Here is a 449,366-nt window from a genome sequence, read left to right on the forward strand (position 1 = left end):
ACTACAAAGACCAGCACTAAACCAATTAAGGGTAGAGTAATAATTAATTTCATCTTTCCTGGCTGGGTGGCTGGACTGTTTCTTAATGAAAGTAAAACCAGGAATCAGTAAGGTTGGAAAGGACCTTGTTGGGTCGAACCTTGCGGCGATGCTGGTCCCTCGCAGCTGCCTCGCGGACCGTCGTGCCCGGTGCAGGTGGCCTCCTGGGACCTGGGCCTGCCCCTGGGTGCTGCGGTCGAGGGTGGTTTATTGGCAACAGGGGTTTCCTACAGAACCGCCCTCAGCGTTGCCCGGGTTTGACGGCTGCGGACTCAGCCTGTGTGTCCAGCCCTGTGTGGCGGGTTGACCCTGGCTGGATGCCAGGTGCCCACCAAAGCCACTCTAGCACTCCCCTTCTCAACTGGACAGGGGAGAGAAAATATAACAAAAAAGCTCGTGGGACGAGATAAGGACAGGGAGATCACTCAGCAATTACCGTCACGGGCAAAACAGACTCAACTTGGGGAAAATCAGTTTAGTTTATTACCAATCAAAACTGAGTAGGGTAATGAGAAATAAAACCAAATCTTAAAACACCTTCCCCTCACCCTTCCCTTCTTCCTGGGCTCAACTTCACTCCCGATTTTTCTCTACTTCCTCCCCCCGAGCAGTGCAGGGGGACGGGGAATGGGGGTTGCGGTCAGTTCATCACATGTGGTCTCTACCACTCCTTTCTCCTCCTTCCTCCTCAAGGGGAGGACTCCTTGCACTCTTCCCCTGCGCCAGCGTGGGGTACCTCCCACGGGAGACAGTCCTCCATGAACTTCTCCAACATGGGTCTATTGCCTTTAAGTAGTAGATCTTGTTATACTAATGAAATATAGTCCTATGCCTTTAAGTAGTAGATCTTGTTATACTAATGAAATATAGTCCTATGCCTTTAAGTAGTAGATCTTGTTATACTAATGAAATACAGTCCTTGAGTAGCAGTGAAGTAACTCATATTTTGCTACATTGATAAAATGTAAGAAGGAAGGGAGGATGGCTAAGTGGCTGGTTGCTGACCTTCAAAGATAAAGATAAGGGGATGGTAGAACAAATGGGCATGCACAAAATAGGAGAAACTGGCTAAGAGTTAATTCAGGCAGGGGGAGATCACGACCAGCGACCCGATTAAGGACTGAAGCAAGTACGCCCCCACTCCTCCTGTGCAAGCGCAGTGAATTAAAAAGACACTATGGCTTTAAAGACTATGCGAGAAAACTGTTAACCAATGAAGATGAGCGTATGAAGACAAATTAATGATTATGTATTAGAAAGGTGTGGAAATTGTATATTCAATGTATAAATAAGGGAATGGAATCCGAACTTGGTGTGCTTGATTTGTGGAATTCTTCCACCTTGCACCCTGCGCAGAATAAAGCAATATCTCCTTTCAAAACCATTTTTGGTTTTGGGAGCTTTATTTCCAGGTAACAGTTTTGGCGACCCAGATGGGACCCTGACTTTTCGACTTCTGTGGCTTGCGCCCACGACTGGGGATTGCAGCGGGAACTCCGGCACACACTGGAACTATTTATCCAGGGACTCCCCCGAGCGATTCCCCGGAGTGGTGAGTAATACGCCGTAGCCGAAATTAAGAGATATTGCTTAATATCGAAAAATTCCCCAAGTAAATCATGATGATCAGAGCACGTGTTGGTGGAATAGTGGTATTGGTTTTATTGGTATTGCAGCTGCATAAGGCTATTTGCGTTAATACGGTGACGACTGGAGCAAGTGGCACTGGTATTGGTTGTATTACTGTGCACAGTGGCATTGGTATTGGTTGTAATATTGTATATAATTGTTTGAATAAGTAAGAGCTCTTTTGTGTAACTTTGTGTAATTTTGGTTAAAGTTGTATTATACTATTTATAAGAATGGGAAATGTGATATCCTCCCAGGAAGGGGGAATACCTAAGGCTTCCCCATTAGGTTGTATTTTAAAGAATTGGAACAAGTTTGGAAGGGATCTGCTGACACAAAAGAAATTGATAGAATATTGTAATCAGTGGTGGCCTGCCTATGTGCTAGAGGATCAGGAAAAGTGGCCAAAGAATGGAACTTTGAAATATAATACTGTATTACAGTTGATGCTGTTTTGTAGACGAGAAGGAAAATTGAATGAAGTGCCGTATGTGGATTTGTTCTTTCCACTAAGAAATGATTGGAAAAGTCGGAAGGAATGTGGGTTAGTTGTTAAGGACTCTAATAGTCTCGCTTTAGAGCAAGTGAAAAATAAAGGACCAAAACGATGCTGCTCAGCGTGTAGCATCAGAAAGTGGTGTAATAAGTATAAGGAATCGGAAAGTGAGGAGGATGAGCCGTGGTTATTGATGGCACCAGGGCAAGGAAATTCGAGTAGAAATCTAAGCGAGAATGAAAACGGAGGAGAGACTTTCAGACTGGTAGCAGGGCGCACTAGAAGGAGGGGAGTGGCACCCTTAAGACAGGCAGTGGGTCCAGAGGGAGAACCCGTTTGTGTCAAAGTACCCTTCTCAGTAGCTGATCTAATGGCTTGGAAGGAGATGGCTGGAACTTATAGAGAAGATCCGGAAAAGGTGGCAAAAGTATTGGAAACTATTGCGGAAAATCATAATCCAGACTGGAGAGATATTCAGGTATTGTTAAGTACTATACTGACATATGAGGAACGGAGGACCGTGTTGGTCAAAGCTAGGGAAGAAGCAGAAAATGCGCGTGCCCGGGATGCTCAGGCAGGGAGATTGGAGAATCACTTCCCAGCCACCGACCCAAATTGGGATCCTAATAATCGGGCACAAAGACTGCTACTAACCGAATACCAAAGGTTAATATTGTTTGGAATAAGGAATGCTATTCCAAAACCAAAGAATGTGTCAAAACTGTATCAGGTGGTGCAAGGGAAAGATGAGACTCCATTGGCCTTTTTTGAGCGATTATGTGAAGTGGCTAGAAAATGGACTGATTTAGATCCAGAAAAGGAAATTGATGCTTTGACATTAGTTACTTTGTTTGTGGGTCAGTCAAACCCGGATATGAGAAGGAAGTTGCAGAAGGTAGAAGGAGCAGCTGCTAGATCTATAGACAGGTTATTGGAAGTGGCCTGGAAGGTATACAATAATAGGGATGAGGAGGAAAGGAAAAGACAGGAGGAAGATCAAGTGAGAAAGGAGAGTCGCAAGGCTCAATTGCTAGCTGCTGCAATATCAAAAGGCAATCAGAATGGTAATTGGAGAAATAATGGGCAGGGATCAAGAGGCCCCCCTTAAAAGGAAATACAAAACTTCCCAGGGGGCCAAAGGAACACCAATTTTTAGGTAGAGATGAGTGTGCTCTCTGCAGGCAGAGAGGGCACTGGAAAAGGGAGTGCCCTCTAAATCAAAATCGAAACCTCTTCCAGAAAGAGACTCCTCGGGTAGAGGAACTGCTTATTTAAGGTCAAGATTCCGACTGAAGGGGGCCAGGGGATGAATCGAAAATACCCCCAACAGAACCCCTGGATACCCTGAAGTTGGGGAATGATAAAATAAATTTCTTAGTTGACATGGGGGCAGCATACTCAATGTTAAACACCTGTAAAGGTAAAATAAGTAAGCAAAGTATGCCTATTATTGGGGCAACGGGAAAAAGGGAAGTAAGGCCTTTCTGTCAACCAATCAAGTGTGGAATTGGTAATCGAATTTTTACTCACAAATTCTTGTATATTCCCAATTACCCCATGCCTTTATTGAGAAGACACTTACTTAGTAAATTGAATGCCCAGATTGTGTTTGAAGGGGATAATATACAAGTAAAAATACCTGAAGAAAAAGCCTTGGAGGCGCAAGTGTTTCTGTCACAGGAAGAGATTCAAGAGAACTCAGAACCTGAAACTATTCCGGAAGAAGTACTGAATGTAGTAACCCCCTTGGTATGGGCCTCCGGGATACAAGGACAATCCTGTGCTGCGGAACCAGTAAACATATTAAAGCCAGGGGCACGACCAGTAAGGTGAAAACAGTACGCTATAAAATTGGGAAGTAGGAAAGGTTTGGAACCTCTAATAGAGAAATTTGTAACCCATGGATTATTACGGGAAAGTCAGTCGGAATATAATACCCCAATTTTACCAGTGAAAAAAGCCACACAGATGAGTATCGGTTAGTACAGGATTTGAGGGCAATTAATCAAACAGTGCAAGACGTCCACCCAGTGGTAGCAAATCCATATACCTTACTGACTGCCATTAAAGAGATTGATCAGTGGGTCACAGTATTGGATCTAAAAGATGCCTTCTTTTGTATACCCTTGGAATTTGAAAGCCAAAAATTATTTGCCTTTGAGTGAGAAAACCCTAAAACGAGTCAAAAAACTCAATTATGCTGGACTGTCCTCCCTCAAAGGGTTCAAGAATAGCCCAACAATCTTTGGGAATCAATTGGCTAAGGAATTGGAAACCTGGCAGGACAATAAGGGAGTGACTTTACTGTAATACATAGATGACATCCTCCTGGGAACTCAAACACAGGAGGAATCTGTACAATATACTGTTGATCTTTTGAACTTCTTGGGAACAATGGGATATAGAGTGTCAAAACAGAAGGCACCAATTGCCCAACAAACAGTCACCTATCTGGGTTTCACCATTACCAAAGGACAGCAAAGTTTGGGGACTGAGAGGAAAGAAGCGATTTGTCAGATACCAGAACCCAGATCAAAACGAGAACTGAGGGCATTTCTTGGAATGGTGGGGTGGTGTCAATTATGGATTATTAATTTTGGACTGACTGCTAAACCTTTATATAAAGCAGTGAAAGGTACGGGAGAAACCCTGGAATGGACACCCGAGTGCTGCAAAGCCTTCCATCAACTAAAAGGAGATTTGATGTCTGCGAACACAACTTAGACCTCCACCTGGGAAAACTAAAAAGGGAAATACACCAGGCGATTATTGGCAAATAGGTTTCTTGGAACTTCCCAGGCAAAGTGGCTATCGGTATCTATTGGTATTGGTGGATACATTTTCCGGGTGGCCAGAAGCTTTTCCCTGTCGCACCAACCAGGCCAGAGAGGTAGTTAGAGTATTACTGAAAGAAATAATACCTCGTTTTGGGATTCCAATTGGAATGTCCTCAGATTGAGGACCACGTTTTGTAGCAAAGGTACTTCAAACATTAGCAAAAATATTAGAAATAAAATGGGATTTACATACACCATGGAGGCCGCAGTCTAGCGGAAAGGTAGAAAGAATGAATCAAACAATTAAAAGACAACTCAATAAAATTTGTCAGGAGGCACAATTAAAGTGGCCAGATGCTCTTCCATTGGCATTGTTGAGAGCAAGGATTACACCAAAATCTAAAGAAAAGGTTAGCCCTTTTGAAATATTATATGGGAAACCTTACCAAAGTATAAACCATGAGTCAGGATCTATAGAATTAATGGGAAAATAGTACCTTAAGGAATATTTGATCTCTCTAGGAAAGGTTTTGTCTTCTCTCTACAGGTACCTACAGTTGAGAACACCTTTGAACTTAGATACCGCAGTCCATAAAATTCAACCAGGAGACTGGGTCTATCTGAGAACCTGGAATGATGAACCTTTAAAAGAACATTGGAAAGGACCCTTTCAAGTGCTCCCAACTACATATACTGCAGTCAAGCCTGATGGAATAGGACCATGGATTCATTACACCTGGATTAAGAAGGGACTTCCACCAGATAAGTGGACTGTGGAAAAACCAAGTGAAAGCTCTCTGCAGTTAACATTTAAAAAGAACAATTCATGAACTGTACATGGAATTTGTGGGTATTTTACTTTGAAACAGATTGTAAACAAACTTGGGTTACCTTAGGCCTATTGATGTGTGTAACTATGCTTATTTTAGCTAGATTTTATGTTACCATGAGCTTTTTAACCTGAATATGGAGAATGTGTCTTGGATTAGGTTGGATGATAGGGGATACCCTAAGATGGAATCAGAATCTACATCTCAAATTGATGCAGCAGGCTGTGACAGTAGTGAATAAAACTAATTGTTGGATATGTGCTTCATTCCCAGGAACTTATGGGCAGAATACTTACTTAGTAGGAATTCCTATTCCCAAGAACACTTCCTGGACAAAGTTATAGAATCATAGAATCATAGAATCGTTTAGGTTGGAAAAGACCTTTAAGATCATCCAGTCCAACCATTAACCTACACTACCAAATCCACACTAAACCAATCAAGGGTAGACTAGACTAAACCATGTCCCCAAGTGCCACATCTGCCCGTTTTTTGAACACTTCCAGGGATGGTGACTGCACCACCTCTCTGGGCAGCCTGTTCCAATGCTTGACTACCCTTTCCATGAAGAAATTTCTCCTAATATCCAATCTAAACCTCCCCTGGTGCAGCTTGAGCCCATTTCCTCTTGTCCTATTGCTAGCTACATGGGAGAAGACACCAACACCCACCTCACTACAACCTCCTTTCAGGTAGTTGTAGAGAGCGATAAGGTCTCCCCTCAGCCTCCTCTTCTCCAGACTAAACAGCCCCGGTTCCCTCAGCCGCTCCCCACCAGCCCTGTGCTCCAGACCCTTCACCAGCTCCGTTGCCCTTCTCTGGACATGCTCCAGCACCTCAATGTCTTTCTTGTATTGAGGCGCCCAAAACTGGACACAATATTCCAGGTGCGGCCTCGCCAGTGCCGAGTACAGGGGCACAATCACCTCCCTGCTCCTGCTGGCCACACTATTCCTGATACAAGCCAGGATGCTGTTGGCCTTCTTGGCCACCTGGGCACACTGCTGGCTTATGTTCAGCCAGCTGTCTACCAACACCCCCAGGTCCTTTTCGGCCAAGCAGCTTTCCAGCCACTCCTCCCCAAGCCTGTAGTGTTGCATGGGGTTGTTGTGCCCGAAGTGCAGGACCCGGCACTTGGCCTTGTTAAACCTCCTACAGTTGGCCTCGGCCCATCGGTCCAGCCTGTCCAGGTCCCTCTGCAGGGCCATCCTACCCTCCAGCAGATCGACACTCCCGCCCAACTTGGTGTCATCTGCAAACTTACTGAGGGTGCACTCAATCCCCTCATCCAGATCATCGATAAAGATATTAAACAAGGCTGGACCCAAAACAGAGCCCTGGGGAACACTGCTCGTGACCGGCTGCCAACTGGACTTAACTCCATTCACCACTACTCTCTGGGCTCGGCCACCCAACCAGTTTTTTACCCAGTGAAGACTATGCCCATCCAAGCCATGAGCTGCCAGCTTCCCAAGGAGAATATTATGGGAGACGGTGTCAAAAGCTTTGCTAAAGTCCCGGTAAATGACATCCACAGCCTTTCCATCATCTACCAGGCGGGTCACCAGGTCATAAAAGGAGATCAGGTTGGTCAAGCAGGACCTGCCTTTCATAAATCCGTGCTGGCTGGGCCTGATCCCCTGGTTGACCTGCACTTGCCTGTTGAGTTCACTCAGTATGAACCGCTCCATAATCTTTCCTGGCACTGAGGTCAGGCTGACAGGCCTGTAGTTCCCCGGGTCCTCCTTCCGGCTCTTCTTGTAGATGGGCGTCACATTGGCAAGGGTGAGTAGACACATCCTTTAATGTAAGCCAAGAGGCAGAAAGTCACGTTTGGGATACAGCGACCCTGAGATCTGAAAAGAATTATTGCAGGTGCATAACAAGAAAAATTAGTAAGGGTGCCTCTGTGAGAGATTACACCTTTGTAGGGAAATATAGTTACTGTGACCAGACTATACGAATAACAAGTGCTAAGAGACTGAACTTTGTGAATCTGACCATGACTTATGAATATACCCCTTGGCCAGTCCCAAGGGGACGAGGATGGTATTGGATATGTGGGAATAAGGCTAGAAAGGTATTGCCTGCAAATTGGTTGGGGGGTCTGCACACTGGGAGCTGTTGTTCCAAGGATAGCTATTGTAAGCCAGTTAAATTCTAGTTTTTTGGTTCGATCATATATGAAGAAGTATAAGTGGTCAATATCACGTAACCCTTTAGCTGAGCGGCTGACAGCTTTTCATTCATTTGCTAGATGGTTCGTGCCATGGTTAGGAGTGAGTGAGTTAGAAAAAGCCATTGTAAATATCTCAGCAGGACTAGAAATTATTGAAAATACGACTATGGATGCTATTTCTGCTCTACAAGAAGTTGTCTCTCAAGTAGCTACTTTTACAACACAGAATAGAATGGTACTAGATATGATATTAGCCTCTCAAGGAGGAGTGTGTACCATTATTAATAGCAGTTGTTGTACCTATGTCGACCAATCAGGAAGGGTAACCACAGATTTGAATAAGATTTGGGAACAAACTCGGGTTTCTCGTGAAATTCAGAAAGATGACACGTCCTTAGGGTTTGGAGAATGTTGGAAATGGTTGACTTCCTGGATTCTGGATTTATCTTTGTTAGTTAATAAAATAATTGGATTAATAATAGTTGCAGTGATTTTGTTAGTGTGCATTCATGTTTTTATTCAATGTGTAGTTGGGTTTTGCAGGAGAGTTGGAAGTCTCAAAAGAAGATTTTGAAACTTCCAAAGGGAGGAAATGTTGCCTTTAAGTAGTAGATCTTGTTATACTAATGAAATACAGTCCTTGAGTAGCAGTGAAGTAACTCATATTTTGCTACATTGATAAAATGTAAGAAGGAAGGGAGGATGGCTAAGTGGCTGGTTGCTGACCTTCAAAGATAAAGATAAGGGGATGGTAGAACAAATGGGCATGCACAAAATAGGAGAAACTGGCTAAGAGTTAATTCAGGCAGGGGGAGATCACGACCAGCGACCCGATTAAGGACTGAAGCAAGTACGCCCCCACTCCTCCTGTGCAAGCGCAGTGAATTAAAAAGACACTGGCTTTAAAGACTATGCGAGAAAACTGTTAACCAATGAAGATGAGCGTATGAAGACAAATTAATGATTATGTATTAGAAAGGTGTGGAAATTGTATATTCAATGTATAAATAAGGGAATGGAATCCGAACTTGGTGTGCTTGATTTGTGGAATTCTTCCACCTTGCACCCTGCGCAGAATAAAGCAATATCTCCTTTCAAAACCATTTTTGGTTTTGGGTGCTTTATTTCCAGGTAACAGGTCCTTCCCACAGGCTACAGTTCTTCACGAACTGCTCCAGCATGGGTCCCCCATGGGGTCACAAGTCCTGCCAGGAGCCTGCTCCAGTGCGGGCTTCCCATGGTGTCACAGCCTCCTTCAGGCACCCACCTGCTTCAGCGTGGGGTCTTCCCCGGGCTGCAGGTGGAGATCTGCTCCACCATGGACCACCATGGGCTGCAGGGGAATCTCTGCTCCGACGCCTGGAGCACCTCCTCCTCCTCCTTCGTCACTGACCTTGGTGCCTGCGGAGTCACTCCTCCCACATTTTCTCACTTCTCACTCCAGCTGCAGTTTGTGTCCCTGTGGTTCCCGCCCCGCCCCCCCCCCCCCCCCCCCCCCCTTAAATATGTTATCACAGAGGTGCTACCACTGTCATTCATTGGCTTGGCCTTGGCCAGCGACGGATCTGTCTTGGAGCTGGCTGGCATTGGCTCTATTGGACGTAGGCTTCTCGCAGAAGCCACCCCTGTAGCCCTCCCCGCTACCAAAACCTTGGCACACAAACCCAATACACCCTGGTCTCTGGGGGAAAGGGTCTCGTAGCCACCGGCACCCCAGCCTGCTCCCAGCCGCACCAGGGCTGAGGCTAGGAAACTGTGAGGCTGTCCTGGGAGGAGATGGGCACCTCAGTGTGTGGCGGTGAGCGGTTGTCTCCATTGGGGCTGGGTGGCCTGGGTGGACGTCCCCTGGCCCCTCCTGTGGCTGGCACCAGCCGCCAGCTCAGCTAGCCCAAGCTGCTGCTCTCAGCTTCCCACCTTCCGGAAGAGCAAATGAAGCTGCTTTTCTCCAGATGCGTGCCGGGTGCAAAATCCCCTGGGACAGGCAGAGAGCGTGGCATTGTTTGGGGCAGGCTGGGCCCTATGGGAGCCTGGGCGCTTTTCAAGCAGCATATGTTTTTGTACAGCAATGACAGAGTTTCATGTTCAGGCTCAAGGACTGCTGGTTGAACATAGGTGCCTTTATCCTGCTTTATCCTGCTGATCCTGCAGATCAATGATTTGTAATCAGAGCGAGGAAGGGACAGTGGAAAGAGCAACAGCAGTTCTCTGGTGGGAGTGTGTCCTGGTTTCGGCTGGGATAGAGTTAATTTTCTTCCTAGTAGCAGGCATCACTTGAGAGCAGCGATCGCTGCTCCAGGAACTGTCTGGGTATCGGTCGGTGGGTGTTGAGCAATTGCATTGTGCATCACTTGCTTTGTATATTATTATTATTATATTGTTATATTATCATTACTATTTTACCTTATTTCAATTATTAAACTGTTCTTATCTCAACCCAGGAGTGTTTCTCACTCTTACTCCTCCGATTCTCTCCCCCATCCCATCGGGGTAGGGGCAGTGAGCGAGCAGCTGAGTGGTGCTGAGCTGCTGGCTGGGGCTAAACCACGACAGAGTGATAAGGAGAATGAGGAGGAAAAGGGGAGGTTCTGCACCCTGTGAAGGCTGTATCCTGTTGTTATGTCTGCTTTTGAAAACTGGAGAAAGCTCGGAAGACAGGCACAGAAAGGAATTGAGGTCTAATGTCCAGAAGACCTCCATTTGTTCAGTTTATCCAAAATAAGAGTAAGGCAAGACCAGAGGTGGTGTACAAGCACAGGCACAGTGGCAGTGGCCTAGGATTAAGCACGCAGCTGGCAGAGGTGAGGAGTTTCAGCCCAAAGCAGGGGTAAGGCTGGCTAATGTCCTAGTCTGGATGTTCTCATGTAGTTGCGCCTGTGTTTTGCATCCAGCCTGTGTGATCAGTCTGTTCTGGATTTTCCTGTTATTACTACTCAGCATTTTTTAATACCCATCCCACTTTTACAACGACTTTCTAATGTGACAGTGAACTCTTCCTTCCACTGCTCCCTGTCCTCCGTAGTTCACACTATCTACGTTGTCCCTGGCCTTCCTGCGTGTCTAGCCCCATGCCTCCTAACAGCCTGGCCCCCAGCACAAGAAGGATGCTGGGGCTGCTGCTGCTGCTGTGCTCACTGCCATCAATTATTCAAGGCCAAGAGGCAGAGTGAGGAGGCTGGTGCTGCAGCAGGAGGCAAAACTGCTTCTTAATTCATGGAGCCCACTTTGCTCATAAGGTATGGCAGTGCTTGCTATGCAGTGCCTGGCCACAGCGATCTGGGTGCTGGGGGCTGGCAGTCAGAACACTGAGAGGAGAACAGCTGGGGCTCTGAGCTTGGCGGGGGCACAGCATGGCAACAGAGTTTCAGAGAGCAGACAGGGAACAGGACAGGAGGTGTGGGAACACGTGCACTGTGTGCAGGTAACAGCTGCAGGAAACTGAGCAAGGCATGGTGTGACTGCCCCAACCAGCACAGATGCCAGCAGGCACAGGTAGGACACGCAGATGAACAGTGTCCACATGGCTGGGTGTGGAAGGAGAGGCCCAAGTGACTGCTGCAGTGCTATGGGAGCACATGCTGAAAGATATGTGTGGGCCAGGCACAGGTGGGAATGGGTAGGAACGGGTGTGATAGGCTGTGTCCATGTGAATGGCTCATGAGCATGTGGGGTGTTACCGGGCTATATGTTTGTGTGGGTGCAACACTTCGTGTGTGTTCGTGCACGTGTGTATGCCTGCATATATATATGTGTGCATGGACAAATGAATTTGCATGCGCACTTGTGGGAGGTACATTCTCTGTGTGCACGCATCCCTGGGTGTATGCTGTGAGCATGAGTGTGCGCAGATGGGTGGGTGCACACTGTGTGCTTGCATGCGGTGTGTGGGGGTGGGTGCATTCCGCAGGCATGCATACTGTAGGGTGTGCATGCACGGCCTATGTGTGTAAGTTTTGTGTGTGCTGCGCACACTCTGCGTGTATGTGTATGCGCTGGCCAGGTATGCATATGCATGCACTCTGTGTGTATGTGAACACTGCGTGTTGCACTTTGTGTTCAAGATGTGTGTTTTGGAGTAGGGGTGTGCACACGCTCTGGGTGTGCATTGCACCTTGTGTTTGTACCCCATGCGTGTCTCCATGCACCCTGTGTGCACACACACCCTGTGCATGAATGCAGTGTGTGTGCACACAGCATTTCTATGCATGTACTCTGTGCATGCTGTGTGTGCGTGCATGCGTGTGTGTGTGTGCGCGCGCTCTGTGCACGCTGTATCCAGCCCACGTTCCTCCCAGAGAACGGCTCCTTGCAGAAGAGCTGGAGCTGAATTGGGAGGACTCCCATTCCCAGGAGGTTTCTCCTGTCTCAGTCGAATGGATGTGACTGCTGTTCCCATGCGCAGGTTCAAGAGACTTAGTTTGTCTTCCAAAGAGACAGATCACATTCCAGAACATGCATGCATACTTCACTGGTATGAATGGCAACACAGATTGACATAGAGCAGTCCCTTTACCAGCACCCCCTTAACGCAAAAAAGCACAACTCAGTCCTTGTATTCCTCTCCAGCTGATCAGGACTGATGTTCAGTAGTGAAACATGCACACACATCACTCCCTAGGTTCACAAGCGCAGCGTGTTCATGGGTCCTTTAAATAGTAGCATGGGAATTAAGTTCAATTAAAATCCGTGGCTGGATGTCAAGCTACTCTACCCAGTAATTGGCACAGACCTTGGGTCTTTCCAGATCTGTATCTCCTCTTGCTCAAGAGCTAGTCTGGCTTCAAGTTCACTTGTGAATTGCACACGCACACAGCAGTCCCACCAGGAGCTGGTCCTCGGCACTCGGTGTTTCCAACTGCTGGGTCCCTAGGACCTCTGTTCCCTTCTGCCACTGCTAGCAGCCAAGCCTCTGGACCCACCCCACCACTGGGTACACAGAGTGGGGCCACACAGGAAAGTATTTGGAATTGCTCTCAGAAAGAAGGTAGGATGGACTGTGGTGGTCATGGTGATCAGGTGCAGGGCTCAGTCAAACAAGCAAACCAACCAGCACTTTGCTTATGTGCGACTCACTCCTTTATCCCCCCTTCTCCCCATTTTCCATGCTTGTACCACCCCCTCACCTTCCTTGACTCCTCCCTTTCTCTGCCCTTGTCTCTGCCCAAACAAGGGACCTACCCCCAGTTATTTCCCCTCCTTACTCCAAGGTATCTGTGAAGTGTGGCCACCTCTCACATCAATCCTGCTTAACCACCTGTGAAGTCTGACTCTTCCTCACCGCACTGTAACTCCTGTCAGCTTCTCACTGTATTTGCTATGGTCAGCAATTTTTCTTGTAATGCTCAGGAGTTTCCCAGAGTCTGTTCAGTTAGCTAGGGCTTAAGCCAGGCTTTAGTTATCATCTTCTGTGACTTAATGCATATCCCCAAAGTTGTCTGCATGTCACATAATTTTTTCCTATCCTCTTTCAAGCCTTAATGTACCAGTCTTCTCCATCCTATGGTGGCTCTGAGCACCCTCCCCTCTGACCAGACACATCTGCAGCCCAGCTGAGTGACTTTGTGGCCCTACTGTCTGCCTGCAGTCTCATTTTGCAGGTGCCGGGCATGGAAGTCCTTGCCTGGCACAGGAGACTGAATCGGACTGAAGCATGCTTAGCTGTGAAAAATTGGTAACTTTATTTCAAGAACTAAGACAACTTGAGTATTTGTGTGCACTCACAGGAGAGCGGGCAGGACAGAGCCAGGCCTTTGACGCTGAGGCTGCCTTGGGGTCAGCAGGCATTGCCCCAGAAGGAGATGGTCGTGGTACACTGCAGCCTGCACTGGATGCTGTTCATCCTGCTGCTCAAGCTTTTTTTCCCCTGAGGACCTGCAGGAGCTCCTGCAGCAGATTAAAGAATTCCACCAGCTTCTGGCGTGGAAACGGGCAGGGTGGAAACCTGCCCGATTGCGTTGGTATTGGCCTTGGCCTCTGAAAGGGGGTTGAGGTGAAGACGGGCTGTGGCGCTGGAGTAGCTGTTACTGCTGGGCGCAGTCCCATCTGGACCAGGATCCAGTTGTAAAAGTGCTGAGTGGAGGTGTAGACTCCCGGCTGTTTTGCTCTCGCGCAGCCTTTCCCCCAGCTGGTCACTCCAACAAGCCAGAAGTAGTCGGCACTGTTATCTTTGCACACAAGAGGACCACCACTGTCACCCTGCAGTGAAGGGGAGAGGCTTAAGGTGGTGTTGGGTGGCCACCGTCAGCACTGGGGCTGGCTCCTGCTCTCTCACAGCACCTGCCAGAGCTGTATTCGCTGCACAGAAAGGCTCTGCTCAGGTGCTGGAGCCTACAGAACCTTGTCTGGGAGGGGTCGTGGGCCTGTAAGGTAGGGCGCTCTCTTGTCTCTGCACAGTGATCCTGCACGTGTGGAGGACGGATGTTCCAGGGTTGGGAGCTGGCCCTAAGGGCTGCCAAGGGCACTGGATGGGCTTTCTGGGAAGAGTCCCAGGCCTCTGGGACAAGGGGAGCACTGGGCAAGGACCTGCAGACTGGGAAGGGGAGGTGAGCCCCAACAGTGGTGGGGACCCAGCGGTGGGAAGGTAACTTGCAAGGCAAAGCACACGCTGGGGTATGTTTGGGTGGTGGTGACAGGGCTGCCTGTGCTGCTGGGGGTTGACTTGTAGCATGCCCTTACCTGGCAGGTGTCGATGCCGCCCTGCGGATAGCCGGCACACAGGTTGTGGGTGTGGATGGCCCCTCTATACCACTGGCTGCTGTTGCAGAGGTTGACATCAATGAGGTGGACCTTGGCCTCCTGCAGGACATCAGTTGATCCTCCAGCTGTGAGCACAGACAGGAATTAACACCCAGCAGCTTGTTGCCAGTTCCCCCCCTAGTCTGGGTGACCCCTTCCCATGGGCTTGGCTTTGCCTCTTGAAGGCAATGTCCCGGTGTTTCCCTTCCATCTTGCTTTGGCTAACGGCTCAGCCCCATCTCTCTGTAGGCATATGTCTCTGCAGCCTGACTCTGGCTTTCGCCTCTGCTCTCAGGAAGCCCAACCCATCTCCCCAGCATGCCAAGCTTGCACCCAGGACACAAGTACTTTTTGGGAACTCACATCTTGCAGTTGTGGAACCCCAGCCACTGACATAGCAGGTTCTCAGCTCTGACACTCTCAGTGAGGCATCGGGCACGCAGGCAAGCTGTACGTAGGAGCTGCACTCAACAGGCTGGTCCAATTCCAGCAACGCGATGTCGTTCCTCTCGGAGATATTACTGTAGTGTTCGTGAACCAGTAGCCGCTTGATACTGCGCACTTGGGCCTCAGGGCCCAGCTGAGTCAACTGGGTGGCCCCGATCACCACGCGCCACATGGTGATGTGCCTGGAAGGCAGATGGAGAGAGGGGTCAGAGAGAGCGGAGCCATGTGCTGCAGCAGCCCAGCAGTTCCCTGCCTTCTGCTTCACGGGGAAGAGAGGAAAGCAGCGCTACGGAGGGTGCGACTGCCTTAGTGTGCCTTAGGCACGAGGAACGTCGAGCTGGAGCCTGCTAGGAAGCAGTGGCATGAGCCCAGCCTTCTCGTGAGCAGTCTCTCAGCTGGGCTCTGGAGTGCCCAGGCACCGGGCGTACTGCAAGGGAATGGGGTGGGAGCAGCACGTAGTGCTGCGAACAGGGCACCTGCCAGTGCTGTGGGGATATCCCTGTTCCCTGGTCCTCCTTACCTGGCCTTGATGAAGCAGTGGGCTGCTGTGAGCACCCACTGTGGGCTGATGACGGACCCTCCGCATATATGCCCCGTGCCTGTTTCCCAGGGATCCTGGATGCTGACGATCCAGGGCCAGGCCCCCGGCTGGGCATCTGTGCCCCCCACGACGCGTGACATGCCATAGTAAGAAGCCATGGGCCGGAGCCCGCAGGTCCCTCTGTAACCAGAAACTCATTACTGTCCTGCTCAATGGCTTGCTGCTGTTCAGGCTGAACATCAGCCATCTGCCCTCCCCACAAAGCGTTGCATGGACAGCAGGGCCAGGGAACCCTGTGGGGTGTGCGTCTGTCCGCCCCTGTTTCTGCTTTAGCCCCGTAGATGAGTTGTGCCAGCAGCCCGGGTGCTGGCCAGGAACTGAGGCTCCCACAGGGGGTGTGGGAAGCTGTGGCGTGGCCACGGGGGACAAGTGGGCACTCTCCAGTAAACCCCGTAAGGGTTGCCCAAGCTCCCTCCCAGAGCCTCGGGCAACTTACCCACAGGTGTCCAATGCGCTGCGCACAGGCCGGCACATGGCCAGCAGGAAAAGGACACGGAGCAAATTCATCATTGCCCCAGTGACGATCAATGTCTCGGTGATGAACCGAGGGCTCATCACCACCAGCACAGCAGCTGACACAGTGCCCACAGTTCTCACGTTGCCCGCAGCACCCTCGGCCCCAGGGCTGATGTCACAGAGTCGCTGGTTCCGGGTGCTGGGCACAGCGGCCTCTTGGTGGGGGGGCAACATGGGAGGTTCCGAGCAGGAGGGGAGGCAGAAGCTGGGATCGGACACCCCCGACAGTGCCCTGCTCAATGCTTGGCTTGCGGGATGGGGGTGTGCAGCCCCATAGCAGACAGCAGTGCCTGGCTCCAAGCACTGCCTGCTAACAGCAAGCAGGAAAAAGCAAGTGTGGCACCATAGCCTCTTTGGGAAGTTCACTGCCACCCTGCTCTCTTCAGCCGTTTGCCACCAGGTCCTTCCCAAAAAACATACACCAGAGAACGTAACTACGACAGGCAGCATGGACATGTTTGGGTGTTGAAGCGCTGTCGTGGTTCAGCCCCAGCCAGCAACTAAGCACCACGCAGCCGCTCGCTCACTCCCCCTACCCCGGTGGGATGGGGGAGAGAATCAGAGGAGTAAGAGTGAGAAACACTCCTGGGTTGAGATAAGAACAGTTTAATAATTGAAATAAAGTAAAATAGTAATGCTAATAGTAACAGTATAATAATGATAATAATAATAATGATACACGAAGCAAGTGATGCACAATGCAATTGCTCACCACCCACCGACCGATACCCAGACAGTTCCCGAGCAGCGATCGCTGCTCCCCGGCCACCCCCCCCCCAGTTTATATACCGAGCATGACACCATATGGTATGGAATAGCCCTTTGGTCAGTTTGGATCAACTATTCTGGCTGTGCCCCCTCCCAGTTTCTTGTGCGCCTGGCAGAGCATGGGAAGCTGAAAAAGTCCTTGACTAGCATAAGCAGTACTCAGCAACAACTAAAACATCAGCATGTTATCAACATTCTTTTCCTACTAAATCCAAAACACAGCACTATGCCTGCTGCTAGGAAGAAAATTAACTCTATCCCAGCCGAAACCAGGACAAGCGCCCATCTGGTTACAGCCGCGGGAGGCAAGCAGTGATGTGCGAGTGGGATGAGTCCAGCATACCCATGTGGCGCACAATCTATGTATTCACACATCTGGTTGCACACATGTTGGTTCGTGTGGTGCACGTGTGCGCTACGTGTGGCTGCACTCAGTGTCTGGGTACATTCTACATCTATGTACACACACTGTGGATGCACACTGTACACATGCAGTGTGGTATAGTAAAGCCTGTGAGTGTGCACACCATACATATGTGTTCACAGGGTAGAGTGTGTGCAGTGTGTCTCGGCATTTTGTGTGTATGCAGGCAGGCTGTGTGTGCATGCACTTTGTGTGAGTGTGTGTGCATGCTGAGTGTGCACTCTGTGCATAACCTGCATGTGCACTGTGTGTGCATCAGTGTGTTCATGTGTGGGCTGTGTGTGCATGTGTGTTGGTATGCAGTGTTTGTGTGGTCTGTGTGTGTGCATGCATGTGTGTTGGCGTGCAGTCAGTGTGTACTGATGTGCCTATGTGCGTACTGGTGTGCCTGCGTGTGTGTGCATGTGTGTTGGTGTGCAGTGTGCGTGCGCGCATGTTGGTGTGCATTCGGCGCGTCTGTGTGCACATGTTACTGTGCAGCCTGTGTGTGCTGATGTGCCTATGTGCGTACTGGTGTGCCTGCGTGTGTGTGCATGTGTGTTGGTGTGCAGTGTGCGTGCGCGCATGTTGGTGTGCATTCGGCGCGTCTGTGTGCATGTGTTACTGTGCAGCCTGTGTGTGTGTTGGCATGCAGTCAGTGTGTACTGATGTGCCTATGTGCGTACTGGTGTGCCTGCATGCGTGTGCATGTGTGTTGGTGTACAGTGTGTGCGCGTGTGCGTGCATGTTGGTGTGCATTCGGTGCGTCTGTGTGCGCGTGTTACTGTGCAGTCTGTGTGTGTGTGGGCGTGCAGTCAGTGTGTACTGATGTGCCTATGTGCGTACTGGTGTGCCTGCATGCATGTGCATGTGTGTTGGTGTGCAGTGTGTGCGCGTGTGCGTGCATGTTGGTGTGCATTCGGTGCGTCTGTGTGCGCGTGTTACTGTGCAGTCTGTGCGTGTGTTAGCGTGCAGTCAGTGTGAGAGTGCGTGCGTGTGGGTGAGTGGCGGAGTCTCCCGGTGCAGCCCTGTCCGCTCCCGCCCCCCCGGGCCGTTCCCCGCCACCGCCCGTCGCCACGGGGCCTGGCCCCGCCCGCAGGCTCCGGGCCCGGCCGGGGGGTCTGTGCTGCCGGGAGCCCCGTGCCGCGCTGGGTCCCGTCCGGCGGGGAGGCGGCCCCCGCGGCCGGGCGGGGCGGGGTGTCCCGGGGCTGCCGAGCCGCCGGGCTGGGGCTGCCCCCGCCGCTCCGGGCCCGCGGGGCTGCGCAGGACAGGGCTGGGCTGGAGGGGCTGCAGGGGGGCAGGGCTAAGGGCAGGGCAGCGGTCCGGGCTGCCTGCAGCGGCTGCCTGCTGTGCTCTCCCCCGCTTCTCCAGGGCAGCGGCACCACCGAAGGAGCTCTGGACACCCCGGGTTCAATACTCCGGCTTCCCAGGATTTGTAGCTGCTAAGGAGAAGGCAGAGGAGGGGTGGGAGAGAAGGAGGGAGCTTGCAATGGGAGAAGGTGGCGGGCATGGAAGAGTGGGGAGGACGACCTCAGGGTCGATCATGGTGGAATCGTAGAGTCATAGAATCATAGAATCGTTTAGGTTGGAAAAGACCTTTAAGATCATCCAGTCCAACCATTAACCTACACTACCAAATCCACACTAAACCAATCAAGGGTAGACTAGACTAAACCATGTCCCCAAGTGCCACATCTGCCCGTTTTTTGAACACTTCCAGGGATGGTGACTGCACCACCTCTCTGGGCAGCCTGTTCCAATGCTTGACTGCCCTTTCCGTAAAGAAATTTCTCCTAATATCCAATCTAAACCTCCCCTGGTGCAGCTTGAGCCCATTTCCTCTTGTCCTATTGCTAGCTACATGGGAGAAGACACCAACACCCACCTCACTACAACCTCCTTTCAGGTAGTTGTAGAGAGCGATAAGGTCTCCCCTCAGCCTCCTCTTCTCCAGGCTGAACACCCCCAGCTCCCTCAGCCGCTCCCCATCAGCCCTGTGCTCCAGACCCTTCCCCAGCTCCGTTGCCCTTCTCTGGACATGCTCCAGCACCTCAATGTCTGTCTTGTATTGAGGCGCCCAAAACTGGACACAGTATTCCAGGTGCGGCCTCACCAGCACTGAGTACAGGGGAACAATCACCTCCCTGCTCCTGCTGGCCACACTATTCCTGATACAAGCCAGGATGCTGTTGGCCTTCTTGGCCACCTGGGAGTGGGGTGGACCTGGGATGTGGGGTGAGGGCAGAGCACCCATTCCACGCATGCAGGGGAACAACCCCGGAGCTTGGGTTGTCCCTGGGGGAACAGCCTTCTTGCATCTCCCTTGTCCTCCACCTGCCAAGGCCTGGGAGCTGGGTCCTGCAGCCAGAGCAGGGCTGTGCTGAGGCTGCCACTGCACCCTTGCAGAGCTGTTTCACCCCCTGCCTGTGCCTCCCTCTGCACAAAGCTGCCCCGGAGCCAGCTCTGTATTGCTGCCTCACACTGCACTGATGGCACAGGTGGCATTTCCAGGATGCCTCCTGGTGCTGAGGGAAAGGGCGCATGCCCCTGAGGCTGTCTGGTGCCAAGAGCTGAGAAGGGCTGAGACTCAGGGGGGAAAAGCTCACCCTGGAGTTCGAGGGCTGCAAACCACAAGGGCGAGGGTCTGCAGGGCAGAGTTGCAGGGCACAGGGGGAGTGTGGGCATCTGCAGGGTGGCTGCAGGGAAGCTGCTCCACCAAGGGCAGGCTCCGGACCCCTCTCCACCCCAAGCAGTGGCATCTGTGTGGCACTTGTGAAGTTGAGTACAGCTCCATGGAGGTACATATTTCTCAAGCGAGCAGTACCAAATTTCTTGCACAGCAGCCTGGCCTCTGCTTTGTGCTTGCAGCAGCCTGTCACTGTGGGCCTAGGGGGTCTTTTGCTGGTGGGGCAGAGCAGCAAGGAGAGGATGCTGCAGGGTGGTGGATGGGATGAAGGGATGTTGGAAGGCTGGGGGGATGTTCAAGGTGCTACAACTAGCAGAGGGGCCGGTGCTGTGAAATGGGGTCCCAGGGACATTGGCTAGCTCTGGGAGAGCCTATATGTGTTGTCTTGGTGTGCTGCTTATACAAAGCACTGCAACAACCCAGTGATGATAGGCAGAGCTAGAAGCAAGCAAAGGTCTCCGTCAGCATGGGGCCAGGCCCTGGAGATAAGTGTGAAGCTTAGGGTGTCCCCAGGAGAGGGACCAATGTGCCAGCAGCACATGCAGCCATAGCCTGGCATGCAGGACCAGGACATGTGGACAATGGCTGCCTGAGCAGCAGGGATGCAGGACTGCACCAGGGAGGTGCAGGCATGGAGGGGCTATTGGCAGGAGGACACAGAAAGGGGGCTGAAGTGCAGCAGAGAGGCTGTCTCCCTTCCAGGAGAAGGGTCAGAGTCACTGCTACTTCCTGACATGGGGAGACCAGGTTGCAGACCAAGGCCCTGCCCTCCCAGTGTGAAGAGATACAGCAGGGGATTGCCCCCAATAGAAGGCCTTGCTGTTCCTGGGCTGGGGGCGGTTCTGGGCAGACATCCCACAGCTTCCAGGTGGCAGATGCATCTGGGATGTCCCTCTGCAGCCCAGTACCACCCCTCACATGCCAGCTGGAGTCTCCTGATGGGCTCTCTCTGATCCTGTTCCTGACATTATTTACCATAGGCCGTGTCTGCTTCTTTCCATCTGCATGCTTGGGCTGTAGGCTGGGTGTCAGGGGATGGCAGAGATGGTCTGTGTGGTGGAGGATGCTGCATGGGCATGCGAGACACCAGGAGTCAGCTTGAGTGGCTGGCTCAGCTTGTGCAAGAACAAAGTGCTGGCCAAGTGTGCTGTGAGGAGCTGTCACAGAATCACAAGGTGGTTGAGGTTGGAAGGGACCTCTGGAGGTCATCTGGTCCAATCCCCTGCTCAAGCAGAGTCAGCCAAGCAGGTTGCCCAGGACCATGACCAGCTGGATTTTGAGTATCTCCAAGGATGGAGACTCCACAACCTCCCTGGGCAACCTGTGCCAGTGCTCAGTCACCCTCACAGTAACAAAAGTGTTTTCTTGTGTTCAGGTGGCATTTCATGTTTTTTAATTTGTGCCCATTGCCTCTTGTCCTGTCACTGGACAATACTGAGTAGAATCTGGATCCCTCTTCGTTCCCTCCCATCAGATATTGATACACATTGATGAGATCCCCCCTGAACCTTCACTTCTGTAGGCTAAACAGTCCCAGCTCAGCCCCTCCTCATATGAGGGATGCTCCAGTCACTTAACCATCAGAATGGCCCTTTGGCGGACTCTCTGCTGTACGTCCATGTCTTCCTTGTACAGGGGAGCCCAGAACAGGACACAGCACTCCAGGTGTGGTCTCACCAGTGCTGAGTAGAGAGGAAGGATCACCTCACTCCTGGCAACACCCCTAACACAGCCCTGGATATTGTTCGCTTGCTTTGCCACAACGGCACATTGCTTGCATATGGTGAGCTTGGTGTCAACCAGAACACCCAGGTCCTTCTTGGTAGAGCTGCTTTCTGAGCAGACAACACACAGCGTATACTGGTGCTATGAGGTCATTCTTCCCCAGGTGCAGGACTTTGCATTCCCTTGGTTGAACTTCATGAGATTCCAGCTCATTTCTCCTCTCTGGATGGCAGCACACCCATCTGGTATATCAGCCACTCCTCCCAATTTTGAGTCATCCACAAACTTGCTGATGGTATGCTCTGCCCCATCATCCAAGTTATTAATGAAGATGTTGAACAATATTGGCCCCAGTATTGACCCTTGGGGTACTCCACTAGTCACTGGCCTCCATCTGGACTTTGTACCACTGGTCACAACCCTCTGGACCCATTCAGCAAATTTTCAGTCCACCTCACTGTTCGCTTACCTAATCCATAGCTTATCAGCCTGTCTATGAGGATGTTACAGGAGACAGTATGAAAAGCATTACTAAAGTTAGGGTAAACAACATCCGCGGCTCCGCCCTCATCCACCAAGCCAGTCGTGTTATCCCACTGGCTACCAGGCTGGTTAAGCACAATTTCCCCTTCGTAAACGCATGCTGTCCCATCCTGCCCCACCACCTGGCACCCGCCCCTGCCATCTGCACCCATTTCATAGCTGAGTTTGTGCATAAGCTGTGTCAGGGAGCTGGTGCCTGCCACAGCTGACAAGTGGGGTGCAGCTGGCTGCTGTTATCCTGGGCTGCAGAGCAACATGGGGATGGCTATGATAGGGTGAAGGGGTGTGCCACCACATGTGCATGGCCTGGTGCAGGCCGTGCTGTATGGAGGCAGGCTGAGCCCTGCAAGGCTGTGTAGCAGCGTGCCCAGACCCTGCCCGGAGCCCGCTAGGCTGGGCTGTCTTCTCCAGCAATGCTGGGTGGTGTCTAAAGGGCAGATCTGGGCAGAGAGGAGGACCAGGGTGCTGGAGCTGTGGAGGGGCCTAACCCTGGGGCTGGCTGTGGCATGGGAATGGGGTGATGCCTCTTGCTGCTGGGACTTGGAGAAGGATCTGGTGTGTTTCCTGCCTAGAGCCAGGGCTGTGGTGGGTGCATTTGCTCCCTGCAGGAGGGGTTTTCTTTCCTCAAAGCTTTCACAGAGAAGCCCAGCCCTCCTCCATAAGCACACACTAATGGATGCAGCCTTTGGCACCCCTCATGTCTGGGTAGGTTTCCCCAGAGAAGCTGAACGCCCACTTTGCTCCACAAAACTAGTGCCTGGGTCGTCATGTCACCCACACAGCAGCCTGAAAATGAAAGGTTAAAGTGAAATGAGCTTACAGTGTGGTTCAGTTTGAGCACAAGAGAAAGCTCCTCTCCCAGCCCAAGTCAATCCATGTATCTCAGCCTCAGGCTGTGTGTAGATGCTGCCCACAGAGTGTCCTGCCCCCCAGGGTCCTGTGCTGTGCCCCTGCTCCAAGCCTCCCTGACCTGTCTTCCCATGCAGAGCTGGCTAGCTGCTCCCTCCCCAGAGAGCATGCGGTTGGCACAGGGCCTCACATTTTGCTGCTTCTCATACCATCTCGCCGCATACATTGTGCCCATGCATCTAGTGTGGATGAGAGAGACCAAGCCGTCCAGCACTGTGGAACCGGCAGGGTGGTGCCCAGAACCAGGCATTGGGCTGTCCTGGCTTTGGGGGCAAGTTTCTCCTCGGATGTTCAGAGACTTCCTATGTTGTGCAGATGCTGACCTGAAAGTGCAAGTCAGGGCCATGTAGACTGAGGAGATGGTGCAGGACAGAGCTCTTGTCACAGCTCTTGCAGCCCTGCTCAGAATTGCTTCTTCTGCTGTTCCTCCAGCTGTGCACTGGGAAGCTGAGGTGCTGCTGGTCCTGTGGCACTGCAGCTGTGTCCGGGTGGGTGCAGTGAGGGGGAGGCTGAGGCCAGCTGGTCACCTCCCCCAGGCAAAACAGTCCCATTGCCTGAGACCTGCCCCCCTTTCCCCTGTAAACTCACAGCACTGAAGGGACACTACCCTTTTGCAATCTCAAGAGGCCACTCAATCCCCCCACTTTGTTCCTACCTCCATAATTTGCATTCTTGTGGCTGTGCAAACCAAGCTCAGCTGCTGTCCCACAATCCCTCCTTACCCTGTCCTGTAGCCCTGCCTGCACCCGTGCAGCTCTGTGCTGCCAGTTGCTCCCTGAATAAGTGGCCCCATTGCCAGGCGATGGGGAAGATGTGCTGCAGGCAGGCCTTCGAACACAGGGTGCAGGCATGGACTGGGACTAGGGGTCCAGCAGAAATAATTTGTGACTGGTCTTTAAATAAAGCAGGTTGCATGTCATGCAAGAAGATACTTTTTTGGCAACACAGACTGGGAGTGCAGCTGAGTGAGTAGGAGCAGAAGGAGGAAGCAGACTGCATGACGATGCTGGCTGCTCACAGCACCAATGCTGTGCCGTGTCCTATCAGGAACAGAGCAGGATATTCTCAGTGCCAGCTAAAGTAATGTGGGAAATTGGCATTTTTCCGAAATAGGAGCCAAGTGCAGTTTTGTGTTGCAGGAGGCAATTGGGGTCCTCTGGGCTGAGGTTATGCCCGTTGGGTGATCCAAGCAGTGAGGAGGGGAGAGAACGGACTGAGGGGAGAGGAATGGGCTTGGGAAGTGTGGCAGACTGAGAACACCTTGGAGGTAGCAGGCTGAAGAACAATGCCTTCAGGGAAAGGTGTTACAGGGAAAGAAACTGCTTCTGGCAGTCCAGCTTTTCTCGTTTGCTAACCACCCTCTCCAAAACCCATCGGCAGCCAGCCCCTGAGCTGACCAGGCCATGCAAGGCCCTCTCCTAACCACTCTTCAGGCTTGGTGGTAGGACTGGGGATGCTGCCTGTTGCTCTGTGTGGAGCAGGAGGGTGAGCTGTGCCCCCGGACACTGCATTGTGTAGTGGGTTTGGGGACATGTAAGGCCTCAAACAGCTTCAGGGCTGCAGTAGGTGGCATCCAGAAAGCCCTCTGCATTGCTCCCTGGAGTAGGCTCCTAGGGAACAGGCTGCGGGAGCCCCTGTGTCTTTGGGGGTCAGGGCTGAGGCAGTTGATGCTTGGACCTGGGTGCTGAGACAGTGGCCGTGAAGTGTGGGCAGAGCTTGTATGACTGTCAGAGTGCATTTGGGGTGTTGAGGATTGTGCGGGGGGGCACTGGGAGTGGGGAGGGCAGGGTGCTTGTAAGGGCAGAGCAAGGTGGGGTGGCAAGAGAGGAGAACTTGCGGAGCACCTTGGAGCTCAGAAGTCCACCTGCCCTGTGCGCCCAGGACTTCCTGGCCCAAGGGGAAGGCTCTGGCCCTGCACAGCCCCACAGCTGCCTGCAGAGCTCCAGCACTGCTGCTGAGGCCACCACAGCTGGCTGCAATGAGGCCAGCCATATGCCAGGAGATTGCTCTCTGCTTGGGGCCACCCTGTGCCGGAGCTATGCTCTTTTCTTCATCGTGCTGAGCTGCTCTTCCACACCCTGCTGCTTCCCAGAGCTTGTCTCTCCCCCACCTCTTGCAGCTGTGAGAGGCTGCTGTGAGATAACATTTCAGAAGATGGAGCAGACTCGTCTACAGCAGAGAGACTTCAAATGGGCTGGGAAGCTTGTAGCAGTTCTGCACAAAGGAAATGGTGTGCAGTCAATCACCAGATCCCCCCACCCTGCACACTGCATATTTAATGGCTCTTTGGGTCTCAATGTTTAAATCTATCTAATGAGCATTTAAGTGCTGTTCAATATTTAATGCCTCAGTGTTCGGTGTAATAATCCCATGTATCACAGCGAGTGCTGGTCCATCACCCTGGGCACAGGGAGAGGCGTGCTGCGGGAGAGGATTTAGCACAGGGCAAGGAAGGCTGGGGGATCTGCTCCATGACACCTTTTGCATGGATGGCAGGTTATGTCTGTACCATGAGCTCTTTATGCCTCTCTGATGTCTGATGCTTCTCAGTGGTGTAGTAGACAGTGGAGCTTGTCTGTGCGGACTGGGAATGAGGGCCTGGCATTCTTCTGCTGGGCTTGCACTGGCAGGGTGGGGAGCCATGGGCTGGGAGCAGCTCTGGGCAGCCTGTGACACTCGCTGCGCAGTGACATTGTGTCCTCGGCCCACGATCCTGCCCCACACTGAGCATCTTCCCACAGCTGCTGAGCTGGTTTGCAACCTGCTGGTTGGATCTCCTGGCCAGGTAGCCCCACCGTGGCTGTCACACCACAGAGGCTGCATCAAGAGCTCTGGATGCTTGGATGTGACTGCAGGGCCTGCCTCCATCCCTGCTGTCCCCGCTGCTGCCTCCCCCAGGGCTGCAGCCAGCCCAGACAGGAGCCAGGAAAGCAATGCCATGAGCCATGTATCCCTGAGAGCGCTGGGAGATGAACTGTGGGGTGGCAGGGACAGGCCACAGGGGACTGGTGAAGAGCCCAGACCCAGCAGGGGCAGGCAGAGCAGGACAGCCTTCGTCTGGTACCCACTGCCCTCTTCCGCAGCCCTCTCCCCCCCTGAGCCATGTGGCTGTGCTGGCCCGTGTGCAGTTAGAGTAGAACAGAACAGAACAGAATAGAATAGAATAGAATAGAATAGAATAGAATAGAATAGAATAGAATTCAGTTGGAATGGACCTACAATGATCATCTAGTCCAACTGCCTGACCACTTCAAGTTAGAGCATGTTATTAAGGGCATTGTCCAAATGCCTCTTAAACACTGACAGGCTTGGGGCATTTACCACCTCTCCAGAAAGCCTCTCCCAGGGTTTGACCACTCTCTTGGTAAAGAAATGCTTCCTGATGTCAAGTCTGAACCTCCCCTGATGCAGCTTTGAACCATTCCCAGGAGTCCCGTCCCTGGATCCCAGGGAGAAGAGCTCAGCACCTCCCTCTCCACGTCCCCTCCTCAGGAAGCTGCAGAGAGCAGTGAGGTCGCTCCTCAGCCTCCTTTTCTCCCAGCTAGACAAACCCAGAGTCCTCAGGCGCTCCTCGGACGACATGCCTTCCAGCCCTGTCACCAGCTTTGTTGCGCTCCTCTGGACGCATTCAAGGACCTTCACATCCTCCTCAAATGGTGGGGCCCAGAACTGCACACACTACTCCAGGTGAGGCCACACCAGTGCTGAACACAGTGGGATAATCCCCTCTCTTGACCGGCTGGCCATGCTGTGTTTGATGCACCCTGGGATGTGGCTGGTGGTTTGCCCTCTGGGCTGCCAGGGCACGCTGCTGAGTCCTGCTGAGCCTGCTGCCAGCCAGCACCCCCAGATCCCTTCCTGCAGGGCTGCTCTCCAGCCCCTGCTATCCCAGTTTACGTGTACGTTGTCTCCCTGCACTGCATTTGTGTGTGCACTTCAGTGAGTTTGCACATGCTAGCTAGTGGTGCTGCAAAGGCTTTCAGTCCCCATGGGGCTTGTTCTGGTTCCTGGGGCCTCTGCCCTCTTTTGCAGAAAAGCTGAACACCAAGGCCTTTGTTTGGGAGCAGTTTCAGTAGTTCTGTCCAGATGATTCAGTTCCTGAGAACACAGCCCCATGCAAGAAGGGTCTGGGGTGTGAAAGACCCACATTTCTCATCTGCACTCTGAACCGCAATGGAAAACAGCCCCACGCATGCAAGTCTCTTTCTTCTGAGGTGCAAAGTCCCTCTTCCTCCACGGGCCTGAGCTGCAGGCATCTGTTGCTGCCAGGCCCTGAGATCCTCTTTGCTCCCCTGTTGTTTTCCAGGCCTGCAGAAGTGGTCCAGCATACCCAGTGCTGCAGTCTCAGAGCCTTCCAATGAGCAGAAGCAGAGGGCTGGGATTTAATCTTGCCCACCATCCTGGATGGGCAAGGAATAGCTGCAACAACAGCAGAAGTGCTGCATCTCCCATGCTGAGCCATGCCCACGACAGACGGTGCGGGGTGAGGGTGGCTGTGGTGCAGTGGTCTGCCCCTGTGCTGGGACTGGCATGTGCTGTGGCATCGGGCCCACAGGGCACCAGGGTTGCTTTGCTGTGTTCAGCTCATGGGTACTGGCTGCAACGCAGATCAGTGGCTGTGGGGCTTCCCGCATGGACACTGGCTGCCCTCCCGTGACGGGCAGCATGTATCCCTTCACCCTGGTCAGTGTCCTGCAGAGGCAGATCTCCACAGCCAGTGGCTGCAGCCTGATCTACCCCGTCACTCAGTGAAAGGCCAATAGCCAAAAGAAGAAAGTGCCTGTTCATGTATTGTTTAGGAACAAGCAGGTACAAAAACAACAAGAGCAAGTATGCAGCTGGAGTGTGCTTCAAAGTGCTGTCCTGTGCAACTTGCTCCTGTGAGGCTCACTGGGGCACAGTCCATGGGGTGCTCAACAGACTAGCTTCTATGACCAAGTTGCTCCCTTCGCTCAGCACTGGTCCCATGCCACCCTCTGTGGTGATGGAGACCCACTGGCCAGGAGCTGGGTGACAGGACCACTGTGTGTGGCTCGTGCCCTTGTGCCTGCCATGGAGGTGGCTCTGTGCAGTGCAGCAGTGTGTGACTTTTCCAGGGTCTGGTTTTCTCCTCATGTTCCTGCTCTTCCAGGGCCATTACTGCAAAGGCAATTTATAGATGTGCTTGTGCCTGGAGCAGGCAGCAGGCTTGTGCTTGGAGCAGGCCCATTCCTCTGGGAGCGACCTCAGCTCCCAGAGGAATGGGCACAACTGCCCTGGGGGAGCCTTGCCTATAAGCTTTATTGCTGAACAGATGCCCTTGGTGCCAAAGGTAAAGTATGTTGACAAGAGTCATCACAAACAGGCTTTTGGCCCATGTAACAGATTGTACGTGAGACAAAGATGAGACGAAGTTACCAGAGTAGTTCCTGAGGAACCGGTTCATGGGGATGAGGAAAAAGAAGACTGGTGTGAGCTGGCTGTGGTAGTGCATGCCTTTTGGCTATCATAACATTGTCACTGTGTCATGATGCCAGGGTTGGGCTGGTGTGAGTACACAGTGTGCACTCCTGGTGCCTTGGGCTCAGGGTCCTGTCTGTCCTCCATCTGTGAGTGCTGCATATTAGGGTAGTGTTCCTGATTGTTTCATGGGTTTGTATGCCACAGCCTGTGCCCAGGATGGTCCCATGGCACCGGGTTGTGCTCACTGGCTGCTCTGCCTGGTGGTGCCATGGCTCTGCCTGTCTTACTGGAAGCAGGTGCCATGTAGAGCTTTAGTCGTGGCAGAGGCTGGCATGGTTGCCCAGTGCTGCTGGATTAGGAAGCTGGGCAGGCAGGCTTGGCAGCGTGCCCCATCTGTGTCTCCTTTGTACTCAATATCCATGTGAGCATGCCAGGATGTGCCTACACCAGAGATGGTTAGGAGGGGAACACTGTGCCCAGATGCAATCTGATGATGTACAGGAGACTCTGGTGTGCATGCTGTTCCTGGAGCTCAGTCCAAGCAGATCTTGGGCAGTTACATCATGTTCATCAATGCTGTGGCATATTGCCCCTTTCCTGCAGTCTCTGTTTCTTGGGGAAACTGAGCACCTTCTCTGCACACATTCTCTTCATGGCTGTTACCCTAAGATAGACAGCTATGGCCCTTGCCCCACAGCCCAGAAGAGCTTTGGCTCCCAGGGCAGCTCCATCCTCCCTGGACAAGCCTACAGATGTAAGGCAGTGCCTTTGCGCCAGCGGGATCTGGGGCAACTGTTCATCTTCTGGCATGAGCCATGGCCACTCCCCAGCTGCCTGCCTTGTCCCCTGCTGCCCCTTGGCAATGCACCCCAGCAGGCAGAGTCCTCTGGCCCCTGAGGAGGGATGCCAAGGATCCTGCCTCTCATGTCCACAGCACTGGTGTGCCCAGGTGTGTCACTTCCCAAGTGCTCGCATGGTTAAGATGCAGCCCCCACCCCACTCCGGACAGCTGCCTCCAAGCATGTCCAGAGCACTCACTGTGTACTCCTCTCTTGGCTGTAGAAAAACTGTTCTCTGGTGCGGTCTGCAGAGGGTCACTCTCTGCTGGCTTGGAAGGGCTCTTCCACGTCCAGGAAAGGTGCCTGCCCTGCTCTGTGAGCCCCAGAGCTGCAGAGCTGTGCCCTGAGCTGGGCACTAGCACACCGAGCAAACCCTGCTGTGGTCTCATAGCAGCCTGCTGTTTCAGTACATCCCTGTGAAATCACCTGCTGCAACCAAACTGTGCTTAGCCTGCCCTGATTTATCTCCCTCCCTGCCCCACTCACCTGCCCTTTCCAAAATTATCATCCCTGTCCCCAGCCTAAGAGCCATTCCCAGTCCCATCGCCATCCCCACCCCAGCACCATCCCTGTCCCCATCCTGATCACTGTTCCCATCCCTGTCACCAACACAGTTCCCACACCTATCCCTACCCCTGTCCATCTCTGTCTCCATGCTGGCAGCTCCTTCCCCACCCGCTGGCTATTCCTGCAGATCACTGCGACTGACTTCCAGGGTTTTTGAGGGAGAGAGATACCTGATTAATCCCAGAGTGAGCTGTAATCACATGGCAATAACTGCACGACTCGTGCTTATCTGAATGTGTAATCACAGCAATGAATAATATTCAGGGCTTAGCACCTCACTAATTAGCACGCTGCCTGGAGGGGAGAGGCTGCTGTCAGCTTTCTGCAGCAGGTTGATCCCTCTTTGGCCGGGCTCTGCTGCGGGGAGGGGCAACGACCCTTGTCCTCTCAGGACACGAGTGGCATTACCAACTGCCCCTGCTCCAGCGGCCCCACACATGCTGCCAGACAGCGTGTGTGTAGTCCCTGACCTGCCACCCTAGCGGGAACTCTCGTACCCCACAGCCCAGCTGTGGCTGGGAAATTGTCCCACATCATGCAGCGACTCCTGTTCTGCTGCAAGGTCCCCAGCTGCCTGTGCTCCAGGCAGCAGCCATGCCCCGCTTGGCCCTGTGTACTCACAGAGGATGTGGTGGCAGGGCACCATTCCCTGAGCCCAGTGCCCCCCATGATGGCTGTGGAAACCCTATGCAGTATGGAAACGCCAGGCCATGCCGTGCTGTGCTGTGCTGACATGCAGGTGGGCACCCAGGGGAGATGCTCCTGGTCCCTTGGTTGGCAAAGCTACTGACTCACATGCAGCCCCTTGTCTGCCTGCTGCTCTCTTCCAGCCTGCACCAGCGAGGCAGAGTGCTTTGGTGCAGCATGGAGGTGACAAACCATGGTGATCCTGGCCAAAGTTAGTCCCTGCAGAAATATCCCCTGGTACCATCAGTGCTAGGTGGCAGAGATGGTGCCTCCCCAGCCTCACCACATTCAGTTTCATGGACCCAAAGGGAGCAGGAGGCCCTTCTGCCATGGACAAGTGTGACAGAGCAAGGGCCTGGGAGTGCAAACCTCTGCCACAATCTGTGCCTGTGCCATCCAAAGTACTCCTTCCTGAGAACCAAGAGGGACAGGCTGAGGGTGCAAAGCCCTTGTGGGGTGCAATGAACCACCACTGCCTGCATCTGTTAACCCTGCCATCTGAGGGGCAGAGACGCCCACCAGCTCAGCCCATAGACCTCAGCACTCTTATCATTCCCACAGACCTGCTGTAAAGTGATGGCCTACCTGCAGTGGGTCCAAAGCTGCCACCTCTTCTCACCACTTGCAGGCAGCCCTCATGGTATGTTGTGGCACTGATCCACTCTCTGCTGGCCAGCCAGCTCTTCCCTTACCTAGCAGCCACCACAGCCCTGAGGCTAATGTAACATATACCAGAGACATCCGCCAGTCCTTGATAAGCAGATCAAGACTTAACATGAACCAGCAACACATGTACCAGAGTCAACAGTGAAAAGACACACTGTCCAAATGACTGGTGTCCACAACTGCATGTAGCATGTGGTGAGCACTGCCTGTGTGCATGCACAGCTGGCAGTGAGCACCATCTGCGTGTGCGTACTGCCTGCGGTGAGCGCTGCCCATGCGTGTGCATGGCCCATGGTGAGTGCTGCCCACAGTGAACGCTGCCTGCAGTAAGCGCTGCCTGCATGTGTGCACACCCCAGATGAGCCCTCCCTGTGCATGCATGCATGTGGCCCTGCATGTCCTTGTTCTGCAGACAGTGCATCCCGTTCTCCAGCATCACGATGGCTGAGGTGTGGGGGGTGTGGAAATGGCTGCTTTTCACCACCCTCTGTGGCGAGAGCCTGGGGCAGGGGGGGCCTGTGGCTCTAGCAGGGCCAGGGCACGAGTGCATGAGGGCAGAGGGCTGTGCTGTGGCCAGGACGGGACAGGATGTCCTTGCAGGCAGACAGGCAGAGAGGCAGCCTCTGGAAATGTGCAGTGTCACCAAATTAAGAGCTTAATTAGCAGGCGTGTTTCCCTTAAGGAGCTGTTGCCTCATTATCATAGAGAATGGTGATTAAGCAGCAGGAAGGGGCAGGTGCTGCCAGCAGAACCCGGGGAGGCAGGCAGCAAGTGCTCATTCCTGTTGCAGGGCAGGGAGTGTGTCCGACACATCCAGGTCTGACACCATCCTCCTCTGCCAGCCTCCTCGTCTCCTCACTCCATCCCAAGCCAGTCCTGCCCTGAACATCTTGCTCTGCCCAGCTCAGTTGTCTCCCTACAAGCTCCCCCTTCCAAGGGCAGATGGTTTCCATTTGCAAGCCTGTCCCCAGGAGGATTTGCTGGCTTGGTGATGTTGGGCTGGAGGAGGCCCATGGCATGGCACATGGGGGACAGGGTAGCTCCCCACAGGGACTATGGCGTGGCACGTGGAGGATGGCTCACCCACCCTGCAGTGCTGCCAGTGGATGCTGCTGTGAGAGGAGCACAGGGAATTTGTGGTGCTCAAACAGGGCTGAGCACACAAAATGGCATCTCAGATGATATCCAGGACAGATGCTGGCCCCTGTGAGACTTGGCTAACTAAATGTCCAGAAAAGCCAGTGCTCCCACCATGCTCCCTGCAGAAATTAATTCTCTGAGGAAGCCAGACTACTGCAGCGTATGTGGCCAGGTGCTGGAAGACTCCTTTCCCCTTCCCCTTCCTCATGGCTGATATAGGCTCTTCTGGGGATCTGGCAGGACACAGCAGCCTCCAGCCCAGAGCTGCCAGAGCCAGGATGGCCACCTCCAGCAAGGGTCTGCCCAGGACCTGCCTGTGGACACAAGTGGGGATGCAATCAAATGCCAGCCCCTGAGCAACACCCTTCAGCAGAGGGTGGCTTGGTCAGGTGCAGGAACAGGTACCCCCACCAGGGACTGTGGCCACTCCAGCCTGTGCAGCAGGGCATGCAGGGAGGGGACGAAGGTCAAAGTGCCTGGGCCATGCTGGCCTGGTGCTGCTGCTCCCCTCAGCAAGGGGAGAGGGCTTACAGGAGGCACCATACCTCCTAGGGTGACCGTGACAAAGGGCAAGGCCTTGGGACAAGCCATGTAGGAAAAAAAACGGAGGCCATGGAGGTGTACAGAAACCAAGGCGCAGACTCACCAAAGCAAGATCACACTGAGCTAGCCTGACACCTCTTCCTGCAGTCATGTCCACTTTCTAGACTGAGGGGCTGCAGCATGTCTCCCATCTGGACACAGATCCTGGCCACCTCAGGGCAGCTGGGCTGGGTGCAGAGCATGCCGGCCCATCTGGAGCAGGGCCAGGCTGGAGAAGGCTGCTCATAAAATCGTAGAATCATAAAATCACAGAATGGTTTGGGTTGGAAGGAATCTTTAAAGATCATCTAGTCCAACCCCCCTGCCATGGGCAGGGACATCTTTCACTAGATCACGTTGCTCAAAGCCCTGTCCAACCTGACCTTGAACACTTCTGGGGATGGGGCCTCTACAACTTCTCTGGGTAACCTGTACCACTGTCTCACCACCTTCAGTGTAAACCATTTCTTCCTTATGTCCAGTCTAAAACTACCCTCTTTCAGTTTAAAACCATTGCCCCTTCTCCTGTCACTACAGCACTTAGTAAAAAGTCTTTCTCCATCTTTCTTACAAGCTCCCTCTATATATTGAAAGGCTGCAATAAGGCCTCCCCAGAGCCTTCTCTTCTCCAGGCTGAACAAACCCAACCCTCTCTGCCTTTCTTCATGGGAGAGGTGTTCCAGCCCCATGATTATTTCCATGGCCTCCCCTGGACCTGCTTTAACAGGTCCATGTCTGTCTTGTACTGGGGACCCCAGAGCTAGATGCAGTACTTCAGGTGGGGTCTCATGAGAGCAGAGTAGAGGGGGAGAATCCCCTCCCTTGACCTGCTGGCCACTGTAACTCTTTTAACGCGGCCATCCAGACAATTCCTGATCCATCTAACAGTCCATCCATCAAACCCGTATCTCTCCAATTTAGCAGCAAGAATGCTGTGAGGGACCATATCAAAGGTCTTACAGAAGTCTAGGTAGATGACATTTGTAGCTCTTCCCTTGTCCACTGATGCAGTTACTCCATCATAGAAGGCCACTAGTCAGGCATGATTTGCCCTTGGTTAAGCCTTCTTGTCTGTCTCTAATCACCTCCCTGTCTTCCATATGTTTCAGCATGTCTGCTAGGAGGATCTGCTCCAGGATTTTACCAGGCGTAGAGGTGAGGCTGACTGTTTGGCAGTTCCCAGGGTACTCCTTTTTACCCTTTTTAAAAATGGGCATGATGTTTCCTTTTTTTCCAGTCACTGAGGACGTTGCCTGACTGCCATGACTTTTTGAATATGATGCAGTCAAGTGCGAATGGTGCTTAGGCTGGCTGGTGGCCTGGCTGCAGAAGGTCAGTGTGCCTCGCTGCCCATATAGGGCATACACTGGCTTCTCGGAATCAGGAGTAACCAAGAGGGCTTGGAGCCACCTGCAGAAGGACCATGGACAGGTACCAGGTGTCTGTACTTGGTTCAGGCTGAGCCCTGCCTCAGCCCAGCCTCGCTGGTCTGCACCAGATGGGGTGGGTGCTGCCAACTGCGGGTGGTGCGGAGACGGGGCTCAGTTTCACATGGCCCCGGTCTGTAGGCAGAGAAGCTGGCTGGTACGATCTGGGAGACCAGCATCTGTTTTCCCAGTGGGGACTGCAAGAGTTTGGCTTGTTTGTAAATCCTGGGAGTACACAAATTTTATGCCTTGGTGCTGGCAATGCCACCCAGAGGAGATGCAGTTGTTTCTTGGTGCAAGGCCGGTCAGAAATTGCATTCGGGGTTCTTTGCAAGCTGGTAGAGAGAATACTTTGAAAATACGTTTATATGAAAAATATGCTCAGAAGGCTGAGCACGTAAAGGCCTGGGCTGCACTCAGTGCACTAGAATAAAGTCTTCTACCATGTGAGGTTAACTGTACTTTTTGAAGCACCAGGGAAGCTGAGAGGCTCCACACAAACTCTGGGCATAAGACAGCTGCATGTTGCCATGCTCAAGGGCCTGCAGCATTTCTGCACACTAGGTAAGGTAGTCTGCAATTCTTGGGAGAAGCACAAAGATTGGCATTCAGAGAAAGAGTCAAAATATGAACCTGAAAATAGGCCAAGGGAGAGTTCAGTATGCCAAGGTGTCTGTAGCACCAAAGCAAATTCTTCTACAGGAAAACAAAAGCTAGGGTAGAGGTTTGGAGTAAGGACTGTGGCCAAAGGCTGTACCAGCATCCTGATGGGTGTGATCTGGTTAGACGGAGAGATAACTCTGCATTACAGCACAGGGAGCTGTAAGTAAAGCTTTTTATGTCACCTACCTGCCTGATCCTAGGCACAGCATTGTTGACGGTTGCATCCTAGTAAAAGCATTCTTAACTCTTGCAATAATGTTTGTCTTGTGTTGAGGGTTATCTTAGGCCCATGCCAGGACTTCACATTCAACAGGTGGGTGCTGAGAGCAGCCCACTGCAACACAGTCAGGTGCCCAAGAGACAAGGTGTTTGCCATGCAGCAGGATGAGCTAGAGAAGGAGCTGGTAACACAGGACATTGGTACAGAAGAGACATTTTCACTAACAAGTGTTAGCCAGAGACTCCTTAGCAGCAGGACTACGGGGACTGTGTCCAAACCTCAGCACAGGAGGTTTCCAGAGCAGGATAATGCTGCCAAAAGCTGTGCATAGGCTGTAGGTAGTGATGTTCTGGAGCTGCCTCCCAGCACAGCACAAGTGGCGAGGGTAGGAAATGTGGTAAGATACGAGATGCCTTATATGCGACTATGATGCAGTAATGCCGCATAACATAGTTTTTGAGAATGGATGGGCTGCAGCCAGTGGCCTAGGACTGCCGCCTCACTCCCCCTCACTGTATACCTGTGCTGTCTGCCCAGGCAGATTACAGCCCGAATCAGGCAGATGCACGGTGGGATACATGCGCTCATCAAAGCCTCTGCTGCAGGAAGCAGAGGGCTGAGCATGGGGTGCCCTTAACGGCACGCTCAGAGGCTGCTGCTGGCAGAGCCCAAGGCTTATCTGTGTCAGCTAGGAAGATCTGACATTTCAGAGTCCCAGAGCAGCTGCTCCTACACCATGAGCTCAGGGAAAAGAGACAGATGCACCTTCTGCTATCATCAAGAGTTGGAAAACGCAAGACCTCATCCTGCATTTGTCCACCTTTTAGAGCTGTTCTTGGATGACCAGCTTTGTACCGAACATCCAGGAATGGCTGTGAAGGGGAGAACATGGGATCCAGCATATGGGACATGGCACAGAGAAGGAGTCCTGGAAAATAACCAGTTTATTCTATGAGCGACCAGGTAGGACTCAGTGCAGAGGCAGAACGCAGCCCAGAGATGCTGGGTCCAAGCAGACCCCAAATGCAAGTATTGCACATGCACCAGCAGTGCTGGTGGGCAAATGCAGCCACTGGACACTCACCTTGGGAAGGACAATGTGGGGGATAAATCCTGTGTGCCTTCTGTTGGTGTCTGGGCTGCTCTGTACCCATGGTTGCAGAGGTGGCCCAGAGAGGAGAGGTGGTGCTTGGAGCAGGAGGCAGTGAGGCTAGGAGAGGGGCCTGGCGAGCTCTCAGCAAGCTGTCCCTAAACTGACACAGCTCACCCTGGCTGGGGACATTGTCACTGTGGCTGAGCAGCAATGCGATCAGTCATGGTCTTAGCCCAGAGCTTCAGGCTCCTTGTGCTGGAATGGGGCTGTGGTCCGCCCTGTAGATAAGGACTCAGACCTTGAACTTGGCTCACCGGTATGTGGGACTTGGAGCCCAGCAGAGACCTGAGGCTTTGCTTGAGGTAGCCAGTGCTGCTGAGGAGCCACACTGCGATGTTTCTGTATCATCACAGGTGGTGGGTGATGCATCATCTCCAGCCAGAGCTTTCAGCAGCGTGACTCTAATGAAGCTCTGAGCATTGAGTTCAGCAGGAATCACCCTCATCAAGGGCTGCAGAGAGCAGCGGTGAACCCATGGCTGGAGCGCTGTGCAGTGCACAGGCTTGTCGGCACACTCTGCCCAAGGCATTAGCCCTGTCCTTGCCTGTGCTCAGCTGCAGCCAATTACTCTTCTCCTTGGAGCCAGACCCTAGGCACTCAGAGTGCCTCAGGAGAAGTGGTCACTATATGGCGAGAGAGGCATTTTGCTGGCACACAGAATCACAGAATGGTTTGGGTTGTAAGGGACCTTTAAAGATCATCTAGTCCAGCAGGGACATCTTTCACTAGATCAGGTTGCTCAAAGCCCCATCCAACCTGACCTTGAACACTTCCAGGGAGGGAGCATCCACAGCTGTGTTTTCACTCTAACCACTGCCAGAGCAAAAGCCTCTTCCAGAGCTGCCCAAGAAGTTCCCTGCCCATATCTTGGCCTTCCTGGAGACTGGACTTGGATGGCGGCTGAAGGAGCTGGCATGGCCAAGCATGATCCCCTCTGTGCTGCCAGGAGTGCTGGGCACGCTGCCGGCTCCGCAACAACTGCCAGCCTGGCTCTGACCCCAGCTGGCTCCAGGCCGGCCTCTCTGCTTTTGTGTGCAGATCTCTTTCACTGTGCAGTGCACTGGAGCGTGGGAGCAGCCTCTGCTGCTACACCCTTCCCTCCAAAGGGCAGCAACAGAGGGGGCTTCAGCCAGTCTCCCACCTCCCTGCTACCCCATGCTGTGCCTTGGGCCAGTTAGTGATGGGAAGAGCAAGTGTGAAGTAGGGAGGCTCAAAGGAGGGGGAGCTGAGCTGTCCCACTGATGCTGGGCCCTGCTGCCCCATTACTTGCCCCTGTCAGGGCCTGCAGGATCTCAACAAAGCACACTTACAGAAGTCTGGGTGTGGGGAAGGCAGTTCCCTGCTCCAGATGCAGCACAGCTCATGCGCCGAGTGTGAGATTCAGAGATACCACCTGCCCCTGCTTCCCTGCAGTGAGACCTGTACCTTGGGCATTGCGTAGCATCCCTGCATGAAACCACAGCAGCCCATGTCTGCTCGACGGTGGGCAGGAAGCTGAGCCACGTGGATCCCTGCCACAGCCCCTGAGGTCTGCCTGAGTCTCTGGTCCTCTGGCCTTTCTGTGGTCATCATCTGAGCTCCTTCCTTGTGGGGTGTACATCATGGCCCAAAGGATGACCGCCTGTGGAGTCTCCTCAGCTCCTTTGCTGGACTTGGTTTCCCAGCCCTGCACTGTGGGGTGCCCTGGCATACCTGGGAGTAAACCCTGCCAGAGCTGGGCAGCTCCGGCTGCCCTTGCGCCTGCCCCCTTCCCCTGCCTCCCCTGGGTCCCCTGCGTGGTCTCTACTACCCTCCCAGCTGCCAGACTGGAGAGACCAGATGGGCCCTGCCTCCGCCTGGCTCCACACTCCTGTCTGGAAGACACGGCTTCCTGCTGCTTCCCACTCGCCAGCATTTGCATTGCACTTGTTCTCTGACCTTTGGAGAAAGCAATGCAGACAGCGAGCTCCGTTCTGCATGCTGAGGCCCCGTGCTCCAAGGCACAGCACTTGTCTGCAGTCCCTGCCCCATGCCAGCTGCAGGTGGGGACCTCCTACAGCCCTGTTGAGCCCGCTGCCTGCTCCCTGGGGCCGGTATGCCCATATCTGCCAGGAGTGTGTGTACCACCATTGACCTGCCCCATTGCACAGCCCCCCATTTGGGATGCCCACTTCACCGAGCCAGAGCCTGTCTGTTTGCATGCTGGTTCAACCTCCCAGACTGCACACCAACAGACTGACCTGCCTTATGTGCTTGCACACATGGTGTCATACCTGCGTATCTCTTCGGAGGCTGAGGCTCAGCCAGGACCAGCACGGCCCATGGTCATTCAGGGTTGTGTTCATAAGCGTCTCCTCTGCATGGACACAAACACAGGTCCACTCCACAGGACTGTGCTGGGACTTCCCTAAGGTGCAGAAGGAGGGATGGCTTCCCATTCCTTGGGCTTGCCCTGGCTCGGAGGTGCTCACCTCCTCCGGCTGTGTGCATGTTGTGGGTCAGTTGCGTGTACAGACATTGGCATGGGGTTCCTCATTGTCTGCACTACACGTGCTGACTGCTGCAGAGATCCCCTAAGCTGAGCACACTTTTGGCTGTTCTCCTCTGAGAAATGTCTCTTCTCCCAGCTCTATTTCACACTTGGTTGGTCTCAAGGGGAGCTGCCACATTCAATATGTCAGATGCTACTCGTATCGAGCTGTCCTGTGCCTGAGCTGTGATGCGAAGGAGCGAAGGAGTGGGCTGCCCCACCACAGCTCAGGGAGACCTGGGAAAGGGTCTCCTACTCTGCCCTCCCCAGAGGCTGCTGGCCAAAAGGAAGAGGTTCTGCCCCACCCCACTGAGGCCCATCCCTCGCAGTTTAATTGCTCCCTGTGCCGTGCAGCCAGGATCTGCTTGTTTGACCTCCACCAGGACCTGTTCACATGTCATTTTGCCTAGGAGGGGTTCTAAGGGCTGTAAGCCCAGTATCCATCCTACTCCTCTGTGTCTAGGGTCTGGTCCCATTCCTATGACCCCAGGACCTGTTTCCCTCCTGTGCAGCTGGGACTTGTTCCTAACACCGTGGGGCTGCAGACATTATCACAGTACCAGCTCTGAACTGCTGGTGTGAGCACTGAAGTACTCAGAAAATTCTCAGAGTCATGGGACTGGGGGTACGTGTCAGCTTTATGGGAACAGTGCATTCTCAGCTCTCCAGGCTCATGAAGGAAATCCAGGAAATTTGCCTCCATGAGCTAAAATATGCCCAAAGAATTGCCACTAAACACCTCATGATCAAAACCAGGCCAAAGGCACAGACAGAGCCTGGATGCTATTTCCGCACCTCTGAGGGTGGCAACGCTGACCTGGAAAGTAGCAGGAAGACACCCCTTGGTGGCTGCAGCTCCCCTCGGAGAGTGGAGGAGGGATGCGTAGGAGCTATGGGCAGTGCAGGTCCCAGGGGATGCTGGAAAGCTGTCCCATGGATGGGGAGAAGAGCCTTGTGAGGTCCTGCAGCCAGCTGGATGGGTCCATGCCTCCTGTGGCTCCCCTGAGCTGGGTGTGACTGCTGCAGGGTGATTCCCACTGCCCAAAGGTGGGACAAATATCAGGCAGGGACAGAGCTGCTGCCTGGGATGAGGCAACAGCCTGTTCCTGGAGGGGGATGTGGCATTCAGGAGAGCTGGCACATGGGGCTCTGCAGCTGCCGGGCTTGGGTTCCTGTGTGGCTCAGTCAGGCTGCTGAAGGCACGCCTGACCTCCTTCCAGCCGAGCCCACTCAGACACGCGTCCCCATGCTGCACGGCAGCTGCTGCTGCATGCATGGAGACCACTGAGTGGAGCGGGGGCCAGAGGCACACCAGGCTGGGCAGGCAGAGGGGTTATGGGGCACACCAGGGAGGGCAGCGGGGTGGAGGAGGTGTCCCCACCGGGTGTGCAGGTACAGCCGGGCAGGGCAGGGTCCCTCCTTCCCACCACAGCCATGCCAAGGGTGCTGCTGTGGAGCAATGCACCGCTGTGACCTGGGCCTGTGCTCGCTGGCTCAGCCCTGCGCCCTGCCTCGGCTGCTCTGGCCCTGCCCAAGCTCATCCCACCCATGCCTGGCCAGGGCAGACTGTGTGTCCCAGCAAGCGCCCCAGGCCAGGGCGCCATCTGTCCATCCGTCTGTCTGTCGGTCCATCCGGTACTGCTGCAGGCAGTGCTGCCAGCGGTCCGCTCTCGGCCTCGCTGCTGGGTTTCCTCCTGGCCTGCAGTGCTCCCACAGGAAGGGAGAATCTCTGCTCCAGCAAGGTGTTTCCTGGCTCCCCAGATAGGATGCAGAGGCACATCCTGACCCCCGCGGATGTGCACAGACCCCAGAGCTGTGCGTGCCACAGACCCCCTATGATGCACAGCACCCCGCAGCACCCCAAACACTTGCACATGCAGCCACGTGTGTGCACGCAGGACCCTGTGGCCAGGCCCTGAACCAGGACGTCCGTGCGTCCTGGGCTGCTGTCTCAGCCTGGCTGCAGCAGGACGCAGGGCGCAGAGAGGGGCGGTAGCCTGGCCGGGGCCAGGGGTGTCCCCTTCCTGGCAGGAAAGGGGCTGAGCTGGCGGCCGTGGGTTTCCTGTAGGCTCCAGCTCCGTGGGCGCCAGGAGCCGGAGCAGCCTGTGCAGGAGCACGCGGGCCTGTGCCAGGTAACAGCACCGGGGCTGGGCTGTGGGAGTCCGGCTGCCTCTGAGCAGCGTGGGGCTGGGGGTCCTCTCCTCGCCAGGGCCACGCGGCTGGGACAGCCCTGGGCAGGGCAGCCTGGTACCTGCGGTGGGGCCAGCAGGGCTGGGGCAGCTCTGGTACCTCGCCCCGGGGTCAGCGGGGTGGGAGGCCCCGGTGCTTCGCTGTGGGCTCAGTGGGGCTGGGCTGGCAGCACAGGGCTGGGCCACGGGTCTTGGCCGTGGGACAGTTCAGGCTGCGCCATGGGGCAGGGCCGTGGGGCAGCATGGGGCAGGGCCATGGGACAGGGCCGTGGGGCAGGGCCGTGGGGCTGGGCCGTGGGGCTGGGCCGTGCCGGGGCCCCCGGGTGAGGAGCCCTGCCCTGCTCTCGGGGCATCCCGCTGACACGGCCCGGCCCTGGGAGCGCAGGCCCCGCCTGCGCGGCCGTGGGGTGCCCCACGCGGGGGTGCGCTGGGGGCCAGCGCTGCCCCCGAACGCGGGCCGCCGCCCGCCGGCTCTTCCCGGGGCTGCCGCTGGCGGGGCCGCCGGCGGGGGAAAGCCGAGCCGGGGCCGAGCGCGTCCCCGCGGGCCGGGGCGGGCGGAGGGCGCCGGGGAGCGGAGGGAGCCCGGCGGAGCGGGGGGAGCCCGGGGGGCCGAAGCGCCGGGGATTCGGGGAGCCGCGAGGCGCTGAGGGGCGCCGGAGGAGCGGGAGAGCCCGGGGTGCCGGTGGCGGCTGCGGGCGTGGAGACCCCCGGGGGGGCGGCGGCCGGTGCGGGTGCCGGGGCCGGAGCAGCCGCCTCTGAAGTTTCCCTCTGCCCGCCCCTTCCCGCGCGCACCGGCTCCCCGTTGCCATGACAACTCCTTAAACTAACACCCGCTGCCGGCGGCGGGGGCCGAGTTCGCGGAGGATCCGCCGCGCGCGCCGCTCCCCGCCCCGGCCCCGCCGCCCCCGCCCGCCGCCCCGCGCCGCTCCGCTCCCCGCCCCGCTCCCCGCCGCTCCCCTCCCGCTGCCGGCGGCCGCCGCTGCCCCCGGCCGCGCCGCGGCTATGGTGGCTCGGGCCCCGCCGCCCGCCGCCCCGCAGGTAACGAGCGGCCCCGCGGGCAGGGCCGGCGCCGGCGCCGGGGCCGGGGCCGGGGCGGGGAGCGCGGAGCGGAGCGCGGAGCGGAGCCGGACGCCCGCGGCCGCGGGGTCAGCCCTTGCGCGGCGGAGCGGGCGGCTGCGCTGCCCCGGGGATCGCGCCCCGGGCGCCCGCGGAGGCTCCGGCTCCGGGTCCGGGTCCGGGTCCGGGTCCGCGGGTGCCCACTGGGGCCGAGGGCCGGCGGCTCGCCAGGGCACGGCCGGGAGGGGCCTGGCCCCGGGGCTGCCGGGGGCCGGTGCCACGGCGGGTGGGCGAGGCGGCCGCAGCAGCCCCTCGCGCAGGTGGAGCCGCGGGGGCCGGGGGCTGTGCGCTGCTGTGCAGGTGTTCCCGGGTGGGTGGCGGCCGTGGGGTGTGGGGGAGGTAGCGGCACCGGGCGGTGGGGCCCGTGGGGCGCGGGCCCGTGGGGCGTGCAGCGGAGCGGGGGCTGTGGTTTGCATTGGTGTGCTGCTGGGTGGAGGCTGTGGTTTGCAGTGGGTTGTATGTGCTGGGCGTAGGGCTATGGCGTGTGGTCAGGTGCGTTTGTGCTGGGTAATTGGGGCTGTGGGTTGTGGTTGGGTGCTCATCCTGGGACTTAGGGGCTGTGGTGAGCAGTTGGATATATGCTTTGGGGAATGGGGCTGTGGCTTGCATTGGGTGTATACGTGGGGTGGCCGTAGCTGTGGTTTGCAGTGGGATGTCTTGGGGGACAGGGGCCATGGCTTGCATTGGGATTGTTGACACTTCAGGACAGGAACTATGGTTGGAACTGGGGTGCCTGTGCTGGGGAGTAAGGGCTGTCGTGCTTCAGGGCATGTGGACTGGAGAGTAGGGGCTGTGGCTGTAGTGGGAGTCTATTTTGGGGGATAGGGGCTGAGATTTGCAGTGAGCTGTATGTGCTTGGGGATAGATGCCATGGTTTGCAGCGACACATACATGCTGGGAAGTAAGGGCCGTGGTTTGTGGTTGGGGGTATTTCCTGGGGAACAGGAGCCCTGCTTTTCGGTAGCATGTCCGCAGGCAGAGCATGCATCAGAGGATGGGGAGCATGACACCTGTGGTATGGTCCAGAAGTATTTAGGCAGGCAGGGGGACTTCTGGTGAAGGCATGGCATTGCTTTTGTAGTGTGTGCCATTGCTTTTATAACTTAGCTGCTTGTGGTCCTTGTATATCTGTGCATAATTTGGTGTATCTACCCTCAGGGCTTTGCATGTACTTATGCATGATGCTCCGTGCACCATTTTTCTGTGTGCAAGCACAATTTCGCAGCAAGTCATCTCCACCCCGGCTGTCATGGATAATGAGCTGTTCTCAGGGTGTGCTGGACAGTCCTGTGTATGGGATTTGTTTGGTTGTGTTCTTGTGTCTGGGCCTCAGCTTGCAATTTTGCCTGTCCCTGATGTCTTGCGGAACAGCTGGAAAAGTGAGAGTCTGCCACTCTCCTACTCTTCCAAAACTGGGTCAAGGAAGCAGGAAACTCCAGAGCTGGGTTTAACTGCAAAGGTACTGGTTGGTACCCATGAGTGCCTGTGGATGCTTGTGTAAATCAGGATGCTAGCATAAAGGGAGCAATGGGTTTAAGCAAATAGGATTTAAACAGGAACCGTACCTGCTGTTTCTTGCCTTGCTGTCTATGGACAGAGATCCTCAAAGCCTTCAGTGATGTAAGGGTTACATCTGTCAGGCATCTGTGAGACACACAGTCAAACATGAGGCTAGCTTTGCAACTGTACCTATAGCAAGGCATGGCGGGAAAATGTTATGTTAGCATACAAGGCATTCTTTTAGCTGTTGTGTGTTTGTGTCAGAGTCTTGGGTTGTAAGGAGAGGAGCTGAGGAGTTGGGCACTGGCCTCTGCAGGGCTCTGGTCTTCTCTTGGTCTAGGTCTCCCAGAGGGTGACTTTGCCCAGGATCTGCAGTTGCTCTTGGTCAGTGTCTGCTGGGCTGGCCAAGCAATGCTTGCTGCAGCCCTCGCAGATGTAGATGTTGCACAAGACCCCATGCTCTGAGAGTGTGAGTGGGAGCTAGAGACCTTGGGGAGTGTGCGACTGGTGTGTGCATTGCTGGCATGCAGGCGATGAGGCTTGGGGCTCGACTTGCCTAGGAACTGTGTGGGGGCAGGCTCCTACCTGGGGCACGGTAGGGTCTTTCCTCCCCAGAACTTTATAAACTTCACTAAAAACTTCAGTTGTCATTCTGTCTCAATAGTGACATGCGGGTAATGGAGACAACACATAACAAGTTTCCATAATTTCTTTTTATACTAATACTTAAATGCATTACAAATTTCTTATGCATTTTGCACCTGCACAGTAGCCCTCTGTGGAGATTTTGCTGACTATGCCAAACTTGCAAGTTATGTGGCAAAAGGGGCTGAGGGCAAAAAAGGGCACAAAGGAGAACAGTACAAGGTCCTTTTTTCAGATAGTAACCATTTTTTCTTTTGTCATGCAGCATGTAACAGCTAAATATTCATATAACACCTAAGTATTCTTAATATCATTTGTATTATGACATGAATAATGCATATCTGTACTGTTTGTGTTTTGTACTGCACTGTTCACTTAAACCACTATTGTGTTCTGGAGGTGCACACAAACAGACACACAAGCAGCCCACTACAGAATATTCTGTTGAGATTTCCACCAGCTAAAAATTATTACTGCTGCCTCCACACTGGAGTGCGTAAGTGCATATGCAAATGGTGAGGCACGTGTGTGCAAGTGGTGAGGAGCAGAGTACGGGGCTGTGGGGCGTGGGGGGCGTGGGGAGGGGGGCCGGGGTGGCAGGCTGGGCTCCTCTTCCCGTCTCGCAGAGTGCAGCAAAGCACGTGTGAAGCTGGGGCGTCCCGGTGGGGTGAGGCTCCCTGATGGAGGCACCACAGGTGCCTGTGGGTGATGGCAAAGCTGGTCCTGCCCTGGAGCACAGCACAGAGCATGTGGCTGCAGTGGGGCTTTGCAGAGCTGGGCCAGAGGCTGGCGATGGTGTTTGGGGTACAGCTGAGCTCTCCTGTGAGAGCCGGGGCAGGGACACGTGTGCTGCAGGGACGTGGGAGTGGAGCTGCTCCTGACAGCTGCCTTCAGGACCGAGGAGTATTCCGGGCATGGGCTGCAGCTGGGAGGTTGCGTCGGAAGGGCCAGCCGCCTGGCAGTGCTCCTGGCTCCTGCCCCACTCTCCCTTTGCGCAGGAGACAAGGAGGAGCTGCGAGGGGAGCTGGAGAAGCTGAGGCGAGCAGAGCCGCGGGGCAGGGGAATGGTCCCCTCCCAGGCAGCAAGGGGGACCAGCTGTGCCCTGCTCCGGCCGCCTCTGCCTGCCTCCTTCCCCAGCCCGGTGCGACTGCTAACCTGGGAGGTGGGATCTGGTGGTCTGGCTCTGCCCTTGGCACCAGGGACACAAGGAGCAGGAGCTGCGGGGTGCAGTGGGGGCTCGGCAGCCTCGTGGGGCTGGCAATGCGGTGGGGCGGGGATCCCCTTTGCCATGGCAGACCTTGAGCAGGGGGAGGCCATGCAGCTAAAACGAGTACAAAGAGTAAATTGCCATCCCACTCCTAAATGCAGCTGAGCTGCTTGCTGTAACTGTGACAACAGGCAAAAGCTCTGGTTCATGAGTGTCTTGGCTCCTGTTGGCAGCGTGGGAAGGGGAGGCAGCACTGACTTTGTGGAAGTCTCTCAAGGATCAGCCCAAACTTTCAGGGGATGGGGTGTCTGTGCCGCTACCAGCAGCCAGGCTGCCCATCTCGTTATGGGGAGCAGAATGAATGGGGACTTTCGTAACCCAAGAAGCAGGTCAATCAGGAGACTCTTCTATCATTAAATATTGAAAGATCTTCTCTGGCGGCAGCGCGTTCTTCCCTCACTGACGGCAGCTCTGTGAGTTTGTGATTCTGCATGTTGTATGGGCTCAGCTGTGACTGCACGGGTGGCTTTGGGTGGGAACGGAGCTGTGCAGAGCCTGGGACCGGGCAGGGGGACCATCAGTGCCAGCTTCTCACCACAGTGAACCCCTCCCCAAGGAGAGCCAAGCCCCCAGGAGGTATGCAGGACGTGCGCCCCACAAACAGCCTCTTGCAGCCTCAGCATGGCACGAGCCCTCTGTGGTGGGGCCAGGCGGTTGTGCTCCAGCCCAGCCCCTGCTTTAAGGGGCTGCTCGTTTGGAAGGAGCTGGTTCTTTGGGTTGCTCTTTCATGCCAAGGTGGCTGACTGCAAGCTCCGGAACAGCAGAGAGACCTCGGTGGGCAGGGGTGGGTTTGGTGGTTGGCTGGGCCTTGTTTGCACTGAGAAACCTGAGGGTGCAATTTGGTTCAGGGCTGTGCTTCTCCCCAGGGGAAAACTGATAGGACCTGGGCTGTGTCCTACCTCCCTACAGCTGCTGCCTCCCTTGGGGACTGTGGGGCTCCCTCCCCTGGGAGAGGCTGGCATTCTTGGCTTATTTAAGGAGTGGTTTAGACTTCCAGGTCTGGTTTCTTCTGCTTTTTATAGACATCCTCAGGGGAGTGCAAAGAATGGCAGGAAACGTGGCGGCCCCGCAAGTGCTCAGCCCTGGACACTATTGTTCAGCACTGGCGGAAGCTGGCCACAGACAGGGCTGCCCAGGGGACCTTCCCCTGCCCGGAGAAGGCTCAGCAGAGGCTCGGCTGTGTCCTTACAGCGTGATGTAACGTTTCCTGGCCTTGGTAGAAGGGACTACAGCTCCCGGCGTGCGTGGGGATACAGGACATCGCGTGCTGGGGCTCGAGGGCTGCAGGCTGTACACCTTCCTTGATGTTTCCTGCTCCTCTGCAGGGTCGCAGATCCCTGGAGCTGTGACAGGAGCCTGCTGAGACATGATGGCCCTACTCAAGCTCACCCTGGCTGTCTGCTCACCTCCAGCCTGAGTCCCACAGGCCTGTGGGGGCCATGTGGAGCAGCTGTGCCTGACCAGGCTGTGCCAGGCAGTGCCGTGCTACGGTGGCAATTTGGTAGCGGTGTGGCCAGACCAGTGACTGAGCTTGGTCTTGCACAGAGATGTGCAGCAGTGTCTGCCCATGGCACTGCAGCTCTTGGCCTGGGTTTGTGGCTGCCCTATTGCCAGGGAAAGCTTTGTCTGCATTTCTTGTCTGGAGCAGCTGGAATGGATTCCTTGACGATGCTTGTGAGAAGGGACCAAGTGGCATCGTCCCTTTGTGGGGTCAGGGCCCTGGGAGACCTCAGGAGGCAGAAATGGGCATGTCCCCTCTGTATGAACCCTGACCACAGGCATCTGTGTGTGTCTCATCTGCCATATCATAACCCCATGGATGTCTCTCTGTGCAGAGAGGCATTCCCACAACCCTCCTGAGACAGGAGTCTCCAGATGCTTCCCAGTTCCCAGTTCTGTCTTGGGGACAGTTTTACTTCCATTGACTTGTCATTTCTGATCATGTCGTGTTTGTTAGACTGCTGGGAACCAGCTGCTGTGGTTACTGCGAGTCTGCAGTCCTTGTCTCTTATCCTAGAAAGGGAAGAAGCTGAACGAAAAGCAGGGAATCTGGACATTCGTGATAAAAGAGTCAGACTTAGACAAGCAAAAGGCAGAATTGCCATTCATGAGCAAGAGGAATAACAGCCTCCCTGGAACTCTCCCTGCTAGTCTGAACAAGGCCCCTCTGGCTCCAGCAGGATCCTCAGGGACTGTGAGGGCTAGGATCCTGGCAGCGTGCAAGCTGCAGTCTAAATACATCACAGATCATCTGCATAATTTATTCTTCTGTGAAGAGTTTAATTTATCAGGTCCAATAATAAACTTATAAGTCTCCTTTGCCTGTTATCAGGGTTGGGAGAAGATGCTCATATTATAAGCATTTAATTTGTCTCCTGAGCTGCTTCCCGTGCAGATCGGCACCTTTGATGTTCCTGGATGTATATTCCCATGGTTGACGTTCCACCGGGCCCTCATCACCTGAGGACAGAAAAGATGGTGCTCAAGAGGCCCAGCTCAGGGAGAGCCCAGGAGGTTGTCGGGCTGGCCCAGATCTGCTCTGGAGGTCAGGGTGGGATGGAGACGGTGCAGACGAGAGCCAGGAGGAAGAGCCATTCTGCTAGAGATTGAGCAAGGCTGCTGCCGGTGCTGGGAGCCACTCTGCAGTTCAGAGCCACCCTTTGGGACTGTCTTGCTGCCTGGCCTGCCTCTGGCACTGCCCCAGGGCTGCAGAGGGGCTGCGGGTGTTGCGGGAGCTGGGACTGGCTGCCTGCACTGAGGGGTGGTCCTGCTGGCTGTCAGCAGGCTGAAGCGGAGCCTGCAGGAGGGGGCTGCGCAGCCTCGCCGGATTGCTGCCGCTGGTAACTTTGGTTGGTATCCTCACCCACAGAAACCGCTAGGTCTGGCTGGGAACTTGCACCATTCCGGGCCTCAAGGGCTTCCTGTGGCAGTAAGCTACACCATCAAGTTAGGGGCGATGTGGAGAAGTATTTCCCTTTCTTAGTGCAAGATCCCACAACATTTTCCGCTGCCCTCATGCTGTGAGATGAAAAGAGCAGAAGCATCGTCTCCTTTCTGCAGACTGTTCAGGATGTTACAGCCTTTTATTTGTGTCTCTTCTTATTTGCGTCCTTCTAAGGCAGCAATCTTCGCTCTTTCCTTTGTCTTCTTATGATGGCTTTTCTTGCCCTTTGGCCATTCTTGCCTCCTGTTGCTGAGTCCCCTTGGTTTTGCATTTTCCCTGGGAGCCCTGGTGCCCAAGTCCTGCACCCGTTAGATGCGTAGGGCTGTGCCCAGGATGATGGCTGTGCAGGCACCTATTCCCCACGTGCTCTGTTGCCCGTTTTGCTCCTGGTGCTGCCTGCACTGCCCCAGCCCTCCCATACCTGGAGGGGCAGTGGTAAAGTGCAGCCAGCGCTTGGCTGGGTCAGGACAAGGTGCCACCAGGGGCTCGCAGCTCGGCTTCCTGGGGTTGTGCTGCGGCTGTGCCAGCAGCCGTCACAACCTGGGGCCTTGGTGTGTATCTGGGGAAGGCTCCCATGCTCCGGATGACTGCTGCACATGTGTGGTTTGGTTAGTTGTCCGTCTGATGTCCATGTGGAGGCCCAGAGGGTGTGGCACTGGGCCACCAGGCATGATGGAGTGTTTGGGTTATGCCACCTTTGGTGACATGTAGCTGTAGGCATGCTGCGTAGCTCCAGCCCAAACCCACCACGTCCCTGGGCTGAGGCTGCCTGGAGGCGGTGGGGTGAGCTGGGAGCATGAGCTGCCGGAGACGCCTTTGGTGGACGGGGAGTTCCTGCTGTGTGGCACCACACAACCCACCCCCTCATCCAGGCCTTCGGGTGGGAGGGCTGGGGCTGGTCTGTGCCCTTGCCTGGCTTTGGACCATGCTCTGTGCTGCAGCGAGGGATTTCAGATGGTGTGTGGGTGGGAGGGAGGCTGCGTAGGTGTCCCAGCCTGTGCTACCCTGTGCCCAGGGGTGTTACCCCTCAGCCCTCTAAGGCTGCGCTCATCAAGGTTTGATGTCCCTGCAGGCACAGCAGTCCCCTGCCTGCCCTGCTCAGGCTTGGTATTCCCAGTGCTAAGGGACAGGAGAGAGACTCAGTTCACTATGGTCACTAAATGTCCAAGCAGGACAGACACGTGTCCTGTGCTATTTTGGTTAGGTCCTACATAAACAGCTGTGGTAGGTTTCCTCTGTTTTCATGGCACAGGTGTCCTGTGAGCTTTTCTCAGGAGAGGAGTCAATGGGGCAATGGCAGCTGCGTCCGTAGCATCGTGCTATGGCCCCACTGGGACCTCAGCAGTGCCATTTTACAGAGAGGTACACAATAGCCGCTAAGTTCTCCAGGTGCATCACAGTGTCTGTGATCCCTCTGCCATTGGAGACTGGAGCATATCTTACAAAATGTTTAAAGCCTGGTGGCACCCCAGCTGCCCACATGGCACACCGTAAGCTCTCTGCAAAAATGGGATCCTTGCTGTGGCCCCTTCCCCCCGCAGCACCTTGCACTTGCTGACACCAGCTGCAGCACAACAGGCGTGCTCCAAGAAATCCCAAGTCATACATTTTTAATTTTCTACAACAGAGCAGCCATTTCAGCCACTCACCCAGAAAGGATCTTTAATGAGAAGCGAGGAGAGAGAGCATGCACGTTTCCAGCACATAAGAGAGCAGAGACATTATGGATACACTTTTTTCCTGGCTGCCCGTAGCTGTTCTTGAATTTAACCTGGGGCACATGCCACCTTGGGAGGTGGGCTCAGCTGGGTCCTGGTCCCCTGTCACTCATCCCGAACAAGAGAATAAAGGGTTGACCCTGTGGAGGAACTGACACTTAGCATTGCTGGCATTTCAGCTCGAGCCTGCCTCTGCTCTCAGGCTGTGTCCCTCCCAGGACTCTGCCTAGGAGCAGATGACCCAGGGTGGGAGAGGTGCACAAAGGACCCCGCCGACCCAGGGTGGGAGAGGTGCTCAAGGACCCCTGTGGACCCTGGATGGCTGCATCTGTCTTCCCTTGTGCTCAGGCCCAAGCTGTTCCCTTGGGAAGCTGTATTGCCCTCATGAGTGGTCTTGCTGAGCCATGCTGTGGGGCCAGTGGAGGCAGGGGGCTGCCAGTCCTCCTGCTTTCCTGGGCAAGGGGCAGACCCCCTGTGGCTCCCTCAGGGGCAGCAGACATGCCTGTCCACGGGGTGAGGATGGGCTTGCGCAGGCAGCAGGGTTCGGGGTGCAATGCTTCTCCTTGCATCGGGAGGCCAGGGACGCTCTGCTGTAGTGGTGTGGCAGGTGTTGGTGCAAGCCATAGGTGACCTCTCTCCTGGCGTCCTGTAAGAGGTTTGCTCTGGGAATGCTCTTGTCCCCAGCCCTGTGGGTTCCACACCTCCCTGCTGTCCTCAGGCTGAATCTTCTGTCTACATGGGTGCAGCGTGCCTGGGGGCTGTGCATGTGGTGCGCTGCACTGATGCTGTCCTTGCTTTCTGTTATCTGCAGGTTGATGAAGAGGGAGTGCTGTGACCCTGTGCCCGTGACAGTCATTTCAGGTAAGCACTATTCTGTCCTTCCCTTTCTGCCTTCAGACACGCCCTGGGCCTCCCAATGGGAGGTGGTGGGGAGAGGGCTCAGGCTGTTAAGGGCCCTGCAGCCTTGTCCTGGGAGGGGATGGTCTGTCTGGGGCAGTGGGGTTGGGGACCCGGCTACAGTGCTCAGGGGCAGCTGCGTGGAGAGCTGAGGGCAGAAACGGGGCTTGTGAGGCCTGGCAAAGGATGGCAGGGCTCAGGCTGGAGGGGACAGGATGCGTCCAGGCAGGCTGCAAGCAATGCAGAAGTAGTTATGAGTCAGGGGTAGGTCATTACTGCACGACTTGCTTTGAGGAGGCATCAGGAGGTAAGGTCCCCGGGGAGACTGGCTACCCAGGTCTGCCTGGGCCCATCCAGCTGGGATCCAGGGTGCCCTCTCTGATGGGATCCCCCCAGGCCCATCCAGCTGGGATCCAGGATCTCTGTATGGGACAAGTACCACTGGTCTTGGAGGACAGGAGGATTCCTGGACATCACACTGGTGTGGGTGCTTCTCCCAGCCCTGGCTGCTCGGATGCTGCCTCATGCAATGGGGCTTTTTACTGCCCTGCCTGAGGACACTGGATCCTTTGCAAGCACTGCCCGTCCCCAGGACTGGTGTGGCTGGTAATCATGTCACTCCACAGCTGTGTTCATGGACTGGGTGCTGCATGCTGCCCCACAGACCAGGGCAAGGTCCTGATGGGAGCTGGGTGCGAACGTGCAGCTGTTGTGAAAGGCATTTTCTTTGGCTGCACTGAGTCATTTAGGCTTTTGGTGCTGCCCCTGTGGCTGCTGTCAGGCTGGCACGAGGGGAGCTGCAGTGCCATGGCGTGAGGCCAGCCAGCTCCATATGTGCACAGTGACCCTGCAGCACCGTTGCTGGAAGGTGCCATAGCTCACATCCCACAAAGGGAAGCAAAGCAATGGTGGGTCCCCCTACCCCAGGATGCCAGGCCAAGGGCAGGGGTGGCACATGCTTCCTCCCACTGAATGGATGTGGGCAGGGGAGGGATGCAGCAGCTGCTTGCTGTGACTGTGGTAGGGCCAGAGCCTGGGACGGAGGGAGAAAAAGGCAGCCAGGGCTACACTGGGGACAAGGAAGCATGAGGGACAACATGGGAGAGGGGAGCAGGCAAGCTACTGCCCACAGCTGGTGGAGAAGCATCTTGAGCTGTAAGACACAGCTGGGGAAAGGTAGGGGAGAGATGTCCAGTGGCAGTGGGAGATGGCGAATGACCAATGTCTGCCCATGATCTGGGGCTGGTCTGTCCCCTAACTGCCTTATGTTCTTTGCTTGGTGGTAGGCCTGGTCTCCTGCCCTGAGTCTCTGCATGCTCCTCTGAACGGCCTTCTCCCTTCCCTCTCCACAGGGGTTTCTTGGTGCCGAGCAAGGACCCCAGCCCCTATCTGGCACAGTACTGGCTGGTTCCTGCCAATGGAGGGTCTGGCTGACGCTGTTCCCTGTTCCCACTCCAGGCGTGCACACCTGGAATGTGTCCCTGAGGGTGTGTTCCCACCTACTGCTCACTGTGCACCAGTGCAACCAGTGCTGGGGCTTGCAGAGGAGCAGGACTCCAGCTTGTGGCCCTGTCCCCAGGCTGTGACCTGCCAACCCCATTCACTTGCAGATGTTTGCCATGTCCCACCCCCAGGGCAGGGACCAGCTGAGAAGCGAGGGACCCCCATGCACGTCCACACCATATGGACACCTCTGTGGGGCTGGGGCTCAGAAAGTCCCAGCCTCAGCCAGCCCCTTCTCCCTGTGCACTAGGCAGGCTGAGCTGTGGCGTGAAGCAAGCAGTGTATGTCAAGCTTCAGGGTGAAGGCTTGGAAACCAGAGGATGAAACAAAGGAAACAAAGGAAACATAAAATGCTAATGCACAAGAATAGTGGGTGCTTTTTCTGGCTTCAGCAGGCTCTTTTCAGAGCCTGCAGCTTCATTCCAGGACCCCTGAAATGTGTTGCCACTTCACCTTGTAAATCCTCCAGGTAATTCAGGCTGCCCGTGCAGGGCTGGCTGTGCTGTGTGGGCCGAGCTGTGTGGGCTGTGCTGCGTGTTTCCGTGCAGGGGCTGGCTGCACTGCGTGGGCTGCGTGGCGTGGGCTGTGCTGCGTGTTTCCGTACAGGGGAGTTGCTATGCCATGCTGTGCTGTGCCGTGCCTTGCTGTGCCAGGCGGTTCAGGGCTGGGGAGCTGCTGCGCTACGAGGGGTGCTTCCCCACAGGGGTGCAGGGCTGTGCCAGTTGCCTAAGCACTGGCTGCCAATGCAGGGCAGGTGCAGTCTTGGAATATGTGTGGTGGGGATGAATTGTGTTTGTACTGAGATGTGGGCATTTATCCCAGCTATTCTTCTACTGGCTTGTGTGTTCAATGAAGTCAGTTCTGCCTGGTCCCAGAGCACATCTATGACTTGCAGGCCCCAAATCTGATTGCTGTGGCAGCATCATTTCTGAACACTTGCAGCAGATCACTCCACAGAAGATGGCTCTCTGACCTGGTCCTCCTCATTCTGCAGCAGAACAGCAGATCCTAGTGGGAGTGGGGCCCTGTGGAGCTGGGCTTGGCGAAGGCAATCCCTGTTGCAGGGCTTTGTTCCTAGCCCTAAAGGGAAAGGACTGTCCTTCCGTGCTAGAGCAGGAGCCCAAGTCTGTGGGACATGGGGAGGCTTCTCAGCATCTGCAGGAGGCTGTGGCTGAGTCAGGAGCATGGCACAGTCCTGCCCCGCTCTGTCCCCGCCATGGCTGCCTGGAACCTCTTCCCTGACTCCCACCAGTGCATCAGCTCTGCCCTGTGCTGGTCCTGTGCTGTCTGTGCAAGGTGGGATGGGGCTGGAGGCAGGGCCCAGCAGGGATGCAGGGAGGGGAGGGATGCCAGAGAGGTGATTAGCTCAGTCCCAGACAAACAGATGGAGGCAGCATTATCCTATTACCTAAGGGCTAAGCGGGAGAAGCTGAGTGGTGTGCTCAGGCTGGCTGAGCTGGCCTCAGTGGGTGCTCTGGGCTCCTGCAGCAACAGGATGTTTTTCTGGGGTGGCAACCACCCCAACACCAGCTCTGGATAGTGTCTGCACCGGGACAGCACCGGGTCCCTGGGAACAGGTCAGATATGCACTCCTAAACGTGGGGTCAGCACTGGCAGCCCTGGACCCTGCGCTCTGCTGCTGGGGCCTGGAGCTTTGGCAGGGTGCCCCCGAGGTTGGGGTGCTGGGGCGGTGCAGGGGCTGTGCTGGGGCGGGGCCAAGGCCATCGCAGGTGAGGCTGAGCGAAGGGATGGTGATGGGACCTCACTGGTGGTGATGATGAGGGGGCGGTAGGTCCTGGCAGCAGCAGGGCTGTCCAGGTTGCTTCACAGATTGTGTAATTCCTGGAGGTTTTTGGGTGTCTTGCTTCTTACTGTGTCACGCTCCTCTGAAGCTGGAGCTGGGAGGGCGGAGGATCAGTGCAGGATTGCAACAGGTGCAGGGTGGTCCTGAAGTCTGTGCAGACCTACAGCGGTGCAGCATGGTAAGCTGAGTCAGCCTGGGCCATGGCATCACCCACACATCGAGGGGCTGGGTGTTTACCTGGCTGTGCTGCTGTGGGTCTGTGCCTGCTGCCCACTGTGCAGGGACACAGAGGTGCTTGCTGAGATGAGGGTGGGAGGTGTGGGAACCTCATGCTTGGATTTGCTTGTCCTTGGGCTGTACCACCTTCCTGGGCTGTGCTTACCTGCAGTTGTGCCCAGCGGTGGTGTGGGGAGATGGGAGGGAGCAGATGTGCTTTCTGCCAGCCTGTCCATGAGCAGGCTCCAGGGTCTTGTTCCTCCTGGCTGTGTCCTCATGTGTGTCTGACCCAGGCATGCTCCTCTCCTGCATTGATGGGCTGGGAGTGTGTGTGTATGGGTCCTTATGCTCTGGCTCCACATGAGGAGCTGATGGGGGTTCAATGATTTGTGGAATGGGAGGAGATGCCAGTCCATCCAGTGCACACCTCTGGGCAGAGGTGTCTGTGGCCAGGCTAGTCCATGGTACTCTGGAAGGGTCTGACTCCCTGCTCTGGTCTTGGTGGTGATTTTGAACTGCTCTCATGGTACTATGAATGGTGCAGTGCTGCCAGTGAGGAGAGGTCTGTCCCTGTCCCTGCTGGTCCTGCATGGCAGTGTGACCTGCTGACTGGGCAGGTAGCAGGCTGCAACACGGGTGCAGGATCGGGGGACCCTGACCAGGGGTGCACAGGGCCTCGCACGTGCTCCGTGAGAGCGTGTAGCTGTGGTTACCAAGGTGACTGTGTTAAGTGATGTTCCTATGGCTACGCACTGCTCGAGCTCAGTTACTGTAGGGGGAGTGTGTGAAGCCCCCAGGATCCCCAGTACCTCCCAGTGAGGCTGTTCTCATTTCAACCATCCCCTGGCTCCCACTGCAGACACCCCTGTTAGGACAGGCTTGGGGCAGGCCCTGTGTGGTGATGGGGCTCTGGCGACACCCTCCCCACTAGAGCAGCAATCACCACATCCCTGGAGCCCTGCATTAGTGGTGCCAGCTCCTGTGAGGTGCCCTCATGGCACATGGAGCCCATGGATCCCAGCTGCATCGCACAGGAATAGGTCCTTCAAACTTCAAAGTCTTCAGCCACCTCTGCCTTTCCCTGGGGTCTGTTCCTCCCTTCAGCAAGGTGCACCCTGAGGTGGGGTCCTGTGGGGACAGGCTGGGGTGCTGTGTGGCCCATGGGGCTGACTCCAATTGCATGCTGCACAGGGAAGGGCGAGGGCAGCCTGGGAGGCAGGACTGTGGTCACTGATGCTTCGCTGGGAACTGGGACAGATAGGGGAGGGGGCTGTGGGGCAGGAAGCAACGGGGACTTGCTCCATCTCTGATGGAAAAGAACTTAGGGAGAGCTGAGACATGGCTCAGTCAGAGAGGGAGAGGGGATTTCTGGGAAGTGGTTCTCCACTCTGGATTTGTACTGGAGTGAGCCCAGGCTGGGAAGCTCAAGGGACTGTCCTCACATGGCTGGGGCAGCCGCTTGCATCTTGCTGCTGCTGTGGGAGCCTGGAGCCCCACACAGAGATGTTCTCCTTGGGGGCAGTTGAGGATGCACAGAGCCCAAGGAATGAGGCTGGGATGCTACAAACCCAAAATTGCCTGAAAGTTAGCTGTTCCTGTGCAAGACCAGGAGCTGGCTGGCTCAGAGACAGTGGGGAAGCAGCCAGAGCGCAAGCAGCAGACCCTGGGGATGTGAGTGTGTGACAGAAACCTGGATTTAAGAGGCCGCATGTATGGCCAGGGCTGTGTGTGCAGTCTGATAGGGCTGGGTTACAGACTTTCCACCCCAGCCCCTCATTCCTGCCCTTGTGTCATTGTTCATTGCCACTTCTGCTTTCCAGGAACAGCTAGAGCTGTGAGCTGCTCCTGCTAAAAGCCATCAGGACAAAACGGGCTTGGTTTTAACCTGGGCCAGCTCCCTGGGCCAGCTGGCAGTGTGGGCTGCCTCTGTCTCCATGTCCAGCCCAGGGGTGGAAGTGAGTGCACGGGGATGGGGGCAAGGACCAAACCACTGTGTCCCAGCATTGCTGCTGAACACCTCTGTGGTGCAGCCTCAGCATGCACGTGCTGTCCTGCCTGCTGGACTGCTGTCCTACCTGCCCAGCTTGCCAAGGGAAGGGGCTACGTGGCCAGGGAGCGGGCAGGACTGAGCCTGGCAGTGGCCGTGCTGCCCCAAGCCACACTCAGGGCTGTGTGGCCAGTGCCTGGCACCGGATAGTACTGTACCCTGTGTGGGGATGGCAGGGACAGAGAGAGGGTTTGCTGGCCTGTGCTCCTTCCTCCTGACTGGGACCAGCCAGTGGGTGCTAGTCCTCCACTGTGGGGGCCAGGGGTCCTGGCTGGGGCTGTCAGCCACTGCTGGCAGGGAGCTCTGCTGCCCATCAGGCCACCTCCGAGGGGTCTGGCTCCTTCCTGCAAGGGGGGCAGTCCTGCCTCCCCCATGGGGTGATGGGGCAGGGATGGGGCAGGTGGTGCGGCTGCGTCCTGGAGCTGGGGACACATGACCCTGTGGGAGGTGGGCAGCCACGAGTCCATGCAGGGCTGTGACCTGGGGGAAGCATACTTGTTTTGGGCCAGGGATTACCACTGTCTGTCCTGTTGGCCTGAAGACTTGGCTCCAGCTGGGACAGTGGCAGGAGTGAGCAGAAAGGCTTTGCTTTGGCCAAGTGGGGCTGCCCCAGGGCCAGGCCAGTGGGGAATCAGTTCCTGTGGTTTCGTAGAATCATAGAATCGTTTAGGTTGGAAAAGACCTTTAAGATCATCAAGTCCAACCATTAACCTAACATTACCAAGTCCACCACTAAACCAAGTAAGGGTAGAGTAGTAATTTCATGTTTCCTGGCTTGGTGGCTGGATTATTTTTTAATGAAAGTAAAAACTAGGAATCATTAAGGTTGGAAAGGATCTCTAAGACCATCAGTCCAACCATGAACCCAACACCACCATGCCCACTAAACCATGTCCCAAAGTGCCACCTCTGCCTGTTTTTTGAACATTTCCAGGGATGGGGACTCCCCCACCTCTCTGGGCAGCCTGTTCCAATGCTTGACTACCCTTTCCGTGAAGAAATTTTTCCTAATATCCAACCTAAACCTCCCCTGACGCAGCTTGAGTCCAGTACTGCACTCACTGGTGGCCAAGCACCAGGTTCCTCTCCTGCAGCGGTGTGCAGTGGACATAGGCAGGCAGTGAGGGGCTGTGGGACAACTGCTAAGGACAACTCTCAGGAACCCCTGTGCCAAAGACTATTGCCCCAGACCTCTGCAGACAGGATCGCCTACAAATTGCCACCAGCCATGCACTGCCTCTGCCTCCACGTGTGCATGTTCTGGGGGAGTTCAGGGGTGCCCCTGTCTCTTTGCTGGGCACTCAGAGACACAGATGAGCTCTGGCATTCCTGGGCCTGCAGTGCATAGGCATAGGATGCTGCTCCTTATCCCACTGCCCCTCACTGGGGTCAGCACTGGTCTGCTGGCACCCCAGGAAAGCTAAGCGCTGGTGCAGTGGGTTTGCTCCCAAGAGTGGTGCATTGTGGGACTTGCCCTTTAATCATCCGTACATCCCCAGTGACCCACTAACCCTGGCAGATGGAGAGAGGGAAAATCAATTGGCAGGAGAATTACCCATTAGGCTCTGTAGGACACTGTGGCCACATGCAGGCTGATCAATGAGTGCTGCTGCCTCTCCTCGTTAGCTCTGTGCATCCTGACACTCAGTCTGGGGCCGTAGTAGGCACAGTCCTGTGCCTGCCCCTGCCTGCATGGGTCAGTTCTGGAGGACACAGACGGTGGTGGCAAAGGACAAGGTTGGGCTGGTACACACTGCTTTGTGCTACCTGTCACGTGGGGCTGGGACGGTGCCATGGTAAACAGCAGGGCCGACTGACCTGCTTGTGCCCAGATAAGCAATGAGGACGGCTCTGGCACTGCGGAGCCCTAGCTCTGGGCAGGGTCCTGCGTGGCAGCCCCGGGCACAGAGCTGGCAGGATACTGAGGACCAGTCCTGGGTAGGTGGGAAGGTGGCCCGTGGGAGCGCCAGACCCCTGACACCCTGCGTGGGGCACGGAGCTCAGGCCCCGTGGTTGGGGGCAGAGCAGCACAGTCCCTCCCGCCCTCCCGCTCTCTCTCCCCCCCGCGGAGGCCACCGTGCCTTCCACAGTGCCTGCGACCATCGACCGTGCATTCCAGCTGCAGCCACAGCCGCTCCTGGTAAATCAGTAACGTCTGGGCTCTGTGAGAGGACGACTCTGCTTGTCCCATGGGTATTGCCAGCCAAGCGAAAGCGGACGCTCCCCGATCCTTTGAGGTGAGGGCTTTACTCCCTGCAGCGGCACAGGAGGGCTGGGGGCTCCGGGCAGGGCTGTTAAACATGACCCAGGGCGCTCTGGTTCTGGGAGGGCTCAGGGGTGATGAGGATCTTGCACAGCACCTGCACTCAGAGCCAGGGCCAGGCTTGGTGCCACTGCAGGAGCAGAGCATGGGGTGCCATGGAAGCCACTGGAGCAGGCGTCAGGTCTGGTCTCTGGAGGGGCGAGCATTGCCTGGGGCTCCGAAGCCATGTCTGCAGGGTCTGGCAGGGCAGGGGCGATGCTGGTGCAGGTGGGTGGATGTGCTGCCTTGTCCCTGGTGCAGCTGCCTGGGTGCTGATCTGGAGTAAGTCAGGTGAAGTCTGTCCTAGTTGGTCCTTTCGCTAGCAGCGAGGCAGAGGTGGTACCCCAACAGCTCATCCTACCATAACTGTGACAGCCCCAGGATGCAGGGCTGTTCCCAGCGGTCCCAGTAGTGACAGCCCCGTGTGCTGCTCTCCATGCCCACCCTGGCAGTGACACCCCAGCGGGATGCTGGATCTCCCCTTGGCCCCCACCTGTGATGCTGCTGTATCCACCTACAACCCCAGTGTGGCGCAAGGAGCCTTGGAGCACAGAGACCTGGTGCAGCTTTGTGCCCTGCCAGTGTGCGGCCATAGGGGAGAGCTGGGGTGTGCGTGCTTCTCCCACACATCAGCATGACCCAAGTACCAGGTCCCCGCTGGGTCAGTGCTGCACTAGCTGTCACTGCCTGCCATCTCTCCCAGGAAAGCAGCACTTGTGCTAGAGAGCAGCTGCCTGCAGCCTCCTGTACCATGCCCGAAGCGCCAGCCCTTGCTTTGCAGGCGCGCTTGGGGATGTGGTGAGCCAGATGCTCCCATGCTTGCGTGTCTCGGGAGACCCTGTTCCTCAAAGGGCCAGGCCTTTTGGGAGTCAGAGAGTCACTGGGCATGTGAGTGGAGAGGTGAAGCCCAAGGCAGTGTACCAGCAGTCTCGCTGTGCATGGGAAAGCAGGTGCTGGAAAGGGGAGGGGATTTAACCCTGATTCAGACAGGGAAAACTGTCGGTCCCAGGCAGGCTGCATTGCTTGCCGTAGTAGACTGGTGCTTGGAAGTTTCTGCAAGACAGCGTGACTGGATGGAGGTTAACCCACTCAAGCGTTTGTGGCTTCGATGTCTGGGTGGCCAACAGACCCTGCAGAGGAAGATGCAGAAGGTGTACAGTTCTGCTTTGCCCCCATCCTGAGACTTGTAAGATCTCCCTTGATTCTGGAAAGATTGTTGCTGTTGAGGTGTTAGCTGCTATTATCCTTGTTTCATTTCCAATGCTCCCTAGCAGACCGTTAGCATCTATGGGACTGCTGCTGGGGTGGGAGCCGATACCTGCCTGCGATGCGTACTCTGGGTGACAAGGGTTTTGAAGCCTGGAAAGGCACGAGCCATGCAAGGACTCCTTTGGAAGTGTGTTGTGTCCCTAAGTATGAATCCAACCTGCAATTCGTCCCTTTGACTGGGGTCCCTCCTGAGTAAGCCGGTCCCTCCAAGTGTGTCTGTGGGGGAAGGGGTCTGCCACGTAAGAGAAGACCTCATAAGTGGCACTTGTTTAGCCTGCAAAGTGAAGTCTGAGTGCAGATCTAATTGCTGCCTATGATATGTATATAAATACTTACATAAACAAAGGAGGAGAGAAGAGCTGCACAGGCTAACAGACAATGCTGACGCAAGAGTCGGGTAAACTAGCCATGAATGTGTGGGCTAGAAATTAGGCCATTTCTTACCATCACAGTAAAGAAGGGTCTAAAACAGCTTTCCAGGAAGGGGAGAGAGAGCAAGAGGAGTAAGAGGATTTCAGATGTGGCAACTGGAGTGCCAGCAGCCCTGTCCCCAAGGATGGAAAGAGCCACCTCCTGCCCTCCCACAGCCCGGCGCTGGCTGGCTCTGGCTCCGCACAATGCTGGGCTCTCACCCCAGGCTGCAGGACCTGGTGCCAAAGCTGGCAACAGCTGCAGCTCTTTCCACTCCTCTCTGGGCTCTCTTTGGCTGCACCAACCCTCTCTTCACCCTGCCACAGGATGGAGCGGCAGCACCTTCCCTCCTCCCCTGGGATGTGCCAGCTTCCCCCGTCTCAGGAGCAGTTCCAGCTGGCACCCCTGCTGCGGGGTGCCTTGGTTTCTTCTTCCTGCTCTTATCATGCCCCCGGGCTGCTTGTCTTCTTCAGATCTTACCTGTTGCACCTTTCTAGGTCCCACCACCACAGTGATAGCACTGCATATTTCCTAGGATTCTCCCAGCTGGATGCCTTCCCTCCAGAGGAAGAATAATCCAGTGATACACCCTGCTCTGGGTTTCACTTACTGGTGGTCCTAGTGGCAAGTGCAGGAAGCTCTACTAGACTCACAAGGCGTGACTTTCTTTGATGGAAACATTACTGATTTGTTCCTCTCACTATAAAATCTTCTTGAAAGATTTTATAACTTTCTTTGATGATTTTTTCATCCGTTTTTCTTGGTGTTAGAATAAGACTCATTGGATTATAATTTCTAAGATATTCAACTTGTATCTTTTTTCAAGATAAGTGATTTTTTTCCTCAGCAGAGAAGTTGATTTAATAAGAGAAAATGAATGTGAATGACTCTGCAAGTCTGTAATGGAGTTCGGGGGTGGGGGTGGCCAATGCATTTTTCCAACCATTCACAGTTGTGTCTTAAACATTATTGGGAACTAATGAGGTACCAGAAGATTGGGGAAAAAAGCAAGAATAATTCTGACAATTACCATCTGGAGCATTTTATTTCTCCCCCTAGTGAAATAACAAGACAGAAAAAAGGAAAGAAATAAAATCAATGAACAGCAGTAGTTGAACAGAACTACAGGGAGCAAAGTGCAGGCACAGGCTCAGATGGGTGCCACTGCCAGGCTGGGCGGAGGGAGATTTGCCCCCGAGAGGCCACGAGCCAGAGCTGCCTCTGCCTGCTGGGACACCCTGGTTGCTGGACTGATTCAGGGGGTAGATCCTGGCCTGCTTGGTTTGTTGCTGCAGGGTGGTGTCTGAGGGTGGCTGAAGCTGTGCTGTCTGAGGCAATGCAAGGGGACAGTTGTGGCATTGCTCTCGCTTAATTCTCTGTGCAGCAGTGTGTCAGAGGGAGGAAGGCAGCAGGTGGGAGCCAGGCCCCAGCGCACGTTCAGAGGAAAGCTGTAGCATTTGTGGGGTCTTGTGCAGAATGGTGCCCACCGCGAGCAAGGCGTACCCCTGCCTGCACGGCACGGGCATGGCTCCAGAGAGGTGATGGACAGAGCTTGGGATCCTTCCCCAGTGCCTTTGGGCAGATGGGCCTGCCTCCACAGTATTCCCCTGTGTCGGCTCCAGGCTTCCTGCAGCTCACAGGTCCTTGCCAGCTCCGTGAAGGTGCAGGTGTATGCACGTGCCCCAGCTGCAGGAGGTCTTCCTGCTCTGCTGCTTGCGAGGGCGTACACAAGAGTGCGTTGCTATTGTCCCATCTGTTCCAGGGTCTGCCCGCCTCTGTGGATGCATGCCCACGGGATGCAGTCAGACCACGTGCCGCTTGTATTTCTGATGATTTATCTCCTTACTACGTGTATTTTTCCAAGCAGAACTTCGTGTTCCTCCTGCTCTTGTTTCTAATCTCTTTAGGGCCTTTTCATTTGCCTACTCCCAGTTTCACATCGCATTTCATTAAGGTGCTGTTCGATCCCTTCTTCTCAGCCACTAATAAAAATCAGGCCCAGTCCCAGTGCTCGCCCTGAGCCCATGGCAGCAGCTGAACAGCAGTGGTGACAGCTCATTTTGTGTCCAGCCTTCAGCTACTTCCAGGCCTGGCCGAGAGGCAGGCAGAGCCAGTCTCCCACGCCGCCATGTCTGGCAAGGCTCTGCCCATCCACAGCAGCTGCCAGCCTCAGGGAGCAATCGCAGGCCAGGGGCTTCTGACACGGGCCCTTCGTTGGCCCATCTCCCAGCCTTGCCTGGTGGCCAGCACGCGTACAGCGTCCTCTGTACAGACCTGGCTTCCCTCAGCCCTGCTTCCTCTGCCGGGTCATCAGCTGTTGAGATTTGAGACCATGGGCTCTCAGGGTTGTGCGTGGGTTGTAATGGGTCCTGCCGAGGGTCTGCGCAGTCCATGTCCTGTGCTTGGCCCGTCGCCACAGGGTGCTGGGTGCTCCTCAGGGCCCGGCCATACACTGTGCCTCCTGGTCTTGCCATGTCTCAGTGCGCGTGCGAGGACAAGCCAGCCTCCCTGAATGCTGTGTCACCCTCGTCTGTCCCTCGGGACCCCAGTGTGCTGCTGGTGGCAGACTGGGAGAGGCCCCGTGGACCCACACTTGTGTGGCTGCAGGTTTCTTTTGTCCTTGAGATGTTTGGTCTGACTCTGCCATGTACAAGCCACAGCTGCTAGCTTCCCAGTTCAGACTTTCTGTGCTCCCCTCTCTGGTCTTTGTTCAACAGATATTTTTTGCCATCTCCCTTCCTGACCACTCTTACTCCTTTGTCTTTTGTGCTATGAGAGACCTCAGCCGGCGGCTCCTTATCGGCTGTTTGTGACTCATGGTCATTTCATCCACTTCTTCCCTTCACCAGCCCCACCTCGTCCCTGGTGTCCCTGACTCAAAGCTGCAGAGCTCAGCCTATTCCCTGCAGCCCTTGCTTTTGCCAGGTGGCCTTGTTTGCTTCAAAGCCTGCATCCCTTCGCCTGAGACCTGCGAGCTGCTCAGCCCCAGTGGAGCTGCAGTTCTGATGCACCTCTACCTGGGGCCTGGACGGACGCAGGATGGGGTATGCTGTGTGCTCCATGGAGCAGGAGGCTTTCCAATGCCACCAGTCTCGTCTCCGCTTGCCTCAGTGCCCTGCTAGAGAGCTGTTCTCAGACGCTGGGGAGACACAGCAGGAGAGCTGCTGTGAGACAGGCACCCTGGGAAGGCATGGCTTTGCCTTTCTTTGCTGCTGGGCAAGAATGTTTTCTCATACTTTAAAAAGGGGCTGGCTAGGGAAGACTGAAACTGTCATGGCACTGTGTCCTCCTGTCCAGGCACAAAGGCTTGACCCATGCCAGGGTGGCACTGAGAGACCAGGGGTGATGGGAGTCCAGGGTGCAGGGGAAGCTGGAGACTCCCTGGTCCTTGCATCTGTGAAGCAGCAGCAGACAGGCAGGACCTGCGACTCTCCAGCGCAGGGGTGCAGGTGTGGATCAAAAGAAAGGAGGAGCCCAGAGACTGGCTGGCTGCTCCTGGGCTGATCTCATTGTTTGTCGTGATCAAGCCATGATTTCCGTTCTGGGGCTAGTGCCATGGAGTTGCAGTGCTCACACTCCGGGAGCTGTTAGACTCCCCCTGTGACCCCAAACTTCCAGGTCTGTGGATGCAGCCTTCTTTGCCTGTTCTGCCTATTCTGCTGGTGCAAGGCCTTTGCAGCAGATGCTGCTCCAGCTGGGAGAGTTGCTTGGGGCTGTCTGCCCTGGCAGAGTCAGGCTCTCACTGATGCCTGCCTTGTGCAGTCCCTCAGCCTCAGGGTGGGAGGGCTGAAGGAAGAGCCATTAGTCATTTCCTGGACAGATCCAGGCCATACCGTAAATCTCTCCAGCTCTCAGTGGTTTGGGGGCTATTTCTGTTTGAGGATTGTCACGTAGATTAAAGCCTTGAATCCCAGCCAGTGATGGACCGGACACAGTCCCATGCACAGTCCTGCAGGGCTCGGCCCAGCATCCCATCTGCTCTTGGCAGGGTAGTCACTGGCCTGTCCCTGCCTGGGAGCAAGGGCTTGACCTGCTGGGCACGCAGGGTCCTCCTGGCTTTAATTAGCCCTCACTGGCAGGGGGACTGGCAGAAATAGCAGCCCATGGTGGTGGCTGCTTGTGTCTCTGCTCTGTGCTGGAGCTGAGGGTAGCTGTGCCTGCCATCACTCCAGTGTGTGCGCATGTGGCTTCTCTGACTGAGACAGGTCTCTGGGGTGGAAACACAGGTCAGCCGTCCTTCCACTCCCAAAACTTTGGCACAAGGGCACTGCTGCATCCTGTTGTCCAAGTATGAGCCAGTTTGGGAAACCCCTGGCAGACAGCCTCAGCTCCTCGCCTGATGGGCTGGTGGAGGTGCTGCTGGAGCCTGCAGCCCAGGGGCCAATCCGGCTGTTTGTGGGTGTGCACAGACACGTGCTGGGTGGTGACCGCCTCCGAGAAGGGGTATCGGGGACCTCACAGTGGGCAGCACTCCAGCAACTGCAGGATGAACAGTTTACAGGGCTAGAACCAAGACCCTTCCCTGTAAAACCCAGAGACAGGCAGGGTGCTGAGCCCCCCGAGTCACACCTGCTTGGTCCTGCTGATGTCCAGCCTCCCTCACGAGCCACCCCACCCCGGGCAGATGGGGAAGGAGCTGGGCATGTTCTCCATATGCTGGTGCAGATGTGGAGGTGAAGGATCATGGTTGCAGATGGGGGACAGGGCCACTGGGATGAACTGCAGGCATTGGTGGTGGTGTAGATAGAAGACAGTTGATCAAAGGAGCAGAGCAGGCCCCAGAAGCTGGGACAACCCGTCCTCTGCCCCAGGGTGCTGTGTCCAGACCCTCTGTGCTGGCTGTGGTGTGTGCACTGTGCTCTGAGCCCTCCCTGGGTGAGCAGAGGCTCTGGATGTCCATGCGCCTGGGATGGGGTAAACCTGGGGCAGGTCCAATGCTTTGCTGCCAGGATGAGGAAGGGTCCCTTCTGGGTGGCTGGTGGGAGTCACTGCAAGGGGGGCTGTGCCCACTGTGGGGGCTGGGAAGGGCATGCAGTGGCAGTTGGCCCTTGCAGAGGGTGTGGGGGGGCACTTGTGGGGATCCCTGCATGGTGTGGGGCTTCTCAGTGAGGTCCCTGACACAGGGATTCCCATGTAGGGTGGCAGTGGTCCGCTGCAAGACCCTCAACACGAGGATACCTGGGAGTGGGGGGGTGTCCCCACAGGGTCCGTGGCATAGGGAACCCTGTGGGGTCCCTCTGCAAGATTCCTGCACGGTTGGGTGGGGGTTCCTGGGTGACAGCCCCGAGGTGGGGGTCTCTGTATGGGGCAGTCAGGGGTCCTGTACGAGAGGTGGCCTGGGTGGAGTGTGGGGGTCCTCCACTGGGCCCCTGCCAGGGGTCCCCACCAGGTCCCTGAGTGCAGGTTGGGCACTCCGTTGGGTCCCTGCCCGTGGATGGTCCTTGACGGGGTCCCCCCGCGGGGTCCCTGCAGGGGTGCACATGTGAAGTGGGGGGGTCCTCTGCCGGGCCCCTGCCGGGGGATGGTCCCTGCCGGGGTCCCCCCGGGGGGTCCCAGCCGGGGTGCCCCCGCGGGTCGCGGCGGCCGCACTCACCGCCTCTCCTCACCCCGCAGGGCCCCCGGGCGGGCTGTGAGCGCGGCCCCCGGTGCCGGTGCCGGCCGCCCCGCCGCGCCGCACGGAGCATGCCTCTGAGCCCCGCCGGCAGCAAACATGAGAGCCCGGAGTCGCCGCCGCCAGAGCCGCCGCCGCCGCCGGAGCGACAGCCCCGCGCCGCCGCCGCCGGGGAGCCGGGCGCCGGCCTGCGGGAGGAGACGCGGCTCGACCCGGCCCGGGGCCCCGGCGGGCCCCGCTCCCCCAAGCTGGCGGCCCCGGCGCGCATGGAGGAGCCCGCGCCCGGCGCCATCGTCGTCCGCATCGGCATCCCCGACCTCCAGCAGACGGTGAGTGCCCGCCCCGACCCCCGGCCCTGGGCCCGACCCGCACCCCGACCGGCCCCGGGCCCGGCCCCGCTCCCCGACAGCGGCCGTCCCGGCACCACCCGGCAAACTTCGCACCGCCGCGGGCGGGGGGGGCAGCCGGTGCCCCGCTCCCCGGTGCCCCGCTCCCCAGTGCCCCGCTCCCCGGTGTCCGGCTCGCGGAGCCCCGCTCCCCAGAACCCCGCTCCCCGGTGTCCAGCTCCCGGAGCCCCGCTCCCCGAGCCCCGCTCCCCGGTGCCCCGCTCCCCATGGCCCCGCTCCCCGGTGCCCCGCTCCCCGGTGTCCAGCTCCCGGAGCCCCGCTCCCCATCGCCCCGCTCCCCGGAGCCCCGCTCCCTCTTTCGCCGCAGAGCCCGGCGGGGACGCGGGGGAGCGGGCCGGGCAGCCCCGGCTGCAGCGCTGCCTTTCCGGGGCGCTCCGGGGCCCCCGTGCGGCCGCAGTCGGGGGCCGCTCCCCCCCGCCGGGGGCCCGCACCGGCCCGGGACCGGGCTGCGCTCCGCCGCCTGCCCCGAGCACGGCGCACAGCGGGGCTGGGCGTGGGGAGCGGGCGCAGCTCAGGAGGCTCCAGCACCGGCATGGTACCGGTACCAGTACTGCTCCAGCACCGGCTCCAGCACCGGGATCGGCTCCGGCACCAGCACCGGCTGTGCCGGGCTGCCGGAGCACGGAGCCGCAGCGCAGCGCTGGGAACTGGCGGCCGCCCTTGCTGGCGGTGTGGGCAGGCAAGAGCGGGCAGGGTGTGCGGGAAGCGGGGCTGCGCCGAGCGGCTGTGGGTGTGCGCGGACTGTGCACGAATGCCGATGTGACCGCAGGGGGTTCCAGGTGTCATGCAGGGGTACAGCACAGTAGGTTGCGGTGCATGCTGCGTGCACCACTGGGCCGGACGGCGGTACAGCAGGGTGTGGTGCGCCGGGCCACGATGCCGGTGTTGCAGACAGGACGCGCAGGTGTGACCTGCTGGGAGCCAAGGTGTGACACAGGAGGGCACAGGCATCCTGGTGTGTCAGCCGGGGTGGCTGTGACGTGGGGCAGCGTGTGTGGCACGGAGGGGCAGAGGGTGGCATGGCGGGTGGTTTTGCCTTGGGCACAGCGGGTGTCTGGCAGGGTGCAATGAACCACGGAGGATGTGGGGTGGCTTCAACAGACCAGGGCAGTGCTGCGGGTCACCTGGGGTATTGGTGCCAGGTGGTTGGAAAACTGAGCCTTAGTCAGTGCAGGGAGAAAGTTTACTGAAGGCTTGCGATAACTGTGGCCCTAACAAAGAGTGCTCATTAGAGGTGGAGTGCTGGGAGCAGTGGCGTGCCTGGGGATGGGTGGGCTGTAAGGCACAGGGAGCCTGTGCTCCAGGATGAGGCGTTGCAGGCAGGAGACGGGGTGCCCCTTGGGGATGAGAGGTGGGGGAAGATGAGGAGACAGAGACTTGGGGCGAGCAGAGCATTGCTGGGGCTGGAGGGGACTAAAGGAAGTGAGAGCACTCCAGTGGGGAAAGAGTTCTCTTTTGGAGACTGGCATGGGAGTCCTGCTCAGTGACGGAGGGGTAGTGGCTGGGGCCAGAGAGCTTTCTAAAGGACGCTGGTGCTGGGGCTGAGGGCCAGGCACTTGGGGCTGAGGTGCTGGCATGCTTGCAGGCACAGCTCTGCAGGCTCAGCTGCCAAGCGCTGGGGAGCAGCAGAGGCAGGCAAGGCAGCGCTGCCTTTGCTGTCGAAGAATCGGACAGACGCTCTGCTCTACTGAGGACTGACCTTGTGCTGCAGGAAAGGCTTTGCACCTGCTCGCTCCCACACCAGCCCCTGCTGGGGTTGTGAGCAAGCCTCTCAGGGACACGGTATCTGCTCTTTCCCTTCACTGCTGTATTAGTCCCAGCACATCAGCTCCTCCTCCATCATCCCTGTGCACACCCATCCCTAAGCTGATGCACAGACCCGGGTCTCATCCTGCTCCAGCCCTCACCCGAGATCGTGTTGTGTGATGCAGCATGGGGCAGGGTCCAAGGGCTGTCAGTGAGGGCCCTTGCTCTGCACATTGCCGTGGTATCCACCTCTCTGCTTTGCTCTTCCTTGGGCACGGCTCTGTGCCTCCCTTCCCTGTCTCAGTTTGTTTTGGGAGTCTGCGTGGGCATTGGAGGAAGCAGCGATGCTGGAGTCAGTGTGACGGTGGGTTGTAACCCCCCACCCCCCTCCTCCTTACAAATCCTCCGCTGCAACCAGGGGATAGTCCCAGAGTCAGAGTGAAGCAGCTCAGCCTTGCCAGACTGAAAGATCCCCCGAGGCAGTGGAGGGAATGGGGCACTTCGTGCAAAGCAGAGCATCTTTGCACGTATAAAGTAGGAATTTCCCTCCCATATCTCCCTTCCCCAAGGGGCAGATGCATATCAGAGAGCTGAAGAGTGGAAATGTTTCTGGTGCAGCCACCGTGGGCTGGGGGTGGGAGCCCCTGGGGAGACCTGTGGGCTGCCTGGGGCGGGGTGCGTTGCTCCCCTCGAACGGCCGAGCAGGCAGAGCTTCGGGTGCGGGCAGGCATGCCGTGGGGAGCGCTGGGACGTGGGGCAACGCTGCCGGGTGCATGTAAGAGCAGCACAGCACTCGCATCCTGGCAAGGGCAGCCTGCGCACCGCCAGCCTGGTTGATGCGCAGAGGAATTCACTGCAGTCGCAGCTCAGGGCTCTGGCTTTGCAGTGGGAGTAGCGGGAGCTCACACGTTGTGCACGGTGCTTGCGGAGGGGCAGGGCTGCCCGACCAGCCCTGTCCCTGCTGCCCGTCCCACGGGGCAGCGTGCTCTGGATTTCGTGGGACGCTGATGGGAGTCGGAGGCTGTGCTATGGTATCTGCTCCCCCGGGCAGAGAGGGGCAGGATGAAAGCAGATTTGGGTGCAGGCTCCCTGCAGAGCAGCCGTGGGAGGCAGGACGGTGCATGGCTGCTCTGTCAGACCCTCTGCTGCCCTGCGGGCTGGGCGAGGGGAGCCAGACACCCCGGGCTGTGCCCTGCACAGCACTCCCGTGCTGTCACCAGCCTGCAGCCGTGCTCAGGCTGGTGTGGGGGCATCCCTTTCTTTCAAACCAAGGCAGTGCCTGCAGAAGGCTGTTGCATTTACAGCTCAGGTGGGGGCTGACTTCCCAAATAGAAACTGCCTGTTTTGCAAACTCCTCTTCTGTGCTAGCTGAGGCACCTTCACTTAAAGGGAGGCAGGAAAACCCAGCTGGCTTAACAGTATGCATCCCTAAGAGCTGTATAGTGTCCTGTGACCGGCCCTGAACTTCCCTAGGCTCCTGTGTGCCATCCCCATGCATTAGCTCTCTGGTCCAGGCACTCACAGTGCTCATTCTTCGCTCCTTGAGCACACAGGCTTGGTCCCTGCCTGCAAGGTGATATCCAAGTAGATGGGGGCCTGACCAGTGTGAAAGGGGACAAGGGGGAAAAGTGCAATTGAGCCTGTCCCATCTGCCACTGCTGGGCTTGCCACCGCACCCCCGTCTCCTCCTTGAGGCACTCTGGGATGTGTTGGAGGATGTTTGCTGTGTTTTGGAGAAGCTCATAGGACAGATGCTCTAGAGCTGTGTGTGTTCCCTGCCTCCTCCTCCCCTCTTACAGGGCGCAGGGTCCTTGGTCTCAGCCAGCTGGAGAGCAGCGAGGATCCTAGACCTCTTCCCTGCTCCGGCTCCTGACCTGTACGGGTCCTGCTCCTCCCTGCAGTTAGTTGGCGTTGCGCTGGCATGTGTCCGACCGGAGCCCAGCTCTCCTTCCCAGGGCTGCTGTGGCTCAGCAGGGCTGTGGCACACTGTCTCTCAGGCCAGGTGGGGACACCTCTCCTGGCATGGTCTCTTGCTGCTCAGACGCTTTTCCCTGGGCTGGGATAGGCCTTTGCACTTCAGAGGAGCTGCTGTTGAGCTGTTGTTCACCTGAGCCTGTCTGCGTCTGGAGGGCAGGGAAGACCCTGAGGCACAGGCATCTTCCCAGGTGCGTCCTTCACCTGCTTTTGCTGCTCTGCTTGTCTGGCTTTGCTGCGGTAGTGGCCCTCCCTGGAGGGCAGCTGGCAGGAAGGCTGACACTTTTGCTGCTCTGTGGGTCTGTGTGGGGTTCTCGCTCCCGGCCAGGGTTAGTGTCTACACCCCGGGAGGGATCTCACAGCCTGCAGGTGCACACTGGGACTCAGGTGGGCTGGGGAAAGGGAAGGATGTCTGGTAGGCAGGGATAAGGCACAGGACCCTGATGGCACCTGCAAGAGAGGTAGTCAAATGCCTGCCTTGTGATGGGACCATTCCTCACCTCCTCTGACCTGGCTCTGCATCTCCTTCCTGGACCCATCCAGAGGTTGAGCTGCTCTGAGTGATGGGGCACAGGAATCAGGGATCATCCAAGAGAAGAGGCTTTCTTCCCTGCTTCCTCTAGGAAGAGCACAAACATAAGGAGAAGGGCTGGGACCCCAACAGGGATTGCTGGCCTCCGCAGGACTATGTGGTGCGGGCAAGGGGTTGGCGTGCCAAAGGGGTTTTGCTCACTGAATTCCAGCCCTTGTGCAGCCTGAAGTGACCCCCTGCCCTCCTCCCACGGGTGCCTCTGGGTCTGGCTTGGCAGCTGCAGTGCATGGCTGATGTGCCATGAGCATTGCTATAGCAAGCTCTGCTTGAAGATGAGGATTGCCTCTTTCGGGATCTTCAGAAACAGGGTGGACAGGTAGCTTTTCAGTAACAAGTCAGACTCCATTAGTTGCCAGAGTTTCAGAGATCAGGACTTCAGCTGGGCAAAGTTCAGTTTATTCAAGTTCATGTCTTCTGTCACGGTTGGAGCCTTCAGGTGGTTCTTTAGACTGTGAAGCAGCTGACTTTTCAAGTCAAGTTTCCCAGCCCTCTTGGAGTTGTCTCCAAGCCTCTTTTAGGTTCCTTTGCAACTCTCCATCACTGTCTTTGTTCAACTGAAAGCCTTTGAATTCTCTGTTAGTGGTTTCCATTGTTAGGAGCAAATCTCCACCTGAGGCTGTGACCTTGTCTCTGAAAAGGCAGCCTCTTCAGGCACATCACTGTTTACATCCTAATGATGGGCCAGCACTTTCAGGTTAAATAGTCTGAGCAACCTGCACCGACTCTGAGCTCAGGGAAGAGAGGCTAAGCTGCCCTACACCCATACAAACAGCTTGCGAAATGGAACCTGGAGCACAGGAGGACAGACACATCACATGCAGAGAGGCGGGTGGAGATGGGACAGAAGTATGGGCCATTCTGCAGTGCAGAAACCAGGGAGGGGTGTGCTTAATTACCAAAAGGAGACTCCCTTTCTTGCAGTGCAGAAGTAGCTGGTGGCATTCCCTGCTGTGTAGGTGAAGAGCTCTGCTGGGGACATAAACAGGCTGTAAACCCCTCAGATACTGACCGACAGAGCTTGCAAATGGCCCTCGTTTCTGACAGGCAGAGTTGCCCCTGGGAGTTGCACGGTTCCCAAAGCCTATGGGCATGGGACGGCCTTGCAGGCAATGGGGGCCACGGACTGTCCTGGGCAGGGGCAGAGGCTGGGGCTATGGGAGACGAGCAGTGCTTGGCACATGCTGGCACACGCTGCTCCTGTGCTGGGGAGTGCCTGGGACCGTGGTCAGGAGCCACACAGTGCCCTACAGCCTGAAGGGTCCTCTGTCCTGCATGGCCCCTGGCAGGCGACTCCACTACTCAGCTGGATATTTTTCATGGTGCCCAAAATGTGCTGTCCCCTGTTGGCTTCTGTGAGCTCTCTGTGCGGCAGCTGAGGCACTCAACGCAAGTGCTTGGGGAAAGGAAGGTGCCACAAGATGGGTACGTCTTGTTGCTTCAGTTTTGGGTCCTTGTCTCCTCTCCTCCCCTCCCTTCTCACTAGCAGTTTCTGAAGGACTCTAAGTAGCAGTGGCCCGTGTGTTTGGGGACTGAGCTCTTCGGGAGGTGCCTGGGCCTGCCCAGCCTGCCGTGGGGTCCACCATGATGGCACCCTGGCTCCTGCTCCTCCCACCCAGACTGTGGGCTCTGTGCTCCTGTAAGAAGATTTTTGGGGGATGGTGGGTACAAGGGGGGTGGCCGGTCTGCTGGGAGCCCCGAGGTAGAGTGAAGTCGGGGCAGATCATGTTGGTGACCTGACAGGAGGAGGAAGGACAATTCATTCTGTAGTGGAGGGGAAGAGTGATACTGAGAGCAAAGAGACCCTTTGAGGGGCAGATGCTAATTTGGGATGAGAAACAGAAAGCTGTTTGTGTTGGAGAGGCATGGAGCCGTGGACGGGTTTCTTGTGGCAGTGCCATTTGGGAGTGTCTGGGCTGTGCAGGGAAGCTGAGCATGCGAGGATGCCGGCTGGAGGGACCGTGTGTCTATGGGAGGCATCTGAGCACAGCTGCTTGGTGGTGCAGGGAACACAGGCTCTGCTCCTCAGCACTGGCAGCGCGGGCTGTGCCGAGAGGGAGCCACCATCTCTCATGGTGTCTGTTTGGGTGCAGCCCTGTGGTGACAGCCTTGGTGGTTTCAGGCCAGATCATCAGTTCCCAAGCTGGCAGGATCACTGTCGGTAATGTGGATTTGCAGCCCTGGGGAGAATTTGGTCTCATCTGCAAAGGGGATCATGCTGAAGTGCGGCCCATTAGCTGTGTCGCAGCCAGGAAAGCCTGGGTGATGCTGAAGGATCTGCATCCTTTGAAAGGATGTCCTGTGGTGTCCAGGCAGCGGGGCCTGACGTGTCTTTCCTTTGCTGGCATCTGTCCCGCAGAAGAACTCCTCCCTGATGCAGGGCTTTGGTGATGTGTCGGACCGACAAGGAAATGTCTCATGACCAAGGGCCTTGGAGGTGTGGGACCACCCAGGTCCATTTGTGAGAGGCTGTTTGAGGTCTCCGCTGAAACTGCTGAAACCCCTTTGCTGCAGGATGGAGTTGCTCATTTCCCTCTGTGGCTGCAGAAAAGGCTCTGCCCTCATCCCTCTTCTCAGTCACCTGATACTTCAGGTTAATATTTTCCGGCTTGTTATCTCCTTAATGCAAATGAAAGAAGAGCCTGAAAACCAGTGCACAAAGCATTGATTTTTCTGTTAACCCAAGGGAAATGAAGAAATAAATTTTCCTATTATAAAGAGAGATAGGTAAAGTTTTCCTGAACTTCTGCTTAGCCAGGACTGATGGTGGGAAGGCAGGCTGCTAAGAGACAGCATGGCGTGCCATTCATTTGGGATTTGATTTAAATTCACTGTGCCACAAGCCCATGAGCACGGCTGCAGTCCATCCTGCAAGCAGTACCAATGCTGCATCTCTGCAGCCCGGTGAGGCAGTGATGCGGTGTCCGAGAGCGAGCTGCCCACCAACGATGGAGGCACGGGGACTGCGCGCAGCTTCGCCTGCAGCCAGAGGGGAGGTGTGGTGCAGTCAGCGCAGGGCGCATGGGGAGGGGGCTGTGGCACCTTTGCTGACGTGGCTCTGGGTGCTGCAGAGGGGCCATGCGACAGGGGACACTGATTCTGACCAGGGTCTTTGCAAAGGAGGGCTGTTGTGTCTGTAAATAAAAGGCCTTTTCTGTAAAACGTGCTACCTGCTGCACTGTTTCCTCTCCCTAAAAGAAAAGCAGAGGAAAGACGGGGGATGTAGGAAATGCCAGTGGACTCATCTCTTCTGAGCCGGGAAGTGCTAAAGCTTCTTGCTCTGCTGCTGTGTGCTCTGTCCCCTGTGATTGCCCATGACACAGGACGGACTTTAACTATGAGAAGTATGTGAAGAGGTGCAGTCAGTTTGTCTGCACTGGCTTGGCAGCTGCAGACGTTTGGCAGCCTTGTGAAGCAGCTGGGAGGGCCACTGCAGCACCGCGCTGGCCCGCATGGCAGCCAACCTGCCCACAGCCCACTCTGGCTTCCTGGACAAGGTGCAGTCCCTCACACTGGCTGCTTTCCTGCAGCTACGGAGAGTTTTATTCCGCACGGCTGTGCAGATGCCACGTGCTAAGTAACATGGTGCTGACTGTGGACACCTCAGCAGACAGAAATGCTGAGCTCATGGAAGCAATTGATACGAAAAGGATGAATGAAACTATTCTTAACATTTGTTGTGGGTTAAAAATCCAATAGTAAAAATCATAGTGAAAATCTGCTGGCATGTATACTTTATATAAATTGCCGTCCCAAATCCATGTCGCTCCCAGGGTGGCTTCAGGTGTTGGCAGAACAGGAAAGGCTTCCTGGGGCTGTAGTGGCAGAGGCCTGGAGCAGCACTGTGCTCTGGGGTGTTGTCGTGGTTTAGCCCCAGCTAGGTCCCTGCAGGACCCCCTGGCACCAGGGCTGATGTAGTTAACATGCAGAATTTGGGTAGATCTGCCCTATATACACTATATGTTGATAGGAGTCAACACAGGGGACCACTCAGTTGCACAGAATCCCTCCTCACCATCAGCTGCTGCTGCTGCACAGAAAAATATGAGAGGCTGCTGTTGTATCAAAGGAGGAGGAAAAATTGTCTGGTCGGCAGAGTAGTCTTTGAGCAGTGGCGTGTGATGGTGTAATTAAGGACTGCATGGTGCCAGGCTCACGAGGGGGCAGAGCCAGCGTGCTCCGTGTTCAGCAACTGCTTGCAGACAGCGTGTCTGGCAAGTGCCACTCTCCTCTCTGGCTCCAGGGATCATCTCCCGCAGGATCTAACAGTTGCTGGGAAACCCTGGACGCTCCCAGCTGCCCTCATGTGTGTCAGTGCATGGCAGCGCTGAAACCGGGGAGTCACCCTGCTCGATGGGCTGTGCAAAACAGAGTGCATGGGCAGGGGTGAGCAGTGTGCTGTGACCAAACAGGGCTGAGCAGAGCCCTGCGGGAGAGTGGGGCTGCAGCCCAGGGTCTGGCGTGCCGGCGGCGTGGGGAGCCCGAGCGTTTCACCGGTCCCAGTGCAAGCCTCCGGCCACCATCCCACTCCCCGCTCAGCTGTGCCAGGGAAGCAGCAGCGTGGGAGCTGGGCTTGTCGCTGGCAGCAGCAGCGTCTGGTGCGGAGCTCCACGTGCATGTTGTCAGTGCTGTGCCACTGTTTCGCTCTACGGACCCATTCTGTACCATGGCTGTAGGGCAGGGAATTGATTTGTTTTGACAGCCTGGGCTCTGTAGAGACTCCTAAGATAGCAATTTATTTGGAGTTTGATAACCTGTGAACCTCCCCTCCTCCTTTAACCCTGGTGTGCGTGAGCTGCTGGTACACACTGGTGCTGGCTCTTGCACAGGGAGGGAGTGTGAGCCTGGGCTGATGTGCAAGGCCCTGAGGATCCTTCCCAACGCTGGTGGGGCTTCTCTATCTCTCTGGCCTGCTCCTGCATTTGGCCTGCAGCTGCTTATCCTCCAGGAAGAGCCATTTCAGCTCAGCTTTTGGCTGTGCATTGCTCTGTAGGAGGGGGTGGTGGAGACCCAGGATAAAATTATCCAAAACACCCACAAGATTTATGAGATTATAGTCTGTTTCTTAAGGAGACACAAACATGCCTGAGCTAAGGTTTGTTTCTCTGAAATAGTTATGAATTGTGGGTCTGTATCATTAAAACACATTTGAAAACTGATTCCCAAAGTCTTGCGGTGGGAGTGCTTTGGAAGTGAGTTGCAACCTTTTTGGGGCCTGGTGGTGGGAAAAGGTACCAATACAGAAATAACCCTAGAAGTCAGCATGAACATGAGCCAGCAGTGTGCCCAGGTGGCCAAGAAGTACTTGGCGCTGGTGAGGCCGCACCTGGAATACTGTGTTCAGTTTTGGGCCCCTCAGCACAAGAAGGACATTGGGGTGCTGGAGCGTGTCCAGGGAAGGGCAACGGAGCTGGGGAAGGGTCTGGAGCACAGGGCTGGTGGGGAGCGGCTGAGGGAGCTGGGGGTGTTCAGCCTGGAGAAGAGGAGGCTGAGGGGAGACCTGATCGCTCTGCAGCTCCTGGCAGGAGGGGGCAGGGAGCGGGGTCGGGCTCTTCTCCCAAGGAACAGCGATGGGACGAGAGGGAATGGGCTCAAGCTGCACCAGGGGAGGTTTAGGTTGGATATTGGGAGAAATTTCTTCACGGAAAGGGTGGTCAGGCATTGGACCAGGCTGCCCAGAGAGGTGGGGGAGTCCCCATCCCTGGAAATGTTCAAAAAACGGGCAGATGTGGCACTCTGGGACATGGTTTAGTCTAGTCTACCCTTGATTGGTTTAGTGTGGATTTGGTAGTGTAGGTTAATGGTTGGACTGGATGATCTTAAAGGTCTTTTCCAACCTAAACGATTCTGTGATTCTATGATTCTGTGATTCTGTAGGAGAGCGTAAAAGTGCCTCTGTCTGCAGTGTGTGCTGGCACTGAAATCCTGCAAAGGGTCTGACCAAACCTGGGATATATCCCATGGGAAAACGCTTTCTGCAGTAGCCAGTGGGCAGCACCGGCCACCCTCCACATGGACAGTTGCCACCACAGTTGTAATTACAGAGCAGCAAGGTGCAGATTTTCTATTTACTTTTTCTCTGGAAGCAGGGAAAACTTGTTCCAAGGAATCATGGCTCAGTGCATCGCATAAAAAATGTATATGTAGAGAGATAAGAGCCTCTTGCAGACTAGTGGTACTTAGGAAGCTGCTAACTATCAGAGAGCTGGAGCTTATTGAAATAGCTCTGAAAGATCTGGAGGAACGGCGACGTACAGCTGATGAGACTTCCTCACGGAGATTTCCAAGGGCTTTTCTTCTCCATTGTGTGCTGGCAACTCTTTTTCTTTTCCCTTTTAAATCATGTGAAAGCCAGACCGAGGTGCTGCTGTAGGTTAAAGTAACATTTTTCCCTGTTAGCTGTAACCTGCAGCAGCTTCCTGCAGCGGGTCAGTGTGCACTGGCAGAGCCCAGGGAGGAGACGGGCCCCATGCAGCAGCAGCGGCAGAAGCCTGACGTGTCTGTGAACTGCCTCCTTCATGGGGAGCGCAGGCCGTTCTCCTCTTCTGGATTGCCTTCAGCTGGATCTGGTGTCAAATGCCGTGCACAGACGTCGCTGCTGGCAGAAATGGTGACTCCTGCCCCACGCGGAGCCAGCGTTGGCACTCGTGTTGCCCTGGGGCTGTGGGGCGGATCTGGTGATGTCTAGCGTTATTCCAGGTGTTTACACCGAGTGACACAAGGGATGTGTTGTGAGCTCCTGGTGGCGTGGATGGAGCCCGCGATTTAAATATACACCCACCCACACCATGCTCTACTTAGGTCCTTATCTGCTATCACAAATCAGGAATAAAAAGCTCAGAATCATGTTCTTGCATTTTATTTTCTCTGAGGTAATTTTTAACTGGAGGAATGAAAAGCCTTGCTTTACCACAGAGACCTTTCCCCAAGGGCTGAGGAGGACATCGCCCTGTGTCCCGAGACCATGTGGGAACGGCAATCGCTGTGGCTTCCTTCAGGAGGAGGAAGAGGTGGGAGCCAGCCTGTGCAGCCGGCTGTTTTCTGTGCCCAGAGAGGGAAGGGAGCCCGACAGAAAAGAGAGGGGCGAGGGGAGCGGGGCTCGCGCTGCAGCCCTGCTGGCGTGGCGGCTGCCCGAGGGGCAGGAGCGTGGATGGCACCTGCCCTCCGTTCCTGGGCGCAGAGTCTCCTCTCCTCTCCTCTGTCCCAGGCTTCGCCTCTCACCGGTTTCCCAGTACCACGTAGATCCTAAAAACCCCTTTTCCAGGCTCTGTTTTGTCTCAGCTATGTGGGCAGTGAAAAAAAAAAAAAGAAGAAAATCAGCAGAACTTTATGGCTGCAAAGGGAAGAGCTGGAGGTCAGGAATTGACCTCCAAAATGGCCTAAACCTGTGCTGAAAACTTTGATCCTTGGCCAAAGCATCTGCTTTCTGCTGCTGTAAAAATCTCCTGCTGTCAATAGTTGTATTGGATTTTTCACCCCTTTTAGGGGAAAATCAAACCACTTATGCACATGCTTTGAGATGCTTTTTGATTACAAGCTGCACATTGTTTTTCCATAGAAACCCGGCCTCTTTCAGATCAGATTAATAGTGCTCAATGAATGAGGCAGCTGTTCTGCTTTTTTTTTTATCTTTCTTATTCACTGTGCAGCCCATGCTTCATTACTGTATGCTGTTGAATGCAGCACCAAGCATGACATAAAGTCCCTTTGTAGCTTTCTTTGTGTCTGTTTTCCAAACACAAATGTTTGAGCACTCTATCAGCATCCAGACGGTAGGATCCATAGAAGAGTGGGCCGAGATCCTCAGTATAACAAACCATTACATTTTATCCAGCGTCCCTTACACCAAGCTGAGTAGGTTGGGGTTGCCTGCAGCGTAGCACGCGGCCAGCACAGCGTCCAGATGTAGAGCTGGTGCAAGCCAGGGAGCCCACCCGCTCCCTGGGGAGCTTGTCCGCAGCAGCGTGTCACTTTGCTCCTTGCACGAAGGGAGGTGAGGAGCAGAGAGGTGGCGGCCAGTGTTTGCACACCAGTCATTAGCATGGGTCACATTCCTCAGCAAAGGTGCTGTGGGTTAGGCTGCAGTTTAACAGTTAATGCTAAACCCGTTGGCCAGGGTTGCTGGAGTTTACCCCTGAAGCCTGCATGGGGAGCGGGGCAGAGCGTGGGGCCCTGTGGCCACTTGTCGTGGTTCAGCCCCAGCCAGCAGCTCAGCACCACGCAGCCGCTCGCTCACTGCCCCTGCCCCCATGGGATGGGGGAGAGAATCGGAGGAGTAAGAGTGAGAAACACTCCTGCGTTGAGATAAGAACAGTTTAATAATTGAAATAAAATAAAGTAAACCAGCAGTAGTAATAGTAATAATAACAATATAATAATAATAGTGATAATATACAAAGCAAGTGATGCACAATGCAATTGCTCACCACCCGCTGACCGATACCCAGACAGTTCCCGAGCAGCGATCACGGCTCCCTGGCCAACCCCCCCAGTCTATATACTGAGCATGACACCATATGGTATGGAATAGCCCTTTGGTCAGTTTGGATCAGCTATTCTGGCTGTGCCCCCTCCCAGCTTCTTGTGCACCTGGCAGAGCATGGGAAGCTAAAAAGCCCTTGACTGGCATAAGCAGTACTGAGCAACAACTAAACCATCAGTGTGTTCTCAACATTATTCTCATCCTAAATCCAAAACCCAGCACTATGCCAGCTACTAGGAAGAAAATTAACTCTATCCCAGCCGAAACCAGGACACCACCCCTCCTTTGCCTGAGGTGTCAGAGCCCGTGGGATGGTTGTGCCCGGCCACAGGAGAGCTGCACAGCCTGTGCAAGTGGGATGTGGCACAAGGCACTCGGAGGACCCCCAGCGAGGGCTGGGCTCGGGGCACTGCATCTGGTCACAAGATGCAGAGTGCTGGTCCAGTGTTCAGGTGTGCCGTGGGCCGTACCGGCGGGCTCTGCAGCCCTGGGCTTTCTGCTGGCTCTGGCGCTGCCCATCACCTGGGGACCACCAAAGACTGGCACAAACTCTGGGCCACGTGCTGAGAGCTGGTACTGGCACAGCTTGCCAGGCCTGCCAGGCACACAGGGCTCCTCGCCACAGGGCATCTGGGCAGTGGATCCAGGGCTGGCAGCCCCAAAGTCCTGCGCGAGGACCGAAGGCTGCACCGCAGCCTCGAGGGGCCAGGGCAGCAAGGGACTGGGGTGTTCTGACCCTCCCTGCCCTTGCCCATGCAATGCTGCCAGTTCCTGCCGTCTGGCAGTGCGTCTGTCAGGCGTGGCTTGCCCCGGACCGTGGGGACCGGCTGTGTTAGAAGTAATTCATCTTCCCCCCAGTGGCTTCAGCCGGAGGGTTCTGAGCAGGCACAGCTGGCTGGAGGGACTCGCGCAGCAGCCCCGTGGTGCTGGCTCGGGGGGCTGCGACCCACAGGGCAGTCAGGCAGTGCAAATCAAACGAGTGATCTCAAAGAATCCCTTGGTTGGGTGTGTGAAACTAGTTCAGATACTAACCCAACTTTTAACCCTGAATCAGTCCAAATTTTTTCCTTCATTTCAGCCAGTTCATCTCACAGGTGAGCGGATCCAGAAGTGAGGAGCCAGGTGGAGGCTGAGAAAGCTGCAAAGAACTTGCTTTCCTCTTCCACTCCAGCCATAAAAGGCAATTTCAGGAGGGCGAGACCCACCAGCTCTAAGATCTTGATGGCCGTGAAGAAACAGTTAATTTAAGTAACTATCGACAAAAGTCCCTTTTTATGTCTGTTGCTTGTAGGTGCAAGAGATACTTTGGTTGCTTACACATTTCCTATGAAACCAGTACAGGTAGTTAAGAGCAGTTGTATTTAATTTGTTACTACTGAGAAATATTTTAACATGCGAAATGAACGTATTTTAATGCCAATTTTTATCTTAGTCCACTTTGACTTAAATCACAAGTCAAAAACTACTCATCCTCTATTAAGTAACAAATATGCTACTCACTCTTTTCTAAAACATTCAGGTAAAATTGAAAAATTGAATTTATATTTTATATTATAATTGCTTAAATAGATGCATACAGTTACAGTGTATCTACTTAGGATAAAGCACTTTTGGTTGTAAAGTCTATATTAAATTGCAAAGTAATCTAATGTAATGGTTATGAATTGATCCAACTCAGCCTTTCTTTAGGAAAAATAGCTAAGGACTACCAATGCAAAACAACATCAGACTCGATTATTTACATCCAGATTTTCTGCCAGCTAATTTATTATTGTTAAAATCGGTGATCACTTTGACTTAAATCAATCCACTTTGCTTTATTATGTGTGTGGAGGGAGGCTTTTGCCTGAAGCGGAAGAGCTGCGGGTCACTGCGTTGGATCTGTGGCTGTGGTTGATTATTTTGGGGACTGGGAAGTTTAGCTGCCAAGTGTTGTGCAACATCCTTTGGGATATTGTGGGTGAATTATTTAATGAGTTGTTTTGAATAAATGCAATTTATTTGCATAAAACTGTTCAGACTTGATTTAAAGAAAGCCACGTAAATATGCATGTGTGCAGTAGCATAACGGATTCAGCCCTCTGCTTATCAACGGGGCAAGGCAGTCAGTGCTGCCTAGTTCCTGCTCTGCAAGCATTTCACAGCCCTGATAGAGACCAGGTGGGGAAAGGGGACTCCTTCTTCAGAGCAGAGAGGGTATTTCGGGCTCTGAGGCCAGCTAGTTGCTGGCCCCTAATTATTGTGAAGGCCCGTGGCTGTGGCGCACAGGCTGGCTCCTGCAGCGGGGTCCTCTCACAGGGAGGGCAGGAGGACCTCTCTGTGTGGTGTGACGCTGGGTTTCCTGCATTTTGTCACCGGCAGTGGGGTGGCTGGTGCGGCTATTTGCGTATGGCGAGGGCTGGCTGGGCTTGGTCCCTGGAGTGACAGCGCTGGAGCTGAGGGTGCAGCTACGGGTGCCCAAACCTTCCTCTAGTTTAGGGGCTGAAAAAGGACAGGCTGTCTCTGGCAGCAGGGTCCCTCTAGTCCTGGAGCAGTCGGGAGCTGAGGACCCTTCCTCCAGGTGTCTGAGACAGCTCAGGACGAGCCTGTGGGTCCTGGGGACCAGCTCAGGTAGCTCCCTGGCACCATCCCCGCTGCGCAGGCGGGCACTGCTCTGAGCCCATCTTGCTCTCCAGTTACTTGCTTCCTTGTAGAATTGCTCTGAGAAGATTTGAACATGACACTGACTAATGAGACACATGCCTCCAACTTGTACATTTGTTCCGAGTTTGCATCCTTCCCTTTGGATGGAGTGGGACTCCCATGTGGGAATGGTGCTGGAGGGTCCCCAGCACCGCCATCACAGGTGTGTTGGGCTGAGGCACGGGCAGTCCTGGCGCGAGGGCGTGAGTATGGCAGGGTGCAGGGCCGAGGGGAAGGGGGTGAAGGTGGGCGGTTGGAGCTCCCATAGCTGTGCTGTTGATCAGTGCCGAGCATTGCAAGTCATTGCAACACCCCGTTTGTCGTGTTTTGCTGGGAGAGAGTGAGGGAGCAGGGGTGAAACATTTTTCTGGAGCTGAGTGTTCACATCTCATTTCTGTTTTCAGTGATGCTGTTCAGCCTCGCAGAGAGCTTGTCTGTAAAGTGGGTCAATAGCAGTTACCTCATGGTAAGGTTTAGGATGTGCCCTTTGCTGTTTAAGGGTGGGCACCAAAAGCAGTGTTGAGCATCATCAGTGCAAGAGCTGAGGTGAAGAGTCACGGTCCTCTGAGGAGGACCTCAGAGTCTCAGACAGCAATGGTAGAGGTTTTAAATGATGGAGAGAGAAATGAGAAGAAAGAGGTTTCACCCATGATGACCACACATCTGAGCTAGAATTTTTCTCTCATTAACATGGGTTAATGCTTTTGCTTCCCTGACTTCCAGCTGGACATGCTCATAAGTGCATTTAACATATAAATGGGACCCACATTTCATTCTTGCTTGTCAGGTTCACTCCGGAGCCTCCAGGATCCTTGGATAATTTGCTGATGCTTCTGTCCATTCCTGTCTGATGCCAGAGCCAGCCTTGTGGTAGGGCATGCTGGACACGGCTTGCACGACAGACCTCGGGTCCCTGTGGGAGCTTCCTCCTGTAGCATTTCTGTGTCCTGTGCTCTGGAATAATTGTTCCTGTGCTTTCAGCTTCATGAGGCGAGCTGTAGGACGCAGGGTTGTTTCTGTGTCTTCTTTCCCAGCTGCCCAGTGCGCGGGCTGTGAAAGCTTGCTCTCCTCAAGCCCGGCTGTCCTCAAACCCTTTCTGTCCCTTAAGCAGTTGCAGACTTGTAGTTGCCAGAGCTTTTGTAGCTCGAAGGTTGAACCATTGATCCACTCCAGGAGCTGAAAGTTTGTTTGCAGCTGACATGGACAGCATAGGGTGGATTTCACAGATCCTCAGAGGGAAAGTGCTTGCAAAATGTCCTGCACCGCGAGCCTGAGGTCCTGCTTGTGCGTGCAGTGAGGAGCTCAGGAGCAGGCACAAGCTTGTGCTATGCACTTAATTTTTTTTTGGAAAGAAGACATGAGGGCAGCCCTGCCTCTCTTTCCTTGCCTGTGCTTAGAGGGCAAAGTGAACATAATTGAGCCATAATTCACAGTTACTGGAAAGAAAGCATGGGCCACAGTATGAGAAGCAGTATTGGAGCTTTATATTACAGCTATCTCCAGGGGAGATTATTTTTATTAAAATCTGGGTTGGTGGAAAATTCTGAGATTAGTTCATTTTTAATGTATGGTTCTCTGTGGATCAGCCCCAAAAAGAGGCTTCCTGCTGTCTCCAGCTGCCGAGCTGCTGGCGTTCCTGTGCCCGGCAGTGCCGTGACATGACACCCCATGAAGAGGCCCAGATTGAAATAAATGTCCGAAGTTATTTATCAGCATTTCCAAAAAAAGATGGATATGAAATCTTAGGTGAAAAAAAACACATAAATGATTGGAAATTTTCAGTAAAAATGAACAGTGCTGCAGACCCACGTCTTCACAAAACCTCCGCCAACTCTATTCGCATGCAAGAAAAATGTGCGATGGCAGATCTGGAAGTGCGAGCAGAGTAAGGAGCACCTCTGCCCGTAGGGATTTGTTACGATACTGTGGGGCTGGGAGTAAAGCGCCCCATTGCAACGAGCGCAGGCCCTCCTTGCCGGTAGCATGCCATGTCCATGGGATGGGCAGGTGGGCAGCCCCCTCCCCATGCATCGTGCCCCCTCCTCCCTGTGGCAGCCCAGCCAGTGACCCAGGAGCTGAGCCCTGTTTGTGCCACCCAGCAGCCTGGCTCTGTCCTGTGGGCTGCTGTGGGCACACAGTACCCAGCGGCTGCCACTGAGCCAGTGCCATTGGGTAGCAGGAGCAACCGCTCCTCAGTGGGGTGCATTCGTGTGGAGATGTGTGCCCCCATGCAGCCATGGTAACGAAGGTGAAAGCGTCCTGCTGGACCAGCACTGGCACACACCGTCTGCACTCATGGGGGCTGCGTATGCCATCCCATTTGATACTTTGGTCTAAGAGGTGCACTTTTAGTGAAACTGGTGTGAGCTGATGCACAAGTAAGAGCTGAAGTTGGTGCATTCCCCTGCCTGACAGCAGTGCGTTTTGGAAGAGCATCCCATGCCAGTGCTGGGGAGGGAGGAGGTCAGGGCTGGCTGTGCCACATGCTGTGGGAATAACAGCTCGTGTAGATACAGCCTTGGAGGGCCAGTACCAATGTGCTGTAACACGATGGATGTCTGCCCCAGGGCACCCGGCGTCCCGCTGCAGGCTGCCAACGGTGAGCTGGGCACAGTCTCCACACTTGTGAGCAGGTCTCAGTGGCTCCTCACCACGGGGCTGCCTGAAGGGTGCGTGCTGACAATGAAGTCTGCCGAGTGAAGTCTGCACATGTCTGGCCGAGGTGGAGACTTGCACCCCATCAGGGTACTGGCACTGTTGTTGAAACTTGCGCAGTGTCTTTCTGGTGGCACTCAGGAGGAACCAGCAGTTGCACCTATACCATGGAGCCCTTTGAGGTGCAACCATCCAGCAGCGCCTGGGGACACAGTGCTCCTGGTCACACGTTGGGGCCAGGGCTGCGGCTCCGGTCCTGCCCCTGCCTTGCGTGGCTGACACGTGCTTCAGCATGGCTGGGGCTCCTCAGCGCCCACGTGGTGCCTGCAGGGACCTCAGGAGTGTCCCTGAATTTTTAAAGTACATCTGAAAAATTTCCTGATGCGCTTTCACACTTAGGGTTTTTCTCTGCTAAGGGCTTGGTGGTGGCTGTTGATGACTATGGATCTGCTCTGCTAATGGATTACTTCTGGGTTTATCTGAGTGTATGTCTGGAGTGATGGGGACTCTGGGGTTCGTTACTGTGGGACCAGTTCCCTGATCCCACTCATCGTCTGCAAATGCTGCATTTGTGGGAGGGAGAGGGGGGGATCGCTTCACTCACACCAGGTTCAGCTTGCCCCATAGCACAACCTCAGCTCCCTCTGTGCTGTTCATCCCCTCCCTCTGTAAGTTAATTGAATTGTAATAATAAATTTACGAGGTAACCTTTCATAAAGTACACGCTGTTAGAGTTCTTTGTTGCCCACGTTTCGCAGAGACTCGGTGTAATACATTAGAGCGTGCTGTTCGTTTTCAGACTACAGTTTTATCAAGCATGGGTGAGGTGACTCATGATGTTTTCTCCCTGGGTTTTGGAGGAAGGCTGGGACCTGTGCATGCGGAGAGGGGCTGTCCACGGGCTTAGTCCAAATTCACCGCCCTGCCGTGCTATTCAGCATGCACCTCTGGCTCTAAATTGTTTTTTTGCTGTCCCCAGCATTTCTCAGCCTGCAGTTAGAGTTTGTGAATCATATACCTTAAAAATTAATATCTACACAAGTGCTGAAGAAACATAATTGAAACTGTTTCTTTCTTAGTGTCATGCAGGCACCAAACAGTACAAGAAGTTAACAGAAAAAGTCTTTAAGAGGGAGGAATTTTCGTGCGTGTCATGTACAGCTCTGGAGACAAGTTCACTGCCCTACACCACTCTGACTCTCTCTAGCTGTGTCAGGAAGGTTTTTTGTGCATTTAGTTAGAGAGTATATTTTTAAAAACTTGCAATGTTGTGGATGGGTGTGTGGATGGATGGACTGCAGAAGCCAATTGTGGGAAGGTCCTTCTTTCTCTAGTGGGTGAGATTATGTCGAAGGTGAGAGTTTGGCAGTAGGTTGTTAAGTAATTGTAAATCTGAAGATGTTCAAACTTGGACTTGCCAAATAACCCATAGAAGCTGGTTCTGCAGTGGGTTGCCTCCTTTTCTCCCATCTCTCGTTATGTCTTGTCCCAGATATTTTTATGGCAACATGGGCTTTTTTCTAGAACTTTGAGCCACTTGTCTACTGTCTGCTTCTTGTCAGAGACAGGAGAGGGTTGTGGAGCAGCACTGTCCTTTGTTAGGCATACTGATATATGTGGAAAAAGCAGACAAAGGTCTCCCAACCTGAGGAATGAGTGGTGGGCCTGAAACCCCATCTGTTTTCTTTAGCTGTATCAGCTGAGTTGACAGTACACAGTACCTCTTGCTTTATACCTAGGCGGTCATACAGCCGTAGATGGCAATGGCAGTGCCGCCTTTACCAGAAGAGTGGGGGGTAGCAAGCCTTTGGGGAGATGTCATTCCTCACCTTGGCCTATGGCACCTGGCCAGGATGTGGCAAGAGCTGTGGGGATCAAGCCGTGAGTGAGTTGTAAGTGTGAAAATGCAGTTTGTTTGTTAGTTATAGCCGCGGTGCAGCTGGGTGTCGGGACGGTGCCTGTGGACACGCAGGGCACGCTGGCTGCCCGTTCCTTGGTGGTCCCAGGTCTCCAATGGCATCTTCTGCGCCCCTGAGACCATGGGCCAGCTCGGGTGATCTCTGTACCTTGACAGCAAGCATTCCCCCATTCCTGGGCTCCTAAATTTGCAGAGGCCCCAGAGGATTTGTTCTCAACAAGGTTTATGGGGAGTCACCAGTCATGAAAGAATAGAGTGGTTCTGGTTTGCCCAAATCCACTTTACACAGTAGGCAAGCTCAGAGTGAGAACATGAGCTTTATGCTAGGAAAATAAAATGTTAAATCCCAGATTACAAAGTAAACAGTGCAGTTACAAAAGAGGTAACAGAGCACAGTTTTAGAATATATCTTGCATTTACATTTTTTTTCTTTCAGCTATAGGAAGCTGAGTTTTCTGCCTGGCAGTGTTCTGCATCCCAGTTACTCATTTGGAGCACTTTCTGATGCAGAAATCTTGATCTCCAATTTACATTTTTTATTTCCTAATATATACAAAATTTCAAAGCTTGTCCTACCACCTACCCCCCCATTCTCTACTGCTGATGGACCTCTTGGTATTGTGACTATGCATTTAATTGCTTGTTTCTTTGAAGAGAAGCCCAGCAGAACATATAAGCATATTTGAGAAAAAGCATCTCTGATATCAGAGATTCTCCTGTTTCGTCTCTAGCCTGTTCATTTCTTGTTTCAAAAAGCAAATGGAATTAGATCCATAAACTTATATTGCAAACTACGTAGTAAAAAGTTTTTGGCATTGTTTTCAGTTTGGCTTTTGGCTTACTAGCAGTGTATGAAGATTTGGTATTACATGATGTTACATGCTGTTGGTCCCAGGAACAGTGCACACCATAGGGTTTGCCTCAGAGCAGTATTCCTTTCTCAGCCATTCGCAAACTAAAATTTTATCTTTCATTTCACTGGGGTTGGTCAATCGATTGCCTGTAGGATGAGGAGCGAGGCCTGCAGTGACCCTGTGATGGTGGCTGGAGTGGGAGGTGGGGATGGCTGGTGGGCTGACAAGCCTGTGATGGCTTGGCCCTGGGGGAGGGATGCAGCTCACCTGTGCCGGTCACACTGCCGGCACCTGGGGCAGTGATCAAGGGAAGCCTGTCGGGGAGGAGAACAGGATGGGTCACTGCAACCCTCAGGAAAGGGGTTAAATATAAGTGGATGCATGCTTTTTAGTCCCTGCTGCTGGCTCACATTTGCACTCAGTGAAGAGTCAGCTGAGATCTGAGATTTCATGTTGTTTTGGGGGGGGGGGGGGGCTGTGTATGTTCGGTGTAAGTGGTCTTGCCTGGACTCCTGTAGAGCTGGCCGTGATCCCGGGGGTCTCTGGTGGGGAGGCAGAGCTAATGGCTGTTCCAGTAGTGAATGAAACATGGGGCTGCAGAGTGCACACTTGCTGTTGGTAATTGAGTCCAAGGGACCTTACTAATTTTTCCTGTAGCTTTGCAGCAATCTTAATTGGTCATGCTGGCTTTTGGGTTCATAATTGGTAGAGATACTGATACGTATTTATGGCAATACCCAGGTTCTCATTTGTGACTGCAGTGTCAGTATGCTAGGTGTTGCATAAAGACATACAAATATTCCAGCCTGCAAATGTTCTTATTCCTATTTCTGTTTTCCTGCTTAAAGTTACATTAGTATATGCTTTTTTTCCAGTTAATATGTTGCATAAAAAAGGGTGTGCAGGAGCATTGATTTAGTTTTACTAACAACCATAAATTATTTGTCTGTTTTTATAACTGTACAACACTGTAGCGATCCATTAAAGTAATTGTTGTGTATTAATATTTGTTTTAATAATCCTTCCTTCTGTTGGTCACTTCAGATTAACTAATAAGTATGAACTGTTTTCTGAATTCCTTTCATTCTTTTTGGTACTTTTCTGGTACTGAAGAGCCCTAACATTAATGCATCATCTTAAATGCATTTACTTCAGTTGTTCTGTGGTGTAATGCCTTTGCAATGTAGGGCCAAATCCAAGAACCAAAACAATTAAAAGGTCCAGTAAGCGTTTTCCCAATTGATACCTGTCACCTTGATACTTACTCTTCACCCAAATATCCCAAGAAAGCAGGTTATTTGCTTCTATGGGAGATTACAGCATGGTTTGCTGTCCCTGGCTGTTGGGAAGATGTATTTTCTGATGCAGTCTTTTTTTCTTATCATCTGCTCTCTCTGTATGAGTTTTTAGTGTGCTACCAGTCGCCGTGCTATGTTGGTAAGGAAAATTTGTACAGTGGTGCGTACGCAGCATTTCTTAGTGCGCAGACTGGCTAAGGAGTAGCTCTGGGATCTGGGCTCTCTGGTTCCAGCACAACATGCTGTGCAGAAATGAATCACGTCAGAGAACATTAAGCATCATGGAGCTTGGTTTGGATCTCCTCCCAGCTTGTGTCCTTCCCTGGGATGGTCTGGAAAAGCCTGTTGGCCCCGTTATCACAGTGGCTGGGGCTATGGGCACTGAGCTGTCGCTGGTGGGTAGGGTCTGCTGTCCCACTGCCTGGCCCCCGTGGCCTGAGCTGCCCACGGTGGCCCGGGCGGGCCAGAGGCTTGGGCTGCAGACGGCTGTCCTGCGGGTACCCGGGGAGAGCAGCTCATGGCAGTGCTGTGTTCGCAGCTCTCCGGAGAGGGCTTACTGCGCTCTGCTCCTGCAGCTGCTGCAACGACCTCAGGGCTGCTGCTGCAGAAGGGAGCCAGCTCCGACCTCCAGTATTTTCTCTGGGCACTTGCAGTGTTCTTGTGGGAGAGCTGGTTCTCTCCTTGTGCGTGTGAAGTAGGGATGCCGGGCTGTGCTTGTTTAGAAAAAACAATAAAGGAGAAGGAGCTGGGAAATGAGGAGCAAAAGGGCTCCATGCTACCTTCCCACTCCTTAGTCTGCCTTAGCATCCAGACCATCCTGTAAGGCAAATTTGAGTAGCCCGGAATGTGCCCCTCTGCACAGAGCAGGATCACTGATCCCAAGCTGTAAGGGCTGGATCCCTGACTTGGAGCCACTTACAGTTCCTGTTAGCACAGTGGTGCTTCCTGGCAATATTGGGCTGCGTGTATAGAGATGTGCCTCTCTTCCGTGCTCCGGCTCTGAGCGCCTCATGCATCTTGGGCAGGGCAGGAGGCATGCCCTGCTCCCCTGCCCTTGGACCAGCTGTCCCACAGGGCAATGTAAAGCATGATGGAGGATTGCAAAGCTGCTCCCCATGGACCCTTTGCAGTACTGTGGTCACCGACTGCTGAGATCCTCAAGGCAGAATCTGCGTGTTGACTTGTACCAGAAACAAGTGTCGTGTTGGTGGAGGGGATGAAGCAGCAGTGTCTATTCTCCTGTGGATGTTGTCTCCCAGGGGATCATAAACCTGGAGCTGTGACGGTGCTTCAGCCCTTTTGTGTTAGCCTTGCCCAGGCCTGCGCTGGCTGCTTGTGCTTGCTGGGTTTTTCCCTGAGAACACTGCGGGTGTTTCTTCCCACTGCTAGTGCGTGTTTATTGAGGCACAGATGAGTTTAGGGACTGGTGCTCTAAATGAAGCTGAACTGGAGCTGGATGGGGGTAATTTCTCTTCCCTTTTCTGTGATCTGACAGAGTGTGTTTTTCCACAACATTTCCTTTTTTCTCCCCTCCTGCCTATTTGCTGGTAAATATATTTCTAATTTGCTGTCTCATGTGTAGGTCATTATCAGGCATTGCAACTTGCATAGTTTCTCTCCTCTACTGAGTATGTGTCAGTGGGAAGTTTTACAAAACAGGATTAGTTTTCACTGAGTCTCATCTTATTGTCTAGAAACATGTTGCATTTTGTGGTATAACTTGGCAATAGTATATACTCGATGGTATAACATCTTGCTTATTTAGGATGTAAACTTGATTAGTGTCATCTTATGTCCTCTTAATATCTTTGCTGTTTGACTGACCCCAGATGCCATCTAACCTCATTCCTCCATTCAGGTCTTTGACATTATTTATTGTTGCTACTATATATGTTTCTTCAGCCCTCAGCTGGTATGATGGTGGCATATCCATGACAATTTTGATTAACTAAAATCATGCAAACCAGATGTCATGAAGCAATGTTAAACAATGCCTCTAAAACATGGCATTTAGTCCATTCCCATGGTCCAGTAATATTACAGTTCTCAATAGAAAGAAAACTTCTGTCAGTCTGTTAAAAATCATGCTTTTCCTGATGATGCTAGTTTTAATAAAACAGTCCATAAAATCATAGAATCATTTAGGTTGGAAAAGACCTTTAAGATCATCCAGTCCAACCATTAACCTACACTACCAAGTCTACTCTAAGCCAATCAAGGGTAGACTAGACTAAACCATGTCCCAAAGTGCCACATCTACCCGTTTTTTGAACACTTCCAGGGATGGTGACTCCACCACCTCTCTGGGCAGCCTGTTCCAATTCTTGACCACCCTTTCCATAAAGAAATTTTTCCTAATTTCCAACCTAAACCTCCCCTGGCGCAGCTCAAGCCCATTTCCTCTCGTCCTATCACTAACTACTAACCATAACCGCTTTTGGATTATTGTTCAGTTTTGCTGTATGCCACTGTGGCTTCTCTAAATGCGTCCTGACATTCACAGGTCATTGGCATCTTTAAAGGCTTGGTTGATTAATTAAACAGCCAGCTAACCTAACAAAATCCTTCTTCCTGCTTCTGATTGGCTCTTTGTTGTTACTGGTTAATCGATGGAAATTCATACTTTTTTTTTATACCCATTGTTTTACAAAATTGACTTCTGTAATGAGCAGTGAGCTGCTGGAGCGGAGGAAGCCTCGAGTGGTGACTGGGGAAGGCAGCAAGTGCCTGGAGGCAGAATGTGCTGGGCAGCAGCACACGCTTGGGATGGGCAGCAATGCGTGCTCGGGCGGGCTGCACGCTGCGGAGGGCGTCAGGAGGAGGGAGCTGACGTGTGCTTGGAGACACAGCGTGGGGAGCACCAGAGGGGAGAGGGTGCAGCCCAACTGCAAAATGGGAGGTTGTTAAAGCAGCAGTGCCTGCTTCAGTACAGCAAAGGCATTTTCATTCTCTTCCCTTGGTAGTGTCTTGGCATTTATTTTCCATGTAATGAGGTGTTGTAGTTGCTGCAGGGAAAGCAGAGTCAAGGTTGTGCCACAAGTTGTCCTGGGCAATGTTGGGGTAAGTGTGGCAGCTCTGGATGCTGCGCCCATAGCACTTGGCGGGGTCTGGGTGCTGCGCCCGTAGCACTTGGCAGGGTCTGGGTGCTGCGCCCGGTAGCACTTGGCAGGGTCTGGGTGCTGCGCCCGGTAGCACTTGGCGGGGTCTGGGTGCTGCGCCCGTAGCACTTGGCAGGGTCTGGGTGCTGCGCCCATAGCACTTGGCGGGGTCTGGGTGCTGCGCCCGGTAGCACTTGGCGGGGTGTCCCCAGCGTGGTCAGAGGCTGAAGCCTCTGGAGTGAGGCACAGGCAGTAAGTTTAACGGTGGCAGCTTAGATCGCTGCCTTTCAGAGAGCACACGCACCTCTGCCACCACCTTTTCACTACACTTTTATCTTCTGGCCTAGCTCACCTGCTGGTGCCACGAAGTGTTTTGAGCAAAATGCTGATATATGCTAAGGAGCTGGAATTAAGGCACGTGCTTCAGGATGGGCTGTAAATTATGGGTGTTTGTAGCAATGTAAAATGAGTTGTGAAACGTTTTATTTGATAACAAAAAACCTTAGAAGTTAAGTAACTCATCTTTTTAATATTTTCTTTCTCTGTGTTTGTTAATGTTCATACCTCTTCTGTTGAAGTCTTCCTTTTCCTTCTTAGTGATGTTGATGAAAGCTCTGCATCTTCTCCTTGGAGGTTCAACAGTGTTCACTTAATTGATATCCTTGTTTTAGTTTACATTAGACCAAAGTATGGATAAGATTTTTCATGGTTAGTGACCATTTTTTTTCTTGTTGGGAAGCCTTTCTTAGCACCAAGAAATTGTAATTTTTATATGGTGGTTAGACAATTTTTAGTCCACTATGTTTCCCCAGATTCTTACTGGAAGGACACGTTTAATTGTTATCTTTTTCTTCACTGGGTTGGTTTAGAGTTTTTCCTACTTTTTGTGCCTCTGTGACCAAAGTAATTGCATCCCGCCTCAGGGTCTTTATTTTCTGTGGGAAGCAAGATACAAATTTCCATATAGACCCAAAGGAATCTGCAGTATTTAAATGCAGCAGCCTGCAAACTCTGCAGTTGCTGATAGAATTAAAAAGCTAATTTTTAAAACTGGTAAAATATGGAAGTAAGGCAGTCAATATTGGCCCTCCTGATACTATTTAACTCACTATTAACTTTAGTTTATTTGACACCTTGAAGTTCCTTTGCATGGCGGAATTTTTACTGAAAACATGGTAATATTGTAAGTTGTCTTGTGTGAACCTGGAGGCTGTGGTTGCCTGGGAACAGTCAAGCTTTTGGGTTGCTGTTGGGAGGCTGCCAAGGCTCCGCATGTTGGACAAACACTGGCTGAATTGATCATCAGAGGAGTGGTTAATAAATTTATCAACATTGTCATTATTTTTTTTAATTAAAAGCCACTGAGTAGAGGAGCACGCCTCTTCCAGTGTCTCTTTTGGCTCGCCAGCTGGCACTGCTGCAAGCCTCACTGCTCACCGGGCTGTTGGGATGCCTGGTTTCGGGGGGGGAAAGGCAGCTGGGGCAGCAGCCCCTGGGCAGCACAGCTCAGCCAAAGGGGCTGTGTGAGGGCACCTGCAGGATTGCCAGTACTGGGACCCCCGGCCATGGCAGCCCCTTATCTGAGGCCTCAGTGACAGCAGAGAATCGGGACGTGCCAGCCTGAGCACGATGCACCTCAGCCCGTGGGAGTGCGGTCCCGCTCGAGCATCTGGAGCTCGGGGTAGAGCCACGCAAGGAGGCAGTGAGACGAAGAAACAAACTGAATTAACAGCGTAAAGTGTTGGGGAAGTTTCACAAAAGAATGGATCAGCAGGTGAGTGCTGAAGAAAACTGATTTAAAAAAACAAAACAGTAGGTAATTACTGAAGGAATTTTAAGTATGGGGCAGATGAGTAGGTGGTAATAATGTGCGTTTTCTTTTCACTCAAACCAGTTATTACATCAGGGAAAAGAGGTTAGCAAGAAGGAGCTGTTGAAACCATCTTTAGCAAAAGCCTTAGTGTCAATGTGGAGGCCTAAAGACCAGTGAACTTATATGTGGTATAGTAGTTATACCGTTAATGGAAAACAGGAATATTTATTGTCTGGAAAAGAATTTGTGGTGAGATTTAACCATTGCATTTTCAGAAGACCATGTCTCCCTAGTCTATTTTAATTCTTTAATAAGAGAGAATGGATATAAGAAAGCTGACTGACGGGATTTGTCAAAACTTCGTAACAGTTTGATGGAAATGCTTCTGAAAGGGCTGTAGAAGTTATATGTGGAGAGCAGAAGAGCTGCAATGCACTGAGTGCCAGGCGAAGAGATCAGCATGGGAAAGCATGAACAAATGAATTCCCATCTCTAGAAGAGTTTGACAGGGTGCTGAGGGGCAGGAGAGAAAACACTGCAGAGTTTGTAACTTTGTTCAGAGTATTAATAATTTGAAGAGGAACACGGCAAGCAGGCAGATGTGAGTGTGGTGACACTGGGTCAGACCATGGGGTCCAGCAACGTCCTGTCAGGAGTGACAGGCAGAGCTGTTGCTCCTGGAGGGGTAAGGACAAACCCTGGAGGGCTAAGTCAAGGGACATGCACACAGTGACACCTCTCCAGGGAACCCTTCCAGCCTAAATCAGCAGTTGGCTTAAGGGCTCCCTGGGCCGGAGGTGGGTTACCTCATAACCCCCAACTGATGTCTTTTCCAGGAGACTGTAGTATTATATTTTGAATGCATATCAGCTCTTTGTGCTTGCATCAAGGGTGGGGAAAAAGGAAGCTGAGGGGAACTAGTGGGCTGTCAGCCTCACCTTGGTACCTGGGAAGGTGATGGAGCAAATCCCTCTGGAAGTCCTGGCCAGGCACATGAAGGACAGAATGTGATTTGGAATAGCCAGCATGGACCTGTCAAGGTTAAATTGTACCCAACCAACCTGATTGCTTTCTCCAGTGGGCCGGCTGGCTCTGAACGAGGGGAGCGCAGCAAAGGTTGTCAACCCTGGGCTTAGGGAGGTGTTCGGTGTGGGCTCCCATAGCATCCTTAATGCAAAACAGGACGGGGTGGTTTGGGCAGGTGGACGATGAGGTAGGTGGAAAGCTGGCTGGACCACCAGGCTCAGAGGGTGGTGATGGGCCATACGGAGTCCAGCTGCTGGCTGGTTACGAGCCCATTCCTCAGGGATGGACATGGGGGCCAGTACCATTTGGTGTCTTCATTGACCACCGGGACGAAGGGAGGGAGATCCCTGTCACCAGCCCTGGGAGCAGCCGACAGGCGGGAGAGCAGGGCTGCTTGTCCATGGGACCTCCCCAGGCTGGAGAAATGGGCTGATGAGGACTGGCAGGGCTCAGCCGGGAGAAGTCCTGTCCGCAGGCTGCAGCAGCCCCGTGCAGCAGGACAGGACAGGGCGACCAGCTTCCCCAAAAAGGCCTGGGGGATCTCGGGACCCCGCAGACCTGGCGCTGGCAGCACCCTCGGGCAATGGGTGCCGAGCACCTCCCAGGCAGTGATGGCCCGAGGGCAGCCCGTGGGGTGAGGGCAGGGATTGCTGCCCTCTGCTCAGCGCTGGCGAGACCTGTTGGGATCCTGGGGCCAGGCTGGGCTCACCAGCGCAGGGTGGACATTGCAGTAGTGTGGTGGGTCCCATGGGGGTCTTGGGATGGCTGGGGCTAGAGCGCAGGGGGTCAGGGGAGAGGCTGAGCGTGGGGTTTGCTCAGCCTGGAGAGGAGAAGGCGAAGGGGAGACCCTGCTGCAGCCTGTGGCTGCCTGGTGGGGTGGGGAGAGAGGATGGAGCCAGGCTCCTCTGAGGTGCCACGACAGGACGAGCAGCACAAGCTGTGGACAGAGACGTCCTCCCTCTGTGGCAGGAAAAGCCTTTCACCAGAGGGAGGTTGGACACCAGCCGGGGCCCCGAGTGGCTGTGGGGTCTCTGGCCTTGGAGACGCTCAGTACTTGCCCAGCTACAGCCCTGAGCAGCTGCCTGCCCTGAGCCAGACCAGCTTTTTCCAGGACCCTTCCCCTGGCATGAGCCTGTGACTTGCTGGTGGCGAGCTCCACAGTGAACACATGCCGGGTAGTAAGGAAATACCAATTCTTTGTCCTGCTTTCACTCTACTAGGTTCACTTAATACCCTCCCAAGTTTTGTTTTGAAAGAGACTTTATTGCTGGTGGGTAGGAGTTAGTGTAATTTAACAGAAATGATGTGATTGTAACAAACAAGGTGGACATGCAAAATCTTGGAGTCTTAAGTTTGAAGAAAAAGGACTCAGCCTTAGATTAGACAAAATTAGACTGGTGGTTGAGACCTCAAGGCAGAGGGGGTGTAGGTTAATGTAAGATGGGAGAAGTTGTAGCTTTGAAGAAAAGAGTGGTAGTAAACTATAACCCAGGAGTTATTGCTGCAATTAGAGTCAGATCTGAGTAGGGTGCTGTGACTGGGTTAAGCCAAATGCCCAATGATGCACACCGTGCTGATTTGTGGTTATGACTATGCAAGTGAAGGTACCTGGGAGACCAATTTGGAGTCGATTGCCAGAGCCTGGCGGCATGCTGTTGAGCAGATCAGTGTGTGTGTGTCTAATGAAGATGTCCTATCGGTCACCTTGTCTTGTGGTGTTTGCATCAGTTCCCAAGGAGATATTATCTGTTTATCTTTTCCGTGCCACTTTTGGTTTTGTCATATTCAGTCTTCTCTTCCCCAGACTGAAGAGTCTTGTCTATTTAGTTGAGCCTCACATGGATGCCACTCCAGGCCATTGGTCTCTTCTCCCTTGTCTGCACCTTTTCCACTTCTGGTATGGCCTTTCTGAAAGGGGAGCTGGGACTGCAGGTGGCTTTGAGGACACAGGCATACCAGGGTCTCATGCGGTGATGCTTGCTGTTCCTTTGGTCCCTGCTATTCTGTCAGGTAACTGCTGAGCATTGCTGTGGTGGGGTTGCAGGACTGCTGGCCGCAGCCAGGCAATAGCCAGCTCAGAGCCTCTTGTCGTTAGCATTTTACTTGTGTGGGGTTGATCTGCTGTACTCTTCAGCTGTTTGGCTCTCTGAGGTCCTTCTGTGTTTTGCAGTTGGCTCTCAGTTTTACTATGCCAGGTACCTTAGTTGTTGGCTCACAGCTCGCCTCCCCTTCCCAGACCATCTCAGACCCATGAGCAGCACAGGCGCTGGCATGAATCCTGTGGGACTCTGCTGTGAAAACTGCCTGGTTGTGCCTGCCTAGCCTCCGTGGCACATCTCTTGATCAGCAGCCTGTGCGGGTGAGACCCTTCCCTCTCCTCCCTGGGCAGTAGAGCTATTCAGCTGCACAAAGCTATCTGTAACAGGTCAAGCCCAGAGAGGAGATTCAGGGGGACCTAATCAGTAACACAAGCGTAAAAACCCTAATGGGTAAGGATCAGTGTTGATGATGCAAAATAAGGTGCATTAAAGAGAGAAACGTGAACTCCTTTAATGCCTGTGTGATAGGCTAAACTGAATGCGTCAACACTGGAAAGGGACTCGGGGGTTAATGTAAGAAGTTTAGTTCCTTATGGATCATAAGGATCATGAAGATCCATAAAGACCTAAACTTATGTTAAGCCCTGAGTTCTTTCATTAATAACCTGATCCATAAAGATCTTAGGGATTGAGCCATAAGATCTTTATGGATCAGGTTCTTAGAATATGTTAGAAATTACTGTTTTGCAATATGCGAAGTATAAAAATGCAGAAGCAGGAGTAAATATATTACCTCTGACAATTTTTTCATATAACTAAAGGCAGTAGTGGAGTTATGAATAAAGATGTGAGCACAGGTGCCATAAGTAAGAGCACAAAAAAGCCCCACTGGGCCAAACCAGTGCTCTGTCTGACCCAGTATCCGTCTCTAGCAGTGGCCAAAGGACATGCTGTTCAGGGAATGCACAAAGTCTGCCCACTTTCTGCAGTCCCTTCCCCCCGTGCTCCTCCTATTTCAACAACTGCTGGTTTAGGGTTGTTAGAGGCTGCATCCCCATCTTCTAATTTTTTTTTTATACACGTGAAGCAAATTAGATCTAGGCCCGTCAGATTATCTTTTAATTCATTCAAATGCAGAGTTTTGCAGGTATCTAAGGACTAATGCCAGATCTAGAAAACAGGGAGCTGTATCCTGGAAAGGGCGTGGGGTTTGGCCATCTGAAAAGAATGGAGTGGTCAAAGTAAACTGAACCCAAACTGCCACATGCTGTAGTGAAAAGCACTGATGTGATGCTTGGAGATGGAAGCAAGGGGATAGTGAGTTGAGGTGAGGACAATATTTTGTAGCTGTATATGACAGCTGGGAGACAGATGCTGGAATATTGCCTCTGGCTCTGATTCTGCACTTTAAAAAGTGTATTTAAAATTAAAGAAGGTGCTGAAAAGAGCAATGGAAATTATCTGAGATCTGGTTTGTCCTCTTCTGCTCACCCTAAGCGAGACCAAGAGGTGACAGTGTTAAATGGGGGCTACCAGTGTAACAAGAAACTGAGTATTAAAGAGCTATTCAGTATCACAGAGAAAGATATAACAAGAAATAATGATTGTATTGGAAGTTTAAACAAGGGAAATCAAATGAGAATGAAGACATACCATTTTTCATTGAGGATGAGTGTTTGCTTATTAATTTATCCAAGGAGGGAGTGTGTTTTCCATCATGTGATGTTTTTAGGCTCAAGTTGGGTGCTTTTCAGGAAACTGTTAGCCAAATTTAAGTAATTCAGTTCATTATGGGAGTTACTGGTTGAAACTTACAGGGCAGTGATCTATTGCTCAGACAAGATGATCTTACAGGCCCCTCTTGGCTTTGAATTTGCTGAATCAGAGGGCACGCTGAATATGTGCTACAAAGGCAACTACAGTATGCTCTTTTCACTGGTTTCTTCCATTCTCTAGTTCAACGATTTAATTTGCTCCTTTATACTGAAAGTTCTGTATCTCTTTTGCATGCATTTATTAGGACCTATCTATCCAACTAGCATGTCTCAATCTTGATGCTGCATGAACGGAAGATCTTATTCCCTCTTCTCCAGAAGAAACTTTGCTCTATGTGGCTTTTTTTCAGCCTTAGATAGAGCTAAAGCTTCCCAGGTCCCCATTTTCCAACCGATTGCGGTTAGACAGGTGGCTGTGGTCGTGGTGGTGTAATGAGCCAAGCAGGAAACATTCCCAGGTCTCTGAAGGTAATAGTCATCTCTTTAACCTGTCTTGGGCTCTTCGGTGGGGTCAGCTTGATTTACAAGTCCAACGCTTTTGCATTTCCCTCGGTGCTGTCTTTTCTGCATGAAGAGTTCAGCAGTTGGATGAAACTGGCTGGTGATTTTGCTCTTCAGCAGCCCTTTCCATGCAGGTGGCTAATAATAAAGCTGTTGTAGCTCTGTGTAAGAGGGAGGTTTTGCCTGAACCAGTCACTTAGAGTTAATCAGGAGTTGAATCTCTTTAAACATTCATTTCAAGCTGTGTTTGTATCAGAGACAGCTGCTCCTCTGAAAGCGCTGACTGGTGGGACTATAGGATGGGGCTGGTTGTCACTGTCAGTACTACTGAAGAGTTGTAATAAGGGGGCTCTTGGACTCTTTATTTTTTAAATAGAAGTAACTGAATGGCTTCCTGTCTCAGGCAATGGATACTGGGGATGATACAACAGTCAGCAACGTCCTTCCAGACTGGCTCATAAGCAGCAACTGTTTTGCTGGAAAACCGGTAGAGCCAAAGTACTTTGTTAAGCTACAGCACGTAACTCTGCAAGAAGGGCTTATGCACCAGGCACTTTCCTGCTGAGAGCCAAGAACCTCCCTCCTGCTCTTTATCTTGTTTCCTTTTGGTGGAGGCAGCTTCTCCCAGCGTGGCATTTAGCACAGCGGATAGTAGGGCCAGAGCTTTCCTCAGGAGGTGATCTAAGCCCAGAAATTCCTATTGTTTTGTGAGCATACGCAACTTGCTCTCTAAGCTGGTCCCAGTTTGCCTTTTGTCAGCAGCCATTGCGCAGAAAGCTTATGCTGATCTCCTCCACTAAAACGCAGAGTGGTGGTTCCTCTGCCCTGGTCCCTGCAGAGCCCAGCTCCTTCCCTGGGCCATGGTCATGAAGGGAAACAAGCTGCGGGCGATGTTCAACCAGTCCCATGGTCCCTGGCCAGGGCCATCTGCACGTGGGGGCTGCTGCTGGCTCCCCAGCCCCTGCCCCTCAGGGCTGGTGGTGGGTTTGAGGGGTTGCTGGTGGGAGTGCTCTGGGCAATTCCTGGTCACGGCTGTCTTGTGGATCCGATCCCTTCTCTGGCTGGCATGCGAGCGAGGCCAGAAGGATCCTGAGGGATTTCACACACTGCAGGGGACCAGTGACATCTGCCCCAGATCGCAGGAAGAGCTTGCTGCTGAAACTGCTGCTTAAGGGGATAGGCTTTTAATGAGTAATTGGGACAAAAAAAATGTATAATTGGAGAAACCCAAACATAGCCTTTTAAGGAAAGGTGAAAAAGTTACCTGGGCTTGTTTGTTTTATAAATAGCATCTGTTCCTGTAACTTTGTCCCAGTCCTGGTGTTTCAAGGAGCTGCTGCTCACTCGGTGCAAGGGCCTGGCTCAATGCAGCGGAGCGCTGCAGGCTCCCCTGGGACGCTCCGCTCCAGCTCCGAGTTCAGACGTGGTGTGTTTGTCCTCTGCAGACTGCTCTGTGGCTCTGGTCACCTTTGCCATCTTTCCCTTTACCTTTTTCCTGTTTCTGTTGTTTCCTGAAAAGAGTGCCACCAGACCTGCATGTGATGTAGAAGATCTGGATGTGCTGCCAATTCATGAGTGTCATAGCAGCCCTTTCTACATCACTTCAGCCCAGATCCCAGCACGGGCTCCATGTGACTCCGCTGATGAACTCCGGTGTCAGGAAACCTGCGTAGTTGACCTTCACCTTTGTTTACTATCTTCCTTGTCGATTAGGGATCCAAAAGAGCTTTCTTGCTTCTGGCACTTTAGTTTAAGGCAGCAAGGTACCTTTTTGGAAATGTGCATGCATATTGGTAAACAGGCCAGCCTTATTCTGGTAGGCGTGGGTTTCCTCCAGGCTCTCCTTGTGGGTGTGAGGCATGACTCCACAGAAAATAAGCAGATTTTTCAGCAACGTAAATGTTTGTCACAGTTCCTGTCCATGTTCCTTGGACAGAGGCCAGGCCTTTGGGCCCAGAGCATGGCAGAATCATGAGCCCCTCCTGGGTATCAGCATCTCCTGCCTGGGCTCTGCCCTCACTCCCAGAGGGTTTGCACGATGCGGTGCAGAGCACAGCCAGCGCCGTGCATGGGCGATTGGCGCCGCTTGCAGTTGTGCTCTCAAATTAGCCATGCTCGTGCATCTACTGGGGAGCTTTTATTCCTTGTCTGCGAGACCTTTTGCATTGGCATCCATTGTGATGGCGACCAGTGAGGAGCCCATCCTGCAGCCAGTCCTCATGGGAGTTGCTCCGGGACTCCTTGGATGACTCTCAAGCCTCTGTTGCTTGCCACCCTCACCCACTTTCTTTCAGGCTCCCCTCTTCCTCTGCATTTGTTAGTTTTTATGACTTCAATACCATTGTTATTTTGCATGTAGCATGCCAGGATTGTGCTCTTTTCTGTTCCCGTTCAGAGGTAACTCCCATTTTCTAAAGGAAATCTTTTACTTTTGATAGATTCCTCTGCTCTCCTGGTTTGGCTGCTCCATCTTTCTGTAGGGGACTCTTAGAGGCTGTTTTTTCATTTTTGCCATACATTTACTCAGAGCTTCTAATGTGATATTATGAAATACACTCCCTGCTGCCTGCAAGCACATTACCTTTTCAGCTGCTTCTTTTAATTTCCTTTCAACTCTCTCTCATTTGTGTGCTCTTCGATGAAGAATTTCTGGCTTTTTTGCTCTTAAGGGATTGTTGAATGTAAGTTCTTTATTGTTATTGCAGGGTGGCTCTTGAATAGATCTTGTCTGTCATCCTGTGCATTGCTGAGGATTGAATCTGAAGCTCTGAGCTCTTTCTTCCTTCAGGAAGGAGTCATCTATGCTGTCTAAAAGTTGAGAAGCTGTACCATTTTCTTTCCAAGAGTTGTTCCTAAGGCTTTGATTGTTGTGATCAGAGCTTATAATTGTATGGAAGAAATTATCACTTGTAACTGCAATCCAGAGCGAGCAACTTGTTCTGAAAGCTGCTCCCACTCTGCCCTCTGAGCCTGCCTACAGCTCTGGGACCTGCCCCGGCTGCAGGGTGGGCTCTGCAGGTGCTGTGCCGCACCGACCAGCACGCGGGACTGGCGCCGCTGCAGTGTGCTCCCTGTGGAGGTGCCTCCTTCGGCTCCCCGGGATCCCTCCTGGGTCTTCTGGGGACTGACACCAGGAACAGCGATGAGCCTCTTGATTCAGGAGAGTGTCAAGAGGAAGGGGCAGAGACCTTTCCTTCCCCTGCGGGCTTGGGACTGTACAAGGCAATTTGGTTCCTTTTAAAATTAATGTTGATTTGAGTGTCCAAGTATCCCTTGCAGCCCTTCTGGCAGGGGTTTGTGGGATTAGCCTCATGTTTTTGGATCGCTCCTGGAGTGGCAGTGCTGCATCATGGAGTGGAATAAGCAAGTTTAGTTGCAGGATCTCTGATATGAGAAATTCATTAATATATGCGATGGTATTTGGAGAAGCAGTCATAAGAGGCATTTAAGTAGCTGGATTATGCCCACAAAGGGCTGTGCAGCACTTTGACCTCGCAGCTGAAGTAGATGTTTTCTTCTTTCTGATTTCTGATGCAGGTTAAAGACAGAAAGAGACACACTGCAGGGTGCAAGTTGTTTTCTCTCTTAAATATGAAGTGTTAATACTCGCCCGAGTATGCCTCTGCAGTATAAAGTTTGGTATGAAATTCAGTGATTTTTGTGCCAGGACCTTCCTTCAATGTGCATGCCCATCAGTGCTTTTTTCCTTTAGCCACATGTTTTAATATTGAACAGCATAATTTGACAGTGAGGAAGAGTCCTAGGGGCTAAATAAGTAAGTAGGAAGGTATAGACAATGTTTGTTTTCTATTTATGGGTCCCTGAAAGAATGGTGCATATTCTGCTTCTCTTTGAGGACTGAAAGAGAACAGAGCTGGTGTTTCTCAAAGGTTTTGAACTGATTTCTCACACCAGCAACCTGCTGCCTCTTCCTCAGTACCTGCTGTAGGATAAGCCCCAGCTGATAAGCATGCTGACTTGCTAATACGGTCAGCGATGAAATAGATAACGCTGACTTCTGTTTGTGGTACAAATGCTTGCTGCCACGTGCAAGTTATCCATGCCTGAGAAAAATGAGCTGTAACATCAGCTTGGTGGCTTTCTGTCTCACGTGGTGACTTTTCCAGGTGGTGGTGGTGCGCAGGCAGGCACGCTGGCACTGTGCAGGGCAGCGTGGGTGCTCTGCCGGCTTCCGCCCTGTGCCCAGCAGGGTCATTTGCTTCTCTCTGGGCAAAGCTCATTATTTTTTTCAAAACAGTGCCTGCTTAATTCACAGAACCGAAAAGATGCTATTAACGGGAAAAGGGACCGAAACAGGCCATGGGATTAAATTTTGAAGTTGGAAGTAGGGCTGAAGGGGTGAGTGAGGATGTGCAGTTACTTCTGATGCCCGGGTGAATGGGTGAGTGTCCTTCTCCTGCTGTGGTGGGGACACAGTGTGGTGGTGGCAGGAGCTCTGGCACTGCGGGTCCATTGCAGCCGCTGGAAGTGCTGCTGAGCATGTGGAGAAGGTGGGGATCAGGTCAGTCTGTCTGTTTGGAAATCCAAATAGATGTCTGTATTCAGGCCTCAATTCTTCAACACCTTCATGGACAAAACATGCTTATGCTGCTGCATGGATCTGTGCTGCACCTATCCCTTGGACACGGCATGCACCTCCAGTCTCCTGTTGCAAGGGTGATCATAGAATCATAGAATTGTTTAGGTTGGAAAAGACCTTTAAGATCATCCAGTCCAACCATTAACCTAACAATATCAAGTCCACCACTAAACCAGTTAAGGGTGGAGTAGCAATTTCACGTTTCCTGGCTTGGTGGCTGGATTATTTTTTAATGAAAATAAAAACTAGGAATCATTAAGGTTGGAAAGGATCTCTAAGATCATCAGTCCAACCGTCACCCCAACACCCCCATGCCCACTAAACCATGTCCCAAAGTGCCACGTCTACCTGTTTTTTGAACACTTTCCAGGAATGGGGACTCCCCCACCTCTCTGGGCAGCCTGTTCCAATGTTTGAAATTATGTGGTCTTGGGGAATAACAGGGTGGGCAGAAGCATGGAGTGCCTCTGTGTGACGAGTGGAGCAGGACTCAGCCTGGGAAAGCAGTGGCTGCTGGGGGAGCACTGCAGAGGTGGGGAGGGTGATCATTCACTTTGCCTCCCAGCACAAAAATCAGGAGCATTAAATGGGGCTGACGGGCTGTGGCTTTGAAATGAAATACTGAAACAAGACTAAATGCTGTCTTCTCCCGCAGAAAGTGTGGAGGGGGAGGAGAAACAAACAAGGAGGAAAACAAAGTGTTGGGAGCAAGGAAAGGTTGAGGGCTAAAATGCAAAACCAGGGACCTGGGAGAGAAAACAAGGAAACCGTGGCTGCCGATGGGGACAGGCTGTTACAAGACCTACCATCTGCAAGAGCAGATGCTGCGAAGAGCCTGCTGCCCCGCCGCCGCAGCGGAGGGGATACGGCGCCAGGCTGTGCGGCTCGGCGGGCTCTGGCAGAGGCAGGTTCCCATGGCTGGCCCGCTCCGTCCGCCAGCACCACGGCCCTGGTGCTGCAGCCAGCTGGAGTGTGGCAGCAGCAGCTGCAGCTGTAGGAAATACAGCCTGGAGATGGTGGGCTATAACTATTTGATGACTTGGGTCCTGAGGAGGGAGGGAAACTGCTTATGGTACCAGGGAAAGGCACTGCAGTCACAGGGTGAGATGGGGAAGTGTGACTCCATGCAGGGAGGCAGAGGGCTCTTCTCCTCCCCTCCTCCGGCTGGGAAGGCCTCGCTGGATGCCTCCGGATCCTGGCAGTGCTCACGGTGCTGCAGTTCATCCCTCCTTTGTCTGTACACCTATGAATTCTGTGACGGAGAAGCCAGTAGACTCTTTACACCCTATGTGGGATTTTTTAAGTGAAATTTTGCTATTATACTGTTATTAGGCCATAAAATATTCTTTTGACACTTCTCATATTTTATAGGATGTTATAACATACAGGGTTTGAGTCTGCCCTGAACCCCACAAAATGCATTAGGGGGGATCTGCTCAATCTCATCCTTCTCTAACTCTTTTTTTTTTTCCCCTTCTCGTAATCCACTGACATGGAAAAGATTGTGGCTTTCCCACTTTATCCTTCTCCTTGTTCTTACTGTGACTGTTCCTGGGTGCAGCTATGGGGTACAGGACCTTGGTGATGCTCAGCGCTAATTGCCCTCTGTGTCTCTCCACAGAAGTGTCTACGGTTGAATCCAGATGTTCCCGTGTGGGTTTCCAAGCAGCGCATCCTCTGCACTTTGAACCACAGCCTGAAGGATGTTCTGAACTATGGGCTCTTCCAGCCGGCCTTCAATGGCAGGGCTGGGAAGTTTCTGGATGAGGAGCGCCTGCTGAGGGAGTACCCCCTGAATCCAGACACTCCTGTCCCCTACTTGGAGGTAGCCATCTTTTTTTTTTTTTTAAATGTTTGTATATATGTATGTAGATATATACACACACATATATAAATGTACATAAGTATGTAGGACTTCTATGATCGCTTCCACTGTAGTCTCTGCAGGCACCACAGATATTAATGCCCCTGCCCCCCTCCCCTTTTTTTCCCCATTTCCCTTCCAGGAGTGCAAGCATAGAAGTCTGTGTGGGTGTATGTTTATTCACGGAGAATTCATTGAGGGACAGCTGAGGCAAATGACTCTGAGTTTTAGTCGCTCGTGACTCTGTCTGCTTGAGAGCTTCATAACATCTGTCATAGCCCTGTGAAACAGCTTCCCTGTTTTCTGACCCTGTTGATCAAAATTTCTTTTTTTCTAGTGGTGCATAACTGTCATGGGAAATTGCTGTAACAGAAGGAAAGCCAGTCTCGTAGGTACAGAGAGAAAATCATAGGGAGATCTTTGAATATGAGGCTGAAGGACTTGAGTTTGACATTTTATTTAATTTACAGTTATTGTAGAGACTGGAACACAACTGTGTTCCTTGACAGCAAATGACTATCCCTCTATGGACCTCATTTGTGTGATGAGCATGGAGGATAATCTATACTATTTTCTGTTCCATAAAATTAACTAGAGCAGAAATTAACTGAATTAACTCTGTATTTACATTCACTATAGGTTTTGCCTTGGGCTGGGATTCAGGTGATCACATGTAGGTGTTTATTCTAAGGTGACCTGCAGCATTTCTTGGGCTCCATTGGCTGTCACTGTGGACATCCCCACTGGCTGTAACAGGGCTCTAGTTACCTGCACGTGGACTTCTAAATTTAGAGATCTTGTGCTATATTTTACCCACAAAGTCTATTTAGAAAGCATTACACACTTAAGCTGCACAAGCTCTTATGAATGCAAGCATGAATGCTGTTATTATAACTAATCCTGACTAATTTGGAAAGAAAGTGCAGCACAATTTCTTAGCAAACTAACATTTAATGTAGACAAAAACATTTGGAACAACATTAAGAATGCTTGCAAATAAAGCTATGAGGTAGTAAATTCCTTAATGTTCCTTATACAAGCTTTAATGCTTTGTTTTTGTATAGTTTAGCATAATGTCCACACTTGATGTTTTAGCACACACATCTAAATGCAGACTTGACATGGATATTTGTTGTGTGTCATTTCGAGTCTTCATAACTCAAGAAGAATGGCAGCTGAGCACTGGAGAATCCTATTGGAAAACAAAAAACCTGGAATCTGTTTACAAGACATAAATCTTATGCTGATACCACTGAGGCTTCTTGAACCCAAAAGATAAATTAGCCCTCAGGGCTACATATGAAGGTATTCAGATAAATGAGAGGTTTGTGCATATTGACAGAAAAATTACATTAAAAAGCAGGTATCTGCAGTAGTTCCCTGGAGAGGTGGGATGCTGGCTCTGTTCTACGCCAGGGAGAGCTGTAGGTACTCCGGATTCCTTTACCGTGATAAAATAGCAGCTGTGAAGCAGTGTGTTGGTGACCAAGCAACGTGCAGTGGGGTCTACCTGCCTATCTGCTGAGATCCAGTTACCCTCATGTGCGTTTGGAGGTATTGACTGTATCCCGTATTATCTTACTGGTTGTTATCTACTGTCAGAAGCTTATTGTATCCTTCTTAATGAGGTGGTTATTTTGTTTGCATGCCAAACACACCATTGTGTTCTCACCATTATTAACCATCACATGTTCAGTTCATGCACCTTGTAAATTTGAATGAGATTTGGAAATTCTCGTGCCTGTATGTCCTCCCTGTGCAAGTCTGGTCCAGGGACGAGCTGTGGAGCAAAACTGTTGGGATGTGACTAGCTTAGGGTCAGCTGCCCACTTCAGTTGCTTTTTTGGAAGTTTTGCTGCTCAGTTTTGAGCAGCTGACCATGTTGTACAACTTAACTCTTCTCAGATGAGATTTTTGCCTTGCACCTGCGAGGCAGTGTGCATTGCTCTTGCATCAAAGCCGATGTAGCCTGGCTTCCCTCTCTCAGACCTGCCTTGATGCACTACCCTGGCCCCTGCCTGCATAGTGTGGGGCATCTGGGAGCCCTGCAGGACCTTCCCCAAGCACTGGAAGAGCAGCGGTAGGCGAGTCCACCTGAGCTGGCACTTTGGGCAGGAAGCTGAAAGTGAGTGGTCTGCAGAGCAGCTCTGCCCTGGCTCAGCCAGAGCACTGCCCAGGCCTTGGGAGGCAGAGGCTGGAAGTGGAGCTCATTTTCAGACCCTCTAACGTGGTGCTGGGCATGAAGAGGAGCCACTGAAGGATGCTTGCATGACTGTGTAGGTATGCACAGAGGATCCCTGACACTGGCACCATCTGCAAAGGACCAACGTCTGTAAATCAGTGGGCAAGACAATTTTTACCTTGGAATGTTTAAAAAAAAAAAGTTGTGTGAGAAAACATCTGCCCAGTAGTACAAGTTTGTGACAGACTGAAAATGTGCTAATATTTTGCCAGTATTGAAAAGTAAGTGGGATGAGCTTAGTAACTGCAGTCCAAAGATAACTTGTTGTCAGTTCCGGCTGAAATAATGAAATGTTGATGGAGGATTAAGTTCATAGCAATTCAAAATCTCAGAATACAATTCATACATTGAAAAAAGATGTAGTCAAACAAATCCAATTTCATTCTTTAAGGAAATTGTAATTCTGCTTGATAAAGATAACTATACAAAGGTAGCAGCCACTTGGGGGTACTTGATTTTGTTCTACATGATATTCAAGTTCAGGATTAGCACTATAAAAGATCAGTGGGACAAGTGCTACTGGCTAGCTAATCAATGATAAAAAGCAGTTGTCACTGTGGCCATCACTGTGTAGCTGTATTTCTAGTGGGTTTCTTAGGGACCTATGTCAAGCTTGATGTGGTTACCCCAGGGATCTGGGTGTAAATGTAAAATCACTGCTGATAAAGTCTGATTACACAAAGTTTGGCAGAGAATATAACAATGTCAGCTGTGCTGTCTAGGTAATTTGGTAAGTGGGGGCCCTATCAGAGTATGCTCTGTCAGCCAAATGACAAACATACAGGGACAAGGATTGCTTGCAAATAAAAGACTCTCATTGTGGAAAACAAAGTTTCTGAAGAAAATTTGAGCCTTTTGGTCAAGAAACCTAACAGCAATTTCCAGTGTGATGCTGTGGCACAGCGTGGCCCTGTAATCCTTCAGTGTGTACCCTGACAAGTAGTGAGTTTGTTTTAGGAGTGGTTGGGGCAGAGGTGGTTGGTATTGGAGCAGTGTGTGGGTGACAGTCAGTGTACTTGAAAGGACATTGGAAAGAGGCAAGGCACAGAAGAGAGCAGCAGAAATGATCTGAGAACAGAAGAGAAGATCCCTCAATGAGAGATTTAGAACTCAGCCTGCTTACAGGGAAGTCTGCTCTAGACTACCTGTGTAAGAACTGTCCTAGGGAAAACCATTCTGTTGTTAGAGAGATCCCTAATTAATTGGGAAGAAGCAGAACAAAGCCCACACCATCTGGAAGCTGAAGCCAGACAGATTCATATGAAAAACTGGTCAGAATTTCTTTAGTGAGGAAAGCAATTAACTATTAGAGCTAATTAGGAAGGAGAACAGTGTATTCTGTATCTGTTGTTTTCAGATTGAGACTGAATGTCTTCATGCAAGATGATGTTTACTGGAGCTGCTTGAGAGCGGTTTGATGCTGAGTGGGTTTTGTTCATCTCATATTTGACATTCTTCCCTCTTGCAGTTCCGGTACAAAAGGCGTGTATACACCCAGACTTTGCTGGATGACAAGCAGTTTGCCAAGCTCCATACAAAGGTAAGGCTGGAGTCTAGCTGGCAAGCTCAAAGTCCTGGTAGCATGTTCAGCGCTGATGGTGGCCTATCACAGAGAGGATACCGGGTTTTGGGACGTTTCAGTCTTCCCTGCTTTCCAGACCACAAAGGACTCATGAGAAATGGATGGTGCTTGCCAAAGCCTGGGGTGGTTTAGGTGGGGGTGCAAGCTGAAGGACCCCATTGAGCCGTGGTAGGGTGCCCACACAGGGGTAGACTTGCACGGCTTCTGTGTGCTAGCAGGCAGGTGTGGTTGGACTAGGCTCCGCGGGAGAGCGTGGGGTCAGCTTTCCATGGGGTGGTAAGGCAGAGGAAAACATGATGGGCCAGCTGAAGAGAAGCTTTATTCTCTGGCATGGAAGAGCCAGTAAATGCCTGGAGAGCACAATGGTGCACATTGAGGAGCATGCCTTCCCTTCCCCCAGCAAGAGGCTGCAGCACGCCTCCGCCTTGCACGCGGGCTCATTGCTTTGTCTCTGGCTTTAACCCATGCATTTGGGTCAGGATTTTGCTGGTAGGATCCACATGTGAAGTGGAAAGCGCTCTTGGTCTACTGCAGCCCTCACGTGTCGTGGGCAGTGATCAAGGCCTGTGTCAAGATTAATGGTGCAGGCACTGAATGGAGTGTCTGGGCATTTGGAGAACAGGGAGTGTGGCAGGAGTGGTGCTTTTGCATGCATGGGTGTTTCCTGGGAGGAGAGACGCCCTACCAAAATCACTGGGCTCTGTGGCCAGGGTCGCCCCAGTTGGCACAGCCAGAGGGTGAGGTATGCTAATGGTGACCAGGCCTTGGACACGTGTTGGCTGGATGCCCTCTCGCATTGCTCTTCCCCTGGACAGCTGTGGTGGTCCTGTGATGTCACTTCTTGCCTAAGAAATTAAGAACAATAATTGTGGAGAGGTCTGGAACCATCAGAAGATTTCTGCTGCCACTAATAATTGTGCCTTGAGATGGCATGTGGCCCTGTGAAGACTTTGATGGTTCCTGGGAGGCCAGGGCCAGCAACATGTGGGAACTGTGAGACAGGAGGAAGGAGGTGGACTCTGGCAGCTTGGTGGCCATTGCACAGCTGGGTGGCTCTAACGCACTGGGCAGTATTTGAACTGCTGGGTGGCATGAGGACACCTGCAGCCCCCATCAAACTCATTTTCTGGGAGAGTCTGTGGGGAAGGGCTGGGGCAGGGAGTGGTGGTGTGGAGAGGCTCGTGGGGATGGCCTGCGTGTGGAGGGCACTGTGCTGGGGAAGGCCATGCAAGAGAGGCTTTGGGGCTTCTTGTTCAGGAAGGACGTGGGATTGGCCAGGACCCCAGGGTTCCCTGCTAGCTCCCTTGTGGCTGTGTATCACGAGCTCCCTTGGAAACCCCCTGTGCAGAGCAACCACTTCCCGATGAGGGCTGGGCAGTCTCTCGGCTGTTTTCCTTTTGCCCTCTGAAATGCGTGCCATTGTCTGCCTTGACCCTTCTCAGCCGCTCGGCCACTCTTGCCTGACAGCCAGCGGCTCCGAGACATGCGCAGGAGGTGCCCAGGGCCTAGCAGCCGTGGAGGCGCACCTGGGCACTGTGGCTCCTCTTTGGCCTCCTGGCAGCCTGCATCGCTGCTGGGCATAGGGTGCCCGTGAGTGGCTCCTGCTGCGGGTCTGCAGGGTGGTGCCTTGCTTCTGGTCACATCTGCTCTGCAGAAGACAGGCAGGCAAAGGTTGAAAATTTTCAGTTAACAGGTACAACAGCAAGAGCTGAGCTAGGTGGAGCCACAGATGTAAAGCAGAAGGGAAGAAAACGTTCTCCCAAAGGGCTTGACCTACCCCAAAGGTGAAAATCTTCTTCGTTGGAAGAAGCAGGTCCTCTGTCTTCTGTTTGCAAGAAGCAGGTCCTCTGTCTTCAGTTTGCAGAGCTGCAGAAACAAGAAACAAAATGCTGTTAAGGGTTCAGGTTTGACTCATGAACATTAAAGTCACGAGGCTTCTGTCTGGTGACATAAGAATATCCAGGCAGCAAATCTGGAAAGCTCTCAGCATCTTCCTGGTGCCAGGAAGCGTGAATCACAGTCCTCCTGAGCCTTGCCAGTGAGAGACCGTGCTTGTTGGAGGGAGGGCTGGAGGCACCTGAGATCTCAGCAGCATCTGAGGACTTCCCCTACAAGCATGTAGTAGCCATAAATGCACTTTATTAAATATTCATTTAATCTCCATGCTTTAATTTCTACTTAAAAAGCAAATTTTATTCATGTTGTTTCTTTATTTTTAAACCATCCCTTGCTGATAAAATATGGCATCTGAGTGAGATCCTGCATCTCTGCTCCCTTTTGCCTCCAACAAGAGGATGCTAATGAGTTTTTCCTTTGGCTGGTGTTTTCCCAGAGCCCGTGGGCACCGTGGGCTGCGGTGCTTGTGGGGGCAGAAGGGGAGCCCTCGTCCTGCCCCGGGGCCGCTCCTGCAGGGGTGCAGTGCGAGGGAGGCAGCGGAGGCAGCCACAGAGGGTAGTGCCAGGAGGGGCATGAGCGGGAGACAACCACTTGTTGGAGCGATGCCGGTGCTGAGAGCCGGCAGCGGCATGACTTAGCCGCCCGGCACAGATTGACGCTGTTTCGCTGGGAGAGGGTGAGAGTGGAGCATGCGTGTGCAGCCTCCTGGCAGCTGACTTGAAGGTGAGAAGGGGATGGAGAGTGGAGGGACATGGGCTCCTCTCTGGGACGGCGGCTGGCTGAGCAGAGAGAAAACCGGCAAGCTGCTGGGGACCGCAGATCCCGAGTGAAGAGCACGGTACTGCCTGCTTCTGCCCCATCTGCTGCGCCGGCAGTGCCAGGCACCACTGGGCGAGGGGCCGCCGAGGGACAGTCCCTGATGTGCCACCGACCCCGCGGAGGGATGCTGCGGGGGCTGGCGGCAGGGCAGGACTGCGTGGGGGTTCATTCCCCGCATCGAATGTGCAGTGAGGAGGTGTCTCTGGGCCGACTTGGGGAACGGCTGGCTCCTCCAGCACTGCAGGCTTGTACAGGCTTATGCGTCGGGTTGGTTGCTGCGGGGGTTTCTGCTTCTGTCTGTGCATTTGGGGGTTGGTGTTTTCTTCTGGGAATGCAGATGCATGGAGGTGATGCCTCTGTGGTGTGGTGCAGACCGTACATGTAGCTCGAGGCATGAGGCTTCCCTGTTATTTGTAGTGATGCCTAATCACTCAGGTAGTGAAATACTGTTTTTTCTGAGATGCGGTAATTTAAAGGGCTGTGAAGGATTAGATTTAGGTCTACCAGGATGGTGGGACTGCTCCTGAGGCTGTGGTATGCGTGAAATCTTTAGGCCTGTGGCTAATGGTCTCATCTGAATGAGAGCAAAGTATGAAGACGTTCAGAGTTTGGAGTCTGACTTTTGGTGGCAGAATACACTACTTGAATCTTTTAAAGACCTTGAAACATGATTCTTAACTGCCATTAAAAAAGAAAAACAAGAAAAATAAAAATAACTCCTTTTCTTGAGTGCCGGTGGACTTGTTCTAAGAAGTGGGGAAACTGATTTCTTGTATTGCTGGCAATAACAAAGTGACTTGGTAAAATCAGTCAGTCAGCCTCAGTCCCTTGTGCCTCTTGGGATCTGCAGGCAGTGACATTTCTTATAGATATTTTTCCCACTGAATTGCAGTAGACCATTTAGAAACGGGAGTGCAAAAAAAAATGCATGATAGAAAAGGGCAATCCCATTGTGCTTATAAACGAAAATCTGTGCAGAAAAATCTTGGCATTTACCAAAATGTCCACAAAGGACATTGTGCTACCAAGAGACTTGGGATTTTACTACCTTGAAGGGGAAAGAAGCAGCACACTTAAAACATACTTAAAGTAATTATTAGGAGCCCATATGCCGTTACTGTTGTAGATGACTGACATTAGTGTAGAGCCAGAAGTGCTGGCCACAGACGGTGATCCTCTCGCGCTGCAAACTGTACAGTTACAGAAGAATGGCAGCCCTGGCATGGGGCTGGGGCGGGTGCAGGCACACAGAGGGTGATGCAGCAAGGAGAGAATGTCAGCTTGGTGGACAACACCCGTGGCAGGTCCGCAGCATGACTGTCACCACCTTTCCTGTTGGGGTTAGTGTCTGAGAGGGGTGGTTGTAGTGGGGAGGTGACAGTGTCACTGCTCTGCGGAGCAGTGTGATGTGGGGGACGAGGTGCACCTGAGTGAGGGGAGCGAACGCCATGGCCATGGTGATGCCGGGAGGAGACAGCAGAAAGGAGCTGGCATAGGCTGTGAAGGAACTCGGGAAGAGATGGGCGACTGGAGCTGATGCAGGAGTGACCGTGTGTGCTGGTGCGGCATGTGAGGGGGGCTGCACCCACTTTCAGGATGGAGGGCTTGCACTTGCCTGGGCTGGAGGAGGATTTTGTGTTAATAGTGGCTGAAGGTGATGTTGGGGCAAGGATTCAAGACTTGAGGATGGAGAACAGGGTGGTGTCTTGTTGTTTGCTGTTTTGTGCTGCCATCAGTGCCATCTGTGTCCTGGGGCCTCCCTCTACAGCAAGAAATACATCGGACCTCATCAACTGGCGTATCAAAGCTGGGCGCAGACGAGGCCTGCTGCAGGAGACCTCTCGCTTGTCTCTGACTTCCCCTTCTCTACCCAAACTAACGAACGAAGGGCAGGAGAGCAGGATCTAATGGCTGAGAGCATGCGAAGGCTGCCCTGGGTGACCACAGCCCATCTGGCCCACCACCCTCCTCTGATAACAGCCAACCCAGATTTCAGTGTGTCTTTGGAGAGAAACTGAAGGGTGAAAGTGAAAAAACTGGTGGGTTGAGATAAAGACGGTTTAACAGGTAAAGCAAAAGCTGCGCGCGCGTGCAAAGCAAAATCAGGAATTCATTCACTGCTTCCTATCACAGGCAGGTGTTCAGCCATCCCCCGGACGGCAGGGCTCCATCACACGTGACAAGTGATTTGGGAAGACAAACGCTGTCACTCCAAACGTCCCCCCTTCCTCCTCCTTCCTCCAGCTTTTATTGTTGAGCATGTCATCCTATGGTCTGGGATATCCCTTGGGTCAGTGGGCTCAGCTGTCCCGGCTGTGTCCCCTCCCAGCCCCTGTGCACCTCCAGCCTGCTCGCTGGCAGGGCAGGGTGAGCAGCAGCAAAGCCCTTGGTGCTGTGCAAGCACTGCTCAGCAGTAACTTAGCACATCCCTGTGCTATCATCACTGTTTTCAGCACAAATCCAAAACGTAGCCCCATACCAGCTACTACGAAGAAATGTAGCTCTATCCCCGCTGAAGCCAGTACATTCTGGCAGCGCCCTGTGTGGATAAGATGTCCGCGCTGGGGAGGAGCTGCTGGCAGGACGGCAGGGGCTGCCCCCGCTCCTCAGGGAGGGCTCGGCCTCCTCCAGGCATGGGCCTCTGCGGGGCTTCCATCCTGCTCGTGTTGGGGGTGCTCCAGGCGGGTGTGGAGACGCACCCAGCCAGCCTCCAAGGCAGTGGCTAAACGTTGCTGCGGTGCGCCATGAAATTGATTGTCTGACGTTTCTGTGGGAATCAATGAGGTGTTTATTTGCTGCTGCCTAATGGCCTGTGTGAAAGCTGGTCACACAGCTGGCGCGAGGGAGGAGGTTGGTCTTCTCCAGCCTCTTCCAGGGCCTGTGACCCCACGGCAGCTGCCATGCTCTGGAAAGTGGGTGGTTTGTCTTAATTCCAGCTGCTGTTTGGAGCAAACTGGACCCTGAGAAAAGATTAGTCTTTCCTTGATACTGAAATTGTTGGCAACATCAGCACGTGCTTGGCGTGAAGGGGATGCGTTGCCTTTCCGCTTTTGCAGAGCACCCAAGCCGGGTGCCTGTGGTTGGCTTCCCCCGGCACCCAGCCCGCAGTGAATAGCGAGTGACAGAATAATTTCTCTGCAAGAAGAATATCTCATTTATTTTCTTTCATTTTGATTCAAGAGAGAGAAGCTTGTTCCCTCACACCAGTTTCCTCTCAATGAGGTTTTCTTTTCTGGAGGGTGTTGATTTTTCTTGCGGTTTGGTGCTAGTGGAGGAGGATGGACTGCGGCATGGCGACTGCCAGCTGGGTGGCTGGAGCTGCGCCCTGTCCCCAGGCGCTCTCCTGGTGTGAACCTCCCTCTCACTTGTGAACAAACAAAAGTGCCTCACATGTGCTCAGGAGCCATCTGCTGAGGCGGTGTTTTGGGTAACGATACGTGAACCAAGCTGGAGCACCGGAGCTGCGGTTTGGGCAGCAGCCCAAGGGGTGAGGGCAGGCCCAGGCTTCTGTTCCTGTCTCCTCTTGCGAGGATCCTCCTCAGGGAGCAGTGCAGTCTGACCCACAAGAAAGAAGATCCCTAAGACAGGGCTTGCTTCCCAAAGGGTTTCCAGGTAGCAGGTGGGAGATACAGGTGAGAGCTCAGCTCTGTCACATTTTCCTTAAAAACATCATTGGTGCCGGTGTGGGAGCGAGAGGGGTCCCGCCTGCCCGCAGCCCCTGGGCCCCGACGCCTGCCCGGGCTCTGCCACCTGCTGATGCTTCTGTGAAGGCACCTGGGAGATAAGAGACTTAAAACACCCCTTAAGAAAGCAAGGTGGAGTCTTACTCTGAGCTTTAATTTTATTTGCATGAGTTTTTGCTGGGTCTTGGTTTTTTCCTCCCCAGAGAAAGCTTGCTTCGCTCTGGTTAGCGTAGCCATTCAAAAATATCGATTTGCAAATCACCATGATTTTCACACTAAATACTTTTGCTTTTGCTCACAGGAAGATCCATTATGAGTGTTTGTTTAAGAGTTAAATAGCTTTATAAACCTAAATACATTTAGGTTTTAATTTTTGCATATAGAAAATGGGATGCCATGCCTTTACTGGCTTCTGATTATTCTTTTATTCTTTTGATTTGTATCAAACTGCATTTGTATGAAAGGTGAAATTCAATTAAAATTAAAGCACAATAACATTTTAAATTTTGTCTTTATCACTTAAATAAATGTTGCTTGAATGTACTGGACACAGAATACAAAAAGTAAATTTATCAGTACATATCTTTTGTATTTAAAGCTGACTGATCTTTTAAACAAAGGAAGATGTGGTTTGTATGAGTGGTTCTCATCACAAATTCTCAAAGGTATTTAAGTGCCAGAAAAAAAGCAAGTATCTAGTGAGATTTCAAAATTGCCTAAGCGGTTTAGGCATCTGCTTAGCTCCCCTTGATTTCAGTGGGAGTCTGACATTTGCTCTCTCTCTTCATGTCTAGTCACCTTAATATATTTGAAAACCTGGCCCCAAATCCCTCAAGTTCTTAGAATAATGAGGTCTCATTCCTTTCCCACCAGGGTTTTATTCATAGATTGGGGGAGGAAAACAAGCTTCCTTACTTTCTCAGTTCTCAAATCTCCTTTCAGCTTTGAGTGAATCAGTCCAAATAATAAGGAAAATATTCTGTGTTTCTAGCTAAATTGAAATGGAAAACAATCGGCTAGGAAAGCTTTTCTATGCAACGTAAGCTGAAAAACCGACATGGAAGAATGTAAGTACCAGCGTTTGCTTCATTGTGAAAAGTGGATATAATGTACCCAGCAAGGGACATGGCTGTGACATATCTGTAGTGTAGAGTTGATTTCAAAAGCTAAGTATGTTTTGCTTCTGATTCTGAATGAAAAAAGCACACTTGAATTCATGACTATTGGCAGAACGGCCATTTAACCAATAGATTTTCATAAATGCTTGTAAATACAGACTTCCGCATCAGCTGTCATGCTGCAAACTCAGGTTAAACAGGTGCATTTTTAAGATGGGAGATACCTTTAGTGTAACCGAAATCTTGCTTAAGTGAAAACATTAAAGCCAGGATCAAATTGTTGGTTTACTGTGCCCAGTTTTGGGCCCCTCAATACAAGAAAGACATCGAGGTGCTGGAGCATGTTCAGAGAAGGGCGATGGAGCTGGGGAAGGGTCTGGAGCACAGGGCTGGTGGGGAGCAGCTGAGGGAGCTGGGGGTGTTCAGCCTGGAGAAGAGGAGGCTGAGGGGAGACCTGATCGCTCTCTACAACTACCTGACAGGAGGGTGTAGTGAGGTGGGTGTTGGGCTCTTCTCCCATGTAGTTAGTGATAGGACAAGAGGAAATGGGCTCAAGCTGCACCAGGGGAGGTTTAGGTTGGAAATTAGGAAAAATTTCTTTACGGAAAGTGTGGTCAAGCATTGGAACAGGCTGCCCAGAGAGGTGGGGGAGTCACCATCCCTGGCAGCGTTCAAAAAACGGGTAGATGTGGCACTTTGGGACATGGTTTAGTCTAGTCTACCCTTGATTGGTTTAGTGTGGATTTGGTAGTGTAGGTTAATGGTTGGACTGGATGATCTTAAAGGTCTTTTCCAACCTAAACAATTCTATGATTCTATGATTGGTTTGGCATCACTCTGCGTGCTGTAGCGCCTGGGGCTGCTGCGATGACCATGGTCGCACCTGGGTGGGGAGTAGCTCCCCGAGAGCCCCTCTGTCCCCTCTGTGACGAGGGGGCTGGCAGGGACAGCCATGCCCTGGGTGGGGATTGCCACGCGGCTTTGGATGCACCATGCAGCGCTGGTCTGATTTTGGTTTAAGCTCTTTGGTCGGACCTGTGCCATGCTTCGGTGGTGGTTCAAATGTTGGGTGCCTCAGGTCTGGCAGCACCAGCTTGCTGGGAATGGGCTGCTTTGACCAAACCATCTGAAACGGCACCTGGGGGCTGCAGGCAGATGTCCGTGGGCTGTCAAGGGGGAACTGTACCTCGCCTCTCGGCAGACGCCTTAGCAGAGCTGGGGTTCCTCCACAGAGGCTCCCCAGACCTGCCACAGCTTCTCTCCAGGGACCCTGAAGGATGCCCAGGAGGCACTGGGAGTGAGCAGGGAGCTTGGCAGGGGGTTGCAGTTCTCCGGTTGTTGGGCTGCAAAGGCAAGATTCAAGAGAGACCTCCAAGGAAGAGAGTCCCTGGATCTTGATGCAATGTTTTCAAGCGTATAGTGACCAGGATGTCTCAATTATCAATTTCCTCTTTTACGTAATCCAATTTCTGTTGTTTCCCAAATCTGGCTATTGGTGTAGTGCTGTAGAGCTATCTGGGAAGTAGCAGACTGCCTCCCCAGAATTTGTCAATAGAAACAGTGGTCTCTCTCTGTAGTCATAGAAATATTGAACTTGAATGAAACAATGTATTTTTCTCTAACTTCATTCTGGAAAACAGCTTAATTGAGCTAATTATATACCTCTCTGTTGGTAAAGAGTAAGAAACTGAAAACAGTCTGATAATGGGAGGCGTTGGGCCGCTCTGCTCGTACGCGCTGCTGCTCCCAGTGCCTGCAGTTGAATTGCTGTGGTCTCTCCGGTTGCTGCCCTGTTACCCAAACGCCCAGTTCCAAACCCGCTGTCTTTTGGCAGGGAAATGTGTATGGTGACCCCACTCCTGGCTGCTTGGCCATGGCTCCCACCACAGCTCACTGGCTCCACTGCACAAACACAGCTCTTAATAAGGCTGGGCTGTAAGCCTGATCAGAGACACCATCTAGGTTGCCATGTTTCTTTTTATTTTCCCCTTTTTTGGTCCCTTTCCTTGTTATGCCTTAATTCAGGTTTGTTTGTAAATGGAGGGAGGTTGTCACCTAAATCCTTGCCATGGGATTCTTGTAATGCTGTAACATTATGCCTCTGGTGAATGGTCTTTTTCATTATCTATATTCTCAGTTTTCTTAGGCATTTTCATTGTTCCCTGAGGTCTAGGACCAAACCGGAGGAACAGAACTGGGCCAGGGAGGATCAGAAATCACTGTGCTGGTGTCCTACCCTCTCCTCATAGCGTTAAGGTTGTGAATTACAGCAACCTCTTAACGTGGGCACCGAGCTGCACATCTGGAGCATGCTGCAGAGCAGATAGGCAGCTACAAACTGGTGGAAAGAGAATATTTTTCTATGTAAAAATTAACTGGTTAAGTCTCTGGACTTTATGAATTATTTTTGAAGCATTGCTGTGGATTTGTTCCGAGACCTTGGACAGATGAACCTTCTTTGTTCTTCATCTGGAAATGCAGGGTAGTAATTGATTTCCCCCAAAGGGAAATTCCACGCATAGACCTGTTAATGCCTGTGTGGTGCACAGGACCGTGATGACAAACAAGCATCTACAGCAGGAGAATGCAGATCCCAGAATCAAGTATGCCTCTCTCTGCATCCTCCTTTTGCTCATGCACTTTCTCTTCAGTTTCCTTTCTAAATATAAAAAGTATCATTAAAAGTTGACACAGTGCATCAACTTCCTACTGTCAAAAAGTGTTTTCAATTTCTGAGCACCTCGAAAACTAGAAATATAAATGAGCATACTGCTGCTGGGCACTGATGGTCTGGCTAGGATGCATTTCTGAGGTTGTAAATGAGAGTCACTGGCAGAACCTCAGGAGCAGAACTTCAGGTTAGTGCCTGGGATGTGTCTGGTAGCAGCATAAAAGTGACACTGCTGTGAGCCGCTATCACACATGCAGAGGTACGGTGTTTGCCTTTGCAAGGAGCGCGCACAAGTGCCTGTCTGTCCCTGGAGGCCCCAGGAAGGCTGCTGGTGCAGGGACCTGCGTGGGCAGAGGCTGCCAGCATCAAGGGGATGGGCCACGTTAGTAGGGGGTCTGTTCTTCGGGTCGTGCCTCCACGTGTCCCACAACCACTGGCATGGTTCTTGGTGGAACTGGCAGTGCCGTTCTTGGCAACAGGAGTTTACTAGAGCATCGTCTGTTGGGTTAGGTTAGAATCACCTGCTGTATGGCTGCTGGAGGAGAAGAGGCATATGGACAAACGGGAGTGGAAGGAACAGGGTTAAATCTGCGCCATCGGGTGATGGTTGGGAAGAGGCATTTTGGGATGGCATCCTGGAGGCGGTTGCTGGAGTTGTCAAGTCCCGTCTGTGCTATTGCTGGCAGGCAGCTGTGATTTCCTTCAGTGTTTCTGTACTTCTGCAGTAGCTGAAGGGATACTGAAGCAGGAGGTGGATTTTGCTTTCAGTTTCTTGTGAGGCGAGAGGGGATCTGGGGGAGAAGTAACACCAAGCAGCGAGGGTCAGGGGAATGTCTTGCCACCCAAAAAGGCAGTGCTTTTGCCCTGCTGCAGTTGATGCCGGTTGCCCTTTCACTGCACTTGTGATAAGAGTGTTGGTGCTGTGGGAATTGCTTATACTGCACGTAGACATTTCCAGCACCTCCCGGCTGGTGACCCAACCCTTTTTTAGCCTCTGAGTGTTTTCTCCTTGTTTGTGTGCACTGTCCCGCAGTTGCTTTGGGTCTGTCCTGGCAGCCCTGCCTGGGCTGGTGCAGTCTTGAGGGATGTGAGGGAGCGCCTGGGGATGGGCAAGGTGGTTGGGATGGGGTGTGGGGCTGTGCTCCACACCAAGGGATCAGCTGTGGCATCCGCCGTCCCCGGTGAATCCCTGTTCTTGGCTCTTGCCTTATGGCACTGTTGTCCCTGGGGCACTAAGGGGAGTGAGTGAACCTTGTAACTGAATTGCATGTTTGTGGCTTTGTGCATTATCTTGTGCGTTCCTGTGGCATTGGCATCTCTGCACGCATCTGCGTATTGCTGCAGACAGAGTGAGCAGGTCAAGTACTGGCACGGGTGCAGTGGAGCTGTGTTACCATAGGGTTTTGCCTGAGCTAATTAGCTCTGCTGAGATGGAGTAACATTGCAGGGGGTAGTGCGCTAAAATGGCTATTTAATTTTAAATACGTGACCTGTCTTGTTTATGGCATGGCTCCATAGTGCTGATTTTAGAAAAAAACGTGCTATATGTTTGAGGCTTGGTTCTGCAGACAAACCACACAGAGACTGAATTTGGTTTAAATCAGGTTCACAGCCCAGCATTAATTTGTCTCATCCTTGGAAAGTTTCATCTTGATGATATTTTCTGTCTGACTTCTTACCATAGTCTCCTCAGCATGTTGGAGAAATAGCATTGATGAACTTGTGGGTCCCAAGTTTTGGGATTTGCAGGCTCCTTTGTAGAATTCATTCTAAAAGTACTAACTTTTCCCCCTAGAAGAGTAAATTTTGACAAAATCAAAATATTATGCAAAATAATATGTGATGAAATTTGAAAAGAATTGGACATGTTTCTGCATTGTGTTTGGTATTTTCAGAGGTTTTTTTTTTTCTATTTTCCAACTGGACATCTTCAAAATGAAATTTGAAGTGAAGCACTTTGGAGTTCATTTTGCTTCATAAAAGATACAATTTTTCTATATCAAATTAGGGGAAAATGTTGAAACTTTAGGTTTTTTCACTGGGTGAAAAATGTGCTTTGCTCAGACGCATTCAGCCAGCTGTGCAGTGGTTCACAGGAGCAAGAGCAGTTCCCTGACCATTGGCTGGAGCTTGACCGGTTGGTTAGAGCTTTTCCCAAAGACTTCCCTCAGCTAATTGCACAGTATTTCTGCTGTGTCAGACACTTTCTAGAGTGCCTTTCCTAAAGCTGGCTACTGCAAGGTTTGATTAAAATAAACTAAAAAAAACCCCAGCCAACCTGCAATCAAAGGTCTGAAAATCTGGACTGGAAATGTGAGATGGGTGTTTTCACACTGTAGCCTGTCCAAGTGTTGCCTGCCTGCCTGGCAGAGTTGCAATTTCTAGAGTCTAGAAATTTAATAAAATAATGTATTCATCAAGTACAGCTATTCAAAATAGAAAAAAGGGAAAAAACCCGACAACCCACAAACAACCAGTCAGACTTAAAGGAGACCCTTTTAGGCACTCCCCTCAGGAGGACAAGATTTAGTCTTTGGTCAAAGACAGAAAATTACACCAAGAATAAAGCACAATTTCACAGCAGACAGTGTGGCAGCTGTACCCATTGTGCCATACAATAATGGTTGGGTTTTGAGTAGCTTGAGCTTTCCTCCGAAGTTTGCGACACAACACAATGTCCACGACGTTGCAGTGAGATGCGGATGAAACCCTGGGCAGTACGGTTCACTGTCGCTGGGATGCTGCTCAGCTGGCACAGCACCTTCCATAGCCAGCACCGTGCTGCATCGTTGATGAATGTGTGAAGTTACGTGTCTGTTGATGTGCCCGTGTCACAAGCACATGCAACACGTGTGCCTGCCCTCACGGTGTGTACGAATAGAAAGTACCTTAGCAGGGGACTTGCGGTGGGGGCAGAGGGTGGTGGCTGGCAGCCCCTGATAATTTCAATGGGGTGATCCAGCAATCTCAGTCTTGAGGAGAGGGACAGAAGGACCATGTTCCGTGTAGATTTGTGGCATACCCTCGTGTGCCCTGGCTTCTAGGAGGTGCTGCCTCATTATTCTGGATGGTTGCCTTGGGTGTCCTGAATGGGGATATTCCTCTGGTGGCTTCTTTCTTCATGTTGGGGTGTTAACACTGTGTATTGTGTGTTTTCCTGGGGTGTCATGGCTGCAGGCAAATCTGAAGAAGTTCATGGAGTACGTGCAGATGCTAAATGCAGAGAAGGTGTGCAGACTGCTGGAGAAGGGACTGGACCCCAACTTTCATGATCCGGATACTGGAGGTGAGACTGGCTTCTCCAGGGAGGGGAAGATGACAGAGCAGTGTTGGGGGAGAAAGTGTCCAGGGCACACAGTGGGAATTTGGGGGCGTGGTTGTTTTTGAGGGGCTATAGCAAATGATATGTTGTCTGAAATGTAAGGTTTGGAACAGAGGGATGTAAGTTGAATTTCTCAGTAGTATGTCTTCTTGTGACGCTTGGGTCTTGGGAGCATGAAGTTACAGAAGGCTTTTGGGAGAAGATGATGTGTGTGTGGGAAAGAGAGAGAGTCTGGGAACACAGCATAAAATGGAAGAGCTGTGGGGCTGTGCATCTTTCAGTGGGATTTTGGGGAGGATGAGGCTGTTTCTGGGACTGGCAAGTTGGTCAAATATGAATTGCTGCCCGAAGATATCTTCATGAAGCAGTCAGAAGGTTTAAGAAATATTTCGGGGGGTCAAGAAAATAAAATCTTGGCCTGTGGTTTCCTTGATATTTTTTTTTTCTTATTTTCTTTTTTTTTCCTATCTATGTGAGCAAAATTCACCCCAGAGGAGTCTGGTTGCTGCAGCACTGGCTGTTGGGTTGTCTGCAGGCCCCTGCCTGTAACAAGTGAGAATCAGACTCCAGTGCGTTTTCCTCACTGATGGGGCAGTGAGGGAGGGCCTCTCCCCACTTCCCCTGCTGCGAAGTCTTGTAGTCTTGTCCTGAGAGGAGTTACTGCTTTTGTTGTTCCTGCTTTAAAGTAATGCAGCTTATTAGTATTTATTACAGAGTTGGACTCCTGTGTGTGAATCACGGGCACATTTCCAACCCATGAGCAGACTCCAATCTGATGATTAATTTTCTATGTTTCTGGTTCAGTTGGATGGTTTTTCAGGTTGTTTCTGAAACATTGGCTACCTCTGTACTCGGAAATGTAGTGTGTCCAGATCATTTTTCAGCACAGAGATCAGGTGGCAGAGTGTGGTGTTCACACTATTAACCTTCTCTTCTCCTCTCAGATAACGCAGCTGCATCTGAACTGCCCTTTGGGAATGGCCTCTGCCAGCTCCTGAACTAGAAAGGTGAAAGCTGGTGCAGCCAAACCCTGGCAAGAAGCATTTGAACCGCACCCAGGAGTGTTTATACTGTTTAATTTGCTGGTGTAGCCACTCTGTCTGGACCTGCCAGAGTGTCCTGATAAAAACTGCTCATACGAAAAATAGCTGATAGCATGCAAGCACGATCACAGTCTGCCCTGGAGCACGTCCAAACAGCTCAGCTCCATGTGGTTTTCATTTTTGCCCAAGACCTTACAAACATTTTGAGGGATCTTTCCTTCTAAAGAAAGCCCTCCACTCTTCTAAAGCTGATTCAGCTTTCCAGAGTATATTATATTGCAGAGTGCAGTGTGCTGCTTGAAAAGATGCTGTGAGAGTTTTGGATCTGATACGGTTTGAACCCAGATGTTATTTTACAGAAGTGTAGAGGCTTATAGGAGTAGGCCCTTGAGTACTGAAAAGACTCTGTTAAATATAGAGGGGGAAGAAGGAAAAACACCTGACCCAAATAGTTGTTTGGATCCGATTCAGAACCAAGGGCAAAACCAGAGTGGATGCTATGAGGTGCAAAAATACACTGTTAGAGCAGAGGGAGTCTTGGACACCTCACTTCTGGCATCCTAATTCTTGTGCAAAAACACTTCATTACTGCTGGCTTTACAATCTGTTTCGTGAACATGAAAGAATGACATAAAACTGCTGTTCAGTATTCATGGGTTCCTGGGATTCAAGACCAGATGGAGCTATTGTACCATCTGACCTGACCTCCTGTATCTCGCAGGATACTCTTCACCTTCCGTGTGTGTGTGTGTGTTCACTAAGTAAAGCTTAAACATGTTTTCCAGAAAGTCATCAATCTTGATTCAGGGAACAGAAGATCTGTGCCTTTCCTTCGTTATTTGGTTAATCACCCTCACAGTTTAAAATTCGTGTCTCATTTAAATTTGTATGCTTCAGCTTCCAGCTGTCGTTATGCTTTATCTTCTAGATTAAAGAGCACTTTAGTACCTGGTATGCCTTCACATCAAGGTATTTATACATGGTAATCAAGTCAACATTCAATCTTCCTTTCCTTAATTAAAGAGAGGCCAGACTCCTCCAGTCTTTCATTTGAAGGTATTTTCTCCAGTTTTCCTGTCGTTTTTGTGGCTTATATGTCACTATTCCATTTTTAAGAGGTTTTCAAGAACACAGGTACCAGACAGCCTGCTGCCTGCATGTGCCACTCATCATGGGCAGGTGCAGCTCTTCCTGCAGGTCACTGCTCGCTGGCCTCCCGGGGCTGTGTTTGGGAGGATGGGGGTGACCGTGCATCTCTGGTATGGGACCCCACATTACATCCTGCTAGACGGAGGGGCTGAGGGGGTTTCCCTTCCTGGTCCTCCTCCCGTGTTGTATCCTGTCCCCACCTTAACCTGGGGTTACTTGGACCACGTCAGCTGAATGAAGTGGAATCACTAAGCAGTGCCTTGCTTGGGAGCTTTGTTTGTTTTGAGGAGGTTGTTTTCCTTCCTGTTGACTTCCCATGCAGCCTGGGCTGGACGATGGAAAGAGCGTGGTGGGAGTGTGCTGTTCCCCTCCGGGCTGCCGACCGCAGTAGCATGGCTGGAGAGGTCCGGCTTTGCACCCTGGACAGGAGCATTTTGCAGAGCCGTGACTGCAGGGTGCAGCTGCTGCAGCCTCCTGGGGCAGCACATCTCCTCAGTGTGTAGTGTCTCAAATGCATCTTGCAGGGTTTCCATGCCTGTTGTTCCTGGTTCTGGGATTGCCCAGCCCCGATTGCTCCTAGCACTCTTCCAAGCTTTGTGGCATCTACAAATTTGATCAGAGATTTGCATTTACTTCAGGAGAATTGATGAGGATCTAGAGTAGAGTCAAGTCCAACACCCTAAGAGCGTCTTCAGCACCCACGTGGTTGGCCATGTTCCCCAGTGACCGCTCTGACTCCTGCTCTTCAGCTGGATCTTCGTTCATTTGGAACATGCCTAGCTGACATATCACTCATTTTTAATGTCATCTAGGACTCAGCCAAGTGTGAGTCTTACATCAATACAGCTATCTGCATCAATCAAACTTGTAATTTACCAAGGAAAAGAATTACGTTTGAGTAGGAAGACCTGTTTACTGTAAAGCTTGATTGGGCAATGTTAACAATACAGGTATTCTTTAATGCTGTGTCAGTTAAATTCCAAATCAATTTTCCCAGGATCATTGTTATTTCTTTGACTTGTAGTTTCATGGATTGTTTTACTTGCCCCATTTTGAACATTGGCCTGACACTGCTTTTCTTCTGGTCCTTTTGAATGTCCCAGTATTTCAAAATGTATTAAAATTTAACTTTTTTTGGACCAGGAAGATCTTCAGGGAGAAGATAAGGAGAGTGATACACAACATTCACTAGATGTAAACACTTTATTCAATATCAGGTAGCTCATGCCAAAAATCCTTATTTGGTAATGGAAAGGAAAATAATGTATTTTCCAAGCAGCAAAACAGAAAATAAATGATTGGTCATTTTGCTATCTGTGTTTATTGCGATTATATGCTATCTGCCTAGTGGCTGACTGGCTTGCACAGGGGCTGGGAAGTAATTTCCATATTATCAAATTTAAACAGCAGCAGCAAAGCCCCTCTCTGATAGTCCTTTGCCAGGCCAAATGTGGATTTCTTTACTGCTATATAATTTGTTCTTGTTATTTTTCTTAATTTTCTGTTTTTCAGTTCATATGGACCACTATCTATTTCATCATGTCCTGTTGTTAGAGTTGTCTGTGTTTGTAACTGCCGCCGTCACTTTGCTGCTGACCTGGGAGGGGCATGTGGCAGTGGTTATCCTCTTTGATTTATGGAGTTGTAGTTTTGGGTCGCACAGAAATTGTTCTTCAAGACTTTCCAGTCACCTTTTACTTTCTCTTTTTAATTTTAAACGTCCCAGATTTCCTATGATCAATTACCTAATCTAATTTCCCTTGGTTGATTCCCTTAGGAAGCATCAGATATTCACCTGGCTAGTTGGGACTTTCTTCTCTCCACGTCCTCCCTAGTTGACTAGACAGCAGTCAAGTATTTAGCAGATTTTTATTCATTACACTGAGATCCAAAGTAGCATTCCCTTATGTTGGAGTGAAACAGTATCTATAGGAAAGTGATTAGTTTTCTCCGTTTTAAAAAATGAAATGATATTTTATTGCTTGTTGGATGGGACACCCAGCATTTTCCTTCAAGTTCAAGTTGCCCTGATAGTGCAAGTGTTAATTTATACAACTTGGAGACACACACTTAGGAGTTAATGCGTTTTTTTCATTAGTAGTCTGTAACAAAATCTTATGAAGGACACTTTAACTTATTACTTCACATGCTAATCCACATGCATTTGAAGTCCTATTCTGAATAATCAGTGGCCATAAGATAGATGATGGGATTTTAATGTAAACTCTTTCTCTGGTCCTCCTTGCCCACTCAGTACTTTCTCATTCTTGTAACAATCAGGCATCCTTAATATTCTAAAATGGTGTAATTGTCTGTAGATTTCAGTACTGACAATTATATCACAATTCTTACTACCAGTAAAAGCAGTCCACATCCTTTTTCTTGTTATCCAGCCTCCTAGCATTTTGGAATGAGCAAAGAGGAAGGAAAAAAAAAAAATCTTCCTCACATTCTTTGTCAAATGGGTTTAATTACTTCTGGCATGGTGCATTTGTGCTGTGTTTCCCTCTTTGGAATCATTTCACTTGTGTTCTTAGTTTAACGTCTTCCTAATTGCTCTGCCTATTTCTCAGCCAAGATCATTATCTCACCTCTGTCCGGTTGTTTACTGAGAGTCCTCCAGAATGGGCTGGAACATCTCTGCTTTGCTCCCATCATGTGGCTGGTGAGTCACTTCCAGTGTTTTTTGCCCGATGCCTTGTCTTGCTTTTAGGACTGAAGGGATCTCTGGGATGAGCACGTGGGCTTTTTTGTCCTTCAGCTTTCCTTCTGTGTTCTCATGCCCCATTACTAGCAAATTTCTGCCCTTTAATTTCACAGGCTCATCCAGCACTAAAGGAAAATTGTGGCCTGTCCTCAGCTTCCATGATCAGACACGTAAATGCAAGTGCCGCTGCATGGTTCCCATTCCCTTGGCAAGATTTCCAGATTGTGGTGAAGGGCACCCAGACACGTTTCAGCGGCCAGCCCTGAGGCTGGAGTCAGTCGCCTGAACTGGGCATCTCATGAGAGATGTCAGTGTGGACCTCACAGGCTCGGTGTGGGGCTGGCAGGAGAGCTGCCTCTTGCCATGACCGGGAGGTTGGGTGGGATCGACGCCTGCGGTGCCGGCCGAGGTCTTTGCGGGTGGCTCAGTCCCACCCGCGGACTGCTGCAGGTGAGCTCAGCTGTGCTCCACCAAGTTGTCCACCACGTCTCCATTAACTGTGGTGGGAGCTTATGTACCCAGACTTAGGCATGCAGGCTGAACCCCATCCCTCTGGGTTTGGCTTGAAGAAGACAGTCCGCTGTTTTGGTCTCACACTTAGAACAGTCTTTCTTGGTGATGCTTTTCAGGAACTGAGCCTCTCATGAATCTTTTTATAAAATGTGAGAAATATGAGCTGATGGTCTTGCTGCAAGCAAATAGAAATTGTAGAAAATAAAATACATTTGTCTTTTTTTTTTTTTAAATATTTCACTTCTGGCCATAATAGTAATGAATACAGAGTTATACTAGGAAAGAAAAACCATCTCAAACTCCCTTCTCCATCCTTCTTTGATGTACCCATTTTGCTTTGGTCTGGACATGAGTGTTTCTGTAGTAACTGCTTGCTGCTCCCAGCCAGGTTCCTCACAGAGGCACTGGTCATGGTTGGTACTCCTGTTCTGTTGCCCATCTTGATGCTCTGCTTTCTCTGTCTCTCCAGTTCCCTCTCTGCAGAGCCTTCTCCTTGGGCTGCCTCTAGGGCTGGCTCCTGAGTCTAGCTGTCCAGCTATCCTCCCGTAAGTGTTCATATTTCAGATGTTGCATAATGGTGCTATGTGCACTTCTGATCCATATCTTTCATCTGTCACCAGATCACACTTCATATGCAGGACTGGTTCTTTCCCTCTGTAGAAAGGAAAGCATAGTGCAGGCAGCTTGGCATAGCTCTTCCGCTCATGCAGCTGGAATAGGTCCATGCCCAAAAAGAAGAAACCATATTCCCTATGAAAGTTCTCTTTGGCAGTCCTATTTTCAATGGACTTGTTTACTAAACTAGAATTTCCTGAATTGCTGGATGAAAGATGAAGAGGAGGCAGGGACCCTATGTGGCAGAGCATGAGAGCAGCATTGTGGACCATGTGGTCCTGTGACAGGATCAGCAGTCAGTCATGCTGGTACAGTTTTGTGCTACGTGTGCAATGTTGTGATACTGCTATACTGTCAGTGCATTGCCCATCCCTGAGTGAAATGCAAGCAGCTCTGTTCTCTGTGGTCTCTTCATGGGTCTGCAGCTTGGTGGGTGTCACTGTTGTTGTGGCTTGCCACTTTTGCAGTGCTTAGGGTGAAATCATGCAAGTGGCCTTTCTGATAGTGGTAGGAGACTCCTTAAACAAGGATTCTTCCAGATAGACTTATCAAAGCATAGGGGCCCTGCTATAATGTGTTTAATAGTTTAATCATCTTTAGGGCTTCTTTGGATAAATAGCTGAGACACTGAATTTGGAGGCATTGTATGTGGTTGTACTGCCTTTCTGATGAGGTGGAGCTCAGGCAGAGATAGCAATTCCCATCAAGGAAATGTTTCTGGGATTTATTGTGGAATTCTGCTTCCAACCTGCCTCCCTTCTGTTCCTCTGCAAGAAAATAACTAATTTATCTCAAGTACCTAATCATTCAACCCAAGTTTTGGAAAAAAATGTGGCTCATTTTTGCTGAAAAATGTTAGGTGAGACTCCTGTGAAGAGCTGAGCTAGCATGCTGGGATGGAGGCCCTCCAAGTGTAGGGTAGTGAACAAACAGTGGAGGAAGGCTGGGGGAGGCAGCCTCTTCAACCAGCACAATTGCAGTTGGAAGAGGATATTTTAACAACCCTTCAGAGTGTTCCCATGTAAAATTGCACTGCTGTAATTTATGGTATGAATTTTAAAGGTTGCACAAAACAGCAAAGACAGTTATTTTAATGTGAATATCTTAAAGTTGGTTTGGAAGAGGCTTAACAAATAGCTCTTTTATCAAGCTAAGTATCTTTGGGCTAGTTTTCTTTAGTTTAGCAATTTTTTTCTTTTTTTCAAGTAAGTGACTGCACCATGACAGCACACATAGATGGACCCTTAGGTTAGAGTTCTGTGTGCAAGCCCATGTGGAAAAGCAAGATTAGAAAGGACACTTGCCTCTCTACCTCCTGGTAAAGGTCTTAGTGTTATCAGTGATGCCTGTTTTGTAATGCTGATCATTACAAGAAGTAAACAGTGGTATGCTCAGTGTTAAAAACCCAACAGCAGTACATGGTGTACAAGTACCGCACCTTTGTGGTGTCTGACTCCTTTAACTAGAGGCCTCTCCCTGTTTCCTATCAATGCTTTTTTGCTGCTGTTAAGAATCCAGTGCATTTTTATCTGAACTTTAGGGTATTGGGCAGTGAGAAAGAGCACTATTTTTCTCAGATTATTTGTTTTCTGCTACAAGTTTTCATACTGCCCTTTATGGGAGTATATTAAGCAGTATGACTGATGTGTGTCAGTTGTAATCCTTTTTTGTACCATCGTGTCCTGGAAGAAAATAAATATATGTATGTGCAGGATAGTGGTTTATTTTGGTGAATGGTAGAGTAAAAATGTGATTGTTCTGTGTCCTGCCTGCTCTGTCTTTGTGTTAGCTAGCCAAGGGTCATAGATGGAAGAATATTTCGGTTTGTAGTTTTATATTCAAGGGGCTTAACCAAGTCTCAGTCTGCAATGCAGAAGGTTTGGTAAATGAGTGTGCGTAGTCTCCAAGGTTAATCAAAGGAGGAAGCTGTTGGCTTACCCAAACTGGGAAGGACACTGGGACTTGCCGGACACAGGAAACCTGGGAATGGAGGGAGTTGCTGAGATTGAAGCCAGTGAAGTCTCCTTGCAGGACACCATCTCCTTGCCAGTCCCTGTGGAAGCAGCGAAAGGTTGTAGAGAGAAAGGAGACCATTAACTTAATACTTAATATCCTCTTCCAGAATGGGGAAGACCTTTGGTGATTTGGACTTTGATTATGCCAAGGCTGAGCTAGTTCAAGAACTTTTGTGCCTACAGTTCTGGACAGAACCTGACTGGGTTTGTATGAGCTGCCTCTTTCATTATGTTTGCTCTTAAAGCTTACTTGCAGCCTGTGGGGAAGCCTTCCTGTTGAAGCACAGAAGCCTTCAATAAGGTTATTGTATCTGAAACCATCTGTGAATCTACAGGTGCCTGGGAGCTACCCCCTGGGACCCCACATTCCCTCCAGCTGGCCAGGGAGATCCACTGATGTGGCCAAGCTTCCCGTGGCAAGGCCGCACGGCATGGGGACCAGCGGTATTGCAACCTGGTCTCTGAGACAAGGAGTAATGCTGTGAATGTGGTTTTTTTTCCTCCTCTGGGAAGCAGGGGGCTGTTGCAGACCAGGCTGCTGAGCACTCCCTGCATGCAGGGGACAGCCCCAAGAGCCAGCGGGAGGCTGGACAGGCACCGTGCAATGGGGGTAGGAATCACTGCTTCACGTCCCTGCCTCCCGGCCAGCCAGCAATCGTGGAAACGGTCTTTTCCCCACTGAATTCAGCAGAAGCGTTCCAGGAGAAATTTAGGGACAGATGCACAGGCTGTGCTACCTGGCAGGCAGAGGCAGAAGAGCTCGTAACATGTGTCTGGGGGGCCGGGAGGGCTTGGCAAAGTGCAGGGAGGCTGTTTGCCCCCAAAGCCTGTGGGGCAAGGTTTTCTGTCTCTCTGAATGCCAGGTCAGATGATGATGTGGCCAAAGTTAAATACTGAACTAACAGTGCCTTTGCTCCATCCCTTCAGCCCATAGCGATATTTGAGTATAACAGCCAAAGTGGAGACAGTTACCAGTAATAAATCCTCCTCTGGCCCTCCACTTTCTGAAGACAATGATGCCACAAACTTCCATAAGTGTTCTCTATTCAGGAGCCATCCCTCATTGCACCATCTCCAGGAACCCAAAATCTTTTAGATCTTGTAGTTTTGGTTTTTGGCTTTGGCCTTCTTCAGCTTCTCAGGGACTTTTTGATCGTCCTCATCCCAAGTCCTTCTGAAACAGTGCTCCTCTCCATCTTTGCCAGGAGATGCCCACCTGGCCCATCAGCCAGGACTCTCAGATGTGGGAATCTGGTAAAAGCTGAAACTAGAGAGGATACAAACACAGGGAGGAAACACTCTCTTTCCAAAAGGTCTTCTAAGTTTTCTTGCCTGCTACTCAGTGTCTCCTTTAAGGACCTGCACGCGTACTGTGCATGGAGAGAGAAGAGGCCACTTTGCTGCCAAGTCAAGCCTCCACTCTCCTAGATACTTTGAAAACCTTAGTCTTTTCTTGGTCAGGAATACTTCTATACTGAATTTTTAACCTGGAGCTTTCAGGTTTGTCAGTAAAGTGATGGAACCGTGGGCAGATGTCCAATTAAGATTTCAAGAGAAGGAATAAATAAATGATGGTATTTCCAGTGCTTGGTATTTAGCAAAGATAGAAAAAGCTGCAGTGCATAAGTGCTATTCTTAATTTCTCAGCCATCCTTTACAAAATCACTGTAGTAAATCTACTCTCCTTTTAGGCAGAGCACCATTGCTATTAGCAATGCTCTTTTATCCACTGTGTCTCTAGGGATGAGTCTACCGGGGTGTTGCAAATAGGCCCTGACACCAAATGCTCATTTCTGTATGGCCAGGTCTTCAGCAGCTTGGATAATTACAAACATCATTTATTCTCCTTCCTTGTACAAAAGTGGAGGGGGGAACTCAAACCCTTCAGGTTTTAGAAATTCAGCCCTTCAGGAGCTAAAGCTTGCTGCTTCATCCACTCCTGTGCAATACAAGTGTTCCCCTCATGCCCATCCAAAGGCAGTTTGTAACTGCTCTGCTGATTTTTGAGGCAGCGAATTCAGTACTACTGTCTCAAAGACTTTGTAGTATAGATCCCTAATAAAAATTATTCATCCTCTTCTCAGTTTCTGTAACCTTTTCTTCTTCCCCTCTTGACCTGGGGAAAAAAATGTCCCTGCAGAAATTATTTGTGGGTCATTATCCATGATCCTACTCAACACAGGGAAATTAATAGTCTTATCTGCAGCCTGCTAGGTTTTCCAGAAAGAAGAGGTCTCCCCTTGCTCATGAAGTATTTCTTTTAAAGGAGAGAGGTCATATAACCGTGTCCGAGGTTTAAATTCTAGCAGTTCCAAAGGGGATGTATCTGCTTTGTAGGTGGGAAGGATGACGCACGTTTGCCCAGTTCATATGGGCCACCAAAATACCTGCACTTACTCTCAGTTTCTCTTTCCAGCATGTGCTGTTCTTTCTCTTCCCAGGACACATAGCAGCCGCAGTCCGGGATTTGTCATCCAAGTTGTCCCCGTTAGGAGGGAAACATTTCCCTTCTGCTGTTAGTACAGGTCATTTGTATTTCTAACGTCAACTCTAGGTTTGCTGGAGACACGGGGGCGTTCCAGCCTGGTCACACCAGGGTCTCCTCACGCCTCATCTGTGCAGGTGTTGCGTGCTTGTCCTGTGCTGAATTCTTCTGAACAGAGCAGTTCCTGTGTATGCAGGGAGCTCCTCAGGGAGAGCTCGATGTTCCTTGCTTGGAGCAATGGTCTTCTGGGGAGTTAAATCCTGTTAATGGACTTCAAATAACACTGGCTGCACCGTAAAATATTCTGTGCTTCGTGGTGCCTTCCTCACAGCAGAGCCAACAGGAAGATACGGTGTCGTCCCAGCCACTTCAGCATGAAGCCTGGTATCTTCATTTAAGCTGCTTTTGGGAGTGGTTTTAAGCTGCACTGAGGCAGCTGAAGCGCAGCACATGTTCCCCTTCCCCTGACTCTGCTGGGGTGAGAGAGCAGAGAAGAGCCATGTCTTAAACCATTGCAGCCCAATTTGCCATCATTCACGGTTCAGTGCTGCAGGATTGCTGGGAAGATATTCTAGGAAAGATTAACAGTCTTTGAAAGAGATTAAAAGAAAAATTTCACAGTTGCTTCCTGTAGGTACATTTTAAGGGTGTAAAAAAAATACTTGAGAAGTTACAATTATTCTAAAATTAGACCCAAGTCTGAGTGATAGTTTAGCACATAGAAAAGAGAAAGGCAATCCTCAATATTTAACATAGGATGGCAACTGGGGAACAGCAGGAGAATGAGAGGAAATCATTGCATTTACAAAGAAGTATTCTTGACTGTGTGCAGCAATACGGACTGTGGCCCCAATACAAAGTGAGGACAAATAGCAGCAGGAATAAGTAATTGGGGAGAAATACTTGCTGTGCATGATAGTGCTTTCTCAACCTTCTGCTTACTGTTAGGAAAAAACCCTCCGCCCAAGGCATGGGGAGCTTGCTCCTCTCCTGCTTAGGCTGCACTGCATCCAGACTGCCTGCTAGCTGTGGCATAACGCATTCAAGGTACACGTGCGCAATTACTTGATTAACAACCTGAATAACTCACCTTCATACATGATATATTTTCTGTTGCTTTCAATTTTAGTAGCTAAAAGTTACTTTGGTTCAGCCAGCAGTTGTGGTTAGATGGGGGAAACACTAGATGAAAATCCAGTGACTTGCAGTTTGTAAAGTTATCATCCTTCTCAGTTTAAAATCTGTTAATCTAGTTGCTTTAAACCTTTTTTCTTTTTTTTTTTTTTTTTTGAAGCAAACTGGTAGCATTTCTTTGAATTTAATGTGCAACTGGAGATGAATGAAAAATGATATGTTTGCATTTAGCTGAAATGGGAGATGAAATGTCATCTTGTGATGTTTTTACCTAGAGCTGAAAAACACTACCATGAGGTTCTACTTATAGGTGGTATTTGTCATAGGCAGATATTTTCTGTTATTGTGTACTATAGGTCTGTATAGGAATACTGTGTAGACAGTACCCCTCCTCTCTAGTAGCTTGCATGAAAACTTTTGTATTAAGTCTGTTGTCATCTCAACTTAAACAGAGATCCTCCCTTTTCCTAGATGATAAATTAAGTCCTGGAGTAACACAGATTTAAAAAAAATTGGTTTTGGTGTTTTTTTTTTTTTTAAATTCTGGTATCAGAGTGGAGTGATTGTTCCTGCTCCTATTGGAGCACTCTCTGGGGTTTCTCACCTTCCCTCGCTGCGTGAATTCCAATTCTCATGACACCCCCCGAATGTGAGGCGCCTCCGCAGTTTGTTTCTTCTGTGAGGCTGTAGAGGAGCATCCACATTGTGTGACACAGTGGCTGTCCTCTCAAGTTGTCTCTTTGCTGCCGGCTTCTGGGGGGTGCGTGGATAACACCTGATCCAGAGCAGAGATGGCTGCAGTTGGCAGGAACAGGGGATCTTGGTCTGGTTCTGGGTACGGGAGCTCAGACATTTTATTCCACAATGTGCAGCCTTGTTTGGATTCATTGCTTTCACAGAAGTGACCAACCTGAGGATTGCCTGAATACCTTGTTTGCAATTAAAACATTAGCATGCTTTTCATTCTAAGCTTCTTTTAGCAGAACGAAGAGAAAACATAGTTACAAGACAAAAACATAGAGAAAATATTCCTTTAAGTGGAGCAGAAAAGAACTCCGGCAAGCTTTCCTGGACCTGCTTTGTGCTCCAGCTGCCAGAGTCAAATGCTGCCTCGGCAGCATCCTGCCCCAGTGCTGTGCCGCTCTCACCAGTCAGGCTGCTGGAATGCAAGGGTGCTCTTTGCACGAGGAAATCCTTCGGGAAGCTGTTCCAATCCCCACCTCTGCTTCCCTATAACACATTGATTAAAGGAACAGTCCCACTAACAGCTTTTTAGACCCGGACCACGTCACCTGCTCCTTCCCCAGGCTTCTATTCCTCTGAGCATAGGTGGTGCTCCAAGTACAGCTCTTGTCTGCTAGCCCCAGTTTGCTGTTGTAGATTTTGGCTGCAGAATTTAATCTCACCCCCGTCAGGGATCGGGTGCACTAGAGCAGCTGCCATGCACAGCTGGGGGCTGGCTTTGCCATGTGAGCTCTTCCCATTAGAGCAGTTCAGTGAGCGTCAGAGGGAGCACTGGTGTCAGACCCACGCTGTGGAGCTCGGCTGCCTGACAGCCCGCAGGCAGAGTCCAACCTGCAGCTCCTTCTTACGTCCATTAATCAGTTTCTTACGCTATGCAACATGCGATGTGTTGTCTTGATGGTTCTCGTTTGCTGCAAAGGCTCTTGTGCACTTATTAGTTAATTACTTCAAGCATATATTTGGATACGCACGTTTCCAAGAATTAGCAGAGTGTAATCACTAAAATCCTAGATTAGATAGTGATTAGATTAGATTTAGTGAACAAATTGCTAGCTGCAGTTCATTCTGTGCATCTTGAAATGCCCTATTTGGACCTTTCTCAGGTCTTTGGGATTCAAGATAATGTGATAGATTTTTCAACTGAATTTGGCACATTAATAACTGAGACTAAAGGAAGATTTGAACCCTTGTTTTCTGTGTCTTTTGCCTCTTTGAAAAGTTTGTCTCATTTAAACTGAGATATTGAAAAAAGACTGGTGATTTAACTGCATGTGGAAATGGAAGTAAATGCCTGGAGCAGGGACTGGTGGGGATACTTCAGTTCAAATGCACAACCTGAAGTTTGTAGCAGTCTGAGTTCTTATCACACTGCAAGGGCCAAATACGTGCTCTCAAAATAATTAAAAATAACCATAGGTAAAGGAAGAGATTTTATAGAAATTATGGTGAAAAAGCAGTAGCTGAAAGTCAGTGATAACAACAGAAATTAAGGCAATGGTATTTGGCACAGAAGATAAGTGACAGTCCTTAAAAGACCGTAACTTCACTAGACTCTCCTCTCTAGCTTCCCTTTGCCTTCGGCTGGAGGTGGCCCTGGCTAAAGAGCTGGGCTATGAGAGCTGGGGAGCTGCGCAGCAGGCGCTTTTGGTGTTGGTGGAGAGGAGGAGAAAGGCTCTCCTGCCCCAGGAGTTCACCCATGGTCACCTGCTCTTCATCTCCCTTGGTGTGCAGTGGGTGTGTGAATCAGGACTTCCCATCCCCATCCTGCTTTGGTGGAAGAGCAGACTGCGCTTGCACTGCGGCTGCCCAGCTCCTCTGAACCACAGAGACCACAGTGATGTCTCTGCGGACTCCACCCAGGTCTTCCGAGAACCTCCCCCAGCACCACATCAGCAGTGCACCCGTCTGTTAGTCGTGACAAGTGGTGGCGTTTTCCACCGTTTCTTATGCCGTGACTGGCACTGCTCTCTCCCAGTGGCTGCACCCGGTGTGGGAAGGGTTGTAGACCATTACCAACAATCCTCCACCAAACCCTTATCTTCACTGCTATTGCCGAGCTAAGGAAATATTTCCACTGCTTTTTCTCGGGTGACATTGCTAGTCGTGTGGACACCATTACATTCCCATGTAATACATACATTGTTACAATTGTAATTACCTTCATGCTTAAAATGCATCCCTTATTTTCTAGCTATAAAGCATTGCACCTGGCCTCTGCTAAAGTTTGGCATTGGGCAATGAATGCATGTAGCCATTTTATTCATTGTACCACTGACTTTGCCATATATAACGACATAGTGTCTGTGTGTGTGAAATTTCTTAGAGATTACTTCCTATTTTCTTCCAGATTGTTGTTAAAAATGATTGACAGTTTTGAGCTGAGGACAGGTCCTTAGAAGACCCAGCTGTAACATGCTCATTTACTGGTGATTCCTCTTATTGGTGAACCCATCCATCTTTAATCCTCTTGACAACAGTCTTCAGTAATTTTCATTTTTTATATTGGTGTCTCATAGCACAAAACTCAGAGAGTTTTAGCGAAGCCACAGAACCTTGTCTGACCTCTACCTATCTCGTTTAAAAATTTGGCTAATAACAATGCTCTAAAATTAATATTCATATTCTTTTTTATTTGTATCTCAAAGCATTTCATTATTCTCATTTAAATAGTTATTTCTACTAAATTGAGAGATTTTAATTTATGTGCAAATTAGGTACCTTTCTAAAAAAATATACAACTGTATTTCTAGCTGATGGCATCTTATTTTGCTCCATTTGTGGTATGGGGGATTTGGATGGAAAGACCTAGAGATTTGTTTGAGGAAGAGGGCGTACCCTTTTTTTTTTTTTTGTAATATTGCACTCTGAAGAAAACAAATTTATTTAATTATAATTAAAATGTTCAGAAAAACAGTCTGTCTCTTAAGGAGACATCACTCATTTTATATCAAAGGACCTTGTGCTATCGAATCAGGCTGTGGGTAGGCGAGCACAGTCCTTTTGCAGCTCAGATCTCCCAAACACCATCAGGGTAGGACAGAAACCCCCATCCCGTGTCAGCACCACGGCCTCCGCCCAAGGAGAGGTCCTGCACGCTTGTCCCTGTGAGGACCGCGGTGGGGGCTGCAGGTAGGCAAACCTGTCAAGGCAGCGTTCGGCCAACAGTTGGATGCTGAAATCCGGTCCTTGGGGGAGGGCATAGCATCTCTCATCGGAAGAGGCTTTGCCTGCCTGGCACAGAGGCGCCTTTCTGCATTTCAGAGCTGCCGCTGGTAAAGAGCAACAGGTGTGCATCAGGGCTCCTGCTCCCACCTGCGAAACCAAAGCAGAGGGTGGCTGGGGGCCGGTGGGGGTGCACTTGGTGAGGGAGGACTGCTGAAGGCGATTTCCATAGGTCTTCCGTTGCCTGCTCAAATTATATCCCTAAGTGGAGCAAGTCCTACGTGCTGGGGAGTCCCGGGAGTCAGGACTGGTCCTGGGTGGGGCTGGGACTGAACCAGCTGGCGAGTTTGTGCGGGCTCCGCTGTGCGGCACCCAGGGTCCTCAGAGGCACGGGGGGCGGCACAGGCGCAGGGCCTTGCTCCCATTTGGGGCGAGCATTTCACGTCTGGAGGTTGCTGCTGGTGATGTGAGGCGGTGAGGACTGGCTGCGGGACAGCCACGTGTAGAGGAGCTCAGGACAGCTCTGTGGATGCTGGTGGTGATTCTGGGGCGCATAGCTGTGCCTCTCCCCCTGAAAAAGCAGCCCCTTCTCTATGCCTTGCTGCAGGGAGAAGCTGAATGAGGATACCAGTTTTCACCCCCTTCTCCCCTTTGTATAAATGGTGTGTCCAGATGTGTGCTTTCCTGCAGCATAAGAGCCAGCAACGGTATTTCTGCCATTTGTTAAACTGCCAGCGCTTTCCTCTCCCCTCTCCTCTGCGGAGCTCTCATCCACACCCAAAAGGAGCCAATGGACAGTCTCTAAGCTGCTCGGACCGTGCCTGCACGGTGGTTGGGAAAACCACCGAGGTCTGAGTGGGTCTGGGAGCAGATGCGGGGTTTGGTGCAGCAACCTCGAGGGCAGTGGGGAGCACCCTGCGTTGCTGGAGCCCAGACGTGGCTGAGCGAGAGGCCGGTGGTGCCGCGGTGCGTGTCAAGGGGGGGTGCCCCCGCAGTTCTCACCCGTCTCTCTCCCGGCGCTCTGCAGAGTGTCCCCTGACCGCGGCCGCTCAGCTGGAGCTCAGCACCGAGATGATCAAGGCACTACGCAATGGGGGAGCACACCTGGATTTCCGGACACGGGAGGGAATGACAGCTCTTCACAAGGCCGTCCGGTGCCGCAACCACGCAGCGCTGCTGGTGAGTTGGGGGGAGACACCGCGGGGGTCTCTCCCTCCCCTCTGCCCTGTGCCTCAGCACCAGCTCCTCCTCCCACCCTGTCCCGGCTGCTGGCAGGGTTGTGCCCTCCCTGGGCCAAAGCATCTCTTGCATTGCTGTTGGGAGCACAGCCCTTTACAGAAGCGTGGCACTGATAATGTGAGCCTTGGGGGGAAGATGGGGTGAGCACTGCCTGCTGCAGTGGCCAGAGCATCCCCAGACCCTCTGCGGCACAGGTTTTCCTACTGGGCGGCCGCCTGAAGCTGCAGAGTGAAGCAGGTGCTTCTCTTGCAGACGCTGCTGGACCTAGGTGCCTCCCCGGACTACAAGGACAGCCGGGGGCTGACGCCCCTGTACCACAGTGCCATGGTGGGGGGGGATCCCTACTGCTGTGAGCTCCTGCTGCACGACTACGCCCGGCTCGGCTGCGTGGATGAGAATGGCTGGCAGGAGATCCACCAGGTGGGAACGGTGGGACGGGATCCGGCCGGGATGACCACTGTCCTGCTGCCGATGGAGGGGGTCATCCCATCCCCTTGAGTGCCACAGGCAGTGGAGGCACTGCTTGGCGAGGGTGGCCGGCACAGGGGGCCATGCTCCTGTGTGGAGGACTTGCTCGTGGTGTGCCAGCCCTGGCTCCCATCCCACGCCAGTGCTCAGGCTGTTTTCTTCTGGCCTCAGTCAGTAGTGTCTGGGATCCTCCCCAGATTATGACTGGCTCACAGGATAGTGCTTTGGGGATCTCAGTCCAATGCCTGAGGCATCCTGGTTCCAAACCACAGCTGTATCTGTCCCTGTTTTATACATTGACAAGTGGATTTGGCTTAGGGAAGACATGGGCTAGGGGTTAAGGGACCTGAGCCGGCTTTGTGCTTCAAGACCAAGACACTTTGGGAGAAGGAAGGATGCGCTGGCTCTGCCTAGAGTCCCCTTGTCTTGGACCACTGGGAGGGCAGGTTGCCTTTGGGCCCGTGGCCTCCTGAAGCACCCAGCTGTCAGCTCCCTGCAAGGTGGATGAGTACTGGCACAGCTAAGGATGAGAATGAGAAAAACAAGAGATGTGTGTTTGTGATCTTGATTTACTGGATATGACTGTCCTCCTTCCTGCCTCCATCCTACATTGCCTTGGCAGAACTTTGAGGACTGCTGGTCCCAGGATAGACCAAACGTAGAGGCAAATACCACACCAGTTAACTAGAGATGTGGGGCCGTTGTCCTCTTTGCCTGCATGTGCTTCAGGGCTTCTTTTCACTGGATAATTATACTGAGATAGCAAACAGTCTGGAGGAGGCCCTGGTACCAGTATGATGGTGATCCAAAAGTTGCAATTGATCTAGAGGTAATTTGTCCAATAAGTATTCAGGTGTGTATTGCTGTAAGGAGCAGCAGTGTGTCTCTGTGCATGTTAACCAGACTTTTCAGGTTACAGGTCCAGCCTCATTCAACTTTTCTAGCATGGATGAATCCAGCAGAGGCTGTTGTGGGATTTGTCATTTTCCTGCTGCTCCCTGATTTTCTTTTTCTATTTCTTTTTTCCGTTTTGCGTTTTGAGCAGGCATGTCGCTATGGCCATGTTCAGCACCTGGAGCATCTTCTCTTCTATGGAGCTGATATGACTGCACAGAATGCCTCAGGAAACACTGCTCTGCATATTTGTGCTCTCTATAACCAGGTACATCTGTGTGATTTGGGGCATGAGAACAAGAAAGTGTAGATGGGGCACCAGCCTGCCTGAGATAGAGAGAGCACAACATTGGGCTGGGGCACCTTCTCATTGCTAGTACTGTTCCCAGACTGAGAAAGGTTCTTCTGAATTGTATCCACACTCTGTCCTGGGATGAGGCTGTTTCTGTTTGTAGCACCAGCCTGATTTTGGATTTCTCAAGAGGCAGGTGGCCAGAGAAGAGTCCATGGTTTAATCTGTTTCCATTCCCAAGATGTTTTTGCTGATTTACTGCCTAACATTCTGTAATTTTTCCTCTGGTTCCTATTCCTACTTCACAGCAAGCTGCCATTACTGGTTGAGAGGGAGCAGTTTGCCTGGGTGGAGAGTGCTAATTTGGCCCAGGTGCTCACATTTCATTTGAGGCAGGCATGTGCCTCAGCAGGGCTTGTTGGGCACATCCTGTGGCTTTCACCCTGCCCTGGGGAAAGCATGTGGACTGGGGTCCTGTCTGTCTTATAAATGGCCCTAAATTCTTACTACTAATCTCTGAATTTTGAAGAAGACTGTCTAGGCAACATAGGGCACCATTTGTGTTTTATTTTCTGTGTGATCACTAACCTCAGTTCAGGAGAAATCGAGGGTGGTGGAAGAGGCCTCTCTGATCTTATACACCCACTGTTCTCTTTCTGAGATGTGGAGGTCGGTATCTAAGGATTTCTCCTGTAGGTTTTGTTCCTTCCTAGAGATTTTTATACACTGTATTATGTGGGTTTTTATTTCAAAGGGAATTTTCAGTTTCTGAGGTGTCCGTGCTTTAAAAATTGAACGCTGTTATGTTTTGCCGTAGCCAGTGGTACACGGAGGCTGAGTTGTGGCAGGTGGGTTCTGCACATCATGGACTTTTGTACCCACACGCCTGTCCACGGAGGTGGGTGGGTAGAGCGGCATTAAAGAGTACAGGGTCTCAAAACCATGTTGAATTAATATAATTTAGAAGCACAAAGCATTCCAAACAAAAGCAATAAAAGGCTTTAGGAAATAGCAATACCTGGGAACATGTGGTGACCGCTGTGCCTGTAGCTGTGCTCTTGGGCTGACGTTTGGGCATGGCCATGGTGCCAGTGCCCCAGAGCTGCGCACAGGCGGGTGGACTTGGCCAGCTTGGGGTTGGGGGTGACCAGCTCTTAGGTGCTGAGCATCCTTCCTTACTCCTGCCAAAGGAGGCTTTCTGAGCGCAGTAAAACCACATGGTTTGCTTCTTTGTTGTCACCAGTCTGCAGTGCTAATTGGTCTCTTCCCCTTTCCCCCTGGCTTGCTTTCACAGGAGAGCTGCGCTCGGGTTCTCCTCTTCCGCGGTGCAAGCAAAGACATTCGCAACTACAACAGCCAGACAGCATTCCAGGTGAGGCAGCGAGCTCCGGGCCCCGTTCCTCCCGCAGAGCTCCTCGTGGCCCCGACGAGGGCAGCCTCTGCAGCGTATCTTGGGCAAAGCTTACTGGAACAAAACCATTGATTCTGGATGTGTATTCTGACAGTGGCATAATTGCTGGAGCAGGAGGGAGGAAAAAGAATGTGTGGTACGCGTGGAAAGGGCTGTGAGGTGGTATCTTACGGTGGGATACTGAAAGAGCTTGGCTTGTCTGGTCATGTGTAATGGAGGTGGAAAGGAGAAGTTACTGCTGTCAGTAGAAATATTGCAGTAAATGTTAGAGAAGGAGCAGAATCCTTAGAAATAAAGGACAGTGTTGCCACAGACAAGAATGCACCTAAACTTGCTGTTAATAAGCTTAAACTGGAAGTTAGAAGATCTCTAGCCACAACAGCAGTGAAACTGGAATAGCTTTCTAGTAAATATGCTGGGTAACACAGAAGGAAAAGGGAAACTTGGTCATTTTGCAGGGTGACTCCTTCCATAAGTCTGCAAATCATGGGAAGTGACTGCCTGCTGGCTGTAGTTTGTGATGCAGGAGGTCTTTTCCCATCCAAGGTCTGCTTTGCCCTTCTTTTTTAAAGCTTTTGAACTTGGAATAGCCATTCTGTCTGTGCTCTTATTGAAGTACAGTCATTTGCCTGAGGACCTTTCAGAAACGTTGTGACTCAATGTCCAGCTAATACTAATCTTCAGGGGTCCCTTGAGAGCAGAGGGTGTTCAGCGTCTTACTCATAGACCAGCTCAGGTGGCTGCAGGTGAGCTCACTAATTGTTAGCCATTTAGCAATGCTTTTTCTCGCTTCTTCAATGTTGTTTATAGTGGCTTTAGGCCACATAGTTTCAAGTGTGACCACGATGATGTCATACAGTCCCTGCGAACATCACGCATGGCCTCTGTGAGAAAGAAGCCTTGTTACAGACACAATTGCTCTCATTGCACGTGTGTGAGTGGCTGCCATTGGAGCAGCAGCACGTCCTGGGGGAGGCGGGCAGGGAATTGCTGGGTAGATGCTCTGCACATGCTGGAAATCTGCCACGCTGGGTCATGCTGCACCAGCATTGCCTCCCATGCAGAAGAAGTGGGTATGCCTAGTGAGCCTCATGTGTCCTGAGGGACTGACTTTACTGAAAAGGCACCAAATCCCTGTGCAGCGTGTGTGTTGTGAGTACTCCGGGGAGCCGAAGCACCCTCTGACCTGACCCGACCGCTCACTGGCAGCCACAGTGACCCGGCTGTGGTTCTCCCTGAACACGCTGCCACAAGCTGCTGCAATGGTGCTCTGTTCTGCATGAGGATATTTCATTTAAATTTTAAGTATATTTTAATGCAAATTAAGCATACTGTCCTAAAAAGAGTACGCAGAACTCGCGTGTATACTTACCATGATTGTACACAGGAATCAGGCAGCTGTGTGAAGATAATCAGTTATGAATCACTTGTGTGTACGGTGTGAGGAACTAAAAATGCTTATGTAGTTTCAGGAAATGAATACATAGCTTAACATCTTGTTTAAAAGTAATTTCTTTATTAAGACTGGGACCATGTTCCTTACAAGCTGTGCTCCATGTTGGCTTGGATGCTGAGAGGAAAAAGGGCCTTGAAGGTCAAATTGAGCATCCTTATAGGTGGTCTGGTATTTTGTCATGTGCAGGAACCTGAGATTTCTGCCATGCAATTAGTTTGCCTATTAAGCGATGGTTGTCTGGTTGTAGCTAGTGGAGCTCCGCAGCTGGGAGTGTTATTTGTGTGACGAAGTGGCAGGTATCTGTCTGCGGAGAAGGTGAGGCTTGTCCTCCCCTCCACGATGGCCCGGGGAGCATGGGGTGACTGGCTCTGGTGTGGTGCTTGTGCACACGAGCACGAGTGCCACCGCCACGTTGCTCTGAGTGACTGGTGTGACCTTGCTAACCACAGCAAACACTGAAGGATGCCTGAGCTCAGCCCTTGGTGGGCAGCTGTGGTCTCTGTGAATCCACCTTAGCTCAGCCCTTCCTCCATCTGCTCCGTGTTATCTCCCGCCTCAGGAGGTTGGTTGTGAAAGGGCTTGATGTGGCAAGGTCTGCTTTGCTCAGAGACTGCTGCTCTCTGGGGAGCTTTGCTCTGGGGATTGAGGATAGTCCCATCTGACTGCTCTCTGATTTAATGTAAAGATATTTATTTCCAGGGAAGGGCTTCTTGCAGGAAACTGCTGCCTCCCTTTTGAGATGAGCTGAACTTTTGGAATCAAGAGATGGAGAAAGGGCAGTCTTTTTGCTTTGGGCATTTGTGGTACATGGGGAGGTGTAGCAGGTGGTGGAGGGAGGCAAATGGCTCCTGCTCTTATTTTGCTCATGTCCTGCAGTCCTAGATGGTCTTAATGAGGAAAAAACAGCGTTTGCCTATTCTGTTTTGAAGCAGTGCAACTAATTGGAAGTTTCTGTTCCAGAGAATGAAAACTGTGGTTGGTAATCCTATCAGTTTGTTTATTGGCAAATCCAAACCAGAATCTGATATTAGTGTGATGTGCTCCTTTGAGTTCCCAGCTTTCAAAGACAAACGCTCCGACTCCCTGCTTGGGTTGCTTGCTCGAGACTTCAGCATGTCATTAAGTCACTGTCCACTGCAAAGTCTGGCACTTTCATATCGTCTTCGCGTGGCCGTGCTAATGGGGTGCTGTCTTTCTACGATGGAGTTTCAGCATGGCAGAGGAGAACCAAGCCTGCATGAGGGAGTGCACACTACCCCCCAGTTCTGCGGCTGCTGGGAGCTCATGTAAATACCTTTGCTGCTGCATGGCTGTTTAGTCAGTTTACTGCACATACCTCCTGTTAATTTGATTGCTACTGTTAATCAGATAGCTTGGTGTCAGTGGCCTGAGATGACTCGAGATAGCAGTGAGTAATTTAGAGGGTTTAGAAGTTGTAATCTGCTTGGTTATCTTCCCTAAGGCAAATCGGCGTGCTCATTGCCTGGGGTGGCATGCCACCTCTCGCTGTGTTGAGTTCCTCCTGCTGCAAAGGGGCCTGACCCCCACTTGTGGAGTGCAGTGCCGTGCATGGCCTGTGTGGTGGGGCAGGAGTGCCAGGAGCGGTCTCACCTCTTTGTGGCTGGTAACGGGATTCAGGGAGGAGTGCAAGAGCAGGGTGGGTTTAGGGTAAGAATTGTCCCAGAGTATCTTCCCAGCTTCTGGCAGTCTGCATCTCTCTGTCTTCCTGAGCCAGGTTTGTACCTACATCTGTCTTCAATTGCTCTTAGCTGGCTTTTCATCCATAAATTGTCTAAGAGAGTCCACTGTGCAGATGCAGTCCTTCCCACAGCTCCCCTGCCTCATCCAGATATATTCTTCTCACAGAAGGATGGAGACATCATTTTTCAGGTAGGATATAGTATCCTCAAAATGCACTGGATGAAAAGAAAGTAGGTTTGGTTTGTTTTGGTTTGGGTGGTTTGTTTTTTTTTTTTCCTTCTGGTTGCTTTAGCAGTATCATTGATCAGAAACAAAGTGCTGCCAAAGCGCTAGCTATCTCTCAAATCTCCCATGTGCCTTGAGGTGCTCACTGACTGGACGTGGGATGTTGGCCACTGGAGCATGCTGTGGGTCAGGAGCCTGCTATGGAAAGGACAGGCACTCAAGCCGGGACTGTGAAAACCAGCAGTTGCAGTTGATGTGTTGAACCCACCATCCCATCTAAACAACAGAAAGGTACCCAGCGGAGGACTGGAATGTGTGGACGGATGCACGGGTAGGCAGTTGTGCAAACACCATGAATGGTGGCTGAATCAGTCAGTGGTGTCCTCCCTCCCACTGCTGATTTGTGCTGGATCCCAGGGAGCTGAAATCCTGTATTCATAAGTTTAAGTTCAGGATGGCAATGTGAGGCAATATTTTGTCTCTTAGGAGGGTGAAGACTTGTCACGAAGTCTTACTCTTCAAGAGGTGCTTTTTTATATTGTGATAAGGTTACCCACCCTCACTAGTTAAGTCTTTTTCTTGCATGAGACTATTGATAGCTCAAAGTCCTCCAGGGCCGCCTGCCTACAGTCTCTTGTGGTTTTTACAAAAGTATTAAGTGCTAGCTGCTGTTCAACTGCAGTATTTTGGGTTTCTCCTTTCCCTTTTCTTAATGCCAGGCTGACAGAGTAATTGCAAAAGAGAAGACCTTTCAAATTCTGTGAATGACCGTGTCCCTCTCTCAGCATGCAAATTACATGATTTGACTTGGAAATGAAATCATTTACCTTTGTAAGCTGAACTTTGTCAGAATGCTGATCCACACCTGGTGTTGTAGAGAGGGCATGTGAAACAGCCTTCCTGTGTCACACTATGGTTCGACATCCAGCTGATGAGAAATGATTTGATGGGGTCTCCATTAACAAGTGTGCGAGAGGGAAGGAGATACCCTCCACTCTTGCAAAAGTCGTTGTCCCTGTGGCTCTAATCCAGCTTGCTATCTACCAAGACCTCCGGGGCCTTTTCTGCTGAACTGCTCCCCAGTCTGTGTCATTGCCAAAGCTGTTCTTTCCCAGACATGGGACTTTGCATTTGTACTTCGTCCAATTTCATGGGGGTCCTGCTGGCCTATTCCTCCAGCCTGCCCAGGTCCCTCTGGGTGGCAGCCCTGCCCTTGTGGATATCAACCATTCCCCCCAGTTTGGTGTTACCTGCAAACTTGACCTCTGTGATGCTCCACCTGTCACTGGCCATTGGGTAGAGAATGACCCCTTAACAGCCAGTCTCTGAGCCTAACCATCCAGCCAGTTTTTTCCCATCTAGCTGTCCACCCATCCATGCTGTAATGTCCTAATTTCTATACAGATAAAGATGAGACATGGAAGGCTCCATCTGTCTTAGTTCCCTGTGTCCTGTGAGATAACTTCTGGTTTTCCCACCTCTGTACCAAATAGGTTGGGCCATCTGTGCCACTCCTGTCTCTCAGCAGTCTGCCTTGTGTGGGGCTGGAGACTGGCGGCTGCTGCAGGAACACTGCTCTCTTCCACATAGAGTTTTCCCTGTGAACAGCAGGAGAATCCTAAAATGCTGCTGTTCAGTAGCTGTTCCAAACAGTTTGTTTCTGATGCCTGTGCATCTGTTTCCCCATCAGTCCCAGCTGCTCCATGTGATTGGTGCAAGCTGGGGGTAGGACCCTGCCTTAGCTGGGTTAAGTTCTTTGGTTTCTTATCACCTGGCTAATTGCTGCCAGTGCATCAGGTTTTGCTTTCCTTTTCTTCCCTGTTTTTCAGATGTCTTAAGAACTCAAGTGTTTTCTTTCTCAGGAGCCCAGTACTCTGATGGGATTAAACCAGGTGTCACGTGCTGGCAACCCTGAACTTTGAACCTCTGGGTCATTTTTTCACCTTTTGTTTATTAAAGTAGCTTTTCCAGTTGCCCTTACCCCTGTATAAAAGGTAGGAAAAGCCCAGGTCCTTATGGTCAGGTCATCGCCTGCCTTGCACTGGTTTTTTTCAGTAAGCCTGTTAGAGATGCCAGTGGTTTACTTCTAAGAAGTATCCAAGTTTTATCTTGTTCACAATGCTAACATTTCTAATATGGAGTCTGAACTTGGTATTCTCAATGTTAAGATGGATCTTTCTCGTCTGGAAAATTCTGGAGGTTCATTATGCTGCCTCTGTATGTTCCTGGAATGTCTGTGGGTCAACTACCATGGCCATATGACAGACCTTGCTGTAATTTGCTCTAGTGAATAACTGGCTATAGTGAAGGCTCCAGCCCTGATCAGAGGAGTGCTTTCAGTGCCCAACTGACTTCAGAATCACTTGTTGAATTTCTCTACCCTTGATATTTCTGGTGTGGACACCTGGAGCTTGGTCCCTGTCTTCCCTAGGTACTGTTTACTGCAGCATCTTGGAGCTGAATTGGTGTTGGTAGAGCAGTTTGCAGCTGGTGCACGCAGGAAGGACTTCAGGACGCCTCTGCAGCAAAGGTGCAGCTGCCTCAGTGCCATCCGCAGCGCACGTGTACGTGCAGGCTGGGTGAGAAGTTGCAGTTTCTCAAGCAGCCTCGTCCACATGCTGGCTTATTGTGCACCTGCCTTTCCCAGAGCCTGCTGAGGCACTGACTTCCTCTGAGGTGGAAGGGGATGGCATGACGATGGGCATGCTGTACCTTTTGTGTCCAGTCTGGAAGGAGAGGGGCAATGGTGATGAGCTTGAGCTCCTGTGGTAGTTCAAAGGGAAACGAATGGGGTATTGGCGTGTTTCTAGTTCACGTGTGTTTACATGGGTGTACAGGAACTGGTAAGTCATCTTTCTTTCTGCATGTGTTCTTCCAATCCTCCTTTCCTAGCAGTAATGGAAGATACTTTACCACACCTTTGGTGTGCCTTTTCTGGATGGAGGCTTCTCGTCTGTGTTTTCCACAAATCACACTGATTGGCCAAAGTCAAAGGTGGCTTTTCCCTTGTCTCCTCAGCAATGTTTCTGATGTCCAGACTGTGGCCTTCAGGGCTGATCCATCCAAGGCCCCACTGCTGTTGGTGCCTGAGTGCTGCTTATAGTACCAAAATCATGTCATATAAGAAAAATTACCTGTAAAATGCAGCTTGGTTGTATGGTGTAACCATACCTGCAAGACAGAGCTTGGTTGTATGGTATAACCATTTGTCTCTATTTATAGAATCATAGAATCGTTTAGGTTGGAAAAGACCTTTAAGATCATCCAGTCCAACCATTAACCTACACTACCAAATCCACACTAAACCAATCAAGGGTAGACTAGACTAAACCATGTCCCGAAGTGCCACCTCTGCCCGTTGTCTGAATACTTCCAGGGATGGGGACTCCACCTCCTCTCTGGGCAGCCTGTTCCAATGCTTGACTACCCTTTCTGTGAAGAAATTTTTCCTAATATCCAGTCTATTTGATTTCCACTCTGCTTTGGACCATTTACTTGCCCAAGGTATACACTGGAAAATTATTATAAAAGTGTGAGCTTTTCATAAATGTAGCTTTCACAGCCAATAAAGATGGCTATGAGGACGTATCAAAATGTGAACTTAGCACTGGACGTTTAATTATCAAGAGGTAATAATTCAGTGTTATTTATTTGGGAAAAAAAACCCCCACATCATAGTTTTCTTTCATATTGATCTAAAGGTTTGCTTATGTATGTGAGCAGGTGACTCTGGTACCAAGCTGAAACTAAACATAGATTGTGATTTCTTTCCTGTCAAACTTGTATGCCAATGGAGCTATGGGATTGCTTGTGTTAGCTCATCCCAAACATGTCTGATGTAGGTTTTAGAAGTGCAGACAAGTTTCTTAATGATCAGTAAATGTCAATTTTGTACAAATTTCTTTGTCCTCATGATACTCATGGTTGAACTTTTCCATTTATACATATACAAGATTATCATATGCAGAATATGAAAATAGTATGCAAGTAGTTGCTTCAAATTTCTTCTGATTTCACTGAAATCTCATAGTCAGAGCTGCTGCTTTTCTGTCAAAAAGTTGTCTGTCCTTTTGATTGCCACATTTTTGTGTGTTGCCCCCCACCCAGGCTAAATTCTTCTAAATGGGTTTTTGTGGTGAGTGGGGTTTTTTGGTGCTTTTCAGGGGTTGGGTTTTTTTGTTAGGTAATCATGCTATAAGTAAACAAAGTTTCTTGTTATGTTTAGTACAGGCTTTGCTGATGTAGAGCTCCTCTGGCTGTGGTGTACTCAGTCACTTGTGCTAGCATCTGTAACTGATAAGACTGACGTTGGCCATGAAACTCAAGCACATGTCAGAGGTTTTAGCCTTTAACCTGACTATGAGCACTTCAGACAAACCTTTGGCTTGACTTAAGGAAATAATTGCCTGAATTGGGGGTACATATAGGAAGACCACCTCCCTGCAGAGCCGAGGTGGTGCTTGGGGTTGGTGATGGTCGGGTGCAGGCCAGGGGATGTGCTGGCAGGCAGAGGTGTCCATGGTGCCACTGGGCAGTGGCACAGGGATGGGCAGCGGCACCTCATGTGGGGAGCTGAGGTCCCCCTCTGGGCATGGGTGCAATTCATCCCTCAAACACATTGCAGAGCAGGACGTGTGTCTCAGTATCACAGCTTGATTTCTTAGCTCATGGGGAATAAGGTAGCTATTCAGTAGGGGCTGCTCAGGGCTGTGGCTGGGCAAGTGCTGAGCATCTCCAAGGCCAGAGACCCACAGCCACTCGGGGCCCCAGCCAGTGTCCAACCTCCCTCTGGTGAAAGGCTTTTCCTGCCACGAGGGAAGATGTCTCTGTCCACAGCTTGCGCTGCTCATCCTGTCGTGGCACCTCAGAGGAGCCTGGCTCCATCCTCTCTCCCCACCCCACCAGGCAGCCACAGGCTGCAGCAGGGTCTCCCCTTCGCCTTCTCCTCTCCAGGCTGAGCAAACCCCACGCTCAGCCTCTCCCCTGACCCCCTGCGCTCTAGCCCCAGCCATCCCAAGACCCCCATGGGACCCACCACACTACTGCAATGTCCACCCTGCGCTGGTGAGCCCAGCCTGGCCCCAGGATCCCAACAGGTCTCGCCAGCGCTGAGCAGAGGGCAGCAATCCCTGCCCTCACCCCACGGGCTGCCCTCGGGCCATCACTGCCTGGGAGGTGCTCGGCACCCATTGCCCGAGGGTGCTGCCAGCGCCAGGTCTGCGGGGTCCCGAGATCCCCCAGGCCTTTTTGGGGAAGCTGGTCGCCCTGTCCTGTCCTGCTGCACGGGGCTGCTGCAGCCTGCGGACGGGACTTCTCCCGGCTGAGCCCTGCCAGTCCCCATCGGCCCATTTCTCCAGCCTGGGGAGGTCCCATGGACAAGCAGCCCTGCTCTCCCGCCTGTCGGCTGCTCCCAGGGCTGGTGACAGGGATTTCCCTCCCTTCGTCCCGGTGGTCAATGAAGACACCAAATGGTACTGGCCCCCATGTCCATCCCTGAGGAATGGGCTCGTAACCAGCCAGCAGCTGGACTCCGTATGGCCCATCACCACCCTCCGAGCCTGGTGGTCCAGCCAGCTTTCCACCTACCTCATCGTCCACCTGCCCAAACCACCCCGTCCTGTTTTGCATTAAGGATGCTATGGGAGCCCACACCGAACACCTCCCTAAGCCCAGGGCTGACAACCTTTGCTGCGCTCCCCTCGTTCAGAGCCAGCCGGCCCACTGGAGAAGGCAGTAGAAAGCTAGGGTTGAGAAGGACCCTGAGAAGGTGGGTTTTGGGCTCTTCTGCCCACCCCACCCCCCAGTCAGCTCGCTCTGAAACTTTTATGACTGGTGTTTGCAAAGCTGCTCGTGAGTCCCCCTGCACGGGGTGCTGGCTGCAACTTCATGAGGTGGTCTGCTCCTGCTGTCTGCGGTCTCAGAAAGTGTTTTCTGACATCTAACCTGGATCTTTCTTATTGAATTTTAAGCCCATTACTTTTCCATGGTTATTGAGAACAGATTATTTTTGTCCTCGCTGCAGCTGCCTTCTTTCTGTTTTTACAGTCAGATCACCCGTTCCCCACCTGCTCTTCTGTTCTCTGGGCTGAATATCCCAGAGCACAGAGGCTTTCCTGCAGAGACCTTGAAAGCATAATCCAGTCATTACTATTGATTTACTCTGGATTCTCCCCATATTTTTTATTTAACTCTGTTCCTAAAAGTAGCCTTCTCCAGCTGAAAGCCAACTTGTTCTGCACAGAGTGGAGGGGTTACAGCACACGTGTTAGAGGTGAGGCTGCTAATTGTAAATCCTGGTATGTTTTCCCTTTTCTGCCGAAGCGTGACTTTGTTGACTCATTGCAGCTTATGATCCTGCAATCCTCAGATCTTCTTCAGCAGGTCTGCTGCCTGCTGTCTCCTAGCTTGTTCTTGGGCCTGGTGTCACAGACTTACTGAGCCGCCCAGAGCAGGGAGGCCCGGGGATGCCTCTCCTCCAGCCCTCCTGCTCGGTCGTGCCAGCCCCACGGCTGCTGAGGGTGCTCAGGGCCTTTGCTGGCCAGGCTTGGAAAGCCCCCAGCCTGGAGCGCTCCCACCCTGGGGCTTGTTCCCGTACTCAGCCATTCTCCTGGTGAAGAGCCTTTTCATTATGCCCCGACAGAATTTCCTCCACTGTACCTCATGCCCATTGATTCTTGTTCTTTGTACACCTCGGAGAAGAGGTTGGCTCCATCTTCTGTAATCCCTGTACATAAACTGTCATTACGTTTGTCTCTATTGACTAAATCTTCCCCCCTGCCTATTTCTTGAGTTTCCAACAATCATTTCAATTCTAATCCTCTAATGACTTTGCATCTCCTTCCAGCTTGGTCTCATCTAGGAATTTAATAAACATATTCTGTGCTCCATCATCCAGGTTGCTAATGAAAAAATTGAATACTACTGAACCTGGGGTAGGGTCCTGTGAAATCCATTTAGCATACATTTTTAGTCTGACAGTTAGTCACGAATTAGTTTTCTGATCAGTTTTTCATCACTTGGCAGGAGTTTCAGCTAGATTTAATTTCTGTTGTTTCTGAGAATGTCACATAAGGCCGTCAAAGTTTTTGCAGAAGACAGCTATATGGTATCTTCAGTTTCTTTGCTCTTTACAAAGCCTGGCCTGCTACTCTCTCCTAGAAGTAACTTGGATCCCTTAAGTCTGGTTTGCTCTTTACAAATTGCTGTTGTCAGTCATCTCTGTTTACAAACTATCTGCCTTGCCCAGCGTTTTTCTGGACAACAAAATTAAGTTGCCTGGTCCATAGTGCAATGTTCTCCTTGCACTGCACGTTTAAAGCTGGTTGTAACTTCCATTCTTTTCCAGGCATCTGAGAACTGTCATGGATGATCAGAGTTCACCACTAACACCTGAGATTGCTCCTAGCAGGTTTTTGGCAGTGTGACTCAGCTCGCGGTCTGCAGACCTCTGGTGCTTTGTCGAATAGTAAAGGCGATTCATAAATTGATTGCAGAACCAGGCGCAAAGGCAGATAATGCCCCAAATACTGTGTGTCAGTTTTATGAGGCCCAACTGATCTGCTGATTTGGTGATATTTGCTGCATGATCGCAGCCGATTGTGGAGTAAAAAGCTCAAGCAAAAAGACAGCAAACCCTCTGGCGTTCGTGGTACTAAAGCTTTCCTGCCCCATCGACGCACTGGTGCACTCAACTGGCTCTTGCTGAGAGCGCATTGTAACGCGCTTTCCTGCGGCCCTGCTGTTCTCTGCACACCTTGCTTGTTGCATCCCATTTTCTACCTTGACCTTCCTCAACCTCCTTTGCATCTGTCACACATATAATTGGGCTGTATAACATTTTGAATGGTCCTCCTTAAATCCTTAAAGATTTACACTTTGATGTTATCTTAACATACCATTTGTATCAGCTTTTTGGTACAATACAAGCAGGTTGTTAGATGTATTTTCTTTAAAGATTTGTATCTTCTTGCTTTAAAATAGACATCATGATCTGAACTCTGCAATTTGCAGTCATGTTGCCCAGGCAACAGAATATTCTCAAATGGAGTGATTTTGTTAAAGAATGTCTTCAGTTAACTGTGATTTTTCTAATTTAAGTTAAATTTTAGCTGACAGTGTTTGGATTTCTAACTTATTAATGACATCATATCTTGTGATGTCATAAATTAGTACATTTAATTCTTCTTATGTAGATTATAAGTGTTCAGTGTTAAGAATACTTGGAAGGAAATGATAAAGCTAGTCAATATTTTACAGTTTAGTTAGCTTAGCTGCAAACCCTTGCTAGCTAGCTGCCATTGTTCCTCAATGTGTAAAACGCAGAAACAACATCTGCTGTTTGATGTGTTTTAAAGGCTTAGTCCTAGCTAATGCCAAAAATTTTAGCTGATGTGAGAATGTCTATAGCATTATTTTTATTAATAAGCTCCGTATTTTTCTTGTCTTTGCTACAACGGTAACCTTGTCCTCCTCCATCTGTTCTCTCTTGTCAAACATTTGGATTGTAAGGGTTGTCGGTTTTTGTAAGTATGTGCAGAGCCTACTGATTTTGCTTTCTAGCTCTACTGTAGTAGAAATTATTTTAATTTTTGGAGGTGTGGAGTTCCTGTTGGCACTTGGAGTGGTTATTCAACCTGTTATGTATTAAAAATGCAGCACATCTTCCTTAAACTTACTGCATTTGCTATCTGAGTAGGAAAACATTTTTTTTTTAGCATTTGAAAGTATGTTTGTTAACTTTTAACATTACAATTGATTAAAGTTTGGGACCTCTTGAGAAATTTATTATCTGTGCTTAGGCTCTTTGTTGTCCTTAATGATCAGGTATCACAATAACCCAGCTTCTTCTAACCTTTCTTATGCTTGAGATTAATTAAAAGCTTGCTCATAATCCAGATACTAAAAGTGTAGTTTGCAATGAAAATAAACTATTAGTGATTGCAGTGCCTATTCGCTCCTTTTAGAGAGACGACGTTTTCCACAGGTGAGATTGGCACCTCTGGGTTTGACTGTGGAGCTGAGCTGGGCTCAGCACCCTTTGGGGTGCTCAGTGACTGTTCGCAGCACCTTGCTTGCTTCTCCAGATACAGGAGAGGTGTTGCCTCTGCAGTGCTTGGATTTTCTGATGTGGCAAATGTATAACTAGCCTTACTTGTGTATGGGTGACTTCTCTCATTTTTTAATCTTCATGTTTCTTTAGGTCTATTGGGAATTATAGGTAAAGTGACCTCTTCTTCCTCCTGGGGGGGGGGGGGGGGGAATCATTAACCCTCTGGAGTGCAGACTCAGTCTTGATTCAGGGCTGGAAATACCAATGGGGGGTGCGGGCAAACCCATCCCCCCTGTCCCAGGGCTGGGACACATGGCTGCACGGGCTCAGCAGGGCTGCCGGGTCTGTGCTCCTCACACGTGCGCGGTGGAGTCTGCCACATCTCTTCATAAGCTGTTTAATTACCCTCGCTGCTAGAAGTCATCTTTTACCTCAGTGTTACTCTGCCTAATTTAATCATCCTGTTATTAGCTCTTGTGTGTGTTGCAGTAATTGGAAAGCCTTGCAGTTGGGCTTCTTCCCCATACCTTAGCACCTACGCACAGTGATCACCTCATCTCCATTGAGAAGTAGAATAGTGTGATCTCCTGTAACAGTCACATTTTAAAGGCTTTTACAGGTACTGGATCACTTTTGTGTCCATCATGTGACTCTTCCTCTGTTCCTACATTCTTCTTGACCTTAGCTGTAGGAGTGACCCAGTGCGTTAGCACAGGTCCCGCAACTGCTGCATACAGCTCATCACGGAATTCGCGCATATTTATGATTGATACTTTCAATTAGTCTTTATGGCTACAGTTATTATTCTGAGAGTTTATGCTGAAGTTTTTCCCTGCTTTGTGTCCCTGCTTTCTGAGACTATTTCGCCTCCTGCAGCGGTGTGCTGTGCCCTCGCTCACAGTCTGGCTGCTCTCTGGCTCAGATTCTGCTGCAGCAGCGACCTGTCTGTTATCCCACCAGGCTTTGTGTGCTTTCGGTTTTACCCTCAGCGTTGATACCTTAGGCTAGGTGGTCATTGCTAGCACACACTTCGTTTGGACCAAGAACCTGAGCAATATCATTGAGTAATGTCCTGCTTGATGATACCTCTACGTTAACAAATACATTTTGAGCAAGATAAATTATATATAACAAATTATACACACACACCCACACACTCTCCCTGCTCTCTACTGGATGCAATCTAGATATACTGTCATGGAGAAAGGTAAATGTGTCACGTCGTACATATCTGGGCACAAATGTCTTGAATGGATGTCAAGATACCACTTTTTCTACCTACTCTGAGTAGGCAATCAGCCCTGGAAATGTTTGTCAAATCCTACATTCAGTCAAAGTAGACACACAGTGTTCCTCTGTGCTGAGAAAATCAGAAATTTGTTCTTAGGTTTTAATGATTTTTTTTTTCTTTTTTTTCAAAGTAGGCATATTTCTTTGTCCTTCCAGCAGTGGACTGGTGGGATAATTGATCACCAACCTTTTTGTAGTACTCTTTTAGGATTTAAGGTAAGCAACCCACTTCTGTCAGTCTTTCCTCAGTGGTCAAGATTTCCAAGTGTCTTTTCCAACTTACTGCTTTCAATGCGTTTACCTCCTTCTTAAAGACCTTTGTCCCAAAACTGGACATATCAGTCCAGATGGATCCTTGCCATCTTGTTAATACGTCCTAGAATTAAATTTGTCTTTATGCAATGTCACTGTTTTCTTGACTTGTGTTTAGTTTGGGGTTACCACTGTTATCACACATTGTTTTCTGCTTTATGATGCCTAGCCGGTTATTCTCCACCTTGTATTGATGCACTTGATTTCTCCATTCCAAGTGTAATAGTTTGTACTAGACCTTACTGGATTTCATCTTTCTGATTTCAGACATTGTTGCTTCTGTCAGCCAGACTCATAAACTTGTCAATCAAACTTTATGTATTATGCCTTTTTCTTTTAACAAGATCTACTTTCCCCAAACTAGGGAAATTATCAGTAAAACAAGAATAAAATCTAATTAGAGTTGTATTGGGTTTGTGTGGCAAGGTTTTGGTAGCGGGGGAGCTATAGGGGCGGCTTCTGTGAGAAGCCGCTGGAAGCTTCCCCTATGTCCGACAGAGCCAATGCCAGCTGGCTCCAAGATGGACCCGCTGCTGGCCAAGGCCGAGACAATCGCCGATGGTGATAGTGCCTCTGTGATAGCAAATTTAAGAAGGGGAAAAAGTTGCTGGGCAACAGCAGCTGGAGGGAGGAGTGTGAAAATAGGAGAGAGACAACTCTGCAGACACCAAGGTCAGTGCAGGAGGGCAGGAGGTGCTCCAGGCGCCGGAGCGGAGATTCCCCTGCAGCCCGTGGTGAAGACCGTGGTGAGGCAGGCTGTCCCCTGCAGCCATGGGGGTCCATGGTGGAGCAGAGATCCACCTGCAGCCCATGGAGGACCCCACACCGGAGCAGGGCGATGCCCAAAGGAGGCTGTGACCTCATGGAAGCCTGCACCGGAGCAGGCTCCTGGCAGGACGTGTGGAGAGAGCAGCCCATGCTGGAGCAGGTTTGCTGTCAGGACTTGTGACCCCATGGGGGCACTCATGCCAGAGCAGTTCGTGAAGAACTGCAGTCCATGGGAAAGACTGATGTTGGAGAATTTCACGGAGGACTGTCTCCCGTGGGAGGGACCCCATGCGGGAGCAGGGGAGGAGTGTGAGGAGTCCTCCCCTGGAGGAGGAAGGAGCAGCAGAGACGAGTGATGAACTGACCGCAACCCCATTCCCCGTCCCCCTGCACCGCTCGGGGGGAGGAGGTAGAGAATTCGGGAATAAAGTTGAGCCCAGGAAGAAGGGAGGGGTGAGGGGAAGGTGTGTTTAAGATTTAGTTTTTATTTCTCATTATCCTAATCTGATTTGATTGGTAACAAATTAAACTAGTTTCCCCAAGCTGAGTCTGTTTTGCCTGTGATGGTAATTGGTGAGTGATCTCCCTGTCCTTATCTCGACCCAGGAGCCTTTGTTCCATTTTCTCTCCCCTGTCCAGCTGAGGAGGGGAGCGATAGAGCGGCTTTGGTGGGCACCTGGCATCCAGCCAGGCTCAACCCACCACAAGGGTCTATGGCATCAAAACTGGCACAGGGTATGCAGGCAAAAATAATTCAGAAAAGCATTCTAAATGCTCCATATGCATCAGTATTCTTAATGTACCATACGTGGCCTCTGTGAAGATTTTACAAAACAAACTAGATATTGTGAGTATAGGTAATGCTTCTTATGCTTTATTACTTATGAAATATTGTGATACTTTTGAAAATGTTTTGAACAGTAAGAAAACTAATCATATGAGGAAAAGGTGCAGTAATGAATGAAAAAAATAGGAATATAAACCCAGATATGGGCAACAAAAGGAATTGTGAAGCAAAGAGAAGGGAAAACGTTTGAATAACTGTAACTGAAAATATGAAGACAAGTTCTGGCTTCTTGGTAGAAAAAGAACCAGGAAAGAAACAAGAGGAAAACAGGAAAGGGAGAAAAAGGGGAGTTCAGTTTTAACAAAGATAAAATGACTTTTTTTTTAAATTAATGAATGAAATGAGGGAAATGAGAGCACATACTTTTTTCCTAGCAGTATTTCCACTCTGTAATCTAGAATTTAGCCCTTTCTTGGACAGAATAAAACTTTTTTTTATTTTAACAGATAGTTTGGTGTGCTCAGGTGAAGCTGGGACACACAGAGAAGTTCCTTCAGCATGAGCAGCTGGCATCGCACAAGCCGCGGTGCCAAAAGAACGAGCCTGGGGAGGCTGAGCGTGCCACTGAGCTGCTGGCAATCTGGGCAGGGGCTGGTGCCGCTGGCTGTCTGGAGGGGCTGACGGTGACACAGCAGCTGGTGGTGGGAGAAATGCTCATTTTGTCTTGTGTCCCTGGGACTGATGCCAGGTAGCTCGGCCTTTGGTTTCTGAGGTTAATGCTTTTGATAATTTTGAGTGTTTAAAAGCACCGATGGTCTTCCTGTTCCCTGGAATTTCTCTAATTTTCCAAGACCCAATATTTTAATGGGTATGGGAAGTTGCTCTACTCATTTTTTCAAGACTTTCTGTAACTTACCAGGACTTGCCTATTTGAATATGAATTATGTTTAGCAAATGCTCCCTGCCATCTTCCATTGTTATAGCTGGGAGATTTCTGTTCCATACGCCCCGTCATTTGGGAAGGATGCCTTCCCCTGTTCCTACTAAGTACCTGCCTCCTTGCCTCTTCTGCATTGCTCTCTACAGTTGTATCATCTGTGTCCATGATGGGCCAAGGACAGACCTGTGCCTTTTCTTCTTTGTGACAGATTTAAAATGTTTTCTCCTAGTAGATTACTGGTTTATTTAGCTTCTCTTATCAATCATAATATAGTTGAACCTCTGGGCTTCCCATTGCTGGAGTAAGAGATTGCAGACCACGAGACTATCTGGCCATGAATGATTTTCTGTCATTGTGTAACAGGCTGGAAGTTGTTTTTTTCTGAGAGGCTGAGCGTGGGCACACTCACAGAGTGAGTGCATGTGCCGAATGAGAAATACCCCAGCCTTGCCGCCCTGCATGGGACGTGCGTCGCCTCTTCCATGTGCCGGCTCTGTGGGCATCTGGAGGTATGTGTCTGTGCACTGTTCCAGGCACAGGGCAGTCTGCTTACCAAGGAGCAGCTTTCATTTGCCTGATGAACTACTTTTTTTTGTTTTTTCCCCAATTTACCTATTCTCTCAAGGCTTTCTTCTTATCCTCATTTTATTTGGTTTGTTTTCTCTCTCTTTTCATTTGAAGTTTGTCTTGTAAAAATTGATCAGGTTTCTGGCCTCCTGGCTCCCTCCCACTCCTCCTCCAGTCTTCAGTGTGAGACTGATCTAATTCTGAGTCAGATGCCATCTCGGCTTCGATTATCCAGATGATGTTGCTGACTTGAAATCTTCCCTGACCCGCAACAGTCACACTCCAGTTACAGATGTTACACAAAAGTCTCTGCTTTGCACAGGAGGCCCTGCATTTTCCCATCCTTCAGGCTGAGTCGGGTAGCTCTCAGAAGGTCTGTCAGACCCATCTCTAATTCTGGTGCTAAGGACTGTTCTGGACACAGGTCTACACATTGTCCACTCCCTTGACAGCAACATTCAGTGTTGGCTGGACCAGAAACCAGACTGACCAACTCTTCCCCAGGAAGACTAGCCTGTCCTCTCTATCCTGTTCTGCCTGCTCTAGGTAGCACCATCCATCATGACTCCATCTGAACAAGGCAGACAAGAAATATCCTCACTGATATGTCTCCCCTCTCTCCTGTGTCTGAGGTACTCTTTTTCTCAGGCACTGACCACCCATGGACCTTGCATTCAGCTCCCTGTAACAAGTAAACATGACTTGATTTTTTCTTTTTAAGGCATCCTTTGTGGCACTGGGAGGTTTCTGTGCAGATGCCGTCATGGCTCTGGCCAAATCTGTCATTCTTCCCTTGCAGAATCTTTTTCTGAACTTTCAGGAGATGCCACCAACCCACCTTTGGTCTCTGCAGCAAGCTGAAGCTCATTTCCAGAGCCTTTCTGCAGCACAACAAATTAATGGAAATTGTGACCTCCAGGACATTGCGCTTGTCACCCTCCATGGCTGCCCAGCACACCACTGTTGTGGCCTGCAAATGTCATAGCAAGGTGTAGGGGAGGTGACACCCCCGTGCCAAGGCTGCTGGTGGTCCTTGTGCCAATACTTCTTGGATAACACACCACAGTTCTCCTTATAGCCTGTGCTGATGGTTATCCATCCAGCCCTGCTGGAAACATCAGCCTGATGGAGGTGAGATTCACTCCTCAGAGTCTGGAGGTCACATTTCTCCTCCGGCAGCTCAAAGGCTTCCTGAGCATAATGGCTCCAAGAAGGTGCCTTCCTAAGGTTTATTCCTGCTTCCCAGAAGCATTCAGAGTTCAGAACACCCTGTTCCCCTTGATGGAGGAGATCACAGCATCATCTGCCTCTCTTTAGGATAGTTTTGTGATGCATCTTATTAGGAGAATCATCTTGTTTTTCCAGCAGCTCCATGTGCCTCATCTGAAAATACAGAGAATGTTCTCTGCCTCTCTTAGCCTAGAGCTGAATGGTTGCAGCTTTGGACATTTTTTGTTTCTCATGTATGTTTACATGTATCCATTGTCTGATGCAGACCATTCGGAGATACTCCTTGTAGGCTTAGTGGCAGAATGTTAGTCTAGCCGCCCCTTCTAAATCAAGGGCTTGGTGTGTGGTCCATAGGAAAAAAATAGATACTCATTTGCTCTATAGACCATGGACTGCAAGCTGGGTGTTTCCAGGAAGTCTTGGATCTATTGTGTATACATTGCAGGCACAGGGCATTTGAGATGCATTTGTTCCAGATCAGCTGTGTAGCTCCTGTACAGGAGGTCTGTCTGTTGCTTCCAGGAAGTGTTGTGTCTACAGCATAGTCATGCAGTGACTGACCCCAGTGACACCTCCTGAAAGCATCAGACTAGCTGCATCTGTGCCATATAATGGCAGCACACATTGCTGTGAACATATCTAGAGTTTCGGCTCATATGGCAGCCCAGATGGAGCTGCCGTATGTGAGCAGTAGGATTGACCTAGTAGGACTGCCAGATTTCTGGAAATCTAGAACAAATATAGAACATGCTTGAAGTCTGCCTGGCCAAGTAAAGGTAGGCAACTTTGAAAAAAGTCCATACATATAACAATGCCACCTGATTAAATGAAGTGTGATGATTAAAAAGAATCATTCTGCTCTCTGTTATCTGCGATAATGTAGAGGTAAAAAACCATCAACAAGGGAAAGCCTCAATAATTGGAGAAGTCTTGGGTAAAGTGATACAAAAATAGTTGACAACAGAGTCTGGCATGTTTACAGATGCTTCTCAGGGTCTGAGAAGAGCTGAGTAGCTTGAATGTGTTCTGACACTAAATTGGCTGCTTGCACGCTACCTAATAAGCCCTTTTACATTCCTCTTCTACAGAAGGTCTGCTCCCTTCTTGCCCAGCAACACTGATGATGATTGCTTCCTTCTTGCCCCATCATCTCCTAGAGCCTGCTGCTGCATCTCACCTGCCTCCCTCATGGCTCTGCTCCTGCCTTTGCACCCCACAGCTGTCACTGCTCTGGATGCCTTTTGCACACGTAGGATGATAACAGTGAAGTGCTGGACTTCTCTAATTGTTGCAGTCTACAACTGAGAAATACTGCTGAGAGCATGGTGTGCTTTAATATGCAGCAAACAACATGGAGGTTTGTTTGATTCAAAAATAGTCTTTCACTTCTCAAGCTAGAGGTTCCGGTGGGTGGGGGTATATACTTTTTCAGGTATGAAAATACCAGCGTTTTCAGAGCCACTCTGGCATCTACTCGGTATTCTTCTGACCTTCTCCCTTTTGAAGATATCATCAAAAAATAGCAGCGTCCATACTTGTGAGCACAGTTCAAGGTGATTCTACCCACTGTCATGCTGTCGTTGCGCCAGGAAAGTGGCCCCATTTTTTTTAGTCTTCAGGATAGCTATTCTTCACATTTCCCATGTAAAATACTGTGTTGCAGGTTGGCCAGCACTCTTGTCCCTGGGGATATTCCTACCTGAGCCTTCCACAGGACCACTGAGATCCTGGCCGTGGCGGCAGGACCATCAGAAAAGATTTCATATCCCTCTGTGCCGTGGTTCTTCCTTCCTCAGACATGCTGCAGGACTGAGAGCTGGAGCTCCCATTGTGTCCCGTGGGATGGTCTGAGCGGGTGTGCTGGCTGGGACTTGCACGGCACCTGTTGAGTGCAGGCAGCTGCAGGGTCTGCTAGCCCTGCCAGAGAGGGCTGCCTGCCCGGGGCTGGGGGGAAGCCATGGTCTCTCCTGGATGAGGTTTCCCTGCCCTGGGACTCTGCAGATCCATGTCTGCAGCATGCAGAGGACACGGGCTGGTGATAGCAGGCACAGAGGGGCCACAGGGTTTGGTCTGTAGGACTCCTTTCCCATCTGCTGGGAGCCCGGAGGTGCCTCCTCTATGCTCCTGCCCTCAGTGGATCAGTTTTTCATGTAACATAAGCTTGTCCTGTTCCTTGTCTGAGCACCCTACGCTTTGAGATACCTTTTGAAGCTGAAAGACACAATGTCTTCCCATAGCAAAATACATCCATCTGAGATCCATCTTTGCTCTCCAGCATATGTCCCAACTCTTGTGCAAGGAGGTAACGGATCCTTTAATAGGAATATACAGTGACAATTCAGAAGAAGAAAAATTAAATATTTTTATAAAAACAGGCCCAGGATGAAAACACAGTTAAGTGCCATGGTTTAAAGTTGTTTTACCAGTCTCTGTGCATCTTTGATTTATGTTTGGTGGCAAAGCACTGATTGCAGGCTTCTGTGAGAAACCTGTGCTCGGTGGAGCGAGGAGGCAGCAGCCCCAGCCAGCTGTGCCAATGGCCTTGAGAATGTGGAGATGAGTTCCTTTTGTTTCTCTTCTGTAGAGACTGGACACCCCCCGTGTGGTTTGAGGGCTGGATTAGTGGATAGCTGACACGATACTGCTTCCACTGACATGATGTGCAGCAGCGGTTTGCATGCGGCCCTCTGTGCCATTGCACCTTGGCATGCTGTTGCTGCGTTCATGGTGAATCCTCATCGGTTGTTACTCGAGCTCTGTGCCAACGTGTGTTGCCAAGAGGGTAGGAGGGGCTGGGGAATCTTCTCGTGGTTTCATGCAGTGTAGTTGGCTTTTATTTTGGGGGGGGTTGTTTGCACAGTACTGTTATCCAAAAACCTGGGTTAGACCTCAAAACTATGACTCTTAGCAGGAAATTTTAAATTATCTTTCTGGTTTTTTGCTGTTAATTTTTCAAGCACACTGGCACACTGACATTACGTGCTGCACAGCCTTTTCAGATGTCCATCCTTCTTTCTTTTAGAAATTACTGAGTTTGCCTAAAAAGATAAAAATAGGCAAATCGCTTGTTAGATTAAGAAGTGTTGTCACTTTGATATCATGTTATGGAATGACTCAAGGTGTTACAGCATTTCAGAAAATAACCCTGTACCAGAGCTGTAATACAGTTGTATGTCTTATGCAGCCTGAACGCGCATTTTCGTTGTTCAGCCTGTGGCGTGTGGAAGGACAGTCTACGTTTGTAGCACCAGGGCAAGACACAGTGATAAATGCCCTTTGCACTATGTCTGCTATCTCCATGACATCACCAGGATAAGCAGCTTGGCTGCCATGTTAAGCTGGCATTCCTATGTGGGACATCTGGCTTATTGCTTGAAATTAGATCATTTATCTTCTGTGAGGAAGTCAGACTATTTTTTCTGATAGTCACCGATTCTTCCCACTTTTGGTACAAGCACTAAAATTGCTAGCTGTGAAATACTAAAAAAAAAAAAAAAACAACCAACCAAACCTGTTTTCTGGAGTTTCCATCCTTAAGACTTTCTTTTCTTGTTTACCTGTCCCCAAAAAGCTATTGCTTTTAACTTAGAGGAGTTCCCTGATATGGTCTATTGTGCAGTCTCTTAAATGGTTTCATCAGCACGACTGCATGCAGCAAAATGGTGCTGGGGCAGGAGCGTGCAGGCAGGTATGGGAACACGGAACACCGTCAGTGGTTTCATAGCTGGGGAAGCCAGTGTGCCAGGAAGCACTAACTGAGCTGGCAATGCAATACGTGAAATACTTTCATCTCCTTTGCTCTTCCAAGTTGGATTGAAAAATGTAACCAGCAGGCTCTTCTCCCCTCCTAGGGATTTATGCGAGATTATATTCTTAACAGACTTCTTATCCAGTGTGTTTCTTCTCGCCTTTCCTGGAAGTCATAACACTTCCAAGGCAGGGAGAGAGGGAGCTTCTGCTGCCTGCGGTGTCAGCTGTCCTGGTGCCCAGACCTCTGGCAGGGTGGTGGGCGCGGTGGTGGGAGACCTCCACCTCCTGCAGCCAGACCAGGAGGGACACCTGGGGGACGTGCAATGGCAGAAGCTGCTCCTGGTGCAGCACGTACATTCACCGTACATTTTAGGAATTGCTCCTGAGACATAAATCCAATGAGACTCTTAATTTGTACTTTGAATTTGGGTTTTTCACAGAGACAGTGGGCCATACGTTAATTGTTTGTTTGAGGAACTTTGAAGTTCAAACGCTTTTTCTAAATTCTCCTTTCCAGTCTTTTGTCAGTTTGGTTATTTTTGCTTTCAAATTTCCCCAAATTCAGGTAATTTGCCCTGCTGTACAAAAGCTTTCTTTGCCTGCTCAAAGACTGTGACCTTTGGGAGAGCAGACCTTATAAATGTGTATGTATATGTAAGGAGAGACAGAGAAAGATCGCAATTTGAAGCAAGCTTGGGGGAAAAAAATAGATTCTTGCTCGATTTTTCTGTGCTATGGTGGCCTAATTTCCCAAATGCAGAAGGAAGGTTTCATTTCTTCCATCCATCACTGATCTCTCCCAGCTCCGGCTGAGGAGGTGGAGCACGAATTCTGGGCCTCAGAAAACAAACAAAAAAAAAAATCACATAAACATTGTTGAGCTGAGGATAGTAAGACTATTTCTGCTGATAAAGGATCATAGTAGAGAGGTGTGCATGCTGTACTGAGTCACCAAGTTAAATATATCCCTTCGTCACAAGTTAGTGGTAAAATGCAAATGAACCTCGTATTTCTAAAAGCTGTTCTTGTAGGAGGGCAGGGAAATGTTTAACAGCTGGAGCTGCCAGGATTGCTCTTGACTTTGTCAATGTCTGGGAGGGTTTGGTTTCTACTGCCTACATGATCAAATACATTCATCTCAAATACCAACCCTAACTTAAAAAGAAAAAAGGGGGGTGGCGGGGTGATGGTCCCAGCATGGACAGGCAAAGCCAGCAGCTGTATCTCAGCCTGTTCTTACATGCGTTTTCACACTCTGAGCAGCAGCACTTTGTTTTCACCCAGAATCCACTTGATCTGGCTGCTTCTCGTTCCCAAATCAGCTGTAGGTGCTGCTGAGTTGAGGGCACTGTCCTGAGAGGCTCAGCAGTGACTGGGGGGACTGGGTGTGCTGGGAGGGGTGGGAAGGGCACAGGCGGCCGCAGCTCACAGGAGCATCGAACGCAGGACTCGAGCAGTTCAGTCCAGAGCAGTTCTTCCACTTTATTTTCCTGAGGACCAGTGGTGGATTTCGTGTACTCCTACCCATCTCACTGCAGTTCTTTCACATGTTAAAAGAATACTTTTGAACCTTGTTCTGAAAATGTTGAATTGTTCTGCCTTACTAGATGGGATGCAGTGCTGTTTTGGGTTTTTTTTTTTTCCCCAAATATGTAAGAAATCAACAGTTTGAGTGATGTCGCTAGTCTATTGGTTGAAGTCTTGCTTCAGGAGAGCAGTACTTCAATCTCTCTCCTCTTCCGTGTGTTAACCTAAGTTCATGTAGACTGCTGCTGTTCTGCAGTGCCCCGGGACATGAGCACCTGTAGAAGCAGTTCCTGGAGTAAGACAGACCAATTTTGTCTGTGTGTTTTGCTGGCAGACCCACCACATTCAGCTTCCCCACTTTCCTTGTTCCTTTGAGTTCTCTACAAGTCTTCCTGTGGAGGGAAACCCTGGGATGGGTGGTGGGCAAAGCAATATTTAACGTTGGTCTAAAATGCCATGGCTTTACTGGGGCAAGCTGCAGCTTTCTGAGTGGAAGTGTGGTTCCTCGGCCAGCACAGCCTGGAGTGAGCATGAGTTAGTCATGTGGACTGCTCAGGTGAGATGTGCAGGGAGCTCAGTTGCTGGTAAGTCGCCTTTTGTCAGCTAACTGGGATTCACTGAAGAGCTTCAGGCTGGAGAACATCTTGTCAGTACCTGCAAGACCCGAGATTAATTCCTAGCTGGTGTCAGGCATATCACCACCAGACTCTGAGGAGAAGGGAACGATTATCTCCGAGCTGTTCACCACCCTGTCACTGCACAAGCCGTTGACATACGCTCTCCCTGCGGTACTGAGAGCGTATTTTCAACTTGGGGTTACTGACTGGGTGAGCTGAGGCAGAACAATTGTTGGCTCCATGTCCCCCACGGAAAGCAGCTGTTACTGGTCCATATGGCGTAATCCGTGCAAGCAAGCACAGGATCGGTGCTGTTCAGAGCCACTCAACTGTCTTCCCTCCCTCTCTTTTCAGGTGGCCATCATTGCAGGAAATTTTGAATTGGCTGAAATCATCAAAACCCACAAAGAGTCCGATGTTGGTGAGTTTGATCTTTCTTCTACCCCCTTTTCTCCCTTTTTAATCTTGCTGTAGAGTCCAGGGCTATGTTAGTGTGGGTGTGTTAACGGGCGGTTTCCTGGTGCTGCGTGCAGTGGTTGGTGGAAGCTGCAGCTTGCAGCCAGTTTTGGGTCTTGGGAGTGGCAGGACAGATCTGCTTTCCTCCTGGGGGCCATCAGTATCCAGTTTGTTTATTCAGTCCAGCATTTGCTTATGACTGCTGAGATTCCCCAGCTAAATTAGCCAAACCATTACCCTGGAGTAGCTCTGAAAAGCTCTTCTGTAAAATCCCTTACCTTTTTCTGTCTCTTTGCATCCTTGAGGCCATTTCATACTAGAGATCGTCTGCTGCTAAGGCTATTAACTGGGCTTGGTGCAAGGAGGAGACAATCTCTGTCTTAGCAGTGATATGGTTATGGAGCTGCCCCACACTGAAGCTCCTATAAGTAAAAGAAGTGAAGTAGCAGCCATTTTGGTTGTACTTGCTTCCTTATGGAGGAATATTTTTGGATTTTCTGGTCAGCCTTTTTCCTTGTGGCATCTCTTCCATCCTTCTGTGGGATAGATATTATCATGCGATATATTATATGCCATGCAAAACTGAGTTTTAGGTCAGATATAGAATCAGCACTTACTGAGTTTCCTTGAATTATTCTGAGAAATTTATTGGTCCACAGCTTTCTAGAGCAGTTGAGGAACCAGTGCAAAGAGTTAATTCTCAGCGTGTGTGCCTCCACAGAAGGTACAGAGTCACCAGCTCAGCAGCTGAAAACAGACTTGTGGAGATGAAACAGCCAGCAAGTATTGGGCTTGGTTCTTGGAAGGGGCTGTGAATCTAGAAACCTGGGCCCCAAGACCCCAAGATAAAGCATGTCCTTTGTCACTTCTTTTCTCAGCTAGCTATTGCTGATAGTTAGAAACAGCTGCTGAGAATTTGTAGGAAGATATAAGAGTCAGAAAGGATGTGGGGAAAAGCCTGAAAATTCCTTATACCTGTGCCAGTGAAGAGTGCTCACAAGAAAGCCACCCTATTGATTCAAGAGGGAAGTGACTGTCTTTGCTGTGAGAGGGGTTTTGGACTAGATGACCTCCAAAGGTCCCTTCCAGCCTAAACTCTTCTATGATTGAATCTGAATCTGTGATTGACTGGCTCAATTATTTTTATTGAAAAAGTGTAAGGAAAAAGGGCATGAAAACATGTCGGGTAGAATGACTTGTTCATGGTTTAGATATGGCTGTTTATATAAAGTGGGTCAGGTAACAGTTGCAAACTAATCACATGCAGACCAGCAGGTCCAGATGGTATCCACCTGGAGTCAAGGGAACTGGCAGGTGAACTTCCCAGGCAAGGAGAAATTGTTTTTTGAAGTTCGTTAAGAACTGAGAAGTGTGAGTGTCTGACCGGAGAGCAGACTGGCATTACTTGGGATGAGGAAGGGGCAGTGCTAGGTCTGGCCTTTTCTCTGATAGTTCTATCAGAACAGTTGAAGAAATACTGAAACTGAGACTCTGGTAGGAAAGGGCAGCATTGTAAGTGATAGCTCTTGGAGAAATCTTCTTCTCGAGTTCCCAATATTAGGCTGCACTTGTCTGGCTGTGAGACAGGAATTGGTGGCCCCCACCATCAGAAATATTCAGAGAGGACCTGCTGTGTTAAGGCTGTGGGAGGAGGGATGATTAGCAGTAGCTTTCGCTCCGTTCTGCCGGACAGCCCTTAGCATGTAGCTGTACTTCCAGGCTCTCGGAGCATTCATCAGTGTTTCTGTCTGGATCCGGAGCGCTCTTCTGAGGTGGAGCTGGCTGTCCCCACTTGCTGTGCTTTGTCTTGCAATGTAGAGCAAGCCAGGAGGGTGTGAACTGAATTTCTTTCAGGTGAAAATAACCCAGAAACTGTGTTCCAGAAAAAGACCTGATGTGCTCCATCTGCTGACGGGCATTCAGCCCACGAGTCTAGCCAGGGTCAACACAGTTTGAAGTAAGATGCCCGGTGTGGGCACTGGGTGGTCAGTGCCAGCTGTTTACAGCCCACTGGGCTGCAGGACTCCTCGTGCAGACTTTGCTGTGGTTCCCTGCGCACAGGTCTCTGTCCCTTCAGTCGGTGCAGAGAACCCATAAGCCCCAGAGCTGCTTATTTCATCACAGCCACCAGCACTGGGGTCGAAGAAGGTCAGAGTGGAAGGCTGCAAATCTGGGGAGGGAGAACATGTTCTTACAAGTAGAAAACATTTGTGGAGACTGTGGAATTGGGCTGTTCCATCATTTCTGTCTTTTTCCTTATTCTTGTATTTTACGGATCTGCAGACAGAGAATGCCATGAATGGCAACTGCTGCACTTTATTTTCTTGGCTGGACCTGAGAGGTTGGATCCTGAGGACTTGTCAACGCCACCACAGACCCTCTGTGGCATATCCTGGTGCTTGTTGGTCAGTGCAGCCTCTGCTGTTGGCCATATGGGAATGGTTTCTGTGGAGCATCGGGAGCAGCCCTAACCCTCTTCCTCAGCAGCAGGTATGGCTGCAGAGCCTTGCCTCTGACTGCTCCAGGCAGATTTGGAGACAATCTCAGTTAAGCACATTTGCTGGTAATGCCTTGGGGGAATACCTAGGCCACCTGCTCTAGTGACCTGGAGTTGGTTTGCAGGGGCTGTAAAGGGAGAGCTCACTCCGAGGTGGTCCTGAGCCGTGTGTCTAGTTCCCAGCACAGCCCCTGGAGATGGCAGTGGAAAAAGGCTGCGTGTTGAGCAGGAACACCAGGAGCTGGTCATTGGAAAACAATGTGAACAGGATGGTGTCTGAACCTCAGGGCCTCTCTGGAGCGCCACTGCCAACCTCCTGGCGTGTCCATTTGCTTGTCCCATTGGTGTTCAGGTCTTAAATCCACAGGAACATTTATCAGTCAAATGTGTAATTTCACTCAATAAAATCAGGTGTGCACCACATTACCTGTTTTTCATTAAAACATTTGCAGTGGTGTTAATTGCGCATCAGTTTTTTATCAGTTGGATCCTGTGCCGGCTGCTCAATAATTTTCATGATCCATCTTTTTGGTAAGTTTTCTTAGCCTGCAAGTTTTACAGTATTTGTTTCAGCTAATTAGTAGCTGTCTCTGCTTTGTGATCATGATGACACAAATGCCTCTTCCTGCTTCTTTTAGAATATACTTCTCAATCTACAAAACAACCCAAGAAGCTTTTTTTGAAGTTTCCTCCATTCTACAAACCACTTGTTTTTCTTTATTGTTTTTAGCTCCCCTTATCAATTTTGAGTGCATTGTAACTTCATATTGATTTCAATTATTTTCCACAATTACAGAATAGATATATTCTCAAGTAGCAACTGATGTCTTCATTTTGCCACTCTTGTCCAAACAGGCATTTAACCATAGTTGCTTTATTTCATAATTGTGGTTTTACAACTTTTCTTTGTTTGCTACTTTTTTAAAAACTCCTGATTTTCATTCATACTTCCTCTCCCTACATGAAAGTAGATCTGGAGGAATAACATAACATTAGGCCAATACTGAGAAATGAGCCTTGAGCGTTACATGTACGTAAGACTGGTTGGGGCCGTCTTCCCTTTTCTTACACTGAATATAATCAGGTCATGATTCACAGTCACTAAGCAACCACCAACTTCAAGTCAGAGGAATTAATTCATTATCAGTCATAACGAGGCCCAAAACAGTTACCCCACATTATGTGGAATACCTTTTTCTTGGAGAGTGATGATCTGCAGCTCTGTATGAGATCACCAGCATTTGTATGCCAAACTGAAGCGCATCATAACAACACTTCTTTTCCTTAGGTGTACAGGCAGGGCTGGGAGTAACTCGTCCCTCAGTGGGTCCATGGTGGTCCCTGCTTTTGGGATGTGTTAGTCTCTTGGCCCACGTCTGCTCAAGATCCTACAGCCCTGGTGTACCATTAGCTCTGTATGGGCAGCATTGCTGGCACAACCTTCCTTTCTCCTGCTACTTTAGGGTGGATTTTTTGAGATGGGGGATTTCTACAGTGGCATAAGGATGTCTGCTTTGCTTTCTATATTTTTGTAATGGTATCCTGTGTTTGAATAGTGTTTCTAACCACTACCGAGCTCAGAGAGAACTTTTTCTTGGCGCTACACTGTGGAATGGTATAGGGCGTCTCAGATAGACGTGTATGACAAACAGAAGTAGAGGTTATGACATTCTTCTTCCTTTCTAACCTTTCCCCTTGATGACTTCTCAGAGAAATTTTTGGAAAGTGCTAAATGAGGTAGATGTTGAAAAACTTTGTATGGAAGCCATAAATGAGTTCTTGTACAATGGAAAGCTTTATTTCTTTTTGTCTATTTGTGTCCAGTTTCCTGGAATGTGTAACAAATGTGGATGTTCTTGTTGAGCTTATTCTATTTATAAGGACAGTTGGAAATCTGTAAGCTGGCAGTGGCGAAGAGATAAGATGGAGAACAATAGCTTTCTATATGCCCTTCTTTCTTGTGTGCTTTCTACAAAGACTTCTTTTTGCTCACTACTGTCAGACAGAACATTAAGCTATGTGAGGCCTTGGTCTGACCAGTCCAGCAGTTCCTGAGAAAGGGTGTGGTTCTCTGCAAAAAATGCAGTAAAATATGGTGGGACAGCTGGAACAGTTTCTGGGTCCTGCCAGAAGTTGGTCTTCAATTACAGCAGGGTAGAGACAGGTTTCATACTCTTCTTGGCACAGCAATTTCAGTGGTCTGAACTAGGGATGTTCCACAGTGGAAGACATAGGATGGTCATAGAACATAGATATTCTGCAGAAAATGAGACGAGATTTGGGGAAGACTGAGCTGAGTCATGTTTGGTGGCAGTACTTGTTTGGAAACAGAGTTAAAATCTGGGCTGGGTAACCTCAAATTTTAGAGTTTATTTGTTTATTAGGCATGTAGTTGAGAACAGCAGCTCCTCAAGCTGCGGTTTCCCCTCTCTGAAGAGAAGGGACACCTTCGCCTTGTGGTGGTGCTCAGACTGCACTGCACTGCAAGATTTGTTTCTCCATGGTGAAATGCTGGCCGTTGTTGACCCTTCCTTTTCGCCCAAGGCTGGCCAGGGGACCTGTGCAGGATGTTGTGAGCCTGCCCCCAGGATACTCCTTCTGTCCTCATCTCTCTGAAAGCTCTTCACCACCCCTTCTGCAGGGGATGCGGTCAGTCCACCAGTGACTGTAGGCTTCACAGGAAAAATCTATTTTTTCATCATGAGTTTGAAAAATTCCTCAAAAAGCTACTGATGGAACCATACATTTTTAAGAACAGTGATCAGTATTGTCATCTTGTGACATAATGTAATGCTTGTACAAGTCTATGCAAACTTTTGGGTAAGATTCTTTCCCAGTATAAAAATATGACTGTGACTCTGTCACCTTGGCAAACCATGAATAGCTTCTGTTTCATTATTTTCTTGATATCGATCAGGTTGATCAGCTTCTGAACCATTGCATGGCTTTATTTTGAACACTTTCTGGTTTTTAACATTATTTTTAGAAATGTAGACTGAATTAGATGCATTTTTCCATAATAACCTTATGGATAAATAGACAATGCTACACTTCCCAGGCGTTGATATATCTGTTGGTTATGTTAGCTCTTCTGCTCACTGTATTGGTCTTAGAGCCTGTCCTCAGGTGGTTTGTGTCAGGTTCCTTGGGCTTGTTTCAGTCTCGCTGCTTTTCGAGGAACAGCTCTATGTTGTACAACCTCCATTTGTGTTTCCCAGATGCTTCATCTTGTATCAAGCTGTGATGAAGTGTGTTGAGGTGATCCTGTCTTAACAAACACCTGAGATTTCATTGTGTTGATACCCTTTCTTGCATGTCATAGAATCACATAATGGTTTGGGTTGGAAGGGACCTTTAAAGATCACCTAGTCAAAGGCCCTGCCACAGGCAGGGCCATATCTCACCAGGTCAGGTTGCTCAAAGCCCCATCCAACCTGGCCTTGAACACTTCCAGGGAAGGGGCATCCACAGCTTCTCTGGGGAACCTATTCCAGTGTCTCACCACCTTCATTGTGAAAAATTTCTTACTTATGTCCAATCTAAATCTAACTGCTTTCACCGATGCTATTTGGCCAATGTCATTGCACCAGTCATTGCATCACCTGTACTTTTATTGCCAGTGATCTGTATTTTTTCTAAGTCATTGATAAAAACAAAAATATAAATACTACTGTACCAAGAACTGACTTACTGGATAATATTGGAAATATTCCCACCTGTTATTCTCCATTAACAATTCATTATTGTGTCTGTTAAAATGTGCTCTGGTAACTTGTCTGGTGGTAGCATGTGATCAGAATATCATAGGGTTAGCAGCTTCACCCAAGCTTATGGTGTCAGCAGGTATTTTTGTCAATGAGATTTGAGCTCTTAAAGCTATTCTTGCTGATTATAAATTAAATTCTCATTCCTTTTTATTAATTGATAAGTGTCCTGTTTCAGTTTTTCCAAGCTTTTCCTAGAAATTATATGAAGCTAAGCTCTGTATGCTTATCGGAATCATCCCACTGACCCTTTCAAAGCTGCCTCCCATCTCTGGAGCTTTTGAAGGAGTATTATAAATATAGGCCAGCGACTCAGTGAGCTGTATTGCAAATTCTTTTGAACTTTGCTGCAGAAGCTTTCGACCTGCTAATTTGAATGTACATAATTGAACAAGCATTGGTTACTGCTATCCTTGGAGTTGTGGAGGAACTTTTAAATGCTCCATTTTGGTCTTGGGTGCGTTTTTTTGCCAGTATAGAGGTATGTATGGGAATTATTTTCAAAGATCAGAAACACTCATTAGATTTTTCTGATTTTGTATTATCATCATTGTTAAGTTAATTGCATGCTGCCTGTAACAGGTCTGAGCAGTTAGGATTTCCTGTGGGCGGGTTTAGGAATGGCCTGATCGTCCAAGCAGGACCCTCGATGTGCTGAATGTAACAAGGTGAAACAGAGGAATGAAAAATGCACCAAACTCTTGCAAGGAAAAATTTGCAGTGCTGAGATGCATCAGGCTGATGGATTTTATCTGAAGAGAAAGGCTGAAAATCTCATATCAGAGTACCACTCACAGGTGAATTGCCAGCACATTTGAGAATTGCTTGTAAGGAAAACTAGCAAGTTTAATTAACATGTATTTTTAGCAGTCTCAATTTAAGTTTTACAAATGCAGAGTAAAATCTGTTTCCAGCTGTGAAGGGCTGGCACTGAGCAGGACAAGGCGAGACCTACGTTCAGGTGAAGGAGTGAGGAGGGGCAGGTGGGAGCGGAGGGGGCAGCTCTGAGGGGCTGTGTCCAGGGGTGCAGCATCATGTGTGAAGATCGGTAGCTGAGAGGCAAATGGAGATGGCTGGAGAAATGGTTGGAGGATGACCTTTTTTTTTTTTTTTCCTTGAAATTAAAAAAAATATAATGAGGCTGTGATTCCTTTCAGTGGACTACTACTCAGTACCGAGGTAAATTGCCAGCTCCCTCTTTCGAGCTGAGAGGTTCTGGTCTGCCTCATCATCTCATCCTTTTCTTTTAGTTTTCATTCCTAGAAAAAAAAAAAAATACCTGGAAGGTCTCTTGGAGTAGCCTCTCTCTCTGGCATGGGAGAGAAGCCTGGGCATAATCTGCCGCGTGCCGCATGAGGGGAGATGCTGTGCACCTTCTCCAGTTTGCTTTGTAATTTTCCACTATTAAAATGTAAATGTGGCCTCTCAGCTTGGAACTGTGGAGACATTTGCACTCCGTGTGCTTTTGCTCTTTTACATGAATATTTAACGTTGAGCCAGCAAATCTAAATAACCTCTGAGTGTTGATTACACTTTGGTTCATTAGACTGCAGCGCGGGGTTGTTTGGAGCGTGGTCCAGGTGCCGCCCAGGTGCCAGCGCAGCATCTCGGGGCTGTGAACTCCTTGGGGAGCCCGGGCTGCGTCCTGTTCCCACCACACCTGAGCAGTGAGAGGCGTTTTCGAGTCGAGAGCTGTGCATTTCCCCTTCTGGAGGGCAGAAAGCAAACGTGGGAGCGTCAGATGAACCAGGCTGGCTGGGGCACGGTTGTGCTGCTTCGAGCTGTGCTGTCATGGTAACTGAAGTGATTCATTTTGCTGTGAGAAGCCCAGTAAACATACTTTGATTAAACTCTTGAGAAGGTATAGAAAAGAATCTTCAAAGCTGATTGTATGAACTGCACAAAGTTGGGATTTTTTTTTTTTTTTTTCTTTATTGCTCTCACTTCCCTCCCTTCCCCACTGGGGACAGTGGGTTTGGGGGATGGGGAGGGGAAACCTTTGTCAGAATTGGCTACCTGGCAGCAGCGTGAAACTTTCCTGTTTCTGGCACCTGGTGGCTGGAGTTCAGGCTCAGCGCTTTATTGTTATTACCACCAGCTTCAGGCAGGTTAAAGAGCAGGGAGAAGCTGGTCGTGCAGCCCGCAAGGCTGGCCAAAGTGTGCCTTGGGACTCCTACGGTGGTTTGGGGCATTACGGCATGCCGGAGCACCTCGGTCCCTCCTGGCAAGGAGTTTACCTCCCAAACCAAGGTGAATCGGCTCTTCCTTTGGAGCAGGGAGGTGATTGTTCCCCTGTACTCGGCGCTGGTGAGGCCGCACCTGGAATGCTGTGCCCAGTTTTGGGCCCCTCAGCTCAAGAAGGACATCGGGGTGCTGGAGCATGTCCAGAGAAGGGCAGCGGAGCTGGGGAAGGGTCTGGAGCACAGGGCTGGTGGGGAGCGGCTGAGGGAGCTGGGGGTGTTCAGCCTGGAGAAGAGGAGGCTGAGGGGAGACCTGATCGCTCTCTACAACTACCTGAAAGGAGGTTGTAGTGAGGGGGGTGTTGGTCTCTTCTCCCAAGTAGTTAGCGATAGGACAAGAGGGAATGGGCTCAAGCTGCGCCAGGGGAGGTTTAGATTGGAAATTAGGAAAAATTTCTTTACGGAAAGGGTGGTCAGGCATTGGAACAGGCTGCCCAGAGAGGTGGTGGAGTCCCCATCCCTGGAAGTGTTCAAAAAACGGGCAGAGGTGGCACTCTGGGACATGGTTCAGTCTGGTCTGCCCTTGATTGGCTTAGAGTAGACTTGGTAGTGTAGGTTAATGGTTGGACTGGATGATCTTAAAGGTCTTTTCCAACCTAAACGATTCTGTGATTCTATGATTCCTGTTACAAATTGGTGTTAGGAGTGAACTGCCCGTACAAAGCCTGAGCCTCCACGCTGAGGTTTGGTACATCAGACCCTGGCTGGGGAGCAGCTCCTCATGTCCCATGCCAGGTCGAAGGTCTCTTCCTGCTGCCCTGTCCCCGCTCTGAGGCTGGGGGAAGAGGAGCTGTGTCCTGGCTGGGTGCTCCACTCCCCCAGCCTGTGGGGGACGGTGGCCACGTCCCCCTGCCCACGCTGGGCTGGCTGCCCTGGTTCTAGCCAGGGACTGCTCTCTCCAGGGGAGAAACCCACCCGCACCAAGCCTTGTTCCCAAACCTCTCAACTGCTTCTGCGAAGGGCTTAAGGACACAGGTAGCCAGACTGGGCTGCTTCCCTGTCTGCTGTTAGCTTGTGGGGGCTTCCTTGAATGCCCCGCTGTGCATGCCCCCTCTCGCTCTTTCCTTGCTGGCTCCTGCCCTGGTGGTCTCCGTCCCCTCCCTGGCCCTGTGAGGATGGTGTCATGAAGCCACTTCCCAGCTGCTGCTGTAGCTTGGCTATCCGGACGCAGGAAGCCCCGGTGCTGTGGCCTGCTGCGGTTTCTCCTGCCATTCCCTGGCCCAGGACAGGGCTGTGCCGGTCTCAGCTCCCGCCCTAAGGGGGGTCTTGTCCACCAGTCCACCTTGTTCCTGCATGTTTTCCTGCCCCTAGCTCTTGCATGGCTCTGGTTTTCACTGTCCCGGAAGAAAACTATTCTCGCATGCTTATTCATTAGTTTTATTTTGCTGCGTGTGCTTTCCAGGAGGCTGATGAGTTGAGCTGGCAGGCTGGTCTGACATCTGGGGCTGGCACCAGGTGCAGGTGGGAGTGGACGAGGGGACACGGACAGGGTGGTGCCTTCACCTTCTGGCACTGGGAAGCTGTTGGATGAGGTGCATCTCGTGTCCTGCAACAGATCCCCAGCCTGCCAGGAGCCCTCTCCATCACTCCCTTTTGGCTACCTTCTTTCTGGCGAGGAGCATGATTTCAGTCCTTCACGCTGCTGTGACAGTGGCCGGCCAGGGGTGGGGCAAGGTCACAGCTCTGCGACAAGCTGGGGCTTGCATGGAGGATGCAACGGGGAGAGTAGCATGAAGGAACCTTCCTCAATGTCCTGAACAGGACTAAGCTCTCTCTAAAGCTGAGGGTGACCCAATTTTTGGCTGAATGAAGCCACTCTGCTGTGCTGGAGGAGATTGGCCCTCAGAGTCAGAGCCAGTGGAGCAGGCAGGACCGCAGCATCCTCACTGGCGTGGTGCAGGAGCTGAGCACCAGCTGTCCCGCAGGACAGTGTGGGCAGAGGCGGGCTCCTCCTGCGTTTTTAAGGCGTTAAATGAGTCCAGGATTGTTGCATGTTCTGGACACCTGGATGTAGCTACACAAATGTAATTCGGCTGTTGTGAGCGCGTGGCTGGTCTGTGCGTTGTTTTCTGTTAGGGAGCCAGGGCCTCTGAGGCATGCTGCTCAAAACAAAGAATTATGGTTAATTCAGCACTTCCAACCCTAATAGGAAGTTCTCGTCTTTCGCTCGTCTCCCTCAGAACAGGACAGGGTTTCCCCAAGACTTTTGCTTTTGAACACACGGTGCTCCCCCAGGGAGAGAAGTAAACAGCAAATCACGTTAGGATTGTTGGTCCCTTGCTTGCCTCTCCTAGGAAAGGCCAATTTAAAACCAGCAAGAAGTCCTGTATTGCTCACATGAGCTAAGTGCTGAAGTCGGGGCAGGTGAGGTTTCCATCATCTGTGTCTCTGCTCTGGGGCTCCCAGGGGCTTTGCTGAGTCCCCCTGAGCTCTTGTGCCAGAGTAGACAGCCTGGGGCCTTGGCTGCAGCTGCTTGGGTCAGGAGACATCAGAGCGTGTTTGGACAGCCGAGAGCCTAGGGAACTTTGCAGTACAAATGTGTATCAGCTGAAAGTCTGCACTCCTATGATAGTGCTGGAAAGCAGGCTTTGTCACTCATTTTTGGGACTCGTGCGACTCCCTTGCCCCTAAATCCCACTTTGGCAAATGAAATAGGCTGTCTGAATCCCACCTTGCGTGCAGCTACTGTGCGCCAGGGGCCAAACTGAAGTTACATAGGTAGTGCAGGTATGTCCTGTCTTTCAAGAGACTGCCTTTGCAGCTATAATACCGTCCTCTTAATAGGCTTCTGGAATTAAATACTCGGGAAACTTTGGCTTTACAACCCGTTATGTGATCTGGATACCTTCTCGTTTACTCCTGTAAATGCTATGTTATGTTGTGCTTCAGGGACTCTTATACTTGATGTTATGATGAATGGATTAGTGAATAGCAGAGCGGTCCTGGGCTGCTTTCTCCAGCCACTCTGCTCTTCCTCTCTGATTTGAATCTGAGACAGATTGTGTTTTTCTTTGGTTTTAAGGTGGATGCTATAATTTTGGTGTTGGGAGGGAGCACTTTGAATATATAAGGTGATGACTGCTCTTGTGTAGAGTGTGGAAATGGGAGACCAGGTGATTTATTTGACAGACTAAATTAAAGCACTTGCCCTGACCTGTGTCAAGAATTATAAAGCACCTTCCCTTTTACCAGTGACTCCTTGAGCAATCTGTTTGTGTCTCATTGCCCAATAATTGGTGCTTGCTGTGAATGTCTCGCCATGAACCGTGCCAATCTCCCCCTCTGAACCTGGCCCTGACCATTTGACATCTCCCTGGTGTGAAGCCTGTGCAGTGGGGAGAAGCAGGGACTGGGACAGGCTTACTACTTTTCAATTAAGCTAAGACAACCAGGAGTGGAGGAGATCTAGCATGGACCAACAGGATCTCCTGCCTGGTGTGCTCCTTTCTTCCTTTGCAAGATAAATCTCTGGGTTTTTTTGTTTTCTCTTTCTTTTTTCTTTTTTCCTTTTCTTTTGTCAACTTGATAAAAGCAGCTTGCCAACAGATTATTTAACAGTAAGCGTCCATATGATCAGTTCAACATACAGTTATGATTTTTTTCCTAGGCAATTAATATCAAGAAGCTAGTAATTCATTTATAAAACACACTAAAGCAAGCCCAGGACAACTCCTGCTGTCAGAAGTTTTCATCATTGCACTCCTGTTTCTCTATTTTGTTCTCTTGGTTTGGTGTCAAGACCAATGATGCTGAGCCCAGTCGTGCACGGAAGAGCAATGAACCGGCCAGTACCTCAGCACGGGTCTGGCTGTAGTTCTGGTGCTCTGCGTGGCCCTTTTTGCATCGTCATAATAATGGACGTGCACAGTGGGGAGCACAGCATGGATTCTGCCTGAGCAGCTGGTGCGGAGCACAGGTGGCACCAGTCATCTGCAAAGGGCTGACTGCTGCTCCTGGCTTCTCCCAGGATGGGGGGAAGAGTAGACCAGGCAGATTTTTCTTGATCTTGAATTTTTTTCTTGCTGAATATCTCCTGTTTACCAAAATTCTCATACGGTGCGGATCCAAACCTGGCATTTTTTTAGCTGTGACATTGCCTGCTGATGGAGCACCACTGAGACCGCCTCTCTGGGGCATCGCTGTTCCCCAGCTTAGCTGTAGCAGGCTCAGATTGACTCTGTTCTGGCAGAATGGCGCTGAGGTCGTGTTTGGTTGACTGATGCTACGAGCTCACGGCCTTTCTCAGGTTACAATCCCCTGATCACTTGGTTTGACTTACGGTGTTGGTCCCTGGAAGTACACCATCCGTGTACTCACTTGGCCAGTTTGTGCCTTGGCCTTCGGTTTGGAAAGGTATTCAGGCACTGACTGATGTGCTTTTAGGCAGTGTTTGGCATTTTTACTAAAAGTAATTCTGTACTTTTTTCCAAGATCTTCCAAGACCATGCTTAAAGTTACTGATTTGGTTTGGTTTGAAAACAGCTCTTTGAGACTAGCAAGAAACTTCCTTGTGTTTCCAGTGACTATTTCCAATTTCTAGTAGTTTTTAGATCTGCCAGTTACCATGACATGGATCCATTTAATATTTGCTTCTCTGATTTTTTTTTTTTTTTAAAGTGGTTTTCTATGAGAGGTGATGTAGTACAAAATTAAATGTCTTCCTGGAGATCTATAATACGTCTGGATGACACATGAACTGGGGTCGGCAGTCCTCATCAACCAAGCCTGTTCAGCACTGCTGGTGACATGAATGTAGTTAGCCCTGGCTGTGGCTTCCTCTCCAACGTGTTGCGTTGGTAGGACAGGCATCAGCATCCGGCATGCTACAGTCCTGCAAACTCCCTGACATTGACTCCACAGCACATTTTACCCCAGGGACTGCATCACATCCATGGCCCAGGCTTTGCTTCTTTCCCTCTGACATCCTTCCTTGCCTGTGGCCTCTGGGTGACCATTTTGACTCGTTTTTCCTGTTGGGGTGGCCTGGACACAGGGTGATGGCAGCACCGAGGCTGTGGGCAGGTGGCCGGCAGTAGGAAGCTGGGGAGCTGGGCTGAGCCCACTGCAGGGAGCACGGATGCTGCTGGCAGAAATTCGCCCCCCACGTGGTTGAAACTTGTCCGAGAACAAATGCATTGTGTTGCTGTGACAACAGGAAGATTTACAGGAGCCTGAAATTCTTGTACTTTGAACCTAAAATATTCCTTGGAAAAATATTCCAAGTGCGGCCGCACAGCACAGCTGGGAAGTGCCTTCAAGGTGTTCGGTCAAGGGTGACACAGATCTGAGGCTTCGCTCAATGTCAGGCAGCATCCTGCCCAGACCCCTGGCTGCTCCTGTCCTCTGCAGCCCCTTTGCAGTGCCATCGGAGTGTGTTCAGGGCTCGCATGCCTTTGTTGCTGTGGGAGAGGTGGCCTTGGAAGGATGAAGCCAGGGGAGTCTCGAATGTGGATGGGGCGGGAGGCCCCCTGTTAGCAGGATCACACCACTTCTGAGCGTGCCTTTGAGCAGGAGCACAGGAGACCTCTGCATGCTTTACCTGTCTCCTTGCTTTTACCGCTGTGTCTGCACCAGAAATGGGCTGGATATTGTCAACTCTGGGTTCCCCGCTGGACATTGCCACACGTCAGGCAAACTTTAAGCATGTTAAGCTTCAGGATGGAAATGGATTCATTAAACAAAATTTAGGAAAATAAGTCTTTCCTGACCTGAGGTCTGCAGTGCTGTGGCTCCGCAGCAGAGCCCTCTTCCCCTGTGACCATGTCGGGTTCCCCGTTTCCACTCTTTCTCCCTCTGCAGAGCTGCAAGCCAGAGGCAGGGGTTTGCATCTTCAGGTGGCTTTGTGAGGTCCATTCCTTCCGCACGCTCCCGCAGGTTAAGTAGAGCATCAGGTAGGGCAGGAAATAGCTGGTATTTTATTTTGTGCGTTGTATTTTCTAGGCTTGGACTTGGCCTGAAGCTATAGATTTAGGCCTTCCCTGCCTCTGAAACAGAAGAGTAAGCAGTGGCCGGAATTACCGCCAGCCTCGATGTCCCACGCATGTGTCACCACCTCCGAACCAGGGTGGTTGGAGAGGGGCTGGCAGGGGTCCTGCTGGTGGCCGTGCGCACCCTCCCCAGGTGCCCTTGCCAGCACTGCCTCCCCATGTGGCAGCGCTCCTCGATGCTTCCTGAGGTGCCAACTTCAAATCCTCCCCACGCTGGTGTGCTGTGGTCGGGCTTGCCTGCCCTGCGTGCTCCCAGGGCGGTTTCCCTGGGGTGGTGCAGGGAGAGGAGCTGGAAGCAGGTGGAGCTGTGTCCTCCTCTGCCCTGGCCATTCCTGCCCTCCCGGCTGAGCTCCATGTGCTTTCCCAGCCCTCCTGCTTCCCTGCCATCTTCCAGCCCAAGCATGGCTGGCCCAGTAGCTAACGCTGCTTTCCCCGGCTCTTTTGTAGTGCCTTTCAGAGAAACTCCCAGCTACACGAAGCGGAGACGGATCCTCGGTGCCGGCGGCCTCTCCTCTCCGCGCATCCTGCAGCGCTCGGCCAGCGACAACAACCTGAAGGCGGAGAGCCGGGCGTCCTACTCGCCAGTGCCCTCGCTCCGCAGCTTGCCCCCGCAGCTGCTGGCGCAGATGCAGGAGGTGGCGGCCGGGGCCGGGGACGGCAGCCTGGCAAGCTCTGGCAGTGCCCGCAGTGCCCACAGCCGCTCCCCATCCCTGCAGCGGGTGCAGGAGGAGAAGGAGGCTGACCTGCCCACGCTCCGGAGGAGCAGCCGCGGCAAGGCCAGGTAAGGGGCCGGGGGGAGGCAGGGCGAGGCTGCCCTGTACCGTGGCCGGCACATGCCTCGGCACCCACCAGAGCCCTGTGCCTGCATGGCGCTGGGCACCCACGGCACCCTGGGCGGCAGGTGGGGAGCGGGAAGGCCAGCGGAGCCCGGCATGGCCCTGTGTCTCCCTATCCGCGTGCTGCAGGGAGCAGGGCTGCCCGGGGCCCAGAGCAAGCGCCGAGGGTTTTTTCCCTCGATCTTCGTCCCAGCCCTCGGTCTAATCTTGCGTCTCAGAAAAATGGTAAGTACATCAATGCTGCGTTGCGCTTGTTGTTGCTATGACAATGAATGCATCTTGAAAGCTAATACTTCGAGGTGGCACATTGCAGATAAGCCAACACCTAATGCGTCCCGACCGACCTGTGCTTATTGCGGTTGCCGGTATTCTGCCTACGGGCCCGGGTGGTGGCGTTGCTCTGCTGAATGCACCGGGCTCTGCAGCAGCTGATGGACACCTTTGCCCGACCAGCTGAGCAGCGTGGGGAGGCCTGCCTTGTGCTTTGGGTGGTTTCCATGGCCTGTAGGCGTGGGAGCAACGTGGGCCTTGCGTTCTCCCACTGCTCCCCGTCACTCGCTGGCCATGTGCAATGCAAATGTCAGCTCTGATGCTGCTCACCACAGCTGGTGTTTGCCTTTGGCAATGGGCTCCTCTGCCGGTCCAGGGATGGCTGCTGCTCCCCTCAGATGGCAGAAGTGCTGCTGCAGAGCCTTTGTGGCCGAGGGTCCCTTTGGTGAGCACTGGGGTCAGGCTTTGCTTTCAGAAGCCCTCTGTTAGTGGAGAGGCAAGAGCGACTGCAGCCATGGCTGCTGTTAAGCAGCATCTGCTCACAAAGGGCTAACGAGAAACTGATACCATGAGGCCAGAGCAGGAGTTAGAAGAGTGGGTACCAGGTCTGGGTTATAGCTGCGTGTTCACTAATGACCAAGAAATGGATTTGAGTGTTGAAGAACCAATCCGCAGGTGGCAGCTGTTTACGTTAACTCTATAGCAGAAAGAACTCTGAGGCCCTTTGAGGCAATCTAAAGAATATGGGGAAAAAGAAACACATCAGCGAATAAAAAATAATGAAAATAAATGTAAAATAGCTACTAGAGGGGAAAAAATTGAACCACTTGTGTACCTGCTAGGATTCTTAATTAATAGTTTAACTGGGGAAAAGTTGCAGGATGTTTTCTAAACTGCTCAATGGAGGCCTCTGCTCAATGTGCAACTTCAGTACAAAATGCAGCGATATTAGATGACCTAAGTGTGATGGATGATAATATAGAAAACAGTCCAATGCCTTGGTCAAAGTCAATGATGGCACCTCAGAGTGCTGCATACCAGGCTGGGTACCAGCAAGAACAGTGTGAGTTTAAGGGTTTGGGAGATGCAGTGAAAATGATCAGGAATGAGAAAAAAAACCCTCTGCTTTGAAGAAAGGTTTAGAAGAGCGGGATTGTTACCTTAGAAACGAGATGAATAGGAGGAAATATGTTAAAAATATTGAAAATAGTGAATGGCTTATCAGAGGGAAATAGGGAGCCTCTGCCTGTTTCATGGCACCAGGAGAAAGGAGCATGCAATGAAATTAATGGCAAGCAGACTCAAAAGCAGTACGAAACAGTGGTTTTTCTCAACCCTGCAGTTAGCTCAGGAATTCACTGCCTTGGGACTTGCTGAAGCCAGAAGCACAGTATGATTATAAAAGCATTAGGAGGTTGGTGCGGGTAAAAAAAAAATACTGTGGGCTTTTATAATCAATAAGCTCTTGGAAATAGTCTCAAAATTACCTGGAGCACCTGATGCAAGGCAGGAGGAGAGCAGCTGGGGAAGAGTCGAGCCTTACCCAGCCAGGCAGTTCCCGGCTGGGGGAGAGCAGGAGTACGGCTGGGCATGGAGGTGCCGGGGGATTTGGGGGTCTGCCGTGGGCAGCAGTGTGGGGGAGGCTTGCAAAAGTGGGTCTCCAGTGCTGCTGGAAGAGCAGGCGGCCAGCAGCTGGTGTGCTGCGCCTCTGGCTCCGACCTGGGGAGCTGCTGCCCCGTCTGCCGGCCCCACGTTGGCCCGTTTGCTCCCTGCTGAGTGCGGGAGGGGTGGGATGCTGCTGCAGGCTTGGGGCTCCTCTTCAACTTGGTGCACAGACCTCAGCAATACCTGCTGAGTGTTTGCACCTGGATTGACTGGCTTGGGACTGAAGCCAGTGGGAAGGCTGCTCGCCATGCTGTCCATCGCAGCTCAGCAGTGCCTGGAAAGGGCAGAGGAAAGCAGCTGCTTCTTCATCCTGCTGCCAAGCACTGCTGGAGTGAGTGTCTGCCCCATTTTCTTCTGTCTCCTGCTTATGCAAACTTTTAAAGGGTTGCTGGAGATGACTTAATTATTCCTAGCCACATGCATTTTATAAAATGCATATAAAAGTGTATTTTACTCCATTATTTTCATATACTTGTATATTTTTGCAGGGATAGGAGGATTATGAAATTCATTACACCGAGCTTGGGGCACGTGAAAGTCACATGCGTGCAACCTGTGTGTTCAATGGCTGGTACGCACTGGCAAGTTCAGAGCTGTCAGAATCGTATAGAGGTGGTCTTAGCGATGTGAGAGAAACAGAGGCGATAAGTCAGAGGGGAGGAAAAGCAAAGGCTGTTGATCAGGCAATAGGGTTTGAGCCCAATAGCCGCTGTCCCATGTCCCCTCCCATCACCTGCGATTTGGGCAGGGGTTGGCTGCTGGGGTTGTGAGCAGAGCAGCAAAAAAAGGACATTGGGGTGTAGGGCTGGCTGTCACCACGCGGTGCCCGTTGGAGAGCAGTGCTGCGTGGGCATGAGTGGCTGGAAACTCCTGGAGGAGCAGCGAGGCGCCAGAAGGCCTCCTGCCTGCCCCTCCTCCCTGCCCCAGCTGGGGGGGCTCCCAGTGATGCCTGGGGAGGGTCTCGGCTCTGTCAGCTCTTCCCACGGCTGCCCCCCTGTCACCGCCACGGCTCTGCCACTTGCGCCCTTCCTGCGGCTGCCCCTGTGTTGCCACCACCCTGCAATCGCCGGGGGTGCTGGGTGGGTGCTGCTCTCCAAGTCGCACGGGCTGATATTCTTTTAAATTACACAGATATATGCAGGCACCGTTGCTGCTCAGCATGAAGCTGTGTGCGAACAAGTGCTTACAGCAGCTAATTAATAGTGGTATTTTGTTTGACCCAGTATTTCTCTCACTTGTTGTTTGGCCTTATCGCTCTCCCGGTCGGTACCCAGTGTGTTTCTGTTGGTTTGACAGAGCTTTTATTTACTCCGGGGCTGGGGAAGAGTGGTGCAGTGATCCCTATCTCATCTGAATACTCAGTTCCCAGGGATGTTTTATTTTCAAACAAGAAAGCCTTCGCTTTGTGGTAAGTGACAAGGCATCCATAAATATGCGGAGTCCTCTCACATGTTCCTTCAAAAGTCTTGCAGAAAAATTGATTCTGGGTCAGATTTTTATTAGAGTAAATATCAAGAAAATTTAGTGTCTGCAATGTTGTCCCAAAATTCTTTATTCTGAAGGCGAAAACTCCCAGCAAAATTCTGATTGTTTTGCAAATATATTCAGAATGGCAAAGAGGATTTAAATGAAAACTTGTTTAGCATTAGCATTTCACTTTTTCCAGAAACGATGCACAGAAGTGCCTTGTGCGCCCGTGGGCTGGCCGGCGGTAGCCTCAGTGCTGGCATTCAGCTGTACTAACAGCAGGAGCGCTTATTTGTCCATGTTGCTTTGATGATTTCAGCCACGCCAGGGGTTCTGGCGGCTGAGTCCTCCCGTGGTCTGCGGCTCTCCAACCTCCATGGAGGCTGAGCGGCGATTCTGGCTGGCTGGGGTAGCCACGCGTGGGAGCACAGGTCTGACCCTGGAGCGGGGCGGTGGGTGCGAGCCTGGGGTCGACCATCCCTGTGGCGAGGGATGGACCGTGGCCAGGAGCCTCTCCTGAGTGGGATGGGCAGGGCTGCAAGGAGCCTGGAGCAAAGGACCTGGGTGATGCCCGAGGTTAATCCACCCCAGCGTGGCTTGGGTGAGCCTCGCATGGCATGTCCCCAAATGCCTTTTGGTGGTCGGCTGCATTTGTGCTAGTGACCCGCTCCTGGGAGCGAGCCCCGGGTGAGGCTGTTACCGATGCAGTTGGCTCTGAAACCCCAGTTGTGTTGTGGATCATCGAGGGTTCAGGGATGACCAGTGGGAAGGGTCTAACCCACAGAATGCCGACTGTGCTCATCCTGCCTGTTCTTGCAAAACCCCTGTGATGGATGTGCCCTGGCGTTTTCCTCACTCCTGCCTCCCTCTGTCCTCACCACTAGGAAGTTTTCTAATGTCTGATCTGAATATTTCTTCCACTGGTTTGTTATGCCATGTTTACTCTGCGTAAGTATGGCGAAGAGCTCGCTCACTTCCCCCCCACAGTAGTCTTACGCATGCTGAAGACTGCTTGCCATGCTTCCCTCGGTGTCGTCTCTTCTGTTGGCTGTTAGCCCCCATTGCCTTGCCCTTCCCGGAGGTCCATTTTCTCCGAGCTGCTGCCGTGGCTCCTCTCCAGGCTCCTGCTGTCCCACTCCTTCCCAGCAGTGCGGTGCCCGGAGCAGGCACACAGCAGCAGAGGAGTGCGGCAGCAGAATTGCGTTGCATGTTTTTCAGGCTGTAGTTTTGATAGCTCATCATATTGCGTTTTATGAAATGGTGTGATATGTGACTCACATTCAGCGTGTGATAGCCTCCACGTTTTTTCGCCCTCAAAACCCACTACATAACCAGTGTTTCCCTATCTGAATCCTTGTGTGGTTGATGATTCCTGCATAGATTTAGTACCTTCAGTTTATCAGGATCCCTTTAAACCCTAATCCTGTTCTTTGGAGTATTTTGCAGCCCTTTTGTACTGCCTGTAGATTTTGCAAGAATCTTCTCCAATCCATCGTTCATTTTGCTAAAGGAAACACTGACCCAGGTCAGCCCTTTGATGGGGGAGGCATCGGTGGGTCGTTCCCCTGCCCTGCTGTCGGGTGGTCTCAGGGCGGCTGTGGGGCTGTGAGGAGCCCAGCGAAGGCTGAGGTGTGCGGCTGCTACTTGGCAGCCAGGTCCTCTCGTGGTCTGTCGTTGACAAATCCCTTCTGACTGTTACCATATTGCTTCCTTCTAGGCAAGCACACACACTTTGGCTTATTATTTGTTCCAATGTTTTTTTCCACAAAGTGAAGTGACGGTATTTATTTAGCTTTTCTTTTTCCCCCTTTTTGGCCATTTGCTATTTTCCACTCTTTTGGACACACTCTATATAACATGAGCCTTCAAGGATGACCTTAGGTGTTCTTAGATTGCTTCAATCTGTTCTTAGATTTCCTGCCACATGTGTAGTCAGGCACATCCAAATATTCTTAATTAATTCCTGCTTCTGGTTTCCAGGTAGGATCTTAACTCTCTGCCTCTGAAATCTCATGGTTGATCTCTGATTTAAAGACAAACAAGTATTAAGCACATTGGTCGTCTTAGTTTCATCCATTGAAAGCTTTCCCTCTCTGCAGTTAGCCAAAGGAGCACCAACAATTCCCAGCAATTCCTGGGATCTTGCTGTCAGTGTATTTACAGAATGAACACCTGCTTCTCACCGTGGTGGCATTTCCTCTCAGGCTTGTGCTGTCCAGATACTTGCTTCTGTTGGCTTGTGCTTTTCCTTTACATCTGTCCATAGCAATCACTCCTGTTTTCCAGTTTATGTAGTGTGTTTGAAGTCAATGGTTGTCTTATGATTTAGCCAGTTTCTTACTTCACTGCTTATTCATCATTCATGTTGGAAGTCTGTTTTCCTTCACCTTCACCATCATGGGATCATGTAATAGTTTGGGTTAAAAGGGACCTCTGGAGGCCATCTGTCCCACCCTGGCCTGACCTTTCATGAAACATTGCCTCCAGTATTCAGGAACGTATAGAGGTTGGCCTCAAAATGCATTGCTCATGTTTTTCTGGTCTTTCTTGCTTTCTTCCTGAGAAGTGCAGAACACTTATCATTTTATGATCGTTCCTGCCAGCATTACCTCTGCCTTCCCATTTTCAGCCACTTGGAATCAAAATACTAAAAGAGCTTCTGTGGCCATTTTCTGCACCTCCTCTATAAAAATAAATTGTCATGAATATAGTCCAAGAGCTTGCTGGACAGTCAGTGTCCTGATCCTTCCCCAGTAGATGTCTGGATAAATGCAGTCTCTTATTATCCCTAAGTCCCATAAGCTGGTATCAGAGGGGCATAGCATAAGACACTGCACTGGATCAGAATGGATATCTGGCAACCCTGGTATCTTGTCTGGTGCCTGCCCCATGCCTAAAGAGCAGGACACGTGCTAGGGAAACCAGAGATTATCCTCCCCACTCTCTGAAATACCTCCTCCTATGGTCCTATCCATGAGCATCTCTGCAAAAGGGAATGTGAATTGCTAATGCTTGGCTGGCTGGTAGAGTCCTGTTCAGACAGATAACTCTCCATAAAAACTGCACCGAGCTCAGCGCTCTTCAGCGGCAAGTAAATACAGAGCATCCTTTTCTAGCACCTCCCCTGAAGATTCTTGGCACTTTGCCACCTTGAACAAACATCCTTCTTCTGAAATTGCTAAAACTGCAGTTATTGCATCAACTGGAACCTGGGGACTTAATTTCTAATATTCTTGACCTCTCCTTGGGGGGTTTAATAAAACAAATGCCTTGTCCTAATATCTTTTTTTGTATTATTACTTTTAACAATATGAACTGATTCGCTATTCCCAAGCCCTTTTTTTCCTCAGCAGTGTGAATGAGATCTTTGCCCTAAGTACTAAGTCACTGGTTTATTTATTTATTTATTTATTAAAAGCCTTAGAAGATTTGTTTTCCCTTTCTGGCTTTTGAAAGGGTTAGATCCATTTGATTTGTTCTACCTGCATCAGGGATTTGAGAAGAAATTACCACAATTTGTTTCATTCTCTCCTCTGTGCCTCGGTTTTCCGCTTGGCACCAGCTGTTGATTTGAGTCCCCTCTGCATCTCAGCTGTAGCCTAAGTGCCCCTACAGCAGCTTCTCAAAAACAAATCCCTGGGGTGGAACCTGAAGGTGGGTGATGCACAGGCCACCCACTTCTCCAGATGCTCCTGGGGTCACCAGGCTGCTTACAGTCCTTCTGTGCTGATAGCTCAGCTGATAGCGCTGAGCAGCACAGCAATGCCAGCACCATGCCCAGCACTTTTGGGGGGGATCGTTTTAGGGTGGGATAGTGAAGACTGTAGGTAGGGGATCTCTTGCTCCTAGTGTGACACCATAGTCCAGGACAATTCCACCATTAAGCAATTAGATGGACAGTGCTTTGTGGAGAAATGTGCAGTGAGGAGACCGAGTGCCCGGTTGTCAGACTGGAGACCTGGTGCAGGAAATACGGGATGTTCGCAGAGGAGATACAGACTTGCGGAGTAACTTACATTGGAAGGGACATCTGGAGGTCATCTGGTCCAGCTCTCCTAACTAAAAGAGAAAAGTAGGCTCCAAAAACTTGTCGGTAGAGCAGCTGGAAGGGCCTTGTCTCTCCCCCAGGGTGTGCTCCTGCCCCTTGCTCAGGGCTCCGGCTGCCCCAGCTGCAGCCAGGGTCGGGCTCTGGGATGGGGCTGAGTCAAGAGGGTGTGGAAGGCCTCGTCAGGGGCAGCCCCTTGGCTGGGGAGCTGCCTCTGAGCTCAGGACCTCATCGCTGGTCCTGAGCTACGCTGTGGGGTGCCTGTGCCTGGTGGGCTCTGGGACCCACCTCACACCCAGGGCTTGCCTGGCATTCCCAGGACCACCATCCTGCCAGCCCGTCGTCTTTGGCCTCCAGGACTGCATCCCTGTACGTGCACCAGTGCCCTGGCCTCGCCCCAGGCTCCCAGCTCACTGGCCCTTGCAGGGTGGCCACTTCAGCTGCTCCTGGCAGGGCCTTGCTGTAGACCCTGCATGCACCCTGGAGCCAGCTCCCCTCCACTGTCCATCCTCTGCAGGAGAGAAACCTTTGCTGGCAGAATGTCTTCTCCGGGCTGAGTCTCACCTCGATATGCGAGTAGCTACCTGCACCACAAAATGTCTCTAAGACGTGCTGCTCCCCTCAATGCATGCCAAAATGCGCCTGAAGTAACTAGGACAAATGCCTTTTAAGTCTTGGTAAACCAAAAGGGAATCTGAGCAATATTCAAGTGAGATTACCTCCATGCCAGGCGTGTTTGTCTCTGTAATAGCTTTTTCTGTTTGCCTCAAAGTTCCCATAAGAATATATGCTGTCAGTTTGGGATACCAGCGAAGCTTCAGGAATATTTATTTCAGTTGGGAAAAATTAAGATGGGACTAGATCAGACGAATGGAGATGCCCATCAGAGTGCTCTCCTGTGCTGGGGTGCAGATACCCGCCCTGCCTCCAGGACTGAGGGTGGGCCCTGCGTGATGATAGACCCAACTTTCGGCCGGGGCGTTATTATCAAATACATACAAAAATCTGCAGCAGTTCAAGCTGCATCGAGAGCAAACGATGCATGCAGCTCTTACAATAAATATAACTCAACACCCAAGTAAATAGCAGAGCATTTGGACAGGCTTTCATGTATTCTGTTGGTTAAAACATTGAATTTTGTGTCTGAAAACTATAGTGCAGGATTTCTGAAGTGCGGCAGAGTTTGCAGGACCCTCCTGGAGAGCTGTTTTGTTCCAGGTGAACTGGAGCGCCTGGCAGTGGAGGAAGGTCTTGGCGTGATGGTAGAGTGGGGAGACATGATGGGCTACCATTAAATCTGATCTGATGTATGGAAGAAGAGATTAGGTCCAGGATGGTTGGAGCAGTATTTGGGAAGGTTTGGCGGGGTCTGAGGAATTGCAGTTCGAGTGTCTGATGCAATCCAGAGCTGCCGTGGAGACAAACACCAAAGCCTGGGGGTGCGGGAATGGGAGGGCTGCCAGAGCCCGGCGGTGGGGTGGCTTGTTGGTGGGGAAGGGCTTAATGGTGAGAGCCCTGTGGTCGCATACCCCAGGCGAGGAGCTCTGGGGGGTGGCTCGCGCTCTGTCGGCGATCCCTCTGGGGACGGAGTGCGTGGGAGGAGTGGCTGTGCTGCATTTACCTGTGTGTTGCGCTGACCCTGCCTGTGCATGGAGTTACAGGAATAGTCACCTTTCAGAAAACGTGGAGTAGTGAATGACAACAGTTTTACTGGGCTCAGCATCTTGAGGAAGGAGAGACACTGAAGACACTTGCCATGCCAACTTCAGGAGCAGTTTCGGAAAGATAACAGAAATTCATCAGAAAGGCCTGAAAAATCAAAAGCCGTAACAACATCCGTAAGCGTGACACGGGAAGCACTGGCATGATCCAGGCAGAGCTGCAGGAGGCAGGACCTTTGGAAGAGATCATCAGTAAGGCAGCATAGCTGGTCTAGGAGACTATCCGAGAGTAAAGGGACCACTGGGAGCGGGAATCTGGGTTTGGGGAAGACAGCGTGAGCTGCCAAGAGCACAGTGAAGCTGTGCTCCAAAGGAGGAATTTGCATGGACTCTGGTGAGATCTGGCATCTTGAGCCAAGGTGAGGTCCCAGTGCAACAGGCAGGACAGAGAGTGTCCTGAAGGAGAATTCCTTTGCTGCCCTCTCCCCCTGAGCTGGCAGGGCAAATCGGGGTTTGGGAAGAGAACGCGTGTCACCCTGAGCAGAGTGCTGTGATGGCAAGTGCCAATGGGATTACACGACGTATTTCTGTTTAGCAGGTGGTGGCTACCTGAGGGGAGAAGGGCTTAAACTGTAATGGGATTTTTTTAGCAGGCGATTTCAGTTTCACCAGTCTAAAACATTAAAACTGTACATTATAAATGTTACAATGATGTACAAATAGCACATTAGAGTGTTTTTCCCCCCCCATATAGCGTTTTGATCTTTTTGATAGTACAGGGCTGGGAACAGCCGGATGAACGATGGAGATGAGGAGCAAAGGCCAAATGGGAGACGGGAGTGGGGAAACAGAGAGAGTAAAGCAGAGCGGACCACTGACCGGAACTAATGCTCAAGGGTTTTGAGAGCTTTCATCAGGTTTCCCTTCATGTGAAGTTAATATGGAAACTAGGCACTTACGGGTATGATGCAGAGCAATGCCATGAACTTTATCTAAGAGAAAAGAAATTATCCACGTTAAAAATGACTACTGCAAAGACAGCAATATAGCAAAAGCTCATGCTGTTGTTTAAGTTGGGCTGACAGCCTTTCAGGCTGGTGTGCCAGGCCCTACTTTTACCCAAGCTGGGGGCTGCTCTCGGCATCGGCTCCTGACCCCTGACTCCTGCCCCGCAATGGGCTCGGTGGGAGGCAGAGCTGCTGGCCCGGGGGTGGCAGGCAGCAGGCAGCCTGTGACCAGGCAGCAGCTCTCCGTGTCTTCCAGAATCCTAATTCAGGACAGCCTGGGGCTCTGGGGCGCCTGCAAACCCTCCAGAGCTGGTCTTTGTGCCTCCCTTGCTCCACATCTCCGCATTGCTGGTCTCTGGCTTAGTTATTTTGTACTAGAGGAAACTGTGAGACTTCAAAGGCCGATAGAGTTTGTTGATAAATACAGGCAATGCGTACTGCAAGGAGGAAATTCAGACAGCTTCTACATTTTGCTGGATTTTAAATTAACTGCAGTCCCACAGGCTTCCTTGTCAGCGCTGCCATGAAAAATCTCTGCTTTTTTATGAGGACTCACTCATTAAAATACAGAACAAAACATCAGAATGTATAAAATGAGATGGAAAATAATGTCAATAACATGACAATGCTGTTCTGTCACTCGGTGGGACGCTGTTACCTGGCTGGAGGGCAGCCCTGCTCGCCCCAGCTGAGCAGAGGGCAGGGGCGCTGCTGAGGAGGGGTCTGCCAGCGGAGCAGCAATGGGCCGGGGGGGCTGGGGGGTGGCCAGGTTTGTCCGGAGCAGGGGAAGCGTCAGTGAAATTGGGAGGTGACATTTAAAGCTACCAGAAGGAAATGTGATTTCCTTTGCATCTATCTGCGCTATGCAACTCCTGTGGCTTCTTTTCTCATAATTGGTGCTTCATTGCGATCTATGCTTGTTGCGATTTACTGCCTGTGATTTACACTTGTCAGTTGGCTGTCAGCTTGCTGGTGAGGAGGATGTTTGCTCAGGACCAGCGTGCCCCCGTGGGCCTCTCCGGGGTGTCCAGCCCCACCTTGGCAGGGGGTACCCAGTAGGGTCTGAGCAGAGGCTGCCGCATGTCACCTGTGCCAGCCTACAGGTAGGTGAATCCCACGGATGTCCAGGCTGTGCCAGAGGACTGCCGGCATCCTTCCCAGTGCACTGCGCCCAGTCGATCGCTGTGATGTTGCTCTCCCAGACAAGCTTTTCAATCCACAGAATATTTCTGCTTGGGGCTCTTTCTTTCCTCTTTTGTTTTGTTTTTTTTGTTTGTTTGTTTGTTTTTTAAACCTTTTTTTTTTTAAGGGGGATCTGCAGGCAGCTGCAGAATCTCAGTATGAGTTTTTCATCCCTCGCTTGCCATTTGCATGTCCTGTTAACAGAAGAGCCCCCTGCTCCTCTCCCCGTGCCCCTGGGGTGCACTTGGGCATTCCTCTGTCCCCGTGCAGCTTCGGGGAGGGGATGTCCTCGAAAGACCCGGGGCAAATTTTGGCATTGATGTGCATTTCTGGAAGGATGCAAGCGGCTGTGCGGCCGCATGGCTCAGAGCAGCAGGCCAGGAGCGAAGGTAGTGCCTGGCATGCGGGTGAGTGTTGCGAGGCTCTGCAGGTATGAGCAGCCTGCACCTCCTCGCTGGGGACCCAGAGAGCAGACAGCAACGCAAAGCGGATCGAGCAGATAGGCAATGCTGTCCCAAGTGAAGGTTTGCCAGGAAGGAAACTGCATTGCAGTAGATGGTCCAGATAGCATGGTTGTCTTCTCTGATGTGGTGCCTGGTGTGTGCTGGGCTGGTTCCAGTGATATATTTTCTGGATAGTGTCACGACTCTCAACTTGTGGCTGTCTACATCTTCTCTGTGTATCCAGCTGCTTTTCCCAAATATGTTAGTAAAACAATTTTTTCCTCCTCTCCAGCATTGTCCAGCTGTAATCTCTGAGTGCTTCACGTTGGGGAGTGAGTTAATGCTCGTCTTCAGTCCTTGAGTTATAGGAGACAGCAGAATTGCTGTGCTTTGCTCCTGTCCCTGAGGAGCTGTAGGTGATGTCCCTCGGCCCTGCTGCGGTAACTCCTCTCCTTCATCTTCAGCCTCCTGCCGTCTGTCTCTGTGTGCTTACCTGCTGTGTTGCCCACCACCATTCGCACGATCTCTGTGCCATTTCAGCACTGTTTCTCTGTGCTCCACCTGCAATCATTGCCCGACGTGCCTATGAGAGTGCTGGGCAGGAGCCAAGATGTCATTGCAGCCACCTCGCGGGAGGCTTTGCCTGCTGTGCAGGTACTGCCAGGAATTAAACAGGCAGTTTGGCAATGTAAGAGACAGCACAGCGAGTAGCAGCGAAGATATCCTGGTGCCTTTGTATCCATCAGTGGCACAGTCTAGTTTGAATTTTGTGAGAATTATTGGGGAACCTGTGTTGAACAGAGCTGTGCGGGGCGAAGGCAGAGACAAATGCTGCGAATTAGTGGGGGGCTGGAGATGCTCTCTTGTATGCAGAGATGTTGGAACGAATGGGATCAAACAAGGAGGATGTGATTTAACGTACAGGTTGGTTTGGAGGAGCCATAAAACTGGTAGTCTGTTCTGAGCAGGGTGGAGGTACCCATCTGTAATGAGGCCCTCCCCATAGTGATTCACTTGCGTTTCTCGCAGCATCTGTGTTTCTGTAAATGTGAGCAGGTACACATTTATTTATAGATGATAGATGAGCAGGCAGGCAGAGCGGCAGCTGGTCAATACTGACTGCGCTCCTCAGCGGGGAGCGTGCTCTGCTCTGGAGATGCTGCAGAGCTGGGTGCCCTGGCAAGGCACATGGATGTTGTGGTGCAGGGGATTGGTGGATGATTTCAGTTTTGCCAGTGCAGAGTATTTAAAACTGACATTGGCTGCAGGGCTGACTCACAGCAAAAAGAAGCAGGGGCAAAGCAATGAAATGATGAACTGTGAGGGAATTCATTGCTGCCCATCAGGTAACGAACCTGGGGACCTCCCTGTGCAGGTGCAGCATGTGCCCAGCACCCGGGGAGCCACAGAGGAGCGATGCTGCTGGCCGAGGCACAAGGACTGCTGCTCACAGGAGTTATGGCAGGGGTATTACAGCTCCTGTCAGGTGGTGTGGGAATTTCTAACTGGGCGTAGAAAACTGCCTGTGTGGAGGCAGGTTATTCCTGGCTTGCTACTACAGGTTTTCATACCTTCTGCCTTATGAATTAACCCTGCCTCCCACTGGTGATTGTGCAGCCTGGACTTCAGTTCTGAGTACAAAGTGCCGTTTCTAGTTATACTGTTGTTTTGCCATAAACTATCTCAGTTACGTAGGATGGTGCGTGGCAGAGGCTGTCGTTCCTTGCTCTGTGGCTGTGCCAGCAGCGGGGCCGGGCGGGCAGTGCTGCCCCGCAGTCCCGAGGCGCTGGTCCTTTTCTGGGAAAGCACCCATCCCCTGAGAGCTTTTCAGCAGGCTCAGGGCTGAGTCCTCCTAGAGCTCAGTGCAGCAGTGTGACATGTCCAGCCCTGCTGTCTGCCAGCAAATGCTGCTCTGGTCTGGTAAGAGTGTGGCCAGCTGCAGGGAAGTGACTTACGCTCCTGCAGGCAAAGATGGGTCCAGTGTGCTTAAAATTGTCTAAGTTGAGTGTACCAAAGTTCATAAAGTGTCTGCATGCTTGCCAGCATGTTGTTGGTGCTTCGCTTCACCTGATGCTGCAGGAGTGGTGCTTACCTTCAGCACAATTGCCTGCGTCTCCAAAGTCTCGGAGCAGAAAACAGACACTGATGCCAGGGTTTTTCCTGAGCACGGGAGGGACTGCAATAACCACAACGCCGCGTACCCGGGTGCGAGCCACCTGCACCCTGCACGGCATGCAGGTGGGCACGAGGCCAGAAGGAGAGGAGGGAGCGGCGCTCATGGCACATTGTTCAGTGGGGATTTTGGCTCCAGGACAGTTTTTAATTTTTTCTAAAGATGGCCAACTTTGAAATACACGCTAAATCTGGAAGGCTGGTCCATAATCCCAGTTTTTACCCGCTTCTCCCAAACAAGTGCCCTAATGCAAGGCCAGAACGATTAAGCACCTCCTCCTCTGTAGGCTCATTTTGGCATTACAATTCTTGTCTGCCTGACTAGAGAGAGGCCCCGGTTTGGCAGGAGTTTCACCCTGGTTTGGACAGTGCGATCTCTTGGATGACATGCTATTTTGGGGAGGGTCATTAGGCTACAGCTGCAGGACATAAGGCTGCAGCTTCCCCAGACTGCCTGCTGCTCCAGGGCATGTGTGGCCGTCTTGCTGGGCTGGGCAACGGGTGCTGGCGTTGTGCACCCATTCCTCTAGGGCATCTCTGCTGCCTCCGAGGGAAATTCAGCCAGGTAGGCTCACAGGAGGCACCAGGCACCTGAGAGTGGTAAAAAGATGCCCAGTTATGAGGCTGGGCTTCAGCCCGAAATATCTGATATTTTAAGAATTTTATGTCTTGGTTTAATGTTTATGTGGCTCATAACCAGCATGCAGAAATCTCCCTGTAAGACTGCCAAAGGCACTCAGGACCCTGGAGCTTTCTGGTGTGAGCCATATGGAATGACCCTGTGCTGAAGCAATGAATGTCTCATCATTGACATTTCAATGATGCGGTATTTATTACACATTTTTATAAGGCTCCCTAGCTATGGTATCTGCACCCCAAATAAGACCACGCTTTATGGCTTGGCATGAAATTGCTAATATTGCCTCGAATTCAGCATTGCTGACACTGGGTAGCAATCTCAGCTGTTGTAAAGTGGTGTTGTTTCCCATTTATGGAGCTATTACTTTACGGTGGGTAGAAGGCTCGCCAGTGGCATTCACTGAGCTAGACTGCTCGTAGTGAAGAATTTATTTAGCTGGTTTTAATCTTTCTGTTTAAATATCTTGCAATCTGAAATTTCCCAGGTTTTTCATTGCTTCTGGCTCAGTTTCAGTTAAAACAGACCAGAATTCTTTAAATGAGGCAAGGTGAAGGAAAAATGGTTGCAATACATTCTTTGAGTAGACATGATGCTTTTAAAAAAAACCCAGCATGATGGAAAGCTAATATTTTACATGGGTGTTAGCAGTGAAGCAAATAGGTGACAGTTAGTGCTTCAGAGGAAGTGAATTCTGATTTTGCATGGTAATAGGGATTAGAAAAATCAAGGTTTGTAGTTGTGTATTTATTTATAAATGGCAGTTTACTAAATCAGGGTCCCATAAATGTTGTTGTGGTCTAGGTCATATCTCTACAGAGAGATTTACCTTGGCTTCACTTCCCCTCTCCTGCAGTCACTTACTGATCCTTGCCCCGACAAAACTACATGGATGCCTAATAGAGCGTGCAGATTAGAAAGCCAAGTGCAGGTCCTTGTCTCCCAGGTGTGCCATGAGATGGTGATGAACATTCATGCCTTGACTGCACTAAGCACTTGAGCTGGCAGTGACACTTCTTGCTCAGAATCCTGAAATAGACCCTAAAATTCACAGCCCATAGAAATATATGCCTTAGAGCAGCATGGGGAGCCCTTTCCTGCAGCACTTGTCGTGGTTTAGCCCCAGCCAGCAACTAAGCACCACGCAGCCGCTCGCTTACTCCCCCTACCCCGGTGGGATGGGGGAGAGAATCAGAGGAGTAAGAGTGAGAAACACTCCTGGGTTGAGATAAGAACAGTTTAATAATTGAAATAAGGTAAAAAAAAAAATATAATAAGGATAATAACAATATCCAAAGCAAGTGATGCACAATGCAATTGCTCACCACCCGACGACCGATGCCCAGCCAGTTCCCAAGCAGCGATCGCTGCTCCCCGGCCAACCCCCCCAGTTTCTGTACTGCCCATGACACCGTATGGTATGGAATGGCCCTTGGGGCAGTTTGGATCAACTATTCTGGCTGTGCCCCCTCCCAGCTTCTTGTGCCCCTGGCAGAGCATGGGAAGCTGAAAAGTCCTTGACTAGCATAAGCAGTGCTGAGCAACAACTAAAACATCAGCGTGTTATCAACATTCTTCTCCTACTAAATCCAAAACACAGCACTGTGCCTGCTACTAGGAAGAAAATTAACTCTATTCCAGCCGAAACCAGGACACACTTCACTCGCATTGCTCATAGCACAGCTGTCTGTGCCAATGTGAAGAGGATGACAGATGAGCAGCTGAGCAGAGATGGTTTGATGAGCACTGGACAGGCCACCTCAGGTGTCCCTTGGCCAAGGTGCACGTGGCTCTCCCTGGGGCACGCCATGGAGCCAGCCCTGGCAAGGGACCAACACGGCTGCAATGCAGGCAGGTGGTGGATGCATGCGGTTTGGCACACTTTTCCCTGCATGCCAGAGCTCCTTGGGATCCCCAGTGCTGGACCAGGAGAGAGATGGCTGCAGGGCATGCGGCCTGAGGTGTGGGCATGCGGTCCAAGGTGCAGACATGCAGCCTCATCTTCTGGTGCTTCTACAGGTGCTGGGGCAGGTTTTATAAAAGCTGTCAACTTTAACTTGCATTCTCCTTTGAGGAGTGCCCATTTAGGACGTTGCTGCTGTTCATACGTCAGTGCTCTGCACGACAGTGAGAGCGAGCACTGTGCACAAACCCAGTGTGGAGCTGATACTACCAGGTCACTACCAGGATTTGAAGAACTGCTAAGGTGGTGGGGACTGGGAGCCTGTGCTTCTGTCTTTGAACAACTGAGTGGGCTGTGAAATGATTTTACATACAGAAAGATCCCCTGAGTCTTGTGCTGAGAAAAAAGATGGCTCTGAACTTCTTAACAAGAAAGCAAACTCTAGGTTAAACTGTGGTGGCACATCAAGACTTGATGCCTGGCTCACCAGACGATCTGAGCCTGCAGAGCTCAGGACTGGCAGCAGTGGGCCTGGGAGAAGACTGCTGTGGCTGCACAGTTCAGAAAAAGGAGCTGTCATCATTCATGGCATTCATAGCAAAACCCAACATCAACCCTCTTGAATATGATCCAGGCCTGCAAAAGCCAAGCATGCCTTGTAAGGGAACAGCAAGCATGAGCAGCATGGTTTCTGCCCAGAGCACTGGTTGAGCATTGCTGACTTTTGCATCCTGATGCGCTGTCCATATTTTCAAGAGGCATTTGGAGACATGTGGGAGGGAGATACAAGAACTACTGCTGTTCTAGTCCAGCTGCGTGGTGGAGGACTAGCGCAGGGATGACAGGGTGCCGTGCTCTAGCCAGGCAGCATCGTTCTGAAGGCAATTTCTGTGGTCTGTGTTAGAGGAAGGTTAGATTAGGTGACTGCAGTGATTTTACCTGCAATTCTAGGAGCCATTTTTAGCCATCATCTCAGCTCAGGCTCTCTGCTTCCTCTGGTGTTGGAAGCTGTCATTACTGAAACACATGCGTGTGAGATGACTTCCCAGTGTGTGCCTGGGTTTTTGCTTGCTCCACATGCTGGCATTGTGTCTTCTCTTCTAGGTCATCTCTCACCGCTGAAGCTCTCCATTTTCTTCTCAGTTTTACCAAGCTTGTCTCAGCTGCAGCCTTTGCTTGCCGTTCTCCATGGTGTCCTGACAGACATCTTCATCCACCACAAGGTGGTGGGTGTCTGTACCGAAAGCAGCTGAAGGAAGTGTCCTCCAGCAGGAGAGTGCGTGGGCACAGTGTTACAGGGCTTCTATGATAGTAGGAAAACAGCAGAGGGACAAGGTTGCCCAAGAGCTTCACACCAGCATTACTCTGGGTGAAATGACAGAGCCCAGGACGTCGGTGGTGGCATCCCAGCAATGTTGCCCCTCATGCATACAAAGCCAAGGGCAGTCACAGGTCTGGCATGTGGTCCATGGATCGTGGTGGTGCAGAGAGGGGCATTTGGGCATGGGAAGAATCAGGCAGCCTTTAGGGGCAGGAGGGATCTGGACAGGAAAGGCAGAGCCAGCCTGCCAGTACCAAGAAGTGACAGGTCATGGGGAGTATTTCAACTAGCATGTCGGTATGACGACATTGGATGCTGGAAGGTACGAGGGGAATGGACCACCCAAAATGGCCAGGCACATGTGCTCTCCTTAATTAATAGCGTCTTGTAATGCCATTGTCAAGGACAGGAAACTGGGCTAATGGACCTTTAATCGGGTCCTGTGGAGTATTTCATGGAGTATTTAGCTATTGGTTAATTAGCTTAGAGTGAGACTTACTGTTGTTGTGTTGTATTTCTTTGACCTGAAGTTTGCAGAGAGTGTTTCAGTTCCCACCCTAGATGTTGAAACTGTGATGGAAAGCTTTTGGCTTTTAATATCTGCTGGAAGTTGCAAGCAGCACACATGTCTGATTGCATCAGATGTGTCATTTGTAAGATCTGTTTAGGTTAGGTACAATTTCCATCCTCAGGCCTTATCTCCCTTGGTGTTAGAGCTGACACAGCTTTGCTTCAGTGTTGCTGGAGTGTTTCTTGCATGCGGGAACCCTGCCTGGGGCAATGTGCCCATTGATATTTTGGATGTGCTGGCAGACCTGCTGCTTGCTTTGTTGGGGCTACGTCTGCGACTTTGGTTGAGTGGAACTTCTCAAACCACATCCCTGAAGTTTTCTCTCTCTCATCTCAGTGACAGTTTGGAGGATGCCTTAAAGAGGAAGAATAGCTCTGAACAGGCTGTCCAGGTCCTGAAACAGACCTCATTCTTGGGGCGCTTGGCCACTTCTGTCTTGCTGGCTCTGACTGACGTGTCTCAGTGTGAGGTGGGAATGAATCACCTGGAGCTGGCTGAGATTTGGGCCCTGAGAAGCTGCCAGTTTCAGGGGTCTTTGGGTGAGCTGGAAATCAAAGCTAGCCTTGGTGAGTGTCAGTACAATGCCGTACCACCCAGCCTGCCCATTCTCCTGGCTCCCACCAAGTCATGACTTGGTAATGCTAGGTTAATGACTAGATGATCATAAAGGTCTTTTCCAACCTAAACGATTCAATGATTCTATGATTCTATGTTTCTCCAGCAGCTGAAGCCTGCCAGGGGCAGAGGTTGGACAGCCCTTTCCTAACCCATCTCTAACAGGCTAGAGGTGTCCTGAAGCTCAAGAGCACTGAGGGCATGTCCCTCCATGCAGGGTTGGAGACTCACAGAGAAGGGCAGCTACCTTTCCTGGTCAGGTCCTGCATGTCTCATAGCTTGCAGCTTATGCTAATAGTGGCAATTTAGAAATTAGTTTGTCTGGCAGAGTTCTTGCACAAAGTTGCTCAGATTTTATCAAGGGCCTGAGAATTGCATGTTCAATGGATGAGCCAAAGACCATCTCTATAAATGCTGCTATGTCCTCTCCCTCAGCCCCTGCACCAGTGCTGTCTCCAGACTGACTCCAGCTCGGTGCCAGGGACCGCTGGAGCTCTGTGGAAATGGCTCCTTGTGTCCTCTGGTGTGTTGTGGTTTCTTTCGTCCCTGTGACCAGAGCCTGCTCTCGTGCTGCTCCAGTATCTCCTTAGGCATGGCTCAGCTAAGTCCCTCTTCTAGGTGAAACATACCTTCAGCAGCTTATGGTCATCTGGGGGTTGTTTCCTCCTTCACAAGGAGGAAAATTAAATGGAAACTCCACAAGTCCCCTTTGCTTTCCTCCTAGAGTTTCATTTAAGGTATTTACATGCTCTAGAGATGCTCTTGCACACTGACTATGAGGCACATCCCACTCTTTCCATCAGCTCTTCCTCCTAATCTGATTCACATATTCAAGAGCCGGTTCTAAAATTCAATCAGATCCCCTTTCCAGTTGCCTAATATACTCCAGCAGTGTTTTTATTATTGGAATATATTAAATTATGTTGTTCCTTTCACATTTCTTAAAGGTGCAGTTCTAGTTTCCCTTTTTTCCCCCCAAATGAATAACCATATACCCTGCAAAACCACACACACAGGACTGCAGCGAACAGAGCTCAGTATGTTTTTTCATTCCCTGTCCCCATAGAGAGTAAGGTCTGACATGTTTTTCGGCTAAGGCAGTTCAGTGAAGTAATGTTTTGTGACATCCTTAAATGCAGTTATTTTGCTGCTGGCTAATTTGTCTGCTAGGGTGCAGGCATAATTCAGACAGTATCAATTGCGCTGGCAGATAACTTGCTGGTACCTGTGGCGATTCCAGCTTTGCTATTTAGATGCAGGCCCAGTCTATATGCCAGCTTCCCCAGTTTTGGGGGGGATCTTGTGGAGGGGAGAGGCCTGGAGGATGGCTGGGTCTGAAGTCTTTGTATACTTGTAGTCCACGGCGTTCTGGTGAGGAAACAGCCTTGGCAGTCATTGCTGTAGGAGGGCTTTATCAGCATCAAAATCTGAAGGCTTAGTCAAAGACAAAGAATAGATACTATGGCGACAATCTACTGAAAGAATTAACCGCTACTGATAAGCAATGTCTTCCCCTCAGTTAAATTCCAGTTTGTGTATTTATAATCTGCTTATCTAAATTCCCTACCTACTTTCAATTGAATATGGCTTTCTGCTTCACTTCCTATATTAAACTAATTTGTAGCATTGCCATGCACAGCAAACCAGCTCTCGTAGCTCACTCCAGATGTGGTGAAATTTCCTTGAGCGGTGAAGTTATTGTCCCTCAGCCTTTACCTGAGAGGGGATGTGAGTCCTGGTTACTGTTGCAGAGGACCTGGAAGCTGTGCCTGAAGGAGTTGGTGCAAGTGCAGGTTACTGCCAGGTGCTGGACCACAGCGACTGCCCGGCCCAGCAGGGTTCAACGGGGTGGCATGGGCTGGCTGCAAGCATTGTGTGGACATCCCGAAATCGTGCTGGTAACGTCAGGATGGGGATTACCATGTTGCATCAGGGTACTGATAAGGACCGCATTGCGGGAGCTGTGGCTTCCCATTCCTTGACTGATGTGCCTGAGGTCTTCTGGGGTGACATGTCTGCGCTACTGCAGCAAAGAGCTCTGCCATGGCTGGAGGTGGTGGCAGCTGGATGGGGTGCAGGCAGTGGGGCCGTGTTGTTGAGAGCCGGGGTTGGGCCAGACTGGCCCATGGCACCATCCCAAAAGCCTTCGTTAGGCAGGCAGGCAGGTGGGCAGCTGGGAGGGGGTCTCAGGTGTCTTCTGCTACCTAAGGATGGCAAGCGTGGTGAGCAGGCTTGAGTTTTCCATGTTGCCTTTTGCCTCTGCGATTTGCAGTCAGTGGGGGAGAGTGGCTGACGTGGAGCCTTGGCAGAGACCCGGAGTAGGGGAGGTGCATGTTGGGTGGTGGTAGAGATCACCCTTTCGCAGGAGCTGCCATATATATGATATCACACAACTTCATCTTGTATAGAAATTAGCATACCTGGCCTCTGCCCTGAGAGTGTTGCAGAGGCTGTGGCTGAGGACGGTGCAGGAGGCGGTGATTAGCAGTGTTTGTGTTTGAGAGGGCAACGAGGACACATGTGAAAGGCAGTGGCGAGATGGTGGTTTGAGAGAAGGTATGAAAGCTGTTGAGGAGCTCTCAAGGTGTGAAGGCACCTGGAGGGTGCTGGGAGCAGCAGGAGATGGGGGAGAGGGGTGGCCCGTTGCATGCAGGGACAGAGCTGGGCTACGGACACCTGTCACGGGGTCTGTCTCCTGCAGCTCGCCAAGGGCTGGGGTACCTGGGGGGCACCAGATGTGTATTTGTTTTTGGAGAAAAGCAGTAAAGACCATTAATGAGAACTAAGTTTACTGTCCAAGCAGGTAAGTCAAAGGAAGCAGCTCTCCTGTCCATGCCAGCTCCAAGAGGAGGGGTCAGCTGGTGGGTTTGTGGTAGCAGGGCCATTGCCTGGGGCCAGAGCACGGGGATTGGGGCTGGGCCAGCACCCGGTGTGTTTCTGCTGCTGCCACGGCATTGCAAGAGTATCGCCAGGGTGGGAGGACTGCTCGGGCATTTTGGTCAGGGCTGGAGGCCGCTGAACCCCAGGGATCCAGCCTGGCATGGACAAGGAGAGGATGCATGGGTATAAAAATTTTCGATCTGGAAAAAGTGCTGTAGGGAAAGCCGGGGCAGTGACATGTGGGAGGGAGCAGGGGGAACAAGGCAGCAGGGTGGGGAGGGGATGATGTCCTGCCCAACAGCAGGAGAAAACACCCTACAGGAGAGCTGGACCTTTGGGAAGTGGCTCCACAAAGGTTGAGGCAATGAGGGGAATTGCTGCACCCCATAGAGAAGTGTTTCTGGGACACGTGCCCACGGGGGATGGTGTTAATTTGGGGAACTTTGGCATTACAGCAGCCTCCCCTGGGCTCTGTTGGCTGCATCACCACCCCACCGACACCAGCCCTGACCCGCACAGTCTGGACTGGACAGGAGAGGGTTCTCTTCTCAGAGCATTGCTGTTTCCATTGCTGGTGGTTCTCTGCTGGAGCCTTGGAGCAGTGCAGGCAAGCCTCACTCACCCCTCTGCAGAGGGCAGTCGTGGACAATGCGGGCAGGAATTGGCCCACGGTCACGCAGGGATGGAGGACAGAGTCTTCTCCTGCCTGGCCAGAGTATGTGGAGGCTGAATTAATGTTTTACAGTGCTGTGAAGATGCACACACGTTTTTATATGCATATATAATGTATATAAATAATTTATTGTGGCTTACCCTTTATCTCTATAATCCATGATTCAGGTTTTAGGGAGTGTGCATCTTTTTTATCATCACAAAATCGAGTCCGCTTAGATTTATACTTGCTACTTGTGCAGTTCCCCGGCAAAGATGGACACAGTAGATTTAATCTGTCTGGGCAACAGTGGACATTTGATATAGTGCCCTGTGTTAAATAGTTTGTTCTCATGGAGAACATGGCATAGTGCAGAGGTGTAATGTAAATAAGCAGTCATCTAAATGTGCAAGAGCAGTGCATTGCTGAAGGGGAAGTGCTGGGGCAGAAGGAGGTTAGGAGGAAGGAGTCAAGTGTTGGTCTTGTGGATCATCTTCAGTGTTTTCTCTAGTGTCCTTGACATGAGAAGCACACTCTTGAACTTCACTGATGATACAAAGTCAGTGCTTAGGAGGACTGGAATATTAGGAAGAATTTGAAGGATGGGAAAACTAGAAATAAGATAAAACAGTAAGCAAGCTGTATTTAAAAGATAGCAACAAAAATTTCTACTATGAGTTCATAGTTGCCTTATCTGTTAGAAACAACAGAGGAAAATGTTTGGGAATATTAATCAGAAGATGACAGCCAGTGTCTGGTCTGTTGTGACGTGAAGGCAAGTGCTACCATAGTTGTACAACATCCTGTAAGACCTTACTTAAAGTACTATGCACTGTTCATCGTTGCAAATGTTCAGAAAAAGATGAACAGAAGCTGGAGCATTGGAGGGCTGCCGGTAGGGCCACAAGACACTGGGGTGACTATCCTGGGACCAGGCCTCCTTGCGCCCCGGATCCTGTCGCCAGTGATGGCGGGTAGCGCGTATGCAGGGAAAAGTCACAAAACAGAGCAACTGCCCAGGAGCAGCTCCCATGACATATTTGCCCATAACTGGTGATCAGCAGTCAGTGGGTTCCCTGAGACAAAGGCTGCCTATGGATTATCAGTTTCATTAACCAGCGGTAGATTGTCCTTCATGAACTTGTCTAATCCCTTTTTGAAGTCGTCTCTGCTATTGACATTCGTAACATCCTGCGACACTTAGTCCCTTAGCTGAGTGAAATGGCATTTCCTTCTTGTGTTAAACTCCATGTCCCTGCCACAAGGTTATTTAATACAAAAGCACTGGAAAATGGGCTTGTTTATCCTAAAGCACTGGAGACAGAGATGGGATTAAGCATCAAGAAAGGCCAAAATTAACAGAAGTAAAAGACAATGTTGGCATGGGTACAAGTGGGTATAATTTTTCCATACATCGATGTGGATCTGGAAAGTAATGAATGACCCTTGGAGCTGCAAGGGGAGTTCTTCCAGTAGGAGCACCTTGAGTCAGGTGTTAACTCTTGAGTCCTCCTTGAGTCAGACTTGGCATCTTTTATACTTAATGGCTCTCAGTGGAGAGGTTTCTGCCTTGAGTTTGTTCTGTGGCTTTTTAAGCCCATGTAAACTTTCCTTTCCACAACATCAGACGGTGAGAATTTTGCAGCTTCCTTACCCGTATGTAAGTACCTCCTTTTCGCTGTTGTGGACCGACCCTCTCCCTGCTTCATTTTACACCATCCAGTTCCTGAAGTCAGAGAGCCTGTGAACAGCAGATCCCTATTGATCTTCTCAGTCCCACCCCTGGTTTCACAGATTGCCGCCATGTGCCCCCAGTTTTCTCCTCCCAGGCTGCAGATGTTTTTGGTTATGGTGTCGCTCCTTGTGCAGAAGCCATTGTAGACCTTTGCTCATGCTTGTCACAGTTCCTTGGCCTCTCCCAGATCTGCAACAGCCTTTTGGAGGCAAGAGACCAGAACTGCACAGAGATTCACAAAGACTGGTTGAGTCTTCCCAGTAATTCCTGTTTGTCCATCTGTACAGTAGTCTTCATCTTTAAATAGCCTCTCAATTTGGGCAGTAGAGATAGTAGGTTTAATGGTGTGCTATTTTCCCCCCAGAAACTTTTTAAAAACTTGCTGGCCCATTTGCCACATTCCAGCACTGAAAGCAGATTTGAGGAAAAGGTTACACACCACCGTTAGTAGTCCAGCTGTTTCAGACTTGAGTTTCTGGTGTGTTCCTGCTGCCTCTTTGCTCATCTGCTTTTCTGTTGACTCCTGTCAGGGCTGAGGCAGAGTCTCGGATACGCCACCCGTCAGGAAGGGATCCAGTGTGGGGTCATCGCCAGTGTCTGTCCCATCTCCTGAAAAACCTAGATGGCAATTTTAATTTTGTCTTTCTACTATGGCTTTATTCTCTCTGAGCACTTCTTTTATACTTTGGTTATCTATTGGTCTTTTAAGTCCCTGACAGGTGTTCTGTTCTCAATGTTTCTGAAAAATTACTTACTAGTTTTTAGGCTTTCTGCATGTTCTTCTTCCAACTCCATATCTGCCTTCTCCTGCCCCCCGCCCCCTCCCCCCCCCAACAAAATAATGCATGATCTGTTCTGTTTTTTCTCATTTAAATACTACTTTGTCTTTTTGACTGGCATTCCTTGCTTCTTATAATGTTGTGTACCCTGCTACTCTTTAGGTCTAAGTCCTTCTTGACCAGTAGTATGTGTCTGAGCATCCAATAATGTGTCTTGAAATAGTCTCCAGGACACCAGCAAAGGCTTTACTTTTAATGGTCCCTTTTAGTTCTTTCTTACTACCAAAATTAATTTTTATGAATTTTGAAGTCCCTGTGTTTTAAACAGAGCATAATGGTAGTTGATTTATCGGCTTCCATTGCTTCGGTGAGATTATGAACCTAGTTATATTGGGGTCACTGTTAATAATGACTCTTAATTAATAAGATTATGAGCTACAGCATGCTCACTGGACAGTGTGAGGTCAGGAATGCATTTTCCTGTGGTTGATTCCCTGCCTGGCTGCTCCACTGGCCATGCCTAAAAATTTAATCTTGCCATCGTGCTCTGACACGGTGTTTTCTCAGTTTGTGCAGAATTAACTCAACGTCTCTTGTTCCCCTGGCGTTCGCTGACCTCTCTGGTCTCCGGCAGATTACGCTCAGCATCACCATGCTGCCTGGGTGGCTGGAAGCATAGTCCTAACCATGTACGTCTGCTGCAGGAGCATCAACCCATGGCAAGTCTATGTTCCTCGTTGGCACAGTTAACTTGTTAATCTGATTTAGGTCTAAGCCGTCTTTGCAGTGCCATGCCTCCTCCCCTGCTAGTGCTCGCTCTGCCTTTCCTGAATGCTTTGTGTTATGCTTTCCTACTGTGTCTTTCTTCCACTGAGTTTCCAATGCATCCATTGTATCAATATTTTTATTAAAACTAGGCATTCTGGTTCTCCTGTCTTATTTATTAGACCTCCAGCTCCTGTACAGAGGAACAGATGCCTTAGTCTAGGGTTTCTATTTTTTTACTCTGTTTGTGTAACTGCTCTTCACCATTTTGTATCTGACTTTTGCCAGCTTCTGTCCTATCTCTTTATGGCTTCACCCCTACAGTGTGAGTCATCCCAAGGCAGGTACTTTTCTGCATGTGCTGGCTTTCCTGTCCCTTTAGCTAAAAGCTCTCCTATAACCTTGTTAATGTTAAATCCCAGCAGCTTGCGTGGTTTAGAAGTAGTATGCCTCTCCTGCACAGGTATCCTATTTTGAGAGTTTTCCCCAGTTTCTAATCAGTGCATGTCCTTCTTTTTTCTCAGCCATGCAGTGGGATTTTACCTCCCTGCTCCTCTATCTGGCTTCTGCCTGGCACTGAGGGTATTTCGGAAAGCATTAACATGCCAGTCGATCTTCAGGTCCCTGAAAGTTGCCTCCAGCTGCTCTCTTCCATCCCTCCCCATCTCCCCATTTCACAGACCTAGGGACCTCAAACACAGGATCCTCCCTGGCGTGTCCAGACATCCCATGAGGTCTGTGATCTTAACAGGTGGGGTGTTAGTCACCGTGAAGTCTACTTGTGTTTCATAAACCTGGTCATCTCTGTGCTTGGTAACCAGATCGACCACTCTGTGATTTGCCTTGTTGGGCAGCATCTCCCCCTTCTTGAGCTTTATTCTTTCCTACCTTGAGACTTGCCCCCTTCAGCAGCACCAAGACTGAAGTCAGAGGGGAGATGGCTCCACACGGTGGGACTTCAGCTCTTCTCTCCTAACTCTGTAGCCATGGCTGGGCCTCCACCTGAGCCAGATCTGCTTACTGATTTAGTGATTGGCCTTAACTGCTTACTCAGCATCTTAGATCTCTGCAGGGGTTCACTTTTTTCAGCTGTCACGTTGTCTTTGCTTTTGTAAACTTGCATGCTCATATCCTGTGCCTTTCACACCTCCACGCAAAGCTACAAATCATGTGCACAGCTTGTCGTTAGTCATCCTTATGGCATAAGTTTTAGGGTTAGACTTTCCGGACTCAGAGATACTAAGAGCAGTTGTACAGCACTGCATAATATTCTCACCCTGTGTGACTTCAACAGCTCTAATCAAGTGGCCTGTCTGCAAGACGAAGTTAGCGCTCAACAAGCTGAGGAGTGACTTTGCAGCACAGAAGCTGTTTTGCACCTGGTACGGATGCTCCTCCTCAGGAGCTGCACAGGGCTCCTGACACCCCGTCTGCGTGGGGAGCCGAGTGCTCACAGCCCGGTGTACCAGCAGTTCATGTTTACACTTACTGTAATTCTACGCAGATAAAACCCTTGGAGTGCTCTTTGGTTGTTGCTGAGTTGGAAACAGCTACAATTATTTGAGTAAATAAAGCAGGGTCAGAGCACAGTCTGACCGGCATGGCTGCAGTTGTGTTCTTAGGCAGGGCCTGCGTCGTGTGGGGTGGTGGGGCTGGGGACCGGCTGCATCTGGCCACTCTGCGGTGAGGAGAGACACGGATGTGAGCCAGCGTCAGCTGCTTGGCTGCAGGGCCAGGGAACAGCTCTTGCCTGTTTTGTCAGTACTGTGGGTGCAGCTGGTGGTGGTTGTGCTTGTGGAGTTGTTCTGCACCTCCATCTCTCCTCCCTCTAATATGAAACCTCAAGGTACAATAATTTTTATTTTGAAAAGGTGGTCCCCCCATCTGAAGCTACATATGCCATAAGATCCGCTTGGCTGTGGGAATCCACGTCCTTGGCATGCTTTGCCCTGCTGTGGAGATGTTTCCTATCCTCTGCTTACAGGGTGACTCCCGAGGGTGAGGTGCGGTGTTAGGACTCTGTGTAAGAGACACGGTATGAGAAGTACTTGCTCTGTTGTTCACATATAACATTTTCCATAGTTACTTTGAGAGACATAATTGTCTTCAATTTGTGCACAACACCTGGCTCCTAAGTGCTCCGACCCCTGACTGGGGAGCTGACGTCGAAACAAGCTACAGAGAGCGACCCAGGCGACCATGTGGTAGCGGGTGCCTGGGAGCCCCGCAGGTCCCTCACAGGAGCCGTGCAGCCACCGGCGTGTCCGTCGGCGTGGCCGTCAGCATGGCCGGAGCCCTGAGTGCCAGGGCAGGGCTGCTCTGCAGGGTGGGCAGAGCCTGTCGCACCTCTGTGATCTCTCCAGGTCCTCCCTGGCTGTCTGGGCGCAGGAGGGTCAGGGTATCCCACAGAGAGCACCTCCCCTTGCTGCTCTGAAAGCAGAGGAAAACAGCGCAAGGCATTCACAGAAATCACTTACGCGTCTGGGAAGTAGATTAACACGTTAGCCCAAACACTTTTTCTGAGAGTTGCGAGTCTATCCCCTGTCTGGAGGAGCGTGCCTCGCTGTAGGTACAGCACTGCTAAAGCAGAGCTGTAGCAACAGCCCCGCTCCTCTTTGGCTGCCTTCATCTCCGTGGCACCAGCTAAGCCTCTCGCGCTTCTCCTAGGCAAAGAGGGGCATGTACCTAGGATGAGGCACTCGCTCCCGGTTACAGATGGAGCCATGCAAGAGAAGGTCATGGAGGTGAAGGAAAGGATCGTGCACCCACCGAGGGCTGTTGTGGTGTCTTCCTGATGTGTATTATCAGTTTTGTGAATCCTCACATGCTGAAGCGGCGGCTGCTAGACATTTTGACGCGTTCTGGCAAGGCAAACCCATTCAGAATTCAGTTTCAGTCTTCCCTGAATATGTTCTTCCATCTTCTCTTGGTTTGTGCCCTTGAGATGTCCTCTAAAACTGACCTGACTGTGTCTGGTCCATGGCATCTGCCTTGTAGGAAAGAACTTGGTCTCCCACTTTGGTGCTGTGTGCTGTTTCTCAAGCTGTGAGCTTAGAGTCCTTTGAGCGGAGAAATGCGCCAGATGGTCTTTATTCTGCCATTTATCTCTCAGCCTGTCTCTCACGTTCCAGCACCTTCTCCAAGTGAGACCTTGTGCCTTGGCTTCTTAAAGCATCCCATCCTTCTCTAGCTCGCTCGCGAGTTGTCTCAAGTGTGCTAACAGCTGTCCCATGGAGCTTCGGGCCATTGACAAAATGTAGTAACTGCAATGCTGAAGGCTTGATTTTAGCTTGCTGGAACTGTTTTTGCTGCTATTTTAATAACTGTACAATTATAAGTAACATATTTCCCAGGCACTGTCAGTGGGCTCTGCCAGAAGGACAGTGAGATGCGATCTCAACCTCATGGCACTCAGCCAGTCTGCGGGTCCCAAATGGTCCCTCTGGTGCCGGTGCTGCCCGGCACGTGCCCGAGCAGCATGGCAGGGCTGGTGGTGGTGGTGGCTTCTACCACCCCCACCCCATCCTCAGCGTTACACTGCGTGGACATGGCTGCAGCATCCCCCTACCACTGTTTGGGGATACCCAGCTTAGTTAATATTCCAGGCTTTAGTGGAATATTTTAAAGTTATGGGACAAACCTGCCAGCCTGCTTAGAGAGTAGTTTCTGTTCAAAGGAGCAGGGCCTGTAAGGATGGTGAAATTACTTTGATGAGTAAGTGCGGTAGAGTCAGGCTCAAGTAAATGCTTTGAATGTGCCATACTTGCTCTTTGCTGTGCAAGGGCTAAAAATAGTCACATGCACTGCATGCTTTATGCAAAGTTGGTCTAACTTTGAGTAGAATTAAAGCATCGATAACATAATAAAACCAGATCTGCTTTATTTTATTCCCCCAAACTGATGTATAGAGAGATTAAATATCAAGGAAAAAGATCACAGTGTTTTGTAGACAGAAGGCCCATTGCAGAGTGAAAAAGCTACCCTTCAGGGACTCTATCATATAGTTTGCCCTGCAAGTTTGTTGTCCTAGATCCAACCTGTATAATTTTAAAGAAAAGGGGTCGTTTCTGTGTTTGCTACATATTCCCAAGCAGTCATTCCCCTGTTTTTTCTGGGGTGATACTTGCAAACTTGTAGTCCAGTCCCAAGTCATGATGCTGCATTATTCTGGGGGTGAAATGTGTTGTACAGTCTGTGTTGACACCCCGAATACTTCTGCTGTTCAGCCCTGTGTGCTGAGCAGGGACAGTGAGAAATGGGCCACACCACTCCCTGACCTACAGGGGACTTGCTCAAGGTGTTCAAAAAACGGGCAGAGGTGGCACTGGGGGACATGGTTTAGTAGGAATGGTGGTGTTGGGGTGATGGTTTGATGATCTTAGAGGTCCTTTCCAGCCTTAATGATTCCTAGTTTTTACTTTCATTAAAAAATAATCCAGCCACCAAGCCAGGAAACGTGAAATTAATTATTACTCTACCCTTAGCTGGTTTAGTGGTGGACTTGGTAGTGTTAGGTTAATGGTTGGACTGGATGATCTTAAAGGTCTTTTCCAACCTAAATGATTCTATGATTCTATGGCGATCCCTCTCAGATGCTTCTTGTCAGTACCTTTGGTAGATCTCAGCTGGTCAGGGTTAGTGGTGGGAACCTCAGTGTTGTTATTTTCTGCAGAGTCACTGCCACTCTGAGCACTGAGATGAGGGACAACCCAGTGGGTCCATTTCCACCGCCATTGGGTCCCATTTCATAGAATCATAGAATGCTTTAGGTTGGAAGGGACCTTGAGAGATCATCACTGCTGCAGCTGTCTTTGTTGGTAAGCCTTGTCTTTGCATCATTTTGCCAGAAGCTGAAGCTTCTGATCCTGAAAATGTTTGGAGCACTGGGCAAATGCCGTGGCTGGGGCTGAAGTCAGGTCCCGTGTGAAGGTTACCCTGCTGCTGCGGTGAGCTCTGAATGCCTCCTGCCTGATGCCACCATATCTGCAAGAACTGTGTCACTGCTTGGATCCTGAATCAGACTTGGTGGTGGCAAAATATTTCTGGCGGCAGGGTAGACAATATGCCCCTTCCCAGGTGTCTGTCTGCTAGAGGCGTCACAACAAACCGCTCTGCCCAGGCGTATGACTCACGCATGCTCCCTTTTTTAAGAAATACAGATGCGGAGTAAATGGGAATCAATTACACTTCCTACACAAAGAATCCCCTTGTTTTGGCATCTGACACAGACACATCCTTCCTTCCAAGGGAACAAAATTGAAAATTAATTTGAGTTCCAGGGAAATTTCAGTTATGAATACTGTTCCTAGGCAGTGACTCTCCTCGGCCGTGTCACACACGTGAAAATCCCTGCAGCACCAACTACTGAGCATCTGCCGGTGCCAGAGGGCCCCTTCCCAAGCGGACCCCCCCAGGACAGTGCTGGCACAGCTGGGCTGCGGTCTGGGGCTGGTCCCTGTGCACAGAGCTGCTGCTGCCGCTTCCCCTTTCCACCGCCGGGAAGGACCCGCTTTGCCCCAGCACCTTGCACCCGCTGCGATGAAATAAGGTGCTGACCTGAGCAGCAGCCCCAAGGGCATGGCTTTCCTTCGCTAGTGCTTGGACATGACAGTCCCAAATGTTATGTACAAGAAGGCATCTGTGTTTGCATGTCTGAGAACGAAGAAGAAGGGCTGATTTAACTGCTGAGTACCAAGGACCTGTGACTCAAGGGGCTCGGATATTCATCGCAACCTTCACCCTGTTGCTCTGTCTCCCAGGCAAAGGCAGTGACCAGGGACAGGGTGAGGTGCATGAGTGGTCTCCAGGACACCAGTGACAGACTGTCTCTCTGCGGTCTGGAGGTGTCTGGAAACAGATCTGTGTGCAACACGGCATAGGGCAGAACACCCGAATGGCTGCTTTGGGGCTCAAACAGACAGAAGGTTGTATTTGTGTCCAGCTGAGGAGTACATTTCCCTGTGTTCTTCCTTATTTTGCTTTATCTAAACAATAATATGGAAAATAAAACAAGGAAAAGGAAAAAAAAAATGTTTCCATATATCAAGCAGGGCTGCAGTTGTTTCCAGATCTCTCTTATCTTTCTGGAGATGCATACTGGCAGCTCCTGGCAGCTGTGGACGTGGTCTCGGTGGGCCTGGTGTGCTCACGGTGCCCCCTCACCACCTCTGCTGGCTTGGGCTGTGTCTCCAGCAGATCCAGCCCTCCTCGCTGGAGGTGCAGCATGTCATGGAGAAACTTCCATGGCACCATGAATTCCAGTAAAAAATTCTTCAGGACTGAGTGTCTTACAATGTTATGGAAGAGAAAACATCAGTATTCCCAAATTGCCAGTCCTTTGAGAAGAAATCTCTTCCTTTGTGCACACAGGTCAGCAGTTGTCTTTGATGAGTCTTTGGGCAATGACAGTTTTAGTGAAAGAGCAATTACTAATGGAAGATCTGGATCTGAGTGACATGCAAACCACAAGGAGATGGCTGCAGCCACCCTGGAGGTCCTTTGGAGGCCATGTCCCAGACTGGAGCTGGTTTTCATGTCTCAAAACCAGGACGGTTTGGTCTCAGCTTTCTTCGTAAAGTGCTTTACAGTCCAAATTTCGAAGCTGCTCTTTCCTAAACAGAGCCAATGCCTGAGCAGGGCTGTTGCTGTCAGGGGCTGTGGTGTTTCTGGGATGCGATCAGCCAGGCGCTGCTCTGCTTGGTCCTGTGCTGCCTTCTCTGCTGCCACAGATGCTCCCTCCAGCACCTCCTGCTCTCCCGGTGTCGCAGTAATGGCACTGGCTCCTCTCTCAGCTGTAGAAGGAGAGGAAAATGCGTGCTACGGACCAGCCAAGAGACAATGGTCTGCACGCTCTGCCAATGCAGTGCGAATTTCGTGCAAAGTTGCTGTCTTCTCTGGATCTGAGGCATGTCCTGCGTCCTCTCACACCAAGGGCTTCTGAAGTTTGGATCAGGAGATGGTGCAGTTGCTGTGTGCCTGACCTTGTACACGGCACCGAATGACAGCTGCCTTTCCTCCCTCTGGGGATATTCTGAACTGCGTTTTGGCAGTGTGGGATACGCTTCTGTGCAAGTCCCCATTCTTTGGCCTTATTTTAATCCTTTAACAGTTCCAAGCACTTCCAGTAACTTCTGGACTCAACTGTGGCTGTCTCCCAGCCACTGTTCCTGTGATTAAGGAACTATGTGGGCAGAGTGAGTGAATATCATTTGGTGAATTTATTTAAATTCACCATTGAGAGAAAGTTGGAAAGTAACTTACAGCTATCGTCACAAAGACAGAAAATGACTGGTAGAGTCCACAGGATCTGTGAGGAAGGGATCCATTAGGAAACTCTGGCTTTCCAACAGCAAGGACAAAGAGGGTAATGATCTATGGGCATTAGTCCAGGCAAGCCATGGCATCAGCCTAACAGAGCTCAGAGTAACGACGGTCATGTTTGGAATAGAAATACTGGTATCTTTGTGCTGACTGTTGAAACAAACCTACAAGAGTTGGGATATGTAGCTTGACAAAGGCAGTTTCAGGATCATCTTTGCTGGTTTCTCAGAGGTGTAGTGAGCAGTATGTCTCTGGCTGAAGGGTGTGCAAGAAGGGTGCCTTAGGCTGAAGAATCTGGTAAATGCACAAAGGAGAACTTAAAAGCGGACCAGGAAGGCTGTTCATGGGTGAGCTGGCCAAGAGGTGCCATCATTTTCCTAAGGGGGGAAAAGCTAATGTAATTCAAGGAGTTAGCTACAGGCTTGTGATTAATAAATAATAAAAATGGTAATGAGTTAAGCAAATAAAGAATCTGTAAAAGAAGTCCTCTGCATTGCTAAGTTGTGTATCTGTAGATCTCTGCTGGTGTCTGCACACATTGATCCTGGTGTTCTTGATGCATTGGGATGGGTTTGGAAAAGCTCTCTGTGTGCAGCCTGTTCGTTGTGTCATTGAGGTATGGCATGTTCAAAGAAGTAGTGGTACAGAAGTATGTAGGTAACAACCAGCACCGTGGTACCAAATTTGAAGCACATGGCAAAACAAATGGGATCTAGTTGCCCACTGAGGTGTCCAGGCTCCTGATGAGGTGGTTGAGAGTCTGTGAAGGTGGGAGCAGAGGGCTGCACTGTGCCACTGCAAGAGGGAACACCCGAACTACTTCAGCCTCCCTGCAACTGCCTTGCTCCGAACTGGTTACTCCTCCCATGACCCGGCAGTCTGGGCCCTGGCCCCTTCCCGGGCTGATGTGCTGGTCCTTACTGGTAAGGAGGGCAAGAGGATGGGGAGGCCGTGTCCCCCACTTTTATCCAGTAGCTCAGCGGCTTTGATGGAGAATTTGGATGGTTTAGTAAACTCTTGGTAAAAAGCACAGTGTGCAACTCCTATCGTATCTGTTGTGTTTGGTGGGAGTTGTCAGGGCTCGCTAAGGGTTTGGATGTGCTAGCAAGTCAGGGGAAGGAGCAGTAGCTGATGACACCAGAGCAGCTTAGGTGCTGTGCACGCAGTCAAGGCTGAGATATCCTGAGCAGCACTTCAGGTGTCTGGGGACATTACTGGCAATGCTGGAGAAACACTGCAGGTGTCAGTCTCTGAAGATGTGACAATAGCTGAATAATCTTGAGGACCAACATTTCGGACTACAGTGTCAAAGTCTCAGCTCATTCTCCTCGTGGTTCTTGCTCCAGATGCCTGTACCGTCTAAATGATTTTCCCAAGGTAATTTTAGAGAAGGCAGAAGGTGTCAAGCTGTGGGTTGCGGAGTCAGAAGTTGTTTGCCAGTTGTGCTGGAGTAACCAGATCTATCTCAGTCTTTGTCGTGGTGCTCTGTGGAGCTGCCTGGGCACCTGGAGAGGACCTTCTAGAAAAGGTCCTTCTAGACCTCTAGGTCTGCTCAGTGTCTGGCCATGTATGGGGAGGTGGTGATGTGAACATTTGTTTATGACGAACGGAATGTGTACCCCCAAACCAGCTGCACACAGCAGATGCTGAATGCTATGTGTACGGCACTGGGTTTTGACTGAGACCCAGATAAGGACTTAGCAACCAAAGTGTTAAAGGTTTTGTAGTCATAGGCTTTGCAAATGATTTCCTTCTTTACAAAGTAGCTCCTGCCTTCTTTGTGGCATGGGTTCCTCCACCTCTAGGAGCTGCAAAGCCACAGACCTTCTGGGATTGGAAGGTTCATGGTGCGTAAAGTAGGGAGGGACTGGTTAATCTCCTGTCACTCCCAGGTAACACTGACCAGGAGATATGGCCAAAATGATTCTTTTTCTTTTTTTTCCATAGAGCAATGTTTTTGAAATAGCTTGTCTTGATCAGCAGCAGCTTGTGAGGATCCACCTGGGCCTTTGCCTCCATCCTCCAGCGAGGTCTGGGGTTTGGTAATCCTCTTGCAGCTCCCTTCAGTTACTATCTACTGTAAACTTGTCATGCGCCTTTAGCAGAACTAGGCTTTCTCTCACCTTTGTGAAGAGCATCTGCCAGCGAGTGAGGTGCATGTTAATTCACAGTAGTTGCCTGTTCCTGCATTTGCTAGGCTTATCAGACAGGTTGTCCAAATTCCTAAGGACTGTGATGTTGCAGGATAGGCAGGATTAGAGGCATAATTTTCAGAAATCCTGTTATCTTCTTTGTCAACTGATAAAACTATATTTTGTCTTTTCGGTAGGACTCTCTAAGATCTGATGGAGCTACCCAGTGGCATAAAACACTTTCAGCTGTCAGGGTGGAGAGGCACAAATCCAACTACCACTGGGGATGTCTCACTGGCTGGGATGCACACAGAGTGCTTTAAAGAGTGAATCAATATCTGTGATTATATAAAGGGAGACAAAAACCTTTTAATTAATTGTCTCTCTCAGGTTTCCAGTTCCACTCCATCTTCTCTACAGGCATTTGTAAGGCTGTAGCCACAGCCAGGCGGAAGTGTTTATACTTCAGGGGAGGTAGTTCAACATCCAGACTAATCATTGCAGTAAAGCGGAGGTCACTGCCCGGAGAGGAGGGTGCCTGCAGGACCTCTCCCAGCTGTCGCTTTGGCCAGCTCTCGCAGCCATTGTCACTACGTCCTTGGCAGCAGACTCTCACACCAGCCAGATTTCTGAAGCATCCTGTAAGTCACGATTGCCGGTGCTGCTTGGCCAAATGCTCCTCTTCTGAGGATTTTCACGTTCGGTTGCTGGCCGCGTGGCCGATGTCGTCCCATACTGTGTTTCCCTCGCCTGGTGCAGTGCTGTGCCCCGTCCTCACTGTGCTGCGGTCGGTGGAGCAGCCTCGCTGAGGTCCTGCTGCTCCTGACGGATGCCACGATCTGACCGAGGGCTCCACAGCTCTGGCTTTACATCGTTGCTCGGGCCCCCTGTACTAATTAGCTGAAGCGCTGGTCTGGCAGCTGTCTGAGGAGGAGCAGGGAAGGCGAGTGACTCCCGTTCTCCCATTGCCTCCCTTTTCCGGAACAGTGTGAATCTGCCACTAATTGGCCTTCGTTAGCAGGTGACTGTGCTATTCTCATTTAGTTGTGCAGAGATGATCTGAGACCAGAAGTTTCTCACCAGACTGAACAGCAAGGTAAATGAGCCATGCTCTAGGAACAGAAAGGAATAAAATCATTTTGTGCAAGAGCACTAGCAGCCAGCCCCAGAATATCAGCCCAGGTCTGCCTCGTTACCCAGCTCAGGGGGTGCATGGGGTCGGAGGATGGGGGTCCTGCTCTGCTTCTGTGCCTGGAGGGAGTCCCAGCAGGGAGGCATAAAGCTCTCAGTGTCAGAAACTGCCTCCTGAATTTTGGACAGAACCTGTGTCTTTTGGTCATTATATCTGGTCTGACCCAGGTAATACCCTAGGCAGTGTCTCTGATGGTTTCTCCCATTTCTGAATTCAAGATCACTCCCAAAGTAGCTAATTGACAGCCAAGGGAAATTCTCGTTGACCCCAAATATATGCTGGGGGGCACCCAGCTGGAAAACAGCTTTGCAGAGAAGGCCCTCGGGATCCTGGCTGACACCAAGTTGAACATGAGCCAGCAACGTGCCCTTGCCGCAAAGAAAGCGAATGGTATCCTGGGCTGCATTAGGCAAAGCGTCTCCAGTGGTTGGGTTAGGGGGGGTCATCTTTCCCCTCTGCTCAGCACTGGTGACGCCACACCCAGAGTGCTGGGTCCAGCACTGGGCTCCCCAGGACAAGAGAGAGATGGACAGACTGGAGAGACAGAAGGGCCACGAAGACGATGAAGGGACTGGAGCACCTCTCCTATGAGGAAAGGCTGAGAGAGCTGGGACTGTTCAGCCTAGAGAAGAGAAGGCTCAGGGGGTCTCATCGATGTCTATAAATACCTGCAGGGAGGGTGCCAAAGGAGGGCGGAGCCAGGCTGCTCTCAGCAGTGCCCAGTGATGGGACCAGAGGCAACGGGCACAAACTGAAACACAGGGGGTTCCCTCTGAACGTCAGGAAACACTTTTTCCACTGTGAGATTGACTGAGCACTGGCACAGGCTGCCCAGGGAGGTTGTGGAGTCTCCATCCCTGGAGATGTTCAAAAGTCATGTGGACATGGTCCTGGGCAACCGGCTGTAGGTGTCCCTGCTTGAGCAGGGGCTTGGACGGGATCACCTCCAGAGGTCCCTGCCAGCCTCAACCGTTCTGTTTGATTCTGTGAATCTGGGAAAGTTTTAGAAGCAACGAAGCTGCTATTTTCTTGCCGGAGCTGAGATTGTTTCCACCAAACCCAGTCTATTTCTGTATCTGCCAGCCACGCTTGTAGTAGTGATTTGAAACTCCAGAACAGCAAAAGCATTTCTTCCAAAGGACACATAGCGAGTGCCATAATCGAGAAGCAGTGTTTGGTTGTCAGTCAAATTCTGTCTGACGGTACCAGGTTATAAGGACCTGGTGGACTTTGTAATACTGCTTGTGTGACAGCAAACTCTCTCTCACCTAAACACTGAAGAGTGCAACTCACAAAGGAGATCACTACAGCTCTCACTGCTGGACAAACCTGAAAGACCTGCGGCAGGGCATGTGTTGCATGCTTCTTCCCACCAAGCTTTGGGTACAAATGTCTCCAGAAAGGTTCCTACAGGGAAATTGGCTCCAGGTACTCCGTGGGTGCAGAGCTGTATGTGTGAGAGCACGTAAATGTTCTCGGAGCAAGAGGAGTAGTTTACAAATCCTTCCTTCTGTGGCTGAAGTGAAAGGCAACTCCAGCACCACAGACAGCTCATTAAAAAAAAAAAAAAAAGAAAAAGCATGCTTTTGCGATTGGTGCCTTGTGGACAAGAACAATTTAAGTCATATAGTTACTAGGAAAGGCAAAGAGGTTAACTGCAAAGCTGCCAAATACGTTTCATTCCTGAAGGGTTCAGTTTATAGCACATTTTGAAACAGTAGGAAGGTCCCCCATGCAAAAACTTTTCTGTAGCCTAAAGCAACAAAAAATGTGATACTCAGCTCTCAAGGGGGAAAAGATCAGGATGTGTAATAGATACTTTCATGATAATGTGCAAGACACCTTGGTATGTTCACTGCCTCCCAAAGATATGCAGAAATGTGGCAAGACAAAGCTTGAGTTATTCCCACAGTTCTGGCACAGCCTCGTTGGCTTGGATCTGCCACATCCCCTGGTCCTACCTTCACGGCCCGTGCTGTGGCAGCAAACACCGCAGCGCCCATAGATCATCAGCTGTGCTCTCCAAAAACCGGCGTGCCTTCACCTTGCACCGCAGGTGCTCCGCCAGGATGGTGGTGGGCAGGAATTCCCCGAAGAAGGGAGGAGGAGGGCTGTTTAAACCTAAGCCGAGAATCCTTCAGCCAGAACTCACCTGACAAGAAGTGATTCTCTTCTGATCAGCCCCTTGAGAGTGCATAAAAATTAAAGCAACCGTCCTGGGTATTTGGGACTGCTTGATGTGTTTGAAGTAATTGTGGGGACTGTTACAGTCTGTTAATTCACTTGCAGTGATTTGAACCTGACCACCAGCCTGTGGAAGGGAAGTCTGTCTTCCCTCAGAAATGCTTGTTGAGGGGATTATTGTAAGTGTCTGCTCTCACGGGGAAGCTCTTCTGTACTGGGAGCCAACGCTGTTTCTGATGGAGGCACCCTGTCAGATGGCCAGGTCTCCATCAGTCTCCAGGCACTATCGAGTCTGGATGCTTCCGGGGGCTAAAATACCTGTAAGAAGCATGAGACATGGAGTCACACATCAAATCCATCTCAAATAGTTATTTTCAACAGGCAGAGCAAGTGTAAGACCTCAGAAATTTTATACAAAGGCATGCTATCAGGTTTTCATACTGATGCATAGGCTTACACCAGTGTTTCTTGAGTGCTTGATTATCTGTAGGAGAACCAAACCTGAGCACCTGGACTGCGATCAGCCCCTCTGCAGGACCTGACCAGGAGGAACGCCGTATGCAGCCTGCACAGGCTCCTCCTGGCTCCGGGCAAAGTGTCCAAAGAAATCTGATTTCAGCTTGCCAGCTTCCAGAGCAGGTTGCTGGTTGCAGAGGCAGCAGGTGACATTAGGAGGACGAGTCCTCCATCTGCTATCGAGGCTCATTCAAACCAGACGTGTCCCTCTGGCCAGCGCGCTTTAGCTGAAGGATACCTGCTGCTGGGCTGATTTACCCAACATCGTTTTCCGGTCACTGCGGTGAAATCTGATGTGCAGTTTGAACAGACGAGTTTCAGGTAAATGGCCGCCATAAAGAGAAAAGCCCGGCCATCACCAAGGGCAGGATCTCTTGTGCAGAAAAAGAAAGGGCTGCTGCTCTTTTGCAGTGACTACGTTTTATTTGAGCTGCCCCCACTTCACGCCCCCGTGGGGAGCGGTCTCCTCTGGCGCCCAGGCATCTTGACCGCGGCGTCCGGTGTGTCTCGGAGAGGAGGAGGATATGGGCATCGCGTGCAGCGAAATCGTGATTATACACTGGGGACATTAAGAAGCTCCTCAGCTGCTTAATAAACACTGCCGCGGTAGTGTTTGTTTTATTCATAATATACAAGGCGTCCTGGCTGCTGTTCAGAAATAAGTTATGGATCCAGCAGCGATTAGCTACAGCTTAACTAGGCGATACAAAGGATGAAACCCGCTCCTTCAGGCCTCAAGGTGCCTTATGGCGCAGGGTGATAAAGTAGGTGAAGAAACACATTGTCAGTTCACATGGAAGCATGCCAAGAGATACTCCGCTCTTGACTGACGGAAAACATAAACCCCAATCCAGGAAGTTTTTCCTCACATTTTCCAGTTGGGAATATAGGTAGAAATGTTCCCGGAGTGGAGCCTGAGCCTGGAGCAGCTGCACGACTGACACAGGTCTCTATCAAGCAGGCATTAACATGAAATATGATTAAACTAATTAACATCCTTTAATTGAAATTGAGCCTGCCAAAAGAGCCCAAACAAAAATGGTGGTATTCTTTGAAATTATTACAAAACTTGTTATAAATGTACCTCTGATATATAATAGATGTAGGCTTCTGAGACATTTTGACTTAATAACTCCTTAATGATTAAAAAATGAGTGTGCTACAAAATCAATACGGCAGATACAAACTGGATTGCAAGCCACATGATTAATGCTTCCCCAGTGCAACTCCTAAAGAGGAGCCATGGAGACTTCATGGAATCGTAGAACGGTTTGGGCTGGAAGGGACCTTACAGACCATCTAGTTCCAACCCCCTGCCATGGGCAGGGACACCTTCCACTCGCCCAGGTTGCTCGAAGCCCCGTCCAACCTGGCCTTGAACACTTCCAGGGATGGGGCAAGAAAGAGAATTTGGGCTGTTGTTTTGATCTTCGTGTCGCTTATGCAAGGACCGGCTCTTGGTCCAGCAGCTGTATTTTCAAAAAAAATCACATGAAAGACGATGCAATGTTGTTGCTGAGAAAACGCACGGGCGGTGGTGCATAAAACCGCTGCAATCCTGCTGGAGGGTGCCAAGGTGCAGGATCAGCGGTGGAGCTGTGGGTTCCTCGGTAGCTGAGGTCGCTGCACATCGGCAGCGTGGTTGTTGGAGAACAGCATTGAGTGTCACCGCAAGGGGAGGGTAGACTTGTACTCAGTAGCCTGGAGAAGTGAAACGGCTGGAGCGGGATCCTGCTCGCCGACGCAAAGGTCCATGTGGGCACCCGTTGCATTCAGCAGAGCAGGAGGGGGCTCACGGCCCCAGCACTGCCACGGTCCTGCCGTGCACCGGCAGCCTGGCCGCCCTGCTTGCATACCCACACGCGCATGCAAAGCCTGAAGCGCAAGTGCCCGGCCCTGCGGGCTGAGCGTCCCCAGGCCGGTGTGAGCATGCAGCAGGGTGCAGAGCTGCGGCGTCGGCAGGCGCGCTGCACTGAGCAGGTATTTCTGTGAGCTGTCTGCAATACCTACATTTCCTGCATGCTTCTCGTGACTGTTTCTAAAAACATAAAGGGGCCTTTTAGAGAACCGAGCTGGTCTTTAATATCTCTGCATTGACTAAAAATGATACTGGAGTGACATTTACAAGTATTATATGGAAAGGGTAGCTATTTATTTCTTATTAAGTGTTTTTTCCCTTGAGGGACTATAACTTAGCGCAGTACTGAAGCAGCAGGCTGGGCTGAGGCTGGCAGGTTACCCGGCGCACATCCCCAGTGTGACAGTGCCTTCTACGGAAGCCTCGTGCCTGCGGATGGGAAGTTTGACGAGGGGGTCTGGGCAGCCTGCCGAGGCCAAGATGGGAAGCTGTGCCTCTGGTGCCATTGTTTGTTTCAGCGTTGAGTCGCCGTTCCCGGCTCTGCCGGTCTCCGTGCAGCGGGCGTCCGCCGGCAGAATTGCTCCGTGATGGCGGTGCTCCCGGGAGCAGCTCCGGCTGTCCCAGGACGAGGGGTGCCGTCCCATCTCCTGGCTGCGCCCCACTCTCCGAGGAGCGGGGCACCCGTTTGGGTTACAGCCGTTTCTGGGGTTCACGGACGGGACAGCTTTTCCTGCTGCAGCGGCCGTTCCCCTCTGCCTGCAGCGCTGCCAGGCAGCTCCTCTGGCAGCAGGAGGGTCTGCGGGAGGGGACCCCGCTGCACCCGTGTCCCTGCCCCTCCCGGAGCCCGGGGGGCAGCAGGAGGGTGGCTGGGGGCAGCCCCATGGGGGCTGTGGGTGCACGACCCCACAAATGCGGGGGGTGTGGGCGCTGTGGGGTGAGGATGTGTGCACCCAACGGGGGCTGCGAGTGCAGGTCGGGGGGCTGCAGCTGCAGGGCATGGGGGCCGCCAGCACGGAGCCGGGAGGCTGCAAGCAGGGCGCTGCGGGGGCAGCAGGAGGGAGCGGCCAGCCCCGAGCCCCCCCGGGGGCGGGGGGCTGCGAGCGGGGGGAGCGCGGTGCGCGGCGGCGGGGGGGGGGGGGGCAGAGGGGACCTCCCGCCCCCGGCACTGCTGCCCCCTGCCCCGGGACCCCCACCCCCCAACTACTGCACCCCCCCGGCGCTGCCCCCCCCGCACACTGCCTCGCCGCGCATTGCCCCCCCCCCCCCCCCAGGCCGCCCGCTCCCCGACGCTGCCCCCCCCCAGCCCCCCGGCACTGCTCCAACCCGCCCCCGGGGCCCCCCCCAGCACTGCCCCCCCCAGCACTGCCCCCCTCAGCCCCCGCTCCCCCGGAACTGCCCCCCCCAGCTCCCCGGCACTGCCCCCCAGCACTGCCCCCCCCAGCCCCCGCTCCCCCCGCACTGCCGCCCCCCCCCGGGGCTGCCCCCCGACACTCCCCCCTCAGCCCCCGCTCCCCCGGCACTGCCCCCCCCATCCCCCGGCACTCCCCCCCCCCCCGGGGCTGCCCCCCCCAGCCCCCGCTCTCCCGGCCCGGGGCAGCGCGGCGGCGGCGGCCGCCAGGGGGCGACTCAGCGCTCGGCCCCGGCCCCGGCCCCGCGGCGGCAGCGGATGGGATGGGATGGGATGGGATGGGATGGGATGGGATGGGATGGGATCGGGCCGGGCCGGGCCGGGCCGGGCCGGGCCGGGCCGGGCCGGGTCGGGGCGGCGGCGGCGGCGGCGGCGCGGCGGGGGCGGCGGCCGGGGGCGGGGGGCGGCCGGGCCGGCGCCGTCCCCGCCCGCAGGGGGAGGAGCCGGCGGCGGCGGCACCTGCCCCGGGCCATGGTGCGCGCGGCGGCGGCGCGGCGCCGGGGGGAGCGGAGCGCCGCGCGGGGCGGGCGGCGCCGCGCCATGGAGCCGGCGGCGGGCGGCGGCCCCCCAGCCCCAGCCGGTGCCCGCGCCCGGGCGGCGCCGCGGCGGCCGGGGCTGCGCTGAAGCCCCGCCAGCCCCGCCATGGCGCAGCCCGCGGGCCGCGGCGGGCCGAGCCGCGAGCTGCCGGGCATCAGCACCGTAACCTACGTCTTCGTTTACAGCCCCGGCGGCCCGGCGGGGCCCCCCGGGCCCGGCCCCGGCGCCGAGCCCGCGCCGCACGCCGCGCCCGCCCCGCTGCGCGGGCCCAAGCGGAAGCTGTACAGCGCCGTGCCCGGCCGCAAGTTCATCGTGGTGAAGAGCTACGCGCCGCAGGGCGAGGGCGAGATCCAGCTCAACCGGGGCGAAGCCGTCAAGGGTGAGTGCGGGCGGGGGCCGGGGGCGGGCGGGGGGCGGGGGGGCCGGGGGCGGCCCCCAGCAGCTGCGGGCTCCGGCCCGGGAGCGCTGCTGCGCCCCGGGGGTCCCGCTCCGGCCGCGGGCCGGGGGCCGGCTGCGGTGCGGTTGCCCCGGCTGCGGCTCTGGGGTCCCGAGTGCGGCTGCAGGGCCCCAGCCCAGCCGCGGGGCTGCGGGGTCCCGGGTGGGCTCCAGCGCCGGGTCCATCGGTCGGGGCCTGGGGGCGCGGGGCCCTGCGGCGCGGGTCAGGGCCCAGCCCCGCAGCGTGGCCCTGGGGCTCTGGCCCTGCCGTCGGGCCCTGGGTGGTGGGTCGCACCCTGTGACACGGGGCTGTGGGTGCCGCGCTCCGCTGAGACCCCCGAGAGAAGCCGGCGCCTCTCCGAACCCTCCTCTCCCCGCCGGGGGTTGACCGCGTGCCCCAGAGCCGCTCCTGCCTCGCGCCCTGCCATGGGCCACCGGCGAAGCTCCCGCTCGCCAGCCCACCTCTCGCTGCGAGCGGGGAGGGGGCGGTGGGCAAGGAAGCGCTTCCTAAACAAAACTCCCAACCGCGCGCACCGAGGAGCCACGGCGGTGCAGCTGACGGGGAGACGAGGGGCTCAGAGGCAGGATGGCATTGCCCGTTACGTCGGGCAGACTCCTTGAAAGGCACGTGAACCCTGCGGCAGGTCGTAAGGCAGCTCCCAGCAGACGGGGATAAGAAAAGGCTTTCTCTGCAAGTGGGCTAATTCCACAGTTTTTCACAGAAAGTTTAAGGATCTTCTTTTCATCTTCCTGCCTCCACTTTTCTTGCTGGTGCCTCTTCGAACGCAGGCTGGAGCAGGCGCTAATCTGACTGGTTGCATTAGCTGTAATGTGGCTCTGAGCTTGGGAGTGGGAGACAGCGCTTGCTGTTTCACGCTCTGAATTGCTGCTTCAGAAGCACGAGACCTCTAAGTCCTGCGCTGTGGATGCTGAAAACCTCCCCTTGGAGGTGGCAGTCCGAGCAGGCTTGCTGTTGCCCCCACCAGTGTGTTTTTGTCTTTTTGCGCCCTGGGTGGAGGAGGGGGTAGACGCGAAGTGCCTGTGACTTGGCTGATGTGCCAGATGGTGAGGCTTTCTGCAGCGGGGTGGTTGGAGTGAACGGGCGTTTGATGTGTGGAGCTACACGTTGTGTGGTCGTGGGGTAAAGGTGTTTGTTTCCAGGCGGCTGGAGAGAATCAACAGATGGACGGGGCTTTTGGGTCGGGAGTGCTTTTCCCATCTCTTGTCTTCACCCACTTACCCAGTGCTTTCTGTCGCACCCTTCGTATCTCCTCATGCATTTGCATGAAGTACGTGGTCCTGATGCCATTCCTTAGTAATTGCAACAGAATCCTTAATTCACGTATTCACTTGTAATTGTTTGCATATCTTCCTCGTGTGATCTGCAGAAAGCAAGTTGTGGGAAGCACCGTGGGGAGGAAGAGTGGATTGCGATGGGCAGCGGCTCCTCGGAGCTGGAGGCGCTCTCGGATGCGTGGCTTGAGAAGGCTTAATAAGAGTTAAAAGAGAATCACTTCAGTGACTCGCTTATGAAAGATCTTCAGGCGGTGTAGATGGGCAGCGCTCAGTTATTTACTGCTTTTGAGATTCTGATTAATTTTTGTGAGGGTAGGAATACCGACAGTTATTGGATAGGGTGCCCTGGCATTGCAGACGGGTGAAGTGATGGGGATAAATGGAACCCAGCAGCCTGAGCGGAACTGCTGTGGCTGGTGCTTTGTCATGTTTGGTGGACTCGTGACTTCTTTTGGAGATGGGGTGATCTTCAGTTGGTGGGAAGAAGTCTCTCACACCCGGCTTGTGGGAAATAGACGTTGGTGTAAGCGAAGGTCCCTGACTGAGGTGGTGCTGGACTTCTGCTTTGAGCTAACGGGGGTGCCAGGGTCTCCGCAGACAGGCAGGCGTTGGGAGAGTGTGGTTGGAGAGGATGCCTTGCTATGGGGAGCTGGGGGGACTTCAGATCAGGGTCCTGAAAAAGATGTACCAGCTGAGTGGGGACTAACCAGGCTGCTCAGGAATCGAAGTGTTGGGGTGTTGGGGGTGGAGGGTCCTGGAGGGAGAGGGTGGCGGTGGGGGAAGTGTTGAAGTGTGGTGGGTATGAGCAGAAGAGCTGTTTGGGGAAGGGTGGGAGCAGGTTTGGGGAGTGTTGTCAAAGAATTGCTGGAGGCAGCTGCCTAACGAGATGAGCTGCGTCTGGGGAGATGTGCAAGGGCGAGAGCCCTGCATGGAGGGAGCTCTCTGAGAGTGTGATGCTGAGGGAGAAACCTATCCAAAGATGCAAGTCTGAGTGAAGAGTTGTCTGCAGGCACGAGTGTGCTGTGGAAAGGGACCTCCATGGGGAGGGCAGCACTGAGCAGGCAGAGGCTGGAGACTAGAGATGGCTGGTGTGGAAGCTGTGGTAGGGCCGGTGTCTCATCTTGAGGTGTGTTAGGGGACTTGACAGCCATCCTTTTGATGCAATGAGAGTCAGCGGTTTCCGATGGCTGGGGCTGCAAGCAGTTACTGTCAGAGCGGAGAATGGCAAAAGTTGAAGGTGTTTGTGTATGGCCCTGTTTGAAGCGTGACTGTGTTGTGAAGCAAATGCTGCTTGTTGGTGTGCTGTCTTGAGAGAAAGCTGAGGCTCCTTGAACATTCACCCAGGGTTACATTCGGAGGTTGCCTTCCTTGCTGAAAGCAAATGGACTGCTGCGAAGGTTCTGCTGAATGCTGGTGTTAAGCAACGGTCCTGCACGCTGGATTTGGTGGAGCAAGAGATGCGCTGAACCTTGTGTTGTGCGATGTATTTCCTTGGGGCTTTTCAGTAGGAGTTGGTTTGGTTTCAAGAGCACAGTGAAAGTTAGGGTGTCTGTCTTGACTGTGTACTGTAACTGTCCTGGTAGCTGTTGGATGACAAAAGGCAATAATCAATATGGTTATTTTGTTTGTAAGACAGCTAAAGTATTCAAGCAGAGGAGAGACTGTCCTTGATTTGCTCGTTACTGATAATGAGAAATGAAATGAGATGTGAGCGCCCCAAGCAAAGGGAGAACCAGTAGTCACCAGCACTGAAATCACAAGGTCACAGGGAGAAATGGTTTAGAGGCGAGGCACAACGAGGATTGCATCTCCAGCCTGGAAGCTAGGGAGGAATTAGGAACACTATGAACGTGCTGGTTTTGGAGTCTCATTTCTTTGCACTTTGTGGTTAGGAGGAGTTATTCTCAAGCAACTGTTACCATGTGCATCCAACAGTCAGTTTTCCTCTCTAGTGTGGCTCCTTATTGACATTCCCTACTGCAGTATCTAAGCTAACCCTCTGTGAAATAAATGGCAAACTGAATTTCTGTTGGCTGTGGTTATGGTTTTGTTGAATTATTATTGTAGCAGTTCTTGGTTGAGCTGGAGGTTGTTTAGATAGAGGGGATTATTTTACTTGTGAATAAAGTTGTTATTGCACAGTGAGCATAGTTTTTTGTTATTGCACAGTGAGCATAGGTTTTGTTAGTGGAAGGTTTTGCAGTTTCTGTGTGATGCTCAGCCAGCTAGTTTCCTCTGGACTTTATCTATCCAGAAGCATTTAAGAGGCTGCTCAGGCACGGTTCACTGTGGGCTGTAGGATCCCTGCTACCCCGCAGGAAGGCAGCTGTTCTGGCGGTTAGATGCAGGTGGTCAGAGATGGAGCCATTAATAACTGGGAAGGTTAAGCCAAAGCTTTAAACTTCCTCCTCAAACTATCTGTGCCTATGGTGATCTAGAGCAAAGGGGTGACAAACACAGGCTCCTGCTCCTGTGTTATTCCCAGCATTGGAAGAACAGAGATGGAGAAGGAGTCTTGTGGTCAGCGAGTCGAGACCTTGGCCCTGCACGGCTTTACAATTGCCTGTACACTGATCACGCTCCACCTCTAAAACTGCTGATGCTTTCCTCCTGCTATTCTGGTGGGGAGGCTGCTCTAGAACCTTCCAGACTTCAGGCTTCATCTCTTCTAACATCTGAAATAAGTGTTCATGGTTGGTTTAATCATTTTTTTGGTGTGCCTTTAGACACAGCAGACTGCTATGATCTGGCTGCGAGACATCAAAGGCACCGTGACCAGGTCCTCGTTTGGAAAAAGGAGACTGATTTTTTCCTTTCCTAACAAATGAAATGACTTGGTCATGAGTATGACCTGCTAGCCTTATTTTAGTGATCCATTGAGCAGGGATCCCAAGGCTCACTGGCTCTGATGAGGGTTGGGTGCGTGAGAGCAGTATCCCACCTGAGGCTGCATAGCATCTCCTGGTGCTCGTTGTCTCCATGGTCTCTTTAGCTTGAGCCACCCTGTCCTGTGGGTGCTGACTCCAGCGCATTCTCTGCAGCACCAGACAGATCTGGGAGCTGTCGAGAGCCTGTTGCCCTCCGAGCTCCTGGTGCTTCACTCTCTCACTGAAGCTCAGTGAGCTTCTCTTGCAGCCCTTGGATGCCAACCGTTCTTGCTTTCCATCTGAGGAACTCATTTAACTCTCCTTGGGGACTGAAATGCATTACAAAAACTGTCTTTGACCCCAACGTCATGAGTTTGCTGAGAACTGGGCTGTGAGAGTGGATGAATGCTGTTCAGTTCTCTGCAGCCCTAAGTTCCTGGAAAGTAATTAGGCACACTTGTGCATCCTACCAGGCCTTTGGAGAACAGGAGTTGTTATCTCTCATCATGTGCTAGAGGGGAGTGATGGCAGACAGCAGTGCAGAGCTGTCCCTGTCTGCTGTTGTACGTTCCCGTGCATCTCCTGTGACACACCTTTACCAAAGGCGCTGACGTGAGCATGGCAGTCCTGGACGCGCACCCTGGAGTGACTTGAATGATACCTTGTTTGGGAGCCAAGCACAAGGCATCCTAATTGGGTGGCTGAGGTTGTTAGGTGTTGTGGGAGCCTGGGAGCTATGTTTCTGTACTGTTTGTCTAGTGGTCAGTGTTTGGAAGTTAAAAGATTTTTTTAGGAATAATGAGAGCTTCTTGAGACATGGATAAATTATTTCCTCTTGTGTTTGTTGTAAACTTTGAAAAATGAGTCATGGGAGAGGAAGAAGAGAAGAATTGCTCATGAAAGACAAAAGGAAATTAACTGAATAAAACTAAAATATCTCAGGGGCATGAAAAAATTTGTTCGGAAGAGGTGTTTTTGTTGCTTACGATATGTGCAATGGCATGGCCCAGCCCGTGGTGACCAGGTGACAGGGTACGATCCTGTTTCCTTTCAGGTCAGCGGGACATACAAGTAATGCTTTTCCACTGTAGCCTTGTGTAACTTCTCTCCTAGATTTAAGCAAGGTCCTGTCCCTGTGTGGTAATTCGTCTCTGATTAGCTAATGCCGGGGGCTCCTGGAAAGGGTACGGTAGCACACTGACCCACACAAGAACTGGCCCTTGGAGAGCCCAATAGTCCTCGTCTAGCTCCTGCCCCCCCGGAAGATCCATGGTCCCTGCTTTTAGGCTGTTCTCCTGAAGCAGCTGGACATCAGCAATTGTTGTTTCGCTTTTCTTCTGAGAGTTTCACACTCACTTTCAAGCCACTTAGACATTTTCAACCAAATTTGTCCTGTGTGTGGAGGTTTCAAGGCCAGATTGCTCGAGACATGGTAGCTGAGGGTGGGGAAAGCAGCCAGCTGATGGCTCCTCGAGCCCGGTGGTCCTGGCCGCCAAGCCGACGCAAGCTCCACGGCGGCCGTGATGCGATCTGTCGCATTCTGGCCAAAGAGGAGCAAGGGGGTGGCTGGGAATATTGCGATGGGAGGAGGCGGTGGGGCTGCGTGGGGAGGGAGAGCTGCCATGGGGGCACGGGGGTGATGGTGTCTGTAGGATGTGGGCTTCCGAACTGTGGCCTGGCGGTGGGCTGCAGGGTCAGGGGACTTGGTTGTATCTTGCCTAGTGTATCTCTGGCTGTTCGTGTGTGCTGTGCAGATATCTGACCTCTTTCTGATGCCTGCTGTGCTCTTTATGCCAGTTGTGTCATAAGACGGCTAATGATGCCTGATGTAGAAAAGTATCTAATCTTACTGGTTTATAAATATGTTACTCTCCAGTTTAAGTGTTCTCTTGTTCAGATGCTCTGTGGAAGTTTTGGGTTTTTGAAATCCCGCTCACCATTTTACATGTCTGTTTTGTATCTGCTTAAACACGCTTTGCTGTGCTGTTAATGTGCCCCATTCTTTAAATCTTTTCCTGCAATTAATTTTTTTTATACCTCTGGTTAACCCTTCTGCTCTTCTCTAACCCAGTTTGGTTTCTATTACAAATAAATAGGTCTTTGTGATTGCAGTCTTGGGTGGTGTCCAGGTGGATCTTGCTGGATAAGTGATTTAAGATAAAGAGAACATAGACTTTATATAGACTGTTTTACCTTTTAAAAGCAAATAAACTTTACAAAGTTTAAGAATATTAAATACATATTTAGCTTAAGCTGTGAACCATACCTCTCTTTCCTCTCCGTTTGCATGTTTATTCACTTGTTAAATGTTGATAACAGCCCATGTAAGTTGCAAATAAAGCTCTCTGTACTTTATTTGGTGTTTCTTCAGGGGTGTTACAACTTGGATTGCAGTTTATACGGTTGTTCCAAGGCTCTCCTATGACCGTCCCCTCCTGTTTATTGAGGAGGGGGCTGATGAGCTGGGTTACGTTGGGAAGTCATGGCATTGCACTCCCCAGTGCTCGCCATCACGGAGCTGCGTAGCACCAGCAGCTCCAGGGACTGTGCTGGGTTTCTCGGGGATTGCGCAGGAGGCCACTTTTTGGTAGCTAGCGTTGAGCTGGGCCGTGACACCTGAAATACCACTCACTGGTGGTTTGGTGGTTGGAACAGACCTGGACCATGGGAAGCAGTGTGCTTTTTGGAGGGAAGTGCTATTCAGTAGGCAGCCTCTTCCATTCAGAGCTGGCTGCAGGCTTGTAGTGATTTTGAATTATACCCCCTGCAGCAGCATAACCTAGAAAGAAAGGGAGAGACCAAAAGCCTGGGTAGGAGTGCAAGGGTTTCAGCTCTGAGGACCCTGCCTTCCTGATGAATGCAGGTGATGAGAAGCCTGCTAGATATGTGCATCCACCTGGACAGCCCCTCGCGCCAGGGACATGTCTGGATGTCGGGGCTCTGTGTGTTTGCAAGAGATGGCCATCAGATCCCATGACTCTGTGAGGTACGTTAGGACACTGGGGAGGAGAGGAAAGTAGCTTGCTAGAGTCTTAAAAGCTTTCTGGAATGCTGTTTATAGTCTAATATCAATCAGGAATTAAGAAAGTTAGGTGGGATCTGATGAGGGCAGTGCAATGGGAAGAAGTGTCAAAATCTACTTCAGTGCAAAGAAGAGATGGAGATTCCCTGAGGACACACAGAACAAGTAATCCCTCTATGATTATTAAAGCTGCCACCAGTTGGCATTATAAACTCTATTTTTAGTAATCCTAAACTATGGCTAGAAAAATTGGTCTGGCCTAAAATTTTCTCACTGTTTAAAGTTTAATTTTGGCCACAGCTCAGGCTGCGCACATTCAGGCTTCTTAGCGTCATCTGAAGGGATAAGCATGCTTGCTTGCCGAGGGGAGTGTTGCTGTGCCTTGCGCTCGTGCCCTGGGGCTCAGAGCACTGAGCTGACCTAGGACAGGCAATCCCAGCCCCTCCCCTGATCAAAGCAGGTAATGTATGCACACAAGTATAGATAAACTGCATCCTGGCATCAGGGGTTAGCCTCCAGAGCTGCTGGATTTGGAGCCAGGGTCGGCCACCGACACCCGTATCGCTGCGGAGGGCTCTTGGGGTGGCTGGCTGGATCAGGCTCCGCTGGCCGTGCGTTGCCTGTAGAAGACATCTCTTGGCACGGGCTTCGGCTGAGTGGGTTTTGTGATCGCTGGCAACAAAAGCTAACCAAACCCCCTTGATCCTGTGTTTCCCTTTCTAGCTTTATTTCCATGAATGAGTTTATTACAGTGTCTCTGTGTCTACTTCAGGGCTGGGAGGGACTCGGAATTACTGGTGAAGCTTTTCCTTCGGACCGGGGTCAGGAAATTCTCCTTCTGTTCCTCTTGTTTTGCCTACTGGGAAGGTCATTTTGAAAGAGATGGGAAGAAGCCAGGATGCGGCTAGTTGCTGTAGCCTGGTATGAGAATTATACAACCTCTTGGGACTGCTGTCTGTCATAAGTCCTGCTTTCTGCTGTGCTAAATTTCTTTACTTGAAGTTAGGACAGGATTTTTCCACGGAGATCTTACGTGTTGCAGGTCAACAGCGTGGTTTCTGGATTGTTGGAGCTACTAAACTGATAACGTCCTGCTAAGGCCAAATAACCCTTCCGGAAATCAAGGTGTCATTGACAAGAAATTCTCTGCTTAAGAATTTGGAGAAAAAAAATCACAAATGAAGGGAGGATTTAAAGACAGTGTCAGGCAGAACGGAATGAGGATCTCTGTTTCTCTGCTGCATGTAGGAAGCACAAAACTGGCCTGAACTGTTGTGGTCCACTTGCCTCCAACTTTGCTTTCCATTCAGGTACACTGGTGGAGAGATTTTGCTCGCTTATGATAAAACAAATCTCTGAAACTTTTTTTTGTAATTATTTTTTCTTCAGCATAAATTCCTCTACCAGGGAATATTAGTCTTCAAAACTTACGGAAACTTTCTTCAGATGTCAGCTTTTTTCAGTACCAGCTTTCTACAGAGATGCTCATTATACATGTAACACCATACTGGTGAGATAATTAGATGCTGGAAGAACAACCGTATAAGATACAAAGTCTGTATTAATGGATACCGCGCAGGTATGCAGTCTGTCCTATTGTGCCCATTTCCCACGCAGGACTTGGCTCTGCTGTCTTTGAGTATTCACACTGAAGCTTTAAAGTGTTTGAAAGCCTTTAGGTCAAGATGACTATTTTCTGCGATGTTCTGGATTTTTCATTCTTTCTTCACCTGCATGTTTTTAATGGAATTTCTTCTCTGTCATTAATAAAAATTAAGAGAAGGGTAATAAACATTTCCTACATCAACAACTTTATGCTTGCATATTCAGCAATGAGTAACGTTGCCTCAGTGTCTGTCTGAAATACACCAACATGAGATTCTTTAGTGTGGATCAAATACCATTTGAAAGTCGTATAGGTACCCAGTGTGAGGTTGGATTATTGCATATTACCATAGAAATGATAGCATTTGTACTTTGAATCTGCCATGATACGTTGAGAATTCTTATCAGCTTGTCACTTTAGGAGAGGAAACCTTGTTGACAAGTCAAAAGAACAAGATACCATCAAAACTCCTACTTCCATAGCAGAAATTCTGTCTCCTGCTTTCTTTTCCTCAGGTACCCGGTATCTATGGCTGCGTCCTGAGCCCAGGTGCACAGCAGGGAAACAGAAGGTTCCCAGCAGACTTTATTGGGGTGGTTGTACTTGGCTTGTGTGCATTGCTTCAGCAGCTGGACCCAAGTACAGAGAAAACATGTGCTCAAGATTGACTAGCACAGAAGCTGGCCTTTATTTTTAGTCTTATTTCCAACAGGTTGTTCAGAATGCCTCTGTTTCCTGCATCTTGCTTTTGGATGGACTTTTTCCTTTGAAGAAAAGTTGTTTTTTCTTCTGAAGATACCCCCTTTTAATTTTTTTTTTTTTTGAAACCAAACCTATGGTCCAATTTGTTCATTATCCACTGGATGCTATTCTAGCACTGCGGTACTTACAGATGCAAGTTCTTGGGGAAAAATGTAAAATCAATCATCTTAATTTAACATTGAGAGTGTTTTTCAGAAGGTGTGTTTGCGGGGGTGGATTTATGCTCCTGAACTCTTTCTGAAGGTCTTTCTCCATTTCCTATGCTTTGGGTATGTCTGAATTACACAGCAGAGAGAAATTTGTCTCTAAATTGTGCACTGCTAAACAGTATGTTTGAAAGCATAAAGAATTTAAAAAGCATCCTCATGAGTGGCTGCTGAACCAAGTACTTGCCGAAATAATAGCCAAGGTTATTCCCTCCCTAGGTTTCCTCTAGCAAGGCAGAGTTCTCCTTAACGCGGTGACATTTTCTGATTGTTGACACAGGAAGAGCAGGACAAATACAAATGTCTCATCTCATCTACCACATGCTCCTCTACTTCCCACATCTGTCAGATGCGCTTTCAGGACAATCGGGTACTGACAGCTAGCATTGCCTCTCTGTCTTAAATCAAATTACAGTGAGGTTTGCTTTAGCTGCCGAAGTCTTCAGTTAAATTCCTGGCAGATGCTGTTTGGTGCTACCAAGCCATCTTCTTGTGAGCACAACCCATCCCATTCCTGGACCACGGCTGATCAATTAAACGCGTCTTCCTTTCAGTTCCCTTCGGTTCAGTCGCATCTTCAGCCCGTACCAGTTGTGAACGTGACGCCGGCTCCAGCTGCCTTAACCAAGCCGTGTGCCCCTGGTAATCCCTAACCTGCTGTCACTCCACAGCTGAATAGCTCTGCTCTTCTCTGCTATAACTTGCGTGTGGCTGCTTTTATTTTTCTTTTAAAAAACATTAAATAGTTTGAAATTTGTGTTAGGTTGTAACAGAAAATTTGCCTGTTTATATTCTCAGAATTTTATTTTTATGTATGTGTGCGTGTCTGTCTCTCTAATTTCATCTAATCCCACAGCCCCTTTCTGACATCCCATAATAAGTTTCTTGCAGTCCTACGAGCCCCCCACACACCCTACAATGTTCCTGCTTGTCATGTTTCCCCGTTCCTGTCGGTGACAAAGTCCGGTCGCCGCCTCCAGCGCAGTGCCTGCCCGGCTCCTTCGCTGCCCGTCAGTGCGGACCCACAGCGGTTTGGTCTTCACTGTTGTCTCCAGTGAGACCTGCTGTGAATGCTTGCGTGTCTGCGTTGAATGTACGGCTTCCTCTGGTATTTGCAATTTCTGTTGTACTCGAGCAGTCCTTAAACCAGATGCCGTACTGAGTCAGGCTCTTTCCCATTCCATGTATGCTTGCAGCGAAAGCGGGCTGTCCCGGGTGGATGGGTAGTCTCCAGGATCTCTCTTTGCACAGCACTTTTCTGCTATGAAGTGACTATTTTTTTTTCCTCCCAAGCTGTTTTCCCAGCTCTGGAAATTTTTCTTCTGAAGTTTCTTGTCTGTTGCACTTGAGCTGTTTCTGTAAAGTGCAGAAAGTCTGATATTCCCCCCCCCCCCCCCCCCCCCCCCCCCCCCCCGCCCATCAGCTTTCTGTAGGGTTTCTCTGGCTGATCTGGCAGCCTTAGAAAGGAGAGGCTTAGGTGGAAGATGCATTCTCCCGAAGTCTGGAGTCTTCAGAAGCTCCTGCTGAGGCGGTGGTGGGTCCCTGGGGGCAAAGGCGCCCCTGGCCGAGCACGTGCCTAGGGGCAGGAGGCAGCGAGCACAGACCAGGAGCGGCGGGGGGCTGCAGGGTGCTGCTGCAGAGCCTCTGCCGAGGTCCTGGGCTGCAGCGGCCCGAATGCGGACTGACTGTGGGGTTGGGGTCACCCTGGTACCGGCAGAGCTGCTGTTGTGTTCGAAGCACCGGTGCGAGTCTCCTCTCTGGTCCAGAGGGACGTTTAAAGGCTGTCGGGAGCAGAGGGGTGATTCAGCTCCCTGCGTGTGGCTGGCTGGTGTACACAGCTACACCTGAGGGGGTTGTCTAGACTCCCTGTTGTCAGTGGTAAGAAATAGCTCTTCCAGAGTGCAATTTATCTCATCCCAAGTTAGACATTTAAAATAAGTCTGATGAATCACACTCTGAAATAGCCTATTTCTCTGTTGACTAGCTCAGATACAGATAGCCTTTTAGCTGTTTCTTTCATCTACCTTGGCCATTAGCAGTGGCTCTTGCAAGCCATAGCAAGGGTTTGTTTGACTTCAGCATCTACGTTCTGTCCAGAAAGTGTGCTCTGCTGTTGTCTTCAGCGTCCTGCTGTGGAAGTTAGTGAGAAGGGCAGTCATCAATCTGACACTCCTCACCTATCCCAAGTGGGTGTTAACCAAAGTTACGGTCTTCTCCTGGAACCCGGAAAATGTTCCCTAATGAATCGTTGTGCTTTCCCAGCGTAAAGGCTGCTTTCCAGGTGGCCGAAGCATCGCTTTGCAAAGGGAGCGAGAGACGGATGTTCACGGCTGCCTTGGCGTACGCTGCTCCATTTAAATAGTGAATTCATATCTTTAATCTTTTAAGGGTGAAGTTAATTAATGACTGAACAAACCTACTGATGGGTGTATTCTACGTGAAGATCAGATGTGTTTCTATTCAAAGCTTTCCAGCTCAGGAGAGGCGAGACTGGCACTTTAGCAGTTTGCTCCCAAGGTGGAACTCTGTTGTTTGACTGTCTGGGACTCTGCTGGCACAGAGGCTTGCTAGATAATCTGAATCTTCAGCTTTGGGAAGAAGCGTGCCAGCAGAAATCTCTGTGCCTGACAGTAACAGCTTGCTTCGAACCCAGCCACATGTTTGTGGATTAAATACGGACCTGGGGTCTAACACCTGTAAGACGCACCAGGGGCTGCCTCTCCCGGGCTCTCCAGACGATGCGTCACAGCCTCTTAACGCCAGCGGCATTGCTGTCCTTCCAGCCGGGAGGAGCTGGTGGGCATGAGGGGTCATCCCTGGCGTGTTTGTTTCTTGTCTTGATTAAGAATTAGTAACGATCCACATGCTCTGCTCCTCATTTAAAGCTTGCTGTCAAATCATAGCTGTGTATTACCATCTTCCTTTGATCCCCTGCTGCCTGTCAGAAGCAGCGTTTCCTTCTCAGTGGGCTCATGATTGATGTAGTTGAATAAAATGTTGGGACAGTTGTTAATATAGTCTGCCTACAGACTGGGCAAGAGATGCCTCTGCCCGAGTGCCAGCACGTCGGTTGCTAACTCATAGGGAGCCTTTGGGAAGGAAGGCTTGAGCCTGACTGAGCCTTGGGAAGAGCTCAGCTCAGCTCTGATGTAATGTAAAAGCTAAACCCAGACACAGATCTTGGATCCCATCCATGGGAGGCATGGAGGGATGTCCCAGCAGATTTTTAGGAGGTTGATGAGGAAAAGCTATGTTACCTATTTCTAAAAGACAAGTAATAATAAGAGTGATTCTCTGTAATTTCTGTATGTTACCTCTAAATACTGTTTGGTTAATTTTTAATTGTAAGAATAACTGCAGTGTCTTAGGAGGACAAGAGTTACAGTTCAAGGCGGTTGCTTTAGGCTGCTGTGGCAGATAACTCGAGAGATGCCCGGTGCTCCTACGAGTCCATAGGCCTAAAGGACAAGGGGGACCTGCTCCACGGAGCTGCGGGGGGTCATCTGGGGGCTGAGCGTGGGCCGGGAAGAGGCATCTCCGGAGCAGCTTTTGGCCAGCGTACCACAGATCTGTGGGGAGAGGCTTTAGCTTGCATGGACCCACAGGGCACGCGCCTAGTCAGACAAAGATTTCGGTATATGGCTTGTTGTTGTAAGCCCAGCATCCAGCCCTGTTCTGATCTGCCCAGGGTTACTTCTTCAGTGCAGGAGCTGCTGGGTGAGGCTGCGTGCTGGCAGAAATCAGACCAGCTGTAATTTGCATTCTGGCCTCACCCAGAGCGCTGCTGGCCTTTAACTTGATGAGAGCTTTCTTTGCACTTCTGCTTGGCTCCGTTCTGTGGCCCTGACACCTAGATCTGCTGCTGGGATTCTGGTGCCTTGTTTAGCTAAAACTTTTGATCATCATCATTTTTGAACCCAGAGATTTCTTGTTAATTGGCTGTCTGTAGTGAGCATCAGCACAGGCAGTACTGTGTGTTGAAAGTCTGCTTTATCAACAGCATGGCCCTTTGAGACTTCTGTTTGTTAGATCCCACAATTCATCCTTTCCTTTATGGCTTGGCTAGATAGTGTAACCAGAAGAGCTGATCCATGCTGCCCTTTGCAATAGACCAGTTTACGCGCTTAAAGCGGTTGTGGCCTCTGACTTGGAACTAAAATAGTTCATTTGGTTTAGTTCAATTCACTCCCAAAGCTATAATTATGATAAAAGAAATTATATTCACTTTAATTCTGCGTAAGAGCATCCACTTATAAATACAATTTGTTGTGACTAATACATTTCAGTTCAGATCACTGATATAAATTAACTAATCTTTTTGCACACAGCCTTGACATTGTAGTAGATTCTTTAATGGTGACAGATAAGGGGGATGCACCTGGTGGTATAACCTTGCTGATCTGTACAGAGTGGTCAGGATGCGCGCATATCTTTCACCAAAGTTGCTTTTTACAAACTTTTGGACATACAAATAGTAAACATAGTAGCAAACTTACTGTAGTTTTAAAAAAATGAACAAACCTCCCCCTCTTTCTTTTAAGGTTTAATTAGGATATTTCTACATTTCTGGGCACTTACTTCTTACTGCATGTATAATCCCATGGTTTGGTCCTTGAGCGTTGCTTTTCTCTGTCCTCTGGGAAAAAGAATTTCCTTTTACTCCCCCTTCCTCACTGAGATTTCTGTAGGCTATAAGTCAGTTATTACTCAGACTTACGGGGCATTGTGTTCTCCTTGGTAATGGAGCGGTCTCTGGCTTTTGGGGGTGGTTTTGGTAATCGTTGGCTAGAGCATTCTAGGAGTACCATGTAGGCTTGCATCTTGCCTTGGATGCAGACAAACCTGGTAACGTGGCAGAGACATGTCTTCCTGCCGGACATATCAGCAAACAGATTTATGACTAAAATGTGTTGTGTAGATGACCTCTAAACATGACCTGTTGGAATTTGGGGATGCCATTTTAGCAATACATAGTCTGTCTGTCTTTGGATACTACTTCAATTAGTAAGACATTCAAGTCAAATGCATTTAGGCGTGCACTGAGCTGGCAGCTGTCCCTATTTACCTTCCAGAATTAGAAAATGCTTCATTATTTCAAGTCAGCATCTTCTGTATGCCTCAGCTTGACCTTAGTAGTGTCCCAGTTTTTGACTATGGGGGCACACAGACCTATTATTAGAGGGGAAAACTCAGGTGTGAGCTTGCCAGGCTTTAGCTGCTGTAGGATTGATGTGCACTGGGATAACTTAGTTTTGTGCTTGCTGAAAGAGTGCGGGGACTGTGTTCGCAGCAAGGTAGGGCTGTACATATGGACAACTGTGCAGAGTAGCTGAAGCACTGACTGTTCGTTTGCATGCTTTTATGTTCTTCAAGAGCCTGCTTATGTAGTCAAGTTCGTAAACACCCAGAGAACTGCCTCATGAACCCCTGGCTTCTCTCTTTAGGGGTGTATATTCTTTGCACCTGTTGATTTAATGGTAGCAACAGGTTTGAAAGGGCTGTGTAACAGTCTGACTTGGGTATTCAACCTGATCTGGGGATCCGTGTTGAGGATGCTGACCATTCGTGTGCAGCACCGTCTTTGAGCAAACTTCAACATCCTTCGTTCCACTGAGTCCAAGAGCTTGGAGCTGAACCTGGGACCAGGCAGACCTGAAAGCACCTTGAGGGCAGGGGTTGCTGGCACAGTCAGGTGTATGCAGTCTTGGTGGGCTTTGGTCTCGTGCTTCCAAATCCATGCACAAGATGAATGCATGTTTAGCATTCTCATGGTTTACACAAGCACTGTGCTGAGGATTGTATCAGTTGAATGTGTAAGACTGTTCACATCTCTCTTGCACAGCACCAAGAAGTGGTAAGGCATGCAGGGCCATCTTCTGCCGCTGCAGGGCATTTATATACTGTTGGTTTCTTCAGACCCTTTGGTTCAAGAAGCTGCTAGAAAATGCACCAACTCCTTTCCTCTTGCTTACTTCTGTGCTGCTAGAGTGACGTTCCCGGACTGTTCTTTGCCGCATTACGGCGGCATGTTTCCCTGTAGGTGCAGTAGGGACCATTTCTGACAGCAAAGAATCTGGGCAAGGAGAGGCAGACAGTGAACTGTGGAGCCAGCTTTGCATTAGGATGCTCTGAGCTGCAGCACCAACCATGTTCTGCTTTGTACAGCGTGGCATGAGTGCCCTGCCGCTGAGCTGGAAGGGACTGTGCCATCCCCGCACCACTCCTCACTGTGTCCCAGGCTGGGCAATGCAAGAACTGGCACTCTAGCATGAAGTGGGAGAGATTTGTGCCTGTTATAAAGGAGTAAGGTTGGTCTTGATTTAGCAGTGCCTGAGGGTTCAGCATCTTTTGGGAGGTGCTATTGACTCTCTTGAGGGACAAGATGCCTTGCAGGGGGGTCTAGATAGATTGGGGCATTGGGCAATGATCAGTGGCTTGAAATTTAACAAGACCAAATGCCGGATTCTGCACCTAGGATGGAGTAATGGTGGGCACTAGTATAAACTGGGATAGGAGGGGCTGGAGAGCAGCCCTGCAGGAAGGGATCTGGGGGTGCTGGCTGGCAGCAGGCTCAGCAGGACTCAGCAGCGTGCCCTGGCAGCCCAGAGGGCAAACCACCAGCCACATCCCAGGGTGCATCAAACACAGCATGGCCAGCCGGTCAAGAGAGGGGATTATCCCACTGTGTTCAGCACTGGTGTGGCCTCACCTGGAGTAGTGTGTGCAGTTCTGGGCCCCACCATTTGAGGAGGATGTGAAGGTCCTTGAATGCGTCCAGAGGAGCGCAACAAAGCTGGTGACAGGGCTGGAAGGCATGTCCTCCGAGGAGCGCCTGAGGACTCTGGGTTTGTCTAGCTGGGAGAAAAGGAGGCTGAGGAGCGACCTCACTGCTCTCTGCAGCTTCCTGAGGAGGGGACGTGGAGAGGGAGGTGCTGAGCTCTTCTCCCTGGGATCCAGGGACGGGACTCCTGGGAATGGTTCAAAGCTGCATCAGGGGAGGTTCAGACTTGACATCAGGAAGCATTTCTTTACCAAGAGAGTGGTCAAACCCTGGGAGAGGCTTCCTGGAGAGGTGGTAAATGCCCCAAGCCTGTCAGTGTTTAAGAGGCATTTGGACAATGCCCTTAATAACATGCTCTAACTTTTGGTGAGCCCTGAAGTGGTCAGGCAGTTGGACGAGATGATCATTGTAGGTCCCTTCCAACTGAAAACTTTCTATTCTATCTGAATGTAGGCCAGAGGAAGGGCAAGAATCCAGTGGAGAAAACCAACAAAGAAAGGTAATTTAGAAGGCAGCGGTTGGAAGAACAGCTAATCGGTGTGTTTCGTGATGATGAGATTAGTTGTTCAGATCTGGAATCACTTGAAGCTTCTTGAGGACTTTAGTGGGCAAACCAGATAGACATCTGTCTGGGTTGAGTTCTCAGGAACACCAGAATCTTGTGGACATCCATCTCAGCTTAAACAGGCCATATGTTGTGTGACTTAGGGCTTCTGGCTGTGTCAGCATGGCGGTTTATGCAGAATTGCCGTTGTACGCTGTGCATTGGGAATGAGAAGGGGGGATCGGTAGGTGAGCAGGCTCTCTAGGGGAGGAATATAGTGGGCTGTCTGGATTTGAGCAGGAGGTGGTGCAGGGAGGAAAACAAAAATGCTTTCTATTTCCCTCCTGGGCAGAAGGGACAGAGGAGACTTTTTTATCTTTAATATATGGACTATTTTATAAATTGAATTTCCTTTTGTGTTTTGGACCAACAGGGCCTTGCAGAATGGATTTGTCTCTCAGATGTGAGGCCATGGGGTAGAGGAGTCAAGAAGTGTTGTCCTCTAAAGGCTGTATGGTTAGAAAGTGTGTGGACCTCTGGGTTTTGGTAAACCAGGCGCTGTGGGGCTAACACCAGTGGGCTGTAGGATGCCAGGCTCTCAGTGCCCTGTTGCTACCCATGGCCCAGATGTGTCCCAGTGACTGAGCTGGAGACAGCTCTTGTGCTTCATTTCTGTGTTTTTCTGCTTTGCTCTCAGCTAGTGCATGTGTCCCATGTTTTTTCTCTTTCATTTTCATTCATGCTTCACAGTAGACGAGCAGCTTCGTGAACTAGGTAACTATGAATTTTTTTCTTTTTTTTTCCTCCACTCTGCTGCATCCTTTTCCACTTTTCTCCTTGCTGTGTCCTCTGTGTTTACAAGGGCTTTTGGAGACCAGTCTTTCCTCTTCTTTCCTTGATCCCTGCTGTCTAGCCTGGATGGGGTTGGGGGACAGAGTACAAGGGACCTTCCTTTCCCATCCTGCTGGTTTTCCCACAGTCCCTGAAGTCTCGCTGTTCTTGTATGTCTCTTGTGATGTACGCAAGAAGACCCGCTGAGGGTCTTCCTAAGAAGACCCTCCTAAGAAGATACTCCTGTGGCGTCTGGTGAGAGCTGTGGAAAGGAATGATCTGATCCCAGGAGAGTCTCTGCAGAAGTGCTAGCTATCCGCCTGCTGCCAAGGCGGTGCAGGGCAGCAGGGAAGAGGCAGTACCAGACCCTGCTGCTTCCCCTGTTGCTTGGGAGCGAGGTGGCGAAGTTCACAGCCAGGTCATGTGGCCTTGGTGTAGGTTGTTTGGATTTTTCAATGCCAGGATATAAGTATTTGAGCTGAGTCAAGAGGGACAGATACCATGTTCTCCTTTGTGATCCCGGTCTTCCCAGGCTGGAGATCCAATCCCCTGATCTGTGAGGATGTGACTGGGGAGCATCGGCTCGAGCAGAACTGCCCCTGGGAAGTGCTGTGCACCACCAACATCCCCATCTGCTCCCGTTGCCCTCTTCTGCGGGGAGCCCGGAGCTGAGTCCCACTGAAAATGCCGTCTCTTTCCCATGTCTGCTCACTCCAGATACGTGCCTGCTTGCTGCCAAACAGGCCTTGCCTCTTGTTGCAGCACGGCGTGGGGGGCAGGTAGCTTTAAACCCGGGGTCTGCCTCCTCCAGGCTGCTGCTCCTGATGGCAAAGCTAGCTGCTAGGCGATGCAGGAAGGGTAGAGGAGACTCTGCATGAAAATGAAATTGTCGTCCTAATTCACATTGAATAATAATGGGCTTCTGGCTGTAAACATTGTTGTAGTTTACAATTACAGGCAGAGCAGCTGAGGTTGCCGTGCACCTTCTGGGCTTTCCCAGGCTCGCCTCTCCCGTCCGTGGCGTCTGTTGTGGCCTTGGCGCGGGAGGGCAGCTCTGCACGCTGGAGAGCAGAAGAGGAGGCACAGCTTCACGGGAACACTGGGGACAGCTGGGGACTAGCTTCAGGGTGGGACGCGGCAGAGCCAGCACAGGAACGGAGAGAGGCAGAAGACCAGGAGCAGGTTTGGAAGCATTCTCCCTCCGTGGGGTGAAACAGGACCTCTTCGTCAGAGCAATGGGCCTATGTGTTCTCAATGTGAACGGGCTTCAGAAATTTATCTGCAGACTTGGAAAAGTGGCGCCAAGCATGTGTTCAGCTGTGATTTTTTTTTTTGTTTGTTTTTTAAGCTTAAACTGTTTCCAAATGGGGTTGGTCTTGTGTGTTGGTAGCAGTAAGCGCCTTGCAGAGACCTTTTCTGCCGAATTTAAGTCCATTGTCTGGAGTGTCCAAGTGTCACAGCTGCCTGTTCAGAATATTTGTAAGAGTTTGTTTGGTTTAGACCGTGTGAAAATGTTTTCTTTCAGCTGTAGTTCTGAACCACAGATGGTCTCCAGTTCAGTTCCAGGCTCAGCTGGAACTTATTTAAAAGATCATCGAGGCAAATACTTGGTATACAAAAAGTCATACTAAACAGTTAACTTCAGGCACATTAAAGGTTTCTGAAAACAGAATATTTTGGTGAACAAATGTGAGACATCATAATGCATTGGCAGCTCCACCATGATGATTTATCCTGTTGTAAACCGTTGCCAGTGTTTCCCTGAAATGCTATTAGATTTGCAAATGCTGATTCTGCTTGGGAGCGTTTCCTGGGGCTCTGCTGACTCAGAAGACCAGATCTGTGCAACAGCATTGTCTGCTTGGCTTGCTTGGCCCTGACGGGAGGAGGAGGAGGAGGAACCTCGCTGTCCTGTGGGTACCACCCTGCCAGCCAGCACAGGGCAGGTGCGGAGGTGTGACGGGAGAAGGCTCATCTCGTCGGGCAGGCTGGTCAGTGAAGCGTATCCCCATTCTTCAGTATCCCAAACCTCGTCTTGTATGTGAAGTGCAATCATGAATTTGAGCATTGCTGTAAAGGGATTCGCTGTTCTTTAAGGAACAGCAGTGCTTGCCAGTTTACTGTGAAGTGCTCTCATTGTCGAGCACAATGAAGTGCAGAATGAGGTGCTCTAGCAGAGAGTGGAAGCGCTGCTTCAAAAAGGGGGGGAGGTATTATCAATATCTGCTTCAAATGTAGCAGTATTTCTGCTGCTGCTGGGGCCTCTCTCCTGCCATTTTTCCTGGGAACTTCCCAACGACGCTCCATGCTGTCAGTATTAATTTTTGGATCCAGTACCTTTCAGTAGCCTTTGACTCTAATTAAGAAATGGAGTACCTCCTCTGCCTATATACTGGCTACTTGCCCTTCATCCTTGGCTTCCTTGGGCTACTTCAGAACCACTCCTTTAAGAACTTTCATAAAAATGGAGTATTTTTCTCTTTCTCCCTTGTAATTTTCTTTGAATTCTTCTTCCTTCCCCATTGTTTTGTGTCAGGGATGCTGCTCTAGGTCTTACATGAAGCATAGCTGTGAAGGGCTCATAACGCCTTCCTATCTTTTTTTCTAGACAGGAGTTTCTCTCGCTTTCCTAGGCAGATTCATTAATTAGCACATTTCTTTCCCCTGAAAGGTTTTCCTTCCCTTTGCAACACTTGCGACATGGATAGCATATGTTGCCAGCCATACGCCATACGAAGTGTTTACTGCACATACGTCTTACTGGGTCGCTAACTTCTAGTCTCTGCTGAGAACCCGCGTGACATCGGGATCGCTGGTGAGGCTTCGTGCTAAGTGCATTCTGTCTTAATATCAAAACTGGCAAGCGTGTGCAGGACACTACCTAGGTTTCATTATTATATTTCTTCATCATTCTGCCCTTATTTTCTCCTCTTCAAAAGTTCCCAGGATTTTCAGTCTTTTACCATAAAGAGCCCTTTCATGGCTCTGGTCACGTCACTTGTTGGTGTCTAACTTTTCTGAGGCTGTGAAGTACTCTTGAAGTGGCCAGTGCTGCACTTGATGCACAGATGAGGTGGCCCATTTATTGTGTCATGTGTTTTGTTCTCCTGATTTTTTCAATTTTTTTTTTTGTAGTTATGACAGCTATCCAGAAGTCTCAGCACCTGCTTCTGGGGTCTGCTTGCTCTGAGGATATATTTAGTTGGAATGCAGCAAAGTGTGAGCTTCCTCGATTTTTCTTAAAGTTCACTGCACAGTGCACATCATACAAACGGCTGTCCGTGATTGTGTGACACAATTACCCTCCGAGGCTGTGATTTTTCATATTCCTTGTGTAATCACCTTGCCCCAGTTAGCAACAGTAGTTTTGTGTGATGTCAGCTCAGTGCAAGGGCATCTTCTCTTCTCCATGTTGTTGTCCTTTAATAGAAGAGTGTAAAAATGGTCGTGTTTGATCAGGACAAAGGATCCCCCAGTTCCACTTGTTGGTGAGAGTGGCCCAAAGCAGTGGTCTGCAGAAGACTGTGAAGGGAGGAGGGTGCATGGTGGTGCTTGGCTGGTGGCTGGGAGGTCACGCTTCTCATGACTCAAGGCTTAATTTATAGCTCTTGGTGATTTCCCCCCCCTTCATTAATTTCTCCAGTGGCATCCTGAACCCATGATAATTTCTACTGTCAGTAATGTCCTGTGGCAAATTGTTCCTCAGCTTAGTAAGCATTGCATGACGAGTTACCTCCCTGGTTTTGTTTTAGACCTGCTGCCTGGCATTTTGCTTGATGAACCCCGTCTCTTGTGTTAGGAGAAGCAGTGAACGGCTGACGTGTGTCCGTCCTTTTCCAGCCACATGTGATTCCACTGACCTCCCACTCCGCTGGTCTCTTGCAAGCTGAAGGGTCCTGGACTATGTATTATTTTGCGTGCAGATGCTATTCCAGACCTTTGTTCTTGTTGCCCTCCTCGGGAACTTCTCCCAGTTCTCCATCACTTTTGAAAGGGGAGACTGGAGCTGTGCATGCTCTGAAATAGGTGGGCACGCTCGGGATTATGTGGAGGCTCGGTGACAGCTTTGCTCATGCTTGATCTTGCTGAACCTGCAGCAGCGAGAGAACAAAATGTTCAGGTCCCCTCCTAACCTGAAGGGAAGTAGTGCTAGGGAATGATCTCGGGCCCAGCAAGAAGGAAGGTACTGATGAAGCTGGTCTTCACTGTATGATAGTGTGCTAAAGGACGGCTATTAGCAGCTTATTCTTTTTACAGAAACTGGCTTTAAAAGCCCTTTTAACCTTGCATTAACTGTGGAAATTAAAGAAAAAATAACTTCAAAAAATACAAAGCAGTTAATAAGACTTTCAATTTAACATTTCCTCTCCATGTCCCAGGAGGGAGCAGTATTTGAAACCTCCATGCTTGATCTTTTTTTTGTTGTTGTTGTTGGTACCTGCCATTTTGGGGAAGTAAAGCGAAGGTTAGCTGTGATGATCTAGAGCAGTGGGGTGGAATCTAGTCCTTTTAAGACAGGATAAAGTAAACAGTTTCTGCCCCTGATGCAACTTTGGGTATCTGTGCACTGAACCACCTTGTGTGGCATAAACACATCCTTATTTTCAGACCTGCTGCTTGGAAAGCACGGCGAGAGTGCAAAATATGGTCAGCCCTTCAGAGACCTGACAAACTCATCTCTCCTTGAGGCTCTCCAAGGCTCAGTTACTTTTGGCTGCTTTTGGTCATATGTTCAAAGTGACATTATGTTCCTAATAAGCTAACCCAGGCTTTTCACAAAGAATGAAAATAATAAGAAATAAAGCAGTAGTCGAGGGATGAAGCGGAAATGCACAGAGGAGAAGGCAGGGAGGGAATGGTGCAGGGATAAGCAGAACAGTGCGCGTAGCTCGCTCCAGATGGAAGAGGTGGGAAGCTGCCGATGTCTGGCCACAGTCTCCAAGAGCTGTGGGCAAGCCCTCGGCGTTGTAGGGCTGGTTGGAAGCGCCAGCATGCTGAGGCGAGTCACAAGCTGCTTTTGCTGCGCTGTCTGCAGGACCGGCTACCGCGGTGCCCGGCTTCGCTCGCCGGCTTCGCTCGCCGGCGCCGCAAGGGTGGTAACGCGGTGCCCGGCTTCGCTCGCCGGCGCCGCAAGGGTGGTAACGCGGTGCCCGGCTTCGCTCGCCGGCGCCAGGAGGATGGCTGCTGCACAGGAGTGCCTTTCTCCCTGCCCAGGCTGGGGTCTGCGCATCCCTCTGTGGTCTCCACAGGAATGGGCTGCGGGGGTGGCTGCTAATCAGACATTCCTCTCATCTGCTCCCTTCATGTCTGTGTGGGTGTTTCTGTCTCGAGCAAATTGGATTGCGGGTTGATGAAGCAGCGCCTATGGGAGAAGGGGCGAGCGCAGCTCCGGCGCTCAGGCCGGTGGCTAGAGGCAGCGGCCGTGTTCGGCGAGGAGTGCCGGAGCGGCGGCGGCTGGCTCCGGCTCCGGGCGCAGGCAGCGGGGTGGCCGTGCGCCCGGTGGCCTGTGGGGAGGTTGGCACAAGCCCCAGGGCCCTGGTGGCCCCCGAGCCGGCGAGCGGGAGGCGGTGCAGCACGGGGCCTGGCGCAGCGGCCGTGCCTTGCAAGCGGTCGATGGCCTCGGGGAATCTTCCAGCATCTGGTGCCCTGCCACTTGATCGAATCCAGCCCCTGGAGCTGCCCTGGCAAAGCTGTTTGCTCGTCTGTCCATAACGTGCTTTGGGAAAGAAAATTAAATACAGTGTTAATCAATTTGGGAGTTTCCACAAGGACTGAGCAGTTTTTTGGTGCCTGCTGTTTATTTCTCAAGGAATTTTAATGCTGACTCTGTAATGGCTTTGGTGTCCACTGCGATTTGGACCTCGGTCCGTAAGCGTGTGGTCCCTTCCCCCCCGGCTGGCTCCAAGTAGAGAACTTCCCAGCGTCTCTTTTGCCCTCCTGGCTGTAGTTATTTCCTACGTGGCTATAAGGTTTTCATGTCGACTGTGAAGCCTTTGATTGTACTTCCACAGGTGATGATGCCAGCCGTTTCCCCTGGCTGGCCTGTAGAAAGAGGGAGGCCCAAGGCGTGGGCCCGGGGAAGCGCAGTAGCCCGGGGCTACTACCCCTGGCCCTTTCCCCGCGTCTCGCTGGCGGTGGGGCTCCGTGGGGCCCTGCACCACCACGTCCTGGTAACGCGCCAGGGTACGTTGCCCTTCTGGTCACTGCACCCTGCCATCGTAGGAGACAAAAGCCAGGTCTGTATCCCTCTGGAAGCTGAAGTGATGAGCTGAGCGGCCCTAACAGTGCTCTAGTTCTGTGCTTTGTACGTTTGTGTCAAATGCAGTGTGTTTAATATCACAGAAGATGTTTAATTTTCAAAGTGCTTCACTTCTGTTTCAAAGAAGTGCAGTGTCATGCTGCAAAGCGCCTTGGACAGGAGGAGAGGTCTGTGCTGCTAATTACAGAGCAGCGAGCTCTTGGCATTTGAAATTGCAAAGGTGTCAGTGGGCTGCTCAGAAGTATATGATCTGGTAGTTTTGGGTTTTTTTTTTTTAAAAAAAAGCAGTAGTGAAATGGCTATGAGTGTTAAAGGAAAAGGTGACATACTGCTTCTCGCAGTGCTGCAAGCTGTCTGCAGAGTCAGGCAGAGAACAGCCCCCGTCGTTCTCTTTCTCTGAGCAGTCTGCAGACAACACAGCATCCGTGCTTAGCCAGGGTGGATGGCTTGAAAGCTGACAGCCGAGAGCTGTGGAGGGATAGCATGATGCAGAGTGAGTGAGCAATAAAATGTCTGTTGAGGTTCAGAGCTAACAAATGCAAATCACACATATAGTGAAGAATAGCCCAAATGATAACATACGCAGCAATGGGAGTCAGTTAGGTATTGGCATTCAGATTGTAGATCTTGGAGCAGCAGTTTCTCTGTAGCAGTCAATAATAATTATAAATAAAGAGATAACTAGCAATACTCTCTGTAAAATCAGTGCAGAGATCCAGAACTGGTCAACCCCACCCCAACTGATGGGAAGTTAGGAATTATTAGGAAAGCTCTTAAGACCAAACCAAAATCCATCAACATGCATAGCATAAATCCATGACGTACCTCATCTGAGAGCTGAAGCCCCCCTCTCCCTACGGCACGCAGCTGTGCTGGCAGAGTGCAGAGAGGGTATTGAGGGCGATCAGAAGCCTTCAGTGGCATCTGCACAAGGAGATACTCTTGTGCAGTTTAAGACTTACCCCTTTGGGAAATAAATGGTGTGACAGCAGTCTAATTTCATGAATAGTTTGGACAAAGGCTGCTTACTAATCCTCTAATACGGGAACGTGGAGGTGCTCAAAGAAATATTGGCTCCAGCCTTAAGACAGAGGAGAGCACTTTTTTGTGCAGTGTGGTGTTAAACTGCAGAATTTATTGCTGCAGGAGTCTGTGGAGGCCAAGAATGTGAACAGATTTTAAAAAAGGAGTAGGTTCATTTATGGAAGACAGGTTTGTCAGTGTCTGTTAGGCAGTACGACCGCAGCAGTCTCCGGCTGCGGAAAACCCCCTGGACTGTCAGCGGCTGGAAGCTGAGCGTGCTGTTCCTCGCAGCCCTTCACAGGCAGCTGCCATCATGTACGGGTGCTGGGGACGGGGTGGTGGGTGCCTAAGCCTGTGGCTGGGTTCACGAGGGCTAAGCTGGCCTTGCCATGGCTCCTACTTTGGATGTGGAACCGGCTTCTCTGTTTCAGGCAGCCAGCAAGCCCCCGAAAGAATTTGCCTGATTTCTGTGGCTGTTGTTTTCAGTCCAAGACGGGAGCGTGAGAAATGAGAACGATTTTATCCTTTGTGCTGCACTCGATGTGCAAAGGGAGGAGGGAGAAAGCGAGCGCTGCGCAGGGCAAGGTGAGGCAGCGTGTGCTGAGCCCTCTTTGGGTTGCCTGGGCAGCCAAACTGCTGAGTTTGGCGTAGCTCTGGTCTCGCAGAGAGCGTTTTGGACGGCAGCCTTCCCTCCGAGCTCTCGCGGCTGATGGATGGCTGTTGACGCCTCCGCAGCGAGCCTGTGCTAGTCACTCTGCTTTCCTGCCTGCTTCTTAAGAGTGATGTGTCAAGGTGGGGATTCCTTCCCAAGAGGCCACCGAGTGCTTTACAGTTCAGGCTTTCCTCTCTGTATGGTTCTTGAGTGGATCTGGGGGATTCCTAATCCTTCTGTCTTTAAGGACAAGCTTTCTCAGCTGCAGCAGTAAATTAGAATTGCAATTGTCAGTCCCTGCATAAGTCTCTGATCCTGAAATGTTCCTCGGAGTGGGGCTCATTCAGCGAGGGTTTAGAAAAATCACATCAGCCTGTAATAACCTCCAAGATGCTTTCTTGCCTTTCTTTGACAAGGCATTTTAGCTGCTTGAGTAGTGTTAATACGGCAAAGCATGTCACAGCACTTCAATGGAAAGAGGATTCAGGCAGCAGACAAAGGGATTTCCTGAACTCCGGGACTCTGACGGGACTCCTCCTACAGGAAAACAGCTTGTCGGTGAGGAGCAGGGGGGAGACGAGCAAGCGGCGTGATGCAGCTTGGCAAGGTGGTTGCATTTCTCCTGGATCTCTCTTCTTCCTGGCAACCCGGCGCTAGTGCGTGGCTGTGAGTTTGTTCTGTGGGCAGCACGCTGAGCTCTGGGTGTGAGCCGGCTGAGAGAGCTCTCTGGCTGCTTTTCCGTGTTCAAGAGCGAGGGGAGCATGTGCTGCTGCTTCCTGCACACCAGCAATGCCGCTGATGCCGCTAAAAGCCTGTGATCCCCGCAAACCAACGGCGCATGTCCTGCTCTGCAGCGCTAATGAACATGCCCAGCGTGGCAGGGCATCGGTATGCGCAGCAGGACGGTGACGGTGCTGGGCTCTGCAGTTAAGTGCTCTAACGGCCCCACTCGTCTCTCTGATTGCCCACCAGAGGGTTGGAAATTAGTTAGGCAAGGGCATGTAAGATGGTAATGAGGCAAAAGAAGCAAAATGTCTCGTGCTGAGGAGAAAACCGAGACAGGCAACAGCTGGAGCATGGGGGGGAGGATGCTGTGCCTGTGTCACCCCTTGGTGCAGAAGAGAGGGGTGATGTGAAGGGCCCCCTGCCCAAGGATGGCTGAGCCGTGGGCTCTGAATCCAGAAAGTCCTCCGGTAGCGGAGCTGCCGGGGCTGAACCTGCCAGCACAGGAGCTGGGGGCCGGGCAGAATGCCCTCCCCAAGGGCACGCTCTGGTCCTGGGGGATGCGTTAATGGGTGTCACCTGGCCAGGGAGGCAGTAGATGGCCAACCGCGAGAGCTCTGTGCTGGATAGCTGCTGATGTTCCCTCTGCTGTCCTTACTGGAGAAGGCGGAGGCTGGCTGCTGTTCTGCCTTGCTCTTCAGACTGTTGTCACCAGCATGTCTGCTCACCTTGTGTGCTCTGTGCAGTTCTCCTTCCTTCCCTGTGCTGGCAAATCAAGCAGGGATTATATATAAATTTTAATGAATATATTATATTTGTTCCGTGCTCTGTGTATATATTAGCAACAGGAAAAATACACCAACACCCTGGGAGAAAGGGGAAAAAAAAAAAGGCTTCAGTGTTGCCTCTCCTGCAGCAAGAAATGCCCTGGTGTCTAAGGAGCAGGCAACGCCTTCTCTTGGGGTCTTCCTCCCAGGTGTTTCGGTCCTTTCAGGTGCTCTGTGAGAAAGCAGTGCAGAAGCTGACGTGCAGGAGCCTGGCTCCTGTGTGGCTGGAGAGGTGCATGTGCACTGGGTGACCAGAGTCACCAAGGTTTTGGGGGGTTGCTGGTTCTTGTATCTAGTAGTACAGTGTGTGTGAAAACAAGACCTAGACTATTGTCCTTCAGGATGATATTGAGCCTGCGGGTGACCAGACATCATGCAGGTGTTTTTCATACATACTGCTCTGCAGTGCTCAAGATTGTGAGGAATCCAGGAGCCTCGTAAATTTTATCTGTGTAATTACATATTTAAAAAAACCCCTGCAACAACACGTCTGCAAAGTCATGTCTTTCTCATAGTTAACTTCTCGCAGCTGCTCTGAGTGTTTTGCCAATCAGTAGGTCCTCTTGCTGCTGGTTGCGTGGATGCACATGGTGGAAGGTGGGTAGAGCTGTGTTAGGTGCACGTAGTTCTTGCTTCCATTTCTGTCATTTGGCCATTTAATCTCCTGGTTGCCTGCAGGTGTCAATTGTACTAGAGAGATGCGATCCTTCCAAAACCTTGACATGTGAGGGAACCACCAGCCGGAATACAATTGCCTGCAACTCTCTTTGGGTACACCTTCTGAAGAGTTTCTTATGTTTGTGTCCTCCCGTCTCCTCCAGGCAACACAGGAGTGTTTCATGAGCACTGCCTCTGCACGGCTGGGAGGAGTTCTGGTCCTTCCCAAACTCTGTGTCCTCTGCGTGCCCTTCCCTTGGCAGGAGGTGTCTGAGGACCAGGAGATCTGCAGGGTGCAGATGGACTAGAATTACGTGGTCATCCAGAGATGACTGTGGTGACTGTTAAAACTTTTGTGTGCTGACAAGAGATTTCAGTGACCTTTATTCCTTCTCATCTGGGTAACCCCTTTGTAATTCTGTGTCTGCCAGTTGTACGTCTGTCGCTGTCTCCTGAGTCTATCTGATGTCTGTACTTTGGAGATGTTAGCAAATTAGAAGTGTGGAGGAGATCTTAGGAAAGGGATCTGACTCTGGAAAGCTTACACAACAGCTTTACAGGAGGAGTCAGCTTATGAAGGGACTCTAATGTAGCGCAGAAGGAAACAGGATGGTAGAAGCTGAAACAAACTTCAGACTAGTGTTGTGTAGTGGTGGGTTTGGTTTTTTGTAGTGGGTTTTTTTTGTTGTTGTTGGGGTTTTTTGTTGTTTTTTTTTTTAATTTGGGGGCTATTTAACCACCGGAGTAACTTGCCAAGGGCTGAAGTGGGTTCCCTGCTTTAGGCATCCACTCTGGCCCTAGAGTCAGTGAATTGTTGGGATGCTGAAGAGGGGATGTGGTGGATTTACCATCCCCTGAAGTTAAAGATTTGATGTTTCTTTCTAAAACACTTGTTCTAATACAGACAGAGTAATGGCAGGATGCAGAGATTCTGGTAATTGGCAAAGCAAGATTAATACAGCAGTTTCCTCCATCCTCAAAAAACACAAACTCACAAAGCCCTGTATCCTTGAGCACGTTGGATTTGGCTTGCTACGTGACCTGCCTGAGCAGAGTGCCCGTGGCTGTGGGAGCTTTCTGGGGATGAGGAGAATTGACTGGGTGAAACACGGGATTCTTCTAGGCAGTAGCTGTTTGTAAAGTCCCTACTGGGACCTGCAGCCTGAAGACCCAGACCCATGTGTGTCCTGAACCATCAGTGGGCAGTGGAAGGAGATGGAGGAAGACACAAGCGTTTGGATTTTGTAAACTTTTTGAGACCCCAGTGGTGAAGTCGAGGGCAGTGACCCTGGTGTGCCCACCACCTGAGAGCTGTCACTGGGAGCTTCTCTCCGACCCTCTCCGGGCTGTGGAAGCTGCGGTCAGCACAAAATCCTTTCCAGCCTTGGCTCGGATTTCCTGCTGCCTGGTGGTTAATTTCCAGTGGCTCGTCTTCTCTGGATTGAGCTTAGTGTAGATGTTGAAATCCTTTGCCTATGTTTCTGCCTTACAGGTCGGTGAGAGATTGCGTAGCAGGAGAGCAAAGGTGACCAGGATGGGATTGCTGGACTTGTGCTGCTAGTCCCTGTTCAGAACCTGTCAGGAACTTTATATTTCGTAAAGCCCATGGGACTCAATGTTGTTTGTCAGCTCTTCATCCTGCTGTGAACAGCACCGGCTGCCGAGGCTTGGTTTCTGGTTTGTGCAGACAGGATGGTTTCAAAACAGAAAGGCTCCCACAGCCCTTACTGTCCCACCTTTTCTGGCCTTGTTTCTCTCCGCATGAGTGGCCAGTGGCAGGGGGTACGTGCCTGCCCTCCTGGAGGCTCACTGTCCCCGTCACCGAATGCCACAGATGGGACATCTGCCTGGTGCCTGGCAGAGCTGGCATGCGTGCTGCCCTGGGAGCTTGAGCCAGCTCCGGGGCACCTGTGTCGGCGAGGGCATTCTTGCAACTGCCTGCACGAGACAGAAGTCACAAGCGTATAAAAATTTCTGCCTCAGGTACAAACCGGCTCTTCTAACAGATTTGGGAAGACCCCCCCCACACACACATCCCCCTCCCCAAGGCAAATAATTCTGTTCCAGTCTGTTAGAAGGAACCTTGCTCTTTCCCCCAGACATCTGCCTCTGCTTTCGCAGACAGGAGAGTAGGTTAGATGAAGTCCTGCTCAGGCGGCTGCGTGATGCCCGTGTTCCTCCTCACTTGCCAGCGCCCTGTGCAGCGTGTTGTGGCGCTGTCGACTGCGAGCAGTGATTTCCGCTTCCAACGGCCCTGCCTCTGCAGAGGGGTTTAGCTCATGGAAGCTCTAGCTCGTGCCTGGGATGCTTCGCCTGCTCCTCCTGCCTGTTCCCAGCCTGCCGGCACCGCTCCCGCTGGTGCCTGTGGCTGCATGGCAGGCAGCTGGGGCGTGCACGGACACTGTGCAGACTGTCCATAGATGGGGCTGATGTTCAGTGGTTGGGGTCCAGCTGCATCCCCCGTTACTTTAGGCACCGAGCCGAACCGCCCGGCTCTGACTGCCCCCCAAGCTGGGGGGAGAAGGGAGGTGCCGGCGCATACGATGGCGTGCGGGATCAGCTGCCCGCTGTCTCTCTCCATGCACCGCACTGCGCTGTGGCTCCTAGCTGAGGCTTATCATCTAACACTTGCTCCAGTGGGTGCTTTGGTTAAGTAACCACATTAGCCAAGATAAACGTGGGCTTTAGAGGGGCTGAGCTGGCCTTTGTGTGTCTGATGTGGTGGGTGGACAAGTGAGAGTTTTGGCCGGTGTGAATCGGAGCATACAGCATAGAGTCGAGACTGCCCTGTGGTCTGGATGGGGTGTCTTCACAGCAGCAGGAATTTCTGAAATTTAGGAACTGTAGATTGCCATATTGGGTACACCAACAAAAGTGGAAATGGGCTATTTTCTGGATTTTCTGTTTGCTGCTTTTAGTACTGTTTCTGACCAGGGATTATTGACTAGTTTCCACTTTATCCTTCTGAGGTAGATACTTCTGTAGCCTTCGGCTCATCCTCAGACATCATCTTTTTGATTGGTTTGTCCAGATCCAAAGATTGTCAGATATGACTGCTGTTGCATTATTGTCTGTTGCTGGCATATTGGAGGAAGAGGGAATGAGTGTGTGGGGTGTGTGTATTGTATATTATGCAAGATGCGCAGCACTTCGCCCTTTATTTTCTCCTTTTTATTTACCTGGAATGCCTCCGTAGTCGTTCCTCTGTAACAAAAGAAAGAAAAAGCAAGGAGAAGCAGCATTACAAACAGCTGTCTGCACTGCTGCGTCGCTCCAGCGTTGTTCTCACTGTGCCTCTGAGGCTCAGGCAATCCCCAGATGCTGCTTTTTATCATGGGTGATCTCTGAGCCCACCTGCTTGCAGGTACCGCTGTACCTCACCTTCTGTCCAGCACATCAACAGCTAGTTATTATGGGAGTGGGTCTGTTGCTATCTAATTACCAACTTTGTGTTCTAATCAGGGCTCCTTAAAATCAACCTATTTTGTGCTTCGCATGTATATCAACATCTTGGGTACAGAAAGTGCTAGATATGCCTGCTGCCTACACCTTTGTTTGCACACACGTGAGCCCTCCACCCGTGCTCACCAACTCTGCGGTGCCAGAGCTGCCCTGGTGTGCTCACTGCTCGCATCTCTGCGTGCTGGCGCCTGATAGCCCAGCGGTGCCTGTAACCTGCAGCTGGATTTAGATGTATCTGAGGTGCCCACCCATGCTTTCCCAAAAGTCTTCCCATGTTGTGAGGCGGATGCTGATGAGCACAGGGGAGGAAGAGATGGAGTGGAAGTGTTGCAGGCTGAACTGTGCATATTTCTGGTATGTGAAGTGAAGAGCGTTGATGGGACCGGTTTTCAGTTCAAACCAGCTTTTTTGGGGGCACTTTCAGAATGCCAGAGGAGTGGAGTCTGGGCTTCTCCCTCCCTTTCTCTGTCTCGATGTGATCAGCCGTTCAGGGAACGGGTGAGGAGCTGTGATGAATCAGATTGAAGTATGCAGCACCAGGAGAACTCCCCAAGGTTTTCTCATCAGGTCTGTTATGCCACCTTGAAATGAAAGGGGGCTGAACACGTACAAACTAGCAGCTTTAGAGCCAGGACAGGACACTGGGCTTGTGGTAAGGTGCCAGTTGCTCCCAGTAACAGGGAGAAGTGTCTCTGTGGGAGTCTTAGGTCAGTCCTGCTGGGATTTCTTTGGGAGGTGAAGGAGTTTCTCTGGAGACCTAGGAAAGGGATGGATGGATGGGAGCAAGCTGGAATGACTGGGTGTGTTGGCCCTCTGTGGAGGGAGGGCAGGAGCGAGTTGGCACTAGCTGGAGGGGAGGTTGTGATGGGGGTTGCTGTTGCTGGTGGTGTTTCCTCAGACAGGTTCTCTCTGACCTCCCTTTTATCCCAGGTTTGCCCTTTTAGCTGGCAGCTCCGTTATCCTGGGAGTATGCATATCAGGGAGCCTTGGAGAAGCGTAGGTGGGGAGTGTGTGTTGCCTGCCTGTGCCTGTAAGGCACTGCATGCCCCGGGCTTTTCCTCCTGGGCACGTAGGGGAGAAGGGCTGTGTCATGAGCAGACTCCTCCAGCAGTGCCGTATTCTCCTCCGTTGCTGGAAACTTGGAATACTTCCTAAAAAGTCTCCTCCTGCAGGCTGCTGTTTGTGGCTTTTGGAGGGACAGCCAGCCAGCGGGTCGGCTTGGCCCATGCAAGGGTCCAGCAGCAGGGACTCAGCTGCCTGCAGTTCTCCTTCCATGCACCAGCACTCACAGTCACCGGGGCAGCCCCTCCTTGAACTTGTGCGTGATGTGCTGCAGCTACAAGCCGTGCAGTCATGAGGTCCACATATTCACGAGGGACCAGAGGCTGCAGAATATTTAGGAGAAGCCTGTTAGTCCTGCCTGCTGGGAATGGGGATAGAAGCAGCCCCATCGGCCTGTCCTCAGCAGTGGCCAGCACCAGGTGCCTGGGGAAGAGAATGAGATTGGGAAGTGTATGAGGCTCAGAGCTTTGCATCTGTGTTCACAGTCCCTAATGGTACTTGTTGGAGTTTTTGTAGGGATCTTGTCTCTTTGCTATTTTAGCCCATACAAATTCTTTGCAGCTACAGCAGCTTAACTGTGCATTGTGTGAAAAGCCATTTCTTTTGAGGCTCTTTTGGCCCGCTGTCTGCTGATTTTTGCTTGATGACCCCTAAATTTTTGGTGGAAGAAGTAGTGGGCAGGGGATCCGTGTTCATGCGGTGCTGCTCTTGACTTTATACACTTCTGTCTTAGCCCTTTGCTTCCAGGCTACATTCCTTGTACGGGAGCCATTACTTCACTGTCCTGGCCACCCTTTTCCATATCTTTCCCAGCCGTGCTGCACGTGGTACCTAAGATACTCTCCCTTTCCTGATCATCCCTAACACTTGATTAGGTTTTTGTTGCTGTCAGTCACTGAGCTGTTCTCACACAAAGATCTAAATCAAAACCTCATTCCTGAGGGGCAACAGGTCAGAGCCCAGCATCGTACATGCAGTATTAGTTACTTGCTCATACACAGCCAGGGCACGTTTGCCTGTATTCGATTCGACCTGTCACTTCCTTACCCCTTTGCTCAGTGTCGCACGCTGTAAGCATTAGGAGCGATGTCCATGGTCTGGCTCTTCTCCCCTGGAGCGCTTCCAGCTGGGCACCTTCCCGGTCTCCTTCCCGGTCTCCTTCCCGGTCTCCTTCCCGGTCTCCTTCCCGGTCTCCCAGGGGGGCTGGTGAGCGCAGGTGCCTTCACACCATCCTGAGTGGCTGAGCCCCGGCATGTCCAGCTGCAGGAGCAGACGGGATCCCCCTCCACGTCACTAGCCACTGGCAGCAGCCGGCATCCTGGAAGGGGCCGCCCGCGTCGCGGAGGGGTCGTGGGCCCAGCCAGGTCTTCGTGACACGTTTTTGTGAAAGCTCTCGCTTCTCCCCAGCAGCACGGAGCGTTACCGTGCAGTACCAGACTCCTGTAAGGGAAGCTCTGAGCCTGAGCGGGGAGACGAAGGTGCGAGGGGCTCTGCTGCTCTCTCCCCAAGTGCCAGCCTGCGGTGTTGGTACCCCTGACTGGCTGCAGGGCTGTGTGAATATTCACGGTACGAGCGTGTGTGGAAGGGAGGTCTGGGAGAACGCCTGCTACGGCTCCCATCGTCACTGAAGATTGGATGTGCTCTGTCTTCATGCAGCTCTGTTCCCATGCATGCTTTTGCAAGGCCTGGGAAGGAAGGGCATGGTCACACACATTGCCTCAGGTATCCCTACACCATGGCTGTAGCAGGAGCTAGAATTGGGGGAATCTCCCCTTTATCCTGGTGAGCAGCCTGGGTGGGATTAATGTCCCCAGGAGGTAGGAAAGGGGAAGGGGAGAAGATCAGCTGGTGCAAGGAGAGGAGCAGGGGTAGATACGGACAGCAGAAGAGAACTGCAGCAGTCGCCTTTCAGCTCTGGCCATCTGGGTCAGGGCCACCCTGCTCAAGCTTTGCATATCACGTTTCGAATCTACTTACTGGGTACCAGATCCTGAAGCTCTGCTTAGGCTGAAAAGTCCTCATTAACATTTTGGGAATACGTTAATTCCCTTCCTTTCCTATTCCAACCTGCTGACTTTGATTGGCACTATTTTGTACAATAAATGCTTAATTAAAGGCATAATGACTGTATAATGATTGTATTAAAAGCAAGATGATTATAAAAATCAGCTTAGCAGCTGGAGACTGCAGGGCTGGAATAGCTCAGAGCAGAAATCAGTGCGGCGGTGCTGTGGAGGCTGTGCTCACGAGTTGATTAAATGCAGCATCTCTGTTGCCGTTGCACTCGTGGACCCCCAGCCCACAGCCCCCTCATTCTAAGCACTGTACAGAAATTCAATGCAGAAATGCCTTCTGCCTTAAGGAATTTCAGCATAAACCAGCAGTAGGTGGGGGAAAGGCAGATGTGCCATTGCTGCCTACTACCGGGATGACTGCAGATGAGGGGCAGAGCTGTGGCATGAAGGAAGCTCCACAACAGAATGCATTTCTGCATCGGCACCGGCTGCAGCCCCAGGTCTCTGCTGGGCTTTGAGTCCCACAGACAGGCGAGCTAAGTTCAAGGTCTGGGTCTTTATCTGCAGGGTGCACTGCAGTCCGGTCCAGCACATGGAGGCTGAAGCTCTGGGCTAAGGCCATGACTGACCGCGTTGCTCCTTGGGCACAACAGCACGGTCCCCAGCCGGGGTGAGACATGCCATTTTAGGGACAGCTTGCTGAGACTTGCCAGCCTCCCCTCCTAGCCTCTCTGCCTCCTGCTCCAAGCACCGCTGCTCCTCGCTGGGTCACCTCTGCTAGCATGCACACGCAGTCTGCATACAGCCAAACCAGGTCCTTCTCTACCCGGTCACCAGCTCCCTCCCTGCTCATGCAGATCTCGTTTCTGAGGAGAGGTGGGCATGAAACGTGACAGTTGGGTGCATCAGCCAGCCTTTGTTTTGTGTCCATAAAGCACTGACGAGCATGACATGAAACTTGAATAGAGCAGAAATGACCCAGGAGAGGGAGCGTGACAAACCCCTGCAGAGCCTGTGGCTTGTCTTCTGTTGGACCATGTGCTGTGCTACAGGACCGTGCGGGGCCAAGGGCAGTGTGTTATGGTCTTACTGCTTCTGTATGGGCTCCTGCCCTTCCCTTCTAATGGCACTCGGGTGGATCCCATCTGCTCCTGGAGACTTTTCAGGTCCCCAGGCTTTGATCTTAATTGCTTTTACCTGCCTGCATCTGAAGGTGCCAGGAAAGTTGCAATGTAGTCAGTGACAGATGGTGCAAGCCAGGGTGGTCTGAGCTTTCTCTCTGCCGTGCCAGTTCCCTCTTTGTGCCCATTCTTCAGGTCACGTCCCCATTCATCCATAATGATCTCATTTCCTCCACTGCTATATTTGAGCTCTGTGCCACCTCAGATCTCATTTGGACCCGGCTGTGCCTCTGTTCCTCTGTGGTAGCTGGAGCCCCAAACGTAACAAGATACAGAAGAAGCAATTTAGAAGGTGCCCCTCACCCCAGACTGTTATTTGTGCCATGCCTGGGTCAGGGTAGTCTGTTGGAAAAGCTGAAGGTTGCAAGTTTAATAAAGCGTAAACACTTAATATGATGTTCAAGGGCAGTTTTAAAAAAGGTTGCAAGCTATTTAAGTGTGCACTGATGAAGCAATGGTAGGAACAGACACTGAGAGAAGTCCTTTTTGTTTCTTTCTGTCTAGAGCTGTGTGCCTCTAAAATAGGCTACATCCATCAAAATGCAGGTTATGTGCTTGTAGCAGAAGATGTTCTAGTGGTCCTGGGTGGGAAGCACCGGGTCTCTGGGTGGAAGCGTTCAAGCACAGGTTGTGCCCATGGGCAGAAGCTGTGAGGAGGGACTGGATGCTGTCGCTCAGTTGTTATCAGCACCGCCATGCTTCACCGCTGCACAGGGGAGACTGCAAGACTGCGGAGCTGCTCTGCTTGGAGGGTGTCCCTTTCATGCCCTCCTAGACAGACGGAAGTGCAGAGCTGCCAACGCAAACCTGTGCCTTTGTCCAGTGTGAAAGGCTGTGGGGAACCAGTATGTGCAAACCTCTGCCAGACCCATCAAGGCTTGTTTGGTTTGTGTTCTTCTGAACTGGGCTGAACAGTGTGCTGCCCCTTGCCTGCACTGGTGGGCCTGAGCTCCTAGGAACAGGACGAGCGGCGAGTTCTGCTCCTCAGGCGGACAGCATCGTCCCCAGCAAAGGCAGCGCTTCTCTTTTTACGGACAGAGCTGGTCCAAGCTTGCAGAAGAAACTCTTGCAGGAAGAACCCAGCACAACCTTACTGTCCTCAGCTTCAAGCCCAGCTGTATGTACCACCAGGGCAGGTGGCTGCTGCAGCGTTACTCAGCTGATTCTTTGGACCACTGTAAAACTGAATTCTCCCCAGGATTTCTTCAGGAACAATGAGGAAACACACCCTCTTCTTTTATTTCTAATACAGCAATGAAGGTTTTCCTTCCTTTTCATCCTTCTCTGTTTTAAAAATTGTTTAGACATAAAGTACCATGAGTGCAAAATAGTAGGGCACTAGAAAGGTCACATCCATCATCTTGGCCTCTTCCTGAATAGGAAGCAGGTCAAAGTGCCCTGTCCTCAGAGTTAGCTTTAGTTTAGGGGTCTTTTTTGTCCCTTCCTCTTGGGATAGAATAGAATAGAATAGAATCATCTAGGTTGGAAAAGACCTTTAAGATCATCCAGTCCAACCATTAACCTACACTACCAAGCCCACTCTAGACTAATCAAGGGTAGACCAGACTAAACCATATCCCGGATGATTTGCGTTTTCTGCCTGACTTGGAAGTCTATGATCTGGCATGCTGAATTGCTGCCAGAGTTGCTTGGTTTTAACACCAGTTCCACTGGCTTTGGTATTCTGAAGATGCTTCAAGAGCAGCCTTTCCTCAGGAGTCACACACTTGGCCAGGTAGTCATCTTTGCTTGTTCAGTTCAACATGGCAGGCTGCAGCCTGGACTCATGCCAGCACATGCAGCTGCAGTATTCACTCTTTTCATCCACTGATAACTATAAATCATAAAAACAATTTCATGGGATCACTGAAGGCTGCAGTTTGAGCAAGCCAAGGTAAAGGCTGTAAGTTTTCAGGCATTTGATACACTACAAGAGACTTTCTGTGCCCAGGACTAAAGGCATCTTAAAACCTGCTCTGGTGCACGGGTAGTTTTCAACTCTTAGAATTCTTAGAGAGAAAATTCAAAAGGGGATTTGGGGTCTCTTCTGTATGGTCTGAATACTTGTAGTCTTACTTGCTATCTTAGCACCTACTAAGGTGATTCAAGGAAAGAGAATTCTGAAGAGACAGGAATTCTTCAGTCTTCATTAATTTGTCTTCTTTATTTGAAGGGGAAACATTATTCTGTTGCAAGAGTAAACTTGCATAGTAGACTTTGAAGTTGCCCTTTAACTGATAATTTTCACTGATGGGTTTTTGGTCAAGATCTCCACTAGCCACCAAGATTAATCTGTCTCTGGTCATACAGAGCACCTGCAAACTCAGCAGAGGTGAATAAGTGAGTAGAGCCCACTGACTGACTTCCTACCTACATGGAGAGCTGATGTTTTCATGGCAGGATGTCTGAAGACTCTCCCCTTCTGAGCTAACACTTTCTGTGTTGGATTTCTTTCTGGAGTAATTTGTTTCAATATTATAAGAGAGCATGTACCCTTTGAGTGAGAGAAATCCACTTATTTTACTTTGAGACTATTTTTTATTACCGTGAAGTAATAGAGGTAGGGGAGATAGCTGTGGTTGAAGGATGCCAAATGGTCCTTGAAGGAGGAGCAGCCACATGAAGCCTGTTTGGATGGGAATGACTGGAGGCTGTTGTAGGAAGCTTCACGTGCACTTAGGTCGTGGTGTAACCTAGCAGTGGCCCAGCTAACCAGGTGCAGGTGTTCCTGCATTTGAGCTGCTGAATTATTGGTGTGGTAAACTGCTCTGAACACCAAATATAGGACACCCCAAGTGTAGGTGCTGAGGAAGAGTCTGGCTGTGGAAAGCAGGTTAGGTCAAGGCAAGACCTGGGTAGAAGTTCTTGCCCCAGTGGTGTACAGCCTTTAAGGCAGGTAACTCTTCTGCAGCAGACTTGCTAGGAGGGAGAAGTGCGGAGCGCCTTTTTTAGGGAGAATTATGCACATACGAAGGGCTGGGAGAGGATCCAGTCTCAGGATATGTGTAGAACTTCCCATTGGAGAGCAAAATGCTTTTCTTGACAAACCAAAATTGCACTTGGGTGTGCTTCTGCTCATGGGCAATGTGGGAATGGATCATTGTCCACCCATAGTTCTGTAGTGTGTTTTGAGGTCTGTGTCAATACAAGTGTATTCAGTGGGATAGTGGATGCGTCTTTGGAGTAGAAGACACCTATATCCATGCCTTACTGACAGGAGGACTTCATTTCCACGTTGCATGCAGGCTTCATTTCCATGTTGCGTGCAGACTCTGGCTTCTTATCTGTTGTCAATAAAGGAGCAAGTGGTGTCTAATGAAGGCTTGTTCAGTGTAGTCAGGATCAAAAGCCTCCCTAGGGCATTTCCCTGGAAGGTTATGAGGCTGGTGGACAAACCATTTTTTCTGTTCATCTGGGGGACCCCATATGAGTCTTTCCTATTTTCCCTAAATTCTTTAACTGCCAACTTGCCTCTCCCTTGTTTTTTTAATTAATAAACCCAAGTGAAATCTGTTGTTGTGAAAAAAGGACCCTGCAATATCTGCCAGATGGATTGTACGCAGTCAGTTTATTAATTTGATGGGGCATTTAAAATCAGCTTTTATAATTGCAATTTAATTTCATAACAAATAAAGCAGCTGTGCAGAGTGAAAAGTTGGGCTGTTGTGGCATATACTGGGGGCTCCCTGACTCTAGAAATGCCTTGTGTTTTACAGCTTAACCCATCAGGGATCTGTGAACTTCATCAGATAATGGGGTTTGAGGGTCGCCCAGTTCTAGGAGTTATGAAGACTGTAGCCTCATTGTGCTGGTACTAGAGACTGCGCTTTCCCAGGTCTAATGTTCCTGAGACCTGCATGGTGCAATAGGTGGGCTTCTTCTGGAAAGAGGATACTGCTAATGTTGGCTCACAAACACTCCTGGGATTTAGGTATCAAGAGTGTGAGTAATTGTGCACTTGAGGACATGTAGCCTGTGCGTGCAGTGTGTTCAGGCTTTACTAGACCGTGTGCATACCCTTGGGCAGTGTGCTCTGGTGTTGAAGTTGAGCTGGGAGTTAACAGGCTCAGAGCAAAGGATTTAAAGCCATGTGAAACTTTACCGTGCTTGCCTTACTTCCAGTTTTGACTACATCTCAGTATAGACACAAGCAAATTAAATGGAAAGGAGGAGAAACCTTTCCTCATGTGGGAAAACAATAATAGGAGGAAACTCAGAGCCTGATAAGCTCTGGAACTAAGTGAAGGTCACAACACAATGCTGCTGCTCAGATGAGGGACTTGACCAAAAAATGGGTCAGTTGCTGATGATTTTTCAGAGCTCAGCAATGGTAATTTGCAGCTGACATTGAGCAAAACTGTGCTGTTGGCATGGTTCTGGCAGCTTCCCTTTTTCTGGGTCCCTAGTATGGGAGTGGCTCAGAAGTGAAAAACATGAAGGTGAAGAGTGTGGTTGAGAGGCCATGTCATCTCCGTGTTAGCCTCTCAAACAGATTTGGGTGCTTTGTATAATACCCAGGTTACACGAGAGATTGTCTGGGACATGGAGTTGTCGCAGAAGTTGAGGCAATGTTTGCTGGGAAATTATTTTGGAATAAAACTGCCTAGAGACTTGTGTACGACAGAAGCACATATTTCCTCTTGACTTGATCTTGGATTACAAGTATGTAGTGGTGGTGTTTCCCTGAAGTGATGTACATCTAGTCTTGGAGTGAGGTTGGGGTACCTGTTGAACTTTTTTTTGTTTTGTAGCCTTCTGGAGTTTGTCTTTGCTTGTAACACATCTTCCAGGGACCAAATCTGCTGGGGTAGGGTTGGATATAGACTGGAGCAAGATTTTAGGAATGCAGGCAAGTTTACAGCTTCAACCATGCTTGGCAGCTGCCTGTTGTAGCTAATCTGGAACTGCAAGTAATCCTGCATGCCTGGGGATTTTGGAAGCCCTGAAACCCTGTGGCATATCGACAGCAATAGTGCTATTAGCACGAGGGTCCCAGATGATCGTCTTCATGGATTACCGAGCACTGCAGCTATGCCACTTGGAGTCATGTATCGGAGAGAAACGTGAACACTGTGTCAGCCTTTCTACCTCACCATCGAGGGCATCTCACATGGTCAGGGTGGCTTCAAGATGTCCTTTCCATCAGAGTGGTCAGGGAAGGTCTCTGAACCCCGGGTCTGATACCCCTCTCTGGGCATCAGCGCATGTCTTCGTGCTGCCTGTTGCAAAGGTGCGGTGTGATGCCTCTGGGTTTCTGAGATGTGCCTTATCACCAGGTTTGAAAGTCTCTGGATTCAGATTCTCTCTCTGTCCCCCAAATGGCTTCCTGATAGTCATTTAATAGATAAAACAAGCAGAATGACTTTGTCCCTTGTTTGTAGCTCCATATCTAAGATGCTAATAACAATTTTTCTTCTGCCCCTCAGGGGACTGAAACTAAATTAACCTGTTGTCTAGCAATTTGGCCATGACAGCTCCCAAGGACACAGAAAACCCACAAACAAGGCAGTGGGTGAGATCTAGGTGCAGTGCCTGAGCAAGGCTGATGGGGAGCTGCGGGGGGTTGGAATCAAAGGGAATGCACCGGGGTCCTGTGTCTCCCAGTCCCCAGGTCAGCGAAGGAATGGGCAAGTCTGAATGGTGCTGGAGTGGCCTGGAGAGAGCTGTGATAAGCAGGTTTGTGTTGGAGCGTTAGGGAAAGTTGCAGGGAGTACCAGGACTGTCCTCAAACGCTGCCTGTGCCGCTTTGCAGAGGAATGCTGGAAAGAGCAAGACCCCTCTTGGCACTGCTGAGGAGTCAGGATTTGACTGTGGAAGTGGGAAACCTTGGCAGTGAGTTAAGCACGAGGGACCTCAGCAGAGTTCAGTGTGGGAGTCCACAGGGAAGATGAGCAGAGCTCTGGGTAAGGGTTGATACAAGGAAGCCTGTGAAGAATGAAATTAAGGGTGTTACAGACTGGGAAGCAGGGCCTGCAGAGTTTTCCTTGTTGCCCTCTAAGTCACTCTCTATCTTCATGCATTAACTTGTCCCCAGCCCCGCAGAATCTGAACTGGAAGTCACGTTTGCATACTGCAATAGCTGCCTTGGAATAGCCGCGGTCCCTTCAGCTTCTCCCCTTGTCAGGGACTTCACAGTGCTGTGAGGACAGCAGTCATGTGCGCTTGGCTGTGAAATCTCTTGTTTGTTTGATTTTAATGTCCTGGAATAGATGATGGGTGCAGTATATTGTGAACTTCTGAGTCCGTGTCATTAGCTCAGGGGTGACAAATGGAAAGAGTGCGAATGGGACCTCCCGACGTGAGAGCTGGCTGGTACATGGTCAGCAACTCTGTTACACACCTATCTTGCATCTTCATCTGGGAACAGAGGTAATAAATTGATGGGTGTGTTGGAGAAAACTACTGTGGCACCGGTGTTATAAGTGTAGAGGCCCCCAGGGTGTGCTTGTGTCTCCATGTGGCTCATGGTGACTCCACAGGTCGCCCTTGGAGGAGACCTTTCTAGGGCATATCCCTGCAGCACGGGTGGGTCCTAGTCTTTCAGCTCTCATCTCTCCTTGTAGTAATGACTCTAGGCAGGGGTAACGGCCAAAACATTTCTTAAAAGACACCACCAACTGCAAAGGCCAAAGGGGTCTGTAGGCAGCCCAGGTTCCAGCCGAGTCCGTGCAGATGCAGGTGGCTGGGTCGTGCAGCTTCTCAAGCAAGACTTGGAATCGGAGCGCTCTGCAGGCTGTGCTGCGCTCCAGGCAAGGTGCCATCCTCAGGACTCACCGTGGAGAAGCCAGGAAGAGGAATATTGTGGTGCATCCCTGTCATGGTTTAGCCCCAGCCAGTAACTAAGCACCACATGGCCGCTCGCTCACTCCCCTGCCCCTGGTGGGATGGGGGAGAGAATTGGAAGAGTAAAAGTGAGAAAACTCATTGTTTGAGATAAGAACAGTTTAATAATGGAAATAAACTAAAATAGTATTGGAATATACAAAGCAAGTGATGCACGATGCAGTTGCTCACCACCTGCTGACTGATGCCCAGCCCATCCCCAAGCAGCGGTCACTGCCCGCCAGCCGACTCCCCCCAGTTTCTATACTGAGCATGATGTTATTTGGTATGGAATAGCCCTTGGGCCAGTTTGGGTCAGCTGGCCTGGCTGTGCCCCCTCCCAGCTTCTTGTGCACCTGGCAGAGCATGGGAAGCTGAAAAGTCCTTGACTGGTGTCAGCACTGTTTAACAACAACTGCACCATCAGTGTGTTATCAATGTTATTCTCATACTAAACCCAAAACACAGCACTATGCCAGCTACTAGGAAGAAAATTAACTGTATCCCAGCTGAAACCAGGACAATCCTTTTTATGGGAAAACCTCTGATGCTGAAGAGAGATCCTGTCTTCCTCAGAGCAAGGTGGGGACCGTGCTTCAGGAGCAAATGCTGTGGGAACTAGGCCAGGGGCTGCTGCGTCCCTAGCACATGCTGGAGGGATCCCTGCAGTAATAGAGCAGGAGAGAGAAATTGTCTTATGAGACAGAACAGAGGAGGAAGATTCTGCTTGAGTAGTGAATGAGGTGAGGGTTGGCCTGCGCCCAGCCTTGTGAATAAATGAGCAGCCTGGGTGCTGGGAGTAACATTTCTAATAGGGAGGAAACAATAACAAAGCAAAGCGGATCAGGTCTGTATCTGAGAGACCGCGTAAGAAGGCAACTTCTGCGATTACTCTGGAAAGGAGCAATCACATATCAGTGTGTAGGGGACTTAAGAAAGGGAAAACCCATGGCCACTATGGATTGGGTTTTTTTCTTTTTCTTTCTTTTCTTCTTTTGTTTTTTTTTTCCTCCCCCTTTTCTTTTGGTCTTGGAACCTGTGAAGCAAAGGAAAATGGGAGTTTCAAGAGGAACAGAGGTGGTACGAACAAACAAAAGCGTTTTGCAGTCCTAGCCACCTGTGATGTTGCTAGCCCATGTGAAAGGCATGTCTTGGTAGCACCTAGAGTCCTGTCAGGTTGGAAACCCGCATTGTGCTGTGCAACAGAGAAGAGGCAGGACCAGATCCTGGACCTGCAGGTTGTAGAGTCAAACAGTAGAACAGCTAGCAGTGCAAATATGGGGTGCAAAGAGGTGGCAGTAAACCAGCTGCTGAGCTGGTTCTATACATAGGCTTTAAGGGTTAAATGGGATTGAAATGAATGGAAGGAACACAGGAGAAAAAGTGTAGTCTTTGGTCAAGACAGCTGCCCTATCAGATGCAGCTGGCTGGGGTTCATAAGCATCGCTTCAGTAGTGAATTTTCCACAAGACCTGAAGGATGCTACGGTGGATCTAGGGAGAAGTTTGCAGGTACAGTGGAGTGTTTAGGAGGCAGCATAAAATGGTCTGAAAGACATGTTTGGAGATGAGTAAGGGCTGCGAATGGGGTGGGGGGAAGGTAGGGTCAGGTCCATGGTAGAACATCAGTGGAAGGTAGATTTGTGCCTCAGAGGGGAAGGTAGGAATGTTTGCATTTGGTATGAGAGTGGAGGGGGAGCCAGTGAGAGAACCCTCAGGAGTGGCTGAGAGAAAGCCAAGATGATTTCAGCAGCTGCTGCGGGCTTTTCCTCCAGGGTCCTGCAGCAGCAGGTTAAAGGATCCTTGCAGGCAAACCCAACTCAAGAGAACGTGGCAGTCACTTGGGCTTCTTCGTTCAGGCCATGGAGCAAACAGCCATATAGCACGACACTGGGAAATGGCAGTGGGACTTGGCTGGCTGGGGTCTGGGATCCAGAGTTGATTAGCTATGACTTCCTTCATTAAAGAAATTGTTTCCCAGTATGTATTGTTTGTTAATTTCTTCAAAGCATATTTAAGCATTTCATGTGCACCTCCCAACATGACTCGGTATATGCCTCATTACCATGTTTATAGCTATTCAAATTACCAGCGACCTTCAGAGCTGATGGTGGTGTGTACGAGTTGCCCAGCTTGCATCAGTGATTTGTAGGCCTCAGTAGACTCTTTATTTCTCTTCTCCTGTCAGCACCAGCTTTTTCTTGACTGCTGTGGCATTGCCCACTTGGTCCAGGGCCCCCGCAGGAGAGGAGGGCTGTCACGGATGAGTTGGGCTCACGGGGAGCTCTGAGCCTGGTGCCAAAGGAGAAGGGCCTGACTTTGCAGAAGAAGATGAAACAGGCTTTTGGAGTGACTTGTCAGGAGAGACTGTTGAGAGGTGGCATCCACATGTCAAGTCAGGCCCTGCTGCAGTCCATCTGAATCCAAGCTGCTGCTTTGAGTGCCGTCCTTTTGGTGTGCCAGGCATGAATTGCTGTAGCTTCAGAGCTCCTTGGCACCCATCTGCTCCTCTCCCTGCCAGCCCAAAGCTCGTGCTCTCTGTACCTCGTTTCTGAAGAAGTTGCATGTTTATACAGCAAGAAAAGTTTGAATGAGCTGACTGAGGCTGTGGTACCTACCTACTTCACCTCAGCCTTCACTGGTAAGACCAGGCTTCAGCAATCCCAGGTCCCTGAGAGCAGTGGGATGGTCCATGGCAAGGTAGGCATACCCTCAGTGGGGGAGGATAAGGTTAGGGAACATACAGACAAACTGGACATATGTGAGTCCATGGGACCTGATGAGATGCACCCATGAGTGCTGAGGGAGCTGGCTGATGGCATTGCCAGGCCACCTTGATCATCTTTGAAAGGTCATGGTGGTCAGGAGAGGTTCCTGACGACTGGAAGAAAGCAAATGCCGCTCCTGTCTTCAAGAGGGCAAGGAGGAGAGCATGGGGAACTCCAGGCTGGTCAGTCTCATCTTGATCCCTGGGAAGTGATGGAGCAACTAATCCTGAAAACCATTTCCAAACACATGAAGGACAAGATGGTGATTGGGAGTAGCCAGGCTGGATTTGTGAAGGGGAAATCCTGCTTAACCAAGCTGATTGCCTTCTGTGGTGAGGTGACTAGTTTGTTGCATGAGGGGAGAGCAGTGGATGTTGTTTATCTTGGCTTGAGCAAGACTTTTATGTTGTCTCATGCAACATCCTCAGAGACAAACTGGTGAAATATTGACAACTTTAAATTTTTCCTTTCATTAGAATGGACTGAGTTGGTGTTACCTTAAAAGCTGTGTTCAGCTTGATGCCAGACAAGCTGAAACTTCAGTCCTTGCAATCCTCCAGAAGTAGCAAATCTTAAAAAGGAGTATTATATGACTGAAAAGCCAAGCATAACAATACAAAAACAGAAGGCTCTGGAGAGCTGGATGAGCTCTCCTCCATGAAGGGCTGGTTTGGAAGTTGAAAATACAAAGTACTAGAAAAGGGAAATTTTCCATTGGGAACTGTTAGAAGAGCTTCTAAAGGATGGATGAGAGCAGTGGGAAATAAGGTATGGGATTTGGGTCTATTCCAAATTGTGACAACATCGTAACCTTTGGAGAGCAGGAGCATTTGCATCTCAAGAAAAGATCTAGAGAAGAGACTGAAATGAGTCTCCTGTTTGGCTTGTGAATCAGGCTTTCTTGTTTGTTTGTTTTCCCCTTGCTTCCTATGGGACTAATGTCTTGATACAGGCAATCATGAAGTTCCTCTTCTTTGGGGAATTTGCTTTGGCTGGCATGGAGCAGTGCTTAATTTATTAATACCTCTGGTGTTTGGATTTAGCTATGAATGACACATGGGCACTCTGGTGATGGGTGCAGGGATAGGTCTGACAGTGCTGTCTGTGAAGTGTTAGGAGGGAGCTGAATTGGAAAGGTGGCAGCACACAGTAGAGTGTGGATGTGTCTGTGCCTTCTGCCAGGTGGGATATCAAATACAATATTAAATTCAGGTATTTATTTGTTAACTAATTAAAAAAAAAAAAAAAAAAAAGTTGTCCACTCAGTTACCACCAACAGAAATCCCAGTTTGGCAGTAGGACCGTGGTCCTTGTTGGGGGTAAGGTGTGCTGCTGTGTGCGTAATCGCATGCTCTTTTTTCCTGAGCTGAAAATCCCATAAATCTGCCAACTGGGAGTTAAGCCTTATGTTGTATTCCCACCACTGGCACTTGTCTGCCTTACCTGGGAAGGACGGCTTTCCCTTCCAGCCTCGCACGTCGCTCGGGGTGGGTGGTGAACACCCAGGAGCAGCAGGAGTGAGTTCCCCAGAGGTGTTGGCCCCGATGGACATACCAGGAGCACAAGCACTCCTGCGTGGTCAGGGCTGCTGATATTTTGGATCAAGGCAGCAAAAGAGAAAATAAACCATTTTCCTTGTAGGTCTTTGACTTGGAAGGCACCACAGTGCTAATGAAGAGAGCTAATTACACAGAGATTTGTGTAGAGATTACCAGCTGGGGCAGAAAGCGGTGCAGCTAACATGATGAAGCCTGGATGCTGAAGGAGGTGCAGGAGGGACCTGGGGGGTAGTGGAGCACAGCAGGATGACACAGGTGACAGGCAGCAGCGTGGCCATTTGAGCACAGTGCTCCTGCCTCCCCCCGCCTCCCCGTGCTACGGTGAAGCAGAGACATCCAGGAGAGAGGAGTCGAGCGTGCCAGCCTCCAGGGCCCGTTATGGCCAGACGCCTCACCATGTTTCAGCTGTAGGTGGAAGTGTCTTCATGGGGAGGTAATATGAGAGGATGGCTTTTTGGGAGTGAGGGCTCATCCTTTCGAACCGGGCATTTTTCTGCCTTCTGCAGAGTGCCTAGCCTGTTCTGAGGTGATAGGTAAAAAGTGAGGAGCGATGGGATGCTGGGAATTGTGCAGAATCCTTGTGCTGTGAAGAAGATGAGCAGTAACTGCTGTTTGTGTGGCTCTGACACCACGCATAGCCATAGGATACTTGCATACCCTTGTGGTAGAAATTTTATTGTTATCAAAGAGTTTATTTCGAGAGCTATTCCTACTGAGGATCGACGATCCGGTTGCGGGGATCATGTCGTACCAGTGGTCTCATTTGCTTGGTGGTTTCTTGCATCTAGAGCTGATCAGCTCTGTTCATTCTGCCTGGCTGCAGTGCAGCCTCGGGAGAACATGACAGTAAGGTTTCCCCGTGCTTTCTGGTTGTCTCATCGCTGTCATCCCATTGCCAAAGGGCGTTTTCGGTAATCAGGCACAGGAGGTTCCTCATTTTTTTAATGGGGGCCTGCCTGATGGTTGGAGGGAACATTCAGCAGCCTCCAAGGTCACTGCCTTTGTGCTGGGTCAAGTCCCGAGACTTGTCTGCAAACCTGCGGTCTCTACCTCTGGGAGAAGCAGCTCTCTTTAACTGCCAAATTCACTTGAGTATGTTTCGGATTGCAGGCAAGCTCAAAAGGAAGATGAACTTTCTGCTATCAAAGCCACAAGGTTAAGTTACGATTACAAAGTTGGAGAAACAGCCATAGGAAAAAAGCATAAGATGATGCAAGTTTAAAATAGACCCGGTATCAGCCTTTTAGTTCACCTGTTGTCCAGGGATTTGTTGAGGAGCTTAAGAACCCATTTAGTGTCCCCTCTTTGCATGAGGGGGTTTTATAACAGCTGCTGAAGTTTCAAAGCAAGTCCCAAGAAACCCCACGTCTCTGTGCTAATCAAGCAGATCTCTTGGTGTGGTGGGCTTGCTTTTAAGAACTTGTTATCCAGATAGTGCTGAGGGAATACTTTTGAGATCGTTTGAGATTTCGCTCTGACGGCAGGGACCCCAGGATGCTGACTCTTCTGTTTATTTTTTGTCTGGGTGTCAAATGAATTGCCATTACAGATGTTTTCCAAAGGATGTATCAAAAGCTTATCGCTTTTGGGTGAAGTGCAGCCATTTCTCTTGATCTATAGCGTTTTATAGGCTACATCTAACACATTAATTCACAATCTGTTCCAGAGACCACTGTGTTATAAAGAGTTAGGAAAGCGTCGTGAGCCACAGTAACCTGAAAACACTTTCTTGGATGAGGATGGTGCAATTAATTGGCCTTTAAGTGCTGGAATTCAATTAAGAGGCACGCATCATCCATTTTCTGGATAAAATAGGGGTAATATCTGGGCACTCTTGGTACAATATATAAATGGGGAACATCCAGAAAGATTGGTAACTATTCTCACCTCCCTTTTTTCTCTCTTGCATTATGCACATTTTTGTTCTCTTGGGTGCTCTGGGAATGACAGTCATTTTCTCTGTGGCCATAGGAAATGTAATGGTCACATCTGATGCATTTTTAAATGTCCCAAAACAATCCAGATCCTTCTTGCAGAGCCTGCTAGTATAAGGTGGGGGGGTTCCAGTTGCAGGGAACTAGGAGATGACAGCTGACATCAAACATACATTTGCTGGCAATGGTTTTCATAGCAGAAACCTGAAACTGTTTTGTAACCTCGAACTGTGCTGGCTAGTCTGCTTTGGACCCCAGTTCGTTCTTCAGGAGTAATAAGAAGTGCTGGTTTTGTCTGTGTCTGCTCAGTACTTTGTATCCTGGCTACCTGAGAGCCATCCTTTTCAGCTGGCAGTTGGTGAGGAGTTCAAGCTGATAGTTGCCTGGTTTAATGAGGACGCTCCTGATGTGATTCTCCGTTAAAATCTCCTTGACTCTGAATTCATTTCATCTTCAGAGCACATTTCAAGACTTCCTTTCTTTTTCTCTAAGCTTTGAGTAAGTAAAAACAAGGCTTAATAGGTTGGGAGAATTTTGCTGTGACAGTGGAGTACCCTCCTGTTTGCTGTGTCATTGAGTGAAACAGCTCTTGGGTTTTCTGAGCACAGGCCAGGCAGGGCACCCCAGTTCTCAGACTGACTTGTATTGTCGCGTTTGCCACTTTCTTTCCCTCTCCCCATCTCATTTTCCTTACAGGGCTGTGGTTCCTCTGTTGCTCTGAGGATGTCAGAAGTTACAGTAGGTAGCATGTTTCCAGGAAATGGTTTTATCAAAGCCTGTGTTATGTCTGGGTCCCCCATCAACAATTCTTGTTACAAAGATGGGTGCTACCAGTTCACTGTTCAATTTTTGCAGCACGTGGCTGCCTGACGGCCATTGTCTACACTGTCTGTCTTCTGGACATGGGTGAAAGAAGCTTTTGAAGGCTTCTTGAGGTGCTTTTTTCCTCCAGACCACTCCTGACCCCAGACAAATTTTCTGTGCTCTGCCCGTTGGTGTTTCTGCTGCGTTAACACTATACGACGGTCATTCTGGCCTTCCCTTTTTCTGGAGCCCTGCTCGTTCTCACGTCCCTCTTTCTTTCTTCCCACAGTGCTGAGTATTGGCGAAGGTGGCTTTTGGGAAGGAACCGTGAAAGGAAGGACTGGCTGGTTCCCAGCAGAATGTGTTGAGGAGGTGCAGATGCGACAGTATGATCCACGGCAAGGTAAGCTGTTTTCTTAGATCTGAGTGTCTCTTAGCAGACACACTGAGCAGCCCCAGAAATTCAGACGTATTCATTTTAAATTTCTAGCAGTCTCTGAGTTTGCCCATTCTTTGCAATGGGCGATGGATGCACCTGAAGAACCGTATTGCTCAAGGTGTTAGTTGATGTTACTGAGTGCATTAGCATCCAGTAGTAGGCACGCTGATCCGTGGTAAGTGTGTGGTACTGTCATGAGGGGAGCAATCATCGGTCCCTTTTACGGAGATTGCTGCAGTGGCAGGGTCTTCTGCAGGTGACAGTGGGTGATGGAGCAAGAGACCGTGACTGTTGATCTGAACCTCCAACCCTGCATTACGTTGTAGGAGACTTCAAAAGAAAGCAGCAGATGGATCCTGAGTAATTTACCTGTGTTCTAGTCCAACAGCAAATACTAAAAATGGCTGTGACTCAGCCCTGGCACTCCTGACCCTCCAGTGCCAGCCACCACCTAACAGGTATTTGCTGTTCCTGGAGGACAGCAGTGTCAGGAGGAGCTGCAGATTGCCGGTGCCAAACAGTACGGTGTTCTTGGAGGTCACCGTGGCTTAACGGGTTTCCTGCTGTTGTGGGGTGTATCACCACAGCTTACCCCTTGTCACTGACAGCGGCCCGGGCAGCGTTCCTCTCCCAGCCTGAGAACTGGGTGGGAAACACTTCTGACAAGCCTGAACGTGTCCCGGTGTAAAGCAACTGAAGAGAACATCTGGTTTTTTGGTTTTTTTTTCTCAACGTATTACTTGAGAGGAGAAGCGGTCCTGATTTGACAGATTCAGTGAAGTTCACATTGCATATTAAATGAGCTTTAAAATTCACACAGCTGGATTCTGGTGAGAGTTAAACCTTGATTGTGAAGTTGGAAACAAAGTTGTAGAAGAGAAAAGAAAATCAGTAAAATACAGTTACCTGTTTTGCACAACAACTAGTTTTGAATAGTTTTGGGAAGCCTGAACCCACTTATAAAGTCTTGTCTTTGCTCTAATCCCAGTCCTTCCTGAGAGTTTTGAAAGTATATGTTTGCACCCTCAGGCTTCTCCTTGCCAGGATGCTTGGATTCCATAAGTGAGCCACTACCTCTGTGCACTCTGTGACGAGTATGTGGCAGGTCGCGTGTCCCCTGGGACATCTGCGTGTCAGTCCCTGTGAATAAAGTATTAGGTGCCTCTGGGACCTGGTCTTGTGGCCCTGGGGGGTGTAGCGGCAGTGGAACTCCACCGGTAGCACTACTACCCGTAGCTGCAGGGTCTAACCAGCAAAGCTTTTCTCCCCCCACCTCTGATTTGGTTCAGCTCTCCGTCTGCAGTGCCAGCTTGTGTCCCCAACGCTCATTTGTATTCTTTCTTAAAACTACCTTTGTATGTGCTTCATCTTGCTGCGCTGCTCACCCCTGCCTTTGCGCTCTCCTGGCCAGAGCAGGCTCCTGTCCGAGCGCAGTGCCGTGACCTCAGCTGTGCTCTGGGCCCATTAGAAGTGAAGCAGATGCGTTGCTGTTGTGCTGATGGGAAATGCTTGATGGCAGTGAAGGCCTGAATGGGAAAATACTCCTTTTTCAGGGGTGATTAGGGCTGATGAGTTAAGAGTTCCACTGAGGAGGTTTTACCTTCCACCCTCTTGTGCTGCGTTGGAGCTCTACTCTGGAGCTGTTTCAGTGTGCAGGGGCTGTCTGCCCTGTCCTTTTGTGATGTTAAATCAAAAAGAGAGTAGACTAATCAATGCAATGTGGTTTATAAGCCCTTCCTGTATCTGGGAGCTCATGTTTGCTCGATGCTTTCTTGGAGAATGTTACATGTTTGGGTTAAATTGAAATTGTGTAGTGAAATGTGAAAAACAGATGGTGTTTAGACACTAAAGCTGGAGCAGAGGTATGAGCATTTTCCTCCAGTTGTCCATACTGTTTAGTTGTTGGCATGTCCCCCAGCATGGTTTTGGCTTTTGCTGACTTCTAGTTTTCCAGACAAAGCTTGGGCACAGTTTTCAGGTACAGATTGTTTGCAGAAGGTAGTTTGGATAAGGGCATGATGTTTGTGCACAGAAGAAAGTTTAGCTGCATGGACATGATGTTGCTCTGCCACTTTTCATCAAGATCAAAGAAAGAGAAGTGTCTATCTAACAGGTTTAAGTGTAGCCTAGGAGTGGGGCTGTGCACTGGTGGAAAGGTTTTGGCCTGACTATACATTGCTGGGGAACAAAGCAACACCAGACTTGCGGACATCTCCAACTGAGTTTATTGATTGAGGAAAGTAGCAGAGTTGCATGGCAGATAGCTGACTAGACTTTTCTTGGAATAGATTGAAGATGACTGTGACAAGGATGAGAGCAGCTCAGGAAAGTCATTGTGATTGTCATTGAAATTCAGGGAGAGTAACTTTCAGGGTTGACATTTTGGAGATGGTATTAGGATGTTCCTTTAACCTGCATGTATTTTCATGCTTTGAGGGAAAAGGCCATGAGCTCCATATTGATCTACCTAAATGAGCCAAGTTCTTCTCTAAGGGTGCCTCTGGGTCAGCACTTCCCTCCCAGGTCCCAGTTCACAGACACCGAGTACTTGTTGACCCTGAAGGAAGGTGTCCTGGTTGCCCACCTCTTTTACAGGCCCCAAGGCAGAAACTTAAGTTTCTCACTTCCCAGTGAGGTTCTCCTTAGATATCTCCTGTCTGTGGAACTGAAACCCTTTGGGGTCTAAACAGAGTTTCTTTGGTAAGTAACTTAAACTTTCTGTACGTTCTAAATTTATTTCTTCTGGCCCTACTGAGTTGGAGATTTTTGCTTTTGCCTGTCTTCCGATAGAGATGATCCTCCTTGTATCATCCTGACATCCCGAGAGGAGATCCAAGTTCTAATTATCAATCCTATCACTTCATTACACAGTTTTATTCCTGTCTGCACCTTCTCTAACACCATACCCTATATTCTACTTAAAGTGCTGTGACATTTCTATTGGATTCAGGGAGTTAATCTTTTTGTGCCTTCCATGTGGTTGAAACAGGCCTTGTCTTTCATAGAATCATAGAATCGTTTAGGTTGGAAAAGACCTTTAAGATCATCCAGTCCAACCATTAACCTACACTACCAAGTCCACACTAAACCAATCAAGGGTAGACTAGACTAAACCATGTCCCAAAGTGCCACATCTACCCATTTTTTGAATGCTTCCAGGGATGGTGACTCCACCACCTCTCTGGGCAGCCTGTTCCAATGCTTGACCACCCTTTCCGTGAAGAAATTTTTCCTAATTTCCAACCTAAACCTCCCCTGGCACAGCTTAAGCCCATTTCCTCTCGTCCTATTGCTAACTACATGGGAGAAGAGACCAACACCCACCTCACTACAACCTCCTTTCAGGTAGTTGTAGAGAGTGATAAGGTCTCCCCTCAGCCTCCTCTTCTCCAGGCTGAACACCCCCAGCTCCCCCAGCCGCTCCCCACCAGCCTTGTGCTCCAGACCCTTCACCAGCTCCGTTGCCCTTCTCTGAACACGCTCCAGCACCTCAATGTCTTTCTTGGATTGAGGGGCCCAAAACTGGGCACAGCATTCCAGGTGTGGCCTCACCAGCGCCGAGCACAGGGGCACAATCACCTCCCTGCTCCTGCTGGCCACACTATTCCTGACACAAGCCAGGATGCTGTTGGCCTTCTTGGCCACCTGGGCACACTGCTGGCTCATGTTCAGCCGCTGTCAACCAACACCCCCAGGTCCTTTTTGGCCAGGCAGCTTTCCAGCCACTCTTCCCCAAGCCTGCAGCGCTGCATGGGGTTGTTGTGCCCGAAGTGCAGGACCCGGCACTTGGCCTTGTTAAACCTCATACAGCTGTCCTCGGCCCATCGATCAAGTCTGTCCAGGTCCCTCTGCAGAGCTTCCTACCCTCCAGCAGATCGACACTCCCACCCAACTTGGTGTCATCTGCAATATTTCTGCCGATATAGGATCAAGCTCATCAGGTGGTCCTCACAGCTGTTGGTCATCTGAGATCTGTAGGTGTAAGAACCTGCACACAAACATCAGCTAGTCAGATCTCCCTGTCTCTGGATCCATTGTGAGATTATGGCACGTAGACCTGCCTTTGGGCAGTGGGAACGCCTCCCCTCGGATCTCAAGCTGCGTTGTGTGATTCTGCACAGGAATGCCTTCCTCTCCCTCAGTGGAGGCACTGGTGGAGCTTGGGACTGGAGGGACTGTGCTCCCACTCCTGCTTGTTGAGCAGCCATGTGGAGCTTCATTCATACTTGCAGAGATGCTGTGGAGTGTGAGCAGGGGACACGACAGGTACCATGGGTGGGCAGCACTTATACAAGTACCTGAGAGACTGCAGATCTATCTCCAAATGATGTAGGAAGATGATCTTTCATAGTGTGAATGCATGTAGGGCTCTGACTAAAATGAAACAGAAGAAGAGGTTGTTTGTCAGTGCCCGTTTTTCAGCGTGTCTAGCCCATATATGTGTCTGCCTCCCATTCTCTTTCCTCTCCTCCTCAGCATGTCCCCAGGGACCACATAGCTCAGGGTTTAGAGAGCACCAGGTCACTGACCATGAGTTGCCTGATGTGCATCGTCAACGAGGGAAGGAGGCATGTGCCCCTGTGGCTTGTGCTAGAGCTAAAGCCCGTTGCCTGGAGTGGTGATGCCCCAGGCACATGCAAGTGGTGGTTCCGAGTGCTGGTAAGTCACCTGCTATTCAGCCACTGAAAGCACTGAGAGAAGGAGCGCTCGGTGGAGGGACTCTACCCAAACATCTGGTCCCTCAGAAATCAAAGTGGCTTCAAACCAAGAAATGAGGAGGGGCGATTTGGATAGGCTGCTATCTGCGTTGCTAGTTTTAGTACAAGAGGAGGAAAATCAGACGTTTGCCTAAAGGAACACAAGAGAGGAGGTGAGTGGACAGGTGAAAGCAACAGGAAAGCAGGCAGACAGCTCTGAGAAGAGGCTATCTTCTCTGCCGATGGAATTGGTGGTGGCCAGTAAGATAAGGCTGAGGTATTTGGAATACAAATGCCAGCTCATGAGTGCAGAGGGAAGGAAGCTGGGCCGAGTGATTTGGTCAGTACAACCGTTGTTATGGGTGAGAACGGGCCAGAGCAGCACATGTGCCTTCAGGAAAGGTAGAGGTAATGATAAAGCTGAGGGTAGGAAGCGTGTGTGGTGCATGGAGTGTGCAGAAACAAAGATACGATAGAAACCTATACCTTTACATTGCTTTGCAAAATGATGGTGTAAGATATCCTGGTAATAAGGATAGAGTCTAGATTTTTATATTTGATAAAGAAGAAAAATGTAGTGAAGTAAATGGAATTGACTATCTTCAGTGAGTTAAAATAGAGCTGGAATTTTGAGTGAATATTTTAAGTCAAAGCTACAAAAACCTGCCCTAACGTGTATTCTTGGCAAAAGAGAAAACTTGCAGGTGGGGAATCCAAATGCGATTGTACTTAGGCCTCTAGGAATAAGAAAAGCTCTCAAAGAGCAAAGACTAAGATTCATCTGCAAAAAAATCTGTATCAGGGGGATCTGAAATCATAAATGTAAGATTCAACTTGCCAAAAACTCAGCTGAGCTAGACCATGACAATGTTAAGAGGAGTAATAGTAGATTCTTCAGCTGTACAAATAAAAGAGTAAGGAAAGAGGATGTAGAGCTATTACGCAACAAGAATGAGATAAGATCCAAGCTAATTAGATGAGGGTCCAAATCTACTAGAACAGTTCCCTGTCAAAACAGGCAGGATGTTGGATGGATGGGCTGTGGTGGGACTGATACTGCCAGCTGGGGAGAGCAGTGTCGGGGCCCTGAGGGCACCAGTATGTCTTAATGTCCCTGACCAGCTTCACCTGGGGTCTCTTCCAACACCACTGGTCCCAGGAGCTCTATCTGAGCTCAGACTGCAGCTTTTGGTTCCTGCCAGAACTATGTTGGGGGAGTCCTGGTCTCCAGCTCAGCCATAGTCATGCCTGTGGCTGGCCATGGACCCTCTTGGTCCAGACCCTGACCCATGGACTGATTTCCCAGTCTGACCTCAGACCTGCCTCATGACTGTGGACCTGCCCAGTGGTCATTAGACCTGGCCTTAACCCCAACCTGCAGATTGGCTTCCTGGCTTGTCTTGAGACCTGCCCCATTGCTGTGCTACTGCCTTATGAGCTGGTTGGGCCTGGCCAGGACCTGGCCACCATCTCTGGGTCTGTCCTGCTGGCCTTGCTTGAGTCATGGCCAGCGAGGCCCCTGCCGTGCCGGCTCTGGGGTCTCCTGGGTTCCTGGCCCATTTCCCTTTGGGGACAGCCCTGCCCTTGCAGCCCCCAACAAACATGACACCAGCATCCTGAAAAAATAACGGGGAAGATCACTGGCACATTAGCAAAGATTTCAATGAGGTAACGGTGAACCTTGTGTGTGGGAGCGCTCGGGGCAACCCCAGCTAAGGTGCTCTGAGTTCACTGGTACGAAAATGTTTAAAACAGGTTTTGAAGGGAGAGAGAGATGGGGGAAGATGGGAAAAGGGGTAGGACAGAACGGTGTTTATCCAGGAATGTTTTTGTGCTAAAGGAGATTGATTGACACTGTTGGCTAAGGAAATGCTGCTGTTCCAGCTTGCTCGGATTTCAGGACAATGTCATGTGGGAAATTATTAGTAAAGTTGGAGGAAATGTGGGGGAGCACTGGAAATTTGTCATCTGTCACTAGCTGATCAACGATTTCACCTATTAAATGCTTTCACTAATAGCTGTGGCCAAAAGAAAACTGAAATGTGCTGCTAATGTTTCCTTGTGACGTCTTATGAGGTGAGAACATTTTACTTGCAGAGCTGGATGAGTTGGCGTAACAGAAATAGGATGAAATTCAGTAGGATAAAACGCAGGATCTTGCACTTAACAGAAGATCTTCTCGGTAGTTAGAAGCTAACATTTTACTTCTTGAAACAACAAGAGGAGGCATATTAGTGGTTCAGGAGATGACTGCAGCATCATGCGTCTGCGAACGAGGTAGATGTGAGCCTGGGATGTCTCGTACAAGGCATTTCCAGTATGTGGGAGGCGTTAGTGCTACGGCACGGGGAGCTGTTAACATCTGATCTGCAATTGATTGTCATTCTGATCACTGTCTGCAGGAAACGGAATTCGCATCGGTCTTGTTCTCCTCGTGTGCACGCGCTTGCTGTTGGGAGCTGTGCTGCTCTAATAAGAGAGGTTCAAAATGCGGGCAGCTTCTGTGTGCTCGGCGAGGAACCGAAGCCTTGACGGTCGGATCCCTTCTGGGATGGGAATTGAGTAACGGCTTGTAGGGCTGGGACTCTGTATGTGCTAAGCTTGCACACACAAATCTCAGTAATATCATTAGGGAGTATTTGCAATATATGAAATTAAATATGAGCATTAATTTTTCAGGACGTAGTTTGTCAATTGTTGCACAGCTTTCTGCTGAAGTTGGTACTGGAATGGCTGCATCTCCGCTCTGAACACAACTCATTCTTGCTTTGGGTTAATTACAGAGTAGTCCTGAGTCTGTGGGCCAGGGAAATGCTGGGAGAAGGACCTGCAGCTTTGGTTAAAATTGCAGAGGAACATTTGGTAACTGCAGTTAAGACAAAATAGCTGTTGGGATAGGTTGCAGGCACTGTAAAATGTACATTTACTTATTATACCTTGAGATGTGGCAGTCCTGTGGTAGTGTCAGCGTCCGGTTCGGGCTCATTTCACCTTGAGCTATCGTCTCTCTCTGCTAACCCTCACTCCCTTGCGTTTTTCAAAATCACCTTTTGCGGTGGATCCTGACTGTCTCTCCCACCTGATTTCAGTGGTGGAACAGACCTCACCTGCCATACAGAGCTCGCTGATGTCTCAGGAAGCGACACCCAAAAATTAAAGGACAAGTTTGGGTGTGTGAAGCAGAGCGTGCCAAATGCTTCGACGCATATGTGCGAGCAGCCTGTTGTCACAGTAACTCGTCCGTGGACTGAGAGAAGGTGTGAGAACAGAGCATAAGCTCCCCCGTGCACTTCAAGTCTGGAACCTGGCCTTGGTAGAAATCCAAGACTGTTGGGTATCACCTTGCTACTATTTGCCTCTCTCAAGTAGTGTTTGTTTGGAGAGATGCTGTACCGTCTCCTCGAGGAAACATTCTGTGCTGTTTATCTGCTTCCACATACAAATCTGCCTTTGTGGAGAGAAATGTAGGGAAGCTCTTTGCAAACTTAATTAGGCTGCACCTGAACTGGTGGGCTGAAGAGCACTTGCAGACATATGGGCTCTGGGTTTTCCTGTGGCTGCTTCCCCAGCGTTCAGGGACATACAGCTGTCTCCTTGCTCTGAAGCAGCTGAGACCTGGGGTGCTCTGGCAGTGCCCTGGTTCGGACGGTTACCAGAGGTGGGTGTGCTGCAGATACACCTGCTCTCTGGGGTAAGGGTTCTCAAAGGATGGGCAGGTCTTTGGCACTGGGAGACGCAGGGGTGCAGCTGCGCAGACTGGGAAGGCACCGACACCGGCTGTGGAGAGCGTGTTGTGGGAGGCTGGGAGGGACTAAGAGCTATGGCTGATCCTGGGTGTGCAATAACCATGGCACGAGTATCTTCTTTGTCGGATATTTCCCTTTTTATCTCGCTTTGATTCCTGTGGAAGGATGTGGTAGTCAGTGGTGTCCAGGGAACAATCTGTTTTGCATGGCAGAGACCTCTTTCCTTACTGCTCCTTGTCTGCCCATCTATCTGTGGCAGGATTTCCAGTTGTTTTCCATCATCATAACATCTAAATTACTGTTACATGAAACCATGTTAACCGAGCTCCTAGTGGACTTTGGCATTTCTTCTTTTTCTGAGAAAAGAAAAATAATTTCAAGGGTGGAATACACCCCCCTCGTATGACAGGGATGCATTTGGTTATTTCCTCGGTACCTGTGGGTAGCAGTGGAGGTGGTGGAAGTGTTGCCGCTTCTTCCCGTTGTGGAAAGGCTTTTTGAAGACAGAATTAGGAGCTTGAACCACCTTTTGATCAAAAAAATGAGTTTCTCCTGTAAGAAATGTTTGGAAATTGAAATAACAATTATTGGGTACTTCAAATTATTTACAAGTCTAATAGTGAGAGCACCTTGCTGGCTGGGCCTGTCCCCTCGCTGTCCCTCCTGGTGGCCAGTGTAGATAGTGGAAGAGCAGATGGTATAACAACGGGATTTAAAAAAAATGGTTAGTACCGCTGTTTCTGAATCATCCATTCCTGTGTTGTGTAGGAGAGTCAGAAGTATTTTCCAGGGTGGTACATCAGAGGCACCGGAGCGCATCACCACTGAAGAAGATGAAGCGTTGGTGCGCGTGCTCGGCCCCGGTGGTCTGAACCCAGACCACGTTGTCCGGAGCCCAGCCTGAGCCTACCTTCCTTTGGAGAGCAGGGCTGCTTCTGTCCCCACTGCTCCGGCTCAGGACGGGAGGTTGCAGAAGTCGTTGGCTGTTTCTTTTGGTAGAGGGCACTGTTGTTCTTCACTTGTCTGCGATGCCAACCTCAGGTGATGCAAACGCATAGGTTGCAGAGGAGGAGGAGAATTGTGGAGGATTTTCGTACCCTAATGAAATACAGCTCCCTGATTTCCTGCAGTGAATTGATCATCTCCCTCCTGGAGGTCTGCACCAGGCTTTGGGGAGGTCAGCTTGTTTTGTTATGGTATCTCTTTCATAACTTTATGTCTGTGTGTCCTGCATGTGAAGGGGCAAGTTATGTCTTCCACCTCCTCTTTTGTTTTCTTGTTATGTTATGGAGTCTGCCTCTACTGACAGCGGTCCTCCTCTGGAGAACTTTATCCTAAAGTGAGACTGAGGTGGTATTGAACTAAAGGGGGAATATAGGCTCATCCACAGGGAGACTGGATGGTGTGTAGAGCAATGGCATGGAGTTGTAGTCATGCAGCTGAGATGCTGCTGGTGTCCCCTGTGGCCATTTGTATGGGTTGGGTCTCGTTGGTCGTAGGGGTTCACATGTAGCACCCATGTACCTTGTTGTAACTTAGCAATCATTGCTTTTGACAAATACCTTGCTTTTTGAAGAAAGACTAGACTAGGAGAGGAAGTACAGACAGCAGGAGATTAAAAAATTCAGTCAGCTCAACTTCCCAGGCTGGAAAGGAGAAGCCCTGGCTGAGCAGCAAGCACCAAGTCCGCACACTGCGGCTTTTCTGAGCGGGTTTTTTGAGAGTAGGGGAAGGAGCTCCTAAGGAGGCATCTGCCACAGAGCAGCAGGTTGGGAGTCAAAGCGGTGCAAGCCCAGCCTCAGGAGCTGGAGCACCATCCCAAGAGCCCCTGTGGAAAGGAAGGACCCTCTTTTACTTTTCCAGCTCTTGGATGTGGTATTGCAAAACGATCAGCGAGAAGATGGACATGCAAACACTCCACTGCAGCTGCGCTGGGGAGCAGATCAGCACCTCAGTGCTGCATGACGAGTGCGTGCACTTGGTGACAAGCTTGGAGGCGGCTTTTTTGGAGGATACCAAGTGACAGCTCACACGCCTGGAGCAGCGCAAGTGCTGCAAACTGCCCTGCTGTGACTCTGCATTTCACCTTCTGACTTTGAGTTCAGTCCCCTCCTTTAGTCTGTACACTTAATGGTCCTGGGGAAAGACTTCAGCATGAACTGAGCTGGAACCCTGCTTGGCCTGCTGGCCAGCAAGTCATCGTGCGTGACCCAGCCAGCATGCGCTCAGTGCTTGGACTTCGCCCGGGTAGACAGGCAACCTGAAGAAATCTCCAAGCTTGGGCCAGGAGGAACAAGGGAAGCAGGGGAGCAAAAACATGGAATGACCAGCGTGGATTTACCATGGACAAATCGTGCCTGATGGCCTTCTGCATTGGGATGGCTGGCTCTGTGCACAAGGAGAGGCCGGTGGTTGTCGTACACCTTGGTTTTTATCAAGGCCTTTGGCACAATCTCCTGTACTATCCTTATAGCTGTTTACTTCCACACAAAGAGTGGTGCTAAGAGTAGATCTGCAACCTGAAGTAGCTTCCTTGTTAACAGTCCAAGAAACGTGTCTGCTTTTACCACGGTCTCTTGGCTGGAGAGAGGTGACTCTTCCCATTTAGCCACTCATAAGGTGACAATTCCCTGGCAGAATGGGAAATCAGAATTTCCTCATCTGCAGCTAGAAAGCATTTGTTAAGCTTTCTGCAGCTGACTGCTGTCCCGGCTGGAGTTAGCATGCAGTACATGAACACATGGGAGCATGTGCAGAAACAGCTGAAGACTTGATAACAATAGAGCTGTAGATTATGGACCATTGATTGACACGGCCAGCCAGCTGCCGCTGGAGAAGCATGCAAATTAAATCCATCCTCCAAGAGCTCACATAACCTCTCATCTCCCCCGGGCGTGGTACACCGTCCAGCCTTCCAAGCAGAGCTGCTTTCCCCTCCAGCGTGCATCGCTTGTCATGCACGAGGTGGGAATGAGTCCTCTGGCTACTTCTATAACAGCATTTAAAAAATCCTCTTAATTTCTCTTCCGCTTTTCTGACTTCCTTCCAAGCCTGATCCTGTCTCCATTATATCGCTGCTTATGTTAGGCTTCCTCTCTGCCTGTGCTGCCTTTAACCTCGATCCCCTTTGTTTCTCTGAACTCTCCTCCTCTCTCAATTAATCTGCTGCTCTGCTGGCAGCTTCCTCTTGCAATCAAGAATAAAGGTCAATGTTATGCATATCCCAAGGTGCTGCTTAGGTTTTAAAGCTAATATCTGTTAGATTTGCTGATTTTTCTCCTTCTCAAAGTGGGAACTTAAAAGTTTTGACAATAGATTCTTTCCAGATTCGCTTTTCCTTAACATTTCTGCTAACAGAACACTTCATATGGTTTTGACCACTTAGCAACAAAAACCATACATGTATCTTGAGTAGTTTAGTGGTCAGGTTTAGGTACTACAAATGTTCTGGACATGAACTGAACATCCATGTTCCTTGAAGTGATGGATATAAGAGTATTGAGGCCAAGCAGCGTGTATCAAGGAACAGTACAAAGTACCAAGATTTCCCATGCCAGTTACGTATGAACCTCTTATCAGTGCCTTGGCACTCTTAGCCTGTTTATCTCACTTGCACTATATCTCCAAGGAGTAAGGATGTGGTTGTCTTAAAGCACTCCTGGGCTGACATCTGAACTGTTCAGAATGCAAGGGAATTTGAAATACAAAAAAAGCAGTTGCGTAAAGTGGTTTCTCCTGGGCTGATTTAGAATCATAGAATCATAGAATCGTTTAGGTTGGAAAACACCTCTAGGATCATCCAGTCCAACCATTAACCTAACATTACCAAGTCCACCACTAAACCAGTTAAGGGTAGACTAGACTAAACCATGTCCCGAAGTGCCACATCTACCCGTTTTTTGAACGCTTCCAGGGCTGAGGACTCCCCCACCTCTCTGGGCAGCCTGTTCCAATGCTTGACTACCCTTTCCATGAAGAAATTTTTCCTAATATCCAACCTAAACCTCCCCTGACGCAGCTTAAGCCCATTTCCTCTTGTCCTTGTCTTGTTTAGGTCTGTTAAAAAAAAAAAAAAAAAAAAAAGGTCTGTAGTGTTACTTGGTTTTAAAAAAAAATAAAACCCACATCATTTCTGTTTGGCCTCCTGCAGAAAGAATTTGGACTCAGCAGAATAGTTTTATTGACATTACAGAGCATAAAGAACAAGAGGCTCCCTGGAGCAAAGATTTGCGCTGCTGCTCCTTGTAACCTGGGAAGAGATGCTGGCTGTAGGCTCTGAATGGAATAATTCTGAATTCTGCATCTCTTGTTTCAGCAACGCACTGGTCTGTGCACGGTGGACTCAGGCTTATCTGTTCCTCATTCCAGAATTCTTGAAAGAATTAGTCCTTTTTATTGTCATCTGGATGCTTGACCGCTGGCTGGTTGGTGTTTCAGCTCTGGTATTTCTGCTGGTCTGTTGATGCTATGTAAGTTGCTGTAGTTAGTGTCTTCTGATCACTTTTGTTTCAGGTTGATTTATGTTTTATTCATTTCTGGCACTGTGTTTGCTATTAGCTCAGTGAGTCTGTCTTTTTTTAAGCCACTGTATCGTTATTAGTTATCTTCTGGTACTCTTCATTTGTACTGTATACTTCCCATTGTTTCAGTATCTCAACAGTCTTAAAAGAAATGGATACAAATCCTTTCTATATCTAGCTCCCTGCTTTTCTCAGTTAACTTTTTCATTTCTTATCTTCTGGAGTATGCAAGACGTGTTTGTCCATCTTCAGGCTGCTGGGCAGCTGGTGAATGGTAGAGGCCTTGCTCTTAATTACGTGCCCGTCCTCAGAGCTGGCTGCAGAGTCTGAAGTCCAACGTGTGTGCGTGTGAAACTGCCCTTGAAGTTTGCTCCAGGAAGCTTTGTGGTTCAGGCAGCTCAGGTCCAAATTAGAGGGGTGCAAGTCTGGAGGCCTTCGGTAGTGCTTGCCTTGCCATTAACCGCGCAGGGAACCCGGGGAGTGTGGGTGGTCCTCCTGGGGCCATGTGTCTCGCTGTTAAGGGCGGAGCGTTGGTTACGGTTAAGTTTCTCTTAGGCAACCTGGATCTGCTCTATAACTTTGTAATTGGTTTGTGATACATGCTCTGAAGGTAAAACACGGTACAGCATTGCTGTTATGTTCCAGGTGACCCATGTGAGTAACATCAATGTGTTGTTGTGTATGGGTAACATACATGTACCTCAAGATCAGTGTCAGTCTTTCATGCCATAACTACAAGAGTCATTCCCACTCGTCCTTTAAACACTTGCCACTGACTCAGCTTTCTTTTGCTCCTCAGTTACTTGTTCTGTGTTCCAGGGCTTACTGAAAATGTTGTTCCAGAGGGATCATCAGTGAGTCCTTAAAAGATCCTGGCTAAGAACTCTTACCTAGAAGTGCTAATTTTAAGGTACTGATCTCTCATAGTTGTTGTTCAGCATATCCTGTAGTTACCACTAGAATAAAAACTGCATAGTCAGTAGGCATCATCTTTTCTATGTATGAGCAGGAAAAAAAGAAGTCTTGCTTTAAGAGTTTAGCCTTAACTGCATTATTTTTCATTATTGTAATAGACAAGTGCCACTGCCAGGATATAAGCCCAGTAAGTCTGATTCCCGCACCCCCCCATCTTGCAAATCAGTAAAGCTAGAATAAAGCAATATTTTATTGACTCTTCCTCATTTTAAAACCTTTTTAGGGGGGAAGTCCACTAGATGTCCTACAAGTCTTTGAAGTAGTCAACAACCACCAGGACGAGGATTGGTATAGCATATCAGCACTTTCAAAAAGCTGTTAAGTAGGCTTTCTCAAAGACTGCTTTAAAAAAAAAAAAAAAAAAACCCTGGTTGAAAGATAAGAAGCAAAGGATAGAAATAAGCAGGCGGGTTCTACAGCAGATGGAGGTTGCCAGTGGTGGGCCACAAGACTGTTTCCAGATGAGGAGAGATTGAATTAAAAAGAAGAAAGTGTGGGGAGATTGTCAGGAGAACACACTGTGGAGAAGTTCAGTGATTTACTGTTTGTCTAAACATGAGAATTAAGGGACAGTCAATGAAATTAGGCAGCAAGCTTAAGTCCACAAAATGAACTGTTTCCCCACAGCGTGCAGTTGTGGATCTCATTGCCACAGTTAGTGCAGGTTAAAGGCTCCAAAAAGATGTGAGGCAAATCCATGGAGGTTGTGTTCCTTAGGTTTAGTAGAGTAATGATTCTGATACTCCCACTCCTGAGAGGAAAAAATGAAGCTTTTGCTGGCACACTTTGTTCAGAGCATCTGCACTGACCGCTGCTGTTTGCCAGCATGCAAAGCCTCCCTGAAACCATCCTCCTGAAAGGTCTTCCTCCAGAGCCTTCCCATCTGGGAAGTCTTTTAAGTCACTGTGGAGAATGAGCGCGCTCCAATCTTTGGTGCCAATCCCAAAGACAGCGGGTCTGGTGCCAAGGACTAAGCCAAAGAACAAGGGTCATAACTATTCCAGGTCTTTATCAGCACCCTGAGCAAGGAAACCTGATGAAACCTTTCCACTAACTTCCCTCTGCACCGTGTTCCTGGCACACAATGGATCAGCAACATATTACTGATCCTTATCAGGCTTAAGGTTCCCTGCACACCCACTTTTCATATTACTGCTCAAGTTGGAGGATGCCATATCATCAGTACTTTTGTTTCTCGTTGCTGAATCCTAGAGTAATGGCCAGTCTTTTGCTAAGCCAGATCTACAAGAGATTGTTAAAGGTGCCTTTTTGGCCCCTCGTCTGTTGTGCTTAGAACTCAAGGACCTCTCTCTGTCCATTGCTCTCCTGCTCCTTCTGCAGAAGGAGAGTAGTGTTTGAGGATTGGCAGATAGAAACACGAATGATCCTCCCCAGACTTGCTCTGGTTGCAATTCCTGCACTACTTGCAGTGTCGCCATGCTCAGTGGCCCAGTGGGTGCCCGTACCTCCAGAATCTCCATTTTCCATAGCTGGCACCAAGTTCCAGGTTGGTGGGTTTCCTAGCTTGGCAACGAGCTTTTGCAGGGGGACAAATTTAACTTGCCAGCTTCCCCTCTTTGCTCTTTGTGGTCCCCTCTCTTGGCTGGGTGTTGGGACAGCACTCTTCAAAGAGCAGCTTGTCACGGAGGCATGATTCCCTCATGGGAAGACTGCTCTCCATTCTCTGTGGGGTCTACTGAATATCATTTCAGGGCTTCTTCAGCAGGATGTCATATTTCTTGCACCTTTGCACACTGAGCAGTGTGAACATATGTGCTCTTGGATGTCTGTCACCATATAGCTTCTGTTAAAGTGACCCTGTCCATCAGTGAGGTCATAACAGACCCTGCTACGGCCACCTGGCACTTCCTACCCCTGCTAAAGCCTGCACCTCTAAAAATAGACCTAGTACCAGAGTCCAAGAAAGGTCTTGAATTCCTATTATGTACCTTACTTTGATGGTCCTGACTACCACGTGAAGGTCCAGTTAAGCTAAGCCTTTAAGTCAGGAGTCAAGAAAATTAGATACTGTGGGCAAAAGAGCATACTCCAGAGGCACTCCTGTTTTTCCATTTTGCCAGATGACCAGACACGCTTCATTTATAAGGTATACCACCCTCGGATAGCTTGGCTGTGTCAGCATCCACATACTTTGTGAACTCCAGAAAGGGCATTACAGGCTTTGGTTAAGATCCAGCTCATAGCCAGAACTTCAATGCAGGCTGCCCTGAGTGTTGTGGGCACTGAAACATCCACAGGCCTGGCCATCGTCACATCTTCAGCGTGATCCTTTTCACTCCGGAGACCTTACTCTACTAGAAACACCCAATTTTTGGTGTGACTGTTCCTCTCTGTGGTGTCATCTTTCTGTTGAGGACAGATGCGATGCTGCATTCATAGGAGGGCTGCAGTTCTGCCCATGTGCATGGGGACAAAGAATTCAGCCTGTTGGTGTGGGTCAACACCGGGCGTGCTTTGGTGAGCTGGATCGTCTGCATGAAAGGTTTCTGCAGGCAGCTTTCCGTGGAAGACATGGGGATGTTGGTTCTGTCTGCAGAGGGCAAGGATGAGAAGCGTAAATATGACTGAAGTGCTTTTGCCCCATGAGAGTGCTGCAGCTGGCAGGTGTGGAGATGGTTGTGCCTTTGGCATTAGAGGTTTCTGTGTAGGTTCAGTGGTGTAGAAGGGAGATGTTACATCCCCTGGAGGGTAGCTCCCGCCATACACCTTGGTGAAGAGCTTTGCTCTACCTTCTCATGTGTCCGGGGAGACAGCTGGTATGTCCTCCTGAAGCTGGCTCTTCCTTGGCACTAGGCAAAGCCCAGTGGCCCGCAGGGCCTTCTTGGTCTCATGGCACATGGCTCCTCAGTGCTGTAATGGCTCCTCTGCTGCAACTGGAACAGGTTTCACTGCTCTTGGTGAGGATGCTTTTATTCTGGCTTGCTGTTCAGGCACGTGAGAAGGAAGCCCCTCTCTGTCTCAGTGCTGTCATATGCAGAACTTTAGGGCTTGTGCAACCCTTGGGCCATGTCACACTGTTGTGCAGAGTGTGAGGGCCAAGATGGTAAAAGGGTGAAGCAGTGTCAAGCACTGCTGTGCCGTTTGCTGAACCCTAGAGATCTAGGAAGGTGGGAAAAACATGTGAATGTGTAAACAAAATGCTGCTCGGTGGTGCCTCTGCATCATCCCATAGAGACGCTGCAGGTGTGTTACTGGTGTAGTTGCCCTGGTTTCAGACTGCGTGTCAGTGGGAGGGTAGCCCTCAATGGGAAGCTCTCCACTAAAAATTGGTTCGTATTTCACCTGCGTTGTGAACCGTGGAGAAGGAGCGTACCAAGTGTGTGCCGTGCCCGCCTGCTGCTGCCTCTGAGCAGCTTTGCCCAGTTTCCATTGCTCACAACAGCAATGTCCCTGTAATGGTGGGACAGTAACTTGTGCAAGTGTTGAGAGCAAAAACGCCTGTCCCAGGCTGTGCTGAGGAATTCTGTCCCCTGCGGTGTCAACAGCGCTGTGGTCCCTGTAGCGGGGAGGTGGCTCCTGGGGCTTTGTGTGCCATGCGGATGGCTCCTGTCCCTGGAGAGGAGAGCAATCTGGAGGGAGGTGACATGTGCCAGCTAGCGGGTGGTGACACGGCAAAGTAACCCAGGCTGTCAGTACCGGAGGAGTTTGTGTGGGTCTTCACGTTCAGGTAGGGTCCTTGGGCTTCCGAGTCCCCCATTTGCTGCGTGTGGTCCAGGGCCAGGAACGCAAACCAGCCCGCACTGGGTTATGGCTCTGAGGCCTCCTGCTGCTGGCCTTCTGGGTGGCAAGGAGATGGTGTAGCCATCCCTGCCTGTCCTAGCACGGAGGTGTTGGTGCAGGACTGGCAGGCTTTACCCTAGGATTTGGCTGTGGAAACCACTGGCACAGATGATCTTCTCTGGAGGTAACTAGCAGCTTGGGGGAGTTCCTGATACTCATAGACTTGTTTTATATCTATTTAAAAAAAAAAAACAGAAATAAAAAACTCTGTACTGGGGTTGTGTTGTCATCCCCCCTCCCTTGGTGCTGCGGAGGAGCCGCGGGCCTCCCCGGAGGGACATGTCCTGCTGATGAGTTCATGGGGACGGTGCCTCCAGAGGGAGCAGTTTGCTTGGGGAGCTGCAGCTGATGCTTCCCCCAACGCGTTGTGGCCTCCAAGGAGGCTGCGGACGAGGACTGCCTACCCCAAGCACCTCGGCACCGCGCTGGAGGACGGCAAAGTGGGACGGAGTCCCCTCCATGCGGGCGTAGGGCTCGGTCAGAAACAACCACAGCTGCCTGGTTGGCACTTCTGGAAATACCTTTGTTGCAGAAATGTGGATAAATCCACATGGAATAGCTGTGGAGACCTTCCGCTGAACATAACCTCCTAGGTCCTGCTCTGCCACGTTTGTTGGTTCGGCGTCGTGGCTTTAGCTGATCTCCTCTTCCTCTCAGGCTGACAGCCTGGCTGTTAAGTCCCCCTGAGAGGTAATGCACAGATGCTGCTCTCTGACTCATAGTTATTTGAGAGTAGACTTTCATTTTATTCGCATTTTTTTCAGTTACAGATAAGCTAAAAACTCTAACAAGCATAATTGCATTGCAAGTATAACTCATAAATTAAGGGCAAGAGGGACTAATACAATTATCTCCTCTGTGCATTTGTGTAACGCAGGCCAAAGTTTCACCAAATGTATTACATCTTGTATGTAAATTGTATGAAACTAAGAACGATACAGCAAGGCTTCTGAAAGTATTCACAGTCAGAGAAAAGTTGTATTTGAACTTCACAGGATAAGGATCAGTCATGGGGAAAGCATAAATTAGTTAACCATCCTGCATAAAATACAGTAATACCACAAATCACTAAGCAAATACATTCTTGGGCTTTTCTGTTTTCAGTCAGCAGATCCAGGTGCCGCAGGGACATGAATTAGTTCATTTTCCTGGCAGCCCTGTGAGAAGAGGAAGAGTCATACTTCAGGAGCTTCCATGCGTGCTTGCACTTGAAGCAAGGCTCAGGGCTGCGGCAGGCAGAGCCCCTGCCTAAACGGGGCCCGCTGCTGCCCCGGGACCGCCGGCCAGTGGCCACCGCAGCTTGGCAGCAGAGGCGATGCATGCCGGCGTCTTACCTGCTCTGACTCCTTCTCTGCCTGGAGGAGCATCATGCATCATGCTCCTCTCCGGTCTTGGGCACCGCGTGTCCTTCCCCCCTCAGCACAGTTCAGCATTTCTTCCTCTGAAATAATTCCCTCTCTCTTCATCACTGGCGATCTGAGGCCACCCAGCCAGATTGGCTGCCTGGCACAGAGCCTGGAAGAGGTTTTAATTGTGGTGGCATCTCCTCATCAGCCTACTCCACGTCAGGCGCTCGAGAGCGCGGTTTGGGGCGCGTGGGGGAAATCCACAATGGGCAGCAGTGCTCTGGCTGCCCGTGCCGGGGGGGCTGCAGCACTTGGCTTGCTCCAGGGCTGAGATGCTGCTTCTCAGGTGTGCTGTGGCACCACAGCTCTCCCACCAAACCCCTCCCCGGCTTTGGAGGGTTCTTCTGCCTGCCGTCCCGGTGCTGGCTGTACCCCCAGAGCAGCACAGCTCTCCCTTGGCACCGAGAACAGCGTCAGCCAGGCTTGTGGTCCAGCCGATGCAAAAGGGTGAGACTACCCACCACTTGTCTTTGCTGAGAGCGTCAGCTGAATATGGTGTCTCTTCCAGGGTGATGAGACAGTTCAAAAAAGCAATGAATCAGTACTCTCACAAGGGATCGCTGAAACTCAGACAGGGCATCTGCGAGCCTCCTCCGTGGGTGTGTTGGCACAAGAAGTGTCCATGTACTTGAGAAGGCACAAATATGGACCCCAGCCTTCTCCGTTCCTGAGACCGCGTCTCCTCTGACTTGTGTGTTGCTGCTTTTAGTTGGCATTTCAACTTAGAAGACGGAATCTATTTTAAGCCCTCTTTCTCAACTAGCACGGAGTCTAACTGGTATCTCCCTTCCTCAGTTCCGTATCTGCCTGATGGCTCTATGGTTTGCTGTGACCTTGACCTCTCAGGTGGTTTGATGTAGCTCTTGGGTGATAACCATAACGTTCCCTGCTGCTGCCTCAAATGATTAAAGAGATCAGTTTCCAAAAAATGACTTGTCATTCTTCACCCAGTGCTGTGGTGCAGGCATCTGCGTTGCGCTGGCCCAAAGGGCATGCGGCCAGTGACCATCAGGGAAGGTGCTCGTTGGGGCACATTGGCTGCAAGGTCTGGTCCTTTGTTTGGCTGGCATGGGCTGCTTCTGCCTGGTCACCTCTGAGAATGCCTGCTGTTAAGGTGCTTGTTGTGATGCAGGAGCAGTTGGTCAAAAACAGATGATGAAAGAGAATTTGCTGCCAATAATTAGAGGTGCATAAATCTTGCATTTAATAACATTAAATTGAATTAAATTAAATTCTAAATAGTGTTTAGAAATGTAATTCCAACATTCTGTAGGAAGAAAAAGGTACATTTTCACATTCCAGAAGAGGTTTTTTTTCTGTTTGCAATCCAATGTTGGTGCCTGAGAGCATGGGGACAATCCAGGTGCTGGAGGATGCATGGGAATGGCACCCAAGCTTCTTGTCAGTCTGCCCTGGCCCAGCAGGACACTCTGTCCCATCAGTTTGCACGAGAGCTGCTTCTCTCCCAGAACCTTTTCTCTGGCATGTCCAGAGTGCTCTTGGTCAGCCATGGGATGTTAATATTCCTGTATTTTTATCTAATGTATTAGGCAGACTTACCTAGAAAGAATTGCATTTTAAAAACTTTACAAAAGCACTTTACAGGCAGCGTGCAGAGCAGCTCGAGTACAGCCTGCACCTGTCCACATGCTCCTCCTGGTTTCCAGGCTGTAGTTTTCCAGCGTTCTGTATTCCCTGTTCCCGTTGCCCTGCCCTGTGCAGGCTGCCTGTGCTGCTGCGTGCGTCTGGACGAGCCCCTGCCACCACGCGGGCACAGCCCGTCCCACCGGGCTGCCCTGGTGCCCTCTTGCTCCCGCTTCTCTAAATATAGAGCCTCCCCCTCCACACCTATCTCCAAGTGATTCGTTCCTCTCCATCCATCAGCCTCAGTCCGTGGTGCCTCTGTGACGGCTCCATTAAGCACGCGCTTGGCGGCAGCTATATTTAGGAGTCAGGAAGAGAACGAGCCTTTGGGCTGCGGACAGCCCATAAATCCAGCTCCCGTCACCAAATCACCGTTCTTTTCTCTGGAATGAGATCAATAGAGGTGTTTGCAGACGAGCTACACGTGCCCGTACATGCGAGGAGGGAGGCGGGGGATGAAGAGGAGGAGGCAGAGTAGGGTGGAGAAGAGGGAGGAGAAGGGACTGAAGCGCAGGCACGTGGGGCTGGGGGAGGCAGGGCTTGCTGCAGGCCGGAGCAAGGGAGAAGCGAGGCGGGAGGCGGGGGTGCCTGCCCGAACAGGGGTTGCTGCGCCGCAGCAGCGGCGTGCTCCCTCCCTCGCAGCGGCCTAAGGGGATGTGGATGTCTCTCACTGAAGACTGTCTTGGCGCGCCGTGAGGTGGAGAGGGCGGATGTGCTCGCCATCGCTGTCCCGACCTGCTCCAGCCGTGCCATGCCAGCACCTCCGCGGGAGCCCTCCTTCCTTCCCTCTCCCGCCTCCCATTTGTGCATCTGTGTCAAGTTGTAAAGAGTTGTGGGTGCCAACTTGTTCACCGGCACAACGCACAAGACTTGTCCTGATGTTTTAGGTATATTTTAGGCCTCTGCTGCCTTGCCTTGCTCCTCAGTGGCAAGCGTTGCAGGATCCCAGCGGTGCGCGTGGCGTGCAGGCACAGTGGAGCGGGAGGTTGCTCCCTGCTGCTGTTGTCTGGGCGCTCCTGCAGCAGCGGGCGAGGAGCCGGCGTGCGGTGCAGGTGCTTCCCTGACAGCTCAGCAGCCCCTCCTCGAGAACGCGTGGTGCCGCCTTCTTGTCACGGCCACAGCATGCTCTGGTTGTGCTGCCGGGGTAGAGCCCGGTATCCCCGCCTGACTCGGGGCTGAGAACGCTCTGCCTCCGTAGAGGATGGGGAGCAAGGGGAGAAGCTGCCTCAGGCGATCCAGGCGAAAGGATTATTTCCTTTAACTCTTTGCGGCATGGTGCTGTGCTGATCAGTCCTTAACATCTCCGTTTCTTGGTGTAGCGGGTCTTTTTGCCAGTAAGATTAATTCCTTGGTTCTTTGAGATAGTTTTTCGCAGGACTGCAGGGACGGGGCTCGGTGGACGACCACCTAATCAGAAGAGTCGCAGGGAGCCATCAGGCTCCAAGAAATCTCCCTGTGGATTAGGTAAACACGTTAGGCGATGCGCAGCGGCGAGGCTGGAATAGCACGTTGGGTCCCCAGGGGCTGCTCCCTGCACGGCGACGTCCCCTAGGTGCTCCTAAGCCACGGCACTGCGAGGGCTGGGCTCCCCTCCCCTAGCGCGTGGCATCCTCGCCCTCGCTGTCTGCCTGGGCTTGCTGGGGGGGTTGCTGTGCACTCACTTCTTTGGGGGGGGATTGCCAGAGCACCTCTGTTAATGTCTGGGATGCTGCATGTCCTGTGCCTTGGGGTCTCACCGTTTTGATCACGTGCCCCTCAATTAAAAAAAAATTTTTGAGCACGCACCCCCCACACACACATATATTTACTTACGAATTATATACCTGTATGACTCTGCTAATATACTATGTGCACTGTAAAGCGCATGCAAAAATAGAAACTAAAAACCAGTGAGATAAAGATAGAATAAACACCATTTTAGAAATAGTTTAAAATTTTATTAACGGTACAAAAAAACATTTTCTTCCCATGCCCCAGTGGATTGTCTTGCACACCCCGCTTTGGAGACCGCTGCCGTAGGAGGCTGGCTGACGTGGCAGAAAGGAGAGCCAGAACCACGTGGCGTGGAGCGTTGTTCTGGGGGGACCAAGCGCCAGGATGCTAGGGCTGTTCTTCAGCTCTTCAGAGAAAGAAAGGCAAAAGCTAAAAAAAAAAAAAACCAAACATGCAAGAGGAGCAGAAAAACAAGAATCGGGGAAAAAAAGCAAAGCTGTGTTTTCAGTAGTATAAACAAGTACTGTATTTGGTGATTTCATTTCTAAACTTCGGTAAACCTAATTGTTCTTGCAGCTTTGCCAATAGTAAGTACGTTTTGCGTGTGAAATGGAGGCGTGTGCTGAGGGCGAGGTCCCCAGGAGCAGGGCATCTGTGCTGAAGCAGGTACCTTGTACCCCATGCAGAGGCCCCTTTGGGATCGGAGAGGCTACAGCCAAGTCTCTGGAAGCGGTGTGCGGCAGCGGAGGGCGGGCAGTGCCTGGTAGGGGCGTGTGAGAGGCAGGACGGCGTGTTGGCGGGGTAACTCGGCTGCTGCTGCCGCCTCAGGGGCCGTCGTCTGTCCCCGAGGTGAGACACTGGTGGCGTGGCTGCTGTGGCAGCGTTTCCTTCTGCCAGCAGCGATGGTTGCATGCGATCGTGAGACTAGCGTTGAAAGGTTTGAAAGTGCATCCTGTCCTGAGCTTAAAACAAAGTTTGTTGGATTGACAGTGCTGTAGTAACAGTAAAAACTGCCCCTCTGCTTCTGCAGCCCCTTCCCACTGGCTGTTGACATTCCGAATTCCAGTGCAGGTAAAAACAAATGTTTCTTTGGTGTTGTTACTGCTTTGGGTGTAAACAGCTCGTGTCCCTACTGAAGAAGAAGGGTGAGTCTCATCTATGCTTTGCTCTTTATTTCCTCTCTTATTCATCCCCTTTATTCATTCCTTCTCCCTGACTGCTCTCGTTAGTGTGCTTAAAGACCTGCTGAATTTAAGCCAGACCAACAGCCTCCCCGGTGTTGCAGCCAGTAATGTAGGGAGCAGCACGAGGGCGTCACAAGAAAGTGGTGACAAAATAGAGGAGGGGGGTTACCTGATTGTTTGGAGTCCCATCACCCTACTGTAGCTATGGGTGAGTTGGTTCAGTGTGACGCACTCAGGTTGGTGCGAGGATCCAGTTGCTTTCTGCAGGGCGACTCTTACGTACTAATCCTGGGTCATGTAAGAAATTCCGTTTTGGTAGTGTGATGCAAGTTACTTCAGTGTTAGTAGAACAGTAGCTTAAATTCTTTTTCATCTCCCTGTCACGTCTCCTCCTCAGCCATTGCCTGCAGGCCGTATTTCGGATGTCTGCAGTGGCATCGCCGTGCTCTTAGCCGCCAGTCAGGCTGCCTCCCTTCAGGCCCTGGCATCTCTGCTGTTGTTGGCTTCACAGATCAGGCTGCCAGGCTCGCTGGCTTTTTCACACTTCTGAGGCAGGCACATAGGCTCCCGATTTGTACACCCTAAAGGGGAGATTTGGTCCAACAAGTATGTCCTGAAAAGCCTGCTGCCTCTGCTTTGGCCAAAGTGCTGTTGGGATGGTGCGGGTGTTAATAGGCGGTGGTAGCAGAAGTCTCTCTGACTTCCCTTCCTCATGACTCCTGAGCACCTGGAGAGCTCGGTGACCACCCGGTGAGAAGGAAGGCTGACCAGGCCTGTTACCATCTCTTCTGTGGGAACTGCATCCTTCTGCCTTGAGATGTACGAGACTGATGTGGCCCAACAGAACAAGGGGAGGGAATCCGGCTGCTGCCTTGGGGCAAGGAGTGCGTTTGCCTTACTGGCGCTGATTCTCTCTGGCTCTACTTTGGGGTCATGGTGAAATTTGGCGCCTTTGGTTTAGAAGTTCTAGTGAAGAGATCTTATATTCACAGAAGCTGTTTGTGTGCATGTGGGACTGTACACAAGCATGCATGGGACTGATCACATTGACACGTCTGTGCACAGATTATTATTGTTTATTAATAAATGCTTGCATGAAAGCAGGATTCACTCTGCTTGTATACGTGTGGGGGAAGCAGAGACAACGGAGAAGTGTTCCTTTAACTCTCAGCTTTGTGATGTGTCTTTTTTCTTGTAGAAACCAGAGAAGACAGAACAAAGCGTCTCTTCCGACATTATACTGTGGGCTCTTACGACAATTTCACCTCTCACAGGTAAGCATCAGCATCTTTGCTTTGTGATTATGAGGAGATACTTTTTCCATGGAAATGAATCTCCTTTTCCTGACAGAGCAGTATACATTGTTTTTTAATTTCATGGGAAGGAAACTTTTCTGGTTGTTTTGGTCAATTCAGTTGTAGTCTAAATTGTAAGTCCTAGATAAGGCTTAGTTGAATAAAACATTGAAGCTGTAGGGCAGTCTGGCTCATGTCTTAGTTGAGGAGCAAACGTTCTGGAGAATTTTTGGTGTGCTCCAGGAACTGAAGAACAGGCGTTGGATGCAGATGCAGAGTTACAGCTTTGCTCTGGAGGGGAAAAGAGGAGGATGCTGTTGTGCAGGGGCTGGCATTGAGAGCTGCCACCCCAGGCTGGGTGTGCTGCCTGGACTACGGGGCTGTTCACCAGCGCTGTTCTGGTACTTGGCAGTTGAGTGTACTCGCCTTGGTGTGGAGACTGACCTTTGGGAAGATGGTCAGACTCAACAGGGAATCAGTCATGAAAGCAGGGGTGTTGTTGCTGGTTTGTGCTGGGTCTTGAGTGCATGTGGTTGGTGGACGTGTTCGTGGGAGGCTGGGCTGCAGGAATGGGTCTGCTGGTTGGATTCAGGAATACACTTTTGGCACTGGGTTTGACGGATAAATGTAGGGTTACTCTGTGGAATATGAGCTCTCTTTGCAGTCAAGCTTTAGTGCTTTTAAAAACTATTGGTCATTAAAGTAATTAGATGGGCGTTATTATTGCTTATGACATGACAGGAGCAAACTGTGAGAATTCATTATACAAAAATTAACTTATCCTGAAGTCTTGGAGGTTACCAACAAAGCAGTGAATGTGTTCAGGTTTACTGAGCTTCTTATCCCAAATCTGTCTCTCTGGGTCTGAGCACTTTTTACTCAAAGTTATGTGTGTAACTTGTTTTGATTTTCAAAAATCCTGTGACATGCTTCTTCAGGACTGTTTATATTCTTAACTCATCATGGGGCAAGAGAGAAAATGCTGCTATGACTCAAAAAACAGTAAAGAAATACAGGGAACTCCCAAAAGGTCTGTGCTGAGGTCACTGGTTGCTCTTCATCTTAGAGGGCAGGAAATAGGTCAAAATTTGCAGATGAGTCAAAATTGCATTCCTTAAGCAAAAGAAGAGTAGGTGGATGGGATTGCATCAAGCTGGGTTGATAAACAGTGGGAGAGTAAAAAAAAAAAAAATATTTTGGCACATGCAAGATAACACACACCAGAAGAAACCTTGAGAGGTACTCTTGCCTGTTAAAGATTCTTCAGCTCTTCATAATTGCTTAGGAATAAAGATCTGACATCACTGTGACATCACAGTGAAAACATCTTTAGCACTGAGGCATTCCAAAAAACAGACAAAAGAGTAGGTCAGAAAATACAAGTAAAGCAGTTGTGAAGGAGGGTCACTGGTGACACTGGGTTCTGGATGGTCAAACAGCAGCTGAACACCAACACAGGAAAACAATAAATAATGCATATGGGGGAAAAAACAGTAGCAGTATTTCATATTCAGTGAAGGTGTTGGACTGACTTCTGCGCAGGAACAACATTTGGGGCTTACTTTGATTCCAGTCCAAACCTGAAAAAGAAGAATTGAATTTTTGGAATTGTTAGGAAAGGAAAAAAGAACAAAACAGAAAACATAATTATTAATATCTTTGTATAAATCTGTATTATACCCACATCTTGAAACGTGCATGCAATTTTGGTCTTTCAGACTTAAAAAGTAATACTTGAAAAGGTGGCGGAGAAAACTAACAGTGCTCAAAACTGTGAAACATCTTCTATAAGAGGTGAAACTCAATAGACTGAAACTCTCAAGCTTGGAAGATGATGGTGAAGGAGAAGGGGTTTGGCAGAAGTCCATAAATGAGTGATATGGAAAAGGTGAACCAGAGGTAGTTGATCTTTGTCTCTTCCTGTGCAAGAACATGAGGTACTGAATGAAACAAGTTTGTGGTTCTTCATCTAACGTACAATTAACCTGCGTGACTCCTTGCTAAGTGACACTCTGAGGGCTAAAAACTGACAGGGGTTCAGAAAGCAGCAGGACAAATCCGAGGAAGAAAAATCATCTGCAGGCTTTTGAGTATGAGGAGCCCAGCTTTGACTCAGGGACTCGCTTATCACCCAGCAGCAGAGGTCAGGAGCACGTGGTGGGAAGGCATCACTGTGTTCTGGCTCTGCTCATCTTTCCTCGTCGTGTTCCTGTTATCGGCTGTTGCTGGGAAGTCAGGAGGACGGCTGGCCTGATCCGTACAGCTGCTGCTGTGAGCTGTGGGTGAGGTGGGCTTTTCTCTGAAGCCCAAAGCGAGGTTTCCCAGCCCTACGGGGAGCAGATTCTGTAGCTGCTGAAATGTCTCTGTGGTCAGGCACCTGGCCAACAGTGGTCCTGGTCATGGGCTCTGAACTATTCCCTCCGTGATGGAGGAAGCCTGGGCATCTGACCTGAATGTCCTGAGAGCAGACTTTAGCCACTGCAGAGATCTGCATGGCAGAGTCCCATGGGATACCATCCTGAAGAGAAGTGTCCAAGAGGACTAGTTGGTACTCCAGGACAAGCTCCTCCAAGCTCGGGAATGGCCCATCCTGACAAGTAGGAAATCAGGCAGGGGCAGCAGGAGGCCTGCGGGGATGCGCAGGGAGCTCCTCGCTAAACTCAGATACAAGAAGGAGGTGTACAAGGGGTGGAAGCAGGGAGAAGTGACCTGGGAGGGATATAGAGACACTGCCCAATCCTGCAGGGATGGGATTAGGAAAGCCAAGCCCACCTGGAGTTGAATCTGGTGAGGGATGTGAAGGGAAACAGAACAGGATTCTGCAAGTGACATCAACAGCAAAGGAAAGACTAGAGAAAGCATGGGTCCACTGCTGAATGCAGCAAGCACCCTAACGACAAAGGACAAGGAGAAGGCTGAGATGCTAAATGCCTTCTTTGCCTCAGTCTTTACTGGTAAGACCAGCCTTCGGCAATCTGTGGCCCCTCAGACCAGAGGGAAGGTCTGGAGCAAGGAGGACTTGCCCTGGGTAGAGGAGGATCAGGTTAGGGAACATGCATAAGTCCATGGGACCTGATGACATGCACCAGTGAGCACTGAGAGAGCTGGCTGATGGCATTGCCAGGCCACCTTGATCATCTTTGAAAGGTCATGATGGTCAGGAGAGGTTCCTGACGACTGGAAGAAAGCAAATGCCGCTCCTGTCTTCAAGAGGGCAAGGAGGAGAGCATGGGGAACTCCAGGCTGGTCAGTCTCATCTTGATCCCTGGGAAGTGATGGAGCAACTAATCCTGAAAACCATTTCCAAACACATGAAGGACAAGATGGTGATTGGGAGTAGCCAGGCTGGATTTGTGAAGGGGAAATCCTGCTTAACCAAGCTGATTGCCTTCTGTGGTGAGGTGACTAGTTTGTTGCATGAGGGGAGAGCAGTGGATGTTGTTTGTCTTGGCTTCGGTAAGGCTTTTGACACTTTCTCATGTAAGGCTCTTATAGATGAACTGAAAAAGTATGATTATCTAAGTGGAGAGTGAGGTGGATTGAAAACTGTCCGAATGACCAGACCCAGAGGGTTGTGATTAGTGGCGCAGAGTCCAGTTGGAGGGCAGTCATTAGTGGAGTATGCCAGGGTCAATACTGGGGCCAGTACTGTTCGACACCTTCATTAGTGACCGGGACACTGGGGCAGAGCACACTCTCAGTAAGTTTGCAGCCTGTACAAAATTGGGAGGAGTGGCTGGTGCACCAGATGGATGTGCTGCCATCCAGAGGGACATGGGCAGGCTGGAAAAATAGGCAGAGAGGAACCTTATGAAGTTTAACCGAGGGAAGTGCAAAGTCCTGCATCTGGGGAGCCTCCAACTGTGGAGATGTTAGAAACCTGACTGGCCATGGTCGTGGGCACACTGCTTGAGCGAGAAGGTTGGACTAGATGATCTTAAGAGTCCCCTTCCAATCTCACCAGATCTGTGAGTTTCCCAACCAGCAGATGTAGACTGATGCAGCTTTTAAGCCTTCTTGTTGAGTTACATCTCCGCAGGAGTAAACCTGCTGTTTGGGTAGTTATTTCCAGAATTGCACATTATAGAATCATAGAATCATTTAGGTTGGAAAAGACCTTTAAGAACATCCAGTCCAACCATTAACCTAACATTACCAAGTCCACCACTAAACCAGTTAAGGGTAGAGTAGCAATTTCATGTTTCCTGGCTTGGTGGCTGGATTAGTTTTTAATTAAAGTAAAAACTAGGAATCATTAAGATTGGAAAGGACCTCTAAGATCATCAGTCCAGTCATCAACCCAACACCCCCATGCCCACTAAACCGTGTCCCAGAGTGCCACCTCTGCCCGTTTTTTGAACACTTCCAGGGATGGGGACTCCACCACCTCTCTGGGCAGCCTGTTCCAATTCTTGACTACCCTTTCCATGAAGACATTTCTCCTAATATCCAATCTAAACCTCCCCTGGCACAGCTAGAGCCCATTTCCTCTCGTCCTATCACTAGTTACTTGGGAGAAGAGACCAACACCCACCTCACTACACCCTCCTTTCAGGTAGTTGTCGAGAGCGATCAGGTCTCCCCTCAGCCTCCTCTTCTCCAGGCTGAACACCCCCAGCTCCCTCAGCCGCTCCCCACCAGCCCTGTGCTCCAGACCCTTCCCCAGCTCCGTTGCCCTTCTCTGGACACGCTCCAGCACCTCAATGTCTTTCTTGTATTGAGGGGCCCAAAACTGGACACAGGTTTCCAGGTGCGGCCTCACCAGCGCCGAGTACAGGGGAACAATCACCTCCCTGCTCCTGCTGGCCACACTATTCCTGATACAAGCCAGGATGCTGTTGGCCTTCTTGGCCACCTGGGCACACTGTGATGCATGCTCCCAGAATCCCAGTATTGTGTGTTGCGTGGTGGCCAATGGCAGGTGCGTCGTGCAGTTATGAGAACAGAATAAGCAACCCAAAATATTATTCCTGCCTGTAGCAATTCTCTGTTCAGAGTCTTCCTGAGCCAGAGGCAATGTCTTTGTGTTTAATAGTCTTTAATGGATCGTTACTCCATTAATTTGCCCAATGACATGCAACTCGAGTGCTTCCGCTCTCTCTCCTGAAATGGAGAAGGAGCTAGGGTTGACTTTGGTGGAGACAGTGAGACGGTGGTGCTGAGCAGTGGGGTACCTGTGTCTTCTGCTCCTGCTGTGTCAAAATACATACAGTATGGCAACAGGAAATGAGCAGGAAGTTTCTTAAAGCACATATATATGCTTGTCACTCATTCACAGGTCGCTCTAAGCACAAAAGTGAAACAGAACCTCACCGTTCAGTTAGGGAAAACCGGTGCGAGGTAAAACAAGTGGCTGCCTTTGTTACCTTCCCTGACCACGCACTGGCCTTTCCAGAGCCTGTGCAGCACCCACCGCCCTGTCTGCAGGGCTGGGTGATGTGAGCAGTGCTGCTGGAGCCAGCAGCCATCCGACCAGCAAAAGGCATCCCGTGAGAGAGGCACCAGGCATTTGCAGAAGCACCATTTCAGTGGAAGCTTCTCTGCTTTGTTTGCCAGAGTTCAAAATGTGGCTACTGCTGAAGCACGGAGATGGCGTTGGTGACCAGGCTTGCAGCATGGGACTGAGCATGGGGAGCGGAGCGGTCAGGGGTGCGAGGGTGCATTTTGTCAGCATTACAGAATGGAAGTGGGGTTTGGACTCAATAGCAGGCAGCTTGTGGACAGTGGGGGGTGGTCAGGAGTGCAGTATGATGATTCACATGGTGGTTTTAGGATCACCTTAATAAGTAGGATAATCAAAATGGATTTTTTTCCCATTTTTTAAGATATTAAACATTTGGGCCAGCAGATTCCTTGAGAGCAGAAATTAAGAACTAACCAAGGTGCTGTAAGATCACTGCAGCAGATCGATTAACATGATTTGCAGGAGAGTGCTTATTCCATCATCTCTGACTTCACTGGAGGTCTCAAACGTGGGAGAAGATTAACATAATGACAATGTTTGAGGAACAACTTAAAAGTACTTGAGAAAATTACACACAAGTGACTTCAGATTTCAGGAAGAGCCTTTGAAATAGTTGCAGGTTTGAAGGGATGCCCTGTACAGTAGAACAGGGAACAGCATTCACACGGCTCAATTGCAGATTTGGGTAGGATCTGTAATTTACTCTCTTTTGGCTTAATAAGGTGAAAAGAAAGGTACGGATATATGGAGGGATATACATGAGAACGTGAGAAGATACTAAGATGTATGCCGAATAAAAATATTTTCTTTTGTGGAGTCAGTGTCTGGGGAGGCAATGTTTCCAGGTTGTAACTTCACTAGCATGTTGCCGGTAACAGACGGTAGGGATGAGGGTGAGAGACTGTTCTGGGGCAGGCTCCTCACCTCTCACTCGTATCACTTCGAAGCATAACCGTAGTTAAAGAAGAAAGCATGAGGCTGCTCTGGAGTCAAGGTGTGCTGGGGTGCATCCAAGGTCACCAGAGGCAATGAGAGCCTTCCCCAGACCTCTGAGGATGAGGAGTACGGGACAGGGCTCAGCAAACCTTAATCTGGTCTGAAATAGGAATAAGGCAAATAGGAAGAGAAGTCTGAGCTTGTTCTTATCAGAAAGAGGCAATCACAAGGGGAATTGACTTCTCTGATGAACTGTGTTAAGGGAAGAGATTAAAGTGATTTGAAATTAACTCTATAAAATTAAGAGCCCACATTCTGCACGGCACAGCTGGGCAGGAAAAGAACTGGGAGCAATAGACAATTTAGGATTTATTTTTTTTATTATTCGATCACGGGGATTAGTTGACCAGGGAGAGAGATTACAACCGTGAGTATTCACAAGCCATCTGGATGGGCCTCCCCTTAGAAGAGAGGAAAGACATAAAGAAGTCTCTAAGCAGGCATTTCTGTGCCCTTAGGTGCTGCGACTGGCCAAATATGTCGATTCACAGAATTACAGAATAATTTAGGTTGGAAGGGATGTCTGGAGGTTTCTAGCACAACCGGTTGCTCAGAGCAGGGCCCAACTAGATCGAGTTGCTTCGCATGTCTCCAAGGCTGGAGGTCCCACAGCCCCCTAGGGCCCGTGTCCCAGTCTTGTTTCCAGGGTGAAAAAGTTCTCTGTATATCTCATTGTAATTTCTTGTGCTTCAGTTTATGTCCATTGCCTCTTGTCCCATCCCTGTGCACCTCCAGGAGTCTCTTTCTCTCTTCTCTACAGCCTCCCATGAGGGAGTTGCAGGTGGCAGGGAGGTGGCCACCATCTCTCCTCCAAGCTGAGAAAGCCCAGCTCTCTCAGCCTCCCCTTGTACACTTTAGCCCCCATCTACCCAGATGGACTTGAGTGAGCAAATCAGTATGAAAAGTGATTGGTAAAATCACCTAGAAATCATTGGGACTGCACCCGTAACTTGCTGTTTCTCCTTTCCCCTGACATGCACGAGGGCGGTACCCACGTTTGCCCCGCACAGATGCAGTTCGGTGGCTGCTGTTTTGTTCTCTTCCCTAGGTCCTGTTCAGGGGTCATCCCTCTCGGCAGTGTGATCCTAGCTCGTACTCTGCCATCGGTACTGGCATCTTTGCCTACATCAGGCACTGGGATCTCCCATCCCCTGAGCACCATCTCTGCGCATTGGTTTCCTAAGGCTGTACGTGCCTCCAGGGAGGCTGGGGTCGTGCAGGTGGTGGGGACGTATGAGCAAAGAGCTGGTTCTCATTCTTCCAGACAGGACCAAGTAAAAGGAGTCGCTCTGGATTTCCTCAAGCTGTTTCATGGCTGTGTGTGGCTCTGAGACAACTTCCTTTAGTCTTTTCCATCCTGCAACTTATTTATTGACTGTTCTTGCCTTATCAGTCCCCAGTGCACTGTTAGTTTAGGATTGGTATTAAAGTGTACTGAGCGGGTGGAACCCTCCCTGACTTCTGCTCCTGCGAGTTACCGTCTAGGAGGCAAGCACCAGGCAGAGTTGGAAATTGCATCAGCTTTTCCTGTCATTCTGTCTAGTGGTGCCTAATTAGCAAGCCCAGAGAGAAGCCGTGTTACAGGCAGGGCTCAGCGAGGAGCATGGAAGAGGCCTAGGTAACGGCCTTGCAGGGTCGGGCATCGAAAATACCCCTGCAAAAGGAGTTTCATGCTTAGAAATGGGGAGGGGGAATGAATCTTTGACAAATGTATTGTGCAACTCGAGCTGCTGGTCAGATGGCGGCAGCTAATCTGGAGACATCCGTGCTGTTGGTGTATTGAGGAAATGGGGTTTTACAGCGGCAAGCCCATCTAGTTGGAAAAAGGCAATTTGTACTGGGCTAGTGCAGCCTTCATTTCTATAGCAACAAAAGTGTAGAGGGAGAAAATCAAATCTCTTCTTGAAAAGGCTTCTGTATAATCCCACTTGTCAAATTAACGTGCCTTCAAAATAGTCTTTTAAGATCTTTCGGTGAACAGTATCTTTTGGGACCACTTACCTCTTTCACAGAGAGTTTCAAGAACATGAAATGGTGAAAAGTGAACTCCCCTCAACCCTGTTCTTTCCCTCAGCAGTCTTTGTGCTTGGGTCCTGCACCAGACTGCTCAGCTTTTTCTGAAATTTAGAATTTCAGAATTGGTGGGTAGTACGAGGCTTTGTGGCCTGTTTTATACAAGAGGTAGGACCAGGTGATGATATAATGAGCTGACTGAAGCAGAGTACAGCCAGCCAGCATGAGCTGTTAAGAAAGGTGCCCAGGCAGAACAGCTCCAGCCTTCGGAGCTGCTTGTTAATGATTAAAGGAGCGTTGGAAACGGGAACTGTTTACTAAATCCCATTCATTCTCTTCTTTAAAAAAATATTCAGGAAAACTGGTTAGCAGTTTGAAAAGTAGGTCCTGGGAAGCTACGAATAATCTGTCCAAAAATTATTTGCCAGGTGCAGAAAAGTTAGTGGGGTTTCCCTTTAGTTTTTTCTTTCTTTGTGCAGCTAAGCAAAGGATGCCGTGCCCAGTGTCATTGCCGTGAATATTGCTGTAGGTGAAATGCTGGAGCAAAGGGCTTATGGTGGGGTGGTGGGAGGGACGTTGCCCACCGTCCTCAGTATTTGTCAGGACACTTGGTCAAAGGAGTCCTGTTTTCTGCAGTATATTTGCAATAAGTTTTGGTCAGGTAGTAGATGGAATACAACCAGACCTTGGAAGAGATGGCAGCTGGTAGAGCTGTTGGTCACTAAACAGCTCGTCTGAGACTCAAGTCTTTCTGGCTCCTGCTGCCTCTTAGGTTGAAAGTCGTTGAGGCACATACCTGCTTAGCAATGGATTCCTGTGTGGTATTTTACTAAGAGGTGTTTTAGAGTCATGTGGGTAGTTGTCAGCAAGCATCAGCTGGGCAGCAGCTGATGACACACATAGGACGTTAGGAAATGGGAAAGAAATAGGAAGTCTACTAAAAATAGCGTTACACTTCTGTATAAATCCATGGTTTGACAGACTCTTACTTGCACTTGTAGTTTACCCATCTGAATAAGAAGAATTAGAAAGGGTTCAGAGGCAACCAACAAGGATGACCCAAAGCACGGACCACTTTTCATTTGAGGAAAGGTTACACAGACTGGAACTCCTCAGCTCGGGGAAGAGGTGCCCGAGGAGGATTTGAGAGAGTTTTATGAAATCATGAGTAGGCAAGGAGAAGGTGAATATGGAACAATAGTGATTTCTCAGTACAAAGGAATGAGGTGGCACTCTGTGGAATTAACAAGCAGCAAGATTAAAATAAAACAAAGTACTTTGTCACACTGCAGGTGATTAAATTGTAGAATTTATTCCTACTGCATGTTGTGGAGGCCAAAAATACAAATGGATTCAAAATCAGAGTACAAAATTACTAAGGAGTAAATTTGTGACCAAGAAACATTGTGACCTCTTCAGGGGCTTGAGATGAGGAATGCAGTTACTGGCTTTCAGAAGCGGGAAAGGTATCACGTGGGTGGATCACTGGTCTTTTATTCTGTTTCTCATACTCTTTCCTTCGCTGTTTGTTACTGGCGGTTACTCACGGAATGATGCTGATGTCACCAAGCCCCTCGTCTTCTGCAGTACCCTTGGCCTTGTATTCTGCCTTACAAAAGGACATCAGGTGGAAGGAATCAGCCTCCCTCTGTACTTTAACATTGAGTGCAATTGAACATTCAAGACTAACTTTAAAAAAAACAACAACCACCAACCACAAAAAGTCACAAATTCCATAGAGGGTATTTTCTTGTTCTTTCATGCTAGGTGGAAGAATAAAACAAGTCAGACCATGTTGAAGCCTTTTCATTTCTTCTCAGCCACCTTTAGAGATGAACGACTGACTTGGTTCTTTGAATGTTTTACAACCATTAAACTTAGTTGTTTTTCTTCCATGGTGCAGTTCTTCGGTTGGCCTTTGAAAACTTTATTTTCCTACCAACCATTTGGTGTCTTTGAGCAAGGCCTAGATGTTTTCTGTGATGCTGCACTTTGCGTAATGGTTTTCTCCCACCTACTGAATGAGGGAGCGGAGAGGCTTTTGTCATCTGTCATTAGTGGAGGAATTAATCTTGTGTAACTTCAGACAGTTCGCTAACTGTCTACCTGACCTTATCATCAAGGTCCTCTTTATAGTATGCAGCAGCAAACGGGGACTTGCAGGGTGCAGTTAATTTCCATCTAAAACAGTCCTTTAAGTCAGATGAATCATGACCTTGTTGTGCATCTTTCGCTCCATAGGTTGTGAGGGAACCACAGGAGTACTAGCGCACATGGAGCCATGTACACCATCACTGTCAAAACCTAGGCAAGACACATCCTGCTCTAGGTGTTGGCAAGAAAAGGTCTTCATTTAACTATCCAGTGAAACATGGTGGTTTGATATAGAAAAATAGGGTCTTCCACAGCAAAATTTATCTGACCTCAGCTGCATTCCCTAACACGACATGACTCATCCCCTGCAATCAGTACCTTTCCCCTCGTTGCACCAAGACTTGCTACTGCTGTGGTCCCTTCCCCTGTGTTGTGCCCAGCACTGTGAATGTCCTCGGCATCGTTATTGTTGTTTACTGACTTGGAGGCCTGAAGGAGCAGAAGAGAAACCCACAGCCCCCCCGTTAACTTCAGCTCCCCAAAGTGTTTAAGCACTGGGGCAGGCATCATCCTCCCCTTTTCTGGACAAGAATACTTGCTTGATGAGGGACAGAAGACATTGCAAATGCCCTCGGTGAGTCACTGTAAATACTGCAAATTTGTAGGCAGGATGAGAATTCAGAATCATCTTGACGGATAGAAACTATTGTTTGAAAACGCTTAGATGCAGTTCAGTAAGGAGAAACGCAAATTACCACAGTTGCAGAAAAGTAAGCAGCTGCGCAAATGCGGGAAAGAGAAGAATGGAGAAAAGGGTCAGAAGTTATACTGAATCCTAAGCTGAACGTCAATTAGCAATATCAAAATGTTGTAAAAAAACAAAGATAATGGGATATTCAAGCAGAAGTCCAGCAAACATTCTCCTTAGCTTAGCACTGGTAGAGCGTAAATTGAGATGCTGTGCTGAGGGAGTGCATGGTAACAGTATTCAAATGCATAATTTAAACTGCAGAGGTGGCAATAAACTCTGCACCGTGCCTTTTTGAATAGGACAAGAGGTAATCAGCAACAATCACAGCAAACAAAATTTTAGCTAGGCAGAAGGAGAAAATTTCTAATTATAAGGGTAGCGTAGCATTAGAAAGATTGTCTAGGTAGTTATTTAAAGGTCTCTCATTGGAAAATAAAGAACATTTTAGACAAACATCTGTTAGGAATGTTTTGGTATAATTGATTCTACACTGGGGCAAGCCTTTTTAAAATCACTTGCAGACTGGGGTTTCTGTGATTTTTTTTTTTTTTATTATCATTCCTTTGCTAAATGTCAACAGTCCTTCATCAAGTGTTCCACTCCTGATGGATGGGGCTTCAGGCTGCGTGTGTCGCTGCGAGAGCTGGTAGCTATTCTTTGAGTGTCGTGAGGAAAGGGAAACAAAAGTATTTCTTCAACATGACCAACCGTAAGTTATTCATACGTATTTCCAGAAAGCAATTAAAAGCAGGTATTACAGGAGATGATCTTATTTCTCTGAGCTGTATCATTATCTGCAGAAACTAGAATTATGAAAAATACTGCAGATTCTTACAATATCTTCTTAGTGAATTTTGGTGGATTTTTCTGTTAATTAGAGTCTGCTGTTTCTTGTTCTTCCAGGCAGAAGATAATCAGATCATTATAAACAAATGAAATAAAAAAAAATGGTGTCAAATGTTCTTTCCTCTAGCACTTCTTCAACTCACAGTAGTTCAATTAAATAGGTAAGAATTACCAAAAATGTTTTCTGTTTTAATGAAATATGAGTGAGAAGGGGCAATTACATTTAATTTGACTTCCTGTGTATAACAGCCCATTAAATTTTACCTAGATATTGTATTTGATTACAAAGACTTTTGGTAAACTAAAACATTAGTATATTCACAAGACTAAACTGTTCTTTGCCTCAAAAGCCCTTCCACAGTTAGGGGATTTAAGATACAGTTTTTCAGCAGAGCACTAGCATCACAGGATGCAAAGGGAGTGAAAACTCCTGGATTTTTTTACCAGTCTAATTTGGGAAATTATTTGTTCCCCTCTTCAAATACGGTAATTGTTTGACTCAGAGCTTGCAAGCATCTTTGCACGACCTCAGAGAACTGGCTCACCCCATCCATTGTCGTTTATCCTGGTCTGACCAGTTTTTGTGTTTCAGCTTTTCCTGAAGCAGCATCCGCAAAGGGAGGGAGCAGAAAGGCAAAGGGGGGGCGGGGGGGGGGTGAGCATTACAGATTTCAAGATCAAAAGCAATCACAGCTTCCAAACAGCCTAGTCCTCTCCCATACATAATTTGGAGAAGCCAGAGTCCACCACTTTCTTGATGCGGTGTTCAATGTTTAGTTGCCCTCTCTACTGGGAATTCTGCCTTATATCAAGGCTTTTGAGTCATGTCTTGAAATCTGATATTTTTCCTCAGCATTGTTTGAAAATTCTAAAATATTGAAAGTATTTTTCTTTCAGTATGTACCTATGTATAGTCATCTAGATGCCTCTTGACCTTCTCTTTGATAGGAATAAATCAAGCTGAATTTCACATTGTAAGACTTCCTTTCTTACTCCTGGGATTCTTTTTTCATTGCTTTGTGGTCTCAAATGTTTTCGCATCATTCTTGAAGACACCAGCTGGACTATTCTGATAAAGTCATGTGTACACAGGGAAGAGTGTTTTGTTTCCACTGTATCATTTTTGTAAGTCCAGAGATTGCCTTTCTTCACTTGATCGCAGTGAGAGCTAATGTTGTGGCAGTATATCCTTTTTGAATTCTTGCTTTCCAAGAATGTATCTTATCTTGAAAACAGAGCCCAAATTTTTGATACTTTGCATTTACCTGTATTGAAAACTTTTTTTGTCCTGGGCGTTTAATGATGCAGTCCGGATCACTCTGACAATCACTTCTTCTCTGCTATGGCAGCGTTCTTAAGCCACAGTGTATGATCTGCTGTGGTTGCCATCATCAGTTATGTTGGGATCTTGACAAGATGCTTGACAGGATCGACCTCACATTAACCACACCTATGAGATTTCCTATTCCATCTTCTAAATAAAGCATTCTGTTAATTTACTTAGGATTGGAGTCAGGCTGATAGTTTATAATTCTTGTGTTATTCCTGGCAGTCCTTCCAGGGTCTGGAATTTCCCGAGTTTCCAGAATTTCTTAAATACTGACATTTGTTACTGAGATAGTGCCTTAGCTGATTTATCTAAAGTTCTTCAGTGTAAAGCATTCTGGCTTCTGGATTTGAAAATGCTTTATTTTAACAGGCACTGCCTCATGCTCTCCGTAGAGGTGACAAGTTTTCTATTCCACCCACATTGTTCTAGTAGATGATGACAGTGCCCTTCTCTGTTCCAAATTCAGCACCAAAGTACCTGCTGGACATTTCTGTCTTTCCTACGTTACAGTTCACAGTTCACATTTCCTCACCCACCTCACTGCTGGTCTTATACTTGAGCCACGTCTAACTTGTAGGCAATCTCTTCTTGCAATGGCAATGCTGTAGGAACTATGAAGAATACATGTTGAAACAGTAGTTGGTGTATACTACGGATTGTAAATGCTCTTGAAGGAGTAAGATGCTTCAAGAGAAATCACAAATCTTGACTCTCAGCAAGTGAACAAAATGTATTTTGCCCTATGTAACCTGTGGAGATTCACCTCAGTTAAAATAAGAGAGGTTTCTACTACAGGTTTATTAGCTTGTTTGTTTTTAACTGTCCTTGGGCAAATGTTTGCAAAGATCATAGAATCATTGAATGGTTTGGGTTGAAAGGGACCTTAAAGATCATCTAGTTCCAACCCCTCTGTCATGGTCAGGGACACCTTCCACTAGACCAGATTGCTCAAAGCCCCATCCAACCTGGCCTTGAACACTTCCAGAGATGGGGCATCCACAACTCCTCTGGGCAACCTGTTCCAGTGCCTCACCACCCTCATAGTGGAGAATTTCTTCCTAATATCTAATCTAAATCTACCCTCTTTCAGTTTAAAGCTATTAACCCTTGTCCTATCACTATGTGCCCTTGTAAAAAGTCCTTCTCCAGCTTTCTCGTTGGCACCCTTTCAGGTACTGGAAGGCTGCTGTACGATCTTTATGCCAGTGGTGTCCTGAAGATCAAATGCAGCACATGCTCTTGGTTTGTTGTGGCATTTCCTTTCGGATTGTGTGCCTGGAGTTCAGCTGCCTGTAACTCTTCCAGTGAAGTAACTCGTGACTTGTGCTAAGATTACAGAGAAGGGTAATTCAAACCCTCGTGATACATCTGCTAGAAACACGCTTTGTAAGAATGAGGACTAAAAATGTGATGCAAATCATCTAGTCAGAACAGAAGTGCTGTGATCGCTATTTTACTGCTTGCTTTTCCATGCAAGCTTGGTCTGATCACGACACGGGGCAGGGAGATGCCCCTCGCACCTGCGGGTCGTGCCAGGCTCCTGCAGCCAGCAGGCACAGACAGGCCGGAGTCTGCTGGCTGGGGGCCGAATACCGTCACTTTGGCAATAATGCAAACGCTTTTAACAGTGAGGGTGATTTATTGTTAAACAGCTGAAGAATATGGTGGGCTCCCCTCCATGAGGTAGCCCTCAGCGCTGGGCAGACGTGCATCTGAGCAGGACCAATGCGGTGCAGTGAAGACACTCTGATAAAGCCACCTTCCTTGAGGGAAGGGTTTGGGACCAGCAAGTGAACGGGACGGGATGGTCACAGCGAGTGCCCGATGCCAGTCTCTGGACCTCGTGCTGCCGTTGGCCGCGGGTGCCGGAGGCGAGCGCTGCTGTGCCTCCCTGGAGAGCACGGGGCGAGCGCGAGCAGTGCCAGGATGTGTCGGGGCAGAGGTCTGCAGCCCCTGGCTGGGAGCAGACCACGTCAGTACTGAGTCCTCTCGTGTCATGGGTGGTTGTTTCAGTGCAAGCTGGCGGGTCCAGGGGTGTCTGTCCAGCTGGCTGCACCCTCAGGGCTGGAGAGACCTGAAATGGGGTGGTGGGGGCAGCCCGGTGGGGCTGGAGGGGCCGCGGCGAGCTGTGCTCTGCGGGAGGCTGCTGTGGCCGTGTGTGCTGAGCAGACCTGGGTTCCTGCCACGGTGCCTGAGCTCCACCATCACCTCCTGAGTGTGCAAGGGGTGCCAGGCACAGAGCAGGTCCCCGGTCACCACCTGCCTGCAGGCAGCCCACCCCCAAGCCCTTCACTGCCATGGCCATCCCTCCCTGCAGAGCCTGCTGGTGAGACCCAGGTGAGACATGCCCTGACTGGGGAGGGGGACAGGCCCGGGAGCTTGGGGTAGGTGCATGGCTGGCAGAGCTGCCCCACAGGCTGCCCACGGAGGCTGCCGGGTGGGCTGGAGCTGGGCACTGCCGCGTCCTGGCTCCCCGGCGTGCCCCGGCCTCCTCCCTGCTGGTCATGGGTGCCCTGGCCAGGTGGGGGGCTCCTGCCAAAGGTCATGACCTGCTCAGGGTGTAGGTACCCCTGGAGTTCAAATAATAATGGGTCTTTGTTTTGTGATTTGAATTTAATCCAGTTAGTACAACATTTAATATGCTGACATCAGTATGGGGGTTTGAAAGTAGCTTCTTGGCCCATCTTCTGTAGGAGATGCTGAGGAAGAGAAGATTCATTCCAGAAGAATGATTATAGCTGGTTCTGGCACTTCACGTAAAGGCCAAGTAGGGTTTCGCTAGGGTGAGGGAAAATTCAATCACCAAATGGGAAACTGGATGTTTCAGATGGAGAAGTCATTTAATAATGGGTCCCACTGGTGTTCTGGAAGAGCCGTTTTCATCCTTATGAAATTAAATATCTTGCTTTCTCCAGTGGGTTTTATAGATCTTGTGGCAAGAGAGGTTTGAACCGCAGATCTTGGAGGCAGCTGACTTGGGGAATCATGGAATCATTTACACTGGAAAAGACCCTTAAGATCATCAGGTCCAACTGTAAACCTAACACTGCCGAGTCCACCACTAAACCATGTCCCTGAGTGCCACATCTACATGTCCTTTAAATACCTCCAGGGATGGGGACGCAATCACTTCCCTGGGCAGCCTGTTCCAATGCTTGACAACCCTTTTGGTGAAGAAATTTCTCCCAATATCCAACCTAAACCTCCCCTGGCGCAGCTTGAGCCCATTCCCTCTCGTCCCATCGCTGTTCCTTGGGAGCAGAGCCCGACCCCCCTCCCTGCCCCCTCCTGCCAGGAGCTGCAGAGCGATCAGGTCTCCCCTCAGCCTCCTCTTCTCCAGGCTGAACACCCCCAGCTCCTTCAGCCGCTCCCCACCAGCCCTGTGCTCCAGACCCCTCCCCAGCTCCGCTGCCCTTCTCTGGACACGCTCCAGCACCCCAATGTCCTCCTTGTGCTGAGGGGCCCAAAATTGGACACAGCATTTGAGGTGCAGCCCCACCAGTGCCGAGTACAAACGAGGTGCTGCTGCTTTCCTAGCACTACGTGAGTGTTGAACTGCTGAAATGACCCCAGTGGCGGACAAAGCTTCATGTTACAGACAAAGGCAGACAAAATAAGTGTGTGACAGTAACCTGCAGTGCTTCGCAGTCTAAAGAAAACTGTTCCGGTTGCATATTAATCGGGTTAGCTCTAGGCACGACTGAGATGCACCAACCAACTGCTTGTTGGGGTCATTTTTCAAAACTGCTGTGAGCAGCAGCGTGCACAGCTGACAGCACTTCCCTGGGAAGGGCGCTTTGGAGAGAGGCACAAAACACGGCTGAGTGCAAACCGTAGGTAGAGGTAATGGCAGAGAGCAGCAGGAGCCGTGGTGTGTCATATTGGTACAACATAAGCATGGTTTGAGCAAGTAAAATCAACAGTCTTAAAACTTCCTCTCCACCCATCTTTCCATCTCCAGGACTGCACTTGTCATACGTTCCCGTCTATAAATAATGAGTTCAGTCTGTCAGTAGCGGGCCTGAATGCTGATTATTCCCCAGTATAATTATCAGCTTCAGCTTCATAACTGATGCTCTGGGGGAAAAAAGCCTTTACTTTGCCCTGCAGTCCCTTCTGCCATGCTTGCGAAGGGCGTCTTTGAATGGCATTATTAAGGCGTGCAGAAGATGTCTGTCTCCACTGCTTTCTGGCCAGACACAAGTTACCTCCAGCTGTCGTTTGTGTGGCATGGAGCCCGAGCAGGACCTTCTCAGTTTGCTAGCGCTGGTGCAGCCACTCGCCCTGCTGCTGAGCACGGGATCTCAGCATCCTCGGACAAGGAATCGCCTCAGCCCAGAGAAGAGTGTGCGGAGCTACCTGTATGTTAGCTGCGTGTACCTGCATGTATGAATGCTAACAGTCATGTGCACAGCAGGAATAACATACTAACAAATCACAATAGGTTTTCTAATTATTTTGCGTGGGTATAAATTACTACTCGAGCTGCAGGGCAGAAGAGAATCAAACCATAAATCTGACCCTCTTCCTCCGTACGCTGACTGCAGCACTGGCTTCAAAGCAGTCGAGGGTGCTGGTACGCTGCTGCTGCTTGTGAATGTTTTGTGAGGGCGATTTTTCTTGTAATGTTTGTTTTGTTAAGAATGCTAACTAACTTTCAGGCTGGTGATTACTTGGATCACTTACCTTTTTTAAAAAAAATAGTATTCTGTTTGCTTTCCTTAAGTTTCTGTTACATTTATGTTCTTCTCTATCTTTTCAGGAATAGTTGTCAGGGTTGCTCTACGTGTTCCCATGGTGCAAGTATTAATTATCAAAGTATTTTCATTCCTATTACTGTCTTGCCGGTTTTCATGATGTGGTCTTCATATACAAATACTTTTTCATTTCCTCATTGTTTAAACTGAAGTGGACTAATAAATACATAGCATAAGAAGTCAAGAAGCCAAAAGCATTGCATCGCTAATAAATGTCATCTTTTTTCTACGTCACCATCCCCTGGTGTTAAGAGAAGCCTCTGGCCTGTTGCTCCTGTGCTATGAGTTCGGACTCGTTAAGAGTTTGAATGACAGTAAGATGAAACTTGGAGTCACCAAGGCCAAGGTGCTGGTTGGTGTCTGCAGAGCTGCTGGTGCAATCTGTATCGTGGTGTCTGCTGCCTCGGTAGGTGATCTGATAGACTTTAATATTTCTTTAGACAGCTGCAGAAATGCAAGGTTTTGGATTCATATGTTCTTCTGCTTCCTTGGGTAGCAACCATGCCTGAAAGCTATTTTCCACATTTGGCTTTTCAGCAGTTGATTACTTTCTCCCATACAGTCCTTACCACAACATTACATGCCTATGTCATGGTCATATTGGTCTTTTCATTTTCTGAAGACTGCTTGTAAGCTTAGTGCTGTGACAAACAGCTTACTTAAGCAGCAAGGAAAGCTGGGCTAAGCACATTATGTATGCGCTGCATTGATTTCCAGTTCAGACCATCAGTGGTGAGCAGGCTCTCTAAAGAATCAGCATGTACTCCTCCACGGTAAAACTCAGCTGCGGGTTTTGGCTGACAGGCCTGGGGATGCGTTGGTGGAGCGTGGGGCCCCAGTGCCCCGAGAGCCAGCCCTTGGCTGGGGAAACGACCCCGGTGCTTTGCAGATGGGCTCTGTTTTGCTGCAGTCGCGTTCCTGTTCAGACACGTCTAGGATGGTCCTTCATAGCATTGCGTGTTGTTTCTAGGTGCTTTTTTATGGGTGGGAGAACACTTGGGGCGCTGGACAACCAGCTTGTATTATTATCAGTACAAAATTAAAAGGAATAAATAGGTTTCTGGAACAGGTTCCTGAAAGAGAGGTTGGGGTTCTGTCAGCAGTCCATTTTATGTGTACGTGACAGTAAGTAAGGGAGGACGGCAAAGAAAGGGGAAGTGATTGATTATTAACTAAGATCCAGTAGCGTACGGAAAAGTGGCTCATGCCAGGCAGTGACAGACCCTAGATTCACATCTACGTCGCTCTGTTTGTAAGTTTGAGAGGTTACTTTCCACATCTAGCTGGACTCGGAGCAAAGGAGCACTCGTGTTGAATATTAGCAGCATTAGGGTTGTGCAAACAGAATTTTGCTGACGCCGCTTCTGGTTGTGTCAGTGGAGTAGATGTCTTTGTCACTAAAGCCAGTGGAAGTAGCTGATAAACACAGGAGGCGGCTTAGTGAATTAATTGTTTTTCACATGATGTCTTTGCTGGTTGGAAACCCACTATAAGCACTGAATGTTAAATTATCAGCATAGAAGGTATAAAGAAGAGGTTTTGTTTCTGGGTGTTCACGTTCTAAGCAGAGATGACAAAATACATTGTGAGAGCCAGGGTGTGTTAACTTAAAGTTATCCTTAATTACGGTAAAAAGTTAATGATAATTATTACAGAGGAAATGTGTCAGAGCCAAGGGAAACAGCCGTTGTATTAAAATGAGAATTGTGCAAATTACTGGATATCGTGAGTACGACATGGAAATGTGAGTCCAGGAAGAAAATATAGTGATGGAAGCTGCTGCGTGGGGATCACCCAGGAGGATATTCCACCTGGCCTCTTCCTATCACAGAACACTGCAGCGTGGTTTTGCAAGATAAGTTATTTTCACCTGATGAGTACATTTGTGAAATGATCTTTGCATGATGCTGCCCCTTAAAATGAGCCAGGAAGCTGAGCTAGGTCTGTGTGAGCTGTCAGCAGTCTCTCTCAGCCAAGCCGGTGTGAGAGGTGAAGATTTAGTCAGGGCTCTGCGTGCAGCCCTGGCTGGAGCGATGCACGGTCACGCTGCTCCTTGTAGAGGGACCATCACGGGTCAGAGACGTTGCAGCTCCTACCTGGTTTGATTCATGAGAAAGCAGTTCAGCTAGACAACTGAAGACATAAAACCAAAAAACATCATTCAGGTTTTTTCTCATTCTGAAGGTGCTAAGTCATTTATTAAAGAGACAGGAGCTGTCAGTTAAGACCATGAAGGATGTGTTGATCAGTAGTGACTGCACTGGTTATACTGAGTCTGGAGCAGCTGCAGTCGCAGTGTACGCCTCATCTGGACATGCCTACATGCTAAGGGTATTTCTTGGTGCAGACATCATGGAAAGGATCAGTGTATGCATGTGTGCAGTGGGGGGAAAAGCCTTTCCTCAGAGCTAGCAGCTGATGATGATGGTGGGAGTGCTGTCCAGGGACACGCTCTGATGATTAGAACTGAGACATGGGCATTTTATATTCTGACACATACAAAGCTGCTTCAAGGTGGGCACAGCCATTCATGGCATCACCAGGAAATTATAAAGGTCCCCTGTGACTCATCTGATGAACCAGCCGATGACAAGAGTCTGCTGGCACTAGAAGTCATCCCTGTGGGTTGCCAGAACAGCAAGGGAGCAGCTGCAGCGTAAGATGCTGCATAGATGACATCTGTCTTCTTGGAGAAATTAAATAATTGCTATTGAGCTCTTAGAGAATTAGGACTAAATTGGTCAAATCTCAAGTTGCAGCAGTACACCTGGTAAAATAAAATAATTTCTAAACCAGCAAGGATAAAGTGATGCCTCACTGAGTACCTCCTTCCACTGATGAAGAGTGCTGAAATCAGTTCCAATACACGACCCTCAAGCAAGTTGCTGCATCAGTTGATGAGGTTTGGGTGCGCACTCATGGTCCTCAGAACAAGGCCCTCTGAGGTCCTGTGCTTATGCACTGATATTTCAGCAAGAGTGGGAAACTTGAGTACCCAGCAGCTGTGTGAAACCCAGGCGCTCCTTCCACAGGCTGCGAGGTGTTGAACTGCTCAGCAAATTGGACCCCAGTGCACAGTTTCAGCAAAAACATTTTCTCATTGCATTCGCTGTTCCATTTAGGGGACACGAGCTTCTTTTCTTACTGTTTTGAATATCCTGTGAATCCAAGATCTTTCAGAAGACAGTAAGAGAGTTGGTCTCAGTGATTTTGTGACCTACCTTTGAGCTTCATGAGGATGATGTCAGAACGTATTGCAGCTGTCACAAAGAACTGCATTTACCTTTAATGCAAACCAGTGCCACTTGAAGAAATGGTGCGCGTATCTTGGGCCACATAGCCATCAGCAGCAGTAAATAACTCAAAGAGAAAGGCTGGAGACTTTCTGCAGAGTGCAGCAGCTTCCAGTATTACAGGACCGAATCACTGCCCGAGGATGATCAGCTCATTAGACAAGCGTGTGTCAAGAAAACCTGACATGTGGTGACCCTGGATGAGTTGCTGCCCTCCAGCACTGAGTATTTCTTCAAAGTGAGCGTGACCAACTCCACAGGTGGAGCTGGTCGGCATAACCAGTACCACAGCCTGTCACAGGTGCCAGCGTCACCACCATGAGGACGGGACTCCCAGATACCAGGTGAGCCCTGGCATGCACATTTTGTAAGAGAAGTACGAAGGGTGGTATGATTAAAATATCGATGGAAATGTCTGTATGAGAAGGCACCAAGAGAGGCAGTAGGTCAGGGATCAAAGGCATGGCCTGTACTGATAACCCCAAACACGATCAGCACTAAAACCGGTCGGCACTGAAGGCTGTGCTGCTGACCTGGGCTGCCCACAGTGAAGATGCTGGGTTAGATAGAAGTCCTGTGTGCCGATAACGTCACCGCACAGATGACTCGTCGGCAGACCACCTGCACTCTGATAACAGGAGGATGGCAACAACGTCACCGCACGCTGCCTGTACCATTTCTCATCCTTTCAATCCAGCAGGAAGACAGACTGTAGCCACTACGTACCCCAAATGAGGAAAGAAACGGTAGTTGTCAGCAGCCTTGCTAGGATTGAAAAGGATGAGGCAAGAAAGATGCAGGACAAGGATTATGTCATAATAACTGTTGACTCCTACAGGGTCTAAAAGATCTGTCCAAAGTACAGTTTGGTTTTGACAAATGAGGAAACCAGGAGACACAGTGAGAACTTAACAGCCACTGTCCCTTGTACTGTCATACAAGTGACCTCCATCGGAGTATTTGGTACCTCACACTTTGGCAGTTCTGAGTACGTGGTTATGGGAATGTGAGTGGACAGAGTCAACTTACCAGAAGTTAAATACAGTCCAAATCACCTTCTTCAGGAAGGTCTTGCGCTGAGTTTCCTGATTTAATTCTCACAATGACGATGCAGCAATGACCAAAATGGACAAAAGCCGGTGGCTGAGGACAGGCTGTCAGTGAAGGACTGTGCTCTAACCTTTCTTCAGCTACTGAGGCGCAGGCCTCCTATGAGGTACGATTAAATGCTTGGCTCTTTTTGAGCTTTTGTTTTATGAGTGAAGATTTTTTCTGGTGTTGCAGGTTAGGGTCTGAACAGAGCTACCAATGGGAATCACTTCAGACGTCCTGGGTGCCAAAGCACGAAGCAGGGCAGCCGGTCTGGATGGTCCTGACGGGCCGAGGACAGCCAGCCTTCAGTGCTGTTTGGGGTTGATTCAGAAACTGCTCGTTCCTGCATTCATTGTCAAAGCAACCAGAGAGTGCAGTGAGTAACTCCGGCTGTACGAGGAGTTCAGATGTGTCTGCTGCGCAGCCTGCTGCTCCTGTGGTTTCTTCCAGCAAGCTTTCAGAAGTGTGTGGTGGTTTGACTCCTTAGAGCCACATTGCTTTTCAAACACTTAAGTGGGTTTTCTAGAAGAAAAGACTTTGAGCAGCGTGATGTGTACATGCTGCAGCTGTGTCTCTTTTCAGCTCAGGCATGTGGTTTGTGAGCTGAGAAGGGCTTTTGCCAAGCTTTGTAAGAGTGGTCGTACTGGCTTAGGCAAGAAGTCCACCTCTCCTTTCCTGGGCAGAGACCAGTCGTGGGTGACCAGGGAAGGATATGGAAGCAGGGCACACATACGGTAGTGCTTCCCCAGAATGCTCTGTCTGAGCCCAACAGCTTGTGGGTTGGAGATTCTCCATCTAAAGTGTGTCCTGTATGCAGTAATACTTAAGGGGTTGCTCTTCCAGGAGCTTGTCCAGTTGCTCCTTGGTTCCATGTAAATTTTTAGCACAATATCCTGTGGCAAGAAGACACTTCATCCCATGTCATGTGAAACTGCAGTTTATTTGAAACATTATCTTCTAGGTTCATTTGATGTGGCCTAGTCCTTGTGCTGGAGGAGGCAATAGGCAGGCCACCACCATTAGTCCCTCCATAGCACTCAGGATTTAGTAGAACCATTTCCCCTGGGTTGTGTTTCTTCCAGGTTAAGTGGTACTAAGCAGCACCATTCCTTGTACAGAAAATCTTTCCATACTTTGGACAGTCCATGTCACCTTTCTTTTTTTCCAGCTTTGTTGTGTTCTTTTCCAAAATGGGAGGATCAGAGTTACTGCAAGCATTTAAGATGTTGGGGTACTTTGGCTGTGCCAGTGGTATAATGTTCCTCTGTCTAACTCACTTTTCTTTGCTCATCATTCCTGGCCATTGTAGGACATTAAGCTGACACTCTCATGAACTGCCTGTCATATCCCCGAGTTCTTAATCCTGGTAGTAATGGTCAGCTCAGAGTCTGTGATTTTATGTATGAGGAGAGAATTATTTTTTCCCATGTGCATCAGTTTTTCTTCACCTTTGATTTCATCTTACATTTTAAGATCTTTCTACAGTTCCTCACAGTTTTCCTCCTCTTTATTATCCTGAATAATTTACCATTATCAGCAAACCTTGTTACCTCTCTTTCATTCCTTTCTCATAAATAACCTAGGGCTATGTTGAGCAGCATTAAGTCCTGGCACCGATCCCCATGAGACTCCGCTGCTGACCTTTCTTCTGATGTGAAATGCAATCATTTACTTTTATTTTAACCCTTTTAATAAATTTCACATGTAAAAACCTTCCTTTTTATCCCATGGCTTCTTAGCTTCCTCAAGAGATTTTAATGAGAGATCTTGTCAAATGCTTTAGGAAATCTAGGTAGACTTTAGTTAAGTTTTTGTTGTCAACTAACTCAGGTCTCCGCTCTGCTTTTTTTTGCCATCGGTCATTCCCTCTGGCTGTGTCCTGGTTCACACCTTGCTCTGTTCTGGTGTTGGCCCATTGCATCTCTGGATCAAAACCTGGTTGTGGTTCTGGGGATATTTCATTCTAGTGAGCACTTGCTAAAGGTGCTACTGAAGAGGCTGTTGAGTTTGGCTGTCTCCTCCCTGCAAGATCCTCCAGTATAATCCCAGCAGGACCTGTACCCTCAAACACCATTGCCATGCTCATGTAGTGCTCCCCTGTAGCACCATGTTGTGAAACACTGCTTCATCAGGTGCTGCACAGTCCTCAGGTTGTTTGAGCATTTTGAAACAAAAACACATTAAAGCAAAGGTGGTGTGTTCATTCACATGGGACCCCCGAGGCAGTGCTGTGCAGCGTGGGCGCAGGTGCTGCACTCTAAGGGAGAGTGCCCGAGCGATGTTGACACAAGCCCTTCTGCACTGGTTGGTTTTGGGGACTGAGAGTGCTTCCTGACATGACTAATGGTAGCATTGTAGGTTGGGGTTTTCCCCACTGTCTACAGAATCCCAGAATTGCTGGAGGTGGGAGCACATACCTGCATCCATATGTGCTTTATCATGGAATCACAGGATGGTTTGGGTTGGAGGGGACCTTTAAAGGTCATCTAGTCCAACCCCCCTGCCATGGGCAGGGACATGTTTCACTAGATCAGGCTGCTGAAAGCCCCATCCAACCTGGCCTTGAACATTTCCAGGGATGGGGCATCCACAACTTCACTGGGCAACCTGTTCCAGTGCCTCACCAGCCTCAGCATAAAACATTTCTTCCTTATGTCCAGTCTAAACCTACCCTCTTTCAGTTTAAAACTGTCACCCACCCTCCTGTCGCTACAGGCCTTGGTAAAAAGTCTTTCTCTGTCTTTCTTATAAGCCTCCTTTAAGTATTGAAAGGCCACAATAAAGGCTCCCTGGAGCCTTCTCCAGGCTGAACAACCCCAACTCTCTGGGCCTTTCTTTGTGGGAGAGGTGCTCCAGCCCTCAGATCATTTTTGTGGGCCCTCCTGGACCCAGTCTATCAGATCCATGTCTTTCCTGTGCTGAGGACCCCAGAGCTGGATGCAGTACTCCAGGTGGGGTGTCACAAGAGCAGGGTAGAGGGGCAGAATCACCTCCATCGACCTGCTGGCCACATTTGACACAGCCCAGGATATGATTGGCTTTCTGGGCTCCAAGCGCACATTGCTGGCTTATGTCCAATTTTTCATCCAACGGTATCCCCAAGTCCTTCTCCACCGGGCTGCTCTCAATCCATTCACCCCTTCATCTGTATCGATACTGGGAATTGCCCCAGCTCAGGTGCAGGACCTTGCACTTGGCCTTGTTGAACTCCATGAGGTTTGCACAGGCCCACTCCTCAAGGCTGCCAAGGTCCCTCTGGATGGCATCCCTTCCCTCTAGTGAATCAACTGCACCACTCAGCTTGGTGTCATCTGCAAGCTTGCTGCAGGTCCACTCAATCCCACTGTGTCGTTAATGAAGGTAATAAATAGTATTGGTCCCAGTACAGACGCTTGAGGGACACCACTCATTATTGGAGTTTATGAGGCAAGACATTCACTTAAAATGCCGTGTTAGCTTTCCCAAGTGTCATATTTATCCATGTGTTGGCTGGCTCTCTGCTTGTTCCAGTTGCTAGAGCCTTGCCCAGGGAGGCGTTGGGATGATGGACCTGCAGCACCTTCCTTCTCTGCTGGCAGCCCTGAAAAAACAGGCACCACGTGCCCGCTGTCCTGGCCCCAGATGCCACGGTGCTGCTCACCACAGCCTACGCACCATGAGTGGCACAGCTCTGTCACCCACAAGGTATTCTAGACACTCGGCTGCCTGGTCTTGGTGGCTTGTGCCTCTCCTTTTTGTTCTATAACCTCCTGTAGAGATGCTTCCATTTTGGATCTGTCTGCCTACAAGTCTCTGCGCTTCTGAAGGGGAAACCTCCCAACAACAGGGAAGCAAAAATTGTATTTAGTTTCTCTGTTAGAGCCTTACATTCTCTGGGTGCTGCTTTGACACCACGGTCGTCTGACCTCAAAGATGCTCTGGTAGGCTTCCTGCTCCATATGCACTTGAAAACTGATTTAGTATTGGTTTTGAAGTCTTTTGCAAATTGTTCCACAGATTCATATTTGGCCTGTCATACTGTATTTTTACATTTCACCTGCAAGAGATCACGATCCTTTCCATGTTCCTCATTTGGATGTGGTTTCAGCTTTATGAAGGATGTTTTCTTGGTTTTAATAACCTCCATTCCCCTGCTGTTTAGCCATGCCAGCTTCTTTCTGTTCTTTCTCAATCTGTGGCATGTATTTGTACTGTGTCTCCAGCACAGTGCCCTTAAATGGTTTCCATCTGTCTCCTTTGCTGAGGACGGAATAAATCCACATTGTAGAATTTGGATTTTCTAGGACTTGTTTTTATTATTTATAGAAATATGCATTGTTCTTTCCCGAATGCGTGTTGGGCAAGGGGCAGACATAGTGTTCTTTAATCTCCTTTCATTCAAGCAAAGGGAGATTTCAGGTGTCATCTGTCCTTTCCCAGTACACGTGACAACTGAAGGCGGCAGTGGTGGGACTAACTCCTGTAACATCCCTCTGTTTGTGACCATTTTTCCCTTTAAATATATGCAGTATGAATTTCGTGAGCTAGTGAGACATGCTAAGATTTGAGATACTGTTGCGTGTTACCTTATCTGTCTCTCTGTGCATCTGCGCAGCCAAATGGCTCCGACGTCAGCTTTGAACAATGCTGTTTCTGCGGAGCAGAATTCCCACCGGTGACATCGGTAATCTGGCAGCACTAAGCATGGATCAGAGGCTGCCTTTGCCTCCTTTTTTAGTAGACACCATTTTGCACCATTTGCTGGAGAAGTGGTAATGGGAGCCTGTGAATGATGGACCTGAACTCCTCTACCTGCAGACTGAGACCACATTCGCTCATCCGTGGTCCGCTGTCACTGTCGGTGTCAGGTTTAGCCTGTCTGGTGGAGAGCATATCCAGGGAGAAGGAGCTGGATAGCATCACCTCTTCAGCTGCAATGCCTCTTCTGGCAAGTGAGGATAAAAATCCAGGACAAACAGCTTCCTTCTGCCAGTATAAACCTGGTTATTCCAGGGGCTTACCTTTTGTGTGCCTCTGCGATGGCATCTTTTCCTCAACTTTCTCAGTATCACTGCTAGTTTGGAGTCCAGGCAAAACATGTCTTGGACTTTTCTTAGTCTTCTTGTTCCCTTAATGAGCTGTCTTATTCTAATGTTTTGGTTAATGCCCTAGAAGTTACCAGTTCGTTGTGTTTAAATGAAATTAATGTAGTACTGGAAATTTGCTGTGAAAACTGTCCGTGTTTGAATGGGGAAGATGCTGCTTTTCGGCACCTTTCACTAATGGTCTTCCTCACTTTCTGCAGTATCTGATCTTCAGAATTTCTCTGGTACTCACAGCCCACATTGCATCTGGGACTGAGCAGTGCTGGCTTTGGGCTTTTAACTGGTTTCTGAAAGGTGTTTGACCAGTGCTGGAGCGCATGTGATCTCAAACAGCACATCCTTCCTGGAGGCTTGCTGCGCTTTCAAATCGCGCGTGTGTGTGGCTGGGAGATGGTTTCTTCTGGAGTTAGAGTTGCTTTTCATCTGTCAGTTTGCTTTTGACGTAATTCATAATCAGCACCTTGATGAGCTGCCTCCTGACTGTATTAAACAGAAAATCTTACTGATGATAATCAGTGCTTCAGGACCAGTTAGGAGCATAAATAGGCTCCTTTCTAGCCCCCTCTCCTTTTCCTGCTGTCCTTTGCTTTCGATACAGAAGCGCCACTGTTTCCTGCATTCCCAGAGATTCCCTCGTCTACAGTGGAGATTTAAGTGGTTTATTTTCCCATTTGGGATAGGGCTTTTCCGAGTTTCACTTCTGAGGTTGTCGCTGAGGTCCCCTGGCTGCCAGTCTCTGGGCTGGGAGCTCTTCAGGGACAGCAGTCATGCACTGCAGACCTGCTCCTCTCCTCTTCTCCTGGCTGCCGCTGTCAGTAAGTGCTCGGGACAGGACACCTGATCTGACCCGCTGCAGTCACTCTTTTTCTCTCGTATTCAAATAGAGCCAAGAAATACAGCTGTGTTGCGCTTTGGCTGGCATCTGCCTGCAGAAGGGCAGGAGCGTGTGACAGCAGCCTCTGCAGAGTGCTCAGGGCTGGGTGGGTCTCTCCAGGCTCCGTTGCTGCCAGGGATGCTCAGCAAACCCTTCAACAGCGATGTGCCCAGCTGATCCCAGACCTCTGGGACACGCCTGTTCCCTATTGATTTCTGCTAGAAGCTTAACTCTTTGGTGTATAAATCCAAGGGTGACCTGTGATCTCTCTCCCTAAAGCTTCGTCTGCTCTGTGAAGTGACATAGGGGTAGGAAGGAGACATGCGTGCCGTCTCGTCATCATCCATGCTGTTTCATTGCTGGCTTGCTCCATGGGATAAATTTGACCTGGGCCAACTAGCACTCTCCTGGACAAGCCCAGCCATAGCGCAAGGCCAGCTCTAGCCAGAGGCAATTTCCAGAATGCGGTGTGGAAAGAGCTACCCTGTGTTATGGCTTTGGTTTTTTGGGGGAGAGAAGAAAGTTTGTCCATAAAGACCCAGGCTGTACCACATGCTCTTGGGGCCGGAGCATGGTCTGTGCCCCACTTACTTACTTAATATATATAAATCATCCTTCTGTTGTGGGAGATGTTTTCTGCACGAGGTAGCTGAGCAGTATTAAACTCCTCGCACTGTCTGGCTGCATGTGTGGAACACCACAGTATGTGAGTGAGGTTTCTGCTGGGAGAGGCCTGAAACAGTCCATCCCTCCACCAACATCAGCTTCAGCTGAACTTAAATTTTTCTTGAGATTTATCCAAAAGTTCCCAGCAAGCGGCCTTCCATCACCACCGCGTTCCCGTGCTTCAGCAAGATTGCTACTGAGAAATTGTGTGACACCTTTTAAGCATTTTCTCATGGGAATAATCAAGCCAATCAATCAAACCAGGTCTTTCCTGCTGGGCCTTTTATCTTCCAGGTGTCCTCCTCGGGACTCTCTCCTCTTGACCCACAGCCTTCTGGAAGTGTGGTGCTAAGAACCGGGCAACTGGAGTGTTATCTAACTTTAGTAATGTGATTCACGTCACTTCGTTGTAGGTGTCTACCATGTAGGTGTCTGAGCTCATTGCCCTGGCTCACCCTGGGAGTCGATACAGATGTGTGCAGTCAGTGGAGCCAGGGGTGCCATTCATTTGACAAAATGTAGGCGGTCATTTCAGCATGGGATGAATCACAGCTCCATTGACTTTCCTGAATAGCTCTCCATTGAGTCTAAAAGGAGCCCAGAGCGACTTGCTCACTGTAGGTGCTTGTTTTATATATGCCCACGTTTAACTAGATGACTCCCAAGGCTACTGCAGCATGGGGTAGGGCAGAAGGATTATTTCAGGTCTTAGACAGGACTCCTGTTTATATAATCTCCAGTCAGTCTGTCATCCTTTTTTCACAAAAGTGTGACACTGCTGCTGATGCTTATGAGTCCAGGATGGTATTCATGGCCTCTCCTGCCAGCTGGCTGCCCAGCCAGTCCTCCTCCATCTTCTGTTTTTCTTTTCATAGTTCGTGACTGTAGTACCTTGCACTTTTCCTTTTTCCTCTGGTTCAGACCATTTCTCCAGTGATAGTAGCATATGAATCCAAGTCCGCTCTTCCAATATGCTGCTGCCCTCTCAGATGGGATCTTCTGCAAATGTATTGTTTACTCTCTGTTACATCCTAGTCATTGCTGAAAACATTGAGCTTGTCCCAAGACAGATCGCTCTGAAATCCCACTCGATACATCCTTCCAGTTCAACAGTGAAAAACGTGTCAAACCACCTATTTACTCACCTTGCAGTAGTTTATGTTCCTGTTGTTTTTTATGAGAATGCCTTGTGAGAGCATTCAGAACGCTTAACTGACATCAGGATACATATCACAGAACTGCCTTTCCCATGTTCATGAGACCTATTATGTTCAAACAGAAATTAGGTTCATTTAGCACAATCAGTTCTTTCAAATCCATGCCACCTGGTATTCATCACTTTCTTTTCTTCTAGATGTTTTATTAAACTGTTGTGTTGTTTGTTAGAGGATTTTCCTGGGAATTAAAGATGAGTTGCTTCATTTTATACTTCCTTTGATCTTCCTACTGCCTGTTTTTAAAGATGAGCATCATCCCTTTTTCAGATCTTCTGGAGTGTCGTGCATCCCATGCAAGCTCTCAGAGACAACCCATTGTAGATGTCAAATACTTTCCGCTGGCTGCCAGGGCACTTTTCAGTGAATTTCACCAGGCCCAGACAATTGAAAAAAAAAACCTCGATAGTTCTAACTGCTGGTTTTTCACTTTAGGGTCAGAGCTAATCTTTGCTGTTATGATGTTACCAGGAGTTAACTGTAGCTATTTACTACAGCCATAACCATGCTAATTTTTTAATCGTTCCTTTGATAGATCTATTAGGTTTGTCCCTCTAAAGAATCACAAAATTACTAAAATAATTTGCCCTAGTCAAGCACCATGTACATTAACTGTCTTTATTTTAGTTTCAACAAAAGACAAACCAGCAGAAGGCTGACACTCAACCCTGCAGAAATGAGATGGTCTGGTAGACCTCATGTCATCTTGAGGAGCAGCTCTGAAGAGCCGTGCTCCTGTATCGTTACATTAGCTTGTCTGTTTATTTGTTTACCAGTTATATGTAGGGCACAGTAAACTGGCAGTGAACTTGAGGTGCTGTTTTCCCTTGGGTATCATAACTTTATTTAAACATTTATGTCACGAGAGTATTAAATCATTCTTTTGCTTAATCTTTCTGTGATACCTTAAAATAACACCCTACTATGTCTTATTTTTTGAAAGTTCCTATTTTTGTTTAGACAAAAATAAAAAAATGAGTAATTCAGGTTATTTTTTCAGTATGACACTATCACAGGTCTTTGATTACACTGCTTCATCTCCTTCCCCAGACTGTTTTTTATCGCTTTTTCCAGCCCTCGGAGCTCCAGCAGTGCTCATCAGTGGCATCTTGGGTGTCTCTCTACTCCCCCACAATTCTAGTTCACAAAAATGTAGGGACTTTTTATTTCACTTTTTATATACATCTATCTATAGGACTAATTAGTGTGGTTATATCCAAACGTGAAGGTGTCCAGTGGATCTTACTGTAGTTAGTTATGAACCTGAGGATTTTTAGGTGCCTGTAGAGCTAGAATGGCAGTAGGCAAAGGGTTTGCAGGTTCTGGAGGGACTCAAACTGGGAGTGCTCTTGCAAGATCCCTCTTGCAAGTCCAACTTCATAAATCCCTCTGCGGACACAGTGGAAGAGAGTGAGCTAAAACAAATAAATGACCGACGTTTCTAAAAATCCCACAGGTAGCTCTGCATATGTATTTTTGGAGTGTTCAGGGACAGAAAATAGTGTGTTGGGGAGTTTTCCTATTGTTTCTGACAAGTTTAGGTTTTTGAATTAAGGTACTTCTTGCCAGTTTATTTGTAGGAGGAGGAATAATTCAGAGGTGGCAGAATCAAATATTCTTTGTGCAGAATAACTTTGGGTACAAGCAGCAGTAGGTTGAACTTACTTAAAGCCTTACATTATTGCAGGAAATCTTGGCAGATGAGGATTAGTGGGGGAGGATAGGTGAAATTGTACTTATACAGAGTACAAGCAGTTTTGTCAAGAGTTCCTTCAGTTTATCATGTGGATGAAACAACCACAGAGGTCCTACGGGAAGAATTAGAGGTACAAAATTTTCTTTCATCATGAATTCCTCACTTTCTCATTGACAAAGCAATCACAGCAGGACTAATTGGGCATTTCGGCCCACCACCAGATAAATAGAAATCATGATTTTATACATAAACATTTGTTTCCCTTTCCTTGTCTCTCTTTCTCTTACATATACACATGCACACATACATTCTTGCAGAGGTGGCAGAATTTCCTCTTGGTATGGGGTTAAGATCTGGTGCAGGTCATCTGCAAGGGATTGACGTGTCATATGGAAAAGGGGGGGATATTCCTGTGGATGCGAAATGTGTTAGGTCTAGCTCTCCTCCTAAACGGTAGGTCACAATTCAAATAGAAGATAAGGCTTATCGCAGAATCGCAGGATGGTTTGAATTGGGAGGGACCTTTAAAGATCATCCAGTCCAACCCCCCTGCCATGGACAGGGACATCTTTCACTAGGCCAGGTTGCTCAAAGCCCCGTCCAACCTGACCTTGACCATGTCCAGTGATGGGGCATCCACAACTACTTTGATACAGGAATCACAGTTCCAGGTTGTCTGGCTCTTGGTTCATGGACAGGAGGATTATGTTGCTGTAATGACCTCTTCTGGGCATGGTAGTTATGAATCTGTTTCCAGTAGGACGCTCTACACTTGGAAGAGAGGATTTCGTTGTAGAGGGGAGAATTTTATGCATACTGAGGAGCATATGCATAACCAGTTCTGCTTTTGAAAGACAGGCAATGTGTTGAAAATGTGACATAAAGGGATGACTGTATGACAGCAGCCGCCTCCTTTGAAGCAGTTCACATAGTTTTGTTGAAGTTTATGCATGTCTAGGTACTCTGTTGCATGAAGTCACTAATTTTATAGATATCCTATTTTTTCGTGGATAGTGCCTAAGCATTTCCAAAATTATAGCACAAAGTGAACTACCGGAGAGGTCCAAGGAATTCAGACTTGTGTCTTGTGTTAGTTTCTGTGGACAATGTCTGTTGTACGTCTTCTGGAGTGCCTCAGTACCTGCAGCTGTTGCACATATTGACTTTTGTGATCACCTTGCCTTGGTGTGGAAAATAATATTTCTATCCGTCTTGCTGGGAGCTAGATACTGTTGTGGTGTTAATGGAAGAATCACAGAACTACCTACCCAAAAAGGGATTGTGATGCCTATAAATGCAGCCCTGGCAGATGAGGCTACAGATGGACAGGATGCAGAGAGGTGTGTCCTGTCCCGGTGCTTGTCGGTCGCAGTCCACGGCTGCTAGAGAGTACACACAAAAATGTGGGTTGCCAGCCCAGTCCACGGCAGCACTGCGAGCCCATCGCCTTCCATCCAGAAACACCCCCCTCTCCCCGACCCCGCTCTGCTCAGCAGGGTCCCAGCGGGGTGATACGGGATGATGCGGGGTACAGCCGGGGTACAGCCGGAGCCCCGGCACGCGACCCCTCCCCTGCAGCAAGAGGCGGGAGGCGGCAGGCTCGGTGCAGCGTGGCGCGGGACGCGTGTGCTGGTGGGGCGTGTGCCTGCCTGCAGCGGCGGTACCGCGCATGTTGGGGCACTTCATACCGCAGTGTGCGAGCCCAGCCTGCTCTGTGCCAGCGCCCGTCTACGGCCGTCTCCTCCCTCCCGCGAGCGCGCCTGCCTGCGCGCCCGCCGCCGTACCTGCTCCTTGGCAGCGTGTTTCTGTGCAGTGCGGTGGTGCGCGGGTCTTTGTTCCCCGCTGCTGCGCGCTGGGCAGACCCCGTCGCTGGCTGCATGTGCCCGGGTCTGGGGGCCGGCCCATGCCATCACTCCCTCTCTGCCTCTCTCGGTTTTGGCTTGGTGTGCAAAGCTTCTTCCCCGCGCTGCTGAGAAGGACCGAGGTCCTTGATTAATTCCACTCTGATGTCAGACATGCGGCTCTGCTGGGAGGGATTTGCAGGGCTGCATTTAAGCTCCTGTTTGCTGAGAGAATCCCTCTCCCATCTCCCCTCCCCGCGCGCCCCCCGCCCCTCCCGGCGCGCGTAGAGGTGGTTTGTTGGAAGGGTCGCTGGCGGCCGGGGTCCGCACGGAGCTGCGCATCCGTTCCTCTCTCTCCACCGCTGGATTTTCCCCGTTCTTCTCATCTGGCCGCGGCGGAGGGCAGGGAGAGCAGCTTTGTTAAACTAGGACAATGCAATGCATCCCCCCTCTGCTAATGACAGACTGTTACTTAGCAACGCAGGGGGGGATTTTGAGAGAAGATCAGAGCGCCAGGATGAGGATATAAACTCTGCTGTTCTCCCTCCCAGGGAACTTACCAAAGAGGCACCTCTCCTTTTGTCAAGCATCTAATTTTTTCATACGAGAGGCAACCGGAAAGTCTCAGAGAGCTGCTTCCCTGATGGATGGATGGCTGCCTCCCCCCGCACCTCCTCTGCTCAGGCGCTCCACTCTTCAGTTATATGCTAAGGGCATCATTTAAAGGGAAGCCCAAAGTGGGATCAGTAAGCTCCCTGCATGCGTATGCAGGTGACTGAGAAGGGGACCGGTGGGCAGAAGGGTGATCCAGGCAGCCGGGGCTTTCCTCCACCTACACGTTGAGGGAGAGTAGCTTTCGTCTTTTTGTTCTGACTTTGGGCAAGGGAGGGAGGGAAGCAGATTGTGCCCAACTCCTTGCTGAGATGAAACGGTCGATGAGAAGAGGTCTCCTTGTCACAGGCACAAAGGCCACCTCCGCCTGGCAGCATGGTGCTGAAATCTAACCCTAGCATCATTCTCTTGTGCTCTTTCCTGCCCAGTGACTACATCATTGAGGAGAAGACGGCCGTGCTGCAGAAGAGGGAGCATGAGGGATTCGGGTTTGTGTTGCGAGGGGCCAAAGGTAAGGGCTGCTTCTTTTGCTCGGTCCTGGGGCTGGGAGGGAAAGCTCCTTCTCCTCACTTTGGCTGGTGCTCAGGACCCCGTTCCCTGGCTGCACCGGGCAGCCCGCGAGCCCCTGTGCATCGGGTGCTCTTCGGGGACTCTCTTCTCCTGCTCCGACGGCTAGGCAGTGTGAGTGCAGCTTACCTCTGGTTACATGCATTGTACAGAAAATGCCATTCGTGGCAAACGTGCCTCTCTCGCACGTTCTGGGGTGTTTCTCTGGTACAGATGCTGGTATTCGTAGCTTTGCATTTGTAGGAGTTTTCACTTCTGCCTATTTACTGGGCATATAAAGTGCATGTGCTCTGTTCCAGGTGCGGATGTAAGCCCCGTGGGGCAGGGCCTGTGTCCTCCATGGCTTTTGCTTTTTTTTTTTTTTTTTTTTTTTTTTTTAATGCTTGAAGTATTTCACTGTACTTTGGCTGTGTAGAGTTGGGGGTCCTTCTCCTGGGAGCCCTGGCTGTGCTGGGGTTCAGCCCCAGCATGAGGGCAAACCAGTAGATGCCTGTCCTGCAGCTGCCACCATACCTTCGACCCTGTGCTGCCAGGCAGCCTCTGCTCGTGCCTGGGGCACGCGTCCCCTGCACAGCCCGGGAGCACCTGTGCTTGTGCAGCCGGTACCTTGGACCGGGGTGTTACTGTGGCTCCTCTTGCCAGAAACTGATCCTTTTGCTACAAAAAAAAGAGAGTCTCTTGGGGACTGGTAACGAAGGTGCTCATATTCACATAGGAAACAGGCTTCATCCACCTTCGGCTGGAGGGTCTTCTCTCCAGCAGTTGCAGACTGAAGGCTGGGGAGAGGCGAAGGGGTCTCACATGCAGCAGCTGAAAGCAGAGGCACAACAGTGCATGCTTCCATCCCTTCCTTGCATGTAGGGTGCAGGATGCAGGAGGGAAAGCTTAAAGTAGTGGCTGCCAGCTCATTTGGTAGTGCTGCTCCTTTCCTGGACCTCAGTGTGGCTGAAGATCATTGTGATTTGGGCTTTAATCTTGGGTGTGATTTTCTGTGGGGATTCCTGAATTGTCTTTGTTCTGTCCATATCACGAAAGGGCTCTGTGTGCTGGTGGGTGTGTTTGCGTTCCTGTCGGAATATGGTTGCTGTCTCTTCCTCCCCTCTCTCCCCCTTTCCCTATATATGTGACATACGTGTCTGTCCGTGTGCTGCTCACATCAGCCTGCGCAATGTGAAGTGAAACTTCAGGGCTTAAAATGGCATCCATTTTTTTGCCAGATCAGACTCACGGCTATTATGTTAGGAAAATGGGATAAATTTTGTCCTGTTTCCTCTTTTCTTTCTTCTTTGTTGTTTGCCCTCCTAACATTTGTAGGCTCTATTTTCCTTTGTCTGCTGAGGCTGAAATAGAGGACTTGGAGTGGATTAAACAGTGGGCGTGAGGCTGTGTGGGACTTGGGTCTGGCTTACGGATTCGCAGCCTGGCATCGCTGCAGGGGGCACCGAGCAGCGCGTGGCTGCAGAGGGCTGTGGCTTGGAAGCCCTCGCAGGGTGGGCACGGTCTGTCGTGCTGCCGCCTGGGACAGGGGTGCTGGGGAGCCTGCTGATGCCCCTTGGGGAGCAGCATCCCCTTGACTGAGAGGTGAATGTGGTGGCTCTGAGTCACCCCTGTATTTCCCAGCCGCTCAGCCTGGTGCTTCGTGCTGCCGTGGGGTTTAAGCTGGAAAGAGCGCTGAGACTCTCTGTCTTAGCCCTGTCAGTGTCACCACCGCTCACGCTTCATTCAGATACTCTGTGCGAAACACCTCAGGTCTCGTGGGGTGAACCGGAGAAGGGGTCTGAAAACGGGAGGGACCAGAGCATCAGCAAAGTCCCTGCAGAGGGAGGGAGCTGGTTATGAAGTGAGGCTCAGCTGGATGATCTTCAAAGGGAACTGCACTTCGTGCTGCAGAGGATGGTGAAAATTTTGCATGGCTTCTGCCAGTCTTGTTGAGGGTTGATTCCTTCCCAAGCCCAAATTTGCCCGTCTGTGTGAGCTGCCCCATCAGCTGCACCCCAGGCAGAGAATGCTGTCCACCACCCTGGAGAGCCAGTCCTTCCCAGTCCATCCCATCTCCTCCTCAGGCCCAGTACCGGGAGGAGGTGATGTCCCAGTCAAACCAACTGAGCATTTGGACAAAGGTTATTTTATCCTGGTCCCTGCAGGAGATGAGCTGCAGCTTTTGGACATGGGACTTGCCTGCAGCCATTGCTTAGAGAATCCTTTGGAGCAGATGGGAAGGGGTGTAGCAGCCCCTGCACTCAGCACTGTGGTGGAAAGTGATGAGCAGGTGGATTCATTTCTTCATTTCTTGGCCCAGAGAGACCATCTCTGCCTTTCACATACACAAATGATAGACCGGTGCTCAAGATGATAGTTCTTGGCTCGCAATATCCTGAATTCAACCAGTCTTCTGTGCCTGGACTAGAGCAACCTGCCTCTTCCTGGCCAACCTGACCACAGATCAGGCACTATCTGTTTAGTAATATGATTCATAAAATATTCATACATCCTTCCCTGGGGCCATCCCTGTAAACAGTGGTTGTTACAGCTGTAACTGCACCTCACATGGTCTCAGCAAATCCCTGCTACCAGTTCCCTGGGCAGAGGAATATTGTACCTGGGCCAGTTAATGTTCATTGGCATCTGGTTATGGTGGGTTCTGTGGAAGTGGTAGAGGGGCATGCAGTCCCTGACTTGGGAATTTACTCTCTAAGAAAGGAGTAGATAATATGAATAGCAGGGATATTGCCAATAATACAAATGATGTGTTTTAAAAAGAAAAGGAGATGGCTCTAAGTCCTTGCTCCAGGGTGCGAACTTTCTTTTGTCCACTTGGTCTGGGGAGAAGCCGCCGGGCGGGGCAGGTTATTCACGAAGTTACTCGAGATGACTGCTTCCCCTGATCTATGTATCTCCCGAAGCAGCTGATCCCGTACACTGTTGGGATGACAATGCTGCGCTGATCCACTGTGGGGCTCAGTTTGCTCCTGCTTCTTTCCAAAATGTTGTCAATTTTTTATTCCACCCGCCCACCCCCAGTTCTCCAGCCAAGCAAGCACTTCACCTGCTTCACCATGTGCACCTGCCTTGCTGCAGAAGCTTTACCTGCCTTGATGCAGAACGCAGACCTGCTTTTCAGGTTTCTGCCTAGCTCGCCACACCTCCCATCTCTCGCTGCTCCCTGGAGCAAGTGCCCTTGTCACTGCCTGCCTCGGTGCCATGGCCTCCCCACAGCCTCAGGACCTCCTGGTGTTCATCTGCCTGCCATGACCTCCCTGGGCCCTCCTGCTCTCCTCTGCCCACCGTGGCCTCTCCTGCAGCCCCAGGCCCTCCTGCTCTCCTCTGCCCACCGTGGCCTCTCCTGCAGCCCCAGGCCCTCCTGCTCTCCTCTGCCCACCGTGGCCTCTCCCGCAGCCCCAGGCCCTCCTGCTCTCCTCTGCCCACCGTGGCCTCTCCTGCAGCCCCAGGCCCTCCTGCTCTCCTCTGCCCACCGTGGCCTCTCCTGCAGCCCCAGGCCCTCCTGCTCTCCTCTGCCCACCGTGGCCTCTCCTGCAGCCCCAGGCCCTCCTGCTCTCCTCTGCCCACCATGGCCTCTCCTGCAGCCCCAGGCCCTCCTGCTCTCCTCTGCCCACCGTGGCCTCTCCCCCAGCCCCGGGCCCTCCTGCTCTCCTCTGCCCACCGTGGCCTCTCCCCAGGCCCTGGGCCCTCCTGTGTCCAGCGTCAGTCCTTGCATTTGAGCCAGGCTGTCGAGGAGCGCTTGTAAAACCAGCAGGTTTTGACCGTAGTGCCAATCCGTGGGACTCGCCAACGGGGAGGGTTGGTCTGTACCCCAGCTCCGTCCCTCCCGGCTGTGCTGCAGCAGGGCCCCAAGGGAGCCATTGCTGTCCCCAGCCCCGCAGTCACTCTGGAGCACTCCCGAGAAGCGTCTTGTTGCGTTCAGCATTGCAGGATACTTGGGCACTGTGACCGCGCAGCTTCCAGTCCTGCGCCTGGAAGCCCGTGCAGCCATCGCCAACGCCCCCGTGCCTGCGCCCGGCCACGGGGCGAGCTCGTGCACGGCAGGCCAGGTTCCATCTCCGGCGGTGCGCGCGCGCCATTTGCCAGCGACGCGGTCCCACAGTCGAGACCGAATTCTGGCCGCACGGGCTCTGCGGGGGAAAGCGCAGAGAGCTCAGGGCTCGGGTTAGGGAGGAACTCTGCGTGGATGTCATCTGCTCACTTCACAAACTCCCACTCAGTTTTTGCTGCATTTTCTCCACAGGAAGGTTAAAGTTTGATGTTCAGCATTAGATGTTTCTGTTTGCATCTCTGTGTAAAGACCAGCCAGAACAACTGGTATTGCAGCTAGTGGGACAAATCTTGGGTGAATTCAGTGGTCCAACCACCCAAGTGCAGAACTTGCCTGGATCTGTAGCAATCAGTGGATCATCTGAGGGCATTTTAGTTTTGTTTCTTGTCCAGCACTTGGTGTGAAGACCTCAGGCCTTCACGTGAAGGCATCAAGCACTTGGTGTGAAGACCTCAGCCTCTGCAACATGAGTTTTGGTGCTGTGACGTGCCTGGTGCTGGGTCTCGTTGACCTGACGGGGGTCTCTGACAGCCGCAGCTCCTGCCCTGCACAGCCCCGGGGGCATGAGGGCTGCGGTGAGGGAAGCACAGTCAAAGCTTGAGGTCTGTAGCAGAGGGGAGGTTGCCCTAAAGCCCTGCAACAAGTTTTGGAATGCAATGCTGGTATCATAAAGTCTCATGGAAATGGAAGAGCTCGCTGATGGTTTTCAGGACTCGGCTCTTGTGCAGAGGAGTGCTGTGACACTTTGTGACCCTGATGATAGACAGAAATTGGCACTGGAGATGTTCAGACAGAGCACATTAAACACCAAGTCTGTCATCTGTGTTGTTAAGGGTGGTGTCTTCATTATGGAGATCTAATGGAAAACTAGAAACAAGGCCCAGTAGAGTCTAAGATATGGCAAATGCTACTTATGACACACCTTTTATAGTAGCCTGAGCAATTTTAAAACTCAAAAGTTGATCTTAAATAACTGCTATAGCACCCATTCTCTCCCTGCCCCAAGTATATGTACTCCATTAGTGCTTGTTGCCTGTAGACCACCCAGATGCAACAGGTACCTCTTGCTCCAGTGCTCTGTTTGGGTGTCAAAACACTGGTGTGCAGCTTCCTGCCCTAGCCTTTAGACTGAGCCATGCCTTCAGGACTTTAGGTGAGAAGTAGCAAGGCAGCTACGGTATTCTGCAGTAGATAGAATGTAGAATCCCATTTTATTATTCACTCTGTAAATGTGTTTCCAGTGAAGTAACTGGGATCTTAATAACTTGCTCTGCTTGAATTAACTTGTAATATTTTTCACTGCTAAGCTTGGCTGGTAATAAAAGTAACTTGTCCAAGAAAAGCAGCATTTGCAGAGTCCCAGGAAGCCTGCATGTTGAAATGCTATCAACTCTGATGCTGCAAGAGTCGAAACTGGGGCTGGGGTTTACCATATCAGGTCCTGGGGAGCAGTTCCTCACAAAGATGGGCAGCCCAGGGGAAGAGACAGCACAGATGGGCAAGAGAAGAGAGAGCTCTCAGGTCTGGGCACGATTCTGGCCATGGCAGGTACCACTGAACCAGCTTTGTGGCATGGGTGTCCCTTTAGGATGCTGCTGTGTGCCGGCAGCGGTGGCACGGCAGAGGCAGAGCCAACCCTTCTTGGGGACCGTCCCCTTGGCTTCTGGGGGCTCTCAGCACCCCTGTACCAAAGGGCAGGATTGGGGTGCTGCAGGGCCTTCGCCCTCAGACCTGTGGTGCCAAGGGGGTAGTCAAAGCCACCCTGGGGCTTCCTGGTGACCTGGCTCTTCCAGGGCTTCTCCTGACTGCCAGGCGCAGCTGAAGCTGGCATCCCTGATGTGAGACAGCCCGGACAGTGGATTTTTAAGACCAGGAAATGGCTGCAGTGATCAAATCACACAACCAAAGCTGTAGTGTTGATGTGATAGTTCCTTGAAAGGTACGCCCATCTACAGGAAGGTCCGGAAGGAGGATCTGGGGAACTACAGGCCTGTCAGCCTGAGTGCCAGGGAAGATTATGGAGTGGTTCATATTGAGTGAACTCAACAGGCAAGTGCAGGCCCAGTCAGCATGGGTTTACGGAAGGCAGGTCCTGCTTGACCAACCTGATCTCCTTTTATGACCAGGTGACCCGCCTGGTAGATGAAGGAAAGGCTGTGGACATCATCTACCTGGACTTTAGTAAAGCCTTTGACACCATCTCCCACAGCATTCTCCTAAGGAAGCTGGTGGCTCATGGCTTAGGCAGGTGTACTCTTCGCCGAGTAAAAAACTGGTTGGGTGGCTGAGCCCAGAGAGTTGTGGTGAATGGAGTTAAGTCCAATTAGTGGCCGGTCACAAGTGGTGTTCCCCAGGGCTCAGTATTGGGGTCACTTCTGTTTAATAACTTTGCCAATGATCTGGATGAGGAGATCAAACACAACCTTAGTAAGTCTGAAGATGACACCAAATTGGGTGGGAGTGTCAATCTGCTCGAGGGTAGGAAGGCTCTGCAGAGGGATCTGTGCCTGAGTCCTTGGCTGTATACTCAGCCAGAGTTTGAAAGTGCTTGTGGGCAGTGCATCTGCATCAGAACTGGTGTGGCCAGCGGGAGCAGGGCAGGGATCGTCCCCCTGTGCTTGGCACTGGTGGGGCCGCACCTGGAATGCTGTGTCCAGTTTTGGGCCCTTCAGCACAAGAAGGACATTGGGGTGCTGGAGCGTGTCCAGGGAAGGGCAACGGAGCTGGGGCAGGGTCTGGAGCACAGGGCTGGTGGGGAGCGGCTGAGGGAGCTGGGGGTGTTCAGCCTGGAGAAGAGGAGGCTGAGGGGAGACCTGATCGCTCTGCAGCTCCTGGCAGGAGGGGGCAGGGAGGGGGGTCGGGCTCTTCTCCCAAGGAACAGCGACGGGACAAGAGGGAATGGGCTCAAGCTGCGCCAGGGGAGGTTTAGGTTGGAAATTGGGAGAAATTTATTCATGGCAAGAGTGGTCAAGCACTGGACCAGGCTGCCCAGAGAGGTGGGGGAGTCCCCAGCCCTGGAGGGGTTCAAAACACGGGCAGAGGTGGCACTGGGGGCCATGGTTTAGTGGGCATGGGGGTGTTGGGGTGACGGCTGGGCTGATGATCTTAGAGATCCTTCCCAACCTCAGTGATTCCCAGTTTTACTGTCATTATAAATAATCCAGCCACCAAGCCAGGAAACATGAAATTAATTATGACTCTCCCCTGAATTGGTTTAGTGGTGGCCTTGGCAGTGTTAGGTTAATGGTTGGACTGGATTATCTTAAAGGTTTTTTCCAACCTAAACGATTCTATGATTCTATGAATGTCATGAGCTTTTGCACTGAACAGTAGACCTCCCTGTTAGAAAATTTTACCTCATTACCAGTGAGAATTTCTGTAATTTAATTCCAAACCTTTTGATTTAGTTCTGCCTTTGCCAGTTGGATAAGAGAGCCTCCTTAGATTTTATTTCCTTCCTGGGTAGGCACTTACAGATGAATTGTCACCAAATTACATACTTCTGACCTAAAGCTTTCCCACAGGCTCTGATCTGGAAACGGTATTTTTGGAGGGTCTGGTCCCAAGTTGGCTTTTGTGGTGGCTGTTCTGCTGTGCTCAGCCTTCGCTCAGGCCTCCGTGAGAGGCAGAGGTCAGGATTTCCAGGTTGTGTAAGGAGTATCGGAGTCCTCCTCCTCCTCCATCGCCAGGGCTACAACCAGCTCTGAACGCTGTGGGTTGTTCTGGTTAATATTTCTTATTTCATTGGTGTTGGGGCTGTAGGCAAATGGTTGGGCTGCTGAGGTTAAGCTAACTGAACAGGAGGCAGAGAACGACTGGATGTGTCGTGAGAGGTTGGACGTGACAGCCAGCAGCGAGGGAGCTGGCCGAAGTCACAGGCGGCACTTTGGCAGAATGGCTGGATTTCATCAGTGTGTGAGGGGGAGCAACACTGGGAGGGGCCAAACTTCACAGATAACACAAGGAATCCTGGAGACCTCGAGGGGGTAATGTCTCAGTGATACCAGGTAAGGCCAAGATTACCTAGGTAATGGTGTTGCAAATACCAGATTTGAGTGCGGATGTAGCAGAGCTGGGGTGAGTTAGGTAAAAGTAGCTAGAGCAGATTGTCCATTTGGGAGGAAACTGGGGCAGCAAAAAGGAGTGTCAGGAACCAGGGAAAAGGCTACAAAGGTGCATGAACGGTGTGACTGGGGCTGTTTGGCAGCGTTTCTGCTGGGCAGCTCTGTGCTTGATCACCACGGCCCGGATCAGGGCAATAAACCAGATCTGTTCTGATCACCCCGTGTGTTCAAACGTCTCCTTGGTCTCCGGCTGTCAGCAGAACAGCCCTACAGATGGGTCTGAGCATCTCAGTGCCGGGTTGGTGCCTGCTCCAGTCCTGTCAGCACTGGCATCTCTCCACCACCTCCGAATGGCTGGCTTTTAGGGAATGGCTGGCTTTTAGGGAAGAGCAGGCGGGGAGTGCTCCTGAGGTTTGCTCTGAGCTATCGCTTCCCCGTGGCCAGTACTGACTCCAGGGTGTTTTAAAGGGCGTGCTGGCTGCAGCCAGCGCATGGATGTCTGCATACGGCCGTGCTCGGGCAGGTGTGCAGCAGCGCGTCCCATGCAGGGCTCCATCTCCCGTGACCCAGAGGGGTGTGGGTTTTCCGCATCAGGCTTATGGGCTGGACAGACTGCCGTGGGGACAGAAGGGTGGCATGGCAGTCAGGGCTCCTTCCGTAGCAGTGGGTTTTCTGTTCACCCCTTGCCTTTGCCAGAGCAGTATTCTCCAGAAGTGCTTCTGCCCCTTTCAGCAGACTCGGGTGGTTTGGAAGGAGATATCCCCACGCCAAGGTCTCCTGCACACGGCGTGGTTTGGAGATGCCTCCGCAGGGTTGCTGTCAAGGTGCATTTCATTTAGTTCTGTTCTGCTACGAGAAAACGATGTGCCCAGTACCCATCAGCTTAACGAGTAAGGCAGGGCTGGGCTTTCAGGTGGTAGGCTGGTTTTACAACTTTTCTGGCACTTACCCAGGAAGTTTTAATTGCTGTGTACTGCAGGAGAATTTTCTCCCTTTGCGGGTCCTTTGCAGTAAAGTACAGAGCAGTCTCCGTATGGACCAGGTATAAGCAGAGCACTGATGTATTTCACTGAATAATAACTAAAAGCAGCTGTAAGGGAAAGGTCTGAAACAAGGAAGCACAGTTGCAGCCTCCAGTAAACAGTAGGTTTCCCCCGTATTGCCCGAGTCTCCGAGTTAATTGGGGCAGCTGGGAAATCCAGTGCTGGATTGCACCTACACCTGGAGGTCACAACTCCATCCAGCCTGATGGGGCCACTGGACACACCTGGAGCAGCTAGCCTTGCAGTCCTCATTCCCTGCACGGAGAAGGGGTGCTTTAGTTTATGCTCACTTGTCCATTACTAGAGCTTCTTTCTTGTTCCCTGTGACCAAGTGCTGCACTTGGGCAGTAGCAGCGGAGGGCTGGTTGCTTCCTCTGTCTACATTTTTCCCCCTCCTGTATTAAATTATGCTTCTAGTATTTGTTTCATAAGGATACGGTTCTGACTTCAGGATGCATTTTCTTGTTTACTGAATCTTTAAGGCACTAGTGACACTTTACAAATCGTGTATCACGGCAGGCAGTTACTGTAGATATATGGCTTCCAGCCCACGGAAAATGGTGTGCCTGGAGTCCTCATGTAACACATCAATAACGCAGATGACAAAATTGGCTATAAGGGTGGGTTTCCTAGGTTAATTTTATCTGTGTTCCCTATCAGTTTATGTCTTTGATTACCAATAAGAAAAAAGCATCTTTGAACTATCCCTCAGATGAGTCTTCTCTGAGCTGTAATTTCGGATTTCTCCGCCATCTGCGGTCTGTTGTCAGCCCCGTGGTGGGGAAGCACAGGGCAGCACTTCTGAATTGTGCAGCTGTGGGATCGCAGTGGGGGTAAGCCTGACGGGACGGGGGTATCTGGAGCCACTGTGATACGTGGTTTGCTCACGTCAGGCTCCTTTTGTGGCTAGGAAACCAATTAAATTGCCATCTGTCCAACTCTGTCCTCCCCGGGGATCAGGACTTCCACTTAACCTTTTCATGACTTATGATGCATGTATGATGAGAGGGCAGTGCTGGTATATCATGCTGATGCTCCCATTTTGTGAAGTACCGTGCTGATATTCTACAGAGAGTTTATGTCTCATTATCATTATATAAATAATGTACTTGACATTCAGAGAGCCTGAGTATCCCCTTTTCTCGTTTTCAGAGGTTCAGGCAATACACAAAGTCTTTCTCACCTTAAACCTGATATCCTTCTGGGCCTGCGCCTAGCATAAGGTAATGGGCACCTAGTTTTGCAGCTACAGTCTGCAGCAAGGTCATGTTTGTGGTTCTTCAAACTTCAGACTGCTGAAAGAACTCGCTGGTCAACACTGATCCGAAGAGTTGAATTTAACACTGGGGAAGTCCTGAAGGATTTGGAGAAATCAAATGTTACATTGGCATTTCTAAAAATAGGTAGGATGACTTGTCAACTGTTTGCCACTTAAGCTAGCGTCCATCAAAGGCAGAAGTCATGGGAAGCTGCTGATAAAAACCATCTAAGGTCATTCATCATATTAACATCTTGTCAGGCAAACTTTGTCTTGGTCTGGTGCTAGCCGATGCCTATCCGAGTTAGCAGAAAATATCTTGCCTAAAAATTGTAAATAAAATAATAAAGAAGTAGTATGGTAAATGATGGAAATATTTTTATCTGTATAAAATCAGTGTCTATACATTTTACACAAATGAAAGAGAATGTAGGTCACATTTACTGGAGTGACCTGACATCAAAGGAGATATATGCACAAGATCATCCACTGACTGTTATTAAATCTACTGCTTCGTTAGGGTTTTGACGCAGCTCTTAAAAAATACATTTTTTTTTGATAATAGAGTGATGGATAACTTATCTAGGCCTGTTGATACAGTACATCTTTATCTATATTGCTATCAAAAATAAACCACGCTTTCTGCATACATCATCTGAGGTGAGAGGTGGACCTACAGGGACCTTTGTTGAAGGCTCCGGCCCTTGTTATGCACGATATCAGACTAGATAATCGTGGTTTTTTTCTGACTTGCTTGCTGCATGTCTCTAAGGCAAACGGTTTGTTAAAGCATCATCAGCCACTAAAGAAGACATTTGGTGTTTGATTTCTTAGAAAGTTAGCCTGGATCCTTCAGTGCATCCTGCTCAGAGCTGTCCCTGCACTAGCAAAGAGTATCCTTTTACCACTGGCTCTTCTGAATGAAGATGAGACAGTGAATCCTGCATGGACTAAAGATTATGTGAGAAAAAGACACCTCCACCAGTCCACTGAAAAGCCCTGAGTGAGAGCCTTCAGTTCACCTGACCCCAGAATTGCCAGCCTGGCCAGGGTTTGGGAAGCATGTCTCTGTTTTGAATTTCTAGGCTCTGCGTATGTTTGAGCCAGCTGTTGCGTGCAACTGTGGCCTCGCTGTTGCGTTTCTTACCAACCAGCTTTAGCTTCTCTCCTACACACGTGAGAATTACTCTGTTCGAGGGGAGGACAGTACGAGCCATCGCAGCCAAGCTCCGAGAGTCTCTTGTGCTGGTCTTGGTGCTGGTTTGCAAGCCCTTCTTCACGCTCCTGTATTAATTACCCTTCAGAGAAAGTAATGCAAAGTCAGTCATTGCAACATCAAATATGCCATCTGCCAGGAATCTGTATGCACCCCAGTCAAGACCACTAGACCTAAACTGACTGCTTGTCTAGAGCAGTGGACTGAGATAATCTGCATCAACGCCATCACTGCCAGAAGCTGTGCATCACTTTTAAACTGACCCTGTGCGAGTGGCGGTGCCATGCCCTTGGCCAGCCACTGGTCAGCAGCCAAAATGTAGATGTTTTGGGCACTAATATCTTTCAGTGCATGACATACGCTGCATCGTTAGGCAAAACAGTGGCTCGTTAGCCCCATTTCCCCTGGTGATTGAAGTATGTTCAAGAGCTACTCAGCAGAATGACGGCTATACTGCTGTTGCGGGAGAGGATGTCTGCCATCCAGCTACGATCTGTTATTTGACAGCTAGCCTTGAGCAAAGCGGCTGTCCCGCGTTGAGGAGAAATAAAACCCGCTCACTGACCCTCCAATGTGTATCACTTTCAGGGGAGTGCAGATCTGCCAGAGCATGTCTGGGGGTTTTCAGCCCCTTATTCCTGTGTCAGTAATTTTCTTTGTCTGTGACAGTCAGGTGATGTGGAACACCGTCTCCTGTTCCTGGAGGCAGGGAAAACAGAGTAGTTGGGACAGGAGGTTTCAAGATTGCACCTTCACCCCCCCGCCCTCCCACTTGCTGAGTACTCCCGTGTCTGGTAGCCCATCTTCAGCTTCATCTTTGAGGCTGCTGCTGGCTGAGAACAGCCCCAGACCAGTGCAGCGCAGTTCACTGGAGGTGGCACAGTCCCCTCTCTAGTCCTGGGACTACGGCTAAGTGGAGGTAGGGTTGGAATGACCCTACAGATGCTGCTCCCTGGAAGGCCGTGCGAACAAGCAGCCAGGTGTCGTAGTGTCGAGAAGCAGCACTTTTCTTGGAAAGGTCGTTTCTCTTTTCCTCATCTGTGGCACATGCTATTAGGAACGGCCGTCTGTCTGGTAACACGTGAAAGCCAGTAATGAGCATTAGCTCTGGTTCCTGCTTTGAAGTCAAGCTGAGCCTTGCATACCTGTTCTTTCTGCACCGATATACAGAGATTTTCCTAGGCTCCTGGACATTCTTGTCCACCTTCTGCTTGCTTTTTGCCACACTGTCTCAATCAATCTCTCTCTTTGTGTTTTGTAGCTGAAACCCCAATTGAGGAGTTCACCCCAACCCCAGCCTTCCCAGCGCTCCAGTACCTGGAATCAGTGGATGTGGAAGGTGTCGCTTGGAGAGCAGGGCTTCGCACGGGAGACTTTCTGATTGAGGTGAGCCTGGACGCGGCAGGGAGAGTGACTGATGGCTGCTGGCAGCGTCTTCCTCTGCAGGACAAGGGCCTGTGTCTTGCATAAAATTATTTTCCTTTATAAGGTGTTTTGAGAGCTGTGTAATAATTGTTACCGAAATGCCTGCTGCCTGGATGTCTTGATGAAAAAAATGTACTTCAGGTGCAATAATTCAAGCAGATACATGATCTCTGTGCTAGATGAGCTGACAGGTTCCCTTCTGCTAACTGAAATTATGGGGAAAATGGAGGTTGGAGAAAAGACTCATTAGATGCCCTCTCTGGAGGCCAATCAGGATTGTTTTGTACTGATATTTATTACAGCTTTGACCAGTGTGGTACAGGTATTGGGGTCTATAGAGAAGAATTCGATTGACCAGGTGTCTGGGACTCTGCTCTTGTATCTCCCCCTTGGCCCTTTCCCTTTCTCGAGAAGGCGATGTTGGAGGCAGTATACTGCCTTCGCTCTGCTCCGAGACCACAGCCGACGATTTTCCTGATTACATTTAAAACAAAGGAGAGCAAGGATTAGAGTCACTGGCAACTTCACATTAAACGAGTGGCTCGAGGGCTCGGCAGCAAGGCACAGCCAGGTGAAACAGAGGTGCAGTCTCCCCGGGGCACAGGCAGGAGACTTAGGAGAAAACCGGGGTAGAGCTCTGAAGCTGGCTGGCAGGTCTGCAGCAGTGACAGCGCTTGCGTGCTCCTGCAGCTTGGCATTATTATTATTATTTTGTTACTGTTTGTATTAGCGTATGCCCAGAACCTCAGCGACAGGTCAGGAAAACATCGTGGTAGGTGCTGTGTGGTGCGCGGCATCTGCGCAGGACGGGTGGTGACGGCTGCGTCCCAGCGCACGGACGACGGGGCTGCTCCCGTGCCGCTGCTCACCGCCTCTGCACAGTGCAGTGACGCTGCAAGGAGCGGTCTTGGCGTGTCGGCTGCTTCATCTTGTAGTGAACGCAGCAAGGGATAGTTTTAAGGAGCAATTTAAAAGAGAGTGATACCATTAATTTGTTAATGTTTTTAGGGACTCTCCTCGCTATAGGAGGAAAGTGTAGGAGACATTACTGTGGTACTTGCAAGTGAAAATTATGTTCAGAATCCATGCCAAATGGGTATGGTATGAATAGGCCAAGTCTGCATTTCTTAGAGCCACAGAAAAGGCTGTTACAATAAGGCAGTTGAGAAATGATTAAAGTGTTTGTGAATCACTCAGTCAAGATGCCTTAATTGTAAAGGGATGCCAGAGAGTGTGTTTCAAATGGAGATGTACACACTGCCAGTGCAGGAAGAGATGTGAGATGAACCCTGCCCCTTCCAAGGGAGCAACGGTGGCAGAAGAGGTGGAGTGAGGCCGAATTGACACCGAGTCTACGAAACGACTGTGCATTAGATAGGATGGGAAGGGAGACTTTGTGTGAAGGTTTGAGGTGGGTGGCACGGTCAGGCTTCGCCGCAAGTCTCCTCGCAGCAAGTGCCGAGCAGCGCGCACCGGACAGGCAGTCAGAACAGTCAGAGGAGAGGCTGGCATCCCGTGGGATTTTGCTTTCTCGCATCTTCCCATGCAAAAATCATAAGGCTTTAAACCCAGTAATGCAGGATATGAAACCCGCCTTGGTCCAACGTGGAGGTGTGGTGGTAGGTTGTGGTTGTGCGTGGTGTAAGGCGAGCAGAGCTGCGCACGTCTGGCAGGGGGACGTGTGAGGTTGTACTGGTTGTGGAAGTGCTCCTGGGACTGGGGAGGCGGGTGGTGAGGCTTTGCTCAGCTCAGCTGCTGCGATTCGCTCTGCAGCCTGAAGCTTACACTGCAAAATGCTCTGTTCTCCAGGGGTGGTCATCACCTCTATCCTGGGCGGTGGGTCGATGCACCCTGGAGCTCCTGTCGGTGCTCTGTGGGATCTTTCTAGCAATACTTTTTCAGAGCAAGTACCTCAGACACAGTGATGGACTTGATGTTGAATGCGTAGTTGATGGAAAGCCTTGTGCCCAAAGCAGGGACCGGCTGTGACGTGTCCGTGCCGAGGTGCTGCGCATGCTGTGCCCTTTGTCCAAGACGGGGAGTCCCATGGTGGTGCTGTGCCCGCACACGCGGTGCTGCTGCAGGGCAGGCAGGAGGACCGACAGCCAACGCACGGGGACACGGAGCTGCACGCTGCCAGGAGCACGGGGAATCCCACGGCTGGTGGACCACAGCGGGAAGGGGAGAGGGGAGCCAGGCTTGAGGAACTCTCAGCAGAGGTGCAGGTCGACGCTTGGCCTTGCTTCCAGCAGGAGGAGCACACCGCTCCTCTGCTCTCCTTTCTGCTGTTGGCGGGGCCCAGATTTGCCCTCCACACTTGCACCAGACCTTCTGGAGAGCAGCTCCCGGTGCAGCCGTTTGCTCCGTGTGTCCTGCGCGTGGGCGCAGTTCCTGCAGCCGGAAAGTCCCCCAAAAGCTGCCAGCGGGAGGGTGCTGGCAAAGGCTGCGTGACCCAAATAGCCTGCTGCCAACAACGTCATGGCGTTGTTGGTGTGTCTTCTGCAGCCTGTAAAGAACGCCAGTGAAGTACCAATTGTCATAAATCTGACAAAATCGTTATAGAGCTGATACTTTTTCTGATATGTAGTATTAGAAACATTACAAAGCAAGGAAGAATTTCAAATGCGTTTAAAGCCACATGGGTGTGAGGAGGAGGTTGGTGCTGCAGTAGAGCAGCCTTGTCCCGGCTGAAGCTCGCAGTCCCTCTCCCCTCCCTCCCAGTTTGGATGTTCAGCTGCAGAATAAATGTATTTAGCTGGTAACCTGCCCTCAGCAGGTTACCATTTCCTTTGGATCAGCTAGCTGAGCTGAATTCCCCTGTGGCTGCGTGACCATTAAATCGATGACAAGTGGAGCAATAAGCATGTGTGGTTTTCCTGGGAAGGGAAGCTGGAGGTGGGTTTAGAATGAGCACAGCAACTTTGCCACAGTGTAAAGCCACATCCCAAGGGCAATATTCAGAAAGGGAGATGTTGTGATATGGCTTGAAGCCTTGTACAGGTCTCTGGGACCGTTTTCATCAACCTGTCCAAGTGTATGGATTAGAGATGTGTTAAATTTAGATGGAAGGTGCATGGACATTTTAAGCGTGAGACTTCATTTCTAGCCTTGTAACTTGTAGCCTGAGACCATCTCTTGCTGAAATTAATCTTTAGTCTTTTAGCTTTAAAGCTTTCTTAGTATTGGAGATCAGTGCTACACAGCCAGATACACGTGAGGCGCTTTCACATTGGAGTTAGCAGATTCAAATAAAGAAATGCAGGTGGGAAGTCAGGAGAGGTGTTTGCAGGTGGAGAAGTGTTTGGTGGCAGCGACAGTCTCCACGTGAGAGCTGACCTTGCCCAGCGGTGCAGAACTCCTCCAGTACCACAAAATGGCTCTTTCATGCGAGGACCAGGTGGCAGGGACACTGCTTACAGCTCCAAGCAAGCCCTCGCCTGCCCTTGTCTTCCTCACACTAATTCAGCAATTAAATCAGCTTCTGAAGCTGGGAGAGGGGTAGCTGGCCATGGATGCTGGAGGCAGTCCGGTGGATGCTCCAGCAGTTCCCAGTCCTCCGCGAGGCTCCCCTTTGCGGGGAGGAGTGTGTTGGGTTTCTGTGGAGCCTTGGCATGAGGCACCGGCAGAGCTGCCTGACGGGTTCTACCCGGGAGCCCAACTGATGGTGGCTTGGAAGAGGCGACAAAGACCATCCGGAGAGGGAGGTGGGCAGAGGGGAATCTGCCCCTGAAGCGGGCGCAGAGCTTCAGGGAAATTCAGCATTTACCATTGAGGCTTTTTGACTGATTAATACCAAGGTACAACAGCTGTAGCACAGGACCTGACTTACTCGTACCATGTTTAAACTGCAATGTCCTGGCCCTCTGGTCAAGCCCGCTGTGCCACGCTGCTTCCCCAGCCTTTTTAGCCTTTCATTTCTCGCCAGCACCTTCCGTACGAATGGAGGGCCATTGGCCTGGACCAAGGCGACAGGCTGCAGCCTGTTTGGTCGGCAAGTGTGGGTGCGTTGGTCCTGGCTTCATCAGTGAGATCCACGGGATGGCTGGATGGAGTTCAGGATGCTCATTTGACGAGCCTTCGTGTCCTCACCTGATACTTTTTTCAGCAAGGCTGGTCTTTGTTTGCGTTTAACTAGGAAACCTCTGCCTAATTTTGTGAAGGTGGAAAATTTCACCAGAACCCTCCAGGAGGAGCAGACAACCTTGAAAGAAGGGAAGTGAGAGCTCCCTGGTAACTGTCGGGAGCTTTACATCTAGTCACCCAGTAGATGCAGGGATGCTGCAGCTCCGCATTCCCTGGTTCGGTCAGTAGCCAGGCTGAGTGTGCATTCCCGATGGGGACATATACACACATATATGCACAATATACACGTAGGCACACAGCCCGCCACAGGGATCAGAAAACACACAGCATCGTGCAAACACAGACAGCACAAGTGGCCTGACCCTGTTCCTCCTCGACTGATCAGAATGGAAGCCTGTCAGAAGAGAATACATACATGTATGCATATGTATATACAATACAGATCCCTCTAGTAGCTGGCCTTGGACCTCCAGTCTGCCCAGTAGCTGGCCCCTAGCTCCCCCAGTCTCCCCAGTTGCTGGCACCTGAGTGTGTGAACACCTGAGACCCACTTGCTGGTGCTCGGATCTCTTGCCACACATGCACACACACGTGCACACACATGTGCACACACATGTGCACTGGATTCCCCAGACCTTAGACACTTGGTCTGTCCAGCAGCTGGTCTCCAGTCCCCTGGTGTCCCCAGCTGCCTGATGCACAGGCACGCACGAACGCAAACCAGTCTCCCTGGAGAGCTCCAGACACAGGCCCTTACCAGTAGCTGACTCTCAAACCCACTGGTCAGTCTGGTCCCTCCAGTAGCAAATTCCCAGCCCCCCAGTCTCGCCAGTATCTGCCCCAGGTCTGTGGCCTCTCTGATCCCTGGCTCCAAGCCTCTTATCCTAGTCACTAGCCAATCCAGCTTGACGAGTCCTAGCAAATTAAATGCACCTAGACATGCATCAGCATACAATATGCATGCAGTCCGGACTCTGGAGTTGCTGGCACCCCAGCACCTATGGGCCCTACCGCCCATGGCGCCTTCCCCAGTTGCTGGCAGCTGTACCTTCATGCACACACGCACAGAGGTACACAATATGGAGCGCACCCTCACCCAGAAAAAAGGTTAGAAGTAGTGCAGTGACAAGACGCGGCAGACTGCGGTGCGCAGGCACAGGGCATGGCCAGACAAGCGTAGTGACCGGCAACCTGGTACGCTCAGCTGGCCTCTTCCAAACCCTTCTCTCTTTGTTCTCCCATGCTTGTTCTTGTCTGATCCACCATCATCCCTCCCTTTTCCTTCCTTTGGTCCTTTCACTGAGCATCTCGGTAGGTCTCACAATCCCAGAATGCTCTTCCTGGCATCCCGTAATGAGTCCCATACCCCGCACAGGCACTGGTTCCCCTCGGTCCGCAGGGTGACCTGGAGAGAGCCTCTCCCATCAACTCATCCCATGGGTCTTGGGCACAGACCGGGGACTGAGCCTTCCCCTGAGGTGGCCCTGGGGGTAGCTGAGTTGGGGTGCTCCACTGGCACCGACCAGGTTGTTGGGGTTCCTCCAGCTGTCGTTGTTCCTCTGCTCCGTTACGACTGTGGTGATTAGCCTTTGATCACGTAATCCAACAGTAACAACCCATCATCCCATCTGCAGCCTGTACATAGTCATGCACGCTGCCTGCTCGCCCTTCTCCAGTGGAATTCATCTCCGACTGATCCCAGTTTTAACAGAAGTGTCTGCTGCGAGGCTGCGCAGCTCCCTTGCGCTTCTCCACCGCAGATTGTCTTCTGGCTCTGAGCTGTGGCAGAGGGAGCCTGGAGCTGTGGAGAGACGTAACCTCAATCCTGCAATGCCACCTATCAACAGAAATTCAAGCATCAGAAGAAGCATGTTTAAAATTTTGCCCTCACAGCTTATGCCGAGGCCCTTACACCAGCCTCGTCCCCAGTCTTCCAAGCATTTGCAGCTCTAAAGTGCTGTAACAGACTGGAATATCTGGCCCTTGCTCTCCTTCCATAGAGAGATACTGTCTCTTTTTTCCTCGCCTTCTGGGCTTGTTGCTTTTTTCTGCTCTCCTTTGTCATGCTTCAAATCCTCTCTCTCAGGATGTCTAGACACTTAAGCCTTCTCTTCATATTGGAGTGAACAGGTTCAGTTTTTAATCCCAGCAAGCCGTGTTTACAGCTGGACTCAATCTTAAAGATCGTTTCCAACCTAAATGATTCTATGATTCCTAAATGATTCTGTGTGGAGTGGTCACTAGTGCTAAATCTCCTGCTTTTTGTCTTGACTCAGCCCCTGCTTGCTGCAATGTATTTTGGGTGGGAATCTGATCCCAATTTTATTACTACTTAAGATTTTACCCACTGTCTAGATTGTAAGCTTGTAGGGGAACGGTCAGATGCCTGAACTTGATTGTCCTGACCCGTCTCACAAGGAGGAAATTCTGCTTTGAGGAGAATAAACCTGCAAGACAGGGGTGATGCACAGATCATTTTGCATGTAACACAAGCAGGGCAGAGAGATGCATCATGCGCTGCCTTCCTCTGCGTGCCTGTCTCCGTTAGGAGCCTGGACAGCGGCTTGCTGCCTAACTGCTGTGCCTCGGGCTGGCTGAAGGCAGAAAATGGGCAGAACATTGGCAGCCCCTCCGGTCTGCCAGGGGTTCCAGCCAAGTCGCTTACATTTGCCTTGCAATCCTTCAGCATTTTCCCATGAGCTGCTGCTCACTCTTGGCCTTAGTTTTTCATTTATGTCGTAACCCCTTCGTTTACTTCATAAGCCCTGTCTCTTCATTTCCTTTCCTTGACCCCTCCATGGCTACTCTGTCAGGCTCAAACTGCACATCTGGTTGAGCTTTCAGATGGGCATGCTCGCTGCTTCGTTCATTTACCTAGCAAACGCCCAGAGACCTCCAAAATGTGCATCTGCCCCAGTTTCAAGAAAAGCAGTCCAGGTGAAACTCCAGCAGTAACTGCTCAGCATCTTTGTTATCTGCTGATCCAGCAACCAAAGGATCCTATTTTGCAGATTCTAAAACAAATACATGAACCAAGCTAAGTTATTTTGTATCGTCAGGTCTTCTAAAGAAAGACTGTCGGTTCACCACCAGTAAGAAGGCCGCCCTTTCTTCCTAGTGACTAACCTGCCCCATCTGTGATGAGTGTCATTCAGATCAGCCACGGGCAGACCAGCCTGTTGTGTTGGTTCACATGGGCTGCACCAGGAATGAGAAGGGACAGAAAATTCCCAGGGCTTCTGCTTGCTTGGGGCAGATGGATCAGAGGCATCAAGCTCTGCCCTTGATCTTCCAGTGCTGAGATCACCACCCTGCACCCTCTCTCCCACAGTATTTCTATGTATAGAAACAGCTAGATAAGTAACCTTGGTGTTTACTCAGCATCTCTTTTAGCTGCAATTCCATCCTATGCTGTCCAAGCAGAGTGATTGGAGGACAGCTCTAACATGAAGCCAAGTGGCTGCTTCTCTCTGGTTGGTTTGGCTAATACCGGCTTGTCGGTGTTCTTGTTCACATTTCAACATCCAGGTGCCAGCTATCCATGGGGCACTCTTAATTTCCTAAATACCGCTGTGGTCCTGCAACCCACAGGGCTGCTGCGACAACACAGACACAGATTGTCTCAGTACATGGCCTTTGGTAGAGATCTATGGTGGGATTCATCTCACCTCACTTCAGGCTTCAGTCACCTGGGTGCCTGCACCCGCCTGCCTCTTCTACTTTGCCAGTTCTGCCTGTGGAGACCAAATAAATGTGGAGATGGAATTCGGGGAGTAATTAACTCAATGGACCTAGCCTGGAGTCTGCCTTTTCAGCCCCTTGAACAGAGCTGCTACTTGGGCAGTCTCTACTGAGCCTGGACCAATGTGTTGGGTTGGTCCGCCCCCGGTGCACACCTTTCTTCTTCCCATTGTTGAACTTCATGAGGTTTCTGTTAGCCTGGTCCTCAAATTTCCCAGGCCCCCTCTGGTATGAAGCTCTGCATTTCACTATGTCAGACACTCCCCCTAGTTTAATATCATCTGTACTTTTACCAAGGGTGTCCTCTGTGTCATCTGTGGTGGTGATGAGGGCGTTGAACAAGGTGGGCCCCTGGACTGGCCCCTAGAGCACTCTGTTCGTTGCCAGCTGCCTAGTCATTAATCACTACCTTTTCACGCAGCGGTCCACTCAATTCTCAGCCCACCTAGCTGTCTGTGCGTCTGGTCCATAACTCCTCAGTTTCCAAATGAGAATACTGTGGGAGTCAGTGTCAGAAGCCTTGCTGGAGTCATGGTATGTCACATCCACCACTCCCCACTTGCCCACAGAAAACAGTCGTTTTATATTGGTTAAGCACAGTTTGCTGTGGGGAAATCCATATTGACTGTTCCTATTTGCCGCCTTGTCATTCAAATGTTTGTGCATGAAGAGGACATGCTCCATGGCCTCAACAAGGCTGAGGAAGGGCTGACTCCCCTTCTCAAAGGTGAGTGTCGCATTCGGGACCAGTTGGCAGGGACCTTCCAAACCACCATGATTTCTCCTAGGAAATAGCAGCCTCGCGATCGCTTCAGCAGCTCCCTCAGCCGCCTCTGCTGAGTCCCACTGGGCCTGTGGTCCTGGGTGCAGCAGCTCTTCTAAGAAGTCCCTAGCCTGTTGCTGCCTGGCTTATATTGTCCGCTACACTCCAAGGTCTGGCAGTGTGCTTTGGTCATGAACACTGAGACATAAAACAAAGTTAAGCACTTTGGTAATGTCTGTACTGTCTATGGCTGATTTCTCATCAGCAGACTCGCATTTTCCCCAAACGCCCTTTTGGTGCCAGTGTACCACTACAAGATGTCCTTGTTCTGCTTAATGTCTTTTGATTGTCTTTGCTCCAGCTGGGCTTTGGCCTTCTTGATACTGTCCCTAGTGCTTAAGCATTGTTTTTATTGTTTTGGTGCCTGTCACTGTTTTTCCTTCTTGTGTGTGCTCTTTGCATTTTAGTTCATTAAGAAGCTTGCTACCTTATCAAGCAAGTCTTCTGCAAAAATATCCAGTCTTCCTAAACAACAGGGTTGGTGGGTTGTTCCTGAGATCTCAGAATTTGTTCTTTGAAAACCAGCACCCCCTTCCCTTTGGCCTGCTTCGCTGGAAGATGAAGTCTGTCCTGAACCTCAGGATCCTAGCTCTGCTACTCACCTTCCAAGCCTTCCTCCAGATGCTCAACGCAGCCATCTCGCAGTTGCTGCAGCCCGAGCTGCCCTATGACCACATTCACCTCCAATTTTTCCCTGTTGGTGAGCAGCAAGTCAAGCAGAAGGTCACCTCTAGCAGCGCTCTCCTGTGTTTGTGTTAGGAAATTATCGCCCATGGTCTGGGAGCCTCCTGGATTCCCTGGCCCAAGTGATCCATTGCCTTCCCAGCAGTTGTCTGGGCAGTCGAAATCGCAGAGAGGATGAGAGCTTGCAAGACATCCACTAGTTGTTTATGGACAGCCTCACCCACCACCTCCTCTCGGGCAGTGGTAACAGACCCGGCGTCCTTCCTGCTCCTAGCCTAGATCCAGAGACTTTCACAAAGCATGTCTGTGCTTCCATGCTGCAGCTCTGTGCAGTTGGGAGCTCCATCACGTGGAGACACCTCCCTTCCCTGCCTGTCCTTCCTGAACAGCCTGTAGGCAGCTGTGGCCACATCCTCATCAGCGCATGCTGTCCCAGGTCTCTGAGTCTGAGCACATCATAGCCCTGTGACCGCAGCAAGACATGCAGTTCTTCGTGTTTGCTGTCCAGGCTCTGTGAACCAGAGGAAAGCCTCCAAATGCCCAGTCCTGTGGACGAGAAAATGAATGTCCCCCTGTGGACCTTCACTGGCATACCTCCTCCATAACTTCCTCTCTTATCTCTGGGCTTAGGTCCCCGTTCCCTGATGACCCTCGTTTAAAACCCTTCTCTCCACAGCAGCAAGCGTGGTCGCAAAGGTGTTCTTCCCTCTTGGAGTTACGCAGGGGCTTTCTCTTCCTGGTAGTCTTCCATCACCTTCCAGTGAGGCACCAGGATCAAGGAAGCTGACTTGTAGCTGGCAGCATCAGCTGCACAGCCAGGCATCAGTCTGGCAGATGTGTGCGCTCCACACCACTCTGCGCTTCCCTTCAGCCAGAAGAATTTTTGGGGACAGACTGTTGAGAATATAGCTGGAACAGACGCTTGCTGTGTCTCCATCACCCTTAACCCCAAAGCCCTGCAGTTGCCTTTGAGCTGCTCAGGGGTTTTCCTGGATGTATCGCTGTTACCCACCTGGATGAGCAACAGGGGGTAGTAATCAGAAGGGCAGAGGAGTCCCAAAATCTTTGCACAACACCGCCAATCCAGGCCCTGGGGCAGGCAGCAAACCTTCCAGGGCAGTAATTCTGGCTAGCACATGGTCTTTGTCCCATGCCTGGTGGAAGCCTTCCCTGTGACAATAACATGGCTAAGGTAGAGAGCAAAAAGCCCTAAATACGGTTCCTCATTTTTTTCCAGCACAAAATCACCTGGCAGAACCACTGAAGGTTTTTAGCCAAGGTGGCCTCTGAATTGTGTCTGGTTTCTTTCCTGAGTTTTGTTCTTCCAAGGCAGAGCTCTCTCTCCATTTTAAATGCATTTTGTTCTTCTTTATCCATTTGACAAGATCTGTTAGGAAGACCCCTGCATCTCTTGCATCTGCAGCAGAGGTGTCTGAGAAGGCAGTATCCAAGTGCAGAGGCTGTCTGACTGGAGAGCAGCGCAGGGCAAGACGTTGGTAGCTGAGGTGGAGCTGCCAGCAGCTCTCCAGGCATATTTCAGTAAGGCTCGGTGTCCTTCAGGTTGCCTTTGGGGAGTGTCTCCATTCTTGAGTTCAGTGCGTACCACACTTAACGTCATTGCCAGTGCTGCAACCTTCAGGTGAGGCACAGGGTTGGGGAGAGCACTTCTGTCACCTCCCCAGGTAGGAACTCAGTCTGCTGTTGTCACCACTTTGGTGTTGCTGTGTGGCATGAACCATTGAGTGAGGACACACATGGCTAAGTGAATTGAAGGAGAAAAGGTAACTGCTTGCATGTTCCTAGGAATTCAGCATCCAGCGCCCAGTCACAGTGTCTTCTGGGCTCTTTCACTCAGAACTGAAAGGTTTGGCAGGACAACAGGAGTAGGTGGGCTTTACCCTTTCGTAATACACTCAGCCAGCCTGGGTCAACAAATCCTACAGGTGCTAAGGCCAAGAGTGTCTGTGCATGAGTCCATGTATGCTCATGTGTGTATATACACCCATGCACGTGTACTCAGCCAGAGACTGACAGTGCTTGTGGGCAGTGCATCTGGAAGATGCTCTGCGTACTGGTAGGTAATCTTTAGAAGGCAGGGGAAGTGGACGTGACTGTTACAGTGCCATGTAGCTGGATGAAATGCAGTAGCACAAAGATGTGTTTTTTCTTGAGGGAAGGTTTCAGTCTGCAAAGATCAGGCAGTCACGCAGAGTTCAGCAATGGACTTTATTGAGATACCTTTGAACGAAGTGGGATTTAAATCTGGTAGCTGCTGCAGAGGGTACTCGGGTGACTGCCTCTCCATGCCCAGCACCAGAACAAAATAGATGCAGACAATTACACCGTTACGCAATTAGCTCTCACCCAGCTTGCCGGAGTCAGCGGTACAGTGCTGGGCTGTGAAAGCGCCACAGTTTAGGACTAGATTGGGCCTATGGGAGCGTGGGATTTTGAAAATCCTGCTTTAACTGACCAGGGTTCAAGAGCACGGTCTGTAGTGTCTAGCCTTGGGTCTTCCTCTGAGCCTGGCAGGGTTTAGATCCTTGATTTTTTTCCTTGAGGAGCCCATAACTAGTGATGTAGACAGGAGCCTTTGTGCGTACTCTTCCATTTTGTACATCCATGGTGCATGTGTGCGTATACACACAGGACTTACGGACAGTAAATACAAGTGTGGATATAAATTTGTGGATATTTTCATTATTTAGGTCTGTATGATATAGTTGTACAAAAGCATTGTTAGAAGAAAATTGCAATTAACAATCGACCTGGGATCTCACTGCCAAAACAGAGGGGTGTGTAGGGCAGAGAGAAGGTTTCTGGGGCAGAGTCTGTGTTGGTACTGAAGAGACCCCGCCGTCACCTTCCCGTGTGGGTAAGGAGAAAACCTGCTATGGCAGGGCTTAGTTCAACGGGGGAACATGTTCTGCATGTCTCGTCTGCCTCTAGTGAAATATTGTTGCTGTGAGATAATGTAATCTAGTATTAATTTCATTTGACAGACTGAAAAAGAAAAAAAAAAAAGAATTGATGGCTCCAAGAAAAATGTGCAGGTGTAGCAGCAGATCTGGTGGTCGGGTTCTGGCTGTGCTTATCGTGTGCAGAGCATGTCAGCAACCCATGAGTGTCTCCTGGGGAGGAAAGAGCACCATTTTTCTGAACCACAGAGTTTTTGATATTTGGGAACATAAATTTTACATAATTAACAAAATCTAAGGGTTATTTGAGGACACGCTGCTAAATGCAGTCCAAAAATCAGGGGGAAAAAATCTGCTGGGCAAGACATCACCCACTTCAGTGAGATAATGAAGGAGCAGTTAAATATTACTTACAGACACACGTTTCCCCTTCTTACTGGAAAGGTTAGCAAGTAAAGGAAAAGGAAATGTGGTTAATTTGAGCGAAAGTGTGTAGGAGGTTGATAAAGGGAGCCAAAGGAAATATCAAAGGCCAATATGTAAAGATAATAAGAAATTTTAGAGCATTAGAAGAAAAAAAAACAAGTCTGGTTGAGATCCATTTCTATATGTAAATGATAAAATTGTATATTCTGGTGCAAAAAAAAAAAGGGGGGGCAGAAATGTTCTGTTCTGAGTTTGGAACAAATCAGGAGGATGTATCTATCCATATGATGTGCTTGGAACAGAAAGTTTCCCAGCTGTAACCAAGGAGAAAGTGAGATAGTATTTGCTAAAAATAAACATACTCAAATTAACAGGCTTGAATAACATATACCCAAGTGTCTAAAAGAGCCTAGCTGAGGAGTTGTCTGAACCGCTGATGTTAATACCTCAAAATCTTGCTAATCTATGAAATTTCAAAGACTTGGTAGAGGGCTGTTGCTATTCTAATAATCTCAGGGTATAAAATAGGTGGTTCAGGAAACTATAGCTTGTTTAGCTCGGCATCAATGCTGGGTAAAATAATGAAGCAATTAATTTGGAGCACAATCAACAAAGAAGTAGAGAATGAAAATACAATTAATATCATAGAGTGTGGTTCCATGGAAGGTGGAAACAAACCTGCCGTCTTTTCTTGACAGCATCATAGGAGTGGCTAAAGTGAGGACTGTGCGTAGTATGTTTTGACTTCCTTAATAACCATGTGACTTGTGTATAAATAACCTTACAATAAATGGAATTAACAGAACGAATGTGGCTTAGAAGCATGCGAAGTCATGCAGGGGCACATTTCAGAAGGCAGCTGCTAAGGGGAAGGTACCAGCATGTGGGGCCATCACCAGCAAAGTTTCTTTACCATTTTTGATCCCTGCAGCTCAACACGTCTCTTGGTGTTTCAAAATGGTGACAGAAACCTGTGTGTGTAAGGATTGCAGGTATCACAGACAGTGGGGGAATAGCTAACAGTAAAGTAGCTGCTGCAGAACGATCTGGCTCTCCTGCTGAAGCAGCCATGTTCCAGCAAACTGTGCGAGGTGACGTGTCTGCAAGCAAAGAATGTAGGTTACAGGATATGAAATGGCTCTGGGAAAACGTAATTCAGCAAAGGACATGGGTTTCTCTAAGATAATGGTGTTAATGTTAGTTGATTGCGTAGGATGTGGCAGAGGGCTTTTGTATACGTAAAGGACAAACTTCCAGAGTTATGTGAACTCGCGTGTTCTGGTTGCAGCTTTGGAAGATCCCTGAAACATCACCTTGTGCAAGTCAGACATTCACACTGCGGGATGAATCTGGCGTTACTGAGTGGAATTCTAAAAGGGCCTCAGAATGATTCATGAGCTGAAAAAAGGTTTGAGGCTTAAGGAGTCCATCTTCTCAGCATATTGAAACAGGGCTGATGAGGGCAGTAGCTCTGGTGTGGGGGTACTCCATCGCCCAGCTTGGAGGGAGACAGCTCATTGCAGATCTCAGTGCATGTACAGAAGATCTCCTGGATAATCATAGTCATGGATTTTAGTGAAATCCCATTTCAGACATTTCTGCACCAGTGTGTCCTACACCCAGAGAATGAGATCGCCTAGGAGAGGTGGGAAGCCTAGGAGAGATGGGAGTTTAGAGCTCAAGTTCTCCGGAGGAGCATCTTAGCATCTGGACAATCTTGCAGCCTTTCTCCAGTTTGAGTGCTTTGAGATGCTGAAAGGGTGAAGTTGGCAATCAGAAAGAACTCCACACTCTGGAGTGACGTACGGGTTTGTTCCTGTTGGTGAAGATTTACCCCCAAAGCCCCCTGAGTTTTGCCTAGCGGTCTGTGCTTATCCTGGTTGATGGACCCGTTGTTCTCCTGGTAGATGTCCATAATGGAGCTCTGGAGCAGAACAAACTTATTTCAGGCTTCAGAGCTTACATTCCTCTAAGTAACTTCGTATTCCTGGGAACGTGCATGATTCAGGTGATTCATTGTCAGGTCAGGCTTCTTATGTACAGATACCGCATAATGAAGGTACAGACAGATACCACATAGCGCATGGTTCTTTCGGTCCTTCCTCAGATCTCAGCCCTTCTAATTTTCTGGTAATAATGTGCATTTTTCAAAACTGCTTCTCACTGGTTAACATCATTTGGGTAATGAAGTGTCCAGAATGGACCACAGCACGCTTGCTGAAGCTGCAGGGATAGTACTTTTGTCCTCCTTCAACAAGCAAACACTGCATTGGCGTAGCTTTGGATACAGGTCGCCGTTAAAGGATTCCTTCCTTGCGCAGGGACAGCGTTTTCTGTTCTCTTTTTCCCATGGCCTACCTTTAGCTGGGAACATTTTGTTTGTCCAGCACTGCTGGCACCATGCTAGGGACTGCATGAATGTGCCATTGATCTCCACATAGGTGGCATCTCCGTGGAGGAAGTTTTCTCATGCTTTAGAATAGCCAGATGCGCTGAACCCAGGTCACAGTCCAATACTCTGACCAGCTGCTTTTAGATACTCCACCCATGGCGGGTTCGGTGTTTTATACCAAATTTACTTATTTGAAGTTACTTGATTTTACATGGGATTTTGATTTAGCAGAGTGGCACAGTGATGTACTTAAATGCGAATATAAATACACTTAGCAGAGTATAGCAGATGCAATATGCAGCTGAATCACCATACAGGTGTGATTCTTGTTACCAGTCTCCATAATCTGCTCAGCAGCTCAACACTGGCTGTCCCCAGTCACCTCAAAGGCGTAAGTGGGTTGACACCAGCTCAAGCCCATTGCTGTCTGAGTTCTTTCTGTTTGTTGTTCAGTTTTTATATTCTCTGGGCTAATACACTTGCACAGTCCTTCTCCCCGTTCTGGTCTTGCTAACTCAGGAGGATTTTTGCGCTCTTGTCATTAATTCAAGGATATCGTTACAGAGCTGGTTGATCCACTCAGCTGGTGCAGCCACTTGATCCACTCACCTGACACAGCTGGATGATCCACTCAGCTGCTGTAGCCAGTGGATCAGAGTTTATCTCTGGCCCCGTTGCTGTTGAGATTGGTTCAGCTTTCATTGCAACAGCTCTGGTCAGTCACTCCCTCCATTTTTCCCTGAGCTTCAAGAGCACATAGCCCTTGCGTGTCTTTTCAGAGCTTTCTTCTGCTGTTCATCAGTCAGTCACAAGGGGGGAAGTGTTAGTGCTATTACTCAAGTCATGTAAGAGCTCATCTGGAGTAATATCCACCACCCTAGAAATCTGTGTTAAAGAAAGCTGAATTCAGGCTTGAACAGGAGCTTAGAAGAGCTACTGAGATGAGCAGGAGAATGGGGACATTATCTCCTGTGACAACTACTAAAGCTTCATATCCTTACCAGCTTGCTGGGAGGCACCAGACAGTGTATGGAATGTCCCACTGGGCCAGACTGATGGTCCATTAGCCCAGTTTCCTGTCCTTGACAGTGTCATTACAAGACGCTGTTAATTAAGAAGAGCACATGTGCTTGGCCATTTTGGGTGGTCCATTCCCCTTGTGCCTTCCAGCATCCAATGTCGTCATACTGGGGACGTTAGCAGGAATGACCCTGTTCAGTCCCATTACAATCTGTGCAAGGACAATCTCTCTCTGAATCTGCCGGTACTGTCCACCTCCTTGGCCTCCCATGGCAGCCAGCTCCAGATGACCATTGCCTGCTGCATAAAGAAGTCTTGCTTTTGTCTGGTTTTGTCTGATCTGCCACTAGTCTCGTTGAGAGCCCTCTCCTTCTAATGCTGCAGGATTTGGAGAACAGCAGCTCTGCCTTCACTGTGTCTGCTGCCTTGGGGAATTTTGTAAGCCTTGGCCATGCATCTCCCTGAGCCTTCTCTTCCCCAAACTGGAGAGTCCCAGCCTTCTCAGTCTGTCTTTGTAGGGTAGTTGCTCCATCCCCTTGACCATTTTAGTTGCCCTTCTCAGGCCCTTCTCTAGCTCCACCACTTCCTCCTTGAGATGCTGAACTGGACCTGCACAGAGCACTGAAGGCGTGCGTGTGCAGGATCAGCAGAGCCCTGAATGACTTTGCCCATCTTGGTTTCCATCTCTTCCTTGATATATTTTGTTGGCTTTTTTGGCCGCTGTTGTGCACAGAGCCCGTGATTTTTGAGAGCTGTCAGTATCAGCTCCAAGACTTTTCTGGAGCTGTACCCACCAGGTCCATGTTCAGCATTGTGTAGCATGTTGAGATGGCTTTTCCCTAGAAGCATTACTTTGCATGTATCCACTTTCTTTTATGTTTTGTAGACGCTTTCTACATGATTTGACTCTTGATCTATTGTCTTCTTCCAGGCCAAAAGCATGTCTCCAAGAGCAGGGCATCCTCATCAGGCAGTCGTGTCCAAGAAACTGGAAGTGTTTCTTTATTGCTTGATCAAAACCAGTCACGTTTCCACCACTGCCTGTCTGATCTTTCTCATTCCAACACCTCCACGTTTGAGGGCCAGCACTCCTTTGGAGTGTTTAATTCAATGGGCAGGACTCCCAGCTGCCGGTCTTCTTGAAGATTCAACTCTGCACTTCATAGACTGGGACCAAAAACTGATTTTTGTGTGTGTGTCTCAGGCAATTCCCCTGTGTTGCTCTAACGTCAGACAGCCACAGGCTGTCTGTGCGACAGGGATCCTCCGTGCATGGGTCTGCTCAGAGAGATGAAACAGTTTGCTTTGTTCATCTTGCTGCCTCCTCTTTTTATGTCTGAGTGCTTTTCTTCCTCCTGTGGGAGATGGTATTGTGCTCCTGAGAGCGCAGTTCTGACGTTTCGTTACTGCTGAAGGTGGGGGGTGGCTTGGCTGAGATCCTCTCCCAGTTCGGCCGATCAGCATCATCATCGAACCGCAGCCCCATTCCCTCCCGGGCACCTTACGCCCGGGGTCTCTGGCTGTTGCAGCTTCACCTGGCAGGCTGTCGGAGGGCTGCAAGGGCTGGTGTCGGGTCTCCTTCCCACTGTGGAACAGCACCTCGAACCGCTGGCTTGCTCACTGTTGATGAGAGCTCGCTTCCCTGTGGGTTATAAACCCAGCCTCGGTGCCAGGCTCTGATCTCAGTACACGCGGTTTATCATGCCGTATTGACTCAGCACAACTCTGAAGCTGAAAAAACTGAAAATCTTCACTCCGTCTTCTCAGTGAGCTAACCTGATTGTCAGATGTGTTCTTCTCTTTCTATTTTGAATTTCGCAAGAGCAACTGTTAGAGAAACTTTGCTCGGATGAGTGTTTAGCCAAAGCTGTTTGCAGTTGCAAAGTTCTGTAGTTCATCTTCTTGGGTATCACCAGGAACCAGGCGTGAATCAGGATTTCGTATTTTTCAGAAATTGTTTTTTTTCCCAGACATCCTTGCATAGTACAAGCAACTGTCTGTCCAGTCTCCCTTGTGGTCAGCTTTACTGCATAACATCCATTCCTGACCTCCTGTGCTATTTTAGCCTCCTGACTGCTTTTCTTGCCTGCTTTCTGCACGATGCCATTCCTGCTGGTCGGGTTGAGCTGCAGTTTCCCGGGTTTTGAGGACCTGCTTGGTTGTACTCCATCTTTCACAGAAGAGGCCTGGTAACGTGGGACCGATACTTTGAGCTGGTCACTGAAAGACCTTTAACGTGCTCTTCCATCTATTTTAAACAGCAGCAGAGATGTTATTTTTTCCCATAGGCCAAATTACTCACATTCACACGCCAGCGACCAAGCTTTCCTTTGCAGACTTTGTAACCTAACCCAGCTCTGGCACGTTTCTGGCTGGTTTGGTTGTGGCTTTGGGTTGACGTCCTTCTGGCCAAGGGTGTTTCAGAGAGTCACAGGGTGAAGTTGGCGGTCCCGGGCAAGCGTGGCACTGAGACTCTCTGCGCTTACTGGCCAGCGTCATGTTTTTCTTGTCTTTCACGGTTAGCCCTCAGCGTGCTTTGTAAAGCCGGTGTTGCTCTCAGCACTGCTGCTTTTTCGTGCTCCAGACAGTCAAGGAGTGCCCAGCAGTGGATGAAGCTGCACAGTACAGGCTAAGGTGATGTCTTAGGGCTTTTGTAGGAGTTGTCCATCTATGGGCACATTTGAAACACGTTGGGCAAAAAGCTGTCTGACCACATTGGTACCTTTTCCTCATCCCTGATCTCAGCAAGTTATAAACAACTGAAAATCAACATTTTCCATCTGTTACTTGACTGTCAGCAAAAGCGCCAACAGTCTGCCAGAACACCAACAGGATATGGTGCTCGGGTCATGCTTCTGCCAGGCAATGCCATGGCAGTCGGTGCTCTATCTCCTGGACACGCGTACCCTGGCTCGTGCCACCAGCGCTGCGCCAGGGTGGAGCAGAGGGAGCAGGTCCCGCCTTCCCAGCCCGCCAGATCAAAACCTCCCACTCCTGCTTCTCTGCATTCAAGTAACCTAAAAAATCTGAACTGCTGCCCATTTGGGTGGACAAGTTTGGGTGATGAAAAATGAAAGAGAAAGCACAGGCGTGTTCTGTCGTTATTGCTGTTCTTTATCTGGAAGGGAGCAGGGTGATGGTCATGTGTCACATGCAGATGATGAAATGCTTTCCAAGCCATTAATAACTGAAGCTGTGAGCATCTTCCAGGTGGTAATTCTTCAGTATTTGCATTTTGTAATTGTATGATGCTGGGGCAGTGCCAAGAGACTGGCAGAGTGCTGGCATTTGGAAGGGGCAAGGGGGTGATCCAGTTAATTATAAACCCGTGAGTCTGATATCAGGTGCTGGCAAAAAATAAACAATCAGATACTGTAGGCAGTTGATAAAGAGTTAAAGAGTAGAATAAAATTACCAGCTGAAAACCTCGCAAAACAAATTTCATTTCATTCTTTGAGGTGTCAGATTTATTTGATGAAGGTAACTGTTAAGATGTAATAGATTTTGTTTACCGCTGTGTAACAGCCCTGTTACAAAAGCTGCGGTGTACAAAACCAGCGGAGCGCCTGGCAAGTGGCTCACAAATTTGCCAGGTGACGGGTCTTGGCGAGTACCTGTCGGCGAGGAACTGCCGCTGGCCCGGGTTTCTAGTGGGTCTCTCCAGGACTTAGCTCAAGACCTGATGCTGCTCGGTGATTCATACACGTTCCAGAAATGAACCTGAAGTCACGGCTAGTAAATAATAGACGTGGATGGGACCCAGGGGCTCGGTGCTGGGGATACGCCGCGCAGCCCCGGGCGCTGCTGTGCGACGGTGCTTTGGGAAACTAAAGGGCTTGCAAAGACAAGCTGCGTAAGTGGTTTAGGATCAGGAGAAAATGCAGGATAACCGTGCTCCAGGATTCAATCCATGCCGTCCAGTTCATCCAAAAAAAAGATTAAGAGGTGATTTAACTAGAGTAGGCTGGTAATTTCATCGAAATCAAATTTTCTGAGGAAAACGTGTGTTTTCATGCAAATTGCACAATTATTGAATCAATTATAATCAAAATTGAAACAATTGAATATTTGAAATAAAATTATTATTTCAAAAGCTTTGCATCTTAGAAAATGTTGATGTTCCATTTCAGAATTTAGTTCCACCCCCTTTTTCATTTTTATATTTTTTGCGGTTTTTCATAGGAAATAGCACTATGGCTCACGTATTGCAAATGTTATAAACTATGTACTTTTAATTATTTAAACAACAGTTCGGTCTGCCCTAAAGACAAAACATCTCCAGCTGGAGTTGAAACACGTAAACCCCAAACGTTCTGGAAGTGCCAAGGTTCCCAGCATACAGGACAGTGCTGCGTTTCAGTCTGTGCACGCGTGATCCCATGCGCTGCGGCACAGGGACGATGCCGGTGCTGAGGGAGGTGGGACTGTGCGTGAGGAAGGATGGCACAAGAGCGTGTGACTGAAAACAGATTTCTTGATGGTAATATAGGAGCGGGTTGGGTTTTTTTAAGCGGTGGAAATTACTAAACATTTGGAGCAAACCTGCAGAGGAAAGGCTGAATTCTCCATCTCCTGGTGTCTTTGAGACCTGAAGCCAGTGGCACGCAACAGCTTAGCTGTAATGCTTCTGGTCTGGAACTAACGAAATTAATGTTGCACGTACAACCTAAATCCTGTCATTACCTGTCTTTTGAGTGCTCCACTTCTGGAAACATAAATACTAACGTAAATATTAACGTAAGTGCTTCTGTAGTTACTGCCCATAGACGATCCCTTGTCTCTCATTTGCTGTCAGTCTTCGTGCCTGGAGCAGCAGCAGTCCTGGAGTACGCAGCACATTTCAAAAGTGACTGCCACAGTGTGCAAACACGTCCGGGTCTTTTACAAAGCGGGTAACTAAGCCGCAAAAGTTGAAACCGTTTTTTCCAGCAGTGAAGCACCTGAACTGTGGCATCCTCATCCCCATTGCACCTCAACCTCACTTACCCAAAGGGAGGGTCCATCTCCTAATGCCCCTCGGAGACCCTTGCGTTTGTTGCTGCTTGGTGGATACCCAAGTTCTGAGGTTGTATTTTCCAGTTTTCTTGGGTTTGTGTCGTAGAGGTTGCCTAGCCTGCCACCGCAGCCCAGTGCTGGTTGTCCAAGAAATTAATAGCTTACGCTAGCGCTAAAAACGGCGACAGGAGTGTGTGTCAGCATGTGTCCTGTAGACCCTTGGAAGGAGTCGGTCAGCGTGTCGATAGCTGGGGGAGCAGATAAGTGTCTTCATCTGCACAACACAGGTTGCTGCTGGCGGGGACAGGTTTGGGGCGATCCCTCTGCACGCCGCTCTGCACGGGTGCCTGTGCTCTTCCAGCGCCTCTTGCAGAGCCGCGGCTCAGCTCGAGATTTGCAGGTCCAGGAGCCTCCCCTGTGGTTGCCAGACACCTAGGCAGAACTAGGAAATGCCCGATTTTTAGTGATCTGCCTCGACGGCCCAGCAGGAAGGGGGAGGTCCAGCTCTTGCCACCTGGCTGCAGCACTGGTGCACGCTGGTTTGTGCTGGCCCGTTGCAGGTTCCTCAGCTTCTCCAGAAAGCTGAGGTCACCGGTAGGTGCCATGTCACAGGGACAGCTTGGATACAAAAATGTGCTAGGCTGTAAAAAAGGATGCAGAGATGCAAAAATGATCTGGTTTTGTGGCTTGACATCCGTCGGCCTTGCCCTCTGCCCGCTCTCTTTGTGACAGCCAGCCTTTACACTGCTCTTTCTGTTTGTGCCCTAGGTGAATGGTGTCAACGTGGTGAAGGTGGGGCACAAGCAGGTGGTCTCCTTGATCCGGCAAGGGGGCAACCACCTGGTGATGAAGGTTGTTTCCGTCAGCCGCAAGCCAGAATCGGAAGAAGTTGTTCGGAAGAAGGGTAGGTGTGGAGTCTCGTGGTTCTCTGACCAGGGGGTTGTGTCACCTAATTGTGAGCAGGCGCGGCAGAAGCCCGTGGCTCTGCCGGGAGGAGCCCGGCATGGGTGGACAGCCGTGAGGCTGCCAAGCTGCAGCTGGCGAGGAAGGAGGGCACCGCAAGGAAAAGACCTGCCCGTCCCGGCGCAGAAACCTCCGCGCATGCAGTGCTGCAGCACCGGGATGCGCCGGCGGCCGCGGGTGGGAGCGGCACAGCGGGGCCGGGGCCGGTGGTCAGGTGGAGGGGCTGCGTGCGGCAGGGCAGTGACTCTGGTGCCGGGGAAGCCAGGCACAGCCGGCGGCTGCCGGCCAAGTCTGCTGCGGGTCCCATCCGCGGCCAGGCTGCAGGACAGCAGCAGCTGCGCTCTCACACCGGAGCTGCGTGTGCTCGGCGAAGGTTGGAGCCGGCTCCTCCTCCGAACAGAGCTGCTTCTGGCGCTGCAGCCCCTGGTGCCAGCGGGAGGCTGTGCGGAGAGCAGAGGCGCCCGCTGCCCTAAGGGGGTCATGGTGGGGCACTGCCCCTGCTTCAGGGGGCATTGGGGCTGTTGTGGTAGGGATCTGGCCCCACTGTGGGAGGGGGTCGCGATAGAGAGCTGCCCCTGCTAAGCGTGGGGCTGTCAGGGTGGAGAACCGTCCCTGTGGCGATGCAAGGGGCGTCGGGGTGGAGGACAGCCCCCAGGGAGGTGGGGGGGCCAGGGTGGAGCCTGTCCTCTTTCGGGAATGCCGTGACTGGGTACTGCCCCATGGGCTGGGAGCTCCTGGGGGCACGGCCAGTCCTGGGGCTGCTGGCCATGTGGGGGACTCGCCCTCGATCAGGGGAGGGCAGGCAGCCATGGGGCCCCCAGAAAGCTCTGGACCTTCGCCCCATCATCCCTGGGCCCCGAGACCCTCTGAGCCGAGACCCTCAGTGACCCTCAGCTAGAGGTGGGGCCTGAGGCGGAGTGTGGCGGTGGGCTCATGCGCTCATGGCATCATGAGCTGCAGGGCAGCCTCGGGGTGGGGGGCATCCAGCTGAGGAGGGCAGGGGCACATCTGGAGGACAGCTGGATGGGAGGCAGCCAGCTGTGTACAGGGGGAACACATCCTGGCATACAGCTGTGGAGGGCAGGGGCACATCAGAGCTCAGCCAGCTAGGGAGGCTGGAGGCACATCTGGCAGCAGCTGGCTGCGGAGTGTAGGACCTCGCTGAGGGGCAGCCAGAGGCAGAGGGCAGGGGCACATCTGGCAGCAGCTGTCTGTGGAGTGTAGGACCTCATCCACAGACAACCGGCTGCAGAAGGCAGGGGCACATCTGGCAGCAGCCAGCAGCACAGGGCAGGGGCACATCTGGGAGCAGTCAGTAGTGGAGGGCAGGGGCACATCTGGCAGCAGCTGTCTGTGGAGGATAGGAACTCATCCACAGGCAGCCAGCTGCAGAAGGCAGGGGCACATCTGGCAGCAGCCAGCAGCACAGGGCAGGCTGTCCCTGTCTGCCCCAGATCTGGGCCGTGTGTGGGGAGGCAGGCTGCGGGGCAGGAGCGTTTTCCGGGGGACCGCGGCTGGGAGCCCAGCACGGGGGGACCAGAGGCGCAGGGGGACGGGAGCGCAGCACACAGGGCGTGGGGGAGGGAGGCAGCTCTGCGTGCTGACACTAAGAGCTGTAATTATATTGTCACGGCACAAAAGCTCAAGTCGTGGGAAAGGCTGAGGCTCGGGAATCGGTGCTGGGACCACTGCCAGTGCCGCTCACCGCTTCTCCTGGTGCTTCCAGCCCTGCAGCCGGTGAGCAGCTGCCCGCTGGTGAGCAGCTGCCCGTCGCTGCCCGTCGCTGCCCGCTGCCCGTGCCCTGAGCCCACGGAGCTGGGCGGCCGCTCTTCCAGCACGGGGTGCGGGGACCGGAGCCGAGTCCCCTCTGCGGGACCCTGGCTGCAGCACGGCTGGGGGCGGGGGGCAGACCCCCGGCCCCCCGGGCTGGGGCTTGCCTCTTCCTGGGGGTGATGGAGGCCTGTGTGGGACTGGCATTTTCTGGCTGAATCCGCCCCTGTTGGGGTCTCTGATGCAGGCAGCGCCAGCAAAGCCTGAAGCTCCGGTTGCCATGGCAATGCCTGAGCGTTGAATCCAGCATTGTCAGCGAGCGAGTGTGAGGAGGAGGAGGCGCCCCAAGTGAAGAGGAAGAGCCTTCAACTCGTCCCCGCTCTGGTGGGCTCATGGCATGCAGCGCCTCTGGGGCAGCCCCGCGGGCCGGCCCGGCTAGGCAGCCCCTCGGGGCAGCCCCACGCCCCGGCACAGCACCGCGCCGCCCCGTGCCAGCCATGTGCCTCCGCTGCCCGGTGCAGAGCCGGCCGCCTCCAGCGCTTCGCTAGGGCCGCGGGAGCCTCACCCCGTCCTGGATACGGCCAAGCCGGCAGAGGAGGGTGGGTGGGCTGTGTTTTGCTGGGGGATGCGCCGCGCCGAGGCGGGAATGAGAGACTGAGATCAGGCCTGCTGGACTTGTTTCTCCCTCCTACCCTCCACCCATGGCGTGTGCGGAGGGGAAGCAGCCATCAAAGCTGTTTGCTGAGTCCCACAGGCAGGCAGCCAGCTGCCTGAGACAGATCTAATTCGTGAGAGGCTTTCATAGCCATAGCATCTCTGGTAGCTGCAGGGGGGCAGGCGCAGCCCGGGGACATGACTTGGACTCTCCTCCGCTGAGGGCTGTGGGAGCCTGGGCAGCGTGCACGTGCCTGTGGGAGCCACCAGCCCCTCCGTGCCGGGGCCTGCCCCGTGCCCCGGGACTGCGCTACCGAGACCATGAAGAAGTTTGCTTCCACACGCAGCCTCAATAAGATCCTGCAGCAGTGCGACTCCTCATCCCGCGAGTACGAGGAGATCCAGGCTGTGGAGAAGAAGTGGCATCTGCATCTGGCCACTCCTCGTAAGTTCCTGGACAAGAAATGCAAAATGCCGTCTCTCTTCCTTTCAGCTCCGCCGCCTCCCAAGAGAGCGCCCAGCACCACCCTGACGCTGCGTTCCAAGTCCATGACGGCCGAGCTGGAAGAGCTGGGTAAGCGGCGGCAGGGGCTCGCGCGTGCATGCAGGGGGTGCATGAGGAGCATGCGGGGCCGTGGCCGGAGCAGGCAGCACGCTTGCCCAACGCCCATTTTCCAGAGGGCTGCATGAGCACGAGCGTGAGGCGACGCGCGCGCCTCCTGCGCTGATGTTTCCGTCGTGCTGAGCAGCGTGTGGGGTGCGGGGGGCTGAGAGCCTGCTGCCGCGGGGGCGCGGGACCCCCCGGTAGAGCCAGTGCACCCCGTCAGCGCTGCCTCCCCGGAGAGGCCGGGGCAAGGACGCCGGGTGCCTCCGTGTGCTTGCGGAGAGGCTCGCCGCCCCCGTGCCCTGTCCGTCAGGCACCCCGCTCCTCCCGCATTCCAAACAGCCCCTTGTTTTTATTTTCCCCTACCTCCAGGCAGATACCACATGCTGCCAGATTAGCTGGCATCCCCATGGGCTGCCCTCCCCCCTTACACACACACATACATATGCACACACGCTCACACGTTCTGCTGTCACTACAGAGCCTACCCACGTTTCCAGATGCTTTGGTATCCCAGCTTGCATCTACATATTTTCCTGTATTCTCTTAAAGCCTCTCCACCCCCACCCCGTCCTCGCTTCCAGGTACCCTGTGCTGAAGCCCATCTATTCGGGCGACCTCGTTAAGGCCGCACCTTCCCGGTGCACGGGGCTCCCCCCGGTAGCATCCTACCAGCTGAGGGCCGGCGGGGTGCCAGTGTTTGCACACCCTCCGAAGGGCAGTCCCTTCCCTCTGCGCGGGGTGATTTGCCCATTTGGCCGCGTGTTGTCCCCGGCGCGCGGCAGAGGCCGCAGGGCAGCTGAGCAGGGCGCTCCGGTGGGGGAGGCGGGCTGGCAGAACGGCGGCCGTGCGGCTCTCGCGGCCTGCCCGGCACAGGAGGTCCGGAGGGACCCCTCTTTCCAGGGGAGCCTTTGGGGCAGCCACGCTCCGACACGCAGCTCTGGTGCGCACGGGGTCGGCTCTGCCGAGACAGGCTGTTCAGGGCTGACACAGGGCGGGAGTCGGATGTGCTGCGAGCCCCCACCAAGAGCATCGGCAGAGCGAGAGGGAGCCGCTCTCCACACTGCCTACTGCCCTGGCTCACGCTTCTGCTGGTTTTTTTATTTTTATTTATATTTTTGCTGTGCGAAAATGTGGCGATGTGTACAGATGTGCCATGGTGCAGAGTCTGCGTGTGGCACAGCCCTGTCCTGCCTGGGAGGAGACCCACCTGAGAGGCAGAACCTAGGCAGAGATTCCACCACCCCCTCTCTTTTTCAGGGTGCTGAAGGAAGGTCCATGACCTTTCTTGCTCTGCTCTGCTCCCTGTCCTACATGCATGTCCAGGCTTTACAACCCTGCAGGGTTCTCCTGAAAGAAAGAGACCTTGGGGGTTTGGGCTCCCACTCAAACATAGGTTTGAAGGGCCAAATCTCATCATTTAAGGATTTGCATCAGCTGGTTGATGGCCACTGTGATTTATTTCATGCTGAGCCCAGTGCCTTGGTTTTCACCCTAGCCTCTTCCCCGCTTCTCCAGACCTTTATTGCTAAACCTGAAGGCGCTGCGTTTGCTAGTGGCCATTAGGAGAAAATTCAGAATAGCCCATTTCTTCCACTTTTTGCTCTTCCCTTTGCACAGATACTGCACAGACCCCAGGGTTCATATTTTTACACTCGGTTGCCAGTCCTGAAAGCGGTTCCTAGCCAGTGTGATGGGTGCCCGCTTGCACGCACAGGCAGCATGTTGCCTCTGTGAGAACGTTCCCCAGCTGCATGTGCCCCTCTTTGGTGAGCATCAGGCCCAAGTCGAAGCCTGGCGCGCGTCGTGCGGGCGCTTTTGCAGAGGGACAGGTGCCCCAACCACGGCACTTGGCCTCGCAAGTGCCCAGCGGGGTGTGGGACGGCATCGCTAGATCACCTGCACCTGCACCGTGGAAACCCGCAGCGGGGTGAGGGAAGGGGGCCCCATTTGCCTGTGTTTTGACAGGCAGAGCTGCTGGGCTCGAGGTGGGGGAGCAAGCTCGTGGAAAGGGAAGTCACGAAAAGCAGAGAAATAGCTCTGCCAGAGAATATATTAAAGATGAGTCCTCTAGGTCTCCCTGAGGATTTTGCATCTAGATGCTGCCTCTCTTCTACCTGGAGAGGGACTAGGAGCAGCAGCTGCCCGTGTCTCCCGGGAGAGGGATTTGTAGCCGGTGACTGGTCTTAGTCCACATGTTTTCCAGGAAACTGTAGTGGTCAGGGAGTATGCTGTAGCCAGTCCCACCACACATCCCCAGGGAGCATGGCACAGGGAAAATGGGGGATTGTTCCTCCCCCTGCACTTTGTCTTCTGGTGGCCGATCCTCAGGCTTTTACTGCGAAAGGGGAGTTTTAGTGAAGGTCAGCATCTCCATGCCTCAGCGGTGCGCAAGTTTAGAGCCCAGTCTCCTTTTCTGATGGGATGGTGGTGGTAGCGAAAGGGACACTTCTACCTGCAGCTTCTCAAAGGGAGCCTTGTCAGATGTCCCTGTCCCTTTTCCCTTGAAGCCTGTCCCTATCCTGCAGAACATTCCACATGCCCATAGCCATACCTTAATGTTTTCTTGCTGCATGTTGTGCCAGTCCCCGTGGAAAAGCAGATTCCCAGCAAGCTGCTAACAAAGCACTCCTGTCCTGCAGTCCTGGCATTTCCTGGATGCAGAGGAAACTGTCTTTGGGAGACATGCAGACTGCTGTGTCTTCTCAGTGAGCAGGGAGGGGTTAAAAGCTTTTAAAAGAGTTTCTCCATGGCCTGGGCATTAAATGCCATCCAGACCTCCTCCTGATCTTACTTCCTTCTGACATCGCACCTTCCCTCTGCTTTCCTGGTCTGAGTGAAGAGGAGGAAGGCTCAGCGGAGGGCTGGTCCCAGCAGTGGAGCTGGCAGAGAGCCCGGCCTGTGTCAGTCCCTGCGCGCCCACGGGGCTGGCACGCGCGCTGGCCTTCCCGCAGAGGAGCATGCACAAGGTGCTGCAGCCCCTGCCCCGCCTGAGCCTTCGTCCTGAGAGCCCCCGGCAAGGCAGGCATACGCTCCGCTGCCAGGGCCTGATCCTGCCAGCATGCTGGGAGCAGGAGAGTGCGCGGGGAAGAGGCACAGCAGGCAGGCAGCGAGGCAGGAGCTGGGAATGAAAGCAGGAACTGTGCATGCCATTCATGTTGTCTTTTGTTTCTTGATTCCAAGCCTCCATGCGGAGAAGAAAAGGGGGTGAGTGAAACCGCACATCCTGGGGCTCCTCCCTTCCCCGTCAGCCTCCCAGCCAGCGCCCAGTCGCGCCACGCAGGCACGCACGGTGCATCCCAAGGGACTGGCCCCGGTCACCGTCCCCTAGTTGTCACGGGAAGGCTCAGCCCAAAGGGAGCCGGAGCTCTGCGGGTCAGCCTCCCGCCCGGCACCGCCGCCACGGGGAGCAGCCGCCACGTACAGCTCTGGCGGGGTAGCAGAAGGGCCGAATTCGGCACGGTCATGTTGGGCTCCTGTTGGGCACAGGCAGGAATGCCCGTTTGCCAGCTGGGCCCTGTGGATATCCAGGTCTGACTTCCCCGAGTGTTGTGCTTGCTTTGTGTTTGCTCCACGGTGAAAATGCCTTCCACGGGAAAGTCCCCCGCATGTGGGGTCCTAAAGTACAGCCTCCTTCAGCCCCCGGGTCAGGCCTCTGGAGCTCAGTCAGATGAAATGGCAGCCACGCTCTCTGCCGTGTCCAGCAGTGCAGGTGCTGCCTCTGCTTGTGCCCCGTGCAGGCTGTCCGGCTGCTCCCGGCAGTCCTGCGCCGAGGAATTGCCTGAGGATGGACCTGTGCTGCAGGCACGGTTTGGCGGCAGCTCCAAGGGCGTACCCGAGTTAGCTGGGGGAGAGCTAGTTTGGTTATTAATTGTCCGAGCTCCAGGTGGAGAGGGCCACCCACCATGAAGGCCATGCTGTCAGTGCCCCAGCTGGCTGGGGTAAAGCTGGTTGCAGCAGGGCTCCATACCTGACGGTTGCCCTGCGCAGTGTCCGTGTGGACATCGCGTGAGGGATGCTACAAAGACAGGAGGTTCTTGTCAGGGCTGAGAGACAGTAATGGACAATCCTGAATGGAGCAAGAAGGCTCGTCCCATGCCAGCGCACGGCTCTGCATTTCTCCAGCACAGGCACAGGGTAGAGGAAGGGAGCCTGGAGACCTGACCCCATAGCCTTTCAGAAGCAAAACTCTCCCTGTCCTGGTAATGTGAAGCTAGAGAACTGTTTCCCAAGGAAACAGTGAGGGACTAAGTCTTCCACCGTAACAGTGATGACATAGGAAAGAAGCTGAGCAGAGCTTACAAGCGGGAGGTCTCTGAGGGACCTCCCCAGACCTCCTCTATACCAAGCAGATCTGTCAGGACCCAGAGGTGGAGGCAACACAGAGGTCCCATGGATCAGAATGATCAGCTGAAGGTCAGCAGGGATGTCCTGACATTGAGCACGGCCGTCTCCAAGTGCATGGTGGAGAGCTCCTGACGCCTGGGACAGCCAGAGCCATCAGGGTGCACCCATTCCCGAGGGGTCCCTCTTTTCAGGGTGGCTCCAGCACCACCTCATCCCCCACCCCAGGAGCCTGGAGATCCACCCCAGGATGCTCTTCCATCTCCTGCAAAGGCATGGCAGATACACAGAGCAGTTAGTGGTGATTTGTCTCCCTGGTCTCTAATGGCAATGCAAGACAGAAAGTGGAGCAAAGCCAGAAGCGGAGGCAGGTGGAGAGGGCCGAGCATCGCTGTTACTGCTCTCGCAGCACTGGGGTCTCCAACTAATGTCAGTACAGGGCTGCCCAGAGCAGCTGCCAGAGACTGATGAGGCAGGTTTGCAGCACGTGGTCTTCTTTAGAATCAGCCTCCCCTCCTGAGGCTTGGCTGTTAGAGGTCCATGCGGTCGCTCAGCGGTGCTTGGCCGCAGGGGATGAGCCAGCTCCCCTCTGAGCAGGCTGAGCCGCCCCGCGCCTCTTGCGGTGAGCGCAGCGTGCGAGTCACACGGCAGTGAGGAGGAGAAACCATGAAGTCCCTCAGAGACAAGGATGGTTGGCTGCTGGATGTCTTGTGCCGAGGAAGTCCAGGAGCTGGCCTGAGCTGTTTCCTTGGGGCAGGTGCAGGTCCTTAGTCCCAGGGCATTGGTGGATATCTGCCACCAAGGGTGCTGGCCTCGGGACACATAAGTCCCCTTGGCAAAGACCACTTGGCATCTGTGTTGGTCTAGGGCTTGCTCCTCCGCAGACTGGGCTTCGGAAGTGTTTGGGACTCAATTTTAGTTTCCGTAACTCAGGAATGCTGGCTCACAAACTGCCACGCAGGCAGCTGCCGTGGCCGCAGTGTGCAAGGTACTGAAGCTGGCCCATGAGTTGTATGAGCCCCAGGCGGGGTTTTGTAGGTTTGTAGGAATGCAGGCCTGATGGTCAGAGCTCTGAGGGCTCTCGGGTCACAAGGATCAGCAGCTCCCACACCACAGCGGTGACATTTTTGCAGTCCCAAGTTCAACAGCCAGGCTGGAAAGAGCCCAGAAGTTTACAAGCTCTACCTGAACGCAGGCAGAGCTTGTCAGCCTTACGGGATGAACGCTGCACGTGTTCTCCCCTCTCCCTGGGCAGCTGACGGGGGCAGTGGATCGGTTGTGCCGTGGAGGTGGAGGCGTCCAGTCTTGATGAACGCCAAGGCAGACCCATCAGCTGCAGCACAGCGTGATGGCCACGCTCCAGTGCCGGCTGGCACCATTTATGACACGGACAAACTGACAGACTGACAGACTCAACCCTGCCCAGCCCAGGGAGCTGTAGGAGCAGGGGGCAGCCACACCTGAGCGGACCCTGCCCGGGCTGAGCACCAGCCCCACAGCCTTCGTTAGCCCGGCTCTGCTGGACCCCGTCTGGCTGCACGCGGAGGGAGCTCAGGAGGGGTCAGTGGTGATGGTGGCCAGCATCTGCCTGCTGCCCTTCCCTGCCTTGCTGTCCTGAGCTTCGGGATGTTTTACGGCCCCAGCCAAGGCCCCAGCGGCAGCCGGGGCTGGCGCTGTGTCCGAGTGGGTTTGCCGTCCCGGCACGGGTGGTGCGAGCGCTGCCGACGGGCCGCAGGCAGGGGCAGCGCAGCGAGGGCTGGCTGCTCCCCGAGGACAGACATGGTCTCACGGCCGGGGTCCTGACAGGCCCCGCTGCCCTGAGCGCCGTGGGCAGGGCAGACCGAGGTCTGACACCTTCAGCCACGAGTCCAGCCCGTCAGGCCGGTCTGTAGCGATGAGGCAGAGCCGAGCGCGAGCCGCGTCGGGGTCTGCCCTGCTGAGGCTCACCGGGGTCGGGTGTAGCCCAGAGATCTGCGGGCAGGCCTGTGGTGGCAAGGCAGGGCCGAGGTCAAGGCTGGGAGCTGGTGCGTGGGTCAGGCCCGCGGTGGCACAGGCACGGCCATGGCGGCTCTGCAGATGGAGCCGCTGCACCACAGCCCGGGCGGCACTGACACCCCCGGTCTGCGCGTACCGGAGCCCCGGGGCCCACGGACATGGGTGTACGTGGGGCCTGGTCACGCCCGTCAGGGCCTTTAGGGCACATGAGTCCACTTGAGGAGGAAACATCCCAATTTGTCCCAAACAGGCACTGGAGTGACACTGGTTGTGCTGGAGCCGGACCGAGTCCCGTGGAGTCCCGTGGAGGTCTGCGTCGCTGGTGGTCCCTGCAGCACCTGGGTTACCCCCACCTGCTGTAGCGCAGCCGCTGCCCACACCCCGCTTCGCCCAGTTAGCATCATAAAATCATAGAATCAGTTAGGTTGGAAAAGACCCTTAAGATCGTCAGGTCCAACTGTAAACCTGGCACTGCCAAGTCCACCACTAAGCCATGTCCCTGAGTGCCACACCTACACATCTTTTAAATACCTCCAGGGATGGTGACTTGACGGGGGGGGCACTCGGTCTCATTCTGAGTATCAAAAATATATCTGGGCAAAAATTTGCTCTTTTAATGTAAGGACTGAGGCTTCCTCAAAGCGCAGCACAGCTAGGAGCGGTCGCCCCGCCTCGGGAGCTGGCAGGTCGGACCCCAGAGGTCAGGCGGGCTGGTCGGGGTGCCCGGGAAGCACGGATGCACTGGGTGCAGCCGGGGTGGGAGAGCGGCATGGCGCGGTGCCGCTGCGCCGGGCTGCCGTCTGTGGGACCCCCAGCTGAGCCGGGTCGGTGCCTGGTTGTGCATCGTGGTGGGTGGGCGGCTCCAGAAGCACCTCCAAAATCTTCGTTAGCCACTGGCTAGGGAGGAGATGATGGAGCAGCCGCTTCCTCGCCTCTGTGCTCGCCCGGCCCACGAGCTGCTCTCCCTATGGGGGCGTTCGCTCCCTGTTTAGCCGCGCTGCAGGGGATGGGCCTGTCGTAGGGGAGCTGCCCCGGTATGGCGGCCCTTGCTAACCTGTTTGCTTTTATGTTTGGATTTTCAGAGAAACTGGATGAGATTTTGGCAGCAGCCGAGCCCGCGCTGAGAGCAGACATTGTCGAAGCGGATTCTAGGGCAGCCACTGTGAAGCAACGACCAACAAGCCGGCGCATCACGCCAGCAGAAATCAGTGTGAGAGAGGAGGGCTCGCGGTGGGAGAGGGAAGGGCGCATCGTGCTGTGACAGACACTGCCTGCCAGCCCTGAGGCTCATGTTGGGGAGTGGGTTTCCCCAGGGGAGTGGAAGGAGAGGGTCTGGGGGAGACGGAGACACAGAGCAGGGGTCCAGGCAGGCGGTGGAGGAGCTGACCCGGGCTGTTTGGCACCCGCGTACCGGTACAGGATTGCCACAGGGAGGACGTAAGAGCAGAGCTGAAGGAGTGTGGAAAGCTGAGCTGGAGAGCTTAGTCTGGCTGCAATTTTCTGGATGTGAAGCTGGAAATTAGGAGGAATCAAAGAAGAGAAAAACGCCGTCTTTGAGGGGAAGCATGGATGGAGTAGGAGTGGGGCTGCCAGCTCCAGGCTGTCTGGATTGTGAAAGTGCTGCAGGCGGTGGGAGGCAGCTTCTGGAGCAGGAGGTAAAATGGGACAGGCTGCTTCTGAGCAGAGACTGGCCTGAGCGAAGCCTTCCCACGGGAGGAAGGCTGCTGCTGGAGTCGGCATCGCTGTGCCACCCCACCCTGGGCACAGAGTGCCGGAGAGCCGGCGGGGGGGAGCAGGCAGGCAAGGGGGAGCAGGCAGGGAGGAGCAGGCAGGGGAGAGAGGGCAGGCAGGGGGAGCAGGCAGGGAGGAGCAGGCAGGGAGGAGCAGGCAGGGAGGAGCAGGCAGGGGGAGCAGGCAGGGGAGAGAGGGCAGGCAGGGGGAGCAGGCAGGGAGGAGCAGGCAGGGAGGAGCAGGCAGGGGGAGCAGGCAGGCAGGCAAGGGAGAGAGGGCAGCCAGGGAGGGGAGAGGGCAAGCAGAGAGGAGCAGGCAGGGAGGAGCAGGCAGGCAGGGGGAGCAGGCAGGGGGAGCAGGCAGGCAAGGGAGAGAGGGCAGGCAGGGAGAAGCAGGCAGGAGCAGGCAGGGGAGAGAGGGCAGGCAGGGGGAGCAGGCAGAGAGGAGGAGGCAGGGGGAGAGGGCAGGCAGGGGAGAGAGGGCAGGCAAGGGAGAGAGGGCAGGCAGGGGGGAGCAGGCGGGGGAGCAGGCAGGCAAGGGAGAGAGGGAAGGCAGGGGGAGAGGGCAGGCAGGGGGAGCAGGCAGGGAGGAGCAGGCAGGGGAGAGAGGGCAGGCAGGGGGAGCAGGCAGGCAGGGAGGAGCAGGCAGGGGGAGCAGGCAGGCAGGGAGGAGCAGGCAGGGGGAGAGAGCAGGCAGGGGGAGAGAGCAGGCAGGGGGAGCAGGCAGGCAGGGAGGAGCAGGCAGGGGGAGCAGGCAGGGAGGAGCAGGCAGGGGAGAGAGGGCAGGCAGGGGGAGCAGGCAGGGAGGAGCAGGCAGGGGAGAGAGGGCAGGCAGGGGGAGCAGGCAGGGAGGAGCAGGCAGGGGAGAGAGGGCAGGCAGGGGGAGCAGGCAGGGAGGAGCAGGCAGGGGAGAGAGGGCAGGCAGGGGGAGCAGGCAGGGAGGAGCAGGCAGGGGAGAGAGGGCAGGCAGGGGGAGCAGGCAGGCAGGCAAGGGAGAGAGGGAAGGCAGGGGGAGAGGGCAGGCAGGGGGAGCAGGCAGGCAGGGAGGAGCAGGCAGGGGGAGCAGGCAGGGGAGAGAGGGCAGGCAGGGGGAGCAGGCAGGCAGGGAGGAGCAGGCAGGGGGAGAGAGCAGGCAGGGGGAGAGAGCAGGCAGGGGGAGCAGGCAGGCAGGGAGGAGCAGGCAGGGGGAGCAGGCAGGGGGAGCAGGCAGGGGAGAGAGGGCAGGCAGGGGGAGCAGGCAGGCAGGGAGGAGCAGGCAGGGGGAGCAGGCAGGCAGGGAGGATCAGGCAAGCTGCAGAGAGGGAGGGAGGGTTAACCCTTCGACGGGCAGTAGCACAGGTTTTGGAGACAGCTGGATGGGCAGCCCGGAAGACGGACTGTTGAGGGTCGAGGTGAGGAAGGGTCCGTCCTCGTCCCCGGGGAAGCCTCCCCTCCTGGGGCTGTGGCGGTCCCGGCTGCAGGTGCGGGGCGGCAGGGACGGGGTCTGGCGTGCGGACTGGTGTGGGGGTAGAGCCGTGGCTTCACCCGCAGCCAGAAGGATCGGGTGGCCTCAGTGGAAGGGCTGTGTCCTTTCAGCTGAGTCTCGCTGATGTCCAGAACGGAAATTTCCTTTTTTCTCTTCCAGTCACTCTTTGAACGCCAGGGTATGGCAGCACACTCGGGGGTCCTTGCGGGAGCTGAGAAGCCCCATGTTTCACTGCGCAAAGGAATTCCACGGACAAAATCTGTAGGTAAGGCAAACTGGGAGGAAATCCCTTCCTAAAGAGGAAAGGTTGTCCCCGTGGAGCATTTGTGCCTGCACGGGAGCCAGGAGGAAAGACTCAGCCCTCTTTACTGGCTTGTAACTAAAGATCTTTGAAGAGGGGGATGTTTAATGTGATTTCTGCTTTGAAGGTTGCATGTGTCCTGAGAAACCTGCTCTGATGCTGACACTGGTCCTGCTCTGAGCAGAAGGTTGGACTGGAGACCTCAGAGGTCCCTTGCTCGCTGTCTCTTTACGGCACTGCCAGGGATAGGGGAGTTTCTCCCACCCTCCGTGCTGGCAAATGAGGGTTGGTGAGTGATTTTCTGTCGGACCACATAGTGGCGGGGCTGGGCGTGCAGTGTGCTGAAGGCGTGGGTGGTTGAGAGTAAAACCGTGAGCTGTAACAAACTGAGACGGTGGAGCAGGTAACTGAATTTTTTTCTAAGGAAAAACAGGACAGGACCTGGAACAGGCCCTTGTCTGTGGGCTATGTCGGGATCTTTAGACCCCGTCCCAAAAGGTTCGCAGTGCAACTAAACCCAAGAATATGCTGGAGAAGGGAGGTGGGAGGACGAGGCAGAGTGAACAAGGGCTGGTGGCACAATGGCAGTATGGGGGTCTCATGTTCTTACCTTGATTTTGTGTATCTGGGTTTCATCCGGGTGGTAACACCAAGCCACGGCGTTGGCAAGGTCTGAGGGCTGTGCAGGTCGGAGCAGGGGAGAGTGCGTTACCACTTAATGTGGAGAAGCTGAGGGGGCAGAGAGAAAAGCAGCACGCTGTGTGGCAAGTGCTAATTTTAAGTAACCCCAGGGCATCATTTGATAGTAATGGTGATACCAAAACACAAAGTAAGTGAATAGAAAGTAAATTCTGCTTCAAGCTACAGCTGAGAGCAGCACAATCCCAGCAAGAATGTAAAAATTAGTTGAAAAATGCAAGGGTTAGTATTCCAAATGTATTTTTTAATGTACATAGCCACAGAATTGCAGTGCATACATGCCTCACATTTGTGTTTGTGTGAGAGCAGCTGGTACCTGTAGGCCCACATGAGATTGGTCTGAGAGTAGTAGATAGCTAATCAAATGTGTGTATGATTAATCTGAAAAACAAACTAGGAGAGATAATCTTTAAAAAAAAAAAAGAGTGGGTATTTAATGGGCTGCCCTGGTGTGTACTTATGCACCATGTTGATCACCCTGCTGTCCTGCCATGTAATCTAGGCAGAAAGCTCCCGTCACTCTGACGAGCTGAACTAGAACCTGGGCCGAGCAGAGGATGAGGTGGAGTGTTGGAAGCAAGTGCAGGCATTAATTAGTTGCTCACATGTTGCAGCGCTGTTAATGTGCATGGTAGAAAGGGAGCAGAGCTGACTGCCTTGGTGCCTGGGATCGCCACAGCAGCGACCCATGGACTTGCTGGAGTAGAAGTAACCAGTTCATTTTCTCATGAAGGTAAAAATGATCGGGAGCACAGACAGGATGGGATCCATCTCATCCAGCCTTACATGTTAACAGTGCAGAAATCTCCATCCAAGTAAGGTGCCCAGGAACCTGCTGTAGTGACCAGAGGGAGAAAGGCACTTTTAAGATGATTTATCTGATGTCTTGATCTTAGAGGTGAGTCCTGCGCAAGTGCACATCGACTGAGGGGTATCTAGTGACTGCTGAGGGGTACGGCTAGCTGGCAGACAAGTATGCAGTGGCCAGTGGTGTCTGAAGTGCAGCTTTATTTTGCAAACTGTATCCTAGACATTTGTTTTATGTGTAAGAATGTGAAAATGCTTCTAAGCAGAAGTTGTTCAAGGTTCAATCAAGCCGCAAACAGCTGGAAATCATGTTAAAGAGGATCTATTGTGTATAATAGCATCTTAACCCAGTAATAGATCGTAAACTGGAAAAGTATTCATTAAATATGAAATACTTGCCTGTGAGGAGCTCCTTTCCGCTTGTGAAAGCAGAGTCAATGACTCAGGAAGTCCCTCTAAAGCTACACCTCGTTGTGTGACACTCATTGCACAGGTACGCTGTCAAGGATCTCGGTATGCAGAGAACTGTGAAGAGAGGGACTCGAAGCTTGTAGGGTTTATACAGCTGTAAGGTTTGTGTGTAGGTTTTATGTGCTCATGAGCATGGAGTGTAATGTCCCATGTACATCTTTTTTGTTCAGCACCTAGAGCATTGAGACCTGATCCTTGCACGGGTTTCCCAGCCTTTGCAGCTACACGCACCATGCAACAAGGGGATTAGAAACGCTAGATTTAATCTGCATCCGGGAAGATTAAAAGCAGACCTGGAGATACCCTGTTTCTGAGCAGGAATGGCTGCAGCTGTCACGAGCACAGCATCCAAGCACAACCTGACAATAAATACAGGGAAAAAATCACACGTAGCTCTTAATTATGCTCGGTCCAAGAATGGCATGCGTCTTGCTGCACCAAAAGGGAACAATTCCTGTTGAGGAGGGGACAGCAATTTCTTGTTTCCAGTTTGCCTGCCACAATACACACCAGGAGCAGTGCCTCTTAGAAACCGGCTAATTTTTGTGGAATTCCAGATAAGCTAAAATAGAAAACAGCCAAACGGTAGAAATTGGGTTGCAATTGGCTTGTTTTAGAAGTCCTTCTTGAGCTGTCATTTCACACCCACAATGACAGGCTCATACGCTGTACAGTCAGTTGACTTCATGATAAAAATCACTACTAAAAGCAAGGAACTAGATGAAAAATAAGCAGGGGTTGGTTGGTTGGATGGTTTGGTTTTTTGGTGAAGAAATGCTCTGAATTATTTGCATATTACACAGCTGGTTTAGACTCCCAGGAACTTGTGACAAAAGATAAAAGCATTTCATCTTTGCACCTAAAAATTTCTTGAGACAAAGGTAGTTAACCCTCGACTGGCTACAAAGAAAGCAGAACAGAAGAAATATTTCAACAAAAAATGTGAAGAAAAGAAATGCATTGCAGTGGGGAGGCTGATAGAAAAGAAAATCTCTGTCAGACTTCCAAGATAGCTACCACGCCATCTGCTCCAGCATCAGAAGTTAAAAACACTTGAAAGTCTGCAGAACCATCATGGTACTCGCTAAGTCTCTCCCCTGAGCAAATTCAAGGTGATGCAGACGGTGGTTCTGCATGGACAGAAGTCGCGTGTGTCATGTCAGTTAGAAGCACGATGGGCTGCAGGCGCTGGGTGTAGGTGGCAGATGCACCTTACTGACTCAGCGTTGCCACCGCTGAGGAAATAAGGGGTGGCTTGGTGTTCAAAAAGACAGTGAGGGTGCCGGGCTGCTCGTGCTCTGCCAGCTCGGGGGTGCGTGTGCATCCGTCCCTGGCTGCGCGGGTCTGGCGGGGTGGGGGCAGCTCTGCCGCCAGAGCTGGCAGCCCTCCCCGATCCCGCTCCAGGACCATCCTTCCCTGTACGGATCCTGGGTGAACTCCCCGTGCTTTCCCCTCTTCTGAACAGCTTCTCAGGTTCACCCTGGCTGCAATTTAAGCTTTGTGCCGTAGCAGCCAGCACAGTACTGTTCTTTCACTGCTCTCTGAAGGGCAGCAGGCTTTCCTCCTCCTCCTGCCAGCTCCATTGTTGCCTGGAGCTGATGCCAGCCCTGTGCACCCGAGGACGGTGATGCTCACCTGCTTTCTGCTTCTGGACATGAGCGAAGCCGCGGCACTTGGCACCTTTCTGCTGTAGCTCAGGGGTGGCTTTGGGAGCTGCTCTGCCATCCCTGCACAGGGAAAGCAAGGTTGGGAATGGTGGGGTGTGCTGTGGAGAGAGCCACCTCATTAGCTAGGCCAAATTAATGCACAGAGTTAGATTCTCACAGGGATTTAGGCTGTTATGGCAACAGGCCCAAAAGCATTACGGAGAGTTTTTGTGTTTTCCTTGGAGATTAATAATGCGTTGAGCGTGCTGTGAATTGCAGAGAGGGGTTGCCATGAGGCTTGTGGCATTGCCAAGCTGCTCTTCGGGCATGCACCCGGGAGTGTGATTCTCATTTCAGACCACTTACTCTGGGTGCTTGGAGACAGGGTTCTTTGCTGGTCCTTGCTGGTCACTGGAGGCTCCGTTTTGACTCATGCTCTTTATTCCTCATGCGCCGACCGCTGTAGTTTGATCCTCGTGATGTCTTGTTGCTCTTTGTAGGAAGCATATGTGCCCCCCTACGATGAAAACACAGTATATGCTGTTTGAAGAGAACTGAGAGACAAAATCTCAGTGGCAGTTAGCAAAGGGACAGTTTTGTTTGTCATTGAAGTTTAATCTTCCAGTTACGCACATGGAAGATGGACCAGGCACAGCGGGAGGTCACGGGCAGCAAACAAAGGGTTGTGTCATTTGCGACAGACAAATGCTCTTTTCTCAGAGGTCAGCCCCACCTCTACCATCCCTCTGGAGAACCTGGAATAGCTCACAAGGTTTCACGTTCATCTGGGAGCCCATCGGTGTGTGGTAGAGGGTTGAGGTCTGGAGGAGCCATGAGCGCTCGGTTGCTGGCCGCAGAGTGTGCCGGGAAGCGGCACAGGCGCCGTGCATGATCCTGCAACACAGGGGAATAGCAAACGGCAAGTCGGTAATCGCTAGGTTGAGATCTGATAGAATGGAAGGACAGTCTAGTTCAGGTGCTACGAATTTCAAGGAACTGCCTTCCCTCGGTGTCACGCTGCGTGTTAGAGTCTGGCTGGGGCTCATCACTGGAGATTTTTCTTGTCGGCTGATGGCCTGTTCTGTGCATGTGCACCTTGGTGGGGAGATGCTCTGCTCTTTCTTGGGTACCTCTGAGCTGCATAGAAGGGCTCCAAATGCTGCAGCAGTTGGTCAGGCTCCTTCTTCTGCAGTCTGCCCATTGCCTGACGCAACATTTAGCAACAGGCAAGTGTTAAGATAAAAGTGAAAAATGAACATATTTACAACAAGTGATTAACTGTTAACATTTCAATCAGTAAGAGTGGAGTTGGATAAAAGAGAGCCATGCTGTCAGCTACCAGTATTTTAGACAAACTCCAATAGCTTCTCTCTCTATTTCAAGTTAAGAACTGCCAGGATGGTTTCACCGGTCTTGTAGCTCGTCCCTCACCTTTTAGGAGGACCCTTGTCCTCGGCACTGCTGTCACCAGGGGGATTTCTGTATGGCTGTATGCTCATTACCTTGCCGGGGTCTGTGCAGGGTCCAGCCTGCTCCACAAGGATTGAATGCAATTCATAAATTCAATACTTAACCAAGACGTCAGGTTTCAAGCCTGCTCCCGGGGGATTACTGGTTGCCTTTGTTCAACTTTGGAGACTTCCTGAGCAGAACTATATCCTACATAGACAGTAAATAAAACTCAGCAATGATTAGTCTCATGCTTAACTATAAACAGACGCTTCTCTGTGTTAAGGAAGAGGTTTCATTTTGCCCGTGTGATCACATTTAAACATCAGTGAGGAGTTTCTTTCTATCATGAAGACCGTATTTTACAAAATTTGCTATCACAGTAGGAATGGGCAGTGAAAGAATTGGATAAGAGAACAATTTTTACCGATGGGTAAAAAACTGGTTGGGTGGCCGAGCCCAGAGAGTAGCTGTAAATGGAGTTAAGTCCAGTTGGTGGCCGGTCACGAGCGGTGTTCCCCATGGGCTCAGTTTTGGGGCCAGCCTTGTTTAACCTCTTTATCGATGATCTGGATGAGGGGATTGAGTGCACCCTCAGTAAGTTTGCAGATGACACCAGGCTGGGTGGGAGTGTCGATCTGCTGGAGGGTGGGATGGCCCTGCAGAGGGACCTGGCCAGGCTGGACCCATGGGCCCAGGCCAACTGTGTGAGGTTCAACAAGGCCAAGTGCCGGGTCCTGCACTTGGGTCACAACAACCCCATGCAGCGCTGCAGGCTGGGGGAAGAGTGGCTGGAAGCTGCCTGGCCGAAAAGGACCTGGGGGTGTTGGTAGACAGTGGCTGAACATGAGCCAGCAGTGTGCCCAGGTGGCCAAGAAGGCCAACAGCATCCTGGCTCGTGTCAGGAATAGTGTGGCCAGCAGGAGCAGGGAGGTGATTGTGCCCCTGTGCTCGGCACTGGTGAGGTCGCACCTGGAATACTGTGTCCAGTTTTGGGCCCCTCAGCACAAGAAGGACATTGAGGTGCTGGAGCGTGTCCAGAGAAGGGCAGCAGAGCTGGGGAAGGGTCTGGAGCACAGGGCTGGTGGGGAGCGGCTGAGGGAGCTGGGGGTGTTCAGCCTGGAGAAGAGGAGGCTGAGGGGAGACCTGATCGCGCTCTACAACTCCCTGAAAAGAGGTGGTAGTGAGGTGGGTGTTGGGCTCTTCTCCCAAGTAGTTAGTGATAGGACGAGAGGAAATGGGCTCAAGCTGTGTCAGGGGAGGTTTAGGTTGGAAATTAGGAAAAATTTCTTCACGGAAAGGGTGGTCAGGCATTGGAACAGGCTGCCCAGAGATGGTGGAGTCACCATCCCTGGAAGTGTTCAGAAAACCATGGTTTAGTCTAGTCTACCCTTGATTGGTTTAGTGTGGACTTGGTAGTGTAGGTTAATGGTTGGACTGGATGATCTTAAAGGGCTTTTCCAACCTAAACGATTCGATTTTATGCTATTCTATTCTATTCTAACGTAATAACACAGCAACACAATTCAAAGAAAGCCTTGTAAAAGGTCTTTACAGACTAGATGGGCATCAAATTAAACTGATAATTGGAGTTTCAAAAGAAAGAAAAGGAGGTAATTCTGCACGTGGTGCTGCTAAGCTGCAGAGCTCGCTGCTGCAGGATATTGGGAGTGCGAGAAATTTGCATGAGTTCAAAGAGCACTGCCAAGTGTCTGGAAGAAGAAAGTCCGCCAAGGGTTAAACACAAAGGCAGTCTGACTCAGCCAGCTCTTGATCAGCAAACTGCTGGAAGCTGACAGAGTATTTGGGAGGGGCGAAGCGGCACTGCGTGCTTGCTGTGCTCTTATATGCTTCCTCAGGCAATTATTATTGGCCACTGCCAGGCAGCACACTGGGCTAGATGTGCCTTTGATCTGCAAGACTGGAGGAGCGATGCAGAAGTGGAGTATCGAGCAGTGTCATCAACAGAATATAGGGAGTGAGCAAGCTGCACGGAGAGGGGGAGAGGCAGATGAGTAAATGGATGTAGTTGTTTATGCAGGACTCGGATGGCAAGCACGCAGATACAGTGAGCTGTGTCAGAATGGTGAGTTGCAGGTAGTGAAGGAAGCGCCTGCCAAGAATTTGCTTTCCTCCCACCTCTCCCATCAGCGATCTCTCCTGAGTGTTGATTTTCTTGCTGAGGAGCAATAGGAGACATTCATTTTCACAGGGAACAGACATTATTCCCACTATTCCAAGGAGCGGGGTTGTACAGACAGTAAGCTTGGGAAGCAGAACTGGAATGAAGCTGGTCGTCTTGCGTCGTAGGATCAAAGGATAATTCAGGTTGGAAGGAGGAGGTCTCTAGTCCAACCTCCAGCTCAAAGCAGGGTCGGCTATGAGATCAGATCATGTTGCTGAAGGTTTTATCCAGTCTGGTCTCAAAAACCTCCAAGGTTGGAGACTGCACACCCCTTCTGGACAGCCTGTTCTGTTCCTTGACTGTCCTCATTGTAAAATTTCTCCCTTTATCCAGCCAGAACCTCTCGTTTCAGTTTTGCCCATTGCCTCTTTTCCTCCCACCACATACCGCTGTGAAAAGTCTGGGTTTATCTTCTTGATAACCTCCCCGTAGGTACCCGAAGGCTGCTGTTAGGTTCCCCCCAAAAGCCATTCCTTCTGAACAAGCTCAGCTCTCTCAGCCTCTCCGGACAGAGCAGGAGCTCCAGCCCTGACCATCTTGGTGGCTCTCCACTGAACTCCCGTCAGTTCATTGATGTATTTCTTGTATTGGGGACCCCAAAACTGGATGCAGTATTGTAGGTGTTGTCTCATGAGTCGGAGCGAGAGGGATAACCTCTTGCTCTGTCTGTTGCCTTTGCCCCTGTTCATGCAGCCCAGGACGCTGTTGGCCGTTGTTGCTGAGGCACAGGGCCAGCCCACGTTCACCTCACTGCATACCAAGCCCCCCAAGTTCTCTTCCACAGAGTTGCTTCCCAGCCAGCCAGTCCTCAGCCTGCCCAGTTGCAAAGGGTTCTTCCTTCTCAGGTGTGGGACTTTGCATCTGTTCATGTTGAAATTCATGGAGTTCCTGCCGGCCCATTCCTCCAGCCTGTCTAGGTCCTTTTGAGATGTCTAGCTGGTCATTGAACTTGGTAGTACTTCAGATATCATTTTCCATAGTGCTCCCCTCCTCACTTAAGAAAGCAAAAATGGAGGAGAGATGCTTATGGAAAAGAAAAATATCAAGTAGGGAACAGAGAGAATAAAATGAGTAATTGTAGAAGCAGGTATGTAAAATAAAACAAAACCTAATACCCACACCATGAATCCATTTAGATTATCTAACTGTCCTCTTCACCCTTCCTTCACTTGGAATACTTTGCTTTTAACATATTAAAAGATCTTCACAGCAGGGACTGTGAGCTCACAGGGGGAACGGGAGCTACCACACCTAGAACTGTTCGCGGCCGACAGCCGAGAATTTGCAGCAGCCAGTGACTGTTGGTAGTCAGTGTCTCCCCTGGCCTGGCAGCCACTTGGCCAGTCTGCTCTTTGCGGATCAGGGAACTGGAGAAGGATGAACCAGCTTTCCAGTTTTATTTCCTGAAATAGCTCTGTACTCGACACAGTAGTACCTATCTACAGGGTGGTCAGCACATCCCTAAGACAAGCTCTAATGGCTCTAGACCGTGTTCTGTAACAGTCTGGGCATGGTAACAAAGCTCAGCGCTGCATAAATTTCCTTGTTTCAACTCTTGGCCGTTCCCAGGTGAGCAGTAGAAATAAGCATAAAGGCATGACTTTTTTTTTGGATCTTCATGCTGTTAAGAACATGACAGTGTCTATACTGAATCAAACCATGGCTCCATCTAGTGCAGGATCCTGTCTTAAGCATTGCTCTTAAGCAGATGCCCAGGGGAGAGTGAAAACAGGGCAAGGATATGATATTTCTCCTGAATACTCACCCAGGCAGCTACTGTCTTCCGTTCAGAGGTTTCTGTGCACATAATAGCCCACAGAAAGGGCATCCTCCATGGCTTTGTCCAGTCTCTCTTTGAACTTGTTTCGTGCTTCCAATTCATTATGCTACCTTGGTATTAAAAATCCCCAAACTGTGTTCAGCAAAAATAGCATGGCTTTGAACACAGTGATAGTCTGATCAATGTGATGAGATGTAAAGTTCAACGCTCACTGGCCAAAATATTCCCTTTTTCCCCCAGCAGACTCTGCATTTGCAGGCATTTGGTGAAATTGATAATGTAATACAAGGCACAGTTGCCAAGGCACTCTGAATGCTGGTGGACATTACAGAAAAAGCAGTAGAGCCAAAAAAGCAGGTGGTCACCGTGCTGCTGTGCCAAGACGTGGCTTTCTGCCATCTTGAGCATGCTCTCAAGAGCAATTTGAAGCCTTGAAAGCAGCTGAACTGTGACTGAAAAGAAGGAGGTATGGCAAGTAAGTGATGAGCGCAGCAAAGCACGACTTGGTGAAGAGGGGCAGGCTCATGCAGAGGGCTGGAGCAAGCTAGGCTGGTTAGCTAGCATCCATGCAAGTACTTGCACCGTACTTGCTATAGTAATGGATTTTTTTCCTCCTGTTACTTTCCTTAGCAAGATTCTCATACTCTTTCACTGAGCATTACAAGTACCTGAAAAAGCTCTTGCTGTGCACCCAGGTAGTAAATTAGTAGTAAGAATGGCAGGATCTGGCTTCCTTGGGTACTTCCAATTCTTGAAATACATAACTTAAGTTTCTGCTAGACCCTGCTTCTGAATTCAGTCTAGCACATTGAAGCATATGTAACCCCTCGGGGGGAAGGGGGGGAGTGTGACACGAGAACAGCGAGCGGGAGAGTGCGAGAACCCCGCACATGGGAGATGGCACTGTTTGCTGTGAGTTGCACAACCTGGTTGCACTCAGCTGTCTCACACATTGGCAGTTGGGTGTCGGGAGGTTTGATCGAGCAAGCGTTCAATTCTGTCACTGTTGCGTTGGTCTGGAGAGTGTTCAGCCTGGTTGGAAAGTGTTGGGCACAACTGTCTGATGGATTTAAAACAATGTAAGACATTGTGAGAGTTTGTGGCTGCCCTTCTGTGCCAAGCGAACATGAGCAGAGGGCCAAACTGCAAACGCTTTCACCAAGCAAATAAAAGATGAAGTGGAAAGTCACCTCAGAAAGCAAGTGGGTGGGGGAAAGAAGGGGGTGTCATATATCCAATTTGCGGCGACTGTCGCACTCTGGGTTCTCTAGAGACATCCTCTCAGACTTCACTGTTCGTCTTGCTTTCCAGGTGAAGACGAGAAACTTGCTGCTTCTTTGCTAGATGGAAAGTTTCCCCGGAGCACATCGATGCAAGACACTGTTAGGGAAGGACATGGGATTCCACCACCACCTCAAACAGCCCCACCCCCACCTCCTTCTCCATATTACTTTGACACAGGCCCCCCTCCATCCTTCTCGCCACCTCCACCCCCAGGAAGAGCTTATGATACCATAAGATCAAGCTTTAAGCCAAGTCTGGAGGCTAAACTCCATGGACTCCCACAGGTCATTAGCGCAGCTGAGATGTATGATCAGGCGAGGACTTCCATTCCTTACCCTGAAAGGCAGAAGAGGGCCCGATCCATGATAATCCTACAGGATTCCTCTCATCTTCCCGTGGAGCCAACAGAGATCCCCCGGCCTGGCCCGTCTGCAACCCCTCCAGAGAAGCTGAAGAGGAAGGGTAGAGTGATTGACAACCCTTATGCCAACATGGGTCAGTTCAATGTCAGCCTGTTTGCTCCCACCAAGCCGCAGAGGAAGAAGAGTCCTCTTGTTAAGCAGTTACAAGTGGAGGATGCGCAGGAGAGAGCAGCACTGTCCATCACCGGAGGCTTTACAAGGGAGCCCTCTCCCACCCGCAGGAGCCATCGCCTGAGTGGAGTGGAATATCAGCACCACGCCGGCATTGCTCAGGTTGAAGCCACAAGCATCCCCTTTGCCACTGCCATCGCTGGAGTCATGAAGGACAGAGACCGTCGTCTGGATGAGAGGCGGAAATCCACTGTCTTCCTCTCGGTTGGGGCCATTGAAGGAAGCCCCCCCAGCAGCGACATGCCATCCTTGCAGCAGTCCAGGTCTATTGATGAGCGGTTGTTAGGAAGCCGAGATGTACTACTGCCTTCCCCTGTCTCAGCTTTAAAGCCATTAATTAGCAGCTCATCCTCAACGTTCATCCACCCCCTAACAGGAAAGCCCTTGGATCCGAACTCACCACTGGCGCTTGCGCTGGCCGCAAGGGAACGGGCCCTCTCAACTCAAGTCCCATCCCGGTCGCCCACCCCGATCCACAGCCCAGACTCAGACAGAGCAGCACCCCTGTTTGTGGACATCCAAACCAAAGAACCAGAGAGGGGGGAGTTGGAGAGCTTAGTGTCCCCTGTGTACTCACCTGGAGGCAAAGGGGCAGTCGGAACAGACTCTGGGACTTTGGCCCCTACTAAGAGCCAGTGGGGGACTCCGTCCACACTGAGAAAAGAAACTGAGGCAAGAGCAGAAACACCTGGGAAGGAGGAGAAGAAACAAGAAGACAAGAAGTCCATGATTATTAGCATAGTGGATACATCACAGCAGAAGACCGCTGGCCTCATCATGGTTCATGCCACAAGTAATGGCCAAGACGAGATAGGACTTGAGATAAAAGAGGAGAAACCAGCTGTCCCTGAAGCATGCACAGAGCCAGCAGAGTCCCCCAAAGCAGAGACCCAGCCCAGTCCCGTGGGAAAGCCTCCAGTCAGTCCAGCCTCTGACAAGACGCTAGGACAAGGGAGTTCGGAGGAAGAAGTGGAGCCCTACACGGTTACCCTCCCACCAGCTCAGTTGTCTTCAAGTGACGAAGAGACCAGGGAGGAGCTGGCCAAGATAGGGCTGGTGCCTCCACCAGATGAGTTTGCAAACGGGGTACTGGTCACCACCCCTGGCACACCAGTCAGCCACCTGGCTACGCCTAGCACGCCATCCATACCAGCGGCAGCAGTAGCACCTTCTACCACTGGCGGAACACCCTCAGGGAAGCCCTCTGATGCCCCCGTAGCCCCAGAGTCTGCTGCAGACTCGGGAGTGGAAGAGGTGGACACCAGAAGTTCAAGTGACCATCACCTGGAGACCACAAGCACCATCTCTACCGTCTCCAGCATGTCTACGTTGTCCTCAGAAAGCGGGGAGCCTACTGACACATACACTTCCTTTGCGGATGGACAAACTTTTATACTCGAGAAGCCACCAGTGCCTCCAAAGCCAAAACTCAAGTCCCAGCTCAGCAAGGGGCCAGTTACTTTCAGGGACCCACTTTTGAAGCAGTCTTCGGACAGCGAGCTCATCTCCCAGCAACATGCGGCCACTCTGGCATCAGCCAGCATTGGCCGGCCACGCTACCTCTTTCAGAGAAGGTCCAAGCTATGGGGGGACCCCATGGAGAGCAGGCCAATCCATGGGGCTGATGATGACAAGCCAACTGTGATCAGTGAGCTAAGTTCCCGACTACAGCAACTGAATAAGGATACACGATCACTGGGGGAGGAACCAGCCGGGTCCACGCTAGATCCCGGGAAGAAGTCACCTGTGGTCGCGGCACGGTAAGATGCTGGTTGCTGGCCGGGGAAGGGGCGGGTGCAGGGGTTAGGCACCCAGGGGACAGGGAGGTGCATAAGCAGAGCGTAACTGTGCCAAGTAACCCAGGGTGTGTTTCGAAGGGCATTTCAGAGATGTCAGGACTTCTCAGCTGCACAGGGAGAGACAATGCTGAGACATGCTTTCCAGAAGTTGGTGTGATTTGTTCATGGCTCCTCTCTACGCACCGCACACGTAGCGAGCTCGCACTGTTGCTTTTCCCTTTAAATTGCCTTCCTGTTGTTTCATGTTCCTCCTCTGTCTCGATGCTATTGTTGAGCTGCTGTATTTAGTCGTGGGTTTCACTTCTAAATGTTTGCTCCTGAACAATTAATAACAATGTGTGTTTCTCTAGCGCTTTTCATTTCAAAGGATCTCCAAATGTTGTCAGACTACGTATTAGAGCTCTGGTCACTCACTGCTGAGCGGGAGCCATCACGAGGGTGGTCTGTGACAGCCCTTAGAAAGGACACAGCAGCACCACCCCGACCTTTGTTCACTGAGGCAGAGCTCGGCGACGTTTCTGGAACGAGCCAGCTCTGGTGACCTGCAGGGAGGTGTTTTGGCAGGGCACAGCTTGGGGGTGTTAGGCATGGCTCTGGGCAGGGGGGTGCAGCCGGGCGTCCCTCCCGTGGGCACTTGCAGCAGCCGCATCCTGCTGAGCGCAGTGCTGGGTCACACACGTCTCCGTGCCGCTGGGCCGGTGGATTGGCAGCTGGCTCAGAGGTATCTACGCAGCGCCTAAGCGTGGTAGATCCTCTCGCCCCTCATTCTCCTCCTGCACGCACAGACCTGTGCAGAGCCCAGCCGGCCCAGGAGATGTGAAAGGTCACAGCAGAGGGACCCCAGGACACGCAGGAGTCTCCTTCTCTTATAAAGTCACGCTCGGGTTCCCTCATCCCTCACGGCACTCAGGAGACACCGGTTCTCTCTTCCACGCTGGAGCTGTGACCATCACGCTCCCCGAGCAGCACGGACCTCTCCGTGTCCCTCGCGCTGCCCTGCGCGGCTCTCCTGCCCGGCGTGTCCTCCGTGCCAGGCCACCCACCGACCTGCTGCCACCCGGCGTTTGTTCTGAGCCTTGGCAGCAGTGGCCCCTTTGCCCCACGCTTTCACCCCAACATACCCACCTAACTGTAAAACTAAACTAAACCAAAAAAACTCTAAATTAGAGCCCGAGATTTGAGAGCGAGCCTTTACAATGCTTTGAAATTTGAAGTTACAGCAGGAAGCGACCCAAAATCTCTGGTCCCACTCTACCCTTCCAGGATGCAGCCACACAACCCCTCCCGCAGTAACAAAGCCGCAGTAAGCAGGTCCCACCGGCGTCACCGTCGGGTGGTTGCTGAGGGTCAGCGAGGTGCCAGTTCAGCAGGCAGCTCTGAGCTAAAGGGAACCCTTCTTTTGGAAAGGTTTTTCTAACCAGATCATCACAGTGACGGGTTACAAGTCCACGTGGTGCTAGCACACCTGGTGATGTTTCAAGCTGTAGCACGGGGGATAAGGTGTCCTGTGCTGACATACCCCCAGGGAGCCTTCGTGTAGCTCCATCCTTCAGCTGGCTCACATCTCCCTGCCAGTGCCCGTGTTGGCAGTGCCAGCCTGGCTGCACGGGGGATCCACCTCTCGGTAGGTACCAAACTCATTATGTCCACAGTGTGGAATAAAATCTCTGGCTCTTGCCCTGCTGCACTGTTCTAGCTCTCTGGATTCAGCCCCAAATGCACCTTAGGGCCGTTCCCTGGGGACCGGTGTCTCACATGCGGTCCCTTCTCCCTGCACTGCTCAGTCAGGAACCACGGGGCCCTGTGCTGAATGCACTCAGTTGAAATGCATTTGGGGACCCTTCTGAAATCAGGCACGCCATGCCTCATATTCCTAAAAAGTGCTGACTGTGCCTATCTTCAGCGACGCTAGAGAACTCGGACGTTACCAGCTTTTCATGGCAACCAGGCATGGCATCTCAAACAGCTTACCCATGCCACGCGTCAGCCCTTTGCTGAGACCTGGTTTTGGGCTGGTCTCCCGGAGCTGGCGCCTGTGACTCCATGTGCTGTCAGAACACAGCCGCCCCGCTGCCTGCCCTCCTTCCTTCCCTGGCCTCCCATGTCCGTCCGGAGCACCGTGTACAGCTGAGCTGCTGTTCCTCATGCAGCCTCCCAGCAGAGATGTGCAAGTACCCCCCATTTTTAGGGGATAGCCCTTGCCCATTCTCTGCTTCTCTTTAACCCCTCCTGTCCTCCACCACTGCTTCCCTTTGATTCCTGTGCTTCCAGTAGGCACTGTGCTTCCCTCACCCCCGTCTCTCCCAGGAGCGGCAGACCCTGCCTAAGCTCCCACCCCGTGACCGATGCTGCTGCATATCACCTTCCGTAGAGAGCCCGTCCTCCCGTAGCGGGGAAGTGCAGTCCGTCCTCCTCTCCTTACCCACCCTGCCACCAAGTGTTTGGCACTTTCAACTGTCCTGCAGGCTTAAATGTCCTCATTCCTTTTTCTGAAAATCATGGCCTTTCATCTCTGAAATTTTTATGCTCCCAGTTGATGTCAAAGACTTGAAATATTTCCCAGGAAGTCAGCTGTAAATAGAATATTTAATGCTGTCGGCCACTCTCCTTCATTGTGAAAATTCCTCTCTTTTATGAAATTGCTGTAAATTCAGAAATTAATGTAAAGAGCAGTTAGGTAAGCTTAGATGACCCATTTCAGGACACGTTTTCCAGTCCCTGGGCCTGTCCTGAGAACAACAGTATTACCTAAACCTCCCACAACAGCCACCCCTAGACACAGCAGTGCTGCTAAGGCATGAGATGGGACCACGCTGGCGACTGCCGCTGCCAGCAGGGACGGCCCCTGAGCACCCCGCAGGGGCTGAAGCTGCTGCATCCCTTCGGCCGGGCTTCGTGAAAGCCCAGGTGATGCTGCGGCCAGAGCCCGTCTGAGCCCCTCCACGCGGCATTTGGAGGGCTAAAGGGCTGTGGCCTGACTTGTGCTGCAGCTTTTTCTGTCATTCCTACATTTAGCTCTGCTCCAGAAAGGGTCGGGAGCCGAAGTGAAGCTCTCGCCTAGAGCCAGAGGTGTCCTGGACTTCCCCAGGACTCGGGGACGATGAGGTGCCCTCTCAGGAGCCATCCCCAAGCTGCCAGTGCCCCTCCAAGGGCTACAGGAGCTGCTGAAGCAGGCGGAGCAGCTTGCCTGCAGTGGCAGGATTCTTAGCACGTTAAATTCTGAATTTACAGTAGTTACATGTAAGAGCAGGTAACTTTTCTTTGCACGTGGTGGCTGTAGCGCAGGCCCTGGTGCGTTTCTCTTGCAGAGGTCTGTGAGGGTCCTGGCTGGGGACCCCAGGAACAGAAGACACAAACTGCTTTCTCCGTAACTTTAACTCGGGCTGTATCTCCTTCCAAGACAGTCTTCCACAGGAGGACGTTTGACAAGAGGGACTGAGAAAGAGGCCAAGAAATACTGAGAATGAGAGCGTAAGGTCAGAGTTAAGGCAATTGAGACGGTATTTATTCCGCCCTCCCCGCTCCTGGGCCCTGTGTGACCGGCCAGGGCTGAGCGTGGCGAGGGAAGCTCTGCTGTGCCCAGGCACTGCGTGCTGTCAGAGGAAGGTTTGCTCCTGAAGCAGTAGCGTGCCCACTGGCTGAGATGCAGCTTCTGCACAGTCCTCACCGAGACGCCGTAGTTCGGCGGTGATAGTGACAGCAGAGCAGAGTGACAACTTGCATTTGTACTGTCCCATGGGAATAAGCGATGACCCTTGAGTTGGGGACACACGAACTTTGCTCCGCGGGGAGCGACCCTGACCGCTACTTTGACGTAGCATGTCTCCGAAGGCTGACATGAGGCCAGCAGCAGCTATCTTCATGTTTAACATGAATGGGATCCTTGAAGATCCGGTGTCCCAACACGCAGTAGCCTTTGCTAAGCTGAGCTGCAGGAGAGCGACCAGACATCTTGGCGTCTCTCTGACTTCCCAGCCACCCCCGGACAGAGCTCATGCAGCAGCAGATGCCGAGCAGTCGTTCCACTGAGCAGGAGCAGTGCGAGGACCCCGCAGCTCAGAGCTGCTGCTGAACGCTGAAATGGATTCATTGTGTGACATCCATTACCACAATAAAGCTGACGCTAACTAATGAGAGGTGTACGTTTCTGATTAGTGATCCAGTGAGTCATAGCTAGCGATGCAAATGCCAGCTGAAGAACTGCATTTTAGCACCAGAGGCTGAACTCATGCGCTTCAGGGTGACTCACGCGTTAAATGTGCAACGTTAAACCCTGTGTTGAGATGGCATTCTTGTGCAGTGTCCCCTTGTCCTGTGACTGGCCATGGCCATCCAGCCTCATCAGGCTTGTGTCATTCCTCATTGCGCATAGTCACACTCAGATCTCAACCTCCCACCTCTGCTGACGGGGTTGGTGTGATGCTGATCGGCCAGCCCGTAAAGCTAAACGTGAGCTCATGTTGACTCAAGCCAGAAGCATCTGAAGTGTCAACACGGTTCCAGTTTGGGGCTCCAGCTAATGCAGCCAAGAACCTGGGTTAGAGGGTGCTTTGCAAAGGGTTTTGTTTGTTTGCTTGTTTGTTTATCTTTAAGCAACAGCCAAACATGCCAAATGTATCATGTGAAGCAGAATTTTAGATGCAAAACTGAGTTTTTCAGGTGCTGTTCTGGAAACCCACAACTGCTTTGTATTTCTACAGATCTGAAAGAGAGAGAGAAGAAAAATAAGCCCTTTAGGCATTTAGCTCCTAGGGTAAAGCTACCTCTTTCTATATAAACTCATCAATTAATTCTGTTTCAGTTAAATGGTGTAACATTTCTGGTGCAAGCTTTCAGCCGCTGCAGATACAACCCCCTGTTTCCTTGTAGGCTTTTTGTCTCTTCATGGTGTCTAAACTCATGCACAAAGCAGAGCTGAGCTTTCTTTCCACAGCCAAGGGAATTGTCCGTGGAGAGCTGATGAAAAGCTGGAGATTGGCATTGATGAGGCCAGCTGAGATCTGCGCTTCTCAGCACCTTCCCTAGAGGGAGTTTGGGGCATACGGGAAGTTATTTGTATTGCATTGAGCTTTGGAGGGGAGGGGGCCTTCCAGCTGAGCAGCAGAGTCCCGGGCAGGGTGCCGGCAGCAGCCCCTGGCCTTGGCGTGCCGGGAGGCTGAAGCCCCTCGGCAGGCGACAGCAGCGTCCTTCGGCGACGTTAAGCAGGGTGTCCCTGCAGCCCTGCCTGGAAGAGCCGGGCTGCTCACGGCCACAGAGCCTGCGGCTTCTGGAGACATGCGTCCCAGCTGGTGCTCACGGCAGCACGCTGCCCTGCAAGCCCCCGAGCTCCCCCAAGCACCCCACCTTTCCTCACGTGGCGGGTGCAGCCACCAAAGAGGAAGGCAAACCTGCAGTCCCGTGACGGAGGTTTGGCAGGTCTCCATCTGCTTTCCTGCGGCAGTTGGACTTCAAGATGCTTAATGCATCTCTGTAGGTAACTGTAAAAATGCATCCTTCGCTCCGTGGACTCCCCTTCCCGTGGGAGGAGGCTTCTGCTCGCGGAGGCGTACTGCAGCGGGGCCACCGGCACTGCGGCGGGGGCTCCCGGGCAGCAGGGGAGCTCGCCACGCGTTCTGCTGGCAGCTCAGAGCGGCGTACCGGAGGATGCTCTTCCCTCCTGGTTGCCATGGCATTTTCCCAACGTTCACCGCGGGATGTCAGGCTGAGGATGGGGCAGTCCTGAGCCCGGTCCACCTCTGCGGCTTTTCCACGTAGACATGGCTCTGCAGACAGCAAGGGAGTGGGAAGGCACAGGCTGTTTAGAGAGAAGCTGGTGGAGGTTGGGTATTTGGAAAACACGGCAAGAGTTTCTAGAGGGTGCTGTGGAAATCTAGTAATTGAGAGAGCACCTACCGCAGGAGAACGCTCCCCTCAATCCGAGGTGACACACTGATCTGGCACCAGCTCAATGCCTCCTGCCACTGGTGGCCGGGGTCCTGGTTTTGACGTTGACGTGCATTGCCTACAAGGAGACAGGGGCATTGTGGGTAGCAAGTCTCAGCATGTGTCCATGTCACAGCAAGCACAGCTGGCTTCACCTCATCCGGTCACTAACATCTACTAATCACAGCTCATCCACTCATCCCTCCAAGTGAGTAGAAGAGCAAACCGTGACTCTGCCTCATGCTTGTCCAGAGCGACTTGGGAAGAGCAGTGAGGGGCTGTCTAGACGTCAGTGAGAAGAGCTCTGGGTCCCACCAAGACTGTGTCAGTGCCGAAGTGGCCCAAAAGAGGGAAGAGTTAAAGCCTGAAGGGTTCATTCGTTGCTGAGTCTAGCTCTGGGAAGGTCTCACGATGCAGTTGTTTTATCATTCAAGCGCAGGAGAAGAGCTGTAAGGGCTGTTCCTTTCAGGGCTTTAGCGGACTAGAAGTAGAAGTCACAGAAAAAGGGGTTTTCCTCTTGTATGGAGAAATACGAAAGGACCCATTCAAATTTCAGTTCTTTTGTCAACAACCAGAAGGCAAAGCAGCCGCATGGAGAGAGGCCTGCCTGCTACGTCGGAGCAGTTCTGCAGGCAGTCTGCCACAGTTGCATACACTCTCCAGTGAGAGCTTAGGAGGAGATTGGCTTGGAGAGTCCCAGGGGCAGCACATGAGGAGACAAAGTCTCTGAAGGATACTAGCCCTAAATTTCCTTTTGCTACAAAGAAGAGATCAGAGGAGGACAAAATAGGGTTGCTGCAATGAGAGATGTAACGTTTAGTTAAGACATAAGCAGCTCTTATGTCTGTAATGCTCTGACCCTGCCAGAACCTCGCTGTTGTAAATGTTTGACACCCGGGTTTGCTCCCGATTCTCCCTGTTCCACGACGGAGCACAGGCAGGTGAGAGCTCATGGCTGAAGGACTCGCAGTCCAGTTACAGCACCAAATTGCCCAAGAAAAACCATAGCTGGAAGCCGAGACCATCTTGTATGGAGAAGCATGAGAGGGAAAGTGTTCAAAGTGTGTTTAGAAGTCCTCTTGCTCTTCTACATCACTCCTCAAGCGTAGCAAGTTGGTCATCGTGATGCAGCCAGGACACTGTCCCTGGAGGTGCCTGGCATTCCCCAGGGGATAACCACGCGTCCCTCTTGGCCAGGGGCTGCCTGAATGTCTCCACTGCGAGCTGTGCAGCACTGGGCTAGGTCCTCTAGCTGAAACAGCGCAGTCTTCACTTGACCCTGCTGTTAGTGACCCACGGCAGCTCCCCAACAGTGCTTTCCACCTGCAGTCCCTGTTTGGCCAAGCAAACGCTGCCGGGAGCAGTACAGCTCCCGACCGAGGCGGCCGTGCTCTCTGCACGGCTCCTGGCCATTTCTTCCCATTCTGTGTGCAGGCACTTGACCTGCAGAAAAGGGATAAAAGTCTGCCTGAAAACGGTGACCATCTGATGTTTGTATCCACCGTGCCAAACCGAACCATTGCTGGCAGCCCCCGCTACAGCACTGCAGATCAGGGAGTCAAGGAGCCTCTGCTTGGAGGAGGGGGCCACGTCATCTAGGTGAGACGAGGCCTCTTGCTTCCTCCCGATAGCCACAGCTGAGGGATTTCGCAATGCACAAGAAGCTTTAGAAAGCTCAGTAGAGCAGCCCAGCGCCCAGGCAGCGAGTGCAAGGTCTCTCTTGCCCCTGCAAGGAGCTGCGACACGTCCCTCCTGCTCACTGGAGAGTGTATGTTGAATTTTCCCCTGCCCACCCAGGGAAAGTCCTTTGGCACAGCACAGACCTCAGCAAGGGATTCAAGCAAACTTCCGTACCAGAGGAACTGTGATTATCCCCTCTGGGAAACACTAACTCACGTGCAAGGCCCTATAATATTCCATTGCCCTTTAGCTGTAGCTGTTATTCTCACAATCATGAAAGCAAAACTCTTAACACAGCTATTGGGTAAAGTCAGAAAAAATGTTGAACTGTGTTTGCCGCTCTTTCTTGTTCTTGCTGTGGGGCATTTTTTTCTCATGCCTATGTTATTTCCTTCCCCTCCCTCTTCTGCCCTTCCCCAATCTCTGCCCTTTCCCTTCCCCGTCTCTCCCCCTCCTCCTCCCTCTCCTCCCAGCTGTTCCAAATAGCACTGTCGAATCCTTCAGGCTTTGGCTGTCGAATTCATGCAATTATGAGTGTCCCATTTCCTGTAGCAAACACACGGACGTACCCTCAGCTGGTGCGGAACGTCCCAACCTTCGCTGGCCCCAAAAGCCCCATGTCGGCCATTTCCTGGGTGCCCTCGCTGCCCTCCCGGCATTGCCCCACCCCAGATGGCGAAGCCTTTCAGCCCGGCGCTCCTGGCGCTGCGGGGCCTGCCCGCTCCCCGGCACGGGGCACCGCTGTGCCGTGCACGCTGCCGCCGGAGCCCGCAGGCCCGCCCGGCGCGGGAAGCCCTGCCGAGGCACCCAGTCCTCGCAGCGCGCCCGGGCTCCTGCGGTGCCGCTCAGCCTCGGCCCTGTTGCCGGCCTCGGGCCACGTGATGAAGTCTGTTCGCTCTTCTCTGTCTTGTTGCTGCCCCGGACCGGAGCTAACATTCTCTCTCATTGCCTCTCTTCCTGCTCTCCATCTGCATGTCCGCGCTGCTCTGTCTAGAACCGCCTCTGGCCTCCGGAGGGTGGGCGAGTTGTGTAAGTGAGCATGTTCTCATCCCATAGCAAACTCACCTCGTCTCCCCGCGCCCGTGCCGGTCCCGCTCCCCGCTCTCCCGCCGCCCTGGCTGGCCGGGAGCGGGCAGCGGCGCTTGCTGTGGCATGTGAGTGTCCCCCTCCTGCCCTGGTGTGCCCCGGTAGCATGTCTGTGTCCCTGTGCTATGATGTCCTGTGCTGCTGCTCGTAGGTGATGACTGAGGAAATTCCCTGGGGCTTCCATGGGATTCGTACCGTGGCCTGGATGAGACCGTGTGCCCCTGTCGCGGCTGCCCCGGGGGACATCCAGCAAGGGCTGTGCCGGGCCAGGGCCCCCTTGGTGCAACTCAGCCCCAAGGGGAGGGACCCCAGCAAGGGAGGGGGCTGAGCCGGCTGCCGCCCAGGAGACAACGTCCCCTTCCTGAGCCCCAGCAGCTCCCCCGGTGCAATTGATGCGGAAGCCTCCCCCTTCCCTGCGGGTCCGTGACTTCCCAGTCGTGGGGTGTCCCTAGGTCACCTTCTGGAGCAAAAATCCCATGAGACAGAGGAGGCAGCACCTTACGCTCTTGCTACCCTGAGATCATACAGCCGTCCCAGCCTGGGGTTCAGCTGACCGGCGCGGAGCGGGGGGCCTGGAAGAGACCATCGGGGCAGTGCTGCCTTCTGGCAGGCACCCCGGAGCCGCAGGAGCTCCAGCCTGGTGACCCACGGCGGGCGACTTACGGTGTCCCCAGGGAAGTCACTGCTGGCACAAACTTAAACGATGGATGAGTGTTTACCTGAGACAGCTGTGGGGAAATCAGGGTACAGAAAACTGACCCCCGCCCCTTCTCCCAAACTGGTTAATGACGGCTGCTGGAGGAGTCCTTGCTGGCAGAGCTCCTTGGCCATGTCCCCAGCAGCTCTCGGTGTCCTTGCTGGCAGAGCTCCTTGGCCATGTCCCCAGCAGCTCTCGGTTGCCACCAGAGCTGCTGGAATCCCTTTGCAAGCCCGTGGCTGATGAGCTGTGTGCATTCAGCAGGCTGGACCAGGCAGTGAGACCCTGAGAGCCCGTTCTGTCTGCGCAGGGTCACTGGGGTGGGTGGTGGGATCCCTCTGCCTCACCAGAAGGTGACCTGCAGGCCTGGGTGGGCACTGGAGGGTTTGAGCTGTGGCGCGTGCCCCTGGGCCGAGTGCCCACCAGGAGAATTTCCCCAGCGTGCATGGCCAGCTGTGTTGTCTCGGTTGTGCTGCTTCTGTGTTTGTCTGTCTGTCCTGTTCTTTTTTTTTTTAACCACTAGCGTGTATGAAACTAGCTACCTACATCTGTGTTGCCTCCACGTGTGAACGCAACCCCAGAGCCTACGCAGAGCTCTGGGCAGTCTCATGGTTGATTTTACTTGTCATTTTCTGCCAAGTGCTGAATTTCTGAGTCTGCATCCCCTTCCCGGTGCCCAGCTGGACAGGGCCAGTCCCGGGAGAGCAGAGCGGCAGCGCTAGGAAACTCCTCTTGCCGGATGCCCTGCAGCACCGCTGGGCTGGCGGTGGCTGCCATACCGCTTCCCAGACAGCCGCGCGGATGCCTTCCCCAGGGATCAGCTCTGCTCCAGTCCCAGGCTGTAGCACACAGCTGGTTTAAGCAGAGGTGTGGGAGACTCAGAAGCCATCTGGCCGACTTCGGTCCTTCTGGTGGAGCAAAAGGTGGTAGAGCCCCTAGGTCTGGCCAGAGACAGAGTGCTGCTCTGGCTAGAGCTGGGCAGAGAGATTTATGCCTCAGGTTCTGCACAGCAAATCTTGCTTCGTTTGCGTGTGGTCAGCAGCAGGAGGGTCCTCATGTCATTGCATACGCCCATGTCTTCATGCATTCAGTCCTGTTGCTGGTGTCGCAGAGCGTCTGAGTGTTCGGGGTTGCACCCAGGGGAGATCTGCCACCCGTGTTAGCACCGTGGGCGCTTGGCTCACCCCTCAGCTTTGTTCTGCCTGGCACAGGACAGGGCGAATTTAGTCTGCTCAGTCTGTCTTCTGTCATCGTTCAGATGCTGCCCAGCAGCCCCAGTGGCAGCACCAGCTGGTCAGAAAGTGTTCAGGGATGATGGCTGGCTGCACTGAATGGGAGCCGGCTCGTCCCCGTTCCGCTGAGCCGGCGTTTCAGACAATGGCAGTGCCTGCTCCCGTCCAGCACCATCTGACTGACCATGATTGTCAGCTGATGTTTCCTCTCTGTTGCACAGCCCTGTTTGTGTGAAAGCTTTGGACATTGTTTTGCCCATGCCCAGCATCCCTGCCTGACTCCGAGCATGAGCTGCAGCCACCCTGTCCGGCCCCGCGAGCCCCGAGCACGGCCCTGATGAGGGGCCTGAGGCTGCAGACGGGCTGTGGCTCCGCTCCAGCGGGGCGAGCGTGAATGCATCAGAGCCTTGGCCGGTGCTTTCCCACGGGCTGCAGCCCCGTGCCCATGCTCAGGGTGCTGCAGCAGGCTGCGTGCCCCCCACGCTCCCCAGCGCTCCCCGCGCCCGCCTGCGCTGCCCTGCGGCAGACGGAGCCCTTGCCAGGAGCTGTGCTCAGCGTGCGAGCGGGCTGCGTGAACACGAGCGGGAGAAGGGAACAACAGGCACCGCCTGTGCCCAGGGCCCGTCGCGAGTGGCATTATTCCCATTTGCTGCCTGAAGAGGTTAGGGTTAGGGTTAGCTGCTGTCTTGGTCCAAAAGGATCAGCGACAAACCTGGATATACAATCCACGCTGGCTTTTACAGCTGCCTGCTTAGCTGAGTACCTTCAGCACTTTCTTAGCACAGGTTTTTGCATTTAATTCCCTGGAAGGGAGGGGTGCTGTAAGCCCAGGGTATTTTTAGGGTGTGCAAGCAAGCAGGCTCAATTCTACAGCAGATCTAAGGCAGCGTCAGTTCAGACGCGCAAGTGCTTGCTGCTGGCTGGAGGCATGGGGTTAGCTCTGTGTACGCAATTAGCTGTCTCCTGACCCTGTAGATTAACCTTCTGTGTCATCACAGTTAAAAAGCTCGTGGGCCAACGTCCCTTCTCATTAGTTGCGCAAAGGGTCAGGCATTCACTGCAGACTGTGGTCGTTTTCCCCTGCAATGAAATTTGTCACCTAAGATGTAAAACTTCAGACCTGCTTTCCTCCGCACGTGGCGGAGCTCAGGCTGCGGGACTCGGGCAGTGCTGCCCTGTACGAGCCACGGCGAGGGGGTGCTCGGCCCCACAGCCAGCCTGGCACTGGCGCTGGGCAGAAAGCGGAGCCTGTAACCCTGGCTCAGGTTTTAGCTGTCGGTGAGATTTACAAGGCGAGCTGGATCTGAAGGAAAGCAATGAAACGGCTCGACTGAACTCTTGGTGTGCCCAGACTGAACTCGGTGTGCCCAGGGTTTCTCAAGCAACACACGCTGCGCTCTTCCTGCCTGTAGCACTCACAGTAAGCACCGTGCAAGCCACATGAAGCTGCGTTCCCCCGCACGCTCCAGTCCAGGGCACGCAGTGCTGTCCCCAGGGCTTCACATGGCTTGTGTGGTGCCCACCGTTGGGGATGACAGGAGAAGGGATGCTCCGTCTTGACTCTCAGAGATCAGTGCTGGAAATTGGGAATGGAAAAACAAACACAAACGTGCCTCCCCCAGCTCATCTGAGACCAGCAAGGAACAAGAAATAGGAAGAGTCCCGAGTTGTTCTTTTCTGGGCACTTTTTGGACTAGGACCTCCCTTCTGAGCCTTTAGGTGCTACCAGGGGCCCATTAAATGACAACTGGGCATCAAATGCCGCAGCTCTACCAGCAGCTTTCACCGTCCCATCATCTTGTGACGGTTGGAGGCCGTCTTGGGCATAGCGATCATGAAATGATAGAGTTCTCGATTCTTGGAGAAGTAATGAGGGCGGTCAGCAGAACGGCCACCTTGGACTTGCGGAGGGCAGGCTTTGGCCTCTTTGGGAGCCTGGTTGAGGGAGTCCCTTGGGGGCAGTCCTGAAGGGCAAAGGAGTCCAGGAAGGCTGGACGTTCTTCTAGAAGGAGATCTTAAAGATGCAGCAGTGGGCTGTCCCCATGTGCCAAAAGACGAGCCACCGGCGGAGAAGACCAGCCTGGCTGAACAGAGAGCTTTGGCTGAAACTCAGGAAGAAAGGGAGAGTTTATGGCCTTTGGAAGAAGGGGCAGGCTACTCAGGAGGACTACAAGATGTCTTGAGATTATGCAGGGAGAAAATTAGAAGGGCCAAAGCCCAACTAGAACTTAATCTGGCTACTGCAGTAAAAGACAATAAAAAATGTTTCTATAAATACATTAGCAACAAAAGGAGGGCTAAGGAGAATCTCCATCCTTTATTGGATGCAGGGGGAAACACTGACAAAGGCTGAGGAAAAGGCTGAGGTCCGTAACACTGCCTTTGCCTCAGTCTTTAATAGTCAGAGCAGTTGTTCTCAGGGTACCCAGCCCCCTGAGCTGGAAGCCAGGGATGGGGAGCAGAATGAAGCCCCTATAATGCAAGGGGAAACGGTTAGCGACCTGCTACACCACTGAGACACACACAAGCCTATGGAGCCGGATGGGATCCACCCAAGGGTGCTGAGAGAGCTGGTAGCAGTGCTCACCGAGCCACTTTCAATCCTTTATCAGCAGTCCTGGCTAACCAGGGAGCTCCCGGCTGACTGGAGGTTAGCAGATGTGACACCCATCCACAAGAAGGGACGGAAGGAGGATCCGGGGAACTACAGACCTGTCAGCCTGACCTCAGAGCCAGGGAAGGTTGTGGAGCAGATCATCTTGAGTGTCATCATGTGGCATGCACAGGGCAACCAGGGCATCAGGCCCAGGCAGCGTGGGTTCATGAAAGGCAGGTCCTGCTTGACTGACCTGATCTCCTTCTGTGACAAGGTGACGCACTTAGCGGATGAGGAAAAGGCTGTGGATGTTGTCTACCCAGACTTTACTAAAGCCTTTGACACCATTCCCCACAGCATTCTCCTGGAGAAGCTGGCTGCTCATGGCTTGGATGGGCGTACTCTGCTGGGTAAAAAACTGGCTGGATGGCCGGGCCCAGAGAGTTGTGGTGAATGGAGTTAAATCCAGCGGTGTTCCCCAGGGCTCAGTGTTGGGGCCAGCCTTGTTTAATATCTTTATCCATGATCTGGATGAGGGGATTGAGTGCACCCTCAGTAAGTTTGCAGATGACACCAGGCTGGGTGGGAGTGTCGATCTGCTGGAGGGTGGGATGGCCCTGCAGAGGGACCTGGCCAGGCTGGACCCATGGGCCCAGGCCAACTGTGTGAGGTTCAACAAGGCCAAGTGCCGGGTCCTGCACTTGGGTCACAACAACCCCATGCAACACTGCAGGCTGGGGGAAGAGTGGCTGGGAGCTGCCTGGCCGAAAAGGACCTGGGGGTGTTGGTTGACAGCGGCTGAACGTGAGCCAGCAGTGTGCCCAGGTGGCCAAGAAGGCCAACAGCATCCTGGCTTGTGTCAGGAATAGTGTGGCCAGCAGGAGCAGGGAGGTGATTGTGCCCCTGTACTCGGCACTGGTGGGGCCGCACCTGGAATGCTGTGCCCAGTTTTGGGCCCCTCAGCACAAGAAGGACATCGGGGTGCTGGAGTGTGTCCAGAGAAGGGCAGCGGAGCTGGGGAAGGGTCTGGAGCACAGGGCTGGTGGGGAGCAGCTGAGGGAGCTGGGGGTGTTCAGCCTGGAGAAGAGGAGGCTGAGGGGAGACCTGATCGCTCTGCAGCTCCTGGCAGGAGGGGGCAGGGAGGGGGGTCGGGCTCTTCTCCCAAGGAACAGCGATGGGACGAGAGGAAATGGGCTCAAGCTGTGTCAGGGGAGGTTTAGGTTGGATATTAGGAAAAATTTCTTTACTGAAAGGGTAGTCAAGCATTGGACCAGGCTGCCCAGGGAAGTGGTTGAGTCCCCATCCCTGGAGGTATTTAAAAGACGTGTAGACGTGGTGCTTAGGGACATGATTTAGTTGTGGACTTGGCAGCGCTAGGTTAATGGTCGGACTTGATGATCTTAAAGGTCTTTTCCAACGTAAAGGATTCCATGATTCTGTGATCTTCTGTGCAGAGGCTGCTGAGCACAGAGGCACTCTGCTCCAGGTCAGACGCATGTGACTGTGAGCCAGGAGCTCAGGAGAAGATAGGACAGGCTGTTCTAACCCCAAAGGCAGGTCCTGCGGAAGTTTGTAGGACAGTGCAGTGAGCTGGGAAGGTCAGTTAGTCTTTTGAGGTGAGGGGAAAATGTTCTAAGAGTGAACAGCAGGAATGACTGCTGTTCTGGCTGCAGAAGCGTGATCAGAGAGAAGAGGGAAATTACGGCGTGAAAGAGAAAACAAAACCCAACAAAAACTGCAACAAAACCCAAAGCCTCAGAGCAGCAGCTTCATCCTTCTGTTATCCAGGCAGCAGCCGGGGTTCCCCGTCTTGTCCCCCCACATGCGCACACTGCGTCCCCACGGCAGCTCAGGGAAAAGTCACAAGTTCTTGGCTCCTTTTCCATCAGTGGCCCACCTGCAGGGGTGGGCCCTGTTCCCACGCAGAAGAATTTATATAGAGTGAAGAAAAGAAAAACTGTTATTTGTTACAAGATGGTAAATGAATAGTAGCAGGAGCAGCGGTTTCGTCAGTGATAGCATCCCATTGCTTGGATCTTCAGCTTTGTCCTCCCGTGTGACAATTGCCACAGCTTTCTGGAGTGGATTTTCGTACTCTGCTTAAAGTGATTAGACAGGAATCCAGAAAATCATTCGTTAAACCTGGCGCAGCTTCCTCCAGGTCAAAGATGCTCCTCAGGTGAGAAGAGCTTCAGGCCCCACTGTCTCTTCAGGCATTTCCCAGACCTACACCCAGACTGCTGAAGGCATCCAGGGCTGGAACAGATGGGTCTTCCCCTGTTGCTTGTCGGGTCCGCATCACCTTCCAGCCCGCCACATGTGCCTTATTTTCCATTCATGTCTGCTTGCCTTTGGCTTCCACAGGTTTGTTCATTTTCCTGTCCCCGCTAGACTGTGCAGTATTTCATAGTTGGTGTTTTCTGTGCGTGATGGTGCTCCCTGGCCACGGGCAAGTCCCTTCCTAATGGTCCTCTGCAATGTGCCAGGCCAGCTGAGCCGGCTGTGCGGGTCAGACCAGGGTTCGACCTGCGCTGCCGGGATCTGCTGTGGTGGGACATGGCTCTCCTGACAGCTGACCGTGATACACGCAGGCTGCTTCCAGCGCCCACCCCAGCCAGAAAGCCTGCCTGGCCCTGCCCGTGCAGTGTAGCCATAGCAGCTCGGCCCAGCATCAGTTTAGGAGTTGCCGCCCCGTGTTATGGCGTGTAGGAAGTCACGGCTTAAGCAACTTCATATGTTATTCTGTTTTTTAAAAGTAATTGTCTACAGCTGTACTGTAAAGCATTCTCCCACTTGTAGTTCCCGTGCTCATGGAGCTTCTGGCCGCATCACTGCCGCTGCTGTCCTGCAGTCCTAAGTGTGATCTACAAACCTTGCTCATCCTATGTGATCTGGCATTAGGGTTTATTAAAAACTTGCATTGTTAAATGAGGGTTGAATTCTTGCTGAACATCCACACAGCAGCATAGAACTGGCCTGATTCAGACTGTTGGTTGCTACGTGTTCGCTACTTGCTGCTTAAGCTGTAGGAATCAGCTTTCCCACCTCTTTGTAATCCCCGGTGTCAAGGAAGATGCTGAGTCTGTGCTACTTCTGGGACTTCTTCCCTTGTCTGCTCTTGAAATAAGCAGAAGGAAGTCAGATCCCGAGCATACTGAGGAAATCTAGAAGAACTTCACTTCTTAGATGTAGAAACTAAAATCCCTCCCCTCCTTTTTCTGCAAAAAGAAGAGGTTTGCGTTGTAGCATGGTGTGACATGGATGCTGGAGACACTGGCTCTAACTAGTCCCCAGCGCAGAGGTGTGTCAGTGGTACACATGCCTTCAGGCAGCGAGGTTTGTCCTCTGTAGACTGTTTCACTGGATCTTCCCCTTCTTCAGTGCTGGCAGGTCTGCACTCATCTGGGGACTGAAGTCTTGGTGTGCTCCTGCATGGTGGCTGAGCACCTCCAGCGACGTGTGAGGGGTGCTTTGGGTTCCTTTGCCAGACAGAAAATTACAAGTGGATTGCTCATGGTTTGTTGTCTTATCAGTCAGTGGTTAGACACCGCGGTGAGACTTGAGCTGAATGCAGCGTGCTCTGACTCTGAAGACGCTTGGCTCGAGGGAGCTGTGTTTGTTCCACACTCGATGCTCCTCAGGAAGGCCACTGCTGGGCAGGCACGTTTGTGCTCTCCTGCCAGCTGCCCTGTCTCTGGAGCAAAGTCAGCAGTCCTTGTTCCAGACTGCGGTTCAGGAGTTGGACAGTGGAGGCATAGGAGAAGGATTAGTAATATTGAGGAATTCTTTCAGAGCAAGAAGTAAGACTTTGGTCTGGACGTGTTTTACAGAGAAAAAATACCAGCAATGAAGAGTAGAAGTAGCCTGTCAGTTTTCATCACGGAAGAAGGTTAATGAGAGTCACGTATTTTGTAGTAGGGTCCTATTTCATTTAAAGTATTTATTAATTGTATGAAAACCACTGTGATTAATGAGAATTCATGATTTGCAGAAAACATGAAGTTTCGGGGGACATTGAACTTGGAGAGGACAGTGAAGAGCTAAAGGGAAACAAGACAAGCTAAATGAGTGACCTGCGTGATAGCAGAGCAAGTTCAGTGTTAATAAACGTAAAGAGATGGGCAGCTGAGGGCAAAAGCTAAATTCTGCAGGCCAAAGAGCACAGTGCCCGTGAATTGTGGCCATCTGATGCTGGCAATATTCCTGATGCCTCCAGTGTTCTCTGCGCCGTAGGTGGCGAGGAGTGAAAGCTGATACTGAAATGGTGGGGGCTAGCAGGGAAGGTGGGGCATTGATGGTTCTGCACGATCATGTTGCTGTTTGCTTGCTGCATGTGCACCAGAGAAGGGTGAGGACGCTGGCTGAAGGGTCTGGAGGAAGGTCCAGAGGAAGGTCTGTCAGCTCAAGCACTCTCTGCTTAAAGCTCTGCCACTGGGCAGCTCCAGCAAAAAGGAATGACCCATCATAATGGGCTTACACAAATTATTGCTTTCTCATCAGGGCATTTGCTGCCGGCTGATCGCAGATCTGTGCTGGTCCCCCACAGTCTGAATTCTCAGACTCACAGAATGGTTGAGGTGGGAGGGGACCTCTGGAGATCATCTGGTCCTCCCCCCTACTCAAGCAGGGCCACCTAGACCAGCGTGCCCAGGACATTGTCCCATCAGGTTGTAATATCTCCAAGGATGGGGACTCCACCACCTCTCTGGGCAAGCCGTTCCAGTGCTCAGTCACCCTCACAGTGAACAAGGGATTTCGTATGTTCAGATGGAATTTCCTGTGTTTCCGTCTGTGCCCGTTGCCTCTTGTCCTGTCATGGACACCACTGAGAAGAGTCTGGCTCCATCTTCTTTACTCCCCCCGTCGGGCATTTATATACGCTGATGAGGTGCCCTTGAACCTTCTCTTCTCCAGAAGGAACAGTCTCAGCTCTCTCAGTCTCTGCTCCTGTGTCAGATGCTTCAATACCTTAATCATCTTTGTGACCCTTCACTGGACGCTCTCCAGTAAGTCCCTGTTTCTCTTGTACTGGGGAGCCCAGTACCGGACACAGTGCTCCACGTGTGCTCCATCAGTGCTGGGCAGAGAGGAAGGATCACCTCCCTCGACCTGCTGGCAACGCTGTCCCTAATGCAGCCCAGGACACCAACAGCCTTTTTACTGCAGGGGCACGTTGCTGGCTCGCATTCAAGTTGGTGTCTGTCAGCACCCCCAGGCCCTTCTCTGCAAAGCTGCTCTCCAGCTGGTCAGCCCCCAGCATATACTGGTGGGTGGGGAGGTTCCCACCTTCTCAGGTGCAGGACTTTGCATTTCCCTTTGTTGAACTTAATGAGGTGGCTCTTGGCCCATTCCTCCGGTCAGTCGGTGATGCTCACACATTTGGTGTATCAGCCACTCCTCCATCTTGTGTCTGCACACTTGCTGAGGATGTCCTCTGCCCCATTGTCCAGGTAATTAATGAAGACATTAAGAGGCATTGGCCTGAATACCAGCCCCAGGGGGTTGTGTACACCACAAGGCACTAGCCTCCAGCTGGACTTCATGCTGCTGACCACAGCCCTTAGAGCCACTTCCCAGTCAACATCACCTTCCACTTGTCCTGTCCAGTTTGTCGGTGAGGATGTTATGGGAGACACTTTCGAAAGCCTTGCTAAGTCAAGATAAACAAAACCTATTGCTCACCCCTCACCCACCAACCTGGTCATTTGGTCGTAGAAGGCTGCCAGGTTGGTCAGGCATGATTTCCCCTTCATAAAGCCGTGCTCTCTACTCCCAATCACTTTTCTGTCTTCAGTATGTTTGGAAATGGTTTCCAGGATGATTTGCTCCATTCTCTTCCCAGGGATTGATGCGAGGCTGGCCAGCCTGTCGTTCCCCGGGTCCTCCTCCTCAAAGACAGGAGTTCCTGTGGTGTTACGGCGACCGCTTTGCTGACCAACCCGGACAGTGGCTGCAAGCCAAGACAGGCATCAAGAGTGGGCTGCCACTTGCCAAATATTAGGCTTAGACTAAGCATGTTGGTTGCCATAACAACTCAATAGGAAGGAAAAGAAGAGGGATCGCCTTCTGGGTGCTGAGCTTCCTCCTCGTTGACGGCCGAGGGAGCTGCGCCCCGGCACAGGCGAGGTGCAGCTGCTTTGCTGGAGAGCCAGCGCGAGGTGAAGCCCCTGCAGATGCCCCGGTGAGCCTCCTTCTGCCCGAGTGCCTCATGGCTTGCCTTACCCACCACGCCGCAGGGTGTCTGGAAGGCTTTCCAGCCTGGTGCCGTTCGGGCTGTTTTCCCAAACACCAAGTTAACAGGTTATCACTTGATGTCTTTCGGCACTCTTGCTGGCCACTTTCCTGAAGGGAACAGACCTGCAGTCTGGTCCAAAGGAGCCATCCTTCTCAGAAAAGGGGTATAGAGGTGCCCTACTTCTGAGTTCTCCCCAGAATGCGTACCTTTCCAATGGAAATGTCATTGGGGCAGAACCTGAGGATTTGAGAAGTTTACCTGGGATTCCGAGGCAGGTGGCACACTAGTCTGAACCGCTGCACTGCCGTTGCAGCGGAGCTGTTTCATGCATGGAGGTACAAGCTGATTGTACTGTGCTTGTGTGGTACATCGGTTGCTTTCGGAAAACATCAGCGTTATTGCTCATGCACAATGCAGTTGCTGTGCCCCTTCATAACGTCTCTGACCCCTGTGAAAGCTCTCTCGGGAAACATTAGACCAGTTGCAATGCACATGTTCAACACTGCTGAACTGTCTGTGCATTGTAAGTCCGACACGTGCCAAGAACACAAGAGCTGTGCCTGAGGTAACCGATCTTTGCAGATCATGATCATTAGGACCAAGCTGCCCAGTTTGTAGGATTTCGTGCATAAGCGCTGCCCATAGGTTCTGCATTTATTTCTGCTCAGGAGACTCCATACAGAAGTGTCGCAGCCCATAGAGTTACAAAATTTAACAGTTCTCTCCTGGTTTGCTCGTTCTTGTGTTCAGATGAAGAGGAACTCTTCCAGTGCTTCTTCAGCATCATCAGACCCTCCAGGTGCTGGTGGAGTTTCTGCATTGCCTTCAGGAGAGACAGGACATTGGGTACAATTAACCCACTCGTCTGCATCAGTTTTGCAGGTGTTCCTTCTCAGCATCCCTTTGTTTGTCTACTGTGAAAGAGAAGAATTCAGAAGTGCCAGATTTATCCTCCCTAATGAAAGTGCTGGCTGTACTAGTGGAGTTGTAAGAAAAATGACAGCAGAAAATTAGATCCCCTTCAGTAAAAACATTGTTCTCAGTAGTTCTTCAGATAAGCCTCACGCGCTGTTGGGCACCCTTTTCCTGTGGGCTTTCTTAATGGGGACAAGTTTATCCTCTCTTTGGATTCTTTTGCTGAGAGTCAGGAAAAAATTTCTTGCTGCAATTCAGTAGTTAAGGAAGAGCAGTGGGTTGGCAAATGGTCCCTGAGAACAGCTCGTCAATCTCCCAGTCGCGCAGCCCTGTCTGCCGCTGTGCGGTGCGTGCTGTTGGAGCGGCGTGGCTGCAGTGCTGCCTCCCGTCCTGGGGCTTCGCTGGGCAGAGCACCCAGCTCTGGGGAGAGAAGGGCTTTGCTGGCGCCTTTGTGACGAGGCTTTCCGTGGCCCTCTGGTCAATGGGACTTCCTCAGGGTTCTGTGAAGAAGCGTATTTCCTTCCAGCTTTTGAAACGGGCCCGTACCCCTTCACCAGCCATCCACCAAAAGAAAACTCATCTGAATGGAGCCTGTCAGCAGGAGCTGGGGCGCAGGCAGGGGATGGGAAGTGCTGCTGTCCCCTGGACGCCGTCCTCACTTGCAGAGCGGCACGTGAGAGCGTCCAGCTCGTGCCAGTGCATTTATGTCCTGTTTGGCGGCTGTGTTATTTCCATGGTGACACGTAGCACAAGTGCTTCTGCATTTTGTTTTGGGGGCTGTCCAGAGACCCTTTCTTTCCTTTCTGTACTCCTCCTCTTTGTCCTCCCTTTTCAGAGACAGTTCTCATGAGACAATTCTGGAAGACAAAATCCTTTCGAAATGGGAACTGTAGAGGTGTCATGTCATCTGGGCATGCACCGTTCTAGGCAGGAGGCCTCAAAGTGTCCCATCTGCATCTCAAGCAAAGAGAGAGAAGATCAGTCGCCAGCCCTGGCCCTAAAGCACAGCCTGGCCGTGGTCACAGACAGCGCCGAGCTCTGCGTCGGAGCCTTTGGGTGCACCAAGCACTGATGGAGAATCACGAGGGCAGTCTCCTGTCTCGCTCATCATTTAGCGAAGGTTGTTCGTCACAGGAGGCGAGTCCTTCACGCAGTTCTAATGAAAAGCACTGGAGATGCCTTTGAAGGCTGGCATGGAAACACCTGGAAGCCAAGAGCAGGAACACGAAAGACTTGCTGAGCAAAAGCGAAGCATTCCTCTTTGGAGTGATTGGCAGTGCGTTACCTCTGTTGCTGAATCTGTCCTCGCCTTTGGTACTCTTGAAGAAATTTGGACTGAGATACAGAGTTCAAAGGAAGAATCCTCAGCCATTAGTGACTCATTTAGGAAATCTGCTTTTTAATACCTTCAGTAAAAGTATTCCCAGAAGGCTTAATTAGCTGTCCTACAAATGCATAATCCTTTCTTTGGTTAGAGGTTCCTTTTTCATCAAGCTGGTGTTTGCTTGTGAGACTGCTTCTCGTGAGACCTGTTCTCCCTCTTTGCTGATTCCAGCCAGTTCCACGCATGTGCTGCGGTGCACAAATCAGGCCTTGTCTTCTGCGTCTCAAAAGATGCGTTTTTCTGGCTACACTGAAGAAGCAATCCAGCCAACCGATCTATGGCTACTGCTGGTGCTGACAGACTGCCACCACTGAGCTCTGCAGGACAGGGCGTTGAGAGCTGCCAGAACCTGGATTTCACATGTTCAGAGAGGACAAGCTTGAAGGCAGCCTTGTAACAGTGATAAGAGCTGCCACATCCCAACTCACAGAGAAACCTGTGGCCACCAGCAATCCTACCATCTCTGGGCTGCTGGTCTTCCAGCTGGAGCACCACCAGAAATGGAAAGTGAAGCATTTCGGTTTTCTTTTTGAGCTCCCCAGTTACATTGACTTGATGTTGCCTAAAGGAGAAGTGGACAACACCATAGTGCTCATGAAACCTGGCAAAGCTAAAGTCCTGGGTAGCAGCATCCTAAAACTAGCAGCACTTGGCCTCAGCCTGGCTACAGCTGGCTGGTAGACATCTCTGTCAGCGTGTGTTCCTCTGGCAAAACGTATAATATGCCAACACAAACCTGCAATGAAGAAGAGCAGTGATCCAGGAAAACCCTCTAAGCAGGTGTTGTCGCTGTGCATAATGTGCAAGTCCTTGGAAGGGATACTGTGCTGAGGTGCCACTTGTGAACAGTCACATGCAGATAAACTTACCTGGCTTCAGAGCAGAACGACGTGCCTGTGACCAAATAGTTGGGCTGATGGCCCATAATGAAGTCAGCTTCCAGAGCTGGACAGGACATCAGGGACTGGTGGGCTGTCTGCAACATAACGCACACTTGGCAGAACAGCGCTGCTGAAGGTGTTGAGAGCCAGCAGTATATTGCCAACAGAGCATTGCACTGACCAAGCCGGTGCTCTGCAGAGGAGTCAGACCTACCGCTTACATCTCCTGACCAGCCGTGCCCCACAAGGTCTGCCATGGCACCACTGTCTTGTCATTGCAAGGACATGCCAGCCGTGGAAGCTTGGGCACACAGCTGACTCCTCATGTGTGGTTCCAGCAATCCAGTTCCCCAGGAGCAGGAATAGCCAACCTCCCAGGCCCTGTAAGCCACCAAACCGGAAAGAAACTGTGCCGAGAGCCAGGGAAGCCTTGCAGCACAGCCCAGCACATGCTGCAGGTCTCTGTGGGACCCGCGTCTCTACTGCTGGCGAGGCCTGCGCTGCCAGGCAGCCATCAGGTCCCCCCCGGCTCGCTGAGGAGTGCGCTTGCGCAGGGCTGCTGCAGGTCTCGGTACCCGCCGGCTTACATCTCTCGCCTCCTTTCACAGACTCTGAGAGCAGTTTTCCCTGCTGTCCCACCCTGGGCAGGTTAAACCAGCCTTTGGCATGCCAGCTGCTGCGTCTGCAGCCATTCGTGTTCACATTTACCTTCCTTGAACACGAGTGACCAGAACTGGGCTCAGAATTTCAGAGGAGAGTGTAGCGGTGTCTCCTATAGCGACAGGAATGCATCCTTATGTCTGTGAGAAATACACACCTGTGATCTTGCGGTGTTTCTTTTGCCTTTCCATGGCCGTGCGACATTGGTGCCTCCCAGTCACCCCCTCCTGGGGTCTGTCAGTAGCCCCAGAACTTTCTCTCCCTTCATCACTTCCAGCGGAGAGCAGAGATCCTTTGCCAGCCCTCTGAGCAGGACGCCGCATTTTGTACTATCACTTTTTGTTCTGTTTCTTGTACCGCAGCCCTCAAGGTCATTCAGCTCTTCCTCTTCTGTATTGACGGAGCTTCCCAAATGTGATTCATCGTCACGCTGCTTTATAACCCTCTTGCTTTCTGTGCCAAGGTGGCAGGAAGATCAGAATAAGAGCAAATGTGCCTAAGCCCGCAAACTGTGAACAGACCTTCATATTCATGTTCAGCTATTCTTCTTGGAGCCATCTCTCTGAGAAGTCATTAGCGTTTATTAACATCCCAGAAGCGTGGATTTTATGTGGCGTGCGCATGAGTGGCAGCGGGTGTATGCCATGCAAGCGTAGCCCTTGGACTCCTGTTGCCAGCAACAGGTTTCCAGGGTCTCCATCTGTTGCAGGAGGGACCTGAGATGGGAGGGCAGAGCTTGGAGGGTGGCGAGGAAGCAGAGGTCCCGTACTGCGCCGGGCTGCACGCGGGGCACCGTGCAGGCAGCCCCGAGGATTGCTTTGTGGTAACACATCCAGGCGCCAGGGAGCTGCAGTTCTGTTGCATTTTATCGGTTAGTTCGGAGGACAAGCAAACTGACGTTGCTTGACCCAAACGAGTCATTGTGGGCTGTTTAGCAAGGAGGTAACCAACCCAGCCCCGGTGATGCCGTGCCTCTTGACCCGGGGCTGCCCAGCCCCAAGGCAGCGGACCCTTCCTCCCCGCTCACGCTCGGTCAGGGCTGCAGCACTTCTGCTGCGGGCGCGTCCAGGCCCTGAGCTGCCGCGGGACGTGGGCCCCTGTTGAGAGCCCTCCTCAGACCTGAGAGCACGCCGGCCTCAGTCAGAGGCTACCGTGGAGCAGTGGCCAAAGCCCTGGGGTGGGTTCAGGGTGCTGCGCTCGCTTTTATTGCCAGGACAGAGAGGCCGTGCAGGTCCCTCCTGGTCAGAGCCCCGTCCCCAGCTGCAGTCAGCAGTGGGTGCTTATGGAAAGAGACCCCAAAGCAGGGCATGAACAGAGACGGGGCCAGCAGCCTGCCTTCCCGAGACGTCCCAGGCAGAGGCACTCGCCTCGGCTCATTGCACTCGAAGGACTCATCCTCCATGATCTTGCCCTGTCAGGTTTTAGCTCCATTTCTTTTTGCATACCCAGAGTGCTTGTTCCTGCCAGGGGAGGCGAGGGCGGACGGAAGGCGTGCTTGCGGCGTGGTTTGTCCCCCATCAGAGGCTCTCGAAGTGGCAAGCGGGTAGAGCCGAGTGCTGCAGGAGGGGCCCCTTGCCCAGCTCCACGGCCGGTGCCCACCACAACGCAGGGTGCCGGCCGGGAAGTCGGGCGTGGCATAGTGCAAGGGGAAGACCAGTGCAGACACCTCCAGTGCAGCCCACCCTAATGAGCTGACCACCGTCGGGCGACGATCAGAGCCCGCTGCCTCCGTCCTTGGGGTGGCACGACGGTCCTCCCATCCCCACAGCACTGTGGGGAGACGCCCGAAGGGTCCCTCTTGTCCCAGGAAGGGGCTCTGCCCTGACTGACCGATGTGCTCGGGAGCGCTGCTTTGCTCCGAGCCCGTGGTGGGACCCAAGAGCACGCCGACGGCAGTGCTGTTAGCGAGGGGAGACAGGGGGTCCCCGGTGGGAGATGGGGCCGGCGGGCTTCGGTGCAGCTCTGCCGCAGCTTCTTGCTGACCAGCCGAGGCAGGGTGAGGCACAGGGTCTCCAGCTGCAGCAAGCCTTTGTGTGCACCCGGCGGGCTGCAGGGCCACGTTCCTCCCTGGTAGGTCTCGATGGGCTTCAGAGCCGTGGCAGCTGGGGCGGGTTTGGCCGGGAACCGGAGATACTGGCGGTACTTGCTCGAACCTCTTCTACCTCCTCTGGAGCAGCCCTGGCAGGGCTTGCAAGAAAGTCTTGGCTGAAGTGCTCCGAGCCGCGTCCCCCGAGCGCTGCAGGCCCCCTCCCGTCTCTGGCTGGCCCAGCCCTTCAGCGGCCCCCCCCCCGTGTATATTGTGTGTGTGCTCCTGTGTCTGGGGACCTCCGCCTCACCCCTGCCCTCTGCTCTCTCTCCTCTCTCTCTCGCTGTACCGTTCTTTCTGCAGACTTTTCAGTAGTTTAGGAGAACTCAGCACCATTTCCCAGCGGAGCTCCGGGACCACCTACACAGTCCGACCTGGCAGTCGCTACCCCCGTAACCCGACGTACCCCCAGCCCCGTGAAGCCGGCTCTGGATCGGACAGAGCCCCTCAGCACCGTCCGGCCCTACGGTCTGACCCCTCCCACCATCCTCAAATCTTCCAGCCTCTCCATCCCACATGAGCCCAAGGAGGTGCGCTTTGTGGTGAGGAGCGTGAGCGCCCGGAGCCGCTCCCCATCCCCGTCCCCCTCTCCAGGGCCGCCCCTGCACACCCTCCACCCGCCTCGGCCCTTCATGCAGAAACCCCTCCACCTGTGGAACAAGTACGACGTCGGGGACTGGCTGGAAAGCATCAATTTGGTGGAGCACCGAGACAAGTTTGAGGACCACGAAATAGAGGGCACGCACCTGCCCGCCCTCACCAAGGAGGACTTTGTGGAGTTGGGGGTGACCCGGGTCGGGCACCGGATGAACATTGAGCGGGCACTCAAGCAGCTGGTAGACAGCTGACCATCCCAGGCAGCGCTGGCCTCTTCCAGAGCCACCATGGGGGGGAGGGGGGGCGTTTCTACTAGACTAATAAAACCCACTTTGATTCTCTTTCTATTCTGAGCACTGCACTGAAGGGCGCGGAGCCGAGGGGCTCCCGCCCGCTCCCACACCGCCCCGGCGTGCCACGCACACGCAGACCCCCCCGCTCGGCCCCGCCAGCCCCGCGACGCCTTCGGGACAAGGAATGTTGCATGAAATACATCCTCGTTTCTGTTCCTCTCAGAGAGTCTGGCCTGTATATCGCTTGATGTGCTCTTCCCCGGGGGCGTCGCTGGGGGCCGGAGGGGCCGAGGCACCACGTGCTGCCGAGCCCGGGCTCCCCGTGGTCGAAGGGCAACACCTGGTTGGGATGGGGCACGGGGCAGGGCCAGCGGTGCAGTGAGGAGCCGAGCCCCGGCTAGGGAGAGGGCTTCTGCTGTGGGCCACGCGCTGGCCTCGCTGCCCAGCTGCGACAGGCAGGGAGACGCCGGCCGGAGCGCGGCAGGGAGGTGAGCGCGGCGGGCGCGTGCCGCCGGGCCGCATCTCGGGCAGGTCAGGGTGGCCCACGGCACGGAGACCCCGAGCCGCTCCGAGCCGGCAGGCATGGTGGGAGCACAGCAGGGCAGGGGCCGCTGCAGGAGGCAGGCAGGGCCGGCACCGGCGCCGGCACTCGGCTGGCGTTGGGAAGAGCAGAGCAGGCAGGAGGCACCACGGCCACGGCGGCGGTCCCGGCCCTGCGCGGGCTGTCGCCGCCGGGGCTGGAGGCAGCCGGCCGAGCCAGGTCGTCCTGCCGGTGCTCGGAGGGAAGGGGCTCCAGCACGCAGAGGTCTCCGTGGAAGGGCAGTGCCAGCGTGGTGGCTGGGTGGACGCCTGCGGTGACGCCCAGACCTGCTCCCTCCCGCGCAGAGCCGCCCCGGTGAGCGGCCAGCCTTGCCGTGCAAGCCAGAAGAGCGATTCCCGTGCGAGAGACTAGCCCTGGACTCGGTGCTGCTGCTCTGCCCGTCACCCTCGGTTGCCCTGGTGAGAGAGGGACTGAAACCGCATGGATAGAAGCATGTTTGGGGATGTCGGAGGGAGGCTGGTGGGGAATCCAGCAGAAAACGCTTTGCCAACGTTCAATGGGGGTGGGGGGAGGGAGATGTTTTATTTCCTCTTGGTTTGGGGTCTTGTTTCCAAGGGGGACACGTTGATGGATAATATATAATCTCCGTGCATTTATATAGAGAGCAGCTGATGATCTACAAGAGATGATACTGAACTACAGGATTCCCACTCCGTCCTAGTCATCCTTATTTTGCATCTTTTTAATCAGCTATATATTTGGAAAGAGAGAACAAATATCTATATATCTATATCTATAGCTATAGCCACCTGATTTTGTTATAATTTTACTAAATCTATATATCTCTAGACTTGTTGAGATGCTGGCGAGGAGGTGCCTGCACCCCTCCCCTGGGACGCCCATGGCTCATGGGAGTTTTTAGCGACTGACTGAATGAATGTTGAAGTCTTTTTAAAAAAAAAACCCACAAAAAAAACCCAACAGCTCCTTTCAGACACTCTGGATTTTAAAGATTTAGAAACACAAAACAAAACTTGGTTTTTTGGGACACACCGAGTCTTCCACTCCCGCCAGGCAGAGACGCACGGAGCTGGCGCTTCCACCACCCTGCAGAACCCGGCGCCTCTGGCAGGCGCAGGCCCCGCGGCATCGGGTCCCCCTCCCGCTCCCGGGGAGCGATGGCCACCGTCACGCCCCGCGCTCACACCGCGCCGCCGCCGGCACAGCCCTGCGCGGGCACCGCCGGCCTGGCCGCGAGGGTCCCGGTGGGGCTGCTCCTCCGGCGCGGCCGGCGGGAGCGGTAGAGGCCAGCGTGCGGGTCCAGCGGCCGGGCTGGCTCCCGCCGCGCCGCTGGAGAGCCCGGGGGCCAGCGGTGCCGCGGCGGCACGGTCACGGGGGGCAGCAGGGCTCGGCGGGAGTTGCTCCGTCGCCCAACTGCTTCGGCGGGGCCGGAGCGAGCCAGGCCGTCCCCGGCGCCGGAGGAGGAGGCGTCCCCGTCCCCCAGCGTGGTGCCTGGTGCCCCGCGTGCCCCCTCCTCGCTGCACCGGCCCCCGGCCTCGCCCTGCCCCGGCTCGGCGGTGGCCAGCTCTCGGCCAGCTCGGGATGGGATGTCTTGGTGACCGGTGTTCCCAAAAAGCTGAGTCCCCCACGAAGGCATTAACTCTTCTGGTGCTAGAGGGAAGGACAAGGAGGTTCCTTCTGACCCTCACACATCTCCGAACCTTTACAACCTTCAGCCAGGGAAAAGGCCCAGGCCCGGGGCAGGGGCCGCAGCCCCTCCTGCGCACCAGGCCCTCCCCGGGACGGACCCTGAGCTGCGCCGGCGCACCAGGCCCTCCCTGGGACGGACCCCGACGCGCTGTGGTGCCGTCTCCTTTTCCCTGAGCTCTTGCTGGGTGCGTGCCCAAGCGGCTCCATCCAGAGCTCTCCGGAAGCTGCCGGGCCCTGGGGATTTGCAGCCTCTCCCCCTCCCCGGGCACCACCCCACTGCTGCCAGCCGGGGCAGGCGCCCGGGGACGGCGCGAGGGGCTTCGAGCTGGACCTGCGAGCAAACAGCCTGTGCTCCGCGCCCCGGAGCACCCCAGGCCTCACGCCCCGTAGCCTGGTGAGCCAAGAGGCGTCCGAATCGCGATAGCGGCCATTGCATCTGCCTGAACCCGCCGCCTGCTTTACCAGGTGTGCCATCGCACCCCATTCAGGCGTCCCCCAGCCCCGTCCGTGCCAACGCTGCCGCTGCCCTGCCTGACCTGGAGCAGGACGCCCCAGACCAGCTCCTGCCCCTTCCGCACCCCCGCCCCGCGGCCGCAGCCCGGCCCTTCGCCCCTCTGCCGCCGCGCGCCCTGCCCCTCTCCATTTGCCCCACAGGGCCCCCCCAACCACACGTACCTGGCACCTTCACCCCCCCTGCGCACCTCCCGCCTGCACCCCTCAAATCCGCCCTGCCGGCCCCCGCATGCCTCGCCCACGGCCAGCAGCATGTGCAGCCGCATGCACCCGCCTGCCGCCCTGCGCCCCGGCTTGGCACCCTTCCCTCCCCTCCCTCCACTGCCCAGGCACCAGCTCCTTCGCTTGCACCGGCGTTACTTGGCACCCTCCAGTCGCAAGGGCTTGCCAGCATGCTCCTGCACTGGCAGCGATAGTCCTGCGCCAGAGACGTCCTGTGCCACCGGCGCGGTTGCGCCTCGCCTGCCAGCACAGCCGCTGCCACTGCTCACGTCCCCTGGCCCCGCGCTCGCTCCCTCCTGCACCCTCCAGAGCCCCCCAGCTCCGTCCACCCCCTCGTCCGTCCCTCCGCCGCCTGCCGCACACTTTGCAGTGCCCGCACCCGCAGCACTCACGGAACCAAACTCGACCCTGGTCCCATGTGAGCGGAGCTCACCCCTGCGACCGGAGCTTGGCTCTCCAGGCTGATGCTGCTGCTCCAGCTCCGTGCCCGGCGAAGCAGCACGGCACGTCCCGGGATGCCGGCAAGCACCCAGCTCCTCTGCATCCCTGCGGGGACACTGCATGCCGGACCTGCCACCACGCAGCCCCCCGAGGAGGCCCCGCTGCGCGCACGGGCCTGGGCACGTCCCCGGGTCAGTGTCACGCAGCCTTTCCCAAACTGTAGACCATCAGGATTTCCTAGGAATTCGTGTGGCTGTTTGTTCCTCGCTCTGCTTTTACGAGGCTGCTCTGGAGCCTCCCGCTGACGTGGAAATGCTTGTTTGCAGCCTGTGGTGCGCCACGGGGGAACCTGTGTGTGCCCTTTGGCTGGCTGGCTTTGGCCCCTGCTGCTGTCCCCGCTCGGGCTCCATCCCCTGGGTCCCCGGGGGCTGGCTCCTGCTGCGGGGGCACGGCCAGCCCCGCAGAGCAGCATCCGCCAGAGCACGCTGGGCGTCCGCACGCCGCGGCTTGGCCAAGCCTCTGCACCGCTGATGGCTCGTCCCCGGCTGCGTAGCCCCCAGCCCTGCCTGCCAGCCGGCTTGCCCCGCCGCCGCCCCTTTCGCCTCTGCCCCTGCCGTCCTTCATTCCCATCACGCTGCTGGCTCCCTCCCCACCTCACCCGCAGGTAACGGAGACCCTGGCAGCCCTCGGAAACCCCGGTGGCCCTCGTGCCCCCATGCAGCCCCACGGCCTGCGGCCGGCAGAGCTGCCCCGTCTCCCCTCGGGGCGGCCAGCGGGCGCTGCTGGTGGAAGTGTGACGGTGTGTTAGCCTGAGTGCAGGCTGCTCGGCGCGCTTGCGCCGGGCGAACCCAGGGTCTCTGCCCCTTCCGCAGCTGTTTCTGGGGTGACCCAGAGAGACCCGCCTGCACCCGCCTCTTGCCGCAAGAGGCCAGAAGTCTGCAGAGTGCAACATTTCTGCAGAAAGTTCGGTCTGGGACCAGGAAAGCTGGACGCCTTCTTGCCATTTCTGAGGAGCCCTCCTCCTCCCGCCCCAATTCCCCCCGCTGCCCGCGGTCCTCTTGCAAGGGCTGGAAATGGTGGATGCACCGCTCCGCCTCGGCGGAGCCGGCGGCCGCGCCGCCCTGCCGTGCATCCCAGCTTCCACCACAAAGCAGCTGCAGCCGTACCTGTGTTGGCAAACACTGCGTGATCCCTCCTGCAGGACGGCGGCTGCGGCCGTCGCTCCCAGGGACACCACGGCTCGTCCCAGTCAGGCGTAACACGAAAGAAGGCGACTTCCAACCACGCTGCCGCGCCATCGTCCCCATCCCAGGGGCTGCCTGGGTCTGCCGCAAACCTGCTCCCCTGCCCCAGCAGCAACATCTTCATCCTCCTCATCGCCCTCCCCCCCCCCCCCCAAAAGCTGCGCCCTCCCTGTCCGCCCGCACCCGCCACGGGCGCACACGCGTGGCAGAGCCGGACGAGCGTGGGCTCAGGGCTCTGGAGACAGCAGCGTCCCCAGGCAGCGCCAGGGCCACCAGGCAAACGTGCATCGCTTCAGGGCAGCGCCTGGGCAGCCACAGGTGGTTTTGTGTCGGGAGCGGCCGCAGGCTGGTGCCAAGGCCCCTTCAACCCACTCGCTTGTTCCTCCCCAGCCACGAACAGCCCACTCCCACCCCACGCCCGTCTGCGCCCCCCGCGCCCACCCGGCTGGGTGCCCCGCTGGCTGCGCAGCCCGTGCTTCGTGGTCCCGCCAGCTCCCGGGGCAGCCCCGTCCCCTGCACCCGCAGCACCCGCAGCGCCCGACCAGGGTCAGGTCGCTCGCCCCAGCGGCGCGGTGCCCGGCGGTGCCTTCACCGGGGCGGCCGGGTTGCCCAGCGGCCGAGGGCTGAGGTTTTGTCCCATGGCCATCCCCAGCAGAACCGTAAACCCCCCGCTAACGCAGCTGCTGCTACTTTTATTTTCTCAGCTGAAGCAAAGAGGATTTTTTCCCCCAGGTGTAGATAGCACTTTCCTGACTCTGTATCTATTCTGGCTGCATTGGCATCTCCGCTCCAAACATCTCCAGACCCAGTGAGACATTTCATTTTGAAAAGCCATCCAGGAGAAGGCAGAGCGGTAGCGGGCGAGGAACCGACCCCACGAGCCTGCGGTGCGGCCGGCAGCAAGCGCTGCACCCCTCGGCCGTGCCGTCCCGGTGGTGCCGGGACCAGCCGTGCGCGGCTGTTACTGTGATTCTCATGGCTTCTCAATGACTTGGGTTATCTTCTGTAAAAAGGGATACACTTTTTTTTCTTTTGCTTTGAAGGGTTTTTTTTTTTAAAAAAGTTGTTGGTATTTTTCCTTTGTCCAGACTAATGTCATCAATCCCTGTTCTCCATCAGCTCCTGTCTGTAATTCTGACTGTAAAAGAAGAGAAAACAAAACCCAAAGCACTTTGTTGCTGGTGGTGAAGGGCTTCGCCAGCCAAAACCATTTCCAAACAGTGACAAAGTGCGGCGCGGTTTTCTTTCCGTCCGCCCGTGGGCAGCCCTCACTGCCGCATGCATGTGTCACCCGCGGAGACACCCCCGCACGCCCCCGGGCGCGCGCTCACACCCACTGCATGTGCATATACCGGCTCCCGCCCTCGCACAACGCGCGCCACCACACGCGCGCGCACGCGGCTCCAACATCCACACTCTTGTTTCTTACCCAGACGGACTCACCTGTGGGTTTTTTTGTTCCGTTCTTAATTTTACAGGGTCAGTTTGACTTCACCCTTATTTTGTATGGATTTTCGGAGATTTCTCCTTCTCCAGAGTCATGGAGGTGTGGCCATTCACCTCCCACCCTTGACGTTGTGATACACATACCCCACAGAGATCTATGTTTCTTATATTATATTATTATTATTATTAATTATTATTATTATTATGTAATAAATTTATAAGAAAGCTCTGCTTTGTTCTGTGGTGTCTCTCAGCTCCAGCAGCCCCCAGACCGTGGTTGCCACCTGGGGCCCCTCCGTCCCCCTCCCCTGGGGATGCACCAGCACCCCGGCCACGGGCGGGCAGCTGTGGGCAGCCGTGGGCAGATGTGGGCAGATGTGGGCAGCCTGCCTTCCTGCCCGCTGGGGCTCCTGTGCTCCCCCGGGCCCGAGCCAACGGCAGGGATGGCACGGGGGGAGTGGGGCTGGGCAGGGGCGACAGCCCCGCTGCACTTGGGGGGACCGGGGCCGCTCGCTGCTCCCCAGGGCTGCTGGTCTGTGCGGGGTGGTGCGGGACGGACCCACACCCGTCACTCCAGGGCTTCTGGTCTGTGTGGGATGGACCTGCACCCATCACCCCAGGGATGCTGGTCAGTGTGTGGTGGTGCGGGATGGACCTGCACCCATCACCCCAGGGCTGCTGGTCGGTGCGGGGTGGTGCGGGACGGACCCGCACCCATCACCCCAGGGCTCCCTGGCTGGTGGGGGGCAGCTTCCCAGGGCTGGTGCCCCACTGCAGGGAGCTGGGCTCTCCCAGGGCCACCACGTTGGGCTTGGCTTTGCAGGGGTCTTGCTCCCAGCCCTGCAGTGACCTGTGCGACCAACGTCCCCTCCCGTGCTGCCTGCCCCTGGCACTGCCCCGGGGCTGGCGTCTGGGCTCACCCCACAGCACAGGGGCCAAGCGGGGGGACAGAGGGACCGACGTGCTCAGGGCAGGGTCCAGCCGCAGCGCAGAGAACCCACGGCCGCGGGGCTGGCAAGCAACACCAAGAAGCCAGCTGCGGTGGTCTGCAGCTACAGCCCCGCGGGCTCCCTCCCATCCTGCCCCGCTCACGGGGCCCCACCACGCCCGGGGACTGTGGCCACCCCAGCCCGCTGCCTCTGCCCGTGTCCCTCCCCAGCGCCAAGCCCCCCGCTGCACCCTGCCCAGGGTGCCCAGCCGAGCCGGGGCCGGGGCCCCGTTCCCGGGACGGGTGGGCTGCTGAGGGGCTGGGAGCACTCGCCATCCCTGAGGCTGCTGCGGGACTTGCCCCGAGGTCACCCCGAGCTGTGCCGCTGCAGGGCTGCGCCGCGCCAGCTCTTGGGAGCAGTGACGCCGGTGCAGCACCTCGCGCTGGGTGTCCTTGGGGACGCTCGTTCCTGCCTCCTCCCCAGCGCTGTCTCTTGCAGCTCCTCCTGCAGTGGCACCGGAGCCGCGGGTGGGAAGAGCCAGGACCCCACGGAGCCACTGCCGGTGCCCATCTCTGCCCACGCTGCCCCGGGGGCAGTGGCTGCGTTTGGGGATGGCCCCGGCTCCCGCCAGCCTCCGGGCAGGGCGCCGGGGAATGCGCTGGGGCCTCCTGTGCCCGGCAGATGCATCCGCCCGGCTGCAGCCCCACTGGGGCCCCGGCAAAGCCGCCAGCACCCAGTGGTGCCTCTCCCCAGGCCAGGGCACGGTGCCACCGTCCCCAGCTGGAGCGGGGCCCACGGGGCCGGCAGCGGGCGCAGAGGCACAGGGCAGCTCCCGGCCACGTGGCACTGGGGGTCCCGGGTGCTGGGTGCCAAGAGCGGAGGGGGGCAGACATGCACGAGGCCTCCTTCGGTGTCTGCAGCTGCCGGCCAACCTGGACATTGCGGTTGCCTTGGGGGAAAAACAGCGGCCGAGGGAGAAAGACTGGAGGAGGAGGGGGCAGGAGAGGCGTGCGGGGTCCTGGGGGACCCCCAGCCAAGCACCCCCGCCCCGGGCAGCCTCTCCAGCACAGGAGGCATCGTGGCCACCTCAGTGACTCCCCATTTTTGCCCAGGACTGTCACCCCTGCGCTGGCACGTGCCCGAGCTGCTCAGCAGTGGTCTGGGTTTGGTGGCGTTATTGGCATCGATTGGAATATGCGTAATGAGATGCAAATGTTGCATAACGATTGGCTGCTGCGCCCGGGGCACGGCTCTTACCCGGCGAGATTCATCGGCCGATAAAGTGACCGATATTCGCCCGTCCCCTGCCAGGGCCCGTCCTGCTTCGCCAGGATGCGTTTGGGGAGCCCAGCGCGGCTCCCACCCCGCTGCTGCTCCTGCGCCCCGCTCCCCGCAGCCGAGTGCAGCCTGGGCTGGGGTCGCGCCCCGTTCCCCGCACCCGCGGGAGCCTTCCTGCCACGCAGCCCGTGGAGCTGGGCACTGAGGACGGGGCTTTGGGGCCGGGGGGTCAGCGCCTCGCAGCAGCCCCCCACAGCCGTTCCCGCTGTCGCCTCTGCCACCACGTCCCACCCGCCACACCGGCCCCGTGTCCCCCACGGCCTTGCTGCCAGCCCAGCCACACCGTGCCCGCACCCCCAGGCCCCGGTACCCGTCCGTCCCCACTGCCATGCCTCCTGAGCCCGGCGGCCACCATGCCACTCCATCCCCGAGCCCGGCTGTCCCCACACCTGACGCTCCCATCGCTGTGCCACATGAGCACTGCCCAGTGCACTAGGTGACACCGATGCCTTCTCCCCTCGTAGCCACGGGCGTGGGCCAGGACCCAGCACGTGTCCGTGGGGGTTCTCTGCCACGGGTGCCGCAGGCTGACACGCAAGGCCCGCGTCCTCCTGCTCTGGAATAGCGGCTCGCTGCCCCCAGGCTGCTGCAGCCACCCCCCGAGCTGGGAAGCTGCACCCCAAACCTCGGGGCACCGCAGCACGGCGGCAATGGTGAAGCAGAAACGGGCTGCAAGAGGCGACGGGAGGGGCCGTGCCACAGCAGCTGTGCACGCTGCAAGCACCCTGCACACCCTGCACCTCCTGCATACACACCCGTGCACCCTGCACCTCCTGCATCTCCTGCATACACACCCATGCACCCTGCACACCCTGCTCCTCCTGCACATGCACCCTGCACCTCCTGCATCTCCTGCATACACACCCATGCACCCTGCACACCCTGCTCCTCCTGCACCTGCACACCCATGCACCCTGCACACCCTGCTCCTCCTGCACATGCACCCTGCACACCCTGTTCCTCCTGCATCTCCTGCATACACACCCATGCACCCTGCACACTCTGCTCCTCCTGCACCTGCACACCCGTGTACCCTGCACACCCTGCTCCTCCTGCATCTCCTGCATACACACCCATGCACCCTGCCTCCTGCACATGCACACCCATGCACCCTGCAGACCCTGCTCCTCCTGCACCTGCACACCCCTGCACGCCCTGCTCCTCCTGCACATGCACACCCATGCATCCTCTGCTCCTCCTGCACATGCACACCCGTGCACCCTGCATGCCCTGCGCCTCTTGCACACCCCCCCATCCCTGTGCACCCTGCACACCCAGCTGTGCCCCACACCCCCCGCTCATCCTGCACACGCACCCCTGCTGCGGCCTGTGCCCCTGCCCGCGGCCTTATAGAATAGAATCATTGAATCGTTGAGGTTGGAAAAGCCCGTTAAGATCACCCAGTCCGACCATTAACCTACACTACCAAGTCTACTCTAAGCCAATCAAGGGCAGACCAGACTGAACCATGGCCCCCAGTGCCACCTCTGCCCGTGTTTTGAACCCCTCCAGGGCTGGGGACTCCCCCACCTCTCTGGGCAGCCTGGTCCAGTGCTTGGCCACTCTTGCCATGAAGAAATTTCTCCCAATATCCAACCTAAACCTCCCCTGGCGCAGCTTGAGCCCATTCCCTCTCGTCCCATCGCTGTTCCTTGGGAGCAGAGCCCGACCCCCCTCCCTGCCCCCTCCTGCCAGGAGCTGCAGAGCGATCAGGTCTCCCCTCAGCCTCCTCTTCTCCAGGCTGAACACCCCCAGCTCCCTCAGCCGCTCCCCACCAGCCCTGTGCTCCAGACCCTTCCCCAGCTCCGCTGCCCTTCTCTGGACACGCTCCAGCACCCCAATGTCCTTCTTGTGCTGAGGGGCCCAAAACTGGGCACAGCATTCCAGGTGCGGCCCCACCAGCGCCGAGCACAGGGGCACAATCACCTCCCTGCTCCTGCTGGCCACACTATTCCTGACACAAGCCAGGATGCTGTTGGCCTTCTTGGCCACCTGGGCACACTGCTGGCTCATGTTCAGCCGCTGTCGACCAACACCCCCAGGTCCTTTTCGGCCTGTGCCCCTGCCCGCAGCCTGCACGCACGCTTGCGTCGCCCACTCTCCTGCCTGCAACGCGCCTTCCCCGCACGCCCCGGTGCACCGCGCTCTCCTGGGTGCAGAGCCCACACGCTGCACCCCACGCAGGACCCCCCGCTGCCCTGGGCGGGGGCCGGCTGCCCCATGGCACCGACGGCGCACCCCGGGCCTCGCGGTCACACCAAGCATATATTTTATTGAAAGACCAAGTGGATGACAAGGCAGTGAGGGGAGAACCTTTAACCAGGGTTTGTACAAGTGTCGTTTGCTCAGGACTCCTCTTGTTGTTCGAGTTACGAGATAAATATTGGTACATAGAGCAGAGTGGAGTTATAGTCACTAAACTAGCACTGGTCGGATATACGGGGCCGGCAAGCAAAATAAATCACCAGGCACAGCAGTGAGGAGCGGGGGCAGCCGCCGGCCCGGTGCCACGCTCGGGCCGGACCCCGGCAGCCGCCCCAGCCGTGGATTTTCCTCTCGCAGGGCAAATACATTCAGGCTGGGGGGGCTCCCGCAGGGCCGGCAGCGTCACCCCCTGCGCTGCGGGGAGCCCCCGGCCCGAGCGCCGGTCCTGGGCCCCACGGCCGGCACGGCCACGCGGGGGGCATGGCCCCCCGGGGAAAGAGGGGCTGGCAGAGCAGCAGTGGGGCAGGGGGCACGGATGAGGGCGAGGGGGCCGGGGGCAGGAGGGGCCGTGCCGCGCTCCCCGGGGGGCTGCGGCGCTGGGGCCGCGGAGGGGCCGGGGCCAAGGCGGCAGCGCTGGGGTGCGGGGCAGTTCCTGGGGGCCTGCAGCTGTGGGGGGACCCCCCCGGGGGGCTGGGAGGGTGGTGCTGCCGCGGGGCAGGGGGACAGCATGGACTCGGGGGCTTCGTGGCTGGAGATGCTCAACCCAGCACCCCCACCTCCCCGTGCCCCCAACAGCCCCCCGCAGCCTCCCCTCACCCCCATTCACCCCCTTGCACCCTCCCCGGCTCCCCTGACAGGCATCTGCCCCCCCACACTCCCCCAACCCCATTCACCCCCCCGACGTCTCCATCCCCCGCGGCAGCGGCCAGGGGCACGGCTGGTCCCCACTCCTGCGGCCCCCGGGGCTGGCTTTGCTCATGCAGGGGGGCAGCTTCTCCCCCAGCCCCGAGGCTCGGCCGCGTCACCCCCGTGGCCGGGGTCCCCAGGGCGCGGGGCCGGGGCGGCGCTGGGCGCACCCCAGGTACCCACCCGCGGTCCGTGGCCTGGCCCCCGGCCCCCCGAGAAGCGGTGAGGATGTGCGGGGAGTCCGTGGGGCGTGGGCTGGAGCATGTGCGGGGGGGGCCAAGCCGGCTGGTTGTGGGGTCAGACAGAGTCTCTGGCCGTCTGTGGGGCTGGAGGGGGGTGCGGAAGCAGGAGGCGCAGTGACTGCCCCCTTACTCCAGGTAAATGTCCTCTGTGGGGCAGGCGTACTCCAGGTGCTCCTGGTAATATTCCTGAAATGCTCGTCTGCAAGGAAGGGCACAATGGGGGGGGCTGGGGGCGAGGGCCCGGACCCCTGCACACAGCACCCCTGCACCCCCAGCCACGGCACAGCCAGCCCCCCGGCACCCAGAGCCCCTGCACCCCCAGCCCACTGCACCCAGAGCCCCTGCACCCCCAGCCCACTGCACCCAGAGCCCCAGCACCGCAACCCCCTGCACCCAGAGCCCTGGCACAGCCAAGCCCCCCAGCACCCAGCCCTCCTGCACCCCCAGCCCTGGCACAGCCAGACCCCCTGCACCCTGACCCCCAGCACCACAACCACCTGCACCCCCAGCACTATCACAGCCAGCACCCCTGCACCCAGAACCCCAGCACCCGGCCCTGGCACAGTCAGACCCCTGCACTCCAAGCCCCGGCACCCAGGGCCCCGGCACCCAGGGCCCCGGCACCCCCATCCCCATCTTACCCGACGCACTCGGCGACGTGCCGCATGGATTCCTGGGAGACGAAGACGTGGCAGGCGAAGCGGCTCAGCACTGGGTGCTTGGTGATGAACCCGAAGTAGCTGCAGGCGCAGGGCAGGGTAAGGGGGGGGACGACACCCCACTCCTGCCCCATGGGGCGAGCTGGCAGCCACGGGGGGCTCTGCCGAGGGGACACCCACTGGGACCCCGGGGCTGGGGCAGCCACGCCAGGACGCGGACCGAGCAGGGGCACCGTGGGAGCATGGGTGCCCCCGGGCCGGGGATGGAGCGGGGGTCCCTTGGGGCTGGGAGCACCTGGGGGGCTGTGTGAGGAGGTGGGGGTCTCACCAGCTGTTCCGGGGGTGGCACCCGCAGAAGGAGATGTTCTTCATCTGGAAGAAGTGGCTGCAGCGCTCGAACTGGAAGAGAGGAGCCGGCCGAGGTGTGGGCGCCCGGCTGGCGGCAGGGCAGGCACCCGGCACCCCCCGCGCGCCCACGCCCCTCACCTCCTCATCCCGGCTGTACTTGGTGACGGTCAGGATGAGCTTGATGCCCTGCAGTGTGATCTCCAGGTCGCAGCTGGCCGGCGGGCGCAGGTGCACCGTGAGCTTCCTGGTGGTGGCAATCTGGGGCGGGGGGCACGGGGGGGCGTGAGGCCGGAGCTGGCGCCAGCACGGGCAGCAGGGGGCCGCGCCGCCGGCCCCTCGCCCGGGCTCACCTTCTGCATGGCGGCGCAGAGGATGCCGTTGCCCTGATGGTACGGCACCTCCACCGAGCCCAGGAACTGCACGTTGAACCGCTCCACCCAGCACGGGTTCCTCTTCAGGCCTGCGCGGGGAGAGGGGACGAGGAGACGGCGCCCCGAGCCCACCCCCCGCCATGCCTCCCGCGCCCCACAGCCCCCGCCACGGCCCCGGGGACCCCGCAGGCTCCTACCGATGGCGTCCCTGGCTTGGCCGACGACCTCGTGGGCGTAGAAAGCAGGGAAGATGCCCCTCTCCCCCGTCCGCATGTTGTAGCCCCGGTACCAGTAGTCATCCTCCTCCAGCTCCACCAGGATGGGGTCGTCCACATCCAGCTCCAGCTCGTCCTCGTGCCGGGGGATGAACCTGGGGGGGACGGCCGGAAGGAGGATGCGGGCAGGGAGGGGCAGAGCCGCGGGAGAGGGGGTCCTGCGAGACCCCCGCAAGGTGCCGGTGGCCGTGGCTGGCACGGCGCGGCCGGGCTCGCTGCTCACCTGAAGACGGCCCGATGGGTTTGCTCCCGCTCCTCCCCGTTCACCATGCAGGAGAACAGCCCGAAGGACTCCGTGCCTGCGGAGGAGGAGGCTGCCGTGGGGCCGGGGGGCAGCTCCCACCCCTCTGCCCACCCCGGGGGGCTGCGGGACCCTCGGGGTGAGGGGAGTGGGGAGCAGATGGCCATCACCCATGGGCCCCTCCTGGGGGGGTCCCACCTGAGCCCCTGGTCCCCCACCCAGCGCCTGGGGCCGAGGACCCCGCGGGACGCTGGTGCGAAGGCGTGTCGGGGATTGGCCGCCCAGCGAAACCTCACAGCCCCACGGGGGAGAGCCCACGGCCTTCGGGTCCGGCCCCATGCCCCCCGCAGCCCCCCTGCCCCGGCCCCACCTCCCATGCCGTGCCGCACCACGCCGTGCCACGCAGGCACGATTCCACGGCCATCCCGGCCGAGGCGGGACGGCGGAGGGCAGCCAGCCTGCCGACAGCACACAGAGCAGCCTGGCACGGCGCGGCGCGGCACGGCACGGCACGGCACGGCGCGGCACAGCATGGAGCAGGTCACTTACTGGAGGAGCGGGAGGTGCTGTTGACGAAGACGTTGAGGAACTTCTTGGAGAACTGCAGGTCGGCCTCGGGGGACGAGTCCTCGGAGGAGCTGTGGGCGTCGGGGGCCACCAGCCCGTCCCCGAAGGCCGCCTCGTCCTCCAGGTCACAGCGGTCGCAGGCGCGGAGCAGGTCGCTGTCGTCGCTCAGCACCGAGGTGCAGCGCCGCAGGCTCACCAGCTCCAGCTGCGTGTGCTCGTCCACCACCAGCGTGTACTTCACCGAGTCGTAGGCCAGGGACTCGTCCAGCGCCCGCGGCTCCAGTGCCCCGGGGACGGGCGGCAGCTCCCCCCCGAAGCTTCCCTGCAGCGGGTCCTCAGGGAAGGGGGAGCCCTTCAGGTAGGGCACCTCGTCCTCGTCCGTGGAGTAGGCCATGGTGAAGCCGCGGTTGGTCTTGGCGGTGGAGACGTCCAGGGCAGGCGGGCCGGCGTCGGGGCCCTGCCCCTGGGGCGCTAACCGGACATCGTCGATCATGTCGTCAGCCTCCAGGACGCCCGAGTCCAGGTCCCTGTCGATGGCCCAGTCCTCCGGGCCGGCAGCCGGCGACGCCGCGGTGGCAGCCTCGGTGCCGGGGGAGGCGCGTGGGGGCGTGCGGGGTGGCCCGGGGCAGCAGCCGAAGGTGGCCAGGACCTCGGAGGCGCCCAGCCTGTCGAGGGTGACGGGGAGCCCCGGGAAGACGGGCGCGATGGTGTCGTTGGTGGGGTTGCTGAGGAAGAGGAAGGGTCCCGGCTCATCGGCGGGCAGCTCCGGCGCGGGCTCCGTCCCGGCACCCAGGGCCCGCTCGTCCTCAGCGCGCTGGAGGGAGCTGCGCAGCGTCTCCATGTCCACCAGCTCGATGGTGCGCTGGCAGCGGGGCAGGGCGGCCGGCTCCCCCGTGCCCACCGGGGAGTCCCGCGAGCCAGGCTCCCCGTCCAGCGCTTCGCTCAGGATCTCGGGCTCCAGGTCGGAGGCCGGGGAGATGGTGTCGCAGAGCGAGTGGGTCTGCTGGAAGCACTCGTCCGGGCACTTGATGGGGTAGGAGCCCTCCGAGATCATCTTGTTGACGAGGTTGCTGAGCAGCCAGGGTGAGTCCGAGTCCTCGCTCAGGTCGGGCTCTGACTCGGAGTCGGAGTCGTACTCGCTGTTGTCCTCCTCATCTGCCTCGGGCATCAGCTTGGGCCCCACGGGCAGGTAGAAGGAGCGCCGGATGCTCTCCAGGCTGTGGTCCGGGTCAATCTTCAGGTCCAGCGGGCTGGAGACGGAGATGTCCGTCTGGCCCGCGGGCGCGGAGGAGTCCGCCGGGTTCAGGCTGTCGTAGTAGCCCTCCATCTTCAGCTCCGCCAGGCTTTCCCGCCTCACCACGCCACGCTCCGGGAGCTCCCTCTCCAGGGTCTCCTCCTCCTCCTCCTTGCCCTTGTCCAGCAGCAGGGAGTCCTTGATGCCCATCAGGCCAGGCGCCTCCAGCTCCGTCTCCAGTTCGGCCTCCGAGGTGGGCGAGCTGGCCTCCTCGATGGAGTTGGTGAGGTGGGAGGACCTGCCGCTGCTGCTGTCGCTGCTCAGGTCCAGCTCCGTCTCCGAGATGGAGGAGATCATGTTGCTGACCAGGCGCCCGCCAGCGAAGGCCGCCTCAATCTCCCCCTCCACGTCCGAGTCGGAGCCAGGCGAGCTGAGGTCTTCGCCGTGCCGGCCGCCGGGCAGGAAGGGCTTGGCGGTCCGGCTGGTGAGGTCGGCCTCGATGCCGGGGTCCGAGGAGGGCGAGGTGGTCTCCGAGGAGCCCGAGGGGTGCCCGCGCACGCTGGCCGCCCGGACGGGCTGGGGACCCTCCCCGTCGGAGCTGAGCGGCTCCGCCGGCCCCGCGGGGCGCGCGTAGGCGCCCGGCAGCCGGGCGCCCTGCCCATCGCACCGCTCGGCGACGGCCACCGGCTCCTCCCGGGGCCGCGGGGAGCCGGGCTGCTGGCGGGGGGCTGCGGGGGACCCCGGGCTCCCAGCCCCCAGGCCACCTCCTCCACCGGGGGCCGGCCTCTCCCGGCCGCCAGCCGCTTCTTGCTTTGGCGGGGCACGGCGGCCGTCGGCAGCCGCGGGGGCCTGGGGCGTCGAGCCCGCGTCGGGGGGTGCGGGAGGAGCCGCAGGCCCTGTTGGAAAGAGAGATGGTTCAGGGGGCGGCTGGCGGAGGTGCGACGGGGAGTGCGGTGCTCGGAGCGCAGAGGAGATGATATTCATGTTATAATCTTCCCCGGCTCTCGGGGGCGATGGGTTACCATGTGCCAGGGACTCGTGGCTGTTGCCTTGCGAGTCAAAGGGGGAGGGCTGCGGCGAGGCGGGGGCCTGCCCGGCCCCCCCGGAGCTCGGCCCCTTCGGGCTCTCCAGACAGGGTCCATCTTGGATGCAGGCGTGGGGAGACGAGCGTCCTGCAAGGGAAGGCAGAGCCCCGCCTCAGCCCTCCGCGCCCTGCGCTGGGGCGCAAACCCCGCCAGGCTTTAACCAAAGGGGAACGGCTGCGGCGCGACCCCCGGGCAGGACCGCCCCCCCAGCGCCAGACCCTGCCCCATGGCCCCGCACCAGCCCGGGACCCCATCCCACGCTCACCAATGTGTGAGGAAGAGGAGGAGGAGGAGGAGTGGAGAAGGGCGTCCTGCCAGGTGGTGCGGTGAGCGGGCGGTGGGAAGCTGCCGTTGTTGTTCAGGGAGTCCTGGGGGAAGAGCAGAGCCGGGGTGGGTGGGCGAGCCCCAGGGAGGGGACGGGGGGCATTTGGGGACCCAGCAAGAGGGGGGTAGCCGGGGTGCCCGGCGGGGGCTGCACAGGGATGCGGGGGCACCAAACGGGGCCAGGCCGGCCCGGGGACGCCCCTCGGCACGGCTCGGTGCTCGCCGCCGGCTTGGCAGTGCCAGGGCCACGTGCCCAGGGCTTATCCAGATTAGGGCCGCGACATCCCCAGCTCCCCTGCCCGGCCGGACGCATGCCAGCGCAGTGCCTGCCCCAGGGCAGGACCGGGGGACGGCACGGTGCCCATCCCGCACCGCCCGGGGACAACACCCCGCAGGGCACGCGCCGGCACCGGGGCTGTCATCGAATCATGGAATCGTGAGGTTGGGAAACCCCTTTGAGATCCCCCAGTCCAACCATTGACCCAACACTGCCAAGGCCACCACCAAACCCATCAAGGGCAGAGTCATCATTTCATCTTGCCTGCCTTGGGGGCTGCATTATTTATAATGACAGTAAAACTGGGAATCACTGAGGTTGGGAAGGATCTCTAAGATCATCAGCCCAGCCGTCACCCCAACACCCCCATGCCCACTGAACCATGGCCCCCAGTGCCACCTCTGCCCGTGTTTTGAACCCCTCCAGGGCTGGGGACTCCCCCACCTCTCTGGGCAGCCTGGTCCAATTCTTGACCACCCTTTCTGTGAAGAAATTTCTCCCAATATCCAACCTAAACCTCCCCTGGCGCAGCTTGAGCCCATTCCCTCTCGTCCCATCGCTGTTCCTTGGGAGAAGAGCCCGACCCCCCTCCCTGCCCCCTCCTGCCAGGAGCTGCAGAGCGATCAGGTCTCCCCTCAGCCTCCTCTTCTCCAGGCTGAACACCCCCAGCTCCCTCAGCCGCCCCCACCAGCCCTGCTCTCTCTGTCCCCGCAGGACCCCGGCACGAGGCCCCGCTGCGCCCCGTCCTCCCGAAAAAGGAGCCCGACGCCGGTGAGCGGGACCCCGCTGCCTCCCCCCGAGAGCCGCCGGCCCCACAGCGTGAGCAGGAGCCAGCCGGGGCCGCGGCCGCCTCAGCCGGTGTGGCGGCAGCTGCGGATTAGTCCCGGTGGGAAGCGCAGGCAGCGATAATCCTGCCGAGCGGGAGATTAGCGAGCAGGGCCGGTGCCACGTGCCGCGGGGCACGCACGAGCGCGGTGGCGGGGAGGGCAGCGGGGGCCGGCACGGCCGGGAGGGTCCGGCATCGCAGGGGCCGTGCCACAGCCCTGGGGATGGGTGCTGGGGGGGGACGGGGCCCCAGGACCAGGGTCTCGCCTCCTCCCGAGGCCGGTGCAAACGGGACGGAACAGGGATCACCGGGATTTGCACCCTGGGCACACTGATGGGGGCCGGATCTGGCACCGGCGGGGGCTCTGCTCCCACCCCGAGGGATGATGGATCAGGGCGGGCGGTGAGATCCGGCTTTGCCAACGCATCCCGCCGGGGCGGAGCGGATCAAGGCTGGCGGGCTCTGCGGGAGAGCTCCGGGGCTTTGTCACCTTCCTGCGCCCGTCTGGCCAAAACCCCCAGCCCCCCCCGACAGCCCCCCGCATCCCCAGCGGTGCCCTCCCGGGAGGGGAGCCGAGAATCCCGAAAGCCCCCCCGGCACCATGGCAACGCAGCCGGATGCAGGCAGCACCGCACGCGGCTTCCCACACACTGCGGCGGCGCGGCAGCTGCGGGCTGGCACCGCACACGCGTGCGCGCAGGGACACGGGGACACAGGGACCCCCACACACCCCCCACCCGCGCGCGGGGAGCCCCCGAGCCCAGCTCTGGGCACGGAAAAGGAAGGACGCGGCGTGCGGGATCACCCGTGCACGATCACCCGTGCACGCCTAAGTGCAACGCACGGCGCCGGCACGCGGCGCCCGCAGCGCCTCGCAGCCCTCTGCCACGTCCCGGACCCCCGCTCGCCCCAGCGCCCTGGGCCTGGCAGGGAGCGTGCAGGGGCCCCTTGCGCAGAGCTGTCCCCGATGGCCCCAGCTCGGCCCTGCCACCGCGGAGCCGGTGCCATCTTTGCCCTTCTCTGCCCCCCCGGTGCTGCTGTGGGGCCCCCTCCCACGCCACAGCCTACGGAGCCCCCCGCTCTTCCTCCTGTGCCAGCCCCAGGGTGCGGGGGGCAGAGACCCGGGGGGGCAGAGACCCCTCCCAGCCACCCCCACCCTCACCTGGGTGCCCGGGGCCGTCAGGTTGAGGGTGGTGGGCCGGTGCTTCTGCGTCTCCTCCAGAGCGGGTGAGGGGATGGGCGAGGCCGAAGGGGACGGTGGAGCTTCCAGCTCGTTGCCCTCCTCCTCCTCCTCTTCCTCCTCCTCCTCCTCGTTGTCGTCGATCATCTCGAACTCCTGGAAGTCATCCTGGAAGGTGCAGACGGGGTGCGGCTGCTCGCCGCGCTCCAGCACCAGGCAGTCCTGCGGATGCGGCAGCGGGTCAGCGGACGCAGCGCTCGCGCTCACCCCGCTCCCCGGCGCGGCACGGCCGCCCCGGTGCAACCCTCCGCAGCGGCTCTGCCGACGCCTCCGCTCCCACCCAACGGGATGGGGGTCTCCGGGCAGAGGGAAATGCTCTGTGCCGGGGTCCAGGGACCCCCCCGGCTCTGCCCGCTCCCTGCCCGTCCCTCCCTGCCTGTCCTGGCCGCAACACCCAGCGCTGCGTCCCACCCGCATACCTGCCCGGCCCCTGCCCGTGTCCCCAGCACCGTCCCGTGCCAGGCAGAGCCGGGGATGAGCTGTGTAAGCGGGAGCCACCGGAGCCACGGGCGGGTGCCTGGCCGTGCCGGGGGGGTCCCTGGGCTCTGAACCCCGCCTGCACCCTGCGGTGCATCCCCTCAGCACCCCGGCACTGGGGACCCTGCACCCTCCGCTCCCGGAGGGGCTTTGTGGCCCCCCGGTCCCCAGCACAGCCCCACGCAGCCACCGCATCCCCAGGGCGGGGAGCGGGCACGCTCAGCTCCTGCACCTTCTCGTAGTGGTCCGAGTCGTAGTTCAGCCCGATGCCGCAGTCGTCCGTGATCTCCGACAGGTCCTCGTCATCGAACTCCTCCAGGCTGATGTCCTGGGGGGGCCTGGAGAGAGGGGCCGGGACGTCAGGGCCAGGGGCACAGGCTGACAAACCTTGGGGAAATGCCTCCCGCTCCCCCACGGCACCACGAGGGCCCGGAGAGCCGAGCGGCACCGCAGGCACCGCAGCCATCGTACCACCAGCACCCCAGGGTGCCAGCACCAGCCAGGCAGCACCGCAGCGACACGCCGGCGTAGCACCATTGCCCCGCACTGCCGGTGCGGCAGCACTGGCCGAGCCGACACGGCACGGGCCCGGGGGTCAGCCCCGCGCCGGGAGCCAGGCGAGGCCAGAGGCGACGGGGAGGGCGATGGCCGCAGCGGTGCAACAGCACAGCCGCTCTCAGCACCGCGCTCACGCCCGCCTCGCCACAAACCGCCCAGATTCACCGCCGGCCTCGTGCCGGGGCGGCGAGAGCCCAGCGCGGCTCAGGGCCACGCAGCCGCAGGTTGCCCCGAGCCGGGCGGAGGTGCCGAGGCCACTGCCGCAGCGGGCAGCGCGTCTCCCACATTCCCAGCCCAGCAAAATCCCGTGAGCCAAACGCAAGGCACGTGCCGGAGCCGAGGCGGGGAGGGGAAGGCTGCTGCTGCCGCTGGCTTCGGCGTGACCCATGCCGCAGGGCTGCTTCCTGGGTCTTGGGGGTTTAGGTTTAACCTGAAGCATAGAATCACGGAATCATGGAATCGTTGAGGTTGGCAAAGCCCTTCAAGATCCCCCAGCCCAACCATTGACCCAACACTGCCAAGGCCACCACCAAACCCATCAAGGGCAGAGTCATCATTTCATCTTGCCTGCCTTGGGGGCTGCATTATTTATAATGACAGTAAAACTGGGAATCACTGAGGTTGGGAAGGATCTCTAAGATCATCAGCCCAGCCGTCACCCCAACACCCCCATGCCCACTGAACCATGGCCCCCAGTGCCACCTCTGCCCGTGTTTTGAACCCCTCCAGGGCTGGGGACTCCCCCACCTCTCTGGGCAGCCTGGTCCAGTGCTTGGCCACTCTTGCCATGAAGAAATTTCTCCCAATATCCAACCTAAACCTCCCCTGGCGCAGCTTGAGCCCATTCCCTCTCGTCCCATCGCTGTTCCTTGGGAGCAGAGCCCGACCCCCCTCCCTGCCCCCTCCTGCCAGGAGCTGCAGAGCGATCAGGTCTCCCCTCAGCCTCCTCTTCTCCAGGCTGAACACCCCCAGCTCCCTCAGCCGCTCCCCACCAGCCCTGTGCTCCAGACCCTTCCCCAGCTCCGCTGCCCTTCTCTGGACACGCTCCAGCACCCCAATGTCCTTCTTGTGCTGAGGGGCCCAAAACTGGGCACAGCATTCCAGGTGCGGCCCCACCAGCGCCAAGCACGGGGCACGATCCCTGCCCTGCTTCCGCTGGCCACACCATTCCTGACACGAGCCAGGATGCTGTTGGCCACCTTGGCCACCTGGGCACACTGCCGGCCCTGCCCGCGCAGGCAGGGATGGGGGGCGGGCCAGGGCTGCCCATGCCACGCTAAGGGCAGGCAGAGAATCCAGGCCCAGCCATTCCCGTTAGGAACGGGGGTGTCATGGAAACCAGCGGTTTCTGCAGGGAAAGGGGGAAAAAAAAAGGAAAAAGACGACAACTCTTGGCAGGATTTGGTGTCGGAAAACGGAAATGAAACGTTTCTGGCGGCTCTGTAGGGTGGGAGGTGCGGCAGCACCCACCCCTACCCCACCGGGCTCCGGGGACACCCAGGGCCCACCACAGCCCGGCCCTGAGGGGGCACGGGGGGCTCCTCCGGCGGGGACAGGGCTGGGGCCTCGCTGGGGCCTCGCTGGGGTCTTGCGGGGTCTCACTGGGGTCTCACTGGGGTCTCGGTCCTGGGACAGCAGCTGGCAGCGGGAGCAGACTCCCATGCAGTGCGGGGGTCACAGCCCCCACAGCCGCAGCTGCCTCCTGAGCCGCCTCCCCCGCTTCACCCCCAAATCCCCTCCTCCAGCCCCTTGCCCCGGCACAGGGGCCGGACACTTGGCACCCGTTCACAGGGAGAAAGCTTTCCCCAAATCAGATAATCCCCAGAAGTAGGCCATTGAGGCAGCGTTGCATATTCGCAGATTTGTGGCAAAAGCATCAGAGGCGGCGGTGGGACCGCGGCCTCAGCCTGCGGCAGGGCAGGGGGCTCGGCTGGACCCCGGCCAGGGCTGGAGGGGCCGCATGGAGCGGAGCCCCGGGGGTGGTGGGGAGCAGAGCCCTGGGGGTGGTGGGCACAGGAGCCCTGAGGGGAGTGGGCACAGGAGCCCCAGGGAGGGTGGGCACCGGAGCCTCGGGGGGCGGTGGGCACCGGAGCCCTGAGGGCAGTGGGCACCGGAGCCCCGGGGGTGGTGGGCAGTGGAGCCCCAGGGAGGGTGGGCACCGGAGCCCCGGGGGTGGTGGGCAGTGGAGCCCCAGGGAGGGTGGGGAGCAGAGCCCCGGGGGGCAGTGGGCACCAGAGCCCATCTCCCCAGCCCCTGGGGACACCGGTGGCCGCTCTCCCGCAGGCAGCGGGGTCGGGGGCAGAACCCTCCTGGCTGCGCTCCCCGGGGGCGGGCAGGGGTCTCGGGGGTCCCTTGGCCATCCGGGGGGAGGCAGGCGGGAGGGCAGGGACAGCACGGCCATGAGTCCTCCCGGGATGGAGACCTGTCGTGGTCCTGCAGACCCCCGGCCAGGCTCCACTCCCGCCCCCCTGGACCCTCCCCGCTCCTCCACCGGCCCCCGTCCTGGCTGAGGGGCCACGCGCACTGGGCCGGCGCGGCATGGCACGGCACGGCACGGACCCCCACCCCACACAGGGCTCCTGCCCGCCCGCCGCCCGGCTCCGGCTGCCCGGGGAGGCCGTCGCCCTTCGTCAGGGAGCGACTGCCACAACAAACCACGGCTGGAATTTCTAGGTCACGGTGCTCCCGAGCTGGGGCAGGCACGGCAGGATGGGGCCACCACGGTGGGACGGGGGCTGCCGGCGAGAGCAGGGATCTGAGCAGGTCCGAGGGGACCCTTGGGGACCCTGGCCGTGGCCCCACTGCAGCCGGAGAAGAGGCAGCACCATCGTCGCCGGTGCAGGGATACAGTGATGCGTGCCTCCGGCACGCCGGTGACGCGCGGCGTGCGGGAAGGACGGCGGCCATCCCTGCGACAGCTGCACAGGACACCGCGGCCGGCTGGGACGGGGGCACGGGTGGGCAGCACCGGAGCGAGGGTCCCGAGCTGCAGCGGAGCCGAGGCGGTGGTTTGGGGAGGGGGGAGCTCGCCCGAGCCCCGCACACGAAGAGGGGGGTCAGGGAGGGCAGGAGGCAGCGGGACGCCGCACCGTGGGGCGTGCAGGGACCCCACCACGCGCCCCGGGCCGGCCTCGCCGCCTCCGCTTCAGCACGTCCTGAGCTGGGCCCGGCCGGAGGAGGGGAGCAGGGGGGCTGGGGCAGCGCCGGGTGAGGGCCGGGAGCCGGAGCCCAAAGGGGCCCAACATCACCCGGCCCCGGGAGCGGGGCCGCGCGGGCACGGGGAGCAGGGCACGCAGCGGCGCGCAGGCGGGCACGCACGCCGGCGTTCGCACGGGGGCCGCCGGGGACCGGGCTTCCCGAGGCGGGAGCGACGCCCGAGCAGGCCACGGGAAAATTGAATTTCCTCGTTATTTTCAGAGCAGCTCCCCGGACGCCTTGCCCTAGCAGCGCTTCTCCTGCAACGGCTTCTCCCGCGGGGACGGGGACGGCAGATGCGCTCCCACCCCGCTCCGCGCCCGCCGGCTGCTCCCAGGGCAGGGACGAGGGCCGCAGGGGGGTGGGTGCTGACCCCCGCGGGCCTGGCCCCGGCCGGTGGCCCCCTCCCCAAACCCGCGACGGGCGCCCGGGACTCCCGTGGCCCAACCTGCGGCCACCCCAGAGCCACGCGTGCGTGCCACGGCCTTTCCGCACCGATCCCTCCCTGCCGCGCCGCCTTTACCGGCTCCTCCTTCCCCTCCTGTCGGGGCTCCTCACGCCACCGGCCCCGCCGAGCCCCCATTTGGGCGCAACCTCCGCAGGGGCCCCCTCGGAAAGGGCCCAAATCCGGATTTGGCCCTTGCAGGGCCCGGCCGAACTGGCGCTGGCCGAAGCGGCTGCCGCTGCCAGGCCAGGGCACGCCAGGGCTGCAGCGCCGGTGCTGGCGACAACCGGGGCCTCGCCCGCCGTCGCCAGGCTCCGGGGACTTGCGGGGTGCTCGGCGAGAGCTGGGGTGCGCTCGCCGCCGCGGCATCCCCGGGGATTCGAGCCGGTTCTCCGGGCCAGTGCAGGGGCGCAGCGCCCGCTCCCCAGGCTGCCTCCTGCCCCCGCGGCGGGGAGTGGCACGGGCCGGGGGTCACGGTCACGGCTCCAGCCCTTCGGCACCCGCGAAGGGGCTTTGCGCTGCTCGCGGCGCTGCCCGGGGCCCCCGCCGGGGACCTCGGAGACCGAAAACTCCCGTGGGAGCCAGAGGGGCGACGGACGGCCCGCGGCTGGGGGGAGCAGAGGTGGCCGGCGCGGGGGCCACCGTCCCTCCCTCGCCGTGTGCCAGGGCAGAGGCGGGACGCGGAGGAGCAGCAGCGGGTCCAGGCCCGGGGGGATCGACTCCCTGGGGGGAGAGGAGCGGGTCGGGGGTCAGGCTGGGGGGCTCCGGGGGGGCTCCGGCTGGGGCACGTCCCCGGCCCAGGCCTCAGCTGCGGCGAAGGGCAGGGACGCGGCGGGGCCGGCTCCGAGCCCGCGCGGGGGGCTCGAACGGGGAGCGCTGCGAGGAGGCCACGGCCGAGACCCCCAGAGAATTGCCCGGGGGGTCCCCACATCCCGGGTGAGAGGCAGGAAGGAGCCGAGCATCCGTGGCAGAGGCCGCGGCCTCCCCTCCCTGCACCACCACGGCAAGCGGGGACGCACCGGGGGTCCCGCTGTGCGGCGCGGCCGGGGAGGGGGACACCCGGGGAGGGGGACACCTGGGGAAGGGGACGCCCGGGGAGCGGCCGTGAGGCCTGACCCAACCAAGGGCACATCCCGCGTCCCCGATCCGCAGCTTCTGCGTCCCCAGTGCTCCCCGGCCGCCCGCTGCCGCCGTCTCCCGCCCTTCCCCATCCCGCTGCCGGGGGTCCCGTAGCCCCGCGCTCGGCCAGCCCACCCCGCAACCCCACCGCTCGCCCGGGACCCCCAGCCCGCAGCGGGTCCCGCCAAGGTCAGGCGGGGCGCGGGGATGGGGGGCGAGGGCCCAGCCGCCTCCCCCTGCCCAAAGGGACCCTGCGGGAGGGCCAGGCCCACGGCCGAGCCCCCCGCACGACCCACGGTGAGGCGACCCCGCCGCGGGCACCCGCGGGCCCTGGCGCTGCTCCGGCACCGGCCGCGGCCACGGCGCTGGGCACGCACCGGCTGTCGCCCGCCGCTGACCCCGGGGACCCCCGAGCCGCGGCGGGGCAGGTGGGCAGGAGCCGAGGCCCCCGCGCACCCCCAGCCCCGCACCCAGCCGCCCTGGGGTTTGCCCCCCCCGGGGCCGAGCCGGCCCCTCTGCGGGGGTCCCTGCGGGGGGTCCCTGCGGGGCCCGGGGCCGGCACCGAGCATCCCCCGCGGGGGCTGCAGCGCGGCGGGGGAGACAAAGGCGGCGGCGGCTCCCCCCGCAGCGGCGGGGCGCGGCGGCTCCGGGCACGGCCGAGCCGGGGGGGGGGGGGCCCTGAGC

General features: G+C 52.1%; 3 protein-coding genes across 3 annotated transcripts; 1 reads left to right on the plus strand and 2 right to left on the minus strand.

The window, feature by feature from the left end:
* Positions 1-13,658: 13,658 nt before the first annotated feature.
* LOC104035799 (acrosin-like) lies at positions 13,659-16,420 on the minus strand. Its single transcript, XM_075725838.1, has 5 exons — positions 16,167-16,420; positions 15,650-15,850; positions 15,046-15,311; positions 14,623-14,768; positions 13,659-14,142 (listed from the first exon to the last, which is right to left on the minus strand). The coding sequence occupies exons 1-5, from the start codon at positions 16,418-16,420 to the stop codon at positions 13,795-13,797; spliced, it is 1,215 nt and encodes a 404-aa protein (XP_075581953.1). The 3' UTR covers positions 13,659-13,794.
* A 50,265-nt stretch (positions 16,421-66,685) lies between these two features.
* On the plus strand, positions 66,686-423,662 carry SHANK3 (SH3 and multiple ankyrin repeat domains 3). Its single transcript, XM_075708911.1, is given in 23 exon segments — positions 66,686-66,943; positions 105,693-105,896; positions 109,646-109,717; positions 123,124-123,232; positions 139,863-140,014; positions 140,327-140,494; positions 141,588-141,704; positions 143,023-143,100; positions 167,713-167,779; positions 182,750-183,083; positions 226,241-226,434; positions 276,442-276,555; positions 301,476-301,551; positions 336,624-336,706; positions 349,656-349,780; positions 371,670-371,805; positions 374,782-374,862; positions 378,076-378,099; positions 382,314-382,441; positions 384,586-384,691; positions 395,076-397,401; positions 423,118-423,202; positions 423,204-423,662. Coding segments are annotated over 23 exon segments (5,496 nt in total).
* Positions 423,663-435,567: 11,905 nt separating this feature from the next.
* Positions 435,568-447,932, minus strand: MAPK8IP2 (mitogen-activated protein kinase 8 interacting protein 2). The gene is made up of 12 exons (XM_075725947.1): positions 447,604-447,932; positions 443,598-443,703; positions 442,811-443,050; positions 440,487-440,589; positions 437,885-440,308; positions 437,318-437,393; positions 437,017-437,189; positions 436,799-436,908; positions 436,587-436,706; positions 436,429-436,499; positions 436,083-436,181; positions 435,568-435,640 (listed from the first exon to the last, which is right to left on the minus strand). Exons 1-12 carry the CDS (start codon positions 447,930-447,932, stop codon positions 435,568-435,570), a joined length of 3,924 nt encoding a protein of 1,307 aa, XP_075582062.1.
* Between the last annotated feature and the right edge of the window lie 1,434 nt (positions 447,933-449,366).

This window comes from Pelecanus crispus, chromosome 1 (genome assembly GCF_030463565.1).
Source record: "Pelecanus crispus isolate bPelCri1 chromosome 1, bPelCri1.pri, whole genome shotgun sequence".
Taxonomy (NCBI): Eukaryota; Metazoa; Chordata; class Aves; order Pelecaniformes; family Pelecanidae; genus Pelecanus; species Pelecanus crispus.

Coding starts and splice junctions, on each gene's coding strand:
- LOC104035799 (XM_075725838.1), bottom strand. CDS start 16,420: ATGTTGCCCCCCCACCAAGAGGCCGCTGTGCCCAGCACCCGGAACCAG. Junction 14,769..15,045: donor GGGTTCCACAACTGCAAGAT/GTGAGTTCCCAA, acceptor CTGTGCTCACAG/CTGGAGGATCAACTGATGTC. Junction 14,143..14,622: donor GCGGCATCGACACCTGCCAG/GTAAGGGCATGC, acceptor CCTTCACTGCAG/GGTGACAGTGGTGGTCCTCT.
- MAPK8IP2 (XM_075725947.1), bottom strand. CDS start 447,932: ATGCCGCGGCGGCGAGCGCACCCCAGCTCTCGCCGAGCACCCCGCAAG. Junction 436,909..437,016: donor CCAAGCCAGGGACGCCATCG/GTAGGAGCCTGC, acceptor CTCCCCGCGCAG/GCCTGAAGAGGAACCCGTGC. Junction 436,707..436,798: donor TCTGCGCCGCCATGCAGAAG/GTGAGCCCGGGC, acceptor CCCCCGCCCCAG/ATTGCCACCACCAGGAAGCT.